The sequence below is a fragment of the Lissotriton vulgaris genome, chromosome 2_1 (genome assembly GCF_964263255.1).
Source record: "Lissotriton vulgaris chromosome 2_1, aLisVul1.2, whole genome shotgun sequence".
NCBI lineage: Eukaryota > Metazoa > Chordata > Amphibia > Caudata > Salamandridae > Lissotriton > Lissotriton vulgaris.
In genome coordinates this window covers 1,726,713,788-1,727,290,503 of record NC_141687.1, presented here as the reverse complement: position 1 = coordinate 1,727,290,503, position 576,716 = coordinate 1,726,713,788, and the positions used below count along the sequence as shown (strand labels likewise).

At 44.3% G+C, this 576,716-nt stretch overlaps 2 protein-coding genes across 2 annotated transcripts; both read right to left on the bottom strand.

Annotated features, from left to right (window-relative positions):
- Positions 1–254,497: 254,497 nt before the first annotated feature.
- LOC147733200 (mucin-5AC-like) lies at positions 254,498–478,705 on the bottom strand. The gene is made up of 37 exons (XM_086956009.1): positions 478,645–478,705; positions 475,762–475,871; positions 470,855–471,077; positions 466,891–467,016; positions 466,290–466,407; positions 459,830–459,968; positions 454,029–454,136; positions 451,167–451,236; positions 430,796–430,933; positions 430,531–430,695; positions 427,841–427,935; positions 422,743–422,869; positions 417,807–418,062; positions 408,294–408,334; positions 406,972–407,072; positions 399,725–399,876; positions 382,513–382,651; positions 381,462–381,572; positions 360,312–360,491; positions 356,871–357,110; positions 354,732–354,888; positions 349,875–350,006; positions 345,577–345,721; positions 340,899–340,942; positions 340,518–340,688; positions 335,888–340,080; positions 319,162–319,336; positions 316,491–316,522; positions 305,313–305,487; positions 296,231–296,335; positions 294,498–294,538; positions 289,819–289,947; positions 274,952–275,050; positions 274,638–274,766; positions 271,701–271,746; positions 263,615–263,729; positions 254,498–255,657 (listed from the first exon to the last, which is right to left on the bottom strand). The coding sequence occupies exons 1-37, from the start codon at positions 478,703–478,705 to the stop codon at positions 255,492–255,494; spliced, it is 8,754 nt and encodes a 2,917-aa protein (XP_086812135.1). The 3' UTR covers positions 254,498–255,491.
- Positions 478,706–480,049: 1,344 nt separating this feature from the next.
- Positions 480,050–512,230, bottom strand: LOC147733199 (mucin-2-like). Its single transcript, XM_086956008.1, has 5 exons — positions 512,158–512,230; positions 506,545–506,634; positions 502,193–502,454; positions 499,420–499,534; positions 480,050–480,169 (listed from the first exon to the last, which is right to left on the bottom strand). The coding sequence occupies exons 1-5, from the start codon at positions 512,213–512,215 to the stop codon at positions 480,050–480,052; spliced, it is 645 nt and encodes a 214-aa protein (XP_086812134.1). The 5' UTR covers positions 512,216–512,230.
- Between the last annotated feature and the right edge of the window lie 64,486 nt (positions 512,231–576,716).

Here is a 576,716-nt window from a genome sequence, read left to right as displayed (position 1 = left end):
TCGGGACTCCAAATTGGTGCCCAGATTCGATGGGTTCCCTCCCCTTGCCCACTAATAAGGTGAAAAACCTGGGTGTGATAATAGATGAGGTTCTTACCTTTAGTAAAAAGGTTAATTCTGTGGCATCTCAAACCTTCTATGTGATCAATACAATCAGGAAAATACTTCCGCTCCTGCCCCCGACCAGCCGGAAAACTGTGGTCACGACTCTCGTAATGTCAAAATTGGACTACTGTAATAGTTTGTACCTCAATGCTCAACAAACGCTCCTGAATAACTTTCAATCACTGCAGAATGTAGCAGCCAGACTGCTCTCGGGCACACCTCGGTTTGCGCCCATTTGAAGGAAATAAACAAATTGCACTAGCTACCGGTAAGGAACCAAGTTTGCTTCAAAGACCTATATCTAGTTTTTAAGGCATTGCATGTCTCAGGGCCGGAATATTTAAAACAGTATTTTCACTGGTACACACTGAAAAAAACACTTTGTTCATCGGTAGCAGCAATGTTGTGCACTGGGTCTAGAAGACTGGTACCAGGAACACTGAGGGACTAACAGAAGGTCTTTACAGTGCTTGGCATCATACCCTCCACACCGTCTATGGTGTGGGGGGTATGATATTTGATACCAAACATGACATGGTTTGTTACAGCCAGTTTTGAGATGGTCATTGGGTTTTGACGCAATGCCCCTCTATATTTTATATGGCTGTTTCACTTACAACCCAGGAGAATGGACTCCGAAGATTGTAGGGGTGTCCTGCTCATGCAGGGGCACCCTCACACTTAGAACGGCGCTCCCTGCTTTCAGGATTATTAAGGCCAACTGTAGGGGTAACTTATAGGTTTGAAGTGCAGTGACCCTAGATATCTTTTTGACGTGGTGTTGGCACCAGCTAACATTGGCTGCAATTGCAGGCCCATAGTGACAGTTTGAATGGTCTCCCATTGGTGGCATAATACATGCTTCAACCTATGGGGTACCCCTGGGGTACCTATGCCCTGGGTACCTTAGTACCATATACTAGGGACTTATAGGGGTACCCTAGTATCTAATCTGGGATGTACCTAAGAATTTACCATAAAACATTGGGGAGAAAGCAGAGAGACTGGGGTCCTGACTAGCAGGATTACAGTCAGACTAGTCAGAAACAGCATAGCACCAGGCAAACGTGGGAGTAACCATAAAAACAGATCCCACTTTCCTCCAGCAGTGCTCACATAGCAGCCCTTAAACCAACCTTGCGGATGGTCCACAGTGCAAACTTGTTTGCCATTGGACCAGCACATGACTGAAGGAGGCAGAGGGTAGCAGAGGACTGTGCCCCAGACTTTAAACCGACCCTGCTGGAGGAGCAATAGGGATGGTTGGAACCTCAAACTTCAACCAAAGCATTGTCTTGAATGGGAAACCCTGCAAATCAAAGTGTGAGTTTCCAGACTGTGCTGCTTGAATGTGAGAAGTCTCACACTCTGAAAAATGCTATGGCCTGATGACACTACTCAGCGCCATCACAGAATGAGATTTTCTTTAGATGGCCCTAGTTATGATTTCTAAATGTGCATAACCTAACTTTGACCGAGCGGTGCACACCTGTTATTCTACCTTGGAGATAGGTAAAAGGAAGGAAATTAGCTGTCTACCCCTGAGGGCTATTTATGAAGTGGAGGCAAGGTTTGCCACAAGTGATTACAACCACCACAATAGACAGCCAGCTAAACATTAGGGCTTGTTTTCATATAATATCATATTATATCATATCATGTCATATCATAATTATTTTTTCATCTGATAGAGACATGCAAACAAACATACAAAGACTACACATATCGTAAAATGTTGTAAAACAATAATAATACACTTTAAAACAAATATCAGTTGGAATTAGAAACCTTTTAGTATAAATAACATAATATTTACAGAAAAAGATGGAATGGGTTAGCAACTAGTCTGAGATCCCATTGCAAGGAGACACATGAATAGGAGAATCATAAAAATGGCCTAACAGAAAACACAGCCAATATTTAACCGTCTCTGTCCTAAAGAGAAACCGGGACGACATCCGGATGCTGCTCGACCATGAACACACTGTGGCCCTCATCCTTCTTGACCTCTCCGCAGCCTTAGACACCATGTCACATCATACCCTCACAGCCAGACTACACAACGCAGGAATACAAGGAGCCGCCCTCAAATGGATCCAATCCTTCATCTCTGGCAGAACCCAGAGGATCCAACTCTCCCCCTTCCTTTCTGAACCGACAGAAATGAACTATGGAGTCTCCCAGGGATCTTCACTGAGCCCCACGCTCTTCAACATCTACATGGCCCCCCTCACCACCATCGCCACTCTTCATGTGCTCAGCATCGTATCCTATGCAGATGACACCCAGCTCATCCTCTCGCTCACAAAGAATCCCGAAGACACCAGACTATTTTTCCAGGAGGGCATGAAGAAGGTGACAGCCTAGATGAACGACAGCTGCCTGAAGGCTGAGGTCCTCATCCTCAGCCCACCTCCGCCTGGGACAACACCTGGTGGCCCTCCGCCCTCAGGAGCCCACCCACCCCCAAAGACCACGCTCGGAAACTTGGCATCATCCTGGACTCCTCCCTCTCCATGAACTGCCAGATCAACGCAGTTGGCTCCGCGAGTTTCAACTGCCTGTGCATCCTTCGTTAGACCGTCAAGTGGATCCCCCCCGGCTGCAGAAGGACTATCACCCAGGCACTCATCACCAGCAGACTGTACTACAGCAACACCCTCCATACTGGAACTAACAAAACGTTCCTACACAAACTCCAGACCATCCAGAACATCGCAGCCAGACTAGTCCTGGGAACGCCGAGCCAGGAGCGCATTCCCCAACACCTATGAGGCCTACACAGGCTCCACGTTGAGAAAAGGGTCACTTTCAAACTCCTCACCCAAGCCTACAAATCTCTCCAAAACATCAGACCCAAATACCTCAATGAGAGACTATCCTTCCACATACCCAAGAGGAACCTCTGCTCCGCCGACCTCATCCGGGCAGATGTCTCCCGCATCCGCAGAACAAAACCAGCGGAAAAGCCTTCTCCCACATTGCAGCCAAAACCTGGAACACACTCCAGGTGAACATCAGACGTTCCACGACCCTGTGCACATTCAGGAAGGACCTCAATACCTGGGTCTTCGACTGATCAGGAGCCGCCACCCCTCCTCCCCTCCCCCAAGAGCCTTGAGACCCTCTTGGGTGAGTAGTGCGCTATAGAAACCCCCTGATTGATTGATTGATTGATAATGGCCTTTCCCAATTTCTGAGTGCCAATAATAAATACGATTCTATGCCAATCCTCGTCTTCAAATTGACCCAGACATAAACTGTAGATTTACTGGACTCAACATTACCCCTGGAAAATGTCTTCTTTAAAGAAACATTTAATTAATTAACTTTGTTATCCAGTGTGGTAAGTGCCTGATGACTGGTTGGCCATGCAAATCAAAAAGCGCACCCACAAATTTACACATCTTCAAACAGCAGTGTGAAATATGTGTGCCCCAAGAACCAGAGTCAAAAGAGACCCCTAAATAGGGAAAACTGTTGATCTTTATTAACCGGTAACTATCAAAAACCATGCTCGATATACTCTTTTTTTGGGGGGGCCTTGAGTCATTTTGTTGTTTAATACAATTGATGTCTAAATCAAGGCCTGCCATGAACTCATTGAAAGGAGCTAACTAACTTGCTTCATACCCTAGTTGCGCATGCCATCATGACCGCATCAGCAGCATACTCTAGTGTGGGAATAATGACTTGGTTTATAACTGGGACATCTTTATCAGATTCTGTTATAAAAGAACTCATTTTATTAATGTACAAAATAAGTAGCAGGGGCAAAGAACACAACCCGGCAAAAAACTAAATGGATACAATAGTTTGCCATTCATACTGATGCTGATTTTGGAGTTAGATCATCATGTAATACATGAAGAAAGTGCACTAGTGCCCTGTTCAGTCCCAACTCCGTAAGGGTTAACCATACTTTGGTGCGATTGATACAGTCAAAAGCTGTTGACAGATCCATGAAGGAAGTGAAAGCAGGAAGCGGCATTGCTGAGAGAAGGAAGATGCAAGATCACCTGTGTGTGTGTGTAGCACATGTGCTACTCCTGCAGGTGTGTGTGGGATGGGATATGTGGTTCTCTCATCCTCAAAAGTGTACTTACATCCCTATCATTCTGCTTGTTCAGAAATACAGAGAGTATGCTTTGAACAATCGAATTTAATAACATTAAAGTATTTAGGATTGTCACAACTGTATGCTCTCAATTAAAATTAATATAATTGCAACAACTGGATATAGACATTTGACTCACCTTTTTATGAACTGTCACTCACATAGTCACACAGGAGAAGTGGAAATGGAACACACACTACAAGTATGGAAATATCACTCATAAGAAAACTGGCAACTTGCCAGCTTTGCACCTTAGCTATCTTGCCTCAATGGCATCTGCTCACGTACGTGGCAGCTGGGCCTTACCAACAATCTAGTGAATGTGGGCAGCAAAGGCATGCTTTAATGAGGTGAGATTCCATGAGCAACCTGCTGAATGCTCTGAATTATGGGTTGAAATTCCAATTTAAAAAACTCGGGAAAGACTCCTGCTTAACCCACTCAATATTAGTTTGTTCTATGGCACCAACCACGTTCTAACACATAGTAAATAGGCAACCAATCCTAAAATATGCTGGTGGGGTTGTGCTATGCTAAGCTTTTTTGATCGAAAACTGTAAAAAAAATAGTCCAGTTTACTTTGAAGAAAATGGTCTGCATTTATAAAAAGGTTTTTATTATCTAAACATAATCACAGGTGTGGTCTGCTGACAGTAGTAGGCCACCATCCACGTGGTTGTGGCCAATCAAATGGGGTCCCAAGCTGCGACCTGCCTAATGGATACTAATTAGGCAGGTTATTCTGCAACACCCTGTGATTCTGTATTTAGTGAACCAACTAATTTAACCATGGGTCACTTCTCCATATCCTACTCCAGTCCCAAAAAATTCAGTGTGCAATCTGCAACCATTTTATGCAATTGAAAAAATGTACATGGGGCCCCACATTCCTATGAAGATGGTTACAGATATTCAAAGAATGTGTTGTGTTCTTGTTTTGAACGTGAGACCATTGTTTCACTGCCTTCGGGTGGGAGTTTAAGGATGTGTTTAGATGGTTTGTTGATTGTCCCTGTAAGGCACAACATTCACTTCATAGTCTCTGGGGAAGGTTTGGTTAAGACCAGGATGGGGGATATTGCATGACAGATCTCAAAAGTAAAATATATAGCCTACATACACTAGACATCTCTACCTGTTAAGCTCCTACAATAAAATATCCGTGACGTGAACAAGCACCCAAATGCTTTAAAATACAGACCTACCTCATAAGCAGCACAACACAAATACCCTTTCTGGAGAAGACACACCTTACCCAAAGGGAAGTCATCAAGCTACAAAGGTGGTGGAGGGGACAGGTATGTGCCATGAATTCCTTGAAAAGGGTAAGCGAATATGGGTGGTCCCGGGGATACTATTTGTGACTATGTGTTGGACTTGGCCCTTCTGGCAGGTTTACTCCTGAACATTTTGTCTGGTATTATTAAATAATTATAGTGATTTCTGGTCTTTGCGCACTTTGACACTGTGGCGCAGTGTAAAGTGCGTGCGCTCCCTGAGTGCATGTGTGAGATTGGCCTGCCCTCCCATAGGAATGCATGGGGAATGTCTGTGTTCCTGGTAGTTCCTGATGCGTGGGGTGTGCAGGCTCGAGTCCGGTATGTACGGACTTGTGTGATTGAATGCTGCAAAATGATGTATGCAGCGTGTATGTGTCTAGTGTGGAAGTGCCACTTCTAGACATGGCTTTGCGTGTGCTGTAAAGGTGCTGGCGTGTGATTGGCTGGAGCTGGCTCGGGTGCCAGGCTCCATCAGTCATGATGGGTCTGCCCAGTGGTGAGTGTTGAGATTAGCATGTGTGATTTAAGGGAGTGGTGCACCTGGGTCCTGAATAGGGCTGGGCTTTCCCCACACAATGCTGGCTCCACCCCCTGTGGTGCGTCTAACGACCCTAGCCCTGCCAGTGAATAGAGTGAGGGGCTGAGCACATCAAGAGTGCTCACAAACCAGCTGCAACTGGTTTTTCTCCTACACCCTGCACCCTGAGACAAAGGAATTCACTGTATAAAAAGGGGCTGTGTCCCCTTACAAAATGTTCTTGTTTCCAACTCGAATCTACCAGGGGCATGCTGCTGCTGGGGCCCAGGAGAAGGCTTGCCTCCCTGGCCCTGCCCAGCCCCTGGACTGCTGATGTCCTGGACTCCTGAAGGACTCTTGTTGCTGGACTTTTTGTTCCTCTAGCGCCTGGGGGCGCTTGATCCCTTCTTTAAGCGCCTGGAAGCGCTGGTTCTTTGCCCTAGCGCTTGGGAGCGCTTTATCTTACCATTAGCGCTGGGAGCGATTCTACTTTTGAGCCCTTAGCGCCTGGAAGCGATTTTTTGAGCCCCTAGCACTCCGCATTTGCGGCTGCCCATGCCGCTTGTGGCCGTACTCCGGCCTCTTGAGTCCCCCGGCAGATGCCCACCCCGCCAGGGATGGTGCCGCTGGTTTGTGGTTCCTTTTTGAGGGTGCCCGCCCCTCTTTTGCCAAGCCGAGTTCACCGCCGCAGCCCAGGAGTGTTTTGAACCGTTGCCGGGCCGCTGCCTAGTGCGACCCGGAAGTGCCCGCCTCCACATCCCCGGGCCGCGCTGCGATTGGGTCCCGCAGCCGCCACCCGGAAGTCCCGTCGGCCAGGCAGGAAGCGGACGGGAGGCCACCCCGCGCTCCTGCCCGGCAAAGAGAAGAAGTCTGGCAGCCTGTCCCTGCGGAGGGAGTGCGCAAGGCACCTTCCGTGCCTGCCCTCGCCTCCACACCGATCAGGCGACCCGCCCGACAAAGGAGAAGCAGCCGCCGCCGCGGGAAGAGCCAGTGAGTGCCAGCGTGAAGCGAGGGGGGGTGTCGGGGCACAATGCCGGTGCCCGCTCCCCCCCGGTGGTGCAAGCTTCCTTGTGGGGGCGCTGAGAGGCCCCAGCGAGGCCTCATTGTTTAGAGCCCCCGAGGTTCCGGGGGCATTTTGTGTATTTCGAGTCTCCCCCACGGGGGACTCCAACGAAGGGGTCAATGATGTTGACGAGCCCCGAGAGGCTCCAGAGCGCCCCAATTGTTCATACCGAGCCCAAGATGCTCTTGGGCACTTTTGAATTCAGGATCCCCCGAGCGGGACTCCAACGTTCCGGGCATTCTGTGTGTTTAGAGCCCATGAGAGGCTCAGCGGCATTTCTTTGTTTGAGAGCCCAGAGAGGCTCTGGGGCATTACTTTGTTCTTGAGCCCTGAGAGGCTCCATCCAGGCAGCATTTTTCTGATGTGGTAGAGTGGCCCCGGAAGGCATCGGGCCACTCCCACTTGCCCCCCCACATTGTTCTCGAGCCACGTGGCTCACGGGGACAAGAGTGCATTGGGCCAGAGCCTGCGAGGCTCCGTCGTGTTGGCCCCTTCATCCCTTCAGCTGCAGCTGCTACGTTTAGGCGCCCCTGACATTGCGACACAAGGCGTCCTAGCCCCAGAGAGGCCAGTTGGCCTGGGTAAAGTTATGAGTTCATGCTAATGTAATTTCTGCGAATTGCTCTTTGAGGCACCTCTGAATGTGTTTTCATGCATCATGTGCAATGTTCTTACACCTCTGAATGTGTTGTTTATGCATCATGTGTTCTCCTGTGCTGCACCTCTGAATGTGTTTAGATGCATCATGTGCCTTGTTCTTACACAGCTGAATGTATGTTTATGCATCATGTGTTTTCCTTCCCTACACCTCTGAATGTTGTGATGCATCATGTGTACTGTTCCTATGCTTTACCCCTAAATGTATGGTGATACTTAGGTGGTTGTTTTCTCCTAGTACAGGTGGTGCTAGTGAGGTCCTGGTTTACTGCGTAACATTCTCCTAAGGTGGTTAGGGTTACGTAGGTGGTACTTGCCTCTTACCAGTAGTTACTGGTTGTGTGTTCTGTTTGCTATTTGGTGCTACAGTGATTTTATATTCTAAGTGCTAATTTTACCAAGTACTAAGTCTAAAAGTGCATATTCCTGACAGTGGTCCAGGTGGCCCTGTCTTATACATATCCCCTGTAAATTCTGCCCGTGCCTGTTGGCACATTGTAAAGTGTGTGTTTCTATCTAATGTGTTTTGCAATACAAAGGCTATTTTTACATATACCTTGTGTGGAGTTCCTTTTGTGGGGGGCCTTGGATGTTGTTGTTGGTTGGTGCGTGCGCAAATACTTAACTTACATTGCCTCCGGGGTAAGCCTTACTGCTCGTGTCACGCTACCAAGGGGGTGAGCAGGGGTTATCTTGGCGTGTAACTTCCTTGCCCTGACTAGAGTGGTGGTTTCTGCCTGACTTTGGCGCAAGCCTCAGCCAACCAGAAATCCCATTTCTAACACTGTGCAAAACAAATACCTCATACTGCTGCCAAATGTCTATCCCCCAGATGCATCAAGCATCCATTTTGCGATTCCTTATTAGCAAAAAAATAAGGATTCGCTAATAAGGAATAGCAAAATGCCATGCATGAAGAACTCGCTTAAATAATAGCGATTTCTTAAAATTCCTTCATTGCGACTCGCAAATTGCGAGTCGCAATTAAGGAATACCTCCCCATTCATTCCTATGGACCTAGAGGCCAATAGGAATGAATGGGAAGACAATCTCAATTTGTGATTCTCAATTAGAGAATCGCAAATTGAGATTGCAATTTCAAGGGTGCCAGGGTGTCAAAAGAACACCCTGTTGCACCCCTGAAATCTGCATATGGGTACATTTTGCACACACACACATGCCCTAAGGGCATGTCTCTGTGTAAAATGGAACTTTGAAAAATGCACTTTAGTGCATTTTTCAAAGTTTTTGCAAATTACCATGAAGTTCAATTTCATGGTAATTTGCACCCCCTATTAGCGAAATCGCTATTTTTTTTAACTTTAATGCATTGCATTTAAGGAATCTCAATTTGAGATTCCTTAAATGCAATCGCAATTTTGGGGTTTCTTAAATTGGGATTTTTGCATTTGGGATGATGCATCCCAAATGCAAAAATACCGGTGGCAAAGGGGCAGATTCTGAGAATCTGCCCCTTTGCGAGCGAGTTTTAGCTTGATGCATCTGGGCCTATGTCCCTAATATAGAACAAGCCCATTTCTGTGCTAGGCTACTGCAAGTGCTGGCCAATCCCCAGCAGATGACAGAGCTGATCGGTGAATACTTCAATGGTGTGTGATGGATGTGAATTTAGATCACACTTCCCCGAACCCATACCCCTAGTAGTCAGGACAATACAGGTGCGGGGGTAGATTGTTGCTGGTGGGCACTTGGAAACTACAGGACTCTGATGGCATAGAATATTTGCTTTAATACCACATCCATGATTTGCTTGTGCAATACTCTGCTGACGACATCTTATGAAAAGGATTGACAATAGGCAGGCAGACAGCCAGTATCCCATTGTGGCAGCAACACTGTGCTGTTATTGAACCCCCCACATTCAGACTAGTAATCAGGCAGGAGATCCGGCATTATTTCTCAGGAAAAGTGCCACTAACTAGGATGCCATAATGAAGTGATAATCATTCATATTGGTAATCTGAGTTGACTGCATTAGGACCTCATGTGGGAAAAGGAGGCACTCTCAAGAGAAATGACAACATTGGAGATGCAGCTTCGAAACCTGGAATGTGAGAGAACGGTTGTGGCATTAGGGCAAGAGCTGCAGACATTGGAACTGGGCAAATTGATTTGAGTCTGGCTTCTGCTCAACATCCTGTGATTCCGGGCAAATCACCTAATCTCCCTGTGCCTAAAAAAATATAAAATTGACCTTGTGTAATGTAATCGATGCTCATGTAAAGCCATGTAAAATGCTCCAATACATTTTGAGTGGATTCAGGACTCAAGGGAGAAAACTTAGAGATAAGGAATGCTATGGAGTCTTCCTGGAGAAATTATGTTGCCTAGACTACAAAATGTAAATGACCAAGTGACCTTATAAAGGCGACATGTTTGGGAAACTGCTGGCCTGGCTAACTAGATTGAAAGCAGGCAGGCAGTCTAGTGGTAGCACACACAGAAAATGTGGATGGAAGAAGATAGGAAATCCTCCAGATAACAGTTAATGTACAACTTGTTCACAGTGGGGACAGGTTAGAAAGAGTTTACACATCAGTATGGGACATTGATAAACACATTCAAGCAACCACTGACAGATCTCAGGAAAAGACGAGTGACAGACATGGGAAAATGAGTCATGGATGGAAACTAAGACCTTTAGTTAAGACGTGTACCCAAAATACATGGAACTGCACATTTGAAATTGATCCATTTTCACAATCTACTCAGAACACATCTCACTCTCAGGGCATTAGACTACATATGAAAGCCTCAGTATAGCCTGATGGAGATGGCGTCAGGTAGAGGTGAAGTTGGCCAGCGTCACAGATAGAGAGAAATTCACGAGGCCAGAGGTGTGTTTCTTGGGCCAGAGACCCAGAGAGATGAAAATGGCGGTCATTGTGTTGCCCTTAGTTTTAGCATTAGTGAAACGGGCCATTACCATGACATACTAATCCACCAAAACACTCAGCACAGCAAAATGGAGGCAATAGGTGATTTATTGTTCTGAGATGGATGAGGCATTCTTGTACATGGAGAGGCAAAAGGGAGACTGTGAGGGCAGAAAACTGATGAATGTCCATGCGGTATTGAGGTAAAAAAAGGCTTTATTTCTTGTCGGAGACCTCTAAAACAGTTATGCGCTGCACCACATGCAGACAAACAAATTAATTCAGACAATGTCAGAAAACAGTGTAATATGACACTTCCTTTTAAAAAAACTGTGTATATACAGTCAGTTGGTTGCAGTGTCTTCTTTTATTTTATTGAGTTCACTTCATAAAAAACATCAGCCAACGTGTTTCCTACATTTAAAATTGGACTTCTTCAGGGCAGTATATGAGTCAAACACCTACGTCAATTCAAAATAAATTGCACCAGAGTCCCCGGCGCAGTTCCAAATTGTATGTCGAAATGAGACTTCTGCAAGGGACTGTGTAAGTTGGCAGCCCTAAACAAAGAATAAATGTAGGCGAGTTCCCAATTGGCAACGAAATAAAAACCGACATGTAGGCGTTATTGTCCTATTGAAGTGCATGACATCGATATGCAAATCACGATCAGAAATACACCAATCAGAGATACACCACTTGGTGGAGATTATCCACCCATCCATATGCACTGCTAAAACAGCGCGTACCCTTGCAATAGCAGCTCTCAGGTCAAAGATTGAGATATTTGACCTGAGAGCTTCTATTGCAACAGGACGTGGTGTTTTGATGTAGGAGAAACAGTTAATCCGTTTTATATTCTGATTGACAACATGGTCGGCCATTTCTGGCTCCATTAGGACTTGACGTTTCTGTGGATGCATTCAATTTTTTATTGACTATTTTTTTCTGGAATGAGAACTTCTTGACAACACAGATTCCCGTATATCACATTTTACTTTTTCTGATGTGGAGAATGATGTGAATTTGGATTGTGCAGTGTATGTTCTTTTTATTACAGTCCATTGTCCTCTGCTAATTCACATCTCATTGTTCCCCATTTAATGTCATTCCATCTCTTATATTCTTTTTGATGTTTTCCTATTTTTTCTTTGGTAGAGTTTCATCTTCGCAGATCGGGCTTCCATGATATAGCCATTTAGGTGCAAGTTTGGAACCTGGATTTCTTCCTTTAAGAGACAATAAACCCTGCCTTATTCAGTTTTCACAAAACGTCTTCATTTACATTGTTATGCACTTCGTTAGAATCACCATAAAATAAAATATCATCTTGGAAGCAGAGGACCTTACTGATCCCTTGTAGTATGTGCTTCATTACTTGTTGAAAACATGTGGCAGCCGATGCCAGGCTGAATGGTAACCTAAAGAATTGGTAAGCTCTGGAGGGAGTAAAAAAAGATGTTACTTGAAAGGCAGACAGAGGTCTAGCACACTGGAATAGCTTGCACTTTGAATGACACTCAATAATTTATTGATGTTTGGTAGTGGGTGACTTTCAATTCACGTTTTCGCATTGAGATCTCTAAAATCAATACATAGACTGATACTCTTTTCCCTTCCTTAGTGGTGATAACAATGGGAGCTAACCGTTCTGCACATTCTGGAGTTTCAATCACCCCTGTGGATAATAAATTGCCCAATTATTTCTTAAGGGGCTCTCTCATAAGTAATGGTATGGGATGTGCTCTGTGTACCGGAGGCTTCACATTGAGTTTAAGTTTAATTTTGTGGAGAGTCTTTGAGAAATCATAAATTATTTGTAAAAAAAGTCAGGGAATTACTCACACATCTCCATACTTCTGATTGATGTATCAACTAAATAAATTGTTCAGCTGCTTTAGGATCCTTTTTGATCCTTAAATCCCTCTGGTGCTTCCTAGGAGGTTGCAGCATTGTTTAGTGATGTACACTTTTCCCAATGTTGTCCTATCTTTGAAAGCTTTGTGCATAACCACTGTTATGCACAAAGTATGTATCATTCAAAATTGCGATCGCAAATGCCAAAATTCGCAGAATTTTGGTGTTGGCGATCGCAATTTAGCTAAGTGGGATGTATCAATGGAAAACGGCCTTGCAAAATAAGGAATTGCAAATTTGTGATTCCCTATTTTGTGATTGCATTTAAGTAATCGCAAATTTGAGATTCCCTATTTTGCGATTGCATTTAAGGAATCGCAAATTGCGAATCCTTAAATGCAATGTAAGAGGCCCAGAAAAAGTGCAATTTGGCCATAAGGAATCGAAAATTACCACCAACTTCAAGTTGGTGGTAATTTGCGATTTCTTTGAAAAATGCTCTTTTTTGCATTTTTCAAAGTGCAATGTGGCGAACATTCAGGTTTCAGGGAATGTATGTGTGCCACATGTGCACACATGCACATTCAGGGATGCAACAGGGTGTCCTTTTGACACCCTGGCACCCTGGAAATTGCCTTCTCAATTTGCGATTCTATAATTGAGAATCGCAAATTGAGAATGTCTTCCCATTCATTCCCAAAACCAACGTTTCATACATATGGCTCAGTGTCTTTATTATATCCCCCAGGGCATATGTCAGGAGGTAACATGGTATATTCTTTGCTTAGAAAGTTTCACTTGCCTCATTTATCAATGTGAATGGGAAGCAGGAGTCTGCAAAAGCCTTGAAAGAGACTCCATCCAGACTTACGTCACAAGTGGGATATGACGTCTCAGAATTTTACCTTCCCATTCGTAACCTGACCTGCTTTTTCCTTCTTTTCTAAATCTTCATCACTAATCATATGAGTGACTTCATTTCCCATGTCTTACAGCCTTTCGTAAAACGTCCTCTTTTGTTGCACTTCCAGCAAGTCACTCCTCTTGGTGGACACTTTGGATTATTAGCTAAGTGGTTGGCATTTTCACTTCTATAATATCTCAATGCTTCATTCTCAGATTTGCGTTTATGCACCTCAGTTGCACTCACTTTACAGTTGCCAACTTTAACTGAAATCTTGTTTACACTACTGTTAGTTACTAAATTTTTGTTGAACGATTCCTTCATTCATTTCATACAGAACGTAGGGTGCTCTATAATTTTTGCAATGCTTATAGCTTGAAGTGTCATTATTTTCTGCTCAAAGTATTTTTTATTTTAAATCTCAAAGTTTTTGTAAAACTTTGTTATCATTCGTTCACCGTACCAGTTGATCTCTTATGAGAGAGTCATTCAATAACACAAAATCTCACTTAGCAGACAATACCCTCACGTCAGCAATGCAATTAATCACTTTCTAATTCTTTCCTTCTGATCTAGAAAAATAATATACCTTTTTAATACAAAATTGATTTTTTCCCCAAACTGTTATTCTATTTTTTAAGAGTATTTTGGTATCCATACAATTATACTTCTCCTTGTGCATCTTCGTCAGATCTGATAAGTCCTCAAAAATTTCCCCTGCATGTATCCCTAAATTATGGAAGAGTATATGCTATTTTCGTACCAAGGAGAATCTCTCTCCTGCAATGGTTATTATGTAAGATTCTAACAATGTTATCCACCTCTTCCAAGACATCACTGGTTCTCCTAGTTCATTTATGAAAGGTGATGGCTGGGTCAACCCAAATGAAGGTATTCTAATGATTTCTACCAATAGAATTAGTGTGCTAAGAATATACCCAGAACTTTCAAATATGTACTAGTAGAAAATTAGGCCATTGTGTATATATGATTGCAAGGTTCAAAGTAACAAAGCTAGTCATACATCGTGAAATTAGCATACGGGTAATACATTGAGGGACTGGTATGAGAGATTCCAATAGAATTAACGGAAACATTGTAAGGTATTGGTATTTAGAGACCCAACAGCAAAACTGAGAAAACTTTCGATTATATAGTCATTGTATAGTTCCCTCCCTTTTCCTTATTTGAAGAACAATGAAAGTCTCTGCACAGATCGGTAATGTCAGGCACAGTCGTGGCAAATATTATTGCTGAATACAACCCCAGTCACTTTTTTTGCAGGTGGTGAAGGAACAGTGCGTCACATGTGGTGCAAAAACTACCTGAAAATTATTTATAAGAAGCTGCACATTGCAAATGGCGCTCTCGTTCCGATCAGGAGTGGTGTTGGCTGAAGGTGTTGACTGGAGGCAATAACTTAATGGTGGCTCCACTCAATAGAGGTGGTACCAGGGTATTCACGTAAAGCTGGAGTTGAGTGTTGTGAACACCTTCATTGTGGACACACCCAGACAGTTCCTCATCGCCGGACCAACTTTGTTCAATGTTCTTCCTCGGAATGTTGGAACACAACTACAGTGTCTGCAATTGTGTCCAGAACACTGACAATCAACTAGACCAGCTAGAGGACTAACGGACCAATGGAGAGAGAAAGATGGCGGACATCACTACTAATGGAATTACAGTTGCTCACCATCCAGCCCACCTCCCTCCCACGCTCAGAGCAAGTTGTAGGTTAGCTGTCACAACTGGCATGGTCACAAACCAACAGAGGCTCCATGGTAACTTCTAGCAGGCACTCAAGTCTTTGAGGTGTTCACTGCAGTAACAAATACAACTGTGCATGAAGTAGCACAAAAGTACTGCGCTCCACTATACAATGAGAAGGAGAAAGGAGGGTACACAGTGGGTTCCTTAAAGGTGCTCAAGTCAGCGTTCCTCAGTAATTATGATACCTTAAGAAGAAAAACAGGTGTCAGCATAAAGCACCTCACTGCACCTTACAGAGTACTAAGGGAGCCGCTATGAGCAGAATCAGGGCAGAGGACTCAAAGCTACCCCCTGCTCTGTGATTTGATGAAAGTCCATGAAGTATTGAGGTAATAAACACACTTTATTACTTGACAGAGTCCTCTATGACAGCTGTTCAAATGCCTTTTCTATGCTCTTTTACCAACACTCCCAACCAAGCTTTATATGAACATTCTAATATGGATTGTGGAACATAGCAATAGACAATAGCATGGGAGGGGGTAATTAGAGGAAGATAGGAATCCTATGGAAACCTCTAACTATCTACTGGCGACCATAAGAGATATATGGCTGAGTGTCTGTGTTTGGACGACTACGTACCGCGTATATATATATATATATATATATATATATATATATATATATATATATATATATATATATATATATGTATATGTATATATATATATATATATATATATATATATATATATATATATAGCCAGTAGGTATATATAGTTAGGATTTTTTCCCTATGGGATTTTTGAAAATTCTATGTCTAATAACTTTGGCGTTTGTGGACGGAATTGGCTGAAATTTTCAGGAAAATGGCACATTTTGTTTCTGAGCAACCCCTGAAAATTTGGGGGGGGTTCGTCAAGGGGGGGCCGAGAAAAAAGGGGGGTCCCAAAACGCGTTTTTCCCATGTTAATTTCCATAGGTCGGTTGGCCTCACTTTTAGCCCGAACGGCTGAATGGATTTGCACGAAACTTGGCAAAATTGTAGGGACTGTTAGCCCGATGTGCCTTTGCTAGGTCTCAATATATGTGCTTCAGTGGGAAATTAACGTTCAAAAAAAGATATATATCTGTAACAGCGCTCCGGGCTGCGCTCCGGTTCGCGTACTTTTCGCGTAACGGAACTTTGCGATGCGAAGCTGATTGGCTCTCCTGTGTCTGTCAACATTCTAAACAGTCCGGAGCGGCCGCCATCTTGTCTCTCGGTAGGATCGAGAGACAAGAGGAGGCCAAAACAAAGGGGGAAATTACCATAAGGCGGCATAGTAGATCCTCGTTGACCCCCTAGGTTGTATGTGGAGGTTTTAAGAGGGCCCAGCAGGGCAAAAAAAAAAACATTTTTTTTTTTTTTGCTTGGTGAGCGCCTAGTCCGTGAACCGGAAAGCGTTCTGGGCAGCGTACTATAAGGAAAAAAGAATGATAGACTTTTCAAATACTGTATGTTAATTGTTTGTTGATTATTTTTTTTTTCTTTATTTTTTAAGCATTTTTTTTTATTTTGATTGTGTTTCATAATTTATTAAACTTTCTAACATTTCATTGTCAGAAATTTCATATTTGTCATTGAATATATTTTGTAGTCTATGAGGGTGTAAAATGTCCTCATTTTTAAGCAGGTTATCCACTGCTTCCACACATTGAAGTAGTTCCTGGTCCCTACTTTCATCCATAAATTCATTTTGATTTTCATCAATGTTTCCTTGGCTGCTCTCTTCCAGTACAATTTTAAATTGAACTTGCTGCTCGCCTTCCATTTTGCCTGAAATTTGGATTAAAAAAATATATATTACTAGAGATAGGGCACTGTTGGGATTAATTTTAGATAGGCAGTTTTTATCAGTGAATTTATCTTTTGGCAGTGTATAGTATCAGAGTGGAAGTAGGACTATAAAAAAGTGTATGTGATTTAACCAAGAGAAGCCTAACTCCATCCGTAACTATAACAGAGAAGTCTATCTAAATCTATAACTACTACAGAGGGATAGTATATAACTATCAGAAAAAGTTTACCATATTAAGGTATAGTGCACAATATACTTCAGTTTTAAAAATAACAACTTACCTTCACAAACAAGTTGAAGTGTTTACTAACAATTCAAATGTAATGTACAACAAGAAGTAGCAGTCAAAATGGCTGTGTTTTCTTCTCTTCCTTTATATATATTCAGGTATTTAACCAATCAAATGTCAGGTAATAAAAGTAGAAAATGAAAGTAACATTTTCATTGGTTGTCAATTCCAACACTTCAGATGTGTTTTGTGAAGTAATTTACCTCACGGTATTTAGAGAGGTCTACAGGCTTAATGGCTAAATGGAATTTCAATCAAATTTGTGAAAATGAAAGGGATTGTTATGTAGTATGAGTTAATCTATATTTGGTGAGAGTGTCTCCAGTCGTTTTTCTGTGAATTACTTTCCCACCTTTTTTATTGGACCGCTTCCCGGTATGCGTCCCGGTCCGCGAACCAGCAGCGTAACGGGAGTCCACCATTTTGTGTTTCGTTCGAATTAAGATACAAGATGGAGGGCAAATAATGTTCAGAATGGGTAGAAGGGGGCATGGTAGATGTATCTTGACCCCCTAGGTTTTCTGAGGGTGGCTGAGGAGGACCATATGTGCGGGAAAAAAACATTTTTATTTTTTATTTTGCGCGGTTAGCTTCCAGTTCGCGTACCGGGTAGCGCTCTTGGAGCGTAGTTTGATGAAAATTAGAGAAAAAAGTTAGAGAAAAATAATAATTGTGAGTGATCAGATGTAGGGTAGCTCTGAGAAGAGCTTTTGGGTTTATGGTACATTTTGGTACTTATAAGTAGGTACCAATGCACAGTCTTAAATTCAAAATGAAAATTCTGTTGCCCTCATCTGAGAAGTGAACTCCATCTCCTCTGTAGATATCTTGCATGTAGTAACGCAAGTTATTGTTGTACATGGAGCCCATTCCATGGTCTCTCATGTAAGCTGAAACAGATTTGTTTACATGCTTCCTCGACTTCTCAATTTGTGGACAAAATTGGTTGGACCACCTCCATTTCTGTCTTTGGCATATATTGGAATATACCAAGGCAGTTTGAGGAAAAAGTGCCATTAATTGCTCAAAGGTGTCCTTTAAAAGCATTTCCAGACCTACCCCAGTCAAAGTGCCCAAATCATTACCTCCACAGTGCACAATTAACAGGTCAGGTTTTGGCAAATGCATAAAGGTTTTCACCAATGGTATCAATTGGTGACATTTTAATCCTCTTTGGCCCAACCACTTAATTTCCACATCTTGTAAATTGAGGTTAGGTAAATTTCTGTTCTCAGAATACCTTTGAGCCCAGTAGATGTAACTATGTCCAACAATCCAGACATTAAACATGGTGAGAGAAGGTTGGGCTGCAGTCAGATGAAGTGTGGTAATGAAAGGGCAGTTGAAACAGTAGGAGTTTGTAAAGAAAAAAAACTGTGGATTTCCAGTGCTAATGATTCATTAGCAGTGATTGGTGCATTTCCATTTCTGAAAACAGAAAGTTAGGGTGCATGGATGTGTTCTTTGAAAGATGTAATTTGAATGGTCAAGGAAAAAACATTTAATGAAAGATTGCACTGGATACGCAGGTGCACTGAGAGTTCAGAGTTCAATTGAAACATTGTTGTGTGAACTTGCAAACATGAGAGGTCTTTCAGGAGGTGGTTGCTAAGCAAAAAAGGCAGAGAGGGCAGAGGGGGGAAGGGTTTTGATTTGAAAAAAGTGAGGGAAGAGTTATGATTGGCTAATATGAGAGATATGTGTAATGAATATCAGCATTTCTGTGCTTTCTATAGCTGCAGCTTCTGGAGTGCATCCTCTTTGTTCTGCTGAAGACAATTTGGAGTATTTCTGAGACTGTTTTGAAACTCAAAAAGTATTTGCTAAGGTGAGAAAAGATTTATTTAATTTAGATAGAGAATAGTATGATTTAAGGAGAAAATGATGAAGAAAGCTGTGTTTTTAAAATGTGGCTTTGTCTCAAGTGATATACAAATAGATTTTGTTTCTTTGAGAAATTGTAATTGCATATTCGGTGTAGCATTCTGGCATGCAGTAACACAAGTTATTGTTGTACATGGAGCCCATTCCATGGTCTCTCATGTAAGCTGAAACAGATATGTTGTGTTTAAAAACGATTTTTGAAAACAATTACATTTCTGGATATGTTCTGCTAGAGTTTCATAGGTTGTTTGGGCCATATTTATAAGGCATTTGAGTGTCTCTGATGTTATTGTTCCCATTTTAATTGAAGAGCTTTCTTCATGGGCTAGTTTCTTGTAAATACGCTCCCACCTGTGCTTGGTAAATTTAGATTTAGATTATGGGAGTTACATAGCCATGTTAAAAATGTCCCAAAAGTGGTGCAAGGGCATTCAAAAAAACGCTTTCATGTGTCTTAAGGATATTTTTAGTCATTTCCTCTTGAATGTAGGTATACAATTGATTTATATGCTGTGTTTAAAAACGATTTTTTGAAATCAATTACATTTCTGGATATGTACTGCTAGAGCTTCATAGGTTGTTTGGGTCATATTTATAAAGCATTTGAGTGTCTATGATGTTATTTTTCCCTTTTTAAATGGAAAGCGTTCTTCATGGGGCAAGTTTCTTGTAAATACGCTCCCACCTGTGCTTGGCAAATTTAGATTTTGATTATGGAAGTTACATAGCCATGTTAAAAATGTCCCAAAAATGGTGCAAGGGCATTCAAAAAAACGCTTTCATGTGTCTCAAGGACATTTTCAGTCATTTCCTCTTGAATGTAGGTGTACAATTGATTTATATGCTGTGTTTAAAAACGATGTTTTGAAATCAATTACATTTCTGGATATGTACTGCTAGAGCTTCATAGGTTGTTTGGGTCATATTTATAAGGCATTTGAGTGTCTATGATGTTATTTTTCCCTTTTTAAATGGAAAGCGTTCTTCATGGGGCAAGTTTCTTGTAAATATGCTCCCACCTGTGCTCGGCAGATTTAGATTTTGATTATGGGAGTTACATAGCCATGTTAAAAATGACCCAAAAATGGTGCAAGGGCAATCAAAAAAACGCTTTCATGTGTATTAAGGACATTTTAAGTCAATGAGGAAACACAGGTGATGTAATTCTGAAATGAGGAAAAGAAACTCCACATTTTTCAATTACATCACTAGTGTTTCCTAAGTTTATGAATGACATTGTGCAGATGAAGTTTAGGTCTGACCACAGATTCAAAAGAGGTCTGCCCTTTGTTCAAGAGTGAAGTGGACATGACTTACTTCATTGGTAGGCCTTCACATGTTTTATCTCCTTTGTTTTCTTCAACAAGCAAAAATCTCATCTGCAACCGTGTGTTGGCCTCACCTCAAACAAACAAAACAGGTGATGGACCGAATGTGGATCAATGACACACATTCACCCCAGTCCAAAGATCTGGGCCCAAACAAACCTCTAGATAGGCCTCACCTTATCGTCATCCTGAATCAATCATTTAAAATGTTAGGGAGAGATTTATGATAGGTGTATGCCTGTTTTGTACCACTGTGCGTCTCTTTTGGGACGCAGTGGTGGTGCAAAAGATTTGCTATGTTAAATAATAGGTAGGGTGTTAAGTTTTTGATGACTGTTATTCATTTACTGTTTGGTAATAGTGGTTAACAAAATTTTTGATTATATTTTTCCACAGATTCAACTGCAGATCATTTCAAAATTTGAAAAATGCCAACTAAGAATCGAATTAGAAAGGCTAGAAAACGTCAAAGACAGCAGGATCATCTATTATTGCAGCAGTCCTCTCCCCCAAAAACTTGTGAAATCACCAAGAAAGCTCCGGGTAAGAGCACGAAATCATTCATAAGAAATATTTGTAGGAAAAAAAATATTTCAACAAAAAATGTTTCAGTCCAGAAAAAGAGAAGCAATTTAAATGGAAAGGAAAGACCAATCAAAAATGTTACTGCTAGAGCAAGAGATAACTCTGTGCATGATAGTAGAAGGAAACAACAGTTTAGGGACATTCGAAAACGAATGTTCCGCAACAGGATAATAGTTAATTTATTAAAAAACATTAAGAAAGGCCAACAGATAGTGGCATTTTATAAGAAGAAGAAAAATGTAGAGAAAATTATTGATCATGCTTTCGAAATTAAGCGAAAGTTATTTATTTTGGTAATCAATAGAATTAGGAAACTAAACAAGGTAATTACTGATTTCAAATCAAATAGTAGATGGAAAAGAGTAGTAAATCGTTGTAACTTTTGTGAAGTTTTTTCCGGAGAATGGATGCATAGTTCAAGTTGTGAGGCATTTTTTAATGAGGAGAGTTATTTTCAGGATAATGATTTGGTGTTTGCAGTTGACACCAGTGGTCGAGCTTATGAAGTGAAGGATGGTTGTCCAGTTGAAAAAGAAAAACTTGTGACAACAGAGACAGACGATGTGTTAGGTAATGAGGTTTTAGGAAGACGTCCTAAGGGTCCTGTGTACATTTGGAAGTGTAGTTCTATTTGCAGTGTGCGACAGGATTCCATCAATTTGCTTTGTGATTTTGTACGGACATTTAATAAGAAAATTTTGAAGCAGAAAATGAAGTTGTTGCAAGAATTAGATCCTTGCAGAGTGAGACAAATGACAGGTTTGCGTGGTCATTCACTAGCTTGTCTTTCCAGGAGAGTATGCCAGAGTGTTTTTCATCATTTCAGGATGCTAGCAGTGCATCATAATAAAGTGAGGAAATTAGTGAGAATGTTGTATCATGCTAAGAGTCCAGCAATTATGCTTAAACAATCATGTGCTGCTCTTTTGCATGGTTCTGAAATAGATGTCAAGAATATTTGTGAAGAAATTGAGTTTTGTTACTTTGGACGTAAAGATGAGAATTTTCAAATTGACCCAGAAGTAGAGGGTAATGTTGAAGATAATGTACAGGTTTCCAGTACAGATAATTTTCAGAAGGAAATTGACACGTTTCAGATGAAATCAAGTGAGAGGCCTAATTTCATTTGTGTGTGTTGTCGACGCACTTATTACAAGAATCAGATTAAGTTAGTGGATTTTTATGCAAAAAGTGAAAGGGAAAATAATAGTGAATGGAAGGATTTTGCCACATACTTGATGGTAGAAAATTATTTTGATTTGGGATCGGATCAACGTGTGTGTACTTATTGTTGTAACAAATTAAACCAAAACCAGATGCCTGCTAGGGCGGTTCATAATAATCTGGAATTGGTTGAGATTCCTTCTGAATTGAAGGATTTAAATACTTATGAATCTATTTTGATTCAAAGTATCCATCCCTTTCAGGCTATTGTAAGAATGGAGCCAAAGACAGGGAAGTTGCCTCCATCAGATTTACAGAGAGGATTAAAGGGAAGAGTTGTTTATTTGCCTCTAGATTTGAACAAAAACATTAACACAATTGGAGTAGAAAAAGTGGAAGAGGAACCTCTGGTTATCTTGGTTAATGGGGTTCCGACAAAGAATAAGAAAATATGGCAAGATTTAGTGGATGTTAGGAAAGTCAAAAAGGCAACATTGTATTTGAAGAAAAATAATAAGTACTATAAGAATGTATATGTTGCAGAAGAGGAAGTAAGTGATGAAGAGGATAGCGATTTGTGTGCTGGCCAAATTGAGAAAGTAGAGGCCTCTAAAAGTGAAGAAATATATGAACATTATAGTGTTCATCCTTTGCATTCCAAGGAAGTCATGGGGAATGCTATTAAGTTGTTTCAAATGAAACAAGCCAAAGGGAGTCCCATTAGTGTTTGGGAGGAAAGTTTGGAAGCTCGGTGTTTCCCACAGCTATTTCCCACAGGTCAAGGAGGAAGATATGATGAGCGACCTCATCAAATTCCTGCGTCTGAATACCGGACTTTACGATTGTATGCAGAAGATCCTAGGTTTCGTCAATGCATTCCCTATTTGTTTCATCTCCTGTTTGAAAGCGATCTGTCTGGACTGTCATATGCAGTGAACCACATCTTAAAAAGTGGTATACAGATGCGAAACATCTCGGCAAGTGACTTTATGCATAAAGTCAATGTCCAAGACAGTATTTTGAATTCTCACCTAATTAATCTCATGGCGTGTCAGCGTAGTACTAATGAGTACTGGTACCGTCGTCATGGTGATTTAAAATGTATGCTGAGGAACTTAGGAACTCCAACATGGTTCCTCACTCTGAGCTGTGCCGAGTATGGCTGGGAAGACTTACTTGAATTTCTACGAGAGGCAAATGGAAATATTGAAAACATTGAATTCAAGACACCTGGAGAACTGTGTTCTTTGGATCCAGTGAATGTATGCAGATACTTCAATCATAGATTTGAAGCTATGATGTCTTTTATCACAAATAAGAAGAATCCACCTCTTGGAGAGGTGTTGGATTTCTTCTGGAGAAAGGAGTACCAAGCAAGAGGTGCTCCTCATATACATATGCTGCTGTGGATCAAGGATGCACCTAAATTTGGAACAGATCCGGATGACTTAGTGATGAGTTTCATAGAACAGTATTCTACATGTGCTGTTCCAAACGCAATGGAGAAGAAAAGCCTAAGAGAACAAGTTCTACGTTTCCAAAGCCATCGTTGTGGAAAGTACTGTTGTCGTAAATTCAGAAACAAGGACAAATTCTACACCAAATGTCGTTTCAACTTTCCACGACCGGTGATTTCTAAAGGAAGAGTGAACAGTTTGATGTCTTCTCTGCGACATAATGTGACGAGGAAATCACCCAAAAATACATACAATTTGAAAAGGAACGAAGAGTCCAAGTACATCAACGACTACAACCCAGTGATTTTGTCCATGTGGAATGCTAACATGGATATACAGTTTGTGGCTGACAACTGTATGGCTGTGGCTCGGTATGTGACATCTTACATCACCAAAAAAGAAAAGACAGAATTGAAGGATATGTGGGAGGATATTTCCCATGAAAAAAGCCTCAGCAAGAAGTTGTACAGTTTCAGTTTGAAGATGTTGTCACATCGAGAAATCGGAGCTTACGAATGTTCTGACCGGTTGTCTTCAGCAAGTCTCTATGCCAAATCCAGGAGTATCGTTTGGGCGAGTCTTGGTCTTGCTGCAACGGGAAATCGAGTTCTAAAACCTGTCCGGGAAATTGAGTATTTGGCGGAAAAGGAACGAAACAGTACCGACATTTTGAAGACCAACATGTTGGATACATACTATCCAAATCGAAGCAGTCACCTTGAGAATGTTTGTCTATATGAGGTTCTACAAAATTATATATTCAAGAGGAACATCAAAGAAGATAGTGAGAAAGGAGTGTATGCTGTAATTGGAAGTGAGGGATGTCTGGTCAAGCAAAGAAAATGCCAATTAGTAAACCATCGGAAATTGAGTGGCGAATCTCCAGAAAAAAAGGAGTTTTTCTATTTACCACTTTTGCAACTTTTCAAGCCTTGGCGTGCAGAAGAGGAACTGATTGGAGATTTCCTCTGTTACGAAGACTCTTTAACTGCTGCTAAGGAGACCATAGAATGTCCTGCTTTTCCCAAATATCCAGAAATGTTGACTTTGGAAATTGAGCAGGAAGCAACGATTGCAGCCGAGATTGCCAGAGACAGTTCTCAGGACAGTCAGAGTTCTGTTTCGTTGAGTCAGGATCCACTAGGAGGACCTATTATCTAAAATGAAGCTGCCACTGCTATGAATGAAGTGGAAAGAGCCATGGCACATGCTCAGGAGGATGCGGTTAACTTAGAAGACTTGGAAAAACAACTCAACGTTGAGCAGAGGAAAATATATGATGAAGTTACCAAGCAAATTGATCATGGATTAAGTCATGAGAAGAAAGAGTGCTCATCTACGTCGTTGAAGCCTGTCCGACTGTACGTGAGTGGAGAAGCGGGAACTGGAAAAAGTTTCCTTATTAAAGCAATTTCTTGTTATTTGCAGGAAAGGACTGAGTCATCGCTGTCTTGTGTTGTTACCGCTCCTACTGGACTGGCAGCACATAACATTAAAGGTATTACTTTGCATCGTCTACTGATGCTGCCAGTGGAGCATGACAACAAATTACAATACCACAAGTTATCTGGGGATGCTTGTTGTGAAGTTTCAAGAGTCTTGAGGAAAATGAAACTTCTTATCATTGACGAAGTAAGCATGGTTTCCAATGTCATGCTTGCCTTTGTGCATTTGAGAATGCAAGAAGTTCTTAAAACTGAGTATGATGTGTTATTTGGTGGCAAACACATTATTGTTTTCGGAGATCTTCTGCAGCTGACACCAGTAAAAGGACAACCTGTGTTCAAAATACTCACGCATGAAGATACCAGGAAGTGCCTAGGGAGCATTGGCAACGTCAATATATGGTTAAACTTCAATTATGCTGAACTGCATGAAAATATGCGTCAGGCGAAGGATGAAGATTACAAGAATATTCTACAAGATATTAGAATTGGAAAAGTGACCGAGCATGGCAAAGAAGCTTTAAATGCACGATTACTGTCAAATTTATATCCAGAACAAGACGTTGTGCCTGAGAATATTTTTCAGAAAATTACTGAGAAGAAATCCGGAATATGTTTGATGCCAACTCTTGCAGAATGTGCCATCTTCAACAACAAAATGTTGAATTTAGAAAAGCAAGAGATTGTGAAACTTGAAGCTATTGACAGAATAGAGCATATGGGATCAACAATTATTTTGTCTGAGAATTTGAAATCAAAATTGGATTCATTAGAGAAGACTATATCTAAAACAGCGGGTTTTGAAAAGACTTTGAATGTGTGTTTAAATTGCCGAATCATTTTGAGAAGGAATTTACTTGTTGAAAGAGGTCTGGTAAATGGATCAATGGGTAATGTTGTTGATTTTGAGAAAGTAGAGATGGAATTGAATTTTTAAAAATTAAATTTGATGGCATTGAGGAAGTACAGGTAATTGGTCGTTGTTCTGCTAGGTTTTTGCTTGTTAAAGACTTATATGTTCGCCGTAAACACTTTCCTGTTTGCTTGGCATATGCGGTGACAATCCATAAATCACAAGGTTTAAGTGTAGATAGTGCATTGGTGAATATTGGAAGTTCTGTGTTCAAGGAAGGTATGGCATATGTGGCTTTGTCACGAGTGAGATCTTTATCGGGATTGTACTTGATTGATTGTGATGTCACAAACATTTGTGCGGATCTAGATTGTGTTAAGAAATACAATAGGTTAAGAAAAGAGTATGCGCCACATTTGCCTCAATATCCTTTGTTTGAGAAACGTGTGGTAGGCCGGAAACAAAGAAATATCACTAATAGTAGGGAGGTTGTAGCAAAAAGCCGAAAAGTCGATGAACCGAAAATTGTAAGCAGAAAGAAAACGGATTCTGTTGAAGATGTTGTCGGTTTTCAATTTGAAAACAGTTCTGGTGTCAACTGCTATGCAAATGTAGTGGTTAATGTTCTCTTTTCACTAGAGACTTTAAAAGAACAGATTGTGTTCAATTCGGAACAAAGTTTATGCTGTTTGTTGAATTCTGTGTTAGAGAAATGTAGCACTGATCGAACAAAAGTAGAAAGTGTGTCTGAAGTTCGTTATCTGTTAGATGAATGTTCAGGTCAAACAGACTTCTCTGAAAATAATCAGCAGGATTGTCAGGAGTTTTTAATGTATATGCTTGATGTATTGCAAGATGAGGGTGTAGATGTAGATCACCTGTTTGGGCTTTCTTATCAATGGCAGCATGACTGCGAGAACTGTACATTATCAAGTACTACTAGTGTAGACTCAGAAAGATTTATATATTTAACTTTGCCAGACAGTAAATCAGTCTCCTTTAATAAGCTAGTAAATGCAGCTGATCACAACATGGAGTGTAGCCAATGTAAATCTGAAATGATGTCAACATTATTCATACGAAGATATGGCCAGTATGTCATTTTAATGATCCAACGATGTAGGCCTGATGGATCAAAATTGTCAACTTTAATAAAATAAATTGTTGCTTCTCAGCTGTCAATATCAGGAAGGACTTTTGTAACTGTAGCAATTATCTATCACGATGGTCCTTCAACAACATCAGGACATTACACAGCTTATTTAAAGTCTAGAAACGGCTGGTCATTCTGCAACAATTCTGTTGTAACTTTCAAAAAAAAATTGCCGTTTGACCTTAAAAATTCTTACCTGGTGTTTTTAAAACCAAAATTTTAAGGAAAGAATCTCGGGATTTCCTCTGAGGAATTGCAAAAGGTTCATGAAGTAGAGGGAATGTAAGTCTGCAATGCTGTCTAGATTATTGGTCCAAAACTTATAATTATAATGTCATTTAAAAAATCCAACTATATAAACCTGATGCAAGTAAGTCTGCTTCATAGTAAGCAGTATCAGTGTCATAGGAAAAGTAGAACATGAGTGAGCAAGAAGGGTAAGATATTAGTAGTGCAGGATTGTGAAAGTAATCTTAAATGTTTTCTTTTTGAAAGTTGCGAAAATAGAAAATGACGGGATTTGATTACAAGAATTACAAGAGTTGTAAATCGCTGCAACATGATTTGGCCAAGTGGAAACATGTGGTAGAATGTGAGAAGTCTTTTATTGTATGTAACATATTTTTCAAAACGATGGAGGTTTTCTTTCAGAAAGTGGCGGGCTGAAAATATTAATAGCACAACAGAGTGTACGCTGTTCATAGGACATCCTTCGACGTTATGGAAAGTAAGTTAATTTTAAGGAGTTTTGAATTCAGATTTCTTATGTTGTATGGGTTTTTTAAACACAATCATTTTGATTGTGTTTTTTTTTCCCCGCTGTTACATGATGATTTAGGTGAAATTTGATACATTCTGAGAACAGCAAAAATAAACCATTTAACATGTATAATTAATGTTCTACTTTTTGTACTTATGATATACATTTAGAAATGTGACGTAGACATGGAGAAACTGAGGCTTCTGTAAATATCAAAGTTAATGCATACACTGCTGCACTTCTGGGTACTGTTTTTTTATCCTGGACTACATCTGCACTATGAGATACCTAAGCAAAGGCAACACAGGTGATGTGAATGTGAAATGAGCAAAAAAAACTCCACGTTTTTCAATTACATTACTTGTGTTTTCTAAGTTTACGAATGACATTGTGCAGATGAGGTTTAGGTCTGTCTATGGACACAGAAGAGGTCTGGCCGTTGTTTAAGAGTGAAGTGGACATGTTTTACTTCAATGGTAGGCCTTCACATGTATTATCTCCTCTGTATTCTTCAACAAGCATAAATTTAAACAAACTTTTGGAGAGGCCACACCTTATCGTCATCCTGAATCAATCATTTAATCTATCACATTTAACATCTATTAGTTCTACTGCTTCATTTCTTTAATCCTTACTTTCCTGCGTTTGCTACTTCCCTCATTCCTTTCTCTATTACTTAATTATTCTACTCCTTCCACTATTTTTCTCAGTCCCTCTCTTCTCATACTTCTTCATTTTTATTTACTCATTCTGTCTCTATTAATGTTACTGTTTCTGATTGATCTCAAAAAAAAATTTAAAACAAGAACAGTAAGTATAAGGGAAGGAAACAGACAGTTATGTTACAAGAAAGACAGCTATAGGAAGTAAACAAAAGATACTGTTACTCGCAATCCACTGTTGATGATGTCATTGACCATGTCAAGAATGATGTAATATGTGACATGATCAGCAGTGGATTGCGGGTAAAAGTATCTTTTGTTTACTCCCTATAGCTGTCTTTCTTTTAACATAACTGTCTGTTTCCTTCCCTTATACTTACTGTTCTTTTTAAAAAAAAAATTTTTTGGTTCGCTCCCAGTTCGCGTACCGGAGTGCGGACCGGGAAGCGAACTAAAAGAAATAGAGGTTGGCAGAGTTTCAAAAATTCTACCAATTTTTTTATAATGGGGAGGTAGTTCTGAAAAGAACTTTTTTTTTTGTTTTTGTTGTTTTAAATTTTTTTAATTATTTTTCAGAACATTTTTTTTATTTTTTTTGTATTTTCTGAACATTTTGATATTTTTTTGTTTTTTTGGGGGGAGGGGGGAAACAAAAACGTTTCATTGAAAAGGGCTCAACAGGAGCAACGAAAAAAAGAAGAATTTATTGTTTGGGGCGTTTCGGGCAAACATGATTTTCAATAGCTTTCATAATGAGAGTAATGCTACTTTCTCTGTAGCAAATGAGTTGATTACAGCGAACGCACACTTGCTTCACTTCCCCAAACTTCATTTGAATGTTTGGGACCATCTCCCTGGCCTCTGGTCCCGACACTTCTTGAACAACTGATCTTCTTGCCATCGCAGGGGGATTTTGTTGCTCATCACGTAGCTGGGCAGCACTATAGTTGTTTGGATGCCACCTACTCATATGCCGATGCATAGTGTAATTGCCGTAACTGTATTTTTTATCAGTCCCCCTTGACAGTCTATCATCGCATATACGGCAAAACACGTAGCGTGCATTCACTTTTTTTTGCCCCTCAGGAAATTTGAAAAATTGCCAAATGTAGTTCTCTTTTCGATTATACCTCCTGGGCTCCTCTGGCAAAAACTGTGTCTCTTCCTGCTCTTCCTCCTCTTCCTGTTCTTCCTCTTCTTGTTGTATAATTACTTCAGCAGGTGGTCCTCTCTTCCTTGGATTTGGTGGAGGTGGTGGGTTAGAACCAGCTGAAGCTACTAATGAAGCCATATCACAATGTTAGTAAAGGGTCTTTCTCTCACCAAGATGAAAGTCAGAGTGAGGAAAGAAGGAGGGGTTTTCATCATTTGGGAAAAGCAAAACTTCTAAACCAATGAAAAGTGTTAGTTTTAGATCACATGACCTAGTATTACATCATTAGGAAACCAAAAGTGAAATGAACCAATGAAAAGTGTTATTACCGAGTCACATGACCTGCTGTGTTTACGTTTCGCGCTTTGCGCCGCTTTCCGGTCCGCTTCCGGGTCCGCTAACTTGGCGCGTCAAATGACGTATTACGCGACAACGCAAAACGTCATGCTAACGTAACAGTTACTCTAAAGGAACGTTTACCGGTTCGCGGACTGAGTCGCGGCTTTAAATTGAGCTAACGGGAAGCTGACCGGTTCGCGGACTGGGAGCAAAACAAAAAAATGTTTACAAAAAAATGGTATAAAAAACATGTAAAATATATTTTAAGATTTAAAGAAGAGTACATTTTACAGCTACAGATATTAGCTTTTAAAAAACCATTGAAATTCACTGAAAAAACCATAGGTTATAGACCATATATAGTTAGGAATTAGCATTTACAAAACCTTGAAAATTCACTGAAAAAACCATAGGTTATAGACCATATATAGTTAGGAATTAGCATTTACAAAACCTTATTTTACTCACACAAAACCATTGAAATTCCATATATAGTTAGTTGCACTAACTATATATCGCGCACTCGCAATCCACTGCTGATGATGTCACATATTACATCATTCATGACATGGTCAGTGACATCACTGATGACATCACTGATGACATCTCATTTGACATTACTGATCACATCACTGATGATATCATTCATGTGATAATACAATGAACCTCTTCAGACTCTAATATAACCTTAGATACAATCAGTGTAAACAGACACTCACAGACTGTCACTCATCCATGGAGTTACTCACACACCTAGTCAGTCATGCAAAGAATCAATCACACCTCCATTTCCTCAACTATACAGTTATACAAACTTTACTTATTCAAACATATACTAACACATATTTTCTCTCTTATACAATCCCTGATACAAGTTCACAATGATCCATACAGCCACTCACACATTCACTGGCTCTTATGCACAGTTATTTATATATGTCAACTCTCACATGTACTGTGTTTTACATATGTACTTACTTTGACATGTAGCACTGAGATATCCATTCACTCACCAATACACTCATGCACACAGTTAACCTCCCATAGAGCTGTTTCCACATGCACTTTTGAAACCATACATCTAGTGAATCAACTGCTCACACATCTATGCACAGAGTCATACACCTCCCAGCCACCCACACACACACTCAGTCTCCCATACAAATACTTGGGCAACCAATCAATAACCCATATAGTTACTCATATAGCTACTGATTAACACATGCAGCAGTTTACAGAACAACAGACATAATGATGCACAAATTAAGACAGTTTAGTCACTAACCCATGCACTCAGTGAGACACATTTAATCACTCACTCATACAGTCAGTCATGCACCTACTAAATCCTTCATCCAGACACTTATACATCCACTCATTCTTCAATATGTAAGACATATTTTAAATTTACAGAAACATACAGTCACTGGATGTTGTCATCAGTGATGTCATCAGTGATGTCATTTGAGATGTCATCAGTGATGTCACTGACCATGTCATGAATGATGTAATATGTGACATCATCAGCAGTGGATTGCGTTTGCGCGATATATAGTTAGTGCAACTAACTATATACGGAATTTCAATGGTTTTGTGTGAGTAAAATAAGGTTTTGTAAATGCTAATTCCTAACTATATATGGTCTATAACCTATGGTTTTTTCAGTGAATTTTCAAGGTTTTGTAAATGCTAATTCCTAACTATATATGGTCTATAACCTATGGTTTTTTCAGTGAATATATATATATATATATATATTGCAGTACTCTACCCTTCAGGAATCCAGTAGAAAACACGGACTCAGATAGACAAAACGGACCCAATTTCTTTGTGCGTTTTTTCATTTATTTAAAGTTTTCCACCCTGCATCTTATGCCGCCATGACGCGTTTCGGTCCGACCTGGACCTTGATCACATGACGCGTTACCCATGGACTGGCGCCAAATTTAAAGTGCATAATTCAATAAATTGCAAGCAGCTGTGTCATCACATTCATAGAGCTGAAAAACAGACTATGCAATGCACCATACAAAAACCAGACTGCAAAGCATATACAACGATCTCCAGTGGTATGTACAAGGTTAAAAATCATCATAAATAGATTTCATTAATGTACACCTTCATATATACAAAAATATATACATTTTTTAAAATATATATTTCTAAATAAATAAAGTTTATATGATACTCCTCAAATGATTTTACAGAGCTTCAAACACATCAATTCTTGTGTAAAATAGCCACTGGCCATGCAATATGTGTATGTATAAATGCAGTCTGCAAATTGCTGCTGACATAATAATGCCCAAGTGGGCGAGCACTTCAAAGATAGGCAACCAAATCCAAGTACTGAAAGATCGATTATATCAGCTGCCTGAATATTATAGGCGAGAAATACCGTGATATACTAAAAAGTGAAGAGGTGAATCCAAAATAAATCAAAATAGATTCTAACATATAAACACCAATGTGTTAAGTGATAATGAATCTTAAAAACAATACTTAGTTTCAGTGTATACAGCGCAGATGTATATGTAGAGAAACAAATTTGGGCTTATGATTGAAATTAAACTGTAGCAGTGCCACATAAGTACGTTTTCAGTTGTATATGTAAAACATTCCAAACAAATTGGCAATTCAATGCTATACACATCATAGTATCCCCGAATGTAGATTAAATCGGGATAGAAGGAAACTCTTTCCTGCAGAAAACACCAGATTCATATACAAGTATACAAATCCTCCGTGGTATTGAGACCCATAGGAGTTTTGGAATTTAATTCCAGGATATATTTGGTCTCCAATACCCGTAAGGCACTATCTCTGTTTCCCCCTTGCATGACGGTGGTATACAGTCAATGGCAAAGTACTGAAGAAGAGTATTATCACTACCATGTTTAGCCTCAAAATGCCGTGCAACAGGGTATGCTTGATCCTTGTTATTAATTGCCCGGAGGTGTTGCAGGATCCTCATGTGCACGGGTAGCTTAGTACTGCCAATGTAGCGTAATGCACAAGGGCACTCCAACACATAAACAACGTATTCAGTTTTACAAGTGATACGTCGTTTGATTTTAACAGGTTGGGGCAAGAAAGGGGTATTATATTCCTTGACATTTTTCGCATGCTTGCAAGCTTTGCAGGTAAAGCATTTGAAAACGCCTTTTTGTTTGGAGAGACAATTAGATGGGAGCCTGATTTCTGGATTACATTTATCAAGACAATTTCCCATGGATCTGGCTTTGCGGAAAGTCACTTGTGGGGTATGGTTATACTTGATCAAGTCCTCACCAATAACAGGATCCTTTAATAATAAATCCCAATGCCTCCTAAGTATTTTTCTTATGGCTGCCTGTTGTTTGTTATAGGTGACAATAACCCTCACCTTTTTACTAGCGCCATTGCCAGTGATTGGGATTTTAGGGGCCAAAGTACTTTCACGAGTTAGAGACTCAGTCTTGTGAATAGCTTTCTCTATGATAGCTGGACTATAGCCTCTAGAAAGGAACCGCTCTTTGCAACTCTTTTGTGCCAATTTGCATTCCTCCACATCACTACAGATACGCTTGATCCTCAGCATCTCCCCATAGCATCTCCCCTGTTGATCAAATGTTGGAGATGGTGACTGGATGCATGTAGCACTGAGTTTCCAGCAGTAGGTTTGCGATGAAGTCTAGTACATATACTGTTGTTACTTATGTACACTTCAACATCTAAGAAGACTACACACATCTTGCTCATGTGAGCGGTAAACTCTAGATTCAGTTGATTGACATTTAACCTATTGATAAAGTCCCTGGCTAGGTCCTCAGACCCCCTCCACAAAAGAAAGAGGTCATCGATATACCTCAGCCAAAGAGGGACATGTGCCTTCAAGGTAGCCTCATGCTCTATTTTCAGGACCTGCTCCTCCCACCAGCCCATATGTAGACAGGCGTAGCTGGGGGAGAAGCAGGCCCCCATGGCAACCCCCCTTATCTGCTGGAAGACAGTATTATCAAATGTGAAATAGTTGTATTCCAAACACATTTTGATCATGTCAACCAACATTTTGTTGTGGAGAGTAAAACATGCAGGTCTGCGATTGAGGTAATGTTCAACCGCCCTTATCCCATCTCGATGACTAATGGGGGTGTAGAGGGACGTAATGTCCATGGTGATTAAAATCAAGTCATCAGACCAGTTATTGTCACAGATTTTTCTTAGGAAGTCACAGGTGTCCCTAACATAAGATGGTAAAGTGAGCACCCATTCTTGTAAAAAGTAATCTACGTATTTGGAGGTATTTTCAGTTAAACTGCCAATAGCTGAAATTATGGGACGACCAGGGTTTTTTTTGATGTTCTTATGCACTTTGGGAAGAAAATATATAGAAGGTACAGTAGGATAATCATTGTGCAAGAAAAGATATTCGTCATTACTGATTAACCCACTGCTTTTCCAAGCTAACAACTTGCCATAATAATCCAACCAAGATGACTTCATCATTTGTAAATTACTACGTTTATAGCAAGATACATCATTTAGTTGGCTGTAAGCCTCCTCCATATACATGGGTCGTGGCCAGAGGACAATGTTGCCCCCCTTGTCCGATTGTTTAATAACAAGTTCCTCATATATATATATATATATATATATATATATATATATATATATATATATATATATATATATATATATATATATATATATATATTACCTACTGGCGGTCGCCAGTAGGTATATATAGTTAGGATTTTTTCCCTATGGGATTTCTGAAAATTCTATGTCTAATAACTTTGGCGTTTGTGGACGGAATCGGCTGAAATTTTCAGGAAAATGGCACATTTTGTTTCTGAGCAGCTCCTGGAAATTTGGGGGGGTTTCGTCAAGGGGGGGCTGAGAAAAAAGGGGGGTCCTAAAACGCGTTTTTAACATTGAGTTTTCTATAGGGCGGTTGGACTCACTTTTAGCTCGAACGGCTGAATGGATTTGCACGAAACTTGGCAAAATTGTAGGGACTGTTAGCCCGATGTGCCTTTGCTAGGTCTCAATATATGTGCTTCAGTGGATTTTGAGAAATTAACGTTTAAATCAAGATATACATCTGTAACAGCGCTCCGGGCAGCGATCCGGTTCGCGTACTTTTCGCTTATCGGAACTTTGCGAAGCGAAGCTGATTGGCTCTCCGGTGTCTGTCAACATTCTAAACAGTCCGGTGCGGCCGCCATCTTGTCTCTCGGTAGGATCGAGAGACAAGAGGAGGCCAAAACAAAGGAGGAAATGAAGGAAAGGGGGCAAGGTAGACCCCTTCTGACCCCCTAGGATTGATGAGGGGATATTATAGAGACACGCTGGGCCCAAAAAAAAAAAAAGAAAAAAATTCCGTTTTTTTCGCCGTAGAGACGCGTCTTGGTACGCGAACCGGGCAGCTAACCGGGAAGCTAACCGGCAGTGTAACGGGAGTCTGACGAGTAGCTGATTGGCTGTCAACATTGTAAACAGTTCGGAGCGGCCGCCATCTTGTCTCTCGGTAGGATCGAGAGACAAGAGGAGGCCAAAACAAAGGGGGAAATGAAGGAAAGGGGCAAGGTAGACCCCTTCTGACCCCCTAGGATTGATGAGGGGATATTATAGAGCCACGCTGGGCCCCAAAAAAAAAATTCCGATTTTTTTCGCCGTAGAGACGCGTCTTGGTACGCGAACCGGGCAGCTAACCGGCAGTGTAACGGGAGTCTGAGGAGAAGCTGATTGGCTGTTATCATTGTAAACAGTCTGGAGCGGCCGCCATCTTGTCTCTCTGTGGGATCGAGAGACAAGAGGTGGAAAAAAAAAAGGTGTAAATGAATGAAAGGGGTAAGGCAGACCCCTCCTGAACCCCTAGGATTGATGAGGGGGCTATTAAAGTTCCCTGGGGGGTGAAAAAAAAAATTCGATTTTTCGCGGTAAAGGTGCTTCCTGGTACGTTAACCGGGCAGCTAACCGGCAGCGTAACGGGAGTCCGACATATTGTGTTTTTTGAACGTTTGTGATATGTGCACGTGTGGATTTTGTCTAATTAAGGTTAAAAAAATATATATATATCTTTAAGCGTGTTTTGGCGCGCTTACGTTTTGGGTTTGGTTTGCGCTGCAGAGACGATACGTCACGGTTATGCGATGCATCATGAGGCGTCTCACGGGCTACGTGATACGTCACTTAATAAAGAATATATTTTACAGCTATAGATATTAGCTTTTAAAAAACCAATGAAATTCACAGAAAAAACCATAGGTTATAGACCATATATAGTTAGGAATTTGCATTTACAAAACCTTGAAAATTCACTGAAAAAACCATAGGTTATAGACCATATATAGTTAGGGATTAGCATTTAAAAAACCTTATTATATTTGCACAAAACCATTGAAATTCCATATATAGTTAGTTGCACTAACTATATATCGCGGACCCGCAATCCACTGCTAATGATGTCACATATTACATCATTCATGACATGGTCAGTGACATCACTGATGACATCACTGATGACATCTCAAATGACATCACTGATGACATCACTGATGACAACACCCAGTGACTGTATGTTTCTGTAAAGTTAAATATGTCTTACATATTGAAGAATGAGTGGATGTATAAGTGTCTGGATGAAGGATTTAGTAGGTGCATGACTGACTGTATGAGAGAATGATTAAATGTGTCTCACTGAGTGCATGGGTTAGTGATTAAAGTGTCTTAATTTGGCAATCTTTATTTATGTTCTTCTGTAAACTGCTGCATGTTTAAATCAGTAGCTATATCAGTAACTATATGGGTTATTGAATGGTTGCCCAAGTATTTGTATGGGAGACTGAGTATGTGTGTGGGTGGCTGGGAGGTGTATAACTCTGTGCATAGATGTGTGAGCAGTTGATTCCCTAGGTGTATGGCTTCAAAAGTGCATGTAGAAACAGCTGTATGGACAGTTGACTGTGTGCATGAGTATATTGGTGAGTGAATGGATATCTCAGTTCTACATGTCAAAGTAAGTACATATGTAAAACACACTCCATGTGAGAGTTGACATATATAAATAACTGAACATAAGAGCCAGTGAATGTGAGAGTGGCTGTATGAATCATTGTGAACTTGTATCAAGGATTGTATAAGAGAGTAAATATGTGTTAGTATATGTTTGAATAAGTAAGGTGTGTATAACTGTATAGTTGAGGAAATGGAGGTGTGATTGATTCTTTGCATGACTGACTAGGTGTGTGAGTAACTCCATGGATGTGTGACAGTCTGTGAGTGCCTGTTTACACTGAGTGTATCTAAGGTTATATTAGAGTCTGAAGATGTATTATCACATAAATGATATCATCAGTGATGTAATCAGTAATGTCAAATGAGATGTCAGTGATGTCATCAGTGATGTCATTTGAGATGTCAGCAGTGAGGTCATCAGTGATGTCATTTGAGATGTCATCAGTGATGTCATCAGTGATGTCACTGACCATGTCATGAATGATGTAATATGTGACATCATTAGCAGTGGATTGCGGGTCCGCGATATATAGTTAGTGCAACTAACTATATATGGAATTTCAATGGTTTTGTGCAAATATAATAAGGTTTTTTAAATGCTAATCCCTAACTATATATGGTCTATAACCTATGGTTTTTTCAGTGAATATATATATATATATATATATATATATATATATATATATATATATATATATATATATATATATATATATATATATGTATGTATATATATATATATATATGTATATGTAGTTAAAACCTGGTTTCCATAGAAAATCTGCGACATTCTATTTGACATAACTTTGGCGCCGGTGGACGAATCTTCGCGAATTTCTCCAAGAAAATGGCCTGCTCCGCTCCGCTCCTTCCCTGAAAGTTTGAGGGTGATTCGTGAAGCGGAGGCTGAGAAAAAAGGGGGGTCCCAAAACGTGTTTTGGAATTACACCAAACTTGGCAAAAAGGTAGAGTTCTGTTCGCAGATCACGCGTTTTTTTAATGGTGTAAATCCATTCAGTAGTTCCTGAGTAAATCAAAAGTAAAATCATAGATATATATTGGAGGTGTTACGGTAAGCTTACTGTAAGCTTACTGTACTCTGTACCTTCCCGAGCACGAGCTGAATGCTAATTGGCTGTCAACTGTCTGTCAACACTCTAAACCAGAACGTGTTGTCAGCCATCTTGTGCCTCTGTAGACTGAGGCACAAGAAAGCAGGGAAAAAAAGGTGGAAAACACGCAAAGGGGGCAGGGTAGACACACCCTGACCCCCTAGGCCTGCTCAGGGGGTCCCACAAGGACCCCCAAGGCCCCCCAATTTTTATTTTATTTTTTAAATCGCGGGTACGCGAAAAAAAACAAAAAAACGGTGTGCTCTTTTTAATATTATCCACCGGGGTAACCAATACCCGGGGCATATTTTATAAAAAGTGTGGGGGGGCCCCAATCCCCCCCCCACACTGCCCCGGGGACAGCCACCCCCTGGGGCAAAGTTATGATGCTAGTGGGGGGCATAAACCCCCCAGCAGCCCCGGGGACCGCCAACCCTCGGAGCTCTGTTGTTAGTGATGGGGGGCCTCTAAGGGCTTTAAAAGTTGTGATGGGGGCTTCCAAGGCCCCCGAGCCCCGGGGACCGCCACCCCCGGGGCTTTCTTTTTAAGAATGCAGGTGGGCTCACGGCCCCCACAGCCTCAGGGACCGCCACCTCCGGGGCTTCATTTTTTTATAACTAAACCTGTGTGGGGGGACTCAAGCCCCCCCACACACCTCGGGTACCACCACCTCCCGGGGCACTAATATGCAAATAGGGGGATCCGTGATGGACCCCCCACCCCCGGGGACCACCACCCCCCGGGGCTTCATACATGTTGGGAGGGATGCCGCGCGGCCCCCCTCCTAGAGCCCTTGATGGCCCTGGGGACCGCCACCCCCCAGGGCCGGCTCCTGCAGTGTCCGGGTGTGCCCACCCCGGGACACTGCTGTTTACTATGGTAGGGCGGAAGCTTCGCGGCTCCGACCCTACCACAGCAAACTGCTTTGATTTTTGAAGGAGAGAGCAGAAAACCTGCTCTCTCTTTCAAAACTCAAAGCTGATTGCTTTTCCTGTACGGGGAGCAGCATGTTAGCTGCTCCCCATACAGAAAAGCAATGCCGGCTCCCGCTGTGCAGCCCCCCTCGACAAAAATATAAATAATAAAGTTGGCCATGCCCCGGGGGATGGGGTCCCCGGGGCCGAAAAAGGCCACGAGTAGGGGACCACGAGGCCATCTTCCTGATTTAAAAAAATAAATAAATAAAATAATAAAAATTGGGGGCAGGCCCTGGGGGATGAGGTCCCCAGGGCCCAAAAAAAAGAAAAATAAGAGGGGCTACACAGCCCCCCTTCTTAAAAGTTAAAAAAAAAAATATATGGGATTGTGAGGAGGCCACCCCCTCCCTGCACCTCTCTGCAATCGCGCCCTCTGGTGTGATTGCAGAGGGGGAAGTAATCCTCCTCGCATACTGGGGGTCAACTAGCCCACCAGGAGCCTCCAGTATGGCCAAGGGGCTCCCTTGCAGAAACGTGTAAAGAGGCCATGCCCCCTTTTTACACCTCTCAGCAGTGGAGCCCCTGGCGCATACTGGAGGTTGCTGGTGGGCTAGTTGGCCCCCAGGGACCCCCAGTATGCGAGGGGAATTACTTCCCCCTCTGAAAAAGCGCCAGGGGGCTGCGTTGCAGAGAGGTGTAAAAAGGGGCTTGGCTTCTTTACACCTCTCTGCAACGCAGGCCCCTGCACACACTGGAGGTTCCTGGTGGGCTACTTGGCCCCCAGGGACCCCCAGTATGTGAGGGGAATTACTTCCCCCTCCGCAAACGTGCCAGGGGGCTTTGTTGCAGAGAGGTGTAAAAAGGGGCATGGCCTTTTTACACCTCTTTGCAACTCAGCAACCTGGCGCATACTGGAGGTTCCTGGTGGGCTTGTTGGCCCCCAGGGACCTCCAGTATGCAAGGGGACTTAATCCCCCATCTTAGAACGCGTTACGGGCATATTTGCATACTGGTGAAGGTAGGGGGCGCGGCTTGAGGTGACATGTGTGCAAACACGCCCTGTGGCACGTTTTAGGTTGGTGAATATATTCCTCTTCAATCCAGAGGTCCCCTAGGGCCCAACTAGTCCAACGGGTACCTCTTTTAAGTGTCACGGAGCTATGTTGCAGAGTGTTGTTAAAAGGGGGCGTGCTCTCTGAACACCTCTCTACAACGCAGCTCTCTGGCGCAAACTGGAGGTACCTGATGGGCTAGTTGGCTCACAGGTGACCTCAGGATTGAAGAGGAATATATTCCCCAACCTAAAATGCGCCACAGGGCGTGTTTGCACACATGTCACCTCAGGCCCGCCCCCTTCCTTAACTATTGAGCAAACTATTCCTCTAAAATCAGCCAAAGTACGAATTCCGATTTACTCACCTGTTATCACGAGAGACGTCAGTGCTGCATCTTTGAGCCCAGGACCGACCCTGAACAGTAAATGTAACCATACTTACAGTAACTTGAATTTCCTGCCATAGGCTAACATTGACATGTTTTACTTGGAAATTCTTCTAAGTGTGGAGTTTTGGAACTTAAAAAAATTACTCTAAAATCAGCCGAACTACAAATTCTGATTTACTCACCTGTTATCAGGAGAGACCTCAGTGCTGCATCTTTCAGCCCACTACTGATCCTGAAAAAAGATTCTAATCGTAGTTACAGTAACTTGAATTTCCTTCCATAGGCTAACATTGACTGGTTTCACGTGGACATTTTTCTAAGTGTGGAGTTTTGGAAGTTAAAAAAATTCCTGCAAAATCAGCCGAACTACGAATTCCGATTTACTCACCTGTTATCAGGAGAGATCTAATTGCTGCATGTTTTAGCCCACTACTGATCCTGAAAAGTGATTCTAATCGTAGTTACAGTAACTTGAATGTCCTTCCATAGGGTAACATTGACATGTTTCACTTGAAAATTTTCCAAGTGTGGAGTTTTGGAACTTTCAAAAATTCCTCAAAAAATCAAAAATCAGCCGAACTACGAATTCTGATTTACTCACCTGTTTTCAGGAGAGACCTCAGTGCTGCATCTTTCAGCTCACTACTGTTCCTGAAAAGTAAATTTAACTGTACTTACCAGTAACTTGAATTTTCTTCTTTAGGATATCATTGCCTGCTATTTAAAATATATATACATTAAAAAAATATAAAAATATATATATATATTACAAATCAATATCTTTAAAAACATTTATTTTTCAATTTATATAAAAAATATGTAATGTAATTTAAAAAGTGAAATATATAAAAATAATCAATTTAAAATGTAGTAAATCAGTATAAAAAAATATTACAATTAATACATTTAAAAATTATCATTTACAAAACCTTTGAAATTCACTGAAAAAACCATAGGTTTCAGCCACGTTATAGTTAAAAATTAGCATTTAAAAAACCTTAGAAAATCACTGGAAAAACATAGGTTTCACACATGTTATAGTTAGCTGGACATTTCACTGATACAAAACCATTGAAATTCCCCCGTTATAGTTAACTATAACTTGCGCGCGCAATGCACTGCTGATGACGTCACATATTACATCACTCATGACATGGTCAGTGTCAAACATCCATTTATTTGCATATACCACTATACACACACACCACTACACTTTCTTTTACAGAAATGTACACATACTTACTCTCTTAAACAATCACTTATAGAAACACATACTTATTTATACAGGAACTCATCCAATCTCTCACTCTCACATATAAACACTTATATACATCAATACTCATATATACTAGATTAAAACATATGTAGTTACTCATAAAGATACTATTGAGACAGTCATTCACTCACTAACACACCTATACACTCACTCATCCACCCATACAGTCCTTCACACACTACGGACCTGCATGTACGCAGTGGGGCCTCATCACGGCCGGGCTAGCCATTGTAGATTCCAAACACGAGTTGCCCACAAACGATGAAGCCACAACCCAGCGTGTTAATTCATTTAATCCAAGGAGTTCATCAGCCTGGTTTCAGCACACCAATATTGCCAAACGCGTTTCGGGCGTCACAGCGCCCTTGATCACTGGCATAGGAGACCCCACAGCTCGAGCAGGCCACCTGAGCACAAGAATGTTCCGCCCATGTGGGCGTGTGCCGTGAAGGTTTCTGGTAGATGTGGTCTGTTCTTCAATACAACCCCAGTGGGCGATGTGGGTCCCCTAAAAAATAAACAAAAACAGTCTTACCACAGTGGGTATGTGTTGAGGCAAGGCTTGATATTTGCAGGTCCGTAGTGCAGGATACTAAGAGGCACTATATGGAACAGTGTGTTCGTTCTGAGGAGATGTAAATAATAGGCATAGTAGGCATAATTTCATAAGCCTATTCAATACGAATACAGTTGAAGAGTTTGTCCCTTTGTGTAATACTGCCCTGGATGGGCTGGTGACATAAGTTACAGAATCAGGCAATTTTTCTCCTGATAGATGATTTGATCAATGAAGATGGCCATCTTTATCAATAAACCCTGCAGATGTAAATAAGGGGGAATTGTGAACAGTATTCTCTAAGTCCTATTAGATGTGAACCCACATTTCTTCTTCATTATTAAGACCTCTCGGTGTCTTGGTTTGCAACTTAATGATGTATTTGGTGAATCACGTACCTCTGGGAGACTCTCTTCTGACTGACACACATTTCTGTTGAGCCCTCGGAGCCTGCAGAACCCGCACTACCGCACAGCCGCCCAGGGTCTCCTCCCGCCGCCGCAGCCTAATTACATTCGGGCGCGGCCGTAGTGGGGGGGAGACCCAGGGGGGACTACCAAGACCACAATCCTCCGCGGCCGGAAGCCGCCTACAACCGCGCCAGGAGGCGTTTAAAAGAATGAATAGCGCGCTGGCTAAGCCCGGGCAAAGGGCGGGCCGTCTGGGGCCATCCGGAGCTGTCCAAGGCTGGGCTGGGCCAACCCTTTTGGTCTTGGTCTTTACTATCCAGAACATTGACGTAAGACTCTACCATCCTTTGTAAATATACGCTATATTAAAAAGGCTTTATGCACTTCTATGCTCATTGTCTTGAAATCACTATATAAAAAATTAATAATATCCCTAGCTTAGGTCGGAAATCGTTGGTGGGAGGCTCTGTCAGAGGAACCCTAGATGCTTTCATCACAAGGGCTACCTCAGTGTTAGAAAAGGAAATAGCATTAACTGAGCGGCGCATATCCTCTGAATGGCAGCACAAACGTTCATCCTTGGGGGTCATTCAGTCAGCAAAGACCCCTACGCATGATGATACTGGAATAGAACAAACAAACAAGATAGGTATTCCCCCACAGTTACTAGATCTACCAGACCATTTAGCGAGATCCGGGATCCCAATTTTACTGATCTATACTACTATTATAAAAAGAGAACTGTGTAATTTGAGCCAGGTAAACTCGAAAAGTACACCACCAATCACAACACCCAATACAGCGTTGGAAAGGGGAGGTCCAGGAGCTGGACATAGGCTATACATCAACACACCATATACATTGGGGGGAAAGAACGTTAGGGGAAAAGTAGTCCATAAGGGCGTATGCATACAGTGATTAGACGCGTGGCGTTCCGCGTCACCACGCTTGCGAGAGGCGCAATGGCGTGTGGGCGTCGCGTTACGTAAATGCGGCGTTCGGTGTCAGACAGGAGTGCTGGAAGGAGCAAGGGACTGACAACCGACATGCGGAAGTGCCCAGCTGATGGAGTGCCCAGCGCGGGGAGGAGCCATCGCACAATGCAAATATTGTGAGTAAGTAACGCGGCGTTCTGTGTCGGACATGAGTGCTGGAAGGAGCAAGGGACCGACACCCGACATGCGCAAGTGCCCAGCTGATGGAGTGCCCAGCCCGGGGAGGAGCCATCGCACAATGCTATAAGCAGTGGAGGGTCCTCGGGACGGGACAGTCTGATCACTCGGACATTATTTATTTTTCTGCTGTTTTTCGTCAGCAGGGGATGGTGGCTCATCAAAGGCAGTAGCCGTGCCATCAGGGCTTTGGAGGGCAACATGGCCCAGGGGGTGGGTTATTTGGCTCCTCGAAGTTAGCAGACTAATTACTGCACACTTCAAAGAAACGACTAGCAGTCCCTCCGTTTCCCCCCAAAAAAGCAATTTGGCTAATGTCAGCCAGCAGCCGAGCTCAGATACAACCACTTTTACTAACAGTGGATAAAAAAAAATAGCTACTAATCTTGCCGAGGTTTAAGGCATACTTTAAAAATCCACTAGTCATAGTGCGTTTTCAGAGGGGTGATTTGATTACTAACTAAGGCATTGTTAACATTTTACGACTTTGTGAACTTATTGCAGTAATTTAGCATTTAGAGCCTGAAGAAATAAATTTATATTTGAAATTGCTAACTCACTGCGCTATATGAAGTCCAGATGTCATGTGAAACCCTTAAGCATGTCAGTGTACAAAGAACAGAGAAGGCCCAGGAAAACCTCAGTATAACGCTCAAGGGAATGTAAGGTAAGTAGAATACCTCGGGTGAATGTTATTGCTTATAGCGCCCAGAACACCTCGTTTAAACGTTATTGCTTATATGCCCAGAACACCTCGTGTGAATGTTATTACTAATAGCGCCCAGAATACCTTGTGTAAATGTGATTGCTTCCAGCACCCAGTCAGCTTAGGCACAGACAAAGTGCGGCGAATTCTTCTTTCTGTGATGCTGTAGAGACCCGAATTTGAACCCACGTATTTAGGATAGAGGGGTATGTGCTTATGATAACCGAGCATGAGATAAATGCCTCAACCCTGCTATTGACATAAGAGAGGCCTGTTGGGTGCTGGGACAGAGCTGGTGACATGGAGCAGAAATGTTCTTTGTCGGTTCTTTCTTCTGGTCTCAAATCCACACACACACATCTGTAGAAGTGGCATTTCACAGCAGCTGCTTTACTTTTGAAGTCGCGGAGAAGAGTGTTTTACAGCTGTAGTTACAGCACTTATCAGGCAAGCTCTTGGCATTGCTGTGGAGAGGGGGAAGGAGAAATGCGAGTCACGGCCGCCAGGCCGTGAAGTGTGAAGCAGTGGGCGGGGAAGCAGATCCCTTTGAAGCTGCTGGGCAGAAATGCGAGTCACGGCCTGGCGGCCGTGCAGTCTGAAGCAGTGGGCAGGGAGGCAGCAGCAAATGGATAGGGGAGCCTTTGAAGAGCAAGGCAGGGGGATAGAAGCGCGTTCACGAGCACGTGCACTTCTACAAATCCTCAGCTTTCTGGTTTGACTGCAATAGGTCTCTCTACGAGACCTAAAAAGGCAGAAAATGGTAAAAAGCAGATGCAGTCTTGATCTCATTAAAATATATAGAAGTAATTTGCCATGAAGGTTTTCAAATACATATTAATGTATTAATGTGTAAAAATAGGGAAAGGGTAAGTTAAGTGTGCAGCAAAAAAGGCAGCATCTCTAGGGGCTTAGAAAGGAGTCTTAAAATCTCTGGCTCATCCCTAAATAAAGGGATTTATAAAGCTAATTCCAGCATAGACAATCATGGAAACTGCAAAGCAAGCATGATGTGTGCATAGAGGTAACAAACGAATTCATGTTTCCCAAACCTATCATGACCCTGGCATCTTAGCACAAACCGATTACATATCAAATCATCCCCTCTGACCTAATGTTGTCTGGAGGTGCACCTTTCTGCACAAAAACAATCACAAGAGACATTTCATTCATTCTAGGTGTGCTGCAGAATGAGGCAAACTTGGAAAGAGGCAAATATTAGGAAATATGTAAACATTTCTCCTTTTAGTGCCCACTCTAGGGAGGAGCAAGGTTTTGGCGCTGCCCCAGGTTTACGTCATGTAAATCTGGGGATTGGGTGGATTCCATGGATGTTGAGTGGGTACACCCACAGCGATACACAAGGAACGCCTCTTTCATGCAGAGTAAGTCCAGGCAGGGACTTTGTTTACTCCATGTGTATGTGGCCATAAAAAGCCACACAAAGTGGTTTTTTATGGCCTCGTAGATATTGGTCTGCACACTGTGCCTCTGGAGCATCATAAAAATGACACTCCAGCAGTGGAAATGTGCTGCAAGTGCTTGTATTTACGCCCCCACGTATGATGGTAAAATTCTTGACCCAGTGAAGGCATTGAGAGTATCCAACTGGCAAGAGGAAATCCCTGGGTGTGAAAATCAAATATTCAAGCCGTAGATTTCCCTCCAAAACTAATGGCTTCATTTGAACCTTGTCTGATGTCATGTTGTCCCCCCTTGGATAAAGTCTGCTGCCTTGCCCTGCTGAAGGATTTTGACATCCAGAACGAAGACAAAGTGCTTAGGCAAAACCTCTGACAGGTTCAAACCAGACTGATGTATGTAACCTGTACTCCATCGTGGTCGGCCTAAGAATGCACCAGGTAAGTTGTAGTGGGATTTGTATTGTGTTATGTTATTGACTTTAATAGCTTTTGTCGTACTAAATTCTTTACACACTTTCTAGAAGTTATGCCTGCCTGTTCTGTGCCAAAGCTACCAGGGGGTTGAACTCAGAGCCAATAAAATATTTATTGATTAAATCTAACAGGAGAGCGCCTTTATTTCTTGTGATGCATGTCAACCCACTTCAACTAATAAATTACTTTCTCACACCTTTCAATTTATTTAATTGATTTTTATTTGCGTCCTTGATTAAAATTGCCATTCTTCAGTTTCTTTAGACACAACAGTTCTTTCATCACTACCATAATGTCCCTGTTAAATGTCCCTGTGGTGATAATTTCCAGTACATTTTTGATCACAACCAGTTCCTCACTTATTGCTATAGTCTGTTTATTTGAATAGTTGGTGTATTACAATATCTATGGGCCATATTATCAAGAAAGGGCGATACATTATCGCCGCTTTTATCGGCAGGAAATTGCCCCTAAAGCGGCGATAATGGGCTTGATAATATGCCCTTGTGAATTCTAATAGAAGCCCAGGTTAACACCAGAAACTGCGCTTCTATTAGAATTCACAAGGGCATATTATCAAGCCCATTATCGCAGCATTAGCGGCAGTTTCCTGCCGATAAAAGCGACGATAATGTCTCACCCTTTCTTGATAATATAGCCCCATGTTCAGCGATTTTTTTGGGGATAATAATACATTGTCTCCTTATTATATTTTTGTGTACTCGTGCATACATCTAACTTTCTGAAATGCAAGCAAGCAGAAGTGGTCTTTAGTGCAGTTTGAGTACCAAAGCAACAGGATGGCTGCCCCAGCGCAGTCTCACAAGAGGGCCCATAATCTCACTGTGTTCCCTCAATACTTCCACAATCTACTACTGGTTCTGAGGCAATGCTGAAGCGTGCTGGCATTGTTGCCCATCTCAGAGAGGAGAAAGTCACTAGGCCTTTGCCATCCCTTGGTTGTAAAGGAGATGAGGGTGGATATAAAAATACGGATGGGTTTCCTATGAGGTTTTAACTTCGCTATCAGGATGGAAGACATTCCTCGCACATGGATTTCTCCCAGCCAAACATCACACATGTATTGCTTGTGTTGTTTTCCTCAGGGGTAGAGATGGGCTCTTTGCTGCTCAGTTGTGTCGTGACCGTCACACATATGAATATGTGATTTTGTAAATGTGACACAGAGTAAAGTAGGAACTAAGCGCACCTTCAACAGAGAGTGCAGAGGTACCCAGAAAGAATTCAATGATCAGTTAAAAAAAATGCAGGAGGGACCCATTATTATTTCTTGTTTGGTAAGTGATAGGTAACAGGTGGAGTTAATGATGTGGCAAGAAAAATAGGTGATGTATGAGCATACCTCCATTGTTTAAGGAACTTGCAAATGTTGCGTGACCTAGACTGTCAGGCGCCAGAGAGTACAAAGATGCACCTTTGGAGACAAAATCATGTTGTGTCCAAGCTATGGTACTCAAAGCAGTCTGGCTAGGCAGACATAATATTTCCATACCTAGGAAAGCTATTGTCTTCATTTGTACATTGTAGTTTACCTCTTGGCAAATAAAATAACTTCAGTTTCTGGTCTGAAGTGTTAAAAAAAAATATATATATATCTGAAGGTCACTTATAATTCAAAAATCACTACAGCCACAAATAATATGCCTCCCACACTTCGCTCATTAGATGCAATTTTTCACTTTCTATATTTGAACGAATAAATTAAAGAAAGACAATTTGTAGAGCAAACAGCTAACTTAACAGAGTGCTTTGGCACTGATCTAATTATTAATATTGGGAAGGTAATGATTCAACTGAATGATGATAATCTAGCTCAATTCAATTTTAAGGCATGACAGATTAACATTATGCAAATCTCCTTTATTGCCAGCTCACAGCAGCAACAATTTAAGAATATAAAACGTCAATAACATTCTAATAAGCTAGAAATTGCCCCCACACGCAGCCTTTTTCCTTCTTTGTTGCTGATGCTCAAATGATAAGTACCATGTATTTTTTTTTATACTAAATTCTCTTTTCTCTGTGATCCATATATATACGGTATTCCTACACTTCTACTACCTCCAATTTCTATAATTGGGTGTTGGGGAGGTCTCCCCCTCCCTTTTCTTTCTACTTGTACTATGTTAATAGGGGTGTATTTACTAGGTTTCCCCATACAAGGCGCCAAAATTCACTTGATAAAATGGACTGGCTTTCTTTGAAAGACAGAGGCATTTACTGACCGCACTCGAGCTGCTCACAGACTGCACCAGCGGCTTTACTTCCTCGTTACTATAGCAGCGGGAGACTAGTCTAGAGCGACTTCGGTGTTCAACCCCCCCCCCCCCCCCCCCCCCTGCTGTACACAGCTTAAACTTCATTTTCCTTCCATGACGGTGCGGCGCAACGCGACCGCACTGCTGAACAAGTAAACAAAACAAAAACAGGGCATAAAAACAAAAGACAGGAAACACTGGGCTACAGCTGTTTAATGAAAGACCCTTAGGATGCGGTCTGTCATTTTAACTAATTGGGAATTTGTATCCAATATGAACACGGCAGCAATCGTAGCCTGTTGGTCACTGCATTGAACACATTCTGGCACTTATAGGCAGTGACAGCTTGGGCTCACTGTTCTAAATAGTGGATTTCTCAGGTTCCCAAATTCACTATCTTTCTTTAAGGGGCAAATTATTTGAATTGCTGGCAATTATTAATTTGATTTCTGCTTCTTTCTAACTCTTGCAGTCATGTCTGTAGTACCATTAGAGGTTAATAAGGAGGATACATTGGAGCAATTCATAAATAAGGCACTGGATAAATTAATAGTGTCTCTAGATGAAACCGTAAATAAAAGTTTGAAAACCCTCTCTAAAAAGGGATGGACCGTTGCAGGCGCACACCAGTCTGAAGGAACAGATGGGGCAACTACGGCCAGAGAAAGAGAGCTGCAGGAGGAACCCTGCCAAAAGGAGCAAAAAAGACAATAAACACCAAGAAGGGTTTACCACACATTTTAGGCGGTGACAAGATTGGTGCCTTGGGCACCACTGATTGGCAAGAAACAGGCCCTGAAATTCCCATCCCCGTTGACAGCGATGAGGCCCTTGAACTGGGGTTTCATCTTTCCTGCTCTCCTGAGTTTGATACAGATATCAAGGAGGTCGAAGTAAGGAGGATATGAACCTCTGACGAAGCATGTAAAGCCTCAGGGTCTAAAATGGGCATTATTGACCCCTTCAGAGGTATGTTCAACCCTTACCTCAAACACCCCCTGCCCACAGAGTGGACACCATCCCAGCACATTGCTGAGTACCTCTTGTTCTGGCTGAGGAAAGAGATCCCAAAGGAGGTCAGATCTTGCTTACGATCAGAATGCCAATGACCCTACCTTCCTCAGAAGTTTGTGATGACCCTGGAGCTAGACTCCAAGGTGCTAGCATTCATTGCGGAGGGTGGCAAGGACCTTAGAAAAGGGCTTGATAAGGGCCTCAAGTCTTGCCAGGAATGACTGCTTCAAATCCCTGGAACCCTAACCAAAATCTTTGAGATGGCGGAGGTAGCCTACCCTGGAGACACATCAATTGACTCCAAGGAGTTACACAAATGGGTTCAAAGGACCATTTGTCTCCTAGGAAATGCAAACACTGATTTCGAATGAGAGAAGAATGGGCATTCTCCCTAAAATAGACCCCAAACTAGTCTAGGTGTCCAACAAGGATGGGGACCCCGTCTGGCTAGGGCTCTTCTTTAGAGAAGACTTCATAATGCCCTTTGTTCCACCTACCTGCACTGAGCTCCTCACTCTCCGGTCCGCCTCAGTGTATCTGAGTGAGCTGAGAGAGTGTCTCTTTTTTTCTTGTGATTGCGCTGTGACGATTGCCATTTTTGTGGCGATGATGGGCGGTCCAGCTCTATTCAGCACTCATGGGGGGAGCATATATATCTAATGGGAAACCTGACGCGCAGCGGGCGCACCAAAGGCAAGCTCGTATGCGCCCGTTCACGCTAAGACAACGCTAAGTGCCAGGAATGCTGCCCAAATTTCCACTTATCCTAGGGAACACCAGCATTACTCTGATAGGGACCTGCGTAAACTAAATATCTTTACGACAAACAGGCCAAAAGATTGTATATGCCTAGATTTTAGCAAACTACCCACAAAGACAGCAGAAAAATATCCTATTTGTGGCTTTGTATTACAGCCAGACCTAGCACCCCATATATATTTCCCCTCCAATTCGCCACCAAAGCTAAAAGGCTCTAGTATAATTCACTGCACTCTCATTAACTCCCAGTCTCTGCCTAAGCATAGGCTAGATATCGCTGAATTGATTGAGGCTCAGCGATTAGATTTACTCTTTATTACCGAAACTTGAGGAGACAAGGTGACAGGTCAGGATTTCTGGTTGGCTGTTCCTCAAGGTTTTAAGGTATTTAAGCATGACATAACAGAAAAAAGGGTGGATCTGCAATGATCTGTCGTGATACCTTAAAAGCATCCTGCAAGCCCATACCTAGCCCAGATTGTGAAGCTTTCTCTTTTAATTTAATAATAGTCAACTGCTTTGATTTTAAAGGGATCTTAAGCTATCGCCAACCAGGAAGTAAAACAGGATGTTGAAATACAATTAAATCTCTGCTTGAATCGTGCGCAAAAGAGAGCCCAACACATCTCTTCGGTGATTTTAACTTTCATCTCGAAGATAGCTCAGACCCAAACACGGTCACCTAATTGAACTCATGACTATGGCAGGTTTAAAAAAAATATTTAGAGGCCCTACACATCAAGCTGGGCATACCATTGATGGCATATTTACTAATAATTCATTCATTTCAGTCAAGGAGATTTTGCCTTGAACATGGACGGATCACTCCGCTATTATTTTTGAGCTGCATAACCCTTCCACTGACAAAGTCACCTGTCCGAAGCACCTATGACCTACCGTAGATGGAAATAGGTTGTCTGTAATATGCTTAATGGTCAACTGTCGTAATTGCAAAATAAGCTTTCAGAAGATGTGGAAGCAGCCTCACAACAATTCGATAACTGTCTCTTACACGTGGCCGACAAGTTAGTCCCTTATAAAAAAAAACACAGACAAAAGAAAATCACCAACCAATCCATGGTTTTCGGAAACCCTCAGGGCTTAGAAACAAGAATGTAGGCAACAGGAAAGATGCTGGAGAAACAATTATAACGGCAGCGAATTCTCCACCTAAAAATCTCTATTGGCTGAATATAAAAGCCTGATCATTACAGAAAAGCGCTCCTACTTCACTGAACAAATTGAGGAGGCAAAACCTTCTACCAGGGACCTCCTTCAAGTAGTTTCGAAATTGACATACCCTCTAGAAATAAATACAATTGAGCCATCACAAGAGTTTTGTGATTCCTTAGAGCAACACTTTTTGAAGAAAGTAGAGCAAATATATGTCATATTTGACACTAATAGTTGCTCAGACAAATGCATTTCAGGCAATGTTGGCTCTTCTGATTTCTCGACCTTCTCCAAATTTGAACTAATTACAAACAAGAAGATCACCACTCTTATTCAGCAGGTCAAAATCAGGCTCTCCCCATGATCCTCTTCCCCCCACAACAAGCTCCTGAGATGCTGGCTCCCAGTCTTACCATCATCTTTAATGCCATGTTTTCTCAGGGTATATTTTCCACCATTTGGAAAATGGTATCCATCTTTCCACTACTGAAAAAACCTAACCTCAATCCCACTTAACCTAATATTTACCGACCTATGTCCCGTCTTCCTCTACCTACAAAATTCCTGGAGAAAGTTATGAATGAATAGCTAACTCACTATCTGCCGAACAGCACCTGTCTAAATGAAGCACAGTTTGGATTTTGGGCAGAACACTGTACAGAATCAGCCCTAATTAAAGCCACAGACTAAATCATAACAACTCTGGATACAGGGGGAGCTGCTGTTCTGATTTTGATTGATTTATCTGCAGCTTCTGACACTGTTGATCATAATATCTTTTCTAAATTGTCTGAAATACATTGGCCTCTCCGACAAAGCGCTCACACTGGATTCGTCCTTCCTGTCAGGCAGAATGCAATCAGTATCTTTGAGCAGCTACGAGTCTCCTCCCTTTGTCCTTTTGTGTGGAGTCCCACAGGGCTCATCTTTGAGACTCACACTCTTTAATATTTATATGTCCGTACTGGCGAAACTTATAAGATCCTACAGACTGGCTCTAACATCTTATGCAGATGATACATAAATTGTTGTGTCTGTATCAAAAAATAATTTACCATCAATTCAAAACTTTAAGGACTGCATGCTGGCAGTCAGCTCCTGGATGAGCTCTCATTGTCTGAGACTGAATTCAGACTATACTGAAGTAGTCATTTTCGGCAAATTTTAGCTAAACTGGTCACAGAGTTGGTGGCCTGACTAACGTGGGACGACACCTATTACAGTTAACAAGGCTAAGAACCCAGGCATGATTATTGATAAAAACTAAACTTCGAGGCCCAGGTTAATGCTGTTTCATCAAGCTTTTTCTGCTTAAAACAATCAAAAAATACTACCTTTTATTCCCACGGATAGTAGGAAAACAGTGATTTCTTCTTTGATTCCTGCAAAAGTAGACTACTGTAATCGTCTCTATCTTGACATGCCTGAATAGCAACTTAACAAATTGCAAATGATTCTAAATGCGCCTGCTAGGCTTCTGTTGGGAATCCCTAGGTACCTTTCAGTTCCAAAACATTTGCATGAGCTGCATTGGCTCCTGGTTAAGAACAGTATCATCATTAAGGCCCTCTGCATTTTTTTTTAAACTACCTACAGAGCACTTCATGATTCCGGCCCCAAGTTCCTGAGACGCCAACTTTAATTGGTATGTACCCAATAAGGCATCTGCGCTCTGAAGGAGCTACACTGCTAGCAATTCAGAGATTTTTCAAATCTATCTGGGGTGGCAGAAGCTTTAGGGCAGCAGCCCCCAAGCTCTGGTATGCACTCCCTTTCTTCATTAGAACACTTCCAACCTTATATGCTTTTAGAAAGGCCTTGAAGACTTGTCTGTTTAATAAATAGAGGCCTGTGCCTTAAATTATCCTGCTTACTCCAGCGCCAAGACATCTTCAGGTATTCGTGCACTTAATAAATGTATTAACATAACATAACAGAGACCATGGTGGTCATAACACCCCTTTGGAAGTCACAGGCCTGGTTCCCAGTCATGCTAGAAATTACCATAGATGTTTTCATCTTAATACCGTCATTCAAGAAAGTAACACCCTCTCGTAGAAAAAGGGCTACTAGTACTGATGGCCTGGAAGATTTCAGGAAACCGTGGCAAATCCCAGGCCTTTCGTCAGACGCTTTCTGACTCATATCAGAATCATCGGAATTTGGAACAAGGAAAGCATGTCGACTGGTTTGGAACAAATAGTTTTGTTGGAGTGTTCAACTGAATTATGATCCCATTTCAAATGATAAAGTACATGTGGTCAATTACCTATCAGAATTATTCACCTCAGGTCTGTGCTATAGAACAGGTAATGTTTACAGATCAGCTATAGCTGCAGGACACTCTTTAGTGAATAGTGTCTCTGTAGGCCAGAGCTTATTGACTAAGAAAATAATGAGAAGTATGTGGGTACTGAACCCAGCTACTGAAAAATAGACTGCTTTATGGGATGTAGGAGGTTTCCTATAAATCCTAGTTTGTTGGGGTGACAACTCAGACCAGTCGCTCAAACGTATCTCTTATAAACTTAGTGTTACTCTGCCTGGTGTCTTTTAGGTGTACTTTGGACGTGAAAGCCTAATATGTCACTATCAGGGCCTATTAACCTGAAGGAGTTTGGTTTTACCTCAAAAAGAGAGCAAAGACTATGTCATCTTCTCTTTTTTATTTGTTCTTTTCACAGAATGAAAGACTTTCTGCTGTGAAATGCTTTATGAAGATGGAGAGGGGAACTGCATGTTTGAGAGGAAATGCAGCACAACTGTGAATTTCCCATAGACGGCCTCACAGCCCTCTCTCTTCAGCCACCTTAGCGAGATGGGTGAAAGAGGTTATGAGTGAGGACGGTGTGGATGCCTCTGTTTGGTGCACACTCCCTTATAGGTGCGTCCGCTGCAGATTGGTCAAATGAAAATACATTAAAACATTGTAACTTAATACCGATTGCAAATGCAATTCATAAAATGTTTAATACACTTTAAACTTGCATAATGTTGGCCTTAGTGTCATGCAATAAAATATAGATTTTTCAGACTATTGGCCACAGAAGACACAGAGGCTAAAATTACCCCTCCACGTTGATACAAATACACACCCTAGTGGAATTAGTTCTCAATTAGCTCAAATTTCTTGTTCTTTCTTTCTGAATAAGAATTTGCCTCTGCTTTGGTTTTCTGTTGGCGAAATGTAATGTACCAAAGAGTAAGTTTCTTTGGAGTTATCTTGTTCACAGCGCCGTAAGAAGACTGCATGTGGGGGGACAAAGTAGTAAGTATGGGCAAAATTTGCGAATTCGCAATCCATAAAATCTGCGAATTCGTGCAAATTTGTGAATTTTTGGTTTTTTGCATGTTCGCTGGGTTTTTGCGTGTTTGCGGGGATTTTTGCGTGTTCGCGTGCCGCTTGCATGTCAAAGTTACCCATGCGGTCGTGTATGGGCACAGCACCCTCTGGTTCACCACTGCCACCCTCTGGTTCATCACTGCCACCCTCTGGTTCACCCCTGCCACCCTCTGGTTCACCCCTGCCACCCTCTGATTCACCACTGCAACCCTCTGGTTCAGCACTGCCACTCACTGGTTCACCCCTGCCACCTTCTGGTTCACCACTGCCACCCTCTGGTTCACCACTGCCACCCTCTGGTTCACGACTGCCACCCTCTGGTTCATCACCGCACCTCTGGTTCACCACTGCCACCCTCTGATTCATCACTGCCACCCTCTGGTTCACCCCTGCCACCCTCTGGTTCACCCCTGCTACCCTCTGATTCACTACTGCTTCCCTCTGGTTCAGCACTGCCACTCTCTGGTTCACCCCTGCCACCTTCTGGTTCACCACTGCCACCCTCTGGTTCACCACTGCCACCCTCTGGTTCACGACTGCCACCCTCCAGTTCATCACTGCCACCCTCTGGTTCACCACTCCAGCAATGCGCTGATGCGTGACGCATCTGTGCCGTTTTTGCCACATGGTGCACCGCATTGTAAATGCGGCGCACCATGGGTGGCGGAGCTGTGGCGCACAATAACTGGCGCATCCCTGGGCATGCGCCAGTTATTGTAAATCTGCCCCTATACATTTAGCCAACAAGGGAGCACTTACTGATTAGAGAGTAGAAAGTACTCCAGTAGAGTAGAGGTATTGCACAAAAAGGTGGCATCTTTGTGGACAAACACGCAGGACGGGATTCATTCTGCCCCCTGTTAGACTCATGTTTGGGCCCTTCTGCCCTCTGTTAGACTCGTTTTTTCCTTGTTTTTGTGCCCTTCTGCCCTCTGTTAGACTCGTTTTCCCTTGTTTTTCTGCCCTTCTGCCCTCTGTTAGACTCGTTTTTCCCTTGTTTTTCTGCCCTTCTGCCCCCTTGTTAGACTCGTTTTTTGTGCCCTTCTGCCCTCTGTTATTCCCTTGTTTTTGTGCCCTTCTGCCCTCTGTTAGACTTGTTTTTGTGCCCTTCTGTCCTCTGTTACACTCGTTTTTCCTTGTTTTTCTGCGCTTCTGTCCTCTCTTAGACTGTTTTTTTGTGCCCTTCTGTCCTCTGTTAGACTCGTTTTTCCCTTGTTTTTCTGCCCTTCTGCCCTCTGTTAGACTAGTTTTTCCCTTGTTTTTCTGCCCTTCTGCCCCCTTGTTAGACTCGTTTTTTGTGCCCTTCTGCCCTCTGTTATTCCCTTGTTTTTGTGCCCTTCTGCCCTCTGCTAGACTAGTTTTTTGTGCCCTTCTGCCCTCTGTTAGACTCGTTTTTTCCCTAGTTTTTCTGCCCTTCTGTCCTCTGTTAGACTGGTTTTTTGTGAGCTTCTGCCCTCTGTTAGACTCCTTTTTCCCTTGTTTTACTGCCCTTCTGCCCTTTGTTAGACTGCTTTTTGTGCCTTTCTGCCCTCTGCATCACCACATCATCACTCAGCGCTGCCCCAGCATCACTCAGCACCACTGCATTACCACTCAGCACCACCACATCATCACTCAGCACCACCACAGCACCACTCAGCGCCACCACAGCATCACTCAGCGCCACCACAGAATCACTCAGTGCCATCACATTATCACTCAGCACCACCACAGCACCACTCAGCACCATCCCAGCATCACTCAGCACCACCACAGCATCACCACAGCACCACTCAGCTGCACAACCATTCAACAACAACTGGTTCAAATATGTTCTCTCAATGTTTCAAACTTCAAATGTCACAAAAAGATATTAATATTTCACTTCTGTTCTTGGATTTTCGTCACAATAAAATACACTGAACATAATCTTCACAAAAGCTATTTACAAAAGTTTAAACTATTGCCATTATAAATTAAAATCACTTTTATATAAGTATTAATTATTTAAAAAAATTAAAAGCCATTGTAATTTGTAATATCAATTCAGCTAAGTCACGTAAATACAACACATGTTGCATTACAAATGCTATAGGTGTCACATTTGTGAAAGTTATAACTATTGGCATTGTAAATGACAAAGCTATTAATTTAGCTATTTTCAAAACCAACACATAAATAAAAAAAATTGTCATTTACAAGACCAATAGCTCAAACTTTCCTAATGCGACACCTATTGCATTGCAAATGCTTGTTTTTATATCTGTCAGTGCTTCCTGTTGAGGTTTAATTTTCGTGACAGGCGCCTCATTGCCTACTTGTAACTATTCTCTGACCCTGCTTCGAGGGTCAGAGCAGGGTCACAGAATAGTTGCAAGTAGGCAACGAGGTGCCAAGAAGCACTTACAGGCTTACAGCAGGTGCCCAAGTTGAAGTTAATTTCTTTGTAACCCTTTTGTAAAAGGTTACAAAAAGTTAGCTTCAACTTTTGCACCTGCTGCTGTAACCCTGTAAGTGCTTGGCTGAAAAATCGTCCCCGCTGGTTCACGGATTTTACCGCGATTTTGCAAAAATCCGCAAATTCCGCGAGCGGAACGAATTTTCAGGCCATGCTTACTTAGTAGCTTGTTAGAATGTTCTTGAAGTTCTATATTCTTCAATTGTTGCTACTGAGAGCTAGCCATAAAGGTTATTTACATAATCTTAGCCTCTGTGTGTTAAAAAATACTGACTTGTTGCCCATGGGGTCGTGAAAAATCAAACTTTTCCGACTTTCTTAAAGCCCTGGATAAATTATCGTTTCTTTACCCTCTGCTCTGCTTGTTGTCTCTGTTCTCTCTATACCCTCATCTGTTTACTATTGTTGCCTTCCTGTTCCTTCCCCACTTCCTACTCCCTTCCTGGTGGTTTGAAGGGTCACCACATGACTCCTGCTACACTGTCTTATGCCTCCTCTACCTTTGGCAATATTAACCATAATCCACTTAATTTCTCTTTAGCCATTTGTTCTCCACCCTTCATATGTGTACCAACCATCAGAAAAATCTCCCTGGCTTGATCTCAGCCTTATTTATCTGAGCCTTCATCAAAATACTTTGCTCCTCTTTCTTTATCAAAATTCCCTCTGTTCTCCCTCTATCTTCTCTCCAACAACACAGGCCCCATTGGTTATTTCTGATACCCTATTTTGGTACTTTCTCTGGACATCATTGCCTTCCTGTTCTAGCTTACTTGTATTTAACTAAATTAATTCCATCCTCTCAGAATTGTCAACAGCTCAGATTTTGTTGGATATCATCAGACCATCTGCCATAGTCCTTCAGATGTATCAGATCATGGAAAGCATGTTTTTCAGCAATGGCTCAGAGTTTGTTGGATGTCAATCAATTGACTGATATTTTAAATTTTAGCATACTTTATTGTGCATCAGATCTATTTAAAGATGCGAGGAACTATCCTCTGAGTAGTCAAAGCCCTTCTCTATCAGATCCCGGGACTAATAACCCTAACATCAGATCACTAACTAATCAATCCCTTCCCTCTGAGGAAACCTCTTCTGCTTACAATTTAAGGAATCATGGCTCGATTTATAATTTGTCAGTTTGTCTGTTTGTCCTTTGTGATGGAAGTTTTAATTAAGTATGGGCAAAATTTGTGAATTCGCGATCCGTGAATTGGTGCAAAAGCCAACTCGCAATTCGCAAAATTCACGAATTCGTGCGAATTTGCTGTTTTTGCCAGTTCGCGATGGTTTTGTACAAGTTTGGGAACGCGAACTTACTTGTGTGGTCGCAACGGTCGCGACCATGTTGTTTCTACATGCCCAGCCTGTTTGCGACCCTGTGGTTCATCGCGGCCACCCTCTGGTTCATCACTGCCACCCTCTGGTTCACCACTGCCACCCTCTGGTTTGCCACTGCCACCCTCTAGATCATCACTGCCACCCTCTGGTTCACCACTGCCACCCTCTGGTTCATCACTGCTATCCTCTGGTTCATCACGTTGTGGTTTACCACTGCCACCCTCTGGTTCATCACTGCCACCCTCTGGTTCATTACTGCCACCCTCTGGTTCACCAATGCCACCCTCTGGTTTGCCACTGCCACCCTCTGGATCATCACTGCCACCCTCTGGTTCACCACTGCCACCCTCTGGTTCATCACTGCCACCCTCTGGTTTGCCACTGCCACCCTCTGGATCATCACTGTCCCCCTCTGGTTTATCACAGCACCCTCTGGTTCACCACTACCACCCTTTCGTTCACCACTGTAGATTATGGGGGGAAAGCAAAGCAAAGCAAACCTTCCTAGCCTCAACTGAGATGAATTCATTTGGGGCTGGTTAATGTGTCATTGAATTTGAGCTTCAAGTCTGGCCCCTGCTTCCTTAGCTGTAAGTGCTTAATGTTGCAGTTAAATGTTTTTTTACAGGAGCATTGTGCCATACTTGTAACTATTATCTGACCCTGCTTTGAGGGTCAGAGAATAGTTGCAAGTAGGCAACTGAACTCTGGAGGGGCCCCTCAGGAAGCACTACAGAGAATGGTTACAAATTAGCTTGAACTTTTGCACCTGCTAAGTGCTTTCAGTTTTGAAAAATTCGTTTTTCTGCAATTTCGCGAGATTTGCGGGGCGCGACTTCGCTCGAAATCGAACTTGTAATCCGCAAATTCGTGCAAATTTGCGGATTTCTTTTTTTTTGTGTTCGCCCGTTTTTTTGCTTATTCGCGGACCGCTTGCAGCGCACGACTGCGAGGTTGCCTATGCGGTCGTACATGGGCGTGGCCATCTTGTGCGCATTGCGTATTTCCGTTTCCGGGCACTATTGACAATGTCGCTTTGTGTGCGGCACGCTATTACCAGTTCGCACGTGTTTTTGCGTACTCGCACGGGAAAAATTGTGCGAACTTACCCACACGGTCCTCAATGGGTGCGGTCATCTTGTTTTTCAGTCATTGCTATGGTTTTGGGCATGCTATACTTTCAATCTGTCTTGAATCTTTGTAATCCTTTGTTTTTCCGAACTTTCTTTTGCTCTTTTTTGCTTTTTAGCTATCTTTCTATTTTCCTGCATCTAAATTTTGTGTTTTTTTAACTTTTTGTTACTTTTTTACCTACTTTATTTGTTTAACTCTCTCTTACTTTTTTTTCTCCATTTTTCCACACCTATTTCTTTCCTTCTTCTCTTGTGCTCAGGACCATGGCAAAGGGAGCCGGCAAAGACAAGGGGAAGGGGCCAGCACCCCGTAGCCGGCTCCCTTGCGGACGTTTGAGGGGGGAGGATGTGACGGCCAGGGAGATCTTCTCTGGGGTGGAGGTGGCCGCATTGATATTCTTTGTTCTGGCCACCTCCCTAAGACCGTAGCAGCAGGGGGCAGGCCCGGTCAAGGGTATGGCCTCCGGGAGCATCGCCGGCTCTGTTATAAGGTGTGCCGTGCTATGCACAGGGAGTCGAGGGTCCGGCGCACCTATGGCCAAGCGACGCACCGGTGGGCTGACATCCTCGACCGGGAGCAGGACCTGCTCTACGTGCTCGGCGTGGAGATCCCTGGCCTAGGTGAATACTAGTAGCTATTTATGAACTCCTTTTTTTTCTCCTGGTCTGTGTTATATTGCTAATATGTCTTTTTCACGAAGATCAAGAATGCTGCCGCTTTGCAGTTGCTTGCCTGCTCAGTGGCGTTGCTCCTATGCTTACTTGTTCGCAACTTTGTGCACATTTTTTCTGAATATGTATGAGTGTAGTGCTTTACAGAACTGCGTAATGCTAGTGAGACTATAGACTCGAGTCTAGCCATTCCTTTGTACTCCTGCTGCCATTAAGAAGAAGAGATAGGGGTGGATTCATAGGTTTAGTATAGTATGACTTGTTATTAGTACGTAGTAGGACATTTTTTAGTGGTCTGCACTCTGAAATCATTTTGAATGACTGTGTCTGTCACGTGCGCCGCCTGCTGCTGAGTGCTGGCAGTCATACTAGAACCGTTTTGTTGTTGGTTTAGCTATTGATGTACCTAACTTTCCAAGTAGACGGTCTGCGAATCAAGCAATACTGTACTACTATCCTCCTAGTTGACCAGATCAGATAGGTCAATACATGTAGGGCAATTGTTGCTAATTTGTTTCCCCGAGATAATTTAAGACTGTGTTCAAAGAAATCAAATATTTCACGGGACTTCATCCATGTTTGTTTTGTTTTTTTCATGATCATCAGCACCTCCCAGGGGCCAGAAGACCACCCAGACTCCGGTGGAACAGAGTGGGCAGGAAGTCCAGGAACGGTCCTCTGCTGGCCCCAGTAAGTTATTGTTTTTAATTTAATTATACTTCCCTTAATTTTATAGCTTCTACTCATTCCAAACTGTTTCCCAATGATATCTTTTACAAAATACTATGTGGCATATTTAGAATGACTTGAGCATCCCTGCGTATCACCAGGGATGCGCCTGCAGTAAGTGTGCGGCATGCCTCCGCCACCCATGTTGCGCTGCATTTACAATGCGATGCACCATGGTTCAAAAACGGCACAGATGGGTGACGAATTCTGTACCCTAAAGGCATCACATTGCTGGAGTTGCGGCGCAAACGCGAGGCAGCACCAGCAATGCTCTAGGTGGGCCCTATTTTGCTAATGCTGCATCAAGCCTTACGGCTTCTTCAAGCAGGCACAGGGGTTTGACGTACTATTGGCCTAAAAGTGGCTGATTAAAATCTTGAAGATTTCACTCAGCCACTTTTAGCATACGTTCCAGTGCAGGGACGGCCACCCCTGCGGCGGCATGCCTCCTTAAGGCGCAGGGCTTTACAACATCATGCATCTCCCAGATGACTCACGTTGTAAATACCCTGCACCATGGTGCATCTTTTGCGCCGCCGCTGCATCACAAAAGTGATTTGACGGTGCAAAAGAGGCGCAAGGGCCTTGTAAATCTGCCCCTTAGTCTTTTATCTTCTTGTACACTGTGTTACTACATTCTTATCCTGCCTCTCTACCATCACTGTACGTGCTACTACTATTTATTATTATTAATTTCGGAGTGGTTCAGTGTAGGTAGCTAAGCTTGCCCATTCAGCAAACGGTGTTAAACAAAACTCTGATCATGCAATAGCTGTAGAGTCATGCAGTGCAGTCCTCTGTGTTGCCAGTTGTATATGCTAGTGTTTTAATGTTAGTGCTTTGACGATTTATAACCAGAAAATGTTAATGTTCAGCAAGAAGAAGCTATTAATTGGTGATATGATAGTAGTACATACCACGTAGTCCATACCGCTAGTGTTTCATGGACTATTTTATAAGTACAGAAGTATGGAGAAGAGAAATAGGAGATTGTTTATGATAGATAGGTGCAGTTCGATCTTTTCCACATACCTCGTTCCTAACTCCTAAGTAACTGTGTGTGACTCGGGAGCCATCACCTTGTTGGAACCACAAGTCCTCGTGGTGTAACTTTGAGGAGTAGTTGGTTCTGTCTGCAAAGAATCATGTTGCACATTCACGATGAAGCATTCGTCAGTTTTGCCAAAAATAGTTGCATGGTATCATACGGGTAATGAAGCGTCAACTTCTTCCCCCAAACTGTGGCATCTTGTTTCACTAATTCTCTTCCATTATGAATCTGAATATGTGGTGGTGTATGGCACCTAAAAATGTGACTTGTATTTCATAGGCGTCACAACATCAGATGCGGCACCTACCACCACCAGTGCCGGGGCCAGCAGCAGCGCTGAGGGGTCTGCTCAAGGGGCGGAAGCGGCGGTGTCACAAGTGCCACCTGGAGGAGCTGAGGGGGATGGCGCAGCAGCGGCCGACGGTGGTAAGTTATTATGCTCCTTAGATCTTGACATTTTAGAGTATGATCACAAAGGAGTGTATGATGTACTGCACAATAGACATTTCAGTACAACAAGAAGACTGTACTGTTAAGAACAGTTACTGATTTAGAACTACATTTTAGGCAATCACGGATAACACAGTCACCGTAGAATTATCAATTGCATTAGTGGTGGAAATTCTCGAGTAAGCAATGGCCCCCTCAATTTGACTTCTAATCAGCTGTGAAACTTTCATCGTGAAGCCAAGTAATCTCAGATGAAATTCCACAGATGTGATGATCGAAAAGGGAAAGAACTTAGGGTCAATGAAAGGAAGGACTGTTGGAGGAGAAATGGTAAAGTGACTGCCTGTGTGCTTGAATCAGAAAATCCATGTGTGGTGAGCATTACAATATGTATCATTGGGGTCAACCTCAAATGCAATTCAAGAGGGTGCTTTACCAAAGAAATTGAAAAGGTGCTTACTTTCTTCTTAAGAAAAAATAAAGTTGTTATAGTACAGACATTAAATAGAATGATAGACGTTTAATTTTGAAGCCTGTATGTTATCTTGTACCTCCACAGACATAGCTGAGGTGTAAGTAAGTAGAGCAGACGCTCAGTGCATGAAGAGTGTTACTTTTTTCGAACAGCATGTCCGTGTCAGAGTTGCAACCCAGAGTAAATCAAAAAAGTTCAAGTTATGGTTGTTCTGAAACTCGCCCTTGCCTAAAGTAACAATACAGTACTTTACAAGCACAGCATATATTGTGTATGGTTTGTGTCGTTGACAATTATATCAAGTCAAGTACCTTCCAGTGTCAATTATGGTTATCACACTCACTCCCTATGTTCATTTTTTTCTTTCTGCTTTGTTAATCATGGTTGGACTATCGCTGTTGTTCACTCAATCTATCACAACTATCCACCTAAACTAATCCTCATCCATCATATAAGCACTGACGACATCATGTGCTTGGCTGGATACAATAAGAAAACAATAATCTTTATGTTCCTTGTAGTACAGAAGGGCCAGTGGGGCCAGTGTAAAATATAAATTTAATTGAGCAGTAGCCCTTCAAGTAACCGAGTATGGCCACTGCCACCCCTAATACAAAAGTAAGAGCTTCCCTATTCCCAACTGTATGTACTGCTTAAAGTAATGCATGTCTGCGTCATCATGGGTTGTGTTTCTTTTTCTTGGGTGCAAGCTGACTGAGCTGGCATTATTCCCGCTACCACAACTTCAGCTATAAGTACTTTTTTTGCTCAAAGTATTAAAAAAAACAATCATGCTGCTGTAACCTCTGACTCTCTGACTATGTATTGAGTCCATAGTGCTGCAAGGTAGTAGAATTCCTGAAACTGCCACTGTTACTGGCCAACAAAGACGGCGTAAAGATACACTAGACGCCAAATGTTGTAGTGTGGTTGCAAATTGCTAGTATTAATGTGAGACAACTTTCAGTTGAATTTTCTTTTGTGTTATTGTTACCGTGGCTTGGCCTACATTATTTTTATTTACTTCTTCATATAGATGCTCCACCAAAGCTCACAAGAAAGGAGATGGCTGCCCGGGCCAGGGCCCGCAAGGTGGAGGCCATAGTTGCTGAATATCGCCGGCTGTGTGCTCGGGAACTGGAGGAGAGGGCCTCTACCTCCACAACCTCTTCCAGTGCCCCATGCCCACCAGCCAGCAGCCTCCAGGATGGGGCCGGGCTCAGTCAGCCTCCCGCCGCCGCCGCTCAGCTGCAAGACCAACAGCAGCTGGCCCCCTCAGAGCCTATTTAGGACGCATGCGCCGCCTTCGCCGCCTTCGCCTCCGAGTGGACCACCTGGAGCGTACGGTCGAAAAGCTCAGGAAAGATGTCCGGGACCTCCGCAAGGACCGACGGGACCGCCCACACCGCCGGAAGTGACTCTGTCTCTGTGTCTCTTGCCCCTTTTTTAAAGACTGTTGGGGGGGTGGGATCCGGAAGTTGGGTTTCTTTTATTTGAAAAAGGACTCATGGACAATTGCTTGGGTTAGGAAGGGGTGGGACTAGTTTTGTTGTTAGGGAATATATAATTATTTATTTTACTTACCTAGTGTACTTGTTGATGTCATTTGTTTAGGATGGTGGTGGGCGGGGGTTACGGCACGTTTGGTACTTTTCTCCAACTTACCCGTTCCGTTCCAGAGAACAGCAAGAATTATCTGCACCGTCCAACATTTTTCAAAAGTGGCAGTAACAGACTTAGTGAATTCAATTGGCATACTAGTACTTTATTAGTACTAATGTCATTCTCTCCTCCGAGTCCTCGTCCATTATTCTACCTCCCCAAAATGCTTATCTTACCCGTGTTTCATTTTTGCGAATACGGCTTGGCACAGCGCTGGCTGCATGTCAAATGATGATTGCGTCATCCAGGACAGAATTTCCTTTGTTGTGGTGTTAGTGTATGAGTGTTACCACACTAGCAGCAGTAGCAGCATATGTAAAACAAAGCAAAGAAATGAGACATATAATGGCCTGAGCGGATTATTAGAAGAACTTAATGAACAGTAGACTAATACGTTTTGGGAAAAAAGATGTGCATGGATGCTTATGGCTACAGTAAGAAGAGTAAGACATCAGCGTAACAGTGTGTAAGACATTTTTTAGGATGATGATGTTGATTGTTGATGATGGTGGTGCTGCATGACATTCACAATGTATTGAAAAATATTATTTTTCACCATAATTGAAAGATCCTATTCTTCATGTAGCTGTCTGAAAAACAAGTCAATGGAGATAAACAAATCTTTGGAAACAAACCTATCTAGAAATCTTTTAAGGGACATAAAGTTATTGCATGCACTACTGCATGCATGAAGTTGTTTGGTAATAGTGTATAGAAATGTAAGTGTTACTTTATAATAGTAACTATGAAGAAATAATGTCAAAGGTATAGGGCATGCAACAATTACGCAATTTCACTAGTCTATCTGCCCCTCAAATGGAAGAACAACTTAGTACATTACTATATAATGGCTGGAGGGATGAATTGAAGAAGAGAGCAAACAAATTGATATAGTTACTTACACTCATAGAAGTTCAAAGCAATAACATAACTTAAAAGAAAATTATAAGAGCATGCATATAGTTACTGATACTGTGTTTTGGTGAAGTTGTCCTGTTGAATTTGGGAAGTTGCATGCATGCAGCCATTCCTCTTCTTTGCGGTACTCCTCCATTCCATCTGACGCCCCGTCAATCAACGTTGGTGACCACAAGACACCTTGCCCACTGCCTGCCTGTCGGATGCTTAATTGCGGGTCGCTAATGTGAAGCCTCTAGTCGAGCCTGAGTTCATCCTTTTTCCCATCGCACAATTTGAAAGGCGGCCTGTAATTGTTGATTGAAAAACAGAAAGTGTTAACACTATGGAGAAAAAAAAAGGTACGTCCGCTGTGTAGTGCAAAAAGTTGCACAATCCATTTCAGAATCGACAGTACAATACTCTTGAAAGTGCGTACTCTGAGTTTCCTTTTGAAGGATAATTAAGTATGGGCACATTTTGTGGATCTTTCTCTTCTAGCTAGGTGTAGTGTTAATTAACTGGTTTTTACAACAAAAGTAGACCTTTGCAGCAGTGCTTCCAATCCAAACCCTTTAAACCCAGTTTCGAAAATATAGAAGACCCACAATCCCATCCCAATAAACGTGCGATACTGCTCGGTGTCTGAGCCCTAGTGGAAAATGGTTCTAAAACGTACTTTGTAATTAAAGTAGGCCCAAATGAATCCCACCTTTTCCTCCATGGATTCCCTTCAAATCACTTGCAACCAGATTTTTACATTTCCAAGAGTGCTCCACACGACCCCAGAAATTAGTTGAAAAAAAGTTGAAAAAATGTTGAACACCCCCACATGCAATACTGTAGTGCTGCTAAGTGCTAACCCTAAAGAGCCCAAAGTGAAAAATACTTCAAAAGACACTTTCTGCAAGTAGGCCGAATCCACCCTTCCCCCCATGGATTTTCTTCAACCCACTTGCAATCCAAAGTATCAATAGCCAGCATTGCTCCAAGACTCGCAAACCCCCCCCTACAGCACCCCGAAAACGCTAGTGTGGGCAAAATGTCAGAAAATGCAAAAACTTTTTCCTCATGGATCTTCTCCAAAACACTTTTTTCCGGTATTAGACGTACCCAGCAAGAACCCCAGACCCGGCAACCCGGACGAAAACAAGTTTAACACCCCCAAACAGGCAAAAAGCAAACGTACAAAAACGGGGAATATTTTGCCCTACTTCCAAATTCACTCCGCGCGCGCTCTGCAGCTAGGCCCTAACTCCCCTTTGCCACCATGGATTTGCTTCAAACCTCTTGCAATCAAAAGTATCCATACCCAGCATTGCTCCAAGACCCCAAACCCCACCCCCAAACACCAGGAACCCCCCAAACAGGCCCCCAAAAACACAAAAGTGAGCGAAATATTTAGGCCTCATTCCAAAATCACTCCAAGCGCGCTGTGCAGCTAGGCCCTAACTCCCCTTGTCCACCATGGATTTCCTGAAAAACAAATGCAATCAACATTAGACTGTGCCAGCAGTGCTCCCAGACCCCAAAACCCACCCACAAAAACCTGGAAGCCCCCCAAACAGCACTCCATACACAGGCAAGTGAGCAAAAATGCAAAGAAAATGTCACCATGGATTTGGTCCAAAATACTTGATTCCCTTATTAGACCTTCCGAGCTATGCCCCAGACCCCTGCAGCCACCCCCCCAAAAGCAGAACACCCCCAAACAGGCAAAAAGCAAAAATGGGCCTACCTTCAATTCAGTACAAATACGCTGTGCAGCTAGGTCATAACTCCACTTTTCTACCATTGATTTCCTGAAAAACAAATGCAATCAACATTAGACTGTGCCAGCAGTGCTGCCAGACCCCAAAACCCACCCACAAAAACCTAGAAGCCCCCCAAACAGCTCCCCAAAGACAGGCAAGTGAGCAAAAACGCAAAAACTTTTTGACCTCCGATTTGGTCCAAAATTTCATTCCGATATAAGACCTTCCGAGCTATGCCCCCGGACCTCTGTAGCCACCCGCTCAAAAGCAGAACACCCCCAAACAGGGAAAAAGCAAAAATGGGCCTACCTTGAATTCAGTCCAAATACGCTCTGCTGCTAGGCCCTAACTCTCCTTTTCCACCATGGATTTCATGAAAAACAAATGCAATCAACATTAGACTGTGCCAGCAGTGCTCCTAGACCCCAAAGCCCACCCACAGAAACCTAGAAGCCCCCCAAACAGCCCCCCAAAAACATGCAATACTGGTATATTCAAAAGATCCTCTTGAAACTCACCCGGACAGTCACTTGTTCCAGCGATTCACAAGAATCTCAGCAAGGCAGAACAAAATCGAACCACTGCGCTCTTTGAAGAAGAAGAAGAAAAAGGAAGGTCTACGACTAGTTTCCACTTAGTTTTCACCCAAACACCCAAAAAGGCCAATATTCTGCCAATTCTGGACCAAAGAACACCAAACATTGCCAACATCATTATGAACGAGCCAATGTTAGAAATGGGATCCCTCGCCGGCCAGGGCTTGCGCCAAAGTCAGTCAGAGACCACCACTTCCACGTCAGGACAAGGGAGTTATGCGCCAAGATAACCCCTGCTCACCCCCTTGGTAACGTAGCACGAGCAGTAAGGCTAAACTCTGAGGCAATGTGACTTAAGTGTTTGCGCATGCACCCCCAGCAACAACACCCAAGGCCCACCACAAAGGAAACTCCACAGAAGGTTATGTATAAAAAAAATAGCCTTTGTATTACACCAAAACACATTAGATAAAAACACACACTTCACAATGTGGCAACAGGCATGGGCAGAATTTACAGGGGATATGTACAAGACAGGGCCACCTGTACCACTGTCAGGAATCAGCACTTTTATAACTAGAAATACTGTTAGAATTAGCACTTCGAAAATAGAGTATAAATCACTTTAGCACACAACCAGTAACTACTGGTAACCGGTAAGTACCACCTACGCAACCCTAACCACCTTACGAGAATATTATGCAGGGAACCCGGACCTCACAGGGAGCACCTGTACAAGGAGAAAACAACCAACTAAATATCACCGTACATTTAGGGGTATAGGCCTGGGAACAAAACACATGATGCATAAACATACATTCAGCGGTGTAAGAACAAGGCACATGATGCATAAAACACATTCAGAGGTGCAGCACAGGAGAACACATGATGCATAAACAACACATTCAGAGGTGTAAGAACAAGGCACATGATGCATCAAAACACATTCAGAGGTGCAGCACAGGAGAATTCGCAGAAATTACACTTACATAAAAGTCCAGGTTGCGCCACTGCAACAAAACCTAAACGTAGCAGCTGCCCACTACTTGCTGGGCAGCTGAGGACAGGGACAGAACAGGGCCTAAACGCTGAGGGAAATGGATAGGGGGAGTCTGGAGGAGGAGTATAAAGGAGCATGATTGAGTTGTGAACTTGTGAACCTCAGGAATGCAGACTGAGGCACCTTCAAATCAATAAGGAATATAAGATGAAGACAGTGCTGATGATGGACTTATTGTGATTAGGTGATTAGAGTTTTGTTGTGGCAAAAGTAGCAAAACAAAGAAAGACACACAGGAATAAAAGTGAATAAGTACGGAAAAAAGGAAGTAATTTTCAGGCCTCGGTGTCAGGGAAGCAGAGCTCATGCTCCAAGTCTACGAATTGAGACGGGAGTAGGTCTGGTGACCAAGAAGAACTTCCGTCGGCATCACCTAAGTCGGTGTCCTCTTCTTCCTGCGTGCATTCACGTATTTTGTAATCGGGTGGTATGAAGTGCTGATTCATCTTGATTATTGTTAACCTCTCCACATTTTTGGGCAAAAGGCGGGTCCTTTTTGAAGTAACAATGGCACCAGCAGCACTGAAAACACTTTCAGAAGACACGCTTGCGAATGGGCAAGACAAATAATTTAGAGCCTGGTTGGTGATCAGTCGCCATACAGAGCTTTTCGTATACCAATATCCCAATATCCCAATGGGTTCTCATTATGACAGACCTCTGTTGGGTCATCCAGATAGGCCTGCACCACCGACTGAAGGTTCTCCAGGGTTGATCCACTTTGCGTACCATCTGCGACATTTTCATCAGTGGACCGAGCTAACCCTTGCTGAGTTAGCCAATCCCCTTCCGACAATATTTGTTTGCGGCCTGGTGCAGGTGAGGATGATGATATGGTTGCTGGTGTTGTTAACAGCTGTGAGGGAAAGTGACTCCCTTCGGCCACGGATTGAGAAGTGGAACTTGATGCCGGATAGCCTGCTGATTCAGTTGTACTTGTGCTGCCTCCTTGAAGGTTCTGCCACTCTCTTTCGAACTGAGTGGCTGACACAGCTAGCCAATGTTTGTACTTTGAAACATCTGCTTCATCAAAAGGAATGAATGCTTTGCTAGCCACTGCCTTTTTGTACTGTGGATCAAGAATAGTGGCAAAAATGTAATGTTGTTCTGTGTGTATCTTTTTAAGCCTTTCATTGTCAAGTAAGCGCCTTAATAACTTCTCCGCCAAATCATATGCTTCTCGCTTTTCACCATCATCTCGGAACGTTGAACACACCTCCTTCAGTTGGTGCTCTAGCATGCGCAACAATGGGATAGATTTGCTCAAAGAACAGTCCTCCCTGCTGACTTCACGCGTGAAGACCTCAAAAGGACGAAGCATGTCTGTCAGGCTTGCAATTAGCTTCCAGTCCTCCAACTCTAGCCTCATGTCTTTATGAGTAGAACCCAGTTTAAAGACAAACTCATGTATTACCTCCCACTGCTCAGACAGACGCTCAAGCATGTAAAAAGTTGAGTTCCAACGTGTTGCCACCTCCTGGATTAGTCCTTTGACTAGCAGTTTACGTTCATATTGAAGGCTCCTCAGCTGCTTCCGGGCCTTAAAAGAATGGCTGAAATGTGTGCAGATTCTTCGGCAGATGGTCAGTAATTTGATGACTGGCGCTTCTGTTTTCAAGAAGGCTTGCACCATGATGTTAATACTGTGCGCCAAACACGGCACTCTGAAATAGCCGCCGTGCTCCATGGCCTTAACTATATTACTGCCATTATCCGTGGAAACATAACCAACTGTGCGATTTCTTGGATGCAGACATTCATTGACCTTCCTGTTAAACTCCTCCAAAAGGTTAGGTGCAGTGTGAGATTTCTCCATGCCAAACATGCCTACTGTTGCATGTTTGGGAGTAGCTTGAAAAACTTCCTCCGTGTCAATATCTTTGTGTTTTAACTGTTTTTCGACTCCTGCAAAAGAGACCCAGTGTGCAGTGATGCACATGTAATCAAGGGCTTGGCAACAGGTGCACATGTCTGTTGTCATGTGGATAGTGTGAACAGCACTCTTCAGAATAGCTGCGCCAATCACCTCTAGCACATCTTGATGTAGTGCTGGAACAGCAACCCTTGCAAAATAGGACCGGCTAGGAACATTCCATTTAGGGCAGACTGTTGCCACCAATTCATGAAAACCCACCCCTTCCACGAAAGAGAAAGGGAGAAGGTCCAGCGCTAGCATTTTAGCCAGCTTTGCGTTATACAGATGCACTTTTGGGTGGTTGCGTTCAAATCGCGTTTCCTACCAAAACATGCTGGTAATGGTGGGCTGGACCATTTTACGTGGTGATGATGATGATGATGATGTAGACTTCAAACCTCTTAGGCTCTGTGATTTAGTTTTTGGCATTGTTGTCTGTCCCAGACTCTTAGTGTGCCTCATACATGTTGCAGGGGTAGACGGTGTGGGCGCTACCACTGCAGTGCTGCTGCCTGGGGTACTGGGTGTACCAGAAAAAATGGCTGTCGCTTCTTCACTTCCCCCCTGCACGATCAGCCTCTCATCATCATCAGATGCAATATCAAGGGATACATTTGGATTTGTTTTGGCTTCCTCGATGTCTTTTAGGTGCTTATACCACTGGATAGGGTGGTGTTGTTTGAGATGACCTCTCTGGCCTCCGGTCCCATAGTTGGCACCAAGCTTACCCCAACTAACTAATACTTTACAAATCGAACAATCGACCATGTTTTCCGCCTTTTTGCTAACAGTAAAGAAGTCCCAAACTGGGGACTGGAGATGTCTGCTGGTGGTGGAGGAGCTACTTTGACTTTCAATGCCAGATGACGTGGAGAATGGGCGTGGCTGAATTTGTTTCTGTAGGTGACTTACAGCACCACTACTTGAGGTAATGGAGGTCGAGCTGGATGGAGGTCCCTGCCTGCCCTTCTGATGAGAAAATATGGAAGCTGTAGGATGTTTTGGTGTTGTAGTTAACTGCGTTGGTGGTGGTACCAGTGCCACGCCGCCCACATGATCATCCCGCTCAGCAGCCATTCGGGATAGGGTGAAAATGTTAGTCTACTGCATGCCCGCTGGGGCTGGAGTGACGTCTGTGATGACTGGGTCGCCATCAGACTGTTCATTAGCAGCACAAAACACCACTTCTTGTTCATCGTCATCATCCATAAGTCGAAGCCTTGCGGGAACCTTCCTTTTAGGCTTAGCTACCTTTGTCGGCTCATGGCGTGCCTCACTCTCAGACTGCATTTGTGGGTTCCAATCAAGATCAAGGTCATCAGAATGAAGGGGGCTTGAATAACAACTTGTAGTAGTAGTAGCCCTCCTTAACCTTTTTCTTGCTGGGGATCTGGTAGACAATGGTGGATCATCATCAGGAGGGGTGCCTTCCTCGGATAATACCTCTGCTTCAATATCAATTTCCTGATGTGCCCCTACTTCTGCGTTGTAGGCAGTTGTGCCGCTCCATGAACCTCTACTTGCACCTCTCCATGCACCTCTACTTGCACCTCTCCTTGTGTAGGTACTTGCGCCTCTCCTTGCCCATGTACTTGCGCCTCTCCTTGCCCATGTACTTGCGCCTCTCCTTACCCATGTACTTGCGCCTCTCCTTGCCCATGTACTTGCGCCTCTCCTTGCCCATGTACTTGCGCTTGTACTAGTTGCACTTGTGGTTGTCGTTGCGGCTGTGGTTGTTGAACACTTGCCAGCTGAGTTACACCCGGCGTTGATTGGATTGTACTTTCTTGTGATGAGCCAACATCACTGGTCAATGGTGATTGAACAACCAAAGTGGCTGCCTTTGCGGCACTCATGGACTTGGGCCTAACTTTGTGTGGTGGCACCGAGCCCAATGAAGAGGAGGTGCTGCTTCCAGCTTGGTCCCAAGTCCATGGGACCAAGGAAAAAGGTGTCGGTGGGCACACCAGTCTCCTTGGTAGGTGGTGCCACTTGCTTCTTCTGCTCCTTCTTACTGGCAGAGGCACTGGCAACTTTCTTGAGCACACTGACTGCCTCCAAAATGGCCCCTTGACCCCCACCACATGGCCAGGCCCTGCCTGTACCAGCCCTCAAAGTGGCTGCCTTTGCGGCACTCATGGACTTGGGCCTAACTTTGCGTGGTGGCACCGAGCCCAATGAATCAGAGGTTCTACTTCCAGCTTGGTCCCCGGCGGACACCGCTGCTGCTGCAGGCGTAGTTTTTTTCTCCCAAAAAAGGTGTTGGTGGGCACACCAGTCTCCTTGGTAGGTGGTGCCACTTGCTTCTTCTGCTCCTTCTTACTGGCAGTGTTACTGGCATCTTTCTTCGCTGAGGCGCTACTGCCACCTTTCTTTGGGCCCATCTTCTTTAGATGTCAGAACAGCAGGCCGCAGTTGCACGAGTTGCAGAGGTGTCTTGTCTGTGGCCACACATGACGTCACGTGACGTTGTGCTGCACACACCGCTGCATGACTTCTTCCTGGCACTGGTGGTTCTCTTGTGCACCTAAAAGCAATGGAACACAGAGGAACATTAGTTATACAACCCAAAACATCGAAAAACACATACAAAAGACCACAATCCCATGCCATCCATGCCCTCAATGATGTTTAAATTCAAGACACCCCACAGAAAGACTAGGCCCATGCACTACTGAGTACCCCTGGGTATAATGGATGAAAGCTAGGCAAACTGGGTGCAGGCTTGAGCACACTGCCTGCTTTCAAAATGGCCCCTTGACCCCCAGCACATGGCCAGGCCCTGCCTGTACCAGCCCTAAAAATGGCCCCCACCCACATGGCCAGTCCCCAACAACACCCCAAAAAATCGAAAAACACATAAAAATCACCACAATCCCATGCCATCCATGCCCTCAATGATGTTTAAATTCAAGATACCCCACAGAAAGACTAGGCCCATGCACCACTGAGTACCCCTGGGCATAATGGATGAAAGCTAGGCAAACTGGGTGCAGGCCTGAGCACACTGCCTGCCTTCAAAATGGCCCCTTGACCCCCAGCACATGGCCAGGCCCTGCCTGTACTAGGCCTCAAGATGGCCCCGCCCATATGGCCAGGCCCCAACAACAACCCCAAAAATCGAAAAACACTAAAAAAATAACCACAATCCCATGCCATCCATGCCCTTAATGATGTTAAAATTCAAGACACCCCAGAGAAAGACTAGGCCCATGCACCACTGAGTAGCCCTTGGGCATGATGGTTGAAAGCAAGGCAAAGTTATTATTCTGATCAAAATCATCATTTTCACAAGGTTTATGCTTCCTGCGGTGGATTTCTTGTGCAGAATTGCAATTTTTGCAATTTCTGGAAAGCGATCTGTTCATACCTCCCGCCGGAAGTCAGCTGCGCGCCATCGCGGGTCTTTATGACGTACTCGCGTTGTCAGACTCTCGCCATGCAAGATGGCAAGCCGCGATGACGTAGTTGCGTTCGAAAAACTCTTGCGCGATCACGCAGCAAGAACGAAAATGGCGCAGCACACGCAAAACAGGGAGAAAAACAACATGGCAGGCTCGGAGTCAACGGGCGCGCGCGATATTGTATTTTTCAAGTGCGACCAAGCAAAATAATTTGCAGCTTGAGAATTTGCGGAATATTGGGTAAATTTGCGCGATTTGCAAATCGCAAAATCGTCAATAATCCGCAAATTTGCCTGCGAAACGGATTTTACACCCACGCTTAGGCTCAATCCATCCACCCTACTGCCGGACTTTCCTTCCCCCAAATATATAAATCGGGCAGCAGAATTCCATCAACCTTGATGGAGGATCATCTGTCGAACCAGCGGTTGCTCTCCATCGGCATTACATACTTGTCTGCTGTCAGACTTTACTCTTTCTGCATTGGAGTGGTGTTTTTTATTTTCTGATGAGTTAAAAGTCATGGTAGACAAGATTTTTAGGCTACAGCAACAATTGTTCCTGTGTTTTCATCCAGAATACCACAATGACACAAAAAAGTCAAATATGGGATAGGATTGTCACCAAAGTGAACATAGGACCTAACGCTAGGTGCTCATAAGAGGAAATTCAGAAGCGCTGGAATTTACAATGGTAGATTGTGGTCTCGGTCCTCAAAAACACACAGACACAGCAGACAGGCAGTGGTTTGCCCTGGCCCCTCACCCTCTTTTCCTGGGAGGAGAAGGTCTATGGAATCCTGTACATTGAAGATTTTGCAAGAATCCTTGGTGGAAGAGAGACTGGTAAATTAATCCATCACTCCAAATTTACCTCCACCTAATTCATTAAGAGTCTAGGTCAAATCACTTTAGTCCTGATTTAGGCAAAAACAATTAGGATTTTAACAACATTTTATATAAAACGTGAAAAATTTAAGCCTGCATTTTTTCTAACTAAGGGCCTGTATTGGAAATATGATTTCTCCATGCTCATTTTTAAATCTGATGCTTATTTTACATTTAGTCATAACTTTAGCCTAAAAAATAAGGTGAAAGGATGTTTTAAACATACATTGGCAGAGCACCTCAGGCAGTGAGTGTCCCGTCACAGGGACCAAGAATGTGTTTTTTTAAAATCTTTTTCGGGTGTTTCTGTATTGTTCACCTAGCTCCTCCTTTAGCATTGTTTGTTTGCTCTTGTAGCAAATTAGGATTTACTTTGTGGTTTATTTGTTTAAACTTTTAATTTACCACACTGCTATTTCTTTACCCTGTGTCTGTTCCCCTTACGGCCCACATATTTGTGAACACGTTGGGTTACAAGGACTATATGTCCCATAAATGCACCGTGGTTGGCCAGGATTCCAATAGGACATTTCACTTTATCTTGCCTTATGTTCTCCTCATAACTGCTCAACAGATGTCTTACATATACATTTTGAAATACTTTATAACTTGGGAAAGAAGTAACACGTCAACAATTTTTGCAGCTGTTCTGGCAGTATGCCCTGTCAATCTGGAAGTCATGTGTTGACTGGGAGCTCTGGAGTGCCACACATACTGCTGAAGGAACTCTTGAGTCCCCTAATATCCACACTAGGTCATTAACAATAACTCTGTGTAACGATGAGCTGCCTATGGACCCGTCTTCTGACCAGTTGCTGCCTTATTTGTAGCTTCGCTTCTTTCCCCCCAGTCTCCCACCAACACGAGTGAAACGTCATGGCCCTTTAAACTCCCAAAGCCGACTCCAGAAGAAGGACACGTGACCACGTCAGCTGATGACCTACGCTTCAAAGAGCTGGAAGCGGACGCACTTGGTTGTTGGTCTCCGCCCCCTTTTTATGTAGCACCAACGTCCTGGAGGATCCAAAGATGGCCAGAAACCTTCTTTCTCTCCCCCTCTCCCCGGGATTCAGAGCACCGAACGTCAGCAGCGGAGTCAAAGGGGAAGAATTTCGAAGCGGACCAGGAACACAGCAAGTCGAAGAAGAGCCAACCCGAGAAGAAGAAAAGAGGGCGCCGGACCCTTTCCGGCAGAACGCCAAGACCAGCCACGGCTTAGGAGAGTCGTGGCTTGGTACGGTACGGGGCCGTATGGGAACCGCCTGGGACAGAGGGAGGTTTGGAAGGGGTGGAGGTGGCATGCATTTTAGCTGAGCGCAAGAAAAGCGTAACGCTCACGGTGACGGTTGGATGTCAGTCCTTCCCCCTCACTCCGTACCCTTTGGCCATATGAGAAAATAGGAAATTGCCTTATCAGATTTTTTTTCTTCTTTTTTTTTGCTTCTTTAGGGCGTTCCATCAAGGGATTGGAGCTACATTAGAACGGACCTTAAAAGGGGAGCGAAAATTCAGCAACCTTACTCCTATTCTTTGAAAGAAAAGAGAAGAACTCAGGATACACTGTATTCCTTATATTGAAGTATTTATTGAAGAACCTATTTGCGTTTAAATGAAACTGTTGATTTAATATTCTTCTTTAAACCTGAACAATAAATCATTGTCCGTTCAACGCTTAAGTACGGTCTCCCTGTCTCCTTCTCCACCGCGACACACTGCTATGCTAACCATGGCTTAGGACACTTGACTACATCAAGGGTGGGAACCCTCTTATGACACTTCACCTCACACAGCCAAGCTTTAAAACTTATATTTATTTAGGTATTACAGGTAAGTTCTATTCATTATGACAATTTTGGATTAGACAATTAACTTGTCCTTTTGGACAAGAGCCCAAGTATTTGGGAAGGTACACCACTGTTCCGGTATAAATAATATAAATTAGATTTTGAGGGTTCGAAAAGAGGTTGTTCAAAATGTGCTAATCTTGGAAAATGACTACGTAACATAAAACTTAAGTGGTGTCAAGCATGACTGTGGCCCACATGTGGAGTTTTGCTGGAGACATACTTGCTGACAAATGTGATGGATATCATGTCTAATCTATTACAAGTGCCTAGGAAATCATGCACTTGTATTACAGCAGGTGGGATGTGCTTCATGTTTGTGATGAAGTACCTCATCCAATTAAATCTAAATTTCAGCCTATTTCCCCCCAATCTCCTATACCAGGTCTTTCTCTTCCACATGAATAAAGTACCATGCTCATATCTTTTGAGTTGCAGTAGATGTTTGTAAAATTAATTCTACACAGAAGATTATGTAGTAAAGTGTTTCTTTTATTAGTAATTGATTGGTATTTCCATTATAATTGCAGGTCCCCCTTAGTCAGAGTTGAGGCCAGCTAACCATACACCACCACCACTCTGGTGAATGCAGAAAAGTAGGGGACAGACATCTTCTACTTCTACCCAGATGCCCATCGATTTCATGCCACTATGGGCTAAAACATCATAGGTGCAGCATCCGGACATGAGGATCAGATGGAGCAGACAATAATACTACTCCTAAATTAAAATGACCTGCTGAGGTACGAAAGTGAGTTTTAGAGGTGTAGAAAACAGAAACCTTCTCAGGGGTCTCACTGAGACACCTGGTTCTTTAAACCAACAAAGAAGAGATTGGCACAGAAGCTGTAATATTAAAGAATATCTTTTATTCACCTCAGATGAGGGAGACTACGTTACACAGTACCCTCAGGAACTGTAGGCGGCATTCTAAGGAGTACAGAAAACAGGGACCTTATATGCGCTTAGGTTACATTAGTCAGCATAAAACCAAGGGGAGGTCCTGGCACATGTAAGCATGCAAAATGACCAATATGGGTATACAAGATCCTTTTGCTCAACAAAGTGGGAGGAGAGTCCAAACTGAGCACATTAGTAAGAATAGCCTAACAGTTCTATACTAGAAGAATGTACATTCTACTAGCAAGGCCCCTCTGAGCATGTGAAAGGCTCTGGAAGAGGGAAAAAGCACTTGGCGAGCACATGGCTAACTAAAATGACTGCCAAGTACAAAATTGCTTTCAGCTCATGCTAACATATCCCTGCAATCTATAATAGATAGTCCTTTTAGCATGAGCTAAAGACATTCCTCTGATCCATTAGGAACATAGAAAATATTTGCACATTTATTTTTTATCAATTAATCCATCATAATACATTGCTAGGTGGGCATTTTCCATTCTAAACATTTCATTAAGCGGGTACATATACGGTATAAGCAGGAGTTCAAAGGGAACAAAGCATTGGGTCATAATTAACATACAAGTAGCAGGAGAGAGTAATGACTATTATCACGAACAGGATTATCATTTTTCACAACCTTAAGTGAAAAGCAAATCGTAGAACCATCTAGTAAAAACATTTTCAGGGCTCCTTTGCATTTCAGTGACCATCCATTTCAATTTCAGAATAGCCAACAGCTCATATCTAATAAAAACAATTTCAATAAACTTTTCCAGTTTTTCTTTTATGAGGGCTAAAATATCAATCATATTTTAGTAGGAGGGCAAAGTAACATTGGTACCAAGAAGAAGTCTTTGGGAAATTGAAGACGCTGTAAAACCAGCCTGAGGGGAGTCTTCTCCCTGTGCCCGTTTGAGCCTCACAGGCAGGCTCTTGGTGATTCCAAGGTGGAGCTGCACAACTCACAACTCAAGAATCACGGCCCAGTTTAAAGGGAAAAGTTTCTTCTTTCAGGATAGGGCAATCACCCACTAGGGCAAATGCTCTCAGCGATCCTGTCCAGTGTCTCAGGCAGTGCACCAGTTTTCTTCACTTCAATCTAACAGGCAAAAGAGACACAGCACCTGTACCCTAAACTCAAGTCCTTCCCTAACTCCAATATTACTCTGTTGGCGCACTGCTCTTTGTTGGGGCCACACATTGCATCCAGTGTGTCCAGGTATCTCTTGACCAACAGACAAAGGTGTATATTTGAATTCACTTTGGGATCGGGATTCAGATGCCTGATGCTAGGATCTCTGAAGCAACCCTTCTTTCAAAAGGGATCACCTCAAGCAAAGCCTCCTTGCCGTTCTGGCCGGTCTGTGATTCTCTCAGCTGGGCATCAAAAACTTGATCCATGATTTCTCCTTTCTGATTTGTGACACCCTCTTTCGCCCAAGACAGTGCCAGGGGTACACAATTTATCCCAGGGCTTCTGCCTTCACTGAGGTCCTAGTTGCCAGCAATGTTCACTTTGACTTCAAGCTGGACTGGTGCGGACTCCCCAAGCTGGATCTGTTGTCTGGGCCCCTCTGGCAATGGTTGTAAGGCAGCAAATATCTATTGATGGACAGAACAAAAGGTCTTTAGACAAGGCACAGAAATAATCTATCAACAGAGAGGATAGTCTCAGAATACTTCCTAGTCTTGGGACGCCCCATATATTAGCAAGGCATCCAAGAACCACTTTATTTATCTATGTGATTGTAAAAAAAACCACCAGCCTAGACCTATTGGCAAGTATTAACCCGGGGCGTAGTGGGGCTACGCGAAGCACCACGAAGTGGGGGGAAATCTATGCCCACCCACACACTTTGTGCCGCCCGCCTCCCTCCTGCCCTCTTCTAAATGCCCAACATCATTTAAAAGATTATAAAACTAATTAAAATGACTTACCTGAGACGCCCACGCATGCGCATTTGTCAGGAAGAAGTCGGCGAGAAACCAGGAAGAGGGAGCCCCGGGACGCCGCATCTCAGGTAAGTCGTTTTAATTAGTTTTACAATGTTTTAAATGATGTTGGGCATTTAGAAGAGGGCGGGAGGGAGGCGGGTGGCAGGCAACTTCGCTCCGCCATGGCGTGTGCGTAGTGTTGCCTACTATGCCTACTTTGCGTATCGCGAAGTAGGAAACACTACGCACACTCCGTGGACGGAGCAGAGCACTACGCCCACCCTTACAAGTATAAAAGGAACGATTTAGTGAACTGACGTTCAGTAATACGTCACCCAATCCAAGCAGCCAAGGAAGTCTGTGTTCATTTACTAAATTCTGAGGAAAAGAGAAAAACAACACAGACATACCCTGAATCCTTACATCTGTGTATTCCTAATCTTAACGCCCTCAAGAAAAAAGGAAATGTTCTACACTGTACTCATGAATTTTACATTGCTTGTACAGGACCTGCAGACACTTCTAAATTGATTTCTCTTAATAAAAGCACCTTCATTATACGCTTAGGACCATGCTCTCATGTTATAGGAGCAACAGGAAAATCTAAAACTGCTAATTTAACAGGGATTATATTTTCTCCAGCAGAACATGTTGTGACAAACAATCTTTTCTTCAAAAATGTTTGCTAAGGATCACATGGGCATCTTTCCTGCATTCTACTTTTCACAATCCAAACTATGCAACATCAGCTCTAATAAGGACTGCCAGTTTATTTACACAGGCTAGCTAATAGAAAACTAGCAATGCCCTTGCAAAACTATGTAGCATGAGAATAACATACAATAATGGTGTTATCAACTAAGAATTGTAGAACAAAAACTACCCACATCTCGTTCCCCTTAAAGATCAAATAAGGGAACAGCAATCTAGACTACTCAATCTTTCATAATTTCATCAAACAGGGTGGGCAGTACTATAGCATATTTATATATTCATTTTATTAATGCTAACAATGTTTTAAAAAAAGTATTACTGAATAGCCAATTAAATGTCTAATTTAAGCTTAGACAGGCTAAAAGAAATTGAGAAAAAGAGAGAGAAAACATACATTTCCTACCCTTAATTTGTAGAGGAGATAGTCTCCTTCCCCCATTTTTACAGTAGGACACCTGAAAAAGGTTTCATTCTGTCAACACTATAAACCCTTATTTGTAGCAACTGAATATAAATAAACTCTGAGGAGGTAAATAGTACATTGAACTAGCTAAAGAACATGAAGAACATGAATAACCAACCACCAATACCCTTAACAAGTATACTAGTTATAACATGAGGGCACATGAAGTCAAACTAAATCCCATTGCCTCAGCCCTTGTACAGTAATCTTCAAACTAAAAGCATTAGTGCTGTATATATGAAAAAGCTATCTGTTAATCAAAGCTCACATATACAATTATATTGCTGTTTATTCATATGAATGCATAACACCTTGCTTTTACCAACAAAAAAGGTAAGCAAAACGTATCCTTTCCCTGCGCTGTCATCTTGTCTTTCAAAAAGTTTAAGAGGTCAAAATGTCATAGAAAATCTTGCTCTGGGCCCTGCTAGGCTTCTAAATGTAGACCTCGACCTTTAACCCTTTACCAGCTGTCCTATTTTGTGTGCAAGGCTTTCCATACTGCTTTTTCCCAACTCAAAGTGATTCTGGAGACTGATAGCTGACAAGCAAACCCACTCCATTCCTATCTACCAGCAATTCAGAGGTAAGCTTAATAACGTCTGCTGGTTTTGAAACATATTTTCAATTGTAAGCAGTGTGCGGTATACTTTTCTAGCAGTATAGAGGTCAGATATGTGTGTTATATCTAAATGTGTGCATTTACTGAAACCTGAGAGCCGTATAAAAGCTGCTCTGAATGGCAGACCTGCTTTTAAATATTGAATGTTACCCAATTTCAACTTTGATGTTTGGGACACTTAAAAATGAATATCCTATAATGTTTTTGCATAATAATCATCCCTAGAATGTCCCCTACACATTCCAGAGATGGGGCATCAGAAATATATAATGTATACCCTTACGGAAATGAGTTTTGTACGCCTGTGCAGAGTGACATTTCACATTTAAGTTTCCTCATATTGAGGTCCAGCACTGCTTAAATTCAGTTTTAATGCCATGAGTTCACAGTATAAATATTAGGCTTTATAAAATGTAAAAAACGAATTTAAAAGCACTTATTTTCAATAATATTTTTTTTACATATAATGAAATAAATATTTTTACTAAAACCAATCATTTTGATAATTCCACATATGAAAAGCAAGCGTCATCCCTTGCCTTTCATATTTAGATGCATTCATTTATACCCTAAGCACAGAAGCCTAACTTGAAACATGAAAAATCTGCGCAACTTTTTAAAGGACTGTCTTTATTTAACATCAGAACCATGGATGTGCTTAGGTAAAAAGGCATTAAGAGAGGAAATCCCTACTGTCAATCTGTTCTCTGCTATCCAAACTAATGGAACTGTATTTCTAACTTTTAAAACAGCAATGTGAAATGCAGGGTTTTATATAGTGTTTGCACTGACTTAAGATTTAGTTGACTTCAGCAGTTTTTCTGTGGCCATGCAAACAGAAATAACCACGTGCTATTCATGCAGCTGTTGGTTGAGCAGCAGGCGTCAAATTCTCACGCCTTTCTCAGAAGAGAAAACCCTTTTTCAGAAGAGAAAACCCTTTTTCTGTATTTCTAATGTCTTGACAAAGTGTAATCTCCATTGGTTTGTGTCAGACAGCTGCTTTTCAGTGAAACAGTTAAACACAGCTGTTGGAAAGCCTCTTTTCTTTAGTGTTGAAATGTAAGTACGGTGACAGTCTATTTAAAACCGAGGCATTTCAATGCAGTCAAATCTATCATTCTATAATGTGTGTTTGGTTCAGCAACAACCAAACTCACTCATATGATGTGAATGCCTTTAAATATCTAATACAATGTATCTAAGGAAAATCCTGTAACATTTTGTATGTTGATCATATTTATTGCAAAATACACAATTTCGTTTTTGAGACCTATTTTATTCCTATTGAATGTAAATTCTAATTTTATCTTTAGCATTGTGGCAATTTGCACATGTATAGTTTCTGACTTTGTCAATTTAATAGTAACATGTAGCTATGTAGCATATGTTATATAATTAATTTCAGGATTTTTTATTTAGTAATTAAATTCCATTTTGCATAACAGACTGATGACAGCAAAAAACACAAACAAACACATTGAGCTCATTCCAGACATTTACAGAAGGGGGTCATTTATTTTTTTATTTTTTCATTTATGAAGTTTTATATAGCGCGATCTTGATCCCAAAGGATATTAGAGCGCTTTACAATTTGAGGCAAAGGTAACAAATCAGAACATTAGTCTAACATTGGGAATCTAATGGCCATTGAATCAACTAGAACAAACATAACAGCTCAATATAACCTGATGATGTGAAGAGAGCATGTGGTATGTCTAACTGATGTGGAGAGAGCATGTGGTGTGTCTGATGTGGAGAGAGCATGTGGTGTGTGTTATTAGATGATGTAGAGAGAGCATGTGGTGTATGTTATCAGATGATGTGGAGCGAGCATGTGGTGTGTCTAACTGATGTGGAGAGAGCATGTGGTGTGCATTATCAGATGATGTGGAGAGAGCATGTGGTATGTCTAACTGATGTGGAGAGAGCATGTGGCGTGTGTTATCAGATGATGTGGAGAGAGCATGTGGTGAAAGTTATCAGATGATGTGGAGAGAGCATGTGGTGTGTGTTAATAAATGATGTGGAGAGAGCAAGTGGTGTGTCTAACTGATGTGGAGAGAGCACGCAGTGTGTGTTAGGATGATGTTGAAAGAGCATGTGGCATGTCTAACTGATGAGGAGGGAGCATGTTGTATGTCTAACTAATGTGAAGAGAGCATGTGGTGTGTCTAACTGATGTGAAGAGGGCATGTGGTATGTCTAACTGATGTGGAGAAAGCATGTGGTGTGTCTAACTGATGTGAAGAGAGCATGTGGTGTGTGTTATCAGATGATGTGGAGAGAGCATGTGGTGTGTCTAACTGATGTGGAGAGGGCATGTGGTGTGTCTAACTGATGTGGAGAGTGCATGTGGTGTGTCTAACTGATGTGGAGAGTGCATGTGGTATGTCTAACTGATGTGGAGAGAGAATGTGGTGTGTCTAACTGATGTGGAGAGAGCATGTGGTATGTCTAACTGATGTGGAGAGATCATGTGGTGTGTGTTATCAGATGATGTGGAGAGAGCATGTGGTGTGTGTTATCAGATGATGTGGAGAGAGCATGTGGTGAGTCTAACTGATGTGGAGAGAGCATGTGGTGTGTGTAATTAGATGATGTTGAGAGAGCATGTGGTGTGTGTTATCAGATGATGTGGCGAGAGTATGTGGTGCGTGTTATCAGATGTGGAGAGAGCATGTGGTATGTCTAACTGATGTGGAGTCATCCTCCTCATATTGAAGGTTGAGGGGTTGTTTAGCCTCCTGAAGTCTACAATGAGAGTTGGGCTTTAGGCTAAAGGGAGGTGTCCATCCATAAGTAAACTTTGAATAGAGCGCATCTCCTGCTCATCTCCATTAAACCACGTCCAGGCTGCTGAGGAATCGCTGCTGCTGCTTGTGAAGACTATCATATGTGTCTAGGTTTGAATTGGATGCCCTATCCCGCATGAGACAGTTGGAGACTAGAGTGATTTATCCTTGGACCCATTAGAGATTCTCCGGGAAACACAATAGCGCGCTTAAGGCTAGCCATTCTTACACAAAGAGCACAATCGCTATTTACTCACACAAGAACCACCAATGTGAAACCGCAAAACATAGACATTTAAAAACGCATTCAACCCACAGATCAACACTTAGGACAGACACAAAAGACAGCCCACAGACTGTACTTAAACCAAAGCATTTGTAAATACTAGTTGTAAGTCATATTTACAAGAAGAGCTTCTCAATAGTATTCCAAAAGACTGCACAAAAAACAGCCCAATGATTGTTCCATTTTGAAGAAGCCAAAATACACCAAATTTACTAGTTTTGGCTGGCAGAACACCCCAAAAAAAGTTCTGCATATCTCCAAAAGTGCGCAAAATAGGATCCTGTACATATTTTATTTCCATGGGGTACTTTATCACCAATGAAGAAATATGTTTTTTATACCTAAACCTATTTAGGTATCCCATCTAGGGGAGCCAGCTAATTATATTCACATCACATTATGGTACCTTCAAAAAGCAACACATTATTTGATGTGTGCTTGCCCAAGAATATTGTAAGATGTACAATACTATACACCAGTGGCACTTAACATAAAGTTTGTTGTTACATATTTTATAAAAAAAAGTAGAGAAAAGTCTCCTCATTACCAGCCTACACAAATTGCAATTCATATATTTCCATATTCCATAATTTTGGGCAATTCCATTTCCTTATCACTATATATCACTGTATCACTTTATATTGCTCTATATCACTTTTTATTTTCACTTTATATCACTTATCTCACTTTATATCACTATATCACTTCTCTCACTGTCAAGTTCTGAATGACCTAACGGTCCTTTTTAGTATACTCACGCCAAAAAGGTTCTCAGTCAGGAGCGGTAAACATTTGGAGGATCAAAATCAGGAAGACGAGAAATATACTGAGCTGCAGAGGCAGAGAATCTCAGTGCTCAGGGTACCTCCTTAGTAGATTCCTGTCCTGTCCTCCTCAGTAGATTCCTGTCTCCTGTCAAGATCATTCCCTTAGATATCCGCTTCTGATGAGGTCCACATTGATGCGCCATTTGTAGAAAATAGAAACCTTTTCAGGGGTCTCGCTGACACACCTGGCTCTTTAAACCAACAAAGAAGAGATTGGCACAGAAGCTGTAATATAAAAGACATCTTTTATTCACCTCAGATGAGGGAGACTACGTCACACGGTACCCTCAGGAACTGTAGGAGGCATTCTAAAGAGTACAGAAAACAGGGACCTTATATATGCTTAGGTCAGCATAAAACCAAGGAGAGGTCCTGGCATATGTAAGCATGCAAAATGACTAATATGGGTATACAAAATCTGCTTGCTCAACAAAGTGGGAGGAGGGTCAAAACTGAGTACATTAGTAAGAATAGCCTGACAGTTCTATACTAGGAGCAGGTGCATTCTACTAGCAAGGCCCCTCTGAGCATGTGCAATGCTCTGCGGGAGGGAAAAAGCACATGGCGAGCACATGGATAACTAAAATGACTGCCAAGTGCAAAATGGCTGTCAGCTCATGCTAACAGATCCATTTGCAGGACTATAAGGGAAACATCTACCTCTTTTTGTGGAGAATTATCAGGATCCAATATCCAACTACGTTCCTGCATAGAAATGGAGGCTGAGGAAACTACTGTAACACCTGGCATCACCTTTCAGTCTGCTAATCAGGAGACCACTGTCCCCCTTAGAGGGGCCGCTCATCTGTACTATTGGAAAAGGATTCAAAAATAGAACATCACCTAGAAGTGCAATCACTAATTACTTTCTATGAGGCACCAGCATTCCTTCTTGGACAATTTCTATACACATTTGCTTTTTCAAGAATGTGTTATTTATGGACATGGTCTTCAAAACACTGAACTCATCCTCCTAATCTCATTCAAACCTGCAAGTTAGTTCCACCTCTAGATATTTTTTTGTTTATTTCATTGTTCTTATTTGATTAGAAATTAAAACCATCCTCTTTGTGAATATTTCTTTCTATGGTGTGGTTTCACTGTGCTGTCTTTTGAGAAAGCAGTACAGTGTGTCAACATACTGAATGCACCATATCAAATAATATTAAATAAAAGCATTGTATGTTTTTTCTCTTCAGAGAATTTTATTTAACAAACAAACAGAGAAGCAAAAGTTGCAGTGACAATGCAAATAAACCAGACTAGTCTTCTCTAATGAATAGCTCGTGAGCTATTGGTAGCCATCTGCCTAGTTGAAAGTAGATTTCCAGTGTGTTGCCCAGCCCGCTAAATTAGAAGTTTCTGCTTGTTGGAATTAATATATGTCTATCAAAATTGAAAAGTGTGTATTCGAGACAAAAATTTGTTTAATTTTAGAACTGATAACCTGATGTCTGTAGATAAATGGCTGCATTTCTAAAATATGCTTAAAGCTGATATTTGAGTGATCTTGTGGTGTGAAGAACTATTACTAGTATTATTAACTTGGTACCCAGGCATTGCAGTTATGCCTGTTATGTATTATCCGGGTAGAGGCATTCCACATTTTTAAAGCATTTTTCACTTAATGCTGGCAATCATGCCTAATGCACTGAGGTGAGGCAAACACAAAGAGATGATGGACGGAGCGCTGAAACATTTCAGACACTCACTCCCAGTCACAGATCTGGGTGGAATCCGTCATCTTTCTTTAGCTCACTTCGCCAAACCAGTTTAGACCCAGCCATATGCAAATCAGTTTTGACTCTGTTCCTCGTTGGAACAGTCCAGTCTGAACAGCTTAGCCAGGTCTCCCCTGGACAGGTAAGAAGCATCCTGAAAACGGTTTTGGGGTAACATCCCTCATCAGCCAGGTTAGCTTGAATCCAGGGGCAAAGTGAGCAAGGGACCAGCGTCTGGACATACCATGCCAACTTAGGGTGAACAAAGCAAACGCAAAGAGATGATGGACAGAGCGATAAAACTTTTCAGACACTCACCACCAGTCACAGATCTGGATAAAATCCATCATCGTTCTTTAGCTCACTTCCCCACCCCAGTTCAGTCCCAGCCATATGCAAATCAGTCTTGACCCTGTTCATCGTGGGGAAAATTCAGCCTAAACTACCAAGCCAGGTCTTCCCTAGACCGGAGACAAGCAACCTGGTTCCGGTTTTGGGGTAACACCCCTCATCAGCCAGGCTAGCTTGAATCCAGTTTCAAAGTTAGCACTGAGGTGATCACTGCTGGTGATAAACATGCTTATGAAGGGTGCTTATGGAATCTTATCTGATGTTGTCACTAATACAACACAAATAATATTAGTAGTTCATGATAGTTTTCATTGAACATATGTAGTTCCTATTACAGGAAAGGTTGGAGATGCCTGAACCAGACACTCCAAATTTACCGAAGGGTAAGTGGAGGGATATTGATCTACACAATAAATATTACTGGTTACCCTGTCATTATAACAGTAGTTATCATCGCATAAACATCAGGGTAGCTGATCCTGCAGGTAGTAGAGGAAGTCACATATCAGTGGGTTATTCCAGCAGGAGTGTAGTCAAACCAGGCCCTATGGCTAAAAAGTGGAAGTGCAGAGAAAGAAAGACAAAAGAGAAAAAAGGAGGACTAGGCTATGGCTACACTGGGGAGAGGTAGTGTAGTAGCCAGGGGTAGAAACTTGGGCAGGTTGCCACTCAACTGGGAGTCGCACATAAGGCATGTTATGGTGCTTTATTCATACTCGTCAAAGGCATCCCTTAAGTGTTGGGGGATGAGGGGCCATTAGGTTTACAGCATAGGATGTTGTAGGTGACCCTAACTAAGCATAATAAATTCCACCATTTATCACAAACTGAGGATGTAGATGCTTTCAAATCAGTGAGGACGGTTTTGGTACCTAGGGACAAAAGAAGATCTGTCAGTAAGGAGGTGAAATGTTCAAATTCCTTTGCACGTGGGTTGGCCTTTAGACCTAAGGTTGCCGTCAGGAAGTCTATTTCTATCGGGATGTCAGTGATCCGATATTGTAAATCCTGAATTTTGGTCCATAATGGAGATGCCATCTTGCATGTCAAAAACATGTTTTGAGGTTCCCCAGGCGCCTACCCACACCACCAGAATGTGTCAGAATCCCTTAGTCCCAATTTGGGTAGTCCGGAATGGATTCAGTATGTTTTGTGATTAGACCACAATCTAGACTGTGCAAGGACAGGAGTAATTTTTGCTTCAAACTGGGAGGTGCCAGTTTTGCGCCAAGTCATTTAGTGAAAGGGTTGAGTACCTACTATCTGGAAGGGTGGTTCCCATTTCTTGTTAAATCATTTTTGAGTTTGCTTTTTATGTGTGTCCAGTATTTTATATTGCTGGGAGGCTGAGTGCACTCCTTTCTAATGGATACTAAACGAGCCAGCTGGTCTGGTGTGAGGGGACTTCAATTTGCTTCCAACATTTTTGATTCATAGAAATGTATTGAAGTTAAAGTTAGGTAGGTTAAATTTCATTTGCAGAGTATGGAAGGGTACTGGGTTGTTGGATGATCCAAGGCTAAGGATGTTGTTTATACCCTTTTGGGCCTACGTCTCCCAGAGTAGACTTTTCCCGTCCATATTAACAGCACTAATTATACCACAGTGTAGTAAGTGTTGAGCACTGTGTACGATGGTCATAGTCATGGTCTAACAGGAGGAGTGATGTTACAGTATCCTTTATGATTTGGTGTGAGTGAAGGAGAGGGAGTCTCAAAATGTTGTGGATTGTATGAGTGGAGCTGAGGGGGAGTGGTGAAATAAGACTAGCCTCAATTGTGAGCCATATGGGAGGGTTGGTTTCATGTGTGTTGAGCCACCTAGTGCTCTGCGCACTAAAGTGGTCTCTTTGGTAGTGAAGGAAATCAGATACTTATCCCCCTGTAGGTTTGATTTCCTAGATTTTTTCCTTTCCAAATCATTTAAAAAATGGTGCTACCCACTGATTTGAGAAAGTTAGGGGATTAAAGCACTTAGAGCATGTTGGAGATGAAGTTGATCAGTGGAGCTATCATAATGTTCACTGTACCCACAGAACCCCACCAGGTGATCTTCTCCTGTGACCACATGGTGATGAATTCTTTAATTTTGTTCAAGGTTTTATGTTTATTTAGTGCAATGGACTTTTTAGGGTCTTGAGAGAACCATATGCCCACGTATTTAAAGGCAGATGGATGCCACTTCCAGCCAAACTTGCCCATAACATCAGATGTGCAGTGTAAAGTTAGGGGTAAAACATCTGTTTTATCTATATTAAAGTATTATCTCACGACTTGTAAATGTCCACTTATTTCTTCTAAAATAATTGGTATAGATACTGGGGCATTTTCAGAAAACAGTAGTACATCATACGCATATGTGGCAACTACTTGTCTACTAGATAGAAGTTGGATAACTGGAATTTTTAGTTTGTCCCTAAATACGGCAATGAGAGGTTCAATAAATAGTAGGACGAGCAGAGGGGAGAGGGCACCCCGACGTGTGCCCTCTGGTGAGGTTAAAGAAATGGTAGAGGTGTCCGTTTACTTTCACCCTCGCTGTTGGGCAGGAGTAGAGGGCCATGGCCATGCGTATAAAGTTTTCACCTTGGTCATATTTAGGTAGGGTAGCTTGCAGGAAGGCTAATGAGACCTTGTTTAAGGCTTTTTCTCTGTCAAGGGTTAATGCCACAGTTGAGGAAAGGGAAAGTTTCACCCTTTCTAGGACATGGCAGAAGGGGCTGATGGTGTCAGCTGGCAATCTGCCGTCATGGAAGCCTGTTTGAGTGTTAGGGATAGGTATTTGGATGACTGCTTCCATCTGGCGGGCCATAACCTTTGCATATATCTCACAGTCAATGTTATTTAGTGAAATCAGCCAATAATTTGACACGATTGTCCTTCCCCTCTTTTATTATCACTAAATTAATGGCTTCATTAACTGAGCCTGTGACCTGACCTTGGGCGGCATATTCAGTGAATAATACATGAAAAGGATAGTACAGTAAATCAGTGAATGTTTTATAGATTTTAGCTGAGTAGCTATCTGAGCCTGGGGCTTTTCCCGTTTTGAGGGAGCGGATAGCCCTAGAAATTTCCTCAGACATAATTGGCTTATTGACCTCTAGTTGATCTTGCGGGGATATTTTAGAAGGGTATACGAATGGAGATAGTCAAGAGATTTTGGGGGGCTAGGTGTTTTAGAGTTATATAGCTCCCTGTACAACTTTTTGAAGGAGTCAAATATGCCTGGGGTGGAGGTGACGTCAATCCCATTATTGTCTCTTATGCCATAATGAGGGAGGTATTTTTTATGTACTTTAATTTGCAAGAGATTTGGCTGCTTTGTTGTCACATAAATCGTCAGCTTTAACTACATCTACCCATTTGTGGGCTCTGTTGCTTGGTATTCTATTATATTCATACTGCTCAGCATGCAGTTTGCCTAAGAATGATAACCCTTGGAATTTCTGAGTTCAGTGCAGATCTTTTGAATGATGCCTTCAAGTTGTTTAAGGCAAGAGCAGCTGGCTTTATTTTTAGTGGAAGCCATATTTATTAGTATTTCCCTCGGTGTTGCTTTAAGAGCAGCCCAGCGTGTTATCTGAGAGGTGCCATTCATCACATTTTCCTGGAGGAAGTTCATAATGGACATCTCTATCTGGGCTTTACACCTGGGGTCTTCCAGCAGGTCATCATTCATACGCCACTGATGGGGAGGTGGTGTGGGGTCGTTGAAGTTTTAATTGAAACACAAGCCTTGTCAGATATCAATTTTGGGAAGTGGGCATTTTGAAGTGGAGTACTGCTGACCATAATATAGTACATATAAGTGAAGGAGTAATGAGCCAAAGAGTAAAAGGAGTAATCATTTCCTGTGGGGATATGAAGACGCCAGATGTCTACTAAGATGTTTTACAGCAGATTTTAATTTGTTAATAAACTCTGCTTCCTATAAATTTATGGGCTGATAACCTATCAATATTGCCATCCTTGGGAAGAATAACATAGCCTCCCAGAATAATGGCTAGATTCTCCGTAAGGACCAATATTTGTTGATCAAGGTCGTTTCAGAAGTCTGAGGCGTTTTCAGCATAGATATTTACAATGAAGAATTCATGATATTTTTTTCTCATTTTGATTATGAGTCACCTAGCTGCTTCATCATGGATGTGTGAAATGGATACACTCAATTTTTTTGAGATAAAGGTAATGACCCTATTTGTCTGTTTGGGGCCAGTGATATACCTAGATCAGAAATCCAAGGGCTATCAAATTTAACATCATGGACGTATTTTAGATGGTTCTCTTTTAGTAGAATGATGTCCTCCTACAATTTATGGCAGTAGTCTCCCTTTAACAGGTTGGGTAAGCCCTTTAGTTTTTAGTGAAATAATGTTCAGAGATAGTGACATCAAGGTGTGTCTGTTTCTCTTTGAAGGTCTAGTGGCAGTATAGGGAAATGAGGGGCTAATGAAGACGGCACAATCTATTCGAGACTCAGTGAGGACGAACCATATCTTGTGGTTAGGGTATAAGTGGATCTAGATGGCCCGAGGGAGAGTAGAGGCCCATACTCTCAAGATAGGCTTAGGAAGGAGGGATAGATAGAGTGGAGAAGAGAGTAGCAATAAAGCAAAAAATCTAGGAATACAAACAACCTTTAGAACTGCCACAAAAGAATAATAACAATAGACCCAACCCACCCACCATTAACCCACCCCTGAAATGAGCGGTTGGCACATTTCCCCTCTCATATTTTATACAGTGAAATTAGAGCCACAAGCTGGTAAGTCTCCTACTTGCCAGGTGATTACCCAGACCTGCAGTTGTGTATGGTGTTACTAGATTAAGGGGAGGGGTAAAGAGGGAATGTTATGGTAATGAGGGATGGAGGGAGTGGGGGATGTTGGGATAATCTGGACTAGATTGAGTCCTGACTCTGGGAGAAGGAGGGAGTGTCAGTATAACATGCGGGTATCTGTGTGTGATGGGTATGTTTGATGGGTCAATAGAATAGTGTGGTCGTAAGTCAGTACATGTAAAAGAAATGCATTACAGACTATGTAAGGTATATGTTCAGGATATGGTGTTGCACAAGCTTTGTGCAATGCAGGCATTAATATGTCAACGTGCGAGGATCGGGGCCTAGTGGAAACAATGGCTGTCCATAGGTCAGGGCGAAGTCAGTGTATGGGCACAGATACAAGTATGCGTATACTCTAACATGATCGCTGAGAACCAAATATGGAGCGACAATATGAGGGAAAGGATCTTGTGTTAAAAAATTAAACCTTAACCTCCTATGACAAGGATGCAATTACACAATAGTTGCATGCAGACTGTGAGTTCATACTGATGGGGCGAGGGTGAAAACAAAAAATGTTGTATACCCCTCGTAAAGTTGGCTTCCCATAACTGTAATATGCATTAATCATGTGGTTTTAAAATGAACCAGCATAGAATAGAAAGCACAAACACAAACACATTAGGCATACTAATATGCTTGTGTTGCAAACGTAATCCATTAATTATGTGAAGCCGTCTTACTAATATAGTGCAGAAATGCTATAATCTAATGGAAAGCTATGCAAGTATGCTTCCTAAATGTATTATTGTGGCAGAAATGATGGAGAATGGTAAGAAAACAATGCATAATTGTTGCTTAAAAGGCTAGGTAACCGCCAGGGTTTGCGAGACTCCGAGACAATGATTATTACGCATTCGCGACTATGCTCGAGAGATGTGCAAGCAGTCTGTGCCTGTGCAGCGTGGGTCAAGGTCAGCATGGCCTGAAGAGCAGAATGGTGCCAAGATTGAGATGTTCGATTCATGAGCCTGGGAAAGTTTAGTGAAGTGACAAGTTAAAGGACACAAGTGAAAAAATTTAATCTCAAACAATCAGAACTTTTATTAAGATTAGAACTAAGACTTGGAGGAAATATGGACAATGAGGAGATGAGGTGATCCTCATTCACCCCTTGAATGGACCAATTAAGAATCGTGCCTGGACACTAAAAGTTTCAAATTTTAGATAGATAGTTAGGGGAAAAGGGTATACAAGCGGTCGTTTGGAGAAAAGAAGGGAGCGTGTTTTTGAATTTATTTTTCGCACCACAACATGCATTCGGACTGATTGATTTTTCCATGGTGCTAAGACTTTGACATTTTCTTGACTTTAACTTTTGATGGGGATGGAGCCCTGATGGGAGTTTAACATCGAGAAAGAATAGAGAGGCTGTATTTGGGAACCATTCTTTGTTAACTCTGATTTCCATTGCCGATATCATTGGTAATATGTCTTTGACTTATTTTTCTGATCTATTCTGCTAATAAATGTAAACTGTTTGAATTTAATCTTCTTTTTCTTTAGGTGAATTTAAATGTTTAATGGTGTATGAATTAGGGTTACATAACATAAGGTCATGCTAGGAGATCTAAAAATGTTAAAATAAAAATTAAATAATTGGAGAATTAAGCTGGTCTTGTTGTCCATTAGTTAACTTTTACTAACTGATCCATTGACCAAACAGTTGGGTGTCTTAAATGTTTTCTCGAGAATTAAAACCATGGTAAGATCTAATAAAATGCATATGTATATAATGTATAGAATTTAGATTAAATAGATGAAGTTGGACACTCCACTATTCCAGCAGCTCATCCTCTGGTTTTCACTGATCCTGGGAGCAGGGTGATTTGCGTGAATGAGTGACTCGCAGTGTTATGAGCCCCACCGACAAGTAAATTGTAATAGCTTCTAGAATATATAGCAAAGGTTTGGAGGTTTGTTTTAGAGCAGCGCTGGATAGATTTTTCTTGGTAGCAGTAGCCTGGTTGCTATAGGTTAACTTAGATAAGTAATGTATAGAATTAGTAGGGTAATGTATATAGAGTTTGAAGTACAGAAATTATGACTAACATTATATGTTGAGTCTGTATTACGTTATGTGTAGTTGGAATTTTGAGGCTTCTGGGAAGTAGGAAGCTGGTTACTCTTCCTAGGAAGAGGAAAGTGTGACAAGTAAGTCACACATCACATAGTCTGTTTCAAAGTAGTAACATTGTCGTGTGTTACAAAGTTAGGGACATTTTACGCGTAAAAGTGGTGAATGTATAGCAAAGAGCACCAGTAAAATCTTGGCTCTAAGCACAGGAGTCAAATGTACTCTGCATAAAACTGGTTTTAGTTGTATAAAGGAGTAAATGCAGTGTGCCGATAATTTTGTAAAGGAGGGGTCAGCCGAAGCTGCAGAAGCTGGAGCAGGGCTGATGTCAGAAGTGTTCCGCTGGGATTGGTCCACGTGATTGGAACGGAGTGAGCGCTGATTGGTGTGCTAGCAAAGGCTGTGTAAGCATTGGTTGAGAGTGATTGGAACGTATTCTATTCTGATTGGTGCTTTAGTGTGAACCGCGCTGTGATAGGTTGGTGCAGGGAAGCAGTCTGCGGAAGAGTGCGCAACTGTTTGAAAGTCAGGAAACCGGCGAAAAATTTAGTTTTATTATGGAGAAGAAAGGGAAACTCCTACATGGTTTAAGAAATTAAATAATGTGTTTAATAAGGATAAGGAAATAGTGACAAGAGAGGGAAAATTGCTTCCTCCACCTAAAACGCATGCATCGTACATGATGACAAAATATGGCTATTGTACGTGTATATGGTTAGAAAATTAGGCTAGATACACTAAGAATGACAGCGCATTAGCATTTCCAGAAGTAGGCTTTTTTAGCACTGCTGTACTACGAAATTTGAGAGAAAATATGACTAAGCTTTAACCAAGACTTAGACCAACTCAATTTGAGGCATTGACCGAGTGGGAAAATGAGATGCATGAAATGGAGCGAGAAAGGTTTGAGGAGTTCAGAGGACCTAGGAGGTTTATGGGGAACGACTCACGAGAAAAGAATGCGGAGATGAAGAAACGCTGATATGTGTGATGGAATGTATCCGGTAAGGACAGTTGATGAAATGGTAGGACGGAAGTGTACGGAAAAGAGAACTAATGTAGAACCAGAAAGGAAGAGTTATGGGGATTGTGAGACAGAGAATGAAGTACTGGAGGAGATATTAAATAGAAGACCCCCTCCATATCAACCGAGGTCAGTAACAGTGACTCCAAATGCTCCGCCAATAGAGACCAGATTTACTGGTACCCCAAGACGATTTTCTGAAATTAAAGACAGTACCGAGAGAGAGGAATTGCGATATGATTCTAATGACCCATTAATGGAAACCAGACTTACTGGTACTCCCAGACAGAATTGTGAAATTAGAGGAAGCATGGATAGAGCAGAGAGGAGATTTGAAGAAAACCCAAGAATGTCCAAATATGTACGATCTGCTTATGAATTGACTGATCCCGACGTTCTCCGGGTATGAATTGCTGCCGGACGATTGTCACGCCCATTGGCCATGCCCCCAGAACACGCAATATTGCCCAATAAAAATGACCATAACAAATGCCTAAATCCTAATATGTGAGCGCCCTCCATAGAACTTCGGGCGGGACGTGTGTCTAAAAGTGTATCTCGGTGCTGGCCATCAATGAGAGAGACCTGTGCATTTTTCAAAGGGGTGGTGAAACAATATGAGTATGTTGCTGGAGATGTGGCCCGCCGTGCCAGCAATGTACTTACCGTGGAGGGATATTTCCGTGGAGGCTGGCCTTGTTTCTGGATGTGCGTTGCGCGAGGCCTGTGCCCAACAGAATTGGTAAATCTCCAGTGTGCGCATCAGGCGTCACCGTCACCGGACGATAAGGCGAGATTAGATTTCCTGCACAAAGGCCCCTGTTTGCGCTTCTTCCGTCCCTTGGGAATAGCGCCATGCCTGAACTACATACAGTAAAGCAGGTGCACGGCCCTGGGAGTGCGGGGCAAGCACACCTGGAGTTGGAATGTACGCAAGCTTTTTTTTTTCTTCGTAATGCCGCGCCCCACACACGCCCACGCCCCGCACAGGATATGAGACATGCATGAAGGGCGGAATGTACCACATGCTTTCGTAATGCCGCTCCCCCAGCACACGCCCACTGCACACGATATGGGACATGGCATGAAGGGCGTAATGTACCACACACCCCCAGCGTATGTCACGCCCCCAGCACACACCCACAGCACAACACAGACACGCCCACAAGGAACTAATTTGCTGGCATGATTCTTTTACATTCTAAATGTATATGGTGGGCGTCTGCATAGCCTATGTCCTTCTGCTGCAACTGCCCTTTCCAACGCTGTATTGGGTGTTGTGATTGGTGCTGTGGTTACTGAGATTACCCGCCTCAAAGGTTTGGGCTCTCTCTTTATTATATTAGTACGGATTGAGCTACTTGATGTTCAGCCACTTTCACCTGTGCCCACATGGCTTTCTCTTTAAGCTTTCTTTGCTTAACCTCAATCTCATTACTGCAATACTTCGCATGCCTCAACACCTCGTCGACAGAACATGACTTCCAACCCATCAAGTTATTTTGATCATATCTCCTATCTCTGGTCTTAATGCAAAGACAAAACAATATACAAAATTACTCTTGTCCTTTTCAGTCAATTCCTCACATTCACTATATTGCTTAAACACTAGCAACAATCTCTCATAAAATGAGTGTTCTGATTATTTAGGTTCTTGCAATGTCCTGTCAATCTTTACCCAATCTGTTTCATTCTGCTTTTGGTCAGTCCACAGTTATCTTGCATTCATACCATAGGTCTGCTGGTACTACTATGTCAAACAACCCATCTAAATCTTCCCATAGTACTTTTGAGACTTTTACAAATGGATCCACTTGTCGGTACCATTCCACTGGTTTCTCTCGCAACCTACGAAATCATTTGTAAATGACAATATATCCTGTCTAGTCCAAGGAACATGCTCATACCCTCCTCCTGGTATTTCTCTCATAGGAAATTAATTCGCTACAGGCTCCTTTTCTCTAACTGGAAATGCTAATGATGTTTTTTCATTGTTTTCTACCCTTTTCTTTGTGCATTTATTTTTCCACCATTCTACATCTTTCCACTTCCTCAACAACACTATCAATTCCTTTATCTGGGTTAATCCTCCGGCAGTATTCATATTGTCAATATCCTTTTCAGTAAAATCTACTCTGTAAGGCTTTTGTAATATTTTAGTCTTTGCAAAGTCTATATTGAGTTCATTTGCCAATCCTTCTAGTCAATCATGTAAGTTTTTAGCTCTCCATGTAATGCTTTTACACATGAACATTAATTCATCATCTTGGTAGGCTTTTAACCTATCTGTTCCAATTGTTCCAATCATTAGTTCTTCCATGTCAATTTTCAATATGACCACATCTAACAGTTTAGGTTCTTGATATTTAACTTTTAGTGTTTTAAGCCATTCACTTAATTCATGTTCTGTTGGTCCTACAGGTGTTTGTGACAAATCAATTTTCTCTATACTTCTTTCGGGTGTTGCAGCTTCTGATTCCGCACCCGTTGGAAACTTATATGGGAGATTTTGCTTAACGGTCAAGTCAGGCGGAGTCATTTGACTAGTATGCCTAGCTTCAGATAAGTCTGGATAAACCTTTTCTCTTACTTTTTGCAAACTTTGATTCAAAGGGATAGTTAACAATGGTTCTTTTATTTTCTGGTTTTCGAACACTAGAATCACAGGACCTATTGTTACTGGGACAGTCACAGCTTCTATATTTTTAGTGAGTTCCTGTATCTTTTCAGTCAATTCATAAGCAGATCGTACATATTTGGACATTCTTGGGTTTTCTTCAAATCTCCTCTCTGCTCTATCCATGCTACCTCTAATTTCACAATTCTGTCTGGGAGTACCAGTAAGTCTGGTTTCCATTAATGGGTCTTTAGAATCATATCGCAATTCCTCTCTCTCGGTACTGTCTTTAATTTCAGAAAATCGTCTTGGGGTACCAGTAAATCTGGTCTCTATTGGCGGAGCATTTGGAGTCACTGTTACTGACCTCGGTTGATATGGAGGGGTCTTCTATTTAATATCTCCTCCAGTACTTCATCCTCTGTCTCACAATCCCCATAACTCTTCCTTTCTGCATTAGTTCTCTTTTCCGTACACTTCCGTCCTACCATTTCATCAACTGTCCTTACCAGATACATTCCATCACACATATCAGAGTTTCTTCATCTCCACATTCTTTTCTCGTGAGTCGTTCCCCATAAACCTCCTAGGTCCTCTGAACTCCTCAAACCTTTCTCGCTCCAATTCATGCATCTCATTTTCCCACTCGGTCAATGCCTCAAATTGAGTTGGTCTAAGTCTTGGTTAAAGCTTAGTCATCTTTTCTCTCAAATTTCGTAGTACAGCAGTGCTAAAAGAGCCTACTTCTGGAAATGCTAATGCGCTGTCATTCTTAGTGTATCTAGCCTAATTTTCTAACCATATACACGTACAATAGCCATATTTTGTCATCGTGTACGATGCATGCGTTTTAGGTGGAGGAAGCAATTTTCCCTCTCTTGTCACTATTTCCTTATCCTTATTAAACACATTATTTAATTTCTTAAACCATGTAGGATTTTCCCTTTCTTCTCCATAATAAAACTACATTTTTCGACGGTTTCCTGACTTTCAAACAGTTGCGCACTCTTCCGCAGACTGCTTCCCTGCACCAACCTATCACAGCGCGGTTCACACTAAAGCACCAATCAGAATAGAATACGTTCCAATCACTCTCAACCAATGCTTACACAGCCTTTGCTAGCACACCAATCAGCGCTCACTCCGTTCCAATCACGTGGACCAATCCCAGCGGGACACTTCTGACATCAGCCCTGCTCCAGCTTCTGCAGCTCCGGCTGACCTCTCCTTTACAAAATTATCGGCACACTGCATTTACTCCTTTATAAACCTAAAACCAGTTAGTAACCACAAAAAATATCTCCATCCGTCTGTTTGGCTAAAACCAAAGTGATAGTTTCCTCGATCTCACAAGTATTCTGTATTTCCAGTAGACAGCGCTTACCTCTTCTCTACCACAGAATTTTAGTTTCGCCGATAAAGTAGCACTTCCCTCTACCTTACACTTCTGTCAAGCTCCGGTATCAACTCTTTTACTCTCTTAGCTCTAAGTTTTATGCAGAGCACATTTGACTCCTGTGCTTAGAGCCAAGATTTTACTGGTGCTCTTTGCTATACATTCACCACTTTTACGCGTAAAATTTCCCTAACTTTGTAACACACGACAATGTTACTACTTTGAAACAGACTATGTGATGTGTGACTTACTTGTCACACTTTCCTCTTCCTAGGAAGAGTAACCAGCTTCCTACTTCCCAGAAGCCTCAAAATTCCAACTACACATAACGTAATACAGACTCAACATATAATGTTAGTCATAATTTCTGTACTTCAAACTCTATATACATTACCCTACTAATTCTATACATTACTTATCTAAGTTAACCTATAGCAACCAGGCTACTGCTACCAAGAAAAATCTATCCAGCGCTGCTCTAAAACAAACCTCCAAACCTTTGCTATATATTCTAGGAGCTATTACAATTTACTTGTCGGTGGGGCTCATAACACTGCCAGTCACTCATTCACACAAATCACCCTGCTCCCAGGATCAGTGAAAACCAGAGGATGAGCTGCTGGAATAGTGGAGTGTCCTACTTCATCTATTTAATCTAAATTCTATACATTATATACATATGCATTTTATTAGATCTTACCATGGTTTTAATTCTCGAGAAAACATTTAAGACACCCCACTGTTTGGTCAATGGATCAGTTAGTAAAAGTTAACTAATGGACAACAAGACCAGCTTAATTCTCCAATTATTTAGTTTTTATTTTAACATTTTTAGATCTCCTAGCATGACCTTATGTTATGTAACCCTAATTCGAACACCATTAAACATTTAAATTCACCTAATGAAAAAGAAGATTAAATTCAAACAGTTTACATTTATTAGCAGAATAGATCAGAAGAATAAGTCAAAGACATATTACCAATGATATTGGCAATGGAAATCTGAGTTAACAAAGAATGGTTCCCAAATACAGCCTCTCTATTCTTTCTCGATGTTCAACTCCCATCAGGGCTCCATCCCCATCAAAAGTTAAAGTCAAGAAAATGTCAAAGTCTTAGCACCATGGAAAAATCAGTGTGGGATTTCACAGGAGAGGATATTGGATTAATGAAGGGTGTGGATCCTGTGAAAGTTTCTGTAAAGGAAGGAGTGAGTTACCCAAATATTCCCCAATATAAATTGACAGCAGAAATAATTGAAGGAATAACTCCAGTGATAAACAAAATGATTGAACAGGGAATTTTAAGAGAAATAATAAGCAGTCCATGTAATTCACCTATAATGGGATTGAAGAAACCTAATGGAACTTTTAGGATAGTGCAGGATTTACGAAGAATTACAAAAAATTTTGTCTCATGCTGTCCTGTTGTGCTAAACCCAGCAGTGATCTTGTACCAAAGTCCACATCATGCAGAATGGTATACAGTCATTGACCTATGTAATGCGTTCTTCACAGTTCCATTACACCCAGATAACCAGCCAATATTTGCTTTCGGTTTGGAGACCTTATTTTGCATGGTGCTGAATTCCTCAAGGGTATCTGAGAGCCCCTCTGTCTTTAATCAGTTGCTAAAAAAGTAATTGGAGAGTTTGAACATGCCTGGAAATTCAGTATAAGTTCAATATATTAATGACCTGTTTGTGGCATCAAGAACAGAGGATGCATGTGTTTCAGATACCATTGCATTACTGAATCATTTGGCAGAAGGAGGACATAAGGTGTCACCATCAAAGTTACAGTTCTGTCAGAAAGAAGTACAGTATCTAGGTCTCAAGATTGCCCAAGGAGTCAGACAAGTTACCATAGAAAGAATCAGAATGATACAGGGAATGAAACCTCCTAAAACTCAGAAACAGGTGACAATGTTCCTAGGAATGGTAGGTTACTGTCGACAATGGATGAGTGGATTTTCCTTGATAGTAAAACCATTGCAGAGACTGACAAGAGCAGATGTAAGAAACCCCATAGTGCTGAATAAAAAAAAATTGGAGGCTTTTGAACGACTAAAAACCAGTCTGTGTGAAGCACCAGCATTGGGAATGCCTGACTATGAGAAAGAGTTTGAACTGTATTGCAGTGAACAAGAGGGATGTGCATCATCAGTTCTAATTCAAAGACATGGAAAACTGAGAAAGCCAATTGCATATTTCTCAGCTGTTTTGGATCCAGTTGCCAAAGCATTGCCAGGATGTTTGAAAGCAGTAGCTGCTACACGTGTGAGTTCTGAACAGAGTGAAGGTATAGTGATGGGATATCCGTTGAAGGTATATGTATCTCATTCAGTGGAAATTCTCCTCACTTGGACCGGAACACAGGTCCTTACCAATAACAGAAAGACAAAGTATGAAAAAGTAATTTGGGGTGCAGATAATGTGACAATCGCAAGATGTGTGAATGTAAATCCGTCTACTTTTTTACCTGATGCCATGGATGTGGAGGTGAGAAATGAAGTTGATTATAAGTGTCTGGATGTTCTTGAATATTGTACCAAACCAAGATCTGACATTAAAGATGAGCCATTGCCTGAATCTGATTATGTAATGTTTGTAGATGGTTCATGTTTGAGAACAGATGAGGGTTCTCTGAGTGCTGCATATGCTGTATGTACAGTGGCAGACGTTCTGGAAGAATCTTGTCTGAAAGGAATTCGTTCTGCTCAAATAGCAGAGTTGATTGCTTTGATTCGAGCATGTGAACTGGGAAAAGAAATAAGAGTCACCATAGTGACTGATAGTCAGTATGGTTTTGGAGTTGTCCATGATTATGGTCAACTGAGCTCCCAAAGAGGTTATTTAACTTCTGCAGGATCCCCCATCAGAAATGCTGAGTTTGTGAAAATGCTGATTGATGCAATCCAGTTACCTGAGAAAATTGTTGTTGTAAAATGTACAGCTCACAAAAAAGGAGATGATTATGTCATCAGAGGCAGCCGCTTTATTGACTCTATTGCTAAATACTGTGCTAAAAATCTTGCATCTATAAATCGGAACAGAAAATCTGAACATGTTTCAAGTCCTTTAATGCTAACCACAGTAGTTGAGACTTGTCAGGAAGTAAAACAGATGCTGGAAGAAGCAAGTGAGGAAGAAAAGGAGATTTGGTTAAAATCAGGATGTAGACAAATAGAAGAGGATGAAATTTAGGTTTATAAAGATGAAAGACCAGTAATGCCTTACAGTATGATTTTTAATATGGCCCGAATGTACCATGGTCAAGCTCATGTTGGATGTATGACGTTACCACGCATACTATTACCACGCATACCATTACAACGCGGTATTTACAACGCATACCGTTACAACGCATAGCGCTTTGAGGTGCTGGATAGTGGTAAGTATAATTTTATATTCCAACTCCAGTCCCCGTGGACACTAGGGAAGGTGTTGGATATAAAATTAAACTTATTCCCTATCCTAGAGCGCCCCCCAGCGCAATGCGTTGTAATGGTATGCGTGGTAATGCCTGCGCTGTAAGTGTAGTGCGTGGTAAAAAATGCGTGGTAAACGTTGTATACCGCTCATGTTGGGAGGGATGCCATGATCAGGATGTTTAGACAGACATGGTATAATCCCAAGTTCGGGATGATCGCTGAAAGTCTTCTTCAGTGATGTTTTGTTTGTCAGCAGTTAAACCCAAGAAGGAAAACAGTTGTGAGTTTTGGAACCATAGGACGGGAGGGAGGTCCATTTACACGAATGCAATTGGATTTTGTCGAGTTGCCACCCTGTAATCGGCTTCGATATGTACTTGTTATCATTTGCCTATTTTCCGGGTGGGTGGAGGCCTTCCCTACCAGACGGAATGATGGAGTGACTGCTGTTAAGAGAAATCATTCCGGGTTTTGATTTCCCAGTAACAATTGAGACTGACTGTGGAACATTTTCACGAGTTAATGCAAATGATTTGTGAAGAACTGGACATTCGTCAGAAATTACATGTGCTTATAGACCAGAGGCTTCTGGGGAAGTTGAGCAAGTAAATGGAACCATAAAGAACAGAATTGCAAAAATGTGCTTGGCCACTGGACTAAAATGGCCTGATGCTTTGCCACTTGTTCTGACGACCCTAAGGAGCATACCTGTTAAAAAGACAGGATTGAGTCCACATGAGATTCTGATGGGAAGACTAATGAGACGAGCATTTGAGCCAGTTGATAAACTATTATCTATTAATGAAGATAGCATACTGGATTACTGCAAAAACCTATCTGACGCAGTAACTTCTGCTTTCCATCAGGTGGGAACTGAGGCAAACTCGAAAGAGAAACATCCAGCTCATGATCTAGTTCCTGGAGATTGGGTTCGGATCAAGGTACACAGGAGAAGAAACTGCCTAGTTCCTCTTGGCAGAAGCCCAGACAAGTCATTCTGGTTAGCATGACTGCAGTTAAATGTGCTGGTGTAAAGAGATGGGTACATGCCAGCCATACCATCCATGTGCCTGAGCCTGAGAATCCACAGAAAGAAGCAGAAAGCACAACTGACTCAGATTCTGAAGGTGAACCAGATACAAATCCAGATACTGAAGCTCGACCTGTTTATCAACATCTGGAAATATCAGATACAAGCTCTGAGTCTGAAGGAGAAAGTGAAGTCATCAAAATACCAAATTCTGAAGATCGACCTGAAAGTCGAGATTTGGTAAGGTCTGATACCAGTGTGGACACTGACCAAAGTGAAGACAAAACTGAAGGACAGTCTGAAAGCTTTGAAAGCAGGAACAGAAATCTTGAAACTGGTGAAAAGGAAATAACTCACGATAAGGATGAGCTTCAAAGTACCAGCTATGGAGAAGTTCCTAACAGAGTGAAAGAACTGACCAAAGAGAAAACAGATTCAGTAAAGGAAACAGACATTATAAAGTTCACCATAAAGGAAACTGATGAGAAATCTGAAACTGAGTCTGATGACAGTGAGGATGAAACTCAATTGAGGAGAAGCTCAAGAAAGAGAGCTTGGAGAGTGGAACCTAACACTGTCGGACCTGAAACCAAGAAACCACATAAAGGATATAATTGGCCTCAGGAAAATGATGGTCTGAGATTCAAACTGATTAATAAAGCAAAAATCCAAAAAGATCAAATAAATGAAATAACCAGTCAAAAGGAATTTTTGGGAGAAAAGATAGAACTTGTGCAAAGGCCAAAAAGGGTAAGAAGACCAAACCAAAAATGCAAGTCACCTGAATGGTCATACATCGCTTTGCCTACAATAAGGGAAGTATATAGCAGTCAAGAAAATTTGAATAATGAAAGTGGAGAAAAAGAAAGTGACTGAACTGAAACTCAAAAAGAGGGAAAAAGGAGTACCTAAACTGGGAAACCAAAGAGAGGGAAAGGTGAGAGAACAAGATTGTTGAATTTATTGGTGGTAAGGACACTATTAAGTGCAAAAGAGATTTCAAAGAGACAATATAAAGACAGAAAAGAATGTGGAAAGCTCTGTGTAAAAATAAAAATGACTACTAATGATGTAACAAGATCGAAATGTACTATTTTTAGAAAATGGTGTAGAATGTGGTTAATATGGTAAGGGCTATTGATGTTGGTATGGTTGATATTAACTATCCTAATTCCTTGTCGGCCAAATTTTAAAAAGGCAAATGAGAGTATGCGAGAAAAGGCCTATGAGTCAAAGGGTGAAATAATGCATGTGTATAGACCTGAAGTACATCAAGATAATTTCATTAGTGATTACTCAAAGACTATATTTTTGAAGTTATTATCTGAATATGTGAGAACAATGGACGCTAGTGATTGCTACGTCTGTGTGAAATTACCAGCATCTGATTCAGAAGGTGTGACGTACCACCACCTTCCATTAACATATGGGGTTACATGTAGTGTTTTAGCTAGTTTGTTTTACAGAACAGCTAGAGTATTATTATTCCAATTCTGATGATGTTTTTGCAAAATTGAAAATTGTAGCTGAATTGAATCAAATCAAACCTGCAAAGGTTTTTGAAGAATATTTTTGGAAACACAAGAACTGACCAATGACTATGTGTTCAAACATAATTTGACTTGTAAAATGAGAAATGAGAAGAAAGCCTTTTTGGATATGGTAAAGGAAAGAAGGAACCAATACAAGAGGAAGGCAAAAGCAAAGAATTCTAAATCTACAATGTGGACATTTGAGGATGATAATATAGACTTACATAATGTGAATGTGGCTATAAATATAGATACACCATTAATAGGAAAATTATATATTAGAAGAGACAACACTGTGTATGATAATTATTTTGTGGGAGCAATCAATGTGAAGATACATATATTATAAAAGGGGGTTGGGGATTTAAAGGAGGTGATGATCCAGTTTTCCCTGGCATATATTTTTTGTGTGGGAACGAAGGTTATTATAGATTGCCTGATCATTGGTATGCTTCCTGTTATGTAGGTCTGGTCTTTCCAAAAATGTTCCCTGTTAATAGAGGAACTAATGGAATTCACAAGATAGGTAAACCTTACAGTTGTAGGAGAAGGGAAAGTATAATAGAAATAATAGGTGATGTTTTTGGAGCATTGATTCCAGCAGTGGGAATATCTTTTAATGCAAACAGAATTTGGAAATTGTCAACGATAGTAGATTGTTTGTCAACAGATACTGCAGGGGGATTTTTAATGGTAAACACAGAAATGGTGGCTATGAGTGCTATTGTGATGCAAAATCGACTTGCTCTTGATATAATTTTGGAAAAAGAGGGAGGAGTCTGTGGAATTTTGAAGGTACAGCACTGTTGTACCTACATTCCTGATAAAAGTCAAAACATTGAAAGATATATTACAAATCTTACAGAATTGCATAAAGAAATTATATCACTGGAGGTTGATGGTGCTCTTGAGAAACTTGGTAGACGTTTTTCAGCCGTTAAGAAATGGTTTTATGAAATAGGTTGATCAATAATAAGGAAAGTATTAATTGCAGTAACACTAATAATAGTGATATTTTTAGTCGTAAGATTATGTTGTAAACTTAGAAAAAGAAGAAACCTTAAACAGTCTATGCAAAAGGAATTTGATGAGAGACAAGAAAGAGAACGTGAAAAGGGAGACATTGAAATGGAGGAGTTTAAGGAGAAACTTTATCAAGACAGAAAGAAGATAGAAGATACTAGAGTATAACTCATACTAATTGAAAGAATTTGAAACATCTTTAGAAAGTTTTGTGAAAATTTTGGGTGTTATTTGGTGATAAATCACCAAAGGGGGGAGTTGATGGAGCGAGGGTGAAAACAAAAATTTTTGTATACCCCTAGTAAAGTTGGCTTCCCATAATTGTAATTTGCATTACTCTTGTGGCTTTACAATTAACCAACATGGAATAGAAAGCACACACACAAACACACATGGGATACTAAAATGCTTGTGTTGCAAACGTAATCCATTAAATATGTGAAGCCGTCTTACTAATATAGTGCGGAAATGCTATAATCTAATGAAAAGCTATGCATATATGCTTCCTATTTGTATTATTATGGCAGAAATGAAGGAGAATTGTAAGAAAACGATGCATAATTGTTGCTTAAAAAGCTAGGTAATCACTAACAGGGTGGATATAGAATGGGGGAGGTAAACAGAAGGGCTATACATTGAAATCTAACGTTTAATTGGGTTTGTTTCTATAATAGTTCCTGTTATGGCCCATGCGGCCTAAAAAAAAATGGAGTGTTTGCGAGGCTCCGAGACAATAATTTCTACGCATGAGGGACTATGCTCGAGAGATGTGCAGGCAATCTGTGCATGTGCACCGTGGGTCAAGGTCAGCTTGGTCTGAAGAGTAGAACGGTGCCAAGATTGAGTTGTCCGAGTCCTGACCCTGGGAAAGTTTGGTGAAGTGACAAGTTAAAGGACACGAGTGAAAAAATGTAATAATAAACAATCGGAACTTTTATTAAGAAAATATGGACAATGAGGAGATGAGGTGATCCTCATCCACCCCTTGAATGGACCAATAGGAATTGAGCGTGGACCCTAAAAGTTTCAAATTTTAGATAGATAGTTAGGCAAAAAGGGAATAAAAGAGGTCGTTTGGAGAAAAGAAGGGAGCGTGTTTTTGAATTTATTTTTCGCACCACGACATGCTGTCGGACTGACTGATTTTTCCATGGTGCAAAGACTTTGACATTTTCTTGACTTTAACTTTTGATGGGGACGGAGTCCTGATGGGAGGTGAACATCGAGAAAGAATAGAGAGGCTGTATTTGGGAACCATTCTTAGTTAACTGTGTTTTCCATTGCCGATATCATTGGTAATATGTCAGTGACTTATTTTTCTGAACTATTCTACTAATAAATGTAAACTGTTTGAATGTATTCTTCTTCTTCTTTAGGTGAATTCAAATGTTTACTGGTGTTTGACTTAGGGCTAAATAAAATAAGGTCAGGCTAGGAATTCTCAAATTATAAAATAAAATAAATAGAGAATTAAGCTGGTCCGGTTGTCCATTAGTTAACTTTTACTAGCTGATCCATTGACCAAACAGTGGGGTGTCTTAAACGTTTTCTCGAGAATTAAAACCATGGTAAGATCTAATAAAATGCATATGTATATTATGTATAGAATTTAGATTAAATAGAAACGGAGAAGAGTCAGCATTTATCCTACTACGCAGAGCTAACATGGACGAAAGATACCCGGAGGCCATTGATTCGAAAGCTCAGAGCATAAAATATCCAGCGAAACTATCCAAAAATGCAGCAAAGAAGTTTAAACATAATACCCTAAAGAAAAACCAGGACACACTGTTCTATGGCCCATACTCTAATATAGATAAAGGCATTATAGTGAACGACCTAATATTCTTCTCAAATAAAACGACTAAATGGCGCAATGCCTTCTCAAATATACTTAACATAAAAGCTACGAGAAACATCCCGCATGGCACAAAAATAATGACCGCACCCTCAGTAAGATGTGGAGCTGAACTATGCATTACTATATACAAAACTGGTATAGTGCTGATACAAGCAACGAACAGCTAACTAGTTAAGTTCGACAAGGTATTCCCAGCCATAAAAGAAATGCTAGAGGGCTCAAAATACCAACTACATCTAACCTCTTCAGAAGTGACTCCCGACATCAACATGATTACGACCAGAGAAGTCAATCGAACTCGAGGTCATCAGGATCAAGCTATTAACCCGAGAGATAAAAATGAAACAGGACCGACATTATCGGAGAATGAGAATGATAGGACTAGGAGGTCTATTAGACACGAAAACAATGAACAAGACCAACTCCAAAAGAGAAAGTCAGTGGCACTCCCAAATGTTGAGACCTACTGCGCTAAACGCACATCTATCTTGAGTGAACCACTCAATGAGAATCGGGAAATAAAGAAGGTTGAAGGTATCAACCTCCCTTTACCTCTTGCTAACACAGTACTAGAGTCACTTAGAGCGTCGCCCACAGAAGCACTCCCAGTATCTAAAAACGCAGATAACACAGTCGTCATCTCAAATAGAAACAAAACAAACAATCAGACAATGGTTATAAAGAAAAAGACTGCGACGCTAAAGTTAGACCAAAAGCAGAGAAGAGGAAAATGCAGAACACGGACTGCCAGACTAATCATCTCTAAGAAGTCACTACAAAACCAGAAAGAGATTAAAGAGCTTCAGAAACTAGTTGGCAACTTGACACAACTAACAATCAGTTCCCTACAAGCGATGGAAAAAATACTGGTAACGACGGTGAGCACCCACTCCAAGGTCACGCATTTACAAAACCTTGTACAGTCTTCACAAAGAAAGAGCAACGAGATGGCCATGCCATTTGCAAAAAGGCACAACCGACCAAATAGAACAAAATCCTTGTCGAAGGAGGAAACCCTTGCCTTACTCCGAACATATGAACCTTTGGATAGTGAGAGAGAGGAGAGAATCAAGACAGTACCAATCGACTCAAATAGAACATCCAGAAAGAATAATAGAAATCCTGACCTTAACAATTTACATCAAATAAATGAAACGAAAGAGATAAACCTTAAAAACTCGGGGACGCCATTGACCTGCCTCCTACTTAATTGTCGATCGGCAAACAAACATGCTTCAGACTTAGCAGACCTCATCCTCAACAAGGAAATTGATCTAGCAATCCTTACAGAAACATGGCTTTCAGAATCATCTTCGACAATCATGGATATATTAGAACCCCCTCAATACAAAATTGTGAGACTAGATAGACTAAAAAAGTCTGGAGGAGGGATAGTATGCATTCACCGATCAGATATAGAGGTTAACCAAATACAATCCGATCCTCTAGAATCCTGTGAATACCTGGTCTTAATATAAAATCAGCAACGATTCAGAGATGCAACTTGCATGCGTTTTACCACCCACCTGGAGAGAACGCTAGGTTCACAGAGCAGCTAATGGAGATCATAACGGCCAATTCTAACACTGATGTTAAGAATATATTCCTAGGCGACTTCAACTTACACTGGGAAGACTACAATGACAAACTAGTTAACATGCTTAAAGAGTTCCTCATTGAGCTAAACGTCAATCAAGCATGCACGCAACCTACTCACTCGAAAGGAGCAACGTTAGACTGGATTATTTCGAGAGACAAAGATACATCAATCCTCTCTATAACACCTTGTGATTGGTCTGATCATCACGCCATAACATTTGTGATACCCGTAGTGAAAAAGAGCAAGACCACCCAACCCGTCAAGTTCAAAAAATGGATACGAGACACAAAAGAGGCTAATATTGAGCTACTCCTAGAAAGATGTGAAAGGGACCTAAAGCCTTCTAGCAACCTGGAGAATGTTAATGAGCTGACAGATCACTACATAACTTCAGTCGGGAACATCGTCAATGACACCATGCCATTAAAACTGAAAAGAGTCTCGGAGAAGGTAAAAAATCCTTGGTTCCATGGATCACTGAACGAAGACAGGCGCAAATTGAGAATGGCCGAAAGGAAATGGAGACAACACCCATCTTCACCGGAGCTGATAGCCCTCAGAAAAATCAGAAAAGAATATAACAAAAAGATCATCAATTCCAAAAAGGAATATATAAGATCTGAACTGGACAATGCCAAAAACAGACCGCGGAAACTCTTTGAAATCCTAAAGCAACAGTCAAATAAACTAGCCAAAACCGCTCATGAAAACTCAAAAACTCGTATAAGTTGCGAGGAATTCTCGACATTTTTCACGGAGAAGGCCAAATCGTTGGAAGTGGAGCTCACTAGCGCAGCGGCTAACCTTCCTATCCAACCTTTGGCCACGAACGACTCCGACTCGACAACAGGGTGTAGCAAGACAAAAAACAAGACATATTGGGACACATTCGAATTATACGACCAGGACAAGGTCGCCAGAACGCTCTTGGAACTCAAGCCGAACAACCACTATCACGACCCCCTACCTGCAAAGTGCTTAAGAGAAATCAGCCATATCGTAGTCCCAATCTGGACCAAAATAATAGACTCATCTTTATCTCAAGGGATCCTAAGCCGACTGTCTAAAAACAGGACAAGTTGTTCCCATAATCAAGAAACCCACAGCGGATGCAACAGATCCAAATATTTTCCCCCAGTGACCAACATCCCTATATTGGCCAAACTGATTGAGAAATGTGTACAATACCAACTGAGCCAACACATCACTAAGTTCTCCCTACTAGATGAATGCCAATCAGGATTCAGATCAGGGCATAGCACGGAAACAGCGATCCTCCATATTGTTGATAATGCGTTACAGGCCCTAGACCAAAACAAAGCCTGCTTACTGATTCTCCTGGACCTGTCATCGGCATTTGACACAGTAAACCACAAAACATTACTGAGAAGGTTGCAAGACAGGATGGGACTCACGGGAAATGTGCTGAAATGGTTCAAGTCTTTCCTACAGAACAGAACGCAACAATTCCTGGTTAACCAATCAATCTCACATATATGCCCTAATTCAATTGGAGTTCCACAAGGATCTACATTATCCCCTGACCTGTTTAACTTGTATGTTGAACCTCTTACAGAATTTCTCCGAAACTCACAGATGTCCTATCACATGTATGCGGATGACACAGAGTTATATATAAAGATCACCTCCCTTGAAGACATGGAGTTAATGAATGAGACGCTAAAAAAGGTGTTGCAATGGTTAACCTCCAATCATCTAAAGCTAAACGCCCAAAAAACAGAGTTCCTACTAATCTCATCGACAAGGAGCCAGGCAGAAATAAAGGAATGGACTAAGCTGGTGACGGCGCTAAACTGCACCCCAACCCTAATCAATTCAGCTAAATCACTAGGAATCACCTTAGATGAAAACCTTGACATGAAAGCGCACATTAATTCAATGGCTAAAAGTGCACTATTCCACCTGAACTACTTAAGAAAATTGAAACCCTTCATCTCAGAGGTGGATCTTAAACTGGCAATACAATCCCTAGTTATATCCAGGATTGAATATGGCTGCACCACCTTAGCTGAGAGAAAATTTTACCATATATCCCCTCACTTGAAAGCACTAAAGTGGCTACCCTTTGAAGCCAGAATTCAACTAAAGATAGCATGTATCACCCACAAAGCGCTTCACCACAACACGCCAAGATACCTAGCCAAGAAAATTGAGCTATCGGGAGGCAACAGACCTGCTAGGAGAGCCAAGGAGCTGCTGCTGCGGCCAGCTATTTTTAGAAAGAAAAAAACCTATGACAGAGCGTTCTCAGGAGCCGCCCCCAGAATATGGAACTCACTCCCACCAAGCATAAGGAAGATTCAGAATATTGTAGCATTTAAGCGGGAAGTGAAGAGCTTCTTGATGAGTAAATACCTTACACAGGTTTAATGAACAGGGTTACGATCAAGTGCAGCTCTACCTCAGAACACTTACGCCTTCAGAAGGGGAAGCTTCAACGAGAATAAGTTGTAAGATATTCGACGATATGAGACGGGTGATACTACTGAGGTTGGCGTCACTCCTGGAACTAAGCTATACACTAAAGACTACCTCATGTCAATGTGAAACCTATATACTACCTCACATCCTAAAGACATATAATTTTCTACCTCATACATATATTTATCTCTCATATTTATCTCACTTCTAAAAGCCATATTATTTACTACCTCAGACATGTTTACGTAGATAGATTATGATTTAGGTCAGCCTCCTTACATTTATCTTTCATAGTTAGCTCACATCTTAATGCCATAGAATTTCCTACCTCATACAAGTTTGCGTAGATAGATTATGATATAAGTGTGCCTAACCGACTTCGTAATGCATAATGGTCAGTCGGAAGGTTATATATCAATACGCACAGTCAAAAGCCCTATAACCTTCTACTTCATTTATGTTCTACGATCTTTATGACTGTATGTAAATTTGCTCTTTTATGTGAAGCGCTCTGATACCCATGGGTCTTGTTCGCTCTATACAAAACTTTCTAATAAATAAATACATAAATAAATAGCTCCTACGATATATAGTGATTGTTTGGAGGTTTGTTTTAGAGCAGCGCTGGATCAATACACATCAGAATGTCCAGGGTGAGTGCGTAAGTACCAGGATTCATACAACACCAGATGGCATGGGTAGACAAGACAATGTATGAGTAACCAGTGTGATAACTTCCCTTGATGGGAAGGCCCTGCCATCCCTGGAAAGGCAAGGCTTCCGTAAGGAACAAAGGGGCATATTACCAAGCAATAGCGATAATTATCACTAATGCTTGGTTAGAGATAAAAAATTATCGCCGAGCTGCGGCGATTTTTATCGCAGATAAACTTTGGTATTACCAAGGTTTATCGCAAATGCGATAACAATCTGCAATAATGCATGAATATCGCGGAAAAGTCAGCGATATTCATACATTACCGAGCTAATGCTCTTAGCCATGTTATCCACCTACCATTGGATAACATGGCTAAGAACTGCTCTGGGGCAGGTGTTAGCTTTTGGAGATATTTGCGCTTAGCCCGAATATCTCCATAAGTTGGTAATAGGAGATAGCGATGTTAGCGACTGTCTCCAGTCGCTAACATCTTGGCACGCCCACTTTGCATGTCATTAGTGATAAATATCACTGACATGCAAAGCGGGGCCCAAGATTGTCGCTATCTCCTACTAGCTGTCGCTAACTGGTGTTAGAGACGCTAGGTAATAGGGAGATACATTTATCTCCGCTTTCTTGGCTTTTAAAGCCAAAAAAGCAGAGATAAACCCCCTTGATAATATGCCCCACAGTTCTCTGGAAACTTGTGGGAGTGTAGCCACACCTGCAGAGTAAGTTCAAACAACATTAGGCCATTTACATGAGCAGTCCCACAGGAGTGGCCTATCATTGGAGCCATTATCTCAAAATAATTTGTATTTACATCATGTGAGCGAGTGAGAATGTCCAGTAAGGTACCTTGATGACAGATTATCATTGTGAAGAGACGTGGGACCATCAGTGATGATGCTAATGCTGTCCTGAGCGGTAGTGTGTTTGGACACCTAGTTTTAGGCTAGGACAGCTATGGGTACACTAAAACGCTAACATAACGAAAAGGCTTAGGCCGCAAACTCTCCAATTGAGGTGAGGCAGGTGTATGAATTGGAAATCACATTGTGCAAAATAATACATGTTGTTTCACATATCTTGCTCATCTGTCTGATACTGGATAAAACGGCAGAAGCATCGAGGACCAATTCAAAGGGCTATCCCTGGTGGGCAACTGACTCATTTGACCTCTATCTTATCTTTTTAGGGAACAGATGATCTTGATGTCTAGCCATCGAAGGTGTGAATACGTCAGGATTTAGCGACTGTAGGAGTCTGGGCGCATGTGTTCAGTTCTTATCCAATGTCGGTCTCCTGATGCTTATTTTTGGCAGCATAAAAGCGTAGAGGGGAGTAAAATGTTGTAAATCAATTGAAACACAAAATGGCTACATAAGAATCCAACCTACAACCAATGTAAGGTCAGTCAAATGTATTACAAATTCAAAAACAGTTGAACATACACAAAACTTAACATGAGTACAAAAATACAGAGGAAACAGGAGACCGCACCTTCTAAAAGTTTCTCTCTGTGGAGCATGAAGAGAATAATACGTTCTATAACGATTATGCATTAGATGAGGAAACAAAAGTTCAAGTCCCACTGCTTCAGCACTTCTCCTGTATACAGCATTGAGTTTTAAATGTCCCTATTCCAACTATAAAAGTGGCATCCTTAAATTAGCATGCAAGTAAAGAATCTTCAATAGGAAAAAAGGGGTCAGCTAACAGAGTCTTCCTTAGAAGTCACTCCGCCATATGATGAGTCTGGGGCAAGAAGGTACAAAAAAACATGTTCGGACACAGGTGCGTTGTCAGGATGGCAAGCAGTAATGGGTGTGTCTGCCCCGCTCTACAATACATCATATACTCAAAGTTGTGTTCAGCAAATCCCTTAATGCTCTACAATGGGCTCAGTCAAAAAATGTCCTCGGCCTTCTCTTCTTCTCCCATGTAAAAACACTTCTCTCCACCTTATCTTCTCCGGGCCAAGCTAACTGTAATTCCTTCACTTCGCAACCTTGTCTAATAGAATACCTCTACTCTTTACTAGTAAACGTTGTTCACATGCAATGCAAACATGAGCCAGTAAGCATTCCACAAAACGTATAAGAATTTAAACGTTAGATTTTGAAATGAGGACATTTCAATGTACTGCAAATTCTAGGGCTACGGGCTAAGCTCAATTAATGAATTTACCATACAGTATGCTAAAAATTACATAAGCCATTAATGTTTGATAGGAACAATTCTCTTAGCTTCAATAATACATTTCTTGCATCTACACCATTAGCCTTCAAAAGCTTTCAACACAATACATATTTATTTATTTATTTATTTTAGTGTTTTATAGAGTGCAAACTTGACCCGTTAGCGTATCAGAGCGCTTTACAGAGTCACAAAGTAAACAATAGGAAGCATAACACAAGAATACTGTAAATTAGGGGGAAGGGGTTGCTGGGTACAAGAGGGAAAACACTATAAAAGGATAGTCAATATTACAGTTGTTAAGGACGCACTCCAGTTTCTTGGTCGGGCGAGGTCGCAGGATGGAGGCAGAAGTCTATGGGGTGGTTGTAGAACGGGATTAGTCAAAGAATTTACCCTTGAGGAAGGATTTGGCCTCCTTTTTGAAGCGTGCCAGAGTGGGGATTCTTCTGATGGTGGGTGGGAAGGAGTTCCATATTCTTGGTGCAGCCCTAGCGAAAGCCCGATTCAAAAGCGAGCTGGCTGGAGTAGGAGGGCACTGGCCGATCGTGAGTTTCTACTTCCTCTGGATATCACAAGTTTCTGTGCAAGATACGCAGGGGAGTTTGAGTGTAGGGCCTTGTGCATGATACATGCCAGCTTGAGATGGCTCCTAGCCTCGAGTGGGAGCCAGTTCAATGATTTCAGATGAGGGGTGATGTGATCAAATATCCTTGTGCTGGTAAGTAATCTGGTAGCTGCGTTGAGGTAGGCTTTTAAGGGTACTAGGAAGATCTTGGGTAAACCAGAAAGGGTGGAGCAGCCATATTCCAGCCTAGAAATAACTAGGGATTGGACTGCCAGTCCAATCACTAGGCAGTCCTAGGGAGCGTCAAGGAATGGTTTCAATTTCCAAAGGTAGCTCACGTGGAATCTGGCAGATTTGGCCTTTGAGTTGATGTGGTCTCGCATGTTTAGGTTATAATCCAAGGTGATACCCAGAGATTTGGCCGAATCAACAATGGTCGGGGGGCAGTTTAAGGCTGTGATCGCTTTGATCCATGTCTGGATCTCTGAGTTGCTTTTAGGTGGGGAAATTAGGAGGAACTCTGTTTTCTTTGCATTGAGTTTGAGTTGGTTGGAGGAGAGCCATTGGACGGTCAGCTTCAGGGCCTCATTCAAGGTGAGGATCTCTTCAAGAGATGAGATTTTTATGTAGATCTGAGTGTCGTCTGCGTACATATAGTTGGAGAGATTTGCGGTGCGAAGGACCTCGGCAAGGGGTTCTAAATAAAGGTCGAAAAGGGTGGGGGACAGCGTTGATCCTTGAGGGACTCCCACCGTGACCAAGGAGGGAGCGGACAGGTTGCCATTGATAAGGAATCTCTGAGATAGATTTTGGAGGTAGGAACTAAACCAGTCGAGGACAGTGCCATCTAATCCCATCCTAAGTTTGAGGCGTTCGAGTAGCATCTCATGGCTGACCATGTCGAAGGCCGAGGCTAGGTCTAGGAGGATTAAGAGACAGGTTTTGTCTTGGTCAAGGGCTTGTAGGGCATCATCGACAATGTGGAGCATGGTGGTTTCAGGATTCAAGCAAGCCGGGCCGACGACGGCTGGAATGCCAGAAACCGAAGCTTGTTTCCTTCCCAGTATAAGAATTGGCTTGGTAGTTTGATTTGCCCTGTTCCCATCATACACTGGGACAGGAACAGACTAATTTGCATGTAGCCAGGTTCTGAGCTGGGATGGTGCAGTGAGCTAAAAAACGGTGATGGATCAAGCCCTGATCTCTTGACTGGGTAAGAGTATTCTGCATCATTCAGAAACTCTGTCCATCACCACCCTCTTTTCCAAAATCGATTTTGTCCACACTAATTGTGGGAGGGTATACTCAGACGTGAGTCCCTTGCTCATTGCACCATCAGGATTCAAGCAAGCTGGGCCGACGACGGCTGGAATGCCAGAAACCCGTCCCCAGAAGCTTGTTTCCTTCCCAGTATAAGAATTGGCTTGGTAGTTAGGGTTGCCCTGTTCCCATCATACACTGGGACAGGAACAGACTAATTTGCATGTAGCCAGGTTCTGAGCTGGGATGGTGCAGTGAGCTAAAAAACGGTGATGGATCAAGCCCTGATCTCTTGACTGGGTAAGAGTATTCGGCATCATTCAGAAACTCTGTCCATCACCACCCCCTTTTCCAAAATCGATTTTGTCCACACTAAGTGTGGGAGGGTATACTCAGACGTGAGTCCCTCGCTCATTGCACCATCAGGATTCAAGCAAGCCGGGCCGACGACGGCTGGAATGCCTGAAACCGGTCCCCGGAAGCTTGTTTCCTTCCCAGTATAAGAATTGGCTTGGTAGTTTGGTTTGCCTTGTTCCCATCATACACTGGGACAGGAACAGACTAATTTGCATGTAGCCAGGTTCTAGCTGGGATGGTGCAGTGAGCTAAAAAACGGTGATGGATCAAGCCCTGATCTCTTGACTGGGTAAGAGTATTCTGCATCATTCAGAAACTCTGTACATCACCACCACCCCCTTTTCCAAAATCAATTTTGTCCACACTAAGTGTTGGAGGGTATACTCAGACGTGAGTCCGTTGCTCATTGCACCATCAGGATTCAAGCAAGCCGGGCCCACGACAGCTGGAATGCCAGAAACCGGTCCCCGGAAGCTTGTTTCCTTCCCAGTATAAGAATTGGCTTGGTAGTTTGGTTTGCCCTGTTCCCATCATACACTGTGACAGGAACAGACTAATTTGCATGTAGCCAGGTTCTGAGCTGGGATGGTGCAGTGAGCTAAAAAACGGTGATGGATCAAGCCCTGATCTCTTGACTGGGTAAGAGTATTCTGCATCATTCAGAAACTCTGTCCATCACTAACCCCTTTTCCAAAATCGATTTTGTCCACACTAAGTGTGGGAGGGTATACTCAGACGTGAGTCCCTTGCTCATTGCACCATCAGGATTCAAGCAAGCCGGGCCGACGACGGCTGGAATGCTAGAAACCAGTCCCCGGAAGCTTGTTTCCTTCCCAGTATAAGAATTGGCTTGGTAGTTTGGTTTGCCCTGTTCCCATCATACACTGGGACAGGAACAGACTAATTTGCATGTAGCCAGGTTCTGAGCTGGGATGGTGCAGTGAGCTAAAAAACGGTGATGGATCAAGCCCTGATATCTTGACTGGGTAAGATTATTCTGCATCATTCAGAAACTCTTTCCATCACCACCCCCTTTTCCAAAATCGATTTTGTCCACACTAAGTGTGGGGGTGTGTACTCAGACGTGAGTCCCTTGCTCATTGCACCATCAGGATTCAAGCAAGCCGGGCTGACGACGGCTGGAATGCCAGAAATCGGTCCCCGGAAGCTTGTTTCCTTCCCAGTATAAGAATTGGCTTGGTAGTTTGGTTTGCCCTGTTCCCATCATACACTGGGACAGGAACAGACTAATTTGCATGTAGCCAGGTTCTGAGCTGGGATGGTGCAGTGAGCTAAAAAATGGTGATGGATCAAGCCCTGATCACTTGACTGGGTAAGAGTATTATGCATCATTCAGAAACTCTGTCCATCACCACCCCCTTTTCCAAAATCGATTTTGTCCACACTAAGTGTGGGAGGGTATACTCAGACCTGAGTCCCTTGCTCATTGCACCATCAGGATTCAAGAAAGCCGGGCCGACGACGGCTGGAATGCCAGAAACCAGTCCCCGGAAGCTTGTTTCCTTCCCAGTATAAGAATTGGCTTGATAGTTTGGTTTGCCCTGTTCCCATCATACACTGGGACAGGAACAGACTAATTTGCATGTAGCCAGGTTCTGAGCTGGGATGGTGCAGTGAGCTAAAAAACGGTGATGGATCAAGCCCTGATCTCTTGACTGGGTAAGAGTATTCTGCATCATTCAGAAACTCTTTCCATCAACACCCCCTTTTCCAAAATCGATTTTGTCCACACTAAGTGTGGGAGTGTGTACTCAGACGAGAGTCCCTTGCTCATTGCACCATCAGGATTCAAGCAAGCCGGGCCAACGACGGCTGGAATGCCAGAAACCGGTCCCCGGAAGCTTGTTTCCTTCCCAGTATAAGAATTGGCTTGGTAGTTTGGTTTGCCCTGTTCCCATCATACACTGGGACAGGAACAGACTAATTTGCATGTAGCCAGGTTCTGAGCTGGGATGGTGCAGTGAGCTAAAAAACGGTGATGGATCAAGCCCTGATCTCTTGACTGGGTAAGAGTATTCTGCATCATTCAGAAACTCTGTCCATCACCACCCCCTTTTCCAAAATCGATTTTGTCCACACTAAGTGTGGGAGGGTATACTCAGACGTGAGTCCCTTGCTCATTGCACCATCGGGATTCAAGCAAGCCGGGCCGACGATGGCTGGAATGCCAGAAACCAGTCCCCGGAAGCTTGTTTCCTTCCCAGTATAAGAATTGGCTTGGTAGTTTGGTTTGCCCTGTTCCCATCATACACTGGGACAGGAACAGACTAATTTGCATGTAGCCAGGTTCTGAGCTGGGATGGTGCAGTGAGCTAAAAAACGGTGATGGATCAAGCCCTGATCTCTTGACTGGGTAAGAGTATTCTGCATTATTCAGAAACTCTGTACATCACCACCACCCCCTTTTCCAAAATCAATTTTGTCCACACTAAGTGTTGGAGGGTATACTCAGACGTGAGTCCCTTGCTCATGGCACCATCAGGATTCAAGCAAGCCGGGCCGACGACGGCTGGAATGCCAGAAACCGGTCCCCGGAAGCTTGTTTCCTTCCCAGTATAAGAATTGGCTTGGTAGTTTGGTTTGCCCTGTTCCCATCATACACTGGGACAGGAACAGACTAATTTGCATGTAGCCAGGTTCTGAGCTGGGATGGTGCAGTGAGCTAAAAAACGGTGATGGATCAAGCCCTGATCTCTTGACTGGGTAAGAGTATTCTGCATCATTCAGAAACTCTGTCCATCACCACCCTCTTTTCCAAAATCGATTTTGTCCACACTAATTGTGGGAGGGTATACTCAGACGTGAGTCCCTTGCTCATTGCACCATCAGGATTCAAGCAAGCCGGGCCGACGACGGCTGGAATGCCAGAAACCGGTCCCCGGAAGCTTGTTTCCTTCCCAGTATAAGAATTGGCTTGGTAGTTTGGTTTGCCCTGTTCCCATCATACACTGTGACAGGAACAGACTAATTTGCATGTAGCCAGGTTCTGAGCTGGGATGGTGCAGTGAGCTAAAAAACGGTGATGGATCAAGCCCTGATCTCTTGACTGGGTAAGAGTATTCTGCATCATTCAGAAACTCTGTCCATCACTAACCCCTTTTCCAAAATCGATTTTGTCCACACTAAGTGTGGGAGGGTATACTCAGACGTGAGTCCCTTGCTCATTGCACCATCAGGATTCAAGCAAGCCGGGCCGACGACGGCTGGAATGCTAGAAACCAGTCCCCGGAAGCTTGTTTCCTTCCCAGTATAAGAATTGGCTTGGTAGTTTGGTTTGCCCTGTTCCCATCATACACTGGGACAGGAACAGACTAATTTGCATGTAGCCAGGTTCTGAGCTGGGATGGTGCAGTGAGCTAAAAAACGGTGATGGATCAAGCCCTGATATCTTGACTGGGTAAGATTATTCTGCATCATTCAGAAACTCTTTCCATCACCACCCCCTTTTCCAAAATCGATTTTGTCCACACTAAGTGTGGGGGTGTGTACTCAGACGTGAGTCCCTTGCTCATTGCACCATCAGGATTCAAGCAAGCCGGGCTGACGACGGCTGGAATGCCAGAAACCGGTCCCCGGAAGCTTGTTTCCTTCCCAGTATAAGAATTGGCTTGGTAGTTTGGTTTGCCCTGTTCCCATCATACACTGGGACAGGAACAGACTAATTTGCATGTAGCCAGGTTCTGAGCTGGGATGGTGCAGTGAGCTAAAAAATGGTGATGGATCAAGCCCTGATCACTTGACTGGGTAAGAGTATTATGCATCATTCAGAAACTCTGTCCATCACCACCCCCTTTTCCAAAATCGATTTTGTCCACACTAAGTGTGGGAGGGTATACTCAGACCTGAGTCCCTTGCTCATTGCACCATCAGGATTCAAGAAAGCCGGGCCGACGACGGCTGGAATGCCAGAAACCAGTCCCCGGAAGCTTGTTTCCTTCCCAGTATAAGAATTGGCTTGATAGTTTGGTTTGCCCTGTTCCCATCATACACTGGGACAGGAACAGACTAATTTGCATGTAGCCAGGTTCTGAGCTGGGATGGTGCAGTGAGCTAAAAAACGGTGATGGATCAAGCCCTGATCTCTTGACTGGGTAAGAGTATTCTGCATCATTCAGAAACTCTTTCCATCAACACCCCCTTTTCCAAAATCGATTTTGTCCACACTAAGTGTGGGAGTGTGTACTCAGACGAGAGTCCCTTGCTCATTGCACCATCAGGATTCAAGCAAGCCGGGCCAACGACGGCTGGAATGCCAGAAACCGGTCCCCGGAAGCTTGTTTCCTTCCCAGTATAAGAATTGGCTTGGTAGTTTGGTTTGCCCTGTTCCCATCATACACTGGGACAGGAACAGACTAATTTGCATGTAGCCAGGTTCTGAGCTGGGATGGTGCAGTGAGCTAAAAAACGGTGATGGATCAAGCCCTGATCTCTTGACTGGGTAAGAGTATTCTGCATCATTCAGAAACTCTGTCCATCACCACCCCCTTTTCCAAAATCGATTTTGTCCACACTAAGTGTGGGAGGGTATACTCAGACGTGAGTCCCTTGCTCATTGCACCATCAGGATTCAAGCAAGCCGGGCCGACGATGGCTGGAATGCCAGAAACCAGTCCCCGGAAGCTTGTTTCCTTCCCAGTATAAGAATTGGCTTGGTAGTTTGGTTTGCCCTGTTCCCATCATACACTGGGACAGGAACAGACTAATTTGCATGTAGCCAGGTTCTGAGCTGGGATGGTGCAGTGAGCTAAAAAACGGTGATGGATCAAGCCCTGATCTCTTGACTGGGTAAGAGTATTCTGCATTATTCAGAAACTCTGTACATCACCACCACCCCCTTTTCCAAAATCAATTTTGTCCACACTAAGTGTTGGAGGGTATACTCAGACGTGAGTCCCTTGCTCATGGCACCATCAGGATTCAAGCAAGCCGGGCCGACGACGGCTGGAATGCCAGAAACCGGTCCCCGGAAGCTTGTTTCCTTCCCAGTATAAGAATTGGCTTGGTAGTTTGTTTTGCCCTGTTCCCATCATACACTGGGACAGGAACAGACTAATTTGCATGTAGCCAGGTTCTGAGCTGGGATGGTGCAGTGAGCTAAAAAACGGTGATGGATCAAGCCCTGATCTCTTGACTGGGTAAGAGTATTCTGCATCATTCAGAAACTCTGTCCATCACCACCCTCTTTTCCAAAATCGATTTTGTCCACACTAATTGTGGGAGGGTATACTCAGACGTGAGTCCCTTGCTCATTGCACCATCAGGATTCAAGCAAGCCGGGCCGACGACGGCTGGAATGCCAGAAACCCGTCCCCAGAAGCTTGTTTCCTTCCCAGTATAAGAATTGGCTTGGTAGTTAGGGTTGCCCTGTTCCCATCATACACTGGGACAGGAACAGACTAATTTGCATGTAGCCAGGTTCTGAGCTGGGATGGTGCAGTGAGCTAAAAAACGGTGATGGATCAAGCCCTGATCTCTTGACTGGGTAAGAGTATTCGGCATCATTCAGAAACTCTGTCCATCACCACCCCCTTTTCCAAAATCGATTTTGTCCACACTAAGTGTGGGAGGGTATACTCAGACGTGAGTCCCTCGCTCATTGCACCATCAGGATTCAAGCAAGCCTGGCCAACGACGGCTGGAATGCCTGAAACCGGTCCCCGGAAGCTTGTTTCCTTCCCAGTATAAGAATTGGCTTGGTAGTTTGGTTTGCCTTGTTCCCATCATACACTGGGACAGGAACAGACTAATTTGCATGTAGCCAGGTTCAAGCTGGGATGGTGCAGTGAGCTAAAAAACGGTGATGGATCAAGCCCTGATCTCTTGACTGGGTAAGAGTATTCTGCATCATTCAGAAACTCTGTACATCACCACCACCCCCTTTTCCAAAATCAATTTTGTCCACACTAAGTGTTGGAGGGTATACTCAGACGTGAGTCCGTTGCTCATTGCACCATCAGGATTCAAGCAAGCCGGGCCCACGACAGCTGGAATGCCAGAAACCGGTCCCCGGAAGCTTGTTTCCTTCCCAGTATAAGAATTGGCTTGGTAGTTTGGTTTGCCCTGTTCCCATCATACACTGGGACAGGAACAGACTAATTTGCATGTAGCCAGGTTCTGAGCTGGGATGGTGCAGTGAGCTAAAAAATGGTGATGGATCAAGCCCTGATCACTTGACTGGGTAAGAGTATTATGCATCATTCAGAAACTCTGTCCATCACCACCCCCTTTTCCAAAATCGATTTTGTCCACACTAAGTGTGGGAGGGTATACTCAGACCTGAGTCCGTTGCTCATTGCACCATCAGGATTCAAGCAAGCCGGGCCCACGACAGCTGGAATGCCAGAAACCGGTCCCCGGAAGCTTGTTTCCTTCCCAGTATAAGAATTGGCTTGGTAGTTTGGTTTGCCCTGTTCCCATCATACACTGTGACAGGAACAGACTAATTTGCATGTAGCCAGGTTCTGAGCTGGGATGGTGCAGTGAGCTAAAAAACGGTGATGGATCAAGCCCTGATCTCTTGACTGGGTAAGAGTATTCTGCATCATTCAGAAACTCTGTCCATCACTAACCCCTTTTCCAAAATCGATTTTGTCCACACTAAGTGTGGGAGGGTATACTCAGACGTGAGTCCCTTGCTCATTGCACCATCAGGATTCAAGCAAGCCGGGCCGACGACGGCTGGAATGCTAGAAACCAGTCCCCGGAAGCTTGTTTCCTTCCCAGTATAAGAATTGGCTTGGTAGTTTGGTTTGCCCTGTTCCCATCATACACTGGGACAGGAACAGACTAATTTGCATGTAGCCAGGTTCTGAGCTGGGATGGTGCAGTGAGCTAAAAAACGGTGATGGATCAAGCCCTGATATCTTGACTGGGTAAGATTATTCTGCATCATTCAGAAACTCTTTCCATCACCACCCCCTTTTCCAAAATCGATTTTGTCCACACTAAGTGTGGGGGTGTGTACTCAGACGTGAGTCCCTTGCTCATTGCACCATCAGGATTCAAGCAAGCCGGGCTGACGACGGCTGGAATGCCAGAAATCGGTCCCCGGAAGCTTGTTTCCTTCCCAGTATAAGAATTGGCTTGGTAGTTTGGTTTGCCCTGTTCCCATCATACACTGGGACAGGAACAGACTAATTTGCATGTAGCCAGGTTCTGAGCTGGGATGGTGCAGTGAGCTAAAAAATGGTGATGGATCAAGCCCTGATCACTTGACTGGGTAAGAGTATTATGCATCATTCAGAAACTCTGTCCATCACCACCCCCTTTTCCAAAATCGATTTTGTCCACACTAAGTGTGGGAGGGTATACTCAGACCTGAGTCCCTTGCTCATTGCACCATCAGGATTCAAGAAAGCCGGGCCGACGACGGCTGGAATGCCAGAAACCAGTCCCCGGAAGCTTGTTTCCTTCCCAGTATAAGAATTGGCTTGATAGTTTGGTTTGCCCTGTTCCCATCATACACTGGGACAGGAACAGACTAATTTGCATGTAGCCAGGTTCTGAGCTGGGATGGTGCAGTGAGCTAAAAAACGGTGATGGATCAAGCCCTGATCTCTTGACTGGGTAAGAGTATTCTGCATCATTCAGAAACTCTTTCCATCAACACCCCCTTTTCCAAAATCGATTTTGTCCACACTAAGTGTGGGAGTGTGTACTCAGACGAGAGTCCCTTGCTCATTGCACCATCAGGATTCAAGCAAGCCGGGCCAACGACGGCTGGAATGCCAGAAACCGGTCCCCGGAAGCTTGTTTCCTTCCCAGTATAAGAATTGGCTTGGTAGTTTGGTTTGCCCTGTTCCCATCATACACTGGGACAGGAACAGACTAATTTGCATGTAGCCAGGTTCTGAGCTGGGATGGTGCAGTGAGCTAAAAAACGGTGATGGATCAAGCCCTGATCTCTTGACTGGGTAAGAGTATTCTGCATCATTCAGAAACTCTGTCCATCACCACCCCCTTTTCCAAAATCGATTTTGTCCACACTAAGTGTGGGAGGGTATACTCAGACGTGAGTCCCTTGCTCATTGCACCATCGGGATTCAAGCAAGCCGGGCCGACGATGGCTGGAATGCCAGAAACCAGTCCCCGGAAGCTTGTTTCCTTCCCAGTATAAGAATTGGCTTGGTAGTTTGGTTTGCCCTGTTCCCATCATACACTGGGACAGGAACAGACTAATTTGCATGTAGCCAGGTTCTGAGCTGGGATGGTGCAGTGAGCTAAAAAACGGTGATGGATCAAGCCCTGATCTCTTGACTGGGTAAGAGTATTCTGCATTATTCAGAAACTCTGTACATCACCACCACCCCCTTTTCCAAAATCAATTTTGTCCACACTAAGTGTTGGAGGGTATACTCAGACGTGAGTCCCTTGCTCATGGCACCATCAGGATTCAAGCAAGCCGGGCCGACGACGGCTGGAATGCCAGAAACCGGTCCCCGGAAGCTTGTTTCCTTCCCAGTATAAGAATTGGCTTGGTAGTTTGGTTTGCCCTGTTCCCATCATACACTGGGACAGGAACAGACTAATTTGCATGTAGCCAGGTTCTGAGCTGGGATGGTGCAGTGAGCTAAAAAACGGTGATGGATCAAGCCCTGATCTCTTGACTGGGTAAGAGTATTCTGCATCATTCAGAAACTCTGTCCATCACCACCCTCTTTTCCAAAATCGATTTTGTCCACACTAATTGTGGGAGGGTATACTCAGACGTGAGTCCCTTGCTCATTGCACCATCAGGATTCAAGCAAGCCGGGCCGACGACGGCTGGAATGCCAGAAACCGGTCCCCGGAAGCTTGTTTCCTTCCCAGTATAAGAATTGGCTTGGTAGTTTGGTTTGCCCTGTTCCCATCATACACTGTGACAGGAACAGACTAATTTGCATGTAGCCAGGTTCTGAGCTGGGATGGTGCAGTGAGCTAAAAAACGGTGATGGATCAAGCCCTGATCTCTTGACTGGGTAAGAGTATTCTGCATCATTCAGAAACTCTGTCCATCACTAACCCCTTTTCCAAAATCGATTTTGTCCACACTAAGTGTGGGAGGGTATACTCAGACGTGAGTCCCTTGCTCATTGCACCATCAGGATTCAAGCAAGCCGGGCCGACGACGGCTGGAATGCTAGAAACCAGTCCCCGGAAGCTTGTTTCCTTCCCAGTATAAGAATTGGCTTGGTAGTTTGGTTTGCCCTGTTCCCATCATACACTGGGACAGGAACAGACTAATTTGCATGTAGCCAGGTTCTGAGCTGGGATGGTGCAGTGAGCTAAAAAACGGTGATGGATCAAGCCCTGATATCTTGACTGGGTAAGATTATTCTGCATCATTCAGAAACTCTTTCCATCACCACCCCCTTTTCCAAAATCGATTTTGTCCACACTAAGTGTGGGGGTGTGTACTCAGACGTGAGTCCCTTGCTCATTGCACCATCAGGATTCAAGCAAGCCGGGCTGACGACGGCTGGAATGCCAGAAACCGGTCCCCGGAAGCTTGTTTCCTTCCCAGTATAAGAATTGGCTTGGTAGTTTGGTTTGCCCTGTTCCCATCATACACTGGGACAGGAACAGACTAATTTGCATGTAGCCAGGTTCTGAGCTGGGATGGTGCAGTGAGCTAAAAAATGGTGATGGATCAAGCCCTGATCACTTGACTGGGTAAGAGTATTATGCATCATTCAGAAACTCTGTCCATCACCACCCCCTTTTCCAAAATCGATTTTGTCCACACTAAGTGTGGGAGGGTATACTCAGACCTGAGTCCCTTGCTCATTGCACCATCAGGATTCAAGAAAGCCGGGCCGACGACGGCTGGAATGCCAGAAACCAGTCCCCGGAAGCTTGTTTCCTTCCCAGTATAAGAATTGGCTTGATAGTTTGGTTTGCCCTGTTCCCATCATACACTGGGACAGGAACAGACTAATTTGCATGTAGCCAGGTTCTGAGCTGGGATGGTGCAGTGAGCTAAAAAACGGTGATGGATCAAGCCCTGATCTCTTGACTGGGTAAGAGTATTCTGCATCATTCAGAAACTCTTTCCATCAACACCCCCTTTTCCAAAATCGATTTTGTCCACACTAAGTGTGGGAGTGTGTACTCAGACGAGAGTCCCTTGCTCATTGCACCATCAGGATTCAAGCAAGCCGGGCCAACGACGGCTGGAATGCCAGAAACCGGTCCCCGGAAGCTTGTTTCCTTCCCAGTATAAGAATTGGCTTGGTAGTTTGGTTTGCCCTGTTCCCATCATACACTGGGACAGGAACAGACTAATTTGCATGTAGCCAGGTTCTGAGCTGGGATGGTGCAGTGAGCTAAAAAACGGTGATGGATCAAGCCCTGATCTCTTGACTGGGTAAGAGTATTCTGCATCATTCAGAAACTCTGTCCATCACCACCCCCTTTTCCAAAATCGATTTTGTCCACACTAAGTGTGGGAGGGTATACTCAGACGTGAGTCCCTTGCTCATTGCACCATCAGGATTCAAGCAAGCCGGGCCGACGATGGCTGGAATGCCAGAAACCAGTCCCCGGAAGCTTGTTTCCTTCCCAGTATAAGAATTGGCTTGGTAGTTTGGTTTGCCCTGTTCCCATCATACACTGGGACAGGAACAGACTAATTTGCATGTAGCCAGGTTCTGAGCTGGGATGGTGCAGTGAGCTAAAAAACGGTGATGGATCAAGCCCTGATCTCTTGACTGGGTAAGAGTATTCTGCATTATTCAGAAACTCTGTACATCACCACCACCCCCTTTTCCAAAATCAATTTTGTCCACACTAAGTGTTGGAGGGTATACTCAGACGTGAGTCCCTTGCTCATGGCACCATCAGGATTCAAGCAAGCCGGGCCGACGACGGCTGGAATGCCAGAAACCGGTCCCCGGAAGCTTGTTTCCTTCCCAGTATAAGAATTGGCTTGGTAGTTTGTTTTGCCCTGTTCCCATCATACACTGGGACAGGAACAGACTAATTTGCATGTAGCCAGGTTCTGAGCTGGGATGGTGCAGTGAGCTAAAAAACGGTGATGGATCAAGCCCTGATCTCTTGACTGGGTAAGAGTATTCTGCATCATTCAGAAACTCTGTCCATCACCACCCTCTTTTCCAAAATCGATTTTGTCCACACTAATTGTGGGAGGGTATACTCAGACGTGAGTCCCTTGCTCATTGCACCATCAGGATTCAAGCAAGCCGGGCCGACGACGGCTGGAATGCCAGAAACCCGTCCCCAGAAGCTTGTTTCCTTCCCAGTATAAGAATTGGCTTGGTAGTTAGGGTTGCCCTGTTCCCATCATACACTGGGACAGGAACAGACTAATTTGCATGTAGCCAGGTTCTGAGCTGGGATGGTGCAGTGAGCTAAAAAACGGTGATGGATCAAGCCCTGATCTCTTGACTGGGTAAGAGTATTCGGCATCATTCAGAAACTCTGTCCATCACCACCCCCTTTTCCAAAATCGATTTTGTCCACACTAAGTGTGGGAGGGTATACTCAGACGTGAGTCCCTCGCTCATTGCACCATCAGGATTCAAGCAAGCCTGGCCAACGACGGCTGGAATGCCTGAAACCGGTCCCCGGAAGCTTGTTTCCTTCCCAGTATAAGAATTGGCTTGGTAGTTTGGTTTGCCTTGTTCCCATCATACACTGGGACAGGAACAGACTAATTTGCATGTAGCCAGGTTCAAGCTGGGATGGTGCAGTGAGCTAAAAAACGGTGATGGATCAAGCCCTGATCTCTTGACTGGGTAAGAGTATTCTGCATCATTCAGAAACTCTGTACATCACCACCACCCCCTTTTCCAAAATCAATTTTGTCCACACTAAGTGTTGGAGGGTATACTCAGACGTGAGTCCGTTGCTCATTGCACCATCAGGATTCAAGCAAGCCGGGCCCACGACAGCTGGAATGCCAGAAACCGGTCCCCGGAAGCTTGTTTCCTTCCCAGTATAAGAATTGGCTTGGTAGTTTGGTTTGCCCTGTTCCCATCATACACTGGGACAGGAACAGACTAATTTGCATGTAGCCAGGTTCTGAGCTGGGATGGTGCAGTGAGCTAAAAAATGGTGATGGATCAAGCCCTGATCACTTGACTGGGTAAGAGTATTATGCATCATTCAGAAACTCTGTCCATCACCACCCCCTTTTCCAAAATCGATTTTGTCCACACTAAGTGTGGGGGTGTGTACTCAGACGTGAGTCCCTTGCTCATTGCACCATCAGGATTCAAGCAAGCCGGGCTGACGACGGCTGGAATGCCAGAAACCGGTCCCCGGAAGCTTGTTTCCTTCCCAGTATAAGAATTGGCTTGGTAGTTTGGTTTGCCCTGTTCCCATCATACACTGGGACAGGAACAGACTAATTTGCATGTAGCCAGGTTCTGAGCTGGGATGGTGCAGTGAGCTAAAAAATGGTGATGGATCAAGCCCTGATCACTTGACTGGGTAAGAGTATTATGCATCATTCAGAAACTCTGTCCATCACCACCCCCTTTTCCAAAATCGATTTTGTCCACACTAAGTGTGGGAGGGTATACTCAGACCTGAGTCCCTTGCTCATTGCACCATCAGGATTCAAGAAAGCCGGGCCGACGACGGCTGGAATGCCAGAAACCAGTCCCCGGAAGCTTGTTTCCTTCCCAGTATAAGAATTGGCTTGATAGTTTGGTTTGCCCTGTTCCCATCATACACTGGGACAGGAACAGACTAATTTGCATGTAGCCAGGTTCTGAGCTGGGATGGTGCAGTGAGCTAAAAAACGGTGATGGATCAAGCCCTGATCTCTTGACTGGGTAAGAGTATTCTGCATCATTCAGAAACTCTTTCCATCAACACCCCCTTTTCCAAAATCGATTTTGTCCACACTAAGTGTGGGAGTGTGTACTCAGACGAGAGTCCCTTGCTCATTGCACCATCAGGATTCAAGCAAGCCGGGCCAACGACGGCTGGAATGCCAGAAACCGGTCCCCGGAAGCTTGTTTCCTTCCCAGTATAAGAATTGGCTTGGTAGTTTGGTTTGCCCTGTTCCCATCATACACTGGGACAGGAACAGACTAATTTGCATGTAGCCAGGTTCTGAGCTGGGATGGTGCAGTGAGCTAAAAAACGGTGATGGATCAAGCCCTGATCTCTTGACTGGGTAAGAGTATTCTGCATCATTCAGAAACTCTGTCCATCACCACCCCCTTTTCCAAAATCGATTTTGTCCACACTAAGTGTGGGAGGGTATACTCAGACGTGAGTCCCTTGCTCATTGCACCATCAGGATTCAAGCAAGCCGGGCCGACGATGGCTGGAATGCCAGAAACCAGTCCCCGGAAGCTTGTTTCCTTCCCAGTATAAGAATTGGCTTGGTAGTTTGGTTTGCCCTGTTCCCATCATACACTGGGACAGGAACAGACTAATTTGCATGTAGCCAGGTTCTGAGCTGGGATGGTGCAGTGAGCTAAAAAACGGTGATGGATCAAGCCCTGATCTCTTGACTGGGTAAGAGTATTCTGCATTATTCAGAAACTCTGTACATCACCACCACCCCCTTTTCCAAAATCAATTTTGTCCACACTAAGTGTTGGAGGGTATACTCAGACGTGAGTCCCTTGCTCATGGCACCATCAGGATTCAAGCAAGCCGGGCCGACGACGGCTGGAATGCCAGAAACCGGTCCCCGGAAGCTTGTTTCCTTCCCAGTATAAGAATTGGCTTGGTAGTTTGGTTTGCCCTGTTCCCATCATACACTGGGACAGGAACAGACTAATTTGCATGTAGCCAGGTTCTGAGCTGGGATGGTGCAGTGAGCTAAAAAACGGTGATGGATCAAGCCCTGATCTCTTGACTGGGTAAGAGTATTCTGCATCATTCAGAAACTCTGTCCATCACCACCCTCTTTTCCAAAATCGATTTTGTCCACACTAATTGTGGGAGGGTATACTCAGACGTGAGTCCCTTGCTCATTGCACCATCAGGATTCAAGCAAGCCGGGCCGACGACGGCTGGAATGCCAGAAACCCGTCCCCAGAAGCTTGTTTCCTTCCCAGTATAAGAATTGGCTTGGTAGTTAGGGTTGCCCTGTTCCCATCATACACTGGGACAGGAACAGACTAATTTGCATGTAGCCAGGTTCTGAGCTGGGATGGTGCAGTGAGCTAAAAAACGGTGATGGATCAAGCCCTGATCTCTTGACTGGGTAAGAGTATTCGGCATCATTCAGAAACTCTGTCCATCACCACCCCCTTTTCCAAAATCGATTTTGTCCACACTAAGTGTGGGAGGGTATACTCAGACGTGAGTCCCTCGCTCATTGCACCATCAGGATTCAAGCAAGCCGGGCCAACGACGGCTGGAATGCCTGAAACCGGTCCCCGGAAGCTTGTTTCCTTCCCAGTATAAGAATTGGCTTGGTAGTTTGGTTTGCCTTGTTCCCATCATACACTGGGACAGGAACAGACTAATTTGCATGTAGCCAGGTTCTAGCTGGGATGGTGCAGTGAGCTAAAAAACGGTGATGGATCAAGCCCTGATCTCTTGACTGGGTAAGAGTATTCTGCATCATTCAGAAACTCTGTACATCACCACCACCCCCTTTTCCAAAATCAATTTTGTCCACACTAAGTGTTGGAGGGTATACTCAGACGTGAGTCCGTTGCTCATTGCACCATCAGGATTCAAGCAAGCCGGGCCCACGACAGCTGGAATGCCAGAAACCGGTCCCCGGAAGCTTGTTTCCTTCCCAGTATAAGAATTGGCTTGGTAGTTTGGTTTGCCCTGTTCCCATCATACACTGTGACAGGAACAGACTAATTTGCATGTAGCCAGGTTCTGAGCTGGGATGGTGCAGTGAGCTAAAAAACGGTGATGGATCAAGCCCTGATCTCTTGACTGGGTAAGAGTATTCTGCATCATTCAGAAACTCTGTCCATCACTAACCCCTTTTCCAAAATCGATTTTGTCCACACTAAGTGTGGGAGGGTATACTCAGACGTGAGTCCCTTGCTCATTGCACCATCAGGATTCAAGCAAGCCGGGCTGACGACGGCTGGAATGCCAGAAACCGGTCCCCGGAAGCTTGTTTCCTTCCCAGTATAAGAATTGGCTTGGTAGTTTGGTTTGCCCTGTTCCCATCATACACTGGGACAGGAACAGACTAATTTGCATGTAGCCAGGTTCTGAGCTGGGATGGTGCAGTGAGCTAAAAAATGGTGATGGATCAAGCCCTGATCACTTGACTGGGTAAGAGTATTATGCATCATTCAGAAACTCTGTCCATCACCACCCCCTTTTCCAAAATCGATTTTGTCCACACTAAGTGTGGGGGTGTGTACTCAGACGTGAGTCCCTTGCTCATTGCACCATCAGGATTCAAGCAAGCCGGGCTGACGACGGCTGGAATGCCAGAAACCGGTCCCCGGAAGCTTGTTTCCTTCCCAGTATAAGAATTGGCTTGGTAGTTTGGTTTGCCCTGTTCCCATCATACACTGGGACAGGAACAGACTAATTTGCATGTAGCCAGGTTCTGAGCTGGGATGGTGCAGTGAGCTAAAAAATGGTGATGGATCAAGCCCTGATCACTTGACTGGGTAAGAGTATTATGCATCATTCAGAAACTCTGTCCATCACCACCCCCTTTTCCAAAATCGATTTTGTCCACACTAAGTGTGGGAGGGTATACTCAGACCTGAGTCCCTTGCTCATTGCACCATCAGGATTCAAGAAAGCCGGGCCGACGACGGCTGGAATGCCAGAAACCAGTCCCCGGAAGCTTGTTTCCTTCCCAGTATAAGAATTGGCTTGATAGTTTGGTTTGCCCTGTTCCCATCATACACTGGGACAGGAACAGACTAATTTGCATGTAGCCAGGTTCTGAGCTGGGATGGTGCAGTGAGCTAAAAAACGGTGATGGATCAAGCCCTGATCTCTTGACTGGGTAAGAGTATTCTGCATCATTCAGAAACTCTTTCCATCAACACCCCCTTTTCCAAAATCGATTTTGTCCACACTAAGTGTGGGAGTGTGTACTCAGACGAGAGTCCCTTGCTCATTGCACCATCAGGATTCAAGCAAGCCGGGCCAACGACGGCTGGAATGCCAGAAACCGGTCCCCGGAAGCTTGTTTCCTTCCCAGTATAAGAATTGGCTTGGTAGTTTGGTTTGCCCTGTTCCCATCATACACTGGGACAGGAACAGACTAATTTGCATGTAGCCAGGTTCTGAGCTGGGATGGTGCAGTGAGCTAAAAAACGGTGATGGATCAAGCCCTGATCTCTTGACTGGGTAAGAGTATTCTGCATCATTCAGAAACTCTGTCCATCACCACCCCCTTTTCCAAAATCGATTTTGTCCACACTAAGTGTGGGAGGGTATACTCAGACGTGAGTCCCTTGCTCATTGCACCATCAGGATTCAAGCAAGCCGGGCCGACGATGGCTGGAATGCCAGAAACCAGTCCCCGGAAGCTTGTTTCCTTCCCAGTATAAGAATTGGCTTGGTAGTTTGGTTTGCCCTGTTCCCATCATACACTGGGACAGGAACAGACTAATTTGCATGTAGCCAGGTTCTGAGCTGGGATGGTGCAGTGAGCTAAAAAACGGTGATGGATCAAGCCCTGATCTCTTGACTGGGTAAGAGTATTCTGCATTATTCAGAAACTCTGTACATCACCACCACCCCCTTTTCCAAAATCAATTTTGTCCACACTAAGTGTTGGAGGGTATACTCAGACGTGAGTCCCTTGCTCATGGCACCATCAGGATTCAAGCAAGCCGGGCCGACGACGGCTGGAATGCCAGAAACCGGTCCCCGGAAGCTTGTTTCCTTCCCAGTATAAGAATTGGCTTGGTAGTTTGGTTTGCCCTGTTCCCATCATACACTGGGACAGGAACAGACTAATTTGCATGTAGCCAGGTTCTGAGCTGGGATGGTGCAGTGAGCTAAAAAACGGTGATGGATCAAGCCCTGATCTCTTGACTGGGTAAGAGTATTCTGCATCATTCAGAAACTCTGTCCATCACCACCCTCTTTTCCAAAATCGATTTTGTCCACACTAATTGTGGGAGGGTATACTCAGACGTGAGTCCCTTGCTCATTGCACCATCAGGATTCAAGCAAGCCGGGCCGACGACGGCTGGAATGCCAGAAACCCGTCCCCAGAAGCTTGTTTCCTTCCCAGTATAAGAATTGGCTTGGTAGTTAGGGTTGCCCTGTTCCCATCATACACTGGGACAGGAACAGACTAATTTGCATGTAGCCAGGTTCCGAGCTGGGATGGTGCAGTGAGCTAAAAAACGGTGATGGATCAAGCCCTGATCTCTTGACTGGGTAAGAGTATTCGGCATCATTCAGAAACTCTGTCCATCACCACCCCCTTTTCCAAAATCGATTTTGTCCACACTAAGTGTGGGAGGGTATACTCAGACGTGAGTCCCTCGCTCATTGCACCATCAGGATTCAAGCAAGCCGGGCCAACGACGGCTGGAATGCCTGAAACCGGTCCCCGGAAGCTTGTTTCCTTCCCAGTATAAGAATTGGCTTGGTAGTTTGGTTTGCCTTGTTCCCATCATACACTGGGACAGGAACAGACTAATTTGCATGTAGCCAGGTTCTAGCTGGGATGGTGCAGTGAGCTAAAAAACGGTGATGGATCAAGCCCTGATCTCTTGACTGGGTAAGAGTATTCTGCATCATTCAGAAACTCTGTACATCACCACCACCCCCTTTTCCAAAATCAATTTTGTCCACACTAAGTGTTGGAGGGTATACTCAGACGTGAGTCCGTTGCTCATTGCACCATCAGGATTCAAGCAAGCCGGGCCCACGACAGCTGGAATGCCAGAAACCGGTCCCCGGAAGCTTGTTTCCTTCCCAGTATAAGAATTGGCTTGGTAGTTTGGTTTGCCCTGTTCCCATCATACACTGTGACAGGAACAGACTAATTTGCATGTAGCCAGGTTCTGAGCTGGGATGGTGCAGTGAGCTAAAAAACGGTGATGGATCAAGCCCTGATCTCTTGACTGGGTAAGAGTATTCTGCATCATTCAGAAACTCTGTCCATCACTAACCCCTTTTCCAAAATCGATTTTGTCCACACTAAGTGTGGGAGGGTATACTCAGACGTGAGTCCCTTGCTCATTGCACCATCAGGATTCAAGCAAGCCGGGCCGACGACGGCTGGAATGCTAGAAACCAGTCCCCGGAAGCTTGTTTCCTTCCCAGTATAAGAATTGGCTTGGTAGTTTGGTTTGCCCTGTTCCCATCATACACTGGGACAGGAACAGACTAATTTGCATGTAGCCAGGTTCTGAGCTGGGATGGTGCAGTGAGCTAAAAAACGGTGATGGATCAAGCCCTGATATCTTGACTGGGTAAGATTATTCTGCATCATTCAGAAACTCTTTCCATCACCACCCCCTTTTCCAAAATCGATTTTGTCCACACTAAGTGTGGGGGTGTGTACTCAGACGTGAGTCCCTTGCTCATTGCACCATCAGGATTCAAGCAAGCCGGGCTGACGACGGCTGGAATGCCAGAAACCGGTCCCCGGAAGCTTGTTTCCTTCCCAGTATAAGAATTGGCTTGGTAGTTTGGTTTGTCCTGTTCCCATCATACACTGGGACAGGAACAGACTAATTTGCATGTAGCCAGGTTCTGAGCTGGGATGGTGCAGTGAGCTAAAAAATGGTGATGGATCAAGCCCTGATCACTTGACTGGGTAAGAGTATTATGCATCATTCAGAAACTCTGTCCATCACCACCCCCTTTTCCAAAATCGATTTTGTCCACACTAAGTGTGGGAGGGTATACTCAGACCTGAGTCCCTTGCTCATTGCACCATCAGGATTCAAGAAAGCCGGGCCGACGACGGCTGGAATGCCAGAAACCAGTCCCCGGAAGCTTGTTTCATTCCCAGTATAAGAATTGGCTTGATAGTTTGGTTTGCCCTGTTCCCATCATACACTGGGACAGGAACAGACTAATTTGCATGTAGCCAGGTTCTGAGCTGGGATGGTGCAGTGAGCTAAAAAACGGTGATGGATCAAGCCCTGATCTCTTGACTGGGTAAGAGTATTCTGCATCATTCAGAAACTCTTTCCATCAACACCCCCTTTTCCAAAATCGATTTTGTCCACACTAAGTGTGGGAGTGTGTACTCAGACGAGAGTCCCTTGCTCATTGCACCATCAGGATTCAAGCAAGCCGGGCCAACGACGGCTGGAATGCCAGAAACCGGTCCCCGGAAGCTTGTTTCCTTCCCAGTATAAGAATTGGCTTGGTAGTTTGGTTTGCCCTGTTCCCATCATACACTGGGACAGGAACAGACTAATTTGCATGTAGCCAGGTTCTGAGCTGGGATGGTGCAGTGAGCTAAAAAACGGTGATGGATCAAGCCCTGATCTCTTGACTGGGTAAGAGTATTCTGCATCATTCAGAAACTCTGTCCATCACCACCCCCTTTTCCAAAATCGATTTTGTCCACACTAAGTGTGGGAGGGTATACTCAGACGTGAGTCCCTTGCTCATTGCACCATCAGGATTCAAGCAAGCCGGGCCGACGATGGCTGGAATGCCAGAAACCAGTCCCCGGAAGCTTGTTTCCTTCCCAGTATAAGAATTGGCTTGGTAGTTTGGTTTGCCCTGTTCCCATCATACACTGGGACAGGAACAGACTAATTTGCATGTAGCCAGGTTCTGAGCTGGGATGGTGCAGTGAGCTAAAAAACGGTGATGGATCAAGCCCTGATCTCTTGACTGGGTAAGAGTATTCTGCATTATTCAGAAACTCTGTACATCACCACCACCCCCTTTTCCAAAATCAATTTTGTCCACACTAAGTGTTGGAGGGTATACTCAGACGTGAGTCCCTTGCTCATGGCACCATCAGGATTCAAGCAAGCCGGGCCGACGACGGCTGGAATGCCAGAAACCGGTCCCCGGAAGCTTGTTTCCTTCCCAGTATAAGAATTGGCTTGGTAGTTTGGTTTGCCCTGTTCCCATCATACACTGGGACAGGAACAGACTAATTTGCATGTAGCCAGGTTCTGAGCTGGGATGGTGCAGTGAGCTAAAAAACGGTGATGGATCAAGCCCTGATCTCTTGACTGGGTAAGAGTATTCTGCATCATTCAGAAACTCTGTCCATCACCACCCCCTTTTCCAAAATCGATTTTGTCCACACTAAGTGTGGGAGGGTATACTCAGACCTGAGTCCCTTGCTCATTGCACCATCAGGATTCAAGAAAGCCGGGCCGACGACGGCTGGAATGCCAGAGACCAGTCCCCGGAAGCTTGTGTCCTTCCCAGTATAAGAATTGGCTTGGTAGTTTGGTTTGCCCTGTTCCCATCATACACTGGGACAGGAACAGACTAATTTGCATGTAGCCAGGTTCTGAGCTGGGATGGTGCAGTGAGCTAAAAAACGGTGATGGATCAAGCCCTGATCTCTTGACTGGGTAACAGTATTCTGCATCATTCAGAAACTCTGTACATCACCACCACCCCCTTTTCCAAAATCAATTTTGTCCACACTAAGTGTTGGAGGGTATACTCAGACGTGAGTCCCTTGCTCATTGCACCATCAGGATTCAAGCAAGCCGGGCCGACGACGGCTGGAATGCCAGAAACCGGTCCCCGGAAGCTTGTTTCCTTCCCAGTATAAGAATTGGCTTGGTAGTTTGGTTTGCCCTGTTCCCATCATACACTGGGACAGGAACAGACTAATTTGAATGTAGCCAGGTTCTGAGCTGGGATGGTGCAGTGAGCTAAAAAACGGTGATGGATCAAGCCCTGATCTCTTGACTGGGTAAGAGTATTCTGCATCATTCAGAAACTCTGTCCATAACTAACCCCTTTTCCAAAATCGATTTTGTCCACACTAAGTGTGGGAGGGTATACTCAGACGTGAGTCCCTTGCTCATTGCACCATCAGGATTCAAGCAAGCCGGGCCGACGACGGCTGGAATGCCAGAAACCGGTCCCCGGAGGCTTGTTTCCTTCCCAGTATAAGAATTGGCTTGGTAGTTTGGTTTGCCCTGTTCCCATCATACACTGGGACAGGAACAGACTAATTTGCATGTAGCCAGGTTCTGAGCTGGGATGGTGCAGTGAGCTAAAAAACGGTGATGGATCAAGCCCTGATCTCTTGACTGGGTAAGGGTATTCTGCATCATTCAGAAACTCTGTCCATCACTAACCCCTTTTCCAAAATCGATTTTGTCCACACTAAGTGTGGGAGGGTATACTCAGACGTAAGTCCCTTGCTCATTGCACCATCAGGATTCAAGCAAGCCGGGCCGACGACGGCTGGAATGCCAGAAACCGGTCCCCGGAAGCTTGTTTCCTTCCCAGTATAAGAATTGGCTTGGTAGTTTGGTTTGCCCTGTTCCCATCATACACTGGGACAGGAACAGACTAATTTGCATGTAGCCAGGTTCTAGCTGGGATGGTGCAGTGAGCTAAAAAACGGTGATGGATCAAGCCCTGATCTCTTGACTGGGTAAGAGTATTCTGCATCATTCAGAAACTCTGTACATCACCACCACCCCCTTTTCCAAAATCAATTTTGTCCACACTAAGTGTTGGAGGGTATACTCAGACGTGAGTCCGTTGCTCATTGCACCATCAGGATTCAAGCAAGCCGGGCCGACGACAGCTGGAATGCCAGAAACCGGTCCCCGGAAGCTTGTTTCCTTCCCAGTATAAGAATTGGCTTGGTAGTTTGGTTTGCCCTGTTCCCATCATACACTGTGACAGGAACAGACTAATTTGCATGTAGCCAGGTTCTGAGCTGGGATGGTGCAGTGAGCTAAAAAACGGTGATGGATCAAGCCCTGATCTCTTGACTGGGTAAGAGTATTCTGCATCATTCAGAAACTCTGTCCATCACTAACCCCTTTTCCAAAATCGATTTTGTCCACACTAAGTGTAGGAGGGTATACTCAGACGTGAGTCCCTTGCTCATTGCACCATCAGGATTCAAGCAAGCCGGGCCGACGACGGCTGGAATGCTAGAAACCAGTCCCCGGAAGCTTGTTTCCTTCCCAGTATAAGAATTGGCTTGGTAGTTTGGTTTGCCCTGTTCCCATCATACACTGGGACAGGAACAGACTAATTTGCATGTAGCCAGGTTCTGAGCTGGGATGGTGCAGTGAGCTAAAAAACGGTGATGGATCAAGCCCTGATCTCTTGACTGGGTAAGATTATTCTGCATCATTCAGAAACTCTTTCCATCACCACCCCCTTTTCCAAAATCGATTTTGTCCACACTAAGTGTGGGGGTGTGTACTCAGACGTGAGTCCCTTGCTCATTGCACCATCAGGATTCAAGCAAGCCGGGCTGACGACGGCTGGAATGCCAGAAACCGGTCCCCGGAAGCTTGTTTCCTTCCCAGTATAAGAATTGGCTTGGTAGTTTGGTTTGCCCTGTTCCCATCATACACTGGGACAGGAACAGACTAATTTGCATGTAGCCAGGTTCTGAGCTGGGATGGTGCAGTGAGCTAAAAAACGGTGATGGATCAAGCCCTGATCACTTGACTGGGTAAGAGTATTATGCATCATTCAGAAACTCTGTCCATCACCACCCCCTTTTCCAAAATCGATTTTGTCCACACTAAGTGTGGGAGGGTATACTCAGACCTGAGTCCCTTGCTCATTGCACCATCAGGATTCAAGAAAGCCGGGCCGACGACGGCTGGAATGCCAGAAACCAGTCCCCGGAAGCTTGTTTCCTTCCCAGTATAAGAATTGGCTTGATAGTTTGGTTTGCCCTGTTCCCATCATACACTGGGACAGGAACAGACTAATTTGCATGTAGCCAGGTTCTGAGCTGGGATGGTGCAGTGAGCTAAAAAACGGTGATGGATCAAGCCCTGATCTCTTGACTGGGTAAGAGTATTCTGCATCATTCAGAAACTCTTTCCATCAACACCCCCTTTTCCAAAATCGATTTTGTCCACACTAAGTGTGGGAGTGTGTACTCAGACGAGAGTCCCTTGCTCATTGCACCATCAGGATTCAAGCAAGCCGGGCCAACGACGGCTGGAATGCCAGAAACCGGTCCCCGGAAGCTTGTTTCCTTCCCAGTATAAGAATTGGCTTGGTAGTTTGGTTTGCCCTGTTCCCATCATACACTGGGACAGGAACAGACTAATTTGCATGTAGCCAGGTTCTGAGCTGGGATGGTGCAGTGAGCTAAAAAACGGTGATGGATCAAGCCCTGATCTCTTGACTGGGTAAGAGTATTCTGCATCATTCAGAAACTCTTTCCATCAACACCCCCTTTTCCAAAATCGATTTTGTCCACACTAAGTGTGGGAGTGTGTACTCAGACGAGAGTCCCTTGCTCATTGCACCATCAGGATTCAAGCAAGCCGGGCCAACGACGGCTGGAATGCCAGAAACCGGTCCCCGGAAGCTTGTTTCCTTCCCAGTATAAGAATTGGCTTGGTAGTTTGGTTTGCCCTGTTCCCATCATACACTGGGACAGGAACAGACTAATTTGCATGTAGCCAGGTTCTGAGCTGGGATGGTGCAGTGAGCTAAAAAACGGTGATGGATCAAGCCCTGATCTCTTGACTGGGTAAGAGTATTATGCATCATTCAGAAACTCTGTCCATCACCACCCCCTTTTCCAAAATCGATTTTGTCCACACTAAGTGTGGGAGGGTATACTCAGACGTGAGTCCCTTGCTCATTGCACCATCAGGATTAAAGCAAGCCGGGCCGACGATGGCTGGAATGCCAGAAACCAGTCCCCGGAAGCTTGTTTCCTTCCCAGTATAAGAATTGGCTTGGTAGTTTGGTTTGCCCTGTTCCCATCATACACTGGGACAGGAACAGACTAATTTGCATGTAGCCAGGTTCTGAGCTGGGATGGTGCAGTGAGCTAAAAAACGGTGATGGATCAAGCCCTGATCTCTTGACTGGGTAAGAGTATTCTGCATTATTCAGAAACTCTGTACATCACCACCACCCCCTTTTCCAAAATCAATTTTGTCCACACTAAGTGTTGGAGGGTATACTCAGACGTGAGTCCCTTGCTCATGGCACCATCAGGATTCAAGCAAGCCGGGCCGACGACGGCTGGAATGCCAGAAACCGGTCCCCGGAAGCTTGTTTCCTTCCCAGTATAAGAATTGGCTTGGTAGTTTGGTTTGCCCTGTTCCCATCATACACTGGGACAGGAACAGACTAATTTGCATGTAGCCAGGTTCTGAGCTGGGATGGTGCAGTGAGCTAAAAAACGGTGATGGATCAAGCCCTGATCTCTTGACTGGGTAAGAGTATTCTGCATCATTCAGAAACTCTGTCCATCACCACCCCCTTTTCCAAAATCGATTTTGTCCACACTAAGTGTGGGAGGGTATACTCAGACCTGAGTCCCTTGCTCATTGCACCATCAGGATTCAAGAAAGCCGGGCCGACGACGGCTGGAATGCCAGAGACCAGTCCCCGGAAGCTTGTGTCCTTCCCAGTATAAGAATTGGCTTGGTAGTTTGGTTTGCCCTGTTCCCATCATACACTGGGACAGGAACAGACTAATTTGCATGTAGCCAGGTTCTGAGCTGGGATGGTGCAGTGAGCTAAAAAACGGTGATGGATCAAGCCCTGATCTCTTGACTGGGTAAGAGTATTCTGCATCATTCAGAAACTCTGTACATCACCACCACCCCCTTTTCCAAAATCAATTTTGTCCACACTAAGTGTTGGAGGGTATACTCAGACGTGAGTCCCTTGCTCATTGCACCATCAGGATTCAAGCAAGCCGGGCCGACGACGGCTGGAATGCCAGAAACCGGTCCCCGGAAGCTTGTTTCCTTCCCAGTATAAGAATTGGCTTGGTAGTTTGGTTTGCCCTGTTCCCATCATACACTGGGACAGGAACAGACTAATTTGAATGTAGCCAGGTTCTGAGCTGGGATGGTGCAGTGAGCTAAAAAACGGTGATGGATCAAGCCCTGATCTCTTGACTGGGTAAGAGTATTCTGCATCATTCAGAAACTCTGTCCATAACTAACCCCTTTTCCAAAATCGATTTTGTCCACACTAAGTGTGGGAGGGTATACTCAGACGTGAGTCCCTTGCTCATTGCACCATCAGGATTCAAGCAAGCCGGGCCGACGACGGCTGGAATGCCAGAAACCGGTCCCCGGAGGCTTGTTTCCTTCCCAGTATAAGAATTGGCTTGGTAGTTTGGTTTGCCCTGTTCCCATCATACACTGGGACAGGAACAGACTAATTTGCATGTAGCCAGGTTCTGAGCTGGGATGGTGCAGTGAGCTCAAAAACGGTGATGGATCAAGCCCTGATCTCTTGACTGGGTAAGGGTATTCTGCATCATTCAGAAACTCTGTCCATCACTAACCCCTTTTCCAAAATCGATTTTGTCCACACTAAGTGTGGGAGGGTATACTCAGACGTGAGTCCCTTGCTCATTGCACCATCAGGATTCAAGCAAGCCGGGCCGACGACGGCTGGAATGCCAGAAACCGGTCCCCGGAAGCTTGTTTCCTTCCCAGTATAAGAATTGGCTTGGTAGTTTGGTTTGCCCTGTTCCCATCATACACTGGGACAGGAACAGACTAATTTGCATGTAGCCAGGTTCTAGCTGGGATGGTGCAGTGAGCTAAAAAACGGTGATGGATCAAGCCCTGATCTCTTGACTGGGTAAGAGTATTCTTCATCATTCAGAAACTCTGTACATCACCACCACCCCCTTTTCCAAAATCAATTTTGTCCACACTAAGTGTTGGAGGGTATACTCAGACGTGAGTCCGTTGCTCATTGCACCATCAGGATTCAAGCAAGCCGGGCCGACGACAGCTGGAATGCCAGAAACCGGTCCCCGGAAGCTTGTTTCCTTCCCAGTATAAGAATTGGCTTGGTAGTTTGGTTTGCCCTGTTCCCATCATACACTGTGACAGGAACAGACTAATTTGCATGTAGCCAGGTTCTGAGCTGGGATGGTGCAGTGAGCTAAAAAACGGTGATGGATCAAGCCCTGATCTCTTGACTGGGTAAGAGTATTCTGCATCATTCAGAAACTCTGTCCATCACTAACCCCTTTTCCAAAATCGATTTTGTCCACACTAAGTGTGGGAGGGTATACTCAGACGTGAGTCCCTTGCTCATTGCACCATCAGGATTCAAGCAAGCCGGGCCGACGACGGCTGGAATGCTAGAAACCAGTCCCCGGAAGCTTGTTTCCTTCCCAGTATAAGAATTGGCTTGGTAGTTTGGTTTGCCCTGTTCCCATCATACACTGGGACAGGAACAGACTAATTTGCATGTAGCCAGGTTCTGAGCTGGGATGGTGCAGTGAGCTAAAAAACGGTGATGGATCAAGCCCTGATCTCTTGACTGGGTAAGATTATTCTGCATCATTCAGAAACTCTTTCCATCACCACCCCCTTTTCCAAAATCGATTTTGTCCACACTAAGTGTGGGGGTGTGTACTCAGACGTGAGTCCCTTGCTCATTGCACCATCAGGATTCAAGCAAGCCGGGCTGACGACGGCTGGAATGCCAGAAACCGGTCCCCGGAAGCTTGTTTCCTTCCCAGTATAAGAATTGGCTTGGTAGTTTGGTTTGCCCTGTTCCCATCATACACTGGGACAGGAACAGACTAATTTGCATGTAGCCAGGTTCTGAGCTGGGATGGTGCAGTGAGCTAAAAAACGGTGATGGATCAAGCCCTGATCACTTGACTGGGTAAGAGTATTATGCATCATTCAGAAACTCTGTCCATCACCACCCCCTTTTCCAAAATCGATTTTGTCCACACTAAGTGTGGGAGGGTATACTCAGACCTGAGTCCCTTGCTCATTGCACCATCAGGATTCAAGAAAGCCGGGCCGACGACGGCTGGAATGCCAGAAACCAGTCCCCGGAAGCTTGTTTCCTTCCCAGTATAAGAATTGGCTTGATAGTTTGGTTTGCCCTGTTCCCATCATACACTGGGACAGGAACAGACTAATTTGCATGTAGCCAGGTTCTGAGCTGGGATGGTGCAGTGAGCTAAAAAACGGTGATGGATCAAGCCCTGATCTCTTGACTGGGTAAGAGTATTCTGCATCATTCAGAAACTCTTTCCATCAACACCCCCTTTTCCAAAATCGATTTTGTCCACACTAAGTGTGGGAGTGTGTACTCAGACGAGAGTCCCTTGCTCATTGCACCATCAGGATTCAAGCAAGCCGGGCCAACGACGGCTGGAATGCCAGAAACCGGTCCCCGGAAGCTTGTTTCCTTCCCAGTATAAGAATTGGCTTGGTAGTTTGGTTTGCCCTGTTCCCATCATACACTGGGACAGGAACAGACTAATTTGCATGTAGCCAGGTTCTGAGCTGGGATGGTGCAGTGAGCTAAAAAACGGTGATGGATCAAGCCCTGATCTCTTGACTGGGTAAGAGTATTATGCATCATTCAGAAACTCTGTCCATCACCACCCCCTTTTCCAAAATCGATTTTGTCCACACTAAGTGTGGGAGGGTATACTCAGACGTGAGTCCCTTGCTCATTGCACCATCAGGATTCAAGCAAGCCGGGCCGACGATGGCTGGAATGCCAGAAACCAGTCCCCGGAAGCTTGTTTCCTTCCCAGTATAAGAATTGGCTTGGTAGTTTGGTTTGCCCTGTTCCCATCATACACTGGGACAGGAACAGACTAATTTGCATGTAGCCAGGTTCTGAGCCGGGATGGTGCAGTGAGCTAAAAAACGGTGATGGATCAAGCCCTGATCTTTTGACTGGTTAAGAGTATTCTGCATTATTCAGAAACTCTGTACATCACCACCACCCCCTTTTCCAAAATCAATTTTGTCCACACTAAGTGTTGGAGGGTATACTCAGACGTGAGTCCCTTGCTCATGGCACCATCAGGATTCAAGCAAGCCGGGCCGACGACGGCTGGAATGCCAGAAACCGGTCCCCGGAAGCTTGTTTCCTTCCCAGTATAAGAATTGGCTTGGTAGTTTGGTTTGCCCTGTTCCCATCATACACTGGGACAGGAACAGACTAATTTGCATGTAGCCAGGTTCTGAGCTGGGATGGTGCAGTGAGCTAAAAAACGGTGATGGATCAAGCCCTGATCTCTTGACTGGGTAAGAGTATTCTGCATTATTCAGAAACTCTGTCCATCACCACCCCCTTTTCCAAAATCGATTTTGTCCACACTAAGTGTGGGAGGGTATACTCAGACCTGAGTCCCTTGCTCATTGCACCATCAGGATTCAAGAAAGCCGGGCCGATGACGGCTGGAATGCCAGAGACCAGTCCCCGGAAGCTTGTGTCCTTCCCAGTATAAGAATTGGCTTGGTAGTTTGGTTTGCCCTGTTCCCATCATACACTGGGACAGGAACAGACTAATTTGCATGTAGCCAGGTTCTGAGCTGGGATGGTGCAGTGAGCTAAAAAACGGTGATGGATCAAGCCCTGATCTCTTGACTGGGTAAGAGTATTCTGCATCATTCAGAAACTCTGTACATCACCACCACCCCCTTTTCCAAAATCAATTTTGTCCACACTAAGTGTTGGAGGGTATACTCAGACGTGAGTCCCTTGCTCATTGCACCATCAGGATTCAAGCAAGCCGGGCCGACGACGGCTGGAATGCCAGAAACCGGTCCCCGGAAGCTTGTTTCCTTCCCAGTATAAGAATTGGCTTGGTAGTTTGGTTTGCCCTGTTCCCATCATACACTGGGACAGGAACAGACTAATTTGCATGTAGCCAGGTTCTGAGCTGGGATGGTGCAGTGAGCTAAAAAACGGTGATGGATCAAGCCCTGATCTCTTGACTGGGTAAGAGTATTCTGCATCATTCAGAAACTCTGTCCATAACTAACCCCTTTTCCAAAATCGATTTTGTCCACACTAAGTTTGGGAGGGTATACTCAGACGTGAGTCCCTTGCTCATTGCACCATCAGGATTCAAGCAAGCCGGGCCGACGATGGCTGGAATGCTAGAAACCGGTCCCCGGAAGCTTGTTTCCTTCCCAGTATAAGAATTGGCTTGGTAGTTTGGTTTGCCCTGTTCCCATCATACACTGGGACAGGAACAGACTAATTTGCATGTAGCCAGGTTCTGAGCTGGGATGGTGCAGTGAGCTAAAAAACGGTGATGGATCAAGCCCTGATCTCTTGACTGGGTAAGAGTATTGTGCATCATTCAGAAACTCTTTCCATCACCACCCCCTTTTCCAAAATCGATTTTGTCCACACTAAGTGTGGGAGTGTGTACTCAGACGAGAGTCCCTTGCTCATTGCACCATCAGGATTCAAGCAAGCCGGGCCGACGACGGCTGGAATGCCAGAAACCGGTCCCCGGAAGCTTGTTTCCTTCCCAGTATAAGAATTGGCTTGGTAGTTTGGTTTGCCCTGTTCCCATCATACACTGGGACAGGAACAGACTAATTTGCATGTAGCCAGGTTCTGAGCTGGGATGGTGCAGTGAGCTAAAAAACGGTGATGGATCAAGCCCTGATCTCTTGACTGGGTAAGAGTATTATGCATCATTCAGAAACTCTGTCCATCACCACCCCCTTTTCCAAAATCGATTTTGTCCACACTAAGTGTGGGAGGGTATACTCAGACGTGAGTCCCTTGCTCATTGCACCATCAGGATTCAAGCAAGCCGGGCCGACGATGGCTGGAATGCCAGAAACCAGTCCCCGGAAGCTTGTTTCCTTCCCAGTATAAGAATTGGCTTGGTAGTTTGGTTTGCCCTGTTCCCATCATACACTGGGACAGGAACAGACTAATTTGCATGTAGCCAGGTTCTGAGCTGGGATGGTGCAGTGAGCTAAAAAACGGTGATGGATCAAGCCCTGATCTCTTGACTGGGTAAGAGTATTCTGCATCATTCAGAAACTCTGTCCATCACCACCCCCTTTTCCAAAATCGATTTTGTCCACACTAAGTGTGGGAGGGTATACTCAGACCTGAGTCCCTTGCTCATTGCACCATCAGGATTCAAGAAAGCCGGGCCGACGACGGCTGGAATGCCAGAAACCAGTCCCCGGAAGCTTGTGTCCTTCCCAGTATAAGAATTGGCTTGGTAGTTTGGTTTGCCCTGTTCCCATCATACACTGGGACAGGAACGGACTAATTTTGCATGTAGCCAGGTTCTGAGCTGGGATGGTGCAGTGAGCTAAAAAACGGTGATGGATCAAGCCCTGATCTCTTGACTGGGTAAGAGTATTCTGCATCATTCAGAAACTCTGTACATCACCACCACCCCCTTTTCCAAAATCAATTTTGTCCACACTAAGTGTTGGAGGGTATACTCAGACGTGAGTCCCTTGCTCATTGCACCATCAGGATTCAAGCAAGCCGGGCCGACGACGGCTGGAATGCCAGAAACCGGTCCCCGGAAGCTTGTTTCCTTCCCAGTATAAGAATTGGCTTGGTAGTTTGGTTTGCCCTGTTCCCATCATACACTGGGACAGGAACAGACTAATTTGCATGTAGCCAGGTTCTGAGCTGGGATGGTGCAGTGAGCTAAAAAACGGTGATGGATCAAGCCCTGATCTCTTGACTGGGTAAGAGTATTCTGCATCATTCAGAAACTCTGTCCATAACTAACCCCTTTTCCAAAATCGATTTTGTCCACACTAAGTGTGGGAGGGTATACTCAGACGTGAGTCCCTTGCTCATTGCACCATCAGGATTCAAGCAAGCCGGGCCGACGACGGCTGGAATGCTAGAAACCGGTCCCCGGAAGCTTGTTTCCTTCCCAGTATAAGAATTGGCTTGGTAGTTTGGTTTGCCCTGTTCCCATCATACACTGGGACAGGAACAGACTAATTTGCATGTAGCCAGGATCTGAGCTGGGATGGTGCAGTGAGCTAAAAAACGGTGATGGATCAAGACCTGATCTCTTGACTGGGTAAGAGTATTCTGCATCATTCAGAAACTCTGTCCATCACCAACCCCTTATCCAAAATCGATTTTGTCCACACTAAGTGTGGGAGTGTGTACTCAGACGTGAGTATCTTGCTCATTGCACCATCAGGATTCAAGCAAGCCGGGCCGACGACGGCTGGAATGCCAGAAACCGGTCCCCGGAAGCTTGTTTCCTTCCCAGTATAAGAATTGGCTTGGTAGTTTGGTTTGCCCTGTTCCCATCATACACTGGGACAGGAACAGACTAATTTGCATGTAGCCAGGTTCTGAGCTGGGATGGTGCAGTGAGCTAAAAAACAGTGATGGATCAAGCCCTGATCTCTTGACTGGGTAAGAGTATTCTGCATCATTCAGAAACTCTGTCCATCACCACCCCCTTTTCCAAAATCGATTTTGTCCACACTAAGTGTGGGAGGGTATACTCAGACGTGAGTCCCTTGCTCATTGCACCATCAGGATTCAAGCAAGCCGGGCCGACGATGGCTGGAATGCCAGAAACCGGTCCCCGGAAGCTTGTTTCCTTCCCAATATAAGAATTGGCTTGGTAGTTTGGTTTGCCCTGTTCCCATCATACACTGGGACAAGAACAGACTAATTTGCATGTAGCCAGGTTCTGAGCTGGGATGGTGCAGTGAGCTAACAAACGGTGATGGATCAAGCCCTGATCTCTTGACTGGGTAAGAGTATTCTGCATCATTCAGAAACTCTGTCCATCACCACCCCCTTTTCCAAAATCGATTTTGTCCACACTAAGTGTGGGAGGGTATACTCAGACGTGAGTCCCTTGCTCATTGCAACATCAGGATTCAAGCAAGCCGGGCCGACGACGGCTGGAATGCCAGAAATCGGTCCCCGGAAGCTTGTTTCCTTCCCAGTATAAGAATTGGCTTGGTAGTTTGGTTTGCCCTGTTCCCATCATACACTGGGACAGGAACAGACTAATTTGCATGTAGCCAGGTTCTGAGCTGGGATGGTGCAGTGAGCTAAAAAACGGTGATGGATCAAGCCCTGATCTCTTGACTGGGTAAGAGTATTCTACATCATTCAGAAACTCTGTCCATCACCACCCCCTTTTCCAAAATCGATTTTGTCCACACAATGGGGTCGATTAGGATCGCGGACGGACTTGCGTCCGTCCGCGACCCCAGAGCAGAAGGGAACCTCCGCATGGCATGCGGAGTTCCCTCCTGTGCAATTAGGATGTGACAGCCACCCTGGCGGTCACATCCTCTATTTTTAACATTGCCTCGGGTGCAGCTTCAAGCTGCACCCGCGGCAATGTTAAAAATGCACGCATTGCATTTGCATGCAGAAAGAGGCAGGCACCGCGCGGTGCCTGCCGCTTTCTGCATGCAAATGCAGGGGGGTACCATAGGTACCCCCCATGTGCACCCCCCACCCCCCTTCACCTAGGGGGCCCGCAACGGGCCCCCGCAGTGAAGTTCCGTATGCTTTTCCGCTGCGGAAAACCCGCAGTGGAAAAGCATACTTCACTGGCCATCCTAATATGGTGGACGGTGTCTGGAAGACACCATCACCATATTAGAGCTTTTCCGCCGCGGTTGTTATCCGACCGCGGCGGAAAAGCTGCGGACGGAAACCAGGACCCACCAGCCATCCTAATCTGGCTGTCGGTCTTTGGTCAGTCCGCTGCGGATTCTCCGCATCCTCGGGGCCGGCGGTGGCTTCCACCGGCCCCGAGGATGCGGACGTGGGACACCCCCGCGCCGCACGGCCACCAGCTGCTGCGTGTGTTCCCCTCTGCCTGCCTTCTGCCTCGCCGCCGGCCTCGCTGACGCCGTGGTCGCTCCCCTCTGGTTTCCCAGTTGTTTTGCCCTAAATTTGTGCTTGTCTGTTTCTGCCGTCTGCTCGCGTATTTTGCTGTTTTTCCTTGTTTTGCCCTAAATTTGTGCTTGTCTGTTTCTGCCGTCTGCTCGCGTATTTTGCTGTTTTTCCTTGTTTTGCCCGTAATTTGTGCTTGTCTGTTTCTGCCGTCTGCTCGCGTATTTTGCTGTTTTTCCTCGTTTTGCCCGTAATTTGTGCTTGTCTGTTTCTGCCGTCTGCTCGCGTATTTTGCTGTTTTTATTTGTTTTGCCCTAAATTTGTGCCTGTTAATTTCTTTGTATCCCCTGTGCCGTGTCCAGTTTCCTTCCTGATTGGCCGCCTACCTCGCCGCCCTCCGCTCTCGCTTCCCGCCACCGACATTGGCCCCGCCCCTTTTTCTCTTCTGTTTCCTCCCCGCTCCCGCCTCCCAGCTGCTCCGCCCACCCGCGCACTTGGCCTTAAATGGCGACCGTGCGGACGCGCAGCGGTCACGCGCAGCGGGCGCGCCGATTGTGCGCCGAAGGCGCGCCAAAGGTAAGCCCGTCTACGCCCGTCCGCGACCGGATCGCGACCAGCGCCAGGACCCCTGGCCCACGAAGACCCCGACCGACCCGCCTGACGTACTCCGCCGCCACCCTCACCGCTCTCAACACCGGCCGACTCCCAGAATGCCATCAAGCCTCTCCACGACGTACCCACGGACCCTTCAGCTGCCACGCCTGCAAGTTCACCTGCATCCGGACCTGCCTCGCACCAGCACCCACCAAGCCGAACACCAGCAGTACCCACCTCAAGTGCATCCTGCTCAACACCCGCTCCATCCACAGACATGCCATCGAACTCTGGAACCTCCTCGACACCACAGCTCCAGACGTTGCCTTCCTCACGGAGACCTGGATGAACGCCTCTTCAGCTCCCGACATCGCCATCGCCATCCCAGAGGGCTACAAGATCGTCCGGAGGGACCGAAACGCCAACCAGATGGGAGGAGGCATCGCCATCATCCACAGGAGCACCATCCGTCTCACGACCAGCACCGACAACTCCCTGACCACCGCCGAACACCTGCATTTCCAGATCCACACCAACCCGAACACCACCCTCAGAGGCACCCTGATCTACCGACCCCCTGGACCACGCACACAATTCAACGAGGACATCGCCGACTTCGTCAGCCCACATGCCCTCCCCTCCGCTGACTACATCCTCCTGGGAGACCTCAACTTCCATCTGGAGAACAACAACGACCGCAACACCAGCACCCTGCTCGACAACCTCACCAACCTGGGACTCAAGCAACTGGTGTCCACCCCCACCCACCTCGCCGGACACACACTCGACGCTGTCTTCTCATCCAGCAAGGACATCAACTTCTGCCACACCACAGAGCTTCAATGGACGGACCACAGCTGCGTCCACTTCACCTTCAAGAAAACAACGACCCACCACCACCAGCAACAGACCGCCCGCAGAAGCTGGAACAAGATCACAGCAGACCAGCTCGCCACCTCCCTGAGCCAGCACCCTCCTGCCAGCTCAGCGAACCCCAGCCAGGCCGCCGACAACCTCACGAAGTGGATCAGCAACTGCGCGGACGAACTCGCCCCACTGAGGACCCCGCCCAGCAGACCCGGCAGCAAGAAAGCCCCATGGTTCACCGACGAACTCAAGAGCTCCAAGAAGAACTGCCGAGCCCTCGAGAAAGTCTGGAGAAGGGAACCGACACCGGACAACAGGACCTCCTTCAAACTTGCCACCCGGAAACACCACCAGCTGATCCGCGCCGCCAAGAAAACAGCATTCAAGGACCGGTTGGACAACAACGCACACAACTGCAAGGAACTCTTCAACATCGTCAAAGAGCTTTCCAACCCCAGCGCAGGAAACAACGACATCACCCCATCGCAAGACCTCTGCAACTCCCTGGTTTCATACTTCCACAACAAGATCGCGGACATACACAACAGCTTCAACAACCAACCAACGCACACCATGACCGAACAACCACCCCCCACCACCACCCTCCACGCCTGGACCCCGATCAGCACCGAAGACACCATCCGCACGATGAACTCCATCCACTCCGGATCACCGACCGACCCCTGCCCTCACCACGTCTTCAACAAAGCCGACGCTGTCATCGCACCCCACCTGCGAGACATCATCAACACATCCCTCGACACCACCATCTTCCCCGAGAGCTGGAAACACGCCGAACTCAGCGCCCTACTCAAGAAACCAACAGCGGACCCCACCGACCTCAAGAATTACCGCCCCATCTCGCTCCTCCCGTTTCCAGCCAAAGTCATCGAGAAGACCGTCAACAAGCAGATGGCCGCTTTCCTCGAGACGAACGGATCCCTCGACCCCTCACAGTCCGGCTTCCGAGCCAACCACAGCACCGAGACCGCCCTCATCGCCGCCACCGACGACATCCGAGCCCTGATGGACAATGGAGAAACAGCGGCCCTCATCCTCCTAGACCTCTCCGCGGCAATCGACACGGTCTGCCACCGCACCCTAGTACGGCGCCTCAGCAACGTCGGAATCCAGGACAAGGCGCTGGAGTGGATCACCTCCTTCCTCGACGGGAGAACACAGAGAGTCCGCCTACCACCGTACAAGTCAGAGGCCACCGAAGTCATCTGCGGCGTCCCCCAAGGATCATCTCTGAGCCCCACCCTCTTCAACGTCTACATGAGCCCCCTCGCGGCCATCGTACGCAAACACAACCTCAGCATAATCTCCTACGCCGACGACACCCAGCTGATCCTCTCCCTGACCAACGACCCCGCCGCCGCCAGAGCCAACCTGCACGAAGGGATGAAAGAGGTAGCCGAGTGGATGACGACCAGCCGCCTGAAACTGAACTCTGACAAGACGGAGGTCCTCATCCTGGGCTCCTCTCCCTCCGCCTGGGACGACTCCTGGTGGCCTCCCGCCCTGGGCACCGCACCCAAACCGACAGACCATGCACGCAACCTGGGCTTCATCCTGGACTCCTCCCTCTCCATGACCAGGCAAGTCAACAACGTCTCCTCGGCATGCTTCAACATCCTACGCATGCTACGGAAGATCTTCTGGTGGATCCCCACCGAGACCAGGAAGACCGTCACCCAGGCCCTCGTCACCAGCCGACTGGACTACGGCAACGCCCTCTACGCCGGGACCACCGCCAAGCTCCAGAAGAGACTCCAGCGGATCCAGAACGCCTCAGCCAGACTCATCCTCGACATCCCACGAACCAGCCACATCTCCGGACATCTGCGAGACCTTCACTGGCTCCCCGTCAACAAAAGAATCACCTTCCGCCTCCTCACCCACGCACACAAAGCCCTACACGACCAAGGCCCGAGCAACCTCAACAGCCGAGTCAACTTCTACGCTCCCAAACGCCACCTCCGATCAGCCAACCACGCCCTCGCCGCCGTCCCCCGCATCCGAAGAGCGACTACAGGAGGAAGGTCCTTCTCCCACCTGGCCGCCAAGACCTGGAACTCCCTCCCGACCGACCTGCGCCTGACCCAAGACCACCTCTCCTTCAGGAAGAAGCTGAAGACCTGGCTGTTCGAGCAGTAGCGGCTCCCCCCCCCCCAGCGCCTTGAGACCCCACGGGTATGTAGCGCGCTTTATAAGTGTCACTGATTGATTGATTGAAAATCTGCTATCATAATGACCCCGTGTGGGAGGGTATACTCAGACCTGAGTCCCTTGCTCATTGCACCATCAGGATTCAAGCAAGCCGGGCCGACGACGGCTGGAATGCCAGAAACCGGTCCCCGGAAGCTTGTTTCCTTCCCAGTATAAGAATTGGCTTGGTAGTTTGGTTTGCCCTGTTCCCATCATACACTGGGACAGGAACAGACTAATTTGCATGTAGCCAGGTTCTGAGCTGGGATGGTGCAGTGAGCTAAAAAACGGTGATGGATCAAGCCCTGATCTCTTGACTGGGTAAGAGTATTCTGCATCATTCAGAAACTCTGTCCATAACTAACCCCTTTTCCAAAATCGATTTTGTCCACACTAAGTGTGGGAGGGTATACTCAGACGTGAGTCCCTTGCTCATTGCACCATCAGGATTCAAGCAAGCCGGGCCGACGACGGCTGGAATGCTAGAAACCGGTCCCCGGAAGCTTGTTTCCTTCCCAGTATAAGAATTGGCTTGGTAGTTTGGTTTGCCCTGTTCCCATCATACACTGGGACAGGAACAGACTAATTTGCATGTAGCCAGGATCTGAGCTGGGATGGTGCAGTGAGCTAAAAAACGGTGATGGATCAAGACCTGATCTCTTGACTGGGTAAGAGTATTCTGCATCATTCAGAAACTCTGTCCATCACCAACCCCTTATCCAAAATCGATTTTGTCCACACTAAGTGTGGGAGTGTGTACTCAGACGTGAGTCCCTTGCTCATTGCACCATCAGGATTCAAGCAAGCCGGGCCGACGACGGCTGGAATGCCAGAAACCGGTCCCCGGAAGCTTGTTTCCTTCCCAGTATAAGAATTGGCTTGGTAGTTTGGTTTGCCCTGTTCCCATCATACACTGGGACAGGAACAGACTAATTTGCATGTAGCCAGGTTCTGAGCTGGGATGGTGCAGTGAGCTAAAAAACGGTGATGGATCAAGCCCTGATCTCTTGACTGGGTAAGAGTATTCTGCATCTTTCAGAAACTCTTTCCATCAACACCCCCTTTTCCAAAATCGATTTTGTCCACACTAAGTGTGGGAGTGTGTACTCAGACGAGAGTCCCTTGCTCATTGCACCATCAGGATTCAAGCAAGCCGGGCCAACGACGGCTGGAATGCCAGAAACCGGTCCCCGGAAGCTTGTTTCCTTCCCAGTATAAGAATTGGCTTGGTAGTTTGGTTTGCCCTGTTCCCATCATACACTGGGACAGGAACAGACTAATTTGCATGTAGCCAGGTTCTGAGCTGGGATGGTGCAGTGAGCTAAAAAACGGTGATGGATCAAGCCCTGATCTCTTGACTGGGTAAGAGTATTATGCATCATTCAGAAACTCTGTCCATCACCACCCCCTTTTCCAAAATCGATTTTGTCCACACTAAGTGTGGGAGGGTATACTCAGACGTGAGTCCCTTGCTCATTGCACCATCAGGATTCAAGCAAGCCGGGCCGACGATGGCTGGAATGCCAGAAACCAGTCCCTGGAAGCTTGTTTCCTTCCCAGTATAAGAATTGGCTTGGTAGTTTGGTTTGCCCTGTTCCCATCATACACTGGGACAGGAACAGACTAATTTGCATGTAGCCAGGTTCTGAGCTGGGATGGTGCAGTGAGCTAAAAAACGGTGATGGATCAAGCCCTGATCTCTTGACTGGGTAAGAGTATTCTGCATTATTCAGAAACTCTGTACATCACCACCACCCCCTTTTCCAAAATCAATTTTGTCCACACTAAGTGTTGGAGGGTATACTCAGACGTGAGTCCCTTGCTCATGGCACCATCAGGATTCAAGCAAGCCGGGCCGACGACGGCTGGAATGCCAGAAACCGGTCCCCGGAAGCTTGTTTCCTTCCCAGTATAAGAATTGGCTTGGTAGTTTGGTTTGCCCTGTTCCCATCATACACTGGGACAGGAACAGACTAATTTGCATGTAGCCAGGTTCTGAGCTGGGATGGTGCAGTGAGCTAAAAAACGGTGATGGATCAAGCCCTGATCTCTTGACTGGGTAAGAGTATTCTGCATCATTCAGAAACTCTGTCCATAACTAACCCCTTTTCCAAAATCGATTTTGTCCACACTAAGTGTGGGAGGGTATACTCAGACGTGAGTCCCTTGCTCATTGCACCATCAGGATTCAAGCAAGCCGGGCCGACGACGGCTGGAATGCTAGAAACCGGTCCCCGGAAGCTTGTTTCCTTCCCAGTATAAGAATTGGCTTGGTAGTTTGGTTTGCCCTGTTCCCATCATACACTGGGACAGGAACAGACTAATTTGCATGTAGCCAGGATCTGAGCTGGGATGGTGCAGTGAGCTAAAAAACGGTGATGGATCAAGACCTGATCTCTTGACTGGGTAAGAGTATTCTGCATCATTCAGAAACTCTGTCCATCACCAACCCCTTATCCAAAATCGATTTTGTCCACACTAAGTGTGGGAGTGTGTACTCAGACGTGAGTCCCTTGCTCATTGCACCATCAGGATTCAAGCAAGCCGGGCCGACGACGGCTGGAATGCCAGAAACCGGTCCCCGGAAGCTTGTTTCCTTCCCAGTATAAGAATTGGCTTGGTAGTTTGGTTTGCCCTGTTCCCATCATACACTGGGACAGGAACAGACTAATTTGCATGTAGCCAGGTTCTGAGCTGGGATGGTGCAGTGAGCTAAAAAACGGTGATGGATCAAGCCCTGATCTCTTGACTGGGTAAGAGTATTCTGCATCTTTCAGAAACTCTTTCCATCAACACCCCCTTTTCCAAAATCGATTTTGTCCACACTAAGTGTGGGAGTGTGTACTCAGACGAGAGTCCCTTGCTCATTGCACCATCAGGATTCAAGCAAGCCGGGCCAACGACGGCTGGAATGCCAGAAACCGGTCCCCGGAAGCTTGTTTCCTTCCCAGTATAAGAATTGGCTTGGTAGTTTGGTTTGCCCTGTTCCCATCATACACTGGGACAGGAACAGACTAATTTGCATGTAGCCAGGTTCTGAGCTGGGATGGTGCAGTGAGCTAAAAAACGGTGATGGATCAAGCCCTGATCTCTTGACTGGGTAAGAGTATTATGCATCATTCAGAAACTCTGTCCATCACCACCCCCTTTTCCAAAATCGATTTTGTCCACACTAAGTGTGGGAGGGTATACTCAGACGTGAGTCCCTTGCTCATTGCACCATCAGGATTCAAGCAAGCCGGGCCGACGATGGCTGGAATGCCAGAAACCAGTCCCCGGAAGCTTGTTTCCTTCCCAGTATAAGAATTGGCTTGGTAGTTTGGTTTGCCCTGTTCCCATCATACACTGGGACAGGAACAGACTAATTTGCATGTAGCCAGGTTCTGAGCTGGGATGGTGCAGTGAGCTAAAAAACGGTGATGGATCAAGCCCTGATCTCTTGACTGGGTAAGAGTATTCTGCATTATTCAGAAACTCTGTACATCACCACCACCCCCTTTTCCAAAATCAATTTTGTCCACACTAAGTGTTGGAGGGTATACTCAGACGTGAGTCCCTTGCTCATGGCACCATCAGGATTCAAGCAAGCCGGGCCGACGACGGCTGGAATGCCAGAAACCGGTCCCCGGAAGCTTGTTTCCTTCCCAGTATAAGAATTGGCTTGGTAGTTTGGTTTGCCCTGTTCCCATCATACACTGGGACAGGAACAGACTAATTTGCATGTAGCCAGGTTCTGAGCTGGGATGGTGCAGTGAGCTAAAAAACGGTGATGGATCAAGCCCTGATCTCTTGACTGGGTAAGAGTATTTTGCATCATTCAGAAACTCTGTCCATCACCACTCCCTTTTCCAAAATCGATTTTGTCCACACTAAGTGTGGGAGGGTATACTCAGACCTGAGTCCCTTGCTCATTGCACCATCAGGATTCAAGAAAGCCGGGCCGACGACGGCTGGAATGCCAGAGACCAGTCCCCGGAAGCTTGTGTCCTTCCCAGTATAAGAATTGGCTTGGTAGTTTGGTTTGCCCTGTTCCCATCATACACTGGGACAGGAACAGACTAATTTGCATGTAGCCAGGTTCTGAGCTGGGATGGTGCAGTGAGCTAAAAAACGGTGATGGATCAAGCCCTGATCTCTTGACTGGGTAAGAGTATTCTGCATCATTCAGAAACTCTGTACATCACCACCACCCCCTTTTCCAAAATCGATTTTGTCCACACTAAGTGTGGGAGGGTATACTCAGACGTGAGTCCCTTGCTCATTGCACCATCAGGATTCAAGCAAGCCGGGCCGACGACGGCTGGAATGCCAGAAACCGGTCCCCGGAGGCTTGTTTCCTTCCCAGTATAAGAATTGGCTTGGTAGTTTGGTTTGCCCTGTTCCCATCATACACTGGGACAGGAACAGACTAATTTGCATGTAGCCAGGTTCTGAGCTGGGATGGTGCAGTGAGCTAAAAAACGGTGATGGATCAAGCCCTGATCTCTTGACTGGGTAAGGGTATTCTGCATCATTCAGAAACTCTGTCCATCACTAACCCCTTTTCCAAAATCGATTTTGTCCACACTAAGTGTGGGAGGGTATACTCAGACGTGAGTCCCTTGCTCATTGCACCATCAGGATTCAAGCAAGCCGGGCCGACGACGGCTGGAATGCCAGAAACCGGTCCCCGGAAGCTTGTTTCCTTCCCAGTATAAGAATTGGCTTGGTAGTTTGGTTTGCCCTGTTCCCATCATACACTGGGACAGGAACAGACTAATTTGCATGTAGCCAGGTTCTAGCTGGGATGGTGCAGTGAGCTAAAAAACGGTGATGGATCAAGCCCTGATCTCTTGACTGGGTAAGAGTATTCTTCATCATTCAGAAACTCTGTACATCACCACCACCCCCTTTTTTCAAAATCAATTTTGTCCACACTAAGTGTTGGAGGGTATACTCAGACGTGAGTCCCTTGCTCATTGCACCATCAGGATTCAAGCAAGCCGGGCCGACGACAGCTGGAATGCCAGAAACCGGTCCCCGGAAGCTTGTTTCCTTCCCAGTATAAGAATTGGCTTGGTAGTTTGGTTTGCCCTGTTCCCATCATACACTGTGACAGGAACAGACTAATTTGCATGTAGCCAGGTTCTGAGCTGGGATGGTGCAGTGAGCTAAAAAACGGTGATGGATCAAGCCCTGATCTCTTGACTGGGTAAGAGTATTCTGCATCATTCAGAAACTCTGTCCATCACTAACCCCTTTTCCAAAATCGATTTTGTCCACACTAAGTGTGGGAGGGTATACTCAGACGTGAGTCCCTTGCTCATTGCACCATCAGGATTCAAGCAAGCCGGGCCGACGACGGCTGGAATGCCAGAAACCGGTCCCCGGAAGCTTGTTTCCTTCCCAGTATAAGAATTGGCTTGGTAGTTTGGTTTGCCCTGTTCCCATCATACACTGGGACAGGAACAGACTAATTTGCATGTAGCCAGGTTCTGAGCTGGGATGGTGCAGTGAGCTAAAAAACGGTGATGGATCAAGCCCTGATCTCTTGACTGGGTAAGAGTATTCTGCATCATTCAGAAACTCTGTCCATCACCACCCCCTTTTCCAAAATCGATTTTGTCCACACTAAGTGTGGGAGGGTATACTCAGACCTGAGTCCCTTGCTCATTGCACCATCAGGATTCAAGAAAGCCGGGCCGACGACGGCTGGAATGCCAGAGACCAGTCCCCGGAAGCTTGTGTCCTTCCCAGTATAAGAATTGGCTTGGTAGTTTGGTTTGCCCTGTTCCCATCATACACTGGGACAGGAACAGACTAATTTGCATGTAGCCAGGTTCTGAGCTGGGATGGTGCAGTGAGCTAAAAAACGGTGATGGATCAAGCCCTGATCTCTTGACTGGGTAAGAGTATTCTGCATCATTCAGAAACTCTGTACATCACCACCACCCCCTTTTCCAAAATCAATTTTGTCCAAACTAAGTGTTGGAGGGTATACTCAGACGTGAGTCCCTTGCTCATTGCACCATCAGGATTCAAGCAAGCCGGGCCGACGACGGCTGGAATGCCAGAAACCGGTCCCCGGAAGCTTGTTTCCTTCCCAGTATAAGAATTGGCTTGGTAGTTTGGTTTGCCCTGTTCCCATCATACACTGGGACAGGAACAGACTAATTTGAATGTAGCCAGGTTCTGAGCTGGGATGGTGCAGTGAGCTAAAAAACGGTGATGGATCAAGCCCTGATCTCTTGACTGGGTAAGAGTATTCTGCATCATTCAGAAACTCTGTCCATAACTAACCCCTTTTCCAAAATCGATTTTGTCCACACTAAGTGTGGGAGGGTATACTCAGACGTGAGTCCCTTGCTCATTGCACCATCAGGATTCAAGCAAGCCGGGCCGACGACGGCTGGAATGCCAGAAACCGGTCCCCGGAGGCTTGTTTCCTTCCCAGTATAAGAATTGGCTTGGTAGTTTGGTTTGCCCTGTTCCCATCATACACTGGGACAGGAACAGACTAATTTGCATGTAGCCAGGTTCTGAGCTGGGATGGTGCAGTGAGCTAAAAAACGGTGATGGATCAAGCCCTGATCTCTTGACTGGGTAAGGGTATTCTGCATCATTCAGAAACTCTGTCCATCACTAACCCCTTTTCCAAAATCGATTTTGTCCACACTAAGTGTGGGAGGGTATACTCAGACGTGAGTCCCTTGCTCATTGCACCATCAGGATTCAAGCAAGCCGGGCCGACGACGGCTGGAATGCCAGAAACCGGTCCCCGGAAGCTTGTTTCCTTCCCAGTATAAGAATTGGCTTGGTAGTTTGGTTTGCCCTGTTCCCATCATACACTGGGACAGGAACAGACTAATTTGCATGTAGCCAGGTTCTAGCTGGGATGGTGCAGTGAGCTAAAAAACGGTGATGGATCAAGCCCTGATCTCTTGACTGGGTAAGAGTATTCTTCATCATTCAGAAACTCTGTACATCACCACCACCCCCTTTTCCAAAATCGATTTTGTCCACACTAAGTGTGGGAGGGTATACTCAGACGTGAGTCCCTTGCTCATTGCACCATCAGGATTCAAGCAAGCCGGGCCGACGACGGCTGGAATGCTAGAAACCAGTCCCCGGAAGCTTGTTTCCTTCCCAGTATAAGAATTGGCTTGGTAGTTTGGTTTGCCCTGTTCCCATCATACACTGGGACAGGAACAGACTAATTTGCATGTAGCCAGGTTCTGAGCTGGGATGGTGCAGTGAGCTAAAAAACGGTGATGGATCAAGCCCTGATCTCTTGACTGGGTAAGATTATTCTGCATCATTCAGAAACTCTTTCCATCACCACCCCCTTTTCCAAAATCGATTTTGTCCACACTAAGTGTGGGGGTGTGTACTCAGACGTGAGTCCCTTGCTCATTGCACCATCAGGATTCAAGCAAGCCGGGCTGACGACGGCTGGAATGCCAGAAACCGGTCCCCGGAAGCTTGTTTCCTTCCCAGTATAAGAATTGGCTTGGTAGTTTGGTTTGCCCTGTTCCCATCATACACTGGGACAGGAACAGACTAATTTGCATGTAGCCAGGTTCTGAGCTGGGATGGTGCAGTGAGCTAAAAAACGGTGATGGATCAAGCCCTGATCACTTGACTGGGTAAGAGTATTATGCATCATTCAGAAACTCTGTCCATCACCACCCCCTTTTCCAAAATCGATTTTGTCCACACTAAGTGTGGGAGGGTATACTCAGACCTGAGTCCCTTGCTCATTGCACCATCAGGATTCAAGAAAGCCGGGCCGACGACGGCTGGAATGCCAGAAACCAGTCCCCGGAAGCTTGTTTCCTTCCCAGTATAAGAATTGGCTTGATAGTTTGGTTTGCCCTGTTCCCATCATACACTGGGACAGGAACAGACTAATTTGCATGTAGCCAGGTTCTGAGCTGGGATGGTGCAGTGAGCTAAAAAACGGTGATGGATCAAGCCCTGATCTCTTGACTGGGTAAGAGTATTCTGCATCATTCAGAAACTCTTTCCATCAACACCCCCTTTTCCAAAATCGATTTTGTCCACACTAAGTGTGGGAGTGTGTACTCAGACGAGAGTCCCTTGCTCATTGCACCATCAGGATTCAAGCAAGCCGGGCCAACGACGGCTGGAATGCCAGAAACCGGTCCCCGGAAGCTTGTTTCCTTCCCAGTATAAGAATTGGCTTGGTAGTTTGGTTTGCCCTGTTCCCATCATACACTGGGACAGGAACAGACTAATTTGCATGTAGCCAGGTTCTGAGCTGGGATGGTGCAGTGAGCTAAAAAACGGTGATGGATCAAGCCCTGATCTCTTGACTGGGTAAGAGTATTCTGCATTATTCAGAAACTCTGTACATCACCACCACCCCCTTTTCCAAAATCAATTTTGTCCACACTAAGTGTTGGAGGGTATACTCAGACGTGAGTCCCTTGCTCATTGCACCATCAGGATTCAAGCAAGCCGGGCCGACGACGGCTGGAATGCCAGAAACCAGTCCCCGGAAGCTTGTTTCCTTCCCAGTATAAGAATTGGCTTGGTAGTTTGGTTTGCCCTGTTCCCATCATACACTGGGACAGGAACAGACTAATTTGCATGTAGCCAGGTTCTGAGCTGGGATGGTGCAGTGAGCTAAAAAACGGTGATGGATCAAGCCCTGATCTCTTGACTGGGTAAGAGTATTCTGCATCATTCAGAAACTCTGTCCATAACTAACCCCTTTTCCAAAATCGATTTTGTCCACACTAAGTTTGGGAGGGTATACTCAGACGTGAGTCCCTTGCTCATTGCACCATCAGGATTCAAGCAAGCCGGGCCGACGATGGCTGGAATGCTAGAAACCGGTCCCCGGAAGCTTGTTTCCTTCCCAGTATAAGAATTGGCTTGGTAGTTTGGTTTGCCCTGTTCCCATCATACACTGGGACAGGAACAGACTAATTTGCATGTAGCCAGGTTCTGAGCTGGGATGGTGCAGTGAGCTAAAAAACGGTGATGGATCAAGCCCTGATCTCTTGACTGGGTAAGAGTATTCTGCATCATTCAGAAACTCTTTCCATCACCACCCCCTTTTCCAAAATCGATTTTGTCCACACTAAGTGTGGGAGTGTGTACTCAGACGAGAGTCCCTTGCTCATTGCACCATCAGGATTCAAGCAAGCCGGGCCGACGACGGCTGGAATGCCAGAAACCAGTCCCCGGAAGCTTGTTTCCTTCCCAGTATAAGAATTGGCTTGGTAGTTTGGTTTGCCCTGTTCCCATCATACACTGGGACAGGAACAGACTAATTTGCATGTAGCCAGGTTCTGAGCTGGGATGGTGCAGTGAGCTAAAAAACGGTGATGGATCAAGCCCTGATCTCGTGACTGGGTAAGAGTATTATGCATCATTCAGAAACTCTGTCCATCACCACCCCCTTTTCCAAAATCGATTTTGTCCACACTAAGTGTTGGAGGGTATACTCAGACGTGAGTCCCTTGCTCATGGCACCATCAGGATTCAAGCAAGCCGGGCCGACGACGGCTGGAATGCCAGAAACCGGTCCCCGGAAGCTTGTTTCCTTCCCAGTATAAGAATTGGCTTGGTAGTTTGGTTTGCCCTGTTCCCATCATACACTGGGACAGGAACAGACTAATTTGCATGTAGCCAGGTTCTGAGCTGGGATGGTGCAGTGAGCTAAAAAACGGTGATGGATCAAGCCCTGATCTCTTGACTGGGTAAGAGTATTCTGCATTATTCAGAAACTCTGTCCATCACCACCCCCTTTTCCAAAATCGATTTTGTCCACACTAAGTGTGGGAGGGTATACTCAGACCTGAGTCCCTTGCTCATTGCACCATCAGGATTCAAGAAAGCCGGGCCGACGACGGCTGGAATGCCAGAGACCAGTCCCCGGAAGCTTGTGTCCTTCCCAGTATAAGAATTGGCTTGGTAGTTTGGTTTGCCCTGTTCCCATCATACACTGGGACAGGAACAGACTAATTTGCATGTAGCCAGGTTCTGAGCTGGGATGGTGCAGTGAGCTAAAAAACGGTGATGGATCAAGCCCTGATCTCTTGACTGGGTTAGAGTATTCTGCATCATTCAGAAACTCTGTACATCACCACCACCCCCTTTTCCAAAATCAATTTTGTCCACACTAAGTGTTGGAGGGTATACTCAGACGTGAGTCCCTTGCTCATTGCACCATCAGGATTCAAGCAAGCCGGGCCGACGACGGCTGGAATGCCAGAAACCAGTCCCCGGAAGCTTGTTTCCTTCCCAGTATAAGAATTGGCTTGGTAGTTTGGTTTGCCCTGTTCCCATCATACACTGGGACAGGAACAGACTAATTTGCATGTAGCCAGGTTCTGAGCTGGGATGGTGCAGTGAGCTAAAAAACGGTGATGGATCAAGCCCTGATCTCTTGACTGGGTAAGAGTATTCTGCATCATTCAGAAACTCTGTCCATAACTAACCCCTTTTCCAAAATCGATTTTGTCCACACTAAGTTTGGGAGGGTATACTCAGACGTGAGTCCCTTGCTCATTGCACCATCAGGATTCAAGCAAGCCGGGCCGACGATGGCTGGAATGCTAGAAACCGGTCCCCGGAAGCTTGTTTCCTTCCCAGTATTAGAATTGGCTTGGTAGTTTGGTTTGCCCTGTTCCCATCATACACTGGGACAGGAACAGACTAATTTGCATGTAGCCAGGTTCTGAGCTGGGATGGTGCAGTGAGCTAAAAAACGGTGATGGATCAAGCCCTGATCTCTTGACTGGGTAAGAGTATTCTGCATCATTCAGAAACTCTTTCCATCACCACCCCCTTTTCCAAAATCGATTTTGTCCACACTAAGTGTGGGAGTGTGTACTCAGACGAGAGTCCCTTGCTCATTGCACCATCAGGATTCAAGCAAGCCGGGCCGACGACAGCTGGAATGCCAGAAACCGGTCCCCGGAAGCTTGTTTCCTTCCCAGTATAAGAATTGGCTTGGTAGTTTGGTTTGCCCTGTTCCCATCATACACTGGGACAGGAACAGACTAATTTGCATGTAGCCAGGTTCTGAGCTGGGATGGTGCAGTGAGCTAAAAAACGGTGATGGATCAAGCCCTGATCTCTTGACTGGGTAAGAGTATTATGCATCATTCAGAAACTCTGTCCATCACCACCCCCTTTTCCAAAATCGATTTTGTCCACACTAAGTGTGGGAGGGTATACTCAGACGTGAGTCCCTTGCTCATTGCACCATCAGGATTCAAGCAAGCCGGGCCGACGATGGCTGGAATGCCAGAAACCAGTCCCCGGAAGCTTGTTTCCTTCCCAGTATAAGAATTGGCTTGGTAGTTTGGTTTGCCCTGTTCCCATCATACACTGGGACAGGAACAGACTAATTTGCATGTAGCCAGGTTCTGAGCTGGGATGGTGCAGTGAGCTAAAAAACGGTGATGGATCAAGCCCTGATCTCTTGACTGGGTAAGAGTATTCTGCATCATTCAGAAACTCTGTCCATCACCACCCCCTTTTCCAAAATCGATTTTGTCCACACTAAGTGTGGGAGGGTATACTCAGACCTGAGTCCCTTGCTCATTGCACCATCAGGATTCAAGAAAGCCGGGCCGACGACGGCTGGAATGCCAGAAACCAGTCCCCGGAAGCTTGTGTCCTTCCCAGTATAAGAATTGGCTTGGTAGTTTGGTTTGCCCTGTTCCCATCATACACTGGGACAGGAACGGACTAATTTGCATGTAGCCAGGTTCTGAGCTGGGATGGTGCAGTGAGCTAAAAAACGGTGATGGATCAAGCCCTGATCTCTTGACTGGGTAAGAGTATTCTGCATCATTCAGAAACTCTGTACATCACCACCACCCCCTTTTCCAAAATCAATTTTGTCCACACTAAGTGTTGGAGGGTATACTCAGACGTGAGTCCCTTGCTCATTGCACCATCAGGATTCAAGCAAGCCGGGCCGACGACGGCTGGAATGCCAGAAACCGGTCCCCGGAAGCTTGTTTCCTTCCCAGTATAAGAATTGGCTTGGTAGTTTGGTTTGCCCTGTTCCCATCATACACTGGGACAGGAACAGACTAATTTGCATGTAGCCAGGTTCTGAGCTGGGATGGTGCAGTGAGCTAAAAAACGGTGATGGATCAAGCCCTGATCTCTTGACTGGGTAAGAGTATTCTGCATCATTCAGAAACTCTGTCCATAACTAACCCCTTTTCCAAAATCGATTTTGTCCACACTAAGTGTGGGAGGGTATACTCAGACGTGAGTCCCTTGCTCATTGCACCATCAGGATTCAAGCAAGCCGGGCCGACGACGGCTGGAATGCTAGAAACCGGTCCCCGGAAGCTTGTTTCCTTCCCAGTATAAGAATTGGCTTGGTAGTTTGGTTTGCCCTGTTCCCATCATACACTGGGACAGGAACAGACTAATTTGCATGTAGCCAGGATCTGAGCTGGGATGGTGCAGTGAGCTAAAAAACGGTGATGGATCAAGACCTGATCTCTTGACTGGGTAAGAGTATTCTGCATCATTCAGAAACTCTGTCCATCACCAACCCCTTATCCAAAATCGATTTTGTCCACACTAAGTGTGGGAGTGTGTACTCAGACGTGAGTATCTTGCTCATTGCACCATCAGGATTCAAGCAAGCCGGGCCGACGACGGCTGGAATGCCAGAAACCGGTCCCCGGAAGCTTGTTTCCTTCCCAGTATAAGAATTGGCTTGGTAGTTTGGTTTGCCCTGTTCCCATCATACACTGGGACAGAAACAGACTAATTTGCATGTAGCCAGGTTCTGAGCTGGGATGGTGCAGTGAGCTAAAAAACAGTGATGGATCAAGCCCTGATCTCTTGACTGGGTAAGAGTATTCTGCATCATTCAGAAACTCTGTCCATCACCACCCCCTTTTCCAAAATCGATTTTGTCCACACTAAGTGTGGGAGGGTATACTCAGACGTGAGTCCCTTGCTCATTGCACCATCAGGATTCAAGCAAGCCGGGCCGACGATGGCTGGAATGCCAGAAACCGGTCCCCGGAAGCTTGTTTCCTTCCCAGTATAAGAATTGGCTTGGTAGTTTGGTTTGCCCTGTTCCCATCATACACTGGGACAAGAACAGACTAATTTGCATGTAGCCAGGTTCTGAGCTGGGATGGTGCAGTGAGCTAACAAACGGTGATGGATCAAGCCCTGATCTCTTGACTGGGTAAGAGTATTCTGCATCATTCAGAAACTCTGTCCATCACCACCCCCTTTTCCAAAATCGATTTTGTCCACACTAAGTGTGGGAGGGTATACTCAGACGTGAGTCCCTTGCTCATTGCAACATCAGGATTCAAGCAAGCCGGGCCGACGACGGCTGGAATGCCAGAAATCGGTCCCCGGAAGCTTGTTTCCTTCCCAGTATAAGAATTGGCTTGGTAGTTTGGTTTGCCCTGTTCCCATCATACACTGGGACAGGAACAGACTAATTTGCATGTAGCCAGGTTCTGAGCTGGGATGGTGCAGTGAGCTAAAAAACGGTGATGGATCAAGCCCTGATCTCTTGACTGGGTAAGAGTATTCTACATCATTCAGAAACTCTGTCCATCACCACCCCCTTTTCCAAAATCGATTTTGTCCACACAATGGGGTCGATTAGGATCGCGGACGGACTTGCGTCCGTCCGCGACCCCAGAGCAGAAGGGAACCTCCGCATGGCATGCGGAGTTCCCTCCTGTGCAATTAGGATGTGACAGCCACCCTGGCGGTCACATCCTCTATTTTTAACATTGCCTCGGGTGCAGCTTCAAGCTGCACCCGCGGCAATGTTAAAAATGCACGCATTGCATTTGCATGCAGAAAGAGGCAGGCACCGCGCGGTGCCTGCCGCTTTCTGCATGCAAATGCAGGGGGGTACCATAGGTACCCCCCATGTGCACCCCCCACCCCCCTTCACCTAGGGGGCCCGCAACGGGCCCCCGCAGTGAAGTTCCGTATGCTTTTCCGCTGCAGAAAACCCGCAGTGGAAAAGCATACTTCACTGGCCATCCTAATATGGTGGACGGTGTCTGGAAGACACCATCACCATATTAGAGCTTTTCCGCCGCGGTTGTTATCCGACCGCGGCGGAAAAGCTGCGGACGGAAACCAGGACCCACCAGCCATCCTAATCTGGCTGTCGGTCTTTGGTCAGTCCGCTGCGGATTCTCCGCATCTTCGGGGCCGGCGGTGGCTTCCACCGGCCCCGAGGATGCGGAAAATCTGCTATCATAATGACCCCGTGTGGGAGGGTATACTCAGACCTGAGTCCCTTGCTCATTGCACCATCAGGATTCAAGCAAGCCGGGCCGACGACAGCTGGAATGCCAGAAACCGGTCCCCGGAAGCTTGTTTCCTTCCCAGTATAAGAATTGGCTTGGTAGTTTGGTTTGCCCTGTTCCCATCATACACTGGGACAGGAACAGACTAATTTGCATGTAGCCAGGTTCTGAGCTGGGATGGTGCAGTGAGCTAAAAAACGGTGATGGATCAAGCCCTGATCTCTTGACTGGGTAAGAGTATTCTGCATCATTCAGAAACTCTGTCCATAACTAACCCCTTTTCCAAAATCGATTTTGTCCACACTAAGTGTGGGAGGGTATACTCAGACGTGAGTCCCTTGCTCATTGCACCATCAGGATTCAAGCAAGCCGGGCCGACGACGGCTGGAATGCTAGAAACCGGTCCCCGGAAGCTTGTTTCCTTCCCAGTATAAGAATTGGCTTGGTAGTTTGGTTTGCCCTGTTCCCATCATACACTGGGACAGGAACAGACTAATTTGCATGTAGCCAGGATCTGAGCTGGGATGGTGCAGTGAGCTAAAAAACGGTGATGGATCAAGACCTGATCTCTTGACTGGGTAAGAGTATTCTGCATCATTCAGAAACTCTGTCCATCACCAACCCCTTATCCAAAATCGATTTTGTCCACACTAAGTGTGGGAGTGTGTACTCAGACGTGAGTCCCTTGCTCATTGCACCATCAGGATTCAAGCAAGCCGGGCCGACGACGGCTGGAATGCCAGAAACCGGTCCCCGGAAGCTTGTTTCCTTCCCATTATAAGAATTGGCTTGGTAGTTTGGTTTGCCCTGTTCCCATCATACACTGGGACAGGAACAGACTAATTTGCATGTAGCCAGGTTCTGAGCTGGGATGGTGCAGTGAGCTAAAAAACAGTGATGGATCAAACCCTGATCTCTTGACTGGGTAAGAGTATTCTGCATCATTCAGAAACTCTGTCCATCACCACCCCCTTTTCCAAAATCGATTTTGTCCACACTAAGTGTGGGAGGGTATACTCAGACGTGAGTCCCTTGCTCATTGCACCATCAGGATTCAAGCAAGCCGGGCCGACGATGGCTGGAATGCCAGAAACCGGTCCCCGGAAGCTTGTTTCCTTCCCAGTATAAGAATTGGCTTGGTAGTTTGGTTTGCCCTGTTCCCATCATACACTGGGACAAGAACAGACTAATTTGCATGTAGCCAGGTTCTGAGCTGGGATGGCGCAGTGAGCTAACAAACGGTGATGGATCAAGCCCTGATCTCTTGACTGGGTAAGAGTATTCTGCATCATTCAGAAACTCTGTCCATCACCACCCCCTTTTCCAAAATCGATTTTGTCCACACTAAGTGTGGGAGGGTATACTCAGACGTGAGTCCCTTGCTCATTGCAACATCAGGATTCAAGCAAGCCGGGCCGACGACGGCTGGAATGCTAGAAACCGGTCCCCGGAAGCTTGTTTCCTTCCCAGTATAAGAATTGGCTTGGTAGTTTGGTTTGCCCTGTTCCCATCATACACTGGGACAGGAACAGACTAATTTGCATGTAGCCAGGATGTGAGCTGGGATGGTGCAGTGAGCTAAAAAACGGTGATGGATCAAGACCTGATCTCTTGACTGGGTAAGAGTATTCTGCATCATTCAGAAACTCTGTCCATCACCAACCCCTTATCCAAAATCGATTTTGTCCACACTAAGTGTGGGAGTGTGTACTCAGACGTGAGTCCCTTGCTCATTGCACCATCAGGATTCAAGCAAGCCGGGCCGACGACGGCTGGAATGCCAGAAACCGGTCCCCGGAAGCTTGTTTCCTTCCCATTATAAGAATTGGCTTGGTAGTTTGGTTTGCCCTGTTCCCATCATACACTGGGACAGGAACAGACTAATTTGCATGTAGCCAGGTTCTGAGCTGGGATGGTGCAGTGAGCTAAAAAACAGTGATGGATCAAACCCTGATCTCTTGACTGGGTAAGAGTATTCTGCATCATTCAGAAACTCTGTCCATCACCACCCCCTTTTCCAAAATCGATTTTGTCCACACTAAGTGTGGGAGGGTATACTCAGACGTGAGTCCCTTGCTCATTGCACCATCAGGATTCAAGCAAGCCGGGCCGACGATGGCTGGAATGCCAGAAACCGGTCCCCGGAAGCTTGTTTCCTTCCCAGTATAAGAATTGGCTTGGTAGTTTGGTTTGCCCTGTTCCCATCATACACTGGGACAAGAACAGACTAATTTGCATGTAGCCAGGTTCTGAGCTGGGATGGTGCAGTGAGCTAACAAACGGTGATGGATCAAGCCCTGATCTCTTGACTGGGTAAGAGTATTCTGCATCATTCAGAAACTCTGTCCATCACCACCCCCTTTTCCAAAATCGATTTTGTCCACACTAAGTGTGGGAGGGTATACTCAGACGTGAGTCCCTTGCTCATTGCAACATCAGGATTCAAGCAAGCCGGGCCGACGACGGCTGGAATGCCAGAAATCGGTCCCCGGAAGCTTGTTTCCTTCCCAGTATAAGAATTGGCTTGGTAGTTTGGTTTGCCCTGTTCCCATCATACACTGGGACAGGAACAGACTAATTTGCATGTAGCCAGGTTCTGAGCTGGGATGGTGCAGTGAGCTAAAAAACGGTGATGGATCAAGCCCTGATCTCTTGACTGGGTAAGAGTATTCTACATCATTCAGAAACTCTGTCCATCACCACCCCCTTTTCCAAAATCGATTTTGTCCACACAATGGGGTCGATTAGGATCGCGGACGGACTTGCGTCCGTCCGCGACCCCAGAGCAGAAGGGAACCTCCGCATGGCATGCGGAGTTCCCTCCTGTGCAATTAGGATGTGACAGCCACCCTGGCGGTCACATCCTCTATTTTTAACATTGCCTCGGGTGCAGCTTCAAGCTGCACCCGCGGCAATGTTAAAAATGCACGCATTGCATTTGCATGCAGAAAGAGGCAGGCACCGCGCGGTGCCTGCCGCTTTCTGCATGCAAATGCAGGGGGGTACCATAGGTACCCCCCATGTGCACCCCCCACCCCCCTTCACCTAGGGGGCCCGCAACGGGCCGCCGCAGTGAAGTTCCGTATGCTTTTCCGCTGCAGAAAACCCGCAGTGGAAAAGCATACTTCACTGGCCATCCTAATATGGTGGACGGTGTCTGGAAGACACCATCACCATATTAGAGCTTTTCCGCCGCGGTTGTTATCCGACCGCGGCGGAAAAGCTGCGGACGGAAACCAGGACCCACCAGCCATCCTAATCTGGCTGTCGGTCTTTGGTCAGTCCGCTGCGGATTCTCCGCATCTTCGGGGCCGGCGGTGGCTTCCACCGGCCCCGAGGATGCGGAAAATCTGCTATCATAATGACCCCGTGTGGGAGGGTATACTCAGACCTGAGTCCCTTGCTCATTGCACCATCAGGATTCAAGCAAGCCGGGCCGACGACAGCTGGAATGCCAGAAACCGGTCCCCGGAAGCTTGTTTCCTTCCCAGTATAAGAATTGGCTTGGTAGTTTGGTTTGCCCTGTTCCCATCATACACTGGGACAGGAACAGACTAATTTGCATGTAGCCAGGTTCTGAGCTGGGATGGTGCAGTGAGCTAAAAAACGGTGATGGATCAAGCCCTGATCTCTTGACTGGGTAAGAGTATTCTGCATCATTCAGAAACTCTGTCCATAACTAACCCCTTTTCCAAAATCGATTTTGTCCACACTAAGTGTGGGAGGGTATACTCAGACGTGAGTCCCTTGCTCATTGCACCATCAGGATTCAAGCAAGCCGGGCCGACGACGGCTGGAATGCTAGAAACCGGTCCCCGGAAGCTTGTTTCCTTCCCAGTATAAGAATTGGCTTGGTAGTTTGGTTTGCCCTGTTCCCATCATACACTGGGACAGGAACAGACTAATTTGCATGTAGCCAGGATCTGAGCTGGGATGGTGCAGTGAGCTAAAAAACGGTGATGGATCAAGACCTGATCTCTTGACTGGGTAAGAGTATTCTGCATCATTCAGAAACTCTGTCCATCACCAACCCCTTATCCAAAATCGATTTTGTCCACACTAAGTGTGGGAGTGTGTACTCAGACGTGAGTCCCTTGCTCATTGCACCATCAGGATTCAAGCAAGCCGGGCCGACGACGGCTGGAATGCCAGAAACCGGTCCCCGGAAGCTTGTTTCCTTCCCATTATAAGAATTGGCTTGGTAGTTTGGTTTGCCCTGTTCCCATCATACACTGGGACAGGAACAGACTAATTTGCATGTAGCCAGGTTCTGAGCTGGGATGGTGCAGTGAGCTAAAAAACAGTGATGGATCAAACCCTGATCTCTTGACTGGGTAAGAGTATTCTGCATCATTCAGAAACTCTGTCCATCACCACCCCCTTTTCCAAAATCGATTTTGTCCACACTAAGTGTGGGAGGGTATACTCAGACGTGAGTCCCTTGCTCATTGCACCATCAGGATTCAAGCAAGCCGGGCCGACGATGGCTGGAATGCCAGAAACCGGTCCCCGGAAGCTTGTTTCCTTCCCAGTATAAGAATTGGCTTGGTAGTTTGGTTTGCCCTGTTCCCATCATACACTGGGACAAGAACAGACTAATTTGCATGTAGCCAGGTTCTGAGCTGGGATGGTGCAGTGAGCTAACAAACGGTGATGGATCAAGCCCTGATCTCTTGACTGGGTAAGAGTATTCTGCATCATTCAGAAACTCTGTCCATCACCACCCCCTTTTCCAAAATCGATTTTGTCCACACTAAGTGTGGGAGGGTATACTCAGACGTGAGTCCCTTGCTCATTGCAACATCAGGATTCAAGCAAGCCGGGCCGACGACGGCTGGAATGCTAGAAACCGGTCCCCGGAAGCTTGTTTCCTTCCCAGTATAAGAATTGGCTTGGTAGTTTGGTTTGCCCTGTTCCCATCATACACTGGGACAGGAACAGACTAATTTGCATGTAGCCAGGATCTGAGCTGGGATGGTGCAGTGAGCTAAAAAACGGTGATGGATCAAGACCTGATCTCTTGACTGGGTAAGAGTATTCTGCATCATTCAGAAACTCTGTCCATCACCAACCCCTTATCCAAAATCGATTTTGTCCACACTAAGTGTGGGAGTGTGTACTCAGACGTGAGTCCCTTGCTCATTGCACCATCAGGATTCAAGCAAGCCGGGCCGACGACGGCTGGAATGCCAGAAACCGGTCCCCGGAAGCTTGTTTCCTTCCCATTATAAGAATTGGCTTGGTAGTTTGGTTTGCCCTGTTCCCATCATACACTGGGACAGGAACAGACTAATTTGCATGTAGCCAGGTTCTGAGCTGGGATGGTGCAGTGAGCTAAAAAACAGTGATGGATCAAACCCTGATCTCTTGACTGGGTAAGAGTATTCTGCATCATTCAGAAACTCTGTCCATCACCACCCCCTTTTCCAAAATCGATTTTGTCCACACTAAGTGTGGGAGGGTATACTCAGACGTGAGTCCCTTGCTCATTGCACCATCAGGATTCAAGCAAGCCGGGCCGACGATGGCTGGAATGCCAGAAACCGGTCCCCGGAAGCTTGTTTCCTTCCCAGTATAAGAATTGGCTTGGTAGTTTGGTTTGCCCTGTTCCCATCATACACTGGGACAAGAACAGACTAATTTGCATGTAGCCAGGTTCTGAGCTGGGATGGTGCAGTGAGCTAACAAACGGTGATGGATCAAGCCCTGATCTCTTGACTGGGTAAGAGTATTCTGCATCATTCAGAAACTCTGTCCATCACCACCCCCTTTTCCAAAATCGATTTTGTCCACACTAAGTGTGGGAGGGTATACTCAGACGTGAGTCCCTTGCTCATTGCAACATCAGGATTCAAGCAAGCCGGGCCGACGACGGCTGGAATGCCAGAAATCGGTCCCCGGAAGCTTGTTTCCTTCCCAGTATAAGAATTGGCTTGGTAGTTTGGTTTGCCCTGTTCCCATCATACACTGGGACAGGAACAGACTAATTTGCATGTAGCCAGGTTCTGAGCTGGGATGGTGCAGTGAGCTAAAAAACGGTGATGGATCAAGCCCTGATCTCTTGACTGGGTAAGAGTATTCTACATCATTCAGAAACTCTGTCCATCACCACCCCCTTTTCCAAAATCGATTTTGTCCACACAATGGGGTCGATTAGGATCGCGGACGGACTTGCGTCCGTCCGCGACCCCAGAGCAGAAGGGAACCTCCGCATGGCATGCGGAGTTCCCTCCTGTGCAATTAGGATGTGACAGCCACCCTGGCGGTCACATCCTCTATTTTTAACATTGCCTCGGGTGCAGCTTCAAGCTGCACCCGCGGCAATGTTAAAAATGCACGCATTGCATTTGCATGCAGAAAGAGGCAGGCACCGCGCGGTGCCTGCCGCTTTCTGCATGCAAATGCAGGGGGGTACCATAGGTACCCCCCATGTGCACCCCCCACCCCCCTTCACCTAGGGGGCCCGCAACGGGCCCCCGCAGTGAAGTTCCGTATGCTTTTCCGCTGCGGAAAACCCGCAGTGGAAAAGCATACTTCACTGGCCATTCTAATATGGTGGACGGTGTCTGGAAGACACCATCACCATATTAGAGCTTTTCCGCCGCGGTTGTTATCCGACCGCGGCGGAAAAGCTGCGGACGGAAACCAGGACCCACCAGCCATCCTAATCTGGCTGTCGGTCTTTGGTCAGTCCGCTGCGGATTCTCCGCATCCTCGGGGCCGGCGGTGGCTTCCACCGGCCCCGAGGATGCGGAAAATCTGCTATCATAATGACCCCGTGTGGGAGGGTATACTCAGACCTGAGTCCCTTGCTCATTGCACCATCAGGATTCAAGCAAGCCGGGCCGACGACGGCTGGAATGCCAGAAACCGGTCCCCGGAAGCTTGTTTCCTTCCCAGTATAAGAATTGGCTTGGTAGTTTGGTTTGCCCTGTTCCCATCATACACTGGGACAGGAACAGACTAATTTGCGTGTAGCCAGGTTCTGAGCTGGGATGGTGCAGTGAGCTAAAAAACGGTGATGGATCAAGCCCTGATCTCTTGACTGGGTAAGAGTATTCTGCATCATTCAGAAACTCTGTCCATCACTAACGCCTTTTCCAAAATCGATTTTGTCCACACTAAGTGTGGGAGGGTATACTCAGACGTGAGTCCCTTGCTCATTGCACCATCAGGATTCAAGCAAGCCGGGCCGACGACGACTGGAATGCTAGAAACCGGTCCCCGGAAGCTTGTTTCCTTCCCAGTATAAGAATTGGCTTGGTAGTTTGGTTTGCCCTGTTCCCATCATACACTGGGACAGGAACAGACTAATTTGCATGTAGCCAGGTTCTGAGCTGGGTTGGTGCAGTGAGCTAAAAAACGGTGATGGATCAAGCCCTGATCTCTTGACTGGGTAAGAGTATTCTGCATCATTCAGAAACTCTGTCCATCACCACCCCCTTTTCCAAAATCGATTTTGTCCACACTAAGTGTGGGAGTGTATACTCAGACGTGAGTCCCTTGCTCATTGCACCATCAGGATTCAAGCAAGCCGGGCCGACGACGGCTGGAATGCCAGAAACTGGTCCCCGGAAGCTTGTTTCCCTCCCAGTATAAGAATTGGCTTGGTAGTTTGGTTTGCCCTGTTCCCATCATACACTGGGACAGGAACAGACTAATTTGCATGTAGCCAGGTTCTGAGCTGGGATGGTGCAGTGAGCTAAAAAACGGTGATGGATCAAGCCCTGATCTCTTGACTGGGTAAGAGTATTCTGCATCATTCAGAAACTCCGTCCATCACCATCCCCTTTTCCAAAATCGATTTTGTCCACACTAAGTGTGGGAGGGTATACTCAGACGTGAGTCCCTTGCTCATTGCACCATCAGGATTCAAGCAAGCCGGGCCGACGACGGCTGGAATGCCAGAAACCGGTCCCCGGAAGCTTGTTTCCTTCCCAGTATAAGAATTGGCTTGGTAGTTTGGTTTGCCCTGTTCCCATCATACACTGGGACAGGAACAGACTAATTTGTATGTAGCCAGGTTCTGAGCTGGGATGGTGCAGTGAGCTAAAAAACAGTGATGGATCAAGCCCTGATCTCTTGACTGGGTAAGAGTATTCTGCATCATTCAGAAACTCTGTCCATCACCACCCCTTTTCCAAAATCGATTTTGTCCACACTAAGTGTGGGAGGGTATACTCAGACGTGAGTCCCTTGCTCATTGCACCATCAGGATTCAAGCAAGCCGGGCCGACGACGACTGGAATGCTAGAAACCGGTCCCCGGAAGCTTGTTTCCTTCCCAGTATAAGAATTGGCTTGGTAGTTTGGTTTGCCCTGTTCCCATCATACACTGGGACAGGAACAGACTAATTTGCATGTAGCCAGGTTCTGAGCTGGGTTGGTGCAGTGAGCTAAAAAACGGTGATGGATCAAGCCCTGATCTCTTGACTGGGTAAGAGTATTCTGCATCATTCAGAAACTCTGTCCATCACCACCCCCTTTTCCAAAATCGATTTTGTCCACACTAAGTGTGGGAGTGTATACTCAGACGTGAGTCCCTTGCTCATTGCACCATCAGGATTCAAGCAAGCCGGGCCGACGACGGCTGGAATGCCAGAAACTGGTCCCCGGAAGCTTGTTTCCCTCCCAGTATAAGAATTGGCTTGGTAGTTTGGTTTGCCCTGTTCCCATCATACACTGGGACAGGAACAGACTAATTTGCATGTAGCCAGGTTCTGAGCTGGGATGGTGCAGTGAGCTAAAAAACGGTGATGGATCAAGCCCTGATCTCTTGACTGGGTAAGAGTATTCTGCATCATTCAGAAACTCCGTCCATCACCATCCCCTTTTCCAAAATCGATTTTGTCCACACTAAGTGTGGGAGGGTATACTCAGACGTGAGTCCCTTGCTCATTGCACCATCAGGATTCAAGCAAGCCGGGCCGACGACGGCTGGAATGCCAGAAACCGGTCCCCGGAAGCTTGTTTCCTTCCCAGTATAAGAATTGGCTTGGTAGTTTGGTTTGCCCTGTTCCCATCATACACTGGGACAGGAACAGACTAATTTGTATGTAGCCAGGTTCTGAGCTGGGATGGTGCAGTGAGCTAAAAAACAGTGATGGATCAAGCCCTGATCTCTTGACTGGGTAAGAGTATTCTGCATCATTCAGAAACTCTGTCCATCACCACCCCTTTTCCAAAATCGATTTTGTCCACACTAAGGGGTCGATTAGGATCGCGGACGGAAACGTGCTCCGTCCGCCGTGGAAGGTGGCAAGATACTCCGGACCTGGCCGCGGAAAAACCGCATTAGCGATTAGGATCAAATGTGACCGAAACGCCGACCGCGGCGGACGGAGCACAACAATCCCCGTCCGCGGCGGTCGAAGTACACCTGAGTCCGCGGCATGCGGACGGAACCTACAAAACACCGACCGCCGCGTACGCACATGACCAGGAGAACAACAACCTCCCCCGCGATACCTGCAAACTTTCCGGGTCCGCAATTAGGATAACTCCGTAAGTACCCCAGTAGCCACCGCGATCCACGTCCGCGGCGGTAGCAATGCAATGAGAAACGGGGCACCACAGCGGAAGTCCAACATCCCTACAGTCAATCCAATGGCATACATACCGACAGAATCCATCACCAAACACAGCAAAATGGACGACCACCCACCTGACACATCTAAACCAAACACAAGACACAATTACCCACCCCCAAGAACTGCATAGACCACACCTGACAACACACCCACCTATCACCTGACTGCCAATCAACATTCACACAGGGCCAACACACAGACTATAAATTGACTCCCACCCACTCCCGAAATCCTCTGCATCACAGCATAGCTGCCAGCAGGAGACAACACTTGACTTGACTTGACTTGACCAACAGCAAACTATTTAATTCATACACATAACCCACACCCAAACACACCCTTCACACAAACACCCACCACACCATACCCAAACACCACACACCAGCACCTCCGAACTCCACACAAACACACACCCCGAGCACCATGGCACCCAAGAAGAATCCAAAATTCTCCGACACCGAGCTCAGGGTAATGGTGGATGAGATCATTCGTGTGGAACCCCACATCTTCGGATCCCTCGTGCAGCAGACGAGCATAGCTCGGAAGAACAGCCTGTGGGACCATATCGTCACCAGGGTCAATGCCTCCGGGAGCGTCCCGAGAACCAAGGCTGACATCCAGAGGCGGTGGCACGACCTTAAGACCCGGGTGAAGTCCATTAGAGCCAGGAACTTCCTCCGGGCCAACCACACAGGCGGTGGAACCCCCCCGGAGCCCCTACCATATACCGAGTGGGAGGAGAAGGTGCTCGCCATCCTGCACCCTGAGACCCTCGATGGACTTCCTGATGGAGAAGAGGCTGGTAAGTACCAACCAACCACCACAAACACAACAACACGGTGTGCCTCACACAACTCTGAAGACACATCCCACATACCCCAGCCTTGCATGCAGTCCACATACTCACCAACCTCTAAAGCACTCCTACAGGCCCCCATGTCCATAGAGAGGGTGGTGGTGTGTGGGTGGGGTGTGTGAGGGGTCACTAGTCCTACTTCCAACAGGCCCCCATGTCCATAGAGAGGGTGGTGGTGGTGGGTGGGGTGTGTGAGGGGTCACTAGTCCTACTTCCAACAGGCCCCCATGTCCATAGAGAGGGTGGTGGTGTGTGGGTGGGGTGTGTGAGGGGTCACTAGTCCTACTTCCAACAGGCCCCCATGTCCATAGATAGGGTGGTGGTGGTGGGTGGGGTGTGAGGGGTCACTAGTCCTACTTCCAACAGGCCCCCATGTCCATAGAGAGGGTGGTGGTGGTGGGTGGGGTGTGTGAGGGGCCACTAGTCCTACTTCCAACAGGCCCCCATGTCCATAGAGAGGGTGGTGGTGGTGGGTGGGGTGTGTGAGGGGTCACTAGTCCTACTTCCAACAGGCCCCCATGTCCATAGAGAGGGTGGTGGTGGTGGGTGGGGTGTGTGAGGGGTCACTACTCCTACTTCCAACAGGCCCCCATGTCCATAGAGAGGGTGGTGGTGTGTGGGTGGGGTGTGTGAGGGGTTGGAACTACAACTCCCAACAGGCCCCCATGTCCATAGAGAGGGTGGTGGTGTGTGGGTGGGGTGTGTGAGGGGTCACTAGTCCTACTTCCAACAGGCCCCCATGTCCATAGAGAGGGTGGTGGTGTGTGGGTGGGGTGTGTGAGGGGTCGGAACTACAACTCCCAACAGGCCCCCATGTCCATAGAGAGGGTGGTGGTGTGTGGGTGGGGTGTGTGAGGGGTCACTAGTCCTACTTCCAACAGGCCCCCATGTCCATAGAGAGGGTGGTGGTGGTGGGTGGGGTGTGTGAGGGGTCACTAGTCCTACTTCCAACAGGCCCCCATGTCCATAGAGAGGGTGGTGGTGGTGGGTGGGGTGTGTGAGGGGTCACTAGTCCTACTTCCAACAGGCCCCCATGTCCATAGAGAGGGTGGTGGTGTGTGGGTGGGGTGTGTGAGGGGTCGGAACTACAACTCCCAACAGGCCCCCATGTCCATAGAGAGGGTGGTGGTGTGTGGGTGGGGTGTGTGAGGGGTCACTAGTCCTACTTCCAACAGGCCCCCATGTCCATAGAGAGGGTGGTGGTGTGTGGGTGGGGTGTGTGAGGGGTCACTAGTCCTACTTCCAACAGGCCCCCATGTCCATAGAGAGGGTGGTGGTGGTGGGTGGGGTGTGTGAGGGGTCACTAGTCCTACTTCCAACAGGCCCCCATGTCCATAGAGAGGGTGGTGGTGTGTGGGTGGGGTGTGTGAGGGGTCACTAGTCCTACTTCCAACAGGCCCCCATGTCCATAGAGAGGGTGGTGGTGGTGGGTGGGGTGTGTGAGGGGTCACTAGTCCTACTTCCAACAGGCCCCCATGTCCATAGAGAGGGTGGTGTGTGGGGTGTGTGAGGGGTCACTAGTCCTACTTCCAACAGGCCCCCATGTCCATAGAGAGGGTGGTGGTGGTGGGTGGGGTGTGTGAGGGGTCACTAGTCCTACTTCCAACAGGCCCCCATGTCCATAGAGAGGGTGGTGGTGGTGGGTGGGGTGTGTGCCAATGCCGACTGAATGTCAAACATAAATACATGTACACGTATAGGCAACATGACTCATCCTCACATTATTGTTTTGCAGGGGATCCTAATCTGACTGCTGCTATTGACACCAGGCCTCCAGCATTCCCAAACTCTGAGCATTCAGGGGACGATTGTCCAGCCACCTCCGGGGCAGAGGATGGTGCCGGATCAAGCAGCCAGCCAGGGACCTCTGGCACGCAGGTCACACCTGCACCTACAACGACAACGGGCTCTGGCATCACGACAACTCCGGTTACTCGGACCTGCACAGCTGCCTCCAGCACCACCTCCACCACCACTACTACCACCACTTCTGCCCCTGCCACCCTGCCCAACCCACCCGCCAACGCTGGGGCAGCGCCATCCCAGCCACGCAGGGAGACAGTGAGGCAAACCACCAATGCAAGGGCAGATCCTGCAGGCAGGAGCACTGCGGAAATAAGGCCTGATGACACAACACTGAATGCTGTGCAACAGTGTCATGAAGCACTAGTCCGGGTGGAGGCGGGCTATGCACGTAGCCAGGCACATGCAGACCGGGCCCACCAGGACTTTGTGGACAACACCGCCATGTTGGGGGCCATCGAGAGGCGGCTTGGCCAACTCGTGGACATTTTCAGCACCAGGGCATCCGCCAACACCACCCCCCCCCCCCTCAAACAACGGCACCGGCCACAACACCGCCACCGCCGACTGCGCCCCTGGCGGCGGATGTGGTACCGGATCAGCCTGCGCCCCCAGCTGACTCCGTCCCGACACAAAGACGGAGGGGCCGTCCGAGGCAGGAAGTGGGCGAGAGCAGTGTCGGAGCTCATGCCACACGCTCCAAGAGGAGCCGACAGTGACTCATTGGAGTACCTGAGCCTCCGATCCAACCTGGAAACTATCCGGTCCCACCTGCCACAGGCCTGCTGCAGTAGGCACACACCACCCTATGTGGTGTCTGCACGGACATCTCATCTTCCATTACCTTGGACTGTCACTCCCCCACCCCTTCACTCCTTTGTAAATATGCACCTACACCTATGCACAATCTGTAAATAAATACCACTTACTCACTCAATGATGTGTTGCCTCCATGTTTATTCACATGATTGCATCAGAAACAGACGTAACCAGGTTCAGGGATCCAATAGGTACAGAATCATGCCGCAAGGGAGTGACCTAGGGAAACATAGAAATCGCAAACAGACGTTAGGAAACAGCATCACACTCATCCCAACTCACTGCAGTGCAACTTACAACAAACCACACACATCACTACACGAATGGATGACACTACACACATCATGGAGAAGTGCATGTACTCATAAATGAAGACACACACACACATGCATACATCACATAACAAAACACATAGATGATGCACAACACAATGACACAAGGGCAGCAAACCTACACAGGGCATATACAAGCAGCACAAGAGGGGCACACTCACAATCAAGGGAAGTAGCGTTCAATGAGCTGGCGCCTTTGGTCCACACCTTCCTCCTCACCACTATCCTCATCAGTCGACATGGGTGGGTTGGGAGGGCGAGGAACTTGCTGTTCATCTGGGTCCAAGATCAGTTCAATGTTATTTCGCACAGCCAGGTTGTGGAGCATGCAGCAGGCTATCACAATCTTGCATACTTTGCCTGGTGCGTAAGGCAGGGCCCCTCCAGTCTTATCCAGGCACCGAAACCTAGACTTAAGCAGGCCAAATGTTCGTTCCACCACTCGACGTGTCCTACCATGGGCATCGTTGTATCGCATTTCTCCTGCTGTGGTGGGATTGCGAATTGGACTCAGAAGCCAAGGCCTGTTTGGGTAAGCCGAGTCGCCTGTGTATGTGGGAATTAGAGAGAGAGAGAGAGACATCACTACCTGAACATGTGGCCACACCAAGCCACCCAGATATCACTCCAGTCACCACAGCATACTCACCAACAAGCCAGGCTTGTGCCGGACGCAGATTTGCCATCAGTCGTGGGACTATGCTGCTCCGCATGATGTGGGCGTCATGTGCAGAGCCAGGAAATCTTGCACACACATGTGAGATAATGTTGTCGGCCTGGCACACCACCTGCACGTTAAGGGAGTGGAAGTGCTTCCGATTCCGAAACACCTGCTCACGTGCCCGTGGCGGAATGATCGCAATATGCGTGCCATCAATTGAACCCACAACGTGGGGTATGCGACTCAGTGCATAAAAGTCTGCCTTGACCGCTGCCAACTCTGCCGCCTGTGGAAAATGTATGTACTCATGCTTGTACAGCATCATGGCTGTCAGTACATCCCTAAGTACCGTGCTGAACATGGCCTGTGACATTCCCCCGGCATGTCCTATAGTGTACTGGAATGTGCCTGTTGCAAAAAAATGGAGTGCCGCCATCACCTTTTGGGTGGGTGAAATTGAGCCTGGATAAGTTCTCCGCGGCTGCAGGTGAGGAGACAACTTGTTCACAAGCTCCAGCAATCGACGTCGATCAAGCCTGAATTTCCGGATCACCTCCTCGTCCACCATATCCTCCAGCACAGTGTATGGGCGATGGACATTTTGAGCCCTCCTGTGTGGGAGTAAATGGAATGGAAGTCAATTCACATACAACGCATGTCTGTGCAACTCACTCACATGTCACCGCACTCTATCCAACATGTAATAGGCAGTGTACGATTTGCATATGTGTGACACCTCGGATTGTCACAACAACATGGATTGACGTAGCAATGTGCACCCACCAGCTACATGATGTGTTGCAACATGTCCAATGCACTCTGTCTCACCTCAACATCACTGCCAACAAGGCATGTGACATGACCCAAAAGTGACGGTCATTAGTGGCACACCGATGGGCGTGGTATGGAAAAACATGGGATAGAGCATGAAGTGTGGAGTCACGCAATCACGCACACAACCCTCATCATGCAGCTGCAGACAATTAAACAAGGTGCATGGTCAGCTGACATGCACTCATTGACGCCGCCATGGCGGTGCACTGCTTCCGCTGTTGACGTCTGGCCATACGCGGCCCGCGTTCAACATTCCAATTGTCTGCACGTGCACAGACCGTCACGCTCACACACCGGCAAGTGCACGTGCTAGACACTGGGACGGATGCATCATTTGCAACAAAGTTGTAACAGTGGCGCCACCATGGCGGGGCACGTATTCGGCGGGGGAGGTGGAGGCCAAAACATCCATTAGCTGATGTCCATGCACATGGCAGTTCATGACCCCCCTTACAGTGACATTGCATTAGCCAGCCTACACCGGCCAGCCCAGCTCTACCCACTACCGCCGTGCCAGGCCCAGCCCATGACCGCCGTTGCGGCCGTGCCAACTACCGCCGCTTCAGGCCCCCTCCACTACCGCCGTGCCAGGCCCAGCCCATGACCGCCGTTGCGGCCGTGCCAACTACCGCCGCTTCAGGCCCCCAACACTACCGCCGTGCCCTGGCGGCCCTGGCACGGCGGTCATGGGCTGGGCATGGCACGGCGGTAGTGGAGGGGGCCTGAAGCGGCGGTAGTTGGCACGGCCGCAACGGCGGTCATGGGCTGGGCCTGGCACGGCGGTAGTGGAGGGGGCCTGAAGCGGCGGTAGTTGGCACGGCCGCAACGGCGGTCATGGGCTGGGCCTGGCACGGCGGTAGTGGAGGGGGCCTGAAGCGGCGGTAGTTGGCACAGCCGCAACGGCGGTCATGGGCTGGGCCTGGCACAGCGGTAGTGGGTAGAGCTGGGCCGGCCGGTGTAGGCTGGCTGATGCAATGCCACTGTAAGGGGGGTCATGAACTGCCATGTGCATGGACATCAGCTAATGGATGTTTTGGCCTCCACCTCCCCCGCCGAATACGTGCCCCGCCATGGTGGCGCCACTGTTACAACTTTGTTGCAAATGATGCATCCGTCCCGGTGTCTAGCACGTGCACTTGCCGGTGTGTGAGCGTGACGGTCTGTGCACGTGCAGCCAATGGGAGGTGTGGACATGGGCCACGGTTGGCCAATTGCAAGTACCGTATGGTGTTCACCGCAACACCAGGGCCAATCATTGGCCCAATTCCAAACACGCTCTCACGGCGGACCAATGGCTGGCGCCGTATGCCACTGACATGGCCACAGGGCCCTATATATGTGTGATGTGTAAAAGCATACTTTCTACGATGACCACCGACTGCTGCCTGTGACCATCACCTCCACCTGCTGCTGCGGAGCTGACCACCGACTGCTGCCTGTGACCATCACCTCCACCTGCTGCTGCGGAGCTGACCACCGACTGCTGCCTGTGACCATCACCTCCACCTGCTGCTGCGGAGCTGACCACCGACTGCCGCTCTAGTGCCATACTCCGTGACCTTGCCATGTCGGGAGTCAAAGAGGTCCGGTCTCGTCCCTTCACCGCCGCGGAGCTGGATGTCCTCGTGGACGCGGTGCTACGCAACTACGGACGCCTGTACGGTGCACCCGGACAGGCGGTAAGTGTTGTGGGGGATGAGTTGTGGTGCATGAGGTGTCATATGGCACCTGGGCTCTGGGAAACTTGGCGGTGTGATGTGTGAACAACTAAAGGATCGATATGTGCATGGCTGCTGAGAGTAATGTGTTGCTCCTATCTGTGTGACTGGCCAACTGTCCCCTGACTTCCACCCTTTTGTCTCCCATCATGGTAGGTAAAGCTGCACCTTCGCAAGGACGTGTGGAGGAGCATTGCACGTGAAGTACGAGCAGCGGGGGTGTCCAATAGACGACATACACACTGCCACAAACGCTGGGACGACATTTCCAGACTGAGCAAGAATGTAGCGGAAGTGACACTAGGGATGATTCCAAGGACGGCACGTCTGGCCCGACGTTCAATGACCCCTCTCATGCACCGTATCGTAGCTGTGACGCATCCTGACCTGTCCGAGCGGTTGCGTGTGGATGAACAGCAACGTGGCGGTAAGCATACTGTCAGTGTATGTTGCTTGTGAGTGCAATGCATGTATGGTTGCCCACACACATTAGGGTCTTCCGTCGATCGTGAGTCTATTTCCAATGGCATGTTGGTGACATTGCCACAGTTAACTTTTCACTTGCAGATGCGGCATGTTGAGACGCCACCTGCTAAGCTGGTCAGTTGTCATGCACATGCTGTAGTGCTCCGTCACCCCTTGGCAACACTTGTGTGCTGATGTAGTTCCTCATGCCCAGTGTGCATGCTGTACATGTATTACGGCCAACGCCACAGAATTCCTGTGAGGATGACTGCTTGGGGTGGGCTGTGTGCAGGTTGGGGGATCGATGGACAGTGTCATCAGTGGCTTTAGGGATTCCGCAGCAGTACTGTACGTGTGTGTGCCCATTACTTACACCCATTTCCTGTGCATTTCAGCTTTGGCAGAGGGCACTCAGCCACAGACGGCGGAGATTACAGAAGGCAATGCATCCGGATCAGACGTCGCGCACACGCAGACTGACACCGAAGGGGCCAGCGCCGGAGAGGGGGACAGGACCGTCCCGGAGGACTCGCATGTGGAGACAACATCGTCATCATCTTCCGACAGTGTTGGTGAGTCAGCACTGTTGTCACAGACTGGGAGTGGGCAACCAACACCTTTGGTCGGGACACAGCACACAGGGCCCACCCTGCCACCAACTGCACCATGTACTGTTCGTGCACGCAGGAGTAGGGGGAGCAGAGTGGCGTTCGGTGTCGGCACCGCTGCCCCAGCCTCGGTGACCCAAAATGCACTTTGTGCAGAGGCTGTTGATATGCTGCGACAGCTGTGTGTGGGCCAGACCAATATGATTAATGCTTTCCAAGACCACGATAGGAAGTTGGGGAAGGTGGTGGCATTCATGCAAGGTATGCATGGTGATCTGGCTGGTGTACACAGGACACTGCAGTCATTGTCTAACAGTGTGTCGTCTGCCATTGCACAGTCGCATGGACTGGGTGGTACTTCTGTTCCACCATCTACAACTCTGGATGTGTCAGGGGGGAGTGAATTTTCTGACCTGGACTCTAATACAGGTTATTGCACTAGAAGCAGCGTCAGCCAGCACGTCAAGGCACGGAGGCCTCAGACCCCATCCCCTAGGTCAGGTAAATCTGTTCACAAGGACAACGTCAGATATAGTGGAGTACACACACGTGAGGCAAAAGAGGGATTGGGTGTAATGGCTACACATGCTGCACAGCCATCCCACACACAAGGTACTACCAGGCCAGGACTCACTCCCGCTTCCATTGACACTACCCTGTACGAGGACAGTGAGAAGACGAATACATCTCTTGTGGGCTCGCATACTCCCAGTGCCAGGGAGACTACGAAGGAAGGAGCCACTCTCAAGGCCAGGGAAAGCAGGAAGGAAGTAGGCACTCCCAAGGGCAGGGAGACTAGGCAGGTAGGAGCCACTCCCAAGGGCAGGGACAGCAGGAAGGATGTAGGCACTCCCAAGGGCAGGGAGGCTACGAAGGAAGGTGCCACTCCCAAGGGCAGGGAAAGCAGGAAGGATGTAGGCACTCCCAAGGGCAGGGAGACTACGAAGGAAGGTGCCACTCCCAAGGGCAGGGAAAGCAGGAAGGATGTAGGCACTCCCAAGGGCAGGGAGACTACGAAGGAAGGTGCCACTCCCAAGGGCAGGGAAAGCAGGAAGGATGTAGGCACTCCCAAGGGCAGGGAGACTACGAAGGAAGGTGCCAATCCCAAGGGCAGGGAAAGCAGGAAGGATGTAGGCACTCCCAAGGGCAGGGAGACTACGAAGGAAGGAGCCACTCCCAAGGACAGGGACAAGAATAGTCACAAGACAAACGCACCTAAGAGGAGCACGGACAGTCCCAGGGGCAGGGACACACACGGGCAGAAGGGGTGTCCTGGTGATATGTACACCACAGACGACAAGTCTGCTATCTGGAAGAGGGCACCATCCAGGGAACAGGGCAAGTCCGCAGACTACAGTACTCCTACGGAAATGGAACATCCAAGGCCCAAGGACTCGCCCATGAACAGTGGCGCTGTCAGGGACAGGCATACATCACCCATAGTTGCTCTGAGACAGCTGTTTTCTGGGAAACGGAATACAGAAGACTCCGCAGTGGAGTCACCCCTTACCTCAACTCCCATCATGGCCCGTCAGGGACGGATGCAGGTGGACCCTGTCGTGGCATCCCCCATGACACATGTTGCAGAGGCCACAAGGCAGCCACACAGCAAACGACAAGCAGGCTCCAGCACGCCCCCAGAGACCATTCACCCCCCAGCACATGCACCTCCCATGGTGGGTGAAATTGCTTCTCAGTCCGGTCGACTTGTGAGTCCTGTCCTGTCCAGGGTGCCGGCACATGTCCAAAAGAAGCGTCGACACACAGCATTGACACATGCCCAATCCGATGTCGGCCAATTGCAACTATCCCCCGCTCCCAGAGCCACCCTGCCTCCTGGACCATACAGCCCTGTGGCTCATCATTTCAGTGGTCACAGTGGTGCTGGTGCAGTTGACTCGCATGTGTCTGTTAGTGGCAGGGTATCAGTCGAGACATATCCTGTATCAGGTGCTGGCAGTGTATCTGGGTCTATGGGCCATGTGTCAGTCACTCGGGCTGTGTCTGTGTCTCACACTCCTGTATCAGGTGCTGGCAGTGTATCTGGGTCTATGGGCCATGTGTCAGTCACTCGGGCTGTGGCTGTGTGTCACACTCCTGTATCAGGTGCTGGCAGTGTATCTGGGTCTATGGGCCATGTGTCAGTCACTCGGGCTGTGGCTGTGTGTCACACTCCTGTATCAGGTGCTGGGTGTATCTGGGTCTATGGGCCATGTGTCAGTCACTCGGTCTGTGGCTGTGTCTCACACTCATGTATCAGGTGCTGGCAGTGTATCTGGGTCTGTGGCTCACGTGTCAGTCACTACATCTGTGGCTGTGTGTCACACTCCGGTTTCTGGTGCTGTCAGTGTGTCCGATCCGGGTACTTCACGCAATCCACCTGATAGTGTGCTGTAAGTTGCTGTACTGTGCCCTCTGATGTTCCTGCTCTGGTGTCCACACTGCGCTGTTGCTGCCCTGTTGCTGTTCTGATACTGATGTACTGCATCTGATGTACCTGCTCTGGTGTCCACACTGCCCTGTTGCTGCCCTGTTGCTGTTCTGATACTGATGTACTGCATCTGATGTACCTGCTCTGGTGTCCACACTGCCCTGTTGCTGCCCTGTTGCTGTTCTGATACTGATGTACTGCATCTGATGTACCTGCTCTGGTGTCCACACTGCCCTGATGCTGCCCTGTTGCTGTTCTGATACTGATGTACTGCATCTGATGTACCTGCTCTGGTGTCCACACTGCCCGGTTGCTGCCCTGTTGCTGTTCTGATACTGATGTACTGCATCTGATGTACCTGCTCTGGTGTCCACACTGCCCTGTTGCTATCCTCATACTGATGTACTGCATCTGATGTACCTGCTCTGGTGTCCACACTGCCCTGTTGCTGCCCTGTTGCTGTTCTGATACTGATGTACTGCATCTGATGTACCTGCTCTGGTGTCCACACTGCCCTGTTGCTGCCCTGTTGCTGTTCTGATACTGATGTACTGCATCTGATGTACCTGCTCTGCTGTCCACACTGCCCTGATGCTGCCCTGTTGCTGTTCTGATACTGATGTACTGCATCTGATGTACCTGCTCTGGTGTCCACACTGCCCTGTTGCTGCCCTGTTGCTGTTCTGATACTGATGTACTGCATCTGATGTACCTGCTCTGGTGTCCACACTGCCCTGTTGCTGCCCTGTTGCTGTTCTGATACTGATGTACTGCATCTGATGTACCTGCTCTGGTGTCCACACTGCCCTGTTGCTATCCTCATACTGATGTACTGCATCTGATGTACCTGCTCTGGTGTCCACACTGTCCTGTTGCTATCCTCATACTGATGTACTGCCTCTGATGTACCTGCCATGGTGTCCACACTGCCCTGTTGCTGTTCTGAAACTGCATTGTGCCCTCTCATGTGCTGCCTGTGATGGACGTTTTCAGTGCAATGGACTGTTGGTGCCCTTAGCCCCTCTCATGTGCTGCCTCTCATGGACGTTTTTAGTGCAATGGACTGTTGGTGCCCTTAGCCCCTCTCATGTGCTGCCTCTCATGGACGTTTTCAGTGCAATGGACTGTTGGACCACTTGGCCCCTCTCATGTACTGGCTCTGGTGTACCTGCTCTGGTGTCCACACTGCCCTGTTGCTGCCCTGTTGCTGTTCTGATACTGATGTACTGCATCTGATGTACCTGCTCTGGTGTCCACACTGCCCTGTTGCTATCCTCATACTGATGTACTGCATCTGATGTACCTGCTCTGGTGTCCACACTGCCCTGTTGCTGCCCTGTTGCTGTTCTGATACTGATGTACTGCATCTGATGTACCTGCTCTGGTGTCCACACTGCCCTGTTGCTATCCTCATACTGATGTACTGCATCTGATGTACCTGCTCTGGTGTCCACACTGCCCTGTTGCTGTTCTGATACTGATGTACTGCATCTGATGTACCTGCTCTGGTGTCCACACTGCCCTGTTGCTGTCCTCATACTGATGTACTGCATCTGATGTACCTGCTCTGGTGTCCACACTGCCCTGTTGCTGCCCTGTTGCTGTTCTGATACTGATGTACTGCATCTGATGTACCTGCTCTGGTGTCCACACTGCCCTGTTGCTATCCTCATACTGATGTACTGCCTCTGATGTACCTGCCATGGTGTCCACACTGCCCTGTTGCTGTTCTGAAACTGCATTGTGCCCTCTCATGTGCTGCCTGTGATGGACGTTTTCAGTGCAATGGACTGTTGGTGCCCTTAGCCCCTCTCATGTGCTGCCTGTGATGGACGTTTTCAGTGCAATGGACTGTTGGTGCCCTTAGCCCCTCTCATGTGCTGCCTGTGATGGACGTTTTCAGTGCAATGGACTGTTGGTGCCCTTAGCCCCTCTCATGTGCTGCCTGTGATGGACGTTTTCAGTGCAATGGACTGTTGGTGCCCTTAGCCCCTCTCATGTGCTGCCTGTGATGGACATTTTCAGTGCCATGGACTGTTGGTGCCCTTAGCCCCTCTCATGTGCTGCCTCTGATGGACGTTTTCAGTGCAATGGACTGTTGGACCACTTGGCCCCTCTCATGTACTGGCTCTGGTGTACCTGCTCTGGTGTCCACACTGCCCTGTTGCTGCCCTGTTGCTGTTCTGATACTGATGTACTGCATCTGATGTACCTGCTCTGGTGTCCACACTGCCCTGTTGCTGTCCTCATACTGATGTACTGCATCTGATGTACCTGCTCTGGTGTCCACACTGCCCTGTTGCTGTTCTGATACTGATGTACTGCATCTGATGTACCTGCTCTGGTGTCCACACTGCCCTGTTGCTGCCCTGTTGCTGTTCTGATAGTGATGTACTGCATCTGATGTACCTGCTCTGGTGTCCACACTGCCCTGTTGCTATCCTCATACTGATGTACTGCATCTGATGTACCTGCTCTGGTGTCCACACTGCCCTGTTGCTGTTCTGATACTGATGTACTGCATCTGATGTACCTGCTCTGGTGTCCACACTGCCCTGTTGCTGCCCTGTTGCTGTTCTGATAGTGATGTACTGCATCTGATGTACCTGCTCTGGTGTCCACACTGCCCTGTTGCTATCCTCATACTGATGTACTGCATCTGATGTTCCTGCTCTGGTGTCCACTATGGCCATGCTCCATCCTAGACTGTGACTTTGCTCCGAATCTGCGTCAATTAAATTGGGATTAATGTGTCGTGCTTTGTCAGAGTCATTCTTGCGTGTGTGATGCTGGTGTGGATTGGTATTTTCTTGGGGGCGGTGGGTTCTGCTCAGGACCCAAGTCCTGAAAAAAATAAGTGGGGGGACGCTGAGTTCACGACAGGAAGTGACGCCACAAAAGGTGGCTTGCACTCAGTTGCAGTTTATAGTTATCAGGCTCCCTGTAAAATAAGTGGGGGGACGCCGTCCACCCGCGTGGTACCCCGACTTGAGCCCTGGTTCTGCTACGTGTCACTCTCCCCTACCTGGGTCACGGCCCTTGGAGGCGTTGCCGTACACAGGCATATGTGCATTTTGGGACATGTGACTCCCCCCTCCCTACGTCACCGCCCTTGCCGGTACTCCTCTCCAGACAGCGAATGCTTAGTTGCCTACCTGCGTCGTCGTCGATGGTGGGCCAAGACGAGGACGTACTGCATCGCGTAGAGTATCGGGTAAGCCTGTAGTGCAGGGTCCATGTCGGCGTGCGGCTCGTGGTGGGTATGGTCGCTGTGGAGCATCCGCCGTGTTCAGGCAGGTTGTTATTCCGCCGCGCTTTTATGTGTGTTTTCCGCCATCTTGATTTGGAGGACGGTCCTAGTCGTCAGTCCGTACGGCGGAGTCTCTGGAAAGGTTACGTCCGCCGCGTGGTTGGGTGTGGTGGTGCGGCGGACCGTGTTCTACCGCCGCGGACGGATTTTGGCACGTATTTCGTATCCTGATTTGGCGGACGGAGTGTCCGCGACGGGCGCACGGTAAATAGGCTTGTTCCGCATACTCTGGGTCTGCGGAGGCACTTACATCCGCCATCCTAATGACCCCCTAAGTGTGGGAGGGTATACTCACACGTGAGTCCCTTGCTCATTGCACCATCAGGATTCAAGCAAGCCGGGCCGACGACGGCTGGAATGCCAGAAACCGGTCCCCGGAAGCTTGTTTCCTTCCCAGTATAAGAATTGGCTTGGTAGTTTGGTTTGCCCTGTTCCCATCATACACTGGGACAGGAACAGACTAATTTGCATGTAGCCAGGTTCTGAGCTGGGATGGTGCAGTGAGCTAAAAAACGGTGATGGATCAAGCCCTGATCTCTTGACTGGGTAAGAGTATTCTGCATCATTCAGAAACTCTGTCCATCAACACCCCCTTTTCCAAAATCGATTTTGTCCACACTAAGTGTGGGAGGGTATACTCAGACGTGAGTCCCTTGCTCATTGCACCATCAGGATTCAAGCAAGCCGGGCCGACGACGGCTGGAATGCCAGAAACCGGTCCCCGGAAGCGCGTTTCCTTCCCAGTATAGGAATTGGCTTGGTAGTTTGGTTTGCCCTGTTCCCATCATACACTGGGACAGGAACAGACTAATTTGCATGTAGCCAGGTTCTGAGCTGGGATAGTGCAGTGAGCTAAAAAACGGAGATGGATCAAGCCCTGATCTCTTGACTGGGTAAGAGTATTCTGCATCATTCAGAAACTCTGTCCATCACCAACCCCTTTTCCAAAATCGATTTTGTCCACACTAAGTGTGGGAGGGTATACTCAGACGTGAGTCCCTTGCTCACTGCACCATCAGGATTCAAGCAAGCCGGGCCGACGACGGCTGGAATGCCAGAAACCGGTCCCCGGAAGCTTGTTTCCTTCCAAGTATAAGAATTGGCTTGGTAGTTTGGTTTGCCCTGTTCCCATCATACACTCGGACAGGAACAGACTAATTTGAATGTAGCCAGGTTCTGAGCTGGGATGGTGCAGTGAGCTAAAAAACGGTGATGGATCAAGCCCTGATCTCTTGACTGGTTAAGAGTATTCTGCATCATTCAGAAACTCTGTCCATCACCACCCCCTTTTCCAAAATCGATTTTGTCCACACTAAGTGTGGGAGGGTATACTCAGACGTGAGTCCCTTGCTCATTGCACCATCAGGATTCAAGCAAGCCGGGCCGACGACGGCTGGAATGCCAGAAACCGGTCCCCGGAAGCTTGTTTCCTTCCCAGTATAAGAATTGGCTTGGTAGTTTGGTTTGCCCTGTTCCCATCATACACTGGGACAGGAACAGACTAATTTGCATGTAGCCAGGTTCTGAGCTGGGATGGTGCAGTGAGCTAAAAAACGGTGATGGATCAAGCCCTGATCTCTTGACTGGGTAAGAGTATTCTGCATCATTCAGAAACTCTGTCCATCACCACCCCCTTTTCCAAAATCGGTTTCAGTGCTGTGTCCAGGTCGGAAACCAGATTGGCAGTCATCGAGTAGATGGAAGTTGTTGATGTGGTGACTTAGCTGCAGTTGCACACACTTCTCCAGCACTTTGGCCAAGAGAACAATGTTGGAAATTGGTCTGAAATTGTCTGGGTAGGCTGGGTCCAGTGACAGCTTTTTCAGAATTGGGAGGACTTGGCCCGCTTTCAGAGAGTCCGGGATTGTACCCTGCCGGAGAGAGGCGTTGATTATCGTAGTCCAGCTAGGAATAATGGATTGGGCAGCGGTAGCAAGGCAGTTAGAAGGGAGCGGGTCGTTGAAATGGTTGTTCAAGTTTAAAGTGGAAAGTTTTTTGGTGAATTTTTTTTCCAATGTGCTAGATTCTTAGGTGAGGACTGTGGAGGCAGGGGGGAGTGAGGGGGGGTAAGGTCAGGAGTCGGTAGAGATATTGGGGCCGCACTAAGTTCATTACCTAGGGTTTTGATTTTGTTTGTAAAAAATGAGGAGAATTCCTCAGATGAGATGAGAGACTTGGGGTTTTCTTTCACTTTTTTGGTCAGTTTGTTCGATTGATGTTTAACCAGCTCAAAGAGTTTGCATAGTCTGTTCTGGGCATTTCCTAGGTCAGCTCTGAAGAACTCTTTTTTTGAGTTGAGGATGTTCTTGTTGTATGTATTTCTAGCATGGCGGAGAAGTTTTAGGTGAGCGGCCGAGGGGTGCTGTCTCCAGATTCTTTCAGCTTGTCGGAGGGATCTCCTCTCGTTATTGAGGGAGCCCGTGTACCAGGGGTTTCTATCTTTGACCTGAACTCTTTTTAGTTTAAGAGGGGCTAGGTCATCTAGAATGTTCGACATCATTGTGGAGTAGTGGTCATTGAGGTCACTGACCGATGTGATATGTATGGGGGGTCGGATTTGCAGCGGATCTCAAGTTCCGTGTGGTCCAGGTTCTTGGTGTCTCTGACCCAGCGTTTAGGATGCACCAGTTGTGGTGTTCTTATCTTGTGGGTGCCAGGTAGAAGGAAGGTGATGGCGTGGTAGTCTGACCAGACACAGGGGTCTATAGAGATAAGCTTGACTGTTGCCTCCTTAGAGATGATCCAGTCAAGAGTGGCCTCTTTTGAATGCGTTGGGAATGAGCAAGGCTTGATCGGCCAGGAGGTCTTTATTGGCGTTGACATGAGGATCCTTGAGATTGTTCCTGTGCAGGTTGAAATCTCCAAGGAAAATGTCTTTGGTGTTGAGGGAGCTCTTAGCTGTGATAATTTCCATGAGGTGGTCAGTGAAGGGGTCATTCACGACTGGGGGGTGGTAAAAAATGTGCAGGTTGCATAGATGGGTGGTGTTACTGCAGATTGAGAGGGCTAGATATTCGCAGGCATCGGTAGTATCCGCCAGAAGCTCGGTGACAAGGAGGTTAGAGTGATAGATGCAGGCAATGCCGCCACCTCTCTTGTTATGTGGTCGGTCTAGTCTAGTAATGTTAAAGTTCGGGGCGACTAAGAGGTCAAGGCAAGGAGATGAGGAATCATTGAGCCATGATTCTGTTAAAATAGCTAAGTCGGATTTGTTGTTCAGAATGAGGGCAGCGACATCGCTGGCATGCTTTACTACAGATCGGCAGTTAATTAAGAGACCAGTCAGGGAGGGGAGGGAGGTGGTGTCTGGAGTCGAGGTAGACAGGTGTACACTTCCTAGATAGCTTCTGTTCACCCTTCTGTTGCAGAGCGGAGCTGATCTGCAGGGGTTGATATCGACCGTGCAGATGGGGTGTGCAGCACTCACGTCTGATAGACAAGGAGTGAGAGAGGCAGCATTATGGACCTGGAGAATGTCATGGATTTCCTTTTCAGTGAGGTCTAGCGGCTTTGTTGTGGTGAGGGAAAAGCTGTAGGAGAGGACGAGGTCAAGGGTTTCCTCCTTTGATAGGCAGCTAGGGTGCTTACAGGGCGAAAGTGCCTCAAGGATGTCGGTAGTGGGTGTTTTGCATTGGTTAAAATTTCCAGGGAAAGTTCTCTGCCTTAATTATTAGGCTCTACATTGGAATGCATTAATTTCTTAGGAACATGTTACTTGATTCACGTTTCCTCTGGCATCCAATTTTCTCATAACATTGGATAATGTGAGTGTATTCTACAAGCGACTACATTGCACTCCTAAGGGGTACCTGATGTAGGATACAAATCTTCCACTGAAGTAGTGTGGCTCACTGGTTAGAGGCGGCAGACCCGAGAGCAGAGGATGGCCCAGGACCAGGGTTCGATTCCCAGCGCGGCAGGTTTCTGGACCAGGGTCAGCGGACTCGATAATTCTCTCGCCTCGGTGCCCACTCTGATCAGCAATCACACTCGGCAACTCTGGGCATTAGCTTGCCTCATCTTCACTAACGGCCCCACCAGACCGCCGGGGATGCCTGGTCTCACCCTGGAGATACCCATTAAGGGACCATCTCTCAGGGAAGCCAGGAAGGGTTTCGCAGCGGTCGAAGCGCCTTGGGACCCTCCGGGTAAGTAGTGCGCTATATAAATGCCCATACATTTACATTTACTCTATCGCCCCGCCTCTGATGATGTTAAGTCATCAGAAAATCATGCTCTCTCATTAGATAAGCTTGTCAATGATCATTTAAGAGAGTAATCAGAAGGACTAATCTAAGCAGATGTAGTGGGTATTCTTCCTTGCCTAAACTTCTCAAAACACCTCAATTTATTGTAGTAGCTGTCCATCAGACTCTATTCTTTTGTCTTTTTTCCTTCTAATACCTCTCCCTTTGTCGCACTCTGTACCATTTGTATCCTCTCACCATACCAATCAAGATAAAGACACAGATGGTGATAATCAGTATAGGCCACACAATACAGCCAAATAATTCACTTCCCAGAATTGCAAACCATCTTCTGCCTTGTCCCAGACAGACATATTTAATAGTTAGGTTCCTCAATTCCTGATGCAAGTCTGTTATGTCACTAATGTACCTCTGCAAGTACAACACTGTTGGACCTTCAGCTTTTGTCAGACTCCACCTTCTTTTGTGAGCAAAACAATTAAAGCAAGCTGGTTCTGCATCACCATAGCCCTGATTGAAACCATCTCACAATCTATGAGCAACAGAGATCTAGAAGTGTCTATAGATAGCTTATCAACTATGGTAGACAATTTCCTAATTTTTATATCATTTAACACCCCCCCCCAGACTTGGTAGTATGGTTTCAAAGATGCCTCCTAGGACCTCTCCAGCACTCAGTCCATGTTTTGGTTAAGGTTTACCTCTCCACTTAAGGCCTCCCAATCCTCCACATGGTATAGCTTATGAAAAACCACGGCTAGATAACAAGTGCCATACTTCAGGGCAATCTTAAATACGCCTTCTTTCCACACACGAAATAGACTCCTAGTATAACGTGGGCAGTGTAATCCAAAAACATTTTCCACGGGCCATGGACCAGAAACATATGATCACACTCACTCTTTCCCACAAACATAGAACTATACCCATTCTTAGCCTGTCGAACATACAGTCTCCCCCTGTGTTGCCAGGCCAAAGCTAACGGTCCTGAACTCTCAGCAGCACGATGATCTAACTCCACCTTCATCTAGTGCGATTTGTAAGCTTTATTCCCTTCACTCACTAAAACCCTATATCTATCTTCTCCTTGATCTGTAAACTTCTTCTCTACATCAATTAATGTACAAGTTAAACTGGGTCTATAAGCGTAAGCAATGTCTAGTGTAGCAGTGGGCATAAAATAATTTCCTATCATCTCAATTGCCTTCCTTCTCTCATAATTGTTCCAATGCTTGTATACTGGTACATCAGACAATACTACATCATAAATAGAAAAGTAATATTCGTATTGACTCTTCTTATAAAACATGCTAAGGACCAACCATTGCCATAAATCACAGGTAAATTAACCAACCAATCAATCAGTGGACTTGTAAAGTGTGCTACTTACCCTTAAGGGTCCCATTGCGCAGAGCAGAAGAGAGGGGGATGCTGCTACTGCTCGGAGAGCCAGGTCTTGAGGAGCCTTCTGAAGGTGAGAAGGTCTTGGGTCTGCCGTATGTGGGTAGGGAGGATGTTCCAGGTCTTGGCGGCGAGGTAGGAGAAGGATCTGCCGCCGGAGGTCGTTTGTTGGATGCGGGGGACAGTTGCGAGGGCGAGGCTGGTGGAGCAGAACGGAGCTGGCGTGTGGGGGTGTGGAAGCTGAGTCTACTGTTCAGGTAGGCTGGTCCGGCGTTGTGGAGTGCTTTGTGTGCATGAGTGAGGAGCTTAAAGGTGATCCTCTTGTCGACGGGGAGCCAGTGTAGGTCTCTCAGGTGCGGCAGGGGACGTTGACAATCAGTCGGGCGGAGGCGTTTTGGATGCGTTGTAGTCGTCGCAGCTGTTTGGCTGGAATTCCTGGGTAGAGTGCGTTGCCGTAGTCCAGTCTGCTGCTGACGAGGGCCTGCGTCACCGTTCTTCTTGTTTCGGTGGGGATCCACTTGTAGATCCTGCGGAGCATGCGGAGGGTATTGTAGCAGGAGGAGGAGACAGCGTTGGCTTGCTTCGACATGGAGAGGGAGGAGTCGAGGATGAATCCTAGGTTGCGTGCATGGTCGGTGGGTGTTGGTGCTGTTCCCAGTGTGGTCGGCCACCAGGAGTTGTCCCAGGCTGAGGGGGTGGGTCCGAGGATGAGGACCTCCGTCTTGTCTGAGTTCAGCTTCAGACGGCTGCTCCTCATCCAGTCGGCGACGGCCTTCATTCCCTCTTGGAGGTTGGTTTTGGTGGTGTGTGGGTCCTTGGTGAGGGATAGGATGAGCTGGGTGTCGTCGGCGTAGGAGATGATGTTGAGGTCGTGATGGCGGGCCACTTGTGCTAGGGGGCCATGTAGACGTTGAACAGCGTCGGGCTGAGGGATGAGCCCTGGGGGACACCGCAGATGTCTGTGGCTTTGGATCGGAAGGGTGGGAGGCGGACGCTCTGGGTTCTTCCGGAGAGGAAGGACTTGGTCCAGTCAAGAGCTTTCTCTTGGATTCCGACTTCTGGGAGGCGTGTCTTTAGAGTGCGCTGGCAGACCGTGTCAAAGGCGGCTGACAGGTCCTGGAGGTTGAGGGCTGATGTTTCGCCATTGTCTAGTTGGCGCCTGATATCGTCTGTGTCGGTGATAAGGGCAGACTCGGTGCTGTGGTTTTGTCAGAATCCAGACTGGGACGGCTCCAAGATGTGGTTGTCTTCCGGGTGGCGGGCCAGTTGCATGTTGATGATTTTTTGGATGACCTTTGCTGGGAACGGGAGCAGGGAGATGGGCTGGAAGTTCTTGAGGTCCTTAGGGACCGCTTTGGGCTTCTTGAGGAGGGTGTTGATGTTGGCTTGCTTCCAGCTTTCTGGGAATGTCACTGTTTCGAAGGAGATGTTGATGACCTTCCGTAGTTGGGGTGCGATGGCAGCTTCTGCTTTGTTGAATACGTGGTGTGGGCATGGGTTAGACGGAGATCCTGAGTGGATGGAGTTCATGACCTTGCGTGTCTCGTCGTCGAAGTTGGACCAGGAGGTCAGGTGGTTGGCGCTGGTGGTGTTCAAAGGGGGGTGGTGTCTGGCACAGTCGGGCGGTTGTGGTGTTAAAGCTGTAGTGGATGTCAGCAATCTTGTGGTGGAAGAAGATGGCTAGTGAGTCACACAGTTCTTGTGAGGGCGGGATGTTGTTGGCGTTGGCGCTGGGGTTGGAGAGTTCCTTCATAATGCTAAAGAGCTCTTTGCTGACGTGTGCGTTGTTATCCAAGCGGTCTCTGAAGGAGGATCTTTTGGCTAATCTGATGAGGTGGTGGTGTCTGCGGGTGGTGTCCTTGTGGGCTGTGTGGTTGTCTGGTGTGCGCTCATGGAGCCATGTCTTCTCCAGTTTCTGGCATGCGCGTTTGGAGGCCTGGAGCTTGTTGGTGAACCAGGTGGCTCTCTTGTTTGCATGGCTGTTGGAGGGCTTCTTGAGCGGGGCGAAGGTGTTGGCGCAGTCGTCGATCCACTGTCTGAGATTGTGGGGATCGGCGTCTGGGTTGGTGGGGTCGGCAGGTGGGTTCTTGGTGAGGGAGGTGGTCAGCTGGTCTTCGGTGACTTTGCTCCAGCAGCAGCAAGGCAGCTGTTTAGTGTGGTGGTGCGTGGTTGGTTTCTTGAAGGTGAAATGGATGCAGCGGTCGTTGGTCCAGTGGAGTTCGGTGGTGTAGTTGAAGGCGACGTGGGAGCCTGTGGAGAAGATGGGGTCAAGCGTGTGGTGGGAGGCATGCTTGGGTGCTTTGACCAGTTGTCTGAGGCCGAGGTTGGCAAGGTTGGCGATCAGGGTGGCAGAGTTGGCATTGTTGTTGTTCTCGAGGTGAAAGTTCAGGTCCCCGAGGAGAATGTAGTCCATGGAAGCGAGTGCGTGGGTGCTGGCGAGGTTGGCGATGGAGTCACTGAACTGAGCTCGGGGTCCGGGGGGTCTGTAGATAAGTGTTCTACTGAGGGTGCTGTTGGGGTCGGTGTGGATCTGGAAGTGTAGGTGTTCGGTGGTGTTGAGGGTGTCGTCCACGTGGGTGGCGACCTTAAGGGTGGAATCGTCATAAGTATGCCCATGATACATTTGCGCCTACAGTTCTGATTTCCAGACACCATTCTAAAGCAGACTCAGACCCAAATTTGAGTGGAAACACAGCAGTTCCAGAGTCTCTTGTCTTTGGTAGGCTCCACTTGAACAAGTAAAAAAGCACAACATACTCTAAAAACGGGCCTCGAACACTTCTCCCTCTCGCCTTTTATTTTATTTTCTCTATGTCCACACGTTTGTAAGGCTTCCTTAACCCTACTGCATCTTCTTCTAGGGTTAGCCACTTATTTTAATCTTCGTCCCCTCAGGTCTAAGTAACCTTCTTCCAGAGCTTTCAGTAAAGTTCATAAACTTAATTCAACATCTCTAATAAGTACCAAACCTAGCTGTTCATCAATTGTAACAGATCAGCACTCAACTCTGCTTCCTCTGCTGATTCTTTGCCCAAAGAAGGGAAAACGGAGTGGTTCAAAATCAGCAATTTTATATCGCTCAACCTGAGTGGATATGGAACAGCCAATGAAAGAAGAGTATGGGCTTCAGTCACAGGAATCTTCAACAGGACTTCGATTATCAGTACTGATGTCTCGGAATTTACCCTTGTTGGCATTGGCAGCCAGAGTACCTCTGACAAGGTAATCTAACTCTCTGGGACCTCCTTGAACTCAGTCTTTCACCCTCAGTTTCACACTATTCAGATTCAGATGTTTCAGCAATTGGTGCTATCCCTCTCTCAAATGTAAGCCTCAGATTATTTCTGTTGTCTTTCAGGCAAGGTCTCATTCAGGTCTGTTCTCAATTTTGACTGAACTTGCATCTTCCCTTGACTGCTCCTTCGTCATGATCAGATTCTCGGTCAGACACTGCTGTCCTGTCTCCTTCAGAGGTGGCGTCAGGGTCCTGGTCAACTGGACCCACCTCAGACTGCTCTAAGTCCTGCTCAGCCTCTGCTGATCCCTCTTGGCTTATCCCCTGTGGTGACAGTCTGGCCGCGTTAGTCAATCCTTCTGACAGAGAAGCTGTTCTTCAGAAGGGTTCGGTACTCATCACATCTGGGAATCATGAGCCTAATTTGGAACGCCGCCATACTTTTCAGCAGTAGTAGCCAAAAGTATCACTTGATATGATCCACGCCAGCCGGTTTCGAGGTAATTCTTTCTCAAATGCTTCTTTATGAGCACCCAGTCACCGGGGTCAAGTTGTGACAGATCTCACACCGTCGGTGAAGTCGCTGCTTTAACCTGATGAGACAGAACGAACTACATCAGCCAATCTTTTACAGTAGTCGTTAACCAAGTCATCCAAAATGTTAAGCGTATTGGCAGGCAATCACATCGCTCTCCCAATAATCTCATGAGAGAACAAGCCAGTTCTTCTTTCAGGGGTATTGTGCAGGCTCATCCATACAAGGAGGAATGCATCGGGTCATTTCAGAGAAGTTGAAGCACATACCTTTGGCAATCTCTGTTTTAGAGTACCGTTGACCAGCTCAACTCTTCCTGATGCTTTGAGTCTGTAACAGCAATGTAGTCTCTGTTCAACATGCAAAGTGGCACACAGCAATTTTGGGACCTCATTATTGAAATGAGTCCCTCAGTCGGACTCCAATGTAGTTGGAAATCAGAAGCTCTGAATGAGTTCCCTTAATACCAGCCTTAGCTACTGTAAGACTGTCACACCTCCTTGTTGGATAGGCTTTAACCCAACAGTAAAATAGAGCCACTACAACCAAAATGCATTTAAATCCATTGCACATAGGCATCCTGTTAAAAGGTCCTCCTGACCTCCCATATGGCTCAAAGTAATGACAGTCCCTTTGCCTGCATTAATTTGTTGACAGATCACACTGATGACACAAGGCCTCTGAAACCACTTGAAACCATTGATTAAACCATGTCTGCCTAAAGACTCTCGCCATTGCTTCTCTGCCTTCATGCGCTGCTCCATGAATCTGCTTGGATATTGGGTACAATAAAGAGTTGAGCACAACTGTTCTCTCATCGGTCATCATCCAAATATCTTCTCCCTTGACACACCCTGCTCTAACCCACCCTGCTCTGACCCACCCTGATTGTTCCTCCTGTAATATAGTCCATTCGGCTGCAGTGTGCAGAGCACTATACAACTGCAACACTCTTCTGCAACTGCAATGCCTCCAGCAATTTTCTCACAACTTCCCCATTTCTGATAGGGGACCCTGATGAGGTCATGAAACCCCTTTGAGATCACAACTGTCTGGAGTCATGAACCATTCAGAACCCATACTGGCTGTCAGTGTAGATTGTCACACTACGGTTTTCAGAATTACAACATGTACAGGTTAGAGCAACAAGTTGAGCCACTTGTGGAGTGTACTCCTTGTAACCAAGTGGCTTCCACCACTTCAGAAACCATACAGACAACCAAAAGCTGCATAAGCAGGAGCCATCGGCAAACTGATCATAATCAGAATTGGTCACTGGCTCATCAACAATGTAAGGACATGGTTTGGTATATAGCTCAGTGACATCAAGACAGTCTTCACTGACTTCCCCCTCTGGATATGGAATAGGCAACAAGCTAGCAGGGTTGAACACAGAACAGTGTTTCAATGTGACATTATCGGCCACCAGAATTATCTGCTCAAATTTAGTCAACCGATTATCAAATTCTGTGTTTTTGTTCTTGTTAACATTTCCACGGAGTGGGGAACATACAGTTAGGGTGTGACCCATCAGAATGTTTTAACACCGTTCAATACAGACACCGGTTGTAGCAAAGGATTTGAGAAATCTGGGCAACACTGAAGCTATAGGATCCAGGGTAGCAGAGAACTAGGCAACTGATCTACGGACAGTTTCATGCAACTGAATAGGACAGAGCATGTGCAACCCTCCCTTAAATGACAGAATAGCGAAAAAGACTTTGTTGCAATCAGGCATCCCTAAGGCTGGAGCATGACACAGGCTCTCTCTCTCAGCTCCAGGAAAGCAAGCATGCAATAATTTTCCAATGGCACCGGCTCCAACACATCCTCTTGTGTCAATGTCTGCAAGGGTTTGGCCATCAGAGAAAAACCTGGGACCCGTTGTTGACAGTAACCCACCATTCCCATGACCATCCTGGCCTCCTTTTAAGTTTGCTGTGGGTTTTATTCGCATGATTGCCAACACTCTTTCTGGTGGCACCTTCGTTTTGCCTTTCTCTATTCGATGTAAAAAGAACAGATGATGGACAGAATGCTGAATCAGTCGAACATTCACCCCCAGTCACAGAACTGGGTTAAATCCTTTATGCACGCCACGTCATTCGAGGTTTAGACCCAGCCATATGCAAATCAGTCTTGACCCGGTCCACCATCGGAACAGTCCAGCTCGAACTGCCAAGCCAGGTCCTCCCTGGACCAGAAAAAAGAATCCTTTGACCGGTTTCAAGGTTTCACCCCGTTAGCTTGAATCTGATGGTGTAGCAAGCACAGGACCCTTGTCTGAGCATACCCTTCCCACTTAGGGCCACATTGCAAAAAGAACATCTATTCAATGTCAAAAGTACTTTACCTCATGCAGACAGCACTGGAGTTTACTAAGGGATACTTTATGTCCATTGTTGACTAGGTGGTTCAGCAATGCAATGGTATCTCTGCAACCCTCTCTTGTGTGTGATGCAATCAAAAGATCATCAATGTATTGAACCAGGACAGAGTTGTGAGGCAAGACCAGGGACTCAAGATTCATCTTCAAGATATTATTAGAGATAGATGGACTTTCAGTATACCCATGTGGGATACACCATCATGTAAAGACATCGTTTACCAGCCGGAAAGCGAATAAACATAGGTTCACCTCATGTAGTGGGATCGAGAAGAAAGCCAGGCAGAGGTTGTTAACTGTAAACCACGCAGCTTTGCATGAGATTTGGAACCGTATCACTGATGGATTCAGTAGCATAGGGCAACAAGGAATAAAATGTTTTCATCATCAACATCGCATCTTTATTTCAACAAAATTTGTCATAAAAGAATTCACAAGTATAAAACATTATAAAAGAATTAATACATATTAGACAATTTTTCCAAATAGTAAGAACAAGAGAAGTGCCAATAGTCAAAGGTCTGAATGATCACGATCCTTCCATAAGTAGTTGGAACATCCATAGGTTCATCATTGCGCGCCTAAGGTATCAGTTCGTTCGCATGTACAACAGTTCATACACAACTTATGAGAAAAATGGATCTGCATTCAGGTGAAGTTAATATCAATCAACAACCTTCTCTTATTCCACATGGCTGCCAGGTAGTTAGCTACCGCAAATACAGTCGCAGAGGAAAAATCTTTTAAAAAAACTCTATGGGCTTGCATGCAGTGTGTAAAGCCCATGTTTTTACATAGAGGGATGATCCAGTATCTTCTAGACTTTTTGTAAGCTGGGCAGAAGAACATTACATGCAAGTCATTTTTCTGCTCGTAATCACAACCAGGACAGTTTTTTGGAGAGGATGAACACCACTTGCTGGTAAGAGCTCTGATTGGCAGGGTGCCGTATCTCCACTGTAAATACACTTTCGTGGTTAAGGCAGGATAAATATCGTTTAAAACACATTCAAAGTGGTAAAAATCTTTCGTAAGTAAAAGTGTTGCAGTTAAAGTGCATGTTCGTGCATTCTCGGTCTGGGCGGAAAGCTTACTTTGGTAGGACAACTTTGCCAAGTGCTTACGTGGGACACGGGAGCAAGCTATCTCTGGATCAGACCACAGTAGAGGCAGACCTAGCCTCCCAAACTCCTCTCTCAAGTATTTAAACCATGGAAATTTCCCCACAGTTGGGAGTCTTATGATTTCCAGGAGCTCCAGACTGAAGTTCACGAGCTCAGGGGTAGTCCAAAGCCTCCGCCAAAACATTAGTGGTTTCAGACCCAATTCCTCATCTATAGGTCTAAGGCCCAGATCTAGCCTAAGAGGTGCGAGGGGCGTGCTGGGGGGCAAAGCCAAAAGCCGCCTTAGAAATTTATTTTCCGTGGCCACAATCTCAGGTTTACAATGATGCCCCCAGAGTTCACCACCATATGTTACTGCCCCCCTTGCCTGCAATTTATATATTTCTAAGGGTGAGCCAATTGGTTTAGCGGAAGCTATATTAAATAGCTTGAAAATAGCCCGCGCTCGCTGTGCCAGTTTAAGTTGGGATTTAATTTGGTGGGGGGCCAAGGTCATGGTTTAGTTTAGGGTCACCCCCAAATACTCAAAAGTCTGGACCCTTTCCAGCCTAACTGCACCTATCCTCGGGGTTGGGCGTGTGGTTGCTGGGGGGTTGAAAATCATACATTTGGTTTTGAAGGCATTTATTTCTAAGTTCCTTTCAAGGCAAAATGCCTCAAAACCATCCAACACGCGTTGGATACCCATAGGGGATTTAGACAATAACAGAGTATCATCTGCAAACATGATTGCAGGCACCCGGCAACCAGCGAGTTTAGGGGCATCGCTGTTTGGAACCACGCTCAGGTGGGCGACTACCCCGTTGACATAGAGGCAGAACAGGGTCGGTGCAAGCACACAACCCTGTCTCACCCCCCTGTCAACGGGGAACCTGGGTGACAAAGCACCGTTTTTCCCACACCTGACCTTAGCAAAGTTCTCCTTGTGGAGCCGCATTATTATGTTTAGGAGTTGGAGAGGTATTCCCAGCTCTAATAGGACAGACCATAATTTCCCCTGTGGGACCAAATCAAAGGCCGAACGGAGGTCCACAAAGACTCTGTAGAGTGTACCGCCCTCAATACTGACAGTTTTCCAAAATAAAAGGGTCAGGCTGAAAATTTGATCCGTAGTCGATATATTCTTTCGGAACCCTGCCTGGTAAGGACTCAGAATTGAGTGTTCCTCCATCCAATTTAGGAGGCGGTCTAAAATCAGCCTCGCAAAGATCTTTTGTGGCACATCGATGAGGCTGATAGGCCTGTAGTTGGCTGGGAGAAGAGGAGAGCCCTTCTTGAAGATAGGGACAATCTCTGCTCCCAGCCAAGTACTGGGGACCGCCATACCCCCCTGAATGGCATTAAATATGGCCGTTAAGTAAGGGGCCCAGACCATGGGTTCATGCTTGAATAAATCACCTGGGAGTTTATCCAACCCCAGCGCTTTGCCAGCTGCGAGGTTGGATATTACTACGCAGACCTCTTCCACAGTGAAAGGGTCCACATCACTTTGAGCAGTAAAATTTGACAACAAACCCCCTTGATCCCCATTGTTTTCAGCGATATTTGCTTCAAATGCCGATGATGGCTCGCCTTACCCTGTGTTCACGACCAGCCACAATTTCCGTGCATCTGTTGTTTTGGGGGCGGACATTAGGGTGGCCCAGTTGTCATGTTCCCATTCGATAATAGCATGATGAAATGTTTGAATGTCTGACAAAATATCGAAAACTAGAATATCGAAGTACAAAAATATCGGAACAAAATTATCGATGTCAAAAATATCGGGATCCTATACTTAACTATATATCTACACAAATATCGATTTTTTAATATCGACATACAAAAATATCGTGTACTTTGATATCGACCACATTTATATCGGAAAACAAAAATATCGCAATCTGCAAAATGTAATGACACTTACAAAAATATCGAAATCAAAAATATCGTGAACATAAATATCGGATTTAAAAATATATCGACTTTTGTTAACCTTTTCTTTACATAATTAAGGAACGCTTTATATGTTTTCACATCAAAAATAACATACAACACTTTTATTTCTACTATACAAACACCATAAAATCAAATATTTTTTTAAATCATTTAAAAATATGTCACCTACACATATAAAATTATTCTATGGTACTGTGTATACTTTTCAAATTATTCTTTGATTTTATATTCTAATACTAATTAATGTCAACAGAAATTCAAATCTACTAACTAACCAATCAGAAGCCTAATTTTTTAAATGAACCAATAGTAAAGTAATTACTACTGACACTCCCCTATATAAGCAATGAAAACGTAAGCACAAACTACTTGCCAAAAGTCACAGAAGGAGATTCATCTATATCAGAATTGCTGCCCAACAAGTAGAAGAACGAGAGTGAAAACCTACTATTACATCTACTAAGTAAGTAAATAAAATATATCCTACATTATTTTCTATTTGTATTTACTTACCTGCTAAATACCCAGTGGCCCTTTGCTATTCATACTACTTAACATTCTAAATAATGATATAAAAATATTTTTTTTAGATACTACCACTACTGATAATTGTACTCCAAATAATTGTGAACAAAAGATAGGAATACAGAATCAGAAAATTATGTAAGTAATTTGACATTGTTTCGTTTTATGCACATTAATCTAAAAACCCAGAAATAATGACTTTTGCACACCATCTTTTTATTTTTCTATAGATTCTGCTACAGAAAACTGCACTAATACAGAACTAAGGCTACAGTACTACATCTATAATCCTTTATATTAAGTAAGTACATAAAATAGAAAGTGCTTCATTTGCTAGTAATACTTAATTACCTGCTAAATAACCAGTACCCCTTTGCTATTCATTGCAGTGAACATGCTAATAAATTATCTGCTAGTATTTGTTTAAGAGACCACGAGGACAGATTATTTTACTCTAAATAACTGTGAACAAAGCATAGGAATACTGAAGCCAAAATATATTTAAAGAATGGCACATTGTTTCATTATGTCCACATAAATCTAAACACAATGAAATAATCATTTTTCGCCCACATATTTATTTTTCTATATAGATTATACTACTGAAATCTGCTTTACTACAGAACTGAAAACATCAGAACTATATCTAAAATACTTTGTCATAAGTAAGTACATGAAATAGAACATGCATATTTAGTACTCCTAATGATTTTCATGCTAAATACCCGGTGGCTCTTTGCTATTCATAGTACTTAACATCCAAAATAATAACATATTATTATTTTTTTAGATACTACAACAACTGAATTTTCTTCTCAAACTAGGGGGCCGATTATGATGGCGGACGGACCTGAGTCCGTCCGCCACCATAGAGTAGGAGGGACCGTCCGCAGGGGCTGCGGAGGTCCCTCCGTGCAGATTAGGATGTGACCGCCAGGGTGGCGGTCACATCCTCAATCTTTAACATTGCGGCGGGTGCAGCTTCAAGCTGCACCCGCCGCAATGTTAAAAAAGCATGCACAGCATTTGCGTGCACAAAGCGGCAGGCATCGCGCGGTGCCTGCTGCTTTGTGCACGCAAATGCAGGGGGGTACCATAGGTACCCCCCATGTGCACTCCCCCACCCCCCCTTCACCTAGGGGGCCCGCAACGGGCCCCCGCAGTGAAGTTCCGTATGCTTTTCCACGGCGGAAAACCCGCCGCGGAAAAGCATATTGTACTGCCCATCCTAATATGGTGGACGGTGTCTGGAAGACACCGTCACCATATTAAAGCTTTTCCGCCGCGGTTGTAAGCCGACCGCGGCGGAAAAGCTGCGGACGGAAACCAGGACCCACCAGCCATCCTAATGTGGCGGTGGGTCCTTGGTCAGTCCGCTGCGGTTTTTCCGCATCCTCGGGGCCGGCGGTGGCTTCCGCCGGCCCCGAGGATGCGGAAAAACCGCAATCCTAATGACCCCCTAGGTGTGAAGAAAGCATAGGAACACAGAATCGAATAACTATGTAAGTTAAGTTACATTGTGTAATTTTGTGGTCAAAAATCTAAAATCTTACAAAATAACAGTTTTCCTCAACATATATTTTTTTCTCTGTAGATTCGACTTCTGAAAACTGCACTCCTCATTAACTAAGGACCCCAGTAGTATTTCTAAAATACATTTTAGTAAGTAAGTATTATGCAAATGCAATAAATGTGTGAAAACAATTCTAACATTTCTAACTGTTTTAATAATTTTCTATGACATATTCTTTATTTACAGAGCAAACACAGTGAATAGATATACAGACAACATACAGAACTTCACATTCTAAACAGCAGTAAAACTAATAACTAAGTAAGTATATTAAATGACATATTTACCACATGTTTCAAAAAACCTACCAACATGGTGAGTAAAGTAACTCATATGTTCCTTATTTTTTATAGATAACACTACAAAGTATTCTACAGAAGTTGAAGAAATAATTAGACCTGCCAAATACCAACAACAAAAATTATGTATCTTCACAATGTGAATAATGAAGACACATCTTTGTAGTAAAAATGAGCTTTATAATTGCTAATTTACCTAAACATTAATAAATAATATACTACTTTCATATTTCTCTGACCAGCTACAACAACATCAAAAATATTTATCCTCAACTAAAGAAACAAGAAAGTCCAAAGTTTAGCTGTACATTGTAAAACACGTAAGTATAAACATTCCTACTTATCACTAACATAGATTATTGATCACATTTAAATTGATATTAACTATTATATATATTTTATAGATATACACAATACAAAATGACCGAAGGAGCCGAGTTTGTGACCAGCCAAAAAGGAAAATTATTGTTATGCTACATGGGTTACACGTACACACAGGAAAAACAATATGGCATGAAAGTGAATTGGAAATGTTGCAAATATTATTCCAACAAGTGCTACGGCAGAACAACAACAAAAGAAGCTACAGTACTATATACTAGGGAACATAATCATCCACCTAATATTACAGAAATAGAAGTCAGAACAGCCATGGAAAGTATAAAAGAAGCTAGTACTGGATCCCAAAAGCAAACTAATGTAATTTTGAAAGAAGCCATTCCAAAAATTCCCAAAACAGCCTCCACCCAAATGCCAAACATCCTATCATTAAAAAGAACAATAGCACGGACCAAAAAAGCGACAACTTCTTCAACACCATGTCCTAGAACATATCAGGATATTAGTTTTAGTGCTAACGAAATAATAACTTTAAATAAACAACCCTTTATAATTTATGACAACGAAAGCAATGATAATAGACTAATCATTTTTGGTACCAGTATGAATTTAGTGAAACTGCAGCAAAGCCAATATTGGATGATGGATGGGACATTTAACATCTGTCCCAAACCATTCTTCCAATTATACACCATACATGGCCTCTATCACAACTGCAATATCCCTTTATTATATGCACTATTGCCTAACAAAAACAATTCTACTTATATGGAATTATTAAATGTCATAAAACAAAAAACCAATGATTTCTCTCCGGACAAAATCATTCTTGATTTTGAGCATGCAATGCTCTCCACTATTCTAAAGATCCACCCACATACCTCCATTCAAGGGTGCTATTATCATTTCAACCAGTGTTTATGGCGCCACCTGCAAAAAACTACCCTAAGTGTCGAATATGCTACAAATTCTTCTTTTGCTTTTCAAATAAAAAAACTTATAGCACTTGCCTATGTCCCTACAACAGATGTAGCTGAACATTATAATATTATCATAGACAGTCCATTTTATAAACAAAACGAGGCTAGATTAACTCCTTTTCTTGATTACTTCGAGGACACCTGGGTAGGCAGACTCCACAGATCTGGGCACAGGAGAAATCCAAAATTCCTTATTCCCTGGTGGAATGTGTACCATAGTACCCTTAACGGGGAGTCAAAAACTAACAATGCCGTTGAAGGTTGGCACAATGCATTTGTCCAATCAACTGGCAGAAGCAAACCTAGTCTCGAAAAATTCATAAAATGCCTACAAAAAGAACAGAGCTATCAAGAATTCCGAATGGACCAATCTGTTACCGAAATTGTCCCTAAAACATCCAAGCAAAATAAACAAATGCACAAGTACCTGGAAGAGCAGGTTAAACTGTACCCTAATACGAAAGGCATAGAATACCTAAACATCATAGCCAAAACACTACTGTAAATAAAGCCGAAACTGTTATTAAACACCAAAAGTAGCACCTAAATATGTGAAAAAATGTAACGTGAGCTTTTAAAGTATTTAATGTATGCAATATATAATGATATTATTTTAATATATGCACACATTAAAACAAAATAATAGGTTAAAATCAATTCCGTAATAAATATGACATTACCCACCCACAAAAAAAAATAGAATGCAAACACTTACCAATTTAGTTCTCTATCCAAGAACGTCCATTACCACCAAAGTAATCCAGGTAAAGCAAAAGTAACCCAAAAAAAAATGTAAAAATACAACTGTTCCACAATTAGGAATTCCACGCGGTCCTTAGCCATCGAACTACCATAAAAACCCGAAAAAGTGGAAAAAAAGAAAGAATCGCTCCGGAAAACCCGAAAAACTGTAAAGAAGTGTTTGTAAATCACTGTAGGATTAGAAAAACTAACACTTCCTTTAGAAAAAAAACGGAACTTCCGATGTTGCGAACACCTAGGAAAAAAACATAGAAAACAGACATTCCCACCCACAATATTTAACAAATAATGACAGAGTAACATATTAACATTGATGAGTTAATGTTCGATATACCCTAAAATACTTAAATGAAGTCTATAAATAATTAGTAAACTAACTAACACGACGTGTATATACCATACGTAAATATGTTATTTCTAAATCTGAAACATAGCTCCCTCACATTCAACAGCACTAAATATAAGCTCACTAGTGTCAAACCATAATATTAATACACATATAATATATAAAATGAAGCTTACCTGCAGCGACGTGAAGTGTCTCCCAACCGCGATCAGCCCTTCTTCAAAATAACCCAAAACGACCAAACGCGGTTACAAAAGAAAGCACCAAAAAGTAAATAAAATAGTCCCATTTGTAAAATATAATATCTATACAGAACTAAATGTGTTAAAAAATAAGTATTAATTTATGTTATGTAAAAAAAATAAAAAAAAATTTCCTACAAAGAAATCATGATAAAAATGTACATTAATATAATAATGTAATATGATGAAAAAAATGATGTTTATGTTAACAATGTAAAAAATTGTAAGTACATTGTCACAAAAAGAAAAAATTTATTTTGTAAAAATGTTAAATGTTTATTTATATTGTACAAATGTTATCTTCACAAATGAAGGTGAGAAAAGCTTTACAGAAAATTATTATTGTTATTACCAATTTTTTCCTGACAAAACAATATGTGAAAGAGATAATAAAGAATGTTAATGTCATATGAAAATGAAGATAAATAATAATGGTTCTGTATAGTTTTTTTTTTTATTTGAAAAAGACTTTTATTGCAAAAGTTGCCAACTGTCTGAAATCAAATGTCATTACAGTCCGACCATACAGTGCATCAACGTGTACACAAGTTACAAAGACAGATTCGCAACGCCTAATACACAGCCGGTGTGCTGGCATCCCGGAGGCCCAGCGGCGTCACTCAGTGTCACAACTCAATCAAAAGCAAAGCGGTCTTGCACTGTTGGTCCCCAGCGTGTTAGCAAGACAGTCGATAGGCAATAAATGGAGGCATAATAGTGCGGTCTTTCACGAACCAGGGAAGGACAAGTAACCAGAAGTAAGGAAAGGGAAAAAACTAACCTAATCTACCCTCAAACCCCCCCCAGGCCCACCCCATGTGCCATTGAGTACCGTAAAGGAGTCCTAGTGTCTCTTCCTGCCTGCGTAATGTCGTGTGTGTACCGTGTATATTCTGCCCCCGCCCCCCGCTAGCCCTGTCCCCTAAGCCCTGTCACATCCCTCCCCCCGTCTTCGTCCCATACCTACACCTTCCCTGTGCCCACCTCCCCCCAGAAGAACCTTATAGCCCCTCCTGCAGCAAGTGATTGTGCTCCAGAGCAGTATCTAACCCCTCATCCTGTGGGTCCATCCCCTCCATTATGTCACTGTAGTCCACCTCCCCCCTTTGTTGGTACTCCTTGTAGAGTTCCCAAAACGACTTCGGTCTACTCCTGGGCGGCAACAGCTCGCTGTACACTTCCGTCTGTGTGCAACAGTATTGGAGATCCCTGAGCCATCTCGCCTTTGTGGGGAGAGGACCGCGCATCCAGCACGCAGCCACCACCCTCCTGGCCAGTAGTAACGCCACGTCCACCAATCTGCGCAACGCAGGAGCCAATGGCTTGGAGAAGCCCAGTAGCGCGAGCGCCGGGGACCTCAACAGAGGTTCCCCTATAATTTGTCCCAATTCCGCGAAAACCTCCTCCCAGTACGCACTCACTCCCGGGCATAGCCATGCCAAGTGTAGAAAATCAGCGGACCCGGTCCCGCAACGCTCACACTCCGGGGAGCCACGTAGGCCATAGCGGTGTAACCGCTCTGGAGTATAGTACACTCTCTGCAGGTATTTGAAGTGCACCAAGCGGTGTCTGCCATTGAGCGAGACCCTGCGAGTGTTGGCGCAGCAGTATTGCCACATGGCGTTGTCTATAGGGGATTGCAGATCCGCCTCCCACGCCGCTCTAGGGGTCGAAGTAGGGAATGTCTGATGTGAAGGCCCAAGCCTGTGAACCGCTGAAATCAATTTGGCCGGTGTGTTCGTTCTGATGACGTAAGTCAGTTCTGGGACCTCTTCAGGCTCCTGTAGTGCGGGGCCCAGAATTACTCTGCAGGCCGACCGTATCCTGTGGTACTGAAACTTCTGCAGCAGCGATGGGGCCGGGGCGACGGGAGGGAGCTGTTCCCAGGTTTTCAGCGTTCCATCCAAGAATAGGTCCTCCATGGTGTGCACACCCAGGGCCTTCAAAGCATCTACCACCCCCCTCTCATTGAGCGGATCTAACCACAGGGCCCAGGATACCGACATCCGCGGGGAGTACAGCAAGGGGCACCCCCTTTCTCTCTGCAGAGCTCGCCACGCATGGTTCGTTGCTTTAAGCGAGTCCATGCGCCCGATTGCCCGGTCCGTAGTGAGACAGATCGTGGCGGGTAAGGGAAGAGGATCAGCAAAAAGCTTCTCCAGGATGAGATGCGGAGTGCGGGCATCCCCATGGACCCAGGAGTGGAAATGGGTTGCTTGCGCCACCCGGTAATAGCGCTCCAGGTCCGGCGCCCCCAGGCCCCCCTTTTCACACGGGAGCATCAGTGTCTCCCATTTAACACGAGGTTGCTTCCCGCCCCAGGCAAGCTTGATCAGTACCTGGTTCAGGCGCTTAAAGAACGCCTTCGACAAGACCACCGGAATATTAACAAAGAGGAAGAGAAACCGGGGGAGTACCACCATCTTCATAAGGGCAATCCTGCCCATCAATGAGAGAGGGAGCTTGATCCAGGCATCCACATCCTCCTCAAGTTTGGCGAATGCGACCCCATAGTTATCGCGGATCAGGATCTCTGGATCCGTGTGGAGACGGATGCCCAGGTATCTCACTGAGTCATCCGTCCACTGTAGAGGATATTCCATCTCGAACGGCTGCGTGACTGGGGTCAGGGGGAAAGCAATGGACTTATCCCAGTTCACTTTGAGTCCCGATAGCGCCCCAAAGCGTACCACTTCCCTGAGAATTGGAGCTAGGTTATTGACCGGGTCTCGGACGTAAAGTAAGGTGTCATCCGCATAAGTAGAGATGCCAATCTTATATGTGGGGAAGCTGACACCCTCCAGGCTATGATATTCACGCATGGCGCACGCTAATGGCTCAGCAACCAATGCATACAACAGGGGGGACAAGGGGCATCCCTGCCGGGTGCCTCTACCAATGAGTATCGGTGCCGAAACTCTGTCGCCGATACGCAGGCGGGCCGTAGGGTGGTGATAAAGAGCCCCAATTCTCTGAAGAAATGGTTCTCCCAGCCCCAGTTTGCGCAGGACCCTAATCATGAACGGCCATTCGACGGAGTCGAATGCCTTTTCCATGTCTAAGAATATTGCCAAGGCGGGGTTCTCCTGTTTCACATGCTGCATCGTCCCCAGCACCGTGCGGATGTTATAGGTTAGGTTCCTGCTGGGTACAAAGCCCGATTGTTCCGGCGCCACTAAGGTCGGGACCAGCAGCGCGAGTCTGTTGGAGAGGACCTTCGCGTAGAGCTTCGCATCCACGTTCAGCAAGCTGAGCGGACGGTACGACCCACATTGGTCCAGGGGCTTCCCTGGTTTCGGGATCGTGACCAGCAACGCTTCCCGCATCGAGGTCGGCATTTCGCCCTCTTCGCAGATCGCATCAAAGAGGGCAAGCAAGTGTGGGAGCAAGAGGTCCTTGAAGGCTTTGTAAAAGCCCGCCGTTAGGCCGTCCGAGCCCGGGGCGCTCCCCGAGCGCATGCCACTCAGTGCATCCAGAATCTCGTCCTCATGAAAGGGGGCCATCAGAAATTCCCTGTCGGAATTCTTAAGGAACGGCATCGAGATGTAATCCAAGTAATCGTCTATCTCGGCTTCCGCACCTCCCGCCCTAGCTCGGTACAGTTCCGCATAGTATCGGCGGAACGTCTCTAATATTTGGTCCTCCTCGACCACTCGGGTGCCCCCCGGAGTCCGCAGTTCATCTATCACCAATGGTTTACGGGACCCCTTGGCCATACGCGCCAGCAGAGCCCCCGGTCTCTCCCCCTCTCCAAAAGTCCGGGCCGTGGCATACTTCCCCATATAGAGAACTTCCCTATCCGCAAGCGCGTTATATTCCACTAGCGCAGGCGCTAGGCCTTGTCCCGCCTCTCCCCCCGGGTCCATCAGCCGTTCCCTCTCCAGGGCAGCTATCCTGCCCTCCAACGCCGAGAGATCTCTTCTAATGGAGCGCAGGACACTGGAGTGCTTGGACATGGCTATTCCCCTAATATAGACCTTAAAGGCCTCCCACACGGTAAAGAAACTGTCTACTGAGTTAGTATTGGTGGCGAAAAACCTTTCAATGTCCTCCGCCAGTTCCCCACGGAAGGCGTCATCAAGAAGCGCGTAGGGCGGGAAGCGCCATGTATATGGCGGTATCGCTTTCCTAACTGTTGAGAGACTGAGCAATATCGGGGAGTGGTCCGATAGCGTTCGTGGGAGAACCGCACAGGAGCTGATGCCACCCAGCATTGAGGAGGAGGCGAGCCAGTAGTCTATCCTAGTATGTATGTTGTGGTATGCAGAGTAGTGCGTGTAACCGCCCTGCGTGGGGTGCTTTTCCCGCCAAACATCCACCAGGTCCAGCTTCGTAATTTCCGCTTTCATGTAGATAGCTGACGCAACTGGCCGCCTTACGGGGCCCGCCGAGCGGTCCCTGTCTGGGTCAAACACAAAGTTGAAATCACCCCCCCATAGCATTTTAGTGTGTGTGTGTGACCTACATGCAGCTGACAGAGCTGTATAAAACTCCGGGCTATCATGGTTGGGGCCATAAACATTTACCAGGAGCAGGTCTTGCCCCCTCCCCGTGCACCTAGCCACTACGTATCTGCCCTCAGTGTCCACAGTTAGTGGGGTAAGTTTCAGTCTCGAAGCAGGGTTAACCCAGGTGATTACCCCGCGGGCGTGGGAAGTGAAACCCGCTACTGCTATATTTCCTACCAACCCCCTGACCTTTAGCATCCTACTGTGTACAGGCAGGTGTGTCTCTTGTAGCATGGCCACATCCACTCGATGCCTATTTAGGAAGCTCATCACCTTCCTCAGCTTCCGATGATCATTCAGCCCTCTCACGTTCCAAGTTAGAAGGGACAGCGCGCGCCTCGGTTGCGGGTCCCCAGACTCTACAGCAGCAGACATCCTAAATCACGGCACATCGTATTGACTCCATCGGGAGATGTCGGACAACCAAGCAGTACATCATCGCTCAAGTCAGGCAGACATCCACCCAGCACATTCTCACACATCCCTCGCCAGTTCTCAACAGCACACCACGGGCCCTCCGGTTCCCAAACAGCAAACCCCTCAACTTTCGCCCATCCACCCTCCCCCCTGACCCCGCCCCACCCACAGCTGACCACCCCCAACCCGGCCAGACAGCACCCCCCACATTTCCCCATCAACACAAGTGCCCCAAAGTGGGCAACACTAGTCCCAACTCCCTGGTGAGTTCCTCAGCCAAAAGCACAGGGGCAAAGCGTGCCGAGACTGCGTAGTCACCACCAGTGGTGCAAAAGTTCACTTATCTCCGGTTCCCTCTCCCCGCATTGCCCCCCGTGTTGTAATACCTCGGACCGGATTCACCTGGTTCCCCCTCCGCCCCCCCACCCGTTTCAATCATATCCCAGTGATCACCTCACCAGCTTACGTGAATGGGACCATGAACAACCATGCAGCAGGAGTCATTGCGGCGCGTCACTTGCCGTCTCTCGGCCACCGTCTCTAGTCCAGGCCGCAGCCCACAACCGGGAGATTCCGCGTGCATTCATAGTACATCACACAGCAATTACACTCTTACTGGGCATACAGTCGACCTGGCGCCTCAGTCCTGTTCCTCCATATTCGACACTTCCTCCGAGTCCTCCTCGTGTCGCTGTCGATGTTCCTTGCGTTCCTTGGCCCAAGTTTTCAGTGATTTCTGCAGTTCCTTCGGGTCCGTAAAGAAGTACGATTTCCCGCCGGTGTTAATTCTCAATTTGGCCGGGTACAGCATCGCATAGTCTAGGCCCAGCTCGCGCAACTGCTTCTTATGCGGTATGAACTGGCGGCGTTCCTCCTGTACCTTGGCCGTGAAGTCAGGGTATAACGATATCTTCATGCCGTCCGCCTGTAGTTGTCCTTTCTCCCTGGCCAGTCGCAGGGCCGTGTCCCTGTCCCTGTAGTTTAGGAGCTTGGCAATTATGGGCCGGGGTGGCAGTCCGGGTTGGGGTTGAGGGCCCAGAGTGCGGTGTGCCCTCTCCACTATGAACATTGGGGAGAAGGCCTCCTCCCCAAGCAGTGTTTTCAGCAGGCGTTACACGTAGAGCTCCATCTTGCCTGTCTGCGTCGATTCCGCCACACCCGTTATGCGAATGTTCGATCTACGGGAGCGCGCTTCCAGGTCCTCGGCTTTATCACGGATCACTTGGAGCAGCCTGCCGAATTGCCGACGGTCTTTATCCCACTCGGTCTGTGCCTCCTCCGCTTCCGTGAGCCTCCGTTCTGCCATGTCCAGGCGTTCGGCGTGTTTGTCCACACGTTCCGCCATGCGGTCCATGCGGTACGACAAATCATCGATCTTGGAGCCCACCGCCTCAATGCTGTTCTGAATGCCTTTCTCCATCGCCGCTAGCAACTCTCTTAGGTCCGCAGGGGTCGAGGATGCCGCGGCTCCTTTCGGGGAGGCATCCGCCGCCTGTGACTCCGGCCCCCTCGTTTTCCGGCGGTCGAACGAGAGTTTCGCTTGTGTCGCATCGTTTTTCCCCATGTTGGCGGTCCAGTGCCAGAGCAGATCTCACCCTGGAAATGTTCAGCGGTGGCCGCGGGCGTATAGTAGTGCACACTCCACAGTCCCCGCTAGCGAGCCTAAAAATGGCGGCCGCGTCGCGGGAGCGGCCTCAGGAGTGCCCCTCGTGTCAGGGTGCGTCAGCCACCCAGTGCAATGTCTGGCCCCGATGGCGTACAAATGGCAGGGTCTCTGCAGACGTATCCTCCCTACGCCTGTACTTCCAGATGGGCCTCGGTGGGTTTGCGGGACGCGCCCCGTCCCAGTGTCTGCAGGCTGCGTTCTCCGGCTCCTCCGGGTGTCAGGGCCGCACGTCAGGTGACGTCGTGCGGGCCGCACCACAGGGCAGGCCGCGGCTTCAGGCCTGGTCCGCACCTCTCTCCGTTGCTAATCTTGCGCGGGTCTTCACCCACTGCCACCGGCACTCCGGGCCACACAGCCGGGTCAGGAGGCCTCCGGGGGTCACCAGGCACCGAACCCAGTCAATTCGGCATTAAACAGGATAGTTTGAAGGATATTTAAGGGGCTTCAGCGAGGAGCCGAGAGCTCACACGTCCGCCATCGACGCCGGCTAGCTCCGCCCCCTCAATGGTTCTGTATAGTTGTTATTAATTGTGCTTATAAAAGTTTATTTCGAAAAAAATTTCAATAAAAAGATATTATTATGCATTTATGTTATATGTTAAAATGTAAATAAATAAAAGTTAATAAAATCATGCTGAATATTGTATTTTATTATCTTACAAAAAAGGTATCAATGTAATAAAAAATAAATATCTGCATATTACAAATGGGTATATGTTGGACTATAATAATGTAATGAAGAATATAAAAAATCCAGTGTACATTAAATTACAATACATGTAGCACAGTAATAACATAAATATTAATATTCCTACTATACTCTACAGCAAATGTTAATATGTACTATACACTAATTAATTTCAATAGATTATTCCAACAGTAGTGTACAGTAAATTAAACTTGATGTAATATTATATATGTTACAAATCCTGTAATTGATTAAATGACAAATACATATATATTTATCCTGTAGAACTAGGTACCAAAATAAATAAATTAACCCTGAACTCTACAAATAGTCCTTTACCCTAAAAACAGAACACTGACCCTGAACCCCAAAAATAGACCTTAACCTAAAAACTTAAAACTGACCCAGAACACAACAATAACCCCTTGACCCAAAAACTAAAAACTGACCCTGAACCCTAAAATTAGCCCTTTACCCAAAAACTTAAAACTTACCCTGAACCCTAAAATTAGCCCTTTACCCAAAAACTAAAAACTGACCCTGAACCCTAAAATTAGCCCTTTACCCAAAAACTAAAAACTGACCCTGAACCCTAAAATTAGCCCTTTACCCAAAAACTAAAAACTGACCCTGAACCCTAAAATTAGCCCTTTACCCAAAAACTAAAAACTGACCCTGAACCCAACAAATACCCCTTTCTCCACAAACTGAAAACTGACCCAGAACCCTAAAATTAGCCCTGTACCCAAAAACTGAAAACTGACCCTGAACCCAACAAATACCCCTTTCTCCACAAACTGAAAACTGACCCTGAACCCAACAAATACCCCTTTCTCCACAAACTGAAAACTGACCCTGAACCCAACAAATACCCCTTTCTCCACAAACTGAAAACTGACCCTGAACCCAACAAATACCCCTTTCTCCACAAACTGAAAACTGACCCCACAAACTGAAAACTGACCCTGAACCCAACAAATACCGCTTTCTCCACAAACTGAAAACTGACCCTGAACCCAACAAATACCCCTTTCTCCACAAACTGAAAACTGACCCTGAACCCAACAAATACCCCTTTCTCCACAAACTGAAAACTGACCCCACAAACTGAAAACTGACCCTGAACCCAACAAATACCGCTTTCTCCACAAACTGAAAACTGACCCTGAACCCAACAAATACCCCTTTCTCCACAAACTGAAAACTGACCCCACAAACTGAAAACTGACCCTGAACCCAACAAATACCCCTTTCTCCACAAACTGAAAACTGACCCTGAACCCAACAAATACCCCTTTCTCCACAAACTGAAAACTGACCCTGAACCCAACAAATACCCCTTTCTCCACAAACTGAAAACTGACCCTGAACCCAACAAATACCCCTTTCTCCACAAACTGAAAACTGACCCTGAACCCAACAAATACCCCTTTCTCCACAAACTGAAAACTGACCCTGAACACAACAAATACCCCTTAAATAAAAGATAATTAAGAACAATAAAAAAATAATTAACCAATACAAATTAATTTTTCTCAACGAATTGAGTAAATAATAAATTAGACTATATAATATAAATTACTGAAGTAATTATTATTAATTAATTAACAATTAGGTGTAATGTAGGGAAAAATATGTACATGTATTAATTATTGTTTTAATTATTAATAAATTACTTCCCACCCTTATCCCCTATAAACCCAATAACCCGCTCCTAAACCTAAAACATTTATTTATTAATAATGTATTTTTCTACTTGTAGTAAAACAAAATAAACAAATATCTACATATATAGTTTAAAATATATATTAGTTAATTAATAATTAATATTTATTAATTATCAATTAATAATCAATTAATAATATAGACTATATGATCTTAATTAATTAACTAATTATTTATAATTAATTAAATGATATGTATAATTTAGTATTTGTTATTAACATATATTATTTAATTATTTATGAATTACTTCCCACCCTTATCCCCTATAAACCCAATAACCCGCTCCTAAAACTAAAAAAAACTTTTTGCTAATTTTTATTTTACTAAATGTATATATACAAAATTATCAATTATCTACATATAATGTTTAAGATATATAATTCAAATTTCATAATTAATATTTATTAATTATCAATTAATTATTAATTAATAATATACACTATATGATCTTAATTAATTAACTAATTAATTATAATTAATTAATTTATATTTATAATTTAGTATTTGTTATTAACATATATTAATTAATTATTAATAAATTACTTCCCACCCTTATCCCCTATAAACCCAATAACCCGCTCCTAAAACAGAAATAAAATTATTTTAAAATTTTTATTTTACTAAATGTATAAATACAAAATTAACAATTATCTACATATAATGTTTAAAATATATAATTCTAATTTAATAATTAATATTTATTAATTATCAATTAATTATTAATTAATAATATAAACTATATGATCTTAATTAATTAACTAATTAATTATAATTAATTAAATAATACGTATAATTTAGTATTTGTTATTAACATATATTAATTAATTATTAATAAATTACTTCCCACCCTTATCCCCTATAAACCCAATAACCCGCTCCTAAACATAAATATGTATATTTAAATATTTTATTAATTATTGTCTTATTTATTATAAATCAGCTTTTTTATAACTTTCCCATACCATTATTTTGATTTTTCCTATACTATAGATTATTTCCATTACTACACGATATTTTTTTTTTACGATATTTTGACACTCGATATTTTTTTTGTCGATATTTTTGCATACTCTTCTATTTCGATATTTTTGTATCCGATATTTTTGCATACCTATATTTTTGTCCTACGATATTTTTACTTCGATATTTTGTCTTTCCGATATTTTTTTTTCGATATTTTGTCTGATTACCGAAATGTTTTAGATCAACTGAAATACAGTGTAACAGAAAACGCTCACACAAGTACCTAATCGACAGCCAACTGAAGGTTAGTCAAATTTATAACAGATTCAAAAAAAAGTTGGACAGACACAAATCTTAACATGAGTACAAAAATACAGAGGAAATGGAACCTTCTAAAAAAGTTTTACTCAAAGCATGAAGAAAACAATACGTTTTATAATGATTCTGCCCAGAGACCTGCTTTTTCCTCCTGCAGCCCGCTGGTGTGACTCACTGGTGTACTGCTGCTGCTGCTCATTGTGGGCAGGGTTCGAGTTCTCTCTCTGCCTGCCTGCTGCCTGCCTCTGGTGCTTTCTGTCTGCTTGCTTGGCTGCTTGCTTGTACTGATATTTTTTGCTTGCTTGTTCTGATATTTGTTTGTACTTTCTGCATTGTAACCTTTCTGCTGTGCCCGTGTCCCCTGTGCCCGTTTTCATGCCTTTTCCCAGTGCTGCTGCCCTGTGGCCGCTCCCCCTGCCACTACCCGCTCCTGCCTCCCAGCTGTGCTTCCCGCACCCCCTCCCTTATTTAAAGGCAGCGTTGTGCGGTAGCGCACTTGCTCACCAAAGGGGTGCCAAAGGCAAGCCAGTATGTGGCCGTCCGCGATCCAACCGAGACCAGCTCCAGGAATCCTGGCCCTCCATCCTGCCAGTGCTACAGCCCCTTTGCCCTCCACAAACTCACCGTCGGCAAGAACAACTCTCAACACACATGGACCCTTCACCTGCCGTCACTGCTGGCATTCCTTCTCTCTGGAGACGCTGGACCAGTAATAACTCCACTGCACCTCAAACCCTGCATTGTATCCTCCTTAACGTCTGATTCCTCCAAAGACATGCCACAGAAATCTGTAACCTCCTTGACAGCACCTCCCCAGACATTGCCTTCCTCACCGAAACCTGGACGAGCGCCGCCTCTGGACCAGACATCACGATCGCCATCCCTGAAGGATACAAGTTCACCTGTAAGGATCGTCCCAACCACCCCGGGGGATGCATAGCCATTGCCCCCAAGCCCCAGTATCACTACTTATACAGCCCTTTGCTAATCTTTTTAAAGCTTTTTTGCAGTCTGAGCACCAGGTTCAACCTTGTCTTTTATGTTATATTCTCCTGTTTTTTCCCCCAAGCCTAAAACTCCTTACCGCTATCCTGACGTGCTGAAGGGAGGGCAGATGGGGTGGCCATGTTGGTGGATATTGACTGTTGGATTCCTTGTTCCGGCATACTTCCTGGAAGAAATGGCGACTAAAGTGGAACGACCCCAGAAAGTTGAATAAGGCCCTGAACAGTCTGAGCGGCTGTGAGGAGTCAGACCCTTGCAGCAGAGCTTCCAAAGTCTGCTCCACCTCGCATAGTCCACTGGACACAGCTAGTTGGGTGATCAAAGAGGTAAGGCGGGGGAACAGCAGCAGCCTCACTCAAGCGCCATCTTGCTCACGGCGAGCTGGACTGTTCCTATGGGGAGCAGGGTCAAGACTGATTTGCACATGGCTGGGTCTATACTGGAATGGCTGACGTGGTAAAATAAACATTGGATTCAATCCAGATCTGTAACTGGGATGAATGTACAATTTGTTCAGCATTCCGGTCATCATTTGTTCTTTTTTCATTTGCTTCTCTAAGGGGGAAGGGTATGCCCAGACGTGGATCCTGTGCTCGCTGCACCACCAGAATACAACCAGCCTGGCTGATGAGGAATGATACCATGAAGCTGGTCCCAGGATGCTTGTTTGTGGTCCGGGGAGAACCTGGTCTGGCAATTCGGACTGGACTGTTCTCATTGTGAGCAGGGTCAAGACTGATTTAAATATGGTTGGGTACAAACTGGAGTGGCGTGGTGTGAAAAAAAATGGTTACAACACAGATTTGTGACTGGAGGTAAATGTTTTGTTCAGCATTCCACCCATCATCTGTTCTTGTTGCACAAGTTTCAAAAAGTGGCATTTTCAAATCTGTAATATAGAATCCGATTTTATGATTAAAGAGGATTTTTCATTACAATTTTATGGATACCAAACATGAACCGACCACCTGGTTCCAATCAAATGTAAGCACTAATTCAGTGTATTAAGGCAACCCAATGTTATCCTAATGGACAAGCATGCCTCACGGTAATGAAAACATTTTTTAGGAGTTTTTCACTTCCAGGACATGAAAAATTTAAAAGCACATTTACAACCTTTTAATTATAATGCACAATGGACTACATAGGGCCTAAGTTAGGGGCGACTTATCTGCAATAAAAAGGGAGTGTAAGACTTGGCATGGTGTTTATATTGCAAAACTTCCAAGTCGAAATTGCAGTTTAAAACTGCATTCAGGCTGAAAAGGCAGGTCTGAGACTTCTTGTAAAGTGCTAAAGTGGGTGGCACCATAGGTGCTGCAGGCCCACAAGTAGAATTTAATTTACAGATCCTGGGTATATAGTATACCACTCTACAAGGGACCTATGAGTAAGTTAAATATGCCAATCAGGTGTAAGCCAATTACACCATGTTTAGGGAAGAGAACACAAGCAATTTAGCACTGATTAGAAGTGGTAAAGTACACAGAGTCCTAAGGCCAACAAAAACGAATTAAAAAAAAGTGGAGGGTAAAAGCAAAAGGTTTGAGAGTGACTCTGCAGTGAGGGTCAGGTCCAACAATCAGAGTATTGTGAGTGACCCTGTATGATCAGTAATATATATATATATATATATATATATATATATATATATATATATATATATATATATATATATAACATTATATGTACCTTTTCTCAACTGTATTAATGCCTATGGCAATTCTGCAAAAGCATATGGGATATCATGTAAGGTTTACACATATGTATTTTTTTCCAGAAAGACAGAATGAGTCCTTTGCTAATTGTTAGGTAGGCCAATTCCCTGATTTCAGATTACATAAAAGGAAGCAAATATTAAAAATAAAAGGTTGTTTTTTTAGTTTATTCACATTTGTGGACAACAATATTATGCAAGACAGGCATAGACATCCATATTAGCATATTATAATGGATGTTGGCATAATATTATTGTGATTTGTGACATTATCTTGATTTCTTTACATTATTTTCCTCTGTGTTCTCCTTTAGGTGAATGTATATGGGGGGCGTGGCTTGCAGCCCAAGATGGTGGTTCCTTAATCAACGTGCTCCGGGCCAGGGCAGCTAATCCAGACAAAATCCGACACTCCCTGCCACATCCGAATACTGGCGAAGTCGCAAGGGAATAGCTGCCCGCAGATGGAATGCTAACACGACAACTCTGAGTGGCGGAATGACCAGAAGTTCTCCGCTGCGATAGACTCCGGTGCGTCATGAGGCCTATGTGGTGGGCAGAGCCTACCGTACAGCGGTCTGTCCTGAGACGTGGCTGCGCTGGAGTGACCCGGAGGCGGCTGACGTACTAACGCGAGACCCCCGACCTTGGCCCAACATCTAGGACCTGGACTCGTTACTTGGAGAAAACCCCCATTGTACTCTACTGTGACCTGCGCCACCCGGAGTGATCTGTGACACCCCCTGACATCATCGTACAACCAGGGAGATACTACCAGCAGTGCTGTTTTAATGAGGAACAGGGTGGCTACTTATCAGGTAAATTGTAAATTGATACTTGTATAGCGCACTACTCACCCGCAAGGGTCTCAAGGCGCTTGTACGAATACCGCTGTGGAACCCATCTGGCTTTCCCTGTGAGGCGCCACTCTTGGGCACCCCCAAGGTGGAGGCCAGGCATCCTTAGAGTTGTGGGGGCCGTTGTGGAGATTAAGCAAGCTATTGCCCAGAGTTGCAGAGTGGGACTCTATGATTGGAATAGGCACCGAGGCGAGAATTATCAGGTCCGTGGAATTTTGAGCCCAAGACCCGCCGAGGCGGGGAATTGAACCCTGGTCCCGGGCTAGACCTCTGCATCAGGGTCTGCCGCTCTAACCATTGAGCCACACTTCTCCACTGGTGAAGTCTGTCCGTGTTACTGGGTTCACCCTTCCCCCGTGACAACTGTTTCTTCAGGTCGAGAGCTAGGAGTGCCCTGCCTCAGCTGGGTAATTTGCACGTAGGTACATAGTGGTGCAGGCTCGGGCAGGTGAAGTCCATACATGACGGCCATTGGCTCTTTTCACTCCTACCGCCTGGAGTGCCCCTTCCCTACCTGTAATGAAGTTCTTTGTGTGGGACTGATCCACGGCTATAGCTGGGCACCGGCGCACATACCCTTACCTCTCTAGAGATTCTGTGTACCTACCCTCCATGTTGGATTCACTTTTTGGGGCAGAGCAGGCGCCTAGTCAACTTTTGGCTGAAGCCCAAGACAATACTATTTGTGGAGTCATATCCAAGTGTAAGCAAGATCTGTTTGTGGAGGGCTGAAAGTGATGATGTTGAGCAATGACAATGGTCATATGAGACACATATAACCAACGGGTATCCCAAAAGTGGGTAAGAACACTAGGCAGTGAAATCTTAAACGGGTTGTAGCACCCTCCTCTGTGGCTACCACTGGCGGGCCGACATAGCTGAGGCCCCAGCCATTGGGGAAGACCTTGCTGCTTTAAGCCGACATTGTACATTATGGAACCGCAGCGACGACCCACGCCAGCGTGAGCTAAATTTCAGCTTCTCACTTTGAAATGGGACACTGCTTTACTATCATGAGTGTTAAATATATGCCTAAACCCCCCTTGAACATTTGCTGAGCAAATAACGGGGTGCATTTTGGGTTACCCAATTGTATAATCGAATACCACTCAGTCACCCAACTCACAGGTAATCATGGGCAGAGGAAAGCCGAGAATGACCTCCAGATCCGGGAGGGCGGAGTCTCACTCAGCGACCTTTGAGCACTCATCCAGATGTTCACAGCAAGCAGAGGACGGAGCGGTCCTTAACCCCCAGTGGATACATTGGATATGATATTGAAGGAGATAAGAGACTCAAGGTCCGTGTTAGAACCTCAATTGAGGACAATCTCAGTGGACCTTAACTTACTGAAAGACAACCATAGAAAGTTTGCTTATAAAGTTAAAATTACAGAACAAACGTTGGAAACAATAGTACCACAAGTGAACAATCATGATGAAGAATTAAGTCAAATGCGCCAGCAAATTGAATCCCTACAGGCTCGTGCGGATGATGCAGAAGGTCGGGCCCGACTTAATAACCTCAGAATAGTTGGATTCCCGGAGGGATCAAGGGGCCCTAACCCGACGACCTTCATAGAGAACTGATTGCAAACTAGTGTGGCCCCTGCTGGTCTGTCCTTGTATTTTACTGTCGAACGTCCTCATCGAGTCCCCACACATTGGCCTATACGAGGTGCCAACCCCCGCCCAATATTGGCTAGGATTCTGAACTATAGAGATCAAGACCATTTATTGCAGGCAGTGGGAGACAATGGCCCGCTACATGTGTATAATCTAGATCTCAATCTTCCCCGACTACACACTAGCTGTACAGCGTAAACGTTTTTCAATCATGGAAGTTAAGGCTCGGGTCCGAGCAGCGGGCCTCACATTTGCATTACTGTTTCCAGCAAAATTGCAAATCATATATAACCAGCGTTCTGTATTTTTTGACACACTGGATAGTGTGTGGGATTGGTTGGACAGAAATGTCCCAGACACGCTGCCTGCAAGACGTTGGGACTCAACACAGCTGAAATCACAATGTGCCCCCTGGAGATGCAGAAGGGGCTCCTCACGCAGAGAACAGAATCCAGTCCTCCGCCTCAACACCAAATGATGGAGGAAGGCAGGATGCCATCCGATTTGCCATGGCCCTCCATCTCTCTCTTCCATACACCAGAACAAGTCCTTTTGTTTTTTTTCTTTTCAAGACCTTTATTAGTAGCATACAGTGTTATACACAGCTTTGGTGCCTACAACCGTTTCCCGGCCGGCAGCGTAATGATCATTCAGTTAAAGCTCGTCAATGGCAACATATACATACACAACCGTTTCGGGTCAAGTGAATTAGTTGGTCCTGAATGTACTTGTTTTCTTGTTAAACTATTAATACAAACAACCAGAGAGGCTCTATTATTGACCACATTTATATATCCGGTTCATTTATACATTTCAGCGAGTACACAACACTTATTACATTGTAGTGCGTTACGTATGACAATACTAATTTTTGTAGAACCATCAGAGGGTTCACCGTCTCCCACCAAGTCATCTCTCATTCTGGTGCACTTTAAACGGTATTGGCTAAACAGGCCTCTCAGTGACATGTACTCATGTGTATGTTTGTTAATATGGCTAGCACAGAACACCTTACATGTGGGTCTCTGTAGGTGGTTACACTCCCCCCACACTGTACACTTCAGGCTGAGTGTTTTGTGGTGCCAGACCTGCCGGCGTGTTCTCCGGAGACCCACGGGCTGCGTGAATAAGTAGAATGTTAGTGGTGACCAGATATCCCTAGGTCTGGATGCGTTAGGTAACAATTCGGCATAAGTGGTGCGTTGCTCCTGACAATAAATCATATCATTGAGCCAGTTCTTAAATTTGGGTGCTCTCCCCCTGCCCCACCTACAGGCTGTCCGTCTCTTGGCCATTAGCAGTGCAAGGGCTATGTAATGGTGATGCGTTCCAGGCACATTTTTAACGTAACTCAACAAGGCCAGTAGCGGCATGGGCTCAATATGCGTGTTGGTCATCAGAGTCAGGGTTTCAAATACATGTCCCCAATACTCTCTCTCTCCTGGGCAGTCCCAGGCCAAGTGCAAAAAATCAGCTTGTGGCGTATGGCATCTATCAAACCTATCTGTGTTACGTAACTGATATCTGTGGATCTTAACTGGTGTGTAATACAATCTATGTAAATATTTATTATGTATAATACGCAGCCTGCTGCTGGCAGAGACCCGCTCGGTCTGTGAGCAACAATATTCCCATTGGTCGTCCGTCATGGAGATACCAAGTTCCTCTCCCCATTGTGTGCGGTACTGTGAAGCTGTTACCTCTCGCTGTGTGTGGACTGTACGATAGATCAGTGAGACTAGGCGTTTGGGCCTTGCTTAATGAAGGATCAAATGCAGTGGGGCAAGTGACGGGGGTTCAGCCAGAAAGTCCGAGGTCAGATATCGGACCCCCTGTTTGAGCCATAAATACAGAAAGGCGTCCAACGAAGTTTGCTGAACACCCAGAAATGTACTCTCCGAGTTCCGAAACTGTCCATCCTCATATAAGTCACCCCACGTTCTGATAGCCATTCGACCCTGAAATTTATGAAATAGCATTTCTTGAAGAAGGGGCATGTTCGGGTGATATGCAAGTGGTAGGAGCGGGGAGTAAATCATGGGGGCTGGCAGTAGATGCTCAATGCACTTCCATGCTGTGATCGTAGCATAGACAGTGTCCTGCGTCCGCTCTTGGGTATGTAGAGCAGCGCACGGGACTCCTTTTATCAGGATCGGGTTCACAAGCCAGTGTTCTGCTGCTAGTTGTGGCATGTATTTGGGTTGCTTTATCCAGAAGTATAGATAATTGGCTTGCGCACTTACATAATAAAGTTCAAAATCTGTAATACCAAACCCCCCTGATGAATATGGTCTTATTAGGACAGCCCACTGCAGCCTAGGTTGCTTACCCCCCACACCAATCTAATCATTTCCGTTTTAAGAGATTTAAAAAAGTGCCTTACCGGGTAATACGGAATATTTAAAAATAGATAACGCAATTGGGGTAGTACCACCATTTTAAGTAGGGACGCCCGCCCTGCCATGGAGAGCGGTAGTGTTATCCTGCGGGTCACGCTATCTGTTATGCGGTTCAGCGCAACCCCATAGTTGAGCCTCATAAGTTCCTTCTTATTTCTGGTGATGCCAACACCCCGGTATCGCAGCTCATCAACACACCACTCCAATGGATAGTCTAATGGAAAGCGCACTACTGAGTCCGTCAGCGGAAAGAGGCAGGATTTCCCCCAGTTTATCTGGATCCCCGAACGTTTCCCAAATAGAAAGAATTCCCAAAGGAGCGGGTTCAGAATATGTTGGGGGTCTCTCACATATAAGGTGATATCATCGGCATACATGGAGATCAATATCTGCCTCATGTTACACCGCAAAGCCTTGTCGTTATGGTGCTGTCTCTACCTTGCCGCCAATGGTTCTGTTGCCAAGGCAAATAGCAAGAGGGACAGTGGGCATCCCTGTCTGGTACCCCTAGTGATCAAGAAGGTTTGAGACGCATGCCCATTTATGAGCACCCTGGTCGGTAATACAGCAGTCGAATTCAAGACAGAAAAAGTGGTGGGAACCCCATCTGGTGCATTATCCCAAAGATGTAATCCCACTCGATAGACTCGAAAGCCTAAGTGGCATCTAGGAAGATTGCTGCCAAGGGTAAGTCTTTGGAAACGTTGTTTAAAATTGTAAAAAGGGTACTCAGGTTATGGGAAGTGGCTCTTCCAGGGACAAAACCGCAGCTGTCCCTAACTTTCTTAGATTTCGTTGACTTGCTTACCTATCCATCTCCCAACTACAGGGCTGGCTGTCAATCTTGTGTAGCGTGCGAATGCACTACTTATCGAAGTTCTGCTTTGCCACTTTGAACCTGCCCCCATCGTCTTGTAACATAGCCGGGCACCTACCAGTGAACGCTGTGACCTGCGACCAATCAGTGACCATAACAGTCGTCACGGGATTGGCTTGTGCTCAACTTGGCAGTCCCGGCCTGTGGTGCTATACCCTTTATTTGTCGGGCTCTCTTACTCTGGCTCCTTTCCTTTTTTTGCCAGTCAGTCACCTGATCTGGATATTGTCGTGCCTCACCCTCCCACTCAACGACACTCCAATTCCTTTTCTGGCCTCGCCTGCTGCCTGACCTGCCCAAGAGTGAAGGAGTTAAAATTTGCTGCTGGCATCTAGAGACGTAAAATTACTTTTGGCTTGGCGACGGTCGGTTGAAGTAAATCACAAGGTAAGGGTATTCATTGTACTGCAGTTCATACTGGATGGATCATTTAGTGTTGATGTTGGTACAGAAAGGCTTAAAAACTAACAGTTTTGTCTTCTTCCTTGGTATTCGGGACATAGAAACCCCTCAGGCCTCATGTTCCTGCTGATTCTTTAGAAAGTAGAAACGCTCTGTGTTGAGGAGCATGTTGGGTCTGTAGGGTCTAGAAACACTGACCTGTGAATCCATTGAGCAATTGTGATCTCACTATGAACACTATTTGGTTACGCATGTATGGCTGGCTACACAAATGCCCTGATTGAGCACCTTAGTGAACCTTTGATGGTGAAGTGACAGGTTGTTCTGGTGCTAGAAAGAAGTGTTCCTAAAATAAAGGAACTGTATCGACTTTGGGGTTTGTAGCAGAATTGTTTTGTAGTAGAATTAATTGGAAAATTAGCGAGGCTATCTGTTACAGTGGAGCTTACTAACAACAGTTGTTTTGTTTGCTTTGGAGAGACTTACCCCAGAAGTACATAAATAGGTACGTTTTATTATATAGCACTCATGATTAAAATGGGATATTTAAAATGCTAGAAAAGTTTGTTGTCTTTTCTCCTCCCATCGACGAATGTCATATTTGGAATGCTTGACTGAAAGTTTTACTCCTGTACTTAGTGAAGGTTAGCAAAGGTTTAAGATCTGAAATTGATTTACAATGTCCAACTCATCTATCCACATGCAAACAGTGTTTCTTTTCAGATTCAGTCATTAGGGAAAGTTTCACTTGTGGTGCAAACTGCCATTTTACCTGGGGCCTGGCACTCATTGTCTCCATTCTTTAAAAAACTCTATATGTATGTGCAAGAGCATGGCAGAACATGATTAAGTACAGGAGAACAGCAGTTCTTGATATCACAAGTCAGTACACTAAAATAAGTTACTTACACAGGTGCCCTATTATTAGCAGGGCCTTCAGTTTCGAAGCTACGATTGTATGAACTATAATAAAGTACTAATGAGCACAGGATTGAATTTCTTACCAGTTCATGCTCTGAGTGGTAAACTGAACCCAAAAGTCTCCTTAGCAGAAGGGTAAACGTTTGGCCGGAGAGCTATCAATGCGACTGACTAGTGCTTTTCAAAGAGGGCTGGCATCCCTTCCTCAGTAATGTTTATAAACCTCATGGGCCCTCCTCTGCCTCTGTGGAATCCAAAGCCATATGTCAACAGGTGGTTAATGGATCATCGCCATGCGGATGATATTCAGTCTTAAAAGGTAGAGGCTACAGCCCAGCATAATAAAAGCTATGCAGACGCATGGGCGTTTTTTAATTGATGGTGTTCAATGATATAAGCGGTGTTACAAATTTTCCATGGTCAAACATCCTGTGTCAATATAACATGTCCCATATTGTCTGCAATAACAGATGTACAGAGCATCAGGTCGAAACTGTAGAGTGCACCTTGCATTTTTTTTTATCATGGCAACAGTGTATTAAACTTGTCAGTATATTTAAATGTGATGTTCTAGGTAGCATAATACATTTTATAGTTTTGATAATCACTATTGTAGTGTCTAGCATGTGGTCTTCTTTGTCTTTTTTACAACGCACTGACTCTGCTTTTGTTCATGGTGCCATGTTTTAGTATACCTTGCTTACAGCACTTACTGGTTTGATTAATGAAGTTGTACGCCAAACTTCATCCACATTTGGGCTCTTAATTCCTCCATACAGGGACCTTAAGTCACAGGCTTAAGTACTGAGCAGTTTCAATTCTTAAATCTTGCAATACGTGCAAATGATAGATGTGCTGCACATGTGATGTCACTTCCTGTTGTGATGTCACTTCCTATTGTGATTGCATGTCCTGCTGTGATGTCACTTCCTGTCACAGCCCCTAACTTGGAGAGTCCGTCCACTGCTTTTTTTTGGACTTGTGCCCTGCGCAGCACCTCAATAAATATTCGCAGCCTGCATGCTTTGATCCATGCAGCTTCCTCATCAGCACCGTTCGCTGGATGTTTATCATTAGATGTACACCAAGCTTTTGATACCCTGAGTTGGCCATATATGCTGGCTGTGATGGCTAAATTTGGTCTTCCCTCAGCAAACTGCAATTGGGTACAATTGCTCGACACTGACCCTACAGCCCATGCCAAGACTGGGTCCACTATCCCACCCATATATTATGTCTATTGAAGTACACGCCAAAGTCGCCCCTTGTCGCCATTATTGTTTGTACTAGCATTGGAGCCGCTAGCAGAATGCCTGCGTCATATCATGACCCCATATGGTATGCCGATAGCTGGAACAGTCCATTCTGTGTCACTCTAGGCACATGTCATGTTGTTATATTTTAAAGATTTGAACAAAAATATGCACAAATAGCAGAAGTGTTTTCACGATTCAGGAAAATATCCGGATTATATCTTAACGCCTGCAAATTGGATGCAGACTCCTTGTACGATACGTATAATAGACCCTATTTACAGTTTGGCCAGATGCAGCTCAAGGTGGAACTCACAACTTTCAAATATCTAGGAATACACGTCTACAGGACCAGTGCAGATACTTTAGACAGAACTAACTTAAGACCACAGAACTAACTTAAGGCAAAATCATAAACTTACTACTTTTGGTATTCCGAGAAGGCATTTAGTAGTAGTAAAGTTAAGATTTTGTCTTAAGTCTGTCTTAAGTCTGTTTTATGTCTGTCATAAGTCTGTCTTAAGTCTGTCCTAAGTTTGTCTTAAGTCTGTCTTAAGTCTGTCATGTGGTCTTCTTTGTCTTTTTTACAACGCACTGACTCTGCTTTTGTTCATGGTGCCATGTTTTAGTATACCTTGCTTACAGCACTTAATGGTTTGACTAATGAAGTTGTACGCCAAACTTCATCCACATTTGGGCTCTTAATTCCTCCATACAGGGACCTTAAGTCACAGGCTTAAGTACTGAGCAGTTTCAATTCTTAAATCTTGCAATACATGCAAATGATAGATGTGCTGCACATGTGATGTCACTTCCTGTTGTGATGTCACTTCCTATTGTGATTGCATGTCCTGCTGTGATGTCACTTCCTGTCACATCCCCTAACTTGGAGAGTCCGTCCACTGCTTTTTTTAGGACTTGTGCCCTGCGCAGCACCTCAATAAATATTCGCAGCCTGCATGCTTTGATCCATGCAGCTTCCTCATCAGCACCGTTCGCTGGATGTTTATCATTAGATGTACACCAAGCTTTTGATACCCTGAGTTGGCCATATATGCTGGCTGTGATGGCTAAATTTGGTCTTCCCTCAGCAAACTGCAATTGGGTAAAATTGCTCGACACTGACCTTACAGCCCATGCCAAGACTCGGTCCACTATCCCACCCATATATTATGTCTATTGAAGTACAAGCCAAAGTCGCCCCTTGTCGCCCTTATTGTTTGTACTAGCATTGGAGCCGCTAGCAGAATGCCTGCGTCATATCATGACCCCATATGGTATGCCGATAGCTGGAACTGTCCATTCTGTGTCACTCTAGGCACATGTCATGTTGTTATATTTTAAAGATTTGAACAAAAATATGCACAAATAGCAGAAGTGTTTTCACGATTCAGGAAAATATCCGGATTATTTCTTAACGCCTGCAAATTGGATGCAGACTCCTTGTACGATACGTATAATAGACCCTATTTACAGTTTGGCCAGATGCAGCTCAAGGTGGAACTCACAACTTTCAAATATCTAGGAATACACGTCTACAGGACCAGTGCAGATACTTTAGACAGAACTAACTTAAGACCACAGAACTAACTTAAGGCAAAATCATAAACTTACTACTTTTGGTATTCACAGAAGGCATTTAGTAGTAGTAAAGTTAAGATTTTGTCTTAAGTCTGTCTTAAGTCTGTTTTACGTCTGTCATAAGTCTGTCTTAAGCCTGTCCTAAGTTTGTCTTAAGTCTGTCTTAAGTCTGTTTTACGTCTGTCATAAGTCTGTCTTAAGTCTGTCCTAAGTTTGTCTTAAGTCTGTCTTAAGTCTGTCTTAAGTCTGGCCTACTACTTTTGGTATTCACAGAAGGCATTTAGTAGTAGTAAAGTTAGGATTTTGTCTTAAGTTTGACTTAAGTTTGACTTAAGACAGACCTAGGACAGTCTTAAGACAGTCTTAAGATAAACTTAAGACAAACTTAGGACAGACATAAGACAGACTTAAGACAAAATAGTAACTTCTCTACTACTAAATGCCTTCTGTGAATACCAAAAGTAGTAAGTTTAGGATTATGTCCTAAGTTAGTTCTGTGAATCAGGCCCGTGGTTAGGAATATTAACTTGCTCCGTTCCCAGATCTCATTTTGGAATACCTTACCATCAACTGTGGAGGCTCGATTGGCTGTGTCTGAAACGGTCATGTAACCCAGACTCCTATATCACTTTGTGAACCTCTCTGTTATTCTCCCGGCAGGGATTTTTAAAACACTGGATACCTTGTTAGCATCCTTACTGTGGGGAATGGGTAGACATAGGCTATCATTGGCCAAAATTTTGCTTCTGAGTACCGTTGGCGATATGGGGGCTCCCGATTTTAAGGCATACTGTATAGTAGGGCAGCTACAATGGCTGGCATATTGGCTGAAGGGCTATAATTGATTTGAAATAGGATATACTCTGGACCGTTTGTGACCTGGTGCCCTACAGGAACTGCTATGTTCTGAGGCTGAGAAACTGCGGGATCCCCCTTATCTCTTGAGTATAGCAATGCATTATAGGAAACAGGCACAAAAATAAGCAAAAATACCTTTCCCATGTTCCCCTAATATCCCGCTTTGTGGCCTACCCACTATACGAGGACCCACCTCCGCCTTACACAGAACCACCTCTACTTCAGAAAGAAACTAAAAACTTGGATATTCGATAAGTAAAGCACCCCACTCCCTCAAGCGCCTTGAGACCCTCTGGGTGAGTAGTGCGCTATACAAATTTCTGAACTTGAACTTGAACTTATCAAGGGCTCTGCTGCAGAGTTGGACCCAGAATGGTACAGAGACAGTCGGTTATTTATTCTTATATGGTAACCTGATGACCCATGATGAATTTGTATGCACAAATGCGGTACCAGAATCCCTCTTTCTAACGCATGCAGCAATCACGCAATTCATCCAGAAATATTGGTTGGTAGATCAGAAAGAACCTCCCACCTTTCAATTGTTGAAGTCCAGTCACATAATGGGGAAAGGCCGCCACCTTGCTAGAAGGCTATACCGAGGGCTAAGGGAACATCTGGGTAGTGAACTACTGCCTCTCCCGCAAAAATAGGAAATAGCCTTGGTATGGGAATTGGATGACAGTGAATGGGCCTTGATATTAGAGCATCCTAGGTGGGTCTCCCGTAATTTGTGACTGAAAACAATACAATTATTAATACTACACAGGGCTTATCTCACCTAAAGATCCAATTTTAAAACAAGGGACACCCATATTTTAGGTTAAAATATTATTTCATTTACGAACAGTAAAGGGTAACAGGTGAAATCAACGAAGTGAAAAGAAGAACAAAGCTCATGTTCGACAATAACTCCATTGTTTAGTGAACTTGCAAATGTTGTGTGACCCAGACTGTTAGGCTCCAGAAAAGCGCGCCCAGGCATATTTGGATAGAGTCTTGCTGTGTGCCAACCATGGAATTCAGAGTAGAATAGGTCGGTTGATATCTCTTTTCCACACCCAAGAAATCCCCTCCTTTTCATTTGTATGGTGTAGTTTTCCTCTTGCCAAATACAAATCAACTCTACCCACTAATGCTTCCTGTGGGCTCCAATGTATTCTGGAATGAAGGTAAACAGTAAGTTCAGTTTGGCATTTCTAGTAATTAAGGGGCATATTATCAAGGGGGTTTGTCTCCGCTTTTTTGGCTTTATCCAATGGGAGGTGGATAACATGGCTAAGAGCATTAGCTCGCTAATGCATGAATATCGCTGACTTTTCAGCGATATTCATGCATTGCGGCCAATTTTTATCGCATTTGCGATAAACCTTGGTAAAACCAAGGTTTATCTGGGATAAAAATCGCTGCAGCTCAGCGTTAAGTTTTTTCGCGCTAACCAAGCAATAGCGATAATTATCGCTATTGCTTGGTAATATGCCCCGTATTCCTCGTGGTAGTCTAACTGGGCATCAGTGAGAGATTATGAACTTCCTTGTTTGGATGGGGTTTGCAAAGAGGATAGGTGTCTCCCACAAAGTCCATATTGTTTTTATGAACCTCAATGTAATGAGCACTGATACCTTTGGATGACATCATGCCCGAGCATGCAGCTTTTGTTAGAACACATAGGAACACTTTTGAAAAGCATAATGTAAAATGTATTGCTGTTTGTATTGTTTGTGTTAATAATTGAACCCTTGCACGTAATATTGACATCTTCTGCAGTCTTTATTACCAGAATTCTACTTTATTTCCCAGCTTCTCGAAATGAATTATTCTTGCTTTCTTATTCTTTGTCTCTTGCAGTACCGCACTCATTGTGATTCACTCAGATGTAAAAGTACCTGCTTAAATGGGATTTCTACTCTCTCAAATCCATTTTTCCACCCAAGATTTAAAAAAGTCCAAATATAGGCTAATAAAAGAACATCCTTAAATGTTCATTGCTAACCAATATCATTGCATCTGTAGGAAGAGCCATCACTATGGCCCACATACATCATTCATTTTTGGAGTCGCAAACGGTGCGATTCCTTAAAATCGGCCGTTTGCGATTCCAAAAATGCTTTTTGGAATGCATCACGCATTTTTTGAAATCGCAGCATTTTTGCGATTTCCAAAAATGCGATTGCTTTTAAGAAATCGCAAATTTGCGATTTCTTAAAAGCAATGCATGAATACTTTTGAAATTGCGAATTCGCAATTAGAGGGACAAATTTACCGAGTAGTTGAACTACTCGGTAAATTTGCAAAAAGTGTTATTAACACAGAAAACCCATTTTAAAAGCATTCATGTTACGGACACACATGTCCTTAGGACATGTGTGTGTGCAACATGATGCGAAAAACACATTTCAGGGTGCAGGGGGGGTTCATTTGAACCCCCCTCACCACCCTTGAAATGCAATCAGGATTTGCGATTTTGAAATTGCGAATTCGCAATTCCTATTCATTCCTATGGGCCTTTTGGCCCATAGGAATGAATGGGAATTGCGAATTCGCAATTTCAAAATCGCATTTTCAATGCGATTCGGTAGAAATAGCGATTTCTACCGAATTGCAAAAATATTTAAAAAATAATCATGCATAGGCTTTTGCGATTTCTAAATTGCGAATCGCTTTTTATCGCAATTTTGAAATCGCAAAAGCCGAGATTGATGCATGTGGGCCAAAGAGTGTTCATTTTTATCTCACACACCACCACTAGCAGGACTGAAATATTCTCAAAAGAACCTAGGGTCACTAGAAAGTCAAACTCCTCGCTCACTAAGGGGCAGATGTATCAATGGGATTTTTAGTCGCAAACGCTGCGATTTGCAAAAAAGCAGCGTTTGCGACTAAAAATCAGGAAAACAGGATGTATGAAGGAAATGGCTTCGCATAATTAAGGAATCGCAAAATTTGCGATTCCTTAACTTTGCACAAGCATTTAAGGGATCGCAAAAAGTGATTACTTAAATGCTATGTAAGAAACATTTAAGTTCTTCAAATTAACCTTAAGAAATCACAAATTACCACCAACTTCAAGTTGGTGTTAATTTGCGATTTCTTTCACAAATGCACTTTTTGGCATTTGTGAAGGTGCCATGTGGTGCTCATACATGCCCTTAGGGCATGTATTTGCGCCATATACACACACATGTAAATTTCAGGGGTGCTTCAGGGTGTCCTTATGACACCCTTGCACCCTTGAAATTATTCTCAATCTGCGATTCTCAAATTGCAAATTGAGAATAACTTCACATTCATTCCTATGGGCCTCCTGGCCCATAAAAATGAATGGGAAATTATTCCTTAACTGGGATTAGCAATTTGCTAATCGCAATTAAGGAATGTTAAGAAATCGCTAAAAAATTGCGATTTTTTTATATACATACCATTTTGCAATTCTCAAATAGCGATTCTCAAAAAATCGCTATTTGATAATCGCAAATAGGTATTTTGATACATCAGCCCCTTTGTGAACTCTTTCATTGTATATCTTAGAATGAATAAAATAATGAAAAATTATTTGTAGAGCATACAGCTACCATGACAGGGTAAAATAGCACTTTTATCTTATTTTCTCCTAACCCTTCTCTGTTTTCCTTCGGTCTCCTCCCCATCCAAACAGATGTTTCATGGATTATTTCTAATCGGTTTGTTATCATTCTCTCTTTAGTAATATTACTCCGGCTCTAGCCTCCCTATCATATTTAACTCAACTAATTCCATCCTCTCTGCATCTTCAACAGCTCAGAATTCGGTGGATATCACCCAACCAGCGGCTATAGTCATTCTAATGTATTAGATCGAGGATGGAGAGTTGCCCCTTCATTTGCTCAGTTTGTTGGATATCAATCTATCAGCATACCTGATATTTCATACGCTTCACATAGAGGCAATGATGTGAAGAACTCTTCTCTGACTAGCTGAAGCCATTAGCACTAATGTCCCCAATTGTCTGCTACCACCCAATCATTCCCTTCCATCTGGGCAGATCTCTTCTGCGCAGAACGTCTTCAGCACTCAACCGCTACCTCTGCCTTTGGTCGCATTTGCCACAAATTTGATCTCATATGTAATATAACGAACTAATTGTCCTTTTTCCCCAATTTTTTCAAAATATTATAAGTTTTCTAACATCGCTTAGCGATTTCCTTAAAAAAAACCTAAGGGCATGTATATGCGCCACATGTGCACACATGCACATTTCAGGGGTGCAACAGGGTGTTCTTTTGAAACCCTGGCACGGTTGAAATAGCGCCCGCTAATTACGATTCACTAATAGCGAATTGCAAATGGAGAATATCTTTCCATTCTTTCCTATGGGGCTCCTAGCCTATAGGAATGAATGGGTAGGTTTTCCTTATTAGCGAATCTCAATTTGCAGTTCGCTATCAAGGAATATTAAGGATTTGCTAATAATTAAGCAATTCCTACCTACATTTAATTTCGCAAGTCCTTAATAGCAAGTCGGTAAAATTTGCTATTGAGGATTGGCAAATTTGATTTTACCTACATCTGGCCCATAGTGTTTAATCAGAGAATGTACTTTAGGTGATGCATAATGGATTAATTCACGTATAAGGTGATGTATTAGGATAAAAACATGCGCCATATTAAAGTTGCACGCGTAGGTAGCTTGTTTACGTAACAAATGTAATCTGTTAGATGACTATGAATGTAATACTTATAATACGATTTTCTTGAAATGCATGCTGAAATGTGTAAAGGCCTTGTCGCGTATAAGAACGAGTCAAGGGCTATTTTCGATTTCTTATGTTAGCTGAATGTTGTAGGCCTGAAATGTATTTTCCTTGGGAAGGCTCCTTTCTTAGTCGAATTGTAGACTGTAGAAGTGTGTGCTTGCAAGGTCGATTTGCTCACAGGCTTTCTATTTCAGGTGCAAGGACACATGTCTCATTAGGCCAAATAACTTTTTGTTTTTGGAGTTAGGATAGAAGGGGAAGGCGTCATGGGAGTGTACTGGAATGTAGATATGATACTTTAAGCAGAGAATGTGCCTGGCACCCAAGGACACTTCAACGGTTTTTGGATGGAGTCAGAGTTTTGATGGAAAATCACTGGAAGAAGACCTGCCCGAAGGAGGTGTGCAAAGGGCTTGTTTTACTGTTTTGGGATTTTGTATTAGGGACAGTACCCCCGTTGGTGGGGCAGATGAGGTCTAGTGGGGAAGCGAGAAGGAGCATCTTACAATGAGCTCTGTAGCTTTGGCTTCTTACCTATGCAAAGTGAGTGTACTTCTGAAGAAGTCTTCACTGCTGACACATTTTTCTCTTGCCTGTTAATGATGCTCAGTAGGGATGCCACTTTAGTGTTAGTGTAGGGATAGATTAATAATCTTTCTTTCTTTTAGATCAATGCAGTCAAAACTTCAAGTAGGGACTGTTATCATTTGCCTAATTCTTTTAGAAATAACACTGATCATTATTTTGAGTCGTATGAGACTCCGGGGTAGGATTATTTTTGTATTAGTGCCCGTTTATTTTCTTAATCTCTTGCTGAGGTGCTTGTATCTTCAGTTGTTTTTGGCTTTGTAACAAATCTTCAAAACTTTTCTCTTGTAGTCAGTAGTCCTTTTGAATCGGATTGATTAGTCATTGATAAAATTGCTTATGAAAAGAGTTTCTTCCCTTTACACTTCTTAGCAGATAAAAATGATCCAGTCGGCCAAGGATTCTTAAAGTTGGTAAGCAAGGTTTAGAAAAGTTAAGTAAGAATCCAGCATTAACACTGGCAAGCGCACTCATCCAGTCCTAATAAACGAAATCTTTTCTGGGAGGTGGTCATCCCTCCCTGTGATAGGATGGCTATTGCCCTGCCATCCCCTGTTTGAGCTTGGCTCAGCAGCAGGAGGGCAAAAATGTGCCGCTGATCGGCAGCAACAATTTTGTGCTTTCCGGAGCTAGAAGCGGTACAAAAGGGAGTGGTAATGAACGTAGCATCTGAACCTATCAAACACTCACACCCAGTCAACAGATCTGGGTTTAATCCACCACCGTTCTTTAGCCCACTCTGCCGCCCCAGTTCAGACATGGCCATATGCAAATCAGTCTGACCCTGTGCCTCATGGGAACAGTCCAGCCCGAACTGCCAAGCCATGCCTTCCCAGGACCGGAAACAAGCTTCCTAGGACGGGTTTCTGGCACTACAGCCGTCTTCAGCCAGGCTTGCTTGAATCCAGTGGCAAAGTGAGCAAGGGACTCACGTCTGAGCATACCCTGCCACCATATGGTGAACAAAGCGGTACAAAAGGGGGTGGTGATGAACAGAGCATCTGAACCAATCAAACACTCACACCCAGTCAACAGATCTGGGTTTAATCCATCACCGTTCTTCAGCCCACTCTTCCACCCCAGTTCAGACATGGCCATATGCAAATCAGTCTGACCTTGTGCCTCATGGGAACAGTCCAGCCTGAACTGCCAAGCCATGCCTTCCCTAGACCGGAAACAAGCTTCCTAGGACCGGTTTCGGGCATTAGCTAGAAGGCTGGTACAGGGAACACAGAGAGCCAATGGAGGGCCTTCCTGGTGGGTGGAATCATACCTCCCACACCGGTTACCTTGTGGGAGGCATGATTCCAACATGTTTTACACCAAACACGATAGGGTATGTTGCAGTTGTTTTCAAGATGGTCCTCACGCGGTCGCGTAATGACCCTCTATATTTAGTATGGCAGCTCCACTGACAACCTGGGAGAATGGACTCCATAGGCCGTAGGGTTGTCCTGCTCATGCAGGGGCACCCTCTCATTTAGAACCAAGTACCCTGCCCTCATGATTGTAAAGGCCTGTTATAGGGGTGACTTATATGTTTTAAGTGCAGTGACCCTTAGATATAGTAAACCTATATCTCAAGTAAGTGGTGCATGCACCAACTTACACAGGCTGCATTGGTAGGCCTGTAGTTCCATTTTGAATGGTATCTCATGGGTGGCATAATACATGCTGCAGCCCCTGAGAGACATCTACAGTACCAATGCCCTGGGTAATTGTGTGCCATTTACTAGGGACTGACAAGGATATCCCAATATCCAATCTAGGGTACCCTTGTCAGGGTGTTAGTGCATGCATAACAATTTAGAAAGCAGATAGACGGGGGTCCTGATTAGCAGGATCCCAGTCAGACTAGTCAAAAACAGCTTTACATCAAGCAAAAATTCGGGGTAAACATAAGAAGCAGATCGTACTTTCTTACACTCATCTATAAGGATCACTTTATTTCCTGACTAGATCAATTTAATGTTCTGAAGTGCAAACACACTCTGTTTCAGATTCAAGTGAAAGATACATTTACTTTTTCTGTCTTATTGTTCTATAGACCCTGGGCCCTGAGAAATATTTTTTCTGGTGGACCGTATCTCCTTACTAGTTCGGAAATTTTTACATGTTTGGTAATCTTAATCTGCACTTTGAGCAGGACAACTCTTGTCAATCATCACATTTAATCAGTGATCTGGAGGCTATCCAACTGTCTCAATTAGTGAAGTATGCTACACACGAGGCAGGACATTTGTAGGGTCCTACTTTTTCCAGCATGCTCAACCTCCAGGTGTCTATCCCTTTTCTGGTTGCGTGGTTAGACTACCATATGGACCCAATAAATTTGCCAGTCCCATGTGCTTCATGGATGGTGGAAGTTAAAACATGTAATGGAAGGCAGTGGCATGAATTGGACATGAAAGGTTGCTTTAATTTTATCCAGGTAAGTATTCCTAAGTTTGATTCAAATACTGAGATAATATTACAGATGATGAATGCCTGGCTAGCCTCTGTGTTTTGGATGCTTTGATTCCTGTGCAAACCAATAAGCAGAAAACTGCTCTTCTGCCATTGGTGAAGCTGATTAAGGGAACAAGAGTGCTATTAGGTGCATGAAACCATATGGAGGAAATCTCATGATGCTACAGCAAAAAACAATGACATGATGGCTTTTTAAATTTCTCATAAAATGGTCAAAATGACGTTGGCTGACTCCAAGCCAAAGCCTGCTTAGGCTTGAACCGCACTTGCATATTTGTAACAGATCAAATGACAAATATGATAGGCTTGGGGATCATTTTATTAAAAATGTAAATGGCACCTATGCACACTTTTCGGGTGATAATTTCAGGTCCAGCTCTGGATGCCCTACTCCAAATTTTGGTAGCATGCCACAGGGTGACAGGTTAGTGGAAGTTGAACTGCTGGATGATATTTCTTTCAAAGCAATTATGTGTAAACTCGGACTCCCCTACGATCCGTTGAAACCAGATTCGATACTCATCACAGAGAAGATCCTCATCTCCATCTTTGTAAGCCTAGCTAATCTTTATATGTCCAGTGGGGGGTTGCCTATTGTCTGGAATCATGCCAAGATCATCTTACTTCTAAAATAAATTACATTACACCCCACCCTGCCAGCTAATTAGCAACCCATCTCTCTCTCCTATATTTTTGATGCTTAAGTGGTGGAGAAACATATGACTAGTCTTTTGATAGACTTCTTAACACCATCGCTGCTTGAGAAATCCCCCTCCTGTGTTGAAGGTCAATTGAAACGGGTGTGGTCATGACGAGCTCAGCTCGTCATGAGTGCAGCTCAACTGTGCCTCATGACGAGCTGAGCTCGTCATGAGCATGGAAGGGGTTAAAGAGGCATCAGCTGCTAGAACCTTTGCAGAATGGTTTGAGACTGGCTCATAATACTGTATCTGCCCTGTTTAAAGTGACGGGGGCCCTGCGACAAATTGCTGAATATGGAGCTTCTGCAGTGCTTATTCTACTAGACTTAACCGTGGATTTTAATATGGTGTCTCATACGGTGCTCCTGCATCAACTATATGAGAATAAAGTCTGGGGCAAAGCATGGACCTCGTGTCCTCTTTTCCAAAAGATTGGTCTTTCCAGGTTATATGCCTACCCTTTGCATCTACCAAGTAGACTTTAAAGCATGATGTCCCACAAGGCTCAGCCCTAAGGCCTTCACTTTTTAATATTTATGTAAGGGCATTGGCCGACATGGTGAAATTGTTTGTGATATTATTTGTATCTTATGCAGATGACACCCAGCTTATTATATCAGAGTCTGTGGGGTCTGTAGATTGCACTGACAATTTTAAGAACTTTATGAAGGCTGTTGCTGAATGGATGCACGTTAACTGTTTGAAGTTAATTGCCAATAAGACCAATATTATTTTGCTTGGGATGCTGGTGGGGTGAACATTGGAGACCCAGCGTGCTCACGTCTCCCTCCAAACCCAAATCAGTTGTTGAAAATCTGAGACTTTGACTAGCGGACTCTCTATCTTTCGAGCCACAAGTCAAAGCTTTGACTTCTGCTTGCTTTAGCACCCTCAGAAAATGTAAAAGCAATATTGGCCTCTTCCATCACCAGGTTCAGAAGATGATCATCCAGTCCTTAACCACCTCACACCTTGATTACTGTCACATGCTGTAATTAGCTACCACCAGGAATGTGAAAAGCAGATTGCAGATTGTTCAGAATGCAGCCGAGAGATTATTACTTCATTTGCCCAAATTCTGTTCAGTCTCTCAGCTACTTTGCAATCTGCCCTGGCTTACCGTACAGAAGAGGATCCAGTTTAAAGCATTTTGCATGGCTCACTGGATCATGAAGAATCAAGGCGCACGCAGTTTGTCATCTTTGCTTCAGTACTGTAACTTGACCAGGGCATTAAGATCTACAGACTCCACTTTTGTGGTGGTACCCCCTTCAAATTTGCCAGAAAGGGAGGATGCTCTTTTCGAGCTATAGCTCTGGAGTTATGGACAAATTTGCCCATATATCTACGGAAAACATCTAATCACCTTTGATTCAGGAAGCAGTTGAAGGCTTGGTTGGTTGCAGCCTAAGTTTCGTCTTGTTATGGGATCTTACACTAGAAGCAGGTAGCACAGTGCAGCGCTTGTGAGGGCAGCCATGCGATGTACAAATTAGTGTATAATAACATACACAGTTTTATTTCATGATTTCTTCTAATTTCTTTCACACCTGGCACAAACCTTACAAAGACTAGGAGCTAATTTAAATCTTGGCAGTATGCCTACTTTGTCGGAAAAGTTGCAGGATATACGTACTGCCAAGCTAAAGGTCCACCCACGCAATTTAAAAGACTTAGCGCCAGATGTATGAAGACCCTGTTTTGCGATTTCCTAACTGCGAATCCTTGCGACTCGTAATTAGAAAATTGCAAAATGGCATGCATGAAAGTGTGTTGAACACTTTCTGCAATTCCGAGAGGATTGCAAATGACCTACCTCATGAATATTAATGAGGTAGGTCACAATTTACGACCCCTAGGAATCGCAAAAATCACAGGGATGGTGGCCTATTGGTGTGAGCAGACCACAATGGCCGTAATTGCTTTTAAATAAAGTAATCTTTTTTTGTAAAGCAGCTCGTTTTCCTTACAGGAAAATAGGATGCTTTACAACAATAAAAATGAAAAGTTTTCCTTTAATTTTTTAAGAGCAAGCAGTGGTCAGTGGGACCACTGCCTGCTCTTAAAAAATGCTTTTACAACCATTCATAAAGGGGACCCCTTCCCATTTTCAAATGGGTTACCACCTCGCTTTATTTTAATGGTACTGGGTAATGTTGTTTTTAAACTGCCGCATTAACCCTGACTTACTGGGTATCTTCTCTGCACTTCATACTTGCTCTATCTCCCCGCCATTTCCTTCGGTCGCAACCCCGGTCCACCACAAGGGCCGGTTGAGTGAAGGGCATATTTCGACCAATCACTCGACCCCCCTGCGGGTGACGTACTTCTGGCAGGTGGCGGAAGTCGGCCCTCTTCCTCAAATCTATATTTCTTCAGCATGCCGGCTCAGACTCGCAGCGGACGCACTATCTGGGTGAGGCGCTAGCTACGCTTGCACTTGCATTATTTTAATGGTACTGTGTTGTGTTGTTTTTAAATGGCCGCAATAACCTTGACTTACTGGGTATCTTCTCTGCATTTCATACTTGCTCTATCTCCCCGCCATTTCTTTCGGTCGCAGCCCCGGTCCACCACAAGTGCCGGTTGAGTGGGGGGCATATTTCGCCCAACCACTCGACCCACCTGCGGGTGACGTACTTCTGGCAGGTGGCGGAGGTGGGCCCTCTTCCGCAAATCTATATTTCTTCAGCATGTCTGCTCAGACGCGCAGCGGACGCGCTGTTTGGGTGAGGCGCTAGCTATGTTTGAACGTGCATTATTTTAATGGTAATGTGTTGTGTTGTTTTTAAACTGCCGCATCAACCCTGACTTACTGTGTATCTTTGCTGCACTTCATACTTGCACTATCTTCCCACCATGTCCTTCGGTCACAGCCCCGGTCCACCACGGCCAGTGCCGGTTGAGTGGAGGGCATAATTCGACCCATCACTTGACCCCCCTGAGGGTGACGTACTTCCGGCGGGTGGCGGAGGCGGGACCTCTTCCTCAAATCTGTATTACTTCAGCATGCCGGCTCAGACGCGCAGCGGGTGCGTCGAAGGCACGCCTAAGCCCGTCAGGGCCCATCTGTGCCTGTACGTCACAACGCGCCAGGACCCCTGGCCCTGGGCCCCTACAGATTCACACTCACTCTAGGGAGCGCTTGCTTGCCTTGTTAGACAAACTACCCTGTGGTAACCACATTCTGCACCCTGACACCCCATAAATGCAGTTTAAAAGAGTGGGTTCAGAGCTAAGGTGGCCCTTGTGTCCCCTTTTGGGGCCCCTAGCTCCACACATATTAATATCTTCAGTCTGAACTGCAGGTCTTTAGTAAAACACCATATAGAAATATTCGATCTTCTCCAGGACCTCACACCGGATATACTCTTCCTAACGGAAACGTGGCTAACCAATGACTCTGTGGCAATTCCTGCTCTGGCCCTCCCCTCAGGTTACTCTATGTTAGCAAAGAATAGATCCTGTAGCAGGGGAGGGGCAGTGATATTTAAATCTGCCTTTTCCTGCACTTTCTCACCACAAGACATCCCTGACTGTGAATGTGCATTGTTTAAAATCTGTCTATCACATAATTTTACTTTTACTGGGCTTCCTATTTACCATCCTTTAGGGCTGGCCAGGGCATTCCTAGAAGCCCTAGCTCTCTTTACATCTACCTTGGCCCTAGAGGCAGCCAATTTTAGTATCATGGGCGGCCTTAATTTACACCTGGAACGCCGGGACTCCCAGGAGATCACTAACTTCCTGGGGGACATGGAGGCCTGCCAATTAACTCAACTAGTAGTAGGCCCATCACATCTCGCAGGCCACCTACTGGATCCTGTATTTCCGAATATACGCTCCCTTAAAGTCCAAGCTCCTCTACCGCTAACTTGGACGGATCATTTTCTTATCCATGTGAGCTTTGGACTAGCCGGTGCTCCTTTGCAGATTCCCTAACTTATTTCCATGAAACAACCCTGGCACAAATTGGATGCCCTTAGCTTTGTGTCCAGTTTAAAAGCATCTTGCCCTGTATGGCCCACTGACCTGGAGGAAGCGGACAGAGCCTGTAGGAGCTAGATTAACAACTCACTTGACCACTGTATCCCTAAGAAACTGACCCGTGTCAAGCGCATGCAATCGCATGCTTGGTATAATGAGACCCTAAAGCTGGAAAAAGAAAACAGTGTAAATCTCTGGAACGTATCTGGAGACGTACCTATGACCCCATAGCTAAAAAAAAATTACAGACAGGCGATTAAAGCCTACCACAAACTTGTTCAAAATTCTAAAGCTGCATTTTATACCAATTTGATTACATCGAGTTCCAACCCCTCTAAAACCATTTTCTCTCTCATAAATGACATGACAAAACCCCTAGCAGGAACTAACAATATCATATCCACTGACCTATATTGTGAAGCTGTGGCTGCTACTTTATCAATAAAGCTTAGACTATTTATAAGACACTCAATGTAAGAAGGGTGGGAAACATGGCCATCTAACTGCGCATCTGATCTCCCCTACTCGCTACAAGATATACCACCTATGTCTTGTAAAGACATGGACACCTTGTCAAATAAGGTGAAATAAGGTTCCCCTGATGACCCTGCAAAACCCGATACCTTCAGGAAATTCCAAGATTCTATCTTGACGGAGGGCAGGGAACTGATCAATAGATCACTTCAGTCATCAGTGCTTCCTAAATCTTGGAAACACGCCAAGGTGGTTCCACTACTGAAATAGCCATCACTGGATGCATCTGCTCCAGAGAATTTCCGGCCTATCTCCCTGCTCCCTTACCTGGCCAAGGTCATGGAATCCCATATTAACATCATCCTGACCAAGTATCTGGAAGAAAATTAGATTCTGGACAGGTCACAAAGTGGGTTCCGGCTTAAAAACAGCACAGAATCTGCTTTGTTGGCAGTTACAGAGCAGTTGAGGGTAGTGCTGGATGAGGGCAACACCTCAGTACTGGTACTACTCGATATGAGTGCAGCCTTCGACACGGTCTCCCAGGAGATTCAGCTCTAACTGCTCAGGGAGATTATGGTCAGCCGCATGGCCTGGGCCTGGTTGGCATCTTTCCTATCTGATCGCCCTTTCCAAATCCACACCCCTCCATGCCAGTCCAGTGCTTACCCCTCAGCAGTGGCGTCCCTCAAGGCTCTGCCCTGAACCCCACGCTTTTAACATGTATGTCCGCCCTTTAGCCCTCCTGGGTAAAGCTCGGGAGATTAATATGATATCTCACGAGGGCGACACGCAGCTGCTATTCACTTTCTCCAATACCCCAGCCCAAGACCAACTGAAATTCCGGAAGTATGTTTTGGCTATTTCAGTTTGCCTGGGGAAAAACTACTTCCAACTTAATTCCTCTATAAAGGAGGTGCTTCTGGTTGGTAGAGACCCTCATAAATGGGACTACCAGTGGTGGCTTGCTTCCCTGGGTCCCCCTCCCCAGCCGAAGAGTGTAGTCAAGAACCTAGGGGTCCTGATGGACAATTCCCTCTCCTTCGAACTGCAAGCCAAAAAAGTGGCAGGTACATGCTTCGGCCACCTACGCGGGCTGAAACCCATCTTGGGCTTTTTTGATGCGCCCATCTGTCAAGTGCTCATTCAATTGGTGGTCTTGTCACATCTTGATTACTATAATGGACTTCTACTGGGTGTGAACAAAACGGTTATGAAGAGACTGCAAAGGGCACAGAATGCGGCTGCCCACACACTCTGCGCCCTCCCTAAGCATTGTCACACCTCCCATCTTCTGTGCCACCGACTTTGGCTGCCGATCGAACTGAGAATTCATTTCAAAACTCTATGCACCATCCACAGGATCCTATATGGTCAGAGTCCCCAGATTCTGCAGGGGCTCTGCACACCATATGTTCCAACGCGAGCACTGCACTCCTAGGGTGTGCAGGAGCTGAGCGGGGTGCACTCATTTAGGTCCTTGGCCCCAGTCCTTTGGAACTCTATTCCAATCTTGGCACGCAGCACATAAAATCATTGGGCATTCAAAACACAGATTAAAACCTGGCTATTTTCCTCCAACTAGCTGGGCGATGCCCGCGAGCTGCACTTCTGCTCCCTGGGCTTTAGAATGTAGGCATTTACTTGCTGTCTTTCCATCTGGCCAGCTGCCATCATCTATTGCTACTCGTCCGCAAGCGCTGAGATGCCCCGTTACTGGGGCAGCCATGCGCTATATAAACATTTTTAACATAACATAACATAACGTACTTAAAGTAGGTTGAAAAATGCAAATGTTTTGCGACCACATTTTGGTCGCAAAGGATTCATGCATACTGATGCGATTCAGTATTAGGAAGGGACGACCTAAACACAACCCTTCCTAATACCGAATCCCAAACCTAAATTGCGCTTTGGTAACATGTTACCGAATTCCAATTTGAGTTTGGTACATGTGAAAACCCTTTTTTAGATTCACAAACGGGCCGATTCTGTGAATCAGCCCGTTTGCGAACCCAAAAATGGTTGATACATGTAGCCCTTAGGGTTTATTAATCGTGGAGACTACCATGTGGAATAAGAGCCTTTGGCGACAGACCTCTAATTCCGCCCTCCTAATTTCAATTGGCAGAATTGACAGAGTTTTTCCTGCGAGGAAAACTCTGGTGGTAAGAGGCAGTGAAAACTGTTAAAGGCACCCTCGCCATGTGAAAGGAATCCCATGGCGCTAAGAGCATCTTCTTTTTTATTTTCAAAAAGAAAACTCAGCTTCCGGACTTGAACACCACAAGTGATAACATGATAAGATTGATAAGGGTTATTGATGAGGCAATATGTTATCAAAACATCTTTGTGCACGTATTTTTAACTATCTATATTACTATGGCCTAGTTTTCACTCCTATAGATCTAATTCATGGTTAATTTATTATTTATACTATGCAGCAATAACATAATTGTTGGTTCGCTTGTATTGTGGTTGTTCTTCCCCATATATAAAAATCAGTAAAAACTTTAAGAAAATAATTCACTTTTCTAAGATTCATCTTCATTATTGCCTGCTCCCCTCCTACCCTGATGTAGATGGTATGTTAACCCACACCATTTTTCCTGATCTTCAATGATATCTTGAGATGCCAATGAGAAATGAGTGTACATTAATATTCTGAAAAATAGGGTTTTAGTAAAAATGTGGGACCTCATTTGTGAGTTTTTGTCGTAGGGCAACGCAAGAGGAATTCCTGCTGTGCTGCCATAGGGCAAAAGAAAAGGGCAGGAATGTGCTGTATCTATCAGATTTAATTATAGACGATTTGAAGTATGGCTATTTATATTGTTCAAAAACTTTTTTTTAAATAAGTTTTTGTATTTAGTATTCTGATCTGGTTGCACATGCAATCTTCATTCTTGACAGAGCATGTTGCAGTGTCATCTCTTTGTTTTCTGTCTAAAAGTCCCATTAGGATACACAACTTGCAGTCACACTGAGCCACAATATTGACAGTGTATTCTATGTAACTTCTGTCTCCACAGCCTAGGCTGACCTGCTTCTTGCTCATTTCCACATCTTTGCAGCAGGAACATTTGCGTGCCATTCTTTGTGTTGCCATAGCATTCCTGTTCTTTTTCCCTGCTCTGGTGCTCACTGGGCTGTTGTGCAACAGCACCTTTGCACCATGGTGAAGGGTGCTTGCCTTGCGGGGTGATTGTTTTTCTGTAGGAAAGAAAGCCTTCCTGCAGGAAAACAATCACAAGGGGCGTTTTCCTCTTTCTATGTGTGCTGCAAAGTACAGCACAAATAGAAAAGAAAAAAACAAAAAGAAATAAAGATATTTTACCTCATTGTACCTCCCTTACATCTCCCCGGGGAGGCGTAAGTTTTTGGCGCTGCCTCAGCGTTACAGTTTCTTGTAAATATGGGGCACTGCCAAAAAGCAATGATGTTGCTGGGAACGCCACCAGCAACACCCATTGCACACCCCCTTAATGCAGAAAACTGTGTTAAAGGAAACAATATTAACAAGGCAGCATTAAGCCCTAAAAAGTGGCTTAGTGCTGCTTGGTAAATTTGGAGCAGACCCCTGCACCCCAGAGCATTGCAAAAAGTGACACACCGGTGGCACACATGGCTTATACATAAGCCCCTTTCTTTAAGGGTAACACTAGAAGTGTATGTCTAAGCAAAAGAACGAACAGGATGCCTGTACTATTTTCAAACTGATGCTCTTTGCTAATCTAGTTCCAAGAATATCCTATCATGATTCAATCTACTAAGTTTTTTGCAGTTCAAACTTTGAATTTAAAGGCTTTAGTCGGTATCTCAGGTAAAGTTTATGATCTTGAACAGTTTGAGTAAATTATAGATCCATACTATTCTGAACATGTACAGCCCTTGTCTTGACTGATTTTATGTGTACAATTTCACTTCCTTGTCATGCACGTTTGGTACAAACAGGTGCACTATGCCTTCACAGTAGTACCAGGAGCGGTGGGTGCAGGTAAGCGCGGCAGGGTGGGGGGAGTCCACAGCGGACGATAAGGAATAATTCAATTTAAAAAAAAGAAAAAGACTTACCTTGTGCTCACCGCATCGCTGACTCGGCAATGCGGCTAGCGCAAGGAAAGTGGTTTTCTTTTTTTAAATTGAATTTTGATCGTCAAGGTTTTTCGACTCTCCCAACCCTGCACTACCGCACTTACTTGCAACGGCCGCTCCTGACTCGTACATAATTTGAGCAGTCAGCGTTTGTGTCATGAAGAATGTCATTCAATAAACTAATTTTGTATTAAAACAGATGGTATCAAGAATCAATCATTACTCCTAGGTTTGGAGGCATACATATGATTAAAACATTCAATAAGATATTGCTTAATTTCCTTTTTGTTCCTTGATTTAGACAGAGTGCTTTTTTAGCTCAGATTTTAATTTACAATCTCAAAGAAAACCACATTTTTTGCAATAACAGAGTTTGTTTAGCCTGATATTCATGTTACGTAAAATATTGACAGAGTGATTTCTGGATAGAATATCAGACTCCAGGACGTCTCCTGCCAGAGCGGCATGTCAACTAGAAATGTATAGGGGGGGGGTGAGGGGGGGGAATTTTTCTTCAAAATGAAACAAAATAAGAACACGAAAATTACTGGGTATGCGTTCAGGTAAACAACTGTAAACAACAATGCTTTACCATGATATGACATGCACTAATGAGACGTGAGTATGTGGAATGCTTCACCCTAAGATGTACTGTGTCATAATCTTCTAATAAAAATGTGTTTTAAAAAAAAACTGTTTGTTTAACATGGATCTTTATGCAGCCTTCGGAAACTTGTCTAAGATGTACCTTTTCAACTTAGCAACATGCTACATCGGCAGCCCACCTATTTTTTGTGTCTCGTTTTACAATTACATGAACAGTTGTAGTGGTCCATCTAGGTACACGTTTGCCAAGACTTGTTTTCTTTAAAGATAGTGGTATTGCTGATCTTGTCGAATTTGCTGCTAAAAGAAAGTCCATTCCTCCAGTGGAATTACTTTTGCTATTCTGTACAATACTCGTGGGAATTAAGCCAGAAGATTATCCCTACCACATAATCCTCCAATAGAGAATGCCCCACGTCCTCCATACATCACAGGATATCTTCTGAACTAGAAGTAAATCAATCTGATGACTGCAAATATTTAGAGAGCGAATGATCAGGCACTGCTCATGGATGAATCTCAAACTGAATCCTATGCTGGTGATGCTGCAAACAAGTTGGTGTTGGATGTTTTCACTGTGTACGTAAGTGGCTCTATTTTACAATAACAGTTTGTAAGGCAGGAAGTATTGCTATGGTCTTCTCATTTTCCTGGTTCTATCTATCTATCTATCTATCTATCTATCTGTCTATCTATCTGTCTATCTATCTATCTATCTATCTGTCTGTCTGTCTGTCTGTCTGTCTGTCTGTCTGTCTGTCTGTCTGTCTGTCTGTCTGTCTGTCTGTCTGTCTGTCTGTCTATCTATCTATCTATCTGTCTGTCTGTCTGTCTGTCTGTCTGTCTGTCTGTCTGTCTAGCTACCAATCTATCTTTGTTCGAATCGTCACTTCATGAGCATTAATTATCACTTGTGTAGAGGCATATATTGTTGGCACTGTCTATGCTACCATTCCTCGTAGGGGTCATGAAGTCAGAATGAGGAGAAAGTAAAAAGGGTTTGAAGTTGTAACTTTTGCCCTTTTCCCAAGTCCCATGCCTTAGAAAAAGTCTGATGAGGCTAAGGGACGAACAAGAGGTTACCATTATGACACGGTCGTGGATGTGCATTGAGTCCAATCTGCTACTGCTATATTAAGGTTAATAGATTCCTATGCGTGGAAGTCACACCATTCACTGTATTTGTCTTACAATAATAAAACGATGAAATCACAGAGTAATTTGGCTCATGAAACTGACACTTTAAAGATGCAACTGGTTTATTCATCACAGAAATTTTTGACAAGCAGAATTAAAAACAAAAATAAAAAGCACGCTCCTTTTAAGTAACAGGTAAGAAACAGCACTAATTGAAAACCATGAGATAATTTCTAAACCTTAGATAAGCACTGGTAGTGAAATTTTCGATTAAGAGTAATTTCAATATGAGTACTTCCTGCTGGAGGAACTGCCACTATCATCCCAGGTTTTCACATAATCTTTTTAGAAGGAATTTTGTCAGGCCTGTTAGGCAAAGGGAATAAGCATGCGATCATGCCAACTATTAATTACCCGCCTCACAGGTGAAAATCCGGGTCTGCTTAACTATTCATATAACACTGGTTCATTGTAAATAATGGCAAAGAAACCACATATTCCTACGTTTGTTTTGAATGTACCATGCTCCAATGTTCACACTTGCCATGGGCAACTACTGACTTGTAACACCTAAGAACGGGACCTTGGCTAATACCAGAGCTAGCACAAATAATTGTCATACCTAAATCGGTACATTGTATGTTTGCATTTGTTTTAGCACTACAGCCCGGTTCTAAAGTACCTCTTATATGGTGTTTGTCATTGGCTAGGAGAGAGAGTACCTTCCAAGGTGTGAGTTAGTCCTCATGAAGGCAACTGAATCTGAACTAAAAATCTGTAATTTGAAGAAAATTCTTCCAGCCTGCACATATTGTCACAGCTCAGAAACACTATTTTAATACGAATACATCGTGCAAGTAATTTTATTACAGCAAAGCTTAAATCAGATATCATCACCTTACGACCTCAGTTGTTGGTAAGCAAGAAACACTAAGGAGGAACATTTTTAATTTTAGAGACGATTTTAAGGAGGGCTATTTATATTGTTTGAAACATTCATTTTAAAGCAGTTTTTGTATTCAGCATTCTGATCTGGTTGCAGTCGTGACCGAGTATGTTGCAGTGTCGTCTCTCTTCGTTTTCTATTCCGAAGTCCCATTAGACCACACATTCGGCAGTCACGCAGTCGCACTTAGCCACAGAATTGACAGAGTAGTCTATGTAACTTCCGTCTGCACAAAGTAGGCTGACCTCCTTCCTGGTCATTTCGACCTCTGTGCAGCAGGAGCATTTTCGTTCCATGCTTTGTGTTGTCAGAACATACCTACAAAGCAACATCAAAGTGAGAATGAAAAGTTATGTGAAGAAAAATTCCAGAAATTATCAGATTAATTACGTTGGTTTAAGGCGGACACATTCAGTTGCAGCAACATTTCACACAATAAAATGATGCCCAGCTTTGTTCGGTGGTTTTCGAAGAACTTTAAATTAATTTAATTTTGCTAGAGAATTAAGAAGATCATGTTTATATGTGTTGTATTTTAGGGATGTGTTTTCACAATGATTTTTCAAAATGCGGTGGTTTTAAAGTTCCTACAGAAGGCATTGTCTTACATGAAGGGTTCTTGCTAAAGAAATGTTTTTACATCATGATATTTAACTGTAAACTCCTAAAATGGATTATATGTAGTCTTGGCCAACCCAAATCTGCTCAAACTCAAATCAGCTATTGTTTAAGGTGATTTAAGGTTCCACAAACTAAAAAATGTCATAGAGATTCCAGGCTTGGTATTCCACCTCAGATACAGTAACTTATATATTCAGTTGAAGCTGCCTCAGTACATCACTAGTAAAAGAAGAGCAACCGAGGTTGGGGGCGTGCTGTCGGTGCTGATTAAGGTGCTTGCTTTTTATGTTGACAGAAAGTGAACACTGTCCGAATTGGGGCCGAGTTCCCTCCCCACCAACTATATGGTCTACTGAGCTGATTTAGAGTGGGGAGGCCCATAAGTGTGATGATGGCGGAGACCACTCTATCTTTGTTGTATTGAAATCCCTCTGACGGCCCGAGTAGAGTAAGGGATGTCTGAGGCTTGGCTATCCACCTGCCTACCTACCTAATTTAGATGGGCAGTTTTTCAGCCAAATTTCAATGCCCGTCCCTTCCAGGAAAAACCTGGCGGTAATGGGCATTGAAAAGTGCTCAATGCCCCCTTCGCCATAAGAGAAAACTCCCATGGAGAGGGAGGCATTTTTTTTATAATTTTCATAACGAATATTCCGCTTTTGGATTTTCTTAATGAAAATAAAAAAAAGTTGTACATTTGACATACAGCGTCAGTCACATATACAGTGAATTTCCAGGAAGAGTCATGAAGGGGGTTCCTGAAAATTCAAGAGATGTCTGCACAGGCAGTGGACATCTTGAAATACGCCAGTTGGAGTGCCCTCCACCATGGTGATGATAATGATTCCATATCCGCTGGTATATAAATCAACCCGTTACTTATTGAGGTAGGTGGGAGGCAGAAAGAGGAGCAATGCTTTCACGTCATGCCAATTTGTTTTCCATTGTAATAATTGTCGTTTTTCCAAAGAGTAAATTAGTATTAGCACTGGGAAAAATGACACTGTATTTAATAAAAAAAAAAATACAATACTTACCTGCGGGTGTTTTGGCGGGTAAAATGAGGGCAGGATTTAGATTGTGGTGTTAACAGAAAAAACTCTGATTTGTGGAGTAGGAACTAACTCTTGAGGAGAATATTTCAGCTCAAATTTTCTCACCATTAGATATTATGAAGTAGGAACTTCTGCCAGTGGATTCCCATCCGTAGTTAGCAGGCCCTCTACAAACTGGAAGTCTTTTCCTTACAGAAAAAGTCTAAACCAGGCCTTTAGGCTGGGAATGGGACTGCCTCTAAGAGTGTGATAGTAAAGCAGTACATGTTAACAGGACTGGCACTGGGTTCCTCATCTCATTCACCTTCTTCTGCCTCTCTAAGATCTCTACAGACTGGAACAATGCATGGGAATGCACGCCACTACATTTCCCTATCAGTGCTGCTCTGTGCAGATCCATGCGGACAGGGAACTCCGGGGCATGCTGACAGACTCTTTCTTTCATAGTGGTGCCAGTTCTTTATTCTGAATGAGAGCAGGTAAGCTTAACTATATATGTGAGAAAGTGCATTTTTTGCATACTCAACCACCATTTTTTTTTACTTATATTGCTGCTTTTTTAAACTTTGCACTCTGGGACACCACCGTCCAGGCCCCAGGATATGCTCTCTGACCTCTAAAACATAGTAAAATTAGCTAATAAACAATTGATGTATTTACTTTTACAGTAAATCCATAGTATATGGTGCACTAGTGGCATGGAAAGCTAAATGTCACCTATGAACTACTACACTTGTTGCACCATCTTGTAGCGTGGCCAAAAAACATGGCTTCGGGCCAACCTGTGTAGCTTTTAAACGTACAGGCTAACCTTTTTGACAGTAAGGAACCCTGCTTCGGAATATTAAATATGTCATCCCTTAGCAGTCCACATGGTAAGATGTCTAGTTTTTAAAAGTGGCACTTGGGAGACTTCAATCTTGACATGTAACTGCTGTGATTAGCAACAAAAAAGCTATTTTCCTTGTGAAGACCTGTAGCTGTCCTATAAGAAATACTAAAGTGCTGAATAAAATAATAAGTCTACTAACTTTGGATTAGGATAAACTACAGAGGCAATTAAACTACTAGTTTTAATATTTCTTTAAAAAAAGAAATCATTGGTGAACTCTGATCTTTTGTAAATACTTAAGAGTTGACTTTTAAAAAGTTATACTTTATCTGCTTGAGTCTCCATTGGCTGATGAGCATTAGCTTGCTGGCAACTGGCCCTGCCAGTGCTTCCCCATATGGGGTGTGAAAACAACATCTGAGAAAAAAAATGTTTTAGGCCTTTCCACTGGAAAACCTGGGTGAAAAATAAGAGTGACAGCAATTTTGCTCAATAAGCTCATCCCTGCCAACACGATTAGTAAGACTTGGACCTGGAATTATGAGCACATTTGCATAGTCTTTAGCAAATATAATTAGGAGTTAACTGCTGCATGATGCCACTTCACTGAGATTCCTTCTCATGTCTCTTGGGAACAGTCCAGCCCGAACTGCCAAGCCAGATTCTCCTTGGGCCGGAAACAAGCATCTTAGTACTGGTTTCTGGTTCACCCCTCATCAGCCAGGATAGCTTGAATCCAGTGGCATATGCGTGTGCTTGCGGACTGACAGGGCTCACAGTAGCAGGAAGGCCCATGCGGTGACTTGTCAGTGTGTTGAGCAAATGGTAGGAGCCCACGTTTCTTTAGAGTCAGAGTAGAGGGAAATGGCTGCTCTTGCACCCCTTTCAGAGTCACCCATACAAATGGGCAGCCCTGTGCGCACGAGAGAACAAGTAGGGCCTGTTTGCTTGAGTTGACTCGTGCTTCAGGTCAAGCAGAGGGTAGAATGTAAATTGCACCATTCAAACTCCAGAAATTCACCTCTCTAGTGAAATGCAAAGCATTAACTAATACATTAAAAATAAGCAAAATAGAAATAAGTGATTTCACCGTCGCTGAACAGAGTTTTTGCCGAGCTCCGTGCTCCAATCAGAGCACTAAGTGTGGCAAACTCTGCTAACGATAGCGGAGTTTACCACCCACGACTAGTTTTAAAATGTATACATTTTTTAAAAGGTTTCTTACCTATTTTTTAATGGGAGAAATATCACAACAATCTTATGAGTGAATGATTGATAAGGGATATCTCATGGATTGGGTTCATTTATATATGGTGATGTGGATTTTGCTTGGTTCCTTATGTTAATGATTGTAGACCTCAGGTGTAAAACAATTTGAAAAATAAACTTGAAACTTAAATCATTTTTTATAGCGGAGGATGTGGGGATTGCTCATTTCCCTAAATACACCCCTGGCTGCTTCACAAGCTCCCTTAAGGGACAGCAAGAATCATTTTTGTTGGATTTGCCTCAGAATCCCGCACTGTGGTGTAGTTTGCAATAAGGCAAACAGGATGTGCTCCAAAAGTGGGAACATTTGTCCTTGAAAAAGTGTTCCTTGTGGTTAGGAAGTGTTCAGCCTGACGGCTACCCACTGGCTTGTGAATTCTACAAAAGTGGCACCTCATTTACCACTAAGAACACTCTCTGGACCTGCAGAAGAAGAAAAGTGGGCTCACACTTCTGTTAAAAATGTGTGTGGAAACCTAAAGGGCCGAACCTGCCCCCACTAGTACCCAAGACTAAAAAGTTGTCTATAAGGGTCAACTGGCCGATGTCCTGTGTATCTTTAGGGACATAACAAGTTGAAACTGGTCTCTTTTCCGAAGTGCCCCCCAGACTGGTAGCAAATGGACCCTGCTGTTGGTCTCTCCTGGTGTGAGTCCTGGCCCCTACATACTCTTATTGAGGTTTTGGGAGCCTTTAGAAGTGACCAAGAGTAGCTGCTCAAGAAACCCTGAAAAGTAAGCACTCATAAAATATTCAAGCTTCCAAGACATCTGGAGCTTGAGGAGGACCTTGCAGCAGCAGGGGTCAATTTCAAGAGGAATTTGTTCGAGAGAGCTCCAGGCTTGCCCTTTCGGTGTTTTTTGAGACCGCCATGCACAGTTTATAATCACTGATGCCATTTCAAATGTTGGAGTGATGTCATAGAACATGTAATAAGTGATGTATATTTATTCATAATCTTTGCATGGCGACCGCGCAAGTTATAGTTACTTGGGTAAGTATTACTGGTGAATTTCAGTGGTTTTGTTTAATTAAAACTGTTTTATTTTATTACATTTTTCAACTAACTATAATGTCCCTTTAACCTTTATTTTTTGTGTGAAATGTAAAGATATGTTTACAGTTCCTAACTGTAACTACGCTTTAACCTTTGCTATTTTCAGTGAATTTCTGTTTTTTTTTTTATGTGAAGTCATATTTTATTACCATACATAAAGGCAACCCCCCCTTGGACACAGGGCCTATGCCCAACCCCCGACAGGCAGCCAACACTCTGCTGTGCATAGCGAAAAGTGGGGGTTGGCTTTACGTATGGTGATAAATACCCTTCCCACCTAATGTGCCGTTAAGACAAATAATTGAAAAAGTCGTACGAAAGTTATCGCTCTGCAGAGTGGTTTGGGAGCTGTCATTATAAGGAAAAATCCTTATTTAACAAACAATGGGGCATATTATCCAGAATGGCGTTACAATTATCGCCGCTTTAGCGGCAGAAAACTGCAGCTCAAACGGCGATCATGGGCTTGATAATATGCTCTGGAGAATTCCAATAGAAGCCCAGGTTGACAACAGAACCTGGGCTTCTATGGGAATTCTCAAGGGCATATTATCAAGCCCATTATCGCTGTTTTAGCAGCAGCTTTCTGCCGCTAAACCGCCGATAATTTTTAACGCTGTTCTTGATAATATGCCCAAATATTCGGGAGTAATCCTGCTACACCAAACTCTAAATAGGGCCCTATGTTCTCTGAGGGGTAATAACTTACAGCCTGATTCATGTACGGGCCGTTTTGCGTGTCCCTAATAGCGAATCATAGCGATTCGCTATTGAGGACACGCAAAACGGCATTCATGTAGGAATTGCTACTTAAATAGCGATTCCTACATGTTCTTTATTTGCGAGTAGCAATTTGCTACTCGCAAATACTCCCCATTCATTCCTATGGGCCAAGAGGCCCATTGGAATGATTGGGGATTTGCGAGTAGCAATTTGCTACTCGCAACTGAGATAGCGATTTTAAGGGTGACAGGGGTGTCCAAAGGACGCCCTGTAGCACCCCTAAAATGCACTTTTGGACAGGTGTTGCGCACACACATGTCCAAAGGACATGTGTGTGTGCTACATGCAACTTTGAAAAATGCTTTTAAAAGCATTTTTCTGAGTTTATGCTATTTACCGACAGGTCTGACCTGTCGGTAAATAGCGGCCCCAAAAGTCCAAAATCGCTATTTTGTTGTGTGTCATGAATAGCATTTAAGGAATCTCTATTAGAGATTCCTTAAATGCCATTCCACGCAAATATGCGAATTCTTAAATAGCGATTTTTGCATTTGGTATCATGAATACCAAATGCAAAAATTGCGCTCGCAAAGGGCCAGATTCTGAGAATCTGGCCCTTTGCGAGTGCAATTTAGCTACATGAATCAGGCTGTTAGAATCATCTCACAATATGGTGTTCTTTTGAGAAACTGTGGCGCAGTGGTACATGTCTGGCAAGATTGCACAATGGCGAATCTTCTTCCATGAAATTTATGTTGATGATACAACAATACGATTTAAAGACTGCAATAAACAGAATTAATAAACTTACAGTAGAATGTATTTTGCTGTTTACAATTGACTCGAGGTATTCTTTTGTAAAAATGTTGGGTGCTTATCAGAAGAAGGTGATGGTGTTGTGGGAATGGTTGTTATATCAAACCTCTTAATGCACCCATCTTTACTGTTTCGAATGGCATAAAGCACACTACCCCAGTAGTATACTGGTGCTGAGATGGAGATGCATTAAAAAAAGCTAGAAAATTAAATTGGGCTTAAGAGCCTTCATGCTGGCTAAAAGGTGGGGTTTCTGTCTCACGGCTAAAAGCTGTTGCTTCCGTGATTTGGCTCCATGAATTTGAAGGACCAACGTCTCTTCTTACTTTTTTGCAGGTATTTGCAATAACAGTTGTCTCTTGTAGCATAAAGGTCGAGCAGACTTGTACAATGAGTTTAAATTAGCCTGGGATGAATTGCCAGATCCGTGCAAAGGCTTTGTGTATAAGGCTAAGGCGCCAGGCTGAAGTCTCTGCTTCACAGGCAGCCAATGAAGATTCCTTTTTAATGAAGCCTAACAGAGCAGACCAGACAAACTGCTGCATTGCGTACACCTTGCAGCTTCACCACGAGTTCCACCCTCATGCCAAGAGATAAGCTGTGACTGGAGCAGGCTTGGAGGTTGCACGGGAAGAAACAATCATGGAATGCATATTGCATACATTTAAGTCGTCTTCTTAGCAGATGGACGATTTGGTAACTCGAGCTGCAGTCTGCACTGATTTGAGTATGCAGAGTTACATCATTGTCAAGGAGGATTGCAAGGATCATGCTTTTAGGAGGGAATGAGCGTCATACCTCGTGCTCAATATGTTTTGTGCCAATGAATTAATTTAAGTCTGTTGGGATTAAACTTCAAAAATTGGAAGCCGGCTAATGTTGGACCACTCTCACGAGCTGTGGGCTAGGAAGGAATTAGGTTTCTGATCTCGACAGTCAATGTTCTGAGCACCACCTGCTTAGGAATAAGACACAGGAGTGAATCACTGTAATCAATACTAGAAAATAGACTTTGATAAACATGGCAGTTGGGGAGGGTTGTTGAGGCAATCCAAAGGGTACTTGAGTGTGTGGTCTGTGATAACATCGTCAAATTCGAACTATTCGAGTCTTTCATCTAAGGATGAACCAAACCCTCTGAGTCCAGAGACGCTTATCCCTACTTCTTTTACTAAAATAACGACTATATGGCCACCAACTGCATTTATTGCTCTGGAGAGATCTAAAAAAATAGAATGGCCTATGTCTAAGTCGTGTTTCAAGTCTTCTGTGGTGAGAAGTCTGGCCAAATCACTGCCTCAAATCAACCATTTTCCTAAAACCGTTTGATAGTTGCCAAGTAACTAATTTCTCTAGTGCTAATCTCTCTGGTGCTTTGCTCAGTGCAGGGAGGAGCATGATTGGGTGATATCTGGAAGGATATTTTCAGTGAGGAAGACTTTTGAATTGTAAGTGAAAACAAACCCATTCTTCTAAGTAGAAGACACTAAAACAGCAAAAAGCATTTATAGATGAGAAGAAGCAATTGATGCACAAAGCACAAAAAGATCCAAAAGCAGCGGAAATAACAAAAAGAAGGAAAACAGGGGTTACGGCAAGGGACCAGAAAAGTACAAAAAAACAGCACAGAGGGTTAGAGATAAGAGGAGAAGCTGAGCATGGAGAGCCTGGGAATCTGCGTTTGAAAATAAGAATGAAAGTAAATAAGAGTTATATGAGAGAGTAATATATAGAAAGTAGAAACGTTGTGCAGAGGAGTGAATAGAAAGGGCTTCATAGTGCTAGATCCATGGTCCTTCATGAAATAACCAGTGACAGATGTTTTCCAAACAATTGAATGTGTGTATCATCGCGTTCCCAAACCCCATCTTTGTCTGGTACCCTCGGCCTGCTGCCACTTACATTGAAGAACTCATGCAGGGCCCTTGGCAGTAGCCTACTTCAACGACGCTGGTGCAGGAGTTGTACGTGACCTCGACTGGCATTGTCAGCAGCGAGCACGGTTTAGTTACATTCACTGAAAGAAAAAAAGAGAAAATCAGTGTAGGTCCATCATTGTGCTGAAATGGGACTGTCATTCAAAGGGAATTCCAAGCACATAATGAGCACATGCACTGTTTGCAGCACGAAAAGCTGTTGTGAGACAATCACATTCATGGGTAAGGTGTGAACCATATGACACTGGGTGTTGTTGACCTTCCCATATAGAAAGGAGCAGACTAGACTGCCTCACAGATAACAGTCAAATGGAAGCTCAAAGTACTCTGTCCGCTGGTTATCGGTGCCTTATCTTGAATAAGCACTATGCTTCAATTTGTATGGTTGGTTTATCTCTAGTTCACCATCTCTTAGAACTAGAATCACTGGGAGGTAATTCTTGTCTGTGAAATCTGGTAGAGCCTCGGATTTGTGAGCATTAATAAAGAAAAAGATGGACTTACTGCTCACATAAAGGAAGTATAGAAGATTATTTGTTAAGTACCCCAGTTTAAACTGTTTAGAGGTTTAAGGTGTTTTAGTTAGTAGACCTTTTAACATCCATCTAGGATTTATTTTTTAATTCCTAAAAAAGTCAAAACTACTTTAATGCCATGACTGAGGCAGCAGGTCTTTCACAGGAGCTCAACCTGGGCCCCTAACAAAAACGTAGGTTGGTCAAACCTAAGGCCCTCTGCCAAGCATGGAAACTTGCCATGGGGTCTAAATCCACTAAAGCTCATCTGCAAACATTGCTTGCAGAAAGGAATAGAACCATGGCAGGTAAAGAAGCCTCTAATGAGATGGAGGAAGGGGATGCTGAAGAGGACGATGATTCTATCAGCAACCCCACTAACATCAATACCACTGATTGTGCCCCAGAAGAAGTCGGTAGTAAATATGCTGATCTTCAAAAACAAGCAAAGAGGATAGCACTGGAGGCTTTACTTGTGGAAATAGAAAAGGGTAAAAGATGATACTTTTGACTCTAAGAACCCCAAAGGTATTCTCACCAAACATGTAGAGGGTAATGGTATCACCAAATGGTGTACAGCCTTTGAGAGGGCTTGTAAAATGAGGAAACACAGCTGGAATTATTGTGGCTCTCTACTCTGGGACCTTTTTCTTTAGGAAAGTGCATGGAAAGGCTCCTGACACTGGAGTCCTATCACTTCATGAAGGATACCCTGATTGAGGGCTTTAATCACCATTGAGGATTACAGGATCAGCTTCAGGGAGACTAGCAAAGCCTCAAGTTAGACCTGGTAGATTTTATTGACTTCTCAGTGAAAACGCTAGGTAGATGGTTAAAAGATTACAAGGTGCAATACTATGATGAGTTTTATAGCCTTCTTGTGACACAATATCTGTTAAGTAACTGTGTTTCTGGAAGATTGCATCAGTACCTGGTAGAATTAGGCCCAATTTCTCCTTAAGCACTGGAAAAGAAGTCTGACCACTGGTTCAAGACTAGGGTAACCAAGATAACTCATTGTGGGGAAGACTAAAAGAAAAGGGTTACTAAGCCCCCCAAGGGAAATATGGGGACCAGTCCAAATATATAAACGAAGAATCTTCTAAAGGCCCCCAAAACTGGTTCAGGAGTGTGGGCTATTAGACAATACAGACACCATGGGTGGGTACCAGGGTAAGAACTAGTATCAGAAGAAGGTTTGATGTTTTAATTACATAGCCAATGGGCACCGAACTGGAGACCTTATCTGTCCCCCAAAAAATCCCCCTAGGGTACCTGAAGTTCCTAATGCAGTGGTAAGCCTCCAGATGGGATCCCAGGTGTGCCCTGACCAAGTCAGAGAGCACACTAAAGCAATTTTAGTCTCTGGGGGTAGGGTGTATGTAGCTGCCCTAGCTGTCTGGGCCAGTCACCTGGAGAAGTACAGACAATAGCCACATTTTAATGGTATTAGAGTTGAAGCACTGAGAGATACAGGTACAAGTGTCACTATGATGACAGAGAAACTGATACTGAACACTAACTGATGGGTGAAACATTTGCAGTCTTCAATGCTAACAACCAGGCTAAAGTCCATCCCATTGCAGTGGTGTCCTTAACATGGGGATGGGTTACTGACCAAAAGAAGGGGGTGGTATCCTCTGCAATTCCTGGAGCCTGTCTGCTAAGAAATGATCTGGAGTCCTCAGCTTGGCCTGAGGTCGAAAGAAAGACCCATGAAGCATTGCATGAAAGGGTGTGTGTAGAAACAAGAGCACAGTGCAAAGCTATGGCGAAAAAGATGAGTTGGAGCCTGAAATAATGTCCCAACCCTACAAGAGAAAAGGCAAGAAGGCTGGGAACCCTACTCCAAATCAGTCACAAGTTCAGGTCCCCTCTCCTCTAGGAGAAGACAAGTCAGCCCCAAAGGGAACTGAACCCCAGGAGCGTGAGAGTTTACCTGGAAGAGCTCCCAATTTTAGTAGGACACTCTGAGGAAGAGATGTGCCAAGCGGAGAGGACCTGTCCTACTCTTGAGAGCCTGAGACACTAAGCTTCTGACCAGGAAAAGAGAGATGTTGGTGGTTCCCACTGAAATTATTGGAAGGAGGGACTCTTGTACACTAAGACAGGAGATTCCAGACCAGGTGCCACTAGAAGAGTGGTAGTGCCTCTGCATAATTGAGAGTTCTTACTCTGTCTAGCAAAACATCCCCTTAGCTGGGCACCTTGGTTATACCAAAACTTGGAGTAGGTTACTCACCCAATTCTACTGGCCAGTTTTTCCTTGAGGGTGAAGGAGTTCTGTAACTCCTGTAAAACCTGCCAAGCGAATGGCAAAGCAAGCAACCAGCCAAAGGTCCCCTTTATTCTACTTCCAGTGGTTGGGCTGTTGTCCCCCTGGACTATCCAACAGTGTCAGGGAACAGATTTTTACTGGTGGTAGTGGATCATGCCACAAGCTACCCTGATGCTTTTCCCCTTAGGACTGTAACTGCTGCTATAGTTGCCAGGACCCTCATTAGTATCTTTACTAGGATGGGCTTTCCTAAGGAGGTGGTGTCAGACAGAATTAGTAAATTCATGTCTGGCTACCTGAAAACCTTTTCTGCGAATGTGGAGTGACATGCAAGTTCACCACCCCATATCAACCACAAAGCAATTGTTTAGTTGAGAAATTCAACAAAACCATGACAGGCATTGTCATAGGTCTCTCTGACAAACTCAGAAGGAGATGGGATATCCTTTAGTCATGCCTACTTGTTGCCTTCAGAGAAGTACCAAAGAAAGGAGTAGGTTTTCCCCCTTTGATCTTATGTTTTATCATCCTGTAAGGGGACCATATTGTCTAGTGAAGGAAGGCTGGGAGAGACCTCTCAAAGATCCTAAACAGTACATAGTGGACTGTGTACTTGGCCTACGTTCAAGGATGGCTGAGTACATGGAGAATTCTCTCAAAAAACAAAGGTCCTTAGCTTATCAGAATCAACATGAACACAATAATATAGGCCATAATAGGAGACTATATTTGCCTCTGCCCAGCCGGGCAGGGTATTTATTTCAAATGATAAGAAGGTGATACTTGGTTAGAAGGCACAATCCTGTACCATACTTTGAGACAAACAAACAACATATAAGGAAAAGGGTTACACAGGCAAATTTGAGCAATGTTTGGCCACTTTTAACTCGGTGATACAAATCTCAAGTATTGCCTAAAAACACTAGACACAGCAAGGTAGAACGCAATGGTTAGGCTGTGAAAGTGTTTACAACAGTCGACGTTTCGATCCCTTTTTGCTCTAGTTAGTTGGGATCATCCTCAGGACTAAAGTTTTAAAAGCATTTGCCTGCCTGAATTACTTTAGAATCCTCCCCGAATTCAATTAGTAAAAATGAGACCAGGGGGTCTAGTCTTGCTAACAGCGCCTGTGGCTGGAGTGGGTGAGAGACCTCGGTGCTATTTGCAGGTTGTCGAGGTCTGAGCAGTATTAATCTGCTGTGAAGTCCGGATTGCTTCTCGGAGAGTCCTTCGACTCAGAATGGTAGGGATAACCGAGGTCCAGAATGGTTCTTTGGATGTTTTTCTCGAAGGACTGGAGGCTCCGTGGAATCAGGAGTCTGTAGACTTGGATACAATGTCCAATCTGTCTGCTGCTTCGAGGAGCAGTCAAATACATGGAGAAAGCATCCCAAAAACTTGAGGCCTGTCAAGAGTGCCAGCAGCTCTGGTATGACCAATGGCTGCACTTATAGAGTTGCATCCATGGCAGAAGGTTTGAGTTTTAGAGCCGGTGGCTCCCATGACTCTCCAGGATAAATTGAGTGGACCCTACACTATCCTTGAAAGAAAAGGGGAGCCACCTATCTGGTGGACCTTGACACTTCTAGGAACCCCAAGAGGTTGGCCCATGTGACCTGCCTTAAACCCTACCATGACAGGGCTGATGTGGCCATGCAGGTGGTCACTGATGCGTATCAAGAAGAGAGTGAACCTTTCCCTGACCTTCCCTCTTCCAACCCTAAGTGCTAATCTCTTCTCATTGAACCTTGGTCACAGAAGCTGGTGTACACATCATGTGGACAGTGGGGACAGCCTACCTGTCAAAAATAAAATATGCAGGCAGTCTGATCAAGTCAAAGAGAGCATCAAAGCAGAAGTATGCTGCAAATGGAAGTCATTGAAACATCGGCCAGTCTATTTGTGTCAGACCCAAAACGTCATTCCAGGGGTGGAAAATCAGAGCTGAGGTGGACTATAGGGGCCTGAATGCAGTGACCAAGACAAATGCACACACAATTCCTAGGGCAGACAAACTGATTGGCAGGCTAGGGCAGTCAAATTTCTCAGTGCATTTGATTTCACATAAAGGTACCGGCAGATGGGTTTGACCCCTGGGGCAAATGAAAAATCAGTATTCTCAATCCCTGATGGACATTATCAATTTATAGTAATGACAGTTGGACTAAAGAATTCCCCAACCAACTTCCAAAGGCTGCTGAACAAAGTACTTGCTGGGGTGGACTATTTTAGTGCATATCCTGATGATATTGCTGTCTATAGCTCCACTTGGCAGGATCACCTGTTCCCCCTTGGGAAGGTTTGCGAGGCTCTGCAGAGTGTAGGCCTCAGTATGAAGGCAAGCAAGTGCAAGATAGGGCAGGGATCTGCAGTATACTTTGGCCACCTTGGTGGTGGAGGCCAAGTTTCCATTCTTACAACCCAAGATCCAGACAAATGTGGACTGGATAGCTCTAACCACCCAGACTCAAGTAACTGTGTTCCTTGGCCTGACTGGGTCCTACAGCAGGTTGTGAAGGGGTATGGTTTCATTGTGACACACCTCACAGAACTGACTCCCAGAAAGATACAAAAGAAGGTAAACTAGACAGTGAGCTGTCAAAAGGCATTTGGCACTCTGAAGTAAGCAATGTGGTCAGTACCAGCTCTGCAAGCTTCAGATTATTCTAAGCAGTCAAGAGAACAGACAGATGCCTTCAAACATGAGATAGGAGTGATCCTTTCCCAAATCAAGGATAATGACCATAACCACCTTTTTGCTATCATAAGTAACTGGTTACTCCCCAAAGAGTAGCCTTGGAGTGCCATTAAGAAGGAGCTGTTGCTGTGGTTTGGTCCCTGACGAAGTTGAGACTGTACTTTTTTGGTTCTCACTTCCTAGGTCAAACTGACAACAGGTCTCCCAGATAGCTGCTGCAAATGAAACTGTTGAGGTGGTCCATTTCCCTACATGATATTGACTTTACAGTGGAGCACAGACTAGGGAATGACCATGGTAATGCAGACGGCCTTTCCAGTTTTTTCCACAAAGATGATAAAGTCTCTCTTGGGAATGGTTAGTCTCATTCTCTTTTATTTGGGGGTGTGGTTTTGTAGTCAAGCGCCCCTTTTAGAAATGGGAACTCACTTTGTGCCTATTATTCAATGCAATTGTGGGAGAATGTGCACTGGGTTCCTGCTAACCTGGTCCCCAGTGCCAGATCTATTTACATAAAATGTATAATTTTGTCCCAAATCGGCAATACCTTTAGCACCCCCTATAGGTCCCTAGTAATTGGCACCCCTTGTTCCTACGGCAAGATGACTGCAGTGGGACCCTGGGACCTTCAGCATGTGTTATGCCACCCCAAAGGACCCCTAACCAACTCATACAGACTGCCATTGCAGGCTGCATGTCTTTATGAAGACAAAAGTGAAACCACAACATGGCACGCATCCTTGTGTGTCATGCCTTTAGACACTGCATACAGTATAGGTAAGTCACCCCTACAGCAGGCCTTATAGCTCAATGACAGCGTGCCCTATTCTACATATGTTCACATATCTGCAGGAGCAGACATGCCCCTGTGCTGGCCAGTTTAATTACTTCCAGTACAAGTGACCAGGGAAGCCATTTTAAGTAAATGTGCTGGACACTAGTCAAAAACAAGTTCCTCAGCTACATGCAAGCTTCAGTGAAACCAAAGATGTTTAGCTTCAAACATATTGTATTATTAAACCCACATTGATTACAGTGATGGATTTATTAATGCCTGCACCCAGAGGGCACCTTAGAGATGCCCATTGAAAACCTATCAACTATTAGTGTGCTGGCTGACTGGTTTTGACCAGCATGCCACCACAGATGAGTTTCTGACCCCCAGGGTTTAGAGTGCACACTCTCAGGAGGTCAGAAACAAAGACTGCTGAGGAGGGTGGTGTTTTACACCCCCTACAGACGGATCACCAATAGATTATTGTTCCAAGACAGGGAGCTTTAAAAACCCATTGCCTTTGGTATGCAAATCTGTTTACCCTCATAGGTTATGTGATGACAACCCCTAAGGCCAGGGCCCATTAGGCACTTGGAGTAGTGGGTAAATTAGGAGTGAAAGAGGAGTTTCCATCCCCAGGCTAGTTCTACCCCTAAGGTGGCCTACATGAAGTGCATACAAAAATTCATAGTCTGCCATCTGATGCTGGTTAGGAGGAGGTGTGGATCACAATAGGATGCTAAATGTCAGAGTGCATTTTAATAGTGGATTATCAGATGACCACTGTCGCTGGGCAAGTTCCTACTCAATTAGTCAGTAACCATACTAACTTATAATTTCATAAAGAAGCATACATGAGCACTGGGAGCAATAATTTCACACAAAAGAATGTTTACTTCATAAGAAATTATAAGGATTACAACATTAGAAGAATATCTGGATATCAGTCTTATGCCAGTCTGGCAACAAATAAAAGTGTAATAATCATAGAAAAAGTACAATTATCATCTCAATTCATTGAACTTCAGTAATACACATGGTTTATAACAAGAATACTGAATGTTACAAGCGAGAGTAATCATGAGCATTAGTGTACTATTGGGATCAACTAAGCACTACAGCCAATATGCTTTGTGGTTACAAGCCACTTCTTCAGGGATACAATATAAACTTTCCTGTTCTTCCTTTTTTATGCACTTCTAATAATTCACTCTATTATGTATATTCTATTGGGGTTTAAACACAACCTTATATCGCATTATGTTGTCTGAGGATCACCAACATGTGATATTTCAAAAAACAATTATGAGCCCAAAATGAAAACGAGTTTCCCAACACGTATCATCTCTCACTGATTGTTGTAGCTCAATTTCAACCAGACTGCAGCTCATCTATTTCCATTCTGTATCGGTGCTTTGAGGTCAAACAGACAAAACTGTAATCTATACAATTTCCCATGAAATAAGTATAATTATTCTGTATGAAATTATTGCTCCCCATGTACATATATACACGTAAACGTCAGAATGTGCTAGTGAATGGTACAAGGAAGGACACGTGCACGCCAGCAAATGTCTATGTAGTGGATCATGCTATTAATTTCTGGCACAATCATTCTAAATGTAAACAAGATGTAAAGGAAGCAACAGAACTTAACTGAAGCTGAAGTTTACAATGATAGCTGAGTGATGTTGAAGAATGCATTAATCCCTGCCGCAGGTAAGATGCCACAATCAAAAGATCATAAGAATTCCGACTACATCAATGTACATTAGCGTAAGTTACCTTGACACGTCTGACAGCAGCCATCTGACGTCATCTCTATAGTACCCTGAAAGAATCAGAGGAAGTTGAGTATTATTTTGAGTGGCACATGTCATACTAGGATCTGCCAAACATGGAATAATGCATACAAGCGCAGGCAAAAGGCAGTGAAATGTGAAAGGCGGTCAAATGAAGTTAATGTTAAACAAGAAGAGAAGTACAGAAGAGAAATATATGAAGATATTATATAAACAAGTTTAAGGTCATTGTGCTTTAAAAGAGACCATAACACAATAACGCCATTGATTTAAGAGTGATTTATGCTTGGCATTGAGCTAAAGCTATGTCTTAATCGTAAAGTTCTGCCAAATGATCAAGATCTAAGATCAGTAGCCTCAAAACAATACATTCAGCAATAGTACATTAAATTAGAAGGCTGCCCCTCCCTCCCACTGAAACAGCCATTCTACACCTTTTGGGCAGGGTGGTATGACTGAACCACACACGCCTTTACAATGTGGGCAATACAATAAACGCATTGTTACACACAAGTCATTACAACGACTTGCCTTAGGGAAACTGCTGGACTTTGGAATAGCATCATTTACTATTCAAACTTCAGTCCGTGTAATGTTAGGGAGGATGTTGGACTTAAAATCCCAAACCAGTCCAGCAGCGTATTCCCTAAAGCAAGTCATTGTAATAACTTGAGTGCTAAAGTATGTGTGGTAACAACGCATTTGTTGTAGTGCCTGCATTGTAAAGGCACTGCATGGGAAAGGGTGTTTCCCTTCGGGAGGCAAGCTCCAGAAGACAAACGATGGTCGGCTGCTGTCTAATAACTACTAGCCCTCTCAGCTGCCTTTCTTACAATGGGTTAACTGACTATAGTTGGTAGCCTCCAAATTAGGCACTGCCATAAATATGTTTGCCTTATTCCGAGCCTAACATGGAGAATGTGTAGAAACTTAGCTAACATCTCCCAGACATTGCCTGGTGACACATATGGATCCACAGTATTCTGTTGCTAGGTTCCACATCCTGAAAGTTTTACAGCAAAATCGCAAACTATTTGTAGCTTGTATATCAAAATGAGATCAAGTTGTGCAATAAGCTAAAAGCTCTGAACCCTTCTCATCATTTCAAGATCATTTCCAGGATGCATTGTTTTCCTATAGAAGTTTCCAATATAACAGACTCTGGGCCTGATTACGAGTTTGTCGGTCCATGGGTAGTCGGACCGACAGTGCACCTCCGCAACGGCAGTGGCACGGCAGCCTTGAGGCCGCAATATGCTTGGTGGGACCGCTGCGGTCCCGTTAAGCATATTATGAGTTTTCTCCCCGCCATGGGTTTCATGGTAGTTTCTCCGCCATGAAAACCGTGGCAGAGAGGAAACAAAGGGGGCCCCCGTTGCCTCTGGGCCATGAGGTGCATGCAGGGGGCCACATGTTATGCCCCCTGTGAGCATACACCTCATTACCTGAACGGCATGGACTGCACCAGTTTGTGCGGTGCAGGTACTGCATTTAATGTTCCCAATGCAGTACCCATTTCATAGGCACTGCCATTGGAGTGCCAATGAACAGCCCACCAGTGACTGAAAAAGTCATAATCTGGCGGTGGTGCACACACTGGTTTGGCGGTGCGATGACAGGGTGGTCCCGCTCCTGCACCGCCAAACTCGTGATTCGGCCCATAGTGTTTCTTCTGTGTTGAACAGCTAAGACAAAACAATTCGATGTGGAGAGATTAGTTTGGAAATTCTAAAAAACTCAAACTTCAAGTCAAGTGTATGATGGCTAGGGTCACAATTTAGGGCTCAACAACAGAATATAAACATAATTAGGGAATTAATACTCAAGGACAAATTGCAGCCTTTGTCTAAACAGGAGACACAAGGACCAAAAAATGGTTTGATTAGAAAAAGTGTGGGCTTCATTCTTCATAACCAGTTAGGCCCTCCTATGATTCAGATATATTGAATACCTTGGGGCAGGTTTACAAGAAACTGACGCATCTATTTAGGTCCATCAGTTTCCCTGCGCCTGCGTGAAGAATTCTTGCACCACCATAGATGCGCCGTATTTACAATACGGAGCAAGGAGTGACAGATGCGTCAGAAATTCTGACACATCTGTTGGCAGAAAAGTCATGCATTGCTGGAGTCGTATCGCTGACACGACGCATCTCCAGCAATGCTTGTTTCGACCTATTCCCATTACAGTGCGACACTCCTCACATCTGCATCCTAAAATTCACGCAGTGAAATTTTGTACATTTCACTGCGTCACTTTTTCGAGTCTTTCCTGTGTGGGAATTCCTACCATACATACATAATACCTGACGCAGGTATAATGTCACGCATGGCTATACAATGTGACGCATCTCCCTAGATGTGCAACGTTTAAAATTTGCCGAATTTTTTTCGCAGCCGTTGCATCACAAAAGTGACACAACAGCAGCGTAAAAGTGATGAAAGGGGCTTGTAAATCTGCCCTGTAGGTTTTTTAGCCAAGCACAACTTCTTTGGAACTGTCTTCCAGATGATCTAAGACTCAACCCTTACTTGTTATCCTTCTGGATATACTAAAACATGTATCTATTCAGAACATATCTTAATGTCTAAACCTGTTTCTTCCTCCTCCTTTCCTTGCCTCCACCAAGCTTATACTCTTGCATCGATTACTATGTTTCATGTGAGGCACTCTGCTGGCCCAAAGGCTAGGACTCCTACAAATATTTGAAGCAAATGTATGACTTTGGGTCTTTCACATTTTTAGAATCAGAGTAGAATCTGTTGTGTGAAATCTCGACCATCATAAATCACTCATCAACGTCCAATCTGTTGGAGGTAATTTTATGCATATTTGGCCCTAAGGACTCTTCTGTGGAGAAAATTGTAGATAAATGATTCAGCAACCCTCTGAGTGACTGATCAAAGTGTAATACACTTACCGGCTGGCAGATTTCAGGTGCAAAGGGAGAGCAAATTGTATTTTCTACCACCACTGTAAATGTTGTTCCAGTTTGCTCACATTTGTATGTAGTGCAATTCAAATCGGGGTTCCTCCAAACTTCTCCAGGCTAAAGTGAAAATACAGGAAAGAGTTTTATGCAGGCACAGGTATTTTCTACAGCAGGCTCTTGCATAGAAATCGTAATAGGTACTTAAAGACCCATCTCTAACCTCCCCCATTCTATAAAGCCCTCACCCACCCCTGAAGAAACGCTCCAGCAAGACACGGGCCCCAAACTTAATAAAGAGATACCTGGTGAACCTCCTGAGTTCCATCCTCCATCTCCACCACACAAGCCACCTGGACGCAGGAGCCGCAGCATTCACCATCCTTCTGGATCACCATGTAACCCTGCAGGGGAGCAATTGGTACACATATAGTTACTGAGCCTGCACATTTTGTGAACAAGGTGTGAATGCACAAGACAGGAATGAGAAGTCTTTAGCATATGCAGGCATCTCATGGCTTTTTGTGGTGCACTCCAGCTCAATCACACTGCAGGCAAAACATTCTGCTAGATGCTCAAGTGAGGCAACCATACGCAGCAACAGAAAGCTCTTACCCTTTTCAGCTGCAGGCCCAGTGGATGGGGTCTAGACTACATTATATCCTATTCAAACTCGCCTAGCAGGCATTATTACTTCATCTGTACCTTCTGAATACTTCCATCCATTCACCCCATCAACTTTGTTTGAAAGAGTATACACCACTATAGACATTATCTTCTTAGAGCCCACCAAGCTTAAAAGATGAAAAATAATCACTTTGGAACAAATACCAACTATTTTATACAATACAGAGAATGGTGGATTTGCTACAATGACCTGACATTAATATCAGTTCTCTTAATCACATTGACTTTAGTCTCAATTTTACAAACAAAGTTCAAAAACAGCGCAGCTTTGGTGTTTGATGCACATCCACCTAGGGCATCCACAAGTACCTCCTGCCCAAATATAAATTCAGGCAGTAAGTCCCAATATCAAAAACATTACACCAGTGCACATCCAAGATAGTCACTTTTATCCCTTGTGCAATTCAGCAATTTCTTGTCCATCAATGTTCTTTATCAGAATCGAATTCCAGTAGCCATATGATGTTGGTAATTCAATTTTATTATTCAATCGACAATGATCCACAGCCAACTATTTTATGAATTGGGTAACATTAATTTACAAATGCTTTCAGGCTGGTGCAACAACTGATGATTCGACAGCACAGGGATCAGCAAATGAAGTGACACATTTTACGCTGAAAGGCACACACATCACACTGCCTTCCTGGATCTCCCCACAATCCAGTTACAGCAAGCATCCACAGTTTGATATGGCGGCATCAATAAAATGGCAGTCATATACTAGGGTCAGATGGTTAACATGTTCATTTTTCATTTTAACACAATGTATATAACCCTCTAAAAACTTTTTCCAAATATAGTGGATCTGCGGATCTTATTCAAACAGTTGATGGAGCCACGATCTGCCTTTCTTCAGGTGAATGCATGAAGACATGGTTCTAGTCTTATTACCTTCGGTGTTCAGTGTGTGTGTCCCAGCAGTGCCTTCTGTTTTATCAAGTACCAACCCTCGGGCTGATAGATAAATGGCTCAGTGATTAAAAGTAGCGCATATTTTAGCCCATCTGACACCAGAGCAGTAGAAAAGATGATCCTGACTTTATGAGGTCTGCATAGAAGGGACAATAAAGAAGCACAGACAGATCTATCAAAGATGTATTGCTAAGTAACTCTTCCAAACCTTTCTAAAAGGGTATTTTTCTTACATGAGTGCAATCTAATTTAGCATTCTAGGAATAATTGATTAATTGATCCAAATATATCTGTCACCAAGGGGTCGAGAGCCATGCTGAGGCATAAAGAAGAGAGACCAGCGGACGTTTTTCATGGAGATCAGCGCTGACTTGTAAATCAATTTATCTTTCAGACAAATATTGAACTTGTGACTGCCTGGAGCCTATCTTTCTTACTATAAACTTTAGAGTATCTGGTTCTTGCCTAAACATCTTTTATTTATTATGCCCCATGTTTGTGTTGCCATACACCTTCATAAGCTTCACACTGTTTTGCAATAGTGTGTGGTGACTCAGTTCTAACATGACAATACACTCACAGAATTGCAAGTGTGTTTAAAAGCTAAGACAAGCGGGGCTGGGATAAAGTGTCAAATAAGCAAACTGGGGAAATTAAATTTGTCATAAATCCCAACTTCTCCCACTTGTCCAAAGGGCAAATTAGTTTAGATGTTTGTTCCGATTTTTCTTTAACTGATAAAAGTGATAATAATTCATCCAGTTCATGGACAATAGACAGTTTTCTACAAAGAAAAGTTGCACGCATAAACGTGACCTATAAATTAATAATGTTGATAATATTTATAGTAAACACCGCACACCGAATTTTCACTTGGAGTACAGGTACACAGAGGGTTGTATTGCCTGTCATTGGATTTCCCTCTTCTGCGTACAGTGAACACATGTAATTAGTCACACCTGCTTCTTTATCTACGTGTCATAGAGTGCATTATAAAAGAAGTTGCTGCATGCTTTTTGTCCCACCAAAAAGTTTAGAGTTTAGAAAAAGTGCCCAGCCTCTGCCACTAGAGTACTTCACTCATCCCTGAAGGCATCATGGTTAAAACACCACATTTAATATTAAATCGGACCATGTCATTGATCATCACCATGGTCTCAGATTCTTTTCTGATAATAAGGGGGCCCATTTCCATTACCGCCCCCTACAGTCACGAGAATGGACCACAGTGGATTACCTGCAGTCCCTTAGCACCCAGATAACATGCAGGCACCCCTGCCTGTTAAACTCTGTTCTGTTATCCTCACATGTGAAGATCAATGTATTATTCTTCAGCTGTAAACTCAAAGCGTTATTATCTAGGAGAACTGTGTTGTTACCATGCTGACAAACGGATCTCCTGTAAATGATTTGCCTCTGGTTTGAAAACATACTGTAGGAAGTGCTACAGTTATGCCAGAGTGAAACAGGAGCAGCTAAATCCCAGTCCATACATCCAGGCTCATGAGTATAAATTGAAAATGTGCAAATGTGGGCGCTTAATTCACAAATGAGAGTCGTGAGATCAGAGTGGAGATGGAATTAATGCCGGCTAAAAGTCATGGGATGAGTAACGGGACGGGTACTCAAAGGCAGACTCTTCCACCCACCAATTCGCAAAAGCCCACACATACTCACACTCATCCACATGCACATTCACTCACAAGAACATACCCATGCACACGCTCAGTCCCAGCAGACAATGGCAGATAGACACGTATTCATTCAGGTTCACATGAAGCAACATTCAGCAAACACTTAGCAGGCCACAGTAGTTACATTGGGTGGAGGGAAGCAAAAAGGTGTCAGTGGTTTCTGAAGTCTTAAGGGAAAGAAGGGACTGATGGAAGATCATACCATCTCCTCTCATTGGATGACATTGTCATTGGTTAGTCAATAAGAGGAGAATCTTCCCTACCTCTACAATGCACCTGCTGACCCCACCATACTCTGTGACAAGGCGTGAGGGCCCAGGTCTGATTCTAACAGTGACTCTCCCCCTTGTCATGGGGTAGAGGACCTCAATGGGCTTTGCAGTGCTGATAAAGTCATGTCTTTAGGGCTGTGAAATCTTAAGCCAGGAAAAGCTTGGTTGAGGCTGTCAGGCGGCTGTGCATTAGCACATGCAAAATGCCTGGCTGCTTGACCCTGCTATGGTGAGGGTCTGCTACCCTAACACTCCTTATGCATTAAAAAAGCAAGGGGGTGGAACCTCAGAGCCCTGGAGCCCTTAATGACGAGACACCCTTGGCTGGTAGCAAAGCTGCTGGAACAAAATATACTTGATATCTGGTTGATACACCTACAGTGCATATGGCCGGGATGCCTGTCACCCCCTCCTAACACAATCCCCAAGGATGGGAAGACGGACGCAGTTCTGAACTTTTGGAAGGCAGGAGGGAGTTACCCTCCCGGTCGTATTTATTAAAATATGAAACAAAATTAAAACATTAAATTAAAAGTTTCATATCATGTACAATTTTCATTTATTACATTTCGATGAAGACATATTCATTGGCTAACCTTAACAAATCTCTAGTACAAAGGTTTTTCCTAGCCGAGTCTAACATCCTGCAAATGCATACTTTCTAAATTAAAATTGTACATCCTAGCATTACGGGCCAACGGCAAGGTCGCAACCGGTGTCAGATCCCTACTACCAAAACTCTCGCCCTCACGGTGTGAGTAGCGGCCGCGCAGAGGACTGTACCCTCTGTGCCAACTCCAATTTCCCTTGTCTTGTGGGGGCCCCATTTTAACTCGACGCCATCTTAAAGGTCGTCCGAGGACCCGTGTGAGGTGTCTGTAAGAAGGCAGCGTGGACTCCCCCTCCCACCCCACACTGTCTATCACATCCGCCGTCACGGATATCCGGGCCCCGGGAAATTCGTAGGAGGTGCATATAGCCGCCTCCTCCCCTGGAAGGGGCCTATGGCCGTCTTCCCCTAGTCGACCCATACTTAGTGGGTGCCGCCTCCCCGTGGGAGGGGCCAATGGCCGCCTCCCCCCGGGCGCTCCCATCTTTAGTGGGTGGCGCCCCCCTCTAGGGACCTTGAAATTACTCCTCACCGATCATGACCTTACCGCCCGACCAAAAAATAAATACGACATTTGATTACCTACTAAGGGAGAAAATTATCCTGTTGTTTCGCAATATTTGTCTATACTACCAGAAACAGTACCTTAAGACGTTCATCATATCACTAAATTAGACCATTATATACCGCTTAAACAAAGGGAAGAAGATGTTATCAAAGAAAATTACTTTATTGCAGTACTAACATTGCCATAAGGGGCTGGTGGGTGGGTCAAAAATTGCTCCTTGTTCCGTCGAGGGGTCACGTGCAACAAGTGGGTGCAGCTTCCAAGCACAGGAACAAGAGGATGCTTCTTCGTATTCCCGCTCACTTTATTCCTCTTCGGGAGGGCGTGAACCCTCCGCTGGTACGCCTACTGGGCGTGGCCATCGGTGTAGGTGTCTAGGACAACCCCTCTTGGGCAGGAAAAAGGCGCGCCCCGGCTACGCCGCTTCGGGCATACCAGCCGTGACACGCCCCCTGCCCAAAATGGTTTCCCCGGAGGATCCGGGCCCCCGACCATACGTTCGGGGGGACCGAGTGGTTGCCCCTTTCCATATGGCAGGGATGCCTGTCACCCCCTCCCATCACAATCCCCAAGGATGGGAAGACGGACGCAGTTCTGAACTTTTGGAAGGCGGGAGGGAGTTACCCTCCCGGCCGTATTTATTAAAATATTAAACAAAATTAAAACATTAAATTAAAAGTTTCATTTCATGTACAATTTTCATTTATTACATTTCGATGAAGACATATTCATTGGCTAACCTTAACAAATCTCTAGTACAAAGGTTTTTCCTAGCCGAGTCTAACATCCTGCAAATGCATACTTTCTAAATTAAAATTGTACATCCTAGTATTACGGGCCAATGGCAAGGTCGCAACCGGTGTCAGATCCCTACTACCAAAACTCTCGCCCTCACGGTGTGAGTGGCGGCCGCGCAGAGGACAATACCCTCTGTGCCAACTCCAATTTCCCTTGTCTTGTGGAGGCCCCCATTTTAACTCGACGCCATCTTCAAAGGTCGTCCGAGGACCCGTGTGAGGTGTCTGTAAGAAGGCAGCGTGGACTCCCCCTCCCACCCCACACTGTCTATCACATCCGCCGTCGCGGATATCCGGGCCCCGGGAAATTCATAGGAGGTGCATATAGCCGCCTCCTCCCCTGGAAGGGGCCTATGGCCGTCTTCCCCTAGGCGGCCCATACTTAGTGGGTGCCGCCTCCCCATGGGAGGGGCCAATGGCCGCCTCCCCCCGGGCGCTCCCATCCATAGTGGGTGGCGCCCCCCTCTAGGGACCTTGAAATTACTGCTCACCGATCATGACCTTACCGCCACAGGCCGGATAGTTGACCGGCTCTCCGGCCCCCCCACAAACTCCTCCTAAAGGTCATGCTTTCTTAAACCCCCTAGCCATGCTATGAAGTCTCCTATGAGTAAGACATTCCCCTCCCGGGACAAGTGAACCCCATCATCGAGATACATGTGATCCCCCCGAATACACCCATGCGGAATACTGTGCAACTGCGCCGAGCGAAACAACCTACCAATTTTGTTGTTGACCTTTTTAACTGAATGGTTCAGTGCCGACACCGAGAGGCCTCCCCGCCACACCTTCCTGGGAATCATGTGGGACCATGCTATCATGCACCCCGGGATCCTTCTCGCTAGCCAGCTAACGGTAGACAAAACTCGCTCGAGTAGTACTCGCCTACCGAGTGTCACCATGTCATTGCTCCCCAGGTGTACTATGATTACAGATGGCGGTGACCTCTGCCGCCCTAAGAGTACCTCGACAAAAGATTCAAACTGGTCAATACAGAGCCCGCCCCTTCCGTGGAAGGTTACTCTGTACCCGTATTCCCCAGCTGCGTGAGTCACGTCACCTGCTTTGAATACGTCCCCGGCCCGCCTCACGTATGAGTGGCCCACGACCCACACCACTCTCTCCTCAGCCGGTGATCTCTGACCGCTGGTCCCCTGGTGCCGGGTCGACTGCAAATTCTGCCCCGCATAACATGCTCGCGAAACTGTAAATCAAACAGAAGACAAGAAGCGTGAGTGCATGTAACTTGACTTCACAACATGTGCAATCGCACATACCTTTTAAAACAATTCGAGGACCATCGTCCCAGTTGTTTCACCTCTTCAACACTCTGACCCCTGGCTGTAGCCTCAGTAGCAGCCCCTATCCTAAAGGAGTGGGTCCCAAAATCGCACGGGTCCAAGCCCGCAGCTGCGATTGCCATTATTAGCACCCTCTGAAACTGAAACCTCGTCAGTGGGGTGGCATCAATGTGTCTCAGCAGGCTCCCCCCCATGTATCCGCCCTTCGCGCCAAATATTCCTCAACGCACTTTACCAGGCACATGGGGGACCCTCGCATGCGCTGGACAACAATACTGTCTCCCATAGCTCTCTGGTCAGTCTTGGACTTGGCTATTGTGACTACCATTGAATCACCCCTAATCAGGATGTGATCCCGACACAGACCTCCCTCCACATCTTTCTTATTCTTTGCGACCAGTTCGCTCACCCGCATAGCCCCATGGAACGCTAATGCGAAAGCTGCCCGGAACAGAACTGCTTCGAAATGGGAGGAACATGTCGTGGGAAGTATCGATATAAGCAGGGACAACCTTTCTAACCCAATCGGGCGCCTCTCGTCTACTGTACGACCTTCCAGGCGTTGCCAACCACGAAGGGCTTTCTTTACCAAAAAGGACAATGTCGGGTCCTTGATACCATGCGCCTGCGCCATGAATGAAATGGCGGCCTGGTGCCTATTGGCCGTTGCTACTGATCGGCCTTCCCTGTGTAATGCTACCAGAAACTCTAGGAAGCAATCCTCCTGACCCCATTTGTCCACCCCTGCCGGACCCAAAAATGCACAATAGGAACGAAACGCTCCTTCGTATGCCTTCCTCGTCCTGAGGGCTAAGCTTGCTGCCACGAGGTCTTGTAATCCGGGGCACCGAGTAGCCAGAGTGCTTCGGGAAATGGTGCCGCCGCTAGGTCCGCAGAAGGTAGATAACCCCTGAAAGCCTGCATGTGTGAACGAGAGAGTGCATCAGCAGCCTGATTCAGTACACCCGGCACATGTTTCGCCCTGAATTGCACGTTCAGTCTCATGCAAAGTAGTACGATTTCCTTCAATAATCTCAATATCCACTTGCAGCGTGCTGCCTGATTATTTATACATTCAACAACAGTCATATTGTCGGACCAAAACACCACAGAGCGATCTCTGAACTCATCCGGCCATGCCATCAGAGCCACAAAAATGGGGAATAACTCGAGGAACCCAATGTTACCTGTGAGACCGCTGGTGTGCCACCACGTCGGCCATGTTTGCGCCGACCATCGATTACCAAAGATGGCGCCAAATCCCACGCTCCCCGCCGAGTCGGTCCACAAACCCAGCTCGTCCGAAGACGCTGGCGGCTTGTTCCACACCACTCGACCGTTGAAATCCGCCAGAAATGCCAACCATATGCGCATGTCCTGGCGAACCTCTGCAGACAGTCTCGTGCGGTGGTGTCCTTCCTTGAGACCAACCATAGCTTGTGCGATAGAGCGGGAAAAGGGGCGGGCCATTGGTATCACTCTTAGGGCAAAGTTAAGCTGACCCACTGCTTGTTGTAACTGATGGAGGGTAACTTTCTCCTTGCTAAGGCACAGTTCTAGGGAAGCCCTGAATTTCGCTACTTTCCCTACTGGCAAACGGAAACATCCCTCCACAGAATCGAGCTCAATTCCCAGAAACTCGAGTGAAGTAGATGGTCCAACCTTCTTACCTGGTGCCAATGGCACTCCGAATCCCTTCATGAGGGTGCAAAATTCCTGTAGCGCCTGCGCACATTTTGTGTCGCCGGCTGCCCCCAAGAACAAAAAATCATCCAAGTAATGTATAACATGGCTATGGCCAGTGGCTTTGGTGAATGCCCATTCCAAAAAACAGCTGAATTTCTCAAAATAAGCACAAGAGATGGAGCAACCCATTGGCTTACATCTATCCATGTAGTAACGTCCCTGGAACACAAAGCCTAACAGACGCTGATCCCGTGGGTGTACCGGGGGCAACCGGAACGCCGACTCGATATCTGACTTCGCCATCAGCGCTCCGGGCCCCAGGCGATTCAACATGGTGACGGCATCATCGAAGGATGCGTACCGCACCGAACAAACTCCCGGGTCAATCGCATCGTTCACCGAGAGACCCCTCGGAGCTGACAAGTTATGGATCAGCCTAAATTCCCCCGGGTCCTTCTTGGGAACCACTCCTAACGGGGAACAGATGAAATTAGTTACTGGCGGGTGCATATATGGGCCAGCAACCCGGCCAAGGGCAACCTCTTTTGCAATCTTCCTCTCCACCACCGCTGGATTATGCTGAGCCGACAGTTGGTTTCTACAAAGTGGTTCCCCACGAAAATCCCCCGCCGGGATGTGGAAACCATATAAGAAGCCATTCCTCAACACCCCAGCGGAGACATGATCAGGGTATTCGTTTAGCCAGGGGATCATTGCCATGATATCGACGGGGGTAGGTAGCGGTACACAGTGGTCCCCCTCAGTCTTGTTTGGACCCTCCTCTACCCCTCGTCCCACTATTCCTGGATCTGCATGAACTCTCGGGGTGCGAGGAATTCCCGCAACCTGCACACGCATGTCTGAACTTACATGTCCCTTGTGGCCTGGTGCAATTGCCCCTGTTAAAATTCCAACAGACCCCTCTCTTACCCCCATTCCCACCAGTCCTTGCTTGGTGGTCGCCACCGGGGCCCGCTCGAAAGGGCATCGCGGGCTGTTGGCGGGAAGGCCCCGACCCATTTCCGCCTAGCGAGGACGACTTCGTCGCGCCCGGCAGGAGCTGTTTCTGCCAAGAAATTGAGTCGAGACAATCCCACGTCAGAGATGAATCGTACTCCTTGGCCTTACAGAACTTCATATCGTAACCCATCCACTCATTGCCCTCATACGTTTAATAAAAATCCATTATTCGTGTCTGATAGCAGGACAATTCGGGCAAAACCTCGGGCTTACGTTCCCCAATAATTGCAGTAAACATCGCAAAGGCCTTGGCCCAATTTGTGATTGTCTCATCAACCCTGAATCCCGCCATTTTTGCTCGCCATACACTCGGGTGCCACAAATCTTTCTGCGTCTTAGCATACTCCATCTCGCGATGGTCAGTCAGCAAAGAAAACATATGTACATACTTATCAGCCCATATCAATTCTTTCGTGGCCAACGGTATATGTTGTACCACCCTCTCCCGTCTTGAGGGCAAAGACCCCTCCCTCGCCATTGGCAATGCCTGCTTACCCGGCTCCATTGTTGTTCCCGCTGTTTTTCTGACGCCAGCTGCCGGTCCTTCCAAGGTCACCTGTGGGGGGAGATTCGCCTTTGCGGCATCTCGCGACTGCCGCAACTGCTGCATTAGTAACTTGGCCTCTTCGGCCGTGTCTTCAGGTGCCGTAACACCCCCTGTTTTTCTGCCAAGCCATGCGGCCAACTGGGCGGCTAATTCTGGAGGCATGTCCTCCTCGTTGGCGGGCGTAACAACAACCGTAATCGGTTGACCCGCGTCCGGGATTGGTACCGGGGCCTCGACTGGAATGGCCGGGCTTGCCGGGGGTACCTCGGGAACCGGGACCTCCTCCCTGTCGCCCTATTCCTGACCCGTTTACCCCTACCCGTGGGGACAACTCCCGGCAATGCCGGGCCTATTACCTTCTTTGGTTTACCCGTATTGTTCATCGCAGCCATCTGCTTCTTCATGCTCGCCATATCTCTTATCAGCATGCGAAGCATCTGGTCAGTACCGGACTTCTTTCCTGCCTTCTTGCCAGGCATTGTTATCGAATATTCAATCCGAGTTGATCAACAGAGTCCTGGATCCTTAGCCTCGAAGTCGCTGAAAGAGAAACACAAGAATTACAAGTTCTCAAAAATTGCTCCTTGTTCCGTCGAGGGCTCACGTGCAACGAGTGGGTGCAGCTTCCAAGCACAGGAACAAGAGGATGCTTCTTCGGATTCCCGCTCTCTTTATTCCTCTTCGGGAGGGCGTGAACCCTCCGCTGGTACGCCTACTGGGCGTGGCCATCGGTGTAGGTGTCTAGGACAACCCCTCTTGGGCGGGAAAAAGGCGCGCCTCGGCTACGCCGCTTCGGGCATACCAGCCGTGACACGCCCCCCGCCCAAAATGGTTTCCCGGGAGGATCCGGGCCCCCGACCATACGTTCGGGGGGACCGAGTGGTCGCACCATTCCATTTGTATCCCTCTACTTTATATTAAGTGGACTCAGTAGCCAGAAAGAGTTAAAAGGACCGAGTATACAGAAATAGACTTGCTGAATGTTTCCAAATCAAGTGCAGGGCTTCCATTGCAAAGTTATAGAAATAATTATGATACATTCAATTCTATTTAAATTATTAAAAATGCTGTATTACAATATTACTTAAAATATCAAATGCCACACGTGTTTCACCAAATGGCTCCTGAAGGGCAATTTCATTAAAGCTGCGATTTCACATCAAAGCTATTACAATTTGACTAGAATTCTTATTGCTCAATTTCATTGTAAAAAGATCTTCCAACGATGTTAACTAACAGACTTAAATCGGTGAACGCTGTCCTCATTTATCACTCCCAGTTGGGCTTTGTCCTGGACAGATTGTCCAGGAAACATCTTCAGATTTACAGCTACACCTACGGCAGACCTAAAGTGACTTCATTCGCAAATGGCCCTCTCATTAGACGCCGAGATGTCACTTCACATAGTTGAAGGTACATGTTTAGGACCTTGGCCTAGATGGACGTGGGACAGAACTTCTCTACTTATAATCAATATAAATATCAGAACCAATGGCCAGGATAGGCAACGATGGGCTTTATCGGACCCTTCGTACATACATAGAGGATAAATTCAAGGCTGCCGGTCACCCCCTCTTCTATTTCTTCTGGCAATGGTAATTCTGGATGCTACCATTTGCAAAATCAACACATTCCAGTATACAAACTTAGACCACGGAGATTAACCCCTTCAGCGCGGCGCAAATTTTCGCGCTGTGCTGAAGGTTCTAATGAGCCTATCGGCTCATGACGGAACGGTTCCGTCATGAGCACAGCTCAACCGACGCTCATGACGGAACCGTTCCGTCATGAGCATGGAAGGGGTTAAGACATTCTTGTATGGAGATACCATTTTGTTAATGCTTGAAAATCCCAGAGACTCCATAGCTTGCTGAGAGAAAAGTAAAGTAAAGGAGACCTCCACTTTCTTGGATTATAAGGTTAGAGCCATAAAATGTGAGTCTCTGGCCATACCTCGGCATGTAGCACACTATTCATCCAAGTGGATCATTAAGAACTTAAAATGTTGCAGGGCATTGTTAAATACGGGACTCTAAAGTCAAGTGTGCTGCAAGACAAAATGGCTCCTCTAATAGCAAAAATAATAGCTGGCTTTGAAAGGTGGAAATTATTGAGGCTTTCTCTGCAGAGAAGAGCACACCCTGTTAAAGCGATGGAGGCACCAATTCCAACTATGTTTTTGAGGCACTGCCTTGAAAGTTCCAAAAAATCATACTTCATCGGTTTGGTGGCCTTATAAAAGCTTATGTGTGTGGCAATGATCAGCTGAGGTACCACATGTCTAAACGGTATGCAACAAGATTTAAGCCTGCTAGATAGGGCATCCTACTACGAGACCTACCAGCATTCACAAATTGTGTATCCCTCCTACCCCTCAATGAGACTCCAGAATAGGTATACAGCAATTTGAACCTCCACATGAAGCAGGCAACCCCTTGTTGCATGCAGTGTTTCCAATTGGAATTCGGTACAAGTTTTTTAAAACCCAATGCACTTTGGAACTTCAATGCTCATCTTTATTGTAATTCTGATCGCATTGTGGGCCGTGCATTCTACTGGCAAGATTGGAATCTTATCTTAGGTAATTCCCTTGAAGGTGGTATTGTTAAATTCTTTTACTCTGTCAAACAAGAATCTAACTTAATGGATGACCATTGAAGGCAGTATCGCCAGCTGTTTCATTACTTAAGCAGATGACTACAACCTGGAATGTCTGCACCTCGAGACTCACTACATTTTTCTCACCTTAAAATGTGGGGGTGTTGTAGTGAAGTGGTCTCACACCTTTGCTGGATTCTAATTTAAGGTGTTGTACTGCATGCTTGGGACCTGAGAGAAGCTCATGAAAGGCTTACCCTTGTCAGAGTGGTGCATTGCTGGCACTGGTCACCTCTGTGTCCTCGTAAGGTAGGCCTGTGCCAACATTCCTTCCGTTGGAAGTATCATCGAAATACATTGTTTTTCTCATACTATGGTCCTGCAATGCACTGCATATTTACTGGAACAGAATATGACAATCTTGAAAAGATTGTGTGGCTCGAACATTATGCCTTCCACCCCACTATCCTTATCTGATGACATGTCAGATTGAATAATCAGCACAGAACGTGGTCTCTGTGGATATCACAAAAACATGCAACCTTCATAGAAGGAATCTCCATATCCTTTGACATATGAGAATGGTGATATCGTCAGTAGGAACCTAGGCGAGGCTGAGTTACGAATTAAAAGGCAAGTTGCAAAAATCTGAGACCCTCTAAAGAACGCCTCTAGCAGCCAAGAAGCTGATGGATTAATAAGTGTACAGGTTCACTTATTGCAGTACTGTTGCATTCTATTGTCATAAAGCTGAAAATAGGTGATGTCCCTTTACTTACTATCCCTTTCTTTTTGGGTTTATACTTTTTATTTTGTGGGAGGATCTTCCATTTTCAATTTTATTTTAAACATTCCATTTAGCTTCTGTGATGCTTACAAGCTGGTTGAGGATGTCGGGAATGCATTTGTATTGAAAACATAAGTTAATGCTGGAAACCCAAGATTTGGAAACTTAGATTTCTAGAAATCCTGATGAGTGTGTCTCTGCGAAACCCATGTTGGGGAGCATGGAGGGGATCAGTGATTTACCCCTCATCCATCTTTGGCTGACTTGAGAATGGGGGGAAGCGGGAGGTTACTGTGCAGGGGTTTATAAAGCAGAGAGTGGTACTATACACTGGGCCTGCACAGTGGCTCGTACTGTATAGAGGGTTCATATTGTAACATTATTCCATACTCTACTGGCCATTCTCACTGGAAAATGTCTCATTTTGTATGTCAGATCATAATATGCAAACGGTGCATAATGCACATGGTCTCATACTCTATAGGAGGCTCTTACTATGCAGGACATCATACCACACACATGCCTATACTGTATTAGGGTCTCATATTGTGCAAAGGACCCTAACACTCCCTTAAGACCCAATCTACTCTAACCTTTCCCAGAGAGACTTCTTTGCACCCAGCCATTCACAGGACTGGAAACATCAGACAAGGTGTAATAATTATCTTTGGTATTTTAGGTGAAATAACGCTGTCTGAAATAGATGGGATAGTGTTACAATGAGAAAGATATAAGCAGGTAGGTCTTGTAGATAAATGTTTTAGATTCATTCTTCAAGTTACTTCATAGGTTACAGGTTACAGGAAGATGGTAAGATCCATATTATGCCCCACCAGGAGCAGCCTCCTTGCTGCTCAGTCCATCCGCTCCACTGATTCTCTCTTCAACACAAACACCCTGAACATTCTAAATGACATCACCATTGGCTGAGTAGCAAGGCAGAGAACCACCATAGGGAGGATGCATTAACCAATAACTAGATTATAACACATCTCCCCCAATAAAGATTATAGAAAATCAAATGTATGATAAGACACACATTCAACATGTCCAATAACTTCATCAAAACATTACATACCCATCCAATGAAGGAAAAATGGGTAAACACGAGCAAAAGTGTTACATTCTTTAAAACAGTGGATGCTCACCCACATTAATTCATTCCCCATACTCAACTTAGCACAAGGAATAACTCACTCTTCAAACTATGGGCACCACACCACTACATAACACAGAGTACCCATCACACCTCACACTCAAGGCACACACAGTGGCAGGACCGGGGACTCCCAACCCTCTACTGCACTTACACACAGGGTAACATCACAACCCTAAAACAGTGGATACCAAACACCACCTCGCCTCACATTCAAGGCACAATACTAATGCCAGGACCAGGGACTCCCAACCCTCTACTGCACTACACACAGGGTAACATCACAACTCTAAAACAGTGGACATCAAACACCACCTAGTCTCACACTCACTGCACAACACTACAGTAGGACCAGGGACTCACAACCCTCTACAGCACTACAGACACACCAGGTAGATTATCCAAATGCCTACATATGACAAAGCGATATTGTTCTGGTTGTATATGTGACTGAACACCAGGGTTTCCTTCAATTACAGATGTTCCAAGGAATGTTTGTTTGAAGACACAGAAAATTGAACGCACAGTACTCACCGGCTGGCAGTCAGTAATGCAGCTGATAGGCTGACACAGCACCATGTTAAGCTGGGAGCCTTGGTCCATCTCCTCGCTACAGTTGCAGAGGCTACAAGAGCCAATGCCTGCTGGAACTGGGGATAAGGGCTGCCAGGGGACAAGGAAAAACATATTATCTTCACAATTGGATGTTGATAGGTGGTATTAACTTGTGAGTCTCTATTCCTTGTGTGGTGAGCTGGTTTCTGGAATGCTGAGAATGATTAATGTATTGGAATGTTGCCATGTGACATTGAGTGGAAGCTCGGAGATGGGGCAGTGGGAGGGATGATGGAACCTTGACTGGCCCTACCTGCCGTTGATGCAACCTAAGAGCCTAACAAGAAATTATGAACTGACGTACATGAGTCGCTCACTCCAGACTCTTGTATGAAGACCCTACCCTTTGACTTCAACATTTTGATAAGTTGTTAGGGATCTGCATGAACATGCAGCAAAACTCTGGTGACAGGATCTATTAATGCCAGAGGAGAACGTCTGGCCTTGTAACCGAAGAGGACTAGTTTGGGTTTGACCAACATCAAAAGGACCCGGAAATGGCTGTTAGCTAACCCTGCTAGTTAGAGGAGCACAGTGAGGATGGGCAATATTTGGCAAGGGGGTCTTTCCTTCACTCATTTATTTACTTTTGATTCCTTATGGATCATGGTTAGCAGTTTTGGGAAGGGAATGGAATGTCTATCTGCATGTGTTGCAAACTGGGGACAGAGCAGTACACTGTACAAGGAGAATTCAGAGGGGAATCCTTGTAATGTGCCAACGTGGGGAAGAGCATAACCCCATTGTGAGACGATTCTAAGAAGCACAAGAGGAGAAGTATCATGTTACAAGTGGTTGTAAGGGAAAGTAGCCCTTGAAGTGAAAATGTAGGGGAAGTGTAGTGCCTTGTGTTGTTGTGGGTGACAGCCAGAAGATTTGCTTGACTGAGTACGTCTTTGCCAGCCGATCTGGTCTGGTGTTAATGGTTAGTTTGTCAGATACCTCAAGTGTTTGATTGTTATGTTGTATCAACAATCTTTCAACATGCATCTACTGAGGCTGTAATTTCGTTTAGAAGAAATTGTCCTTCTGGTATTGTGAACGTTGCTTGTGAGAGATGGATAAATGTGCGAGTTTGTTGTCTGTGTCTGTGTCACGTGTAGTTTACTAGTATGATGTGGAAGTCTGGGGACATTGTGCGTCAGTGTAATTTCGATGACAGGTTTATAGCTGGAGTCTGGTTGAGGCATTTTTTTAGATAAACAGAAGTATGGTTAAACGTTCTGGTTTTGTTTTGTTTGCACCTTGAATGTATCCATGTAGGATGATGTAGAACCCTTGTTAAAGGAAACAGATATCTTATGTTCCCCGTCCAACACGTGACTGGGCATTCATGACTATATGCCCTTCGTGTATAAATGTTAGCCCTGCGTACGAGCGTTACTGCCGTTATGACGAGCACAGCTCGTCATGAGTTCACGGCCACTGTGGCTCATGACGAGCTGAGCTCGTCATGAGCATGGGAGGGGTTAAAACTTAAAGCAACATTTAAACACTTCCAAACAACATGTAGAAAAAAAGTGGCAGAGTATCAAAAATGTGTGCACAAATATACTAGCGATGCACATTTTAAGGGGGCCAACTGCACTGTCAGCCAGCTTTGAACAGCTGATGCCCTAATGAATATTCAGTTGCCAGGCTTTCGTCTTGCTCATGTACATTTCCTGCCTGCCTTTGCTGATGACAGTATGGTCTAGTTCATGCAGTGTTGGGGCTGAAATGGTGAAGACATGGCATAAGGGACCTATTTTTATGATTTTGACTATGCATGCATTCTTCATTGTTATGATTACAACTTTGGAAGCATTACAACTGAATGTGAAAGCGCAATGCTCACAGTCACCATGAGAAAATGAATTTCTGTGGTTGCATGCTTCACTGATTAGATTGCCTTATTGGATCCTCGATCTGAAAGTAGTGAAATGAAAATGTGGATTTCCACAACTGTTTTGCATTCATTCGTATGAAAAAAATGCTGCCATTGGGTCAACCATGCCCACAACAATCTCCATTTTGCTAAGAAAAAAGGACAGGTTTGTAAACAATTCTGCATTTTTGTCTGTCTTTTGTTTTACACAAAAATGAGGATTTATGGAGGAATTCAACTTGGAGATTTTTGCAAGTCCTATTTGCGCAGCTGGGTTTGATTGTACATATTGTTTGAGAATATGTCCAGTTGAATTACAGATATATGAACCTGGATTGCACAGACCTCTCATCATCGCATGTAAGGGTCTGTAAATGTGTAATTCTTCCACATCTATCTTTTTTCTACAGTTGGAAAATTTCATGTGAATTCTTTACTTTCTACACAAGACCTGTAAAAATGGGGATGGAAGGTGCATGATACCACACTTTCTGCACAGCTTGGAAGAGTACGCTAGTTTGGTTATAGCTACTGAAAATGTTTGTGAGTATCCACACAGCTATACCTTTATTAATGTTTCCCTTATTTGGTTTGCGTTAATGTTCTGAAAACGCTGATGCAGTCTTGAGAACTGCCACGGATTCCTATTGTTACCACTGTATCCCAAAGGAATGTGGAAAAGTCTGCCAATGCAACAGGAATACTGCATGTGTAATAACTATTACTGTTTTTTTAATTGTCTGTTATTATTGCAAAATATACAATTGTATTTACACATAGAAAATTATTTTGAATCAAATACTTTATGTCTAAGAATTAATAATGTGTAAATGCAAATGGTCCTCTTCAATTGTCTGTTGTAAGGAACACACGGCATGCTTTCGTTTTTCTACATTAATTTGCACGGTACCCTTTATAACATATTTTAAATTGTCTTAATTCACCTGGGTTGAAGATGTTTCAGTATCTGAGTCATCTACACAAAATACTGTACTAACAGATTGATTGTCCGATATTTGACATCATATTACTTCCTGAAAGACGTAGGTTAAACAGAAATGGTAGGACTATTCATCACTAAAACCTTTAGTACAAGCCAGTGTATAACATGTTCCCGCTTTTTTCATTAGTTAGTGTGAAAAATATATTCTGTTTGGGAGGGATTTTCTAAATTTTTCTCTCATAATGTGAAATGTCTGCGAGATTTATAGCTCGATTTTTAATTGTGACCTGTAAATAAATTGAGTGTCGAGTAGCTAACAGTACTTAGGGTAATCATCTCAATGTAAAAATCTGGAAAGTCAGAAAGGTTAGCGATGCCTATAAATCCATTTTGCATTGATTTTACTCACAATGTGCAAATCTGAAACTGAGTTTTTGGAAATTGAGTCTATTCCCATAGGTCATTATTTAGACAACCTGGCTGTTGAAATAGCAAATTAACTAGTGCCAGTTAACTAACTAATTAGTGACCATTCTTCTGGATTTGGCTCGACGGCACTTCTTGGCCACACTTCAGCCAGCTCACACTAACACATTTTAGAAGACTACTAGGTCATCCTCCTCAGATCCCTTTTAATGTATGTTAGCCAGCTGCACATATGAATATAGATCTAAATCTGCTCCCTTGAACCAACATGAATACCTCAAATTAAAATCCCCCCACCTCAAATGAGACCTCACACACCTCAAATGAGAATTCATACACACCACAGATAATCATACAAACGCCTTAAAATACAATTCAAATGCTTCACTCGAGTATTCACACATGCCTTAAATCATCATGCACAAAGACAAATACAAATTCCTCAAGGTCAAGTCACCATATGATCAACAAGAATCAGCATTCGGATAAGCCAAATCGAAATACACTCTCTGAATGCATAGAAATAACATTCACACACTTATAACCAGAGTCCACAGGTCTAGGAACACCATTCTCAAACTTAAAATACTCATGCCATCCATGTGGCTTAAACTGACATTGATATACCTTACAACATGACTTGAGCACTTCGGATCAACTTGTGTTCAAGAATTTCAAATTTTACTCCATCTGAATGAGCTTTTATATACATTTATATTAATAAGTGTTCTCTCACTACAGACCAGAAGCACACAACACATCGGCTGCTTTGCATCACAAATAAGTATTTGCACTTCTCAAATCAACATTATGCAACAGAATCTGGCATCACACCACAAAACAACATCAACCACGTCGAAACAGCATCCAACAGTATTTAAACTACTCAACCTACCGTAAAAAACTGGTCCCAAAGAATTCAGAGTTCAGACACTATAAACATACTTTTCACACCTTAAATTATCATCACTGGCTCCAAGTCAACATCTCAAGTGGCAGATCCGCATTCCACCCAAAAAAACTAAATTTGAACACAAATACTTTAAATCAAAAGCACACGTCAAAATTTAAACATTGTAATGCACCATTTTTATGAGTACCCACTTCAACTCATTCGATTCAGGACAACATACTGGAAATTACTGGGGAAGTGCCCCCAATAGAATAGGCTAACCCTTATTTGGCTGTTTCTCAGGGCTCAACAGATTGCAAATGCAGAAACCACCACTGGACTACTTTAAATGAGTCTCTAGCTTTATCTCTCCGTCCCTGATCTGCGTGTACGTGTCTAAAGTTAACTATAATTTTAGATTATTTCCACCAGCATGGAAAACATTGCAAATATGAAGTGAAGTTTCTTACCGGGTACTCAAGTCCATTTACAACACAGACGTTCTTCGGTACTGTTGGGGTGAAAAAACAGAATAGTCTTTATACTGCTGCAAACTAATGTGAAACATAGCACATGCGCATGCCACAGAGTTAAGTATTTTTGTTAGGCCTCTCTTAATTATTGTCTCTCTTCAAACGTTGTTTCAACTTGTCATCTTGTGCTTGAACCCTTTTTACCTTAAGCCTCTAAATGAATAAAAATATGGAGATGGCTTAGCAATGAGGAGAGTTTGTTCACAATCATTGGGCATGGGAGGACACGTCTTACAGAAAATGAGTAAATACAATCTGTAGAACTTTCAAAGGCTCTGAGCTGGGAGAAAGCAGGTTTTGCCATTTTCCCTAAAAGCAGTTTTATCCACATTAAAACATACTTTTCTTGAGAGGCACTGCTTTTAGAGCATTGAAGGAAATTAGGCTCTGCCATCTAAAACCTAATGAAATGGGCAGTCTTTCGCTCACCAGGGCATATAAAACATATTTTATAAGGTCCCCGCTTACAGTTATTATTATTATTATTATATTTCTTATATAGCGCCAGAATCAACCCCCGAAGGGGTATCTCCGCGCTTGCCTTGGGAACTCGTCCTGGTTTTTCCCTGTGAGATAGCCCCTACAGGGCATCCCCAAGGTGAAAGCCAGGCATCCCGCCGCGGGGGGCCGTTGTGGAGATTAAGCAAGCTTAATGCCCAGAGTTGCAGAGTGTGAACCCATGATTAGGTCAGGCACCGAAGCGAGAATTATCGAGTCCGTGGACATTTGAGCTCAACACCCTGCCGCGTCGGGAATCGAACCCTGGTCCCGGGTCTGACCTCTGCTTCAGGGTCTGCCTGCTCTAACCAGTGAGCCACACTTCTCCATAGCCCACAACCCCTGGGTCACCTAGGGGAGACCTTGGTGTACCTAATATGTAAAAAAAACAGTAGATTATCACTATTAAAGTGTTCATACCACCAAAGTCATACTTGCATACAATTTACTTTTAAAGACAGTCTGCCAAGCAAGGCTGCCTCTAAAATGACAGTAGGCACTCAGCAATGCACACATGTAATTGCAAGAAATCTACTGGGCCTCGAAACTTCCGTGCCCTATTATACGCAAGGGACTTTAAGATAGTTTGAACCCCCTGGCCCTATCATATACTAGAGATTTATAGGGTCTGCAATGGCTATGGTACAATTACATATACCTTTTTTAGTAAGAGCACTGGCCCTGGGCCTGGATTGCAGAGTAGAGGGCACAGCCAGCATCAGTTACTACCAGTATCAGTCGAAAAACAATTGGGGGTAGCAGGGCAAAAGGATGAATTTCTAACATGGTTAGAATCGGACACCATGTTTTGAGTTAGTCTTAGTTCATTCAATTGACTAACTCATGTGAGCACTTTTATTCTTTTGTCAATTCATTGTGCACCACTTTTTCCTTTCTCCAGCCCTAGTCACTAGTTGATCACAGCATTGACTTGAGTTAGTTTAGCTCAAAATAACATACCTCACTGCAACCTGCCCCTCAGCATACTGCACAAACCAGCCACATTCTCCAGACCTTGATGGATGCAATAGACCACTAAATTTTTCGTAAACCTCCTTACATTGTCTCCATCAAAAAGGGGATGGGTTTTAAGACTACTGAAAGATGGTGTTTGAACAAATCCAAATGAAAATGTAAAAGTATAGTATAAAATGTTGATGTGCACAACATACCACATCCGTAGGAGGCACAGCAATCTCCTTCTTCAAAGGTCACCGTGAATTGGAAACCAGGGCTGCAGTTATTCAGTGGCCGGCGACAGAGGTTCGGATTACATTCTGCACAATATAGTATAGTGGGTTAAGAGAGAACATTATCCAGACCTCCATGTCAGTATACATCATATTTGAAGCATGAAAACGTGGAAGACACAATTAGTTAGAGTTGTTGCATTACTTTTCTCATTTAATACATTCTCTCTAATGTAACTTTGCAATGATTGGCATTCTCTCTAAAGAAACCTATGCAATATAAGCAAATTCCAAGAGTCCCCAACTTCTACCAAATACACTCATCGTCATTGGTCAGTGAAACAGTTCTTCCTATGAGCCCTTGGAATCCTATTTTGTTTTTTTAATTGAGTATACTGCTTGAAATATAGGTTTGTAAAGAGCAGGGCTCTATTAAGTGAAGTATTTGACCTCCTATTCTTGTGGGAGACCAATGCATTTTTAATCAGTAAATTACTGGTGGACACATAATTCTACCACATTGGTTACTTACATCTGCACTCAAAACACCTCACAAGGATTTTTGTGCTGAAGGTACAGTTCCACCAAGCTGAGAGTCCAAATCAACACACTCCTCTAAAACTAAGGGGAATATTCACAAGAACGTGTGATGACTACTGCAAGAGTAGCGTTACGCAACTTTCAAAAGCGCAGCCTATTGCGGGAAAATAACCCTATGGCAACGTGAAATTCACAACGCAGAGGTAGTATGCGATAGTCTGCCGAAAGTGCGGACAATGTACACGATACAACCACCTCAATGGAGTCCAAAACACAAACCACAACACAAAAAAACCTGCGATGGGCCAAAGCGCGATGAGGAAATGAGCTAAAAGCAGTGGCAGAGTTGCAACACACACCTGGCAGGCTGGAAAAACCACCATAAAAGTAGAAAAAACACCCAAACACAAACTGACCAATACCCAAGCACCATGGGAGCAGTCGGAGAAGGCGCAGAGGACTAGCGCAACCCCTCATGTACCCAGGACGACCAGCCTGGGATCTCGGGGACAGGGAAGGGCAAGGCCAAGAAGAAAAGGAAGACAAAGGTTAGTCCACAGGTGAACAGGATCATAGTCAGGGAGGTGACGGACCACCATCAACAACTGTTCGTCACCTCCAAGGAGTCATTGGGCATCATAAATTGAATCTGGCAGGACATCGTGGACAAGGTGAATGCCGTCAGGAGTACAAGAAGACAATGGACGAGGTCAAGAGGCGATGGAATGACATCAAGCAGAGGACCAAGGAGACACTCTCCGCAAACCAGAAAGCAGCAATGAAGACTGGATTTGGGGGCCCAGTGCTACAGTTTGAGCTGTATGACATGGAGGTGCTGGTGTCGACAGTCATGTGTGGAGATCGGACACTGCTCGCCAGGACACAACACAACTGCAACAGGGTGAGTGACCATCAGATACTCATGGCATGGGTGGAGATGGGCACAATGGCACACATGCACAATCAAGCAGAGCACAGTGCACACCCAAAATGACTATGGATCCTCGCCCAGATGTACTGACTGTCACAATGTACAATGCCATGCTGTCAGATTGTCAACATGTAACATGCGGCCACATACATGTGGACAAATTGTAATACACTATCTCCCCTTCACATTGATGGGGCACTTTCAACACCTCCTGCAGAGCAGTCCCAGTCACTCTTCACTGATGACGAGAAGAACAACATCAGGATCAACACCCTAACCATCCAAGACATCATTGACCTCATCCGCCACTCACCTCCAGGATCAGGGCAGGCCAGATACATCGAGGAGACCCCACCCACTACCTAAAGCACCCAGCAGGAGGCACCCACATCCCCAGCACTCCCCCAAGACCCCCAGGAACAACACATGGCCTTCCAACGCCGTGTGCTGGAGTGCCAGAGGGAGACCACAGATCAGGTGCTGTCCTTGGGTGTGTAGCCCCGCTCCATGTTCTCCAACTAGCCCTGACTGACATCGCTTGAGTCATGATGCGGAGAGAAAGACACCTGTCCATTCAGTGTGGGTCCAACAATACCAGCCGTGAGCTGGCACACATTCGGAGGATCATGGAGGACAGGGTGCGGATGGAGGTGGAAAGGATTGCAGCCACCTCTGCACATCAGCGGAATGTCGCGGGAATCTACCATGCCCTGCAGATCCTCATCATGGCATTGCTGCCACAAGGCTTGGCATCGTTGAATGCTGCTGCCCCCACACCATCCACATCTCCACCCCCTGGTGTGTAAATACCACCCTGTGCGGCAGGCCTACTCACTCCGGCACCTGATGTTACAGTGCCACACAATGCGGCCGAAAATCCACCTCTTTCACCTGATGTGTCAGTGGCACACAGTTCCGCAGCCGGTACAGCAACACCCCCAGTTGGGGCAAAGCACACATCCGGGGACGAGGACGTAGATGTGATTGTGATCAGAAGGGCTGAGTAGCATTAATTTCTGCCACCTGGCCTCTTCCTGGTTGGTCCTGCATATGGCTTCATGACCATCCACTGATCCCAGGTTCACTCAGATGCACTCATCTTGGACAGCGACATGTACCGCCACATTGTGTTTGATGACCAATGACACGGCGACCAGACTGTGGACTGCACCCCTCCTCTTCCGCAGTACTTGTATTCCATGGATGGACTCTGCCTGGCCCTCCACGGACCTATTGGTGTGGTGTATTCGGCAGTGCCCTGTACCACTCCAGCTGCGAAACTGCACTGGATGTGCAATGAACATCCAGGATGCACTGCTGTGTCATGTCTTTCATCATTCATGTATGTATGTGTGGATGAATGTAGGGACGGTGATTTCCCTTGTGTCAATGATGCTCAACTTGTGGGATGCCAGTCTGAGGGTGCTACATAGCTATGTGTGCACGGGTCCCGTGGACACCACAACAGGGACACACGCACCAGCCACTTTCTTGTCCGGACATGGACTGACCCAAGCCCAGTGCTCAGGAGTAATTTTTGCAAGCCCTGCGCTGTTCCAGCGTACGGCAGGCCAGACCACTCCGCTCATGCTCCCAGGGAGGAGCCTCATTGCTACCCATCGCAGGTGTACTCGCTGGTGGTGTGCAGGTCACTGGTTTAGTTGTCAGCATGTCACAGCCACTCCCTGAGGCCAGGTTTGCATGCACACCACACCCATCCGGCAGAGGCATCACAGGCCATGTGACCCCGCAAATACAAGGGACCGACGACGTCACATACCCCTCTGCCGGTGGTGACTGTATGATGGACCTGAGGCCGGGACAGGACTACCACCACGTGGTGCTGACTGGGGTTGGACAGGGTTTGTGGCACACTGGGCATTGCGGATGGCACAGGCACCCCTCCACCCGGCGCTGACTGGGTACCTTGAGCTGCTGAGTGGGTGTGTAGCCTGCGATGATGGCCCGTCCCGGCGGTCCGAGCTGCTCAGGATTTTTGTGCCTTGTTGGACCGCAGTGTAGGCCGAGCCAGCGGGCTGTGCGGGTCAACCGCCACATGGCCCCGCTTCCCGGATCACAGAGTTAGTGGCACCCATTGGGCTAAGTGGCTGTGCAGGCTGCAATGTTGCCGGGTGCCCTGGTATGTACCATCCCATGGTGTAATCAAAACCCAGCACCAAATGTGAGACCTGGTGGCCTGCGCAGCGTGGATGCATGGTGTGGAGGGTGCCATGTCCATGGGCCCCAGGCTTGTGGCTTGCAGAGGCACATGGTGGGACCGGCAGTCTACTCGCTGGTGGTGGAAGGTGAGCAGTGAGGCACGTGTGTGCATGGGTGGGCATGCTCCGATGGGCAGCGGGAGGGCCTGGGATGCCTCTGCCTGGGTGTGCATGGGCAGGCGATGTTTTCTTATGCAGTTGTGTGTACTGTCCCAGTCATGTCTCTGGACTCTGTTTCAGATGACCCCTCTGTCTCACATGTGTGACCTGGTGCACTGCCATACGTACCGGCAAGTGGTGTGAGGCCCACCGGTGGCAGCAGTGTGGCCTGGGTGTGTAGGGTCGGCTCTCACTCACTCTACCTCTCTCTTCTTTCGTACATGTTTCGGTGCAGCTGATGTGGCATGTCTGACCGGCTAGTCTAGATATATATGTTTATGGGCTTGTCCAGGGCGGTAAACAGAGGGGGAGAAAGGGTGGAGATATTGGGGAAGCAGGGAAAGAGTGAGGTTAGGCACACCCAAGTGGGGATAGAGAGAGGACACGCAGATGAGACAGAGAGGAGAGACTGGCAGAGTCACTGGAAGTTTAGATTACTAGATCTGTTTATATTAAAAGGGAGAAAGCGGAGGGGGGCAAAGAGACGAGAATAAAGAGAGAAAGAGATTGGGTGGAGTATACTGCAATCAGCTGATAAACTTGTTTTTATTACTGTATATGTTAATGTTTGTGGGTGTGCGCTCGCGTACTTGCGAACCTCGTTGTACAACAATAAATTATTGTGTATTTTTTTTTTCAATTTCTGTACCCACCCCCTCTTGCCTAATCTTTCAAACCAGTTTATTATCACCTGGCATACATGATGTGCAACAGTGTATTGTCACAGGCGAGTGCCACATTGATAAAAAAAAATAAAAAGTAGTGGTTAGGGGGACGACCCCACTTTTATCACAATGGGATAATTTAATAAAGGACGCGCACTTGAATGGCTCCATTTTATACATTGCTGAAATCCCAGCCCACGACCTCCGAGCTCAGCGGCCAAGTGAATGAAGAAGGGCGAGTTGGGCGGCCTGTGTCACCCGAGCAGCCTGCAGCTGGACTCCCGGCTACCTACCCCTGGTCGGGCTCTGAGCCTGGGCCACAATGCGGGATGAAAGCGTGCTCTCCCTGTACCGAAACGGATAATGTGCCCCCACCCCTCCCCCTTCTTGACACAACACACTGAGACTAATCGCTCATAATTTAGGGGGAGGGGCGAGGGGTCATCTATTGTGCCGAAAGTGCAAATGGTCAGCACATGAGGCATCACTCCCTGTGCTCCTGATGGAGAAAAGGTACCACAGGAAAAAACATAATATTTCAGTTTACATCCCTATTAAATCATTGCCTTGTTTGGAATGATTACCTGTGAATAACAGCAACAGCGCCAAGTACCTTGCAAGATCATTCCATCCTTTGCCCCTCGTCTCTAATGTGCAGCTCTGTAATTCAAGGCCTTCCTGTATTTAATAATGATATGTGAGGCACTTAGATTTTCCATCCATCTACAACACTGTGTGCCCAGGCCTGAGCTTTTCCTTTACAAGTACTTGTTATTATTATATGCATTAAATAGTTGAAGCAAACGAGAACTACAATTCCCAGAGTGCATTCATTTTCAATGGAAAGCCCAGAACCAAAAAACATGGTGCCAAGGCTACTTGCGCATTTACACATTCCTGCTTTAAAACAAATTAAGCGCGCCCTGACATTTCACAAGATGATAAGCACATTCACTGGAATTTTTCTGTGCTCAGCATATTTGGTCTTTATGAAATGTTATTGTTTGTTACTACTTTCAATAGAATGAAAGATTTTTGCCAGTTGGCAGCACGAGTAGCAACTGCTCCCCGAGTTCTCATTAGTTTATTTACCACCCTTGGCTATCTGCATCTGTGTATTTAATTGCTGACGATTGATTCTTGGTGATAAATCACTTTATTCCGAGGAGGGAGTCGTTCTTTCAAAATGAGGGCGTGTTACCATCAGCTGGTAGGCATTGATGTGAATCGGATAACTGTGCAACAAATGCCTGCCCGGATGTGCTCGCTGCACAAACAGCCCATTGTTTCCAGCAGTGCCAGTTGTCTATTAATGAAAAGAGGAATACAATTGTATTAATTTGCGGGATAGGCATACTCAATTTCTGATGTATGACACTAGTACACTTTTTTCATCCGCTCTCTTAGCAATCCTTCACACCATCCCCGAGCCCCTCCTGTACATTCAGTGCTATGAATGTTAAACGTATTCTTAAGTTAAACAAAAATGTAACACTGCAACAGTTCGAAAGTACAGAGTGGCCGCGTAAGAGGTGCAAACTGATATTTAGATTTATTTTGGTCTATTTCAGGTTTTTGTACTATAAGAAATTTACACAACATAAACGTTCTTGTTTTGTGCAAAGGTCGGGAGAGCGTGACACTGGCGCCAGAACACAGGGATTTCAGGGGTGATTTTTGTATCTAATCAGGCTCTCCAGGGGAGGATTTGTCCGCCCTTGCAAAGGTGTCTTGGTGCTAGAAAATAAGGGAACGGTGTCTGTTGTGGGCTTAGGCGCAGTCAAGCTGGCATTACGGCTCAGTGAGATAAGCACGCGCCAGTGAGCTGCTTGGTGGTTGAGGCTTTAAGTCTGAATCTGCTAAGGCCAATATAGCTGCCAAGCCTTCCGTGGTCAATACATTGAGTGGCGTGTATTGCATAATAACAACACTTGCGATTTATAGCGCTTAGAAATAGCAGGTGTGGGGTGAAGCGCTACTTTAAAAACAAAGTATTTCTATTTTTTACAGGCTCCGAGTTGTGGTGACCAGGCTCGGATGGAATTGTTAGCAGAGGTGGCAGACGGTTGTGCAGCCTCAGCAGTCCCTGCAGATAATGATTTACACTTATCACAAAGTGTGCATGAGAGCTGCCTTGACGCCTTCTCGAGGGTGCCAGAGGCCAATCGAATCCGCGCTTTTAACCCTTGCAACAAAAACAAGTCAGGTCCCGGGCCGCGCTGTGATGGGCTGTGATGGGCTGACGTCACGGGGGTGTCCCGGACCGGCAGCCAATCATAGCGCGGCCCGGGAATGACGTCACGGGGGTGTCCCGGGCCGGCAGCCAATCGCAGCGCGGCCCGAGACAAAAGGGCGGGGCTTAAAAAAAGCACCAGAAACGCCCCCGAATCGCGTTTTCAAGAGAAAGCGCGATTGACAGCCTCTGTCTCCCAATGGCTAGCCTCCATTTATGGAGCTAGCCAATGAGAGGCAGAGGCTGTGCCGACATCCATACTGAAGACAAAAGTTTTCAAACTGGGAGGGGCACTTGTGCCCCTCGCCAGGTTCGAAACCTAAAAAGACCTCAGTTGTTGCAATCGGACCCCAGTAAACACTGACTGCCCTGAGACAATCCAAACAAGATTTCTCACATTACGTCATGGTTGTTCAGAAAAACATGGCTACCACTTACATCACAGCCCTTCCAGCAGTTCTCATTGATAACAGCTCTTCAAAGGCTTAAACACCTTGGCAAACTTATATAGGAAATCCACAGTAAAGGAGACAATGCGTTTAAACAAGCAGCATTGGGTCCCACTGAAACTTGTTTCGTGCATACTTGCAGTTTATATTTTAGTCATGATATTTTCTCTATACTTTGCCGAGTGGCCGTCCTAGTACTGTTGGTAGAAGGGGAAGAATGGAGAGCCAGAGAGAAAACTACAGCAGCCGAGGCCAAGCAGAACTTAAAGGCAGGGACGGTTCTATGACAGGAGGACATAGGGAACCTCTTTGGAAACTACCAGCAGGGGGTGCCAGAATGCTAACAGAACCATCGAATATAGCAGCCAGTCACTGTGTGGCATAGCACAAATCCTTCACCAGCACTGCATAAATTAGAAAGCTTTGAAGCTCACTTCAGGGACTATGCAAAGGGCAAGGGTTTACTATGGCACACAGTGATCTACACCAGACACTGAGGAAGGGTGAACTTATTTTCAATATGTTGTCATTTTAACATACATTAATACTATTAGGGGACATGTTTTACCTCAGTTTAATACTTCAATACACCTAAAAGCAACTAAAGTTGATCAGGTTTTTTTCTTTGCAATGTTTCCGCCACTGTGCAGCACTATGCGTACCAATTTTTTATAACGTTTTAATAGATTGACATAGCAACAAATATTTGATTGAATTCTACAAATTATGAAGCAGATAATGGATTATGTGGCATGTGTGAAAACCCCATAATTTGTGTTCAATGAAGGGGCTGCAGAAACATATAAATAAAGTGGCTCTGTCGATAACTGTTTCACAAACTAGGACCAAAATAAAGATATACAATTCACCGAATTGAATTGGCAATAATATTTGTTTATACGTAGAGCCCATTGATGAAAGTTGTTTATTTTTTTCCCATTTGATACTGAAATATTACTAAGTTGAAAGACCAATGTGGCTCTAAAGATTTTCGATCTATTCTCGAAAAGCTGCTTCCACACACACATTTTGCTCCTTTGATTCATAACATATGTAAAGGTCAAGTCTAAAGGAAACTTGTGGCATGAGTTCTTTCTCTGTAAATTCATCTTCCTCTGCTACACGTCAGTGTCATCTTCAGAGTTTTTGAGGTCCCGGGCAAGAAATATGTTGGGGCTCAATTTGAGCTTTGCTTGTGGTTGCCATTGGGGGGCCACCGGCACTCATTTTTGGGGACCACCCATCATTCATCCTCACTAGACATTGATCAAGAGCAAGAGAGGGAAAACACACAGAGGGGAAAGAAGTAAAACGAGAAAGATGGAAAAACTCTCACAAAAAGGCAAAGGCAGGAGTTAGATAAAGGAGTGGGAGTGTCTAACAGAGGATTAATGAGGCATTAGGTGGATTGTAGCCTAAACAGCCTTGTATTCGTTGTTTCAACATTTAATAAGTCTAGCGGTGGGCTGGTGAATAGAGGCCTGGGTACCAACACTTATTCTTTCACAAATTAGGCACTGCCCCCAGTTTAAAACAACTTTGAACTTTAATATACATTGTCTTTCAATTCAAACTCACGTGATGCCGAACAACACTGATGTATGCTTTTAAACATTTGGTCACATCAAAATAGGTAGAATATGCCTTGTCCATGGTCCCAAAAATCCTGAGAATAATACTGCACAGAGAGAGGAAGAGTTCAAGGTAGAGGTAGAGGAGGAGGTGGACAGAGAGAGGGAAACTGGGTGAGATCAAGGGTTAGAGGGACATGAGATAGAAAGATCACTTTCCCTTGAAGGTGAGGCGCTGGGCAATTAACCACTTTGTCCATTCTTTGAAACGTCTCTGAGAAGTCTACAGATACTCACGGCATTGTCTGATGGGACAACAGGTGTTGTTCGGCGCGGGAACCATGATCATCTCATATCCTTCTTTTTCGCAAGCTGCCATTGTGGGTGTGTCACAGACTAGAGGACTGCACTGCACAGTAAAGTTTTTGGAACAAAAACACTCATTGCAACCACTTTGCCAGGTTTCTCCACTCTGTAAGAGCAAATTATATAATTATTTATGAGCCAGACTATCCATGCTGCACCAAATACTAGCAAAGGGAGAGGAGATCGCAGTAGAAATGAAGCTTTTAAATTACCCAAGAGACATGAAGTATGTTTTATTTGTTACTGTAATTCAGCTTTTTCCTTGCTTCGATTTAAGAAAATCATCACCCATAGTAGTGTGCACATGGCTCAACATGGCAGCTGCAAAGAGAGAGCTGTCTTAGCAGTAGGAGCCACTATCTGAGGCACATCCTGGTGTTGCAGGAAGGTATGGGTGCTGCCCCTTGTTTCTGCTTTGATGGTTGTTGGTCCCAGGTTTACCACAGAGAGTGAGGAAAGGGCTCATTCAGTCATCCATTCAATGGAAAACTATGCACACAATAGAAATATTGGGGCATATTATCAAGGACCGGTGTTAAAATGATCGCTGTTTTATCGGCAGGAAACTGCCGATAAAACGGCGATAATTTTAACACCGGTCCTTGATAATATGCCCCATTATCTCTTAAGATAGATTAATGCTACCAGGCCTCCTCTGACTGACAAGATCTTGTCTCATGATGATGAAGAGGGATGAAGTTGACATCGTCCTTCATACAGAGGAAAACTGAGGGACTACAAATCAGGGTCACTGTTCATATAAAGGCCGCAGATTTACAAGCATCTGTTAATCCGAAGCAGCACCAAAACACTATGCAATAGGAGCCGTTAGAATGGCACAACACGGAAAAATACTTTTATAACTCTTCGTTTTTGTTTTTTCTATACACAGAGAAAGAGCAAAGTACCATTAATTATTGTTTATGTGGAGGAAGGTGCCTCTTCCTGCACATAAACAAATATTAAATAATGGTGATTTGCTACTTTTATGTGTGCTGCAGAACGCAGCATAAATAGAAGTAATAAATTGCCATCACCTTCCTGCACATCGACAATCATTCCCTGCAATGCAGGCAGCCTTGCACTTTTGCGCAAGGCTGTCTGTGTTGGTGCTGGACAGCTAGTTTTAGAGCGAGCACTAGGGAGAACACAGAGGTTCTCCATATTGGTGTAAATACGGTGCATCCCTGCATTTTCGAAATGGTAGCATTGCACAATTTTCCACAGCACAGCGCTCCATGATATCCTAGTAATTATGCCCCATATTGTGTCTCAAAACTAGAGCCACAGAATGTGCAACAGGATGAGCCATAGGATGGGGCAGAGACAGATGCTATAATAGCCCATCAGACTAGGTCTTGACATCACTCAAGCTGTCCCAGGCTTCCAAAAATTCAGGATGACAGGTCATTGTTAACACCTTGGGTGCCAAGGGCAATTCCCGCTGGGTGCTGTTACTTCAGCATTCCCATTATACATGACAAGGTCAACTCGTCAAACGCACAGCGCAGGTAAAACCCATGACGAGTTGACCTTGTCATGAGCACTGAAGGGGTTAAGAGTATTTGTAAAATGCACTATCACCTGTGAGGGTATTTTCACACTGCTAAGGTGTGAGACTTGCCATGTCAGGAGGAGGACGGATTGAAAAGCCAGGTCGCCATCCTGTTAAGGAACTCAAATAGTGAGGAGCGGGCTCTAATGGGTCAGGTCCTTCCACATTCTAGGGTAATGTAGAAGAAAGTCCAATTGCAAGAACTGGTTCTGTGAATGTGAGAGGTGTTTGCAAGAAGGAGCCTTTATGAATTCTGAATGGTGTGCCTTCCACTTGACGACTTAAGTCATGCAGGTGCTGCAATTTTTCCAGGGTGTTGAGAGTATTGTCTGTGAGGCAGAGTATGAGCCAGGTGTCAAGCACATAGGAGAGGGGGATGCTTGCAAGTAGAATCATATATACATTGAGAGGATCGGGCTAATGGATGATCCTTGCGTTACTTTGCAAACATTTTTTAGGGTGACCAAGGTGTAAAGGGCATGTGTCCTGCCAGTCAGGAAGGAGCAGATCCAATGGAGAGCACGTCCTTAAATTCCAGTCTTGTGTAGGGGTCAGATGAGGATGGGGTGGGATACAGTGTTGAATGCCCTAGGGACATCCAGAAAGATGAGGGGCTCCTTGTCTCCCCTGCCTAGATTCATGCGGAACTCATCTATGGCAACAATGAGGGCTGTTTCCTTGCTGTGGTTGGGCCAGAAGCTAGACAGTGTGATGTCAAGATCTTGGTGGTGGCTGAGATGATTGCTATGGCATTTGTTGTGTATAGGACTTTGACTGGGTACAGGAGAAGGTAGATTGTTTTGTAGTTGCTGAGCATCAATGCATTTCCGTTGGTTTCTGGTGCAGCATGAGGACTGTGGCATGTTTACACTTACACAGATGGGGCAAGTGGTGAAGGTCGAATTGTTAGATGAGAAGGGGAGCTGAGTAGCAAAGTTTGTGTGGCCTAGGGGAGGTTCCAAGTTGCTGTATATGGGGGTTATTTTGCTGAAAAGAACAATGAGAAGTTACTGCTGAGGTTCTTGGAGGGGCTGATGCTGTTGCAGAGGGCCACTGATAAGGTCAAATCTTTCATGGTGGTAAAGATCTTTTTGTTGCTCTTGGTGTTTGTGTAAATGTGGTATGGGAATGCATGCATTTGGTGATTCAGATACATTGGTGGCACTGTCTCAGGGTGGATTTGGAAGGAGTTTCTCTCTGCAAGGTCTTGACGGAATCTCCATCTGCGCTCAAGTTCTTTGAGGTGGTGTTTTGTCATGCTGAAATGATGAGGATGTGGTCAGTCTAAGTCATCGTGGGTGGGCTTATAGACAAAGATGTTGTGCAAAGAGGTGAAAATCGGGGCCAAGAGGTGTTCAGAGTTGAATATGGGTCTTTTCAAGTGATGGGTGAGGCCTAGGTTCTGCAGGTCTTCGAGTATTGCTCTTAAGTATGGGCTGGCACTGACTTCTATGTGGAAGTTCAGGTCTCCAAGGAGGATGAAGGCACTGGATTTTAGGATAAAGCATGCCACGAAATCCACAATGGGATTGTCAAAATCAGTGTATGGTCCTGATGGTCTCTTGATGATGTGCCGACCAGGGTGACGTTGTCCGTTATGTGACGGTTGAGCGACAGGTGTTCCAATTTGCTGCGGTATATGTCTTTGAAAGTGGTGCAGCTAATGGCATGCTTGAAATTGATATTGATTCAGCCTCCTGGCTTGTGTGGTCTTTCCTGTCTGCTGATCTTATAGGAAGGAGGATTGGCTGTGGCGATGTCAGAGGCCAATGTGGGGTTCAACCAGGTCTCCACAAGGAATAGTAGGTCCAGTATGTGGTCATACAGCAAGTCCCAGATTTCTGTGGTGTGTTTGATGAGTGAGTGTTTCGAAGGATACATGAGAGTGTGGAGAGGTAAGTGGCTGGTGACAGTGTGAATTTAGGAGTGTAGAGTATTGCGTGCTGTTGGAGAAAGTCCCTCTGACCACAGAAAGGGGTCTCTTTGATCAGGAGATGTGAGCAGTGAGCACGGGAGAGTGCACAGGAACTTGAATGACGAGCAGGACAACATCCCCTTGGTGTTGTGTGGTGCCTGCAGCAGCCATGTACTAAGAGGCTGCTGGGGAAGAGAATGCGAAAGGCCTAGACAAGGCACCTGTTAGTAGGAGGAGGATGAACAGTTCTTGGCGCTGGGCAGAGATGGCTGCACACAGGCTTGCCTTTGGCATGCCTGTGGTCGCCAAGGAGCACAGGGGTGTTGAGAAGGGCACGAAGGGGTAGAGGAGGCAGTAAGTGGGAGAGTAGGAGATTATGGGCACAGGTAAGAAGTGTGAGGAGAAGCTGCAGGAAAAAAGGGCAGGAAAAAGCCAAGAGGGCTGAGAGCAAAGAAGGAGCAACAAGAGAAAAAGTGACAGAAGGAGGTAAGTCAGAAAAAAGTAAAGAGGCAAAAAGTAAAAAAGTGTTAGAAGAGGAAAAGTGGTAAGAAGAGTAGAAAGCATAAAAGAACCGAGTGGCATAGATAAAAAAAAATTGTGCGAGAGTGGGAGATGAGATAGAGATTGAATGAGAAAATGGTGCAAAGAGGAGCAGGAAGGCAGAGGCAGAAATAAATGAGTGTCAACAGATCCAAAAGTCAAAATTAAGTTGAGATAAGTAGAGTTTGAACAGTAGCAAAGCAGCTAAAAGAACTTCAGAACAACAGTGGCACAAGCATAAACAAACCTTAAGATAGAGAGAGCTTGGGAACAGGTAAAGACTATGGAAGTAAGCCGCAGGAGGAAAGGGTGGAAAAGGCCAAGAGAAAGGGAGCACAAAGAAAGAGCAGCACAAGTAAATTGTGCTGAAAGCAGAGAAATCAGAAAAAAGCAAAGAGGCAAAAGGTAAAGACATTTGAGATGAACAAAAGTTGTAAAGCGAGAAGCAAGCAGAAAAGAGCCAAGTGGCATACAGAAAGCCAAACCTCAGCAAGAGTAAGTGTGGGTGAAGAGCAAGGGACCGAAATAGAGAATACAGCACAGACGAGCAAAAGTAGAACAGGGAACCAGAAGCAGAAGGAAGTCAGCATCAATAGTGGCAAAAGGCAAAATAAATTGGAGTTGAGTAGAGATCGAACAGTAAGGTAGTGGTAAAAACAAATTCAAAATAGTGAGGCAAAAGGCAAAGCAAACCTTAAGGGAGAGAGAGAACTAGATAGAGAGTGACAGACCAGAAGGAGAGAGATAAGTCCCTCTGAACACACTGGAGCGGGATCTGGAAGGGCCCTTTTCAGGATGGGTGTACAGATGCAGGTAAGTTAGGAGGCCTTGGAGAAACCTGCTTAATGGGTGGTCTTTATTGCAGCCAACATTAAGTAGAACCTGGGAGGGGAGGAGCACAGCTGGAGGTGGATGGCGATGGGAGGTGTGTGGGAGGTGGGATGTAGGAGAGCAGAAGAGTACGGTAAGGAGCATGTGGGTAGGCCATTGGAGAAAAGGCTGGGAAAAGGTAGGGGGGTAAAGAAGGGGAAAAATTAGCAAAAAAAGTGGCAAAGGAGGGGGAGGACATCAGACATGGAATACGACAAAAAGTAAAGACATCAGAGACGAGCAAAAAAGGTAAGGCCAGAAGCACGCAGAAAAGGGCTGAGTGGCATACAGAAAGCTGAAAAAGAGGGAATACAGATGTGACAAGCAAAAGTAGAACAGGGAAGCAGCGAAAGAAAAAGTCAGCAACCATATTGGCAAAAGGTTAAATAAAGCAGAAGGGAGCAGAAATCAAGCAGTAGAACAGTGGCAAGAACAAAATCAGAACAACAGTGGCAAAAGCGAAAACAAACCTTAAGAGAGAGAGGAAGAGAGAGAGACGGGGAAAGAGAGAGAGAGAGAGAGAGAGAGAGAGAGAGAGAGAGAGAGAGAGAGAGAGAGGAAAAAAACCAGAAGAAGCTAGGAACTGGAGTTGGCTCTGAAAATGTCTTGGGTAGTACCATGAAGCTGCATCTCACATCATCATCATGATGAGGGACTACGAAGTCCCTCTGCCTTCACATGGGTGGGGGTGGGGACGGGAGAAGGGTGGGGTCAAGAGGGGGGGAGTGGGAGGGAAAGGGTGCGAGTTTGATCAGGTGAAGAACGTATCTTTTAAAAAGGAAGAAGAGAATACAATGTTTGATGTGATAGCTGTTTTGAAGCTCAGTTCTAACTATAAATTTCTTTGGAATTGTCAAGATGATAATTGTTGGATTATAGCTTTTTCTGTTTTCTCCTGTTTTATGTTTAATCTTTTTGAAAGGATATGCTGGGTAAATTGAGGATCTGTTCATGGAATTTGTGTGGGCTAAATAACAAAAGGAAGAGGGGGATTTGTGCACAGATGATACAGGCTATGCGAATAGACCTGCTATGTATACAAGAATCACACTTGACCTGGAATGACCGGCATTGCTTTAGTGATCTAGGCATGCATTTACTGGATTGTACTCGTCAAGGAACCACTACAAAGGGTGTAGCTATACTTATGAGAAGAGGTTTGGGCTCTCTTAAGCGCAGCAAGGCTGATCCATGTGGCAGATGGATTATTCTAGAAATTAATATCCATAATAAAACCTACACCATTTGCTCAATATATGCGCCTAATATAGATGATCCCGAAAGTCTGAATTTTTTAAGTTTAGAGCTAGCCCAATGGCCATCTCCTCTGATATTCTGTGGTGATCTCAATATTCATTTACACAAGGGCCTGGATCTCTATGGCAATGCTGGTTATACAGGTTTTAAGAAAAAGACTTATAAAGCTTTAAAAGGCTTAATAGTAGAATATGGTCTGTTGGATGTAGCATTTGTCAAGAATCCTCACTTACCAGATTATACTTTTTTCTCTGCTCCTCATCAGAAGATGGTGAGGCTTGATTATTTTTTTATCGAAGCCTCCCTCATTGATAATGTTACATTTGAGTTATTCCCCCGAGTAATATCGGATCACAACCCAATTATGATAGAGCTAACATCATATACTACCATCAATGTAAGGCAGTGGTCATTTGATCGAAAGCTACTGGCGGATACAAAATATATAGAACACATGGGTAATTGGATTACGGAATTTTTTGAATTTAATAGGGGTACCGCCCCCCCGAAAATTGTATGGGATACATTTAAAGCGGGTGTGAGAGGGGAGACTCTTTCATATTCAATAAATAAACAAAAAAGTATTCGGGATAAAATGGATCGGTTATACAAGCTAGTTAGCGATTGGGAACAGAAATTAATAAACGCTATAAAAAACACCCAAAATATTGAACCCATAAAATCCTCACTAGCCATTCATAAAGCAAAGCTTTATGAAGTGTTTGCAGTTAAATTAGCAGAAGAATCTGCAGTCATGAGAGCACAGATTTTTGAGCTCGGAGAGCAATCTGGCAAAATACTGGCAAAAAGAACAAGACAAAAGATGGCATCAACCCTTATTGGCGCAATTAAAGATGAGCTTGGCCTAACACATACTAAAACTGATGAAATCCTAGAGGTCTTTCGACAATTTTACCTCAAGCTATACACTCAAGATTTCTTAGATCATACTAACGAAACAATGCTAAATTTTATTCAAAATGATAACGTGTCTAAACTTTCTATGGAGCAGTTTCAGTTTTTAGAACAGGATATTACTTGGGAAGAGATAAATTCGGCGCTCCTATCCCTTGCTAGTGGAAAAGCCATGGGGCCAGATGGAATTCCATTAGAATTTTATCGGATGTTTAGAAATCTGATAAAACAAGATCTATTAACAACATTCATGGCAGCACAGAAAGGAGAAACACCACCATCCTGGGCGGAATCGACCATTATGGCATTTATAAAGAAGGATAAACCTCCCTTAGATCCGGCTTCATATAGGCCAATTTCACTTATAAATGCCGATAGCAAGGTTTTTTCAAAAATCCTAGCAAGTCGGATATCTGTGATAATCTCAACTATAGTATCACGGTGGCAACATGGGTTTATACCCAAAAGGGATACCACTGATCATGTTCGGAGAGTAATCTCCTTGCTTGATCGGGCTGAAGGTACAAACACACCAATAGGAGTAATTCTTTTAGATGCCGAGAAGGCGTTTGATCGAGTGGCCTGGCCCTATCTATGGGAATTACTTGCATTTAAGGGGTTTGGCCCAAGTATGATTAGAGCATTGAAAGCTCTGTACAATACTCCTATCTCATCCATCAAGATTGGAATAAATAAGTCGACCACCTTTCCAATTTGCCGGGGTACAAGGCAGGGGTGTCCTGCTTCTCCTTTGCTCTTTGCAATTTACATCGATGTTTTTTTAAACAAATTAAATCAAGAATATGATATTACACCGGTAGTAGCAGCAGATATACATTATAGAGCACTTGCATATGCTGACGATGTGGTGGTCCTTACTACAGATATAAGTAAAGCTATCCCAAGGATAGAAGACCTGGCTAGTCGTTTTGGCGCCTTTTCAGGGTATAAATTAAATATGGCTAAGACACAAATCTTATATACAGGTGTAAACCCCCCAGCACATAACAACATAGTCTCCGTTGCAACATATCTGGGTATTAAAATCACAGTGCCAGTCTCAGAGATCCCAGAAATAAACATCTTACCCATGATAAAGGAATCTAACACTTTACTAGAGCGCATCAATCATCTACATCTTTCTTTATATGGTAGAAATAATGTCTTGAAGATGATGATTCTCCCTAAGTTTTTATATCTATTTCGTTGTATTCCTTTAGGATTCTCTACACTTATTTTTAAACAGCTGGAGAAAATGACAGGAAGATTCCTATGGGGGTATAAACGACCTCGTAGAGCCTATCAAAAAATGATAATCTCAAAAGATAGGGGGGGCTGGGGTACACCATATTTCTTTTTTTATTATTTATCATCAGTATTGCAATTCATCGCTCCCTTAATTGTCAGTGAAAAGGCTCCGATATTAGACTCTCACTCTCCATCTATCTACGAACTGGTTCTAGGGACAGAGGCCAGGGGCTGCTTATTAAAATTTGTTGAGCCCAGCTATTACAAAAAAACAAAATTTAAAATTGTTAAAGCTGCTTTTTCGGCCTGGAAAGCTATTAAGAGAGTCTTTGACATTCCCAAAATTACGAGATATACCCCCTTGACTTCCTCTTATATTTTCCCATTTGTGGGTATGGATAGCACTGGGAGAAGATGGCATAACCTTGGTATTACCCAGCTCGGGGATCTCCTACAGAATAATAAACTTAAGCCATTTACCGAACTTCAAACAAAATATAATCTTACCAATGCTGATCACTTCAAATATTTACAATGGCATAGTTACTTTTATACACTTTCAGATCGGGATCGAATGTCGTTACAACGAATTGTCTTGATCGACTCTTTGTATCAAAGGAGAAAAATTGGTTACTTTTATAATCAGCTGATATCAAAACAACCAGATGATATTCTGTTTAGGTAAAACTTATGGGTGGAGAAACTAGGTATTAACTCAATTAAAATGGAAGAATCTATCTATTTGGCTAACTCCATATTGTTGTCGGGTAGAAGCAGAACTCAACACTATATGGTGTTATTTGATCTCTATTACTCACCAGCAAAAATTGCTAAATGGGGTTCCTCAGCGGGCGTTGCTTGTAGTAGATGTGGCTTACATGCAGCTGACTCTGTACATATGTTTTTTTCTTGCCCACATTTAAGCAGAATCTTAGCAGAAATGCAACATTTCCTTTCTTTGTTATTTGGAATACCTGTAATACTCACGTCTGAACTTGTACTGATAGGAATTACTGACATAGCTATGACAGATGATCATAAAAAACTGTTGTTTATTTCTGTTGGGATCTTTCGTTCCTGTGTAACGCAAGACTGGATAAGCTCAGACCCTCCCTCTTTTGCATCATGGCAAGCTCGCTTGCTGGCAAGATATATTATGGAGCGAGCAATATATAGGACAAAAGGCAGCAAAAGGAGGAAAATGGGAATTAAAATTTGGGAACCGATAGAGCAATGGATGGAGGGAGGAAGTGGTTAAGAAGACCAGTTTTGTCAACGTTATTCATGAATAGTATTGTGTACTGCACATATAATCTTTGATGTATATTTGAAGGATTTTTTTCTTATTGTTTTTTCTCTCATCAGTATGTTTTTATCTTCTTTTCATGCTGTGAATATTATTTGCTTGTAAACCTGATCATCTCGCAATAAAAAAAAAGAAAAAAAAAAAAAAAAAAGGAAAAAAACCAGAAGAAGCTAGGAACTGGAGTTGGCTCTGAAAATGTCTTGGGTAAGTCCTATTTATGTGCTAGGAGGCACCTGCTTATTGAGCATTAGGGTTGGAAAAAAAAGAGATCCAGGATATAATCACCCCGGAGGAACTTATAGGACTACCTAGAAACCACTGTCCGAAGGAGATACCAATGCTGCAACTTCCTTCTCCACGCCCAATGTAATGCACAGATTTTACAACACGGAGGGTCAGAATGACCCCAATATAGCCTCAGTTAGGTGGCAAGAACACAGCTGTCCAGCAGAAGTCTACCCAAGGTGAGAAGTAGCAGCACTGAAAGCGGGCAAGCTGTTTTGCAGTGGAAGAGCCAGGAGGAGGGTAAATCATGTCCTGTGAGGTCAAAGCACTAATATCTTCCACTTCGCCCCAGTTATGTGGTGAATTTATGGAATTTTGTGTGACTGAAAAAAAAGTTAAAGTACGTTTAGGCACATAAATCAACCTCCGTCTATATCTGTATGCATTTTTTATTGAGTGGGAACCTCAGTGTGTGCCTCAGCATATATTGCAGAGATTTTTGGAGAAGGACAAAACGGTACAACCTATATTTTGCTATATTTTGCCAAATATATTCAACAAGGAATTAAAAAAAATACTATTCTTCACTTCTATAGGATGAACATTGGCACCTTTTTGAAGCAAAGTGAAATAGATGTTTTTTATTACAAGTGCAGCACAGATGGCTCACAACCAGTTTCCTTGTCTAACAAAGGATATTTAATTATCAGTTTTTATTTTTGTCAAAAAAGAATCTATGTATTCATTGTAAAATCTTTATCATACATTTTTTTTGTTTCAGTCTGTTTTGTCCACCTTTTATCGTGTGATTTTTTTTTTAAAGACAGGCTGTAATACTGTGTAAAAAGAATTAGATCAACTTCTTCTTGGTTCATTCTACAAGGAAGAAAAAATACTACGAAGGAGGGGTTGCTCCAATATTTTCCCGATGGGAAGTTCATACCAACAGGTCCGTCTTCTTATGAGTGACATACATTGATTTATATTTGCATAAAGATGGCTAAGTCATGTTTGCTGTCATTAAAACTTTCATGGAAAATGACATTGCGACTATGACATGTACAGAAATATCTTTTTATGTGACAAAATAGTAGAAACACATCTTCCCGTCAGCAGGGCCTATTTGAAAGTTTGTTTTACAATGTAGACTTTCTTTTAGAAAAAAAAACACTGTAATGTTCATAAATAAATTAATACCCTACTGTGCATAGGTTCATCTCTCCATATTTGAATTATCTGAAATTACATTTGTGGTGGTATTCTTCTTCAGTTACTCACCTGTTTAGGCATTCCATCAGGTCCTGTGCAGTCTGAAAAGAGAGAACGTGTGTTTAATATAGCTTGGACGAGAACTAAGGAAGGGCAGACAGACAAAGTGCAAATAACACCGTAGGTTAAGGAAGCATCAGTCAGCTTCACTTAATATGAAATGAAAACTAAAATAACTTGTACAGGTCTGCCGCACACTTCCCTCTGACATTTCACTGCAAAAAAGGTGACAGAGAAGGGACAAAGAGGTCGGGAGTTTAATTAGAAAACTGAGCATATGCAGCTGCAAGATGATTCTTATTCTAAATGAAATTAAACTGGTTAATACATTGCTTCATGGATAGAATAAATGTTCTCCAGTGATAATTCTCCTGAGGCAAATAAAAACAAATTGTTAAAGTACTTCAACCTCTCTAGTTTCCTCTCTTGTGTTCTTTTCACTCTGTGTACAATTGAGCTGACAGGGCAAGTTACAGAAAGTGCAAAGGAGGATGGTCTGTCTGAATATCCCATATCAGAGTTAAGATATATTAGAAATATCATCAGAAAAAAATTATAGTTTCTAACATCTGACTCATGCTTTAAGGGAAATCTCCTGTTGAAGAATCACTTCCGCACCGTTACGATTCTGGTGATATTAAGGCAGTGCTGTGAAGCAATGGTCACAATTTGCAGCTCGTATTTTTATGACAAGTCTGGTATTTAGCAAGCAGACCTATATTGTAAAAGGTCAGTTCCCAATATACTGAATCATAGTGGGTTGCAATTCGACCTACCTCATGACTAATAATGAGGTAAATTGCGACACAGTGCGATTCACAGCTATCACAGGGATGGAGGCCTGCTGGAATTAGTAGACCATCATGATAGCTTTTAAATAGCACATTCATTTTTTTCAAAATTGCTGCCCGTTTTCCTTAAGCAAAAAACAAGAGTTTTTACAAAAGGGTTTAAGATGAACTCCTCCATATATAGTTTAGCTGAGGATTTGGTGTTGTGGTCTTTCTTCAGGTCTCTTTAATATTGTTATATCTACCAGATCTGCAGAAGAACAGCATTTGGAATGTTTGAGATGTTTAGGGGTCAAATTCACAAAGGCATTTAGGAGCATTGGAAGCCACACTACAGGAGTACTCTTTTATGCATTCATGTATTCCTTTGTGAATCAGCCCCAAAACATCCAATTCACTATTAGTAAAAGTGCGGGGTGGGCACAGTTTTTTCTTGTGTGCTAACTGTATATGAATGTTCCCAATTTATTTTCTTGAAGTCTAAGCTTGACACATAATTATCGCTTGAGTGAGATTGGTTCAAGCATAAAATGTCTTGTGGAAATGAAAAAGTGGGTGCGTACCTGGCCCCTAAGCTCAGCTTTAACAACATATATCACACAACTTTAGAACCTGCATGGAAAATGCATTTAGCATGGAGCCTGTATGACTTTTGTAACAGAGGGCATACTTTTCACGTACTCGACCACCAAAGCCTAATTCATGTAATACAAGTCATTTTGGAAAAAAATATATAAAAAAAACACTTGTTTTTCCCCCTCTGTATGTAGGCTTCAAATGTACACTAAACCCCAGTCCAAATAAAGTGTGACTTTTTCACAGACTTCTGGAATTCATCCAAACCATTTTTAGAAAGCTCCAGCTCACAATTGTTGGAAACAAGGAACTTGTGATTTGTGTGGAGATAAAAAGGGCTATGTTTGCCATTTTGTGTATATTTTAGGCATGGAGGTAGAATCAAACAATATGTTCTCCATAACCATTCAGATTCATGTTTTTGTTAAACAAAAAATAATTCGATAATCTTTGTTCAAAGGGCTTCTACCCTTCTGCTCTTGAGCCCCCTAACCTACGGGTAAATATTTTAATAGACAATATTGTTTGCCAAAAATGAGCAGCCTACAGAGGCACAACATGCTAGAAGGTAGCTTATTCATTCATTACTACACATATGTGTAAGTACCACTAACCATCGTTCTATGTGAGCGCGTGATTGTTCACAGTTTGGATATTGCCTTTGCTGTTCACCTTTGATATCTGAATCCATATTGCACTGTCGAATTTAAAAAAGACCCCTACGACTGGATTAAGTTCTATAGATGGCCGTGTATGGGTCCCAAAATGGAATCCTATTCCCTGCTCTAGTGGATTCTTCACCTTTAACCTTCATTTACACATTTACACAGACATTATTGGCCCACCACAAAGTGAGAAAAAAGCAAGCTCGGAGCATTCTTTGAGAGTGACATCTCTTTGATAAATGTGTGGAGTTCTCCCTTTCCCAATCTTTCCCTACAAAAATGAATGGTTCTCCTAGTGTCATCACTCATCTTACTTCAAACGCACACATATATGGATACTCTAAAAGCATCTTACTAATCCACAAGGCACCCAAAACCTGGGCATCAAGCCCATGCTCTGCCTCAGACGTTGCGATTCTTAAAACACCCGCCTAACTTTAAAGAAAGATCATAGTACAAATCGGAGTTCCTCTTGGCATAAGGCATTGCATAGCTGCAGACCAAGATATTACTCTATGAGATCTTATATCTTATTGTATGGTACCCAGATTTCAGGTAGGGTTAACATTTCTGTCCCCCTGTCAGAAAAACTAGAAATACAGGAGTTCTAAATCAAACTTAAACCAAAATAAATTTTCAGCAACTTACATTTGCACTCAAAATGGTAGCAGCACAGGTCTTCGTCATAGATTTTTGCTGGTTCGTTTCCACTTATGCACTTTGGAACCACCACGGGCGGGCATGTGATTGTAGTAATGGTTCTGTTGCCAGTCATCTCGCAGACTGAGTTGGAACAATTGATGATATGTATGATGGGGGGAGTCTACAAACAGAAAAGTTACATTGCATTTACACACACACACACACAGAAGCATCATATGTGACATTGGCCCGATATGTGTCCAAAATTATCGTACATGTTAGGTGATAAGTTGCCATTGTAGATAGCAATAAAACTGTACAACAGAGTGACTTCACGACTGCGCAGAGGTCAGTAATGGAACATTCATGGAAGAAGACATTGCTGTTCTTCCTCCATTTCTTAGGACGAAGTTCAACATTTCTGGTCAAACTCAAAATGAAGAGTCTTCCACCCTCTATTTTAAAAATCATTTACAGGCCAATTTATTAGCATACATTAAAAGTAATTTTAAGGTTTAAAGTATGTTTTATTTTTTCTCACAAATGTAATAAACGGTGCATGTCACCTTCCATCTCTCCTCTAGATTCAGGGGGCGGGGGGTGACTGACATATTGTTAGCAAATAGACAATTATTCAGTGTTTAAAGGGTGTAAATATGCAATATTTCGTTATAAGCAATAATAGGTTTAACACTTCACTTGGGTGTGATGCTGCAGACATCAAGTTTGTTTCTTCAAAATGTGCTTTGGAGAATATATAACTTTTTACATACAGAGTAGGAACTACAACGTTTTACTGCATTCTGTCCCTTTTTAGGTTTCACCTGCACATTGCTTGTGCTGTGATTGTGAAATCTATTGTATTCAATACAACTCTTTAAAGGGGCTTACATCTGCCCTTATTTTTCACTGATTCGTTTGCTTGCTATTTACCTTTCCACCGTTTTAATTGGTTAAAGCATGCTATTTCCTGTTGCCTTTTGTGAGCATTTCTTATCAGTGGAGCTTGACTCAAATAGTCAATCCTGTTACGTTTTTATCCACTTTTGTCGTCAATTTTTTTACTATTTGTAAGCAAGTGTGTTTGTCTGCTGGCTAGTTTTTTTTGTCCTCCTCCCTTCACCTTGTCTCCATGTGTCTGCATATGATGTTGATGTTGTTGGAATCTTAAATTTACTAAACGGTTAAGATATGGTTGGTAATGTTGGAGACTGCCTTTGATTTTATTTATGTCCTCTGAACTTCACTTAATCATCCCATGGCAGCCTCCCACACAACAATCTTTTTAAGAAGCCCTCTTCCCACCGTCCTTTTTAGGTCTTGCGTGTAGCGTTGCAGCGCAAGGCGCTGCACGTTCTGCGAGGACTCTTGTAATGAAGGACATTTCAGAAGGGGGCTTTAAGCCCCAACCTCATTTCCTTTGGCTGGCGTCAACGTTTATGCTAAACGGTGGCCTGCCATAGGAAATGAGGGTTTTCTGTAGACGTCCTTTGGCCTCCGAGCCGGATTTCGTGGCCTCCTTTTGCTAAACAAGCGCTCCAGCTGCCCTGTCGTGACGGTCCGTGGTCATCATAGATGCGCCTCACAAGTGCATACTGATCATTCCCAGGTCTGTGCCCTGCAGCGTTCTGCTTGAGCTGCACAGGGGTCTTCTGAACCTGCTTTTGCCTGTCATGCACCGTCTTGCACACAGAGCATTGATCTGGCATGTGCCCTACAATGTCCTGCTCGAGCTGCATATGGGGATGTATGTCTGGACTCTGGGTGCCTTGTGCAGTGCCTTGTGCATTGCATTCTGCAGTACTTATGTCTCGGCCTGGGTGCCTTGTGCTTTGCAGCATTGTCTGACATGTCATGGACTCGCCTAGCAGGCTTTTCAGATTTTGGTCAGTCATTCTCTGCATTGTTGGGCATATTCCTGTGTTCCTCGAGTATGTTTACAAAATAGTAGATGCATAGTTTCTATTGAGTCATGTGCTCCTTAACAACATATTGTTTCCTGTGACCTTTGTCACATGCCAGGCAGATAAGGTCACAGTGGGAGGAGTGATGAACCAGGAAACGCCACTACCAGGAATACTCACTGCACTGCGCTTGTATGCAGTTAGCAGCTCTGAGGAAAAGTCGGTCCCGTCCTTGACTGTACAGAGAGGACGGTGGTGGGGAGAGTGCGCCCCCCACCGCCCCTCACCTTGTGCGGAGAGGATGTCCTGTACTCAGCATTCTGCCTCAGTGCACCCAGAATCTTGTATCTGAGGGGGAACCTGCTTGGAAAGGGGTTGATTTCTGAAAAGGCTTGTTATCTTATAGGCAGGTAGGGCTGGTGCACAGTGATTCGTGTCAGTATAAATCTGGCACTCCACATACTTTTCACCAGATTCGACCAGTCTTGGAGGCACCGACCTGCTGGGTAATTTGTTACTTTCTCCATTGCTGTATAAGTTCTCACTGTGTGAGCTAATCTCTACTTCTGTCAGGATGTCTTCAGGTTTGTGTCTCTGTTCTGTTATAGTCTGCCCTCTACTGCCCCACTGATTGTATTCCCGTGTCCGACCCCTGGTGTCTATCTATTCTGAGTGTTTCCTCCTGGCCAGTCTATATCCCAAGGTGTCCCCCGTCTCTTCTCCGTCACTTTTCCCATATGTGTCTCATGTTGTGCTGTTTTGTCTTCTGCCCCACTGTATAATCACCCTCTCTCTTACCCTTTGTGTCCCTCTGGCTCTATTGTAGGGCTCCTGGTGACGCTGCTCTTTTCTTTTTTTTAAACATATTTTTATTGGCATTTATAGTTTACTATAACAATTAGCGATACAAGTACATTCATTTGAGTTATATACTTCATCCTCTACAGCTTAGTATACCGTTATCTATATACGAAGCTGATCGGTAGACATTTTGCCAACCGTGGTATTAAGGGCTGTGTAAAGGCTGTACAGAACAGGGGTATAATAACCAGGAAAAGGTTCATGAAATTATTGTGTACAGGTATCAGATGTCTAGGTGTTGTGAGTCTCACAAATCAATGCAACTGTGTACTGTAGAAGTGTGGGGATAATTACGATCGAACTGATTTCAGTGTCTGACCGCCCAGTGTGATGTGGCGTGTGGTGCAACTGCCAGCATTACGAATGTGCCGTCGGGGAAGGCCCATTGTGTGCGGTTGTGATTGCGTTGGTGGTTGGGGGTCTGTTGGTATGAGTGTGCCGCCGCCCGGATCCTCACTGGGTGATGATTTCTTGAAGCGGTGTAACATTAGGGCCCACTCCATGGAGATGGTGTCGCTGTTCTTTTTCGTGTTCTTTAGTTTTACTGTCTCTATTAGTCACTTAGCCCAAGTGCGTCATTCTCTGTCCCAGGTGACTTAAATCTACTTTCCCATGTTACATACATCTGTTCTGTGCCACTGTCTGTCCCCAATTTGACTCTGGCCTCCTCTCTTCTCGGTCTGTTCTGACACTGTTACCCGGTCTCGTTTATCCTCTCATCCAAGTGACCCGTTTCTTACGGATACTTCTAACCACAGATTACTAACTTTGGGGAATAGGTGCAACTGTATCAGGAAACTTTAAAGCAGTACTCGTGCTCACCGGTAGGTGGTGTCACACAGCTCCAGCCTGTCATTTCGGTAATCGACTCCTGCTCCATTAAAAGTACAGCTGCCCCTCAGACACACTCTGCTGTAAGCAGTGCAGGGGCCGCCTTTTCGGTGCATGGCACTCCTCTCTAGAACTCCACGTTCTGTCCTGACGTCATTTTTTTCAGGTTACAGAGTTTAAGCGTTGTTCTACTTAAAGAAATGCAGACTTTGCCCCATTAAATGTACTGCAGACGTGCCCGGCAGATTTGTAGCAGGCACTGTCACCCGGGAGGGTATCTTGTAGCGGTTGTGTGGGTCTAGCCAAGCCCTTGGCACAGTAAGACTACTCGTCTCGAAAAGCTTGGTTTTCAGAGTAGGTTGTTATGTGTAGTGACAAATCATTCCACACTTTAGGAAAAGGCGCGCCTGCCAGATCTGGTTTTCTCTATGTGAGGCATGTGTGCAAGTAGGAGTCCGGACGAACGCAGGTGACTGGAAGGCTGGTGAATGCAGCTTTGATTGTTGAGGTCTGATATGGGCCACTGGAATTATGCGATCAGCGGATGTGGCGATTTTCCACATACTTATAGCCTTGCCGCTTTTACCACATAATCCATTGTCTGCACATAATCTGCAGATTTGAATCAAAAAATGTTTTGTTTCTAGCTCAAAGGGTTCAAAAGTTACTCAAAATCCAGTGACACGTGTTGCTGTGCAGTGAAAGACCCCTAGCAAAGCTGGACCTTTTTGATGAGTTTAGCTATATTAAGTTATTAAAATAGTACTAATGAGGTCATTTCAATTCCCAGACAGTGATACTGACAATGCCTTTTTTTATGTTTTGGTTTTAAAAATATAAATAAAAGGCATTGTAATTAACAATGCGAAAATAGCTCAATGTAGCGTAAATGCGAGACCTCTTGCATTGCAAATGCTTGTTTCTTTAACCTCCCTCGCTGGCTCTCTTGACCCACCCCACAACCCTCCTCCTACTGCACATTCTTTGTTGGCCACCCTCTTGTTTTCTGACCCCCCCCGGCACTGTTTTAAGGTGCTAGACATAAAAATAAAACTCTATGGCGCGGTTAGTACCAGACGCGCCGTAGCACTTTGTTTTTATTTAGTTTAGGCTAGTTTAAAACATAACACAGCCAAATAGAGCGCAGGTTTGGTGTTGTTAATGTTTTTCAGAACATGCTTAAGAATGTGTCTTTGTCCACAGCCGAGACTGCAGCGACAGTGGATCTCTGTTGTCTGCTCTCTGCATCACCAGAGCACGCTGATGAAGATGGGAAAGCATGTGGGGGAGGGGTGTGTATGAGGGGTGGGGTGATGGGAGTGAGGCAGAGGAGCGAATTCGGCATCAACTACTTGGTCCGGAAGGGGCTCTTATCAAGCAGCTCACATGAGCATGCTTTACAGGGGTTCCTTTATGTTCTAATCTACACTTGACTACAAGTGTGATCCTTTGTAAGCCGCACGTGGTCTGCTCAGCAGAACCTGTTTTATGTGCAGTTTCACATAGGGCAGACTCGACCCTAACGCTTTATATGAGCATCAGTTACATTACACATAGGCACATTCAGTTTTTATAGGCACGGAGATATTAAGGGATTTGCCCAGAATCACGATGTTGAGCCGATGCCGACACTCGAACCTGGCTCCCTAGTTCTATAATCGGGAGCTCTGACCATAGCACAGCATTTATGTTTATTTTGCATTATGGAGCATGTTTGCATGTTGTCCAAGCTGTATTTTGCGGTGTGTTATGGTGGTCAATGTTGCATTTTGCATTGCGTGGAAGTACATTGAGAATCACTATGTGTAGTTGTGGGGGTCTCCTGCATGTTCTGTGCATTTTGAGTAAGGCGCTACAGTGCTTTTTAGGTCGAGACTGGCGCATGCTGCGCATATGCGCAGTCTCGCTAGCGAGACTTAATGTCTCAGAGTAGCGAGGGTAAACCCCGCCCCTCTTCTCCTTTGGCTGGCCTCCTAAACGGCAGCCAGCCATTGGAGAAGAGGTCTCTGTGACGTTCTCTTTTCGCTGTAAGCCCCGTACTTTTCGGATTGAGGGGCGTGTTTTTTTCATTTCTTTCTCTTCTCTTTGCATTGGTTGGAATGTAAACAACAAGTCAAAAACACGGCTATTGTTTACATTCCAGCCAATGGAGAAGAGGAGAGAAAGAAAAACATGCCCCCCAGTCTGCAAAGGACGGCGCTTGGTTTTGATCTTGTTTCCACTTCTTTACCTGTAATTCATTACATGCACCACTTTACCTTTCAGAACATTTAGACTCTGTATTTTGCTCCCTCTACGTAGCATTACTCACCTGTGGGAGAGGGGATGCTGTTCAATGGACCCTTTCCGGCTCAGGCTGCCAGCTTCCCCGGTCTGTTCCGGTCTCTGACAGACCCCGCCGCCACGAAGGTACCAAATTTGTTGTCGTCTTCGCCGCCGCTGCAGCCCCCCGCCTCACTCTTCATAGTGCCGGGCTCTCCTACATAGTGGCTGCTGCCATTTAAACACGTCAGCGGCCCGGCACGAGGCCGGTCCACAGTGACGGCAGTTGCCATGGTTACTGGGCTGTGCGGCTCTCGCGCCAGGCATGGGGTCGGACGGGCGCCCAGCTCTGGGGAAGCTGCAGGGCCCGCCGCCGGTCCATGGAGACCGGGAGCTGTTCTAGTCAGAACCACGTCACACCGCGGCGCGGAGTCTCCGTCGCTGTTTGGAAGCGTCGAAGAACGAGCTCCGATAATCCCCGACTGCTCTCCCCCCTCCTGCACGCTCCGCCTGATGCATGAACGCCGTCATTCCTCCCTCTCGCTATTCTGTCAGGCGGCTAGAATGGCTTCTGTTCTGTGACATGATGAGGCTGGGTGTTTCAGTCACTGCACGCTTAGTCATGATTTCAAAACCTGCAGTGCGCGTGCGGGGATTAACCATAGCAACACAGTGAAATACGTACCAGAGGTCAAAAACGTTCACAGATTACCTTGTGTTGTATTTTTCCTGTGAGCTCACTAGTTGATCATGTTCACTTGCAGATTATCGTTCATTCCAATTGAAGATGTCGTTATAACCTTATATCTTCACAGATATCGAGGTAAGCCACAAGACACGTTATTTTCAATTTTTTAAATTCATGTACGGGTCTATGACTTCTATAGTTTTCTTAACCCATGCTATCTTTACAGCTTCGGTGTTTCAGCATCTTAGCAAGAACAGACTTTTTTCCCATCAATAGCTGTTTCATTTGCGATTGGGTCTTATTATGGTGGCCCTTTGAATACATGTTGTGCTTTATCGAAATCTTACTCACCCACAACTTTATTGCTGGCCTCTCGAGCACAAACATAACACTGCGCTGCCCCCTGAAGGCTTTTATGACCGGCTGCAGCCAAACAGTAAGTAACGCATTCTGTTCTGGTAGTGATTTGGGTAGCCCCACCCTACCTGACCGCACAGTGTTTCCCATGGCTGTAATTGTATGCACATGCATAGTTATTGTTTCCGGTATTAGCAGCCCTCGTTCAACGTTATAGAATATCTATCTAAACTGTTGAAACGATTGCCTGCCCCCGCCCCCTCCCCCCAGTGCCCGGTCTGCACACTTTCCTGTCTGTGCACAAGTGCAAGTCTCTGTACTATCAAGGTATCTCTCGTTCGGCAACTCCTTTGTTTGGTCCTAGCTGTTGGGCCATGAGCTCGTTGCATTCTGGGACTTGTAGTGTCTTTTCGCGTTGTACTGTAAGACTTCAATTCCAGCTTGACCTGTGTGGCTGCGATCTGTGAGGGGTCTTGTAGGTGGCTAAACTACTAGCTAAATACAAAGAGGCCCCAGCTCTGTACTGCGGGGGCTGCAAGGTTCTGTGTATTTCTGGCTCCGTGTGGCTGTGTGTGTGTGGCTCTCTGTGTGGCACTGTGTGTGTGGCTCTGTGTGTGTGTGTGTGTGGCTCTGTGTGGCTCTGTATGTGTGGCTCTCTGTGTGGCTCTGTGTGTGTGTGTGTGTGCGGCTCTGTGTGGCTGTGTGTGTGGCTCTGTGTGGCTGTGTGTGTGTGGCTCTCTGTGTGGCTCTGTGTGTGTGTATGTGTGTGTCTCTGTGTGTGTGTGGCTCTCTGTATGTGTGGGTGCAACTGCAATAGGTCTCGCATTTGTGAGAGATTAAGCTATTGGCATTGTAAATGACAATGCCATTTATTTATCTGTTTTCAAAACCAACACATAAATAAAAATGTTGTCATTCACAATGCCAATGGCTCTAACTTTTGCAAAGGTGAGACCGTTGCATTGTAAATGCTTGTTGTACCTTATGATGTAGGTGGTTTAAGTGAATGTTATGCCTCGTGAGGCAGGCGTGTGCCTTGTGAGGCAGGCGTTTCATGCATTGTGGTGGGGGCTGCCCCCTTCAGACTTGGCACACTGGGCTGCCCGGGTCCCTGCTGAGACTCCTACTGGCGGCTGGGCATACTGCTGGGGGCCTGTTTGAGTATGAACGTGCTGAACCAGCATTTCTGCCTGCTGCTTCGATCATCAGTTGTGAAGGCATCTAGTGGGCTTAGCAAGGTGCTGGAGAGGCATCATTCAAGGTAGTTTCAGACTGGGCCAGGTGCAAAGCAGCAACTTGCAGGGCTCGAGTCGGGGTACCACATGGGTGGACGGCGGCCCCCCACTTATTTTAACAGGAGCTCAGTAACTGGAGCAAATGGAACCACACATTCACTCTTTGGCCTCTCATGGGCGAGATCGGAGGCTCATTCAGCACGCTGCTCATGCGCTGTCTTCTCTGATGCAATCGTATATAAGGGGTGAGCGAGGGGAGGCAATGAGTCCGATGGTGCAAGCCACCTTTCGTGACGTCACTTCCTATTGTGACGTCAGCGTCCTCCCACTTCTTTTTAGGTCTTGGCTAGGCAGCACAAGCGCTGTCTCCGAGACTTTAAGTATTCTGTAAATCTAGTCAAACTCCACCTACTCCACCTCTTCACTTTTAATTGGATTCCGATTGAATTCGTTTATTTTGACATGCTAATGCGCTTTGTAGATCAGCCTCTATTCTTTAGGAACGCCCATGCAGTACCGCCTAACTATAGTAAACATGCTGCAATAGGAATGAAGAGTTTGCCTTGGAACTCTTTTGTGGGTGTTTTCCTGTGGACACTGGTGCACGTTTTAAAAGGTGTATTATTCCTGGAGCTGTTTTTGTTGTCTTGTTGCCGCAGCTTTATACAGTATATTTTTAGGTTAACCCTGTTTTCAACGAATCGCTGTTAGAGCCATTGAATGAGAGGTTGCCAGATTTATTCCGTTGTCTTTATTTAACCTAGCTTCTCATTTTTTGCTTCGGAAAATAGCTATTAACTAAACCTGTGTAGAAGACGGTAGGGAAGTGCGTGATGTTAATGAAGTTGAACTGCTTTCAGCCCCTGTCGATCGTGTGCCTGCCTCTTGCTCTGGAGTCTGTCTTTTTACAAGAGCTGCAACCGAGTAGCTAATTTTAGTTTTTTAGGGCTCGCCTGCTGATGCGCTTCTGCGCATCGCTGGCGAAGCTCTATTACGGCTTATCCAGTGTTGATCCACCACTGGCGATTCCAGTGGCGATTTCTTCAAGTGCATGTGCTTTTTAGGTCATTGCGCAAGCGCAAGCCCTAAAAAGCGCGTGCACAATGCCACCAGCCCCCTGCCTGCCTGCCTCGCATTACCAGATCAAAGGCAGCCCAGCCCCCCTCCCACAAGCTTCTCAGCGTGTGCTCTGCCTCAGGCCTGCATTTCTCCTCCCCTCGGGCAAACAGATAGCCGCAATAACACCCTCCCTGCTCAGCTTTTTTTTCTCAATTTCTCCCCGTCTACACTTCCCATTAGGAGCCCTTCCTCCCCCAGATAATCTATCTCCATAAGAGATAAACAGCTCTTCCACCATCTCAAACCCGTATTAGTGCTCCTCACTATGCATGTTTTTACTTAGAAAATCAGCACAATGCAGCAGTGTGACATCAAGCCAGGTTCATCGACATCACTGCAAAAGTAAAGTTTTTATTCCCCATTTCCTCTTCAAGAAAGTGACTGCGCATCAGCCTCTACGGATCAGAAAGCGGAGCCCCTCCACTGACCGGGCTGCGAGTCAAAAGGCCATGTTTCACAAATTATGGTTTTGTGGTCTTATTCTGGAGTAGCCCTGTTGGCAAGAGAGGAAAGAGCAAGGCTCTGACAGTCAGTCCTCCTCTGCTTCATAGTATGCCGTGCCACTATAGTAAGTTGAACAAGGGATATTATTTGACAGAAAGAGGCAACCTGCATCTATTCACGGAAATACATTGAGCAGTCTACATTTTTATTTTTTAAAGCTACATACAATGCACCATAACTATTCTAGGTCTACAAATGGAAATACATAACAAGCAATATTTTTATTTATTTTTTAAGAGGTGCATACTTAAAAAAATGATTACAAAAATTAAACATCAACTAGTAATTAAAAAACCTAGCAATTAAGATATGCCACGTCAAATAATAACTTTTGTCGCCAATTAATTATCAGTGTCTGGAATGGATATGGTCACACCCTCACTCACCCTCAACCCCTCACCCTCACTCAACCCCTCACCCACACCCTCACTCACCCTCAACACCTCACCCTCAACCCCTCCCTCACGCTCACCCACCCTCACCCTCACTCACCCTCAACACCTCACCCTCACTCACCCTCAACCCCTCACCCTCACTCACCCTCAACCCCTCACCCTCACCCTCACCCTCACTCACCCTCAACCCCTCACCCTCACTCACCCTCAACTCCTCACCCTCAACACCTCACTCACCCTCACCCTCACGCTCACCCACCCTCACCCTCAACACCTCACCCTCACTCACCCTCAACCCCTCACCCACCCTCAACCCCTCACCCTCAACCCCTCACTCACCCTCACTCATCCTCTATCACCCTCAACCCCTCACCCTCAACCTCTCACCCTCACTCACCCTCAACCCCTCACCCTCACTCACCCTCAACCCCTCACCCTCACTCACCCTCACCCTCACTCACCCTCAACCCCTCACCCTCAATCTCTCACCCTCAATCCCTCACCCTCAGTCACCCTCACCCTCACTCACCCTCAACCCCCTCACCCTCACTCACCCTCAACCCCCTCACCCTCACTCACCCTCAACCCCCTCACCCTCAACCCCCTCACCCTCACTCACCCTCAACCCCCTCACCCTCACTCACCCTCACTCGCCCTCACTCACCCTCAGTCACCCTCACTCACCCTCAACACCTCACCCTCACTCACCCTCAATGCCTCACCCTCACTCACCCTCAACACCTCACCCTCAACCCCTCACTCACCCTCACTCTAACTCACCCTCACTCACCCTCAACACCTCACCCTCACTCACCCTCACCCACCCTCAACCCCTCACCCTAACTCACCCTCACTCACCCTCAACCCCTCACCCTCACTCACCCTCAACCCCTCACCCTCACTCATCCTCACCCTCACTCACCCTCACCCTCACTCACCCTCACTCACCCTCACTCACCCTCAACCTCACTCACCCTCAACTTCACTCACCCTCACCCACCCTCAACCCCTCATCCTCACTCACCCTCACCCTCACTCACCCTCAACCCCTCACTCACCCTCAACCCCTCACCCTCACTCACCCTCAACCCCTCATCCTCACCCTCACTCACCCTCACTCACATTCACCCTCACCCTCACTCACCCTCACTCACCCTCACTCACCCTCAATCACCCTCACTCACCCTCACTCACCCTCACTCACCCTCACTCACCCTCACTCACCCTCACTCACCCTCAACCCCTCACCCTCAACCCCTCACCCTCACTCACCCTCACTCACCCTCACTCACCCTCACTCACCCTCACTCACCCTCACTCACCCTCACTCACCCTCACTCACCCTCACTCACCCTCACTCACCCTCACTCACCCTCAACACCTCACCCTCAACACCTCACCCTCACTCACCCACCCTCACTCACCCTCACTCACCCTCACTCACCCTCACTCACCCTCACTCACCCTCACTCACCCTCACTCACCCTCACTCACCCTCACTCACCCTCACTCACTCACCCTCACTCACCCTCACTCACCCTCACTCACCCTCACTCACCCTCAACACCTCACCCTCACTCACCCTCACTCACCCTCAACACCTCACCCTCACTCACCCTCACTCACCCTCACAACACATATTGTGTTACAATAGGTGTCACATTTGCAAAAGATAAAACTATTGGCATTGTAAATAACAAAGCTATTAATTCGCTATTTTCAAAACCAGCACATAAATAAAAAATGTGTCCTTTACAATACCAATAGCTCAAACTTTCCTAATGCAAGACCTATTGCATTGCTGTGCTTCTCTCCCCTGCTGCACTCTCCTGCTCTCTAGAGATGTGGCCTAACGACAAGAGCTGCCATCTAAGTCACGTAAATACAAAATATGTTGCATTCCAAATGCTATAGGTGTCACATTCGCAAAAGTTATAACTATTGGCATTGTAAATGACACAGCCATCAATTTAGCAATTTTAAAAACCAACAAATAAATAACATATGTCATTTACAATACCAATAACTCCAACTTTTCTAATGCGAGACCTATTGCATTTCCAATGCTTGTGTTTTTTTTTGGTTTGTATGCTATTCAGTCCCTGCCGAGCGTGTGCCTCTCAGGAGAGACATACACACATTTTTGAGTTGATGCTTGACGTATGGATGAGATTTAGTTTTAGAAAATGAAAACAAACTATTTTTTTTACGGTTGTGAAAGAATAAACAAACTGTAAAAACCTTTGTAGAAGACTAAGGGGCACCCATCCACATAGGTTTGATGTGCATGGACGCCGCGCTTTGTTTCAGCACAGCGCACCTTTTAATGTTAAAAAAATAAACACCACTACTTCTAAGCCGAGGCTCGGCGGAACACATAGAAGACGAATTTAAATCGTCACTTAGTAGGCGGGCCTTGCTCCAAAGACTGACCTGTATGGGAGAAAGTGCAGGGTGGGTAACAATATAGTACAAACTATCATCAAGGATTCATTCCCACCCGGACACATTGTCATGTGGTCCTGCCAGCAAGATATCACCAGACTGCTGCAAGAGGGCAGTCCCACTTCTTTCATGGTCACAAAACGGAGTCGGCACACAAACCGCTCTCCCCACAAACTGCACGTACTGACCACATGTGTGCAGTGCTCAGGCAGCTCATAAAATAACAAAATCGACACTACAAGTTCCTCTAGCGACATTCCCTCCTTCTAGTTCCTTGGAGGAGTGAGGAGCCTCACAGTAAGTTCAAATGGAAATTATAAACATTTTGAAAACCAGGGAAGGGCACAAGCTTGTCTGGATACTCAGGGGCACTAAGAACACGGAGAGCTGTCAGATCGGCTGGTGGTGCCAGCGGCATTACGGAGACTTGGAGACATGTTGGTATTGCCATCATTTATAGAAATAAGAAATTTGGACATAGCGTAGCACCTTTTGCTGATAAATTAAACGAGGAGATAGTTGCTAAAGTCCAAGAGGTGAAAGATTCAGCAATGTATGCCCTTGAACAGGCAATTGCAGACAAGAACTAAGAACAGTAGCGGGTTGAAGGGCGCCATTTCCTTTTTGATGCTAACAGAAAAAACGGTGTCATGCTACTCAAAGCGAATTATCGGAAATGACTACTCACAGTTTAGCATGAAGTGAAGAAGCGCTTCGACTATCAAGTCAACCTGCAGCATTTGAAGTTTCACCGGGAGCAAGACCACATATTGAAATGGGTAGAGTAGATTGGGGCATATTATCAAGGGGGTTTATCTCCGCTTCTTTGGCTTTAAAAGCCAAGAAAGCGGAGATAAAATTATCTCCCTATTACCTAGCTGTCGCTAACACCAGTTAGGGACAGCTAGTAGGAAATAGCGACCATCTTGGGCCCCACTTTGCATTTCAGTGATATTTATCACTAATGACATGCAAAGTGGGCGTGCCAAGATGTTAGCGACTGAAAACAGTCGCTAACATCGCTATCTCATATTACCAACTTTTGGAGATATTCGCGCTAAGCGTGAATATCTCCAAAAGCTAACACCTGGCCTGAGCAGTTCTTAGCCATGTTATCCAATGGGAGGTGGATAACATAGCTAGAAGTATTAGCTTGATAATGCATGAATATCGCTGACTTTTCAGCGATATTCATGCATTGCGGCGATTTTTATCGCATTTGCGTTAAACCTTAATAATACCAAGGTTTATTTGCGGTAAAAATCGCCGCAGCTCAGCGGTAAATTTTTGTCTCTAACCAAGTAATAGCGATAATTATCGCTATTGCTTGGTAATTCTACAACTAACAATTCCAGTGCAAACCAAATAAATCCACTCCACACGACATATACCCACTACACTTCAAACCAAAACACATTGACATTTACAATGCCAATAGCTCTAATTGTTACGAATGCGAGACCTATTGCATTGCAAATGCTTGTTTTAGGACTTGTGCCCTGGCAACAAGCATGCTGTGAAAGTCCCAAGGTGTGCTTACAGCTTCAGTGAGGCTTGTGGCCTGCAGGCTTAGAACATACGGCGATATGGCATGGATATACAGAAGGGCGCCTGGCCAGCACCGAAACAAAGAAATATAAAACGCTCATTGCATCAGCAAAATGTTCTCATGTGGCGAAAAGCGCCCGCCTAGCTTAAGAATAACTTGACCAGATTCAATTACGAATGACTCCAGGACTTTAAAAGCTCCATGCGGCTAGGTTTTAATATAAATATAAAATGAGGTCTGGCAAGCAGAGAACCCTTGTCCTAATCCCCTCTGAGGTGAAGAAAACCAACAAAGGTATCAAAATAAATATAACCAGTGTCAAATGAGCAGAGTTTGCAGCCCCCTCTTGGAGCGATGTCGGTTCGCTCCAGGACCCTGCCCAACACAAACCTCTAACCAGTCCTGTGGCTGCTCTCATGCTGTTTTCAGCATGAGAGAAGCATCAGGATTAGATGGAACATGCTAACTAAGTGCTTCTTTTGCAAACTGTGGACTTGTGTCTTCAATCCCGCGGCTGTTAAGCATCTTCTGGATTGGTGCTGCAGAAGGGACAACTTGTTGTGTCATTCCTGCTGCTGCCAATCAGCAGTAATCACCTCTGCCCCACCTTCATACTCTCCCATAGCAATCACATCCATGAAATGAGATTGAGAGCATTTTAATAATGTTAATGAATGTATTCCTCATTTGGGGCAGAGGAGAGTCGAGCAGGCAGAGCGATTTTCATCCGCCCTAATGAAGGAACGGCTGCTACACCAAGCTTCATAGGTGTAGGGTGACCACTGTGTCCTTGAGAATAAATATATCAATACTTTGTAGTAGATTTGAGATCAAAAAGGGACTAAATCTTGTTTACATAAGTTGGTCACTCTCAAAGGTTTCAGTAACAAAAGGCTGACCTTGCTATTTCTACCTGTTTCTACGGGTCTGCCTAATCTATAGTACACATGTTCTAAAGGGCAGTATAGAACTGTGCTTTCATGTCCCCCTCGTCCGTTGCTGTTTGAATTTTCAGTATGCTGAACTCCATAGCTCCTGGAGAGTCTCCAGAGAGTCATTGTACCATGCTTACAAACTGTACCCATTGCTTTGTGTATAAATATATGACTGTGTAGACTGGCAAAAAGGACATAATTGAATCAACAATGTAGACTAGAACAGAATGTGTATCTGCTGCATTTTCATTATTGTAAATTCTGCAAGCCTTAAATAAAGGGCACTTAGCCCTTTTCCATGCTTGACAGGACACTGTTTTCAATGGCCATGGCATGAGACTTAGTTAGGATGAAATGAATAATTTTGCAAGATAAGTTGCAGGAAGCAAGAGGACAGCCCCTCCTATGCCTGACAACTCTTTGTTGATTGCAAAAGCAAGGTTCTTAACTTTTCGGGAAGGTAGTGGGAATTGATCTGAGCCAAAGGGTAGATGCACAGAAGGCAGAGTCCTACCAATTGACCAGGACCTTCATTTTATCCCCATTCAACTTTAGAAAAACTGGAGGCCATCCAGCTTTGGACATCTGTTAGGCATTCTTGCATGCAAAAAATGGAATGTGTGGAATAAATAGTCACAAATAAGGAGGAGTTAAATATCTTCAGCACAGGGAATTTGTAACTCTCAAAGTGTTAGAATGTATGTATATTGAAAGAAACAGGGGGCTAGTGGATCCCTCATCAACACCACACAATACTGACACCACAGAAGAAAGGAAATAGGGACAGGGTAGCTACCACCTGATTCTGCTTAACCCAGAAGGCCCTAATTCTCTTATCAGGCAAGGTCCAAACTTCTCACCACAGCAAGTCAGCCTACCAAATTAAAATGGTTTATTGTGTCAAAAGTAGTGAGAGGTCACCCAAAAGAAGTCAATTTCCTCTCATCCTTAGTCATACGAAGGTCCTTAGGACACCGAGTAATACTGAGTCAGGTCCATGATGGCAAATCAAGCTCCCAGTGACTAATCAAGAGCGCCTTTGAACACTTATGAAGCATAATTGCGTTAGCTGTTTTTAGATTGCCATTGACAATGATAGGAGGGGTGAAGGGCAGCATGCTCCTTCCAGAAAACACTATTTGCAGGGTAAGAGGAAAGCAGGACAGATGGAGGGAAAGGGCTGTATGATGAGTTCAGAGGAGGGGTCAATTCTGAGGCAAATAAAAATGCACATTGGGGTAATCCTGTTCTGTATTTTCTACTGGGCAAGTGGTCACCTGTAGATATAGAATTAAAAATGTGCCCAATCCCAGGAAAAGGCAAAGGAATCCCCTGCTTCTGAGGCTTTCCACTTGGCATTTTCTGGTGTTCTTGGCATTCATCTGTGTTCAAAGGTCAGTTTTGGCAACTTCATTTTTCTAATACTACCTTTTCTGAGATATTGTGTGACAGCATTGAATCTCTCTCTAGTATTCTCCAAAGGTGATTGGTAAAGACGTCTTTTTTACTGCAGATCTTCTTGTCCCTCAGGAGTGAAAATGTTGATTTAATTTTGCTATGGCATTTTACTCACTCAAAACTTCTGTAATATACATATTATTCTTCAAGGTCTACAGTACTAATCCAAAAAAAGTAAGTTCAACTTACCTCTGTTGGAGATTTCTTTGATACTGCAGTTATGCTGGTTCTACCAGTGGTTGTTGTCGTTGACCTAGTTGTTGATGATGATGTCAGGCCAGTGCTAGTTTTTGGTGTTGTTGTGCTTATTTTAGGAGTTGTTCTGGTGCTTGTTGCAGTAGTTGTTGAGGTTGAGGTAATCCGAGTGCTGGTTTTTGGTGTTGTTGTGCTCGTTTTAGGAGTTGTTCTGGTGCTTGTTGCCTTAGTTGTTGATGATGATGTCAAGAGAGTGCTAGGTGTTGGCGTTGTTGTGCTCGTTGTAGGAGTTGTTCTGGTGCTTGTTGCCTTAGTTGTTGATGATGATGTCAAGAGAGTGCTAGGTTTTGGCGTTGTTGTGCTCGTTGTAGGAGTTGTTCTGGTGCTTGTTGCCTTAGTTGTTGATGATGATGTCAAGCGAGTGCTAGTTTTTGGTGTTGTTGTGCTGGTTTTACATCCTTGCACAAGCTTACAGCACAAAATCTCAACCTCATAATTGTAACATAGTCCTGTTTCTTGATCCTTGTTGTAGCACATTAGACCTAAAGTTTCACTGCACACTAGTGATTGACCAAGTTCATTTATTGGTACTGTGGGGAAGCTTTGAGCTCTACAATTAACTTCCTTGGGAGCTTCACATACATCATATCCTTTAGCCCTTATATTTGCGAATGATTCAAAGTCTCCACTTGTAGGACCTGGTTCAGGGTAGCTGACATCATACCAAGGAGACCACTCACAAACCTCATAGACACAGCCAGAAGTTGTGGGGAATTTGGTTGTGGTTGATGGTGTTGTGAAGACAGGAGTTGTGCTCGTTTTAGGAGATGTTCTGGTGCTTGTTGCCTTAGTTGTTGATGATGATGTCAAGAGAGTGCTAGTTTTAAGCGTTGTTGTGGTCGTTGTAGGAGTTGTTGTGGTGCTTATTGTAGTAGTTGTTGATGACGATGTCAAGCGAGTGCTAGTTTTTGGTGTTGTTGTAGTAGTTTTACATCCTTGCACAAGCTTGCAGCACAAAATCTCAACCTCATAATTGTAACATAATCCTGTTTCTTGATCCTTGTTGTAGCACATTAGACCTAACGTTTCACTGCAGACTAGCGATTGACCAAGTTCACTTATTGGTACTGTGGGGAAGCTTTGAGCTCTACACTTAACTTCCTTGGGGGCATCACATACATCATATCCATTAGCCTTTAAATTTTCAAATGATTCAAAGTCTCCATTTGTAGGACCTGGCTGTGGGTAGCTGACATCATACCACGGAGACCACTCGCACACCTCATAGACACAGCCAGTAGTTGTGGGGTATTTGGTTGTGGTTGATGGTGTTGTGAAGGCAGAAGTTGTGCTCGTTTTAGGAGTTGTTCTGGTGCTTGTTGCCTTAGTTGTTGATGATGATGTCAAGCGAGTGCTAGTTTTTGGTGTTGTTGTGCTAGTTTTACATCCTTGCACAAGCTTGCAGCACAAAATCTCAACCTCATAATTGTAACATAGTCCTGTTTCTTGATCCTTGTTGTAGCACATTAGACCTAAAGTTTCACTGCACACTAGTGATTGACCAAGTTCATTTATTGGTACTGTGGGGAAGCTTTGAGCTCTACAATTAACTTCCTTGGGAGCTTCACATACATCATATCCTTTAGCCCTTATATTTGCGAATGATTCAAAGTCTCCACTTGTAGGACCTGGTTCAGGGTAGCTGATATCATACCAAGGAGACCACTCACAAACCTCATAGACACAGCCAGAAGTTGTGGGGAATTTGGTTGTGGTTGATGGTGTTGTGAAGACAGGAGTTGTGCTCGTTTTAGGAGATGTTCTGGTGCTTGTTGCCTTAGTTGTTGATGATGATGTCAAGAGAGTGCTAGTTTTAAGCGTTGTTGTGGTCGTTGTAGGAGTTGTTGTGGTGCTTATTGTCGTAGTTGTTGATGACGATGTCAAGCGAGTGCTAGTTTTTGGTGTTGTTGTAGTAGTTTTACATCCTTGCACAAGCTTGCAGCACAAAATCTCAACCTCATAATTGTAACATAATCCTGTTTCTTGATCCTTGTTGTAGCACATTAGACCTAACGTTTCACTGCAGACTAGCGATTGACCAAGTTCACTTATTGGTACTGTGGGGAAGCTTTGAGCTCTACACTTAACTTCCTTGGGGGCATCACATACATCATATCCATTAGCCTTTAAATTTTCAAATGATTCAAAGTCTCCATTTGTAGGACCTGGCTGTGGGTAGCTGACATCATACCACGGAGACCACTCGCACACCTCATAGACACAGCCAGTAGTTGTGGGGTATTTGGTTGTGGTTGATGGTGTTGTGAAGGCAGAAGTTGTGCTCGTTTTAGGAGTCGTTCTGGTGCTTGTTGCCTTAGTTGTTGATGATGATGTCAAGCGAGTGCTAGTTTTTGGTGTTGTTGTGCTAGTTTTACATCCTTGCACAAGCTTGCAGCACAAAATCTCAACCTCATAATTGTAACATAGTCCTGTTTCTTGATCCTTGTTGTAGCACATTAGACCTAAAGTTTCACTGCACACTAGTGATTGACCAAGTTCATTTATTGGTACTGTGGGGAAGCTTTGAGCTCTACAATTAACTTCCTTGGGAGCTTCACATACATCATATCCTTTAGCCCTTATATTTGCGAATGATTCAAAGTCTCCACTTGTAGGACCTGGTTCAGGGTAGCTGACATCATACCAAGGAGACCACTCACAAACCTCATAGACACAGCCAGAAGTTGTGGGGAATTTGGTTGTGGTTGATGGTGTTGTGAAGACAGGAGTAGTGCTCGTTTTAGGAGATGTTCTGGTGCTTGTTGCCTTAGTTGTTGATGATGATGTCAAGAGAGTGCTAGTTTTTAGCGTTGTTGTGGTCGTTGTAGGAGTTGTTGTGGTGCTTATTGTCGTAGTTGTTGATGACGATGTCAAGCGAGTGCTAGTTTTTGGCGTTGTTGTAGTAGTTTTACATCCTTGCACAAGCTTGCAGCACAAAATCTCAACCTCATAATTGTAACATAATCCTGTTTCTTGATCCTTGTTGTAGCACATTAGACCTAAAGTTTCACTGCACACTAGTGATTGACCAAGTTCATTTATTGATACTGTGGGGAAGCTTTGAGCTCTACACTTAACTTCCTTGGGAGCTTCACATACATCATATCCTTTAGCCCTTATATTTGCGAATGATTCAAAGTCTCCACTTGTAGGACCTGGTTCCGGGTAGCTGACATCATACCAAGGAGACCACTCACAAACCTCATAGACACAGCCAGAAGTTGTGGGGAATTTGGTTGTGGTTGATGGTGTTGTGAAGACAGGAGTTGTGCTCATTTTAGGAGATGTTCTGGTGCTTGTTGCCTTAGTTGTTGATGATGATGTCAAGAGAGTGCTAGTTTTTAGCGTTGTTGTGGTCGTTGTAGGAGTTGTTGTGGTGCTTATTGTCGTCGTTGTTGATGACGATGTCAAGCGAGTGCTAGTTTTTGGCGTTGTTGTAGTAGTTGTACATCCTTGCACAAGCTTGCAGCACAAAATCTCAACCTCATAATTGTAGCATAATCCTGATCCTTGGTCCTTGTTGTAGCACATTAGACCTAAAGTTTCACTGCACACTAGTGATTGACCAAGTTCATTGATTGGTACTGTGGGGAAGCTTTGAGCTCTACACTGAACTTCCTTGGGAGCTTCACATACATCATATCCTTTAGCCCTTATATTTGCGAATGATTCAAAGTCTCCACTTGTAGGACCTGGTTCAGGGTAGCTGACGTCATACCAAGGAGACCATTCGCAGACTTCATGGACACAGCCTTGGGATGTGGAGTGTGTTGGTGTGGTGGAAAATGATGTTAGTTTAGTGGTTGTGCTTATTGTGCTTGTACATCCTTGCACACTCTTACAGCACAAAACTTCAATCTCATAATTATAACATAGTCCCGAAGATTGGTCCTTGTTGTAGCACATGAGGCCTATGGTTTCACTACATACTAATGTTTGACTCAGTTGGTTTAAAGGAACATTCGGGAAGCTCTGGGCTCTGCATCTTACTTGTTTGGGAGCATCACAAATAGCATAGCCTTTAGCCTTTATATTTGCAAACGATTCAAAGTCTCCACCTGTAGGACCTGGTTGCGGGTAGCTGACATCATACCAGGGAGACCACTCACATACATCATAGACACATCCTGTAGGTGATAAAAGAGGAAATTATTATTAGTTACAAAACAATATGACATTCTGTAGTAAATTAAATGTGTCTTTGATAGCTGCAAGAGAGCGCTGAAAAAGCCATACACAAACAAAAGAGTAGGTGGGCCTATAATAGTTCATGGGAGGAAACAACACACCCAAAGGAGGGACAAATAGCAATGTTTCACCAATGAGAATCAAACATTGGCATAGCCAATAGGTCTTGCCTTTGGGACTTTATAAGTGTTAAGTTATCCAGCACAATATCCTTGGTGCAACAACATTAACTGTTGCATGGCTAAACACTTATAAGGTCCCAAAGGCGAGTCCTATTGGCTACGCCAATGCTTGTTCTCTGTTGTCTGTGTGGCTTAACACCTCTGCACAGAAGGCACACCGCTGCCTCTAGGATGAAAGAGATGGATACGGTTACCTGTTTGTGTGCTTGCTGTGGTCATTGCTGTTGTCAGGCACAAGTAGGCCACGGCCACTATGTTGCCGTCGGCTCCGCAGGTCATGTTTATGCACTTGCCATCCAAGCCTGTTGTAGTGTAGATCACTTCGTTGTATTTATACACCTTTCCGTTGTATACACAAAAGCAGGCTGCAAAGAGCAAAGGCAACAATCAGGATGCTTACTGCCAGCAGACAGCATTTAGAATCATGAAATGCCCATTACTGTAACGGATTCCAACTTATTCTTTCATTTAAGGTCACACCATGAACTCAATAATAACAGGTCACTTGGAAAGAGGGAAGAGGGGTCAGTGCCTACGATGGCACGGATAGAACACTTACACATTTGACCACCTACCTCGAATATCATATGCACACTTTATTCCATTCACTGTACAGTTGCTGAAAGAAAACAAACACAAGCGTTAATCTACCATTCCTTGTAAATCCCAGTATCAAGAAACTCAGAGTTTGCCTTTCGTAAAACAAATACAGAAAAGAAGCTGTCCTGTGGCCAGAACATCCAGTCAGATGGCCCCATTCTGAAGAGACTCGTCGTGCTCAATCTTGACATCATAAACTGTACACTTACTGCACTTTTTCCTAGGTGAGGATACCATCACCTGAGAATAATGGATGAAGGGAAAAAAAGAATTTTAGCAGTGAAAAGGTTAACACAAGCGGCGCCCAGGAGAGGTAGGAAACTAACAGAAGGCTTGTTCTGGCATGACTGTACTGAAAAGGGTTAGTAGCTTTGAAAAGCCTTTGGCTGGCAGTTCTTATTAAATATGGGCCTGATTTTTCCCAAAAGATGCAGTGCGCCCAGTATCGACAAGGAGTGCTTGTGGAAAGGTGCGGTTTCCCCCACCCCACAGAGACGATTTAAGGCATGGGCAAAGTGGGCTATGTCCCATGGCCACAGCCTTTCAGCGGGCCCCCTGATAGAGCCAGCTCTGTTCTGCATAGATTCTTGCCCCGATGGCCTTGAATAATTTTAAACAGATGATTTTAAATACCATTTTTCTTAAATGTGTTTTTAATGTGTGTGATTTGTGAGAATACATTGCTGACATTTTGCAGTAAAATGTGTTTATGTTTCATGCAGCATCCATCACAAATGCTTATTTTAGATCAAAAAATATATGAGAAATGGGAGGGGGTCACATAGATTCTTTGCACTAATATTAGTTAGCCACTGCTGTATTACAATATTGCAAACACTTCACCATTATTTAATATTATAGGTAAACACATTTAGAATGTACACCATTGTGTCTGAGCTCTGTCAGTGACCTGGCCAAAGAAATGGATGAAATTGGATCATAATTTCAAAGCTGTTTTGAACAAGGGCCCCCAAAATACGATTGGCCCAGGGCCCCCAAAATTCTTAAGATGTCCCTGCTACCACAGCATGTCTTCATATCGAGGCAATGGGATGGTATGGGGCTATGAGGTCCAAGGGCTGTGCCACACACACTCACTGGAGGCCCTGGGCTGTAGCTCAGAGCCCCTTTACTGCAGCTGCAGGTGGTGCAGTGCAAGGGCAGACAAATGTCAATGCTTTGTTGGCCCAGACCTCTGACATGTCTGGCACAACAACTTCAATACCCTTATTAAAGGACAATGCATTCTCAAAACGGACCTCAATCTGGATCTTGGTCTCTTGCTGTCCAACAAAGACTAAATGTTTTTACCACATATTTGTATATTTCTGTCCATTGGTCTGTGTATCAGCAAACATGTCACCTTGATACCACTTTAGCCTTTGAAATGCTTTGACATACAGATACGGTTAGTATGTCTGCAAAGGACACTGAAGTTCCACGAGAGGGAATAAGTAGGAAAGTCCTGTGGCAGCGGCAGTATAGTTGATGGAGATCAAAATATGGATCTTGGGAAGTGGTGGTAGTTACTACAGTGGGAAGAACAGGGACGGATTGGACATAGCGGGCACCGGGCAATCCCTCGGTGTGCCGCACGGGGTTGGGGGGGGGGGGGCAGTTTTGGGCCCCTGGGGGTCGATTTTGTTACAGGGTCGTTTTTACAGCATAGCTGCAAAATCGGCCCTGTACCAAAATTGGCCGAAAACCGGCCCGGCAAAGAGCTCGGTGGCACATCCAACCCCCCCTAGTGGGGAGGGGATGGGGGGCAGCCGAGCACTTTGCCACGGCCGGTTGTGGTTCCCAGTCCGGCCCTGGGGAAGAAGCGAGTATGTCTCGGGTGAAGGCGATTGGAGTTAAGGTACGGTGACAAATGGAGGTCCCATTTCTTTGATACCCAAATGCCATCTTCTACAAACATTCTTTGAAATAAAATGTATGGTAAAATCTATTTACTTGTAATGAGGAAGGCTGAACTAAGGACAATGCAGAGTGATGTTCACCAAGGGGCATATCAGCATGCATTTACCTATTTTATTTGGTGTAGTGTGTCGATTGTATCAACAGGAAGTTGATCGCTGTTGTATGGTGTGAGCCCAAAGTTGCAGGCATCTGAGTCATTGCTCTTTCAGGCCATGAACATATTGTCAAGGAGTGAATTTAATTAAGAAAGAACTTCCCTAAGAGCAAGTGGAGAACCTTTCAAGTAGTCTTCTTTCACTGGTGCTAGTTCATGTTGATGATTTCTTTCACAATATGGCTCCTCTTTGTGGCAGTGCCCAAACTTCCCCTTCACTCAATGATATCTTCAAGCAAAATCCCATGGTATAGAGAGTGCCGTAATCTGCAGACTGTTCTTGATTTTTCAGTAACAGGCATAAGGTAATTGAAAAAAGCATTAGTGCTATTTGCCAGTGCAGTTTTCTTCCTCTCTTGAGTCTTAAACCTGCCTGGCATGATAGAGTGCAAAAAGAACAATTGATGGACCGAATGCTGAACAATGTCAAACATTCACCTAAGTACAGAGATCTGAGCCTAACCGCATCCTTTTTTTGCTCCCCATGGGAACAGTCCAGCCTGAACTGCCAGGCTTGGTTCTCCCTCGACTGAAACAGGCATCCTAGGATGGGTTTCAGGGTGTTTACTCTTCATCAGCCTCATCATCAGCCTGGCTAGCTTGACTCCAGTAGCATGAAGAGCACAGGACCCAGGTCTGTGCATATCAGTTATGGAGTAGGTTATCCACAACCCCCTGAATATGTCTGATCAATTAGTTTTGAAGGTTGAGCTACACAAAAGTGTGCGAGCCACAAGCTAACTGCTCTTTCTGCCCTTTGGAAATCGTATTCGATTTAAGTTAACCAGCGTGTGATAACTGATATAAAGTAGTCAAATTTCATTTTGGTTTATTATAATTTTTGCTTACACAAGCTGGTCAGATTTATAGATATCATGCGCCATGCTGGGCAGCACCCATACCAAGAAACTATGTTAGACTATGGTGAGCAGAATGTTCTCATACACTAATCGGATGTGTTAAAAAAAAATTTTTGTTTGAGGAGTTTTATAAGCGCTTACTAGACCCGGAGGTATCAGAGAGCACCAGTTACGTTATATACTCACACATTCATTTTTGTTAGGCACGGGTAGATTACGTGATTTGCCCGGAACCACAGAATGTTGAGCGTCCCCGCTCTGACTCTAACCCGGTTCTCCAGCTCCGAGGTCAACCGCCCTAGCCGTTTTGCCACATTCTCTCCCGAGCATTTGCTCCAATCTGTATGGGTCACCCTGCATTCTGACAAATGGCAATTAGGCTACCACCACCAATATGGTGAACAAATACAAATGTGTGGGCCTGATTATAAATTGGACTTCGCGGATGTGATGATTATTACAACTAACAAAAATACATCACTTTACTGTTTGAAATATATTGAATGTGAAAATGATTGCATATCAGATTTAGGTGCTTACCGCAGGAGGTCCGATACTTAGGGTCAAATGTACAAAAATGCAACTGTGCATTTCCTAAATAGCGACTCCATTGGAATCGCTTTTTAGGAAATGCTAAATGATATGTATGAAATTAACGATTTCCTTAAAGCGATTCCTAAGGAGTAGGACTCGCTATTTGGAAATCGCAAATAGTAAATCTTATGCCATTCAAACCAATGGACTGGCTTTGCATTTTTAAAATAGTGATTTCCTATTAGGAAATCGGTATTTTGGAAATGTAAAACCAATTATGGCTGTGGGCATAAGGCTCCCCGTAATGCGCCCCAAAAATAGTGGTGCACAATTAGAGCACACATATGCCCTAGGGGCATATGTGTGCTCTATTACACTTTAAAAAAAGCATCTTTGGGAGACTTTTTTAAATTGCACATGGTTACCATCAACTTTGAGTAAATGGTAATTTTATTTCCTAAATGCTCATTTTGCATTTAGAGAATGCTTTGTACATATGCTAAGAAATCATGAATAGGAAATCCCTATTTGCAATTTCCTATTCAGAGAATCGCAAATTGTGATTTCATCTGGGTAGAAATTGCATTTTGCAACTCCTGAAAGGCCTTTGTACATAGGAAAAAGCTGTATTGCATTTCTTTACAGGCAAAAATTGTGATTCGGCTGGTAAGAAATGCAAAAGGCCTTTGTAAATCTGGCCTTAAATGCATTTTTTCAATTTGCACATAGTTACCATCGAGTTTAAGTTAATGGTAATTTCAATTCCGAAATGCCCAATTCGCATTTAGGAAATGCTTTGTACATGTGCTTTGGGAATTGCAAATAGGTAATCCTTATTTGCGATTCCCAAAATCGTATTTCGAATTTGCGATTTCCACCAAGTAGAAATTGCAAATTGAGAACGTGACTTGGCCTTTTCACATAGGAAAAGGCCATTTAGCATTTCTTAATGGGCTGAAATAGCGATTCAACCCATTAAGAAATGCTAAATGGCTTCGTTCATCTGGCCCTTCGTGTCCATTGAAAAATGCAGTCCTAAATTGATCCACAGTCTACCATGATCAAAAGCTATACTTTTTATGGGGTGCAGGGCATCTTTAGAGGCTCATTCAAATGACTTGATTCCATGACTTGATTCCACTTATCAGGTACATGACAACAGACTTTATGGGCTTAGGTACCTACCAGGCCTGACAGCTTTCACAGAGATCCACCTTTTCGCCAAGCTCGTAGCGGTTCCCTTCGTCGTCGTAACAGCCACATATTTCCACACACTGCTTTTTATCTTCATCGTAATATGGTTTTTCTTCTGGGCACTTAGGATAGCATCCTAGAAAAGGGGGTTGAAGCCATTTTAAGCTTTGAGACATACTTCATGCTGTAAACTGTTACGGCAATTGAGAAAAGGAACTTGTGAAAAACTAAGTTTTTCTAATTTTCTTATTCTCCATTGAGTACAGTTTTCGTAATGTGAATATTTGCATCTATTCCCTGTCCTTTTTACTGCCATGGCTTGTAAGGTAATGCAGAATCTTGAGCGTTCAGCGTCTGACGATGGACAGTTAGATGAGTGGAGAGTGGATAGCTGAGCAAGTTAGATTCTGCTCATGGTGGGATGGCCTCCCCTCGTACCTGCAAACAGTGTCCTGTATAAACCGCACCCTTTTTCCATGCCTTAACATCTTTTGTTCTTTTGAACCCCTTGGCATGTCCTCACATGTCCTGACCCCTGATTCACCAAAAAGCCCTGAGGCTGCACTGATAACAAAGGTGCAATGATATTCTGTATTTATTGATAGACTTCTGTCTGTGTTTTAAGGTAAAAGGGCCTGGAAAATGACAGATTTATCCCTGGTGAAAGGAGCCAGTGTTCTCTGTATTTCTCTACCTTAGGTGTGGGATTTGTGATAGACTGATGGATATAACTGAGCGAATTGATATCATTGTCTCATGTTTGAGATGTTGGCATCTCCTGCAAATAGATAAGGCTGAGCTGTAGGAGAAGCCAGAGAAGTGATGCTTGGACCACTTTGCATTTTGTTTAGAACTCAAGGATGAGTTCCATAGTACTTGTCATTTACAATGGCAATAGCTCAAACTCACGTAAATGCGAGACCTATTGCATTTCAAATGCTTGTCCTTTTATGCACCCTGGATTTGGAACAACAACCCTGCATCATTTAGGAATGCTGCAATGCTGCTCCAGTTTAGGAAAGAGTTGAATCCTTACCTTATTAAAGAACACTACACTACATCACAATGTATTAACCGCCCACAGCACACTTAATCCTCCTATCGCTCATTGGCTTTCTCCTTGTCTTTGACCCAGTACAGCATTCCTCTTACTTTTGGCTAGGCTTGCATCATAGAAATAGCATATACATACATACAGACATATAGATTACCTGGGAGAAATAATGAGTTTTATGTAGGAACTTAAGATGTCTAAGATGAACAAGAGACATTCACTCAGCTCTGAGTTGAGACAGTGAGCCTCATCATGAAATTACAGCAGATATACTGAGTGCCTTTTCATGTAGCTGGAGCTTGCTTTCTTTTGTTTGCAAGGCTACAATGTAAGTTTAGGCTTTTCTAGTGATAGGGGACCTAGGCCCAGGTAGAAATCATGGTTTCAGGATTATGGGGTCTGAGAACATGTTGACTGAACAGTGTTGATTTACTTTGTGGTTTTGGGAGCCTCGTGACTGATTATGGCTTTGGAACAGCGATCCTTCGACCTGGGCCTAATTGTAGAGATTTTGTGTGTATGGAGTCTAGAGACTACATAATAAACATTATGGGGCCGATTAGGATGGAGGATTTTCCGCCTCCTCCGGGCCGGCGGAAGCCACCTCCGGCCCGGAGGAGGCGGAAAATCCTCTGCGGACTCACCAAAGACCCACCGCCGCATTACGATGGCTGGTGGGTCTTGGTTTCTGTCCGCTGCTTTTCCGCCGCGGTCGGATTACAACCGCGGCGGAAAAGCTCTCATTTGGCTGGCAGTGTCTATCAGACACCGCCAGCCAAATTAGGAAGCATTAGTAAACATGCTTTTCCGCGGCGGTTTTTCCGCCGTGGAAAAGCATGTGTACTTTTGATTTTGGGGGCCCGTTGCGGGCCCCCCAGGGTGTTGGCGGGTGGGGGGTGCACATGGGGGGTACCTATGGTACCCCCCAGCATTTACATGCACAATGCGGCAGGCACCGCGCGGTGCCTGCCGCTTTGTGCATGTAAATGTAAAACATGCACTTTTAACATTGCGGCGGGTGCTGCTTGAAGCAGCACCCGCCGCAATGTTAAATATCCAGGATGTGACCGCCAGGGTGGCGGTCACATCCTAATCGCACATGAGGGAACGCCGCAGCCCCTGCGGACGTTCCCTCATACTCTGGGGTCGCGGACGGACTCAAGTCCGTCCGCGATCCTAATCGACCCTTAAGTGTTGGCTCTATATGCTGACAAACATTTATTTTTGATTTTATTTCAGATGCCTGTGCTTTATTTTACTCTGCAAGGGAGAAGGAGTACTAATGTGTATGCATAAACTTTTCCTCTGCTTTTCTCAGTCTTGGGAGGTCATGTGGAATGATGGACCTATGACAAGGGGAGAACTTACAGTTGCATGGGTGGAGAGAGGATGGAAGCCCAGAGTAGATGTTGCCCTGTTGTGATACTCTCTGCTGGTTCAAGGGGCATAACACCCTTGGTTAATTTATTCCACTAACATCCTTAAGGATCTGTCCTTTCTGAGCATGCAAATTTAGGAAGAAGTGTTATGAGCCAGCTGTACAATTGCCATTTGCAACTATTGATACACAATTTTTACACTGACTGGCTGGCAAATGGGACTGTAGTTATAATGCAACTCTTCCCCCGTGAATGGTTACAAATGTAAGGATGGAGTTGTGAAAGGGACAGCATTTAAACATAGGAATCATTTTTAGGGGTCAGTAACTAATTATTGATTCGAAAACACAATTGCAGTCACAGACCATAGATAAATATCTTTTACGAGTCAGAAAGAATTTTATGACTTGTAAAAGGGCTTTTGTACATTGTAAAAAGCCTTTCTGAAGTCGCACATTTGTTTGCAAATCGCAGGGTTTGTACCCTCAAAGGGCCTTGTAGATTTGGCCTTCGTATGTATGCCTGTGGGTATTAGAGGGAGGTGACAATGCAGTGAACTTTTGTTCTTGCTTCATTCAGCAGGAGTGCAGTGAAATATAGGTCAGGAAAACAGGAAGTCCTATATGAAAGAATTAAGGATGATATTAAGACACCTCCATTACTTAAAAAGTGCAGATTCCTCCCCAATTTGGGTGTTCTGTGAAAGCTGAGACGACAGTTCTATTTTCAGGTTAATATCATCACTTGCTTTGAAGAGTGGTGAATAAGAATTCAGTTTTGGGCGGTAATTGGTCTAGTGGCTAGCTGTCGAATTAGGAACCCCAGGACCTGGGATCTAACTTAGCCCCAGCTCTTAACTAAAATGTTGAATCCTGGCCAGCTGCGTGCGCTGCAGGAAAGAGCGGTGGGGCAGATGGGCCAACTGGAGGGGGGGTGGGGGGGGGCGGGAGGGGGGGGAATGGAGGGATTTGAGAGACGACCACCAGGGAAAATTAAATAATGAATTCATTTTCCCCCGTGGTCGTCTCTCGAAAACCAGCCCCCCCCCCCCCCCCGTCAGCCGGCCCACCGCTCTTACTTCCAGCGGCCGCGGCTGCATATCTCTTAATCTTCTTTTTCCTAAAATGATAAATATGTGTGACATGTATGCAATGCATTGTCCTCTTCACATGACTAAACCCCCAAATTGCTTAGGTTTGTGCTAAATAAGTATGACTGTACACATATATCCATCCATCGAGTCCACACCCATTCATCAGTTCCATCTCCCTCTCCAAGAATTTCGTCTGGAAGACTTGAAAAATCACTCCCATTCCCATTGGCTCCTACACCCCTTTCTGCACAGTCAAGGGCAGAGAAGACATTATAATAAGAAGCAATATGCAGACCCGGCAGACATTTCTGCAACAGTTATGAGCAGGAACTAATGCCATGGCAGGGTGTGATGGCATAATGGATAGCTAGCACTTGCGCCCAGTAATCACATCATGCACGTGAAAGTGTCACGTATTTGAATCACCTGTCCAACCATTTAGGCTTTAACATGTCCATCCTACTATCCTGCTGTGTTTGTCTATCCGTCTGTCAAGCACTCCAAAGTGGCATAAAGAAGACAAGTAGCACTTTAAAAACACTTCATAATAAGTAAGTAGATTTCTCCCCTTCTTGCGGTTACTCTGCTTTGCCTACCCCAGTTTTTAAAGAGCACCCTCCGCCCTCGCTTAGCAAGTACTAGACACGCGTCTCTCAGCAAACATATCACTATCAGTCAGATGCCCACGTCTAATGGCGGTGCCACGCGGTCGAGTCAGTGGGCATCCTATGTGACACCTGCGCTTTCCTACGATTTCTCTCACCTTCCAGTGCTGGCAATACATACAAGCACTCCCCAGTGGGGTTCCGACAGGTCTTCAAGCAGGGGGCGCCGCAGGCCTGATAGTGCCAGTCGCAACCGTCATCATGTTTGTTAAAATAATCACAGAACAAGGCTGGGGAGAGGGGAAATATCAAAAACAGAATAAGACGACCATTTTAAATAACGCCTACAGAAACAGCCCTTCTTAGGGAATGCTGTATTGTTTTTAATATGTCACTGGCACAGTACAAAAAAGCATTTGCATTAAGAAGACTCAGTCACAAAATGTGTTAATCATTACATCATCCACAGTTTCATTGATTGCACCTGTAAAAACCAACATTCTACTTTTAGCAGTTGTCTTCTTTGATGCCAGGCAGTAACAGAAATATGAGCAGGCGCCCAATTACACACTGGGCTCACGATCTGGGTGTGTCATTGCACACTTTCATTTGGAATATATAACGTTACAACGCATGCAATTACAACGCATGCTTTTACAATGTAGTCTTTACATCGCAACTACAATAACATTGCATGATTTTACAACGCATGCCATTACAAAGCATTTTTTTAACTACCATTATAACGCATTCCTTTACAACACATACAATTACAACGCATACCATTACAATGCATAATACTTTTAGGGAAACATCAGGGTAAGTGTTGGATAGAGTAGGGGTAAAAATTACTATTCCCTTCCAGTGAGTGCAACAGTAGGGAAAGCGTTGGATAGTGTAGGGGTAAAAATTACTATTCCATGTACCCAAAAAACCCATACCCCTCTAATACTAAACAAATCTCCATTATTTACCTTATTATGTGTTGAATTGTCATTAGTTGTAATGGTATGCGTTGTAATGGCATGCGTTGTAGTGACATGCATTGCAATGGCATGCATTGTTTTGGCATGCAATGTAAAGGCAGTTGTGTTGTAACAGTTGCGTTGTAAAGGCAGGGTGTTGTAATGACTGTATTGAAATGGATGGTTTCCTTTTATTTGGTGCATTCACTGCAGATCAGCCCCATGCGCCCGATTACAGAAGATGCTCTTTCTCCAATGCAGCTTTGCAGGGAGCGAGGGCTGCAGTGAAGGTCAGCAGGATGTCTCCTGAACCATAGGCATACTTTTCACTACAAGCCAAACCAAACTAGCTTTGGTGGGGCAGATAGGATCGTAGGAGTAAGGAAGCCCACAGATATTCTTTCCAAATGGAGTCATCATGAGGACTGCAGGCGGTAATTTATTAACTCTATGCCACTTTCGCTAGACCACACAGTCTCTTCAACTCTGCGCCCTTATCGAAGATTTGCAAGGGGAAGGGCATTTTCTTAGTTGCATGATGCCATATCCTACGTTCAAATGAAGGAACACATTTGTAACACTGCGCTGATTTATAATGTACACCCCATAAATGGTATTGGAGAATAGACTGCACAAGTGTTCGCAAGCCTTCGGAAATGTGGAAGTGCGCTGATGGTCCAACAACGGGACGCAAACTCCTGGTGAGCTCAATGCCCACTTCTGTATCTATAATCTGGCCAGAGGTCCCACTGGATTTGTTCCACAAGTCAGCTTGTTGTGAATATGCAAATACGATTTGCATGATGCATTCAACTGCTCAACCTACCCGCTAGAATTTTTTTTCCTGTCTTCTCCAAGCTACCACTTCATTCATTTCTAATAAATCTATATTTCTGAATCTAGTGCTTCTTCACTAATCTGCAAATGCAAAGATGTTGTTTCTTGTTGCCTACAGCCTTTACTTTACGAAGACTACAGGGGGTAGGGTTACTCTTTAGAAATACCTGAATGGAAGTCCTAACGCTTTAATCTGGGCATCAACCAAAATGATTGAAAACAGGTAAAGTTAGGAAGACCCGGGGCTCTAGTTATCATTACTTCCTCTTAGGGTCAACATGTTTCAGCCACTTATATTCCCAACTGCTCATGGCTTTTGTCAGGACCAATTATACTACCGCAAACCACACCTATTCCATAATGCTGACGTAACTGGTTAATTCCCCATATGAATGTCAAGCACACCTAAACTACCTACCTACCTACCTACCTAGGGGCCCATTAGGATGGCGGGCAGACTTTGTCCGCCCGCCATCCTATCATGAAATAGGACCGCCCACCATAAGGGCGGAGGTCCCGTGGGGGCCATTAGGATGCACCCGCCACAGTGGCGGGCGTATCCTGCATTCCTGTCATTGTGGCCACAATGCCAGGAAGGCATGTTGTGCACTTCCATGCACAACATGCCAGGCACCGCGCGGTGCCTGCCATGTTGTGCATGGAACTGCAGAGGGTACCATAGGTACCCCCCATGTGCACCCCTCATTCTTCCCCACCCCACAACGGGCCCCCACAAGCAATCCCCGCATGCCTTTCCGTGGCGGAAAGGCATGTTTCCGCCCCATCCTAATATGGCTGGCAGTGTCTAACAGACACCGCCACCATATTAAACTCTTTTACGCTCGGTCAACTGGTTAACCGGGCGGGGAAGCGGCCGACAGTCTTTCCGTCTGCCGCGGTCACCCCACCATAGTAATATGGCGGGGGAAATGGGTGGCGGGCGGGGAAGGATCTCGGGCAGATCGCCACCGCCATGCGGGTGGGGGCGATCCGCCCGAGATCCTAATGGGCCCCTAAGTGTCTGTAAAAGGGGGTATATATAGGCACTTGATAGTGCTTCATAGGTAGATGGAGGAGAGGAGTGCCTGTTGTCACACAGACTCCAAGGTCTCTGCCAGCGCGGCTAAAATTTCTACGTCCATCCATTACACATTTAATGCTTTTTATGATATGAAAAGATTCTATGCATCTTGCAGAAATATTGTTGCAAGAGGAATAAGCATAGCATGCAAGAACCGCCACAGCATGGTGTATTTATTATTAGAACATTGGGATGTGGAGCACTCCATTGAAGACAATGGAGTGCACCATGCTTCTACGGGCTGGTAAACGTCCGCAGAGCAACATTCCAATGTTGTTTTCACAAAGGCCTCTCAGAGCCGAGGGGATTTCAACCCCCTAGGGATCTGAGAGGCCTTTGTTTTATTTGTTACAACATTCTGCCCTCTAGTGGCAGAATGTTCTAGTAGCCTTTTGGTCCTTCGTAGCTGGGCTATACCGGCTATTCAAGTCCTGCTCCCTTGTTAAAGGCCCTCGCCTTCAGCTTGGGCCTTTAACGCTGGAGCGGGCCTTTAATAGCCGGTATAGTCCGCTACGGTGGGCTATAAGGCTATAATAAACACCTGTCGGTGCTGAAGTCTTTAGAGATGTAAGGGGTACTTTTCACTACAGTTGGAAAGGCACACATTTAACATTTGTGTTTCAATTTTAGAGATAGGTCATTTTCAAATATTTCAAAAAGTAATGTCATGCCAAAGTTTAGGAAAAGAAGCATTAATGCATTACAAAAGCAATAATTATTGCATCACTAGTCATCATTTCATTGCCCACAAAAGGATGAAAGGCTAGGTGGATCATGCCAGTTTTCAGAAGACTTGCCGGTTACGCTGTAAGTTCTATTGAAAGTCCATTGATCCCCTGAACAGTTTGTTGAGAGACTTGCTCAAATAAAAAAATCTGTTGAGTGATACAGAGTCCTTAGCACTGTGTAATCACTGTCATTAATGACACAGACGAATGCTGAATTGAATTGAAATAGCATGTGTAAAGCGCTCACTTTGGCTGAAGATGTGTTGAAGAGTCTATGGATATATGTCTGGGTACATAATTTTAATCAGAATTATAAGTAAAACACTCAGAACCTCTTTTCCGAGATGAGATAGCCCATGTATTAAAACAAAAAGGACCAACTTTCTTAACTTTGCTAATAAAGTATTGCTTTATATTTTGAAGATAAACTCATATTACAAATGCACAGTGATTTACATACCTTAGACAAATGTTATCTTTAATCAGAGTAGGCACTTCTGGCTACGAAGGTAATATTTGATAATATTTTTATGCCTTGTTTTTATTCATTATTCTATTTATGTTCTTGCGTTGGCTGGCCACACTGCCTTGAGGTCGTTTCCTAGCACTGGAAGTTGGATGTGATTAACAAGTTCTAAAGTTAGACACTGCATACGCTTGGTACATGCATCCTGGCAAATTATCCTTAATGTGTACATCTGAACATTTAGAAGGGCAAATAAGAAGCACCTGGAGGACAAACAGGCCCAGAAGCACCAGCACTGTAGACTAATCTGCCTGCCACTGGAAAATGGTGAATATATATTCATGCGTTGATCACTATATTGGCTGCTATTTATAATTTACTATGAATTATCTACCCAGGTCTACATGTGATATGGCATTTCCAGAGACAACTCTTGCCACTGCTCTAACCTCAGGTGGCACAATTCTCCAGTTAAAACACTCCTTCCAGGGTCCTTAAAACGAAGGGTGCAGGAGAGGCCATGTATGTGAATATCATCCTCCGAACATATATGTGGTGAGCAAGGCTATTCTAACCACATTCATAGTCAAGCCCTGTGTTATAAAATACATTGGTAAAATAATTGTTGACAAATGCTGGCAAATGCTGACAAATGCACAAATGCTGTTATCACATGGTGAGTTGTATTGCCTCAGTGAAATTGTGTCAAAGGTGGGAGAGAAAGGACGATATTTCACTGTCTTTGGATGGAATTCCAAGAACTTTTGACACACTCGTGAATTTTGATAATGTAGGCAGGAGCATGACTCAACTACTCCCAGAGGAAACTTTGAGAGAGCGTTGTGCTTGTGCTCCTGTTTGTGATTCCCTTCCTCCTGCTTCCCCTGTATTGCCTGGTGTTGCTCATTTGTTTTGCAAGGTATGTGTGTGGTACTCACGGCATATTTCAGGGCTTCTCCAGTAGACACAAACTCCAGTGTCGCTGCAGGCCTGGGCGTAGGCAGCTACCGCAGTGCAGAAGCATTCACAGTCTCCGCCGGTGTCGCAGGCACAGGCGTCACCCACACATATATCATAGTATGGGACTGGGTCGATCTGCCCCAGGATGAGAGAAGCCCTTATTAGCCCGCATTCATGTTTTTACTTATACATTGTTAATTGTTTATTCACAGTACAACATGTAACCCATTGGGTCCTTGGCCCATGCCAAAACACAGAAAACACTCAACAAACACGCACACCCACCCACACACACACACACACACACATATATATAAATATAAATATTCATGCGTCTGTGAATGTGTGTGTATATATGCATATTTTATATATATATATATATATATATATATATATATATATATATGTACATTTATATTATATATATGTGTATACATATATATATGTATATATATATATGTATGTATGTATTTATAATAACAATTGGCAGGAATCAGCAGTTGAGTTATCTTAGTAGTGGGCTGGTAGGTTAACATTGACGAACCTTTGGATACGTCTCTCTCAATCGTGTTCTAGCTACTATAAGCTAAATGACAAGAAGACATGAATTGCTATGACTGCTGTTTCCCAATGTTCGCTTGTTATGTCTGATTCTGTTGTTTCAGACGTGTGACTGGTTAAGTATTAGAAATGCACACTTTCAGGTTTTTATAGGCTGAATACCAATGCACATTGCATTACTTTAAACATATGAAGACACAAATTCCTGAATTCTGATTCTTGTGGGGAAACACTATGGGGCTTATTTACAATCTCCTTGTACCACCGGTGCGTCACTTTTTCCAATATTAAAAGTGATGCACCGGAGGCGCAAGTGGCTTGTAATTAAGCCTCTATGTATTTAGTTAGTCCTTTTAGTTTACTAAACCCTAAGCCAGCGACCACTGTGAAGGTTGAGAGTCAAAAGCCCTTCCTCCAGGACCGAATCCTCGTTTATCATATTTATTTCTCGGTACTCTGTCTGTCTCTACCACTATCATTTTCTGCGCTCTGAGACCGATTCGGTGATATATGCGCTATATAAAAATAAATACATAGACATTTACTCCATAGTTTTACTCTGAATCGACATCTTACCCCCCCTCCCCACCAATAATTCAAGTTGGAGCAATGCACCTGAATAAAACTCCATGTAGTCCCTGAACCAAGTGGGCATGAGGAAATGGCAGGGCAGATTCGCGCTATCTATAGCATGTATAGCATATTTGTCACATCAGTTCTTTCTCTGTAAACTGTCATACTGTCATGGCTTAGTTGCTTCCTAATTTTTGTATCTCATGGGACCCGAAATTACAGCTTTGTATCCCACTGCCCACCTCCCCCTACAAATGGCTGTATCTGATAACGGCCCCAAAGCAGAGTGAAAGGCGATGATTTTCTATACATTTTAACATTTTACCGTTTCCAAGCACAGTTGCTTAGTTTTAATATCTGTTTTGCTGCTATGAGACACTCGTCCTTGTTTAGCGAGATGATCATTAGTTGGAGATGTTTCTTACATATTGTTACAATTGCAAACACAAAACAAAAAACATACAAAATGTACCAAAATGCAAAGTGAGCTGTTTGGCGCAAATCAAAAAGCAGGGTAAATTCTCGTAATTAGATTAATCTCTCTAGCTCCAAGAAAATCAAGAACAGAAATGAAGGCAGTCACCCTTCTTTGACAAAGACCCTCACTTGAGAGCTGTACCCAAGGTTCGAGTTGGGGTACTACGTGGGTGGACATTATCCCCCACTTATTTTACCGGGAGCTGGATAACTGGAGCAAATGGAACCACACATTCATTCTTTGGCCTTTCTGGGGCGAGATTGGGACTCATTCAGAACGCTGCTCACGCACTGGCTTCTCTGATGCAATCACGTCTAAGGGGTGAGCGAGGGGAGGCAATAAGTCTGATGGTGCAAGCCACCTTTCGTGACGTCACTTCCTGTCGTGACATCAGTGTCCCCCCACTTCTTTTTTTAGGACTTGTGCCCTGGCTGAACCTTACTAAAGTGGCGAATTAACCCTGAAAGGGCACTGACTTTCTAAGGGTGGTGACGCGGTTAAGTACCTGGCGGTGGCAGTCAGAGAAGGTAACACTCAAGATTATGCTGCATTGCTTTTGGGCCCAGAATCTCCTGGGTGCATTGTCCGCACAGGGCACTGGAGGGTGGGGCACATCCCCGCAGGAGGCGGAGAACTTCCAGCTGTTGCCAAATTCGGCCACGTCTTCGACCACAGAGTGGCTTCGGGTGGTGAAGTCATTCAAACTGTTCCCATCGAAGTTACCACAGAGGCCGCACACCGCACCCTAGGAGGTGAAGGGTTCAAAGTTAGAATGTAATAGGCATGACATTCGCAGCTACTGTGCATGAGTAAATTGCCCTCACACGTTGCTAAAGACGTTTGGGGTTAATCAATACCCCAGAAATACATAGAGGCCAGTGGCGGCACCTCGGCTAAGGTGGAGGAGCATTTCTCAACTGCTTCTCAGCAGTGATGTAAAGGAAACATAAAATGATAAGAACTCGCGCTATTATAATTTTATGTTTCTTCTGCTACAGCTTTGGCCAGCCAAACATTCATGCGCACTTCGCATCTTCTCCATGCAGGCTGAACATGCCCAGGCCCCCATTCCCTGGCTGAGCGTTGATCCAAGGCGCTGTCACAACACTGCATTGCAGCATTGTGATTGGCTATTGGGGCTTCCTGCTGCTTCCTGCATCCTGCTGCAGGACAGGAGTCAGGAAGTCAGGAAGAAGAGGACAGAGGAGATGCGGCTGCCGGCCCTCACAGGTAAGTGTTTTTAACCCCCCCCCACCCCCCACCCCCCACTTTCCTGCCCCCTCCCCAGCCTCACCCTGCTACTGATAGATACACATTTTTCAATGTTAATTTCTGGGGCTGACACTACATTGTGGAAGGATTTTTCAGTAAAGCAATCAACGAACAATACATATATTATATGTTCTTCTTTGGAGTTTCCCAAGGAGTGGCTGGAGTATAATTTATCTAGAACTCATGATTAATGACCCACCCATCTAGTGCCATAATCTAAATTCTTTGTCTGAGTATACCGTATACCGCATTGTTTTATCATACTTTCGGTCATTTTGAATAAATTGCTCTTAATCCTAAATGTCTGAAGTAACCACTCCACATATGCTGTGAAATTTGGGCTGAATTAGAGTTTGGCAGGTAGAGGTAAGTCTGCAGGAGAGGCGGTGTACTTTATTCCCAGCATATGCATAGTGCTTGTTTCACCAAATTTGAATTGTCTGCCAACCAGGTGCACAACTCTAAACATGGGCAAGAGCAGCCATTACGGTTTGTGATTCTGTTTTAGAAAAAGCAAAAACATATGACCCCCCACAACATGGGAATTTTTATGCCCCTTGACATTATAGGAGAGTACAAACTGACCATTGACTGCCCAATCAATCTAAACCAGGTATGCATTCAAATGGCTTAAATGTCCAACAGCCCTTACTCCATCAGGCTGTTGGATAGTATGTCACAGTATGTCAACGAAAGAGACAGTGGAGCATAAGTACAAGTACTTTTCACCACAAGAACGTTACTTTTTCCAACGTTCCTGTGGCGGTAAGGGCTTCGTTTATTTACAAAGCAGCGTAATGCCCTTATGATTAGCATGAAATGGGTGGGCAGTGGCTGTTGCGGTGGGCGTTACACTGCAGCACCCATTGATTTTGATGCTGCCCCCTATTTACAATGGTGGCGTAAATAGAAGGCAGTGCCAAATTAAGACCAGGGAAAACCTGGTCTTAACTTAGCGAAACGAGGAGAAATGCTTTATTTATCCTCGTTTTTGCTTTTCTCATGCGTGATGCCTTGTGCAGCACACATGTAAAGAGCAACATGCTTTGGATTGTTTATGTTCAGGAAGGTGACCTTCCTGCACATAAACAATCTTTAAAAAAAGGTATTTTGTAACTTCCATGTGTGCTGCATTAAGCAGCATACTTAGAAGTGACAAAAAGGCATTTAAAAATTGTGTATGTGCAGGAAGGGACTCATTCCTGCATATTAACAATCTTCCCCTGCACACAGACACCGTTGCACTATGGTGCTAGGGTGCCTGCGTTGGCGCTAGGCTGCTAAGTGTAACGCAAGCGCAGGGGGAAATGCAAGGCTGCACCATATTCTTGTAAATATGGTGCAGCCTTGCGTTTCTGAAGTGGTGGAGTGAGGCTTTAAGCCATGGCGGCTAACGCCTCACTCCATCACTTCTTTGTACATATTCCCTAGAGTAGTCTCCTTTGTTGACATACTTAAGATCTGCCCACCTGTAAATCAGGTTGAGCTTACTTTAAGTTTGACAAAGAGGGTACTTGCAGTTGCTACAGAGGGCCATCTATACCAAACTCTAAATCAGCCTCTTTGCCTCAAGCACAAGCACTGTGTGCCACAACCCCATCATCATCTGTGTTTGATACAATTTGAGATATTGCTACGAAATCTTTAATTTCTCCTTATTCAATCGCTTTTTAATAAAAGATTTAAGAATACCACTCAGTTTGATAGTACCTGCACCATAGATGTTAACTGAAAGTCTCTAACCCCATTCAGTATCTCCCTCAATCCCATTCATCACGACTAACACACTACATCACTGCAAGTCACTGCTGTGGAGATCATTTGTTTCTGATTGTCCTTTTTCGCCTGCAACCTGAAAGGAACTTGAAGGATGTTGGAGGACTTGGCTTCAACCTTCACTTCTAAGACACTGGTGAGCCCATCTCTTGGACTTCGTAAAACTCTGTTTCTATATTGTCATGCAAAGGTTGGGAATAATCAATGAGACATTCTACAAGGATCAATATCTCAGACCCATATCCAAAATAGTCAAACTTCACAAATATACATATTTTTATTCCATCAGTCGAAATTAACTGACCAGTGTTTACCTTTTGACTGTGGTGCAATTTTAAATAATTGTTCACCCTTGAGGACCCCTGCCCTAAAAAATGACAGCATTGAGTGGATGTCTAATATTCCGACTGTCTCAAGGAACCGGCTTTCATTGTCAGTGAAGTTCTTTTTGCCAGACTTCTAGTCGTTCCTCTATTTAGAAAGCCCCACAAAGAGGACCGTACTACTTTCTTCTAGTCATTTGAAATGTGGATTTATCTATTCATTACTACATAGAAATAACATGGTTGTTTCCTCTGTAGTTTGTTAGCAAGTCTACAGTTTCACACTCTGTTGACTGATAGTTTTAGTCACCAAAAGCTACCTTACAATCTGTATGACTGCAAGTCAATCCCCCATTCCCATTGTGTCTGGCTGGAGCGTTTCTTGATCACTCAGTGTGTTATGAATGAATTCAACAATGTCTCTTTGGTATTAGCTCTGTGAGACTGTCTGTAAGCAGGTCAATGGCTCTACTGCTGTTGTATCACCCTTGCTTGTTTAGCCAAGGCTGATCCGAATAAGGAGCTGGAGACCTTCCACTGCTGAATTATAACAACCCCAGGTCTACAAGACTCACCGTGAACGCTGTAGTGAGCTTGACAAAGATGGTAGTCTTCTTGTCCCACAAAAGGATCATTCCATTGCTTCCTTCCACCACCAGGTATATGCCCATGTATCGGATCTTGTAGGGGATGCGCTTTCCTATAGCCGTGTCAACCACTGAGAACTGTGCATCGCTAAATGTGAACCTGTAGCTCTAATCCAAAAGGAAAAATGAGAGGTTATTTTGAATGTAAGAAGCTCTGACTACCAGATGAAAGGTTAGACTACGATCTAAAAAAATAAATGAGAATCAGGCATTGCCATATTGAAGCTCCTTTGCCATGTAAAACTTTAGCATAGATTAAGGGTACATAGACATACATTTTCTCATGAATATAGGGATTTTGGAGCCCCTATATAACACTGGAACTAATCATTTTATATACTATATTGTGGTCGTAAAGAATGTAGTAGCTGTCCATAAATGCAGCCTTGAAATAAAAACATTAAGTACAGCATGATTTCATATTTAGTATCTCATTTGCTCTTTAGCTCTGGTAAGAGTGTTTGAACTAGAGTTTCACAACAGAAATCAGTACGCACACTGACGATAATAAATGTAGGGTTGAAACAAAAACGATTAAGCACATAAATATTTCACCATAATATCTACAATTTAGTTCTTGAAAAAGTGCTGCAATTGTGAACCTTAAACACATGGGTGAGGCTGCAAATAATAACAAAATAAAATGCAATTGTGTTAGTTTTATACGTTTTGATCATTCTGATACATCCAGCTGTGTACATATCTACGACTTAGAAATGAACAGGTTTATAATGTTTTTGCATTTAATATAACCTTTGCGCTAGAAGGAGCTTTTAACCTTTGAACCATGTATTTTCAAATATAGTTAGCACCCTAACAAAAAATAAATACAGTTTTTAAATTAAAACAGCAAGCAGACTCAATTCTGGCATTCTGTGTATTTAGGGGTATATTAACCTCTCCAGTGCTCATGACGAGCGATAAAAAACCCAGCGATAGCGGCATTTTGGGAGGTTATCGCTGGTAATGCAGCGATAAAACTTCAAGGATAGGGATATCCTTGTTGATAGCCCATGGTCGATTAGCCATGTAATCCACCTCCCATTGGATTACATTTCTCCTATTATTTTGCTCTGGAACGCCCACTTTGCATATCATTAGAGATGCAAAGGGAAGCGTAGTGAAAAAGGGTGCTAACATGTGATTTTGCATGTTAGCACCCTGTTGTTGATAGGGCGATATTTTTATCTCCGCTTCTTTGGCTTTTAAAGACAAAAAAGCAGAGATACTTTTTACTCTAGAGACATCGTTTGGTTCGTGAACCATGTACCAAAGGTTTGAGCCGAGATATTGATATGAACACTGAAAAAATAAAATGTAACATACATTTCATGTCTTTTGATTGCACAGTTTTTTAAATACTCTTAATTAACGCATGTAAATCCTTGCTTTGCTAACATTTCTAACCAAGGTGGTCAACCAGTATTGACCAGCCACCCTCAGTGAATTTGGCCCTCAGCCAAGACCGGCATAGGATGGTTGAGAAGGTCAGGAGCTCTTCACGACCTACTGCGAATAGCCAAATAAGTGTAGGAGTCTTCAATGTTAATTTAATTATTTTTAAATTGTTTAAAAAAACGTGTGAAATTATTTTTGTCATTTATTTCTTAATAATACATTTTAATTTTTTTAAGGTTTGCAAATTTTGGGATTTACAAACTCTTAAAGACTTGTGGGCCTTCTGCATCATTACAGGTGCACAAACCAAGACAAGGGCCTGAGAAACCGATAGGCATGGGCAACTAGGGTCCAACCCTTGAGCTAAATTTCATTTTTTTAAATTAAACACATGTTTGTTTTAGTCTTGTTTTATTTATTAAAACCATAGTTATTTTTCTAATGTCCTGTTGAATATTTTTGTGAGCTGTTTTCCCTGCTTTCCTGCCTGACATGTTACACAAATACTTTACTCACAGTCTCTAAAGTGAAGCCTATCTGCTCTGTGCCAAGCTACCAGAGGGTGGGCACAGGTTAATTCAGTGTTTGCCTGCCTTTTACCCTGACTAGGATTGTGATTGCTGCTTGACCAGGGTTCATACCCCAGTCAACCAACAACCCAATTTCTAACATTGTTCATGATCGGTTGGTTGCTTCTCAGCATCAAGACCAGAAGGCTGCTAAGTTATTTAGCTATTTGATGTCCTGTTATCTATGTAATGTGCTTGAGCCTAATGGCATGTCCCCATATAATATGATGACATACACAGGTAGGGGTGGTAGTTCAGCCATCAAATACATCTTCATCTCGGGAAACCTAGCCACTAGTATCTAAAGAGGAAGGGGCTGGTTCCCAGAACCACAGTCTACTTGTAATTTTGCTTGTCTGTCCAACAATGAGGTACAATGAGCCAGTGGACTGTCAGGCCCAAACTCTAACTAAAGATAATGGATGTAGGCTAGCTTGGAAACATGAGCATATGAGGAGCATTTTTCACCAGATATTTGCTGACTGTTCGAAGGTGGCGAATAGATGCCTCTCCATTAATCTCTATCCCTCCTTTATTCCCTCTTTTATTGTAGAGTGCCTTGTAACATTGTGTGTTGACATGAGGCACCTGCTCATGAAACCAACGAGGGCCCATTGAGGGAAAGAGAAATCAAGGTTTGAAAGCGAATACCAGGTTGCGAAAAGCATTGCATTCCTCCCCAAGGAACAGGAACTAAATAGTATTCTGAAGAAGGGAGAAAGGAACTTGCAAAGTTTCTGCAAACTCAAACATACTATTGCATTCTGACCGGTGATTTATTCTATCATATTTTCCAAGACACATATGAAGGTTTTAGTTATGAACATCAGACCCAACGACTGGGCTTCTCTTTTCACCAGGATTTGCTACCACTTAATGACAAAAATTATATTGATTACATTGCTCCAAGGTTGCCCAACTTTCACATCAATATGTCTTTTATGCTATAAGAAGTGGCGGCTGCCAGCTATGGGGCGGGGTGCGTGCAAATGGGGTCGAAAATATATAAATTAAATTCATGCTCAAATGTTATGTTATGTTATGTTACCCAATTTATAAAGCGCGGCGTATACCTGAAGGTGTCTTGGCGCTGATTCTGTGAGAGATGGTGAGCAGAGTAATAGAACCTACTGATAAAAAATTCAAGTTGTTAGAAGTTCCCTAAACTGAAGCAAGGAAGGGGCAGATCTTTTTATGAGTGGCCGGAGGTGCCAGGATGTAACTGCTCTGACCACAAAGCACTGCCACCTCATTTCGATTTTTTAAATCTAATGGAATTTATTCTCTGCATGCCTGATGATCTTAGGCTTCTAGTTGGGGTGTACCAATGGAAGGTTTCCTTCAAAAAGGTGGGCCAAGAATCATGTAGCGCTTTATAGGTTGAAGGGCCTTGAAGTTATTTCTATATTTGACCTTCAGCCAGTGGAGGTCTTTGAGTGTGATGGAAACTGAATGATGCCTGGGTATCTCTAGTAGAAGTCTGGCTGCAGAATTGTGGAGAACCTGCAATTTGTTTAAACACTGGACTTGCAAGGCCACGTAGGGCAGTTACAGTAGTCTATTTTTGATAATACTAAGGTGGATATCACTGACTTTACTAACTGAGATAGGCAGAAAGATGACTTTTATTAGCATTCTCAAGATGTTATATGAGGAGGAGAACACTGTATTGACTTGATTGCCTAGAAGTAGATGATCATCTATGATGACCCCCAGACATTTCGCTTTCCTGGTAGGACAGGAAGGGGTTCCATATCTGCAGGCCAGCAGAGAGCAGACCAGAAATTGGGGTTATTGCTGAGTATGATCACCTCGGTCATCCCGGCGTTGAGTAAGATAGTGCTCGTTCATTCAATCATAAATGTATTTCATGCAGTTATGAATACGGATGCTGGTGTCTTATGCATTCTTAGTGGATGATAGCAGTATTTGCGTATTGTCCGCATATGGTGTAAGAGAGAACCTGAAGGATAGAACCATAGGAGTTTGATCTGCAACACAAACATTAAAAAGGGTGGGGCCAAGTGAAGAGCCCTGCAGAACCCCACAGGGCAGAAGGAAAGATTTTGAAGAAAAGGCATCGATGTTGATCACATTTTCACTGTCTCCAAGGCAGGGGGAAAGTAGTTTCAGAGCAAGGTTTTTAATGCCTTTTACTTCCAAACAGTTTCTCAAGATGGAATGATTCACTGTATTGAATGCCGCAGACAGGTCCAGCAAGATTAGAGCGGCTGATTCCCCCTCATCCAGGATGAACTTTAGTCCATCCGTGGCCTTGATCAAGCAGTCTCTGTCCCATGCTCCAATCTAAATCCAAACAGGGTGGGGTCAAGGAGATTGAAATCCAATATGAACTGATTAAGTTTGATGTTCATCACTTTTTCAACTATTTTAGCGCGGAAGGGGAGTCTGTAGATTTGCTGGTAGTTGATAGGATCTTCGGGGTCCGCATTTGTTTTTTTATAGAAGGGGCAGAATGGAGGCCTGTTTTTTTTGGGGGGAGGAAAGATACCATTCTTAAACATGTTGTTAAATATGCTTGAAAATGGATCTGCTATAATATCGGGGACCAACTTAATGACTGAAGGCGGGAAAGGATCATCTGCAGAGCCTGATTTGATGGTCAATATGAGGTCTTTTATTTGCGTGGAAGAGACAGCGGAAAAAGATTTGAGAGTATTTATTGTCGGGTCAATTATAGGAAGGATGATGGTTGTCAGTGTGATCAAAGGGGTAGACAATTGAATCTACAAAGGCTTTAAAATTAGAGGCAATTTTATTGCAGAAAGACTGGCTAACCCAATCCCCTTTGTAATCTGGTTGTCTAGTGAGCTTATTAATGACTTGGCAAAGTACTTTAACTGAGTTTTTAGCTGATTCAATTTGTGATGAAAAATAGGCAGATTTTTCTGTTATCAGAAGAGATTTATATTTGGTTAGTGAAAATGTATACATTTCCCTCTTGTGGGAAATATATTGGGCTCTCCATTTCCTCTCTTGGCATCTGCAGCTTTGTTTTTCATGCCTCAAGGCCTCCTAAAACTAAGGGGCAGATGGAGAGTCCTGCATTGGTTTTTTTTCTTTATAGGGACTCTTTGGGCAAAGTTGGAGTTGAGTCAGTAAGTATATACCTCTGCTGCGAGTTCCAGATTCACGACAGCCGGGGCATGGATGATATTAACAACTGCTTTAGATGATTTGGATCAATGTTAGCCCAGGCTCTGAGTTGAGCAGAGCAATGCCCCTTGCTCTGGAGTGTTGTTAGCTGCAGGACAGTTAATCATAAAAAAGATGGCTGCATGATCAGACCATTCTAGAGGAAGCACTTTAAGACTAGTGATATCTTTGTTGTTAGAAAATACTGCATCTAGCGTATGCCCAGCTTTATGTGTGGAAACAGTACTAAGAAGATTAAGATCTACTGCATCCATAATTTCTAATAAGGATGCAGTGTCCTTGTCTTCCCCCTGCTCTAAGTGAAAGTTGAAATCTCCTAAAATGGTAAAATTAGCATTACAAATATGTACTTCAAGTAGTGAGCTCATAGAACTTAACAAGCCAGGTTTCGGGAATGGAGGGCGATAAATAAGAGAGCCCCTGAAGGTATATTTTTATGTGCCCTAAATTGAATGACAGGGCTTCACAGTTTTCAGACTGCATGGTAGTGAAATTGGCCCTGATATTCTCACTTTAGATGACAGCCAATCACCCTCCTCTTTTAAATGGATGGTACTGCCTATGTCGATGGTATCCGGCAGTTCAGGCATAGAGGGGTTGGTAGACCAGGTTTCTGTGATAAGCATGATATCAGATTTGTGAGAGTCAATGAGTTCTGCTACTTCAAAAGCATGTTTCACTAGAGGGCGGACATTAATCAGCATGCAAATATAATCCAAGGAATCATCTTTTCTAGGTGTTTTAGGCTGAGGTCTATGAACTTAGAAAGGCTGGAAAGGCCAAGCAGTTGAAAGCCACAGATTTTGCAAGTACCCTCCAAGCCCTGACAGTGAGCTCACAGGTTAAAACAGTCTTGCTTATGGTTTCAGTAGTTTAGGTCATGGAGACTTTTACTGGAAAGGGAGATTCTGGCCTAATATCTGGGGCAGGACTGCCATGGGGACTGGACCTGGGTGCGGTCTAGGAGTAGACAGGCGCAGATGTGCTTGCATTTGGTGCACCCGCTGCGCGCCTGGCTAAGCATTTCTTTTGAAGTGCCCTCCCGGAAGTAGTGCGTGAGCAGCAACACGAAACACTGAAATGCCAACCAACCTAAAATGGCGCTCAGGTATGGCGTGCAATCATCAGCACTCTCTCCGCTCCATCGGGAGCCCCGGCGGCAGACCAAAGAGTGAGATGATTTCCTACACAGTAACTGACCCAAGTATCACTACTTCATAACAATACAACAGTGACAAGATTAGCCAAGTGTTTTGAAAAGGTAAAAAGCAGCCGCAATGCTAGAGTGAAGATTTTGGAAGCATACAATAAAGTCTGAGCTGCACCTTACTCGCTCTCGTGTCCTGCATTACATTAATTTCATTATCGTTTTAAATTTAAAATGTTTATCTTTAAAATGGTAATGTAATGCATGTCGTCGATTTAGGGCAATTGGAAACATAAAATCTTTTTTTTTAAAAATGAAATTAAAAACATGTTTTTGCTACGTCCCACTAATCTTTTCTCCTCGGGTCCAACAACTACCCTAACCAATCCTAGCGCTGCTCTCAAACAGCATGAGAGCAGTGCCAGGATTGGATGAAGCAGACTCACTAAGCCCTCCATAGAGCACTGGAGGTCTATGCTTGATCTCAACCCAGCTGTCAAGACAGCTGGGTTGAGAGTTTTAAAGTGTGCATGTCTGTCTGATAGGGGAGATTTTGAAAGACAACAAGGAAGGAAAATCAATTATTTATGTAATTTTCCCGCCTGGTCAACTGTTGAAATCAAAACCACACCCACCAGGCCCCACCGACCCTACCTAAACGGGGAACGGTTGGTGGTCGGACTGTCATTGTGCTGGGGTTTAGAAAGGGGAACATCCAGGACCATCAATGCTACTGTCTGATTTTCCTACTAGAGTCCACTCTAAACATATTTGGGTGTGTTATTCCTGAAGGTTTTTTGTGTTTGACAGCAGTGTCCATGAACCTCCCTGAGTTTCAGTCTGGTTTTAAGACAGGTCTGGCTAATATGGAGCAATGTGTCAATTTGCATTTGCTGATGAGTAAATATAATGTTGCTGAGCGTAGTCCAATATGCCTGGCCTTTATGGACCTTTCCTGCATGTTTGATAGTGTAAACAGGCAGAAGCTGAGGGATGTTTTGCTCCAAATGGGAGTGGAGGCTGTTAGTGGACTTTCTGCCAGCTCTTCATGGCAAACTCTCTGCCACTGTTCAGTTTGGGGATGGGGAGAGAAGGCACATATCCTTTTTTGCTCAATCGTACAGTAAGCCAGGGTTGCATGCTTGCCCCTATCTTGTTTTTGCTTCATATCAACGTCCTTGAGGTTTTTTAGTTGGTAGAGAGCTGGACTTGCCGCCAGTAGTTAAGAATAAACCTATTCCCATTTTAATGTAGGTAGGCAGTGATGTCCTCTTAGGCAGAAATCCTAATGGTCTCAAAATTCTATTTGACAGTTCTGGAGATTTTATGGGGAAACTGAATTTGGAAACTAACCTCTCCAAAAGGTTTATTCTGACTGTGGCCCAACAACATGAAAATGAGTCAGTTAGCAATTAACAGGAATACGCTGAAGAGAGTTACCTGGTTTCTCTATTTGGGGGTTACTTTTGATCAGTCTTGTTTATGGGATCCTTGTATATCAAGCAAGGAGAGTACCCCAGTAGTAAGGTCTATCTTTAATACAGATTCAAAACCTAGCCCAAAAACTATTTTTCCTTTATTGCAAATATATAAAAGAAAATGTATCCCATTATTGACCTATGGTGTAGGTATCTGGGGTATATGATGTAAGTACCTTACAAGTTGAGCAGAACAGGGTTTATAGGTGAGTAATGGGGATCCCAGTGAGAGTGCTCACTACCCAAGAAGCGCCAAGAAACCTCTGGTGTTAGTGCGCTTAAAAAGTTTCACTTAACATAACATAACATAACCCAACACACAAGGAGTTGAGTCTGGAGTATGTGGTCTAACTGGCTCCTTTATTTCTTTGAGAATCATGATGGTACATCCAACATGCCTTGCATTATAAAGAAGCCATTGAGGATTGTTTAACCTGTGACTAGTGGACCTGAGAGGAATTCCTTGGCTCAAATACATTAGAGATGTTTTCATCAAAGTCGGCAGCTCACTCCTTTTCTTCACTTCAAAAGGGGTAAGGAAATCACATTGGGGTGGATTGCCAAGTACTTCCTGGCTGCAAGGCAAGCTGCAGAAAACAGGTTGAGTTAAATCCTAGGTTAAATCCTATATGCAGAAAAATGTTTTGATTTAAACCTCTGATGGTTTAGAGCCTCATCTGGACCTGGTCATCCATTTGTGGGAGCAGGTGCCAGAATAGAGGGGCATATTTCCAAGGGCAAGTATCGCCGCTTTATCGGCGAATTGCGCCGCGAAAGTGGCGATACAGCTAGAGCCCTATTACCAAGGGCACTTTAAAGCCTGGGCCAAGCCCACTTTGCATGTCGGCGATAAACATCGCTAATGACATGCAAAGTGGGCGTTCCCAGGCCCAACCACATGAAAAATGAGGTTGGAGGTGGGAACACCCTATTACCAAGGCAGGCATTGGGAGACAAAAACCTGCAATAAACTCATTCATCGCAGGTCTCCCAACGCCTGCTCCGACCAGGCGTTAGGCATTGTTAATATAGGGGTGTGGATCATAAAGCTAAATCCACACCCCATAGTATCAAGGCCCACATTAGCACATGAAAACAACGTTTGTTTTCATGCGCTAATGTGCCATATCGCTGACTATCGCTGGATTTCTAATCGCCTGCCTGATGCGCATTGATAATTGCACGCTAATTAGGCATTGAAATCCGGCGATAGCCGGCGATACGGAGATGTGCATTGTGCGTTTTGCAACGCACACCTCGGTAATATGCCCCAAATTGTCTTCTACTCGGTGGCACATATGTTTCCCTCTTGGTCAACATGATAATTCCAGCATTTGTTTCTGACCATGTGATGAAGTCTGGGTCGGAACCTTCTACTCTTCTCTGTCTTTGTAAATTGTATAAATCAATGTCCATTAAATTTAGGTTTGCATTTAAAAAGGTCAATATTTTAAGAGGTGCAGACCAGCGTCACTGTATTTCCAATAATTAAACTGTCCCGAAGTTTGCTTCAGAGTGAATTCGTAATAGCTTATTTTTTTGAACCTGTATTTCAGCGATGCGGCGAGCACAAGGTAAGTGGTTTTATTTATTTTGTCCTACGCACCTGGGGAAGTGAGAACCTACAAACTACCATATCAGTACCCCTTATGGGGGAGCACAGTAGGCAGCCTGGGACAGAAGTAGAGCACAGCAACCGGGTAGCAACAGGTAACCCTTGCAAGCAGCAGCAGGATTGTTTGAGTGTTGTGGCCCTGCAGCATGATGGATAGCAGGAGATTGGGTTGCCCAGTCGGGAGCTCGATTAGAGTGTGACCACATTCACACTCCACTGTAAACCACTGCCTCTCATTTACTTCTCCCACCTTTCCATAATATTTAAATTGCCTTTGCTTTACTTTGCCCTTCATCACTTTGTCCCGTTTTCCTGATTCTAAACTTCACCATAATGCTAGCTGTAAAATAAGGATCCACAAATTGAAGGTGAAAAGTAGAGATTTATTTGAAGAAAAGATCCCATCCACAGGTGAGCATCCAGCCAGCAATAAAGTAGGATAGCAACTGCTTGGTGATCAAAGGATAACATTCCATATGAGAATCCAGTGCCTCATGACATCAGCGCAGCTATGTCATGAGGCACAGACACACAGAACCAGGATGCCACACATCTCCCTTCTAACAACAACAAGAAAATTATAAGGGAAAACTAGACAATGCAAAAACATAAATCATCCAGTGACGTAGTCTTTTAAATATTTAGGAGAATGAGAAACTCTTGCAGACTTGCGAAGAAGTGAGGAAGACTCAACTCTAGGAGTTTGAGAATGACGACTGCAAGAAGCCTCCACAAGATCATTGCTAACCACCACCACCCTGTTCAAATTCCAAACACGATGATCAGCAGTTTTGATGGCGTTCTTAAAAACTTTGATGACACGAATAGGCTTCTTAAAGGTAGTAGAAAGAGCCTTATTGTTTTTGCAGGGATTCTTAATAAGTACCCAATCTCCAACTTTAACAGGTGTGATCTTAACAGAATGTCTCGCATCAAACATCTTTTTCCTAGATTCAATTCTAGAAAGTTCACGCAACATCCACTCATCACAGTCATCACGAGGAGGTGGTTGCAGATCATTGACCCATGCAGGTACCACAAGGGTATTAGGAGTACGTGATCTAAAAAGTTCAAAGGGGGTCTTTCCAGTAACGGCATGGGGAGATAACCTGTAAACCTTAACCTTCTTAAAGACATCTGTCCTCCAATCTGTGCCAGCAGACTTAGCCATTCTGATAGTTTCTTTAAGAACACGGTTAAATCTCTCAACCATACCGTTGGTTTCTGGGTGGTAAAGGGAAGACTTTTTGTGTTTAACTCCTTGCTCTAACAGAAAATTTTCCATCTCCTTAGAGACTAATTGGGGACCATTATCTGTGAGGATGGCGTTAGGGATGCCCTCTCTAGCAAAAAGTTTGGTCAAAAAATCCACCACATGCCTAGTCTCGATACCACAAGTTATGGCAATTTCTGGCCACCTAGAAAAGAAATCAACAAGAACAAGAACATACCACTCACAACCAGCTGATGTAATAGGCCCCAAAATATCCAAACCCACCTCTTTCCAAGGCGCATCTGGTCTGTCTCTAATCACCATGGGTTGGACTTTAGGTTTTGCTACCTTCTCACTAAGAGCACAGTCAATGCAATCCCTAACTTTGCGTTCCACTTCCAAATCCATATTTGGCCACCAATATGACCTCCTCAAAATCTCCTTAGTTTTAGAAACTCCTAAATGGCCAATATGTGCTAAAGACATAAGCTCATCCCGAAGAGCTAGGGGTGGAACCAATCTAGTTCCTCTAAAAAGTAAGCCATCCTGTTCAGAAAGCTGATCTTTGACATGCCAAAATTTCTCAAGGCCTTCATTACATTTGGGTTTAATCTTCCATCCTGTCATTAGGAGTTTAAGTACCTCTACAAGAGTCAAATCCTCCTGAACCATCTTCAACCACCTCTCTTTATCAATGACAGCCTCTTCTACAACACAAACCATCTCATCATCCTCATCACAATCTTCCTCCTCCTCAATCTCAGAACTGGGAACAAGGAGAGACAAGGCATCCGCCACTTTGTTTTCTACTCCATGTAGGTACTTTACATCAAAATCATAATCTTGCAAACCAACAACCCATTTTGTGATCCTACCAGACACCGCATCTATACCTTTTTTTTTTTTAATTTCACAAAGTGTCTTGTGATCCGTTCTGACTTCAAAATTTGTTCCCCACAATAAGTTTTTAAACTTCTTGACTGACCAGTAAACAGCGAGAGCTTCACGCTCAATTACCGAGTATCGAGTTTCAGCTCCCTTTAAACTCCTTGACAAGAAAAGAATGACCCTCTCAATGCCCTCAAATTTCTGTACAAGTACCGCACCTAAACCTTTCAAGCTTGCATCAGTGATCAAAATAGATTTCTCAGAAGGATCAAAACTGCTCAATTTCGGAGCAGAAGCTAGCCTCTCTTTGACGACCTCAAATTCGTGCTGACATTTCTCTCCCCAAATGAAATCTACACCCTTCTTCAACAAATATCTCATATTGGCACATAAAGAGGCAAAGTCTTTCACAAACTTGCTATAATATTCAGCAAGTCCCAAAAAACTCATCAACTCTTCCTTGTTCTGTGGGGGAGACATCTTAGAAATGGTAGAGATCAGATTTTCCTTAGGCAAAATTCCTCCTTCCATAGTGTGACCTAGATAATCAATGGAAGTTTTTCTAAACTTACATTTCTCAATTTTGACAGTCAAACCTGCATCACACAACCTTCCTAGAACAGCAAACAGCCTAAAATCATGTTGAGAATTATCTATGCCAAACACAAGAATATCGTCCTGATAGACTCTGACACCATGTAGACCTTTTAAGACCTTCTCTAATGCCCTCTGAAAAACCGATGTGGCTGACACTAAACCAAATGGTAGTCTGACGAACCTAAAAGTGCCATAAGGTGTCACAAAAGAGGTTAAATCTTTCGAATCCTCTTCCAATCTAATCTGATGGTACGCGGACCTTAGATCAATGGTGCTGAAAATTTTAGCACCTTTGAGTAGCATAAGCATGTCCGCAATCTTGGGTAGAGGATAATGATCAGTAACCACACACTTGTTGAGTTCTCTTAAATCAACACAGAGACGGAGAGAGTTGTCCGATTTCTTGGCTGCGACAATCGGGGCAACCCACTCCGTTCCCTCTACTGTTTCTATAATGCCTCCCTTGACCAGCTTATCAAGTTCATCTTTAACTTGTTCTCTGACTGCTACAGGTACATTTCGTACTTTGCAACAGACAGGTATAGCATCCTTCTTCAAGATGATACGATGACAATAGTCATTAAGACATCCCAAATTTTCCGAAAAAACTTTAGGAAATTTGATTTTCAGTTCACTAGTGAAATCATGAGAAACTAATGAAACAATTTGAGGTGAGCAGAGAAAGGGCTCTTTTAGAAGAATAGGAGGTGTCGAGTTCGGATCAAGCATAACACCCAAATCTTTGAGAGCGAACCAGCTTATTATGCTATCTCCTTTTTGAGAAACATAAATTTTTGCTTTGGCCAACCTATTCTTATAATTAATCATTCCTTCAAAAACCCCAAGTAGTTTAATGGGTTGACCAGCATAACCAAATGGTCTTATATCGGGGCGTGACAGGTCAAGTTTATGTCCCAACTTACTAAAAAAAAAATCCTTTGCTACAATAGTAATTTTTGCGCCAGAATCGAACAAAACTTTTGTGGGATAACCTTCTACCAAAATTTCATCACAAGGGGAATTCTTTGCTTCTTCAGCACTTACAGTTTGAATACAAATTTGCCCACAATCTAGGTGTTCATCTAGATTATCTTCATTTTCAAAATCATAAAAAATTTCATTCACTCTACCTCTATAGTTTCCCCCTTTACAACATGAGGTGAAGTGTCCTTTCCTTTTGCACTTACTACAATAAGCTTTCCAACCTGGACATTGTCTATCTGTGGCAAAATGCCCCATTTTACCACATCTGTAACATTTTACTTGGGAGAAATCCAAACTGTTCTCTTTTTTTTTATAAGGAATTTTGTTCGAAACATTTTCATTACCAGACTCTTTTTGGTGATTTTCACTTGTCCTAGCAGTAGATTTCACAACATTCACAGTTTCTTTAGTAGTTTTGTTCTCACCATTCTTTTTAATGACTTCTACACATTTAATAGAATGTTCTATCCTCTTAGCAATAGTAAGAACTTCCTCTAAAGAAGGTTCATCCTTTTGCCACAATTCTTCTCTCACCTTTTCAATATAACACCCAAGCATGAACTGATCTCTAATATGTTCATCAAGACTTGCCCCACACTTACACGAGGAAGCAAGTTTCCTTAAAGCTGTAATATAGTTCTCAATCGTCTCTTCTTCCATTTGTGTTCTCCGACCAAAATGATATCTTTCTAAAATTGTACTGACTCTAGGAAGATAATGCTCATCCAGTTTTGCAATACATATTTCATATTCATTTAAACTACCATCATCAATGTCAGGCAAATGATCGAATACCTCTTGTCCTTCTGCCCCCAAACAGTGTAAAAGTAGGGCTGTCTTCCTTTCAGCACTCAAACTAGATCCACACACCCTTGCATACCTTTCGAACACTTTACGCCATTTTTTCCATCTAATAGGTGGATCCCCAGGTGAGGACAAAAAGAAAGGAGGAGCAGTGACATTTTGAATATTGTTGTTAAATAAAGAAAAATAGAGCACAAAATGAAAATAAGAAAAGAAATGTCTACTATGTGTGTGTGTCACAGTAGGACACACAAAATCAGTTCCAAGTAAGTGTATCAAATTACAATGTGTGTGTGTCACAGTAGAGGACACACAAGAGGTTGTCTAATATGTCAGGTTGTCTAATATGTGTGTGTGTCACAGTAGTAGGACACACAATAGCAAGTAGCAGGACACACAACAGCTTGTCTAAAATGTGTGTGTGTCACAGTGGCAGAACACACAACAAGAGTTTCCAGTGAATGTGTTAGAGGTGAATGAATCAAGAAAACAGTACCTTTAAATCGTTGATAGAGAACGTGGCAAAGTTTGTAGAGAATAAAAGAGCTCAGGGTGAAATAGAAGAATGTCGATGACTAGCGGTGTTTATAACGCGATTAGAGCGTAACGCGTATATTGTAAAAAGAAAACCAAAGAATTCACCAATCAAAGATGGCGCCCACATTTGCGTGACTCCCAGGGTGCCTTGCGGCACGTTTGCGTGACTCCCGGCAGGCTTTGTGAAGAGTCGAGAAGCGAAACGAAGCTGTATGTTTATCTTCCAAAGCTTCCAGATTCTGGCAATGGCGTTCCTTTGGAAGAGGCAGCTCGCTCGTGAAGACGCTCGCTCGTGAAGACGCTTGCGAAGACGTTGGCAGGTAGGACACTATTCGAAAAATGCAGGTTGCAGAGATCGAGTGCGCTGTGTAAAATAAGCGCAAAAGTGTCTGATGAAGTAATTTAAAAGTCCAACAAGGTTAACACCGCTAGGTTACACCGTTAGAAACATGCAGAAAGAAAACAAAGGGGTTTGTTTTCTTGTTAAAAATTAAATTGGATTCTTCTTACCCTGAAAATGAAATAGAAGTCTCTTTTCTTTTTAAGTCCAGTCCAAAGTTATTCAAATATCTTCCATCTTGAAAGTTGAATGCCACCAGAGTATCTCAGGTTGTTCCAAGTATCCACGAATTTCCAAGGAACAAATGTTTTTTAAAAAAAAAAAAAAAAAAAAAATTTGGAGATAGGTGTTGAGATCTTATCTTCTTCTTCCCATCCTGCGTCGCCAAATGTAAAATAAGGATCCTCAAATTGAAGGTGAAAAGTAGAGATTTATTTGAAGAAAAGATCCCATCCACAGGTGAGCATCCAGCCAGCAATAAAATAGGATAGCAACTGCTTGGTGATCAAAGGATAACATTCCATATGAGAATCCAGTGCCTCATGACATCAGCGCAGCTATGTCATGAGGCACAGACACACAGAACCAGGATGCCACACTAGCCATTTCTTAAATCCTATTTGTGATTAATTACATACCATTCCATTAACAATAATCAGTAATTTAGCATGCAATTGTTTTTTTAAATAATTAAAATAATGAATTGCCTTATTCTGATACTAATACAAACCACAATTTTAAATTATATGAACTATGTTTTGGGGGTCTTGTTATTTGGATTAGACAATCTCTAGGTTATAAGATCTATGAATTGCCTACCTTGAGTACTGATATTCAGGGGCTAAAGCTAAGCAGTGAAAATAACCAAGATTTTTTCTTAATCAATATATATGCTAGGGGCGACCAGTAGGGAAGATATCTAAAACTGCTGAGGATCTAGATCCCTTATTGAACAATATTGGTAGAGATAAGTGTGTAATGATGGCTGGGGATTTTAATTGTACGTTCAAACCCATACCCATTTTGGATAACGGGTGTTATGGCGAAACAGATCAGCTATGGAATATTCCTAGCTTGGCCATCCCACCTGTTAAAAAGGTTACAGAGGCCGTTATGCAGTGGCTTGGTCTATGTTTGGAGTGGGATTTGCGAGCGGCCAATGGGAGGACTAAGTCAAATCTGGTGGGAAATGCTACTTTTGATAATTGCTACAGCACTAGCCGTATAGACTACTTTTTAATTAAGATGGAGTTCTGGAGTCTATTAGAGGACATGGAAATACTTGTAAGACCGGAAAGTGACCACAATCCCTTAGCAAGAAACCTGATAGTAAATGGTGACCTACTTAGAAACAATGCAACAAACCTTATAGTTGCTGAGGCAGTCCTTACAAATGACTGCCGTAGGGTACGTTGGGTTAGGTTTCTGGAAGATCCTGGCATCATTGATAATATATCAGTAGAAGTATCGGCAGCGACCAAGAAGGTTAAGCCTTTACTGAAAGATGTGAGGTCACTGGAGCAAATTGGCGTAATCCATGAGTCCCTTTTTGCCAAAATCAAAACCTTCTTTATTAAATCAGGTAGTGGGAAAAAAACTGGTTTGTCTCACTTAGGAGCCAAATGGTATGACAATCCTGCCGCAATGCTCGCAGTTCCTTGATTGCTGCTATCAAAACCAGGGTAACAACGGATATCAAAAAAGAGAGGGAAATTATAAGAGGGTGCTAAAACAAGCAAAGACAACCTGGGATGATCAACTTTGGCTTGACTTATATGAGGCCAGCCTCTCCACCAACCAACAAAAATTTTGGCAGGTAGTGAAGTGGGGAGGGACAGGGGACTTGCAAGCCCCAGTCAATCATGTTCCGGCTGAGATCTGGGTTGAGCATTTCTCAGCCCAGTTCAGAGGTACAGAGATGGGTACCCATAATATAGGGGAGAGAAACCGGCCTCCGACTCCAGCTGCTTTTTGTGATCATATAGTTTTTAAGGAATCGGAGACAGTTAATGTCCTTAAGCAGTTTCAAAATGGGAAAGCCCCCGGTATGGACTGTGTTCCAGCGGATCTTTTTAAGTATGACATGGAAAACTGGGTCCCCTACATAACTACTCTGGCCAATGCTATAGCTAAAGGTGTCAGAATTCCAGATTCCTGGAAAGGGGCCGAGATCCTACCTGTGTATAAAAAAGGTGACAAGACTAATGCCGAAACTACTGCCCTATCAGCCTTATTGACGCCCTGCAGAAGGTAATTGCTAGAATGCTGTTGGGCAGAATCCAGTCTTGGATGACTGAAGAAAATATTTTGTCCCCACTGCAGGCCGGCTTTAGGGCTAATATAAGCACAGTCAACCAAGTGCTAAGATTTGTTATGATCTATTGGAAGACTGTGTTTTTAGGGGGAGGTACAATATATGCAGCGTTCGTGGATCTTAAATCTGCGTTTGACCTGGTCCCAAGAGAAAAGATGTGGGCAGCATTAAGGAGAATGGGAATACCATCTGACTTACTCGAGTTTACAATCAGGCTACATGAAGAAAATTTTGCCAGAGTAAGGTGGGGCAGCCAGGGATAGGTGACAGAATCCTTCCCAGTGACCCGAGGAGTGAGACAGGGCTGTGTCCTGGCACCAACCCTATTCTTACTCTTCATTAATCAAGTCGTCCAGTTTCTCTCAGCAACACCGACAGATGCGCCAGTCTTGGGTGGGACTAGATTTCCCCTTTTAATTTTTGCCGATGACACCCTAATTTTGGCAAAAACGCAAGTGGGTCTCCAGACAGCAATAAATATGTTTGTGGTTTTTGTAGTCTAAATGACCTCGAAATTAACATTTCAAAGATAAAATTTATGGTTCTGACCAAGAATAAACCACTGAGGGGTCATGTAACCATGAATGGGACTATTTTGGAACAAGTAGAGATAATGACATACTTAGGAGTAGTAATAGACTACAGGTTACGTTGGAAGGAACAGATCAAGGCACTCAGCCTAAAATTTGCACATTTATCAGGGTGTCTTGTGAAAGAACCGCGTTGTTCCCAGACTAAAAGAGTTTTGCCGGCGCTTAAAATCTATAACGCAAAAATTAGTTCTGCCATACTTTATGGCTCAGATTTATGGGGGAACGTAGATCTAGCTGTCCTGGACAAAATCCAGAATAAGTTTCTTCGCAGTCTGGTAAGCCTTCCGCCATCGACACCATCACTTCCACTTAGGTTAGATATGGGCTGTCAATCTATTAAACACCATGCCCAATATAGGATGGTTGCTTTATGGAGACGCATCTGGTCCACTCCGGAATTATCCATGTGTGCCAAGTAAACTCTGGATGTGAGATCGATACAAGGGGCAGGGAATATATCCTGGTTCAAATCTATAAAGACCACACTCTTTAGAATGGGTCTCCACATGCAGTGGACAGAGCCGGGAAATTATATTTTCCCTTCGGAAAAAGACTTTAAACTACTATTCTGGGCCACAGTAAAAGAAGCCCTGGTCTTGCTCTCACAGAAACCCAATTTGACAGGTACATTTCTAATCAACAAAGTGGTTCCACAAACTGAGACCTACTGGGACACTATTACAATAAGTACTGATAGGAAATTGTATCATCAATTTCGTGTAGGGACGTTGCCATTAAAGGAATTTACTAATAAGTGGCATAACCTACAGTCTTTGTACTGTCCCTGGTGTAGTGAGCAAAGGGAATTTTTAGGGCATTTTTTTTTTGCTTGCCCTGCATATTGCGCACCGCGCCGGAAATGGCTAAAACCAATATGCAGAAGGATTAAGACACGTGTGTGTGATGAAGCGGTCAATTTTAACCTTCAATACAGCAGAATGGTTGGCCATAGGTATGGCAAAATACCTTGGATGGGCCTGGATAATTAGATCTAGGTGTTTACAAGGTGATAATAGATGAATGATAAAAGAGATTTACAAAATTTATGCCCGATGGAATGAACTTTTATATTCTTATTAACTGTGAAAAATGTCTTTCTATGTTATTTAATTGACTTTTAAAACAAGATATGTGATTGTTTATATTGTATTTTTAAGATCGGTACATACATGTTGTATTCTTGTGTATATTTTACTTGCTTGTCTTTTATGAAGAAAACTTGGAAATAAAGACGTAAAAAACTGAACTGAACTGAAATGTGTTATTATTGAAATTAATACTAACTCTAATCCAACACTAATTTCATTAATGTTTTTCAATTCATCTAAAAAAAATAATAACCCTAATGCAATCCTATATGGAACCTCAGCCTTGTAATATATGTAATTTATATAACATAAATAAAATTACATTAATGCGGAGTGCACTCAATTAATTCTAACTCTAATCTAAATTAAAATCTATTCTAAATCCTTATATTAATTATAATTCAACTAATAGCTAAAATAACTCAAAGAATACTCTATTTCTTAGCTATTGGAATCCAATTATATTTCGATTGATTACAGTAGTGCTAACCCTAATCCAAAAGTAAATTAAAGTATATAACAATAAACTATTTACAAATCATGTATTGATTATTACAACTCTCATGAATATGTTACTTATTCTGAAAAACGTTTTATTTAGTAAATGTACGCAAAATAAAAATGGTTATAAAGTGATTTCAGGGCAGAAAATGCCAGACGAAATAAAGGGGAGAAAGTAAAGGGTATTGAGATCTACTGCATTATATGTTCCAATTTGAAGGAGAGAGGAGATCATGAAACTATTCCTGTCTCCGGAGAAAATCGTGTAGGATTGCACATGAAATATTTGACAGTTTGATGCATCCCCAGAGGACTGCAAAGTGTGATTTTTCATTTGACCATACAGTGGAGATTATAAAATATAGTTAAAAAAAAGAAATATGACCAAGTCCTACTTTCAGATGTTTTTGATTTAACATGCTGAAAAAATAACTAACGAAATAACATTTAAAAAAATAGGCGGCGTGAACTGTTTAAATGCTCCACAGAAGAGCTGTAAAGTTGAGTATGGAAACATTGACACTTTAAAAGGCCTAAAAGAATAAAGCCATAAGAAGGAGCATTCCACATGGATAAAAATTGCAGGCGTATCGAATTACAGCGATAATCATATTTTCTGTCATTGAAAATGAGTCTGGCATTAATGTACATACTTTTACGATAGTTATTGAGTTTCTTTATTTATGTGATTGTATTGTGTTTGAATCATTTTATTGGCCTTTCGGCCAAGTTCATTATACCAAGTAGATAGATGGTACAACGTTTCCGTAAAAAAAGACTCAAACTGTCAAGGATATAAAGCACAAATGGAGTGCTTAACAAAAATCGATTGGTTGTCCTAATAAATGGTTAATAACAAAAACATTAGCTACATATCTTCTTTGATGTTCTAGCTACAGCTAGTCACCAGCAAACGGAAGAATCTCCAGGATTGATAACGCTCTCATCTAATCAAACAAAAATATTGAAAAACACTGGTACTTGTTGAAGCTGGATGACATTAAACTAATATGTAAATTTCATACGACCTAGGGTACTTTGAGTACTGGACAGACAAGAAATGTGATTACTCCACCAGCTGTGTGGTTGGATATTTGCCTCAACTTTGCTAAGGACATTTATCCCTTACAATGAGGTTCTTCTAATAAGAATCACATTAGGAATTTCATAAATGTTCTATTTAACTTTGTGGTTCGTATTCATTGATGCCCATGAAATAAACATTAGTGGAAGCATCATACTATCCCTGAAGAGCACAATTCAGCAATACCTTACTGCATTCAAGAAGTAGGATGTGAAATAGCGAATGGCACAACACTTAAAATAAATGTGACTTAAAAGTATTTGTCATTGTTGTTTCCTTATATTCACCAAGCGGAAACTTTTGCAAGAGAGTGAAAAAACGTAATCGCAGTATTAGTAAGAGTATAAAACAGAAAAATAAACATTGGTTGTAAAAACATTTTATAATCTCTAAAATTATATTTTTTCCGTACGCTGTGTACTTGTCATGATATTACACTCTGCCGGCATTTGGATGTAGGCAGCTGAGCTGTGTATAAAGATGCTTTACCACGCAATAAAAATGATTGATTCTAAAATTATATTTTCCAGCTATTACAAATAAAAGTACTAAATTTCATAAGCGGGTCTGCTACATTAACGTTTGATATTTTTTCTTGCAGAATACATGATCTAAACAAATAGACTGTGACATGGTCATTGCTTAATAGTTTCTGAAATGAAAGTATTTGTTATGCTTATGTTTATGTACTAAAACGGAGGCCCTCAAACAACACTGGCCTTTAAATTACACCATCATCTGAAGTACCTACCCCAAGGGAGAGCTTCAGTGCTTTGGCACAGGTCATTCCACTGGTGCTGCAGGGGACATTTTCGATGATGACGCTAAAAGTGCCCTCTTGACTTGAGCTGCTGCAGTAATCCTGAGAAGAGGAATGAGTCGGGTTATTAACAAATATTAATAAGGGTTACTAATCAGTTTTCCCATTGCCTTATTATGGGTGCACCTACCTGTCAGGGGATATCTGAGGGGATTGAGGACCACCTTTTCCTGCTCCAGAAAGCTGCTATCAGGGGAGCACTGTCAGTGAGCCCCTGACAGTTTCTTTGCCTCTGCCCCCTTCGTCCGTAATATGGCGCGGGCTCAGGGGCAAAGGGATTCCTTCATGCAGATGAGGGAACGCCCTCTCGAGAAGGCACTCACTAGCAGTGTATGTGTGTGAGTGCTTTCAGTATTACAAAGGCAGCTGCACAAACGTCTGCAGCCCATTCTGTAATACCAAAGTGCCCCGGGGGCACGCAAAGCGGGTGCAAATGCCTGTTGAGCCCCGGGGCACTGTGTGTAATAAGACCCCAGGGGTGTGTGAAATTCACATAATTTAGTATTGCTTAAATATGTACAATTTAGGAATGAATGGACTTATGTGAAATGCAAACCTTGAATTTACCACAATATTTTAGCAGAGCATGCCTCCTTGCATCCATTTTGGAAGTGAGGATGCAATGAGGACTATAAAAAAAGCAAACAAACGCAAGTGCAGTGAATGACAACAACTCGCATTCTGTTTGTTTTCATTGTTCCTGTGCTCCTGCAATAGGATTTTTATCCAAACACAAATGAAATTATGCGATGTGGTATACGGGGTAATTTTGGAAGTTCTACATAACAGGCTTAAGGTGAAATGCTGAAAATTATGCACGATTACGCTGGCATATCAACATAGACAGCCAGACTTTATAAAGGCCATTATTGTTAACTGATGAGGAATAGGTTGCTTTTCAACTACTTCTATAACAGTGACATTGAAGGTCCTAAACCCCTCTACCTCCCCCTGACCCCCATGCCCACAGTTGAGCCAGTACCTGCGCCAGGATGTATTCGCAGTTGCCGCTGAACCGGAATCGGCGGTTGTCGAAGCTGACGTAGTTCCCCTCGCCATATGTTGTGCAAGACCCCAAGCAAACCCGGTTTGTACAGGCCCAGGACCTTTGTGTGCAGTTGCTGCAAAGAAACATACAAAACAAGAAATTACTTAGTTAGGGAGGTGGAAAATAGGATGTCCTCAGTCATGGGCTATAAAGGCCTCTCTATCAATGTATGAGCTGAAAATAACGCTAGAGGGCAGTGCTACTCCCCTACACTTTGTCTCATACACTACAATTTGAATCAGGCGCACAATGCCTATAGCGCTAAAAGGACTTTACCAAGCCGCCATTGTGTCTCTCAGCCTGGCTGCTGCAGCTTGAGCTGCTGTGGCATCAGGTGAGCAGTGTGTGGAGTCCTATCTCCGAAAACACCTGAGTTTTTCACAGGTCTTTAAAATACCGTTTACATGCCTCTGTGAACTGGTTGACAAGTCTTTGTTTGTTATTTTCACTGATTCTTGTACACCCTGAGTCCCCACTCTGCCTAGTCTTGAAATTTTTTCTTTTACTGCCACAGTGGGAGAATGCATTTAGTGAAAAGGCATCTCAGGAGTAGGGATGCCACTTTCCAAAAGAAAAATAACGGCCATTTGTTGTTCAAAGAGTCTGCAAAGGCCTCGCCTTGACACTAAATAAATGGGGTTGTAATTGAAATGATATGTATTCATTTGTAAGATGACTTTTCTGTCTTTGTTTCCTTTAATTATTAGTCATGGGTCATTAATGCAACCACGGGACACATTTAAAAGTGCTGTCTATATTTTATGTTTGAAGAATGCACTGAGAAGTGCTAAAAATATTGGCTTTAGGTGATTTTGCTTATTTCTGTACTGGCTGGGACATCAAAATACCAGTAGAACTGGAAGAAATCTGATCAGCTAGCAACCCTAATCAGGAGTTTAAAAGTTTGTTACAGGATCACCACATTACTTTATACCTCCACCCTCCATCCCTCATTGAGGCCATAATAGAAATACTTTAGCTTATATCTGAATTTTTATGCCAGTTTTCAATACAATGCTGAGTTACTGCAGGTGTCTGGCAATACATTCTGCATTCAGACAACTCACTCCTTATTCTCTCTGCTCACCCTTCACTTTCACGCCCACCCTGCATTCTCAGCGATTAAACTGCACTCACACTGCTCACTATGCACACAAGCTTTTCACCCGTCTCCTACCCAGTACTCACATGAGCACACTGCTCACTCTGCACACACACAACTCTTCACTCACTTATCACTTTCACCACTCACCCTACACTCACCGGGAACATACTGCATTCACGCTGTTACCCTGCACTCACACCATTCATCCTCCTCTTACTCTGCACTCACACATGGACACCGCTCAACCTGCACTCACATCGGCCACACTCAACTCATGCCCCGTGCCATGAACTTACCCCATTCTCCCACTACTTAACCAGCAGTTGCATAAGCACACTGCTCGCCGTGCACTCACAGTGGCCACATTGCACTCACACCACTCACTATACACTCACGCTTTTTGCCCTGTCCTCAAACATGCACACTACTCACCTTGCACCCGCGTGACACTCCACTCACCTGTCACGCTCATTATAAATCTCACTCAAACAAGCACACCACTCACCATGCATTCATTCCTCCCACCCTACTCTCACAGTGTCACATATAGGCACGCCTGTCACTCACACAACTCACCCTTAACTTACATGTGCACAGCACTAACCCTACACTTACACCACACAAACAAGCACAACACTCACCCTGGAGTCATACCACGCACCCTGCACTTCCTCCTCTCACCCTGCACTCACAAAGACAAACCTCTTCATGCATGCACTCTGTTCATCCTGCCTGCACACAGATGATAGTCTGCCGGAACTCATAGGGACACACCGCTATGCACTAACTCCTCTCACCAGTCAATCTCACAGATCACCCCTCACTCATGCCGCTCACCCTGCAACACACCCAGGCACACCACTCACCCTTGATTTACATCACTCACACCCTGCACTCACTCCTCTCACTGCACACAGTCCTGGGACTTGACACTCACATGGGCCCTCCTCTCACATTGCATTCATGCAACTCACTCAACACTCACATGGCATATTTTTCACACTACATTCGCACCACTAATGCTGAACTCACTCACAGTATCCACCATCACACTGCACTTACATGAGCACACCTCTTATTCTGCACATATAAATATTACACAGCTCTCATGACTACATACATATTTCTACAAGGGCACCTACATAATACCTGCTCTTTCCGTTGTACTAGATGCCTACTTAATTCCATCTGTAACAACAGGGCTGGTGCAAGAGGGGAGAGGTGAATGTGGGATGGCACAAGCAGGGAGATTAGGGCTTGGGCTTTGGGGTAGGGTGCTGGATTGAGGATCGTGTGAAACCTTCAGCCACTCCTGGCTTTCTGTTCATCACAATGCTTCATTCCGAGATGTGTTTCATTTTTTTTAAAATGTAAGTTGGGTCTTAAAAACCCCAAAATGCAAAGTGTTACTGGGTAAAATCCATAGTTGTTGAAGAAGTCAAGCATTTCGTAAGATCAGTTGGATGCTTTGATATTACATGTTAGAATACGGACTAGTTCATTTCCAATACTGTAACTGCTTGACCAAATATAAGCCCCGTACAGCAATTTTAAGGAAGTCAACTTTTCATTCACATCATACTTGTAACAAACATTGATAAGTAAATATATATATATATATATATATATATTTTTTTTTTTAATAGAATATATATAATAGGTTTTTATTAAGCTTTACCAAATGAAAAGGCAGGTATAGCAGAAGCAGCAGAGCAGGGATATTGACTAATGGAAGTGTGAGTTGCAGTGTGTCTGTTCAAGAGTGTGACAGAGTACAAATGTGCGAAAGAGTGCAAGAGATATAATGAGAATGTGAGTGTGAGAGAATGTGTGAATGTATGTCTGCTATGCATGCAAACGTGCTGCTGGTCTGGCATGCTGGAGGTTATTCTTGCCTTCTTGACAAGGGAACTAATAGCATATGGATTGGAGGTGTTACCTATGGCAAATTGCAGGCCCTGAATTGCTTCTATTAAGACAACATCATTGGCTGTGGGGATTCAAACTATCTAACTGAGAACGCCCCAGCCCAGTCATGCCCAGCAACAGAAACACAGAACACACACCATAACACCTGTGAAACTGATATTATAGGTAATTCTAGTCATAAGATTTACTGTACTGATTTTATAGGGGGTGTCAATGGCAAAATGCTGACCATTGTATACTGGAGGAACTTTTTTGAGGTACCCATGACTTTGGCCAAAGTATCCATTATGAATCACTGACAGATTATCGATTTCTAAAAAATCGACCTACTATAACATCGAGTCTCTAATATCAATAGCACTAATATCGACACCCTATACTTAACATGAAAACTACAATAATAATATCGAGCAAACTATATCGATGCACAAAAATATCGTCTACAGAAATATCGTTAGCATTATTTTCGAATACCATAATATCGACACTCAATACTACATATACCACACTACAATAATATCGATTACAAAAATTTCGATAGCACTATTTTCGTCAATATCAAAATATCGATAGCTAAAATATACTCCTTTTTTTATATATAACACCAATAAATCTATTCTCTAAGTAATACACACATTTCTAATGACTTCACTAATGTATTTTCAAATTATTAAGTAACATTTAGTGTACAATATTGTGTATTCGCAAACTGACAAAATTTGTATATAAACTCTTTGTAAACATACTTATTTAATACTTAGTACTCATTTTACATAATCTTTATTTATTACAAGACTTTTATTTTACATAAATATATCATTTCAATTCCTCAACATAAACTATATAAGAAGATATCTCTTAAATGTTTTACTTAAAAAAAATTCAAACTAACCAATAGTAACTCGTCTTTACATATCTGACCAATCAGATGGCAAACTTAATTACACATAGACTATATAAACCAATCACAAACAGCCATACAAGTTGCAGGAAATATTCTTCGTGACCACATACTGCCAATTTTGGAAGCACCATTCATATTCTTCTCTTCAAGAAAATTCGTCCTGAAACTACAAGTAAGTAATCATATAGCTCTGTTAATAAATTCTAATTTTGTGGTCTATTAATTATAGACCAAGATTTGTAACCTAATTTGTTATTTATTTATGTACTTTACCTTTAAACAGACTCTACAAACAAATCAAGTTATACTTCAACTTCAAGATACAGGACACTTTAAATTTAAAAAAGGTATCTACATATGTTTAACATTTACTTAACGTTCTTTGCCAATTATTGGCCTAATTTAAAACTCTATACTTTGTTTCGTAGCCTGTAAATCTTAATACATAGTGTGAAGGCAGAATTTGTTGAGGAAAAAACGTTACAATGCTGTGTAAAAAATATTTTCTTCCTGTTCTTAAATATGTTTTAATGTGCTTTTACTCATAATACATGTGTCATCCTCTGTTCTTTTTAGCAATTAAGTAACAATGCTTTATAACAAATGTGTATTATTTATATAACATATAAACGCTTTAGTAATTTTAATCAACTTTCTCTCTAAACAGAACTCAAAGGTACAGAAAAGAGATAATTCACATCAAAGAACAAACATTCTGCTACTACTATAATTCTCTTGGTAAGATCATAAATAAAACATAACTAGTCTTTATAAACTCTATGGAATGTACTAGAAATAAAATGCCTCTTGTTATGCATCTGTTAGTATAATCTTCCTGTTCTTAAATATGTTTTTTTGTGCTTTTACTCATAATACATGTATCATCCCCGGTTCTTTTTAGCAATTAAGTAACAATGCTTTATAACAAATGTGTATTATTTATATTACATATAAACGCATTAGTAATTTTCATCAACTTTCTCTCTAAACAGAACTCAAAGGTACAGAAAACAGATAATTCACATCAAAGAACAAACATTCTGCTACTACTATAACTCTCTTGGTAAGTTCATAAATAAAACATAACTAGTCTTTATAAACTCTATAGAATGTACTAGAAATAAAAATGACTCTTTTTATGCATCTCTTAGTATAATCTTGGAAATGTCTCTTTTTAAATTCAAATAAACAAAACTATTTTTAGAGACGTTATAACGTAAAACAAAAGTTACCAAGAAAAAAATTGTAACTTTTCCTATAACATACTTAATTATTTCTCAACAGACCGTGGCAATAGAAGAACAACATCTAACTGAACAAGCATCTACTTTCGATGAATAGAACATTACTGGTGGTAAGTAAATTACTAGAAGAATACTAGCTTTATTTAAAATCTTTTATACATTTCAGATTGTATTAATATTTGTATATTAACTTTTCTAGATAGCAGAAGTCAAGAATGACTGATGATGCAAGATTTATTACATCTCAGAAAGGCAAATTTTTGTTATGCTATATGGGCTACATTTATACTCAGGAGAAACAAAAAGACCTTAAAGTGAATTGGAAGTGTACAAAATATTACTCCAATAAATGCTATGGCCGTGCTACAACAAGGGAAACTAGTGTTATAAATACCACTGAACATAATCACCCACCAAACATCTCTGAAATAGAAGTGAGATCCACTCTTGAAAATATCAAGGAATTAAGTACCAGATCAGAACTACCTACCAACGTAATTCTGAAAGAATTACTACCTAAAGTTCCCAAAGAAGCAAGAGGTCAGCTACCATCTATTGCTACCATTAAAAGAACAATAGCAAGAACAAAAAAAGCAAGTAGACCCAATATACCAACTCCTAAAACTTTTGAAGAAGTCATAATTCCGCCAGAGCTTGTAATTACTCATAATGACGAGCCATTTATATTTTATGATAATCATAGCAAGGACAAAAGAATAATCATGTTTGCAACTAATAACAATATAAAACAATTAACTGAAAGTACTACTTGGATGATGGATGGTACTTTTTCTATATGCCCAAAACCTTTCTACCAGTTATACACAATTCATGGGCAATATCATAATACCTGTATCCCCTTCATATATTGTTTATTACCAAACAAACAAGCCACTACTTACTCAGAAATCTTACAAAAAATAAAGGAACAAAGTTCTGACTACTTCCCAATGAAAATCATCATAGACTTCGAGCAAGCTATGATTAATTCTATTTTGAAAAGTTACCCACACACATCCATTCAAGGATGTTATTTTCATTTCAATCAATGTCTCTGGAGACATTTACAAAAATCTGCCCTTAGTGTTGAGTATGCAACAAATATAAATTTTGCATACCAGATCAAACATCTCATTGCTCTGGCATATGTACCAGTAACTGATGTGGCCGAACATTACAATTTGTTAATTGAAAGTCCTTTCTACACCCAAAATGAGCAAAGACTCGCCCCACTTTTAGATTACTTTGAGGACAACTGGGTAGGAAGACTACATAGGTCAGGCCACAGACGCCAGCCAAAATTTGCAATTCCCTGGTGGAATGTCTATCTACCAACACTCAACCAAGAAGCAAAAACGAACAATGCTGTTGAAGGTTGGCACAATGCCTTCCTCTCTTCTACTGGACGTACAACACCCACATTACACAAGCTAGTCTCAGCTATACAAAAAGAGCAAAGCTTTCAGGAACTACGTATGCAGCAATCAGTCATACAACTGAAACCAAAACTCTCTAGACAAACTGCTCAAATGTATTTATATCTTCAACAGCAAGTCCAACTATATCCTACAACAAGAGGACTGGAATATTTAAAAATGATAGCCAAAACATTGAACTAATTGCTATAACTAAATTAATTGATAGAGATCAAACAATATCCTTAATGTAAAAAAACACATATTTTAATATAATAAAAAAATATTTATTTAGTCTAATTTATTTTTTAACACTATTCTAAAAAGACTAAATAAATATATTATTATATCACAATATTTGTTTTTATAAACTGCTTCCATCCAAATAAAATAACATACATTTCTAACTTACCTTTAAATAGAACATCATAAAAATAATCCTTTACCGACAATACAATGTGTAAATATCAAAGACTTAATCCAACAAATCATTAATTATGTTTTCTTTAACTCTGCAAAAACTATCCATCATCCAAATTAAACGACTATTTAAATGCCATTTAAAATAACGACTGTTATCTTAAAGTGTGATACATATTTCACAGAACTCAAAATATAAAGGAAGAATGTAAATCATCTCCGTTCTAACAACTGAAACACACTTCCTTTCCCTTAAAAAAAAATTATCGGAAACGGAAATAGCTGTTTCAAAATACGAGAAAAAAAAACAGCTAAACAATCCCACCGACATAACACTAACGAGTATCCCAGAATATATAAACATAACATTCCTATTTATTTATAATTTAATTAAATTATACCACATACTCATTAACTCGAACTATTTTAAATGGCTCAAAAATTTGCGACCGAAAATACGTATTGATTCCACTCCATTATATGTAAATAGTCATACTTTAATTACCAACCCCAAAATAACAAAATATAACCTTTAATTATAATTTACAATACTTTAACAATATAAAAGTAGATTCGTACCTACTCAAAAGTGAATCTGCTTCCAACCGCGACTTTCCCTTTACCAAAATAACGCAAAAAGACAAAGAGTGGTTACAAAATAAACGATCCAAATTATATGTAACTGTGAAAAGTACTACTATAAATGTCGATTATTGTTATATATATGGCTCTAAATTATGTGTAATGTAAAAAAAATTGTATATTATATTGTGAATAGAAAATGTTTTTGCCTGTATATTAATTATATATTACATACTTTTAATATTTATTACATTAAGTATGAAAATATAAAAATATTTAATGTAATATTTATTAAAATTATTATATAACAAAATGTGTAATATTGTATTTGTTTATCAGATTAAATTGTTTACAATATGACTAATATGTGAAAATTGTTATGATTAAAACGTATTTATTAATAATAATAATCATACATAAGAATATTGTAATGTTAAAAGAATCATTGATGATGATGTACATGTTCTAATTAGGATATTTATATTATATTATAAATTTAAAAGTGTTCATATGTTAATATCATCATCAGTATATCACTATATGTATTAAAAATTTGTGAATTATGTTTTTCATTACACATGTTGATGTTTTATTAAGAAACAATAATAGTATTATGTATGTATAATATCATACATTGCATTATGTGAACTAACCATTTTTCTCTACAAATTAAAAGTACTTGTCAAGAAAATTACTGTAAAATGTGATTATTAAAAGGACATTGTCCTCCATTTTTGTTTATATGTATACCAAAGATAGCTTAATAAAATGTATATATGTTCGTATATTTCAAGTGTTGAATAAAAAAATTTACAGGAAAGAAAACTGGTGTCATTATTTTGTATTACCTATGACAAAATCACTTTTATGTATTTTTGCAAATGTATTATAACTGTAATGTTCTATCTATTTCTATATACCACATGTAAATAAATAACATACTATACACTGAAGTTATAAAAATTATTATTCATACACCAATATACATATAATATCAATATTTGAAAGACACATAATAAAATTTTTAAATATTCCGACTCCAATAACCATTTACTTTAGGTAATTGCTTCTCAAAAACCGTGATTAATTTACAAATGGAAATGCAATCACCATTTAATTAGAGTAAGTGCAGGACACAGAACATATTACATTTACTCTTCCAACTCCAATTAACAATTAATTTAATTAACTGCAGGACATTAAACAATAATTAATTACTATAAAAAATCAAATGTAAAAAAATGAATAATGTAATATCATTAAATTTAATTTAATATAATAATTTTAATTTAAATAGAATCTTAATTTATGTTTTCCCTGTACCCCTATAATAAAAAACTGACCCTGAAACCTAAAAATACCCCTTTACCCACAAACTGAAAACTGACTCTGAAACCTCACAAAACCCCTTTACCCACAAACTAAAAACTGACCCTGAAACCTTACAAAACACCTTTACCCACAAACTAAAAACTGACCCTGAAGCCTAAAAATACCCCTTTACCCACAAACTAAAAACTGACCCTGAAACCTGACAAAACCCCTTCACCAACAAACTAAAAACTGACCCTGAAACCTAAAAATACCCCTTTACCCACAAACTAAAAACTGACCCTGAAACCAGACAAAACCCCTTCACCAACAAACTAAAAACTGACCCAGAAACCAAAAAATACCCCTTTAACCACAAACTGAAAACTGACTCTGAAACCTCACAAAACTCCTTTACCCACAAACTAAAAACGGACCCAGAAACCTAAAAATACCCCTTAACCCACAAACTGAAAACTGACTCTGAAACCTCACAAACCCCTTTACCCACAAACTAAAAACTGACCCTGAAACCTTACAAAACACCTTTACCCACAAACTAAAAACTGACCCTGAAACCTAAAAATACCCCTTTACCCACAAACTAAAAACTGACCCTGAAACCTGACAAAACCCCTTCACCAACAAACTAAAAACTGACACTGAAACCTAAAAATACCCCTTTACCCACAAACTGAAAACTGACTCTGAAACCTCACAAAACTCCTTTACACACAAACTAAAAACTGACCCAGAAACCTAAAAATACCCCTTTACCCACAAACTGAAAACTGACTCTGAAACCTCACAAAACCCCTTTACCCACAAACTAAAAACTGACCCTGAAACCTGACAAAACACCTTTACCCACAAACTAAAAACTGACCCAAAAACATACAAATACCCCTTTACCCACAAACCAAAAACTGACCCTGAACACTTAAAATACCCCTTCGCACATACACAAAAAACAGACCCTAAACGCACAAAATGTACCTTTGATAAAACTACCCACCCTGATCTACTATAAACTCTACATCCCACTCCTAAAAATATGATACATTTATGTATTTAATATCTACTACATTATATATTTTTGATTCTTTTTACTTCATACACAAAATACCTCAATTTAGAACAACAACCTAATAGTCTTCATAATTTCGTATTTAAATAATATTTATATAAAATTTCGATTCGAAACTAAAATGAAATACAAGGCGAAATTTTTAGTTCTATGATTAGAGTATACTTTGTTTATACACTACCCACCCTTATCCCCTTGAAAATATACATCCCACTCATATCATAATTAGACAAATATTTTTAGAAAATATATGAAAATTGTATAATTACAAATATATTTTAGTACATAGACAACAGCAAACTTAAAAAATAAGTACTATATTCGAAAATAATCGATATCATTTCGCAAAAATCGAAATATTAATTTCAATTTTAGAAATTTCGCAAATTTATATGAAATTGCGAAAATTTAATTTATATAATTACCCTATATATTTTTAAAACACTACCCACCCTTATCCCCTATAAACTCTACATCCCGCTCCTAAATTTATAGTACAAATATTTTAAAAATTTAATGTAATATTTTAATATTTATAATTCTTTTTTGTACATACTCAAAAATTATTCATAATGTTTAATGTACTCCCTAAATTTCGATCAAATTTCGACTACTCCCCAAAAAAAATTTTAAATATCGAATTTTTGAAATCTAAAGGAAATGCGAAATTTAAAATTTTACAATTTCACTATACTTTTTTAAAACACTACCCACCCTTATATCCTATAAACTCTACATCCCGCTCCTAACATTAATATACAATAATTTAGTAAAAAAATAAATATTTAGATATATTTACACAATTTAATAATATATATTCAAAATCAAAGAACAAATAATTTAACAATACTCAATAATTTTATATAAAATTTCGCATTCGTAAATATTTTGAATAAAATTTCGCAAATTTATAAATTTACTTCAAATGCGAAATTTATTATTCCATATTAACACTATACTTTTTTAATACACTACCCACCCTTATCCCCTATAAACTCTACATCCCGCTCCTAGACTTCTAACTAGAAATAATACAATTAAATGTAAAAATTATCTTATATATAAACAACATTTAAATAAATCATTACTTAACATACTTTAAAACATCACTTTTACATATCGATATTTTTGACAATCGATATTTTCAGCATCGATATTACTGATTTCGAAATTCATGTCTTCGATATTTTTGACACACACATAAATCGATATTTTCTACGACGATATCTTTGTTTTCGAAATTTCTTACCATCGATATTTTGGACTCGATATTATGGTACATCAACATTAACAACTCGATATTTTGACTGTCTACCATCCATTATACTGTCATATTGAACATACTCCTTGGCATAAGGGGCTCACCCATGAAAAAATTATGACCTTGGTATAGTGGAAGTCATTTATGACTTAAGACATTTGAAAACAACAAGTTCTATGCCTAGGAAAGGCCAGTCTTTCCTGGTGCGCCATGAAAGTACTGGAATATTTTATGAATGCCCTCTAAGAGTCTGTAGTGTTTTAGCAAATTTGATCCCAAAAGTTTCAAAAAATTCCCAGGGAAAAGTCTACTCTCCCTTAAATCCTCTACAAGAAATCTGTTAACATATTTGACTTGCTGGAATTTAAGAGAAGCATCATAACACACCACTTACATAGATCATTTTTCCTCATATAATGGCTATGAGGCTAGCTCTAACCCATATTGGGAAATGTTTGCCCTGCTCCATTGCTGGAAGTAGGGCTGGCTTCAGGTCAATGGGACCAGTGCAGCTGAACCAGGCATTGACTCTGGTGAGGGGCGCTGTGTTTAAAAATATTTTTGGGTTAAAAGCACATGCACTAAGGTGCACATTGGCCTGAATGAATCTGTCCGGAGAAAACAGCAGGGGTGAGATGATAATGACACAACTTGGAATTCTGGTCCCTGAATTGGAATTTATCTCAAACTCGTAATTAGGACCTAGGAATGGTAATTTTAGCATCCTCCACAGCCTGGTTACTCACAAAGGACTACGTCACAAACAGAGCTTAGTATTACACGTCTTTATTCATCTGTGTGTAACTGCAAACCCAACATTCTAAACCAACATTCAGTGCATTTTGCTATAACGCTTACATCATAGTTCTACGAAGTCCATCTGGAGCTAAAAGTGTTCTATCTTTTCTAATTCGCAAGTCACTACAGCAAACACCACCTGTTTATCCCACAAGTCTGATGAAAGCGCTAACCCAGGGGCAGCAGTTCCCAGCAATGACAGGTGGAGAACCTTTACATAAGATATGAAATCACAATGGAAGGTTAAAATGGAGTGTCTAAAACCGGCACTAGGGTTCTTGGCACCATTTGTTAGCCTGCTCCAGTCAAAGGTAAGAAAAAAATTATCATGTCTGCAATTCACCTTGATGCTTTTAAGGGAAAATGTGAAACACACTTCCCCCAGTATGCACCAATGGCCTTGGAGTATATTTCATTGGTTGTGCACCATGGCTCTATGTACCCATGCTGATAAATGTGTCATGAGTAGCTTGATTCAAAGCTTACTGAACAGTTACAGAACAGATCAACACCATAGCATCATGCCGAACAAATTGTAAAATCCGAGTGAGAGGAAAATTAGTGAATGAAGAACGATTAACATGCTATTTGTGTATTGGTGGATAAAGAAAGGGTGTTTTCAAGTTGTTGACTGTGGTGTTCCTGAAAGCTGTCTGCACATCCTACAATACTAAAACTGAAATGTCCATGTTAGCTCCTGTAATGAACCTAAAGTTTTTATGTTATTTTTGAGTAATGTTGGGGCACTTGCAAGACAATTTTACAGTCCAGAACTAATCGGACATTTTTCAGTAACACTTACTGGTTTATGCCAGTTCAACGCCTATTGTGAACGAGATAGCCCTTATTATACATAATAGGGTCTATAGTTATGGGGAAGATTGCATCATATTTACACGACGCAACGTGGTACGTGTGCAACGCAAACCTCAAATAAGATTCAAGACGCCACGCAAAGCCACTTTACTGGCCCTGAGTGGAGAAGTGTGGCTCAATGGTTAGAGCGGCAGACCTTGATGAAGAGGTCTAGCCCGAGTCCAGAGTTCAATTCCCGCTTCGGCGGGTCTTGGGCTCAATTTTCGCTGACCTGATAATTCTCGCCTCGGTGCCTATTCTAATCATGGGTCCCACTCTGCAACTCTGGGCAATAGCTTGCTTAATCTCCACAACGGCACCAACAACACTAGGATGCCTGGCTTCACCTTGGGGGTGCCCAGGAGTGGAAAGCCAGGAAGGGTTCCACAGTGATATGCGTACAAGCGCCTGAGATACCCCTACGGTGGTCGATTCGGTGCGCTATACAAATACTACTACATTTACATTAACATTCAGTAAATCTGGAGAAACGCGACATAGCACAAATTGCTGCGTTGTGTTACACTGCATTGGGAATGCATTCCTTGCTCGTTGCGTGGGTGTTCCCATGCAACGCTCATGTTTTTATGAGCATTCCTGGATTCACCAGAACTAGTAAACCAGGGAACGCCCTAAAAGGTTACTCCTTCCCAGTGGAGGCCTATCAAGGAGAAATATCTCAAATTCTCCTCGTTCTCTACGTTTTCTATGTGTGCTGCATTTAACAAGGATTGTTTTTGCGCAGTAAGGTGCCCCACCCTTACAATGAGCCATATGCGGCTGAAAATTACCAACTGGCCCAGTCTACCTTCACGTGCCTGGTTGGACCTATAAGTAAACAATTGCATATTTTGTGTAGGAAAATGTTCTTATTACTTTATATCAACTGGTGCTGTCTTCGTTGTTACAATTAGCGCTTTCATTTTTTGATGACAGTACAGTATTGTGTCCAGAGCTGAAATGTATTTATTTATGTATTTATTGTTGAGTTTTATATAGAGCTGGGTAGACCAGAGGGAATCAGAGTGCTTTACATGTTATGGGAATACTTTTACAAGGGGTATATAAAAGTCAAAGAAAAGAGCAAAACATCATTAGGTGGCTATAAACTAACAACTGTTTAATACAAGGATGCATTGAGAAATGGCATTGGGACAATAACGGAGATTGAAAGGGTCAGGTGGCTTTCTTAAAGAAGGCAGACAATGAGGGAAATGCAGTGCAGCTTGTGCTTATTTGAAGTAGTGTTTGAGAAATTTAAATTTAAGTTTTCGTTTGAAGGATGCAATAGAAGGGTTGCAGCGGAGATCCTTGGGGAGTGAGTTGCAGATCTTGGGGGCATATCATCAAGGAGAGCTGATAAAAGTATTGCCGCTTTAGCGTCCGTTTTCGGGTGAAAAGCGGCAATAATTATATCGCCTTATCAGCAAAGACACGCTATTGCGTGTTTTGCCGACTAAGCACCCGTTACATCAACGCCCAGCTTTGCATCGCTAATGAGATGCAAAGTGGGCATAACACACAGAAATTACCAGGAAAACATCGCTAAGCGACATTACTCCTATTATCAATCTGCACGCTAACCTGTGCAGCGATGATAAAAGGAGCGTTACCCGCACTTATCACAGGTTTCTTTACGCCTGCTTTTCTTTTGACTAAACCATGATAGCCAATGGGTGGTGGATCATAGGGCTGAGACCACCCAGCCCTTTCAACGAGGTATCGCCTGACGATGTGCGTTTATCACTCGTTTTCCAGCGATAATCGCACCTTTTTGCAACTATCGCTGGTTTACATATCGCATCGGAGAGAAGCGTTGCTGATAGTATGCTATCTCGGCGATATAAACCAGCGATAGCCGGCGATAGTTAGCCTCGCGCTAAGCGCACTTAGCGATAATTATCGCCGGCTTTTGCTGATATGCTCCTTAGTACATTTCCTGAGAAGAAGCATGACTGGGATGATTTCTTCTTTACATTAGGAGGAATGAGAAGAAGTGGTTGGAGCTTCTCAGTGCCCGGACTTTACCTGCTCTCGAGATTTTGTTTTCTAAGTATTTATTTTATTTTTTATAAAAGGCTTTGTGGGTGATACAGGCTGTTTTGAAGATTCATCTTTCTTTGATGGGAAGCCAGTTCATACTCTTGAGGGCAGGAGAGATATGATCAAATCTTTTGAATCCTGTGAGGAGTCTGGCAGCCACATTGAGAACTGCTGTATGGGGCATAAGGTGACATTTTGGGGCTCCTGTCACGAAGGCATTGCCATAGTCTAATTTTGAGATGTTAGGAGATTGCACTACTGTTTTAAGATTGTCTGGAGGGATAAATGGTTTTATTTTTTTAGGTGTCTGAGTATGCAGAGTGCTTCTTTAACTGAGTTGTTAATGTGCTCCCTCATCAACATGTTAGTGTCCAGAGTAATGCCTTGGAACTAAACTGAGTTAGAAAGAGAAAGAGATCAGCTAAGCACGTCAATATTCTTGGTTCATTCTTGGATAGGTAAGGGATTGTTTTTGGGGAGGAAGAGTATTAGTTCTGTCTTTTCAGGTTCAGTTGAAGGTGGTTGGCGTTTAGCCATGTTTGTTTCTTAAGTATTGTGGTGTTCAGATATTGGAAGTCACAGGGTGATTTTATTTTGTAGTAGAGGTGTGTGTCATTTAACTCTTGCTTGGCTCAAAATTATGGTGAGTGGTTCCATAAAGAGGGTAAAAAGGACTGGGGAGAGGATAGAGTCTTGGGGTATGCCTTGTGTTACTGGAGTAGGTTGGAAGAGACAGCTGTTGATTTTCATTTGCTGACAGCAATGTTGCACATAGGACATGACCCATCTCAGAACTGTTCCATTGACACCTGCATGGATTTTGAGAGCTTCAAGTAAACCTGGATGATTTACTGTATCAAATGCCGCAGTCAGGTCAAGTAGGATTAGGAGGCTGGCATCACCTCCATCCAAGGATCTGTGGATGTCATCAAAAATATTGAGCATGGTGGTTTCAGTGCTACAGCTTTTCCTGAATCCTGATTGGAAAGTGTTGTGGCGGTTTAATTCCTCTATTTGTCAGTTAAGCTGAAGGAAGACACACTTTTCCAGTGTTTTGGCAAGTAAGGGAAGGTTGGTAAAAAGACTAAGGTTTTTCAGGTTGTTAGGGTCTGCTCCGTTTTTTTTACAATGGGCGTGACTTGACCTAGTTGGCAGGGCCAGACTGGCCGTAGCGAGCACTCAGTGTTTTCTCAATGGGGGCAAGTTTGGACCCCTGGGTTTAAAATGTTGATACCAGGGGCCGGTTTTGCAGCAGAGCTGCAATATCGGCCCCCTATAACAAAAGCAGCTGCAGTGTTTTCCACACACCCCGTCCTCCTCCCCCAGCGGCTGGTTCGACTCAATTGCCAGGGCCAGTTTGCGTTCTCAGTCCAGCCCTTCTAGTTGGAGGGATTCAGGAACACAGCCTGATGAAAAAGAGGCGTTCACGTTTTTGATATAAAACAGGGAGTTGATGTGGTTTAGGTTCTATACTATGGTGGAGGGGAGTGGATCGGAGGTGTGGGATGTGAGGTACAAGTTTGTGATAATTTTGAAGACTTCGCTTTCAGTCATGAGTTTGAAGTCTGTCCACAAAGCACTGTTTTTCATTAGTAGGCAATCATGATTACATTTGGGTTTATTTAAGTCAAGCTGGTCGTTGGTTAAGTACTTGGGGGAAGGATTCAGTAGTGACCCAGGGGTCACTGATGCAGGTGGGCAGAGATGTCATACTAGTATAGTGGAAAAGGGAATGTTCAATTTTCTCAACTTTTTCAGTGAACTAGTTAGCTATTTCTTCGCACCATTCAAGCTCTGAGGGGCCTCGAACAGTCTGAATTGTCACATTTTAGCAGTGTGATGATTAGTAGTTGTGTAGGTACAGTGATGACTGTGCTGACCGGTGCAATGAGTGGTGCAAGCTCAGGTGGCCTTCTTGACAAAGCCCTGGTGCCTATTGTTTTACAAATGAAGCACTGGAGAGATGGCTTACCTTGGAAGTATACTAAGTAGGAAGAAGTAACACCCTTTAATGATATGTCAACCTGCCCTACCTTTTTATACCCTAGAAAATGATGAGAGTTTTCCTGGGAACTTTAAGGTCATACAAAATGCTGTCAATAATAGATCACACCAGCAGCATTAGGCTTCACCTTTCATATTACCTTTATGCATTCCTAATGGCTGAGTGTTATGCAATATATTTTTCTTACCACGTGTTGCAGCTGACTTGAATCTGGTCCCCCGGTTGGTAAGTCACGCCATTGTGGATACAAGGACACTGCTCTATGGGTACGCATCCACCACTTCCATTCAGTGCCATACCAGTGGGGCACATGCAGCCTGAGATGCATTGTCTGCTGATCTGCATGGTGACAAAGAGACAGCAGTCACTCAGAAAGGAATGAGACAACAGATTTTAACTTGACATAGGTTAGTGATAGCTCTCAGGTCTCATGTCCCATTCCTTTGCACGACCAACCGAATATTCAACATTTCTGGGAACCATGGGTACGCAGGAAGGTTATAAAAACAAAAATTTTGTGAGTTTGCTAAACTGAAAAAGCAGTTTTTGGCTTAAGTAGTCCAAAATGCAGCCAGCTCCATTTTTTTCTGTGCCCCCCATTACACACGGTCTTTACGGATAAACGTCAACCATTTAAATCCCTGAAGTTTATTCTACAATCATTTCTCCAATATTAGTCTCAATGTTTACTGCGATAACATCACTGACATTTCGGAATATAGTGTAATACACACACTTGGGATGAGCTAGAATGGCATGCACAAAGTTACTACTTGTGTTGTACACACCATCTCACAAAACCTGTTGCCAAAGGTGTGTAAGCAATATCAGTTGCCATTAATCTTTACATGAAACTTGAAAAGATGAAAGTCTTAGCTGCTCCACCCAGGATTCAAAACTGTTCCTTGAAGGCTACACATTGATAATGATCATGCCAAACCCCACTTTGCAGTTTTCAGACTATGTGCATCAGCATAGATAGGTGAACCACCAAATAAACAGGAAGAGCCAACCCGGAGCTGAGCCAAGGGTCTGACTTGGCTCTATGAGCATGTGAACAAGCCGAGCTACCTTCTTTCACTCTCACTCTGCTAGATCCACTGCCAAGAGCACCAGCCGATGTTCTCAGCTCTTTCATGGATATTGCATCTCAATTTTTGAAATGATGCATGTGGTGGTTCTTCACTCAGGAACAGAGAGGTTCTCTAGGAGAGTGAGTCTTTCTTTCTTGAACAGTTAGCACATAGAGCCATCCATAGAGCTGGTGCCATTTGGACTCAATCCTAGCCTCTCCTGAAGTGGTGAAAGTCACATGGCTAGACTGGTAAATGCCTGGTGCATTTTTATTAGCCAGTGGATCCCAATGAAATGTTGCAGTAGGCAGGCCATGTGGAGGATGTTTTCTGCGATCTAGCAGAACTCTCTGCCTTTGATTTCTGCCATATCGACATGAACACAGTGGACCTAGACTGGGAACTGCCACACGCTGATTACTGCGCTTGGAGGGGGAAGTTCCCTTCATGTTATTTACCATTTTCACCGAATTGTTTTTAAAAGTTAAAATTTAGTGTGTGCTTTGATGCTCATTTTAAAATTGTTGAAAAACGTTTTGATTCATTTGTCCAACCTGGTCAGGTCCGCATACCCACACTTAAAACATTTATCGCACATATGGCTGCTTTAGCGAGAATTTTCGGCCTCCTCGCTCCCGGTCGCCATCTTGTGTGAGGGACCAGGGGCTTCTTGCATGCTCCTAAAACGCCATCTTGGGTCGCGTACTAGTGTTTGAGGAAATTGTTGCTGCACACCTACTTAAGACAAGGGATGCAAGCACGCAGCTACCTAGACCGAGAAGTGCCACACGCTGATTACTGCGCTTGGAGGGGGAAGTTCCCTTCACAGTATTTACCATTTTCGCCGAATTGTTTTTAAAAGTTAAAATTTAGTTTGTGCTTTGATGTTCATTTTAAAATCGTTTTAAAATGTTTTGATTAATTTGTCCCACCTGGTCAGGTCCGCATACCCGCACTTAAAACATTTATCGCACATCTCGCTGCTTTAGCAGGAATCCTTGGCCTCCTCGCTCCCGGTCGCTATCTTGTGTGTGGGACCAGGGGCTTCTTGCACGCTCCCAAGATGCCATCTTGGGTCACGTACTAGTGTTTGAGGAAATTGTTGCTGCACACCTACTTAAAGACAAGGGATGAAAGCACGCAGCGCGCATGCCGATGGCACGCCGGAGGTGCCCCAGAGGGATGTATGACGTTACAACGCATACTTTTACCACGCATGCCTTTACAACGCAGTTTTTATAACGCATGCCTTTACAACGCATAGCGCTTTGGGCTGCTGGATAGTGAAAAGTTTAATTTACTATTCCAACTCCAGTCCCCGTGGACACTAGGGAAGGTGTTGGATAGTAAATTAAACGTATTCCCTATCCTAGAGCACCCCCCAGCGCAATGCGTTGTAATGGTTTGCATTGTAATGACTGCGTTGTAATGGTAGTGCATTGTAAAAGTTTCATTGTAAAGGATGTATAACGCCCCAGAGGCAAGCCTGTCTGCGCCCGGCCGGGACCAGGGGCCAGAACCCCTGCCCGGGTGCTGGCCTACGTGGCAGAGACACTATGGGCACTCAAGGCAGGTAACTATGCGTTAGAGGAAAGTGTGCAAGCAAGGTTGCGTGCTGAATCCCTACTGAAGGCCAATCACACTGAGACGGAGGTGGTCCTGTGGACTCAGGGTCAGACCCGACCTCCTACGGTTAATGGACTGAAGGTAGCGGTGCTCAATACTCGCTCCTTGCAGAAACATCATCTCGAAGTGTTTGCCCTACTACAAGAGGGAAACATTGATATTCTGGCACTAACAGAAACCTGGTTGGGGGACACATCTACCCCAGATATTGTGACAGCCTTGCCAATGGATTTTGATGCCGTATGGCACAATAGGCCAGCGGTATCCAGGGCCGGGGGAGTAGCGGTCCTGTTTAAAAGGTGCCTATGGTCACCAAAATACTGGCAGAAAACTGTGACAGTGCGGACGTTTTGGGGATAAACATTTCCTTGAAATCCTCCTGCCTTATACTGATGGTAGTGTATTGACCCCCCAGATCTACCCCTGATTTCAATGAAGGTTTTCTGGAACTTATAACTGACCTATGTTCCAGATATAAACACCTCATAGTAGTGGGGGATTTTAAATGTCATTGGGACAAGACGCAAAGAGAGCCCATAGAAGCGCTATTTGAGACGAATATGCCCTAAACTCTTCTTTCCGTCACCTCTCTGCTTCAACTCAGTGCTTGGACGCCCACGGGCAGCAATCGCGCTCAATAAATATTTTTACAATTACAATTACATTACAATATGATCTCTATGGATCTAGAGCAATTGGTGAATAGCCCTACCCACATTAAAGGTCACACTTTAGACCTAATCTGGTCTTCACAACCGCGGGCACAGATAAATGATATCAGCCCTTGTGCCTGGTTGGACCACTCAAGTGTTAAGATGCTGGGTCCCTAGTGACAGTCCACTCTTGCGGCCTCCACCTTCGTGGAGGAAGGTCAGATTGTGGAAAAATGTTGAAGCAGACTCTTTAGTAACTCTGCTTCACTCAATTCCTTTCCCTGTGGTGAGTGAGGACAACCTGGACCACAAAAGTGTAGCCCTATTCTGCCGGCTACAGCAGGCCATTGATTCACTGGCACCTGAACGGAAAGAAAGGGTTAGAGACAATGGGAAAGCGGCCCCATGGTTTGACAATACACTAAGGGAAAAAAGCAACTCCTCTGCCAAGCTGAGAGGAGGTGGAGACTTAACTATTAGCCAGCAGAATTAAAAACCTATAAAGCCCTCTTTGCTACGTATAAATCGCTATCCTAGTTAGGAAGGCATTCATTTTACGAAGAAAGGATTGCTCTGGCAGGAAATAAACGAAAAGAGATGTTTGCCATTCTGGATGAACTAAGTCAAATAGAGGAAAAAATGCCCACAATCGCTCTTCCAAACTGGGATAGATTCCAGGATTTCTTTCTCCAGAAAGTTTTGGACATTATTTCGGAAATCACAACAACCCCCATTGACTTCTGCTCTCTGGATCAGATTAGCCCCCTTTGCCCTAGCAGCCAGTTGTCTAGCTTCCCAAGTTTTGATTCTGCCACTCTGGCTGCATTAGCAAAACAGATAAAATCAGGCTCTCGAATGGACCCCTGTCCTCCGAGGCTTTTCCAAATGGCCCTGCCGGGATTGGAAAGGCAGGCTCTGGGATTACTCAACGAGTCTTTAGACCTGGGCTATTTACCAACTAATTTGAAGGAAGCAAGGGTCAGCCTCCTATTGAAAAAAACCAGGGGCGGACACAACAGCCTTTAAAAGTACAGGTCCATCTCACAGCTCCCCTTTTTAGCAACATTTTTGGAACAACATGTCCTGAAAACACTTCCAAAAGACTTGGAGGACCACCAATTGCTCCACACTAGACAGGCGGGCTTCAGAGCACACCATAGCACAGAGCTGGTGATGGTGTCCGTTCTGGACTAGCTCAGAGTTAGGGCCGATAAACAGCAGAGTGCTCTGATTTTATTAGATCTATCAGCAGCATTCGACATGGTCAGCCATAATATTCTGCTGAACCTTTTGTCTAATCTGGGCATAAAGGGGCAAGCACTTCAATGGCTAAGATCTTTCCTGACTGACCGCACTCAGAGAGTACAAATGGGTGAGCAGCTGTCGACCTTGGGCTCCCTGACCTGTGGAGTCCCCCAGGGATCTGCATTGTCTCCACTCCTCTTTAATATCTATTTGCAGCCCTTGGTGGAGGCTCTAACACACAGAGACTGCCAGGTCTTTAACTATGCCGATGACACCCAACTCCTGGTCCGGCTTGACAATACGGGCAAGGCTCAAGAATCAGTAAAAAATCTACTTAGGTTTACTGTTAACTGGATGGCAGCCAATTCCTTGAAATTCAACCCAGATAAAACTGAGGTGCTTATAATTCCAACTCAAAATAGCCCCTGGTGTGATCTTTTTTGGCCCCCAGAATTGGGTGTGGTCCCAATCCCAGTGCCAGTAGTAAAAAGCCTTGGACTAAAAATGAACTCAGATTTGTCTATGTCCTGCCAGGTTTCTTCGGTCGTGGGTATCTGCACGGGCTTACTTAGGCAACTGCGGAGACTTGTGCCTCTCCTCTTTATTTCTGTATTACAATCAATTGTTTCCACCACTGTCATCTCTCGGCTGGATTATGGCAATGCCCTCTATTTGGGAATTCCCCAGAAGTTCCTCAGGAGATTGCAAGTTGTACAAAATGATGTGGCCAGGCTCATTTTTAGACTGCCTAGGAGAACGCGAGCCACTCCATTACTACGTAAATTACACTGACTGCCCATTGAACAGCGCGTGCAATTTAAGAGTCTTTGTATAGCCCACAAGGCTATTCATGGGATGCACCGAAATATATAAAAGAGTAAAAAAGTAAGTTCCCGGCCGGGCTCTACCTCTCCCAGGTACAATCTTAAAACCAAAGGGGGCAGAACATTCTCGGTCCTCCTTCCACAGATCTGGAATGATCTACCGAAGAACCTGTGAAAGGAATCGGTTCTTTCCTTTAGAAAGCTTTTAAAGACCTACCTGTTTAGAGAGACATTGACATCGGTTTAAGTGCCGCCTCCGCTGCCACTAGACCTTCTTAAGCTAGTGACCTGTTCTTTCTCTAGATGCGCTTAGAGACAAGTGGTGATTTGCGCTATATAAAAATAAAGTAACATGACATAACATAACAGTGGTGGAGCCATTAAGTAGTAATGTAGGGAGTGTGCTTGGTGAGCACATTTTTACATGACAGAAGGGGCTTTAGTTCATTTGCCCCTTCAATGATTGTTTAAATGGCACCCCCTTTAAAGCAATGGTTGTGTCTAGAGAAATGGCTGATTACAGCCATGCTGTCAAATCCCTGCATCAGACAAAGTCCTTGAGAAAAAAATGTACTAAAACAACTGGGCACTTTCTTGGAGAACTTGGATGGACTCGACCCCCTGGAACCTGAGTTTCCAATTCATGATAGGACTTTTGAATGCTATGATTTTTGCAACAGAAAAGCTGTAGGCTATTGTTGATGAGGTATATGCAGCCAGAGTAGTTATTCGACCTCCCAGCATTGTGAACCATTCCATGTTCAAGAAGTGGTTTCTGTCATTCTATTTCTCACAAACCTTACAGAATCACTCAAGTTAGCACTTTACGAACCCAAAAGTACCTTGTTTTCCCTGGACATCCCACTGAGGTCTTTTCTGTCCCCACTGCTTATTAATGTGAATTGTAGGCCTCTGTGGAATATGATCAGATTATGTGGGTGCAAAGTATTGTCCTATGTGGATGACATTCAGTTTATCATCATCCATGTAGGACATTACTACGATAATCGATCACTGGGCTTCTTGATTTGTCAGTCGGGCTGTCATGGGAAGTAATGACTAGCTCTCAACATAGAACTGCCTGACTCATTCTAAAAACTAGCTTGTTCTCAACAGCACTGCCTCACTGGCAGCATTGTCACAGCTTCAGTGCTACATTGCAAAGAAAAGGAGGAGGAAATGCATAGGATCACTGTCAATGCAGCCGGGATGAATTACTAGGGATTCATGATTATAAATACCAAAATGAAACTCTTGTACTTTTCTGGTCATTAATATAATTGTAAAATAATGCCTCCCCAAAAGCTAAAATGCATTGAGCCAAATAAGGACACGGCATATAGCAATCATCAAAAAGTAAAGGAAGTGTAACCCACGAACCCAAGCTGTACTCATGGACCAGATCTGCTACCTTGACACCACAAGCACCATTACTACAGAGGCAAACAACAACAACAGTCCATTCCAAAGGCACTACTTCCCCCACACTGTCTTCTGCTCCCACTGAAATGAAAAACAGTGAGGGTGCTGCTGCCCTATTTGTGGAGAAATAGAATCAGATTCACAAAAGAAGATAACATTTTTTAAGAGAGGCTTACAAATAAAAACGTTATTCTCTTTTTCCAACTCTCCACAAAATTAAAAAGACATAGCCAAGAGAATCAATCACTCAACAATATGGCCAGCATATTTCAGCACCTTTGCATAAGTCTAATGAACCAAGCTAAGCCTAACTTTAATCCTCGAAACTCATTAGTATTGCACAATTCCATTTTAATAAAACATACCTATCTCATGCCAATCATCCCATGGTTTATATTGTGCAAGCATCATAGGATCTCCATGACAGTTCATCGCCTCATGACTGCAGTGCTTTGAGTAGCCATATTAGGCGCAACATCCCAGGGCTAAAGTAAGCCTGCTCACAGTTCTTCCAAACACATGCTGCCCAACTCATTATATTTATAACCAACATGTAGCGCAATACAGTGAGGCTTTACGAACGAGACTTACGCAAGAGACACCCAAGTTCTGACAACTTTTCTGGCATTCAGACCCCGAAGCGCCCGGTGGCACACTGCTACAGTTGAAGAAGATTTGTGGAGGTTTACAACCTGCAATAAAGAGAAGTGTAAAGATAAAGTACATCACATTTCTCACATTACACTGCACCACCCCACACCACATCACACCAAAGGCCGAATTCCATCCAGAATGATAACTCAGGGGGAAAGAAATCCTGGCACTACGCAATATCCAAGGTCCTCCAGGCCAAGAAGTATGGGGTCTATGAACTACAGGCCTTATAATTCTGGGCTGGATACATTAGATTTTGTCAGGCGCTGCAGGTGGAGTGGCTGTCTTGTGCCTGCCCAACCCCAGCAGCAATATTGGAGTGCAGATAATGCTCTCTCTGGACAGGCACAAGACTTCCCTGATTCCCACCAGACTTTTCTCAACACTTTCCACCTGCACAGAACAGGTGGAAAATGTCTGCTGTTTTCGTCTAGTAGTAAAGTTAGGACTAACTTTAGGACTCCTAAACTGAGAAAAATCCTAATTTTAAGACTCTCGGTATTCACAGAAGGCATTTAGGAGTCCTAAAGTTAGGAGTCCTAGCTTTACTACTACTAAATTGAGAAAAATCCTAATTTTAAGACTTTCGGTATTCACAGAAGGCATTTAGGAGTCCTAAAGTTAGAACTACTTACTTCTGTGAATACCGAAATGAGTAAGTGCCTTCTGTGAATACCGAAATGAGTAAGTGCCTTCTGTGAATACCAAAATAGTAGTAAGTTTAGGATTGAGTCTTAAATTCATTCTGTGAATCAGGCCCTATATTTGGAAAAGAAAAGTTGAATTATTTTAGAAATGTATTGGGGTTGAGAAAATGTGGGTATATTCTGAGATCTTGCAACACTATTGATATTTTGAAATCTGCAGTTTTAGTTGTAAAATGATTTTTCAAAAAATGTTGTACATTGTATTTGTGGTTCCTTTGAATATACTGGACAAATGCATACTACAAATATTTTGAAACATGCAAATTGTAAAATACTTGAAGTGTGAAATTAGGGAGTAAGTGCATATTTTTTTCTGACAGTTGTCTCACTGCACTGGCATATGTATGCCCACTGACAATGTACGAATCTTAAACCATACAAATTTGGCTTGTTTTTATAGCGAGGCACGTTTAAAATTAAACTTCAATAACATTTTCATTATGCAAAAATGGCAATATGTTTTGCCACAACTATAGGGAATTCCATTCACATTTAAACAATGCACAGAGCCGTATAACAAGTACACACATTGGAAAAAATAACAACCCTTACCCTCACTGTGCTTGCAGTCTAGAATTCCCCTGGTGCAGGTACTGAAAAAGAACCAATAAAAATGTTAGACTTGTACCACGTTTCTCTATCAGAATGAGATATTCAAGTTCCTAAAAAGCATAGCACATAAACTGAAGCTTGCATTCTCTCATTCACCTGCATTTTTAAGGGTCAGGAATTTTGAATTCCGTCGATCATCTCTATGAATAAATATAGCATTTGCATGCATTCGTCTTTAGTAAATCTAGCCCTAGCTGTGACAAAGGAAAATATCCACCATGACACTGCATGCCTCTCAGGGGTGTAATGGTCACCCCGCAGCCCCGCATGGCATGGGAACATGCACTTCCACTTCTGAAGCCTGAGTTGGCCCCCCTCGGCCTCATCTTATGTTTACTGTATGCAGTGACACGAGGTGACAGTGTCCTTTAACAATTCGATGCTCAGTGTGCACAGAACTACCTTGTAGAACTTCTCAAAGCATGAACGCTTGAAAGTTTAATGCAAACATGCATTGGCAATGTCAATAGGCCTGGCTTTAAGAGATTGCTGTACGGTAATGTGAAGCATCACAATAAATAGCATGGGAATGGATATATATTTGTGTAGAAGCAGAGAACTGCAGAATAATATTGATGTAGGCTAAAAGATCACGTGACATTTGCACTGTCAAGCAAGACCTACAAATCCAAGTGGATTAATGGCTGTTCTATCTTTGCTCCTGCCAGAGAAACGTAACATAAATTATCTGGTTATCTAAGCCACTTTAATAGCATTACAATGTTATGTGTGTACCACTGAAAGTTCAAGCTCAGGCAACTACATAAACAAACAAAATGATTACAGCTGGGGAAACCAAGCACTTTTTGTGGAAGCACATAACTTATTCCCAATAACAACATGCACCCCTGGCTCCCGACTTGTTTGTTCTGTATTGACCCCAGCTCACTTGTCTGTTCTTGCAACCACTGAGTATGATCTGGTGAGTCCGGACCGAGTCATTCTCATATTTCTTCCACTTCACCTCTTACCTAGCATTTTGGTCTGGTGAATTGACAGTCTTTGGGTGCCAATAAACTTGACGTCTTCTGTCTCTGCTGATTCTACGCTGGATGTATTATTTCTCCTTGAGACATGGTTAACAGAGGCTTTGGGCCTCATGTCGTGCAAGCCCTTCCCGCTGTGTTTTGCTTCAAATGGGGAGTCAGACTGGGCAAAACTGTTGGCGGAATAGCAATTATATACATGGAATCGATAGTCTAAAACTATGGCGTTTAATATCCAGGGCACTGAAAGTCTGTGCTTTTCATTAACTATCTGTTCTACTTTTACATTTTCAGGCCTACGTTTGTATAGACCACCTGGCCCATATACCCAGTTTCAGCAGGTGGCCCTTCCTGAAGTAATTGCTGGATTAGCTATGGACAAGCCCAATTCACCTTACTTGGTGACTTCAATCTTCATAAGGACGATACAAATGCCTGTGCCTCCAAAACCCTCTTACTTTATATGGCCTCCTTGGAGTTAAGCGATACGAAAGGCAAAATAAACCTTAATGAGGGCACAACAGAAGTGATGCTGCTTGGGAATAACTTTGCTAGCAACCTTCTGTGTATTCTATCTGACATCTTGAGCAAGTCAATATCCCCCAAAAGAGCAAAAAAGAATCTTGTGTTGTGGTTAGACACCAGTCTCACCATGGACCATAAAGCAAAGAATCTTGCCACCTCGTGTTATGGCATCCTGAGACTGCGGAGAAAGGTTCTCTCCCTTCTCCTTTTTACAACTAGGAGAATGATCATCCAGGTCCTAGTGCTGTCCGACCTTTATTATTGGAATGCACTGTATCTCGGCTCGCCAGCTGTGTCACTAGAAAGTTGCAGACTGTGCAGAACGCTGCTGCCCTTCTTTTAATGAAAATTCTTAAACACCAGTCTGCTAGGATGGCTCTCAAGGATTTCCACTGGTTACCAGTGGAATGTCGAGAGCAATTCAATACACTCTGCATTCTGTATAGGGCTTTCAATAGCAAAGGGCCCTCTCTGTTGAGACCGGTAGCCTCTCCATACGTGCCAATGAGAACTCTTAGATCCTCTTCTGCTCAGGCCCTAAGGGTTCCTAGGATTAAAAGATTCCGATGAGGCCGGGGCTCCATCTCGTTTTTGGCTTCTAATCTTCGAAATGCCCTGCCTCTGGAGCTCTGCTTAATGGAGACCAAACTCCCCTTTCATAAGGTATTGAAGATGTGGCTTTTTCTTGACTGATTCCCCTGCAGTCCTATCATCCCTGCAACACTGGGAGGCCTTCAGGTAGCCATGTGCTTTACAAAAATACTGGACTAGACTGATGATGCTTTTATAATTGTCTGGCAACAGGTGTGCTGTCAAGCCAGACAATTACAATCTTGGAGAAAGGTAGGAGGCATCCCCTTCAGCTAGTGGATGAGAACCCATACTGTCATAAATATGCTTTCATGGAAAGGCGGGATATCCCTACAAGGTTGTGCTGGTGCACAACAGTACCCACATGCATGAAGAGTCACTAGCTGAAGAACTTTCACTTTCTGGTTTTGCTCCTACATTTCCACAAGCTGTATGCAGCATGGACTGATCAAGAGAGAGTGCCATTGCTGGTGACCTGGGGCATTTTAGCATTCTCCTTTGCTGTTATCAGAATGAATCTGGCAAACTGTAAGTTTTCTTATCTGTTAAGTGTCATGGCCAGTCAAGAGGCACTAAAACCACTTCATACCAGCAAGTCCCATCTTTTTTTCAGTTATAGGATTTTTTGCCAAAATGATGGCATTTTGGATCTTGGAGTTTTGTTAGCTCAGAGTTTGAGGAAATATTTTAGAATACAAATATGAGTGGCTTAAAGCATGTCACCCTTGCACTTTGCCGCTTAGCTGCTGAGCCCACCTGCCCCTTCACTGCTGCCCTCCCAGTACTGTCTTATGATGTAGGCTTACATGTCTCCTGCACATTCACTTGTGCTAAACTGGAGAAGAACTGGTTCAGTTTCTTGCTCCTGTGGGTCCCAATGGTTTGAAAGAATTCCATGCTCTTATCCAGATGTATTTGCTCAATGGGGTAGACAGCTCAGATGAGAGTGGCACAATGATCAGAATGACAGTGGTATGACAAAGTGAGTTGCCATGGGATTGTGTAGGTTTGGGGTGTAAGAAGGAGATGGCTGTTGAAAATGATAATCTTTTGTTTGGTATTTTCCCAAATGTGTGCTTTCTTTTGCTGAACCAGTTTTTGCTGGACACAGGGCTCTGCGCACTTAATTCCTGCCAACCAGTGGTAAAGAACGCGTGCTCTCCCTTTAAACACTGCATTATTGGCATATTATAGTGTATTATAGTGTATGTGTTGGGCCCTCCTAAATGACACTGCATGTAACCAGGGACTGTAAATTAAATGTTACCAGAGTGTAGCACCACTAAAGTGGCTGAAATAGCACTAGAAAGCATGTCTAAGGTGTGCTCTGGCTCACTGTGTCACTGGAGTCAAGCTAGCCTGGTTGATGAGGGGTGAGGTTTGTTTCCGGTCCAGGGAGGACCTGGCCTGGCAGTTCGGGTTGGACTGTTCCCATGAGGAACAGGGTCAGGATTGATTTGCACATGAATGGATCCAAACTTGGGTGGCATTGTGAGCAAAAGAATGATGGATTTAACCCAGGTTACTTGGGGCGAATGTTTGATTTGTCCGGCATTCCGTCCATCATCTGTGTGTCCTCTGCATCTTGGAAGGGAAGTTTTAAACTGCCATTTTGACCTGGCAAAATAAACCTTTTTCCTCGCCAAAACCTCACTTTTTAATACTTAAAAGTCACCCATCAGTTTGGCAGTGTACATAGTATCTTAAAATTAGGACATGCATATTTAATGTTTTTAATGTCCTGACAATGAAAAACCTCTTAAGCCGTTTTTCACTGTGGCAGGACTGTCGCTCCCACAGGAAAACACTGGTCTACACTATAGAACCCGATAGTCCTTAATTTTAGAATGGGAGCACCCTTGAAAAATTATTCAAGGATTAATTTTAACAGTAATTTAAAATCAAACGTAATGGTCAAGGCGGATTTTATGTTCCTATTTTAGAAATAGCACTCTTAAAAAGTTGTCATTTTCCTGCCTAAGCCTAAAGCATCTTTCTGTCACTTGACTGCTGATGGCTCTCCTGATATGATATGTGGATTGCTCCCAGGCAGTGGACATAAAGCTTGGGAGTGGAGTGGTGCTTTTCATCTTTGAGGAGGGTGGTCTGTGGTATGTGTCAGCTCCTTTCCAGAGCTTCAATGGACGCTTACCCTGTCAGTGGTAGATGTAGCTTACACATAGGCATGTGTAATATCTGTTATTTGTATAAATACCTATATATTTAATATGTTACACTTCTTTGAAACGTTTCTGTAGTTCCATAGCTTGGCATTAGGTCTGATGCTTCTAATTCTGGAAGTGACCAAACCAGGTGCTTTTATACGTCTTGCACTAAGAAATAAATGCTCTTCTTTGACTTCCAGCTTGATCTTTATGGGCGAATGATTTTTTAACAACTTCAGTGAATCCCATGCCAGTGGGATGGGCGAGCTGCCATAGCAATGGTTTGGAAGGGAATGTTTGCCCATAATCATAGTCACACGTCTGGCTGGATGGGCACACGGAGCTCTGAACAGAGGAGAAGGGTGCTGCAGTGTTGAATTTAGGTAGTGAGGCCCACTATGGATTATCTTACAGTTAAACACACAGGAGCTACTGAAATAGTAGAAAAGGTCACCATTTGGAATACTTACCCCTTTGATTAGGAAGTAGCTAGGAGGAACCTGCCCCCACAGGATGGCACTGGGCATGAATGTGGCATTCCCAATTCCCAAGCTCAAAAATCTCCAGGACCTGGGGAAAATCAGAAGGACTGCCCTGCTACCTGTAGATGACTGGACCTGCTAGTCTTGAGCCCAGAACACCAGATGGGACTCCAAGGGCCAGTTGTCTGACTTCTTGTTTGAGATACAGGGACAAAACAATCTGCCAGAAGCCTTTTCATGCAACTCCTCAGCTGACCAGTACCAACTGAACCTGCCCTGTTGCTGGGCTCTCTTGATGTGAGACCCAATCCCCGAGTGGTGCCTCCCAGGTCCTGGACCCTTGACTGGCGTCATAGTGTACTTCTCATGTCCTCAAGCTACAAGATCTGGCACTCAGAAACATTTTGCCACTTTCTCCCCAGGGAACTGACGGAAACTTGGATGACTATTGATGCTGAATTAATGGTCAGCCTCAGTTTGCTGGTTTTCCTGGCTCAGGTTTTCCAGAAATGTGTGTAGAGGTCTTGATCAGGAAGGGTGCGAAGGTTCAATCCATCGATGTCAAGGCCTTCCTTGGCATAGACTTTGCCTGCTCTAAGCTTTCGCCTGTTTGTTGACGTCCGCTCTAGGACCCCACTCTTCAACAACAAGCTGTCATTTCGAAACCCAAAGGTAAATTTTACACCAGTATAAACCTGTATCTATTTCTATTTAGGGGGTTTTCTAAAGCGGTTGGTGACGCACAGCGGCGTGTCCCCGCGCTAAGGAGAGATATTTACTGGACCCTACAAGTGGCATACCTTATCTGGCTTGTGCTACTTCGTGGTTGGCCCTAACTTCTGACTTTGACCCTGTCTAGTTCAACTAGCTAACCACAATTGGCGCTTTGAACTTTCTGTCGTTATTTCTACTTCAAGTTACAAAATGTCATATCTCCGGCTCTACTGATAAGATTTTTCTCATTTTAGTATCATTTTATGTATTAAAATATCCTCTATTGTTCGAAGGTGGTTTGGGATTTTTCCTGTTTTGTTTTTCACTGTATTAGTTTTTGCGTACTGTATAAATACTTTACACATTGCCTATAAGTCAGGCATGACTGCTTTTTGCCAAGCTACCAGAAGGTTAAGCCAAGGTTTATTTAATTACTTTTGTGATTCACCTTGACAAAGATTGTGATTATTATTTGAGGTGGATTCTCACCCACCTTAACTAATACTTTGGTTTCTTACAAGGCCTATCCTCTTTGGTCACAAAGGGACACAAGCGGACATGGCACAGAAAAAAGGCAACTACGTCGACCAAATCCGGCTTGATAAAGAGTCTTGCTCGACGGCATGGGAAAATTCTCCAGAAAAGTTTCTAAGTGTGAAGGGAACATTTTGACAGAGGCCTCCCACTATCCAACTAGGGCTCCATCACAGTCGTCCTCCACACTTTGACTCCGTCCTGGTCAAGTGCAATCAGATCTCCCAACTTGGCACTAGTGTTTTAAGCATTGAAAGAGTTTATTCTTTAAACATTCTTAGCTCCGGTTTTCTACATTGGATTTTTGTCTTTTTGGCATCTATTTGTTCATACAAATATAGCCTATTTTTATGAATTTGTATTGGATTTTTTATTGTGTATTTTGTCTTACTTATGTAATGTATTGGTGTTTCTGGATGCTGTACACACCTGTCTCCTAAGTTAAGCCTGCCTGCTCACAGCCATCTACCAAGAGATGAGCAAAAGAATAATGTATTGAGAACTTGACTTGAACTTATATTGAGATTGTGGCCTTATTACTAGTGGTAGGTACCTACCTACAGCTACTAATAAATCACCTTGCAACACATGGGCACAGAGTAAATTACTCCGTCCCCATAACAGAAGGGTTGCCAGCCAGATATATAAATGACAGCCAAGCATGCAGTCATTTATAAAAGCATAGCCAAGATCTGCCGTGATGGCGTTTACTGCCAATGCAATATACTCTGTGCTATGGGGCTGCATCAGCAGGATGCAGCCCTGTAGCATAGAGTATTCTTTCTTTCTTTGCCAAAAGACAAACACAAAACAAGATTATCTTTTGTAAAGAAAGCAAGTAATTCTCCCACAGCCTTTGGAGTCATCTCTCATGGCGAGGGAAGAATTATTGCGATTGTATTGTTCCCACCACTAGATTTTGCCTGGCAGTGAGGGAGAGTAAAAAATGGCTACATGTCCTCCCATCTAAATTGGGCAGGAGGACATTAGCCATTTCTCTAACAGCCGTTACTCCCCAGGGCTGTTGGAGAAGTTTGCCATGACAGAGACAAAGTAGTCTCGGCCGTGGACAAGCTTAAGGTCCACCCAAAAATAGATTGGGCAGGCGGACCACTATGCTAGTGGGGAGGGAACTCTGTCACCTCCATGATAGACTTTCCTTCCTGCCAACATATAAAGCGAGCCCAAAATATTTACGTAATTTGAAGTTATCTATAAACCATTGGCGGGAGCTTACCTTGAATTAGATGCTTCTTTGAGAAGTGGAAAAGTGACCCAAGCCCTTGATGTCTGAGTCCTTTTGGACATACATTTGGCAGTGGAACAGGAAAGAGTAGAAGAGATTGTCTGCCAGAGCCTATCCTTGAACGATGCGTGAGTAGGATTGGTTAAGTGCCTGAGGTGCAATGCCCGATGTGTGATTATTCAGTTTCTTGGAACTCTGATTCAGGTCAAGGAGATCTAGCAGAACAAGATAACTGCAGCACACCCTAGAGTAGTCTATTGGTACCCCCTCTCCAAGGGATGGTATAGATTCAAGACTTAGACAAGTAAGCACCGGGCTTCCCTTAGCTATTACAAATGTGTCCATTGGGATGTGCCTTTCCCCACCTGCAGAAAAAACACCAAAATGGTCTCAAAACCGTACTTATGAGAAGATGAAGAGTATGTGAGTGACATTTGGTCCAACAATCAGGTGGGAGCCAGCTTCAAACTTACTCGTAGCCAGTCAATTTAATGCACCAAGGTTTGTTTATTTAGAGCTCCTGGTAACACAGGGGCATATTACCAAGCAATAGCGATAATTATCGCTATTGCTTGGTAAGAGACAAAAATTTACCGCTGAGCTCCGGCGATTTTTATCACAAATAAACCTTGGTATTACCAAGGTTTTTCGCAAATGCGATAAAAATCGCCCGCAATGCATGAATATCGCTGAAAAGTCAGCGATATTCATGCATTACCGAGCTAATGCTCTTAGCCATGTTATCCACCTCCCATTGGATAACATGGCTAAGAACTGCTCAGGGCAGGTGTTCGCTTTTGGAGATATTCGCGCTTAGCGCGAATATCTCCAAAAGTTGGTAATAGGAGATAGCGATGTTAGTGACTGTTTCCAGTTGCTAACATCTTGGCACGCCCACTTTGCATGTCATTAGTGATAAATATCACTGACATGCAAAGCGGGGCCCAAGATGGTCGCTATCTCCTACTAGCTGTCGCTAACTGGTGTTAGCGACAGCTAAGTAATAGGGAGATAATTTTATCTCCGCTTTCTTGGCTTTTAAAGCCAAAAAAAGCGGAGATAAACCCCCTTGATAATATGCCCCACAATTAGTTCACCTTAAGTAAGGACTGAGGAAAGGGAATGTCTAGTTAAATCAACATTCCCAGGCACTTTTCCACATTGTTCTTTCCTATTGCCTTTCAGAATACGCAAGCTGTGTACGGTTGGGATGTTGCACCAAGAGGAAGTCAATATTATGTTAGAGTGCAAGATGGTGTTACCATTTTAAGTCAGAGTTTCTGAGGCAAGATGCACTTGGGGCTGACTTTGCAGATATTCTGGTGTGTTCCCATCGGTACCTGGGAGAATAGAACTCATGATTTCAACCATTTCTAGGTAAACTGACAAAAAGCCTTTATGTAGTGAGTCTGTGCATATTCTGTGGTCTGATATTATCTTTGTTCTATATGAAATTAGAGGCAAATTAAAGATTGTGCTGAACTTCCCACATGCATCACATAACAAATTCACTTACACATACAGCTTCTCCTGCCAAAGGTTCCATCAGAGAGACATGGGAAGCCTCATCTGTTTACCACCTTCCATGCTCATGAAAAGGTCAGCTCGTCATGCAGTACACTGGAGCTGTGCTTATGACGAGTTGACCTTGTCATGAACAATGCAGATCTGGACCTTTCAGCACCGGAGGGGAAAACCCCTTAGCAGCCAAGAGGTTACAGACACTGATTCTGCAACTCTTACGTCTGTCTAATGGGATGCGGGACCTATATTTTAAGGAATAACCCTCATGACTCTAATGAGAATTAGGACATACCAGAGCCTACCGGATACAATATAGTCTTGACTCTTCTACACCAGCTCTTTGGATACTGTAAGTAAGCATTGCATGAAGCGTTTGAGTGTGATAAATCCTAATTTTCCATGCTATCTCTTTATATGAATAAATGGACCAATCATGTGTCCAGTTGAAATGACCTGATCATTTTTAGTTCGCCATGGTGAGTACATAGAATGGTATTTTTGCATAACTAAGGGACCGCTAATCTGCAAGAGCTCAGAATGCGATCTGAACATCTTGATCATGCGAGTTGAGAAAGCTCTAGACTCAGGGTATTTGCAGGGTATTCATCACAACACAGAATATCAGAATCATTATCAAACTAGAACCGCCCTGCTTGCCAATGATGGATCTGGACAGTTTATCTTACCATATGAGGCCATTCCCATTGACGGTGCTACCAGAAGGCACAATCGATCCCTGGTAGTAGCAGGGGCAGCTTGCAGCAGGGACACATGCCCCAGAGTAATCCAGATATTCCCCAGCAGGACAGACACAGCCATCCACAGGCACAAATGGAGTGTTGCATGTCATGTCAGGCTCACTGATGGCGCGGCAGCTGGGCTGGCAGGTGGTGACATTGTAGTTGTAAGTCGTGGTGGCTGCACATTCGGTTGCATATTTACCTTGTGAAAGAAGAGGAGAAGGGACACCTGAGTTTTCCTTCCTCATAATAATACCTTTCATTAAAACACATACCGGACCGTCTCTGTGCATTGACATGCAGTGGGAAATCAGAGTGCTGCCACGGTGCAACAATCAGGGGCTTTGTTACAATACGAAATACAAAGTTATTTCTCTTACAACTGTCCATTGCATTTATGCTTGTTAGGGAGTAAAGCGTGGATTTCAGAAAGTCCGTGAATATGTTTGTGGTGCGGCCATGCAAAGCAAGGGAGAATTGTGTGTTATTGTTTTTTTAATGTAGGGGGCAAGTATCATCGTGGAAGATATGAGCTTTCGAATAAATACAAACTACCTGGTGCTCAAGGTCTAGGGGCGATATTATCAAGAAAGGGCGATACATTATCGCCACTTTTATGGGCAGAAAACCGCCGCTAAAGCGACGATAATGGACTTGATAATATGCCCTTGTTAATTCCCATAGAAGCCCAGGTTAACACCAGAACCTGGGCTTCTATGGAAATTTACAAGGGCATATTATCAAGCCCATTATCGCCGGTTTAGTGGCACTTTCCTGCCAATAAAAGTGGCGATAATGTATCACCCTTTCTTGATAATATGGTCCCCAAATTCGTGTTGCTGGAGTAATTATGTAAAACAAGATGTTAAAATAACTGTTGGATTGAAATGAACTATCAAAGATAATACATAAATGAACAGGGTGTATACTCTTAATTGCTCGGGGGAATAGAGCTGGTTATCATGTGCTCTAATGTTCAGCCCTGGCATAATTATATTTTCAAATCCAGCCTTATACCAGGCATGGGAAAGCACCTATTAGACCTGCCAAAAATTAAGATTGTTAATACAGCAGATTGAATTATTTCATTGATCGATGGGTTTTGTTGTTTGTTTGGGATAAAAATGACCTCGTTGAGCTGCTCATTTTATGTGTTATCAAGGTTTTGACTGCTGTGTATGTTTGATTCAGATATTCGGGTTTCAATGTTAGCTTCTGAAGGTACATTTGAGTCTGTATTGCTGTCCACCTGATTAGTAGTTACTTTTCTATGTAGTAGATGAAGCAAGTCTACTATAGCGTCAACAAAATGGTGCCACCAATAGTTTTGTGTTCATCTTTAATATCTTTTAATACCATTGGTTGTTCAGCAAGAGCCGGAGATTTCTCCCTTAAGGTATCTGCCATTTTTAGGTCGAGCATTCGAGACCTCTTGTATATACTTTAGTGTATACTTTAGTATATACTTTAGTATATATACTTTAGTTTATACTTTAGTATATATACTTTAGTATATACTTATATGTCTATGTACTTTATGGCCTCTGGAGATCCGCCCTAAGACTTGTCCGCTTCCACTTAGGGACTTTTTTCTGTTCAACTGCCTCTATTTAACTGTCTTGTAGAAAACGGCCAGCAGAAGTCAGTAAAATACCAAAATTGCTTTCTGCTGAGGGACTTTCTTTTATGAAATTTTTTTGGGGCAACTGCCTCTCTTCAACTTTCTTCATAGCAAACGACCAGCAGAGGACAGTAAAATACCAGAATCACTTTAGCATTCTCTAGATTCCAGTCCATAGAAATTGTCTTCCACAAGCTCCCGTAGACAATAATATTTTTGTAAAATCTTGTATTTTCAGTGATATAACCACCAGAGGCCCTGACTTTATATTAAAAACAGAGCTTTGGGCTATTCCATTTCCCACTGAAAGGCAATATTTCTCTCAATGTGTTCCCATACCTGGAATGTCATGCAGTGTGGTGCTTACTTTCCCTCCATTTTAAAGAACAGTAGATGTTTCAGCACCCAGGCTAATGTGCTTCATAGCCAAATACATATAAGGTCCCAAAGGAGAGACCGATTGCATTGCAAATTCTTGTTGATAAGGTTGTTGTCACCACTCATACTGTTTGAAGAACCGGGTAAAGTGGTGGAGTGTCCTTAGCAGTGCAAGATGAACATTTTGGGTTAAGTGATGAATATAGAAGCTGAGCAGTTGAATTTCTGTTAATCATTGCCCTATTATGAAGGCTGCTTAGGTCCTCTAGCAACTTGTAATCATCTAACGAGTTTGCCAAGGAATTATTTTTCCGTTGGATGGTCATAGTTTGTTGGACATAATCCAGCAATGCTGAGAATGAAGAAAGGTCCACCAGAAAAACTGAGTCAGACTCCACAAGATTACCTGGAGATTTTGCACGCTTGAGAATAGTAATGATTTTTGTCTTCCTTGTGAGCATTGTATGGAAAGGTGGTGCTTGTTCTAGAAGGGATGGTTTCTCTAGTACTACACTGGAGTTCAAGTCAGTGGCGTAATGAAATTTGAGGGGGTCGTCTGCAAGGATTCATGGAGGGGCCGCCTCTGGACTCAATCAGGAGCTCTCCGGCCAGGGTACTGTGCTGAGGAGGCCCCTGGAGCTTGCCCCCACCCTCCAGCCACACCATGGGGGCCTATGTTACGCCACTGGTGCAAGTTGGAAAGACATGAGGCCAAAAATGAACTAATTTGTCCCTGAGAAGAAGAGATCTTGATGTTTGATTTTGAGTCGAAAACTGTCTCTATTTTGTTTAAAAGGCAGGCTTTTTGTTTCGGGAGCTGATAGTTTTTTCTCACTCTAGTTATTGCTGGAGGGTTAAGATCAGCTTCCGCAGATAGATTTTCTGTGTCTTGAGATTCTGAAAGTTGGAAGGTTGGCAACTCTAGAGCCACCAGTGCGATAGCTGGAGGAGTAGGATCATTACTATTGGTCCGTCTTGTATTCCAGGTGCCTTTAGAATCTGCAGGCTTGTATCATATTCTGATTTGAAATGCTTGTTTTGAGATCTGTTCTTCATGTTATCAATGGTGGGAAATGTAGAGCAAGAATTTTAAGCTAAGCGTGCTTGAGCGAGTTCCAGCATCCAGCACCGGTGTAGTGTGAAAATATGTGCCACAGAATGAGACAATAACAACGCTGGTGGTGAAAGTAAAAATGCAGCTGCCAACATTTGGGGAACACAGAAGCCAGTCTGATCACCAGCGTAACCCTCTAACTACCTTACATCAGGCATTAAAGAACAATAGTGCCCACATACGGGGGGATCCTAGTCCCCCACGCTCCATGCTTCACACAGTGCCTCCCTTAAACACCTCTCCTCACATATCTACACACATACCTCCTCCAACCGGCAAGATGTTAGCTCAAAATAGTTCACCCACCATATTGCCACTCACAGATAGCTGTATGTCTTTCTGCCTCTCAAAGACTCTCAAAGACAGACAGTATCTCCCACATGACAGCAGGTTCCAGAAGGATGGCCTACAGCAACACAACCTGGTGAGGTAAGACGGATGAGGTCCCAATCTATGTCACGAGCAAGAACTACTCTGTATGTCCGGGTGATAGGGACTGCCGACCCAGTGTGATGAGGAGAGAAAGCGAACAAGCAAGCAGCACGAGCCAAAGATAGCACTGGGATCTGGCTGGAGGCAGGGGAATCTACAGAAAATGGCAGGGTAGGACAGGATGGGGGGGGGGCAAGGCAGGTTAACTGAGTTTTTCAAGGGCACAGGCATAACCCCACCGACAGGTCATGCAGAGACACTGAGAACCTCAGCTCTTCTCCGACACTGGCACAAGCACGGTGTCTCCATCTCCATTCTTTCTTCCTCTGATGCCTCACTGAATTAAACTGAGTAGAATCTGTGAACAGCAGCTGACAAGTGGATATCTTACTCCGAAATTAAATCATTTCATTTGAACTGGAGTCTCGGACTCCACTTGGCAAGGACCAATTTCCTGAGAAACCCTGGTTGAGCAATTCATGCTGGCTAAGAAAAGACATGCTAGAAACCCTTTACCATGAGGAGATGAAGCTTTTGTGCTGTCATGTAAGCATCGTTTGGTCCTAGCAGCTAACACTGCACATTCCAGGGTCCCTGCAAGAAATCAACTCGGGTCTGCAACTGCCTGTGGTAATCTGTCAAATCTTTGATCCCATGAGGAATATACTTTAAAGAACGGGATGAACTAAATAGACCCTTTACAATTCCATGTGATAATTACATAGAGAAAACGCAGGACAGGGGTCGCTTCTTTTTCAAATTATACAATAAAAAAAAACAATTGGGTCAACGTTTGTGCAAACTATTTTTGAAGGTGTTCAAATCCCAAGAGCTAAAACCAACACTGATGGATCCTGTTGGCCAATGTCTAAAGACAATGTCTGACCCACAGAAGTCAATGAGTAAAAGAGGACCTCCATAAAAAAGCTTTCTGCACCTCTATGATGTGCATTGTGTGGTGTGTATTGCGTGTTGTCTGTGTGACGTGTGAGGACATTACATTTCACTGGACAGCTAATGTTGACTGCAGGTGAGACCTAAAAAGATACTGGCAGTTTGAGTGCTCAAAGACAAGACCCTGTTTACATAACTATGTTGAAGGAATCCCATTAACAACATTACAGTAGGGTTATAAAGAGCTGAAAGAAGGAAACGTCTATGTGAATCTCTGCAGGGGAGGTCTAAACTAAAATAGCCATCAGGAGTCATCTGGTGGACAGAAACCACTACTAGGAATGTCAATTATTAAAGGAGATAGATGTCAGCAGAACATCAAGAAGAATCTCTACCTGGAAGCCTATGCTGGATGAAGCCTATTGAGCATCTTTGTTACTTACTGCACAAATCGGATCGCCATTCAGTCAGGACAAGACCTTTTATGGCACAGGCTCGAACATAGGATGATAGGGCAGCGCAGAAGCAGTCAACGGTGTTCTTGCAGGCGCAGGTATCGAAGAGACAATTCTATAAGTGCAACAAACAGCAAGTTTTAGTAGGAAACACATTATCATGCAAGAATAGTTGCTTCAACATGAACTGCACTAGGTCCTACATTGCATTCCTGTTCACTGCCTCTGCTGACTAGGTGAAGTCAATCCCATCTTCTGGTGCCAACAGGCATATTGGGTCAACTAAACCTACTGATGTGCCACCTGACTCGTGTCACTGAGATATCTCAAGCCAAGGACAAGTGCAGCAGAGTCACAGGTCCTAAAGTGAAATTGTGCAATGAACTCATGGGCAGTGGTGGAGCCAGCGAGGAGAGTCTCTGCAAGTGAGTGCTATGGAGAAGTGGAGAAAGGAGTGGCCAGTAGACTATGTCGAGTAGATCATGTCCCCTTCCAGCTGCTCACAGTTTATTGCATTTATCATAGGGTGCCCCCTCAGTTTGAGGTCTAAGGCATAGGAGGGAAGCCATCGACCAAAAAACAAAAGAAAACTGAACCTTGCAAAATATTGAGACAAATATGACATAAATCAGAGGAAAATACAAAAATAATGATGAAGTGGAAGACTACATTGTCATTGGCACATGTATGGCAGCAGCTGCCTCTACAATCTCTGACAGTTTATAGCGCTATTTGGAATAATGCATAAAATTCCACTAACATAACATAACAAAACGCATCACAACATATCACAACAAAACACAAGGTTACTTAATCTAACTTAATATAGCAAATTGTAAACTGTATGAAATCATGCTCCTAATATCTGTATCTAAATTTGCCAATTAGCAATAAAATCGTTTCATATTAATGAATTTAACCCTACTGTACAGTGTGATTACTATTGTGTTGTTGTTTAAAATGTGCCACACACAACCCTAGATATCTTCACAGCGAGATTTTAAAAAGGCAGGCTCATTAATGGGGCATATTATCTACAAACTACGATAAATATCGCAAAACGCTCTTAGCGCTTTTTCAATATCTCCCTCTTTCGCTGAATTACATCGCCCTGTTAGCGGCGTATTAGCAACGCTTTACTAATAGTCAAAGTGCAATCCAGCGATAGACTGCGATAATCATCATTAGCGTGTGAAATCCAGCGATGATTTCACAGCGCTAATGAAATGCTTGTTAATAGGGGACTGTGTACCTAACTACACAATCCACCTCCCATAGGCAATACTGGTAAGTCAGGTTTTTATCAGGCGTTGGAATCATGCAATAATGGGGGCCTAGTGTGCCTTTTCTCATAGCTTCGCTGTTCAGGGGCAGCGTTGGTAATACTGTGATGTTGGTTTTGCCAGCATTTCACATGTTTTCTTGGGACGGAATGCCTACTTTGCATCTCATATCTATCGCTGTCATGAGATGCGTTACGGAATCGGCTGCTAACATGCGCTAATGCATGTTAGCGCCGCCTTGTTCATAGGGTGAAAAGAATATTGCTGCTTTAATGGCAAAAAGTGTTGCTAAAGAGGCGATTCTGCCCTTGATAATATTCCCCAATATGTTACAAAAACTTCTCAAAGGCTCCTCCCACGTAGATTTGAAAGACTCCAGAGCCTTTATGGCAAAAGACTGGTTTTCTGGCCTTTCCTGAGAGCAAGACTCCCTCCAGTGAGGTTCAACTGCGGACCAAATAGGAAAACTGGTTTATAGAAGACAAATATTTTTACCACTTTCTCAAAAAGCTTGAATCTTTGTTCAAAATCACTATGTGAATCAATCTCAAAATGTCACTCCCAGTAGGGCCAACACAAGAGACCACAAAGGTAGTGTACATTAACCAGAATGCTTCATAATAAGCGGGACTGGCACTTTGTATATAACTGACAGCAAAAATGGACTGAACGACTGTGAACAAGACTTTTGTAGTCAAACTGCGTTGGTGTTGTCAAGCAGTATTTTGAATAATTTAAACTAACTGGATCTCCTGGTGTGCGGTGTTATCTGTGGTAGGAATACTTTGAGAGGGCCACTCTCCCTCTCCTGCCAGCACCAGCAGTGAGTATGCATCGTGAACTTGTGACCGCATTGCTTTACACACACACACACACGCACACATATACACACACCCCCACACCCACACCCTATACATTTTTCCCTCAATTCTTTTGGGCTAAAGTGACATTATATTTAGGTGTGTTAAAGCCCTAGAAATTTAGGATGTCATTAATGATGTAATTTAATATGCCATGAGTGATGTACTACGTGAGGTCAAGAGCAGTGTCTGGCGGGAGTGCAAGTTAGAGCGAAGAGCGATCCCTTAGGAGGTGATTCGAGTGCTTTACAAATATCACTAACATAACATAACATATTTAGCTCAGGACACTGTAACTGGTGAATTTCCGAAGCTTTCAACTTTTTGCACATTCATTTTTACCTTATTTCAACACTTAACTATAACTTCACTTTAACCTTTGTTCTTTTCAGTGTACATTTGTATGTGTGTATATGTATGTGTCAAGGTGAAGGAGAAAACACGCACCATATCTAATAAGATATGGTGGATTATTTCTCTCACTGTGCGATGATATACTTCTGGAAGCCACATACCAATGCACACACCCTTACGCCATAGTCATGGTGCATGTTTGTGTGCGTTCTCTGAAGCATAGGTTTTGTACAGGATGGAGTCCCTTCCACCACAAAAACTATACTTCAAGACTTTTCTCACATTCAATCAATCATGACATTTGTATAGCGTGCTACTCACCCGAAAGGGTCTCAAGGCGCTGGGGGAGAGGGGGAGAGGGGTCCGCTACTATGCATCTCTGTTTTACAATGCAGCACTCATGCAAAGTTGGAAAATTAGGAGGAATTAAAACATGTCTCCTCATTTTACCTCCTTCAAGGAGATGGAAGTTGGAAGATTTTGCCACAAAGTCCCATCTACCAATATTTGTAGATAGAGATTTTTGTCAAAACTCATGGATGTTTGCATGAGAACGCCCATGCAGTGCCCATGGAACACCCGCTTGATGCAACAAATACAAAGCAGTATATAGAGCAATGTTGTGGTACTTTTGGATGCTGTCCAACACAAATAAGGACTTGCGTTGGATAGTAAATTCAAACCTAACACATAAGTGACACAAACAGGGGCGGCTCCTCTGATAAGGCGGAGGAGCGTCGCCCCACTGCTCTCAAAGCATGAAAAAAAATAAAAATAAAATAGCAATAACCTTGTTATTATCATTTTCTTTCTCTTTGCTATGGGGCTTGGTTGGGGGGGTGGGGATGGTGTCAGAGCCTCGGAGGAGTGATCATGCACACTCTAAGTGCGCATGATAGTTTGGCCGGCCGTCTTAGCTTGGCCAAACAGTCATGCACACTTTGCATGGTCCCCACCAGGCTGTAATGCACAGTCTGGTGGGGAACATGTACAGGCTCCCTGTCCTGGTCTGAGTGCCGAATCATGGCACTCAGACCAAGCACATCGCTGCATTGCAGCATTTTGATTGGCTTAGGGGTGACTGTGTGCTTCTGGGACTTGTCAGGAAACAATGATGGAGGAAAGACAGAGGCAGCCGTGAGGAAATAAGTGTTCTTTTTTTAAATATTTTGTTCCCCACTCGCCCTGTCCGCTCTGTCACCCTCATTCCATGCCAGACGCCACTGGACACAAACACAGTCCAAACCATTAGTAAGCCTGGAAGTGTCATTGAGTATGAGTGAGATTAAGAGTGAATGCAAGTGTATGAGTCAGTGAGTAAGAATGAATGGTATTGAGTGAAAGGGAGTGTAAGTGTGATGCTAGGGTCATGTGACAAAAATCAGGATCAATGGTCATATAATGCCACTTAGTGTAATGTCATTAAGTTCAAAGGGTATGGTTTTTGATACCTCCTACACCTACCATGTGAATCGACAGCCGTATATTCAACTAGGGACTTCCAGCAACTGAAAATTCTAGCACATGCACGCTTATACTCTCACACACTGCAAGCTCTAAACCATTTATTGCACTCCTATCTGTAGGTACACAGATCCAGGAAACAGACTTGCCAAGTGGGGACATGAATACATTTCTGGCAATAATTGTTCAAACAGTAAGTATGTGCACCATGGCTTTTCTAACATCATGGAGATTTGTTGACCTCTTCTGCATTTTAATGGCTCTTGGTTCTTCAGGGCCATATTAGTTTCACAGTCCAGTAACTGCTTAGTGTAACAAAGAAAGGATGGCCCTCCCCAATTGCCAGCAAAGCTATCCTGCTTGAATAAGTACTCCCATTTCAAAACAGAGCTCTGCAGCTATCACTTCACCATGGCAAACAACGTAATACCATACCTACATACCTTAGTGGAGAGGTGTGGCTCACTGGTTAGAGGCGGCAGACCCGAGTGCAGAGAACGGCCCGGGACCAGGGTTCGATTCCCGACGCGGCAGGGTCTTGGACCAGGATCAGCGGACTGATAATTCTCGCATCGGTGCCTACTCCGACCAGGGAGCACACTCGGCAACTCTGGGCATTAGCTTGCCTCATCTCCACAACGGCCCCACACAAACGCCGGGGATGCCTGGTTTCACCTTGGAGACCCCCAGGAGGGACTATCTCACAGGGAAAGCCAGGACGGGTTCCCCAGCGGTCTATAGCGCTACGAGGCCTCCGGGTAGCAGTGCGCTTTACAAGACACAACAATTTACAATTACAGTATTTCCAACGATGCATACAGTATGTGAGCATTCACCAGACACCTCACGGTTTCTTCTGCCACTCTGTCACTACTTTGAGTGGGCACTCAAGCCTGAGGCTACGCTAAGCTAGTGGGTTGGCACCCACTCTTTGTCCTCTACACTAACCACACACTAACATGACATTTGCTATTCTTGCAGGACAGAGCCTCCACTGACCTCTGGGAGTAAGCCATCTGACATCAGTTAAGAAGTCTGAGTTAAAAAAAATGTCCTCCAAATGACGGCTTCATTTAGAAAAAAGATAAGAGAAGACAAGACAAGACAAGCCCACCACATACGTACCTTGTAGTAGGACTGTGGATTCACCAAGTGATGACAAGGAGCAAATGGTCCATTGGACTTGTTGAGCAAATCACACGTGTCATGAGCGTAGTTGTCTGGAAGATATATGAGAGAGCATACTATTCAAGTTATTTTCTTGTTATCATCTAAGTTTTTAGACACCCATTTACGACAGTTTGCTAACTATGCAGGAAATTGCTTGATATACATCTTAGTTTGCCTCTGTAACAGTGAATGAGGAAAATAACTTATGTGGCAAAGAAGCATGCATAGATAAGTGGGTGCTATAGAAGGGAGAGAGAATGGGATGAAAATATCTTGTCTAAGGAGTCAGGCCTTCCTGAATGTTAGCTAAAACAAGCCAGGTATAATCTTCCAATGCTTGGGAATAAGAAGAGCCTCAGACAGCTGAAGATCAATTGACCTAGAGCTAAATGAAATCTAGGATCAATATTCAACAGTAAAGGGATATCAGGAGAGCCAAGACACTGATTATGAGTGAGGTGAAGTGGAATTTCCGTTTGTTTTTTCTCTCCACCTGATCATGACTGGCCTGCTGTTCTGGCACCAGGTTTTCCCAGCGCGAAAATATCGGGTTCAATTTTACCTGTAATTCCAGCCACTAAATGTGCATGAAGCTTTGGCTGCGTCTCTCCCTCCCCTGCTCTCCATACCGACCTCTCTCCACGATGTGGCAGACAGAGGCCCCAGCGCACACATATCACCACCTTAGAGCAGGTGGTGCATGTGATCCTAAATCCCTCGAAAAGGGAATACCATGAGGAATAACGTTTTGTAATTCTGTGTGCGTGTGCAGTTCCAAAACTTGTGATAGTAGTAAACATGTGCCGAAATATCAGTCAGGAACAGTAATTGCAGAAACCTGCAATCTTTAAACATGTTTATTTCCAAGTCATAATCCCCTGATGTTAACCCCTTGGCCACAGCGCTAATTCCAACAAGGCGCTGGGGAGTGAGCGTGGCGCTGCTATGTTCGTGAGGGAACCACGCCGTCGTTTGCTCATGACGGTGTGGTTCAGTCACAGCCCCGCCCGCTCATTAATACACCCGCAAAGGCGGCGAATTAATGCCGCGTGGGTGGAGCGTCGGCAGCATAACGGACCCACGCCGTCATTAGCACACACTGCCCGTGGCTCATGACGGCGTGGTTCCGTCATAAGCAGGCAAGGGGTTAATATGATGGATAGCAGTGGGATTGAGTAGAGAAAAGAACATAGCAGTTCGTGGATAGACTCATGGATAGCCCCTTTGGAGGTGGAGGCTAGCTGGTGGATGGGAAACTGGGTAATGCTAATACATCCACAATACCCGAATGAACAGTCTTGGAACTCTCAGTGATTCAGTGGGCGATAGAAGTGAAGGTTGGGAGCTCAAGATCCGAAGTAAGGGCTCGAGGGATATTTGTTATGAAACTCCTTCTGCAGACAACTCAGGATCATTACTAGCACAACAAGTCGATGCTGACAAAAAAAAAAAATGTATGGCTATGGCGGTAGCTCGCCTATGTATATCTTCAATGTGGTTGAAGCCAGAAGCTCCAATATATGAAATGTGGCGAGCAAAGTTTTACAATGTTTTTTATTTAGAATTTAACCTTTACCGGATTAAATCTGTTAGGAAAATGCAAAAAGGGTATAAAATTTGGCAGGCAATGATTGATCATTTGGAGCCATGAAAAAATGACTGTTCTCTCAATTTTTGGTTAAATATGATGATATCGCTGCTTATATATCATGTTTTGATATTGTTTTTTTAATATTTGATTATTTCTGATTGTGTAATTGCTCTATAAATTTGTCTGTCTTATGCGGCTTTGAACTGAATCAATAAAAAATAAATTTTAAAAAAAACAAGTCGATGCTGACTAGTCCACCATGCCATGGCATCATATTGGACTGGGTGGTGTTGTTTACATTTTGCCAAAAACAGGCCTTATTATGGGGCTTATAATGAAAAATGTAAAACAAAAACATGTCCCTGATGTAAAGGGAGATTTCTCCTAGGGAGAGGGGGCATTCCCATGCATGGCAATTCAAGACTGGAAAAACACGGCGATATGATGTCATGGGCCCACTATAATCGGGCTTGGCCTCTCCTTCTGCTGATCAGCTTTTAATTAAAATGAACAATGATTTGTAGAAAGGAGATCTTTGTAGCAACTATTAGAAAGATGGAATCTCTGCACCTTTCTACATATGCTGAGCTTTAGCATCTTTGTATGTTTTAAATTAAACTGATTCCAATATCTTTTGCAACTAATTATGAACTGGTTTTTCGGAGGTTAATTTTGCAAAAGCAATGTAACTTTTATTCTTCATGTCTGCAATCATACTAACTTCTTCAATATGAAGGAGCAACACACCAAGGTCTTAAGTGGTTTGTGGAAAGGGATATGGTGACCGTGTATATGGTGATGTAACACCTCTGTGACTTACAGTATCCTTATAACATACAGTAGGGGTAAAGAATTCCATCTATGGGCATTTCTTGACACCCGTTACCATCACCACTGGTCCTATTTTTGGGCTCCTCAGAAGAAATACTGGTTATTTTATTACGTGCCTCTAGTCACTAAGATACTGAGCGGTATCATAATACGTATTCTTGTCACAACACCTTGCATTGCCTTTCCTATACCATGGTGAGCTCTCAAAAAATGGGAAACTTACCTTTCTCTGAGTTAATTAGGCAGGGATCATCAAATATGTTTTTGACATCAGGGCATTGGGGGTAGACCTTCCAAGAATTGCCAAACGCTGCCGCTGTTCCCTCCACCATTCCACTGCTGCCTGTGAACTCATCTCCCTGGATGTTGTTGAAGTTCCCACAGAGACCTGGGTGGAGAAGCAGAAAGAGTTGTGAAGATAGTAAATTTTAACAGACACTGGGAAGGGAATCTCACAATGAAGATAAGGAAGAGAGACAATTTCTTACCGCAGAGTTTCCTCTGGAAGGAAGGGTCGATCTGGATATAGAGTTGCATGATTGGTACAAGCTGAATCTCAAGTTGTATGCCAATGTTTAGGTTTACAATAAGGAAGAAGGAGCAAGGTCTGAATATATGGAAATTGGCTGTGGACAAAGAAATTGATTTTCTGTAAGATTTGTTTCAGAAAGTTAAAGCATGATGGGCACAACATGTGGCCATTTGTTTTAGATGTTTTACTATATCCAAAGTGCTGTACAGAGAACATTTTAAACAAAAGGTGCTGGAGGTAAACAGTAATGCATGTGGAGTCTGGTTAAGACCAGACTACAAAACTCAGGATGCGAGGGATAAAACAGTTGTCGCAAACACTTGAGACAGTTCTGGTTGGAACACTGTGCAGAACTTTTTACATATTTTAATTGCACATATAATTACAATTTGATGCCATTTGTTAGCATATCATGATCTTGTACAAATAATCGTCCTCTTTTTGAAACTTATATGTTTCAGCCCAACATTGCTACATCAGTTAGTCTGGTACTGGGCCTCATTGTGTTTATCCTGACAGGAGTAATTAATTTGTACTGTTGAAAATGTAATCATGGAAACATACCGTATTTTTTGGCGTATAAGACGACTTTTTAACCCATGAAAATCTTCTCAAAAGTCGGGGGTCATTTTATACGCCAGGGGTCGTCTTATAAGCTGGTATACGGCGTGCTGAAACTTCAGGGACAGGCGCCCTCTAGCTGAGCCACCGTGCGTTGCATCCCGGCCAGCCGTCCCCTCTCCCTGCTCTCATGCGTACTCACATTGCGCACTACCACTCGGATCGTCTTGGAGACAGGGAGGGCAAAGCAGACAAGGAGGGAGAGCTGACTCACCCAATCCAAGCAGACCTTGATGCTAAAGTACATAGGGCCCGATGTAGGTAAATCTAATTTACCACTTCTAAAATACCGAATCATACCGATTCAGTATTTAAGAAGTGGTAAATTAGAGGGGGGAAATGTAGGTAATTCTGATTCGGTAAATACCGAATCTGTAAGATTCGGTATTTACCGATTCTGTAAATACCGAATCGGTATCCCCCATTGATTCCAATGGGCCTTGAAGCCCATAGGAATCAATGTGGAATACTGATTCGGTATTTACAGATTCGGGAATGACCTATTCTTGCAAGGGTGCAGGGGGTGTCACTTTGACACCCTCTAGCACCCCAATTACAGGCTTGTGTGCCGTGTGGCACACATACATGCCCTAAGGGCATGTCTGTGGGTCACATGGCACAGGTGTGCATGCACAGATGTGCATGCACACCTGGATTCGGTATTTTACCACCCAATTGGATTGGGTGGTAAAATACCGACTCCTGAAGGCCTGTGGCACTCTTCAGAGGCCACCTACATCTCTATTTACCGATTCTGTACATTTACCGATTCGGCATTTTACCGAATCGGTAAATGTACAGAATCGGTAAAATTACCGATTCTGTACTTGTGTTGCCCCCTACATAAGAAAACCGTAATACCCGTCAAAAAACGGCCGAATTCGGCCGTTTCCGACCAGCATTAGGGCTCCTACATCGGGCCCATAGTTTCCATCGATACGTAATACAACAGCGTAATAAACATGGCTATGCGTTAAGTAGTATCGGAAATATGGATGAAACTCCAATGAATTTTGATATGGTTGGAAATAAAACTGTCAATCCAAAAGGTGAAAAAACTATTTTAATCAAAACAACAGGACATGAGAAGTCCAGTTTTACAGTGGTACTAGCATGCACAGCTGATGGCACCAAGCTGAGACCAATGATTATTTTAAAAAGAAAAACAATGCCGAAACTCAGATTTCCTTTTGGTTGTTTTGTACATGTGAATGAAAAAGGCTGGATGGATGAAGAAGGGGTAAAGCTATAACTTGATGATGTATGGCGCAGGCGACCAGGTGGACCTATTCAAAAACTTAGTCTACTGTTGTGGGATATGTTCAGGGCTCATTTAACTCCCAGCACCAAGCAAAGGCTGGCAAGAATAAACATAGATGCAGCAGTTATTCCTGCAGGATTTACATCATTGGTACAGCCACTGGATGTGTGCCTAAACAAGCAATTTAAAGATTTCATTAGAGAACAGTGGAATGAGTGGATGGTTAGAGGCGAAAAGTCATTCACAAAAGGAGGAAACATGCGTGCTCCACAGTTGGATGTTCTGTGTAAGTTTGTCATGAAAGCCTGGGATGATATTGATGCTGAAACAGTTATCAAGTCTTTCAAGAAGTGTGGCATATCAAATTCATTAGATGGTATGGAGGACAACTACTTGTGGCAAGATGAAGAGGAAGTCGAAGCCGAGACCACACCATCTGATACGGAATTAGATCCATACGATGACTGCCTTACAAATGTATTACAAGATGTGATTGATTTACTTATGATATCAGATGACAAACAGGAGTATTTTGAAGGCTTTTAAAGGGAAACTGTCACGCCAGCAAATCCTGTAACAATAGCTTGGAGTTATGATGGGCGCCAGGGACTTGCCGGGCACTTGCTTTCTATCTATTGTTTGTTATCTTCCTCCTATCATAATCAGTTCCAGTTTGGTTGACAGCTTAGAAAGCAAACAGAATGGCAGCTCTCATGGGTTTATTGTCTTATCCTTCCTTTCAGCTTTAGAGTGAATTAGGAAAAGTTTAATCTACTTGCACTTTTTTATGTTACATGTTTGATGACAAACAGCCTTATGTTTATAAGTGACAGTTTTCCTACTAAGTACCTGCATGTCATAAGCATTAGAATTAAAATGACCATATTAAAATCAAATCTGATGTTTTTTAATTTTTATTTGGTGTGCGTTGGAAGAGGGCGGCGCATATAGCCCAAACCCTACATTTTAACAGGAAAAGTAGAGGGTTGTCTTATTCGCCCAGTCGTCTTATGCGCCGGACAATACGGGTAGGTATTTCAAAATCAGTAGAATTATAGTTGAACGGCAGTGCTACCCAATCAATCAATCAATCAAGACACTTGTATAGCGCACTACTCATCCGGAAGGGTCTCAAGGCGCTGGAGGGGAGGGGTCCTCTACTGCTCGAACAGCCAGGTCTTCAGTTGCTTCCTGAAGGAGAGGTGGTCCTGGGTTAGCCTAAGGTGGATGGGGAGAGAGTTCCATGTCTTGGCTGCCAGGTAGAAAAAGGATCTTCCACCGGCGGTGGCTCTACGGATGCGTGGAACGGCGGCGAGGGCAAGGCTGGTCGACCGTAGCTGGCGGGTGGGCGTGTAGAAGGTCAGGCGGTTGTTGAGGTACTTGGGGCCCAGGTCGTGGAGAGCCTTGTGTGCGTGGGTGAGGAGTCTGAACGTGATCCTCTTGCTGACGGGGAGCCAATGCAGGTTTTTCAGGTGGCTGGAGATATGGCTGTGGCGGGGGATGTCCAGGACGAGGCGTGCAGAGGTGTTCTGGATGCGTTGGAGTCTCTTCTGAAGTTTGATTGTGGTTCCGGCGTAGAGGGTGTTTCTGTAGTCCAGTCGGCTGGTGACGAGTGCCTGGGTGACCGTCTTCCTTGTTTCGGTGGGGATCCATCGGAAGATCTTGCGGAGCATGCGCAGGGTGTTGAAGCACGATGATGAGACGGCATTGACTTGTCTGGTCATCGAGAGGGAGGAGTCCAGGATGAAGCCCAGGTTACGTGTGTGGTCCGTTGGCTTGGGAGTGGTGCACGGGGCAGGCGGCCACCAGGAGTCGTCCCAGGCGGAGGGCGATGATCCCAGGTTGAGGACTTCCGTCTTGTCTGAATTCAGTTTCAGTCGGCTGTTCTTCATCCATTCGGCGACGTCTTTCATCCCTTCGTGTAGGCTGGTTCTGGCGGTGGCTGGGTCATTGGCGAGGGAGAGGATCAGCTGGGTGTCGTCGGCGTAGGAGATAATGTTGAGGTTGTGTTGGCGTGCGATGGTGGCGAGGGGGCTCATGTAGACGTTGAAGAGGGTAGGGCTGAGCGATGATCCCTGTGGGACGCCGCAGATGACTTTGGTGGCCTCGGATCTGAATGGGGGGAGGCAGACTCTCTGGGTTTTTCCAGCGAGGAACGAGATGATCCCTTCCAGTGCCTTTTCTCGGATTCCGATGTTCATGAGGTGTTGCACTAGGGTGCGGTGGTAGACGGTGTCAAACGCAGCGGAGAGGTCCAGTAGGATGAGGGCCGCTGTTCCCCGTTGTTGAGGAGGGATCTGATGTCGTCAGTTGCTGCGATGAGGGCTGTCTCTGTGCTGTGGTTGGCTCGGAAGCCGGATTACGAGTGGTCGAGGGATCCGTTCGTCTCGAGGAAGGTGGCAAGCTGTCTGTTGACGTTCTTCTCGATGACTTTGGCCGGAAAAGGGAGGAGCGAGATGGGGCGGAAGTTCTTGAGGTCGGTGGGGTCCGCTGTTGGTTTCTTCAGGAGGGCACTGAGCTCGGCATGCTTCCAGCATTCCGAGAAGGTGGCGGTGTTGAAGGAGGCGTTGATGATGTCCCGGAGTTGGGGGGCGATGATGGAGTCGGCCTTGTTGAAGACGTGGTGGGGGCAAGGGTCTGTTGGAGATCCGGAGTGGATGGTGTTCATTGTGCGGCTGGTGTCTTCGGTGTTGATCGGGGTCCATGCGCAGAGGGTAGTGGTGGGTGGCGTTGGTTCGGTGGTTGGGTGCGTGGTTGTAGCACCGAAGCTGTTTTGTGGGTTATGTCACTTTTACACTGTCAAACCTCTACCCCTCAGATTGATGAGATATTGCATTCTCAGAAAACATATACATGCCTAGGCATAACTAGATTTTTTAGATAGGGCTGTGCTCGTCGGTGACTTAATACTAAAGACAGTTAGGTTTTCAGAATTATCATAAAATAGGTAAAACATTGCAATTTGAAGTCTATTACAAGTAAATATGTGACTATATATTCAATGTGAATACCATGAAAAAGTGACTGGGTTTTGCAAGTTCAGTTGTATTTAGAGGCGCATCCATTGAACCTCAGGTCAAGTAAACATTACAGGCTCATACTGTAATCAGCTGAGCTGCACTTCATATTAAACATACACATAAAACAGTTTCCCTCTGAGGATGCACCCCATCACAATGAGCACACTAACTAACAAGTCATCATGGAAATTTATTAAGGAATTTGGCTACCATCGATTTCGATTCACCAAAATACTAAGGGTAGCAGAAGTGATCCTTTGACCTTCATGAGAGCAAAGGAAGTGACACTATGTGTCAATTGATCCTGAATCTTTCCAGGAAATGATGGCACAAGGCCTTAACCACGATGACATCATAATAACTGACATCACCAAAGTTCCGCAATACCTGCATAAATAATGTAACAGCACAACACAGAGAAATGGTTATTTTAGATAGCCCAATATTAGGGTCTTGACACAATCTTTGAAAGTGGTAGGACTTAATTTGTGCCTTGAATTAATTTAATGGAATAAAGTAAGTCAGACCTCTTCTAGGGAAATTTGGGAAGTGGATACTCTACTGAGAACATTTTTTATAAAAATATGTTCTAATTGTGAATTTTAAAGCACAATTTTCACATACAATTGCTATTCAAGTCTTTTCATAGTGTGTCAAGCCAATGAAATCTCATGCTCCCCAAGAGTTGACCCTCCCCCTTTGTTTCCCAAATGCATTATGGGTGACCAGATATGTCAAAAATACCAACATTGTGCCTGGGCCAGCATTTCATCATGGGTGCCACCGTATACCATATATTACATACAATATGCAGGTGCCAGATGTTTGACACCAGTGCCCCTCATATGCCAAGATAGCCCTTAAATCAAACATTACCTCAGCATGCTAGAGCTATCATTTTGCCTCCCTTATGCCATGGATATTCTCTTTCAAGACAAGAATTAGTTCCAATGGATAGTTTCCTTAAGTATGCCAGAATTATTCCATGAATTCCCCACATGATAAGTCATATATTCAGTATATCAGTGCCAGTATTTTGTCACAGCATCTGATGGGATAGGAATTGCCTACAGTAGGTCAGCACCAGTATTTTGCCAAGTGTGCCTCATTTAAAACAAGAATGACCTTGGGTATGCCAGGGCCAATGGCAGGCCTGCAAGTATAACGCCACATACTCATGCTCACTTACACTTACGTTTTCATACTCTGTGAGAAATTGGATGAATAGTCAGGGTGGATTGAAGTCTATTCTTATTATGAATGCATGGCATCAGTCTCTCACTTCTGTTCCCCAGGGGGATTTATCCAATATTTTATGTTTGCCACAGTGACAAATGCCTGTGTGAAGCCTCTGAGTTCTAGGGACTTTGACAGTTGCTGGAGAGCAGCCAAGGGACCAAGATGGCGGTGTGGGGGGTACCCGGTAACAGGATACAGAGGGAGACTTGGGGATAAGTCTGAGAGCTCTGTATGGGGAGTGCTCAGTTTGTGAGGGTCCTTCAAACAAGGGGGCACAGTCAATTGGCATTGACCCGGGCCGGAAAGCTCTGGTTTAAAGTGTTTGTTGGGCTGGGCCCGTGCGTCAAAGGCACTCATGGTTCACGGTAAGACCAGCAAAGGAGGAAAAAAAGGACAGCTAGGCCACTTTCTGTGTTGGACTCTGCAATGCAGATGGCCTTCTTCGGCTGCTCAGTCTTTGTGGTGCTGGAGTCCGGATTGGACTTTGTACAAGCTTTGGTTGCTGCAAGAGGGCTAGCACCCAGGGCATTAGTGCAGGGCAGCTCCTGGGAGTCCTAGCATCTTTACCCATGGTGGGGAGATGAATCTGTCCTCTGGGAACACAATGACCTCCTGCTGGGTGGCTGTTGCGCTGGCAGACTTGGTGGTCAGCAGAACGGTAAACCAGATGTTGTGATAGGTGCTTGTAGGTTCCAGGGAAGTGGCTCCTCCACTTCAAGGGAGATGCTGACAGTTTGGTGAAGTGCTGGTCACCCTCCAAGGCTTTTTAAGGATGCACAGCTACAGGCCAAGTTGGATTGTTGCGATTGTCGATACAGGAGCAGGTAGGCAGGCAGGATTTGACACCAAAGTACACCAGTAGCCCGGAGTTCTCTCTCCTTCAGCTCTTCTTGGTCCTTTTTCAGGTGAATCTCTCTTTCTAGTGTCGGGGGCAACCTAAATACTGAATTTAGGGGAGTTAAGGGTGGTGAAGAGTAATAGACATTGGGGTACTTACCCATGCCATCATTATATCTCCCTTATGACCACTTCCTGTGCAGAGTGGGCACAACCCTGTCCCCGAGAAAAATGGTGGAACCCTTTTTTCGTGGAGTACATCAGGCAGCCCACCTTAGGGGTGTGACTACCCGGGTGGTGCCAGATGGGCTTCAGGACAGGGGGAAGCATCTCCCAACTCTTAGGGGACCTGAGAGTTCATATCAATGGTGGCAGATGCCTTGAATCCTCTGGCCTTGTTATGAAGATTCATTAGCCACCCTGCTGGGGGAAGTGTAAACTCCTCCTGCCAGAGCAGGTATTGTTTCCACCCTCTGGAAGCATGGGCTTTCTCCTCTAAAGGGTCAGAAACTGATCTGTGATGACAGGCTGGAAGATACCAGCCAGTCAGCACACTAGAAGGGTGATAGTTTTTCAGGGGCAACTCTGAGGCATCCTCATGTTTCAATAAATCCACTTGTGGCATCAGTATGGATTTATTAGGACCAGGTGTTTGATAACAAACACTGTAGGTTTCAGCGAAGCCGTCATATAGCTGGTGAACTTGTGATGACCAGTTGAAATATCTAGCAATTGAACTAGACAGCACAAGGGCAAAACTGCTCAGGCAGATCAGTCCTTACAAGTATATAAATGCACCCTGCCTTAGGGATGTAATGTAATGCCTACTATAGGGGTGATTTACATATATTGCATGCAGTGTCTGTAGGCATGGCACAAAGAATGTGTGCCATGTTGTGTTTTCACATTTCTTTGCACCATTTCACGCAGCCTGCAATGGCAGTCTGCATGAGTTTGGTAGAGGGTCTTTTAGAGTGGTATAATACATACTGCTGCGAATAGGGACCTTCTTTAGTGTCCATGCCCTAGGTATCAGGGGTACCATTTACTAGGGACTTACAGATGTACTAAATATCTTACCTACTGGGGAAAAATTGAACAGATACCTTGTTTTAGGGAAAGATCCCTGGCACTGGGGACCTGGTAAGCAGGAACTCAGTACACGTCAGTCAAAATTGCATTAAATACCAGGCAAAAAGTGGGGGTGACATATCAAACAAGCATTGGCATAGCCAATAGGTCTCGCCATTGGGACAATAATAGGGGCAGATTTACAATAACTGGCGCATCCCCAGGGATGCACCAGTTATTGTGCGCCGCATTTACAATGCGTCGCACCATGGGGCAAAAACGGCACAGATGCATGACGCATCTGTGCCGTAAAGGCGGCGCATTTCTGGCGTTGCATCGCAAGCACGACGCAGCTCCAGCAATTCTCTTGGGGGCCCTATCTGTCCAATGCTGCGTCAAGCCTTACGCCTGCTTCAAGCAGGTGCAGGGTTTTGACACAGCATTGGCCTAAAAGTGACTGAATGAAATCTTGTAGATTTCACTCAGCCACTTTTAGCAGGTGTTCCTGCGCAGGAACGACCCCCCCTGCGCTGGAACGCCTCCTTATGGCGCAGGGCTTTACAACGTGACGCATCTCCCAGATGCATCACGCTGTAAATATCCGCACCATGATGCATCTTTTGCGCCGCCGCTGCTTCACAAAAGTGACGCAACAGCGGCGTAAAAGAGGCGCAAGGGGGTGGTAAATCTGCCCCTAAGTGTTTAGCCATGCAACAGTTGATGTTTCACCAAGGATATTGTGCTGCATAACTAAATACTTATAAGATCCCAAAAGCGGGACCTATTGGCTATGGCAATGCTTGTTTATTTATTATCCTCTCCCAATCTATTAGTGGAATGCTATATCATCAGGTTTGCCCTGACTCCTAAAGATCGGGGTGGGCTTGACCGTATTCCAGGGAGCTTTTTGTAAATTGCTAGTCAGGGGAGCTACAATAAAAAATTACTCATCCACTCCCAAGGTATCCCTTTTTTCGCGAGGTGGGTGGGAGATGATTGAAATAAACTATATAAGGGGCAGGTTTGATTTGATGGTCCTGTAACCCTTTTAGTACCAACATGTTTCCATCTACACTAATAGCTGAAAACGGTCTGCGGCATTCATCAAGGTGGCTTTGTTTTTCTAATACTCCCCTGCTAACATCTCTTTTATGAAAATATATCAAGTCATGCACAATAAAATAATTTTTTAGGCATGACACAGGGAACAGAAGCATCATTGTATTGGGGATGTGGTTAGCTGGAGTGTTTTAGCTATTCCTTTGAATGAGAGCTCCTTGTACATAAACGGTGATGGTTTAGGAGTGAGCTGACTGATGCGGTGTCACTAAAACTCACCAGAAGACTCCACATCACCACAGACAGGGAGCCCTGGTCCAGCGTTTTCATTTAATGACCTAACGCAATTTCGGTTTTGCTATCCTATTTTACTGTAGTTGAATGCGCAAGATATCTGAAAACAGTGATTTCTGTGTGAAGTTCCTATGAATGAAAGTGCCTCCTTTATCGTGACTCAACTATTTCTGCTCATGATGGTGCATCACATAACACTGGGGCACATTGCTGAAGACGTGTAGCCCAGGGAAAGGCGGCAGCCCAGGAGGCACACTATAACCACTGACCCGATCAGCTGCGACCCCAGAAATTGCTGAGTAATGGGTGAAGGCGGGAGAGACCAGGCTCAGAATGCCAGATTACGCGCTTGTCACGTCACGTGATGTTGTTGCTAGGGACGCCTAAAGAGAATCCCTCCAAAGTGAAACAGACTAGGACACTGTCAGGTCAGTGATCATCGAGGCCCTCCTTCCCTCCCTGTCAGTAGCTCGTGTGGTGTATTTGTGCCAGCGTGCTCACGCACACCCACCGCCTCGCGTTTTACCCTTCCAGCCAATGGGGTGCTAGGCCACGTGCGCACATTCAAACAGCGTTCTGGAAGGAGGCGGGCTGCAAGATTCGGCAGCACAAACAAACTAGATCATCGGAAAAGCAGCCGTGCGCCGGAGACTGTGCCAAGCCGCGCAGCGCCGTGGACAGGCTCTGACAGGATCCGATCTCCTCCATGCCGCGTGGAAACGCTGAGGCATAGCAATCATGGTGACCATGCCACAGCCCCCACACCATCGGCACTGAGTAGACACGACATCCCACGAGCTGCACCCTCAGTGCGGGCATAGCCCAGAGACCGCTACGCAGGTAAGAGTCTGCACCCACCATAGGGGATCCGCGTGCATGGAGGTAAAGATCTGCACCATGTTTAGAGAGGAGTATCCAAAACCGGACACTCAATTCCGTAAAAAAGGGAAATCTGCACATGCCCCACTGAGTGAGTCGCTTTTGTCTCCTGACAGGCAGACCGGCCCAGGGCTCGGAGTCACAGGTGCCTCTGAGAGGAGGCCCAGGACGGATGCGTGCCATGCGCCTTCCCTGTCAGAAACTGATCAATGCCAGTGAGACCTACGGTGGCTCTGGGGACCTCGATGGAGTGGGAATGGTCGCCTTACAGATAATAATAGTGAAACGCGCCTTACTTTTATTAATAGTCTATGCCGCCTAGAATGTAGCAATAGTTACTCGATATTTAGAAATAATGATGAACACCGGAAACCGAATAAAAAGAGCAGGCAAAGGAAATATTCAGGAGAGATAGTGGGCATTAAACCTTCATTTGTAATGGCGATGGATTAGGCGTGGGCGGAAAATCCGTTCCGCTCGCGGATTTTGCAGATTTTCGGGAAATCCGCAATCCGCGAGATTTGCGAATTTCCCGCAAAATCCGCAAATCCGCGAGCAGCGGATTTTGCTCGCACTGCTCGCACTGTTCGCGTGAGTTCGCGCCCCGCGAATAAGTGCAAAATTGCAGAAATACGATCTTAGCAAAACTGAAAGTAACTACTTACCAGGTTCAAAAGTTCAGGCTCATCATTAGTAGCCATTTCCTGGAGTGCTTCCTGAGGGGCCCCTCCAGAGTTCAGTTGCCAGTTGAAACTAGTATGTGACCCTGCTCTGAACCTCAGAATAGTTACACATATGCCACAAAGGTCCTGAATTACAGCTAAGGGAGACAAGCAGGAGCCAGGCTGGAAGTTAAAATCCATTAATCAGCCCCTAATTCATTATTGTCAGTTGGGGCAGGGCAGGTGTTGTAACTAATTTTGCAACAATGAAAGCATAGCAAGTGCAAAAGATCACTAATCAGGGCGCACTAAGGAAGCAGGTGCCAGCTAAAAAAATATTCTGTGACACATGAATCAGCCCCAAATTAATTCAGGTCACTTGAGGCAGGGAAGGTGTGCTTTGCTTTGCCGAAAATAATGTACACTGGACAACCAGAGGGTGTGGTGATGAAACAGAGGGTGGCATGGGTGGGCCAGAGGGTGGCATGAGTAGTCAGAGAGTGGCAGTGGTGACAGAGAGTGGCAGTGATGAAGAAGAGTGTCCCAAACAGGCTGGACACGTAGAAACAACAAGTTCGCGAAACTTGCGACCCGACAGGTAAGTTCGCAATTTGCGAAAGTGTACAAAACCCTCGCGAACTGGCAGAAACACGGGCGAACACAAAAAAAAAAAAAATCCGCAAATTCGCGGGAATTCGCGGATTTTGCGGATTGCGAATCCGCAAATCCGCAAAATTCGCGAATGCTTACGATGGATATCTAAAATTTAGTAATGGAAATGGACACGCACCATTAGTAATACCGAGGGAAACTTTTTAATTTTTTTATTAAATGAGTGTATATAACTTTAAATTTCTGGTACTGGCAGTTACTATTTACTCATTGGTGAGTAGTTTGGCATTTATAGGACCAGTCATTTAGAGTTCTGGTATATCGCCCTATTGCTGGTAGTGTGCTTGGTCTGTCTGGGAAGAATGGTCGTATCAAGTCGGGCAGGTTCATATGTTGTAGCGATGACTCGCACTTCATTTTCAAGGAATGATGACCAAGAAAGATAATTTCCATGCCTAGCATCTTAAATTGCTAGAAGAGTTGCCTAGGTTTGTGATTCGCATCTTGCACTTAAAACTCGGCTGCATAGATGACTGCGGCCTCCCTAAGACTGGTGACTTACCTGTTATCGTCTTTAAAACAAGCTAGCACAGCAGCAGGGGAGGAGGGGAGCCTGTGCGATTCACTAGAGGGAGTGATAATTGCTACCATATGGCGACGCACGCTCCCGCAAAGTGAATCGCCACACGTGCACGCGTTGTCCTTGAAGGCAATGAAACGTGTACAGGTTTTTGGCTGAAAAGCCGTACCGACAACAAAAAGGTATTTTTGCCTAAACAGCGCCTAAGCAGCGCCTGCGCGCTGGGTAGGCGAGACCTAAAAAGGGCACTTTCCTACACAACCCCACCAACCGAAAGCAATGAGACTAACCTTTCCCAAGAGAGTCCTCCTCTTTCCAAGTGGAAAAACCTGAAAAAGGCCATCTGCCATCATGGTCAACCCAGGTCTGTGCTCCACTGTAAAGTCCATTCCCTGTAGGGAGATGGACCACCTCAACAGTTTGGGGTTTTCACCTTTCATTTGCATCAGCCATCCGAGAGGATGTTGTCCGTTTGTGCAAGGAAGTGAATACCAAATAGGTATGGTCTCAGCTTCTTCAGGGGCAAAACTACAGCAAAGGCTTCCATTTGAATGCTACTCCAATGCTGTTCCCTGGGAAGCAGCCTCCTGCTCATGAAAGCAATAAGATGGACATGGCCATCATCATTGGTCTAAGTTAGGACCACTACTATCCCATGCTTAGAGGCATTAGTCTGCACTACGAACTGATTAAATAATCTGGGGCTTTTAGAATGAGTAAATGGCACATTGCTTCCTTTAGAGTATTAAAAGCCTTCTGACAACTCACTGTCCAGTTTACGTTATTTGGTTGCTTCATGGATGTCAGCTGGGAGGGGTGCCACAATGGTACCATACCCCTTTCAAAGCCTCCTGCAGTACCCAGTCAAGCCAAAGAATGACGTTGCTTGAGTTTGCGTTGTTGGACATACCCAGTCTATAACAGTTTGGACCTTGGGCTGTAAGGGTTGAATTTGGCCTCCTACGCAATCTGACACTTGCTTGCCTTGATAGTAAGGTCTGCACTTTGCAGTGCATCAATGACCTTGCCAAGAGGAATCAGGTGATCCTGCCACATGAGGCTATAGACAGCAATATCAACAAGAAATGCTGCTCAAAAAACTCCAACCCAGCAAGGACTTTGTTCACCAACCTCTGGAATATGGCTGGGGCATTTTTTAATCCAAATGGCATTATAGTAAACTGGTAATCTCCACCTGGGGTCGAGAATGCTGATTTCCTTTTTGCTCCTGGGGTCAGACCAATCTGCTAGTACCCTGATGTTAAATCAAGAGTACTGGGAAATTTGACTACCTCCAGCCTGTCAATTAATTAATTGTCTATTTGGATAGGGTGTGCATCTGTCTTGGAGACAGCATTGAGGCCTCTGTAGTCCACACAAAACCTCAGCTCTGGCTTACCACCCTTAGAGTGAGGCTTGGGGATTAAGACCACTAGGCTAGCCCAGGGACTTTCAGAGGGCATAATCACCCCTAACGCCAGCATTTTGCTGACATCCTCTCGGATGCTTTTCTGAACTTGTTCTGACTGTCAGTATATTTTGTTTTTGACAGGTGTGCTGTCTCCAGTGCACGCATCATGGGTACACCAGGATGTCTGACCAGGGATGAGGGTAAAGATCCCAGCATACTTCCTCAGAACATGTCTGCAGTGAGCTTGTTTTTGGGCAGAGAGGGTGTCTGAATAGACAACTCCTTCAAATGACCCATCTTTAGGACTAAGGCAGATGAGGTCAGGTTGAGGCTCACTCTCTTGTTCCTGATCCTCACCAGTGACCATCAGCATGGCCACATAAGCCCTGTCATAGAAAGGCTTTAGGTGATTTACATGGATGACCCAGGGAAGGCTCATGCAAGTGCCTTGGTCAACCTGGTAGGTAACCTCCCCTTTCCTCTCTAGAATAGGGCAAGACCACTCCATTTTTCAAGGAGGGCCCTAGGTGCCATAGGCTCCAACACCCATACCTTCTGCCCTTGTTGGAACTCCACCAGTGCAGCCTATTGGTCATACCAGAGCCTATGGAGCACTTTGCTTAACGCTGCCTTGTAAATAAGGCAAAGCCCCTATCACCACTAAAGCATCACTAAAAGTTATGTTGATGTGGTGATAGTTGCTTGTAAATATACCCCTGAGTTTTTACATATTGCCTTGGGGGCAGCTAATACAGGAACTGGAGACCCCTATTTGAATGCCAAGAAAATGTTAGAGATTTATTTTGGAAAGCAGGTTAACATAGTCATGCAGAAAAATAGGTTTTTATCCCTACAGCGTTAGAGGAGTCATGAAGCAGTGAAGCAATATGTGAGAAGTCTACAAGAGTTGGGTGTACAGTGTGACTTTGGGGAAATGACAGAACAAAGGATCAGAGATCAATTGACTGTACATTATAAAATTAATAAGATTCAAGAGAGGTTATGGGCTGCACGCAATTGAGTGGTACAGGATATCAGGTTCCCTTGGATAACCGTTTTGCAGGCCTCCCATAATATGGTATCCATCTTCAGAGAACATAAATTTTTCCTAAAGTACGCCTCTATGGTGGAAGTCAGTAGTTCCCTGTTGTTCTAATCATCCAGCTCCCAGGCGTCTAGTCACCATGATATCTCTAACCCTCCATGGGTTTCGTTTTGAGTCTAGTGCAAATCGGGGAGTGGTCTGAGATGCCCGCGGTAAGTAGTGAGTGCCTTTGTACTGTCCCCCTGAAACCAGGGAGCTAAAAGATAGTCAAGTCTGGGCATAGAACCAGCAGCATACAAGGATAATCATTCGGTGCAATGTGTCTCTCACCAAATGTCCTGGAGTCCAATGGCCTCCAGGGACGTTTGTAGGCCTGTGTAGCCAGCCCATGCAGCAGCCTAATCATGTCCCGTTGCAATGTAAGATTGAGATCTCACTGTATGATGGTTGCTGCCTGTGGTGCCGGAAGGATCCAGTCTCCCAGCTTCCGGAGCATTATGTTGCAATGGCCCTGTAGAAAGTACGAGGAAGTGATCACCAGTCACTCCCCATTCCAGTCACCTGGCATCATGACTTAGCAGCCTCCAAGGTCAATCCATGTGTTGTTAACCACCAGCTGAAGCTTCCCAGCAGTATGCCCACCTCTCCAGAACCGATGGTGAACCTGTAATGTGCCAGGACCATGTGTCAGCCAATTCCTAGAAATTTACAGTTATTGCCCACCTGGTGAGTCTCTTGCAAAATGCCTACGTCTAGGTTGTGACAATATTGGAACCGGAAGCCCACCTCCATCTTGAATCTGTGGTTGAGCCTGTTCACATTCCAGGAGAGTATTTTGAGTCTCCCTTGTTATGTGCTATGTATCACCATCCCTTGTGTCCCAGTGGGCCCATAAGTGCCCAGTGGGCCCATAAGTGGTCGCGAGAGTGCCATTGCCAGTTCCTTCATGTATGCCCCACATGTGGTAAAGACAGTCCCCTAAAGACTACCCCTCCCTACTACCTCAGGCTGCAAGTGTGGAACTACCCACCCACCTATGCCTGTGCTGTCTGTTCCCAACATCAAACCTGTTTAACTAGTTAAAAGTCTAGCAATCCTGGTCTCCCAATCAGGGGGCATGACGAGAATCCTGACTGCAGCAGTCCCAACTCATACTTTACACTTGGCTCCTGTGGCTCAACATCAGGTTGAGCCGCCCCTATCTCACCTCCAGTCTCCCCATGTCCACTGGCGATCTTGCTGTCTGCTCTGTCGGGAAGGGGGTTTGTGGGCTCCCTCACCGCAGCCACCCTATGGGTGCAAACCCTCAAGTCTGTCTTTCTCAGGAGCAGTGCAGAACCAGGATTTTTCACCATCCTGGATGTGCAGCTTCACTGGGAAAATTATTGAGTATTGCAGGTTGCATTTCCTAAGGTCCTGTTTGATTCTATCAAATGAACGTCTCATCATTTACACCTCTTCGGAGTGAATGCAGAGAGCACAATGACCATGTGGTTCTCAAACAAAAGAAGGACCTGTTACCTAGTCGCTCTCCAAACGGCATCCCGGTCCTTGGAGTTAAGGAATTGAGCAATGATTGGCTGTGGTTGTTTCCCCGGTTGGGGTGGCAGTCTGAGCACTCTATGGGATCAGACAACTGCAAACTGTGGAGAGAAATCCCAGGTGCTCCCTCTGGTTTTTATGAAAGTCGCAATAGTTACTCACATCCGTTTCTTCTGCCTTTTCTGGTATTCCCACAAACCGTACATTGTTGCAATGAGACCTGCCCTCCATGTCTTCTGCCATGGCCTTCTGCCCTGGCATGTAGCCACTGAGTGGTCGCTTGTAGTTGACGGATATCGGCACCAATGGTCTTAATAGGGGTGTTATGGTGTTTCAGGTCACACTGCACTATGGTCACATGATCAGCGATTTTTTCCACGTCAGCCCAAATTAGTGTGATGTCCACTGCATCAAGTTTGTCTCTAGGGCCACAACAATGGAGTTAGGCCCAGATCTCTTTACTGACATGAATGTATGACATTGTTCTGCATTCTGTCCATCAATTGTTCTTTTGCATTTGTCATCCTGAGTGGGATGGTATGCCCAGACGTTGGTCCCGTGCTATCCATACCACTGGAGTCAAGCTATCATGGCTGATGAGGGTTGAAAGCGCGAAGCCGGTCCGAGGACGCTTGTTTCCAGTCCACGGAGGACCAGGCCTGACAATTCGAGCTGCACTGTTCCCATTGGGCGCAGGGTCAAGACTGATTTGCATATGGCTTTGTCCCAACTGGAATGGCATGGTGAGCAAAAAAATATGGATTTAGGCCCAGATCTCTGTACTGGGGTGAATATATGACATTATTCTGCATTCTGTCTATCAATTGTTCCTTTGCATGTGTCACCCGAGTGGGACGGGTATGCCCAGACGTGAGTCCCATGCTCTCCATGCCAATGGAGTCGAGCTATCCTGGCTGATAAGGGCTGAAAGCCCGAAACAGGTCCTACGATGCTTGTTTCCAGTCCAGGAATGACCTGGCCTGGCAGTTCAGGTTGTACTGCTCCCATTGGGGGCAGGGTCAAGACTGATTTGCATATGGCTGGGTTCCAACTGGAATGGCCTGGTGAGCAAAGAAACAATGGATTTAGGCCCAGATCTCTGTACTGGATTGAATGTATAATATTGTTCTGCATTCTGTACATAAATTGTTCTTTTGCATTTGTCACCCCGAGTGGGACGGGTATGACCAGACATGGGTCCCGTGCTCTCCATGCCAATGGAGTCAAGTCATCCTGGCTGGTGCTAGGATGCTTGTTTCCAGTCCAGGGAGGACCTGGGCTGGCAGTTCAGGCTGGACTGTTCCCATTGGGTGCAGGGTCAAGACTGATTTGCATATGGCTGGGTCCCAACTGGAATGGCATGGTGAGCAAAGAAACAATGGATTTAGGCCCAGATCTCTGTACTGGGGTGAATGTATGACATTGTTCTGCATTCTGTCCATCTTGCATTTCTCCCAGTTGGGGAGGCACTCTGGGCACTCTGTGGGATCAGATTACTGTAAACTGTGGAGAGTATTCCCAGGTGCTCACTCTGGTTTTTATGAAAGTCGTAGTAAAGTTACTCACATCCGTTTCTTTTGCCTTTTCTGGCATTCCCACAAACCGTATATTGTTGCAATGAGACCTGCCCTCCGTGTCTTCTGCCCTGTCATGGAGCCACAGGGTGGTGCTTGTAGTTTATGGATATTAGGAGCAATGGTCTTAATGGGAGCGTTATGGTGTTTCAGGTCGAACTCCACTGTGGTCGCATGATCAGCGATCTTTCCCACGTTAGCCCAAATGAGTGTGATGTCCACTGCATCAATTTCGTCTCAAAGGCCACCCTGATGCAATTGGTAGGACCCTTGTCCCTAGCATCATTTACCTCCATCACAGCCGGAGAGCACTCTCCATCTGCGCCCTCTTATACCCCGGAACAAATGCTTATCCAGGCAATTAGCCTGATGGGTCTTGAAGCCCTTGTCTCGTATCATGAGGCCTTCTGTCTGCGTTCCTTCGCTGCCGGTGGAGCACAAGATAACAGGACTGTGTCAGGTCCATTTTAAATCCCAGGGCTTGATTCCCACAATCTAGAAGAGGATGGAAGGCTAGAAGGCCGATGTACCTCCTAACATTCCAATAGTCGTTGGGCCAGTTGGCAGGCCATAGAAACAGGGCAGCAGAGCGCATGCTGGTGAGGTCCCTTCTGGACCCAGATGGCTGTAGGGTCAATGAAGTGCTTCAGTGGGGTCCACAACACTCCCAAGTAGGTTCAGGGCACCCACTTTGGGCCAGATCAGGCAGGCAGCAGCGAGGGCATCCGGGGTAGGCCTGGGTCTGAGGACTGTTTACTGTACCTGTGGCCAAAGTGGTTGAGGCCCTGTATAGGCCCAAGTAAGTGCTGGGCCGATGTGCCACAGAGCAATACCCTGGCAGCAATTCCTGGGGACTCCATGTGGTCTTACTGTGATCCTCCCAGGTCAGCAGCAGTGAAGGGAGAGGCCACTGGACCCACGCCATGTGGACCGAGGGTCAGAAGACGACACGTCTGGCCTCGATCAGTAGTTGGAGTGCAGTTTGGCCGCCATCTTGACCTTCATCCACCTCTTCACATTCAATGGTAGAGAATAGTGTTACAGTGCCCCCTGGACTGCAAGCCCCTTCAGCAGCCTCTTATTTCATTTGAGTGTAGTGGGCAAAGAGCACAGTCCCTGGGAGTGGTGGATGGTCATCACGGCAGAGTGTCACCAGAGCAGGAGACAAGTCAGGCTCCATGTTCTTCGGCCTCTGCTGTATGTGTTGCTGCAATTGGTACAATTGTAGCAAATCATAACCTCAACTTGAAAAATGTATGGCCTTGACTTTAAACATTGTATCCAATGACATGGAGAAGAGTGGCAACTATTTGGCGTTCCAACTTAAAGTTAAATTCATAATCCATCGATTTTGATTTCTAGGCACAACAAAATGTTCAATTTGTCTGAAACTTTCTAGCAAGAAAGATGTAAAATATATCTCCAATTCCATTTCTAGATTGTGGGTGTTTGTACTGTAGTTCTTGGTCCTTTTTCAGAATATGGGGCAGAAAGTAGGAATTTCATGATTCAAATCATTAATCACAGACCTCAATTACTTTGGATGTGGCAGTGCTGGAGTAAACCACTAATTTTAAATTCTAACTCTTTTCCAAAAAAATCCTTCTTACCACTGGGTAAAGGGGTTTATCAGGTGAGTGTGCCAGTCCCAATCGAGCAGTGCTCATATATAGTATAGGTGATTCTTTCCAAATAATGATCTGGAGAACCCAACGAAGGGCATTGAATATCCCATTTCAGGTATCCTCATTACTTGAAGCCATCACTGAAATTAGAGTGACGTATTTTTGATGCCAAATACAAAAGGAGGGCAGAGGAGATTTAGAGGCCAGAGGGTATGAACTAGCAACTCGTAAATCATTCACACAAACAAATACCCTGGTCTAACACTGAGAGCAAGACAGAAACCTAGAATGTCAAAACAATATTCCGAAGAGCTTGTCGCGATTAGAGTGACTTTTGTAGCCTGCACCGTGATTTGCTGTCACAGTGCGAGGAGAATCCCTAAAATGAAGCATGCTGCCTCTGGTGGGTGAAGGATTCTGTCCAAATAATGGAATACTCATTTAATATGTAGGTTTCCAGCTTGCTCTCAGTGTTAGGCCCGGGTATTTTGTTGAGTGAAAAAGTATTTTTGATGGCCGGGCTTTGCAACCACAAGTACACTGGGTGGAAGAAGTAAGGAAACATATTTTGAGCTGCAGGACGAGTTTTAATCCTGAGATGCTCTTAAAAGGGCAAAAATGAATACATAAAAACATTTTCTCAAAGATTTCACAATATTTCAACATTTATCACCATGTATATTCTGCCACCCCTGCCAATGGCTTTACTAGAGAAGTTGACTGACACAAGGAAATCTGGACTAAGTAAGGGTCAGTCAGTCAGTCGTCTGCTAATCTTATCTTTTCTGAGGCTGGCTGGACCAAACACTGACTCGCAGAGATCTAACGATTTCTCTCCACTTCTCGACAGAGCATCCTACAGCTGACTCCAGGTGTAAGGAGATGTGTACACAGTTGACCCCTGCTGCATTGGTTAGCAACCTATAGCCCTACATCACTTGGTCATCTGGTACCACTGAGCTATGACACTCTGTTTTCAGGTTGTATAAACCTACCTGCAACGACGGGTGTCTGCATTTGAGTTCTATTCAGGGATATAATGCCTTTTGAATCAATATCGATGACCTGGCGGGAATAATGAGAAATGTCCATTAGTTCACATTAGTAAGGCTAGAAGAGCATATACCTACATTGTAAAAAACGTAATATATTCATACGTACATACGAAAATGTGTATGTATGCTCCAGGAGTTGTAAGATAAAGAATTGTGACTATATACGTGTAGATAGCAAGGGTGGTCTCTCATCCAGGAGGTGTCAAATGAATGGATGTCGGCTAATGTTTGGATAAATTTGCATCTATATATATGTTCTACTGGTCATTGGATTTTAGGTACATCTGAAGTTATGACTATGACAGGGGTTCAAACAAACTGGTCCACCATCAAGGCATTCTAAAATACATGAAGGCAATCATACACATGTAAGTTAAAAATGGCAGTCCCACTGAGAGTATTGTGGGATACATACATAAAACAATGCCAAGTACTGCATGTAACCACACCAGTGTTTCACTTAAATAGACTAAGAAACATATTGCATAGCACAGAGAAATGCATGTATATGGCAAGTCTACGACAAATACTTTTCTAAATTACCTGAAGCATATTAAATGAAAATCAAGAATTGAAGGGGTAATTGTAAAACTTAGATATGTATTCATATATTTGCCCAACATAGCACTACAACTCTGCAGGTAATATAGCTTTTAATATATAACATTACTATTGTGGAATGAGTGTGATGATCCGGAGACAGTACATTTCAGGTAGTTCCTGCACACATTGCACCTAAAAAAGGCTAATTTATGTCTTGCTGAGCATTTGGTTCCATCCTAATGATAATGATAGAGAGCATATTACTGATAAATGTGGTTAAAAGTGTATGAGCACCTCTGTGGTTTATGTGGGCTAATTTAAAATTGCTTCTGTACTTCAAGGGAAAGCCCTTATGTTCATTGATGCTTAAGATAATGTTTGAAAGTGGACCACTTTTAAAGGAGCGAGTGTAAGAGCACAGGCAACAATTATGAAGCAAAACTGGCTCGAGCTTGTATTAGCCATGTGAGCGCATTGCCGCAGCACTAACTCTCACATAGGGTTCTGCGGCTAACGATTAACATGGTATTTTGCAGTGCCCTGCTGCTGATGGGAGGGGAAGGCAAGAGAGTGAGATACCATGTTCTCATTTACAATGTGTCTCAAGGCTGCACCTCCAGTGGGAAGATTGCACCACTATGCTAATTTTATCAACTGTACCAGCAGGGAGTTGTTACATGTTAAATGAATGCACAACTGTCTTCATTGTTTGAGAATCAAACTGTTGGATCATTTTCCATTGCTGGTAAAAGGGTATGTCTATATGTGCTTAGAGTTCTAGTGTAAGGCATTGCTTGAGCTTTAGCTTAATACAGTGGTAGAAAACCAATTGCTCCTTCTCCTCAGATCATGTTCAGGAAGGAGCACCTTCCTGTGCATAAACAATCATCCCCCTCAAAGCAGGCACACTTGCACTGTAGTGCAGGGGTGCCTGTGTTGGTGCTAGGCAGCAAAATTAGTGCCAGTGCAGGGGGGAAATGCAAGGCTGCACCGTATTCTTGTATATACTGTGCAGCCCTGCGGAGCATGGCGTTAAGCTTAGGAGGTTAACGTTGCACTATCCTACTTCCTTGTAAATATGCCCCTTAGTGTTGTCCAGGGCCATACTCAGAAGCTACAGCTATCTTGGGTTAGACTTACTGTAGAGAATATCTCCATACCTCGTGGGAAACCACATTCAAATTAGAGGAGTCCATCATATCTAAATGAATGTCATGTCTTTAAATGCAGTATTAGAACACTGGAATGATGGGAGCTCCATTGAAAACAATGGAGTGCTCTGGGCTTATAATGGCTGGAATAAGCCTGGAGCTTCAACATTCCAATGTTTCTTTGTTCACAGCTCTGGCTGTGAACAAAGGCTTCAGGGAGCCTGAGGGGATTCCAATCCCCTCACGCTCCCAAAAGGGTTTGTTTTTTGTTGTTAGAACATTCTGTCCTCTAGTGACAGAATGTTCTAATAGCCTTATAGCCCTTCGTAGATGGGCTATGCCGCTATTAAAGTCCCTCTCCCTTGTTAAAGGCCCTCGCCTTCGGCTCGGGGTCTTTAACGCTGTAGAGGGCCTTTAATAGCCGGTATAGCCCTCTACGGTTGGCTATAAGGCTATAGTAATACCCCACTCTCATCCAATATCACTTCAATGGGTTTAGGCTGCAGTAACCCCAGCAGCTACAGTTGTCTGATATAGTTGTGCACTATATAAATGCCAACATTATCATCATCCTCACAGACCGTGTCCCTAAAGATAGTTTATGCCTTTCTTCGTAAAATATAATGGAGGGGCACTGAAATCAGTATATAAGAACTGAGGACTGTAGAGTCCAGGTCTTACAATCATCATAGAAGGACACATCAGCATTCAGGGGAAACTCTGCTGAAGGTGTCGTATGGGAGTTGACGGTAGCAGCCTGACGGTAGCGGCCTGGTGCTGTGATCCATGCAACTGTGTCGAAGAGCCTAAAAACACAGGCTACACATATCCCACTCATCTGACGTGAGCCCAAAACCTTTGTGAATGAGATTTACACCAGAAAATCATCAACTTTCTGCTAAAATATGAACAGTGGGTCTAACACCCCTCCAGCAACGGCCTTTGGACTCTTGGATTTTGAGATCCCTGGAGGTTATGCTTGGCCTCCTGTCTGGAAGGAGGGTGCACACGAGATCAAGGTTTTAAGCATTACCCTGTTGACGCTAAAACCAATTTTTGGGGCCACCCATCCCACTCTTCCTCTCAAAAACAGATGAGTGGTACTTACAGTAGAGTCTCCGGTGACAATAGTGACTGTGTTGAGGCAAGTCTCGATATCCGTGCTCCCGCATTTTTTTATTTCTCCAATGATAAAGAAAGAATTGCCAGAACATTGCTATAAAAGTAAAAAGATATAAAAAGCTTGAAGCAGGTTGCATTGTAATAGGAAACTGGCTGTAAAACGCATATTGGAGATATCATTTAATAAAATGATCACTGAGGGTGGCCTTGTGCACATAAAGGTCTCTAAGAGGCACTGTGCTGCCTTAAATGCATATTCAAGTGGTTTAGGAGCGACTTAGCAGAGAACTAGGTGATATTACAGGAAAATACCAGATATTCTGTTACTTTTTGATATTTATTAACAGCAAGTAAAAAGACACAATAAAAAGTATGAATATGGACTTGAGCTACGATAAATTGATAGAAAAATGTGTTATGTTATTCATATGAATGAAGGGAACGGGTAAGAGGAACACAAACATGGTGGTACAGTAACACCAGGATCAGTATTACTCATACCATCCGGTATTGCAGTAGCTTTACCAGACAATTACCGTGGTAGTAGCTGGAAATAAGGTGGAAATCAGTGTTTCTGGCCTGATTCCCACATACTACTCTCATTTGCAGGTAGATTTACTGTAGTCTTGCAAATTTGATAGGGTCAATAAATTCCCTTACCAGCACTATTGTTATTAGTTGGTCATTCTAAATGTGGGGCTTTCAGCAGCAATTTTCTGGCTTCCAACACACCTATCTTAAACCTGTTGTATAAAAGACCTGTGAGAGGCACCTATGCTATTAAATTCTAAGGCCCTGATTATCAGTTGTGCGAATAATTCCGCCTCATGCACAATCCCCTGTTTATGCATGCATTCGAATTAAGAGCGATTAGGTATGTAAAACATCTGATAATTATCAATGCATTAAATAACTCAGCCATCGTTACATTTTGGCAGGTCAAACCTGCCAAAGTTCAATGGGGGAAAGCCAGTCAGTATTTACCCTATCACATGGTTAGTACCAAAACTGCTTCTTATTTCAACTTGTATTAGGTGCAATTCATCGCACTCGTGGTATAGTTAATTATCGCGTGTGATAAATAGCACCTAAACTCTTAATCAGGCTGTTAGCGAGTTTCTCATTGCGCATGCTGGCCAATGGTGTATTTCCGTGTGTAGAAGCAATGCTGGCCTAACAGGGTGGCCCTGAGGACAGAAATATAGTGATGAGATGGGATAACCATCACTATAGCATGGTAACTCAAAGCAGACAGGCCTTAAAGCCAACTGGTTAGATGACAGAGCCAGCTGAAGTTGAGCTGCTGGAAAACTCTAAATTACCCCTTAGGAGTTTCTCCTTTGGCAGGTGAGTTGCCGAGCGGCTGGAACAGTTGTAACACCAGAGTTCCCAGCAGTGTCTGTGGGAAGTCTTTCCCTAAGGTGCTTCAACCAGCACAACATTAACACTTTGAGCAACAATGTAATGCCTAGCAGATGGGCCAGATGTACAACGCGCACAATAGCGCTTCGCAAATTGTGAGTCTTTTGCGACACGCAATTTGAGAGGCACTATTTTGCATGTACAACAGTGTGTTCAAAACTGTTTGCGATTCCCAATGGGGTCTCAAATAGCGAGGCTCATGAATATTACTGAGCCTCTCGCAATTTGCGAACCCATTGGGAATGGCAGGCCCTCGCATGTATGGTGGCCTGCTGGGCTCAGCAGACCACCATGTCTGGGATGCATTTAAATAAAGCAGCTTTTTTTAAAAAATGCAGCTCGTTTTCCTAAAAGGAAAATGGGATGCATCCCAAAAAAAAAGAAAAAAAAAATGTCGTTTCATTTTTTAAGGGCAGGCAATGGTACCTGGGACCCCTTTTTGGAGCCAGTCACAAAGGGGAACGGGTCGCCTGGAACCCCTTCCCATTTGCGACTTCATTACCACTCTCTTGAAGAGGACGGTAATTGCGGTGGCAAAACATTCATACATGGCTCTGCGGTCGCTATTAGGACGGAACGTCCCTTCCTAATAGCGAGGAGTTTGATACACTATTTTGCGAGTCGCAAATTATATGCGAGTCGCAAATTAGTGTAAATACATGGCCCAGACTAAAGCTGCTGGCGCAACGGGTCGCAAACCCATTTGCGCATGCAATTTTACGTCGTACATCTGGCCCTTTGTCATGCTAGCATTTTTTTATTTCATTGAAAAAAAACAACCAAAGCAGAAGATTTTTTCTGAAAAGTAAAAAAGTAAATGTTCTTGGAGTTCCAGGAGATTTCTTCCTGGGCTGGAGTGATTGTTTTTATTTCCGTTGGGCTGGTGCGGCAGTCATGAATATGGAGTGATAAGTCCCACCATGAATAGAGCAAGCTGTCTGATGCTGTTATTGTGACAACCCTAAGGTGGATAAGTCAACAAAAAAAAGTTTTTAATTACAGAGGCAGGTGGAGTTCCTCCAATGGGAACATAGTGGATTCCGTGCATCTAAATGAGATGGGAGAACTGACAGATGTGCAGAATGGGACACCCGCCAACTTCCACCATTTACAGATAGATGTAATGAGACATCCGACCCACCAGACGATAATTGGGAGCCTTTCATTGAGACTCAGCTCTAAAGTATTTATGACATGAATGTGATCGATTAAAGACTCATTATGTGAACCTGCAGCTTTAAATGCTCGCAGTATGGGACTTATGGCATTACACAAGTACACAGGACATGTTCTATATCATGGGTACTCATAGTACGGCCCGCGGGCCGGTGGCGGCCCGGTAAGGCTTCCTCGGCGGCCCGCGGACCTTCCAAACGTCGTACCCATGTATTATTATTTTTTTTTTTAAGTGTCTGCTGCAGCGCGACTCAGAGAGTCTCTGCTGCTCTGTGGGGGTCGGGCGATTCTCGCATAGCCCGAGTGGAGATGCAGGGGCCTAAGATGAGGTGAACTAGAACAAAGCCTCATTAGCATGCAAATGGCCTTTAACGACCTGTGAAGTGCTTGGGTGCGGCTGTGTGTGTGTGCGCACCTGGAAGCTGTCTATGCAGGAAGGGTGAGATGACAGAGGGTGACGGAGGGAGGTAGAGAGAGGGAGGGAGGGGCGCAGGGAGAGAGGGAGTGAGGGAGGGAGGGAGATAGGGAGTGAGGGAGGGGGAGAGCGAGGAAGAGGGGAGATGGGGAGTGAGAGAGGGAGGGAGACGGGGAGGGAGGGAGGGAGACAGGGAGGGGGGAGTGAGAGGGGGAGTGAGAGAGAGGGGAGTGAGAGAGGGGGGAGTGGGAGAGAGTGAGTGAGAGAGGGAGGGAGTGAGAGAGAGACAGACAGAGGGAAGGAGACAGAGAGAGACAGATAGACAGAGGGAGGGATGGTGAAAGGGAGCGACGGAGAGAGGGAGTGTGGGAGCGAGGGAGTGAGGTAGGGGGAGAGAGGGAGAGGGAGCGACAGAGGGAGGGAGAAAGGGAGGGAGAGGGAGGGAGAGAGGGAGCAGGAGACGGAGGGAGTGAGAGAGACAGACAGAGGGAAGGAGATAGAGAGAGACAGACAGAGGGAGGGATGGGGAGAGGGAGCGAGGGAGTTAGGGAGTGAGGGAGGGGGAGAGAGAGGGAGAGCGAGCGAGAGAGCGAGGGAGAGAGGGAGAGGGAGCAAGAGAGGGAGCGAGAGAGGGAGCGAGAGAGGGAGGGAGAGAGTGAGAGAGTGAGCGAGGGGGAGAGGGAGAGAGGGAGAGAGAGAGAGGGAGTGAGGGAGAGTGAGAGAGAGAGTGAGGGAGAGGGAGTGATAGAGAGAGGGAGTGAGAGAGAGGAGAGAGAGAGGAGTAAGAGAGAGAGAGTGATAGAGAGGGAACAAGGGAGGGAGGCAGAGGGAGTGAGAGGGAGTGAGGGAGAGGGAGGGAGAGGGCGAAGAGAGAGAGAGAGAGAGAGAGGGAGTGAGTGAGTGAGTGAGAGGGAGTGAGTGAGAGAGGGAGGGAGAGAGGGAGGGAGCGAGAGAGAGGGAGTGAGAGAGAGGGAGTGAGACAGAGGTAGTGAGAGAGAGAGAGACAGACAGAGGGAGGGAGCGAGGGAGGGTGGGAGAGAGGGGGAGAGGGAGCGAGAGAGGGAGGGAGAAAAGGAGGGAGAGGGAGGGAGAGAGGGAGCAGGAGACGGAGGGAGTGAGAGAGACAGACAGAGGGAAGGAGATAGAGAGAGACAGCCAGAGAGAGGGATGGGGAGAGGGAGCGAGGGAGTTAGGGAGTGAGGGAGGGGGAGAGAGAGGTAAAGGGAGTGAGAGAGGGAGAGGAGAGAAGGAGAGAGGGAGAGAGGGAGAGAGAGAGGGAGTGAGGGAGAGTGAGAGAGGGAGTGATAGAGAGAGGGAGTGATAGAGAGAGGGAGTGATAGAGAGAGGGAGTGAGAGAGAGGAGAGAGAGAGAGAGGGAGTGATAGAGAGGGAACAATGGAGGGAGGTATAGGGAGTGAGAGGGAGGGAGGGAGAGGGAGAGAGAGAGAGAGGGGGGGGAGTGAGTGAGGGAGTGAGAGGGAGTGAGTGAGAGAGGGAGGGAGAGAGGGAGGGAGCGAGAGAGGGAGGGAGTGAGAGACAGAGGGAGTGAGAGAGATGGAGGGAGTGAGAGAGAGAGGGAGTGAGAGAGAGGGAGTGAGACAGAGGGAGTGAGAGAGAGAGAGACAGACAGAGGGAGGGAGCGAGGGAGGGTGGGAGAGAGGGGGAGAGAGAGGGAGAGAGGGAGCGAGACAGGGAGCGAGACAGGGAGCGAGACAGGGAGCGAGGCAGGGAGCGAGGGGGCAAGAGAGGGGGCAAGAGAGGGAGAGAGAGAGGGAGCAAGAGAGGGAGAGAGGGAGGAGAGAGGGAGGGAGCGAGCGAGGGAGGGAGGAGAGAGGGAGCAAGGGAGAGAGCGAGAGAGGGAGCGAAGGAGGAAGAGAGATGGGTCTGGTGGCTCAGTGGATGAAGGCATCCGCTGCAGGGACCTGTGATCAACCTCATGGTCATAGTTTTTTTTTGTTGATCTAGCCCGCCCCCTCCCCCACTGACCCCGCCCCAACCGGGGCGGCCCTCGGACACAAACCACACTGTAAATGTGGCCCCCAAGACAAATTTTGTGAGTACCCATGTTCTATATAATAACTGTGAATTGATCCTTCCCCTATCACTATTTATGTAACTGAATGATAGATAAATGTAGAGGCAGCAGATGTGTAATATGACTGACAAAATTTCGGATGGTACTCTGGTTGGTCCAATGGTTAATTTGTAAAAAAAAAACATAAGTGCCAGGGCTCTCATCAGGAGGCAGCTTCAGCCAGCCCATTTCTCCTCTTAGCACCACCTAAGACAGAGCCATGAAACTTTTTAAGTGGCCAAAGGATGTGGCGTAATGGCCAGTGCTGCTGATTTCGGCGCTGTGGGACCAGGTTTGAGTCTCGGCGCCGGCACAACATTCTGTGATTCTAAGTGAATCACTTAATCTCCCTCTGCCTTCCAAACATTAATGTGTCCTTAACTGGTGCTCAAGCGCACGCGTTGATGATTAAGTGCTGGTGCAAAGCACCAGAAACCGACAGCTCCAATTAAGCTCTGTGTTTGTCACTAGGAATGATCGTTGATTTATACACAGGGAGTGTAGATCAGTCATTCTCTCTGTATTGGGCAGTTCTTTTGCCACTAGTGCAGCAGTCCTCTTGTCAGTGATGAGAAGGTCTTGGTATCAGTGTGTGGGCAGACTCGTGATCAGTAATGTGGCAATGACATTACATAGACCCATCAGGTTCACTCTTCCTCTGAGCATGCTAAACACTAACATGTTATGCTGAAAAACCCACCTGGGATAGCACATAGCTGCAATCTCCATGGAAATTGTATGACAGTTCATCACAGGTGGATATGTGGGAACCCCCTTCGACAGAGCAAAATCCTGGGCAACGAAGAGCTTCACAGACCCACTGGCCCTTAGTGCACTTACTGAAAATGAGAGAATAAAATAAACAAGATGAGTAAAGTAAGTTGATCCATCCATGAATGTTCCACACGTTCACACGTTTTTAACTTGCTGGATGGATTCAGTAGCAAATCTGCTTTGTTGCATGGTCCCCCCAGATTTTTTTTTACCTTTCTACCTTTTTGTGGACCCTATTTTTGCTACTTTTAGGACTTTTTTTAAACATTTTACCAGTGCTAAACAGTAGTAAGGTGTTTCTCTAAATATGTTCTGTACGTTGCAAATATCTAATAAGCTTCCCGACAAATCAATTGTACACAATGCCTAAAGTGCAAATATGGCAGGTAAAGTTAAATGTCATATGTAAGTTGAAGTCTATATTTACATCACAACGTGTGACAAACATGTTTCTGGCAGGAGAACAACAGTGCTCTGGCTAGACTGCCGAATGAATGCACACTGCCGTGACATATGGCAAGAAAAAGACATTTGTTATTTGAGAAAGTCTATGATTGTATATCTGTAAATCCCCCTAAAATGTGCCCCAGGTATTAGCTACCTGATGTGGACAGGAGCAGGAGACAGAACCAAGGACAGCTTTAGCACTATGGGGCATATTACCAACGATTAGCGATATTTATCGCTAACGAGGCTTAGCAACGAATTTTGGGGCATATTATCAAGGGGGTTTATCTCTGCTTTTTGGCTTTAAAAGCCAAGAAAGAGGAGATAAAAATTATCTCCCTATTACCTAGCTGTCTCTAACACCAGTTAGCGAAAGCTATTAGGAGATAGCGACCATCTTGGGCCCCACTTTGCATGTCAGTGATATTTATCACTAATGACATGCAAAGTGGGCGTACCAAGATGTTAGCGACTGAAAACATCGCTATCTCCTATTACCAACTTTTGGAGATATTCGTGCTAAGCACGAATATCTCCAAAAGCTAACACCTGCCCTGAGCAGTTCTTAGCCATGTTATCCAATGGGAGGCGGATAACATGGCTAAGAGCATTAGCTCGGTAATGCATGAATATGGCTGACTTTTCAGCCATATTCATGCATTGCGGCGATTTTTATCGCATTTGCAATAAACCTTGGTAATACCAAGGTTTATTTGCGGTAAAAATCGCCGCAGCTCAGCTGTAAATTTTTGTCTCTAACCAAGCAATAGCGATAATTATCGCTATTGCTTGGTAATATGCCCCTTTTTCACGCTAAGCATCGCCGGAAATTATCGCAGAGATAACTTGCTATTAGCAAGGTTTATCTCAGAAGTGATAAAAATCCTCACGATAACTGCCAAATGAGAGATTATTGCTGGAAAACTAACGATAATCTCTCGAAGTTTGGTGTCAGCTTGATGATAGGGGCTCACAAACTTAGCCATGATATCCACCTTTCATAGGATAATATGGCTAAGTCAGGAAAATACCAGGTGTAAAAAAAGCAGCGCTGACCGCGTTAGTGCTGCTTTTTTTTCATTACTAACAGGGTTAGCGAAATCCTTGATAATAGGAGAAATGTCGCTTAACAACATTTCTCCTATTATTTTTCTCTGAAACGCCCCCTTTGCATCTCATTAGAGATGAAAGGGGAAGCGTAGAGAAAAAGGGTGCTAACATGCGATTTTGCGTGTTAGCACCCTGTTGCTGATAGGGAGATAATTTTATCTCCGCTTTCTTGGCTTTTAAAGCCAAAAAAGCGGAGATAAATCCCTTGATAATATGCCCCTATGTCTTTTGGATTGGCGATGTCAGGGAGTGATGCCACTATTAAGCACCCGGAGGCTCCAAGACAGTCAGGGGCAGATTTACAAGGACTGTCCCATCTCTGCATATTAGCAGGGATGCGGCAGTAAAGATGCGACATGTGACACTACAATGTAGCGCACTGTGTCGCAGAGATAGCCAGCTGCATGTCGCATCTTTTGTCGTAAGGGAGGCGCAATGCTGGAGTCATGTCGCAAGCGCCACGCAACTCCAGCAATGCTCAGGGGAGGCCTATACCTAACATGCTGCATCACCCCTTACGCCTGCTACAAGCAGGCATAAGGTTTTGACGCAGCTGGGACGTAAAAGTGACAGTGAAATCTTGTAGATTTCACTGCATCACTTTTACGGGGCTTCCTTGCCACAGAATGCCCACCCTGCATGCATTATACCTGACGCAGGTATAATGTAGTGCAGGGCTTTAAAACGTGACGCATCTCACTAGATGTGTCAAGTTGTAAATCTGTCGCATTGTGGCACATTGTTTACGATGTCACTGCATCACAGAAGTGACCCAATGGTGTCGTAAAGATGTCGCGAGGGGCTTGTAAATCTGTCCCCAAGTTTCCAGCCACAGTAGGAGGGAATACCAGTGTTGACCCTTTCAGGTTAAAGGAGTGTCCAAAGCTAAAAACAAGCATACCTGTGTCAGCTGGGTCCTGCAATGTTGAAATAGGGTATTGCGGGTCATTTTACAGTAAGACAGATAAGAAGTGCTCCATGAGGAAAGCGTGGAGACTTCAAGAGACATTCCTGGGTCTGGGAAGACTCCATATGAAGAAAAAAGAATCCTGACTTTTGACTCCTAACTCCTGATGGAAGAAGAACACTCATAAAAGGTCTCAAGGACTACTCTCTCCTGCTGGCTCCCATCGACTTGAACTGCTATCCAAGGTTCAAGTGGTTGACCGTTTGTTTACCAACTTTAGGGACATAAAAAGCAGGACTCCTGACTCCAACAGAACCCATCTGACTAAAGCAGGAATTGCTAGAAAAAGCCTTCCTTCCAGCTGGAGAATCAATGACTGGAAAAAAACGCTTGGTGTGTCTGACCTCGGCACAATCACGGTTGTGTTTAGGTCTTGGTTCCGCTGTTGTTTTCCTCTAGAGCTAGGCTTTTTCTATGAACTTTTCTAAAAATGTAAATTTCCATTTCTGTCTCCAATACACATCTGGGATGGGTGACAGCTACACGTTGTGCATTACCTCTAACCAGCCACAACACAGGAAGGATATGCATGTCTGAGTACCCATCTACACACATCTGCATTTTGATGGCCGGAGCAGAATGGAAGGGAGGGGCTAACACTTCACTTGAATAGGCAGTGTTTTGTCCTCACACAAAGGATTGACTACCACCCACAGATAGCCTGCAAGACAGGAAAGGGTTGAAAGGGATATGTGTGCACTTCAGAGATCTGTTCTGTAGTCACACCCACATCAAAGGCACTTCAGAGGATAAGCACTGTATCTCTGACCCCCCCTAAAAACAGACACTGCTGGACTTCGAGCTGAAGCTCTACCGGAAGAAATGTTTTGCTGCTTAAAAGACTCAACTGGACTGCTGAACTGGAAGCCTGCTTTTCTGTTTGTTGCCCTGCTGACTGCTGTTTCTGGACTTTGTGAAGGAGAGCTGGACTCTGCCTTTTTTTCTCCAAGTGTACTTCAATGTTTTTCTGGCTTGCCTCCTGTTGCCTGAGACTCATGGATATCAAAGTTTCTGCCGCTGTGCTGGGCCCACTGGAAGTGGCCCAGATACTTCCAACACAGATTTCACCGCATCTCCTGTTTGCATGCAGCAGAACCGGTGCATTGACCTAGAGTAAAACTGGCACATCGCATCGGAACCAGCACTTTGCCTTAGAAGATTGACTAATCAGACAGTGTATAGCCATCGCTGCAGCTTGGTGAGTTCGACGTGACCCCTGGACTGCGCAGCAGAATCTGGCACAGTGCTTGACGCCTTTAGGCTCCAGCAACCATCTTCGGAACTGATGAATCTTCTTTATTGCGGGGAGAGCATTGACACGTCCTGCATCTGCAGGCCTCAACATCAACGCATCTTGCTGATTGTAATTAGGGAAGGTACTTTGTTCACCAGGTCCTGTATCCGACCACTGCTCCATCACAGTTGGCCGAAACTTTGACTCAGTCCTCGTCCAGTATGACCTAAAGTAACCGTTTTATCACTATTTGCTTCTAAGTGCTTCACTGCATTTAGGGCTGGATGTACAAAATTCTATGTTTACATTTCCTAAATAGTGAATCTTAAGAAATCACTATTTAGGAAATGAAAAATGGAATGTACAATAATAGAGATTTCAAAACAGTGATTCGTACAGAATAGGAATTGCCCTTTAGGAAATGCCAAACCATTCGTTCCTATGGGCCTGGTTTTGCATCTACTAATTTGTAATTTCCTAATGGGAAATCACAAATTAGGAAATGCTAATGCAAGAGTGACTATCGGCGTAAGGCCCCCTTCATGTACCCCGCAAAAAGTGGTGCACATGCAAAGAGGTATAAAAAAAGCCTTTTAGAGTGCTTTTTTTCAATTGCACATTGTTACCATCAAATCCCATTTCTAGCGAACCTATATATATATGTTTGTCTTCTATAATCCTACTCGCAATCTCAGGGCCTCAAATTAATTTTCACTGATCATTTACCACTTGAAAGAATCTTGTATGGGAGGCCAAACGTATTCTTTAATTACTGTTTCAATTGGAACAATTGTCCTTTCAAGTTACAAACTCAACCAAATCTGTTCCGATCCTTTTCCACTATAGTTGTTAGTATAGTTTGCCTCGTTTTTTGCTAACTCTTTCTGTGCCATGTCATCAAACATGAATTCATACACTTACATAATTTATAAATAACAAAACATACCATATTCACAAAAGTAAACTTACACATGAGTTAATCTACATGTGTAAATGTACTCTTAAGAGTTACTTTTGGCTGTTCACCATTTTCGAGTGCAATATTGCAAATAAAATGTAGATTTTACACATCACCACCCTCTAGAATTGGGGTGTAGTCAGTAAAAACATCTTATATGACTGTAAAGCTATTACTAGAAGTGACTTCATGACAATATTTCATGTTCCACATACTTAGGGACACAACAGAGGCGGAGATCTGGTAATGTTTTGAACTATTTGTAAGTTGAATGTTTATGTAAATTAACTTTATGTACGTATTTTAAATGTAGATCAAATTTCTAAAAATGCTAAAGGACTATTAAATAAATGTTAAATTAAAATGGCAATACTCTTAAGTATATTAAATTACATGAAACTATTTTTAAAATATGTATATAAAAATAAAACCCACCTAAAGTAATATTTTATGTTAATGCATTATGTATTAAAAGTTAATATAAGTAATGTATAAAATATATAGTTGTTTTTTTAAAGTAGAATTTATGTTGAATTTGACATTTTTTTATTAAAATATTATTAATAACATAATATGTATCCATCTTTTTTAATATTAAAATATATTTCCGTAATTTACTATTGAGGGTGTTGCAGTGCCTGTGAGTGGCCATGGGTGGTGCTAGACTTAATTCAACTCTGAGCTTGAATAAACTTTCAACAGGTTGTGGACCCCTTTGGCTTAAGTATCTATAGAATTTAAGTGTGTGCGTATTAATGGGCCTACTTTATTGTGGGTGGGTGCATGTCCCTCAATAATTCCATCTCTCGCACTCCCATAACTCCTTCTTACTCCTCCCAAAACCACTCCTTTGTATAGTAAGTATTCTCCATTTTCCATACATTTACTACTAAAATAAATACTGTGTGTGTGGAAATCCCCACATTCATTGCAGAGATCTCTACACATAAAAGAAAGATAGGAGAAGAGAATCATAGACCTACCCACATCAGTTAGAAACCCACATTTTAAAGTATGTTAGTACTACTATTGGAATACTAATAATCATACTACAAACTGCAGTCTGTGAATATGCCCCACAGTGTTTCCGCCATGCGTCAAAACTGCTTCAGTTGCCAGAATTCTGAATGCCTTTGGCAAAGACATCTTCTCCTCTTAAAAGGGACTTTGCAGTAATTTTTGACAGCAGTTCCTTAATATGCATTTATTTAGCATCCCTGGAAGCTTATCAACTTGGCAACTTTCAAAAGAAGCTACTCTAGAAAGTGCTCTAGAAGTTGGATAGCTCAGTGTAGAAACCTTCTGTACTGGCTTTCCTACTGTGTCTCAAGAAACCCACTCTCCAATTGTGTGTTTTTTAGGTCCAGAGTACATCACTAATGTAAAATACATTTGTGTGTTGGGTGGGCTCATCACCAAAATGACACAAGCAGTGGTCTAAGTTGCATATATGTATGTGGTATTTGCAAACACAGACCAAAGTGAAATCTGTTATAGCCGAAAGGCAGGGGAGTAGTCTATTTCCGAATTGAACCTTAGTGATTTCATCTCTCTTGACATTCCTTCCTATAAGGCTGGCATGGTCCTCAAAGAAAAGAGATACAATACATTTAAAGAAGTTCAGGACCAGAAACTTAAATTATTATCTGCACTAGAAAGAAAAGCTTTACCAGATGCGGCACGGATTGGAATAGGTTCCACCTGGAGGATAAACCACTCCATTGTAGGTGCACGAGCACTGCTCAGGTGGGATGCATGTTTGGCTGCCGATGTCATCAAGTACAGTACCTACACGAAGAGAAAAAGGTGATGAACAGATGAATGGAATATAATCCTATGGAAAACTATTTTCCCTGAGGCACATGAAATTGGATATAATAGCCAAGGTATGTTGGAAACAGACTTGAAGCTACCTTGCAAGCTGCAATCCCTGGACAAATATTTGTGGCATTATCTTAAAGACTTCCTCTAGAAGGGTGAAAAGGTCCAGTTGGCATTCACATGCACAAGCAGAGGTTAAGCTGGTGGCACAGTGTTTTCTCACTTTTGGTAAGAGAACTTGTTAAGCAAATATCCAATTTCTCTGGTTACTTTAAGGAAGAGCGGAAAAAGTAAATCCATATCTAATCAGAATGTCTCCACCCTCCTTTCTATATAGCTATGGAATAAAGATTGCCCAACCTCGTTGGGCGCATGGAAATGTTGTTCTATTGCCTGAAGAGCATTTCAACAGGAGACTCCAGGATAAGTCAGGGAAAGCATTAGACTTGCCTTGTGGGCAGAAGCAGCCATCCAAGCAGTTCTCTCGACTGAATATGGTACTCCCATGACTGGAGCAGGTTTCCGAATCCCAGGGACCACACTCATTGTATTCCATCCCAGGAGGACAATTCATTGCTGTAAGTATAGGATGGAAGACATATCAATGTTAACAGGCTGTCAATTCCATATTTGGGATTACTGAGAAATATAACATCTGTATTATTAGATAGAATGGCTATTACTTGTTAAAAGGGGAAACTTCACAGGAAACAGTTATGGTATGTTTATTTTGGCAGTTAAGCCAATTCAAAACCTTATCATATCTACAATTATCATGTCTTACGTAGCACAAGTTAAACATGCTCCTAGAAGCTCCAGAGAGCCACAATAGGACTCATTAAAAACCTAAATAGAGGGAACCAGTAATAATAACTCCAATTAAACTGTGCAACCTCTCAATAGGAACGAGGACCCACTTCAAAGCACCTTATCCCTTAAACAGTTCCTTCCAGACACAATCCCCAACACACACACACTAGGTGACACTTACCTTTTTAAATGGACATAGCAAAATATTTTAGGCGAGGGGACAGGCACTTATGCTACACAACTCCTAAACCTTTGGCCAATCTGGCACTCCACATCAAATCCCATCCAACTCTCACCTCTTTTGGAAAATGGGAAAATCTTGAACACTAGTGAAGAATAGATTGCCATACTCAAAACAAGTTAAGTGGAACGATAGATGCATGCATGATTTAAATGTATTGTTCCTCATCTTTCCAAACCAAATTACAGATGCTCCTTGGTACTTGATCCTATTATATTAACTTGAGCCCTGCGAGATGTTTTCGTGGGGCATGGGCCAACCTAATCCCAAGTATAATAATAACCCATCCTCCAGGTAAAAGAGAAAACAGGGCAGATCTAGCAGCTTCACTTTATTTACCCTATATATTAATGATGTAGTTCAAGTTCTTTTACATTGTCAGAATGACTCCCCTCTTTTAAACAATAACAAAAATACACATTTTATGATTTGCAGATGACTCACTTTTCATTTCGAAAACCATTATGGAACAGTAGGTTTTAATTATTAAATGCCAGGATTTGTGTATTAGCAGAGGCTTCGTACTAAATATATCCAAGACCAAGTTCATGGTGTTCGGAACTATACAGTGAAAGCAGGTTTCGATCTCCTTGAAAGAGTGCATAACATAGATGATCTAGGAGTCAAGGTTTCAGACAAACTTAGCTGGGAATGCCAACTTAACAAGAGTACACTCTATATTAAGCATAGAGCGTCCGCTTTCCTGCGGCTGCACAAAGAGTCACACTCTTGTGCGTATTTCCTGCAATAGAAATATATTGTACAAAAGCGCAGAGTGACGCTTTTTTTGTCGCAGAAGTCTGGGTATACACTAATACCCAGCAATTGGCCTCAGTGGAGAATAGCTTTGCAAGATCTTAGCTTGTCCACCATTCCGCTCTTCGAATGACATAGGTATCAACCGAGTTACTCACCTAGTCGCATTAAAGCCACTGATACATTGGGTACGTCTGTGGACCACCCCAGAACTAAAGGAATATAAGGATTTCAGTGAGGGAAATGATGGCCCTCAGCAATGTCCATCAAATTCCCTGGTTCAACTCTGTACATACGTTGTTTCTGAAGCTTGCTCTTGAAAACCTCTGGAATAATGCTTTTACCATCTGTAAACCAGACGTTAGACATTTTAAAGTACTCTACAGAGCATTTATTCGCGAACTATGTGGCATATTTACAAGTTCTGGCGCATCTCTGCATATCAGCAGAGATACGCCAGAACAAATGTGTCACGCAAAACTACCCTTGCGTCATGGCAGATGCGCCGCATTTACAATGCGGTGCAGCGTGGCGCAAGGGTAGGCAGATGCGTGATGCATCTTGTGACGTAAGGGCGGCGCATCGCTGGAGTCGCGTCGCTAGCGCGACGCATCTCCAGGAATACTCAGGGCCACCCAATACTTAACATGCTGCGTCAGTCCTTACGCCTGCTTGAAGCAGGCATAAGTAATTGACGTAGCAGCGTCGCGGAAGTGCCTGCGTGAAATCTTGTAGATTTCACGCAGGCACCTTTGCGAGGCACACAGGCGCCGGAACTCCCACCCTGCGTGGGAACGCCCCCATTGGGGTGCTGGGCTTTATAACGTGACGCATCTCCCTAGATGCCTCATGTTGTAAATGCCTCACAGGGATGCGCCAGGTTTAAGCCGCTGTTGCGTCACGCAAGGCGGCGTAAATGTGTCGCAAGGGGCTTGTAAATCTGCCCCACTGTGTTTTGTTTGAGACTAATGGACAGTTAACTGAGAAATTTCTGGAATTCAAGGACACTCTTCTTTTTTAACCTTATCTTGGTTTAATAATTTCTGCATTTACAAAGAGTTTGTCTGTGCGATTCCGTTATGGCTGGTGGAAAAGGGATTCTGGCTCGAATTTGTACCCCGCCTGTGGGATGACACCTGAGACTGTGGAGCACTTATTGTACTTTTGCCCTGAATATTCGCTTTTGAGACACAAGTGGTTAGTCCAACATGTTTTAATCCTGGAATTACATTTTACTTGCTAGCTGGCAGGATTCAGACAAGAGATGCCTCCACTCACTCCACTAGTGTTTGCTATCAGCCGCTATTTAGCTGTGGTATGGTGCATGCGTGGACTTATTTTGTTAGTAGTAAGCCGTTTTTGCAAATCTGTGTCTTATGTATTTTCCTATTCGAGTCACTGCTGACTTTAATAATGTATTTTTATGGTATTAATATGTGGGTGAGCTCTGAACAAAGCAGTCGCATTCTGTTTTTACTTGTGCGCTTTCATGGTTTTGCTATATAACTGAATAAAACATTATTTGATTACATTTGAACAATGAAAATATGTAATTTTAAATGGTCACTATCAAGTATGCTGAACGCATTAAGGAGCTTAGTGCGAAGATAATTATCGCCGGCTATCGCTGGATTTTATCGCTGGATTTTACCGCTGGATTTTATCGCTGAGATAACTCACTATCAGGGACGCTTATCTCCAAAACGATAAAAATCCAAGCGATAGCTGTTAAATGTGAGATTATAGCGATAATCGCACAGCGATAGGCGATTGCTTGATAATAGGGCAGGGCAGACTTAGCCATAATATCCACCTTCCATTGGATATAATAGCTGAGTCAGATATAAACCAGGCGTAAGGAGAGTAGCAATAAGCAGGGTTAGCACTACTTTTCTTATTGCTGTGCATTAGTATTGTGACCAAAATAAAGTCTTTGAAATTGCTCTGTTGGAGTTAATACTAGAAAAGCTCGATACAATTAGATTATATTTTGGTAAACAATACTTAGAACACGATATATGTACCAGAAAATATTTATCCATAGAGTACTGTGAAAAGAGCAATTTAAAAAGACTTCACCATTCTTAGAACATGTATTCCAATTCTTGATATTATATCTACCAATTGGCATTTTATTGAAATTCATTTCAAACTATATCCACAAATTATGAGCACGTTGTGATCGGTGTAGGAACATACTGACTGGTAGAGACTACCGTGGCTGATATGTGATGCCTGGTGTGTTGGTGCAAGAACCACGCCTATGTTACTTAGAACAGTAGTCGTCAAACTGTGGAGCAGACCTGGGTACCAAGCCTCAGAGTATACCAAGATGGAGGGGGTCTGGCAAAAACCTGAATAGTACATTTTATATATTGAAAGTGTGAAACAATCATATAAGAGATGAAAAAATTTAATTTAAGGGGGTGGGTAAAACTTAAAATGATTATAAAGAAATGTAAGAAAATGCCTGAAGCCTCTGTCCATCCCATGAGCTGTTCTACCAGGTTGTAACTGGCTCTCTTGCAAAAGTTGAAGGTTGATACAAGAAATCTGCCCCATGCTCTTGCAAACATTTTGGATGCTTTTACATCAGTAGTTACTCACGGCACATTTCTGGAGCTCTCCAGTTCAAGGGCTTCCCGCCAGCATCCGCGCACTGTCGAGAGAATTCGATCACAGTGTTGCAGAAACAGAAGGCGGACAGTCTTTCTGAAGAGTTGCACCGGCAAATGTCTTGAGTGCAAGCCTCAACAAAGGGGAACGCCTCAACCAGACCTTGACATTCAGAGAAGGCAATGTTGTCCATCATCAAGCTGCACACGTTCTCCTAAGGAAAGGAAAGTAGGACAGGAAAGGGGTTGAGCAGGTAGAGTCATCATCCTAGCCCTAGCCGGTGCCTCCAAGTGGGAGTGATATTTAAAGTCCTCTAACAGTCACGTGGCTTTAACTGCCGACTTTGCTGCCTGTAGCATCTCCTTCCCTTCCAGGAGCATGAGCAGAGATCTTCTAATTAAAATGCACTCTGCCCGCCCGCCCTACAGTGTGTTACTAGTGAGTGCAATAAAAGGCCCATCAGAGTCCATTGCATTATTAGCTGAGCAGTACCGGCCTGGTTGGGCTCACTTATAAGAGATGTTTTAAATTTGCAGGCACCTTCATCTATGATGTATAAATGTCTGAACCATTTTTAAAGTACCTGATCCACATTATATGCCTCAGTTTAATGATTTAGCGATAGCCAGTCTGTAGAAATGAGACAGTCAAAATTTGCAGAAAAGGCCATTGCACAATCTCTTGCTGATGATAGGGTGCATGCAAATTCCTCGTTCCAGCTCTCATTTCTTTGTTTTAGTATATCTTTTTTGTCCCTTTAATCCCTTTTCCTCCTCTTCCAGTCTTAATTTTCTTCTGTCCTTTGCAGCCTTTCTCTCAAAATTCTGCTTTTCTCTCGCCCTTCTCACATTGCTTTCTTTGTGCCTCCTCCTTAAACTTCTCCATCTATCACCTCATTTCCTCTTCCTTTTTATACTCCAATGTTATCTGTGTTGCTTCCTGCCAGCTACATCTATCCTGATCTTTTTCACTCTTTCTCTCCAAAGTCTTTTGTTTCCCTCCCAAATTATTTTGATTCCCTCTGTGAATCTTATTGAACTCCTCAACCTCACTTCTTGTTCTCAACTCCTCTTTCCCCTTATTCTTCAATTTTCCCTTTCACTCTGTCCTCTCCGTTACTCCTCTTCTCTCCTTTCCTTTTCTTCCATTCTCTTTTAACCCTACCTGTTATGTTATGTGTATTTGTAAAATGCACTATGACCTGCAAGGGTATCATGATGCTGTTAGCTTGTGACCTTGACTTTTACTTGATATTTCTGGGACTTTTTTCCCCCTCTCACTACTCCTTATACCTGCTCACATTTCTCTCTCCATTTCTCTCGTATTTTCTCTCATCATATCATCTCAATGACTGTCATTTCCTTTATCTCACCCCTCCTTTCTGGAAATCAGCCTTTACAAAGCGGCTTGAACCAGGCTGTGCCTTTATAATGGGGTCCAAACCATGAATACATCACCTCTTCCAACTTCGTTTTTCTGCCCTGCCTCTCCTTTCTTTAATCCCATCTTCGTACATCTGTTCTACCCATCCTTTATTACCTCTTCTCCCGTACTCGCTCCCTTTTCTTCCATCTGAGGCACCGCCTCTTTCCACATCAGTCAACCCTTTCCCCATACTTCTTCCATTTTTTCTCTCGTCCTGTCTCTCCCATCTTTCTCCACTATTTATTCCCATACTCCAATAGCCCCGTTCTCTCTCCCTTCGGACACCGTTCTGTCTTCTTTCATCCTGTCCACTGTACAAACATTCTGGGCATCCGATAAACCAGAACATGGAAATGTTCGAATAGGGCTTGACATCGGCCCCCAGGTCCTTTCCACAACCACATGCCGCCTAATCTTAGGCGAGTGCGAGAAAGTCAAGCGAGGGATGGGGCAGATACTGCCCTATTCTCCCTGTACCAGGACAGGAGCTTGTCTATTTACCCTGCGGTTTTTTTATTTGTTTACCGAAAATAAAAGCCCACAGAGAAATTAAGAATGTATTCGCTGGCTCCCTAGCTTGTGAAATGTTTTGTAGGTGATATTATATTAAATCCGGAAGAGCAATACGGCAAAAGCGGCCTTTTAGCCCCTGACAGACAGCGGAAGAGGCGTCGCTGCCGGAAGTAGGTCAGTCACTGTGGTGTGTGTTCGCAGCGACTTTTAGTCATCAAACTATGATGTACAACAGCAGTGACTCTTTGCAGCCAGCAACGTTTTGGCATGTGCAGGACTGCATTGTGTTCGGTGTATGAGGAGACACCTGAATTCACAGCAACATATTGTTGCCTTTAGAAAGTGTAAGTCTTAAATGCTGAACCATTTCATGCTTCTTCCTGACATCAGATCCAACAAGCATTTGTAATGCAATAGGTCTTGCATTTGCGAGAGCTTGAGCTATTGGCATTTACAATTAAAAGCTTAAATTATCCTGTGGTGGTAAAGCCTCAAGAAGTGCTAATACTTTCCTCCTGATACCACTCATTCTTAGCAAAAAGAGAACTTGTGACTGAGCCTTCTCCCCAAAGATATGGAACTCTCTTCCACCGGAAATACGCGGAATCTCCTCAACGACTGCCTTCAAAATGGAAGCCAATAGATTCCTAATGAATACATTCTTACCTTAGTTGGGCTATTTCGCCTGCTCGAAGCCATTGATCCTACAACTATTGCACCGACATTTGATGCTGCTCTTCCTTACCGCATAGTGTGTCTCCCAGTGTAGCCTGCCATATACCTGTCTACTGTATTACTCTCCCTGTCTAATTTGGCTTGTAATTATGCAGTTTTTCCTGTTTTTGTATTCTTATTTGATGCCAAGATTGCTTTTATGTCCTTCCTTACATCCTTTTTGTAAAGTGTTCTGATATCCTTCGGGCTTTTGTTTGCGCTATATAAAACTTTATAAATAAAATAACATGTCATGGAAAGATGAAAGATGAAAGGCGGAGAGGAATTCAGGAACTACATCTAAATACCTAATGCTAGTATTAGGTAGCTTCTGCACTGCTCTTACCTCTAGTGAGGTGCAGCATGTCTTCAGTGCACCAAGCCGCATTTCAGTGCTCAGAAGCCCGTTGTTGTCAGACCGAGATACAACGAGAAGGAACATTGTTTGGGCCCTCCATATTTGGTGTATCATCTTTAAAACAACCAGAGCTGTATGCTGTGCTGCCAGCCGGGAGTAGCAGGTAAGTAAAGTTCATTTGTAACCTTCACTTACGATCAGTGCATTTGTGCAGCCGACATGTGCTGGCAACGAAGGGGGATGCATCTTCCATGCAAGGCTGATAGTGAATCCACTCATTCGCCCATACAGAGGCAGTGGTGGTGAATGTTCCAAAAAGGCTCACTCCAAGAGTAGAACTAATAAGCATGAGGCTATTGTAGGACACTACAGAGTGATACAATGAGGGAGCCTTATCTCCCAACACTGAAGAACCAAATGGACTGGACCCCTTGACAAGACAGACTGCCGTTATGGGGTCAGAATAGTAAGCATGCATGCTGATGAAGTTGCCAGTTGAGGAATATCAAGGTAAACAGCCATGACAACGCGGGCTTTACCCCGCGCTGCCATTACGACGCTGCTTTTACAACTCAAGTCGTTACAACGCCTTGCGTTGGAGGGCGCTGTTGGTAAAGGAATAGGTTAATTTTCTATTCCAACAACTTCCCTTCTGTAACGTGGGCTAGAGTTGGAATAGAAAATTAAACAATTTCACAATCCAGCGCCTACAGCGCAAGTCGTTGTAACGACTTGCGTTGTAAAAGCAGTGTCGTAATGGCAGCGCAGGGTAAAGCCTGCGTTGTCATGACATACATCCGATATCAACCCCTGGGGTGGGCCTGAGCATCACATGCCCCCCACCTTTCCCTGGGTGTGTGCTGACCCTTAGATCTGGTCGCAGGACATATGTAGGTCTAGGAAGATCCTGGAATACGAGTCATGGAAAGTCATCCATACAGTACTTATCTAAGGGGTGAGAGTGAGGGGTATTTTCTCTCCTCTAGGCCTGCAGACACTACACTGTACAGACCATGAACATTGACGGAGTTGGAGTGGCGGGAGGGGGGTATTTGGAATTTGGGACCAGACAATAACACCACATGGCTGGCCCAGGGTGTGAGCAGATCTGAGAGACCCACAGTAGAAGTTTATGTTGTAATCCTATGTCAATATGTGTATAGGTTTATATCAAATTCCCTATGTGAATTTTTTCTGTGTGACATGTCACTAGCTTTGAAAAGACTGAAGGGTCCTCATCACCCCTCTATATTCCCCTCAATAAAGTGTTTGTCTCTGACATGGCAATCCCATTCAAATAATGGATCACATATGTATTCTTACTGTCTATTTTCCCGGTCCCCCCTCCCTATAATCTTTTTATTGTGTTATGTGTGCAGGGTCAAGAGAAGACTCTTAGGCTGGTGTGTGGACTAGACTATACTTTAATATGCATTCTATAACTATTACATGTGTCCCTCTACTTCAAAGGCAGCTTGTCTCCATCCAAGCTACCCCTGCTCTATCCTAACCTGGGACTGTCTGTTCCTCCCTCACTTCCTTTCAAGTCCCTGAGGCAGGAAGTGGCGCCAAGATCACTAACTTGTGATCCTGGCACTACTGTTCCCCTGGAGGGTCCCCCTGCCCTTATGACATAACGCCTGCACCATTCTGAATATGCGAAACAGGAAACGCACACTTCCACCAGCGATGGTATTTTTTCCATTTTTTTTTAAATCTAGGGTGGCCATGTAACTTTAAAACATTTGTTTATTTTTTGCAGTGAAAGTGTTGAGAAATAGTTCAAATTACCCTACTAAGCAACACCTGATTTTCAGGTGCTCATATTGCCTTAGTGAACAACTATCTACACACACAGACCCCGCAAGTTTCTATAGGAAACCCTTACTGTATCAAAGCAGGGCGGAGCGTCCGTCGGCAGCACGCCTTCATCGCACGTCTCCAAAGGACCGTCCACCTTCTGCAATGCGGCATAGGCATATGGCGACAGCTGAACCCCTGAAAGGAAGTGGACAATAGTATTTACCACTGAATTATGGAAATGTATAGTTAAAATATATATGGCATGTATACCTATTTGTCATGGTTTCTGAGCAAGTCTTCAATTGGCAAGTGGGTCTTAGCCTAACTCTGGAGATTGCAAGAAGCAAACAATATATTTGTGTGTTCACTTGGGACCAACGGCAGTGTCGCTACACAATGATAAGTTGAACTGAGTAGCAAGGATTTGCTTCTTTCCCAATCTCGGGAATACATTTTGTGGGTTTGAGAGTCGCCTAAAGGCCGCTCTTTATTGATTGGTGGTGAATTGGCCTGTACCAACAGTTCCTATAATTTCTAGCAAGTCAAAGATTGTTTTGAAAGGGAAGGCTCTGACGAGTGGTGTGGAGACACGGTGGCAAGGGAGGAAACTGAGATTAAAAAGTTACATGCCTGTGGGGCATAAAAAACAAACATAGGCTATTTAGGTAGAAAATGTTAGTTTTTTTGGATCCTATAGGAAGCTATGGAAAGGTGGAGGCAGTGTGATTCTGTCAGCCCAGGGGACATTATGGGCAGACATTCAAAACAGGGTGAGTGAAATCATAATCTCGTGTAGGATTTTAAGGGAATCGGGAGAGTAGGCTGCAGACGGTAACTGTCTGATATACACCGACATTGACCTTTGCGTCTTGTAATTGACAGTAAGGAGCACGGCTCGAGTCGGGGTACCACGCGGGTGGACTGCGTCCCCCTACTTATTTTACCGGGTGGACGCCGTCCCCCCTGCAAAACAGATAGACTTCACTCTTTGGCCTCTCTGGGATGAGGAGGTCGGAGCTCACAGCATGCTGCTCACACGCTGACTCCTCAAATGCAATCAAATCTAATGGGTGAGGAGGAGAGCCAATGAGCCCAATGGTGCAAGCCACTTTTCGTGACGTCACTTCCCGTTGTGACGTCACTTCCGGTGACAGCGTCCCCCCAATTCTTTTTTTAGGACTTTTGCCCTGGTAAGGAGCACATTCACTGAGACTTCAGACAGCACCGCTACCTAAGTTGCTCCACTGTGCTGTGTGAAAGGAAGAGAGCGGGATAGCACCAGATTTTCTAAGATATGGCTTTGTTTCTCACTCTTTCTGCGCGGGCACACTTTAGACTGCCTTGCACCCCACAGATTCTTGCACCATAGGACAAGGGTGTGTGCTTGCTAGCAATCATAGGTTTTCTACTGAAATGGTACCCTCCCGGGACAAAACACTATGCTTAGAGATAACTTCTTTCCTTTCTAACTTGTATTTGTGCTGTACTTTATGACATACAGGAAAAGTTAGGACAGTTTTGAGAAAAGAAAACTTTCCTCAAATGTTGTGCCTGCCGCGTGGAGGTTTACATTGTTTACTTAATGTCCTGTATACCTTCTTTGGTAGATAGGGTTTTGCGTCAAAATCCATGTGTGATTGAATGGGAACACACATGCACCACCCAGTGGACTCTGCCTTGATGCAAAGTAAAGCAAAGCACTACTTTGTCTTACTTTAGGGCTTCTTTCCAGAACACGTCAAGATATTCCCTGGAATTTTTTTTCCAAATTGAAGACTTTGTGGTGGTTTGTGTCATATCTTATGACAAGGTCTCCCGGGAAGTTTGAGTGTGAATATCTGAACAACACACAGGTATTGTATGTGCCTAACAATAAGACCCACCTCAATTACTCATTCACAGATAGGGCTTTAGCTTGGAACATGTTCTTTTTAAAATAGGGTATATTAGAAGCTCCCCGATGACATATGGGATGCGGAATATGTAACCGCTTCCCAACGCTCAGCCAGCCTCAAATGCTCCCCCCACACAACACAATATTAGAAGCAAAACCCAGCACAAGTTACATTCTTAAAGGAGGTTCACCAGACTGACAAAGAATACTCAGGGATGGCTAAGTGCTGGGAAAAATGAATTTTCTATGTTGGCAAAAGAAGGCAGACATAATGAAATATACTGTTACAGGATACATCACAGGAAGGAAGACACACGTTGCAGAACAGTTTTCTATGACGTAAGTATCCCCATTTACTAATGTTGTGGGTTAAAGTTGTATTAGGCCTGCATTGGCTACTCCCCATTATGTCAGTAATCCAACTGACCAGAGCTTTAAGTGGGTCGGCAGGTTTTTTTAAGGGTGCCTTGAAACGGAAATCCTTTAAGAGAGTCATTTTCTCTCTGGATGTCCCATCTCTTTTTGAAACTGAGGAGCAGCAACATTGCCATGGTGTCACAAGGGCTTTAAGTGGAAGTTTTTTCAATATTACATACAAGCCATAGTTGCTGGTGATTTATCTTATGCCACGAGCAACCATTGACAAAGCCAATAGTCCCAACTTGTAGGTATTATGTGAAGTCCTGAAAATGACTGATACAGTACATAAATAATATTAGCAAGCCAGCACAGCGCCACAACTTACTTTCTTCACGTTGATTAATTCAGGTAACTTAACCAATTTAGCAATTTACTTTATTGATTTTTTTTTATATTCAGCAACTTCCTTTAAAGACACACGGTTCTGGTTCACAGACCAACTCATTTCATGTACAAAAATACTTTACAAAATACAATAATAGCTTTTGCTCACAAGGTGCAAAAAGTTCCATGAAGGAAGGGTCTAATCAATTCAAGTCCCATGAATTAATTCTTGACGAACAATTACAGCACAACGAACACGTGTTTCGCGGTAAAACAACTGCTTCTTCGGGGCTTATAGAAAAAGAGAAGACAAGTGTCTCTTTCGGATACCATCAATAGACTTCCAAACATACTCTCCATTCATTTGTAAACGGTATTTCTGCATGTTCATCCTGCCAGCATTGTAGAACACGACATGGATGAATGCAACAGACATGAATTAGTTTTTCTTCTTCCTTCTGTGCTTTTAGAAGTTTTGGGGTAGATTTACAAGCCCCTTGCGCCACTTTTGTGTGACTTTTCCCATGGTAAAAATGATGCAAAAGTGGTGCAAGCTGCTTATAAATCTGCCCCTTTGTGGTTACTTTTGATACAATATAAAATATAAGATATATTTCTCTCTTTATGGAGGATTTCATTCACTTTCGTTTTGACTGCTTAAGAGAAGGTCCTAGATGGACATGAATGGTAGCAACCAAAATATGAGCACACCTTATAATGCAATCATCTCTACAAAATTGTGTGTAATGCATTGCTCTTTTTCGAAGGTTAACTACTAGAAAATTAAGGAATCATACATTACTCTAAAGAGCGAATTTCCGGAAGGGAAATTTGACGAATTACTTACTTGCATTGTTGTTTCAATCTTTCGAATTAAACGTCGATTGTTTGGCTTGTTTTGGAAGCGAATTAAATCTTAGGGGCATATTATCAAGCGGCAGCGATAATTATCACAGGTTGCTCTTAGTGAGAACTTTTTTTATCGCCACTATCGCTGGCAATTATCACCATGCTATCGCTGTATTAACAACGCATAGCACAATGGCGATAATTTTCCAGCGATAGTGGTGTTTTTCATGGAACATCACTGGTTTTCCAGGGATATTCCATGGAAAAGAGCGATAACCTTGCTGATACAACCCTGTGGTCGTATCAGAAAATCCACCCCCATTGTCAAATATGGGTAAGTCTGCATTTTTGCAGACGTTAGTTTTTGGCTGCGGTTTCACCAAAAAACTAACATATGCAAAAATGCGTGGGCCTCATTGTAAATATAGCGATGTACATTGCACAATATTTTACAAGGTAGTCCATCAGGGGCATGCCCAGTGATGCCCACTTTGCATCTCATTAGAGATGCGGAGTTAGGCATGCTGGAAACGGGCGCTAAGTCAAGGAAACACACGCTAACGTGTCCTTGATATTGCGATAAAATTATCGCCCCTTTTCGCCCAAAAGCGGAATGACCTGCGAAGTTCAGTTTTACTTAGTACCGTTGATGTAGTTTGCCTAATTCACAATATGGCCACTAAAGGGCGCTCTTGCATTACATTCTAGTCTCTACAAAGTTCTCACCAGAGCTTTTATTTCGCCTCTTTTTAATGGTGTCTAGGTTATTTTCCTCTATTCCTCGACCCTTCTGATCACTTGTTTAAAGAAGGCCCTGAATTATAACAGTGTTCTTTCGCAATACGTGACTGCGGTTTGGTTGCAGCAACGTGTGTGCACACTGGTCTTAAGCACGTTTGAACCTCGCATGCTTACCATCAGAAATAAACTCATTGTAGATGGGCACGCCATTGTAGTCTCCACAAAGTCCGCAGGTCTGGTTTGCATATTTCGGATCCAATTCCAACTGAAAGACACGCAAAGGAAGGAGTATTATTGCGTGAATAAGGAAGGAAAGACGGGAGTTTCGAGGAGGGAAGCATGGATGCCAAGTTTTCAATATGCTTATGTGTGACCTTTGGGTGTTGAAGTAGGTGCTTGTGTGACATTTTAGTTCCTCTTGTGTGACACTTTGAGAGACACTTTACCGAAGGTAAAACAAAGCCGCCATCTCCATATGTCCCCCTTACATGCAAGATTGTGTTTGTGGTCAAGAAAGTGCCTTAAAACAGCGCAGAGAGTATGTTGCCTATTTAGGGGCTTATTTATGAGCCCTTGCGTCACTTTTGCCCTGCTGGTGCGTCACTTTTTGTGACGCACCAGCCGGGTAAAAAAATGCATCATGTTGCGTCATATTTACAAAGGGACACATCTAGGTAGATGAGTCACTTTGTAAACCCCTGCGCCACATTATACCTGCGCCAGGTATAATGTATGCAGGGTGGGCGTTTTGATGCAAGTAAGCCTTGTAGAAATGACTTAGTGAAAGCTATGAGATTTCACTGCGTCACTTCTAGGATGCAAATGTGTCATTATCTTACGCCTGCCTCACAGCAGGCGTAAGACTGATGCAGGCACATTGAAATGGTACTTACCCATGTTAAGTTGCGTCACTTTTGTGACACACTCCCGCAATGCATCATTTTTGCGCCTACAGATACGCCAGAAATACTGACGTATCTGTAACTCCTTGTGACATGATGCGTCATATTATAAATATGACACATCCAGCATGTCGCAAGGAGGGCCCAATGAAAAGTGGTGCATCGCTGTTTTCACGCAGCGATGCGTCACTTTTAAAAAATGAGGCCCACAGTTTTTACCTCTGGCTTTGAGATGGTGTCAATATTTGGAGGGTGCAAATAGAGCAGTAAGTGAGCTGTTTGCTGCAGAGATGTGTGTGCAAGTTCAAATCTGCTGGTTCACAGTCACAGAATTGAATGATGTGAGGAGCAACTGCTGACAAGAATGATTTAGACTCCAGAACCATCAATACCTTACCTTTGACAGCTATTAAAGCTAAAGTACGACTCATAGCGCCTGGAGGCATACCGTGTGCACAACATGAAGCGCATGCTAGCTAACTGTATCTATGTTCAAAACAGTACTGGCCACACTAATTTATGATAGCAATATGTATTGAAAAGACATCAATAATGGCCTGACATTAAACCACACATTTAACCCAACAGCCCACCCCTATAGCTCTTAGGGTGACCAACCGTCCGTAAACTTCACGGATAGTCCGTAATTTCGTCCGTCTGTCCGTTGTCCGTGAAGGATTCTTTAACGGATGCCATTTGTCCGTAATTTTAACCGGGCACAGCTTCCACCCACCTCCCTTCTTGACTCCCATGCTGTTGAGGTCGGTGTAACAGACTCTGATGCAGCAGCACCAATGCTCAGATACCCAGCAGCAATGGAGAGGCACAGTGGGATGGCAACCCTCACACCTCCAGCCCTTGATGAGCTGTTAAGAGGTGCTTGAAAGTGACTGAGAGGGAGGGGCTGCAGCTTCAGGAGCAGGGGCATCTATTCAGATGCTAACAGTACTGAAGTCGTCATGTATCTGCAATTTAGAGGGGCCTCACGCATTCCCTTTCTGCCCAGGGCCCCAAACATCCTGTTTACGCTAAGGCAGCACGTGGTTCTCTTCACAGAACTTAATTACTGTCACTAAATTGGAAGCAAACCTTGTTCTTCATACATGCAGTCTACAATTTAATAAAATAAAGAAATGGCACAATCGCACCCACACTGAATACTGCATGCCCACCCCTCTGCCCACCCTGGTGGATCCTGTTCCTCCTCCTGTGATGGCTCCTGCCTCCCCCCCAGGGATGGCTCCTGTCCCCCCATGTGGTGGCTCCTGCCCCCTCACCCCCGCCTGTGATGGCTCCTGTCCTCCCATGTGGTGGATCCTGTCTCTACCCTGGGTGGCGCTCTGTCCCAGTCCTGGAATGGCTCCTGCAGCGAGGGTGAAGCTCTTGATGGGCCTCTTCTCAAAAAGGCTCAGTTAAATATTAATATGAAAAGGTGGGCGAGTGAGTAAGTGAAGGGATGGCTGGATGGCTGGATGAATTAGTGAAAGGGTGAGTGGATGAATGAAAGATTGAACAGATGGATAATGAGAGAGGATGGATGGATTGATGAGTGAGTGGAAGTATGGAAGAGAGAAAAGGTAAATAGGTGGATGTATGGGTGGAAGGGTAGCTGGATGGGTAAAAGGGTGGATGGATGAGTGAAAGGATGGATGAGTGAAAAGGTGGATGATGAGTGAATGAGTGAGTGGGTGGATGTGTGTGTGTATAGCTCTAGGCTGGTCCTTTGACACAATTGAGGCTTAGGACCTGCCCTGTGACCTGGGGCAGTGCACCTGTGTGTCCTCATTTGACTACGAGTGCACTACTGCCCCTGTCAGGGGTTAAGCATGTAGAACAGAGGTGGCAGAATACTGTGTTCTGTGAATCAGTAGTTATGGCCAGAACATTTTATCTAAGTTACTGGAGTGCAGGCCAACTGGCTCACTTGTGCAAACTTTTACTTCAATGCACTAGCTAAGGTCTAAGCACTAACATCTCTAGTGTATTTTATGCATATGCATGTGTGACGTATGTGGTACTTACAATACGTGCACAAGTGAACCAGCATGGCATGTGGGCTCCATTTGAAGTGTATTTCTTACATTCCTAGAGCTGGAGTGAGGAGGACTAGACACTCAAATGGGTGAAGAGTAGACAGGCCTCTCTTTCAAAATTCAATTACGTCCTCTTGCTGAGAAGAAATGCTAATTATTCTCTGACTACTGCCATTTGGTATGTGGTGGGGTGAAGGGCGGGTCTGCTGACTCTGTCATTCAGAGTGCGAACAGTCCTTTAGGGGAGGCCACACTTTTGTTTATTTGCTGATCACTGTTTCCAACGCTTTCTGATTCTGTTGTGGGTACACCAGGCTTGGGACTACCATGCTGTGTGCAGCATCACTCTATGCAAAGGATGTGTCTGGAGAAAAGCATGGAGAGAAACTTCAGAAGCAAAACTACCCCTAACCAGTTCTGAAAGTGCAGACAGAGAATCCACATGACCTCTCTGCCTTCACTCTATGAACGTGGGAGCTCTTGACTGGCATGTTTTTTCAGTTCCAAGTTTTCTTTGACTGAAGAAGTAAGTGCTCTGCAGAGTATGCAGAGACTGCTGTGCAACCAGAGTTAGTGCCTGCCTGATAGCTGGTTTCCCAGAGGTGCAGGAACATAACCTGGATTCCAACTAGGAAGGAAGAAGTTAGCATCATGTCCTGAAGAGTTTGGAGATCAACCCATCTAGTGAGAGAGGGGAGGAGCTGTCCAACCATGCTGGAAGTGTGATTGTCCAAGGCAGGCCAAAGCCAGCTGGCCCAGAAACTTGAGGATCCATCCACCAAGGAAGACTAAATGGGGCCATCTGCATGTTCCAGGGACCATTGCGCAGACTCTCTTGGCTAATGGCTGGCACTGCAGCAACATTAAGAAGTTGTGTCTTAGAAGACCATACTGCTGGGACATTGTGAAGTTGTGCCCAAGCGAACAATGCCCTTGCAACATTTTGAATGTGTGCCCAAATTGCCTGGGCTAATAGATTTTTTTTGGACTGCACCTAAGTGGACAGTGCAGTGTACCCAGTGGCGTAATCCATGGCTGTATCTTGCTGCCAAAAAAAGAGGGCCGTTAGGTGACCCTGTGAGCCTGACCCTGCGGCACCACCACAAATCACCTGAAGCCCAGAAACTGACCCGCAGCCCGCCAGAGACTTAAATCGACGCTAAGGGCAGCATACCTGCACAGAGTCTGGCCTTCATGGACTTAACCTGAGTGGTGAAGCACTTTCAGCCAACACGTCTTCTCCCAGAGGAGGAAAGGCACCAGATGTGTGCTGCAGATCCCTAGTGTGTTCTAAAAGCAGATTAAATTCTGCAGTGGTGAGATAAGAACATTAACTCAATAGAGGAGGTTAAACTGAAGCTGTCAACAAACAAAAAAGTGGCCTGGTCAGAAACCTGTATGTGTGCCGCAACTGAACTAGTGCCCCGAAACCATTAGTAGCACTAGAAGTGATAGCCCGGGCCTGTTAGGAAAATTCCCATCAGCCCACCCATGTGGTGGAAAGTCGTCATGTGGGAGATGTCACCAATCCAATTCTCAAACAGTGCACCTAGTCATGGCGCAGAGATGGATGGATTAACATGGTGTAAATACAGACCACTGGGCTTCACTGGTGGTGCTAATGGGGTGCAGTGCAAAAAATTAAAGTGATGAACGTGAAGGTAAAATTAACTCCGAGGGCCAAAATCAATTTTAATCAGTATGGCGCTCGGGTCAAGATTAAAATTCTGCCAAAATAGTTTGAAATAATAACTATATGTGGGCAGAGTAAGTGAAGGTCGACATGTTTCAGCTGTATTGACTATTGGTCTTAGCTTTCTTCAGGACCATTAAGGAAACTGCGACTGCAAATCAAAAGTTAAAAGATCAGTGATGCACGCTAATGTACATTGGATAAGTCCTACCAGTTCCTCTGAGCCCAGATGAATACTGTAGGAAGTCCAGAACTTTATGTATCTCCTAAAGATGCTTGAAGGTCAGATTAAAGCTGCGTGTAGTACACTGTTCAAGAAAAGGTTAGACGAAACAAACAAGGCAAATAAAGATTATAAAGATAACATCTTGATGAGCAAGATGGACAAGTTCAAGAAAGATTTAGATTGCTTTTCTATGGAGAAAACTTATCCATACACTCGTGACAACTATGTAGCCCCTAGCTTTAATAGCAGAGGCAAACAGCATGGATCCAACTACTCATCTTCTGGTTCCGACACTTACTCTAGTGATTCAGAGGCACCCAGCACGTCTGGAGCTCCCCAGAGAGGGGCTGGGTCTCAACAACGACCATTCAAGAGGGGTGGTCGACAGAGAGGTGCTATGTATAATCAACACCCAGGCAATTACCAACATCCGGGTCCTTGGTGGCCACCAGGCCCATGGGGCTTCCAGCCATATCCGCCACCAATGAATCCATACACTCCTTTTCCCCAGTTTTTCCCTAACCAGCCTTTTTTAGGGCGTGGCCGGGGCCAGAACAGGGGAAGAAGAAAAGGACCACAAACTGTCCACTGGGAAGCCGAACAGACGTTCCCGAACACTCGGAGCAGGAGAGCAGCTCAAGAGAACAACAGCTCGGAGACGACAGGAGTCTAGTTGTAAATCTCAGCTCTCGTACTCTTACTCCAGTCGAGCAGTCAGTCTTGGAGAGAGGTCTGGGCTTTGTGCCAACTAATGTCGGAGACCCATTTCTTCTAAGAACAGAACTTGAGAAGTTCTTCCGCAAAGTGCGTCTTCACTTTTTCTTTAAGGATAGAACTGATGACTCTCAATCAGGTGACGACACTATTAAGAACACAGGACTACGTCCTCCTTCCACTTTTACTCCTTTGAATCATCAAGTCCCTTCCCTCGTCACTACCTTTGAACAGGCGGTCAGACACGATATCTCGCAGCTGCAAACTACCGAACGGAGTACGTTCCATAATTTCTCAAAACCTGAACAGCAGGCGGTGAAAAATCTCTCACTAGATCCGTCCATCATTATAAAACCGGCGGACAAAGGGGGAGCCACTGTTGTTATGGACCTGGAACAGTACCGTCAGGAATGCCTTAGACAGCTGGACAATGATAAATTCTATCGTCGTCTTACTTCAGACCCCACCCAAAGTTTACTTACTGAAATTAAAACTTTGGTGGACGAAGGGAATATGGAGGGGTGGATTACACCTCAGGAAGCTAGATTCCTTATAACAGAGAAACCCACCATTCCAGGTTTCTATTGTCTCCCCAAAATGCACAAGGCCACGAGACCACCACCAGGCCGTCCCATCATCTCAGGGATTGGTTCCATTTTGGAACCACTCTCCACCTTTGTAGATCATTTTCTTAGACCTTTAGTTAAGAAAATGCCCACGTATCTGGAGGACACAGCCGATGTCCTCAGATTATTACCAACTATTGAGTACAACGTGGAAACTGACCTCATGGTCAGTTTTGATGTAGAATCACTCTACACCTGTATTCCACAACAGGATACGTTGGATACAGTCAGAGGTCTTCTGTCAATGGAAGATCTGGACAGCATAACCCCAGTTAACTTTATTCTATCTCTTGCAGAACTGGCAATGAAGCAAAACTATTTCAAGTTTGAAGAACAGCTGTTTTTACAGATCTCCGGGACCTCCATGGGGAGTGTCTTTGCCCCGAGTCTGGCAAATCTTTATGTACACCAAATGGAACAGACTCACATCCTCAACCATAGCAACCCATTTTCAAAACATCTGGTGCTATGGAAGAGGTATATAGATGACGTCCTGGTAGTGTGGCGTGGCTCTATCCCTGAAGTACAGGCTTTCCACACTTGGCTCAATGGATGTAACCCTCATCTCAAGTTCACGCTGGAGTACAGTCACACAAGACTCCCCTTCCTTGACCTATCTATCTTCCCCGAGGATGGTAGTCTCCGTAGTGAGTTGTTTACCAAACCGATGGCAAGAAACTCACTCTTGTCATTCAACAGCCATCACCCCCGCTCCCTTAGGGAGAACCTCCCGGTGGGCCAGTTCCTCCGGGTTAGGAGGAATTGTTCATCCAGAGAACTTTTTAACAAACATGCAACCACACTAGCCACTCACCTAGAGGAACGCTATTACCCCAAGCATCTTGTGAACAAAGCATGGAAACGTGCCTAGAACAACAACCGCGAGGCACTGATTGAAAAACGCCCATCTAAACCACCAATGGAGCGCCTGACATTTGTTAGCACGTTCAGTACAATGTCTAACTCTGTCCAGAAAATGGTTCGCAAACACTGGACGATTCTGAATAGTACTGGGGCCAACCTTCCATTACCATTGTTTCCATTTAAAAGGGCACCTAGTCTTCGAGACAATCTTGTCCACACAAGACCCAGGACTACCAAGACTGACGGCTCAACAACCTTATGGAACCTTCCCCCAGTCTCTGGTCACTACCCTTGTGGGTCGTGTAGTGTCTGTCCCCAGACTGAAAAAACCACTACAGTTGATATAGGGACTGGAAGGACATGGTTGCTCAAGAAGCATACTAATTGTAACACCGACAACGCTATCTACATGATAACGTGTCCCTGTTCCCTCAAGTATGTTGGCTATACCACCCGCAAGATCAAGATAAGAATAGGGGAGCACAAAAGCACCATTAGGTGTCGCAAACAGGCTACTAAACTAACAAACCACTTTTTGGAGCAAGGTCACACTGCTGATGAAATGAAATGGGTCATTTTAGAAAGGCCATTTATTCCGTCACACATCAGTGACGTAGCCAAATTTCTTTTCAGGAAGGAGCAGAAATGGATTTTTCTTTTGAAAAGTCACATGCAAGGTTTGAATGATGACATACCGTGGACATCGCTGTAAATCCAACTAGTCCAGAGTCTTTGGTATCTGTCTTCTTAGTTGACTCATCCTGTTAGCATCTTTTTGGTCATCCAAGACTCTATCCCAGACCATATTTAGCCAATTTGAGCCTGATACACTACTCCACACATGCAATTGCTTATTTTTAGTACATACGTATTGTCATTAGGAGTATATGTACAGCTGCTTCCACTATGGCTCAATCTATGTATTGTATATACTATGGCATATATACTTACTTTCTCCCAGATTGGGAATAGGGATTACAAATGAGCACATATGATCCTCTTACATCTTTCATTAATTATATCTCAATGCCTTTGATATGGCTGTCTGTTTGGTAGTCGCTAGTAATGCTCCGTTTTCCTTGCGGTGGCACACATCGCCATTGGATGTTTTTGAACACCAGCGCATGCGCAGTACACTCTGGCACATGCGCTGATCGTTGCACATGGCTTAGAGCCCGCGCATGCGTTCTGCGACCGACGCGCCGTGCGCATGCGCGTTTAAAGTTCGCTTGACTCTGCCCACATATAGTTATTATTTCAAACTATTTTGGCAGAATTTTAATCTTGACCCGAGCGCCATACTGATTAAAATTGATTTTGGCCCTCGGAGTTAATTTTACCTTCACGTTCATCACTTTAATTTTTTGCACTGCACCCCATTAGCACCACCAGTGAAGCCCAGTGGTCTGTATTTACACCATGTTAATCCATCCATCTCTGCGCCATGACTAGGTGCACTGTTTGAGAATTGGATTGGTGACATCTCCCACATGACGACATTCCACCACATGGGTGGGCTGATGGGAATTTTCCTAACAGGCCTGGGCTATCACTTCTAGTGCTACTAATGGTTTCGGGGCACTAGTTCAGTTGCGGCACACATACAGGTTTCTGACCAGGCCACTTTTTTGTTTGTTGATAGTTTCTCTTAGGGCATGAGTGGTTCTGGTCGTTAAATATAGCCCTATTTGACCCTCCCTACGCTTATTTTCTGTATTTAGTGCAACTTCTGTTGCGGGTCTTTTTCTAATACATTATTCATTTCTAAGGGTATATCCCTTGATTATGCTCACCTAGCTTATATTTGTTTAAGAGACTCCCTTACTAAGAAGATGGCTGACTTTGCAGGACTAGCGTTTGATGACGAGATGTTAAAAACTATTTTGGATGACAACCCCTCCCTTCTAGACTCATTACCTGAGACTTCCAGTGTAGCAAAAGATGACTGGCTTACACTGTTAAATTTAAAAAAATCACATACACGCACCTCTATCCACGGAACCATTATGGCACAATACCTGAGAGGCAAATGTGCCCCTACAGGCCTTATTGTCACGAACACACCACGTCTTTTTTTGACTGACAAAGCCTTTCTACGAGACTGGTCCCTCATTGCGTGGCGCTGCACGCGGGACTGGCTGATATTAATAATCAGCACAGCTAAGAGAGCAGCAGATGCAATTCTCATAGAAATTCAGGTGCTTGAAGGTCAGATTAAAGCTGCGTGTAGTACACTGTTCAAGAAAAGGTTAGACGAAACAAACAAGGCAAATAAAGATTATAAAGATAACATCTTGATGAGCAAGATGGACAAGTTCAAGAAAGATTTAGATCGCTTTTCTATGGAGAAAACTTATCCATACACTAGTGATAACTATGTAGCCCCTAGCTTTAATAGCAGAGGCAAACAGCATGGATCCAACTACTAATCTTCTGGTTCCGACACTTACTCTAGTGATTCAGAGGCACCCAGCACGTCTGGAGCTCCCCAGAGAGGGGCTGGGTCTCAACAACGACCATTCAAGAGGGGTGGTCGACAGAGAGGTGCTATGTATAATCAACACCCAGGCAATTACCAACATCCGGGTCCTTGGTGGCCACCAGGCCCATGGGGCTTCCAGCCACATCCGCCACCAATGAATCCATACACTCCTTTTCCCCAGTTTTTCCCTAACCAGCCTTTTTTAGGGCGTGGCCGGGGCCAGAACAGGGGAAGAAGAAAAGGACCACAAACTGTCCACTGGGAAGCCGAACAGACGTTCCCGAACACTCGGAGCAGGAGAGCAGCTCAAGAGAACAACAGCTCGGAGACGACAGGAGTCTAGTTGTAAATCTCAGCTCTCGTACTCTTACTCCAGTCGAGCAGTCAGTCTTGGAGAGAGGTCTGGGCTTTGTGCCAACTAATGTCGGAGACCCATTTCTTCTAAGAACAGAACTTGAGAAGTTCTTCCGCAAAGTGCGTCTTCACTTTTTCTTTAAGGATAGAACTGACGACTCTCAATCAGGTGATGACACTATTAAGAACACAGGACTACGTCCTCCTTCCACTTTTACTCCTTTGAATCATCAAGTCCCTTCCCTCGTCACTACCTTTGAACAGGCGGTCAGACACGATATCTCGCAGCTGCAAACTACCGAACGGAGTACGTTCCATAATTTCTCAAAACCTGAACAGCAGGCGGTGAAAAATCTCTCACTAGATCCGTCCATCATTATAAAACCGGCGGACAAAGGGGGAGCCACTGTTGTTATGGACCTGGAACAGTACCGTCAGGAATGCCTTAGACAGCTGGACAATGATAAATTCTATCGTCGTCTTACTTCAGACCCCACCCAAAGTTTACTTACTGAAATTAAAACTTTGGTGGACGAAGGGAATATGGAGGGGTGGATTACACCTCAGGAAGCTAGATTCCTTATAACAGAGAAACCCACCATTCCAGGTTTCTATTGTCTCCCCAAAATCCACAAGGCCACGAGACCACCACCAGGCCGTCCCATCATCTCAGGGATTGGTTCCATTTTGGAACCACTCTCCACCTTTGTAGATCATTTTCTTAGACCTTTAGTTAAGAAAATGCCCACGTATCTGGAGGACACAGCCGATGTCCTCAGATTATTACCAACTATTGAGTACAACGTGGAAACTGACCTCATGGTCAGTTTTGATGTAGAATCACTCTACACCTGTATTCCACAACATGATACGTTGGATACAGTCAGAGGTCTTCTGTCAATGGAAGATATGGACAGCATAACCCCAGTTAACTTTATTCTATCTCTTGCAGAACTGGCAATGAAGCAAAACTATTTCAAGTTTGAAGAACAGCTGTTTTTACAGATCTCCGGGACCTCCATGGGGAGTGTCTTTGCCCCGAGTCTGGCAAATCTTTATGTACACCAAATGGAACAGACTCACATCCTCAACCATAGCAACCCATTTTCAAAACATCTGGTGCTATGGAAGAGGTATATAGATGACGTCCTGGTAGTGTGGCGTGGCTCTATCCCTGAAGTACAGGCTTTCCACACTTGGCTCAATGGATGTAACCCTCATCTCAAGTTCACGCTGGAGTACAGTCACACAAGACTCCCCTTCCTTGACCTATCTATCTTCCCCGAGGATGGTAGTCTCCGTAGTGAGTTGTTTACCAAACCGATGGCAAGAAACTCACTCTTGTCATTCAACAGCCATCACCCACGCTCCCTTAGGTAGAACCTCCCGGTGGGCCAGTTCCTCCGGGTTAGGAGGTATTGTTCATCCAGAGAACTTTTTAACAAACATGCAACCACACTAGCCACTCACCTAGAGGAACGCTATTACCCCAAGCATCTTGTGAACAAAGCATGGAAACGTGCCTCGAACAACAACCGCGAGGCACTGATTGAAAAACGCCCATCTAAATCACCAATGGAGCGCCTGACATTTGTTAGCACATTCAGTACAATGTCTAACTCTGTCCAGAAAATGGTTCGCAAACACTGGACGATTCTGAATAGTACTGGGGCCAACCTTCCATTACCATTGTTTTCATTTAAAAGGGCACCTAGTCTTCGAGACACTCTTGTCCACACAAGACCCAGGACTACCAAGACTGACGGCTCAACAACCTTATGGAACCTTCCCCCAGTCTCTGGTCACTACCCTTGTGGGTCGTGTAGTGTCTGTCCCCAGACTGAAAAAACCACTACAGTTGATATAGGGACTGGAAGGACATGGTTGCTCAAGAACCATACTAATTGTAACACCGACAACGCTATCTACATGATAACGTGTCCCTGTTCCCTCAAGTATGTTGGCTATACCACCCGCAAGATCAAGATAAGAATAGGGGAGCACAAAAGCACCATTAGGTGTCGCAAACAGGCTACTAAACTAACAAACCACTTTCTGGAGCAAGGTCACACTGCTGATGAAATGAAATGGGTCATTTTAGAAAGGCCATTTATTCCGTCACACATCAGTGACGTAGCCAAATTTCTTTTCAGGAAGGAGCAGAAATTGATTTTTCTTTTGAAAAGTCACATGCAAGGTTTGAATGATGACATACCGTGGACATCGCTGTAAATCCAACTAGTCCAGAGTCTTTGGTATCTGTCTTCTTAGTTGACTCATCCTGTTAGCATCTTTTTGGTCATCCAAGACTCTATCCCAGACCATATTTAGCCAATTTGAGCCTGATACACTACTCCACACATGCAATTGCTTATTTTTAGTACATACTTATTGTCATTAGGAGTATATGTACAGCTGCTTCCACTATGGCTCAATCTATGTATTGTATATACTATGGCATATATACTTACTTTCTCCCAGATTGGGAATAGGGATTACAAATGAGCACATATGATCCTCTTACATCTTTCATTAATTATATCTCAATGCCTTTGATATGGCTGTCTGTTTGGTAGTCGCTAGTAATGCTCCGTTTTCCTTGCGGTGGCACACATTGGATGTGTTTGAACACCAGCGCATGCGCAGTACACTCTGGCACATGCGCTGATCGTTGCACATGGCTTAGAGCCCGCGCATGCGTTCTGCGACCGACGCGCCGTGCGCATGCGCGTTTAAAGTTCGCTTGACTCTGCCCACATATAGTTATTATTTCAAACTATTTTGGCAGAATTTTAATCTTGACCCGAGCGCCATACTGATTAAAATTGATTTTGGCCCTCGGAGTTAATTTTACCTTCACGTTCATCACTTTAATTTTTTGCAATGCACCCCATTAGCACCACCAGTGAAGCCCAGTGGTCTGTATTTACACCATGTTCATCCATCCATCTCTGCGCCATGACTAGGTGCACTGTTTGAGAATTGGATTGGTGACATCTCCCACATGACGACATTCCACCACATGGGTGGGCTGATGGGAATTTTCCTAACAGGCCCGGGCTATCACTTCTAGTGCTACTAATGGTTTCGGGGCACTAGTTCAGTTGCGGCACACATACAGGTTTCTGACCAGGCCACTTTTTTGTTTGTTGATAGTTTCTCTTAGGGCATGAGTGGTTCTGGTCGTTAAATATAGCCCTATTTGACCCTCCCTACGCTTATTTTCTGTATTTAGTGCAACTTCTGTTGCGGGTCTTTTTCTAATACATTATTCATTTCTAAGGGTATATCCCTTGATTATGCTCACCTAGCTTATATTTGTTTAAGAGACTCCCTTACTAAGAAGATGGCTGACTTTGCAGGACTAGCGTTTGATGACGAGATGTTAAAAACTATTTTGGATGACAACCCCTCCCTTCTAGACTCATTACCTGAGACTTCCAGTGTAGCAAAAGATGACTGGCTTACACTGTTGAATTTAAAAAAATCACATACACGCACCTCTATCCACGGAACCATTATGGCACAATACCTGAGAGGCAAATGTGCCCCTACAGGCCTTATTGTCACGAACACACCACGTCTTTTTTTGACTGACAAAGCCTTTCTACGAGACTGGTCCCTCATTGCGTGGCGCTGCACGCGGGACTGGCTGATATTAATAATCAGCACAGCTAAGAGAGCAGCAGATGCAATTCTCATAGAAATTCAGGTGCTTGAAGGTCAGATTAAAGCTGCGTGTAGTACACTGTTCAAGAAAAGGTTAGACGAAACAAACAAGGCAAATAAAGATTATAAAGATAACATCTTGATGAGCAAGATGGACAAGTTCAAGAAAGATTTAGATCGCTTTTCTATGGAGAAAACTTATCCATACACTAGTGACAACTATGTAGCCCCTAGCTTTAATAGCAGAGGCAAACAGCATGGATCCAACTACTCATCTTCTGGTTCTGACACTTACTCTAGTGATTCAGAGGCACCCAGCACGTCTGGAGCTCCCCAGAGAGGGGCTGGGTCTCAACAACGACCATTCAAGAGGGGTGGTCGACAGAGAGGTGCTATGTATAATCAACACCCAGGCAATTACCAACATCCGGGTCCTTGGTGGCCACCAGGCCCATGGGGCTTCCAGCCACATCCGCCACCAATGAATCCATACACTCCTTTTCCCCAGTTTTTCACTAACCAGCCTTTTTTAGGGCGTGGCCGGGGCCAGAACAGGGGAAGAAGAAAAGGACCACAAACTGTCCACTGGGAAGCCGAACAGACGTTCCCGAACACTCGGAGCAGGAGAGCAGCTCAAGAGAACAACAGCTCGGAGACGACAGGAGTCTAGTTGTAAATCTCAGCTCTCGTACTCTTACTCCAGTCGAGCAGTCAGTCTTGGAGAGAGGTCTGGGCTTTGTGCCAACTAATGTCGGAGACCCATTTCTTCTAAGAACAGAACTTGAGAAGTTCTTCCGCAAAGTGCGTCTTCACTTTTTCTTTAAGGATAGAACTGATGACTCTCAATCAGGTGATGACACTATTAAGAACACAGGACTACGTCCTCCTTCCACTTTTACTCCTTTGAATCATCAAGTCCCTTCCCTCATCACTACCTTTGAACAGGCGGTCAGACACGATATCTCGCAGCTGCAAACTACCGAACGGAGTACGTTCCATAATTTCTCAAAACCTGAACAGCAGGCGGTGAAAAATCTCTCACTAGATCCGTCCATCATTATAAAACCGGCGGACAAAGGGGGAGCCACTGTTGTTATGGACCTGGAACAGTACCGTCAGGAATGCCTTAGACAGCTGGACAATGATAAATTCTATCGTCGTCTTACTTCAGACCCCACCCAAAGTTTACTTACTGAAATTAAAACTTTGGTGGACGAAGGGAATATGGAGGGGTGGATTACACCTCAGGAAGCTAGATTCCTTATAACAGAGAAACCCACCATTCCAGGTTTCTATTGTCTCCCCAAAATCCACAAGGCCACGAGACCACCACCAGGCCGTCCCATCATCTCAGGGATTGGTTCCATTTTGGAACCACTCTCCACCTTTGTAGATCATTTTCTTAGACCTTTAGTTAAGAAAATGCCCACGTATCTGGAGGACACAGCCGATGTCCTCAGATTATTACCAACTATTGAGTACAACGTGGAAACTGACCTCATGGTCAGTTTTGATGTAGAATCACTCTACACCTGTATTCCACAACAGGATACGTTGGATACAGTCAGAGGTCTTCTGTCAATGGAAGATCTGGACAGCATAACCCCAGTTAACTTTATTCTATCTCTTGCAGAACTGGCAATGAAGCAAAACTATTTCAAGTTTGAAGAACAGCTGTTTTTACAGATCTCCGGGACCTCCATGGGGAGAGTCTTTGCCCCGAGTCTGGCAAATCTTTATGTACACCAAATGGAACAGACTCACATCCTCAACCATAGCAACCCATTTTCAAAACATCTGGTGCTATGGAAGAGGTATATAGATGACGTCCTGGTAGTGTGGCGTGGCTCTATCCCTGAAGTACAGGCTTTCCACACTTGGCTCAATGGATGTAACCCTCATCTCAAGTTCACGCTGGAGTACAGTCACACAAGACTCCCCTTCCTTGACCTATCTATCTTCCCCGAGGATGGTAGTCTCCGTAGTGAGTTGTTTACCGAACCGATGGCAAGAAACTCACTCTTGTCATTCAACAGCCATCACCCACGCTCCCTTAGGGAGAACCTCCCGGTGGGCCAGTTCCTCCGGGTTAGGAGGAATTGTTCATCCAGAGAACTTTTTAACAAACATGCAACCACACTAGCCACTCACCTAGAGGAACGCTATTACCCCAAGCATCTTGTGAACAAAGCATGGAAACGTGCCTCGAACAACAACCGCGAGGCATTGATTGAAAAACGCCCATCTAAACCACCAATGGAGCGCCTGACATTTGTTAGCACGTTCAGTACAATGTCTAACTCTGTCCAGAAAATGGTTCGCAAACACTGGACAATTCTGAATAGTACTGGGGCCAACCTTCCATTACCATTGTTTTCATTTAAAAGGGCACCTAGTCTTCGAGACACTCTTGTCCACACAAGACCCAGGACTACCAAGACTGACGGCTCAACAACCTTATGGAACCTTCCCCCAGTCTCTGGTCACTACCCTTGTGGGTCGTGTAGTGTCTGTCCCCAGACTGAAAAAACCACTACAGTTGATATAGGGACTGGAAGGACATGGTTGCTCAAGAAGCATACTAATTGTAACACCGACAACGCTATCTACATGATAACGTGTCCCTGTTCCCTCAAGTATGTTGGCTATACCACCCGCAAGATCAAGATAAGAATAGGGGAGCACAAAAGCACCATTAGGTGTCGCAAACAGGCTACTAAACTAACAAACCACTTTCTGGAGCAAGGTCACACTGCTGATGAAATGAAATGGGTCATTTTAGAAAGGCCATTTATTCCGTCACACATCAGTGACGTAGCCAAATTTCTTTTCAGGAAGGAGCAGAAATGGATTTTTCTTTTGAAAAGTCACATGCAAGGTTTGAATGATGACATACCGTGGACATCGCTGTAAATCCAACTAGTCCAGAGTCTTTGGTATCTGTCTTCTTAGTTGACTCATCCTGTTAGCATCTTTTTGGTCATCCAAGACTCTATCCCAGACCATATTTAGCCAATTTGAGCCTGATACACTACTCCACACATGCAATTGCTTATTTTTAGTACATACTTATTGTCATTAGGAGTATATGTACAGCTGCTTCCACTATGGCTCAATCTATGTATTGTATATACTATGGCATATATACTTACTTTCTCCCAGATTGGGAATAGGGATTACAAATGAGCACATATGATCCTCTTACATCTTTCATTAATTATATCTCAATGCCTTTGATATGGCTGTCTGTTTGGTAGTCGCTAGTAATGCTCCGTTTTCCTTGCGGTGGCACACATCGCCATTGGATGTGTTTGAACACCAGCGCATGCGCAGTACACTCTGGCACATGCGCTGATCGTTGCACATGGCTTAGAGCCCGCGCATGCGTTCTGCGACCGACGCGCCGTGCGCATGCGCGTTTAAAGTTCGCTGCTCACGCGCCGCACTATCGGGATGCCTAGCGCATGCGCATTTTAGCGCGGGTATCCGATTAACTAAGCGGACGCTTTAACAAGCAGTAACAGCTGCAGCCAGGTACCCAATCAACTAGGGTATAAATACACATGCGCGCTGTGCGTCGGTACCTCCGTTCCTTCTCGGACGCCGGCATCGAGGTACCGACGGACAGGCAGGGTACCAGACCTTCACCTTGCTATTTCAATAGGGCGAGCAATTTAAGTACTAGTGAGGGTTCCCTTAAGGAGTGGCTCTACCCACCTTAAGCCTTCAGTCATTTGCCCAGTACTTGGTTACTGATAGCCTCTTGTAGTCATTTTACCGCTAGACACAGTCCCCCAAGGTTACTGATGACAGCCTCTTGTAGTCATTTTATCGCTAGATACAGTCCTCCAAGGAGTGCCCTTGCCCTCCAACTGTGGTTGATTAACTTTCTGTAGAGTCTCATAGTCAATTTTCTTATACTTGGTTGAGTTTCTTTTTTGGTTAAAGCTAGGTTTTGTTAAGAACAATTATGGAAATGGCAGCTATTATCCATGTTAGTCCCTCTGCTATTTTTCAAAGGTACTTTCCTGTCCATTTCCCTCCTTAACTAGAGCGGGGCCTCCCTTTTTCCCGAGTGGGTTCCGGGTGAGGTGAGGCGTACTCCCACATAATGCTGGGTAAGTTACCACACTCATTCTCATTTATGTGATTTTTATACACTGATTAAAACATAGCAACATATTTAGCGGGGAGAGACTGTCTCCACCGCCCTGTTTGTGTGCTTAGTATCTTGTGCTTGTTTTCCAGAAATCTGTTGTGCACTACATGGTTTTTTGATTCACGCTTATGTCTCTTCTTTAGGAGATACATAAAGTTCTGGACTTCCTACAGTATTCATCTGGGCTCAGAGGAACTGGTAGGACTTATCCAATGTACATTAGCGTGCATCACTGATCTTTTAACTTTTGATTTGCAGTCGCAGTTTCCTTAATGGTCCTGAAGAAAGCTAAGACCAATAGCCAGTACAGCTGAAACATGTCGACCTTCACTTACTCTGCCCACATATAGTTATTATTTCAAACTATTTTGGCAGAATTTTAATCTTGACCCGAGCGCCATACTGATTAAAATTGATTTTGGCCCTCGGAGTTAATTTTACCTTCACGTTCATCACTTTAATTTTTTGCACTGCACCCCATTAGCACCACCAGTGAAGCCCAGTGGTCTGTATTTACACCATGTTAATCCATCCATCTCTGCGCCATGACTAGGTGCACTGTTTGAGAATTGGATTGGTGACATCTCCCACATGACGACATTCCACCACATGGGTGGGCTGATGGGAATTTTCCTAACAGGCCCGGGCTATCACTTCTAGTGCTACTAATGGTTTCGGGGCACTAGTTCAGTTGCGGCACACATACAGGTTTCTGACCAGGCCACTTTTTTGTTTGTTGATAGTTTCTCTTAGGGCATGAGTGGTTCTGGTCGTTAAATATAGCCCTATTTGACCCTCCCTATGCTTATTTTCTAAACTGAAGCTGTGCCTGATAGGTGCCCAAGACACACCCAAACCCAGGAAGGGAAGAGAGTGAGAGAAGGGCGAAAGTTTATAGGAAATGACCACCCCCAAGTATAGCTGCCATGCACCAGTGAAGCATCCATTTCTGTGACCTGTAGTGTCGATTATTCTGTTTTCTTTCTGTACTAAAGTATTCCTTTTAAACAAAGACAAGCACTGGCTTGGACAATGCATTACTGCGCTACCGCGATACCAACCCAAATAGACGAGGCCAATTAGCCCCTGCTAGCCTAATCACCCCCTAAACAGTAACTGAAAACAACAAAGCCAATAGACAAAAACACATGCTTTAAAAAGGCTATGTTTCTTTGATATTTTTTGTTTAGTAAAGCTATTACAGTTTTGAGAGGTTTGACATAGTCAATTACATCTTTGAACGCAATGCTTTATGTGTATATGTGTGCGAAAAGTAAAAAGTGATTTTTGATAATGGTGTGATAATTCGTAAGAATAGAAAACATATTTGGGTGATTCTTTTTTTAAAAAGTTGACTGAGTGCATTCAAATGTTTAATAGGTGATTTAGTAGTTTTTCAACACTTCGGACTGTTAGTAAACATTTTAAAAGGTCAATTATTTTCAAAAAATTGGACCTGGTAAGTAACATTGCTTTAAAGACAATTTATAGGCTATGATTGTTAACTGAAGTGGTTAAAATATTTTATGCATTTATTAAAAGGATGCACAATTTGCTTAGACATTTTTAAACGTTAGGGTAAACGCTGTATGTATTTTAAAACAAATTACAATTTCGATTTTTATTTTTGAAAAAAGTTTTTGAAAACCTTTAGTTCCTCATGCATGTGCTGTAAAATGCATAAGTTTGTAACTTAATGAAGTTTGGCACGTTTTACACAATTTTGTGAATTTGGCTAAGGCAAGGTCCCTTTTTTTTCCAACACAGAAATATCATGCAAGACTGTTACTTACATGAATGCTGCTCTCCTGGTCCCAGGCCAAGATGAGGCCAAGTTTGGCCACCACTTTCACATAGTTGTTCTTTGTTTTGATTTCGATCCACGCACGTCTGTAGGGTAGTTCGATCCTGTGCAGTAAGAGAAGGAGCGGGATTAGTATGGGAAATCACGGAAAAGGCACTGGTTGTAAGTATTACATATTTAAGAAAAACACTGGAACAAAAAGATGCTTTACAAACACTTTTGCACACCTTTCTTTGTTCCTTGAGTAATTAAAGGAAAATGTGCACAGACATAAGACATGCATGGTTAAAAATTGTGATGATCAGGTCCATGGAGAACATTTGATTGTTGTAGGTTTGTAAACATGCTTGTGTCTTTTAAAGACCATTTGTGCTGGGTCATATACAAACATATGTCATGTAAGAAATATGTTTGTACAATTGTATTGTTCTGGGTTATTTGTGATTTTAAAGAAAAAGAATTTCATAGAATACCATTACTGAGCAACTATTTCACCGAACCAGTTTAATTGAAATTAGGAACAGCATTTACCATTTCGTAGAAACCAATTTATAGTGTGTCTTTTTGTTTTAAAAAATTGTGTTTGCATGCTTATGTTTTAAGGTGTAAATGCAATGGCTGCAGGTGTTACTTTGAGAAATATTTTTATATGAGGTGTTCATTTCAGTGCTTTTCTTCTCAGCACCATAAACTCCACACATTTCTGAACCATGAAACCATTACTGCCTATAAACTCCACCCATCACTGATCCCTAAAACCCCTCACCACCCTTAAACTTCATCAGTTCCTGAACCCTAAAAAACCCTTCGCCACCACTAAAATCTACCCATCACTAAACCTTAAAAAGCCCTCAACAGCTCCAAACTACCCATCCACAAATCTTTAAAACCCTCCAATACGCCAACCCTAAACACTACCCATTCATGATTGCTAAATAACGCGCACTACACCGAAACTCCACTGTTTCCTAAAGCCAAAAGTCCCTTTCTATACCTGAACTCCAGCCATCCCTGACCCCTAAAATCCCTGACCCTAGAAAACCCTCACTACCCCTAAACCCCACCCAAATTTAATGTACTTGTCTTTTTTTCCTTAATATTAGATTTCCTTTAAAATTATTGGTTTCTTCCAATGATGTTTCTCAGTTTTTGTTTTTCTATCAAATTGCATACATCAATCTTTCTGTGTTTTAAATATATGGGCCGATTATGATGTCGGGTGGAAAGCCTCCTCCTGACAGTCGGTTTCTACTCGACCATGTCGGAGCCCTTCCGACCGACTCGGTCAGTTTACAATCCGCCCGACAGAATACGATGTTTGCGGTCCGAAGGCAAACTTCATGGTCATTGCGATTTGGTTCTCACCGGCCCTCGGAGTATTCCTGTCAGTCGGAATCGCATCGTACGCCCCAATAAACAGCGTTTCTGACCTCAAGATTACGATGTTGATTTCCAACAGCCTTTCCCCGTCAGCCTGTCCGACATGAAAAGGCTGTTGGAAAGTGACTTTAGGGGCCCCTGGCAGGGTCCCCTTCATCCTTGGGGGCTGAGGGGGTACCAAAGGAACCCGCCTGTAAACAGTGCACTTTGTGGCAGTGTGCAGGGTTTTAAACACACTCCCCATTTCCCCATAAGAGCCTGTGCACTGGCCAGTTAGCGGGCGGAACACAAGCTCCTATAGGAAACAATGGAAATTCGACCGAACAGTGTTTGGTTGCATCCTATTCGGTTTGGCAGAACCACCGAGCTCGAGTCGGTCCTGATTGCGAGTCGTTCCCGGGTGGAAACTTTCCGCCCAACATCGTAATCGGCCCCCTAGTTTCTGCCCTACAAAGATTTGGCAGTAGTAATCAAAATGATAATCTGGATTTAGTTTCAAGTAAATACTCTGCAGCTGTTTCTGTGTCAGAGGGTAGTTAATTAGTCAACTGTACAAATAATTAAGGTACAACAGTAAATTCGAATGTTTATTTATTCTTCAAGCTTCAATGTTTACATGTTCTCGAGCACTGTGATTTGGGAGCTTCACTTTTGATGCATTTATATCACTCTCCTACTTTCCTCTATGACATTTTATCAGGGTCGGACAGGCTACCGGGCAGTTTAGAATGCTGCTGAGCTGGGGGTATATTTTGTTGATGGGGACCTGCGTGTACTAAACGAAATTCATTTTGCGTTTATTATTTCGAAGCACACGCAGGTCTCCATGAACTAAATCAGCCCCCACTGCAGTAAAATCAGCCAGCAGCTCTGCAGCATTCCAAACTGCCCGGTAGTCAGTCGGGCCCTGTACAGTTTCCCACATTTCCTAAAAGGACACATTCACGTCGTTATTCCTCACAAACTCACAAGTGCCAATATTTCCTCGAGAAAGCTGCTGGTAACATAAACGGATGGGCCATTTTCTCACGAGTTAATTTTAAGAACCGCTGTGTGGCTTTGAAACTGGAAAGATTTTAGCAATTTATTTTTCAAGCAACTTAAAGAACAGTTAAAGTCCCAATTTTAGTGGTAAAACCCACAGGTAGAAGAAACTATTGTGAACTACCGTAGCTATGGTGTAATCACTGGAATTACATGCAGGACGTTCACGCAAGAAAAGCTTTGCCGTTTTGCACACCCCTACAAATCACAAACATTGAATTAGAAGACTGGTATTACATTCCTAAATGTTCTCGAGTGGGGTGTGCAAATACCCACACAGATGAAACATCTACATCTCCTCAAGGAAGTAGCTGACAGTTTGAAAGGCTCAGACTTACAAGTTGCCTCCCAGCCTCACTGCGTTCTTGCTGATAACAAAGAAGACCCCGTTCATGTGCATGGTGATGTAGGAGACAGCAGGGAGGCCATCGATGACTGTGCGCCGCAGCTGGACGTTGAAGGTCTCAAACTCGCTCTTGCAGTTGGAACTGAGTAGGTAGTTGCAGGTTCCAGGGAAGTGGATAAAATCCCCATCGAACGTCTTGAAGTGCGAGTTTCCCCACGTGCTGCACAGTTGGTTGGTGTTGGGCATTGGCCCAGCTGTGAATTCAATAGAGAGTGTTAGTCAAAGTGCGCACTGTACCCTCATCAATCTGCGCAGACTGTGAGCCCATCACGCTTTGGCTTGTAATTGGAGGCAGAGATGCTGGCGATCAGGGCCGGACTGGGAACAGAAACAGGCCCTGGCAAACTGCTCAGCTGCCCCTCCCCCCTGGGTTGAAGAAGAGTGAAGCTGAGCAGTTTGTGATAGCCGCTTTCAGACGATTTTATTACGGGGGCCGATATTGCCAACCTCTGTAACAAAAATGGCCCCCAGGAACCAAAAACCAGCCTCCACCCTAGTGACCTACCGGGGAAATGCCTGGCGCCCGATATGGCCCTCCTAGCGACTAATCCCTGACTGTAATTCCCAACACAATCACGAGTCGATATGGATTTCCGGGGTTTGGTAATCACGAGGGACCAGATTCAATTCCACATGCTTAACCTGCGTCAGGGTTACCCGGTTTGCGATAGAGGCAGCTCTAGATACTCCGGGTCTTACTCATGAGGTGTCCCTTCCTGCACAAAATCAATCAGCCCCACAATGCAGGCTCCCTTGCAGCATGCAAGGGTGCCTACATTGGCGCACAGCAGCCATTTGTGCGCCTGCGCTGGGGAAAAGCACAGGAATGCGCCTATCACGTAGATGCAGCGCATTCCTGACCTTTAGTTTTGACTAAGGCAGCTCTTCAAGATTTCTTGCTGTGCTGCCCTACATCAAAACGTCTTAAATGAGCCCCCCCCAAACCCCGATTGACCACCTCACTAACAGGAGGTTAGTTCACTCTACTTCCCAGAGTTACAGGTTCACTCAGACCGGGGCAAAGATAACAGCGTAAAATACAGTGTAAAGCATGGAGACCTCATAAAGGGCCCTTAACGTCAATGGAAACCATTAAGAAAGCAGCAATTATTTGAAAATCTGTTTTGGCTCCAGCCTACGGTAACCAGGCATCCCGGATTTGCCCGGACTCTCCCGGTTTTCCACCAGCTGTCCCGGCAGATTTCAGGAAATTTAGCTCGACTGAAAACGGTGAGAGGTACTTTTTGATGTTTTACAAATTAGGGATAGTTATCAGTTATTTCAAGAAAACAATTTAATTAACAGGCAAGCTACTGGGTTTGGAAAATTGCTTTTTGTGCATTTTCTAACTGCTTGTTCTGTAATTTTCTGCTGAGGAGCACTGTCATTCTGTCAGCTCACTTGAAGTAAAATTGTAGTCCTTATTCTTATTTAATTAAATGTCCTGGTTTTTAGCTTTAAAATTCTGGTCACCCTACTCCAGCTCTCGCGACCACCTTCTTGCAACCTCCGCCTTGAAGACATTTCGTAATATTGAGTTTGCACAAGGTACAGACTCCAGTTTTTCTTTCGGGAAATAATCCTGCCCACTATTCAGTGTATCTGAAAGGTCTGAAGGGCTGGAGTAGAGTCAGTCACACATCACATGTGCCTGACATGCGATCTCTTCCTTTTTCAGAATCAGCGGTTTATTTGAAACCCACATAATTTCCCTGCAACACCGCCTTCTTCAGCAGATGATTTATGGATTGGCCGTAGTACCACCTGCTGGAGGCACAGTATAAGTACATCGTCCCCAATTCCTCCTCCTCTCCTCCTCACTTTCTCCTCCCCCGGTCCAATCATGGATGGATCAGATGAATCTACTTAACAATAAACCCATCAGTCGACAGCGCAAAATCCCTGCGTGTCATACTCGACAAAAAACTCAATCTTATCTCCCACATCAACTCCATTGCAAAGTCTGCTCGATACCAACTGCGCCTTCTTTGGGGAATTTGTCGCTTCTTCCCGGAGCAAGACATTTAAACCCTGTTCCAATTGCTGGTCCTCTCAAGACTGGACTACTGCAATTCTCTTGTCACTGGCCTCCCCTAATCCCACCAGTCCCCCCTTAAATCTGTTCTCCATTCAGCAGCTCGCTTCATTTATGGGGCCAAAAGAAGCGACCACATCACACCCATGTTATCCACCCTCCGCTGGCTTCCCATTGAGGCAAGATCTATCTACAAGACTGCCTGTATCACCCACAAAGCCTTGCACTCCTCCTCTCCTCGCTACCTGGCGAATAAACTGAAACTCTCTGGAGGCTCTAGACCATCACGTAATGCGGAAAGTGTACAGCTTAAGCCTCCCACTATCAAGAAGGAAAGATCGATGGCCCAATCCTTCTTGGGCAACGCTGTAAGAATCTGGAACTCACTTCTGCCTCAGCTCCGGCCCACCACCTCCTCTCAGGCCTTCAAAACTGACCTCAAAGTTCTCCTCCTTCAAAGACACTTCCAAATTTAATTCACACCCTCTCTATTATCTGAAGGAAGACCTTCCATTATAGAGGATCCTTTTCTCCATGCCTATGGAAGTGCCTTCCCAGTTTGTTCTGCCAGTTATTGCAGTATTATCCTTCTACCTGTGTTTGGTACTCTTTTGTAACATGCACAAGTCACTTTTCTCTTGTAATACACTGTTTGCTACCTCTTACATTTTGTTTGCTTTAGATTCTTGCACAAGTGCCACCATTGCCTACGTAATGTTTGTTCTTGTGTTTGAGTGCCTACCATTTATTGCAGTACTATATCTCTACTTGTATTTTGTACACGTTTGTAACCTGCACAAATGTCACTTTTTTCTCCTGTATTACACAGTTTGCTACCTCTTGTATTTTGTTTACTCACAATTGTCACTTTTACCTCATGTAACCTAACGTTTGCTTTTGTAATTTGTTATTTGTTCACTTGTACTTTTCTCCTCATGTATCAGTTCTGTTCCTATTGTGAAGCGTTCTGACACCTTCGGGTAAAGTCTGCGCTATATAAAAATGTATAAAATAAATAAATAAATAAAAAATTGTGTATTGTATAAAATGTGCTGAATTGTGTTCTGGTCTGGTTTGATGTTAGCCATCTGTCGCACATGTTCCCTTCTTTTTAGGGGTATGTGACATACACGCAATTTGCTTTTGTGAGATTGTGTGAGATGTAAAAAGTATGTTAAATTATACAAAAAGCTAAATCGATATTCGGCACAATGAGGCTAATTTACAAGCCCATTGCACTGCTGGTGCGTCACTTTTAATATAGGAAAAAAGCGACCTACCGGCGGTGCAAGGGGGTTGTAAATAAGCTCCTATATGTTGGAGCACAATGTGTCCTCACTTCCTTTATAAATGTGAGGATGCATTTGAAGCTAAAAAATAGTGCAGGCAACAAAACAAGACATCTCATTTACAAGGCCCGTGCGCCACCAGAGTGTCATTTTTCATGACTCCCTGGTGGCACTTTGTCCTGGTCCATATTTACAAGGCAGCACTAGGGCACTTTGCATGGCTTAACGCGGCCTTGTAAATATTGTTTACTTTGACGCAGTTTTCTGAGTTAAAGGGGCATGTAATTGGTGTTGCTTTGGACGTTACCAGCAACACCCATGGCTTTTTGAAACTGCCCCAGATTTACAAGGAATCGTAAATCTGAGGCAGCCAAAAAACGTAAGGAACAAAACGCCAATAATGGTTGTACAGGAGGGTGTTCCTGCCTGCACAACAACAATAATCCCTGCAACGCAGGCAACCTTGCATCATGGTGCAGGGGTGTCTGCATTGGCGTACTGGATGCTTTTTATGCACAGGGGTGAGTAGAGGAAGGTTCAGTATTCTTAAAAATATGGCACATTAATGCACTTAGACAATGACGCAGCTTGACGCAGCAAAATAACTTGCAGCACCAGGCTGTGCTATTGTCTTGTAAACATGCCCCAAGGTGTCATAGACAGCAGCTTTTCGAGGTGAAGTCATTAGCGTTTTTCCCATGTTTCATGCTAAATTGTTGACATGAACAGCATGTAATTATGTTATATGGTGTTATAGAGTCACTTTGGGTATTTCGCGTATTAAGTGTAATGGCACATAACTGAAACTATGTGAAACTACGCCTGTTTAAAGCACATTTCGTATAGATCTACTTTTTACACTTGCATTGCGACCACTGTTTATTAAATCCAAATAATTTGAGAATTATCAACCTTTTTTTTCTTCAAATTGTAGGTGAGCAGTGTATTGGGAAAACTTACTATCAGTAAACGTTGAATCGGATCGGGATTGGCCCACCGTCATGTTGTTATATCCAGCCAAGATCTTCGGCAGGCAATACTTCGCTTGAGCTACGAATAAAAAAAGGGTCTGAATTAAAATCTCGCGCTATGAGTGAAAGAAGCCATGAACTCACACATTGGGGCATATTATCAAGGAACTAAGTTAAAATTATCGCCGCTTTAGTGGCAGAAAACTGCAGCGAAAGCAGTGATAATGGGCTTGATAATATGCCCTGCGAATTCCCATAGAAGCCCATGTTCACAGCAGAACATGGGCTTCTATTGGAATTCTCAAGGGCGTATTATCAAGCCCATTATCGCCGTTTTAGCGGCGGTTTTCTGTCGCTAAAGTGGCGATAATTGTAATGCTGTACCTTGAAAATATGCCTGTTCCCCTTGTCAGTATTAACACAAGTGTCTTTCCTGCTACCCTCAGTGAGGCACAATCACACCTTGTACATTCTCACACCCACTTTCCCGTGATTGACTCAGTATTGGGGGGTCCGGCACTGAGCTGTAAAATATCTTCACTCACACCTTTGGTCCAGACACTAGCGAAGTCTTTACCTACAAGAGGTTTCTGCAGACGAGATGGATGGACAGATTGCAGATGAAGTAAAGTAAAATAAGCTAACAAATTATTAAAATCAAATAAATAATTCTGAGAATAAAGCCCCACCTGCTGACATCTGTGTGACCTTCGTGCCCTGTTTTCGAATGAAAGCAGTAACTGCTCAGACTTTCATGCGTTATCGATAAGCACCGTTTGATAGGGTATAGTAAATATGTGATACATTGTAAAGACAAAGCTGCAGCGTTAAGTATTATTAAGAACCAAGGGGCATATTATCAAGAACAGAGTTAAAATGATCTGGTGTCAACCTTGGTTTCTATTGGAATTCTCCAGAGCATATTATCAAGCCCATTATCGCCGTTTTAGCGCCAGTTTTCTGTTGCTAAACCGCCGATAATTGTAACGCCGTTCTTGATAATATGCCCCATGTTATTATTTTTGTAGTGAGGCAATGAAGTGTTGAACACTTTTAGGCACGCCCCGAATTTGCGGACTCTGCCATGATTATCAGAAAGGCACAACTTAATATAGTTATAAGGGGCGCATTATTATAATTTAAGACTGAACCGAGCCAAGAGTAGGGATCATTTATTTAGCACGGATAGTTAAAGCCTGGACTGAAAGAAAAAGCAGAGAGTTCCTGCATGAAGCGGGCATCTGCATTTCAAAGCACTTCCGGTGAGAGTCCATGGAAAGTTACAGCCTGGAGGAGTCCGCGTAATGCAAAAGGAAACTGCAGGATTTTATATTGACAATGAAAGGCGGCAGCCTCGACCATTCAGGGGGTAGGACTTCAGGCGCAGGGAGTTCTTAGAAGCCATCGGCACTGAGGGAGTGAGTGACGTCAGCCTAGAGGAGTAGGACTAAAAATCACGGGGCGCGTCGGAGATTTGTGCCGTGAGAAAAATCATGCAGCCTTTGGGAAAAGCAGTCATAACCAAGGCCGAAACTAAATGCGTGGACTAGACTGTAACCAGGCCGCGTTCACTCCATACCAACTAGTGCAGCAGGTGCAGCGGCACCGAGCTCAAAGCTCTGAGAGGCCCATTGAACCATGATAATTGCTATTTTAACTACCCTGTCAAAGGGGTCATATTTCTTGCTTGCACCAGGGCCCACAGCATCTATATTGAATATGTAACATTATAACGCAATCAAAATGATCGCGGTACGTTACATTGCAGTTTTTACAACGCAAGTTGTTACAACGACTTGTTCTAGAGGGCGCTGGACTTAGGAATAGTATGATTTACTATTCCAACACCAGTCTACGTACAGTAGGGAAGGTGTTGGAATAGTAAATCATACTATTCCTTAGGGTAGAGCGCCATCCAGCGCAAGTCGTTGTAACGACTTGCATTGTGATGCCCGCGATGTAAAGGCATTGCGATGCCATGACTGCGTGGTAATGGATTTTTCCCATCTATGCTTCTTGCACCCTCCCATGGAAACACCACCAGTCATCCTCCTGGAAAGCAGGAGCAGGGTCAGCGCTTAATTTGTGCCAGTGGTTTCCAGTGCTGAGTACAGGATTTTAATTGTCAGCACCGGCTAGTGACAGTTCACCACATGGTGGCACTGTCTTTTTCATTTTGAAATGAGCACAGCAAATGTGTTTATTAAGTCTATATACATTGAAAAATGAACAATACCAGCCTCTCATGCCATTATAATAGCTTTGTGTGGGCTGCAATAGTCTGAATTGTCACACTTGTAGGGCCGCCATGGTTAGGTGTTATGCTGGTACTGTCATTGGCAGCGCTGCCAGGGTATGGGTGGTGTAGGCTGCCGTGCCTTCTGAGAAGGGCCCTGGAACGTACTTTTTTACGAATTAAGCACTGAGCAGGGTGAAGTTATGGGGATTCTTTTAACGAGTAGAAGATTGGTAGGGTATTCAGTATAAAATGTCAAGAAACCTGAAATGTAACACTGAAATCATTTATAAGCTTCTACTGCTAAAGTGTGGAGAAATCGAACACTAAAAGCAGAGACTGCCAGGGATGGGACTGGTAACCAGGAACATTCACAAAAGCCCTTCTGAGGGTTTGTGTGCAGGGCAAGCAGTGGCCACTAAGATGCCCATGTGATGGAAGCTTGTCACCAGGGCATACACAGTCTTTGGCCATTGGACTTTCCACTAGACACAACACATTTTTGGGAGAAACTAATATCAGGAGAAACCTAAAAGAACAGCTAGGTTTTTAGGTGGGTTTGAGGCTGAAAATAAGGGTAGGTGTTTTATATTTCTGAGATGCTCTAGTCACCTCCATTTCTGGCTGCAGGCCATAGATGGCACAGTCTCATGAGGCCCAAATACAGAAACGTTGTATTGGTGCAAAAAAAATCAAAAACAAGCTACACCAATGTGCACCTTTTTTTGTTGCTTGGGAATAGCGTTAGTAAAAAAAAAGTGAATGATGCAAATTATATTGGCTCAAGGCCAACGTTTTGCACCCAGGGAAGATACGGAGCAAATTAAATTGAAATTTTGTTTGCGGCATTAATGTAAAAATTAACAGAGACAAGGATCCAATTTCGCATTTTTGCACCATAAATGTCATTTCAATGCCAACAATTGTTCCATGGTTCCATTTAGGTACTTCATGAGCTCACAGGAGGATTTCTGATAGGTGTAAATTATATTAATATTGAAGATTTCCATGTTATGAGCGCATAAAAATACGCAGATCAAAACCCCTCTGTGAGCTTGTTGGCATTCACAAGCTCTTCTCCATTCACTCACTACTCTGGGAAGGCTCGGTGTTTTATACCAACAAAGGGAAGGAGTAAGTCCCATTTCAAGGTGTAAAGGAGAGCAGATCACATCTAAACCTGGAGGGGCTGTGGGGGAGGGGAGAGGGCTTTAACGAAGGGGGAAAATAGTCCCAATAGAGGAAAAAGAAGAAAAGAACAAAATGTGTAATAGGTCATCATGCTTCAAGCCTACCCCAGGGTTGCCATGTACACTATGTATAATTGGAGCCTGGGGAACAAGCAGCATGTGTAGAAAGGAAACTTGTGCATTCCCAGGAGTAGTAAATCGGTGCCCAATTGTTGGAGTCCTACTATCAGTACTACTTTGTAAAATATTTTCTTCACTTTTCAAATGTGAAAGATAGGTTTAAGTTTGTAGAAGTGTCTTCCTTTTTAATATATAAATGTGAACCATAATGCAAAATCAGTTGTTCTGTTTCTTTCAATAAAGATACTAAAGGACAAGTACTTGTTTCTGAAAAGCTTAATTTGATGTGTACGATAATTTTAAAGAAACAAGGCATATGTTTTAAAACGCTTATCAAATACTTTTTCTCCGAATTTCCTCAACCTGTACAGAACCTATACAAAACTATTTCTGTAATATAGGCTGAAGCAAAATTAGTTTGCTCAATTTCCAACTGCAAAATGCAGTCGTTATAGTTTCACCCCAGTGCAAGCGTTTTGTAATATGTCCAATGTTCTCTTATTTTTTGTGGTGGAACCTTCAGGAGAGTGGAAGAAGCATAGAGGGCAGGACGTGGGTGAATATTTTACAAACGAACGGTTGGTATCTCCAGAAGTAAGCCTTATGTATCTAGACGCAAGCCTTGGCAAGGTGGCTACATAGGAGTTGAGATAGGCAGGGCAATCTCATGAGAATACACGGTAGAAGCTACGGGGGTCCCTCATAACAGAGGAGCTGTGAAGACTCTGCAAGATCTCTTCACAGTGGTACATTTTTTATTACAATGACTATTATATGCAAAGTAGTTAATAAGTGTATTTATCATGTATTTGCAAGGTCCAGTGTTTGGGAAATGAGAGAATTCAGACACAAAGAGGGCGAATAATTTGATCCAATGAACATGCTCCAAGCAAAAGTGTGGCCTACTGGTTCCAGAGACAGTGCTTAATTTGAGCCGAGGTTACAGGGGGGGGGGGGCACTGGTACTGATTTTTGGGGATCAGCACTTCTTTTTCCTAATCAGTCTTTGACCCAGAGTAGGTCAGAGAAAAACATATGAGGGGGAAAGAAGGAGGAAGTGAAAGACGGAAAAATAGTAACAAAAATGCAAAAAGAAGTGACGAAAAATAAACTTCAGGCATGAGATAAGGAGACATGGAGCGTTTGGTGGCGGATTAAAGATACATGAGATGAAACTGAAACTACACAGCCTTGCTATTTGTCACCCATGACATTCGATAGCATCAGCCACAGGCTTTTTAGCAAAGCTTTGGGCCCTGGCACTTAATCTTTTACAAACTAAACCCTGTTTGAAGTGAATATATTGCCAGCTTGAGCACATTTCACCCTGGTGACAAATGATGGTAAGCCACGTTAATATTATGAAACTTCTGAACACCACAGGATCCTTTGTGACCAGCCAGATTTGCAACCCATAGAACTCCTGAGGATCTCTGCACTGCAGTTCGGTTGTCGTTGCCAGAAGCTAAATCTGCAAAGCTTGGAGCCTGGTAGAGGAAGAACCCATCAAGCCGGCCGTAACCCTATTGTGTAACTGAGCCTCTAGGGCTTTTCACTGGATGGGAACCTGAGTTCATGAGCCAAATGGAAATTTTCCTTAATGAGTAATGACACTAGAATATTGACCTCAAAGTATATGAAGGCAGCACTTACATCTGAGGACACAATAGAGTCACAAAGATCGCACAGACCTACATTGGGGCCTTCGGGGGCCCAACATAGGACCATTTGTGAAGATAACTCGATGAGTTTGAAGCCAGGTGCTAATTACTATTGCTAGGAGAAAACAAAGTAGCCTAAGCCCAGTTAGCAATTATAGTTTGACTGGATTTGCTAATTTTTTAAGGTAGAGGGTGTGAAATGCATGGTCCAAGAGCAAGGAGCTCCGGTCTAAGGGAAAACCTATCTCAAAACACAGTCTGTTGAAGGCGGTGTTGGACACAAGCCAGGTTTTCTATCATAGTTGTTTTCATTAAGCCAAACCCTGGCACTTCCATATGCTTGAGCTAAAGCAAACATGGCTTTAGTGATCAGAGATCATGGCGCGTTATTTTACCTGTGTGAAGGCAGAGAGCCGCCAGCAGTAGGAGCCATACTTGCAGCTGTGACCCCATCCTTCCGTCTGTCCTTCTGAGAGGGCCACATATTCTTGAGGGCTCATTCTCTGTTCTTATAGGCCAAAAACTTGGCTTTCCTCCCAGATTGCTTCGCTCAGGATCCTGGAGAGGTGGGGACTGTTTCACCTTGTGCGTAAAATATTATGAAATCAATTACTTAGACTGGCAGGACAAAAGACAGGTTTTCTTTTGAAGTGTTGAAGTCGCAATTATACTTTTTATTGGTCAGCCAGAAATGGGTTGAGCACTCTGGTGTTCCGAAGAGAAGTTAATTGCTTTTCAATATGCCTACCTGTGTGGTTCTTCACAGTATTATATGTCCACAGAAAGCTCCATTTGCAAGCCTCCTGTCACAACCCAGGAGTTGGAGTGATCTTTTCACCTACCCTCCATAGGCGCAATATTACCAGTGCTTAATTTGTAGAAAAATAATCTCCAGGGCCCTCGTCAGGAGGACACTGCAGCTTGGGACCTCTGTTGCATCTGCCAGCGCTCCCAATGACAGTGTCAAAACAACAACTAACCATCACACTCTTACAAGTGTGACAATTCATACTATTCCAGGCCCCCAAAGCTACAAGAATGGCTTCCGAGGCAGGTATTGGTCAATTTAAATGTATATTGAATTGATGAACAGCTGTTGTGCTCATACCTAAACCAGGCAGACAGAACCACCATGTGGCAGACTGTCAAAAGCTCTGGTGCTGGCAATTAAGTGCTGGTGTCGAGCACCGGAAAGCCCTGGCTCAAATTAACCACTGTATTGAAGACAATGGTTTATAGGGATTGTGCAGTTATCAGAGTTGCCTGGCTCCCACAGCTGTCCAGCAGTGGATGCTTTGCTTGTTGGTGTTGTCAGTGTCGGAAAACAAGCCAAGAACAGTAGGTGGATGGAAAGGGAACTCACCTTTGAAACCTTCTTGTGAAAGAGCCAAAGACTGAAAGACCCTGTGGTGTGAACTACTTTCGCCTGTAGTATGGCAGTGCCTCAGCAGTGAAACTAAAACCTACAATGAATTAACCAGGCGATCTTAGAAATTGCCCATTGCCCCAGAGAGAGATGTCTGATTTTTAATGCAAAAATAGACTAACAAGCCGAAAAACAAAGAACTTGACAGATTAGCTCTATGTTAATGTGTAAGGCCAAAGGGACACAGAAGAAAGCACAATGGGCCTAATTCACAAAGGTAACTTATACTTTTGAGTAAGGTTACACTTTTGAGTAAGTATACTACTTTTTATTATTCACAAACTCTGGCCTTGATTCACAAAGATAACTTACACTTTCAAGTAAATTCACACTTTTGAGTTACGTTTACTACTTTTCCGTATTCAAAAAATGCTTTTGTAATAACTTATACTTCTGAAGTAACTTACACTTTTTTAAGCAGTCCAGCACTACTAATGGCCAACCACTGGTTTTGGAACACCCTTCTGTAGAAAATAATGTAGGCAGGGACTTAAAATAAAACCTCATTGAAAATCATTTGAATTACATTATAATATTTAAAATAGCTAAAAATATCATGAATATAAATTAATGTTAAACAAATATAAAAACAGTACATATATTTACTATTTAATCATAAAAAAATATAATCGGAAATCGGCCATCAAATATCTTTAATTACATAGTAAATATGCACTATTTTTTATGTGTGTCTTACATTAATGGTAATTTAATAGTATTTTAACTACTTAGGTTATTAAATACTTTAGATCATTATTTTCTTTGGTTAGGGTGTTGCTGTACCAGTGGTTGGTAATGTGTAGTGCTGAACTTACTACAGAATTTCAAGTTATTGAAAAGTGGAAGTTGCTACAAAACTGCAGTTTGTGAATACTGAAAAGCAGTAAACTTACTCATAAGTACAAACGTGTGCAAGTTACTATTAAAAAACACAGCAGTAAATCCAGCATTTCTCATGGGCAACTACTGGTACTGCAACACCCTCCCAGAGAAAATAATGGCGGTAAGTTAAAATAAAACCAAGCTTGCACTGCTTTGTGTTACATGGCTATAGTATGGTGGGATGTACCACCAGTTGGAAAGGTTGTACTTTCTTCAAGAGGGAGGGCAGTGCTAGAGCCCAAAGTTTTTCTCACACGCCCGCAAGAAGGTCAGGGTGTTGAATACTAAAGTTGCGTAATCTTGATTCCACCTGATACCTCTTTAGTCCACCACCAGACAATCCGTCTGTTTATTTCACTCTTCCAGGTTGTTTTCATCCCTGCCTTCTGACTTTGTCACTGTTTTTGCATATTTCTCTTCCTCCTTTTTTCCTCCTTTTGCAGTTTTCTCTCTTTTGCTCTAGGTCAAAGTCTGATTAGGGAAAATAAGTCCTCAAAATTAGGTGCTGGTGAGCACCGCCAGCTCCAATTAAGTACTGTGTGAGGATAATGTAGTGATATCTCAGTGTGCAGTTAAGAGGGAGGGAAAATGAACTTCCTTCAGTCCTGTGAGAGATGCTTAGAGACAGTGGTCGGGTATATACTGAGGACTCCTCATTTGAAAAATACAATTCATTATACCACCCCAGAGATCCCTTGGTAAAGAGTTCAGAGGGTCCAAGAGACAGAACTTTCTTCTAAATCCTAAAAGGTGATCATGATATCATGGTAGGCTCCACCGGAGAAGTGTTCGCGTCAGACGTGTATTGATTTTTACCTTAACGATGCACTCTCGTTTACAGTCGGGCTGACCTGGCATAACAGCAAATGAGTGGCATTGATGGAGTTTTGTAATAATAAAAAGCTCCATCATGGTGTCTATTCTTTCAGATCCTGGAAACAGAAAACAATTCACCAGGACCTTTTGTTTCTCAATTTGTGAGTTTTTTGTTGTGTAATTGATAGTTGAGTTCTGCACTGTGTCAGGCATTTGCTATTTCCATAGCATCAGCACATTCTGCTAGCCAAGGCTATGGTGCAGATGTAAAGCATCAAATGGTTGAAAAATGTAAATACTGGGTCATGGAACACTAGGGCTTGAATGCCATCATCATGACAAAGCCATTTATGGCCTGGAGTAGGCCAAAACTCTCAAGCACCAGCATAACAAAGCCTTTTTATACTCCAGATTCTGATAGCTCTATTTCACATATTACTACCTATTTAAATTGCAGCCCTACACCTAATTTTAATGAAGTTGATTCCTCCCAATTGGAATCTGACATATCCCTTAAAGATATCACTCAATCAATAAGGGTTGGAACAGTGCAACTACTCATCTGTGAGGGTCTCAAGGTGCTGGGGAATGGGGGGGGGCAGCTCTTTTGAGTGCTGGGGTTATCCGAAGAGTCAGGTCTTGAGGTCCTTCCTGAACTGGGACAGTGTGGGAGCTTTCCGGAGGTGGCGGTTATTCCAGACTTTGGCTGTCGGCTAGCAGAAGGACTTTCCTCCCGTTCTGCTCTTGTAAATACGTGGGACAGTTGCCAAAGAGAGATTGGCTGATGGTAGGTGCCTTTTGGCTGCATGGAAGGAAAGGCGGTTGTTCAGATATGTGGGTTTGGTGTTGTGAAGGGACTTGAATTCGTGGGTGAGGAGTTTGAAAGTTGTTCCTCTTTCAACTTGGAGATCACAGAGATGGTGGGTGATGTGACTGCAATGGGCGATATCGAGCATCAGTCTGGTTGCGGCGTTCTGGGCAGACTGGAGTTTGCAAAGGAGTTTCTTGTTGATTCCGGCATGGAGAGCGTTGACATCGTCCAGTCTGCTGCTGATGAGAGCATGCATAACAGTTTTTCTGGTTTCAGATGGGATCCATCTGAACATCTTTCGAAGCATACAGAGGGTGTTGAAGGAGATTAAGGATACAGCGATTATCTGACAGTTCATCATGAGTGATGAGTCTAGTATGATGCTGAGGTTTCAAGCATGGTCCTTTAGGGTAGGGGATTTCTGAGAGTGGGAGGGCCACCAGGAGTCATCCCATGTGGAGGGGGTCGAGCCAAGTATGAGGACTTCTGTTTTCTCAGAGTTGAGTTTCAGGCAGCTGTTCTTCATCCAGGTGGAGACGGCTTTCATCCCTTCTTGGAAGTTGTGCTTGATGACGTTGGGTTCATTGGTAAGGGCGAGGATCAGCTCGGTGTCATCAGCATAGAAGAAAATAAATGTTGAGCCTATTGTTCCTGACGATGGTTGTGAAGGGGGTCATGTAGCCGTTGAAGAGGGTGGAGCTGAGGGAGGAGGCCTGGGGCACTTCACAGTCTGTCTCTGTTAGTTCCAAGAGTTAGGGAGGGAGCCTGACCAACTGAGTTTTGCCAGTGAGGAAGGAGCAAATCCAGTCAAGGTTCTTGCCATGAATTCTGGCGTCATAGAGTCTGGTGGCTGGGGGGGGGCGGAGGAAGACGATGTCAAAGGCAGCTGAGAGATCCAGGAGGATGAGGGATGCCATTTTGCCCTCGTCAAGGAGGGAGTGGACGTCGTTGGTGGTAGCGAGTAGGGTGGTCTCGGTGGTGTGGTTGCAGCGAAATCTGGGTTGGGAGATGTCCAGGACATTGTTAGCTAGAATGAAGTTCGCAAGCTGGACGTTGACAGCCTTTTCGATGAACTTGGCTAAGAAAGGAAGCTGGGATATGGTTCTGAAGTACTTGAGGACCGTCGGGTCTGGGGAGGGTTTCTTCAGGAGTGGGTTGACTTTGGCGAGTTTCGAGTTGTCGGGGATGGTGGCAGTCTCAAAGGAACAAAGCTTGAGTGCGATGGCAGAGGTGGCTCTGTGGAAGATGTGATATGGCAGAGGTCTGAGTGTACCCCGGAGTAGATGCTTTTCATGTTCTTCAAGGTGTCTGTTGTGAGTGGGGTCCATTAGAGAAGGGTCTGTTGGGTAGTGTTACATGGAGGGGAAGTTGGAGTGGTGAGAGGAAGTTTTGGTTGTTGAAGTTGTCAGAGATCATCTCAGTCTTAAGGTGGGAGAAGGTGCTGAGTTTGTTGCAGAGATCTTGGGAGGGTGGAATGTATGTTGTTTCGCTGCGGGGTTTGACAAATTCCTTGATGATGTAAATGATTTATTTGGTGTTGTGAGCGTTGTTGAGGATTCTGTCTTGGAGGGATTTCTTCCTTGTGGACTTGATGAGATGGTGGTTATTTGATGATATGGTGGTGAGCTATTACTGATGCTCTCAAAACATTAAAACCCAACAAGTTTCCAGGAACCGATCGATATACATCTGAATTTTACTCCCATTTTTCAACACTTTTATTCCCCTGGTTCCTTAAACTATATCACTATTTTGCTCATTCCTGAATTGCAACAGGCACTTTTCAAGTAGCGATTATTTGTTTAATCCCCAAAGAAAATAGAAACTCACAATTTTGTAAAAAATGATTGCCCCATCTCCCTGGTTAATATAGACTGTAACACATGGTCAGTGACGGCTACCGCCCCTCTCCCTGTATACCCACATCAACCCAGAACACAACGAAACGGAACAGGATTTGTCTTTGGAAGGCGGGGGGTCGTAAACCCCCCCGGCCGTATTTATTAAGATACAAAATAATAAAATTGTTAAATAAAATATACAATTTTTATGCAAAAATATTCAGAAACATTTAGATACATTCATATCGACAATTGTGATCGGCTAGCCTTAACAAGATTCTAATACAGCTTGTTCCTAACCGAATCTAACATCCTCATCTGAATATTTTTGCATACTAACATTTATGGCGATATGGCAAGGTCGCTAACCGGTGTCAGGTCTTACAAGCTGCGCCCTTACGCAGGTGCGCATGCGCAGCCGGGCCTGTTAATTACCCGGTCCACCCCTGCAGCCGAGCCCGTTAATTACTTGGTCCACCCTTGCAGCCGAGCCCGTTAATTACTCGGTCCACCCATGCAGCCGAGCCCATTAATTACTCGGTCCACCCATGCAGCCGAGCCTGTTAATTACTCGGTCCACCCTGTGAACTTCATTCAACCAGTGAAGGAGGGCCCTAACTTGCGATACCAGCTGCCCCTGAAGTTCTAGGAGGGGCCAGTGACCCCTCCTCCCCCTGGGCGGACACCTCCAAAGGATGATGCCGCCCCCTAAGACCTTAAGATAGCTGCTCACCGGTCATGACCTTACCGCCACAGGCCAGCATTGTTACCCGACGATCTGGCCTCCCCCCTTCCTACTCCTCAGAAAGGTCAGGTTCACCTCGCAAATCCCTCTAGCCATGCTAATATGTTGTTCGACCACAGAACGTTCCCAGCCTCAGTCAAGTGCACCCCGTCCCGTAGGTAGAAATGCTCCCCCCAAATACACCCATGAGGAATCGTCTGCAACCGGGGGGCTCGAAACAATTTGTCCAACTGTGTGTTGTTCCTCTTTAACAAGTGATTCAATGCCTTCACCGAGTCCCCCCCTCACCACTGCCAACGAGGAATAAGTTGTGACCAGACTACCGTGCAACCCACGCACGTTCTAGACACCCACCCCGCAGTGGATATGATTTCATCTATCAGGATGCGTCTCCCTAGTTTGGTCAAATCGTTCTCCCCCAGGTGATGTAACACCACTGACGGGGGGGCGGGTTGCTGAGATAATATTTCCACAAAGTAGTCCTTGAACTGCCTAATGCCAAAGCCTCCCCTCCCGAAGAAGGAGACGGAGAACCCCTTTTCCTCAGCCCTTCTCAATCTGTCACCTGAAAGAAATACATTTTTCGTGCGCCGAACATAAGAGTGGCCCACGATCCAAGTCACCATTGTCCGACGATCTTCTTGTTGCATGTGTTGCGATGCTGATGTTTCCTGCCGACATTCGGCAAGTTCCTCTCCCGCGTGACAGGTTCGAGAAACTGCAAAACCAAGAGATACCAAGCGTGAGTCATCTGGCTATGTCACAACATGTCAACACGTACATAACGTTTGTAACACTCAGAAGACCACCTCCCAATCCTTTTAACCTTTTCGGCTGGGAGTCCCCTTACAACTGCCTCAGTTGCTGCCCCGATTCTTAAAGAGTGGGAGCCAAATTCCGTGGGATCCAGGCCTGCTTTTGCGACCGCCAGATCCAGGACTTTCCTAAACTGATACCTGGTCAAAGGAGTACCATCCATGTGACACAATAGTGCCCCCCCCAGCGTACCTTCCCGCTGCCTTCTAAAAGCCTCTACATGCGAGACTGGGCAACAAGGGTTGGTCCAAGCCCGGTGAAGCACTATGGTATCCCCCCTTCCCTCCTGGTCGGTCTTCGATCTTTGAATCGTTACCCACATTGTATCATCCTGGATCACCACACAGCCCACTTGCAGGCCGCCTATTTTGTCAACTTTTGACGCAGCTACTAGCTCGCCTATTCTTAGGGCCCCATAAAACGCTAGTGTGAACGCCGCTTTGAAAAGCAGCACCTCCCATGATGAGCTACAGATACCCTGGAGTGCTAACAACAGGGCTGTGAGCCTTACAAGCCCAATCGGCTTTCTCGAATCCGTCTAGTGTGTCTGTATGCGACGCCAGCCCCTCAAAGCCTTGCGCACTACAAACGTGTTCGTAGGGTCCCTTACACCCCAGGCTTGTGCGAAGAAGGAAACTGCTGCCTTGTGCTTGTTCGCGGCGGCCACCGAGCGCCCTTCCTTATACATCAACTCTAAGTATGCAGCAAAACTGTCCTCCTGTGCCCAGCTAGCCTCCCAACTGTGCCCTAAGAAAGTACAGTAAGACAAAAACGCCCCTTTGTATGCTGTCTTGGTCCTGGGAGCTAAGCTAGATGCCAAGAGGTACGGTAGTCTGGGGCTCCAATCCGATAGAGAGCAACAGGGAAAGGTGCTGGCGATGGGTCTGCTGCTGGAAGCTGCTCCCTGAACACCTGCATTTTAAAGAGAGAAAGGGCATCAGCTGCATTGTTGAGAACACCTGGCACATGTTTGGCCCTGAACGTCACATTCCATTTTAAACATTGTAGCACAATCTCCTTTACCAAGCGCAGTATGAATGGACACCGAGCCGCTTTCTGGTTAATGCATTCTACCACGCTCATGTTGTTCGACCAGAACACCACGGACTGATTGCTGAGATGCTCGGGCCAGACCATTAGTGCTACCCATATCGGGAATAATTCCAGGAATCCGATGTTGGTGGTCAATCTCCACGACCCCCATTCCTCAGGCCACTTCTGGGCGACCCACTTGGTTCCCAGGAAGGCGCCGAAGCCCACGCTACCAGCAGCGTCTGTTCATAAACCCAACTCTGCTGATGTTGTGGGGGGCCCGGCCACACTACCCTGCCATTGAAATCCTCCAGGAATGCCTTCTCCTTAAGGAGGCACTGGCGCAAGGCCGCCCTGAACTTCAATACTTTGTCTTTGGGTAACCTGAAGCACCCTTCCAATGAATCAATCTCGATACCCAAGAACTCTATACAGGTGGTCGGGCCAACCGTCTTCCCAGACGCTACCGGAACCCCGAAAGCCCGCATAAGCACGCAAAATACCTATAATGCCCAGGCACACTCCAGAGTCCCCGCCGCTCCCAGGAAAAGGAAGTCGTCCAAATAATGCATGACCTGTTTGAGGCCCGTGGCCTGTTTCATGACCCACTCCAAAAAGGAGCTAAACGTCTCAAAGTACGCACAAGAAATCGAGCAACCCATAGGCGAAACCAAGTAAGTAATGGTCCAAAGGATGCACCTGCAACAGACGAAAGGCGAATTCAATATCCGATTTGGCCAAGAGAGTGCCCCGCCCCAACCCCCGCAATAGCTCCACTGCTTGGTCAAAGGAGGCATACTTCACACTACAAATTCCTTTGTCTATCGCATCATTCAAGGATGCCCCTCTCGGTGCCGATAAGTTGTAGATCAGTCTAAACTCGCCCTTCTCTTTCTTGGGGATTACGCCCAATGGTGAACACACAAAATCGGGCACTGGGACTTCCTGGAATGGCCCAGCTATCCTGCCTAAAGACAGTTCCTTTTGGATCTTAGCCATAACTACAGCAGGATTATGTTGTACTGATAGCTGATTCCCACAGTGCGCACTGCCTGTGTATCCCCAGCCGGGATCCGGCTTGGTCTGGGTATCTATTCAGCCATGGGATCATTGCCAGGACATTAACGGGGGAGGGGCTAACCGTGTATCCAGCGCTACTCTGGTTTCTTTCCCCCTCTCTGACTCTGGTTACCACTTCTAGATCTGCATGTTGTCTCTGGATGGGAGGTGTGACCACAGATTGCGCATGCATGTCTGAATCTACATGTGCCGGCCGGCCTTGTACAGGAACGCTTATTAAAGTCCCAACACACACCCTTCCTTTCCCCGCCGCCTCCCCTATTCTTCCCCGGGAACTCATTCTCTGGCGCCGCACGAAAGGGCTGCTGGGTTTTAGCGGGGAACACACTGGCTACGCTCGTGGGCTGGGCAGAGGCCGTGCTCTCAGTGAACTGTTTATGCCACGACAGCGAGTTCACCTTGTCCCATGATAATGACAAGCCGAATTCCTTCGCTTTCCTGAATTTAACATCATATTCCTTCCATGGGTCCCCAGGATACTGTTCGTTCCACCCTACAATCCTGCTCTGATAGCAAGCCATTGCCGCATGCACATTTGGAGGGCGTTCGACAGTGATAGCCGTAAGGATGGAGAATGCCCTGATCCAATTGCGCAGAGTTTCTTCCACCCTAAACTTCGCACACTGTACTCTCCATTCACTAGGATGTGTCCATTCTTTTAGCATTTTGGCATTTTCCATTTCCCTATTGTCTAATAGCAAAGAGAAAATATATATGTACTTTCCCGCCCAAATCATCTCTTTCACCGCCCGAGAAACATGTTGCGCCAATCTCCTAGACGGGATCGTACCATCCCCTAAGAGAGGCAGGGCTACCTCCTTACCATTACCGGACACCGGGGCTGGTCCCGCGTCGCTTCCATTCGGTCGATCGGCATCCAAACCTGCAGAAGGAGAAACAGATTCCCCAGCCGCACTCGCAACTGTTCCCGCCCTAATCTTTTCTACCATCTTGGCTGCCTCAGCTGCATGGTCTAGTGTTGAGGGCATCATACCCCCCTTCTGCAGCCAAGGAAATATAGCCGCTATCTGCGTCGTTAACTCGGGAGGGATCTGAGGTTCGCAATCAGGTACTGCTGCCAGCACCACCGGCGGGGAGGGCGCCATGGTGCCGGCACGGGAGGCAATGGAAGTGGACAAACTGGGGCAGGTGGCGCCGGCCCGACAGGAAGGGCCCCTGCTGGCAAGCGGGAGCCGGTGCCATGGGAGCCGGGAGTACCGGCTCCGGGGTAGTGGGCACCGCCACAGGTGCATGAGCCGGTGCACTGCGCCTTGGTCTTTTGGACTTGCTCCTTTTAGGCGAGGAGTCGGAATCCCCCTCCAGCAAAGGCGCACCAATCTGCTGCTTGGGTCTACCGTGTGGGCCTGCGATATCATCCATCCTTTCCATCATACGAGCCTCTAGGCCGTCAACCTTATTCAATCTCTTATCCATGGCTTTCATTTTACGCATCATGGCCTGCAACATCAACTCCATTTTTACCCCTTAGCGCCCTTGGCTCCTGGCATTTTGACAATCTATCGATTCGCTTACTGCTCGGATTCGCAACCCGTGAGCCCTGTACCTTCACGAGACGGAGGATACGCAGGGGGCTATGAGCACCACGCAACTGCGACCGCAACACCGGCTATTCCAAGTGTTAGGGGTGGCCAAACTCTAATGTAGACCCACCCGGCGGCCACACGAAGCAGTGAAATGCAAGCCCCCCCTTGCGTGTCCTGGACTCTACAGATCCACTGTACACCGGTATACCGCGTGAACGCTTTGGTCTTTACGATCAACTCTCCGTCTGTCTGCTTCCAATGTCGCGCTACAACACACTCCTAGCAGCAATCCTTGACCTGAAAGATAAAACAGAAAATTAGGAGGCCCGAGCGCGGGGCACGACCAGTGTGGGGGAGCATCAGGCGACAAGAAGGCCAACTGAGCGCTCCTCCCTCCTTTATTCCCAAAGACGCGGGGAGAGGGCGGACCGCCCCCTCCCCTCACCCCTCGATGCCCGCCCCTTTGACCCAGAAGACTGCACCACGCCTCCGGGTCAGGGATTGGGCGTCGGCCGACCGGTGGTGTGGCGCTCACCTCTCGCGTAACCATTGGGCGCTGGGAGATCACGCCCCCACACCACCGGGAGGCAAGGGGAGAGGGGATCGCCGCACCGCCATGCGGGCGGGGGGGGGCCAAGAGCCCCCTCTTTTCATTTTCACCAGGATTCTGGCACTTCAATCGGACCCCTTACTCTCTCACATAATTAGCCCAGAACAAACTGGATTTATAAACAGTAGTTTTTCATCCGAAAGCACTAGAAGTAGTTTAATGTGTTTGGTAAGGTCTCAAAACTCCCCACAAATTAAGTATTATCACTTTGGATGCCGAAAAAGCTTTTGACTGAGTTAGTTGGCAGTTTGTGTTTGAATCACTAAAAAGATTTGGTTTTGGACTTAAAATTCTCAACCTTATCTCTTTATTTTATTAGACTCCTAAAGTAGCTATTTTTGTTGATAATATGACTTCTATTTTTCCTTACGTAGAGGAGTGTGTCAGGGATGTGAACTATCACCCTTTTTTATTTCTACTCGCATTAGAACCATTTTTATTAAGAATCAGGAAAAACATCCTGATGCTGATGATATTCTTCTTTATCTTTCTAACCCCAAAAACTCAGGTCCTGCCTTTCAATCAGAGGTCCACAGTGTTGCTGCTGTTTCCAGCTATAAATTGACTCTTGAGAAATCTTAGATATTATACTTTGATAGATTCTGTATAAAAGTCAATTTTAAGGATGTAGGATTTACTTAGAATCAAAGTAAAATTAAATATATAATTTTGTGAATTATCAATTATATTAAATCAACTCTTAAATTTATTTTTGATGAGATACTGTAAAAACTAGAACACTATTGTTCCCAATGGAATCCTCTATTTTTATATTGGTGCGGTAGATTAAGCTCCATTAAAATGATGGTCTCCTCTCCTGTGATGTTTTCAATCTCCATGATACAAGTACAAATTCCAGCTCTTTAAAAGAATAGACTCAGGGGCATATGTAGGAAGGCTTTTGCTATTTGCAAACGCCGGAATTCCCAGAATTCGGGTGTTTGCACATCTCAAACGGCCATTTGGTATGTAGATGCCACATAGCATAATAAGGAATCGCAAAAATTGCGATTCCTTATTTTGCTCAGGCATTTAAGGAATTGCAATTTTGCGATTCCTTAAATGCTATATAGGGGTGACTTTCAAAATACGATTTTGGCTTAAGGAATCGCAAAACACCACCTACTCCAACTAGATGGTATTTTGCGGTTTCCTGTCAAAATGCATTTTTTTTAAAAAGTGCCATGTGGTGCACAGACATGCCCTTAGGGCATGTCTGTGCGCCACATGTACTTATAGGCACATTCCAGGGGTGCAATAGGTGTCCTTTGGACACCCTGGCACCCTTGGAATTGCGATTCTCAAATTGCGATTTTCTCATACATTTGAGAATGTATCCCCATTCATTCCTATGGGCCAAGAGGCCCATAGGAATGAATGGGGATACATTCTCAAATTGCGATTTGAATGGGACACTCATTCCTTAATTGCGATTCACAATTTGCTAATTGCAATTAAGAAATTTTAGCAATTCGCCAAAATATTTCTATTTTTAACTTACATTCCATTTTGAAATTCTCAAATAGCGATTCCTTAAAAAACGCTATCTGAGAATCGCAAAATGGAAATTACCTACATATGCCCCTCTGTTCTTTCACATGTTTTATGGAATAATGAACACGCTTGTATGAATCTCTCATGGCTAAAACATGATAATTATCATGGTGGTGTGAATTTCCCCAATTTTCTTGGATTCTTTTTGCCTTAAGCAATATAGTCATTTGATCAACAATAATTTTTATTTACCTAAATCTTTATGTTTTTTTAATTGAATATTCACTTATTTCTCCCTTTTCTTTTGATGTATTTTTATCGTTTTCATCCAAAACAAGTGTTCTCCCTCACCGAGCTATTGCACACTCATATAAACTCCTGAAACCCCTTCTTTTCTCAAAACACTTATGTAACACTAATTTTATAAATGCCTCCCGCTGGCATTATAAAAATCGCAACATAAACATTATTTTGGAAAACATGGAAGGATAAAAGCAATCATTTGATTAATCAACTAGTTGTTAATGACCATCCTTTCCCTTTACCATAGCCCAGACTCTTTTTTGCCGGCCACAATATTTCATTCAAAAATATACACAATTAACCCAACAGATTTAATATTCCATGACGTTATTACCCAATGATAGCAAACCATGTACGTTAGAAAATAATTTAGTTACCCTGTTTTAGCAGAACATCAAACCTTCTCTCTCTCATCTATAAACACCTTCAGGCAAATGCATCAAGCGATTTTGGAATCGCAAACGGTGCGAATCGCAAAAATGGGCCGTTCCAAAATCACTTATTGGGATGCATCATTTATTTTTCATGAATCGCAATTTAAGAAATCACAATTTTTTGCGATTTCTCAAATTGCGATAGCATTTAAGAAATCGCAAAATTTGCGATTTCTTAAATGCTATGCAAGATTAATTTTATTTTGCGAATTCGCAATTTTGTAGGGAAAAATTACCATGAAGTACACCTTCATGGTAATTTGCGAAAAGTGTAAAAAATGCAAATAAATGCATATTTGACACTTACATGTTACACACACACATGCCCTTGGGACATGTGTGTGAGTAAAATGTACTTACGTGACATTCCAGGGGTGCAGGGGGGGGGTCCTTTGGACCCTCCCTGCACCCTTGAAATTGCATTCTCATTTTGCGATTCCTTAATTTCGATTTCGCAAAATGAAAATGCCTTCCTATTGATTCCTATGGGCCTCTAGGCCCATAGGAATCAATGTAAAGCGATTCCTTATTCGCGATTCGCAATTAAGGAATCACAAATAAGGAATATTAAGAAATCGCTAATACTTTTGCGATTTCTTGATGCATTGCCGTTTGCGATTCCTTAATTGCAATTCCTTATTTTTCGCAATTAAGGAATCGCAAACGGCACCAATGATGCATGTACCTGCTTGTCTTGTTTTTTCTACCATTAGAAACAAATCTAACCCAGAAATGTAAAGGGAAAATGATTTGCATGCAGAGTGGTCTACTCAATGTTGGGATAAGATTTGGTCTAAGTTACATAAAGCATCCAGAGCTGCAAAGGTTACGCAAACAATGTATTTTATATACAACAGATAATTTTTCACACCTATGTGATTATATAAAATGAAAGTTTCTTTTGGCCTTGTAATGCTCCTTACTGTGATCTATTAAACATGCTGTTCCAATGTCCCCATGTTCATGCTTTTTGTTTGCAAGCTTGGAATCAAATTACTGAACGTTTTAATGTTAACATTACATATACTATCTGTGAGAAGTTGGCCTGGTATATAATGCTCACTAATTCTTAGTGATCACTTTGTACCATGCCAAGCAACCCTTATGATGATGGTTGTAATTCAACCTTGTAGACCAGTTATCCTAGTGGTAACGTGGACAAAGCAGTCTTAGGCTAAACTCTGAAAGGCATGTGAAGCCAGATGTTATACCATACACAACCCCCTTGAATACCAAAGGAAAGGTACACCACACAGATATATATTGAAAATATATATTGATTTATTAACTATAAAATCCTCTGGACTCTTTATGAGCACAGAAGCACAAGCGTTAAATCACAAGACAGTTTAAAATACACAAAAGTTGCACAATATGGATGAGCCCTAGGGGCCACCTAAACCATATACTAAGAAAGTGGTATAAGAGATACCAAGAGAAGAGTGAAGAGGCCTAGGGCCTTGGGAATCGCTGGAGCTATTCGAGACTAGCAGTGACTAAGTCGGGAGAGGCCCACGGGACTCGGGTGCAGTGTTCAAAGTGCACGCACTTTCCAATGCAAAGTCTATGGTGCGTAAAAAGTACAAAGTTAGAAAGTTAGGAACCTTCCGAGTGACCTACGGAGTTAAAACTTAAGACACAGGCCCTTGAGATGTGTACCAATGCAGGAGCACTGGCGGAGCTGAGTTACCTCACCCACAGGAAGCGGGTGCACAGGGTCGAAGTAGTGTCGGGTTTCGTCACGCCGGTCGATGGTGCTTGGAGCTGAAGATGCTGCAGGCGGCTCGATGAGAAGAGTTCCGGTGGATCCAAGGCTGGATCTGAGGATGTGAAGACCTGAAAGCAGAGGGGACAGTGTTCAAAGTCACTAGCCAGTGACTACCGTGGAACCAGATTGGAACCAGGCGATGTCGGGTGCAAACAGGCGTTGTCGGGTAGCTTCTTTCTGCAGCCACGTGGATACCCGGGGTCGAGGACGTCCAGGAATCGGTCACGAGCTGTCCCACGTAGGCTTCTCGCTGTTGGCGGTGTCGGCGACCTGATCGGAGCAAACAGGCCTTGGCAAAGGCAAGCCACGCAGAAGTTGAAAGAGGCTGAATACTCGGACCAGCAAGGTCAGAGCGGGTGCTCCTTTTCACAGGAGCTTGGGTAGGTCTGGAGCAACCAGACCTGCTGTGTAAATCTTCGGTTTCGTCGCCAAGATGGCCGCTGACCACGTGGCTAGTGGCCGGGATGGCGCGTCGAGTGGCACAATGCAAAAGGGCCCCACGCAGATCGTGGAGATGCTGGAGGGCTGCTCTTCGGTGCAAGGGCTGCTCGGTGGTGGGGGTTCTCAGTCCCCAAAGCACAACGTCGAGGATGCCTCAGAAGCTGCGCAGTCAGCTTTTCGAGTGTCTTCCAAGAGGTCCGGTCCCACGTCACTCGGTGCCTCCACGGGTCCCTTCCTTGCGGGACTGTGGATCGGGCTCTGAGAGGTCTGGGAGTCTGGTTCTTGTCGGGCTCTGGGCTCGGTCTCCGGCGGGAGGCGGCGGCAAAGCAGACGTCGAGTTGCTGGTTGGTACCTGTGTTCACAGGGTGGCCACTCCTAGGCCACAAGGGAGATTCTCTTCAGTCTTCTGTGCAGCAGAATGTCGAAGTCCAGTCTTCTTCTTCGTGTAAAGTTGATTCAGGATGATCTGCTGTGCAATGGCACTGCTCCCGCTCTTATTCCCAATCTGAGGGGTGGATCACCTACTAGGTCCCTCCTCTGGGAGGAACCAGGAAGGGGGGCGGTTACACCCCCTTTCCTTTGTCCAGTTCCGCGCCAGGCCTGGGTCTGGAAAGTCCCAGGACCGGTTTGGACTGGCCTATGCACGGGGACACCTTGTGTGCCCCGGGCATGTCTGATTCTATTCAGCCCTGTCCTACCCAATACACAAAATCCTGTCTGGGGTGGTGCTCGCACCTCCCAAGGCAGGAAACCCTTTGTCCGGGCCACCATCTGCCGAGTTTCGGTCAGCAGCAGGAGGCCAGACTCGTGCCTGTGGTGGCAGCATCCATTTTGTGATGCTGAGGCTCTGTTTAACTTTAACCGGGGTTAAGGCTACACACATGTCGTGTCCCTCTAGAAGGGTGGAATGCTATTCCCGTCGCCAGAATTGGCGAGGGGATAATATTCCAATTCGTATGACACCTTACTCGACATGTTTTGATAAAGCCAAACCAAAGATAGCAAATAACCGCGAGGATTATAATGCACTTAAGAGTATATGGTATGGCAATATCCTGGAACAGCTTAGGGAGTGGTTCCCGACAGCTGCAGACAGGCTCAGCTCATGCTAGAGCACCATCTCACATATTTCCAAGCACTCTGCCTCCAGGATTGATGAGGCCTTCCATAGGAGTGGCTGATAGGAACATATGTGTCCAGTTTAGGGTTAGGTACAGACATACTGTACCTAAGTAAGAGGTGGTTACACCAACTTACCCCAGCTGAGTGATCAGCCAGTTGTGTCAAATATGGAGGCAAGGCCAGGGGTGGCACAATACATGCTGCAGCCCCTGGTAGGCCTTGGATACACCTATGCCCTGGGCACCTAGGGTGCACTAATACAGGGGCTCATAAGGTGAACCAGTTCCAATTCGTAATGCACCTAGAGTACATTGGCAGTAATTTAGAGAGAGAACAGCAGGCTGTGGGTCTGATTAGCAGGCCCACAGCCACATTAAGTCAGAAACCAGTGAAGCAAAAAGCAAAAATTTGGGGTGACCATAGGATAGCAGACCCTACTCTCCTACACAACCCCCCCCCAAACGCAGGGACATTAGACTAACCTTGACCAGTTGTGTCTTCATGTTCTAAGTGGAAGTACCTGGAGAGACCATCTGCGTTGCCATGGTCAGTCCCTGGGCGGTGCTCCACTGTAAAGTCCATCCCCTGTAGGGAAATGGACCACCTGAGTAGTTTGGGGTTTTCACCCTTCATCTGATTAAGCCATAGGAGGGGCTTATGGTCGGTCTGAATCTTGAAGTGAGTACCAAACAAGTATGGCCTCAACTTCTTCAGGGCCCACACCACAGCAAAGGCCTCCCTCTCTATTTCTGACCAACGTTTCTCTCTGGGGGTCAGCCTTCTGCTAATGAAAGCAATGGGCTGGTCCTGGCCATCTACATTAAGCTGTGAAAGCACTGCTCCCACTCCCAACTCAGAAGCATCTGTTTGGACAATTAACTCTCTTGAGTAGTCAGGACTCTTCAGGATAGGTGCAGAGCACATGGCCTTCTTCAGGTCATCAAATGCCTTTTGACAGATTTCTGTCCACTGAACCTTTTTGGGCATCTTCTTGGATGTCAGATCATTAAGAGGAGTCACAATGGACCCATAGTTCTTAACAAACTTCCTGTAGTACCCAGTCAGGCCCAAGAAAGCTCTGACCTGAGTCTGGGTAGTTGGAGGGGACCAGTCCTTGATGGTCTGGATCTTACTCTCCAGTGGTTGAACTTGGCCTCCACCTACAAGGTGGCCCAGGTATACAACCTTACTCTGCCCTATCTGGCACTTTGTTGCCTTGATAGTGAGGCCTGCCTTCTGCAGAGCCTCAAGCACTTCCTTCAGGTGGACCAGGTGATCCTCCCAGGTGGAGCTAAAGACAGCAATATCGTCCAGTTAAGCTGCACAAAAGTCATCCAACCCAGTGAGGACTTGATTCACCAACCTTTGGAAGGTGGCAGGTGCATTTTTCAAACCAAAGGGCATCACCACAAACTGATAATGCCCACTAGGGGTAGAAAATGCTGTCTTGGCTTTAGACTCCTCAGCTAACCTGATTTGCCAGTAGCCGGCTGTCAAGTCAAATGTGCTCAAATATTTGGCAGAAGCCAACTTGTCAATGAGCTCATCTGCCCTTGGAATAGGGTGTGCATCTGTCCTGGTGACAGCATTGAGTCCTCTGTAATCCACACAGAACCTCATCTCTCTCTTGCCATCTTTGGTGTGAGGTTTGGGGACCAGAACCACTGGGCTAGCCCAGGGGCTCTCTGAAGGCTCAATGACACCTAATTCCAGCATCTTTTGCACCTCAGTCTATATACAGTCCCTGACGTGGTCAGGTTGCCTGTAAATTTTGCTCTTTACAGGAAGACTGTCACCAGTGTCCACCACATGTGTACACCAGTTAGTCTGACTGGGTGTCAATGAGAACATATGCCTGTATGCCTGTAGAACTTGTCTGCAGTCATGTTGCTGATGTTCAGTGAGGCTGCCACCTAAGGCCACACCATCAACTGAGCCATCCTCAGGGTTCTGAGTGAGCAGGTCTGGGAGAGGGTCACTCTCTTCCTCCTGTCCCTCATCTGTAGCCATGAGCAAGCCCATGTCTGCCCTGCTGACATATGCCTTCAATCTGTTCACATGGAGCACCCTGTGGGGGCTCCTGGGAGTTCCTAGGTCCACCAAGTAGGTAACCTCTCCCTTCTTCTCCAGAATTGTATGGGGTCCAGACCATTTGTCTTGGAGTGCTGCTGGGGCCACTGGCTCCAACACCCATACCTTCTGTCCAGGCTGAAATTCAACAAGGACAGCCTTTTGGTCATGCCAAGCTTTTTGTAATTCTTGGCTAGCCTCAAGGTTTTTGGATGCCTTTTCCATGTACTCTGCCATCCTGGAGCGGAGACCAAGTACATAGTCCACTATGTCTTGCTTAGGCTTTTTGAGAGGTAACTCCCATCCTTCCTTCACTAGACACAGGGGTCCTCTTACAGGGTGCCCAAACAACAATTCAAAGGGGCTGAAGCCAACCCCCTTTTGAGGGACCTCTCTGTAAGCGAACAAAAGGCAGGGCAGTAGGATGTCCCATCTTCGCCTGAGCTTTTCAGGTAATCCTTTAATCATGCCCTTTAGGGTCTTGTTAAATCTCTCAACAAGCCCATTGCATTGTGGGTGATAAGGAGTGGTGAACTTGTAGTTGACACCACATTCCTTCCACATAGCTGTCAAATATCCAGACATGAAGTTGGTATCTCTATCTGATATTACCTCCTTAGGAAACCCCACTCTGGAGAAAACTCCAAGTAAGGCCCTGGCCACAACAGGAGCTGTTGTGGTCCTAAGTGGAATTGCCTCTGGGTACCTGGTGGCATGATCCACTACCACCAGTATGAATCTGTGCCCAGATGCTGTAGGGGGATCCATTGGACCAACAATATCAATCCCCACTCTTTCAAAGGGAACCCCCACCACAGGTAGTGGTATTAGGGGGGCCTTTGTTGTTCCACCTGCTTTACCACTGGCTTGGCAGGTTTCACAGGAGCGACAAAACTCCTTGGTGTCTTCAGACATGTGAGGCCAGTGAAAGTGAGGGACAAGCCTGCCCCAGGTCTTGTTCTGGCCTAGGTGTCCTGCTAAAGGAATATCATGGGCCAAGGTGAGTAGGAAGCCCCTAAATTGCAGAGGTATAACCAACCTCCTGGTAGCACCAGGCTTGGGGTCTCTAGCCTCTGAATAAAGGAGTCCATCGTCCCAATATACTTTATGAGCACCTTGAGCATTCCCAGCAGCCTCAGCAGCAGCCTGCTGTCTGAGGGGTTCAGGAGAAGGACAGGTTAACTGAGCCTGCCCCAAGTCTGCCCTAGAAGGTCCCCCTGTCCCCAGAAACTCAACCTGATCAGGTTCAAGTTCTTCAGGGACAGTTCCTTCAGGGGTCTCAAGATCAGTTTCCTGTGAAGCCTGATCCTCACTTGTAGGCAGTTGGGAAGGCGCAGCCTTAACCCTCCTGTTCTTCTTCTTGGAAGGTACTTGGTCCATTGTTCCAGGATCCAAGACCTGAGGTTCAGAGAGGCACTTTTTGGCCTGTGACCTGGTCACAGCAAGGACATGTGATGATATCCCTAACATCTCTGCATGAGTCCTGTACTCAACTTCTGACCATAGAGAGTTCTCCAGGTCATTGCCCAACAAACATTCTACTGGGAGATCAGCACTAACCACAACTTTCTTTAGGCCAGTTACCCCTCCCCAGGAAAAGTTAACAAGTGCCACACTATGTGTAGTAGTGACATTGCTGGCATTGGTCACCAGGTAATCATCGCCTGGCATGTATTGTCCAGGGTCCACAAAGTTAGGTGTCACCATAGTGACACTGGCACATGTGTCCCTGTAAGCTTGAGCCACTTTATTGTTGATCAAAGGTGTCTGTCTGTATTTGCCCAAGTTACTGGGACTTATGTCAGGGGTCAAATCTATGTCCCCTTCACAAACCAGAACAGCCTGTGTAAGGGTTCTGACTAGGTCAGAATCTCCTTCAGTTCCCAAAGTGATACCCACTAATCCCTTGGCTTGAGGACCAGCACTGCTAACTGTACTAGTGGGTGCAGGTGCCTTAGGGGCTGCAGTGCTGGGGGCTCCACCCTTTTTACACTCACTTGTCCAGTGAGAGGTGTTCTTACAAGTTTTACACCAGGGTTTCTTCTGACCTTCTTTCTTCTTCTTCTTGGAAGTTTGGGACCCACCCTCTGTCTCAGTTTGGGGCCCTGTTGAAGACTTCTGGTCTTTAGCTTTCTGCTCCCCACCCTTCTGGTCTGTTTTCTTCTGGTCACCACCCTGGTTCTGGTTCTGGTTCTTTTGCTTAACTCTGGTTCTTACCCATTTATCTGCCCTCTTTCCCAATTCTTGGGGAGAGGTCAAATCTGAGTCAACCAAATGTTGATGCAACTGCTGGTTCTGACAATTATTTAAAATGTGTTCTCTCATCAGCAAATTATACAATCCTTCATAGTCTGTAACCTTGCTTCCCAGCAACCATCCCTCCAGAGCCTTAGTGGCACACTCAACAAATTCAGACCAGTCCTGAGTCTGTGTCTTCTGGGTATCTCTGAACATTAACCTGTACTGTTCAGTGGTTAAGCCTAACCCATCAATCAGAGCACTCTTCAGGACCAGGTAGTTTCTAGAATCCCCATCCCTAACTGTGAGGAGTCTGTCTCGGCCTCTACCTTCAAAGGAGAGCCACAAGATTGCTGCCCACTGCTCCTGAGGGATCTGCTGTACTCTGCAGGCTCTCTCCATTGCAGTAATCCATTTATGGATATCATCCCCAGCTTTGTAGGGGGGCACAATCTTACTCAGGTTTCTGTTATCAAAAGACCTGTCTTTATCCTTGTGGATATTGCTGCCACCAGTGGGTTCTATTACCCCACTCTCTCTAGGCTGTCTTGCTCTAGCAAGTTTCTCCTTGGCCAGGGCAACCTCTAACTCTTGCCTCTGGATCCTAAGCTCAGCCTCTCTCATCTTGGCCTCATGTTCCCTTCTCTGAGGGCTAGTCATCTCCTTCCTGGAGTGACCATGAGAGCCTCTAGAGACATGGGAGGTATTGGATTCACCTGAGTGATTCCTCCTCCTCCTATGCCCCTGGTTAAGTCCACCTGGGGGTCTGAATGGGTTGTTACCAGATTCATTCCCAAGTTGGCTTAAGTTAGCCTGGTTCAGTCTACTGACCAGCACCTGACTATCTCTGTCATCATCTGACTCACTGCTTTCCACCTCCTCCTCTTCCTCCTCTTCCTCTACATCTACCTGAGGAGCTCCAGTGGTGGAGGCTTCCTCATCTACCAGGATGATAGGGGCAGGGGTGTCTACAGTGTCATCCTCTGAAGGATGGCCTCCTTCAGCATCCCCTGTGGGGTTTGCCTTAGAGGGCTTTAGAGTCTCAGACTGGTCTAAGAGCTCTCTTAGGTGGTCTGTAGTAGGGAAAGGCCCTGTCTTCAGACCCCTTACGACACAAAGCTGTCTTAATTCCTTAAAGGAAAAAATAGAAAATTTGGATGGTGCCCTTGGAGGGTCACTCTCAACAGGAGTAAGTCCACTGGACCCCTCTGCTCCAGACATTGCTCTAGTGTGGGTGGATGTGTTGCAATCTACCTACACTGGTGTTTACCTACTAAACCTATCTAGTAGTTGTAGCTAGGGTGTGCTACTCCCTTTGCTCTACAACAACTAAGTTCAGTAGAACTTAAGTATACTAGTCTTGCTTTATATGTACCTAGCAGGTACCTGTATGATCTTTCAAATGATAATCTCAAAGATTGTAATGGTAAAACAACAGCAAGCTCAGATCCCACCGCTGCCACCAATGTGAGAAGTTGGCCTGGTATATAATGCTCACTAATTCTAAGTGATCACTTTGTACCATGCCAAGCAACCCTTATGATGATGGTTGTAATTCAACCTTGTAGACCAGTTATCCTAGTGGTAACGTGGACAAAGCAGTCTTAGGCTAAACTCTGAAAGGCATGTGAAGCCAGCTGTTATACCATACACAACCCCCTTGAATACCAAAGGAAAGGGACACCACACAGATATATATTGAAAATATATATTGATTTATTAACTATAAAATCCCCTGGACTCTTTATGAGCACAGAAGCACAAGCGTTAAATCACAAGACAGTTTAAAATACACAAAAGTTGCACAATATGGATGAGCCCTAGGGGCCACCTAAACCATATACTAAGAAAGTGGTATAAGAGATACCAAGAGGAAAGTGAAGAGGCCTAGGGCCTTGGGAATCGCTGGAGCTATTCGAGACTAGCAGTGACTAAGTCGGGAGAGGCCCACGGGACTCGGGTGCAGTGTTCAAAGTGCACGCACTTTCCAAAGCAAAGTCTATGGTGCGTAAAAAGTACAAAGTTAGAAAGTTAGGAACCTTCCGAGTGACCTACGGAGTTAAAACTTAAGACACAGGCCCTTGAGATGTGTACCAATGCAGGAGCACTGGCGGAGCTGAGTTACCTCACCCACAGGAAGCGGGTGCACAGGGTCGAAGTAGTGTCAGGTTTCGTCACGCCGGTCGATGGTGCTTGGAGCTGAAGATGCTGCAGGCGGCTCGATGAGAAGAGTTCTGGTGGATCCAAGGGTGGATCTGAGGATGTGAAGACCTGAAAGCAGAGGGGACAGTGTTCAAAGTCACTAGCCAGTGACTACCGTGGAACCAGATTGGAACCAGGCGATGTCGGGTGCAAACAGGCGTTGTCGGGTAGCTTCTTTCTGCAGCCACGTGGATACCCGGGGTCGAGGACATCCAGGAGTCGGTCACGAGCTGTCCCACCTAGGCTTCTCGCTGTTGGCGGTGTCGGCGACCTGATCGGAGCAAACAGGCCTTGGCAAATGCAAGCCACGCAGAAGTTGAAAGAGGCTGAATACTCGGACCAGCAAGGTCAGAGCGGGTGCTCCTTTTCACAGAAGCCTGGGTAGGTCTGGAGCAACCAGACCTGCTGTGTAAATCTTCGGTTTCGTCGCCAATATGGCCGCTGACCACGTGGCTAGTGGCCGGGATGGCGCGTCGAGTGGCACAATGCAAAAGGGCCCCACGCAGATCGTGGAGATGCTGGAGGGCTGTTCTTCGGTGCAAGGGCTGCTCTGTGGTGGGGGTTCTCAGTCCCCAAAGCACAACGTCGAGGATGCCTCAGAAGCTGCGCAGTCAGCTTTTCGAGTGTCTTCCAAGAGGTCCGGTCCCACGTCACTCGGTGCCTCCACGGGTCCCTTCCTTGCAGGGACTGTGGATCGGGATCTGAGAGGTCTGGGAGTCTGGTTCTTGTCAGGCTCTGGGCTCGGTCTCCGGCGGGAGGCGGCGGCAAAGCAGACGTCGAGTTGCTGGTTGGTACCTGTGTTCACAGGGTGGCCACTCCTAGGCCACAAGGGAGATTCTCTTCAGTCTTCTGTGCAGCAGAATGTCGAAGTCCAGTCTTCTTCTTCGTGTAAAGTTGATTCAGGATGATCTGCTGTGCAATGGCACTGCTCCCGCTCTTATTCCCAATCTGAGGGGTGGATCACCTACTAGGTCCCTCCTCTGGGAGGAACCTGGAAGGGGGGCGGTTACACCCCCTTTCCTTTGTCCAGTTCCGCGCCAGGCCTGGGTCTGGAAAGTCCCAGGACATGTTTGGACTGGCCTATGCACGGGGACACCTTGTGTGCCCCGGGCATGTCTGATTCTATTCAGCCCTGTCCTACCCAATACACAAAATCCTGTCTGGGGTGGTGCTCGCACCTCCCAAGGCAGGAAACCCTTTGTCCAGGCCACCATCTGCCGAGTTTCGGTCAGCAGCAGGAGGCCAGACTCGTGTCTGTGGTGGCAGCATCCATTTTGTGATGCTGAGGCTCTGTTTAATTTTAACCGGGGTTAAGGCTACACACATGTCGTGTCCCTCTAGAAGGGTGGAATGCTATCCCCGTCGCCAGAATTGGCGAGGGGATAGTATTCCAATTCGTATGACACCTTACTCGACATGTTTTGATAAAGCCAAACCAAAGATAGCAAATAACCGCGAGGATTATAATGCACTTAAGAGTATATGGTATGGCAATATCCCGGAACAGCTTAGGGAGTGGTTCCCGACAGCTGCAGACAGGCTCAGCTCATGCTAGAGCACCATCTCACATATTTCCAAGCACTCTGCCTCCAGGATTGATGAGGCCTTCCATAGGAGTGGCTGATAGGAACATATGTGTCCAGTTTAGGGTTAGGTACAGACATACTGTACCTAAGTAAGAGGTGGTTACACCAACTTACCCCAGCTGAGTGATCAGCAAGTTGTGTCAAATATGGAGGCCAAGCCAGGGGTGGCACAATACATGCTGCAGCCCCTGGTAGGCCTTGGATACACCTATGCCCTGGGCACCTAGGGTGCACTAATACAGGGGCTCATAAGGTGAACCAGTTCCAATTCGTAATGCACCTAGAGTGCATTGGCAGTAATTTAGAGAGAGAACAGCAGGCTGTGGGTCTGATTAGCAGGCCCACAGCCACATTAAGTCAGACACCAGTGAAGCAAAAAGCAAAAATTTGGGGTGACCATAGGATAGCAGACCCTACTCTCCTACACTATCTATAACATATTATTAGAAAGCTTCTCCCCCATTTGGTCTCACCTCCTGTACTCAAATTCTTAATTTGATATTTTACTTGCTGTGGCTTTTCAACAAATTAGTACAAATTGGAAAAATAGCATGCATGTTTCCTATAAGGCATGGTGGTATGCAGTTTGTTTTTGCCATAGATTGGATAGAGCCTATGTGCATCCTATTATATCAGCACTTAAAAGAGAACGAAATGGTCACCTTTAAAATAGTTTCTTGATTTTTCAAGTAACCATAGTAAATCGAAATATATTGATGTTGAAGAAGTTTGAAAAACTCCCTGAAATGCACATTCATTATACTTATAATTATATGATGATTTATAGCTTGTAGTTCTCACAGCCTTTGTGAAAATCTTTCTTTGTTTAGACATTGTATATCATGAATCTCTTTCTCCTTCTCTTTTCTTCATTCTTACCTCCACATAAGGTTTTATTGAAATATTTCCTTATCTACACTTCTTTTATTTTACTCCTTAGTGTTATTGCACACACTTGACTGCTTCTGTAATCATTTCCATTGATGCATTACTTTTGACTTCATGATCTACATCCTCTTACTTTGTTAATACTTATGTAAAAAATAGCATAATCTACACTGAGGGGGAGTCGCTTTGTGGTGTTTTCACTGTGATAACGTTTATAGTGTTGGAAATTCTCAAACAGGGCCAAACAGCAGCTCTCTTCGTACTGGAGCAGTCTTTGAATCTGTCTTCTACTGCATACTAGCCACCAGACTCCACAACACAAGCATCCGAGGAAAGGCCCTTGACTGGATACACTCATTCCTCACAGGCAGAACACAGAGATTTAGACTCCCGCCCTACCTCTCAAAACCGACAGAGATCAGATGTGGAGTACCCCAGAGATCCTCCCTCAGCCCCAACCTCTTCAACATCTACATGGCCCACCTGCAAACATCTTCAGAAACCAAGGCCTGACATTGTCTCCTATCCTGATGACACCCAGTTCATCCTTTCCCTCACTTAGGGACGCACCATCACCAGGCACAACTTCCAAGAAGGGATGAGAGACGTTGCCACCTGGATGAAGGATAGATACCTGAAACTCAAATCTGAGAAAACAGAAGTCTTCACCCTCGGCTCCACCCCCTCAGCTTGGGATGACACCTGGTGGCCCCCAGCCCTCTGACCCCACCCACCCAGACAGACCATGCACATAACCTTGGCATCATATTGGACTTATTTCTCACTATGAACCACCAGATCAATGCATTCTCCTGGGCCTGCTTCAACACCCTCTGCATACTCTGTAATACATTCAGATGGATCCCCGCAGAATCCAGAAAAACTGTTACACATGCCCTCATCACCAGCACACTGGACTTGGGCTACACCCTCTATGCCGGATTCAACATAAAACTCTGCAAGCTCCAGACCGTTCAGAACTCCACAGCCAGACTAATCCTCGACTTCCCCTGGCACATCCACCTAACCCAACACCTCCGCAATCTCCACTGGCTCCCCATCAAAAGGAGAATAATCTTTAAGCTGGTCATGCAGACATACAATGCCCTCCACAATATCGGACCACAATACCTCAACAACCGTCTCTCCTTCCACGCCCCTAAGAGAAACCTGCATTCAGCCAACCTCTACCTTGCTACCGTACCACACATCTACAGGAACAGAGGGGGTATAAAGTCCTTCTCCTACCACTCAGCTAAGACATGGAACGACCTCCCCCTCATCCTCCAGCAAAGCCCTACACTGCTCCAATTCAGGAAAGACCTCATGGCTAGGCGTGGGCGGAAAATCCGTTCCGCTCGCGGATTTTGCGGATTTTCGGGAAATCCGCAATCCGCGAGATTTGCGAATTTCCCGCAAAATCCGCAAATCCGCGAGCAGCGGATTTTGCTCGCACTGCTCGCACTGTTCGCGTGAGTTCGCGCCCCGCGAATAAGTGCAAAATTGCAGAAATACGATTTTAGCAAAAATGAAAGTAACTACTTACCAGGTTCAAAAGTTCAGGCTCATCATTAGTAGCCATTTCCTGTAGTGCTTCCTGAGGGGCCCCTCCAGAGTTCAGTTGCCAGTTGAAACTATTATGTGACCCGGCTCTGAACCTCAGAATAGTTACACATATGCCACAAAGGTCCTGAATTACAGCTAAGGGAGACAAGCAGGAGCCAGGCTGGAAGTTAAAATCCATTAATCAGCCCCTAATTCATTATTGTCAGTTGGGGCAGGGCAGGTGTTGTAACTAATTTTGCAACAATGAAAGCACTTAGCAAGTGCAAAAGATCACTAATCAGGGCGCACTAAGGAAGCAGGTGCCAGCTAAAAAAATATTCTGTGACACATGAATCAGCCCCAAATTAATTCAGGTCACTTGAGGCAGGGAAGGTGTGCTTTGCTTTGCCGAAAATAATGTACACTGGACAACCAGAGGGTGTGGTGATGAAACAGAGGGTGGCATGGGTGGGCCAGAGGGTGGCATGAGTAGTCAGAGAGTGGCAGTGGTGACAGAGAGTGGCAGTGATGAAGAAGAGTGTCCCAAACAGGCTGGACACGTAGAAACAACAAGTTCGCGAAACTTGCGACCCGACAGGTAAGAACGCAATTTGCGAAAGTGTACAAAACCCTCGCGAACTGGCAGAAACACGGGCGAACACAAAAAAAAAAAAATCCGCAAATTCGCGGGAATTCGCGGATTTTGCGGATTGCGAATCCGCAAATCCGCAAAATTCGCGAACGCGAGATCCGCAAAATTCGCTCATGCTTACTCATGGCCTGGCTCTTCAGATTACCCCAACGGAGTTGCACTTATCCCCCCGCTTAGCACCTTCAGACCCTAACGGGTGAGTAGTGTACTTTACCAGCTCCTGATTGAATGATTGATTGATTGTAGTGTTGTACACATGCTCTATACGATGCCTCTTAAGTTAAACCTGCTTGATCTGTGCCAAGCTACCAGAGGGTGAGCACAGGCTAATTTATGGTGTGTATGTGATTTACTTCTATTTCTTTCTTTCTTTTGTGCCTGTGACCTCCCCTGACAGAATAGAGTTTGAGCTGGCCAACGTAGGGAGCCACACAGTGTCACAGTGTCACAGCTCAAGGGATTCTGCAAAGAGAAGAGGTTATTTACAAAGGGGAGTGTACACAATCAGAGATCCAAACAGCTTTGAAAGCATGGGTAGAAGCCCACCAGAACCACACAGATAAGGAGGAAGTAGGATCTGAGGAAGAGTTAGAACAAGACCAGGAGGGTCTTGATATGCAACCTGTTGAGGAGGGAGGGATCATCATCCCAGGACTGGAAGTCCATATGCGTGCAGAGAGCAGTGTGTCATCCATGAACCTGCCCCAGAGGAACTGGGGGACAGGAGGGAGGGAGGAGAGGAACAAAAACCGGAGCTTGCAAAAGTTGAGAAAGAGTAAAATCTTGACAAGTTGGTGAAGGAGCAAGGTCTAAAGGAGAAAGGCTAGCCATGAAGCAGAGGAGAATGGCCCATGAGCTATGATTTAGAGAGCAGGACATTAGAGTCATGCAATTGGATTCCAGCATTAGTGGTGGCAACGTATATGCAGCATCTGCTGCCAAAGGGAGAATTTGCATTTCAAGGGATTTAGTACCCAGTTTTGCTGTGGAAGATTCTATTGACAAGTGGTTCTCTCCACCTATGAGGTGGCTCCAAGGGTGCACACAGTCACCGAGGAGTCCTGAAGGGGGTAGCTCATTGAGATACATGCTCATGGTGGGGAGGGACATACTCCTGACACTAGAGGAAGAGGATCAAACACAGTACACCTCCATGAAGGCCATTCTAGTCAATGCATTTTTGCCGACCCCTAAAAGGTATGGACAGAGGTTCAAGAGCAGCCACAAAATCCATTCACAAACATGGGTGGACTTCCTAGAATATGCTAGCAAGGCACTGAAGGGCAGGGCAAGGGGCAGCAAGGTTGATTAATATTCTGGGATGTGCAACTTGATTTTGAAGTAACACATCCTAGATATTTGATGTTCACAGTATTATGTGTGTTACTGCACACTTTACCAGGCTCCACAGAATACACAGTTTGTTAGTGCCATTTCAAAACCTAGAAGCTGACATGATCTTTTCAACTGCTCTCCAGTGGCACAGTGTTACAAGTGCTTAATTTTTTGAAAAATAAGTGCCAGGGCCTTCGTCTGGAGAAAACCACGGCTTGAAACTTCCGTTGTCCCTGCCAGCATTGCCAGTGACAGTCCCAACACAACAAGTAACAATCACACACCTACAAGTGTGACATTTCATACTATTCCAGGCCCCAAAAGCTATATGAATGGTTTGGAAGGCAGGTATTAGTCATTGTAAATGTAAATTGAATTGATAAACAGCTTTTGTTGTGCTCATACTTAAATTACGTAGACAGAACCACCATGTGGCAGACTGTCAAAAGCTCTGGTGCTGGCAATTCAACGGAAACCGCGGCTCAAATTAAGCACTGTATAGAAGACAATGGTTTCTAGGGATTTTGCAGTTATCAGAATTGCCCTGCTACCACAGCTATCCAGCAGTGGATCATTTGCTTGTTGGCATTGTCACTGTCCGAAAACAAGCCAAGAACAGTGTGTGGATGGGAAAGTAATTCACTTCTAGTGAAAGAGCCAAAGACTGGAAGAACCTGTTGAGTGATCTACCTTCGCCTGTTGTATGGCGGTGTCTCAGCAGTGAATCTACAACATATAATGAATTAACCAGTCGGTCTTAAAGATTACCCTTTGCCCCAGAGGCAAATGTCTGAGTGTAAATGTACATGTGGACTAGCAGTTGAAAAACGGAAGTGGTCAAATCCATCTTTGCTACTTCAAACAGACACAGAAGACATCACCATGGGCCTAATTCACAAAGGTAACTTACACGTTTGAGTAAGCGTATACTTTTGAGTCAGTTTAGTACTGTTTGGTATTCACAAACTCCGGCCTTGATTCACAAGATAACTCACACTTTCGAGTAAGTTCACAGTTTGAGTTAAGTTTACTACTTTTCAGTATGCAAAACGGTGGTTCTGTAATAACTTACACTTTTGAAGTAACTTACACTTTTGAAAGAAGTCCAGCACTACTTATGGCAAACCACTGATACTGGAACACCCTTGCATAGAAAATAATAGTGGCAGGGACTTAAAATAAAACCCCATTGAAAATAATTTTGTATTAAATTAAATTAAATTATTCAAAACAGTTAAATATATAAGACATAAATTCCTATATCTGTTCCAGGCTCTACCCATCCCGGTGGAGTTGGATTTCTTCCGGCGCCTTAAAACCTTGATGCTGAGGTTTGTGTGGCAGGGTGGCTGGGCGTGCTTCTCCTTCGCGACGCTGCGGCGGCCGCGGAAGGAGGGAGGAGTGGGGCTTCCTGACATGCACCTGTACTATAAAGCCGCACAGCTGCGGGTACTGGTGGAATGGTCCCAGCAGCTCTCAGAGAAACACTGGCTACATATGGATAGGAGTGTGGCTGGGAGGTCGATCTGGGATTTGGCCTGGAAGCCTAAGGGGGACCGGCCCAAAAATGCCTACATCAGCACGCCCACTAGCACAGTCTTGAAAGTGTGGGACATGGTCAGCGGTGATGACCGCTGGACCACGTTTCCATCCCCCTTTACACCCATACACTTTAATCCGGCCTTCCCGCCGGCTTTGAGGGAGGGACCCTTCAGACTATGGAGAGAGGGGGCTGTAGAGCCCTCATGCATTTATTCCACGGGAAGGCGCCCCTCACGTTTCATAACTGCATGCAAGACTATGGGATCCCGGCCACTGAACGCTTCCGCCTCAACCAACTCCTCCACTGAGCGACCTCGGCGGGCGTGGGAGACGCTGCCATGAGGCCACTTTTGCCGTTTGAAGCCTTTATTCTCTGCACCTCTACTATGAAGGGGACGATTTCCTTCTTATACGGTCTGCTGCTGGCCACTGCAGTATCTCCACGTCCCCGTTATATGGAACACTGGGAGGTCCTTTTGGGCTGAGACGTTCCTGACGATGAATGGAAAGGTCTCTGGCGGGATATCGTGGCGGACAACCATTCGGTGGACCTCAGAGAGGCTCACCTTAAACTCATGTTCGATTGGTACCTCTACCCGTCCAAGCTGCATCGGATATTCCCAGCCTCCTCGGACAGGTGCTGGAGGGGCTGTGGTCTGTTGGGGGACTCCTGCCATATTTGGTGGGACTGCCCAGCTATCCGCCCATTCTGGGTGGAGATTCTGTCCCATATCAAGGACATCCTGGGTTATCCGATTCCGGAATCGATGGCTCATGTGCTGTTGGGGCTCCGTGACCCGATGTTGGAACATCAAACTAAAGCGGACAAACGTATCCTATGGCTCTGCCTTGGAGCTGCCAAGCTTACGCTAGCGGCAGCCTGGAAGAAACCGAATGCCCCGGCTATATCACTATGGCACGCAAGACTATGGCGGCTGCTGAGCATGGAGAGGATGTCAGACATCTTCCTAGGCAATTTCAAAAATGTCCTGTTCCGATGGGGCCCTCTGGTCCGCTTCCTATCACGAGGCCTGCCCTCTGCGGTCTGCTCTTCCGCGTTTCGTGCTCTTCACCTTTTCCAGATTTAGGCGGATGGTTGGATTGAGGGGCTTGGAGTGCATGTGTGTGCGGTCGCCACCACCAGGGGGGGAACGGGGGGAGGGTGGGGAGTGGGAGGGGACTTAGCTGGGTGTGTTGGGTTGTTACCTGTTGCGACACCGCATAGCATGTGGAGAATGACAGCTATTTGAGCCTTCTGTTGCACTGTTCCCCATTTGGGGTAGCCGCCACTCATGGCAAGACTATTACCGGTCGGCTGACCGAGAAGGGGTTTGAACCAGTTTGTTTTCTTGCTCTTCGGCATGCATTGACTCTGAAAACTGCACCTTATCGTTACACTATGCTGCCTCCCCTTGCCTCCTTTGTTTGAGCATTCTACAGCACCCCCTGTGTGGGTAATATTGCGGATTGTCGCCTGTATAATTTTTACTTTCCTCTCTTCTTTTTTTCCTGCAAATTCTAAATAAAAAAATTTACCAAAAAAATATAAGACATATAAAGTAATGTTAACCTCTTAAGCGCTGCTGACGGCCAACGGTCGTCACGAGCGCTACCTCCCCAGTGCTGCGCACGACCATTGGACGTCCATTCAGCACGAGTTCCAATGGACAGCGCAGCACTGGGGAGTAATATTTGCGAAGCAGCTAAGGTGTTAAACAAAAATAAAAATAAATATTTACTATTTATTCAAAACATCTTTTATAAACAATGAAAATAGGCTATTAAATGTTTTATAATTAAATAATAAATACACACAATGTTTTGTGTTTTTACATTAATGTATATTTATTTATATTTTTAGCTACTTTAAATATTTAAATTAATATTGCAGAGTTCCATGTCATGACTGCATAGAAATACGCAGTTCTAAACCCCTGTGTGAGTTTTTGGGCATTCACAAACACTTCTCCAGTCACTTACCACTCTGGGAAGGGTAGGTGTTTTATAGCAACAAAGGGAAGGAGTAAGTCCCCATTCAAGGTGTAAATATCACCTCCAATGTTCGAGGGATTGCGGGGGGGAAGGCTTTTGATGAAATGGGGAAAATAGTCTCAATAGAGGAAAAATATTAAAATGTGTTGCAATGTACATTATGTATAATTGAAGCCTGGGGAACAAGCAGTTTGCGTGGAAAGGAGACTTGCACCTGCCATACTACTGGGATTGTTTGTTCATTTCCAAGTGTAGTAAATCGATGCCCAATTCTAGGAGTACTACTATCAGTTCTAGTTTGTTTGTGAATCAAGCACAATATATTTTCTTCACTATTCAAGGGTGAAAGATAGGTTTAAGTTTGTAGAAGTGTCTTCCTTTATATTACATAAATGTGTAACACATTGCAAAATTAGTTTATCTATTTCTTTCAATAAGAATAATAATGGACAAGTACTTTTTTTCCGAGAATGTCATTTTCTGTGTAATATAATTTAAAAGAAACAAGACATATAGTTTAAAACACTTATGAATTCATTTTTCTCCGAATTTCCTCAACCTGTATGTTAGACCTGACATCATTGGCGTGGGTCTCCCTTCTACTGTACTCTGCCTATCTTTTATATTGGCTGGATTTAAATGTTCTGGGTGCCGTGTCAATGCTACTCAGTGCCACAGCGCAAATGCTCCCTGTATATAAAAATCTGTATGAATAAGGATAACTATAATACCTACATTGGTGTAGCCTGTTTCCATAGTGAGTTACCCTCCATTTCACTGTCGCTACTGCGAAATGATCCATTTTCATAGGCCAGAATGGACCAGTTAAAGATTGCTTTCTATCATCCTATCGGGCCCTAGGAACCTGATAGGGACCTCAAGTTTGATATGTATATGCTCAGGACATCGAGGGGCACCTCTTAGTAGGGATCGTTTATATATTACATGTTTTGAAATGCCTTTCCTGAAAACATGGTAGTTTCTTGCCAAAGCTTTACTGTACACAAAAAACAGTACGAGGATATAGGGCTTTGGTGGATGTTTAAAGACCTGCCTAAGTATTATCCCCCAGGGAAACTACAGAAATAAACAATGAACTTAGGGGTCTCAACTAGAAATCCTTCAGTGATTTCTTGGAGTAATCCTTATGCCTACAAGAGTGCATAGGAAAAGAGAACAAATTAAACTAACAAGCCATATCATCAGAATGTGAAAACACCTGCGATTGTCAGTCAACCTTATTGAGGATTCCCATCAATGTCTTGTATTGATCAATAATTTCATCTGGTAATCCTTCTGGGGTATAGTATCTCTTGATCATTGAGACATTCGCATACCCTGATGGCCGGTTCGGGGTAACGACCCGCAATCACTCGGTCTTACCACATGGTGTTGATATGATGGGAAGGTGCAGTGCAAAAAGTATATATGTGGTGATTAAAAAAGGATAGGGAGCTTAACGAAAACCAATTTTAATAGACATAAGCCCCTTCCGGTTTAAAAACAAGAACAGTACAACACAATAATCGCAGTACACACAAATAGCTGCGAGAGGTCCAACATGTTTCAGCCTTAAAAGGCGATTTCCCAAGGCTTTCTTCAGGGTCTCTGTTCTATATTAATGCTACTGACTGTATGTGAATAAATGTGTGAAAAATTATATGAAAAAACACACAAGTGAACCAACAACAGTAAAGGATATAATGTTCCTTCAACTGTCTAGAATCCCCTCTTCGGCACCTGGTGTCTTACTGGTATCCAGTGTGTCCGGGGAGTGGGCCTCACCTCTTCCTGGACCTGGCTCAGGATATGTGAGACCCCGCTCTGTCCGTCGTTTTCTCGGTCAGTGACTGAGTCAGGGGGAGCCTCCCCCTGACTTGTTGGTTCACTTGTGTGTTTTTTCATATAATTTTTCACACATTTATTCACATACAGTCAGTAGCATTAATAGGGATACTGTGTTAACCCCATTGGATATTGAAGCAGCTAAGAAGAGAGCTGCCGCCGCTGAGAGCGCACCTAAATCTGTATCCTCAAACCTTTCGCTGGATCTGTGTGCACCGCTGCAGCTGAGAGAGAGCTGCCTCTGAACGCCCTCCTGAACCTGCACCTTTGGACCTTCCATGGAATGAGCGTGGACCACTGCAGTTGAGAGAGAGCTGTGGCCACTGAGCGTCTACCGTGGTGCCCACCTGATCGAGACCATCCTATGTCGTGCAGACCGCCGCAGCTGAGAGAGAGCTGCTGCCGCTGAGTGCCCGCACCCTTTGCCACTTTGCATCAACGTGATTTGTCCTGCGGGCCCCCGCAGCCAAGAGAGATCTATAGCCACTGAGTGCCCACACCCTTTGCTGCTGTGCATCATCGTGATTTGTCCCATGGGCCGCCACAGCCAAGAAAGAGCTGTTGCCGCTGAGTGCCCACACCCTTTGCTACTGTTCATCATCGTGATTTGTCCAGTGCACCGCCGTAGTCACAAGAGAGTTGTAGCTGCTGAGTGCCCACACGATTTGCTACTGTGCATCATCGTGATTTGTCCTGCGGGCCCCCGCAGCCAAGAGGGACCAGTAGCCGCCAAGTGCCCACACCCTTTGCTACTGTGCATCATCATGATTTGTCCGGTGGGCCGCCGCAGCCAAGAGAGCGCTGTAGCCATTGAGTGCACATATCCTTTGCTACTGTACATCAGCGTGATTTGTTCCATGGGCCGCCGCAGCCAAGGGAGTGCCCATACCCTGTGCTATCTTGGATCATCGTAATTTGTCCCACCGGCCGCCGCAGCTAAGAGGGAGCTGTGGCCGCTGTGAGCCCACCACGGAGCTGCACGACGAGAGTCATCGCCACCACCAGGCCGGGCCAACGCAGTCGCGCGCTGCTACCCCTGAGCACCCGCCTGTCCCTGAGTGCCCGAATAACTGTGAGTGCATGCTGCGGACCTCAGCCCCCAAGTCTTGTGGTCGCTCAGGGTCCGCCTGTCACCATCTCCTCTTCTTCACGGAGATGCGTGCTGCATCCCTTTCCAACGACAGGTATCTGGTACGCCATGGGCCGGGTAGGCCTCGGCCCTGAACTCAGTCAGTGTCACGCTTTGGGGGAATACATTGTTTTCTCTTTTGGGTTCCTACGGGTTGACGTGAATTGTAGTTGTTGAAACGCTTTGAGAGTTTTTGAGTTAAACTGTGATATAAAGATATTATTTTTCTATATCTACCTGAGTTGTGTCCTTTTGTGGTGTTAGTACTGCCTTATTGGACGTGGCCATAAATGCTTCACACACTGCCTCTGAGTTAGGCCTAAGTGCTCTTGCTACGGTACCACAGGGTTGAGCATGGGTTATCAAAGGGGGTAGCCCACTTGCCCTGACTTAGGAAGAAGGGTCCCTATTTGGACATTGGCGCCAGCCATTGCGAACTAGAGTCCCCCATTTCTAACACTGTACAAAACGTTTATAAAAACATTTCTGCACTATGCTCAATTTTCAACTGCAAAATTGGAATGGTTATAGTTTTGCCCAGGGGCTAAGGTTTTTGTAATAGGTCCAATGTTATCTTATTTTCTGTAGTGGAACCTTCAGGAGAAGCAGTGGATGGCAGGAAGTGTACCTCATCCCTGGTGGCCAGTGGAAGGCCGTAGGTTTGCTCATCCTCCATTGTATTGCCTGTATTTTCTTTCATTGCTCCCGTTGTAGTGACTGCATTTTCATTGTTGTGTCTGTGACTGCTGTAATCTGTCTCCCCTGCTGCCTGTACGTGGTCTGTGCCCATTCTCTCCCTCTGTTCCCCTCGCTGCCCCCCTTGTCTCTGCCCGGTTTCCCTTCTGCTCCCCTCGCTGCCCCCGTGTCACTCGGCCCGGTTTTTCCTTCTGCTCCCGTCGTGGCACCTGTGTCTCTCTGCCTGTTTTTGCCTTCTGTTGCTTAGCTGCCCCTGCATTTCTGTGACCTTTCTGCCATTTCTTGTGACCTTTGTGCCCTCTGTGCCACTTGTTTCCCCATGTTTTTTTGTGACCTTTCTGCCCCTGGAAAATTTCTGCCTCTGTGCCACTCGTTCCCCCCCCCCCGTTTTTTGTGACCTTTCTGCCCTTCTTGGGACCTTTCTGCCTTCTGTACCACTTGTTTCCTCCCGTTTTTTGTGACTTTTTTGCACTTCTTGTGACCTTTTTGCCTTCTGTGCCACTCGTTTTCCCCTGTATTCTTGTGACCTTTTTGCCCTTTTGTGACCCTTTTGCCCTCTGTGCCACTTGTTTCCCCCTCAATTATGGGGTCCCTTTGCCTTCTGTTTCCTTTGTCGCCCCTCACCGCCCACGCCGCTGCTTCCCCTGTGGCTCCGCCCCCCCTGACTGCCCATTCACTGCCCCGGCCTCCTGCCTCCCCGCTGCTCCTTACTCCCACCTCCCCATACATGCCGACCGCTGCACAGTCGTGCCACTGGCCCCTGGGAAGGACGTCTGTGCTCATCCGCACCTGGACCACGCCCACCGCCAGAACCCCTGGCCCCCGCACCCACCACGACAACCGCCGGCACTACGACGCCAACACTCTGCACGCTCTCAACCCCGGACGGACCCACAACTGCGTCAAGGCACCCCAAAACGCACACACGGTCCTTTCACCTGCCAGAACTGCAGCTACACCAGCCACAGAGCTGATGAACTACCCGCCAAGAAAGACCTCAACCACCTCTGATGCATACTACCGAACACCCGCTCCACATGCAAACACGCCGTCGAGCTCTGGGACCTGCTCAACACAACCTCCCCGGACGTCGGCTTCCTGACAGAGACCTGGTTGAACAACTCCTCCGCACCAGTCATCGCCATAGTCATCCCAGACGGCTACAAGATCACTAGCAGAGACCGCACCAACTGAGTTGGAGGCGGAATCGCCATCGTCCACAAGAAAAGCATCAGGGTCTCGACTAGCGCCAATGACGCGCTCAGCACCACCGAACACATGCATTTCCAGTTCCACACTAACCCCAACTCCACCCTCGGCACACTCGTCTACCGACCTCCCGGACTCCGCACCCAGTTCAGCGACTCTATCACTGACTTTATCAGCACACATGCCCTGACCTCCACCGACTACATCCTCCTCCGAGACGTGAACTTTCACCTTGAGAACAACAACAACAGCAACTCCACCACCCTGATCGACAACCTCGCCAACCTCGGACTGCGGCAACTCGTCACAACGCTCACCCACTCCGCCGGTCACAAGCTCGACCCCGTCTTCTCCTCAAGCCCGCAAGTCTCTGTCAACCACACCACGAACTCCTCTGGACTGAACACGGCTGCATCCACTACACCTACCACAAACCCACCGCACCCAACAGATCCCCGTCGCCGCTGGAGCAAAATCACCTAAGACCAACTACATGCAAACCTCGCTCTCAGCCCACCCACCAAACCCTCCAACACCGACGACTCTGCCCACAACCTCAGACGCTGGATCGAGGACTGCACCAACACCCTTGCACCGCTGAAGAACCCCCCCCCCCACAGAGACAGCAGCAAGAGGGCCCTCTGGTTCACCCCAGAACTCCTAGATTCCCAGCAAGCCTACCGGAAACTAGAGAAGAAATGGCACAGTGAACAAACTCCGGAAAGCCACGCAGCACACAAGGACGCCGTCCGCAACCACCACCACCTCATCAGGGCTGCCAAGAAAACCTCCTTCAAAGAACGCCTCGACAAACAACGCACATGACAGCAAGGAGCTCTTCAACATAGTTAAGGAACTCTCCAACCCCAGCTCCAACACCAATGACATACTGCCGTCGCAAGCCCTGTGCCAGCTTCAACATACAGACAGTCCCAACAGACAGCAACACAACAGACCCTCCGCACACCATCGACCACGTCCTCTTTCTATCCTGGAACAGCGTGAGCGTCGATGACACTATCAAGACCATGAGCACAATCCACTCCGGCTCTCCATCATACCCATTCCAGAACCTCGCCTTCAACAAAGCAAGCAGCAACATCGCACCCCACCTACGCAACATCATCAATATCTCCCTTGGGACCACAACCTTCTCAGAGAGCTGAAAACACGCCGAGATCAACGCCCTACTGAAAATACCCAACGCAGACCCAAGAGACTTAAAGAACTTCCGACCCATCTCTCTGCTCCCCTTCCCGGCCAAGGTCATCAAGAAAATCGTTAACAGACAGCTAACCTGATACCTCGAAGAGAACAGAATCCTATACCCTTCCCAGTCAGGGCTCCGCAGCAACCACAGCACCTAGACCGCCCTCATCGCTGCCATCGACAACATCAGGACCCTGCTAGACAACGCAGAGACTGCAGGCACTCATCCTCCTAGACCTCTCCACCGCCTTCGACACCGTCTGCCTCCGCACACTACACGCATGCCTCCACGCGGCAGGGATCCGAGACAAGGCTCTGTAATGCACCACCTCCTTCCTCTCCGGCAGAACCCAGAGCATCCGCCTACCCCAGTTCTGTTCCGAAGCCTCCGAGATCATCCGCGGCGTACTCCAAGGATCCTCCCTCAGCCAGACACTGTTCAACATTTACATGACCCCACTCACACACGTCGCCCGTCAGCACAACCTCAACATAATCTCCTATGCCGACGACACTAAACTGATCCTCTCCCTCACCAAGGACCCCATCACTGCCAAAGCCAACCTCCATGAATGAATGAAGGCCGTCGTCGACTGGATGAAGATCAGCCGTCTGAAGCTGAACTCGGACAAGACGGAGGTCCTTATCCTCGGCTCCAACCCGTCAGCCTTGGATGACTCCTGGTGGCCAACGGCACTGGGGGCAGCCACGACCCCCACTGACCATGCACGCAACCTGGGAATCATCCTCGACTCAATGCTCTCAATGACCAAGCAAGTCAATGCCGTCTCCTCCTCCAGCTTCAACACCCTCTTCATGCTCAGCAAGATCTACAGATGGATCCCTACAGATACAAGAAAAACAGTCACTCAGGCCCTTGTCAGCAGCAGACTCGACTACGGAAACGCCCTCTACGCGGGAGCCATGACCAAGCTCATCAATCGACTACAACGCATCCAAACACCTCGGCACAACTTATCCTCAATGTACCACGACATGGCCACATCACCCCCCTCTTGAGAAACCTGCACTGGCTCCCCGTCAACAAGAGAATATCCTTCAAGCTCCTCATCCCCGCACAGAAGGCACGCCACAAGACCAGCCCAGCCTACCTCAACAGATGGCTCTCCTTCTACACCCCCAACCGCCAGCTCCGCTCCGCCCACCTCTCACTCGCCACCGTCCCGCGCATCCGAAGAACAACCACCGGCCGGAGATCCTTTTCCCACCTTGCCGCCAAGACATGGAACGCCCTCCCTCTGAACCTACGACAGACCCAAGACCTGCTGACCTTCAGGAGGATACTAAAGACCTGGCTGTTCGATTAGTAGCTGCCCCCACCTCCCCACCCCCCAGCACCTTGAGACCCTCGCGGGTATGTAGTGCGCTTAACAAATGACTGATTGATTGATTGATTGATTGATTGATTGATTGATGTGGGTAAATATTTTACAAAATAACTGTGGTATCTCATGAAGTAAGCCTAATGTATCTAGATGTCAGCCTTGGCAAGGTGGCTACTTAGGAGTTGAGATAGGCAGGATAATCTCATGAGAATACATGGTAAAAGCTACGAGGGTCCCTAACAGAGGAAAAGGTCTAGAACTGTGAGGACTCTACAAGATCTCTTCACCTTGGTACATTTTTTAATTACCATGACTATTGCCTGCATAGTAGTTAATACGTGTGTTTATTATGTATTTGCAATGAGAGAATTCTGACACAAAGAGGGTGAATTATTTGATCCAATGAACATGCTCCAAGTAGAAGTGTGGTCTCCTGGTTCCAGAGACAGTGCTTAGTTTGAGCCTGTGGTTACAGGTGTGGTCCACTGGCATTCATTTTGAGGATCAACACTTATTTTTCCTCATCAGTCTTTGACCCAGGGAAAGTCAGAGAAAAACATATGAGGGGGAAAGAAGGAGGAAGTGGAAGTCGGAAAAATAGTAACAAAAAGGCAGAAAGCAGAGATGAAAATTAACCAGCAAGCATGAAATTAGGACACATGGAGTGTTTGGTGGTGGATTAAAGATATATGAGTAGAAAACGAAACTACACAGCCTTGATATTTGGCACCTATGACATTCGATAGTGCCAGCCACAGGCTTTTTATCACATCTGTGGGCCCTGGCACTTAATCTTCTACAAACTAAACCCTGTTTGAAGTCAAAATATTACCAGCTTGAGCACATTTCACCCTGGTTACAAATGATGGTAAACCACCTCACCAATATGAAACTTCTAAACACCACAGGATCCTTTGTGTCCAGCCAGATTTGCAACTCATAGAACCCTTGAGGATCTTTGCACTGCAGTTGGGTTGTCGTTGCCAGAAGCTAAATCTGCAAAGCTTGGAGCCTGGTAGAGGAAGAACTCATCAAGCCGGCCGTAACCCTATTGTGTAACTGAGCCTCTAGGGCTTTTCACTGGAAGGGAACCTGAGTTCATGAGCCAAATGGAAATTTTCCTTAATGAGTAATGACACTAGAATATTGACCTCAACATATATGAAGGCAGCACTTACAGCTGAGGACACAACAGAGTCACAAATTTCGCATAGACCTAGATTGGGGCCTTAGGTGCCCCAACATAGGAACATTTGTGAAGATAACTCGATAATTTGGAAGCCAGGTGGTAATTACTACTGTCAGGAGAAAACAGAGTAGCCTAAGCCCAGTTAGCAATTATGGTTTGACAAGATTTGCTAATTTATGAAGGTAGAGGGTGTGAAATGCATGATCCAAGAGCAAGGAGCTCTGGTCTATATGAAAACCTATCTCAAAATAAAGTTTGTTGAAGGTGGTGTTGGACACAAGCCAGGTTTTCTATCATAGTTGCTTTTGTTAAGACAATTATTGGCACCTTCACATGCATGGGCGGAAACAAGCATGGCTTTGGTGATCAGAGAACATGGCACGTTGTTTTACCTGTGTGCAAGTAGAGAGCCTTTCTTCATTAAGCCAGATTCTCACATCTCCATATTACCTATTGCCCAGAGAGAGACGTCTGAGTTGTAATGCACATATGGACTAACAGGCCGAAAAAGAAATAACCTGTCATATTAGCTCTCTTTTCACCTTTCTGTAGAGGCCAAAGCCAGCTTCCCTACTTAAGAGGATAACTGTTGATGTTTAATGTCAAACGGATACAGAAGATTACACCATGGGCCTAATTCACAAAGGTAAATACTTTTTGGTTTCACAAACTCCGGCCATGATTCACAAAGAACTTACACTTTCGAGTAAGTTCACACTTTTGAGTTGTTTACTACATTTCAATATTCAAGCACTGTGCTTCTATAATAACTTGCACTTCTGAAGTAACTTACATTTTTGTAAGAAGTCCAGCACTAATTATTGCCAACCACTGTTACCCCTACACAGAAGATGGTGGTAGGGACTTAAAATAAAACCCCATTGAAAATATTTTTAAATTGTATTAAGTTATTTAAAATAGTTACAAATATATTAAATATAAATTAATGTTAAACAAATATAAAAACAGTACATATTTACGATTTAATCATAATATATTTTATAATCGATGAAAATAGGCTATTTTTATAATTAAAAAAGAAATAAGCACTATTTATTATGTGTTTTTTTAACTTAATGTATATTTATTTGTATTTGTAACTATTTTGATAGGTTATTAAACATTTTAGATTATTATTTTTTATGGGATGGTGTTGCATTACCAGTGGTTGGTTATGTGTGGTGCTGAACTTACTATAAAATTGCAAGTCACTACAAAAGTGGAAGTTGCTGCAAAAGGGCCGTTTTTGAATACCGAAAAGCAATAAACGTACCCAAAAGTACAAACGTACTCAAAAGGCCAGTTTGTAAATGAGGACCTCTGTGTGTACGTTACTATTAAAAAACACAGTAGTAAGTCCAGCATTTCTCATGGGTAACTATTGGAACTGCAACACCCTCCCAAACAAAATAATGGAGGTAGGTTAAAATAAAACCCCATTGAAAATAATGTTGAATTAGATTCAATTCTTTAAAATATTTCCCCTTTTGTAGTTTTCTCTTTTTCGCTCTGAGTCAAAGTCTGTTGAGGGAAAATACGTGCTAATCCTCAGAATTAGGTGATGGTGAGCACCACAGGCAACCACCAGCTCCAATTAAGAACTGTGTGAGGGTAATTTAGTGATCTGTCAGTGTGTAGCTAAAGAGGAAGGTAAAATAAACTTCCCTCAATTTTTTGAGAGATGCTTAGAGACAGTGCTCAGGTGTATACTGATGACCCCTGACTTGGATTATACAAGTGATTATACCACCCCAGAGATCCACCTCCCCTGTGAGACTACCCCGGTAAAGAGTTCAGAGGGTCCAAGAGACAGAGCTTTCTTCTAAAGCCTAAAAGGTAATCATGATATCATGGCAGGCTCCACTGGGGAAGTGTTCGCATAAGACGTGCATGGATGATTGCCTAAATGAGGCACTCTCGTTTACAGTTCTGCTGATCTGGCAGAATAACACATCTGTGGCATTGATGGATTTTTGCATTAGCAGAAATCTCCATCATGGTGTTTGTTCTTTCAGATCCAGGAAAAAGAAAACAATTCACTAGGACCTTATGTTTCTCGATGTTTGAGTTTTTGTTGTATAATTGATAGTTGAGTTCTGTACTTTGTCAGGTAGTTGCTGTTTTCATAGCATCAGCACATTCTGCTAGCCAAGGCTACGGTGCAGATGTAAAGCATCAAATGGTTGAAAAATGTAAGTGCTGGGTCATGGAACACTGGGGCGTGAATGCTGTCATCATGACAAAGCCATTTATGGCCTGGAGTGGGCCAAGACTTTCAAGCACCAGCATAGCAAATGTATATGGAAATATGTAGTTGGTGCAGTACACATGCTAACAGATCATTTGGCACACGTACTAAGGGAATAAAACTAAACTGAGTAGTCAAGGGTCATCCCACCATCACATTGTATGGATGAGCATATACAAACTATAAAAATATGATCTTAAAATTCATTAACTTGTTTTCAGACACACAATGTCCCTTATCAGCCAAATGCTCATTTAATTAGAACATCGATGGGGCTATGTAGCAGATCCCTATTTATTGCACAGTCACCTGCATTTGTCATGGTCACCCCTTGTTGAGATGGAAATCGCTCTCGATGGTAAAAGAGGGGTACCCCTGCCCTGAGTGCCCAACTGTACTGTTGTCTGGATCCCTGCTGCTGATTTCTGTTGTCTTAGTCAAATACAGATCATACGTGTGCACCATGACATGCACCGGTCTCATTGATTGTACTATGGTTGGACTGGGAGGTGCTCCCAAAGTGCTATCCTCTTAGTGGTGCAAGGCTATCACCATCACTAAGAGTTAAACAGCATTGGTGTGTTGGTAGGAGCATACTGTGTATTGATTAACCCTGGGTGTAGTGAGCGTAGTGGGGCTTCGCGATGCTACGCAAAGTGGGCGAGAAACTACACCCACCTGCGCACTTTGCGTAGCCTCACTACGCGCCGCATGCCCACCTCCCAAACATACCTAATTTTTAAGAAATGGGTACATAAAAATATTTAAAAGACACTTACCTTGTCCGTGGCGTCACGGGGCTCCCTCTGCTCGTTCACTCCATTCACCCCGCCGTCTCCTAACCAATGCGCATGCGCGGGCGGGCGCGCATGCGCATTTCTCGCGAGAAATGCGCATGCGCGGCCGTCCCTGCATGCGCATTGGTTTGCAGACGGCGTCGTGAACGAGCAGAGGGAGCCCCGGGACGCCGCAGACAAGGTAAGTGTCTTTTAATTATTTTTATGTGTGTTGGTAGGAGCATACTGCGTATTGATTAACCCTGGGTGTAGTGAGCGAAGTGGGGCTAAGCGAAGCTACGCAAAGTGGGCGAGAAACTACACCCACCTGCGCACTTTGCATAGCCCCACTACGCGCCGCATGCCCCCTTCCCAAAACATACCTAATTTTTAAGAAATGGGCACATAAAAATAATTAAAAGACACTTACCTTGTCCGTGGCGTCCCGGGGCTCCCTCTGCTCGTTCACACCGCCGTCTGCTAACCAATGCGCATGCGCGGCCGCCCGCGCATGCGCATTGGTTAGCAGACGGCGATGTGAATGAGCAGAGGGAGCCCCGGGATGCCGCGGACAAGGTAAGTGTCTTTATTTATTTTTATGTGCCCATTTCTTAAAAATTAAGTATGTTCGGGAAGGCGGGAGGGAGGCGAGTGGCGGGCAACTTCTCTATGCCCAACGAGTGGGCGTAGTGTTGCCTGCTTTGCCTACTTTGCAAAGGGCAAAGTAAGCGACACTACGCACACTTCGTGGGCGTTGCGAAGTTGACCGCCCAGGTTTAGTATTGATCAGTAGAAGTCAACAATTCTTTTTTTACCCTGTGTCACAAGAGTGAGGCCTACAGCCTCACCCAACTTTTTAAGGTTCCGCAGTTATGTGCCTAAATTACCTTTGGCCTACATCAGATAAATGTGGAGTGTTGTGCAGCACAAGAGTAGTGACTGTGGGCTACACATATGTGTGCCTGGGAAGGGTACAATTCATGATCCAACAGTGTTGTGCTGTAAATGCATTATTAGTGCATGTACCGAATGTTTGTTTGCTTTTGAGGGATACATTTAATGAGAGATGTAAAGCAGTGCATGTGCACTGAAAAGCATGTGCTGGGTGTATGTGTGCTTACAAAGAAGTACAGTACATTAAGGATGGAGTGTTCTGCAGCACAAACCTGGTGAGTGTGTGTACTGGCAGTGTGTGTGTTTGCCAGTAGCACACTCTGGCACAATACAAAAAGACTACAGTACTAAACAGTAAATGCAAAGAGAAGCATATGTAATAATAAACATATAGAGCTTTATTTCGATGTCGGACGGACTTGGTCCATCCCACACCGTTGCAGATATGGGTCCAACCGTCCTCCGGTTCTGACTGCTCAATTTTGATGCGACTGCACATGGTGGGTTCGCCAGGTCCCTTTTCTCTATGGGTGCTTGTACTGTGGTCAGAAACCGACCACCGCACAAGCTCCCATACAGAAAGGGGAGTTTGTGTCCATCCCTGCACTTCACGCTGCCTGCCATATGGTACAGGGATGAACAGGGGGACACCACAGGTGCCCCCTCCACTCCCAATAGGAGGCCACTTGCTGAAGGGTGCCCTGCTAGGGGCCCACAAAGGAGCTTTCTGACAGGGTTTTCATGACAGAAAGGCAGGCATGGAAACCCTGCCGAAAAGCGAAATCATAATCCGGATGGCATAAAAAGCCATCAATAGTGATTACGTGTCGGTTTCGTCAGAAGCCAGACAGAATTTCCAGCTGGTTTCAAAACTGACAGCCTCCATTGTAATGAAGCTGTCAGCTTTTTAACCGTTATGAGGCTCGGAACCCTCCGAACTGCGTTTGGAGGCATTCCGAACCTCATCGTAATGAGGCCGATAGTATTGTATAGAAAACAATGATTTAGAATCATCAGGTTTTCAAAGACTATTTATACAGAATATAGATAAATGCAGTAAAGAATTTTGTATAGTATACAAAATAGAATTAATAATGAGAGATTTTCAACGGGGTTTATTCACCTTTTCAATCAAAGGTTGAAATCAAAACCTACAAATTAGTAGTATTTAGATCAATATTAACATGAGACCATAGAGCTTTCCTATTCACAGCAAGTGAGATTGGTCTAATATAAGCTCTATCAAGTCAATTGTTTTAACATATTCCATACCACCAAGCTTGAACCCAAATATTTTTTGAGTTCTTCCAGTTTTTAGTAGTTTGTTGTAATGTAACTGCTAGCATAAGGCCAATTATTTTAACATTTACATATGATCACTCCAGCTGCTTATGAAAAGATTGACATAGGAAAAGGAACAATTGATTGAAACACAGAATTTATCTATTTCCAAGCCTTAATCCAAAACTGGTGAGTATAAGACAACTAAATGCTACAGACCTGATTATGAGTCTGGCGGTCCAAGGATCGCCAGACTCTTGGGGGCCTGGCAGTCCAGCCACTGCAGCACTGGCAGTCCGACTGTTGTATTACAACTTTAGCGTTCGGACCACCATTGCACCATCACAACTGCCAGGGAACCACGGGCCAGATGTATCAAGGCTTTTGCGACTCGCAAAGGCCTAAATTCGCAGAATTTCAGCCTTTGCGACTCACAAACGGCCTTTTCGCATTTTTTGGTATGTAGCACAAAATCGCAATTTAAGGAATCGCAAAAAATTGCGATTCCTTATTTTGCCATAGCATTTAAGGAATCGCAATTTTTGCGATTCGTCAATGATATGTATGTAACATTTAGAAATTGCGAATTTGTTTTAAGAAATCGCAAATTACCACCAACTTGTAGTTGGTTTGTAATTAGCAATTTCTTTTAAAAATGCCCTATTTGGCATTTGTGAGGGTGCCATGTGTGCCACATGCACACACATGTAAATTTCAGGGGTGCAGCAGGGTGTCTTTGAGACACCCCTGCACCCTTGAAATAATTCTCAAATTGCGATTAGCAAATTGCGAATTCGCAATTTGAGAATTATTGCACTATCATTCCTATGGGCCTCCTGGACCATAGGAATGCATTGGAAATTATTCTTTATTTGCGAATTCGCAAAATGCGAATTCGCAAATAAAGAATAAAAAGGAATCGCTAAAAAATAGCGATTTTGTACATACATTTCGTTTTGCGAATTCTAAATAGTGATTCGCAAAAATCGCTATTTAGGATTCGCAAAACGGAATCTTGATCCATCTGGCCCCACGTTCCCACGGTGGTTAGGGGCTCACAATATGCTGGTGGTGCCGCTGTTGCACGCCATTAATTTTACGAGTTTCAGGACTGGCAGCGGTGTCACAGAGGTTCTTCCTCCATGAAGCTGCTGGAGGTCATAAAATTCCCCCTCCTGCTCCATACATGGGGGTGCATTCAGGGGGGCAAATTTTGTGCCCCCCTGTGTGCATGCACACCCAGTTCCTTCACGGCATGGACTAAACAGTCCATACCTTGCAGCAACTTGCTTTGGCGTTCCCATTGTGGTACATTTTTTCAAAATCTCTGCCATGGAAATGCCAAAAGACTAAAAGAAGAGTTGAAGACTTACCAGGTGGCCGGCGGTCAACTTTGGTGGTGCAGGAGTGGGGCTATGGTATGATGTCCTGCTCCCACACTGAAAAAGTCGTAATCAGGTCTTAAGTGTATGTAGTCTGTGTTACATGAAAATCTACATGGGGGAGTAGACGAGCAGTCCACGGGAGGAGCACCCACCTTGAGGAAAGTATGACTACAGGGGCTCTCTCCTTGCCTCCCGCCAGTTTTAGCATTGGTTTGGGGTAAACTCGTACAACAACACAGTACAGTCGAGGGGATACCTCAGAGCCAGGACAAGTGGTTCTCACACCCTCTTATCCTGGAATTCGAGGTGAGAGATACACAAACATATGTTCTCTCAGACCGGCAGAGTCCTGAGGGAGGGTGGCATGACCCAGAACAAGGGGCGCATACACATGACTGAAACATGTTGATGATTTGGCAGTAAGATGGGTGTAAGGAGCACATTACATCTCCCAAGCACCACCATCCTTAATCCTGGCCGGAGGGTCCAGGAATAAAGTATAGGCACAGCGATACCTCCGAACTAGTTTTAATCTAGACTGCACTTTCACTTCAGGTGATCCCAGTAACTTTAGACCTCATTGTTTTTCTTGTATGTTGTGTTTGTCTTCCCTACCCTACTGCTCCACCCCAGGCGTTGGCTGCACAGGGGTGTTTGGTAGCAGCCCTATGATGAAGCATGTCACACAACTGTGTGAGTGAGGGCAGTATTAAGACACACAGAACGTTCCACCACAAAATAGAGACACATTTTTTATCACTCCCTACTCCTTAAGCTGTAGTAAAGTATTGTCAGGGGGTCCGAAGTAGGTGAGTTAGTTACCCTCACCCCTAATCTTTTGTGTGAATTATTACATTTATTACATGGCCATCATGTGAATGGTGTGTTAGTAGTTATTGTAGAAAAAAGTTGAGGAGTTATAAAAGTCTATTTTATACTGAAAACTAACACTGATTTGGTAGTGTTCGTTGCTGTGGAAGATATTTTAATCTTGACCCGTACTTTTTTCTGCATATCAACACACCAATTGATACTGAGATCTTCTTCCCACTTCAGTTCCTCTTGTGATTTCACCTCTCGGTATCAGAAAACCTAATAATTCTTTAATTATATATAGTTTAGACACTGATGATAACAAGATCATCAAAAAGGTTAATATTCGATACTGCAACTGCATTAGTGATTAGAATTTCATCATTTATAACAGATATAATTTGAGCTTAACTCAGAAAGATAATATTGTGATAGATCAATCTTAGAAAATTATCCCTAGAGCTGAAACACTTAAATAGTATGCGTATATTAATTTGCAAGCATTTTTACAGATGAGTAGCTTCATTAATGATAGGAATTTTGTAAAAAAGATATACATTCTTTAAATGAAACAGAGGAAATAAATCATTTTTCTACAGATTTTTCTATAGATGGGAATTAGGATCAATGTTATCTAATAGCAAATACCTGGATTTTTTTCAACATAAAACATTGTGATAAGTTAGAAATCCCATAAAGTTATCTCCACTGTACTGTTTGTCTTTTTTAACTTCAGTAAGTACATATGCCTGGTTTCCCCTTATTACATAAGAAGATGTGAGTAAGGCATTAATGTTCTTAAAAAAATAAAATGGCAATTATATAGGAAATGTGGATAAAGCAAATAAAACATTAGGACCAAACATTATTTAATGGAATCAAGACGCCTCCACCAGGGAATGAATAATAGGTTCCAACTCATTATTATTAAGCTTAGATTATTAATAGTTTCTTGTAAGTTCATTTTGACTGTTCCTTCCACAGAATTAGAGAACTAAAAATTGAATTTCATGGGTTCTCCAATGAGAACAAAAACATATAAAATCATGCTTTGTTTATTGAGAGGAAGTATTTCACATTTTTTATATTAAGTTTGCTTCCTGAGACTGAGAAAAAATCTTTCACTTTATCACGAAAAGTTGCAAAACATTTAGATTTAAAATTAATAGAATAAATGAATAGAAGTATGTCATCCACATCCACAGATAATGTGATTTGATTTTTACCATAAATGACACCTTGCATTTCATTTCTTTGTCCTATTTTAGATACAAGAGATTCAAGAGCAAATATAAATAATATAGATGTTAAAGAACACCTCATTTCAACTTGAAAGGTGGGGATATCAAAACAATTAACAAATATAGACGCTTGTAGTGAGGAATACAAAAGATACACTAAATTGATAATTTTGGGACCAAAGCCAAACCAATCGAAACACCTGTAAAATAGAAGTGCAACTGCTTCTAAAGTTAAGCTGTAACTGTTTAATTTGCTTAAAACATAAAAAATATAACCTTGTATTATCAGAGATAAATATATCTTTAGAAAATCCAGATTGTTCTTGTTTTAACAGATCTGGCAAGAGTGGATCTAAAAGCAAAGCAATATCTTTTGCAAAAATCTTATAATATACTTCTAGCTTCTTGCAATTAGTATTAAAAGTCCATATCATCAGCTTATATGTATCAATAATGTTCCAATACTTAAACAAAAAACATATATTGTATTAGTGCAATGGCTTTATTGTTTTATTTGCTTTAACATTCATGCTGGTAATGGGCTTCAGTAAGTGACTCGTTTGTTTGTGCTAACTCTGATGATTTGTTGTTTCCCTTTTGCAGCAAATCAGTTCTGGAACATGCTCAAGTTTCCAGGTGACCCTGGTGAATCATTTGTTTGTGTTGATTATGATGTCTCATTTGTTGTTTCACTTTGGCAGCTGGTGTAAGTTTTGGAAAATTCTCAGTAGACCTGTGCTGACCCTGAATATTATACAACTATAGCAGGACTGTGTATTGGACAACACAAACATTACAATAAAGGGACTCAGTCCACATATACCATAAGTAAGTGTTGGTGGGTTTCGACTAACTCACAGTACCACATTCACCCCCAAAAACAAACAACCAGGGTAACAGATGTTGGCAACCTCAACCATGACACTGATTCCCGAGGAATCTGTGGAAACAGATCTATCCTTTTCATTTATTCACTCTTGCATGCCCAAGGTAAACACAAGAAAAATATGACAATGTATTTTTAAGCATTTATTAAAATGATTGTATTCTTGTAAGGAAAGCCTGAGCTGCAATTACTAGAAAGATGAGACATGTTACTGTAATCTTGGTTTTTAGAATGAATGGTAAATTGAACCATGTTAATTGTTGCTAATGTTTGCCTACTCCCATCTGTATCAAATACTGTACTGAAAAGAGCATAACAGGAGTACTCTCTGCCAGATCAATTGGACCTTGGTCTTAGGTGTCAGGAAGCCAGTCGCAGTGCTCAGGTTATCTTCCGTAGCAGGATGAATGTCAGAGTCAGCAGGGCTACATCTCAGTCACAATTCGCTGTGGTTCTGTGGTAATCCTAACATGGAAATGCTCCTCTCAAAGAACTTTAGCATGGAAGCTGTTTACATAATAAAGTACTGCTCTTACCAGCTATGGCATACACGCAGAGCAGCTAATTCGATTTTGTCTAGCTAAAATGAAGTACCTCCTAACAAGCACAGAGAGAAAGGAAAACAATGGCTTTGTGCTCTTCATGCATTACTCTGGAACATAACTGTACAGACTACAGGGCATGAGTGTGTATCACAGATACACATACAGCACATTCATGCAGTACCAGAAAGTGTGGCAAAGGGCACCATTAGTGAGAGATGTCAGCCTGCGGAGCTGAATCTAAAATGGAGAAATAGTGTGACCCACGCTATATGATGACTCAGTCATTTGTGCTGACTCTCTTGCTGTTTCCTGTTTTCTGCACATGTCACTTCTGGAACATGCTTGAGGGCAACACCTTCTGGGATGGTACCTCTATTTAGAGAGAGTGCACTTATAAGCTGTGCTTGCTATTCTTCTTTGGTTTTGAAAGGAGCTGCCACGTTGAGGAGCCAAAAATCCAAGAGGTTTTCTTGGTTCCAGAGATATGTTCTGGTCATTACACAGATCTTGGCCGCATATGCTTCCTGACACTGTGCTCTCTGGCTCCACATGCTTTCAGCCCCTGCTCACCTTCTTCATACTCTCGAATGTGGTACTGCCTTCTGACACTTGAACAGGAATTATTTTGGGCGATAGGGAAGAAACAGCACTCTGGTAAGGTGACGAGTTGAGGGGGGACAGTTAAGCCTACACTAGGAGTTGGTGAAGGGAGATCAACCAACAATGGAACTAGACACCCACTGACACTGTTCCTAGTTCCCCTCAACAGAGATTTAATTTTGGATATCAAAACTTGTTTTAGGAATTTTCAATGAACATTGAAAATAAGTATTTCAGCTTTTGATTCAGGAATAACAAGAACTTTGGGTTACCTAACATAAGGAACCCAATTTATGGACTTTGTTCTGTCATTGGAAACAACCAGACATTTCTTGTATGAATGGTAAAAAAAATATTTGTGAAAGTAAAACTAAGAATTGTAGACTAAAGTCCAGGTCTCTTTCTGTGAGGTGCCCACTTTAATTTCCCTTCTTCTGTTTAGCCTCGTTGATACTCTGGTGAAATATAAAACTCAGAGTCGGTGCTGCCAGAAGGAGAACACATTGAAATCATTGCTTCCAAGGGATCTGGGTCTGACAGATATTAACCAGGAAGACTGGTCTTTAATTCTTATATAATCTAGGATTTCTATCTCCTGTAGGGATTAAAACATTCAATGCAATTTTAAAGGTATTGAGAGCTGTCCCCATTTAAAAAAAGCAAATTATGTACTTTTTGGAATTAAAATATGGGAAAAAAATATATAAATTAAATAAAAAATCCATCTGGTGCTTTGCTTTTCTAATAAAATAAAGTGTTTTAGAAATCTCTTCACAAGAGATATCTATGTCCAATGAATGAAAATGTACATCCTTCCCATTGTGGAAGATATTCCACAATTCAATCATGTTGAGGTATTAGCTTAGAAGTGTCTAAAGTATTATTAAATGTGGCAAATTTACGTAGGATATCATAATCCTTAAATATAGGGTCTTTATTGTTCTTTAAAGTACATTCCACCTTAGTTTGATCTTTTTTAATTTTAAGATACGTTGCTCAAATAGGACACCTGGCACTGTGCTGTCCCTGATAGTGAATGGAAATGTACTGACAAGATGGCAGACACTGGGGACTGATGTTAGGAACACAAGGCCATGATGGGATTTGTATTCAACCCTGACACCATGAATCAGTGTCAGATAGTGTTGATGGTATACTACCCCTCATTGTCTGAACAACACTTTTATGGTGTGCTGCTTAAGCTTTGTGGTATTGACTGCGAACACTCCTCCTCACACCTATCCTAATAACACATCTGGGCCTATGGCTACCTGTCAGTGTTACGAAATGTACTTGCAAGATGGCTGACACTGCTACATGGTGTTGAACTTGAATCCAACTCCTATCAATGCCATGTGCTCCAAACACAATGCAACTCTGTCTCTTAACATAGAGGCAGTTTTTATAAAAACACACTAGAAAAATATGAGGTTGGAGTGTGCATTAATAAACTCCTAGTGGCAAAAATACTATAATATGTGTGCATATATGTGTTTTATAGTCTGTAAAAAGGTGCGATCATCGCGGTTACAATCATCATGACAACTCCTAGTGTCACCGTAAAATTGCAAAATAGGTTTTAGAGATGGTTTTTATGGAAACTTTATGGAAAAACATGAGTATCAACAATACATTATTATCTGCTAGATGCATCAACGTTCAATTTTGCGAGTCCTTAATTGCGAACTTTAAGGATTCGCATTTAGGGACTCGCAAAATCAGATGCATGTAGGATTTGCTAAAATATTAGCAATTCCAAAATATTACTTATCTGCGACTCGCAGAGTGCGATTCGCAAATAAGGAATGACATCTCATTGATTCCTATGGGCCAAGAGGCCCATTGGAATGAATGGGGAGGAATTCTCAATTTGCGATTAGCAATTAGCTAATAGCAATTTGAGAATGCAATCTCAAGGGTGGCGGTTGTCCAAAGGACACCCTGTTGCACCCCTTAAATTGACCTGGACACTCGTATTGCGCACACACATGTCGAAAGGACATGTGTGTGTGTAACATACAACTTTGAAAGATGCACTTTAGTGCATTTTTCACAGTTTTCGCTATTTACCAAGAAGTTTGACTTCACGGTAAATAGCGACCCCTATCAGCGAAATCGCTATCTATTTTACATTCATGCATTGCATTTAAGAAATCTCAATTTGAGATTCCTTAAATGCAATCACAAATAGCGATTTATGCATTTGGGATGATGCTTCCCAAATGCATAAATACCGGTCGCAGAGGGGCAGATTCTGAGAATCTGCCCCTTTGCGAACGGTATTTCGCTTGATGCATCTAGCTGAAAATCCCTAGTGTCTACAATACTGAATATGTGTGCATATATGTGTGTAACACTTTATGAAGGAGGCGTGATTGTTGCGTGTAACGCATCATCGCAATGCCCTGAATAACTAAAAAAATGGAAAATAGGTTTTAGAGATGGTTTTTGAAAAAACTTAGTACAAAAACACAAGTTCAAACATGTTTTTTAAAGAAGCAGGTATATAGCAATATGTGTAGTGCAATGCTAGGAATGGAATATTTTTATTCATTATTTTTGCACATGCTGGTGGATATTCAATGCCTGCTTTTATTTTACGATTCTGTGATGTATAGGCAACCATTGTATTGTCCTAGGGAAGGTTCACAAAAACGAACAAAAAAAGGATCGTTATAAAACAAAAATTACAATATTTTTGGTACTAGGGTGGCTCTGACAAGGGCCTCTGTGTTGATTGTGTTTGTATGATTGCTACACATTAGGCATGGGCGGAAAATCCGTTCCGCTCGCGGATTTTGCGGATTTTCGGGAAATCCGCAATCCGCGAGATTCGCGAATCTCCCGCAAAATCCGCAAATCCGCGAGCAGCGGATTTTGCTCGCACTGCTCGCACTGTTCGCGTGAGTTCGCGCCCCGCGAATAAGTGCAAAATTGCAGAAATACGATTTTAGCAAAACTGAAAGTAACTACTTACCAGGTTCAAAAGTTCAGGCTCATCATTAGTAGCCATTTCCTGTAGTGCTTCCTGAGGGGCCCCTCCAGAGTTCAGTTGCCAGTTGAAACTATTATGTGACCCTGCTCCGAACCTCAGAATAGTTACACATATGCCACAAAGGTCCTGAATTACAGCTAAGGGAGACAAGCAGGAGCCAGGCTGGAAGTTAAAATCCATTAATCAGCCCCTAATTCATTATTGTCAGTTGGGGCAGGGCAGGTGTTGTAACTAATTTTGCAACAATGAAAGCACTTAGCAAGTGCAAAAGATCACTAATCAGGGCGCACTAAGGAAGCAGGTGCCAGCTAAAAAAATATTCTGTGACACATTAATCAGCCCCAAATTAATTCAGGTCACTTGAGGCAGGGAAGGTGTGCTTTGCTTTGCCGAAAATAATGTACACTGGACAACCAGAGGGTGTGGTGATGAAACAGAGGGTGGCATGGGTGGGCAAGAGGGTGGCATGAGTAGTCAGAGTGTGGCAGTGGTGACAGAGAGTGGCAGTGATGAAGAAGAGTGTCCCAAACAGGCTGGACACGTAGAAACAACAAGTTCGCAAAACTTGCGACCCGACAGGTAAGTTCGCAAATTGCGAAATTGTAAAAACCCTCGCGAACTGGCAGAAACACGGGCGAACACAAAAAAAAAAAAATCCGCAAATTCGCGGGAATTCGCGGATTTTGCGGATTGCGAATCCGCAAATCCGCAAAATTCGCGAACGCGAGATCCGCAAAATTCGCTCATGCCTACTACACATAAGAACGGATGCAGAGTTTCAGGTTATTTAGAAACACCCTGTTGCCTTTATCTGTAAAGTGCATACCATCATTTCTATAAATACCTAGCATGTCAAAGTGCAGATTGTTGTTATAAATACAGTCCATGCGAAGGTCTATGAGGAATGCAGAAACAGTTTTATTAGCATGTTTCCTGACTTTTTCAATCTGTATGCAGAATTGATTAGACCACTCCCATTTCTGTCTTTGGCATATTTTAGAGTACTGTACTGAGGGTGTAGGACAGAGCACCGCAGTTCAAACTGGAAAATTAACGTTGTTTTCGTGCCTCCGGGGCTCTCTCCCCGTCTGGAGAGATATAAGTAGAACCTCTGATAGCAGCTATACCTAGTTGGGTGTAGCTGACCCCCCGGGCACCGATATGTGCTGAATCAGCTCTAAGTTTTCTGTTTCTCAGGTACCAAGTTTATATTCCAAATAAAACGGTTAATCCATTGTTCATATATATTTCATTTATTCTTCATGAAATTATTTTCAATAAATTATTTTCAATTATTTCACATGAAAATCCAATGCATTTCGGCAGTGTATTCCTGCCTTCATCAGGGAAATAGTAAATCTACAATTCAAAGAAACATGGTTGTAATCTTATGTACATCTAGGCATATTACATCAAATTTAACTCAACTGTTGTTCTATACAATCATATTGTTTTAACTAAATCAACGGGCGTACTATCTCAAATTAGTAGTCACTTAGGGTTCTCATTTAGCTTGTATAGAAATGTTAATAAACAAGATCCTTCTAAATGTCACACCGTTTCTTAAGACTGTTACGATCACCAGACTCGGTTTCTAACTGTTGTTTCCTGCCATCATCAAAAGCGGTTAAAACGTGAGAGCCTCGCATTACGCGCTGGCAGTGTTAGTTTAAACAGAATCGAATGTTAAACCATGTGCGTTAAATGTGCGCGTTATCAGGTATATTAGGCTCGCTTTTACTAAGAAGGGTATTGTTTCTGCTAAGAAGGAGAATTTATTCATTCTTGTCTTACGCGCTTAAGCAGTCTGTGTGTGGCTGCTTGTCTGCTTACCTCGGCGTTTCTGCTTGTCACGCCATTCCTCTACGGACTGATCCTGCTCAACAGAATTTCTTTGTTATTTATAATGATTTGTGTTATTTAAAATGAGTAGAGTATTCTCATTGCTTTGACACTTTTGAGTATAGCACCAACAGTTTACACTAACATCGTGCTAGCGCGACAGCAGCACAGACACATAGTGGTAGCGAGCACTGGTATAGATCCCCTTCAATAGGAACTTAATAAAGTTAGCGCGAATACACATATAAAAAACGGGTCAGCAGGAGTTAAATAGTGCGCAGGCGCGAGGGGCGTAACACCGGAGGAGAGCAGGATCAGTCCGTAGAGGAATGGCGTGACAAGCAGAAACGCCGAGGTAAGCAGACAAGCAGCCACACACAGACTGCTTAAGCGCGTAAGACAAGAATGAATAAATTCTCCTTCTTAGCAGAAACAATACCCTTCTTAGTAAAAGCGAGCCTAATATACCTGATAACGCGCACATTTAGCGCACATGGTTTAACATTCGATTCTGTTTAAACTAACACTGCCAGCGCGTAATGCGAGGCTCTCACGTTTTAACCGCTTTTGATGATGGCAGGAAACAACAGTTAGAAACCGAGTCTGGTGATCGTAACAGTCTTAAGAAACGGTGTGACATTTAGAAGGATCTTGTTTATTAACATTTCTATACAAGCTAAATGAGAACCCTAAGTGACTACTAATTTGAGATAGTACGCCCGTTGATTTAGTTAAAACAATATGATTGTATAGAATGAACAGTTGAGTTAAATTTGATGTAATATGCCTAGATGTACATAAGATTACAACCATGTTTCTTTGAATTGTAGATTTACTATTTCCCTGATGAAGGCAGGAATACACTGCCGAAATGCATTGGATTTTCATGTGAAATAATTGAAAATAATTTCTTGAAAATAATTTCATGAAGAATAAATGAAATATATATGAACAATGGATTAACCGTTTTATTTGGAATATAAACTTGGTACCTGAGAAACAGAAAACTTAGAGCTGATTCAGCACATATCGGTGCCCGGGGGGTCAGCTACACCCAACTAGGTATAGCTGCTATCAGATATTTTAGAGTACACCTAGACAGTGTGAAGGAAAAGTGACATCAGTTCTGCAAAGGTATCCTTCATTAGGACTTCCAGCACTACTCCAGTTAGTTTGCCTAGGTCATTTCTGCCACAGTACACAATCATGAGGTGAGGAGCTCAGCAATCCACAATGGTTTTAGCCAAAGCTAGCCACTGATGAAACTTTAACCCTTTATGGCCAAACGGAGTATCTCCACATTTGACAAACCCAAGTCCCTGTCAAAACCTCTTTTTTTTGCACCCTCTTTAGCCTAATAATTTTGCAAAAAGTCAATGGTTCATGCAAGGCCAATAGGTCCTAACAAGGTCTAATATCTCAAGAAAGTTTTTAATCAAAAAGACTCTGGCATAAGACACTTTATGAGATAAATGGTATAAGAGACACAAGTGGACATTGAGAGGTAGTTCATTAATTTAACAATATTAATATTTTCCTAACTAGTGGATTATAGATCCAATGCTCACACAAAAGTGAAAAGGTATGTGATGTGCTGAGTGTAGGAAATGTTTAAAAAACATACATTGCATTGACAACAAAAGCTAATCTCCTTGGTACAGATTTTTAAGAATAAAGGAGTTTCGTTGTAAAAGAGGTTGACTGCGTTTCGATCTCAGTAATTTGAGATCTTCATCAGGACAGAGTTGTGAGCATCTAGTATTTAGCGACCCCGTAGGCGATGAATCCATTCCTTATCAGGTGCGGCAATGGGATAAGTCAAGGTCCAAGGGGGACAAGTATGTAAATATTAATAGGAACCACAAGGATGTGGTCCAGGGCTCCAGTGGCCAGATTGCTAGAGAATGCAGGAGCCATGTGGTACTTGAAGGTATAATGGGAAGGAGGGGAGTCAAACCCCTGTGTAATTAGCAATTCCCACACCACGGAGTCGGTGTTTCACACACAGCAAAGTCTGTGTTACAAAATTCCAATTGTGTAGTACCGCTTAGTCAGTCGAACACAGAAACGGGTGGCCTCTACATCTGTCTGTGGTAGGACGTTCTCTGAGGAATGCAGAAACTGTTTTATTAGCATAATTCCTGGCTTTGTCAGTATGTGGATAGAATTGATTTGGCCACTCCCATTTCTGTCTTTGGCATATATTAGAGTACACCAAGATAGTGTGAGGGAATAGTGACATCAGTTCTGCAAATGTATCCTTCATTTTGATTTCCAGCCCTACTCCAGTTAGTGTGCCTAGGTCATTTTCACAACAGTACACAATCATGAGGCGAGGAACTCAGCAATCCACAATGGTTTTATTCTAAGCTAGCAACTGATGAAACGTTAGCCCTCTCTGGCCAAAAGGAGTAATCTCCAAATTTGGCAAACTCAAGTCCCTGTCAATACCTCTCTTTTTTGCAGCCTTTTTAGCCTAATAGAAATAGCTGTGGTCAACAATCCACTCTCTAAGCATTTTGAAGGGAAGGATCAATAGCAGTCAGGAGAAGGCTGGAGCTAAATGAGAGAATTTTCCAAAAGCAGTTACATTGGAGGTGTGTTCTTTTAAAAAAATATATATATATTTTACTGGATGCTGTCATCATGTAAGTGCATATAATTACATATCGTATTGGATGCTTTAGCTAAAAGTCCTATTATTGGCTAAAAAAAGAAATGTAATACAGACATGCTTATACTTTTGAATCTTTTAAGTAAACCACACCTGCTGTATATCATTTGGAACTAGCATGGTCATTCTGGAATGTGCGGTGAAATTTTGACCTACTGGTCCCACTGGGTTGCCAGATAGTCTGAGCTAATAGTGTATTAGAGGGGAGGGTGTTTAAGAGACAGAACATTATTTTTTAAAGTTGAAGAGTTATGACACAATTTAAGTAATGATAAACTTTCATTTCCAACTAAAGACTATGTAATTAACTATTGTGCAGTATTTAAATACAAAAAAACTGAAGATAAATATAGGGTTGGACTTTTCTTCATGATTTCTCTATGAGAATTGCGAAAATATCGAAAACACACAGACAGGAAGCTCTTTTTATGATAGAGGGAAAGGGTTAACAGATACCAACCATTCACATGTGGAGATAGAGTAGTCTAAAATGAAAGACATGATTTCATTTGCTGCCATTCCCATGATCACAGAGTGTAAAGTTGAAGAGGTTGCCATTTTATAGTTTGTGTATCATTCTTGTGCTTAGTTTTTACAAATCCGAACAGTGTTAAAACTATCCAAAAAGAGATAAAACAACAATATAATATACACACTCAATTCACTGGTATGTACATAACTTTGTAATTTTTTTAAAAACTACATTAGAAATGAAGATGTATATGGGAGTTTGATAGAAAAGTTTATCATAGTGATATGAAAAAAATATATTAAATGAACTGCATCTGGCAGAGGGTATGCGTTTAAGATGTTAGTACCAAATGTTTTGTGATGTAAGAGGAAAATGAATTAGTGCTCCTTTATTCCATTGTGTAATTTATAGAAAAACAACAGTAAAATATTGTTGAAAGTTATAATGCGGAATGTATATAAAACTAAGAATGTTTTAAATGTCTAAACATTATGTGCAGAATAGTTGCATCTATGTTATTTGCATTCTGGGACTTTTAGTACTTTTATTCACAATATTAAACAAGAGTAGTGTAGTTACAAATAAAAGATGAGAACATGTTCTGCACTTGTATATAAATTATAAAATAGTGATACATGTTAAGTATGTGTTAGGAAGTGTTTGTCGATGTGTTTTTTAACTTATATGACCAGTTTGCATAAGGTGATATATGGTTTTTCTGGTTGCAGATAGTTATATGTATGATGAGACTCTTGAGTTTACTTAATGGTAAAGAGAATTATATATTTCTGGAAAGATGGCATAAGGTGCATATCTATTATGATATCACATATATGTTTAAATTGTGATCTATGTTATTTAAGGCTGTTAAAAACATCATGCATATGGTGAGGGTGGTGTATTTCTTTAAACATGCTCTGCTTAAAATGGTGGAGGGTTAATAGTGCAGTGAGCATTCTTCTACTAGCTTCACTTGATGTCTAACTTTTCTTTGAGAAATGCAGAATATGTGTTCTAAACACACAAGACATATTTGAGAAAAGTTATAAGTATGCCATTAAGCAAAGTTTTGTGCTTCGAAAAAGTGACAATTGTTGTTTTCAGTTTTTAGAAACTTACCGATGCATGTGAATGTTGAGTAACAGAGCAATGTATGCTCCTAGAGAACCATGCATCCAATTATATATCAAGTGTGATATCTAGAGTTCACTCACACATAGCTCATTAGAAAAAGAAAAATACACTAAAACAGGTAGTTTCATCCTGAGAGAAGCACTTAAATAATGAGTCACAGATATAGTCAAAACTGTTATGTATCTAACAGCAATAAAGGTACTTTCACAGTCAGCCAAACACTATTCAGGACATTGAATCACTCATGCACGATCCACAAACATATTCAGTCCCCAGACACTATACATGCACTCTCCCAATCATACAGGCAATAATTATGTAGACATTAAATTATGCAGGCACTACACATGCATTCATCCAATCAGCCAGACACTAACCATTCAAAAAAGTGGCAGCGACCTATACGAAGAATTAAATAGAGGCAGGGTGCTCAAAGTGGGCCAAGAATAGAGCCCAAAGGAGGATCAGGGAGGTTTCCCCAAGGGGGGTGGGTGTATCTTCTCACTTTGGTTTTGTTTCTTTTCACTACTTCCACTTTAGTTTTAACTTATAATCTCAAAAAAAAAGGAAAGAAAGAAAAAAAAGCGGTGAAAATGCACGGGGATGGGAGCAAGATAGGGAAAAAAACGAAAAAAAACGTCCTCTTCAACCCATTAGATATAAAAGGAAGGAGAAATTCAGGGGCTGGCGAAATAAGAGAAAGAAATGAGTCAGAGTATGAAACAAATAAAGATAACTACCTGGAATGTGAATGGGCGATGCACCAAGAGTAGGCGGAGGAAGATCTTTGAATATTCAAATTCATTTGATAGTGAGATCATAATTTTACAAGAAACTCATTTATTAAAGAAAGAATGGGAGGAAATAGTGAAAAATCTAAGCTGGCTGGACTCATATGTATGTACGGACCACGAATGTGTTATAAAGGGGGTAGCTATCCTATTTAACCCTCCTGTGCTGAGTTATGTTGAACTCCATTGTTCATGACGAGCTCAGCTCGACATCAGCACAGCTCAACCGTGCGTCATGACGAGCTCAGCTCGTCATGAGCATGGAAAGGGTTAAGAAATCTCCGAGAGTAAGGATAGAGTCTACAAAAGTAGATCCTAAAGGAAAGTGGGCAATAGCTAATTTCAGATTACTTAACCAAACCCTCCCTGTGGTGGGCTACTACAGTCCAAACTTGGACGATCCTTCTCCCCTTCAAACATTATATTCGCATCTGATCACAATACCAGGCCACATCATTATAGGTGGAGATTTTAATATTATACCAGACCCTAAAGTTGATAGATATCCAAAGGGGAAACAAACCAATCTTCCAAAAATGAGAGAATGGCTGAAAATGTATAAAAAAGATCTGAATTTAATAGACATCTGGAAAAAGAAGGGTGATGACCAAGAGAAGTTCTCTTTTAAGAACAAGAAACTAGGGATACAGTCTAGAATTGACTTCTTCTTAATAGATCAGGGTCTACTGGAAAAAACTTTAAAAGTAGCCCATCTCCCTGCTCACCTTTCAGATCACTCAGCAGTACAAATGATAGTCATATTAAAGGATATACTGAAACCTTCAAGGTGGTCGATGGATCGTTCAATTCTTTTAAATCCAGAGACTGTCAATCAACTCAGGGAGGAGACGTTTTGTTTTTTTGAAATCAATAATGAAGGGGCCTCATCACATTTCGTTTGGGACACATATAAATCGGTGATTAGGGGTACTTTGTTAAGCCTAGCCTCCCATAAATCGAGAGAGCTTAAAAGGAAAATACAAAGTATACAAGAAAACATCTCATTAATAGATCAACAAATATTTACAGATCCAAGAGGGCCAGCTTTGGAAGTAGAGAGACTTAAGCTAAAAAATAGGCTTTCAGAAATTTTGAAAGATCAATTGAAAGAAATGTGGGAATTTAGTAAGCTGGCTCATTACGAATATGGGGAGGGCTGCGGAAAATTATTGGCTTGGAAAATAAGAACAGATAGGTCTAGAAACAAAATCCCATTTATAGACCCACGTAACCCAACACACAATGGAGCAGAAGAAGATGCTATAAAGCAAGAATTCTTAGCCTTCTTTGGTGATCTCTACTCTGATGACTGTAACCCATCTATGGAAGAGATTGACACATTTATAGAGGCTCAAAATATCCCAAAGCTAACCCAAGAGGAGAAAGACAAATTAAACTCAGAAATCACTACTGTAGAAGTTGAGGAAGTTATAAGAAATGTAAAAAGAGGTAAGGCTGCAGGTCCGGACGCCCTCACAAATGAGCTTTATATTAAACTAAAAGACACTCTTGTCATCCCCCTTACTACTCTCTTTAACAGAGTTTTGCTTGAAAACTGCAGTCTTCCTGACTCCTGGAATGATATTTCTATCCTCCTAAAACCAGATAAAAATTCTAAGAAATGCGAGTCCTACCGTCCTATATCCATCTTAAATTGCGACTACAACATTTTTAACCAAATAATGGTGAAAAAGGCTTGGCTGTGTGATTGGTTCCCTTATTGATTCTAACCAAAAAGGCTTTGTGGCAGGTAGAAATTTGCAAGATTTAACCCATGAGCTCATTGGAGCAATAGATATTGCCATATACGAGAAGCTGCCTCTATCTATAATCACTATCGATGCAGCAAAAGCATTTGATAGAGTCAACTAGCTTTATCTGAGTGAAGTGCTAAAAAAATTTGACTTAGGAACTAACATCTTGAATATGGTAAAAAACATCTACAGTACTCCTAAGGCCAGAATATTAATCAATGGGGAGCTAACTGTTCATCTTTTAATACAGAGAGGTACACGCCAGGGATGTCCCCTATCCCCGTTGTTATTCAATTTATATATGGAACCAGCAGCTGAGTGTCTTAGGAACCATCTTGCCATTACCGCTTTCTCATACCAAGGTTGGCACAAAAAAGTAGCACTATATGCAGATGACCTAATGATATTTACCTGTCATCTTAAAGAAGCCCTTGAAGCAACAGAGGAGACTCTAATTAACTTTGGGAAAATCTCGGGCTATCAAATAAACCAATCCAAAACAGAGACTATGACTTAGAACGAGTCTTCTTGAGCCCCTATAATAAAGAGAAAATCAGATACCGGGTATTGATTTGGTTAAAGATCTAGATAGGGTTCCACAGATTACCTTCCATAGAGTTCAGGTTGAAGTTAAAAGATTGCTGAAAGTATGGAGTGGATTACCGTTGTCTATACTGGGTAAATCAAACATTCTTAAAATGTCAGTCCTACCGAAGTTTAAGTTCATCTTTGGAGCCATTCCGCTCAAGTTCAATAGGGAGTTTTATTAGAAAATCCAGGGAGAG

What these genes read in the sequence shown, in the direction of transcription:
- LOC147733200 (XM_086956009.1), bottom strand. Translation starts at nt 478,705, where the DNA reads ATGAACATGCAGAAATACCGTTTACAAATGAATGGAGAGTATGTTTGG. An exon ending in GAGAAGCCCTGAAATATGCC is followed by an intron (nt 350,007 to 354,731) that starts GTGAGTACCACA and finishes CCCTCTCCCCAG; the next exon opens with CCTTGTTCTGTGATTATTTT. An exon ending in TGTGAAAGCTGTCAGGCCTG is followed by an intron (nt 340,943 to 345,576) that starts GTAGGTACCTAA and finishes GTTTTCTTTCAG; the next exon opens with CAACTGTACAGTGAATGGAA.
- LOC147733199 (XM_086956008.1), bottom strand. Translation starts at nt 512,215, where the DNA reads ATGGGGTCACAGCTGCAAGTATGGCTCCTACTGCTGGCGGCTCTCTGC. An exon ending in CGATTCAACGTTTACTGATA is followed by an intron (nt 502,455 to 506,544) that starts GTAAGTTTTCCC and finishes TTGAATTCACAG; the next exon opens with CTGGGCCAATGCCCAACACC. An exon ending in ACCAGGAGAGCAGCATTCAT is followed by an intron (nt 480,170 to 499,419) that starts GTAAGTAACAGT and finishes CGTGTCTTTCAG; the next exon opens with TTGGAATTGGATCCGAAATA.